At 39.1% G+C, this 576716-nt stretch overlaps 4 protein-coding genes and 3 non-coding genes across 24 annotated transcripts; 4 read left to right on the plus strand and 3 right to left on the minus strand.

The window, feature by feature from the left end:
• Positions 1–57304: 57304 nt before the first annotated feature.
• On the minus strand, positions 57305–70637 carry GFI1 (growth factor independent 1 transcriptional repressor). Of its 4 annotated transcripts, none has more exons than XM_027972150.3 (7): positions 69608–70637; positions 66960–67170; positions 66455–66637; positions 64138–64619; positions 63878–64015; positions 62666–62831; positions 57305–60297 (listed from the first exon to the last, which is right to left on the minus strand). In XM_027972150.3, the coding sequence occupies exons 2-7, from the start codon at positions 67072–67074 to the stop codon at positions 60119–60121; spliced, it is 1263 nt and encodes a 420-aa protein (XP_027827951.1). In that variant the 5' UTR covers positions 67075–67170; positions 69608–70637; the 3' UTR covers positions 57305–60118. The 4 variants fall into 4 exon arrangements, with proteins under 4 accessions (XP_027827951.1, XP_042106950.1, XP_042106949.1 ...); XM_042251016.2 differs by having other exon boundaries at positions 68113–70637; XM_042251015.2 differs by having other exon boundaries at positions 67364–70637.
• Positions 70638–81389: 10752 nt separating this feature from the next.
• On the minus strand, positions 81390–319320 carry EVI5 (ecotropic viral integration site 5). Of its 14 annotated transcripts, none has more exons than XM_060411667.1 (20): positions 318488–319031; positions 257003–257232; positions 235995–236184; positions 235136–235360; positions 234267–234341; positions 229838–229963; positions 228274–228417; positions 227226–227315; positions 227023–227120; positions 217003–217063; positions 205128–205181; positions 203249–203281; positions 202548–202694; positions 180999–181133; positions 177566–177706; positions 175457–175615; positions 164481–164627; positions 155523–155618; positions 125800–125895; positions 81390–87825 (listed from the first exon to the last, which is right to left on the minus strand). In XM_060411667.1, exons 1-20 carry the CDS (start codon positions 318581–318583, stop codon positions 87769–87771), a joined length of 2400 nt encoding a protein of 799 aa, XP_060267650.1. In that variant the 5' UTR covers positions 318584–319031; the 3' UTR covers positions 81390–87768. The 14 variants fall into 14 exon arrangements, with proteins under 14 accessions (XP_060267650.1, XP_060267645.1, XP_012031620.1 ...); XM_060411662.1 differs by lacking the exons at positions 81390–87825; positions 318488–319031 and adding exons at positions 91040–95257; positions 319049–319320 and having other exon boundaries at positions 180999–181091; XM_012176230.4 differs by lacking the exons at positions 81390–87825; positions 318488–319031 and adding exons at positions 91040–95257; positions 319049–319320.
• Positions 319321–344079: 24759 nt separating this feature from the next.
• Positions 344080–344185, plus strand: LOC114111229 (U6 spliceosomal RNA). The gene has a single exon (XR_003587306.1). It is a non-coding gene; the product is annotated as a U6 spliceosomal RNA (small nuclear RNA).
• A 19360-nt stretch (positions 344186–363545) lies between these two features.
• RPL5 (ribosomal protein L5) lies at positions 363546–371703 on the plus strand. Its single transcript, XM_027972178.3, has 8 exons — positions 363546–363622; positions 364801–364870; positions 364956–365071; positions 365875–366009; positions 367191–367393; positions 368420–368597; positions 370958–371046; positions 371541–371703. Exons 1-8 carry the CDS (start codon positions 363620–363622, stop codon positions 371638–371640), a joined length of 894 nt encoding a protein of 297 aa, XP_027827979.1. The 5' UTR covers positions 363546–363619; the 3' UTR covers positions 371641–371703.
• LOC114111244 (small nucleolar RNA SNORD21) lies at positions 368252–368347 on the plus strand. The gene has a single exon (XR_003587325.1). It is a non-coding gene; the product is annotated as a small nucleolar RNA SNORD21 (small nucleolar RNA).
• On the plus strand, positions 371125–371257 carry LOC114111264 (small nucleolar RNA SNORA66). Its single transcript, XR_003587347.1, has one exon. It is a non-coding gene; the product is annotated as a small nucleolar RNA SNORA66 (small nucleolar RNA).
• Positions 371704–371901: 198 nt separating the features above from the next.
• On the minus strand, positions 371902–496145 carry DIPK1A (divergent protein kinase domain 1A). Of its 2 annotated transcripts, XM_060411704.1 has the most exons (6): positions 496059–496145; positions 418239–418305; positions 414699–414833; positions 380392–380499; positions 375126–375302; positions 371902–373911 (listed from the first exon to the last, which is right to left on the minus strand). In XM_060411704.1, the coding sequence occupies exons 3-6, from the start codon at positions 414810–414812 to the stop codon at positions 373099–373101; spliced, it is 1212 nt and encodes a 403-aa protein (XP_060267687.1). In that variant the 5' UTR covers positions 414813–414833; positions 418239–418305; positions 496059–496145; the 3' UTR covers positions 371902–373098. The 2 variants fall into 2 exon arrangements, with proteins under 2 accessions (XP_060267687.1, XP_014947602.2); XM_015092116.3 differs by lacking the exon at positions 418239–418305.
• Positions 496146–576716: the final 80571 nt, after the last annotated feature.

Genomic DNA, 576716 nt, shown 5'->3' on the forward strand with positions numbered 1-576716 from the left:
AGTGGAGGACAGAGGAGCCTGGCATGCTGCAGTCCATGGAGTAACAAAAGGTTGGACATGACTTAGTGACTGAACAACAGCAACAAATAAAAATTCTATGGAAATTTTAGCTAATCTTACATTTTAAACTAGTTAAGTGTATGTGAACAAAATTGGCCTATCAGTTTTTCCTCTAAAACCATCAGATCACTTACAAATTCCTTGACAGATCACCAGAGTTTGTGGACTACCTTTGAGAAACTCTGTTTTAAGAATAGGCATTCATCTCTCTCATCAATGGAAGTACTTATTGATTATCAGTGCTTCACAAAAAGATGATATTTAATACCCATATAATAAATTTTTAAACAATATGTTTTAGTTTTGTACACGTTAAGCTGTTCTAAACTCTGCGGTTACAGTGGTGAAAAAGATAGGTATTGTCTTTCTACTGGAAAGAAGCAGACAATATAAAGAAAACAGGTAAGTTCATAAAATGTTAATGATATAAAAGAAATAGTGCAATGAGATAAAGTGTGACTTGAGGAGAGCAGGAACTAATTTAGATAGAGTGTTCCGGGAAGATCTCACTAAGAAGGCCACAGCTGAAAAGAACACTGAAATGAGAAGGAAGCAAGCATTGAGGAACTGAAAACATACTAGGCAGGAGACCCAGAAAGAGAAAAGAACCTAAGGCAGTGGTAGTGGTTTGGCCTTTTGGGGGGAACAGAGAGAAGGTTGAGGGGCCTGAAGCAGAATGAGCAAGAGAAATGAGAGGATGAGAAGAGGCTGGGAAAACACTCAAGTGCCAGATTAGCAGAGCCTTCTGGGCTATGGTGAGTTTGGGAAGCTACTAGAAGACTGCAAGCGAAAGAACGACAGGGGCTAATTTATCTATACAAAAGTTTGCCGGATGCTCCACAGAGTATGAAAAAGTTGGAGAGAAGCAGAGCAAAAGAAAACTCTTGAGAGTCCCTTGAAATGAAAGGAAATCAAACCAATCAATCCCAAAGGAAATCAACCCTGAGTATTCATTGGAAGGACTGATGCTGAAGCTGAAGCTCCAATATTTTGTCCACCTGATGCGAAGACTAACTCATTGGAAAAGACCCTGATGCTGGAAAAGATTGAGGGCAGGAGAAGGGGCCAACAGAGGATGAGATGGTTGGATGGCATCATTGATTCGATCTGAGCAAACTCCAGGAGATAGTAAAGAACAAGGAAGCCTGGCATGCTGCAGTCCATGGGGTTGCAAGGAGTCAGACACAACTGAGTGACTAAACAACAACAAAGAGCAAGAGCAAGGAGGCCAGTTACAAGGATGTTTAATAATTCAAGCAAGAGGTGACTAGGGTGGGAGCAGTAGAGATGGACAGAACTAAATGAATGTAGGAAGTATTTTTCGTATAGAATGGGTAAGACTTGCCAATGCATTGAGTGAATTAATGAATGACATAAGGTCACTAAAATAGGAGATCCACAGGAGAAAGGTCAGCATGCACTGCAGAAGTTAAGGAAAGCTTTTTGGAGGAGGCAGATGAGAGCTGGCCTTGAGAGATGATCTAGCTATGGCTAAGAAGTAAAGACGTAGGGATCCAACTGCAGACAAACCAATGAAGCGGGACTGAGTTTCTGTGTGCTTGGAGACTCATGAGTTGCCAGCTTCGTGGAGGAGTTGACTGTAGAGGAACAAGCAGGATAGAAGTGTACAATGGGATGGGAAGGGGTTGAATCATGGAGTATTTGGAAAGCCCAGAAGGATGAACTCTATGCCTACACCCGACACAATCCCCAGGACAGCTGTACCTTAGGCTTCCTACCAAGCAGACTGCCAATGAGCCCTTTATCAAGTTCCATGCCTGGATCCAGGCACCCTTCTTACTGCCTCTCAGGAAAGGCCCAGAGTACTCACTGGTGACATCAGGGTGACCTGTGAGTCAGCAGGCTGGGAGCTGGAACAAGTCCCTGGTACATTTACTGTCCCTGACAGGTATGGCACACCTAACACTCTATAAACGCCTCAGATAACAAGTAAGTTATCCCATATATTCTAATCTAGAGGGGACCCAAAAACAACTCAATGGCTAAATAGCTCTCGTGGAGGTCTGCTCACTCCCTTCAAGGAAGCAACAGCTGCCTTTTACTCAGTTGTGTACAAAGTGCAGCACAAGGTGCCAGGCACATTTCCCACATTAGCTCATTTAACAGGCATAACGTCCACCCTTTAGTGAGCTCATATCCGTATTTTACTGATGAGGAAATTGAAGGGCAGACAACTTAAGGTCACACTGTTAGCAAGACTCAGAGCCAGGACTCCTACCCAGAGTTGACTGACTCCAAAGCCCTCATCCTTTCATAATCCTAGAGCAATTTCACGGGCCAAAGCAACTAGAGTGTCAAACCTACCACTCTGGAGGGCAATTCAGCAGCTCTTTAGCTCGCCTTCCCACCTTAGCAGGAAGCTGTTTATCAGATTAACAACCCACCTGCTCCCACAGCAAAGAGCAGGGTCCTGAGGAAACAGAACTTGACTTGGCTGGAACTTCTGTAATGACAAAAGACACAGGGATACTTTGGGCCTCGGAGCAGGGAAGCAACTTTGAGCTTTTTCCCTCCCCAGGGGGAGACTAGGATGTGTCCTGTGACTTAAGTGTCAGCATTAAGTAATAAAAAGAACACAGAATTTGGAGCCAGACAGATGTGGGTTTGAGTTACAACACATCTGTGACCTTGGACAAACAACTTAGCCTCTCCATGTCTCAGTTGCTTCAGCTGTAGAATGGTCTAATGCCACCTCCCTCATGGGACTCTCTTGGGCATTAAATGAGATGGCATATTTAAGATGCTTTCTCTGCAACTCAAGCAAGAGCTGCCCTTTTCTCTCTCTCTCTCAACTGGACAGGGCAGCCATTATTGGTCCCACTTGTCAGATGAACAAACTGAGACTCCAAAGATTGAGAAGCCTACTTAGAAGTATAGGTCATCTCCTAACTCACAAAATGAGGCTCTTTCCACTGCTTTTTTTGGTGTGTGTGTGTGCTGGTTCCTCAAAAGCAGAAACAGCAAGCCCCCTAAACCTTGTAGTTTTGGCCTGAGTATATAGCTCTCTGGAGCCTCCTCTTATTCTTGCTCTCCTTTCCCGAATTCTTATCTCACCAGTCGCTTTGCACACAAATCAGACTGATCATCATAAAGCAATAGTTCACGGGCCGAATAGGAGGTAAACACAATTCTCTCCACAAGCAAGACAAACCCTCTCTGTTGGTGCAAAATCATGACTCACTCAAGACCTTTTATGAGGGCCAGATGCTGAGCATGTCTAAATTGCTACAAATTGCTTCCATGGTGTGTGTTGGTGGAGGGGAGGGGACCAACCAACATCTATATATATTTATACATTTACCAGGAAATGTGTTTATATTGTTTTCCAATCAGGATTTACCACAAGCCAGGAGTTCCACACCTAATGAACAGGCAAAACCCAGCCCATTGTCAACAGAGAAAAATCTATCTCAAATACAAAAGATTTTAAATCAAAATGGATGTTAGACAAGCAGGATTCCCAGGATTGCTGGGCAGCCAGGGCTGTCTCCAGCAGCTGACAGGGGGAGTGATAGCTGTTTCTGAGCTCAGACTTCATCCTGGAATCCTTAGAATCTTGACTTGGATAAGTCTTTTTAATCTTTAGAATTTTCCTTTTGAATAAAAATATTCCACAACATTTCTTGGAGGCAGACAACCACATATAACTTAGTTCCAGCCAATAGGATAAGCAGAAATGTTGTTTGGCAGCTTCTGGGAAATTTCCTTAAGATACACCCTAGATGTGCCCTCTGTCTCTTCCTCCCTATCCCTCATCCTCCTGCTTGGAACATGGATGAGATGCCTGGAGTTCATCTTGGACCATAATGATGAGGGCCACATCTGAAGGGCAGCAGAATGTAGAGCGAGAAGCAGTCTGGATTCCTGAGTACTGTGGAGCCTGAACTGCCTACAAGAGACTTTTTTTATATGAGACAGAAATAAGTGTTATTCTGTTTAATCCACTGTCTCTCAGGTCTCTGTTACTCAGCACTGCTCACAGTAGAACTGAACATAACACAGTGCTCTAAACACACAAATCAGTTCTTCTTCTTGTCCTTGGTCTGCTTTCTTTCCCAACACCCTGAGGCTCCAGGCCAAGCTAGCCCTGTGCTTCATAGCCCCCAGCACGTTTAATTCCCACATCTTCCCCAGTCTAAGTAATCTTATATTCTTTGGTAGCTGCTGCTGCTGCTAAGTCGCTTCAGTCGTGTCCGACTCTGTGCGACCCCATAGACGGCAGCCCACCAGGCTCCCCCGTCCCTGGGATTCTCCAGGCAAGAACACTGGAGTGGGTTGCCATTTCCTTCTCCAGTGCATGAAAGTGAAACGTGAAAGTGAAGTCGCTCAGTCGTGTCTGACTCTTAGCAACCCCATGGACTGCAGCCTACCAGGCTCCTCCATCCATGGGATTTTCCAGGCAAGAGTACTAGAGTGGGATACCATTGCCTTCTCCTTCTTTGGTAGGGGGCTGGGTATAAAATAAACATTAAAATTTATTAATGTAATAATTTTAATAATAAAATAATGTTATTCTATTGGAAAACAGTAGAAAAGGAAATAAGGAAAGCATTACATTTAAGCAATCAAAATAATGCCAGTGTGTCCACATCTGCCCCTTTGCCCAGCCCTCCCTATTTCTGTATTTAAAGCTTTTGAGGCCCAATAAAATAGTACATGTTGTCTGCAAAAATAAATAAATAAATAAATAAATAAATATAAAACACACTTAGAGATCTATATAATAAGAAAGATACAGGACTTAAATGAAGTAAATGTATTAGAATATATAAAACAAGATCTAGACAATGGAAAATTATACTATGTTCTTGTATTGACCTACTAGTTTAAAAGGTCAGTTTCCTCAAATTATTATGTCAAATTAGTTCCAATCAGAATACAAAACATAGTCAACGGAATTTTATAAAATCAGCTTCAAATTTACATGAAGAATGACTGAAAATAGCCAAGAAAACTGTGAAAAAGAAGAACAGTTAAAGAGTCTTGCCTTACCAGAACATATTATAGAGTCAAACAGAAATAGAAAAACAGTTCGGTTAAAAAAAAGAAAGAAAATCCACAATCAATAGCAATATTTATGAAAAGTTAACATTGTAATTCCCTGGCACGCCAGTGGTTAGGACTCTGTGCTTTCATTGCTAAGGCCCACGAATCAATTCCTGGCCAGGGAACTAAGATCCCACAAGCTATGCGGCAAGACCAAAAAAAAGTTAACACATGATATATATGGAAATTCAGTTTGGTAGGAAGAGAATGGACTATTTAGTAAATGATGCTAGTACAACTGGTTTTCCATATGGGAGAAAGTAAAAAGGGACTCTAATCTTATACATTATTAAAAAGAAAAATATTCCACACAGATTAAAAAAATATAGACATAAAGCGAGTGAAAACGTATAGACGTATAGAGTGAAAACAACATATTGCAAGAAAACTTTGGAGACTACATTAAAAACTGAAGATGGGGAGACATTTCTAACAAAGACTGGAAACCTAGAGACTCTAAAAAAGATAAAAGATTTTTTAACTATATAAATGTTTACAACTTTCACGCCATAAACAAAAGCTATAGAGAAATAAGGTATCTGGGAAAATATTTGTAAGATAGATTTTAAAGTTAATTTGGATTTTTTAAGTAGGAAAATATGATGCAAAATATGATACATTAAAATGACTCCAAGATCATTTGTATATATGGGTTTGTATGAATGTCTGCAAAGAATATATTGGGGTTCCAAGAAGTCCTCTATGAATAGCACCCCTCTTTCTTGCTCAAGGTTCCGAAAAAGTTGAAAGTAAACAAACAGTATATATGGGGACCAAAATGTCCTATTTTTAATGATGGAGGTAGAGTCCCTTTTACTGTATTCCACCCAGACCCTTAAGCCTCTTCACTATTAAACTCAGTTGCTCATAGCCAGGCTGAATACCTATATCTTTCCTCATTCAGTTACCTAGAAAAGGTGACTCTTTTGGTAACTCTCAATTCCTAGTTTCTCATTGATTCTTTGTTTTGGAGTACACTGTACCCCAATTCCTGAGTTGATCACAGTATCAGAATGAGATCTACTGATTGAATTAACTAGTCAAGCTGTATATTGTCACCCATGCAAAGCACATCATGTGAAATGCCAGGCTGGATGAAGCACAAGCTGGAATCAAGATAGCTGGGAGAAATGTCAGTAACCTCAGATAGGCAGATGACACCACCCTAATCGCAGAAAGTGAAGAGGAACTAAAGAGTCTCTTGATGAAGGTAAAAGAGTAGAGTGAAAGAGCTAGCTTCAAACTCAACATTCAAAAAACGAAGATCACAGGATCTGGTCCCATCACTTCATGGCAAATAGATGGGTGGAAAATGGAAACAATGACACTTTTATTTCCTTGGGCTCCCCAAGCATTGTGGACAGTGACTGCAGCCATGAAATTAAAAGATGCTTGCTCCCTGGAAGAAAAGCTATGACCAACTGAGACAGCATATTAAAAAGCAGAGATATCACTTTGAAAACAAAGGTCCATCTAGTCAAAGCTATAGTTTTTCCAGTAGTCAAGTACAGATGTGAGAGTTGGACCATAAAGAAGGCTGATCACAGAAGAATTGATGCTTTCAAACTGTGCTACTGGATAAGACTCTTGAGAGTCCCCTGGACTGCACAGAGATCAAACCAATCAATCCTAAAGGAAATCAACCCTGAATATTCATTGCAAGGACTGATGCTGAAGCTGAAGTTTCAATACTTTAGCCACCTGATGTGAAGAGTCAACTCACTGGAAAAGACCCTGATGTTGGGAAAGACTGAGGGCAGGAGGAGAAGCGGGTGGCAGAGGATGAGATGGTTGCATAGCATCATCGATTCAATGGACATGAGTTTGAGCAAACTCCAATAAACAGTGAAGGACACAGAAGCCTGATGTGCTGCAGTCCATAGGGTTGCAAAGAGACGGACACGAATGAGTGACTGAACAACAAACCAAACCCATGCCTGGAGCTGGAGGAGGAGGGGTGTCAGTCACACTAACTGGGAGACTAACCTTAGGGGGGAAGTGAATTTCCCAAACAAGAAGTCCAAGAACGTCCTGTAAGAGACGAAGGGAAACAGAGCCCCCTACCCAGCAGAAGTGTGAGCTCCCCAGCCTTGTAGAGCCAGGTGACAGGCAAGCTGAGACCCGAAGAATGAAAAGGACTTAGCATCGGAAAGGAGGGGTCGAAGGCATTCGAGGCAGAGCAAACAGCATGTATAAAGCGTGCAGAAACCGCTAGTATTTCAGTATGTCTGGAGCACAGAGTGAGAGGAGCATTGACAAGAGATGATGTTGAACTAGTGTAGGCAGAGAGCAGACAAGGACTGTGAGCTTTTTGATGACTGTTGTTTTTCAGTTGCTAAGTCACATCCAATTCCTTGTGACCTCATGAACTGCAGCATGCCAGGCTCCTCTGCCCTCCACTATCTCCTGGAATTTGCTCAAATTCATGTCTATTGAGTCAGTGATGCTATCTAACCATCTCTTCCTCTGCCACTGCTTTCTCCTGCCTTCAATCTTTCCCAGCATCAGGGTCTTTTCCAGTGAATCGCCTCTTCACATCAGGTAGCCCAAGTATTGATGATGAGGACAAAATTTATATTTCTAGGCAGTCTACCACTGGCTTGAGATACACAGATATGGGACTGGGTTCAATTCCAATTCTCTCTCAATGGTTATGGGCAACTTCTCTGAGCTTCAGGGTGTTTTTCTTTTTTAAAAACTATTTAATCCATAAAATGCAACTATTCCTAGCTCTCTCACAGAGTTATTGGAGGATTAAATGACAGGGTGTACGTATGGCCTCTGACATATAGATGGTCTGGATAAAAAGTAGCTGTCATTATTACTATCAGTGCCTCCCTCTCTCAGGCCTAGCATTCCTGACCTCAAAGACCAAACAATAGGTAGGATCAGTAAACCCTGTAGACTGAAGGATTAGCATCCCCTGTGAATCACCTTTGCCCCTGAACACAGCTCCTTACTCCAGCGATTCCTTAGCACCCTTGACCCTGTTCCCTGGTACCCTCCCAAATCTCAAGGTATTTCTAAAACTCAGCTATCAAAGGGCTGGGGCCCCAGACTCCTGAGCCTCCAGAGGTGACTCTGCTCCATAGATGTGCTCTGACTGGCAGTGAAATGACAATGCAACCGGGGCTAATCTGGACTGGGGAGGAGCCAAGAGGGAACTAAGGAGTCACAGCTGCCTGAGGGAGATCTGAGGAAAGCTGGGCTGGGTGAAGCTTCTCAGAGCCTTTGCCGGCCTTTTCTGGAAGATTAACTCCCTGCAGCAGGAACTCTAGAGCTTTAGCACCCCCTTTCAAAGCCCATGCAAGTGAAAAGGCTTACCATGTCTGAAAGTCTGGACTTTAGGTCTGTAACTCATATCTCCTCAGAGGCTGAAGGCCTTTCCATGTCTCTGTTCAGAGGTTGCTAGACACAGACTTCTTCCAGGCACTCCTGAAGGGTATAGGGTAGTGGCAGTTGTTGACTATACTGTATTTACTTGATCACCAATATGCAGTCTGTAAAAGCGTCCACTTGGAAGTCACACAGAACTGGGTCAGAAACTCAGCTATGCTCCTCACTCACGGTAAAACCTTGGGAAAAGTACTCTACCCCCAATCCTCAATTTTCTCATCTGTAAAATGGGAACAGTATTGCTAAGAAGATTAAATAACATATGAGAGGTGCTAGATATGATCCTTCATAAATATCAGTTCTTTTCCTTCCTTTGATGCTACGAAGCTCCTTTTCTCACTCTTGGATCCTTTTTCTTACTCTTTAGCCCCTATCTTGTTTCCTATTTGTGCCGTGAACTGACCATCAGAAAGCTTCACAGTCTATTGGGAACAATTCTCTTCCCAACCCAAGGCACTTGCACTCAGGCAGTAATAAAAGCCACAATCACTCCATCATGTGAATTAAGCATTATGCCAGATCTTATGCCAAGGGTGGGGGGTACCGTGAAGAATAATGCACAATCTCCTCCTTAAGAATCTCTTCCCCAGTGGGAGAAAGCAGCAGAAAAGAGCTCACAATAGTACAGTGAGAGTGATAAAGGGGAAGCTACCCAGAGAGTCAGGGGGCATCTAAGGAGGCGATGACACATGCAGTAACTCTCTAAGGATGAGTAGGTATTCACTGGAAGAAAGACATGGAGGGAAGAGCAAAGGAAAGACATGAGCAAAATCAAGGAGGGGACCTAGAACTTGGCTTGTGCAAAGAAATGGGCCGTTCTGGATTCCTGGACAATAAAGTAGCGTATAGCAGATGCCCAGTTAATATATGTTTTAGAAAAGCACAGAAAAGAGTGTGATGGGAAATACACCAAACTGTTCACCTAAATTGAGGCTGCAAATATGGAGGAAGTCTTTCAGCTGTTACTTTATATTCTACTATATTATTTGTTACAAGTACATATCAATTTTATAATTCAAAAATATACTTTTTAATGCAGAAAAAAGTTAATTTGGACTACAGTGCACAGAACAAGTTGGAGTGGGGTAAGTCCGAAGCAGGGAGACCAGTTGCAAGGCTATTGCAGGTCAATGTGCTACACCAGAGAAGTAGCTGTGGGGATGGGGAGAAAGAAAAGTCAGGAGTATCAACACTGTACAGCCGTGTGGGTAGTGGTACCTGTACTGAAAAAGGGACCATGAGTAAAAATTAATCTCAGTAAGGACGGCAGGAGAGGTAGAGAGATAAGGAGAGCAATTTTGTCCTTGTGGACATGGAGGTACCCATCAGATATCCAAGTGGAGCTGCCCAGCTGGTGACCTGAATATATGGGCCTGATATTTAGGGAAAGACAGAGAGGAAGGAGGTATGATGGTGAGAAATAGCAGCATGTAAATCATTAAAGCCATGGGGACAGATGACATCTATCTATCCCCAGAAAGAGTACAACACAGGTGAAAAAGAGGGGCTCCAGGGTGGACACCAGCCTTAAAATCAGGGAGAGAAAGAACTCATGAAAGTGTCAGTGAAGGAACAGCTAGAGGATTAAGAAGAAAATCAAGAGGTCCGATGCCTTAGAGGAAAAACAGTTTGGAAGAGATGAATAATAGTGTCAAACGGTTCTGAGAGGTCAAGGAAGATGAAGACTCAAAAATGACCTTGACATGCATGCCCACCAAGATCTCTAGGTTTCCGGGGAGGTGCCACTCAGAACGATCCTACAGGAAGGGCAGGCTATGGAGCCTCCATCCTGCTTATGGCTGTATCTGAGCTGACTTTCTCCCTTTGCTTTCTAGCCCCAATAGTGCAGGACCCAAACCTTGTCACTGCATTGTCTCTAAGCCTGGCCTGTTATAGTCTGAGTTTTATAAAATCTCCTTAAATGGACTGGGCTGCAAACCATGAGCAGAGCATACGAAACACACCTGGGCATCCTGGGAAAGGCACCAGTCCTGGTGCATCTCTAATTCTTCCTTTGATCCTGAGCAAGCCATAGTTCCTTAATGCGCCTCCGTTTTCCCATCAGTAACTTAAGAGGCTCAGAGGGATCATTTTAAGGTGTCCTTCCAACCCTCACATTCCATGATCCAATAAGCCACATGAAGAGACAGACTCTTGCTTTGCTTTTCCTGGGCAGAGACCTTTTGAAAATCTGGCTTTCTGAAGTAAAAAGTTTGTTCAGAAATCACAGGCTGTGTGTTAATTAGCCATGGGTAAGAAAGCATAAGCCCGCCAGAGTGACTCCCTTACCCTGCATCCAGTGTAGGACCTACAGTCATGTAGATTCCAAACACAATGAAGAAAGGAGATCACACTGAATTGATGTCTGACTTCAGAGAAAGCCCTGCTCTTTAAGCCCTTCTTTCGTGTCAGTGTCCAATGCGGGACAGCATAAGAGGGGTGACTATGCCCAGCTTCAAATCCCTACTTATGAGTTGCATTGCCTCAGGCAAATCATCTAGCCTTTCTCTGCTGTAAAATAAGGATAATAAGCACTTCATAAGGTTGATAGGATGATTAAATGAGTTAATATTTATAAAGCATGTAGAACAGCACCTGGTACTGCGTTAAGAAACATAACACACATGATTGTTAAATAATAATCATACATACATACATGCATGCATAAACCGGCTCACTCTCTCTGCTCTGTAATCCAGGATGTCAGCTTCACCTTCTAGACACAGTCAAGCAGTTCTAACCTACCCTGTCATGCTAGCAAAATGGGTAAACAACTCTACCTTAAATCTTTACACTATAACATGTAAGGGAAGAGAAACACATCTTCTAACAGCTGTTACAGAACAAAAATAAAGCTTTTATTTATTTATTTAAAGTGTGCTTATAATTGGGGACTGTGGTCAATAAGGATCTACCCCTTCAGCAGGGATTAGGTCAGTCCCACTCAAACCTACAGCTCAGGAGTAAGGCAATGGAGAGGTTCCCAGAGGAAGATCAGAGTATGATTTGATTAAGGGATGGAAGATGTTTTGTACAAGTCTCTACTAGATGACAAGTATCATGCTATCCTGCAGGGTTATAGTCCTCGAAGTCACAATTCCTGCCCTCCAGGAATTCACAGCTTATAGGAGGAGACAGCTATAACACAGCACAAAAAAAGACACACAAACATGAGTATAGAGAAGGGTGACCTTAGTCAGCCAGGCCAAGGGACAAAGACACATTAAAGAGTGCGGGGTCGGGGGTTGTCAAAGAGCTCCCTGAAAGAGGTGAATTTTGAAGGATAAGCAGAACTTCATCAAGTGAAGAAGGGGAGAAGGAATTTCTAAGCACAGAGAACAACATGATCAAAGGCATAGTAAAAACAATTAGTTCAGAATGACTAGTAAATAAAGTATGTGTATGGATGGGGAGAGCAAGCTGTCAGGGAAGAGTGGTGAAATGTGAGGATGGAGAGGCCAGCAGACCCCACTTCAGGTCAGATTTATGCTGAGATCTATGCGGCAGTGGCAGGAACTCAGTAGCTGAAAATCTAGGGTGAGGGTAAAGTAAAACATCAGGCAGAAGAAAAGCAACCAAGAAAATGTGTTACCAGAAAAGATAAAGGACTCAGGTAAAATAGAAGAGGAAAACATTTTTAAACGAAAATGACAAAGCGGTAGTTGCTGCAAAGAGATTAGGCTGGATAAAGTCTGGGAAGACTTGTGATTAGAAACTGATGTTGACCTTAACCTCTGACAGAGCAGCTTCAGTGATGGTGGAAGGACCAGGATTGCCTGGAAGTCAGTGAATGGGAGTTAAAAGTTGAAAGAATGACAGTACACTACTCTTTCCAAAATGTTTATATTTTTCAATAAATACACACTTGGGAACTTCCCTTCAGAAATTTATATGAAAGAAAAAAATGGGAATATGTGAAAGACTTATTTGTAAAGGTTGTACTGTAATGTTAATTATAGCAAATAATGGAAAATAACCCTATGACTATGGTTTAAAATGGCTAAATTACAATGCATCCATACCATGGAAATTTTCATGGTAATTTCACAGTAATTAAAAAATAACATAGAATACTCATTGACAGAAATGTCAACTTACAAAATAGAATACCCAGAATGCTTTCAATGTTGACATAAATGACTATTATAAGTGCATAGAAATAATACTGGGAGGATACAAGCCCAAATGTCAACACTGGTGATTACTTTCCAGAAGTGTGACTATGGATGTTCGAAATATGTTCATTATTTGTACTTCCCAATTTTTCTACTACTTTATTACTTTTATAATGAAAAAAAAAAAGAGCTTGCCCACAGTGAAAGGAGAAATAAATTAACTTCAAAGCAAATATGCGTAGGCTTCTCTAGGTTGGAGAATATTTGAGCTCACTTACAGTTGAAAGAAAAAGAAGAGGCAAGATTGAAGCTAGGGGAGAGGGAGAAGGAGACAGACCCTGAAAGATGAGGGGGTACGCAGGGATAAGGGCCCAAGGGACATGGGCTGTGGATGACAGAGGACCCAAAGGCAATGGAAAAGAGACGTGATCACGGAGGCACAGTCACCTGCCACTCGGTGTGTGGAGAGCAGGGAGAAGATTAACCGGGTGGAGAATGGAAGAGGTTTACTTACAACAGCTGCTGTGGGGAATTAGGAAATCAATTAACAATAAGTGAAGGGATTGTAAAGAGCCTCCAAGGGAGGGCCCAGCTGCCACAGAGGAGCAGGAATTGACCCCACTGTCAGTTAATTTATTAGCTACAGCTAAAGAGAATTATGTGGTCTGGGTCCATCCAATGCATATCCAAATAATATCCAGAAGATCTGACCCAGACTAAGTCCACCCACTAAGGACTATACTAATGTATTGGTGAATATAAGCCCGTCTCTTCTAGTCTGGTCTCATGCAGTTGTACATCTTCACTGTAATCATTATTAAAAAATATATCAAAATAAAGGAAATGATTAAAGTTAATAAAATGAAAAAGAGTTTAAGGAAAAGATACTTTATCAGCCAAAATGATGAAATGTTAAAAGATCACTAACACATGGAACCAAAAGACACAGCTAGCTGCTTCCAGGACTGCTGGCGCTTGTTCAGTTCCTCAGTGAGTGAGTGCAAAACCTGTCCTAGTGTCTGATCATTTATAAATAGTCTCTGATAGGTAGATGATTACAAGATACCCCTGTCTCATATGGTATCAGACTTTCCTATCTGACTAGTATAATCATTACTATTCACCTTGAAGGGGAAGTATCATCAAATTCAAGATTGTTAGAAAACAAGCAAATCCTCATATTATATAGTTTGTGTTTTTTGGAATCACTCCTTGGACTGAAGGAAAGGAATTACTTAAGATGTTAAGCATCTACTGTGTATATTCTTCATTAGGCTCTTTACGTTTACTATTCTCATTTAACCCTCAAAACAGCTCTGCAAGGTAGATGCAATTTTCTTCAATTTATAGATCACAAAGGAAGCTCAGGGATGGTTAAAGTGGTAAAAATGATAGCACCTACCTCATAAGACTGTTTTGAGTATTAAGTGAGATAATACATGTAAAACATTTAACACAGAACAGCACCTAGTACTCTCTTCATAAACATTAACCACTAACCATAAACATTAACCACATAATGACTATTAGCCATAATAATATTCCAGCATTTGTGCTATTGTTTGGTAAAACAAGGTAGGTCTTCTTCTCATCATCCTCATTTCACAACAAATGAAACTGGTTTAACTGAGGTTCCAGCAAGCTTTCTATAGTCAATAACTGAAGCATCACTTTCACAAGGCTCTGCTGAGACACCATGCTTCAGTACTAAATAAGTTCATCATGTCTTCATTTTGTTCCCAGTTAAATAACTTTACAATCCCTTGAGCACACATCTGTGAGAGTGAGAAAACCCTGAGCAGTAGTCTGGACTCCAGCCAGAAAAAGTCTGGCATCAGAAAAGCACTACACACGAGGAAAAGAGTCCTGTCAACAAACAGTGCCCAAAATGGATATGAACATGGAAAAGATTGAAGCTGGACTCTTACAATACATCACACACACAAAAATTAATTCAAAATGGGTCAAAGACTTAAAAGTGAGACCTTAAAAAAAGCCCCCAAAAAACTCATGGAAGAAAACATAGGGAAAAGTTTCACGACATTGGATTTGCCAACGGTTTCTTGGATATAACACCAAAAGCAGAGACAACAACAACAACAACAACATAAATTGGATTTCTTCAAAATTAAAAAAATAGTGCAAAGAACACTATCAATAGAAAGAAAAAGCACATTACAGAATGGGCCAAAATACTTGCAAATCATATATCTGATAAGGGACTGATATTAAGAATATATAAAAACTCATACAATGCAAAACCAAATATAACCCAATTAAAAAGTGTACAAAGGACAGGAATAGACATTTCTCCAAAGAATATACACTAATAGCCAACAGACACATGAAAAGGTGCTCAATACCACTAGGGAAATGCAAATCAAAACCACAGTGAGATTCCAGTTCACACCCATTAGGATGGAGACTATTATTTTTTTTTAAAGGTAAAAAACCAAAGTGTTGGCAAATTTGGAACCCTTATGCACTGCTAGTGGAAATATAAAATGATGTAGCTGCTGTCAAAAACAGTGCGTGGTCCATAAGAAATTAACCATAGAATTAGCATATGATTCAGCAACGCTCTTAAACCCAAGGAACTGAAATCAGGAATTTGAACAGATATTTCTAAACCAATGTTCATAACAATATTATTCACAATAGCCAAAATGTGGAAATAATGCAAATGTCCTTTGATGAATGAATAAACAAAATGCACATATATACAAAGGGTTTTTGCTCAGCCTTAAAATAATGAAATTCTGATACATAATACAACATGGATGAATCTTAAAAACATAGCCAGAAATAAATAAGCCAGAAACAAAAAGACAAATATTCCATGATTTCACTTGTATGAGGTAACTGTGTTCAGTCACTCAGTCTTGTCTGACTCTTTGTGACCCCATGGGTTATAGCCCACCAGGCTTCTCCCTCCATGGGATTCTCCAGGCAAGGATACTGGAAGTGGGTTGCCATTTCCTTCTCCAATGAGGTAACTAAAGGAGTTAAATTCACAGAGACAGAGAGTAGTCTAGTGGTTATTAGTATCTGGGGGAGAGAAGAATGGGGAGTAATTGTTGAATAGATACAGAGTTTCAGTTTGGGATGGTGAAAAAGTTCTGATGTTGGAAAGTCATGCTGCTGCTACTGCTGCTAAGTCACTTCAGTCGTGTCCGACTCTGTGCGACACCACAGTCGGCAGCCCACCAGGCTTCCCCATCCCTGGGGTCCTCCAGGCAAGACCACTGGAGTGGGTTGCCATCTCCTTTTCCAGTGCATAAAAGTGAAAAGTGAAAGTGAAGTCGCTCAGTCGTGTCCGACTCCTAGCAACCCCATGAACTGCAGCCTACCAGGCTCCTCCGTCCATGGGATTTTCCAGGCAAGAGTACTGGAGTGGGGTGCCATTGCCTTCTCCGGAAAGTCATGACGGATGCACAGTACTGTGAATGTACTTAACGCTACTGAATTGTATACTTTAAAATGGTTAAAATGGTATAGTGTACGTTATATATATTTTATCACAATAAAAGAGTCTATTTAAAAGGCTGAACATACAAAAAAAGATGGAAAAGTGCAGTTAAATGTTCACAGTGGTTACCTTTAGGGTTTGGTTTACAGGTTCTTTTTTTATTTACACTATTATTTTCCACATTATTAACTTCTGAAATGAGGAAAAAAGGTGTTTTTTTAAATTGCTATACCTTCTGGTGAAAAATATTTTCATCAAGCACCAGTTTTTAAATTGTCAATAATGATTTTTTTCCAGAGCAAATATGGAGCTTAGTTACAAGTAGTCTGAATAGCAGAGAAGCAATTTTGATACTTTTTTGGTGGAGTCTAACTTGGAATCTCTTTTTTCTTTCAGATGATTATTTACTGTGTCAGCAATAAACTTTAAATTATCACTATATACTGAAGATAAGATGCAGCTTCTTAATCAATTCAACAAACATTAGTTGAACACTCAGGATATGTTGGACCTAAGCCAAGCTGCTCAAAAAACCCTTGCCCTTTGAGTCCAAATTATAAGGGGTGATCTTGATTGACTGAAAGTTTTTTCACCCTTTACTATCACCACTTCTATCCCTGGGGGTAACCATGGTTAATAATTTGGAGTATATGCCTAAAAACCTTTTTCAGTGCACACCATATATTCTTTTTGACAAATATAGCTTTAAAAATGACTTTCTAAATTCCACACTAACATCTTTCTATGTTAGTACAGGAAGAACTACCTCTTGTTTGAAGTTACAAAATTGTTTGAAGTTACAAAGTAGTTTGAAGTAAAGGTACTCCATTATTTATTATTTATTTAGCCATTTTCTCACTGATGTATATTTAAATTGCCTACCACTTTTTGCACAACTACAAAAACGATACAACAAAAATCCTTGAATATTTATCCTTGTAAGCTCCTGTAACTATTTGTGAAGCATGAATACCTAAAAGTGAAATTACTAGATCATGTCATACACTTTGAATTTATGCTACTTAACTGCATTTTATAATCCATGTGTGCTACCTTAAATCTTTCCTGGAACAATGTGTTTATGTGTTTATATACAGAGTGGGGATTTTACTTTCAAAAGACACAAAACTGAAAGAGGGAACTTTGTCTTTTTAGGAAGCCCACAGAACTGGAAGTGGGTCAGGAATGTTTGGTGGAGGCAGGGTAGACTGAGGGATTTTATTCTTTGTGTTGCTCAATCTCCTTTTAACCTTTTTTCTTATTTAGACAATGGGAAATGATTTTGGACAACTGCCTATAGCTTGTACCAATGAATAAAAAGACATTCTTACTGGTGAAGCTGCCCACCAACAAAACGGAGATCCCCTAGAAGCTTCCCATTATAGGAACTGTCCAAGCTAAGGTGAAATGGCCCATAAGAGAGGCCACACATTGTGCTGGTTAAAAACACAGACCCAGGAGTCAGGATGTCTAGATTTGAGTCTGCGGGAGACTCCCGTTTGATCCCTGAGTTGGGAAGATCTCCTGGAGAAGGAAATGGCAACCCACTCCAGTACTCTTGCTTGGAGAATCCCACGGACGGAGGAGCCTGGTAGGCTACAGTCCATGGGGTCGCAAAGAGTAGGACACGACTGAGCGACTTCACTTTCACTTTCTGATACTTAGCTGGAAGACATTGGGCACATTACTTAATCCTTTTATGCCCCAGTTTCTTCATCAGTAAAACGGGAATAATAATGGTACCTTCCTGATAGAGTTGTTACGCATAATTTGTTCTCTCCATATTTAAAAATATCTTTCAAAAGAAAGAAGGAGGAAATTCACTTTCTAAGATTATATACCTTGTATCAGTTTTTTAAAAATTCCCATAGAAGTTAAATCACCCAAGATGGGGTTCGGAGAGAAAAGGTCTTGAGGGTAAGGCTCTGATGAAGAATTCTGGCTCCCAATCCCTCAGAAGAGGGTGAGTTCCAGAGTTGTTTGGGGAGCAACATCATAACAAGGAAACCAGCAAAACACAGGAATTGAAGAGACCGTCGTGAGAGAATATTCAAAGTAACTTTAGGAAATTCTCTGGAGGGAAGCAGCAAGTTAAGCATCATATCTCATCAGGGTGAAGTGGAAAGAAAACTGGATGGCAGTCAGAGAATGGGGTTTTGGTTCTAAACCTAACACCTGCGCCACCTTGGTCAATGGACTTCACCTGTCTGAGCCTCATTTTCCTTAAAACAAAATTACTCTGTACCTTACTCTCTTCTGCTCTCAAAATCTTTGATTCTGGCAATCAGTAACCAAATTTAAGAGACATTTGATAGTCACGGCCCTCATACTAAGGCAAATGAAATGCTGTAGTATATAGTCCTTTCATTAAGGAGGTCAAACAAGGGAATCCTGGAAGGCTGAGATGTGGAATTGGGTGCTCACTGAGGGATGTTCTCTAGGGAATAATATGGCTTAGTTGCCTCTTTCAAAGTCACAGAACCATAGACTGCCAAAACTGGAATGTATCCAGTCTCATCTTCTCATTCAGCAGATAACAGGAGGCTTAGAAAAGTTAAATGACCTGGAGGTCATCTAGCAATATGGCAGAGCCAAGACTAGACCTCAACCTTCTTAACAGGTCAGAGTTTTTCCCACTATCCCTGCTGTCTGTAAATGTGAGGCCACAAGGGCCTAGCACACAATAAGTATTCACTTACATATGATTTTTAATTGAACAGTATGTTGGACACAAGTAGGGCTGGGGCTAGGGTTAGGCAAAGGAGGTACTAGTGTCGGGCGCCAATTTAAAGGGGGAACACAAAAAACTCAGCATTCAAAACATAATATTTTTAATGCACTATCTAAAAAATTAAAAATCCATCAACAAAATACACAACATCAAAATTCTAAATAGACAGAATTGGACTCTGCACTTGTGCAAACTTGCCTCACCCATCTCATCCAACTGGAACTCTGATTACAATAAAATTTTGTTTACAAAAGAAGGTGACTAGCCACAGCCATAGTTTGCACATTTGTTTATAATACTGCATTAAAACATTATCTTGATTTCTGATCTTTTTGATGTCCCCTTAAATTTTGCACTTATGGGGAATGCCTTACTCTTTACACCCTAGTGTTGCCCCTGGGCAAGACAAGGAATATCCCTACCCTCAGGCACAGGGCATACTATACCTAAAAACCCCAGGTTTCCTGGCCTGGGGTGGAAGGCTCCCACAAGGGACTCTGGGGGAAAGATGGGTTTTGAGGATACACGAATTTCCTCAGATTATAGTCAAGACACTGTATTCACAAACCTTTCCCTGGGGAAAATATTTTTTCCCATTTAATTGGTTTATTTGTTGTTAATAAATTGGCAACACGTTAAGAAGTGAGGGTGTGCTCCCAGGCAGGCTCCTGTGTGCAGGGAGTCTCAGGCCAGAGACACTGCCTTGGGGCGGGGGGGCCGGGGGGGGGGGCCAGGGGGGGCTGGGCGGGGGGGGGGCCGGGGGGGCGGGGGGGGGCGGGACACGACACGGCACCGCCAACCTGTACCACAGGGATGGCAGGAAAAGCCCCACACACACTCCTGGGGGAGCCTTCTTGGGATGAACACAGTGGAAACACAGCAAACAGGCTTTAGTCTTCACAGTCGCAAAAGGACCCCCAAAAGATTAAGAAGCCCTGCCACAGAACGAGGGAGGAAGTCTGCGTCTAGTATACATCCACCCTACTCCCCCCGTTTTCCTGACTCCTCATTTCTCCTTCATTATTCTTCCTGCATTAAATGCACCCCTTTGAGAGAAAAAGACTTTCTCACCGAAGTGCAAATGACTTGGTAAGACACAAATCACTGTTTATTCATTTCGCTTAAAAGACGAATGGCACTGAAACATGTATATTATCACATGTGAAACAGATCGCCAGTCCAGGTTCGATGCATGAGACAGGGCGCTCAGGGCTGGTGCACTGGGATGACCCTGAAGGATGGGATGGGGAGGGAGGTGGGAGGGGGGTTCAGGATGGGGAACACATGTACACCCATAGCCGGTTCATGTCAATATATGGCAAAAACCACTACAATATTGTAAAGTAATTAGCCTCCAATTAAAATAAATATATATATTTTAAGCCCTGGGCCAATGTTAAGAGTCTCTTAAGGTAGCAATTTAAATAATAGGAACAAGCTTTAGGAGGCTTCTCCCTGGTCTTCCACCTCAAATCCCTTCCAATATCACGCGTCCTCAGAGGCTTCCTAACCCTTCCCTGGTGTGTCTCAACACTTTCAAATAGCCACAACCAACATCTGACAAGGTGACATGTCATGGAGAGTAAGTAAAACACAACACCTGCTGAAAAAAACATTCTCCCAGGAGGCGGCAACTTAGCACACCCGTCACCTTTCTTCCTGGGCTTTGCCTTCACAGGCCTCAGATACCCTCATGCCACAGGCACTCAGGACCGGAAACGCGGGGGCGGGGCCCGCGCAGGGGCTCACTGGAATAGGTGGGGCCACGACACCCCTGCAGCTGCTGTGGCCCTGATTGAAAGTTGATTAATGGTTCCGTGCTTCTGGCTACCACTGTTACTGCAATCGAACTGGCAAATATTTACCTTGGAATCCGAGTGACTGAAAATATTTGGTTGGAGCCAGATGCGTCGCGTGTCTGTCCCAGAAATATTAGCTAAAGGAGTGATTTAGGAAAATAAAATGGTGGGTGGGGTACCTGCCTGACCGAGATGTTTACTTTCCTCTGGCTCCTGCAGATCAAGTGGAGCTTCTGAAAATCCCAGAGGGAATGTGAACAGCTGTGAAGCAGGCCAGACTGGGAGAGAGAGGGCGTCAGTTTTGGTTTGGGGCGGATAGTTTTACATAAATCAAAGATGTGGAAATTGCATCTTCCTTAAAGGCAGTTGTTAGTCGCTCAGTTGTGTCCGAATCTTTGCGACCACATGGACTATAGCCAGCCAGGCTCCTCTCATAGTAATGCTCTCTAAACAATTGACCCCCCCCCCAAAAAAAACAAAAAACAATTGACCCTGGAGAAATAAATTGTGAAGTGGTTTTGTTATATTTGTAGTTCTAGAGAAGGCAATGGCAACCCACTCAAGTACTCTTGCCTGGAAAATCCCAAGGAGGGAAGAGCCTGGTAGGCTGCAGTCCATGGGGTCGCTAGGAGTCCGGCACGACTGAGAGACTTCACTTTCACTTTTCACTTTCATGCATTGGAGAAGGAAATGGCAACCCACTCCAGTATTCTTGCCTGGAGAATCCCGGGGATGGGGGAGCCTGGTGGGCTGCTGTCTATGGGGTCGCACAGAGCCGGACACGACTGAAGCGACTTAGCAGCAACAGAGCTCATCTAAAGTAAGATCACGGTACTAGTGCTTGGGAACCAACTCCTATTAGAAATGCTGTTTTCTGAGTGGCTTGTCTGTCCTGAGGTGTGCGTGAGACAGTTCATATAACTCAACTTTGAACAAGATGCTGATAACATGCCTGGCACTGTGGTCAGCTCCACTGTTTAGCAATTCTCACAACCAGCTCAAACCTGGGATGAGTTATCATTAGTTAGCTGCACTTCATAGATAAGAATAAGCTACAGAAACACTGACTGACTTCCCCAAGATTTCAAGACTCATGAGTGGCAGAACCGGGATTGAAACTTAGTCTAACTAGGCTGTTTGCCTCCCCTTGAGAGCTCAGTGATTTTGAGGTGCATTCAGTTCAGTTCAGTCGCTCAGTCATGTCCGATTCTTTGTGACCCCATGAATCGCAGCACGCCAGGCCTCCCATTGCATCACCAAGTCCCGGAGTTTGCTCAACTCATGTCCATCAAGTGAGTGATGCCATCCAGCCAGCTCATCCTCTGCTGTCCCCTTCTCTTCCTGTCCCCAATCCCTCCCAGCATCAGAGTCTTTTCCAATGAGTCAACTCTTTGCATGAGGTGGCCAAAGTATTGGAGTTTCAGCTTTAGCATCAGTCCCTCCAAAGAAATCCCAGGGCTGATCTCCTGATCAGAATGGACTGGTTGGATCTCTTTGCAGTCCAAGGGACTCTCAAGAGTCTTCTCCAACACCACAGTTCAAAAGCATCAATTCTTTGGTGTTCAGCTTTCTTCACAATCCAACTCTCACATCCATACATGACCACTGGAAAAACCATAGCCTTATCTAGACAGACCTTTGTTGGCAAAGTAAAGTCTCTGCTTTTGAATATGCTATCTAGGCTGGTCATAACTTTCCTTCCAAGGAGTAAGCATCTTTTAATTTCATGGCTGTAATCACCATCTGCAGTGATTTTGGAGCCCCAAAAAATAAAGTCTGACACTGTTTCCCCATCTGTTTCCCATGAAGTGATGGGACCAGATGCCATGATCTTCGTTTTCTGAATGTTGTGCTTTAAGCCAACTTTTTCACTCTCCTCTTTCACTTTCATCAAGAGGCTCTTTAGTTCCTCTTCACTTTCTGCCATAAGGGTGGTGTCATCTGCATATCTGAGGTTATTGATATTTCTCCTGGCAATCTTGATTCCCGCTTGTGCTTCTTCCAGCCCAGTGTTTCTCATGATGTACTCTGCATAGAAGTTAAATAAGCAGGGTGACAATATACAGCCTCAAAGTCCTCCTTTTCCTATTTGGAACCAGTCTATTGTTTCATGTCCAGTTCTAACTGTTGCTTCCTGACCTGCATATAGGTTTCTCAAGAGGCAGGTCAGGTGGTCTGTATTCCCATCTCTTTCAGAATTTTCCACAGTTTCTTGTGATCCACACAGTCAAAGGCTTTGGCATAGTCAATAAAGCAGAAATAGACATTACTGGCCTGTAATTCTACAGGTGAAGGGAATGAGACTCCTGCTGCTAATTGGGAGGCTTTGTGTCTGTAGCCAAAGATAACTTCTTTCACTGATCCCTATTGCTATCATATGTGGTGCTGGAAGATGCTGCTTGTGAGGAAAGTGAAACTTAAATGTAACTAAAATAATCCTCTAGTAAAGAATTAAAAAAAAGGAGTCAATATTTGATTTCTTTTTCAAATGTAAAGAGAATAAAGGGTATGTGGGGGTTTGGACTCAAGTAACAGTCTTCACCTCTCAGGGGGAGAAACAAAGCCTCAGAGGAAGCAAATTGAATACCTGGGATCCATTACATATTGGACCCACTTTCTCCAACCACCCTTAACATAATCTTAAACTAGAATCTGTGTCTAAAAACATAACTTTTTACCTTACTTATAGTTTCCTTTGTTGTGCAGAAGCTTTTAATTTTAATTAGATCCCATTTATTTTTGCTTTTATTTCCAGTTTTCTGGGAGGTAAGTCATAGAGGATCCTGCTGTGATTTATGTCTGAGAGTGTTTTGCCTATGCTCTCCTCTAGTTTTATAGTTTCTGGTCTTACGTTTAGCTCTTTAATCCATTTTGAGTTTATTTTTGTGTATGGTGTTAGAAAGTGTTCTAGTTTCATTCTTTTACAAGTGGTTGACCAGTTTTCCCAGCACCACTTGTTAAAGAGATTGTCTTTAATCCATTGTATATTCTTGCCTCGTTTGTCAAAGATAAGGTGTCCATAGGTGTGTGGAAATATCTCTGGGCTTTCTATTTTTTTCCATTGATCTATATTTCTGTCTTTGTGCCAGTACCATACTGTCTTGATGACTGTGGCTTTGTAGTAGAGTCTGAAGTCAGGCAGGTTGATTCCTTCAGTTCCATTCTTCTTTCTCAAGATTGCTTTGGCTATTTGAGGGAGAAAATAATAGCAAATGAAGCAACTGACAAACAACTAATCTCAAAAATATACAAGCAACTCCTGCAGCTCAATTCCAGAAAAATAAACGACCCAATCAAAAAATGGGCCAAAGAACTAAACAGACATTTCTCCAAAGAAGACATACAGATGGCTAACAAACACATGAAAAGATGCTCAGCATCACTCATTATCAGAGAAATGCGAATCAAAACCACAATGAGGTACCATTTCACACCAGTCAGAATGGCTGCAATCCAAAAGTCTACAAGTAATAAATGCTGGAGAGGGTGTGGAGAAAAGGAACCCTCTTACACTGTTGGTGGAAATGCAAACTATTACAGCCACTATGGAGAACAGTGTGGAGATTCCTTAAAAACTGCAAATAGAACTGCCTTATGACCCAGCAATCCCATGCTGGGCATAAACATCGAGGAAACCAGAATTGAAAGAGACACGTGTACCCCAGTGTTCATCTCAGCACTGTTCATAATAGCCAGGACATGGAAGCAAACTAGATGTCCATCAGCAGATGAATGGATAAGAAAGCTGTGGTACATATACACAATGGAGTATTACTCAGCCATCAAAAAGAATACATTTGAATCAGTTCTAATGAGGTGGATGAAACTGGAGCCGATTATACAGAATGAAGTAAGCCAGAAAGAAAAACACCAATACAGTATACTAACATTTATATATGGAATTTAGAAAGATGATAATGATAACCCTGTATTCGAGACAGCAAAAGAGACACAGATATAAAGAACAGTCTTTTGGACTTTGTGGGAGAGGGCGAGGGTGGGATGATACAGGAGAATGGCATTGAAACATGTATAATATCATATAAGAAACGAATCGCCAGTCTAGGTTCAATGCAGGATACAGGATGCTTGGGGCTGGTGCACTGGGATGACCCAGAGAGATGGTATGGGGAGGGAGGTGGGAGGGGGTTTCAGGATTGGGAACATGTGTACACCCATGGTGGATTCATGTTGATGTATGGCAAAACCAATACAGTATTGTAAAGTAAAATAAAGTAAAATTTTTTAAAAAACATAACTTTTTAAAAAAGGTTATATTCAATCAAATACTTACTTTGAGGAGAACTGATTTTTAGATCAATTGTTTTAAATTGAACTAATTATTTTTCTAGATCTGATTCTGTTAACAGAAACTATGTGATATCAAATTAAAGTTCAGTTCAGTTCAGTCACTCAGTCATGTCCAACTCTTTGCGACCCCATGAATCACAGCACGCCAGGCCTCCCGTTCCATCACCAACTCCTGGAGTTCACTCAGACTCATGTCCGTCAAGTCAGTGATGCCATCCAGACAGCTCATCCTCTGCTTTCCCCTTCTCTTCCTGCCCCCAATCCCTCCCAGCATCAGAGTCTTTTCCAATGAGTCAACTCTTTGCATGAGGTGGCCAAAGTATTGGAGTTTCAGCTTTAGCATCATTCCTTCCAAAGAAATCCCAGGGCTGATCTCCTTCAGAATGGACTGGTTGGATCTCCTTGCAGTCCAAGAGACTCTCAAGAGTCTTCTCCAACACCACAGTTCAAAAGCATCAATTCTTCGGCACTCAGCCTTCTTCACAGTCCAACTCTCACATCCATACATGACTACTGGAAAAACCATAGCCTCGACTAGATGGACCTTTGTTGGCAAAGTAATGTCTCTGCTTTTCAATATGCTATCTAGGTTGGTCATAATTTTCTTTCTAAGGAGTAAGCCTCTTTTAATTTCATGGCTGCATTCACCATCTGCAGTGATTTTGGAGCCCCCAAAAATAAAGTCTGACACTGTTTCCACTGTTTTCCCATCTGTTTCCAATGAAGTGATGGGACCAGATGCCATGATCTTCGTTTTCTGAATGTTGAGCTTTAAGCCAACTTTTTCACTCTCCTCTTTTACTTTCATCAAGAGGCTCTTTAGTTCCTCTTCACTTTCTGCCATAAGGGTGGTGTCATCTGCATATCTGAGGTTATTGATATTTCTCCCGGCAATCTTGATTCCCGCTTGTGCTTCTTCCAGCCCAGTGTTTCTCATGATGTACTCTGCATAGAAGTTAAATAAGCAGGGTGACAATATACAGCCTTGACGTCCTCCTTTTCCTATTTGGAACCAGTCTGTTGTTCCATGTCCAGTTTGAACTGTTGCTTCCTGACCTGCATACAGGTTTCTCAAGAGGCAGGTCAGGTGGTCTGGTATTCCCATCTCTTTCAGAATTTTCCACAGTTTCTTGTGATCCAGTCAAAGGCTTTGGCATAGTCAATAAAGCAGAAATAGATGTTTTTCTGGAACTCTCTTGCTTTTTCCATGATCCAGCGGATGTTGGCAATTTGATCTCTGGTTCCTCTGCCTTTTCTAAAACCAGCTTGAACATCTGGAAGTTCACGGTTCACATATTGCTGAAGCCTGGCTTGGGGAATTTTGAGCATTACTTTACTAGTGTGTGAGATGAGTGCAATTGTGCGATTATTTGAGCATTCTTTGGCATTGCCTTTCTTTGGGACCGGAATGAAAACTGACCTTTTCCAGTCCTGTGGCCACTGCTGAGTTTTCCAAATGTGCTGGCATATTGAGTGCAGCACTTTCACAGCATCATCTTTCAGGATTTGAAATAGCTTCCCTGGAATTCCATCACCTCCACTAGCTTTGTTCATAGTGATGCTTTCTAAGGCCCACTTGACTTTACATTCCAGGATATCTGGCTCTAGGTGAGTGATCACCATCATGATTATCTGTGTTGTGAAGATCTTTTTTGTACAGTTCTTCTGTGTATTCTTGCCACCTCGTCTTAATATCTTCTGCTTCTGTTAGGTCCATACCATTTCTGTCCTTTATCGAGCCCATCTTTGCATGAAATGTTCCCTTGGTATCTCTAATTTTCTTGAAGAGATCTCTAGTCTTTCCCATTCTGTCCTTTTCCTCTATTTCTTTGCATTGGTTGCTGAGGAATGCTTTCTTACCTCTTCTTGCTATTCTTTGGAACTCTGCATTCAGATGCTTATATCTTTCCTTTTCTCCTTTGCTTTTCGCTTTTCTTCTTTTCACAGCTATTTGTGAGCCCTCCTCAGACAACCATTTTGCTTTTTTGCATTTCTTTTCCATGGGGATGGTCTTGATCCCTGTCTCCTGTACAATGTCACGAACCAAAATATAATTTCCGGATTCCCGGTCTCTTAGCCTAAAAACCTTCAAATTGGGCTCCCCTGGTGGCTCAGCAGGAAAGAATCTGCCTGCCACTGCAAGAGACATGGGTTCAATCCCTATCCAGGAAGATCCCACATGCTACAGGGCAACTAAGCCCATGAGCCACAACGACCATGCTTGTGCTCTAAAGCCCGGTAGCCACAACCACTGAGCCTCATATGCCGCAGCTACTGAAGCCCACATGGCCTGGAGCCTGTGCTCCCCAGCAAGAGAAGCCACCACAGTGAGAAGCCTGTGCACCACAAGGAAGAGGAGCACCCGCGTGCCTCACCCAGAGAAAAGCCTGGGCAGCAACGAAGACCAAGCGCAGTCAAATAAATATAAAATTAGTAAAAACAAAACCTTCAAATCATCTTAGCGCCTATCTCACCTTTCTCAGCTACTCACATATCCCTCAAAACTTTCAGTGACTCTCCTCTGTGTCGAGATGACCACCTAGCTCTAGCCTGCCATTCTAGGCCCTCCTTGATCTGTCCCAGGCTACCTGGATGCTCAAGCGTGAGAACCAGGATTTATTATTCAGCCTAGCAACTGCATCATCTAGTCAATCCTAGCTCACCCTCCTTTGGAGCACAGAGCCATATTTGGATCATCTATTAACATACACTTTCAGGGTCTTGCTAACATCTTTCTATCCTCTCCAATGCCGCACAAAAAGAAGGCATTAACGAGCAGCAGGTAATAAATGGGAATTAAATGTTAGCTTGTGTTAACTGCCAGCAAGTAGTATACACCTATTAAATGTAAGCTATTTTTTTAATGTAAGCGATGTTTTAATGATAATAATAATAGATGATTATTGAATGAGTGGATGAATGAAATAAATTGCAAACAAAAAAATCTATGAAAATATGCCAAATTTTGTTAACATAAGTCTGGTGACATAAAGTAAAAGAACATATATATACTCCCTGGAAATATCCAGTAAACTGAGGCAATATTTGGGGGTCAAAATTTCCAGTTGTACATACACAGACATGTTTAAGATATAAAAAGCCATAGGAACCTTAAAGTTTTGAATGGATGGATAGTCTACATCCGATTTTAATCTCAGCACGTTGAAGTTCTCCATTCTTTCTGTTGCAATAAATATCCTCACAAATTGAGTAGTTTTTTAAAAAAGTAAACTCTAAAATAGAGTTTTACTTCCAGAAAAAAAAAAAAGGCTTTATCAATTTAACCAAAAGTGATATATAAATGAATTTCAAACTCAGCGGTCAAATACTACAGTCAAATAATACCTCAAGTATTTTACTATATAAATGCCTACTGGTACCACATGTCCTGTTGAGAACAGAGCCGTTACAAAGGAGTGAAGGCAATAAGCTGTTGCTGCATGTTGTGGAATAAAACCTGCAACAATGGAAATAGCGTACCTCTCTCCAGGAAAACGCTTTGCGTGTAAGCACCTCAGCCCTAATCCTCACCTTGGCTAATGAGAGGGCACAACATCAAGACCAGAGATCCAGGGAATGAAGAAATGTTTCTAACACTATCTTTCTTTTCTTCCTTCCTTCCTTCTTTTGACCCAAAAGGAAAACACAGTTATATAAAATTGAAACATTGTAAACACAATACTCAGTGAAGTCTCTCCAAATTCCATCCCACTTCACCCATCCCCAGGTATCATTGTTAACATTTTGACCCACATTCCTTCAAATTTTCCCCCATCATATGCTAAAATTATTATTGTTACTGTTTCAGTCAGTGTGCTTCCCCTAACATTACCATCGATTTTTATCAGAATGGAATCATTACTTTATTTACCAATCAAAGACTTGCTTTGCTACATGTTGAATTCCTAGCATTACAATAGATAGCCCACAACTCTACTGATGGGTTTTTACTGATATTTCACAATTTTAAGTAATGCTCTGGTAGACATCCTTGTACACATATCATTTTGCTTATGACACTGCTTTCAGACAGGGCAGATCCCATGTTCAAAAACTGCAGAGGAGGAACTTTAGTTCAATAGATTTTTTTCAGTGATAAAGCAGTCAGTCAGTGGAGCAGTTTCTAGGCAGATTAGATAAAACCCTTCTTGGGAACAGAAGGAATCAAGCCACACGTAAATTCAAGGGAGCTTCACAAGTGGCTCTCTGCCCTCCTCCCTCAGCAGCCATCACACAGACCAGGTTCATCTTTGGAAGATGAGCCGGCTCTCTTCGATACCTGAGTTGCCTAAACCTGGAGAACACTATATTACACTGCGTGTAAAATGCATAAAGAGCACGCATTTGTGAATTAGGAGAATGTCAGGGAGAGGGGATTCAAGAAGTTCAACAACCAAGGCTTTCAGCTGGCAGGAGTGCATTTGAAAAGTCTTTTGTAATTAGGAGGAAAGCAAGTGGGTTTATTTGATAGCTTCAGGCTGTGTGGCAGCCTAACCCCAGGGCTTTGGTGCAGAGCTGTGAGCCTGCTGGCTTCTCTGAGAGTCTCCAGAATCCCTGCCATCCTAGCTGGGCTGGGTGCCTTTGACAAGTCTCCTCCAAGTGGGGGCTTTCCGTTGTCCCTAGTCAGTGGCCTCTAAGCTTGTCAAGTTCTGGTATAGAGCGAAAAAGACTGCTTCCGACTCCATGGGGACTGAACTTCTTGTGTCTATTGTGAGTGCTGTGAAAAGACCACTCACCCAAACTATTTCTGAACATACACACATCCATTTTTTGTTTGTTTTGGTTTGAGTAAGAAGATTTTCTCATTATTTTAGTTAGTGAGGATTTAAAAATACAGAACCACCCAATCTGAACTTGTCTTCCAAACCCCTCCAACTCCCTCATTTTACAGATGAGCAAACTAAGGCCCCAAGTGTGAATGACTAGCCTAAGGTTATACACCTTGAGAATAATAGAACTTTTAAATTCCTACAGATTACTGCCTGTCTTTTAATTAGTATTACTGACTTGTTAATATCAAGGAACCATGAGAATTAGTAGAACATGCTTGTTAAAAGGTCCTTGTCTTGAATGCCACAGAGAGATTTACCAACACAGATATAACAGTTATACCAACAATAACTGTTATTTGTTATATATCAGTATTTGTTAGTAAAAGAATAATTATTAGTAAAATGATAATATGTCAGGCATCATTTTAAATGCACTAGATCCTATTACTATCTGTTGCTTTTCCCCCCTCTTTCTTGCTTTGCTTCCTCTTACTAAATTTGGCCATGCCATGTGGCATGTGGGAATCTTAGTTCCCCGACCAGGGATTGACCCTGTGGCCCCTGTGTTGGAAGCACAGTCTTAACCACTGGATCACCCTGGAACTCCTTTGCTTTGCCTCCTCTTGAATTGATTTTTTTTTTTCTACTTCCATTTCCCTCTAATTGTTTGAAAAATATATCCACTGTTTATTATTTCAGGGATTCCACTAGCTGGTTTAGCATGCTGACTTAAAGTCTAAAGTAATTCTCTTCACTTTATTCCTAAATACCCAAGGACCTAAGCCCAGTATTTTTACTCTAGTCTATTTTCCCTCCAAAAATTAGACTTTGTTATAGTATGTTTTACCATGGTCTATATTTGAGATATGACTTCATATTTACTGATATGTTTATTTACCATTACTTTTTGTACCTCAAGCTTTTCATTTTTTATTCTAAAGTACATCCTTTAGGATCTCCTTTACTGAGGGTCTTTGATGATATACTCTCTCAGGTTATTGGGAGCAGAACAGGATGTTTTTATTGCTTTTCTCTGTTTTGATTTCCTAGAAATATTTTTTGTGTAATACCTTTCCATGAAATAAAGCTTTATGGGACATGGAGTTCTAGATTGATAGCTATCTTTTCTTAGCACATTGAAGAAACTCATACAATGTGTTTTCTTCTAGACTTGTTCTTATAAAGTGAATTATGAGTCTAATTGTTCATTTTTATAGGTGATTTTTCTCTTCTCTGGGTACTTTAAGATCTCACTCTCAATCTCTTGCTCTCTTTCAATTTGTTTGTATTCTGCTGTTTCACTATGATTTCACTATGATGTGTCCAGGGGAGAATATATTTTAATACACGCTGCTTCAAATTCACTGTTTCCTGGATCTAAGAAATACTGGCTCTTTTGCATTCTTACTATATTTTCCTAGAACTCTGCTTATTGGACCTTTACATTAGCCTAAGATACATTAGTATCTTAGGTTATTGAAATATCAATAACATCAGATATGCAGATGACACCACCCTTATGGCAGAAAGAGAAGAGGAACTAAAAAGCCTCAATAAAAGTGAAAGAGGAAAGCGGAAAAGCTGGCTTAAAACTCAGCATTCAGAAAGCTAAGATTATGGTATCTCGTCCCATCACTTCATGGCAAATAGATGGGGAAACAGTGGAAACAGTGGCTGACTTTATTTTGGGGGGCTCCAAAATCACTGCAGATGGTGACTGCAGCTATGAAATTAAATGACGCTTACTTCTTGGAAGGAAAGTTATGACCAACCTAGACAGAATATTAAAATGCAGAGATATTACTTGGCCAACAAAGGTCTGTCTAGTCAAGGCTATGGTTTTTCCAGTGGTCATGTATGGATGTGAGAGTTGGACTGTAAAGAAAGCTGAGCACCAAAGAATTAATGCTTTTGAACTGTGGTGTTGGAGAAGACACTTGAGAGTCCTTTGGACAGCAAGAAGATCCAACCAGTCCATCCTAAAGGAAATCAGTCCTGAATATTCATTGGAAGGACTGATGTTGAAGCTGAAACTCCAATACTTTGGCCACCTGACGCGAAGAACTGACTCATTCAAAAAGACCCTGAATCTGGGAAAGATTGAAAGCAGGAGGAGAAGGGGACAGCAGAGGATGAGACGGTTGGATGGCATCACCGACTCAATGGACATGAGTTTGAGCAGGCTCCAGGAGTCAGTGATCAATAGGGAAGCCTGGCGTGCTGCAGTCTATGGGGTCTAAAAAAGTCGGACATGACTGAGCAACTGAACTGAACTCAACGAACTAGTCTCTTTATAATATGATTCTCTTTTTATCATAGTCTAATACATGTGGAAATATCTTCTGATATTCAGTTCTCTGATTTTCTTCATCTATGACTAACTTCTTTTAATGCATTGAGGGGTTGTGGTACAGCCTTATTGAGGCATAATCAACATAAAAGAAACTGTGCATATTCAGTGGGTACACTTGGATGAATTTTGACATACAGATATACTCATGAAATCATTACGGCAACCAAAATAATAAATAAATCATTTATCCCTAAAACTTTTTCTCCAGTTTTTCCCTACTACTACCTCTTTTCAAACAATCATTGATTTGCTTCTATTATTATAGATTAATTTGCATTTTCTAGAATTTTATACATATGGAATTATACAGCATGACTTCTTTTTTTTAAGTGTGATTTCTTTCACTCAACAAAATTATTCTGAGAATTTGTCAATATTGTTAGGTCTATCAGTTGTTGCTGTTTTTATTGCTGAGTAGTACTCCGCTATACAGGTATAACACTGTTTATCTTGTCACTTGTTGGATATTTCCAGTTCTAGGCTCTTACAAATTAAGTTGTTATGAACATTTCATGTACATCTTGTTATGGACATAAGCTTTCATTTCTTAGGTAAATATTTAGGAATGGGATAGCTGAATTATATTGTACACATACTTTTAACTTCTTTTAAAGACACTGCCAAAGGTTTTCCAAAATGATTGTACCATTTTACATTTCCATCAGCAGTCAATGAGAGTTCCAATTCTCCACATCCTTGTGAGGCTTTTTGCTTATAGCTATTCTAGTTGATACGTAGTTGTATTACACTGTGTTTTTTTAAATTTTATTTTTTGGCTGCCCTAGGTTTTTCTTGCTGTCTGTGAGCTTTCTCTGGTTGCAGCAAGTGGGGGCTACTCTCTAGTTGCACTGCACAATCTTTTCATTGCAGTGGCTTCTTTTGTTGCAGAGCACCAGTTCTAGGGCACATGGGCTCAAAAGTTGTGGTGCATGGGCTTAGCTGCCCCATGGCATGTGGAATTTTCCTGGACCAGGGGTCGAACCCATGTCCCCCTCATTGGCAGGCAGATTCTTAACCACTGGACCACCAAGGAAGTCCTGGTCTTATCTTTTTATTGCCTTCCTTCTACTTACTTTCAGTGTAGTTTATTCTTCCTTTTCTAGTTTCTGGGGAAATAAAGATTCTAATATAGGTATTAAGTGATAGAAACTCCCCTCTGAGCACTCTTTGCTGAATCCCACAGATGTTGATGCGTATTTTTATTTTTATCAATTCAAAATACTTTCTAAGTTTCCTTTTTATTTTCTCCTTGACTCATGTGATACTTAGAAGCATGATATTTTGCTTCTAAATATTAGGATATTTCAAGACATCTTTGCTATTGATTTCTAATTTAATTCCATTATGATCAGAAATAAAATTTGCATATTTGAATCACTTAAAATATATTTGTATTTCTTCTGTGGCTCAGAATATGATCTATGTTGGTAAATAATCTTTTTTTTTAATTTTAAAAAGAATATGTGTCTTATGTGTACTTTAAAAAATATGTATTCTGCTCCTGTTGGATAGAATATTCTGTATATATGTCAGTTGACTAAGTTTATTGAGTACTGTTACTCGTGTCTATTTGTATGTCTATTTTTATGTTTATCAGGGTCTTTTCAAATGAGTCAGTTATTCGCATTAGATGGCCGAAGTATTGGAGTTACAGCGTCAACATCTACCAATTATTTAGAGAATATGTGTGTGTTACTTGTTCAGTCGTGTCCAACTCATTGCGACCCCATGGACTGTAGCCTGCCAGGCTCCTCTGTCCATGGAATTCTCCAGGCAAGAATATTGGCATGGGTTAACATTTCCTACCTCAGGGGATCAAACCTGGGTTTCCCACATTGCAGGCAGATTCTTTACTGTCCAAGCCGTCACAGAGGTCTATTAGAGAATAGAGCTGAAAAATCTGACTATGATTGTATACCTTTTTTCCTTTCAGTTGTATCAGTTTTTGCCACATATATTTTTAAGCTCTGCTTTTAGTTGCATAATATGTAAGATTATGACATTTTCTTGAGGCCTTGTCCCTTCTGCCCCTATGAAATCATTCTCTTTATCTCTGGTAATTTTTTGCTCTGTAATCAGTTTGGTCTGACATTAATACAGGTAGATCAGCCTTCTTTTAATTAGTTTTATCATGATTTATCTCCATGATATATATCTACTATTCTCTTACCTTTAAACTATTTGTGTCTATATTTAAGATAGATCTTTGTTGTAGGTAGCATATAATTAGATCTTGCTTTGTGATCTACTCAGTTAATCTCTGCCTTTTAATCAGAATGTTTGGAACTGTGCTGCCCAATACAGTAGCCACCAGCCACTTCAGCTCAGTTCAGTTCAGTCACTCAGTCATGTCTGACTCTGTGACCCCATGGACTGCAGCACTCCAGGCCTCCCTGTCCTGGAGCCTCCAGCTCTCGGAGTTTACCCAAACTCGTGTCCATTGAGTCAGTGATGCCATCTAACCATCTCATCCTCTGTTGTCCCCTTCTCCTACCTTCAATCTTTCCCAGAATCAGGGTCTTTTCAAATGAGTCAGTTCTTCGCATTAGGTGGCCAAAGTATTGGAGTTTCAGCTTCAACATCAGTCCTTCCAATGAATATTCAGGACTGATTTCCTTTAGGACAGACTGGTTGGATCTCCTTGCAGTCCAAGGGACTCTCAAGAGTCTTCTCTAACACCACAGTTCAAAAGCATTAATTCTTTGGTGCTCAGCTTTCTTTACAGTCTAACTCTCACATCCATACATGACTACTGGAAAAACCATAGCCTTGACTAGACAGACCTTTGTTGGCCAAGTAATGTCTCTGCATTTTAATATTCTGTCTAGGTTGGTCATAACTTTCCTTCCAAGGAGTAAGTGTCTTTTAATTTCATGGCTGCAGTCACCATCTGCAGTGATTTTGGACTTATGCCTATTTAAATTTAAATTATTAAAATTTAAAAATCAGTTCCTCAGTCACATGAACTGCATTGAAAATGCTCAATAGCCACATGTGGCTAGTAGCTCCTGTATTGGATAGCACTGGTTTAAATCATTTACCTTTCTATATAATGGGATTATTGATATGGCTAGGTTTGCGTCTAATATCTTGCTATTAATAACTGTTTTCTATTTATCCCATCTGTTCTTTGTTCCCTCTTTACTTCTAGACGTTCTATTTTCTTTCAAATCTGCTTAGTCATTCTTTATTGCCATTATTCTCTGTTCATAATGTCAAACATTCATTTAATTTCTTTAGGTATATTAAATATAGATATCTCCTTATCTGATTTAAGAGAGAATGTCTGCTTTGAACTATTTGGTTAGTAGCCTCCTGTTGTTCTCAGCATACAAAAAATGTACACATTTTGTTACCCATAAAAGATTTATCAATTTTATCACCTAAATATCACATTGATATTTCTTCTATTTTGTTTTACACTGTTATGTAAACTCCTTTTGCAAATATGTCTCAAATTCATGAATGTATTAAAGTCAAGTCACCTACTTAGAAGTTAGCTAAATAAACAAAAAAATTAAGAAGTTAGCTAAATACTTCCACAATAGCAAAAATTTAAAAATACTTCATGCTGTCCTTTCACTCTGATATAGAGTGAGCCAGAGATGTTGGTGGAAGCGGCAGGCAGATAATTAATATAGTATGTTTTGTTTTGTTCTTCTGTATGGGAAAGTAGGAAGAAAAATACTGCCTTTAATTAGAATAAGTCAGAGTTAATCTATGCCCTAATAGGGTCCCTCCGCTTTAGTCACCTCAGGTTAGTTTCGGTCACTGGCACTGAACAGTCTTTACAGGGCAGAGTTCATCAGAGCTGCCTACTTGGCATCGAAAGGGAAAAGAGTGCTATCAACAATCCCCTGAAACATCTTTGTTTCTAATCCTAGATTACTGGAATGTAAAACATTATTTTGAAGTTGAATTCTAAGAATTTAACAAATCTGCTATTAGCAAGGATTAAAAACATCTCCCATGGTCTTCCCTGGTGGCTCAGAGGTAAAGAATATGCCTGCCAATGCAGGAGACACAGGTTTGATCCCTGGTCCAGGAAGGTCCCACATGCCGTGGGGCAGCTAAGCCTATGCACCACAGCTACTCAACACTACTGACCTTATGTTCTGCAGCCCGGGAGATGCAACTATGGATGCCTGTGTGCCCCCAGAGTCTGTGCTCTGCAACAAGAAAGCCACCACAATGAGAAGCCCACGTGCTGCCACTAGAGAGTAGCCCCTGCTCGCTGCAACTAGAGAAAGCTGAGCAGCAGTGAAGACCCAGCACAGCCAAAAATAAATAAATCAAAAATTCTTAAAAAGCACCCCCCTACCTTCCCACTTACTACACACCTTGTCATCCAGATGGTTTGATACCTTATGTGCTGTGCTGTGCTGTGCTTAGTTGTTCAGTCGTGTCTGACTCTGCGACCCCATGGACTGCAGCCTGCCAGGCTCCTCTGTCTATGGGGATTCTCCAGGCAAGAATACTGAAGTGGGTTGCCATGCCCTCCTCCAAGGGATCTTCCCAATTCAGGGATCGAACCCAGGTCTCATGCATTGCAGGCAGATTCTTAACCAGCTGAGCCACCAGCGAAGCCCAAGAATACTGGAGTGGGTAGCCTATCCCTTCTCCAGGATTTCTTTCCAATCCAGGAATTGAACCTGGGTCTCCTGCATTGAAGGTGGATTCTTTACCAGCTGAGCTACCAGGGACGCCTTTGACATCTTATACATTCCATGAATTATGAAGCCACAGGCCTCCTCTTTGGGCTTTTCATATAATGCATTAATTTGCTAGTTATTTAGTTCCTTTCTCTTTTTACAGCCTCAGTAACCTGTGGGGATAGAAAGAATCACTAACCAGTTCTAAAGTGACATAGAGAAAGGTCAAAGCTGTAAAAAAAATTCTATTAAATTTCTAAGACTACTCTAGGTACTTAATTCTGTTACTGCTGAATATCCAAATGTTAAAATAATGAAAGTAGTTACTTCCTGTCCTAACAATTCAAATGACAAGTTAAAAAATACATATTTCCTTTTTTAGTGTCAGTAATTCCAATACCTGATACATCCGTGGGTCTATCTGCTAAAATTTGTTTCCAGCCGTTCTCATTCACGGTGTCTTGTTTTCAGTGTTTGTCTTATGATTAAAAAAAATTGCAGTACCTGACTGTACTGGTTTGCATTTCTCTAATAATTAGTGATGTTGAGTATCTTTTCATGTGCCTACTAGCCATCTGTATGTCTTCTTTGGAAAAATGTCTGTTAAGGTCTTCTGCACATTTTTTTATAGGGTTGTTTAGTTTTTGTTGTCGTTATTGAGTTGTATGAGCTATTTGTGGTTTTGGAGATTAAGCCCTTGTTGGTCACATCATTTGCAAATATTTTCTCCCATTCTGTAGGTCGCCTTTCTTTCTTTCTTTCTTTCTTTTCTTTTTGTGGTTTCCTTTGCTGTTCAAAAGCTTGTAAGTTTAATTAGGTCCCATTTGTTTATTTTTGTTTTTATTTCTATTGCCTTGGGAGACTGACCTAAGAAAACGTTGGTACAATTTATGTTAGAGAATGGTTTGTTTATGCTGTCTTCTAGGAGTTTTATGGTGTCATGTATTACATTTAAGTCTATCAGCCATTTTGAGTTTATTTTTGTGCATAGTGTGAGGGTGTATTCTAATCTCATTGATTTACATGCAGTTGTCCAACTTTCAACATTGCTTGCTGAAGACTGTCTTTTTTTCATTTCATATTCTTGCCTCCTTTGTTGAAGATTAATTGACTATAGGTGTGTGGGTTATTTGGGGGCACTCAGTCAGACATGACTGAGCGGCTTCACTTTCACTTTTCACTTTCATGCATTGGAGAAGGAAATGGCAACCCACTCCAGTATTCTTTCCTGGAGAATCCCAGGGACGAGGGAGCCTTGGGGGCTGCCGTCTATGGGGTCGCACAGAGTCGAACACGACTGAAGAGACTTAGCAGCAGCAGCTATTCTGCTCCATTGATCTACGTGTCTATTTTTGTACCAATACTACACTGTTTTGATTCCCGTAGCTTTGTGGTATTGTCTGAAGTCTGGGAGAGTGATGTCTCTTGCTTTGTTTTTATTCCTCAGGATTGCTTTGGCAAATCTGGGACTTTCAGAATGGCTATCATTAAAAAGTCTACAAATAACAAGCAGAGAGGGTGTGGAGAAAAGGGAACTCTCCTATACAGTTGGTGGGAATATAAGTTGGTGATGCAACTTTGGAAAACAGTATAGAGGTTCCTCAGAAAATTAAAAATAGAATTACCATGTGATCCAGCAATCCCACTCCTGGGCATATACCTGGACAAAACTGTAATTCAAAAAGATATGTGCAGGGCTTCCCTGGTAGCTCAGTGGTAAGGAATCTGCCTGCCAGTGTATGAGATGCACATTCACTCCCTGGTCTGGGAAGACCCCATGTGCCACAGGGCAACTACGCACATGTGCCACAGGGCAACTACGCGCATGTGCCACAGGGCAACTACGCGCATGTGCCACAGGGCAACTACGCGCATGTGCCACAGCTACTGAGCCTGTGCTCTGGAGCTGCAGCTACTGAAGCTCGAGTGCCCTGTGCTCCACAAGAGAAGCTGCTGCACTGAGAAGCCTGTGTACTGCAACTAGAGAGTAGCCCCTACTTGCTGCAACCAGAGAAAAGCCCAGGAAGCAACAAAAACCCAGCACAGCCAAAAATAATAAAATAAATCAATAAAATTTTATATAAAAAAGATACATGCATCCCTATGTTCATAACAGCACTATTCACAGTAGTCAAAACATGGAAACAACCTAAATGTCTATCGATGGAGGAATGGTTAAAGAAGATATGGACACATATACAATGGAACACTATTAAGCCATAAAAAGAATGAGATAACACCATCTGCAGCAACATGGATACAACCAGAGACCATCATACTAACTGAAGTAAGTCAGAAATAGAAACACAAGTTTGATATGATATCACTTATACATGGAATCTAAAATATGGCATAAATGAACCTATCTACAAAACAGACTCACAGACATAGAGACCTGATCTGTGGTTGCCAAGGGAATAGGGAGATAAAGAGGGATGGTCTGGGAGTTTGGGTTTGGTATGGATGTGAGAGTTGGACTGTGAAGAAAGCTGAGCGCCGAAGAATTGATGCTTTTGAACTGTGGTGTTGGAGAAGACTCTTGAGAGTCCCTTGGACTGCAAGGAGATCCAGTCAGTCCATTCTAAAGGAGATGAGTCCTGGGTGTTCATTGGAAGGAGTGATGCTAAAGCTGAAACTCCAATACTTTGGCCACCTCATGCGAAGAGTTGACTCATTGGAAAAGACCCTGATGCTGGGAGGAACTGAGGGCAGGAGGAGAAGGGGATGACAGAGGATGAGATGGCTGGATGGCATCACTGACTCGATGGACATGAGTTTGAGTGAACTCCGGGAGCTAGTGATGGACAGGGAGGCCTGGAGTTCTACAGTCCATGGGGTCACAAAGAGTTGGACACGACTGAGCGACTGAACTGAAATGCAAGCTGTTACATTTAGAATGGATAAACAAGGTCCTACTGTATAACACAGGGAACTATATCTAATCTCCTGGGATAAACCATAATGCAAAAGAATATAAAAAATAAAAAATATATACATATATGCCTGAGTCATTTTTCTGTACAGCAGAGAACATTGTAAGTCAACTATACTTCAGTTTTTAAAGAAATTCCAGCTATAAAATAAGTAAGTCACAGGGATGTAATATACAGCACAGGGATTATAGTTAATACTATTATAATAACTTTGTATGGTGACAGATGATTGCTAGACTTATTGTGGTGAAAAGTTCATAATGTATAAAAGTATCAAATCAGGATTTCCCTGGTAGACTAGAGGTTAAGCATCCTCCTGCCAATGCAGGGGACATGGGTTCAGTCTCTGGTTCTGGAAGATTCCACAAGCCAGGGAGCAACTAAGCCCATGAGCCACAACTACTGAAACTGTGCTCTGCAACAAGGGAAGCCACTGCAAAGACAAGCCCACATGCCACAACTCGAGAGTAGCCCCCCGCTCACTGCAACTAGAGAAAGCCCGTGCACAGCAAATGAAGACCCAGTGCAGCCAAAAAATAAAAATTAATAAATAAAAATTTTAAAAATATATATTGAATCACTATATTATATGCCTGAAACTAATATAATATTGTATGTTAATTGTAAGTCAATAAATAAATAAATAATTGTAAGCTTCCCATTTTCCTTAGAAATCAACTGGCAGGGATTCTTTGAGATCTGAATTAAAGTTAAGTTCCTACAGAGAAATTTCTATTTGTTTCTATCAGTTGCCTGGAGGGCTACCAATCTGGAACTATAGTTGGATTAAAATTTTAACCTAACAATTAACATTTAAATGAAAGAATCCTAACAGAAAACACGTTTGAGGACCAACATGATTTATGAATCCTCAAAGAAGATTTCTGCCAACAGTAAGGTGAAAATAGACATTTCTTCATTATCTCCTGTGCAGTGTGATTTGTTATCCATCCCTTACACTGAGGGCGTAATAAGGCAGGTTTTCTGTTCGTCTCCACCTTGGTCATCCCAGGCTTTAACTCCCAACTCCATGCTCTGCTTCATGCAGGCATCATGGAGGAAGGACTCTCTGAAGGCTGAAACAATGCTTTAAGGTGATAGCCAGCTTGGCACCTGTTTCCTAACCGGATTTCCTACTTACACTGTGTGTGTGTGCCCAGTCGTGTCCAGCTTTTTGCGACCCCATGGGCTGTAGTCCAACCAGGCTCTTCTGTCCGTGGATTTTTCCAGGCAAGAATACTGGACTGGGCTACCATTTCTTCCTCCAGGGGAGCTTCCCCACCCAGGAATCGAACCTGCATCTCTTGTGTCTCCTGCATTGGCAGGCGGATTCCTCACCAGTGCCACCTGGGAAGCACCAACAAATTCCTTACTTTAAGTGTATTTACAATTCTTTAAAAATATTTTACTGTGAAATTTAGTTACCTCCTTCTGGAGGGTTGTTTCAGGTATCCAACCCATAATACTACCAGAAGTGGAAGTTTTCAGCCCTGTCATGTTTCAAATCGGGTGCTACACGATAAATTTCAGAGACACTGGTTAACAGTAGTAACATAACAACTATTACATGTTGAACGCCTGCCCCTGTTTGGGTATTTTTACATGTATAATCCCCACTTCTCACAATAAATTTACAAGTAGATAATATTCTTTGCATTTAACAAATAAGGCAAATAGGATTAAATTGTCCAAAGTCACACAACCAATCAGCAAAGGAATTTGAACTCTGCCCTTTGCAATCAATCCTGATCTTCTTTTCAAGCTGCAGTGGGTTTTGTTGTTGTCGTTGTTGTTGTTTTGCAGGATCTTGGTTCCCTGACTGGGCTTCCCTGCTAGCTCAGTTGGTAAAGAATCATCCTGCAATGCAGGAGACCCTGGTTCGATTCCTGGGTTGGGAAGATCAGCTGGAGAATGGACAGGCTACCCACTCCAGTATTCTTGGGCTTTCCTTGTGGCTCACCTGGTAAAGAAACCGCCTGCAATGCGGGAGACCTGGGTTCGATCCCTGGGTTGGGAAGACCCCCTGGAGAAGGAAAAGGCTGCTCACTCCAGTACTCTGTCTTGGAGAATGCCATGGACTGCATAGCCCATGGGGTCACAAAGAGTCTGACACGACTGAGCCCCTTTCTCTTTCACTCAGTTTCCCAACCAGAAACCAAAACTGTGCCAGCTGCAGCGGAAGCTCCCAAATCACTGGACCAACAGGGAATTCCCAGAGTCTTTTTTCTTAATATTGAGAGTACACAGTGACTTTTTATTTAACAGTGGGCACTGAAAGCAAGTTGAGCAGAGAAGATAGTTTAAGGGGTAAGGTTTTCCTTAGTGTTACAACTCATAGGCTCCCATCATCTCAACCTATATCTCTGACATGCTTCTTCATCAGATTCAAAATGCTCTTCAGTGAAAGGGTCATGCAGAACTGACTTCACAGCATTAATATTCAGAGCTCTGCAGATCCCCTCTTTTCTCTACTCTTCCAAAGGGCCAGGCGATCTTTATTTTCATGAGACCCAGACCCCATTATTGGAATGCTTTGTTAGTCCATGATGTATCTAGTGGGACTTTCTCACAAAAGCAACTTTTAGATGCCGTTTTTCTTCATTTTTTAGGTTGGTGGCTTTTGTCCTTAGCAGCTGTGGCCTTCAAGTTTATCTGGGTTTGCAATCAGGAAGCTGTGATACTTCCTGAGACTGTTTGAGGGGGTGCAATTTACACAATACAAACTGAGTTCACTTTCTTCACTTTGGAGTTGCTCTAGGCTCCTGAGAGGCTTGGCCATGCTTTGTCCAGTTTTCTGCAGGTTGAATCCAGCAGTTGGTGAGAACCAGCCTCTGTGGTTAACAACTAATTGTGCTTCCTGAGCAACATATGTGGAGAATTTGGAAAGAAAGCAATGATTAGGATTGGACTCTTAGAAAACCGTTAAGAAGGAGGAAGTTTATCAACTCAGTGGGAGAAAATCTCCAAACCACCTTCAGTATGCTGACACGCACACACTGTTCCTCGTGGCCGAGACTGATCGGCAGGTTGCTGAAGAAAACCAACCTAATACCAGAACCAGAGAGAAGTTGGAAAAGAATCATCATTTTTAGGTAGTCAGATTCTTTGATCAAAGAAATAGAATCAGGAATGGCATTAGTGGATGCCACTGGTTACACACGAGCTCTTTCATTTGTGAAAGGCTCTCAGAGTTGTGACCATTTTCTGTGTTCAAAGTTATTTTCCTGGTGCTATACCTTGGAGCTCTGTGATGAGTTAACCCATTTTATATTTACTGATGTAAAATATATACTATTTTAAAACATTATTTAAATATTTGTGAGCTTATTATTGAGTCTGTGTGCTTGAGGTCTTGTTTCTCGACATCCTCGCTTAGGGTCCTGACTTCACATTAGTTTGGTGAGGGGACCTGCTGGGGTAGGAAAGGGTCAGATACACAACTCAGTCTGTGTGAGCAGATTTGGTAAATGGAAATGGGTGAACACAGGGGTGACCTGAAATTTGGCATCATGTCTGAATTAGAGGCATTCAGCTCTGCTGGTCTCCGTAAATGATGATCCAGAACTAAATGTCCACTCATTGCCTCACCACCAGAAACTAAAATAAGCACTGCCTTTGATGGTTATGGTATCTGTCCTCTGAAATTCTAGGCATTACTGCACTAAGCTCCACAAAGTCCCTGTGAAGTGAACTAAGAGGACCGGCACTACCATTTCCACAAGAAAGGAGGGGGGCAGATGTCTAGGAATGAGATGGCCTGATTCTCATTAGGCTGAGCTGTCTCCCTCACCCACAATACCCACCAAAGACGCATTCGAAAACTGGCTCCACCACTTAGTACTGGTGTGACCCTGGGCAATGACTTCTCAGTTTCCTCATCTGTAATATAGACAGGAGGACAGTTACAACTAGGACATAATGACCATTAGGAATTTTGAATTGGGAAGAAACTGGCCAAAAAACTTGACACACTATAGGCACTTAAGAGATGCATGTGCTCTTTGCTTCCCTCACAGTTTCACAGAGCCTAAATTATCCCTGCCTGGTTTCTATCCTTGGAATGGAACAAAAGTATCTGCGTATCCTTGAGGCTGGTAGATATGCAGTCAAACCGCACTCCATTGAAGATGTGCTAAACAAGGTTTTTAAGAAAGTGACCACATGGGGGAATAAAAGAGACATTTATAATGGCAACCAAAACAGAAAAAACCCACAAGGACACAATGAAAACTGAAACCACAATAATCTCTAAATAGAGAAGTAATAATTGTAGCCTATATTTAAGTGTACGGGAAGCAAAGGTTTGGGGAAGGGATGTGTCTGCCATGGAAATCATGCTTTTTATTTCTCAGTTTGTAGAGAGAACTAGAACTGATTTCTTTTCTCTTCTTTTTAATTAGAGGATAATTACGATACTGTGATGCTTTTTGCCATACATCAACATGAATCGGCATGGGGATATGTCCCCTCCCTCTTGAGCCCCTCTGATTTTTTTTAAAATCACAAAATGTCTCAAGTCTTTCTAGTCTTACCAAAAAAAGTACACAAGTAAAAGAAGTAATAAAGAGTGATTCTGAGAGGAATGGGCCAAGGCAGGAGTATACAGGTAGAGTCAATGGGTACTGATAAAATTCTCATTTTTAACTTTGAGCTGGAATCATAGTTGTTTGATTTTATTATTATACTCACAACTTACAATTTCATTACATATATTCTTCTGTATAGAACAAATGTTATATAATAAAGAATTTTAAGTGAATTGAAAGTTCAGTGAGTTCCGCAGCAATAAAAAAGCTAGAGTCAGAGAATATTCAATATCTGCAAGGAGATTCTGTCCAAAATCAAAGATGTTATGTGTAATTCCACTTCCTAAATGCCGCCAGAAAACATATTTGCATTTTGGATTTTATAATCAGTTCAGTTCAGCCGCTCAGTGCTGTCCGACTCTTTGCGACCCCATGAATTGCAGCACGCCAGGCCTCCCTGTCCATCACCAACTCCTGGAGTTTACTCAAACTCACGTCCATCGAGTCGGTGATGCCATCCAGCCATCTCATCCTCTGTCATCCCCTTCTCCTCCTCCCCTAATCCCTCCCAGAATCAGAGTCTTTTCCAATGAGTCAACTCTTCACATGAGGTGGCCAAAGTACTGGAGTTTCAGCTTTAGCATCAGTCCTTCCAAAGAACACCCACGACTGATCTCCTTTAGAATGGACTGGTTGGATCTCCTTGCAGTCCAAGGGACTCTTAAAGTCAGTAAGCTAGTGGAAAAAGAGTATAGCTTTACCTCTTGTTGTTGTTTAGTCGCTAAGATGTGTCTGACTCTTTTACCACCCCATGGATTGTAGCCCTCCAGTGTCCTCTGTCCATGGGATTTCCCAGGCAACAGCACTAGAGTGCATTGCCATTTCCTTCTCCAGAAAATCTTCCACACCTAGGGATCAAACCTGTGTCCCCTGCGTTGGCAGGCAGATTCTTTACCACTGAGCCACCAAGGAAGCCCAGCTTTATCTCTGGACATCAGTAAATTGCTAAATTAGGTATCTCATACAATTGTACTTATTTCAGGGTCACAGAAAAGTCTGATCTTCATCAGGCACATTGAAACAACTTGGGTGATGGTATCAAAGGACATCAGGCAATGGAATGGTCTCAGGCTTGGGAGAGGCAGTCTATAAACTGCAGCCCTCCACAGTGAGTGACTAATTTCTTAAACATTCTTGTGAATTGTTTGAAAAAAGAAATATACTTCTCTTAACTAAATGTACATGATTTAATAATAAATTAGCAGGGTTTCTAGAATAAAAATTTGTCATGTTCTAATTGGGAAATAAAACCAACCAATGCAATGATCTGTTCCCAAAGCAGGGTGCAAATAACCTGAGGTCAGTCAGCCTTGAGAGCCAGACAGACTGCCTAGTTCTGTTTCTCTGCAGAGCCTTGACTAATACAATAGTTCATAGGAACACTGTCAGGGCTTAACGAGAAAATGCATGCAGTACACTTAGCACAAAGTCTTAATAAGTAGCAGTTACTAATATGAGAAGATACCAATAGTGATACAACTATTAGCAATGGTAGGGCCATTTACTGACTTTCTATTCCACGCTAGATTCTTGACTTACCCAATACGATATTTTTGCTCCTTTTGTTTGCGGATTCTTTACCAACTGAGCTATCAGGGAAGCCTGACTTATCTTACAAATTGTGTGTAATTCATAAAGTAGGGTGGTAAATAAAGAGACAATGACCACAGTGAAACTGAAAGCATAAGCTGAGGAGAGGTCAGTTGCAGCTTTTCTTCAGGGACAAGTGGAGCTGCAGGATGACCGGATTTTATTTGATATACAAATAAGGAGTAAAGCTAATGCCTATACTTCATGGAACTAAAAAGAGACAGCTACACTGTCTAGTTTAAAAACACATGCTCATACTCTGAAATTGACCACAATCTGGCACATACTCTACTATGTGGAGAAAGTGCTGCTCAACCAAACGCCCAGAGCAGATGCCTCCCGGCCTGGAGAAACAGCACTTATATCCTGTTTTAGCCTTTCTGATCCCCCAGTGAAAAGTGAAAATGTTAGTCACTCAGTCGTGTCCGACTCTATAACCCCATGGACTGTAGCCCTCCAGGCTCCTCTGTCCATGGGATTCTCCAGGCAAGAATACTGGAGTGGGTTGCCATTCCCTTCTCCAGGGGATCTTCCTGACCCAGGGATCGAACTTGGGTCTCCTGCATTGCAGGCAGATTCTTTACCATCTGAGCCACCCAGAAACCGCAAGCTTAGGTTAAACCTTGAAGGATACTCTGTTATTGGCTTCTTGCTCATTATTCTAAAATTCCTAGTGTTGACAGTAGACTTTGGTAAGATTAAAACATTACTAAGTAGGCAAATATATGAATGTATCACTAACATAATTCCCCCCAAGAAATCCTATTGCCCTGAACTTAGGCTAAAAGATTTTAAGTAATATTTCTTCACTCAAAAATATTTACTTTATGCCAGGCATCATTATAGGCCCCTATAGATGCAGTAATAAAGTAGACATGATCTCTGACTCTGTGGAGTCTAAAATCCAATGGGGGACTTCCCGCTGGTCCAGTGGCTAAGACTCCATGATCCCAATGCAGGGGGTCAGGGTTCCATCCATTGTCAGGGAACTAGACCCAACATGCTGCAACTAAGAGTTCACGGGCAACAGCTGAAGATCCCACTCACCTCAACTAAGACTCTGCTCAGCCAAAGAAATAAATTTAAAAACTCCAATGAGGAGTCAGATAACAGACAAATAAATTGCAAAACATCGGAAAATGCAGAAAAGAAGAAAACCCATGAACACAATCACTCTGACATTGCCTATCCTTTTGTGAAACCCTCTTCTAGGATGTCTGGGGCTGGGGTGTATATAGCTTTCACCCCTGTCTCTCGGTACTCTAGAATCTTAGGGAAGGAGCCCAAGGGCGTCATCACTTTCCACAGCCTGAGAACTGTAAGAAGAGAAGATAAGGAGGAAGTTTCATGGTCATGTTAGTATTTGCATACACACCAGGTAGCAGGGACTGGTACCACGACCTAGGGTAAGGCTATTCCCTGAGAGAAGGGGTTATCTTGATTCTCAGGATTTCTAGGAAGTGAATAAACTTCCCAGAGGCTGCAGGTGTAGACCAGAAAATCTTTGGGGGAACACTGAGCATTGTTCTTCCCTCTTGGAGTGAGAAAGACCATGTCCAACTGAGTGTTTACAAGACCCAGTCAGGGGTTTGATAGCATTATAGACCTTAGATGGTCAGAGTTGGAAAGTCCCTTAGAGGGCATTTTTCCATCCTCCTCACTTTATGAGGACGGAAACAGACTTAGAGAAGGGAAAAGCTCAAGTTTAAAAACTACAGACAGCGGGACCTAGTGGGCTACAGTCTATGGGGGCACAAAGAGTCAGATACGACTGAACAACTAACATCTGAGCTTCCCTGGTGGCTCAGATGGTAAAGAATCTGCCTCCAGTGCTAGAGACCTGGATTCAGTTCCTGGGTTGGGAAGATCCCCTGGAGAAGGGAATGGGAACCCACTCCAGTATTCTTGCCTGGAGAATTCCACGGACAGAGGAGCCTGGTGGGCTACAGTCCATGGAGTGGCAAAGAGTTGGACACGACTGAGCGACTAACACTTTCAGTTTCACTTAGGGCTCTGGCAAGGACTGGCTAGATAGATGCTCACCAGTCCCATTTTCTCTTCCTTAGCATAAAAGATCACATTTTCTTGCTTCCTTTGAGGTAAGATGGAGATCATGTGTTGGTGTTCTGGTCAATGGAATGTGAACAGGAGTGATAAAGTTCATTGTCCAGTTTGTCTCTGTAAAGGTCTCATATGATCCTCTGTACACTTTCTAGCTTCATTCATCAACCAGCTAAATACAGATAATCCAGCAGAGGACTCCAAGCAATCACTAGAATATGGCAGCCCCCTAAAACCACCACAAGATAGAAAAAGCTGAGATCTCTCAATCACCTGTGAAGGCAGGAACCTGAACACACCCAAACAGACTGTGACATGTATGAGAAATAAACTATTTTATAATCCATTGAGCTTTTGGAGTTGTTACAGCAACTAGTGATCTTTTGGAGAAGGCAATGGGAACCCACTCCAGTACTCTTACCTGGAAAATCCCATGGACGGTGGAGCCTGGTGGGCTGCAGTCCATGGGGTCGCGAAGAGTAGGACACGACTAAGCGACTTCACTTTCACTTTTCACTTTCATGCATTGGAGAAGGAAATGGCAACCCACTCCAGTGTTCTTGCCTGAAGAATCCCAGGGGCAGGGGAGCCTGGTAGGCTGCCATCTGTGGGGTCGCACAGAGTCAGACACGACTGAAGCGACTTAGCAGCAGCAGCAGTGATCTTTACTCTGACAAATACACTGGCAATTTGGAGACTGTGATGGTTAATTTTACTTGTCAATGTAATTGGGCCAAGGGGTGCCCAGACATTATTCTGGGTTGTCTGTGAGGGTGTTTCTGGACGAGATTAACATTTGAATTGGTGGACTGAGTACAGCAGATTTGCCATCCTATTGTATGTAGGTCTTACCCGATCAGTTGAAGACCAAAACTGAACTGAGCCAAAAGGCTCAGAGGTAATTTTGTCTTCATGATGGTGTGTGCTAGCTCATTGGTCTTCTGCTCTTGGACTGGAACTTACACTGTCAATCCTCCTGCTTCTCAGGCCTTTGCAATCAGACTGAAACTATACCAGATGTTTTCCTAGGTCTCCAGCTTGCTGACTGCTGATCTCAGGACTTTTCAGCCTCCATAATCATGAAGGCCAATTCCTTATTTATTTATGCATATGTGTGTGTGTGTGTGTGTGTGTGTGTGATGGGTTATGTTTCTCTGGAGAATCCTGACCCATACAGAGACTATATCAGTCCTCTGTCTCCCAATTCAGTGCTGTTTTTGGAAGTCAATGCTGTTTTTCACAAAACTGTATGTCTCTCTGAGAAATAGAAAGAAGATTCCCTAGGAAACTTTACATCCACTTCCCATACTTAGAACCTTCCAGTCTTGGACCAAGAGTAAAAAATAAATCTCCATGAGAACACCAGGGTATCCTGGCTCCTAAGTCGCTTCAGTCGTGTCTGACTCTGTGTGACCCCATAAGACGGCAGCTCACCAGGCTCTCCCGTCCCTGGGATTCTCCAGGCAAGAATACTGGAGTGGGTTGCCATTTCCTTCTCCAGTGCATAAAAGTGAAAGTGAAGTTGTCTCTGACTCCTAGCGATCCCGTGGATTGCAGCCTACCAGGCTCCTCCACCCATGGGACCTTCCCGGCAAGAGTACTGGAGTGGGTTGCCATTGCCTTCTTCGCAATGCACAAAGTCTAAGTTTCTGGATGCCCTGGGATGAGCTTAACCTCTGGTACCAGTGCTTGGACTACAATGTGTCTCCCAGTCTACTGTGCATTATTTCATGTACCTAACAGGAGCACATGTGCCCAGAAGTCTGTCTGTTGGAGAATTCTATCTTGATCAGTGCTCAGTTCAGTTCAGTTGCTCAGTCATGTCCGACTCTTTGCGACCCCATGAATTGCAGCACGCCAGGCCTCCCTGTCCCTCACCAACTCCCAGAGTTCACTCAGGCTCACGTCCATTGAGTCAGTGATACCATCCAGCCATCTTATCCTCTGTCATCCCCTTCTTCTCCTGCCCCCAATCCCTCCCAGAATCAGAGTCTTTTCCAATGAGTCAACTCTTCGCATGAGGTGGCCAAAGTACTGGAGTTTCAGCTTTAGCATCATTCCTTCCAAAGAAATCCCAGGGCTGATCTCCTTCAGAATGGCCTGGGTGGATAGTGCTACTACATACCTAATAATCACCTGAGACTTGAATTTTCAATCATCAAATAAAAATTAAAATTTTAATAGCATATGACTTTGCTATAATCTAATTTTTTAATTTAATAATCTATACATGGTACCAACATAAAACCACAGTCCATTAATACAAACTTATGGCCATCTACTGACTAGAATTGTTTATTCCTATCTTTTCTGAGCTACGGGCTTCCCTGGTGGCTCAGCTGATAAAGACTCTGCGAGCAATGTGGGAGACCTGGGTTCGATTCCTGGGCTGGAGAAGAGAACGGCTACCCACTCCAGTATTCTGGCCCAGAGAATTCCATGGACTGTATGGTACCTGGGGTCCCAAAGAGTCAGACACGACTGTGTGACTTTCACTTTCACTTTCTCCGAGCTACAGGTAGTGAAACAGATCACCTGATGGAGACAGATTGTCAGATGTAATGGCTAATCACAAAGATTCCATCCTTGGGCAACTGGTTAAATGGAGTAAACTGGAGTAAAAGAATAGATAGAAGAACTGTACAAAAGATCATCATGACCAAGATAATCACGATGGTGTGATCACTCACCTAGAGCCAGATATCCTGGAATGTGAAGTCAAATGAGCCTTAGAAAGCATCACTATGAACAAAGCTAGTGGAGGTGATGGAATTCCAGTTGAACTATTTCAAATCCTGAAAGATGATGCTGTGAAAGTGCTGCACTCAATATGCCAGTACATTTGGAAAACTTAGTAGAGGCCACAGGACTGGAAAAGGTCAGTTTTCATTCCAATCCCAAAGAAAGGCAATGCCAAAGAATGCTCAAACAACTGCACAGTTGCACTCATCTCACACGCTAGTAAAGTAATGCTCAAAATTCTCCAAGCCAGGCTTCAGCAGTACATGAACCGTGAACTTCCAGATGTTCAAGCTGGTTTTCGAAAAGGCAGAGGAACCAGAGATCAAATTGCCAACATCTGCTGGATCATGGAAAAAGCAAGAGAGTTCCAGGAAAACATCTATTTCTGCTTTATTGACTATGCCAAAGCCTTTGACTGTGTGGATCACAAGAAACTGTGGAAAATTCTTCAAGAGAAGGGACTACCAAACCACCTGACCTGCCTCTTGAGAAACCTATATGCGGGTCAGGAAGCAACAGGTAGAACTGGACATGGAAAAACAGGCTGGTTCCAAATAGGAAAAGGACTACGTCAAGGCTGTATATTGTCACCCTGCTTATTCAACTTATATGCAGAATACATCATGAGAAACACTGGGCTGGAAGAAATACAAGCTGGAATCAAGATTGCCGGGAGAAACATCAATAACCTCAGATATGCAGATGACACCACCCTTATGGCAGAAAGTGAACAGGAATTAAAAAGCCTCTTGATGAAAGTGAAAGAGGAGAGTGAAAAAGTTGGCTTAAAGCTCAACATTCAGCAAATGAAGATCATGGCATCTGGTCCCATCACTTCATGGGAAATAGATGGGCAAACAGTGGAAACAGTGGCAGACTTTATTTTTTGGGGCTCCAAAATCACTGCAGATGGTGACTGCAGTCATTAAATTAAAAGATGCTTACTCCTTGGAAGGAAAGTTATGACCAACCTAGATAGCATATTGAAAAGCAGAGACATTACTTTGCCAACGAAGTTCTGTCTAGTCAAGGCTATGGTTTTTCCAGTGGTCATTTATGGATGTGAAAGTTGGACTGTGAAGAAAGCTGAGCACTGAAGAATTGATGCTTTTGAACTGTGGTGTTGGAGAAGACTGTTGAGAGTCCCTTGGACTGCAAGGAGATCCAACCAGTCCATTCTAAAGGAGATCAGTCCTGGGTGTTCTTTGGAAGGACTGATGCTAAAGCTGAAACTCCAGTACTTTGGCCACCTCATGCGAAGAGTTGACTCATTGGAAAAGACTCTGATGCTGGGAGGGATTGGGGGCAGGAGGAGAAGGGGACGACAGAGGATGAGATGGCTGGATGGCATCACTGACTCGATGCACATGAGTTTGAGTAAACTCCGGGAGTTGGTGAGGGACAGGGAGGCCTGGCGTGCTGCAATTCATGGGGTTGCAAAGAGTCAGACACGACTGAGTGACTGAACTGAACTGTAGTGAACTGGATCTCTTTTCCAGAGCTTCCTAATGTTAACTGTTTTCTCAGTGAAAGGACTTAGTTGGACATACCTGAAATATACTTCTGAACTTGTCATTTTAGATGAACTGTTAGAAAAACAGGAAGAACTTAAAATCAGAGTACCTTTGAATTAAAACATTTTGAAGTTCATCTGATTCTTTATTCAAAACATTTTATTTCATATGCACTTTAGTGCCTAAACATGTGATATAACCAGTGACCACACAAAGATAAATCAGAAAGGTGGCATGCAAAAATATGAGACTGTGGTGGGACTCCCTCAGCTGAGTTAAGAACTTGTCATTCTTGTTTATTAGAGTTCCATGAATAGTAGTTTCAGTACAAGGAAAGAGGAAGTCAAGTTTGTATGAAATCTCTGGGAAGGTATGTCCAAGAATTGAAATATATATAAGTCTACCGAAAGGTAATGAAAGAATGGTTCCTGATTCTTTCAAAAGTCAGCTGATAAGAAATATCCAGTCAGCCTTCCTTACTCTAAGAACAAATAAGGAATTGCCACTGCAGCAAAAACTTATAGAGGAGTGTCAACCAGTTCTACTTCTCAAAAAGGCCTGCCTAGGAAACTGTCTAATTCATGTTAAAAGACAGAATTGAAACTATGCTTCCTAATTTACCAAAAATTAAAAAATTCTCAATGAAATTTGTATAACTAGCACCAAGGAGCAAGTCTAACTTTCTGCTTCTGCTTTTCCTCTACAGTTACAATAAATTCAGGCTTTAGAAATCCTGCAAATTAGTATCCTTCCTCGAACACCAGAAAATGAACTGGCAGAGTAAAGCAACACATAGTCTTTTGGACATAGTATTTGAGACTTTCTCCTCTCAAGTGTGTGTGGGTGTGATCAAAATGTTAGGTGCTTTAACATACATACACACACACAAAATCAAACAGTATTAGAAATTAAAATTTTGATTGGAAACTATATTTTACTCATGTCAGAAAGACTTTTAAGAAGTAAATAAATATAAAAACCAACCAAAAGGAAGGTGGTATAACTATATTAACATCAGCAATCAGAAAACATACATTCTTTTCAAGAACATATTATTTATAAAAATTGACCATGGATAAGGCTACAAAATAAATCTCAACAAATAGTATCAGAAAACTAATGTCATACAGGTCATGTTATCTCATCAAAATGTTATTAAATTATAATTCATAAAAAATTACACAAAAACATAATTAGAAATTTAAATGCACTTCTAAACAATACATCTGTCAAGTAAGAAATCTTTTTAGCTAAGATGTAGAAATATATAAAAATGTTGGGATTTGTCTTTCCCAGCAATGCAAGGATAATTTACCATTGGAAAACCTATAAATTCTCTTTTGTCATACTGACAAATTAAAGAATAAGAACTATAAGATTTAGAAACAAAATAACACATGCCTTTCTCAACAGATGCCTAAAAATCATACATTAAAATTAAATGCTCATACACACAGACATTCTTATCAAACAGTAATAGAAATTCTTAATCTGATATTTTAAGTTATCCAAACCTACCCCCAAAATCAAACTAAAATGTGAAAAATTAAAGGCATTTCCCTGGCAATTAGGAATAAGACAAGGATGCCTAATATTCTGCCCCTGCTGCTGCTGCTGCTGCTATGTCGCTTCAGTCGTGTCCAACTCTGTGCGACCCCATAGACGGCAGCCCACCAGGCTCCGCCGCCCCTGGGATTCTCCAGGCAAGATATATTTAATAGTATTGGCTATTGCAGTGAAGTCAAGAAGAGTACATTGGAAAGACTGAAACAAAGCTATAATCATTTACATATTTTATGATTACCATATACTAAAAATCTAAAATAATCTGCAACAAACTATAAAGAAGGTTTAGGGACTTCCCTGGTGGCCGAGTGATTAAGATTCCATACTGCCAATGCAGAGGGCTGAGGCCGAGGTCTCATTCTGGTCAGGGAATGATCTCACATGCTACAAGTAAGACTTCCCATGCATAAGGAAGACCCTATGGGCCACAACCAAGACCTGGGGTAGCCAAATAAATAAATTAACGAAATAAATATTAAAAAAAGGTTTAGCAAAATTGCAAAATACAAGATCAACACACAAAAACAATAATTTTGCTCCAATACACCAGCAGCAGTTAGAAAGTACAATTTTAAAAAAGAAATATGAAAGCAGTGAACCAAAGAAAGACAGAAAATTATGCCCCAAATTATAAAGCGTTATTGAAATACATAAAAGAAAACTTTAAAAACAAGCAATATACTATATTTATGGATGGGAAGCATCAACATCAAAATGGTTTCAGTTCTTCCCAATTAAATAGTAACTGCAGTATAAACAAAAATTCCAATTGAGTTTTTCACAAGCAAGAGCAAAGGACCAAAAGTAGCCAAGATATTCCTTAGGAGGATGAAATAGATGAAAGGAAAACCTTCCTTACTAACTACTAAGAGTTTATTATAAGTTTAATTGAGACACCATGGCTTTGGCTTAGAGATAGACAAAATGACCAAAGGAACAGATCAAGGAGCCCAGAGCAGAACTATATAGAAAGAGAAATTTGACATATGATGGCAAAACATCAATACATATGATGGTATTACAATCAGAGGGAAAAGAATATAATTTGCAATAAATAACGTTGGAGCGATTGGTTACCCATGCAGGAAAAAAGTGTTTAAATTAGATTTTATTTCAAATCATACACATATAAGTGGGTTAAAAAGTTAATATTATAACTAAGCATTTCAACCTTTTTAGAAGAAAATATAGGGGATAAGCTTATAATCACCAATTAGGGAAGGATTTCTTAATTAAGACATAAAAAGCATAAGCCATTAAGGAAAAGACAAACACATTTAAAAACATAAACACAAAGACAAAAACAAACAAATTCTCTCTTCAACCAAAATGAATGCAAGTTACAGTCTGGGAGACATGTGCGACATATTTAACTTAACAAGATAGTGAGTATCTGGAACACAGAAAAATTAATTGATAAAAAAGCAGCAGCCCAATCAAAAAAAAAAATGGACAAAGTACATTAACAGGCATTTCACAGAAAAGGAAACCTGCGAGGCCAAAAAACTTACGAAAAGATTCTCAACCTCACTAGGAATCAAGAAATGCAAATTACATTAACATTTCACATCCACCCAATTGGCAAACATTTTTAAAGTCTGAAAATACCAAGTGTCAGTAAAATGTGGAGCAACAGGAATTCTCTCATACTATTGATGGGAACTGGGTTCGATCCCTGGGTCGGGAAGATCCCCTGGAGAAGGAAATGGCAACCCACTCCAATATTCTTGCCTGGAGAATCCCATGGACTGTACTGTCCATGGGGTCGCAAAGAGTCGGACACGACTGAGCGGCTTCACCTCACCTCACCTCATTGATGGGAATGTAAATTGGGAGAACCGACATATCCAGCATTTCCATTCCCAGGAACATAACCTGAAGAATCCCTTTCACAAGGACATATGTAAAAGGCTGCTTGCATCAGAATTGTTTGTGATAGGGGAGAACTGGAAATAACCAAAACTGTCTCAACAGGAGAATACCTAATTAATCATTGTGTATTCATACAATGAATCCTATATGCAGCAGTTAAAATAACTGAACAAAACTGCGTGTATCAACATGGATACATTTCAAAAAACAAAGTACTAAGGGAAAAAAAAAGCAAGACGCAGGATATATACACTATGACACCATTTATAATAAGTTAAAATATACCTAACAATACCACATGTTCTTCATGGGACTCTGTATAAGTGAAGGTATACAAATATTCATGGTGATGATATTGTACCAATTCTGGTATAGTGGATGCCTCTGATGAGACAGGAAAGGGACTGGGGTTAGGTAAAAACATATTCTAGAAGTTACTGAACCATCTCTGTAATATTTTATTTTAAAATAAAATCTGAAATAAGTATGGCAGAACAATGGGAACACTGATGTTTATTGTATTAGTCTCTTTAATTTCCCATGTGATTGAAATGTTTTATTTAAAAAGTGAATAACTGAAATAAAACTTCAGAAAATACTTTAGTTTAATGACTGATAAAATTCCTAATAAACGATTTCAATAAAACTTAACCATAAAATGTTAAAATTCTTATTGTTAAAATATTTCTATTTAAAGCAAATATGTGTCCATATTATCAATCAATAAATAAAAGCGCTATGTAGACATAAACTGATCACAGGATAAAAAAATACATAAATATACACACACATGTGGGTAGACTGGAAATGAGCACTAAAAAATTAACAAACTTGTAAGTGAGAAGAGTTTGGGATGATATTCCTTTTTAAGAAAAACTTAGTGAATGAAGTGTTGAATTAATATATTACATATGTAACTGAGAAATTTTTACTTCAGAAATAATATAGCAGGAGAGATTTAAATAGTGCTCTAGAAATGCACAGAAAAAGCAATCAACTCATTTTTGGCCTTACTCTGAATTCATTTCTTTCTGTTAAATGATCAGGTTAAACAAACAGGCACACGACAAAATGAACAGGTCAAATCACTATCGACACTTAAAACGAAAAAAAAATCACTATCAACAGCCAGTTTTCAAGGGCAACGGCAGTTAAGAACCCACTCAGAGTGATACTTTGCTATGCCTTTAATTAAGGTGGGGCTTTGAAAACTCAGTTGTTCCATTTGTTTCAAATCAATCAGATGAAATTCACCTTTTACGTGGCCTGAATCCTGATAGCTCAGCACACCTGATAGGTAATTTAATCATCTCTGGTGTAGATGAACGCAAACTCAAATTAGCTACTGAAAGAGTTGGTCTTCTCTGAGATAGCTGTGCTTTTCCACTTTTATGCAAGAGCTGAGCTTCACCAACTGGCTAGCTGGAGGTGTTATTAAAAATTTAGTGAAAGAAACAAAGGTGTGCTCTGGTGTCTCTTGTTACCCTTTCTACTGTTACTCCCACGGACAAAAGGCAGAGGGCCTGCTTCATGAATAATGTGACATGGAATATTCACAATCTATTTTTAATGGAGTCAAGTAATAACATTAAGAAGAGATATTCGCAATCTTCAAATTTCACACAGTAACAGACACAGTAATTTGTTTTGATTCTGAACTGAGGATATCAAGATATGTTTTTCCCCCCAAAAAATGCATACTATTAACATCAAAATTAAATTCCACATTTATTGCATATAGGTTATAAAAATGGACCAAAGTTCTAAAAGTCATAATGGGAGAGCAGTTAACTAGATTTCAATCAGTTCTACTTACCCCACAATGTAGCTTCTTTACTTTTCAAACCAAGTTAGAAATTAGCAACCAGTGTGCACAGTGAATCCTGTGAGAAGGTCATTCTGTGATCTTTATTCACTGGGAACCTCGTTTCCCAGGACACTAGGAAGAGGTTCCTAGATGCTGTAGCTGTTTACCCAACAGTTCTGGAAAATTATCTTAAACTGCCCTAGAGTGTACATGTTTCAATTTTGAATGAGTAAACTGACATGAAAAGATACAGTCTTGAAAACCAAGTAAGGATAGCAGAGCGCTGAGATTCGGAGAGATGAGAGAAAAGCATGGTCAAAGCCCCGTCCATACTCTCCAATCCAGAGAGAGTCCTAAGTGTTCTATTTGCTTCTTTGGCCCTCAAGCGATTTCTCTTCCCTTTCTGCTGGAGAGAGCAGAGCAGCCAGGATGAAGCAGGAGTTTATTTTCTCTGCTTATTCACTTACCACCTCAGCAAATATTGATTGATCTCCTACTATGTACCAGGCACTGTTCTAGGAGTTGAAGATTTAGCACTGACCAAATACACAAAGCTCCACAGGACATTGTGTTCACTGCTGAATCCCCAGCACCTAGAATAGTGCCAGGCACATACCAATACGGGTGAAATTGACTTGAACAGAAATGGACAATCTGCTGACAGTCACCATGGGCTGTGCACTACCTTGACCATGAATTAGAAAGAGTACAGGTAGTTGGGATTTAGGCCAGAAGCTCATTCTGGTTCTTTCTTTTCAAGGACTGATCTATAGCAGCAATTCCCATAGGTGGGACAGAGCCAGAAATAGCCTACATCCCAATTTTGCTGCCTCTCATCAGTCTTCAGATTCATAACTTGTTTTAGGAGAGGTAGCTAATCAGTCTCAGATACTTCTTTCCCTCCAGTCTCCAGAGAAGGAGTCAGGTTTGAACTGTGATGACAGAATCATATCTTCGTTATTATGGTGAACGAAATCAGTATCTGGAAGGTCAAACGATTTGTCCAAGTCACCTGGTATGCTGGTGACAGGGTCGTGACTGACTCAATCTCTAGACCTAGAGTTCCTAATGTCTTTATTCATCAGGAAGCCTTCTGGACTGTTAAAAAAAAAAAAAAAATCCTGAAACTCTCAGAATAAAAAGCCCATAAACATGTAGGGAAGAACCCCTGGAGAAGGAAATGGCAACCCACTCCAGTATTCTTGCTGGAAAATCCCATGGACAGAGGAGCCTGGTGGGCTACGATCCATGGAGTTGCAAAGATGCAGACACAACTGAGCGACTGAGCACATACATGTGGGATATCAGGGACCTGGCAAGGTAGAAGCTTACTTTTGTAACCCTAGCTTTCCTGTTAAGAAAGAAGGTGCTCAGGCACAGAATGAAAGAGAAAAAAAAAAAAAACACATGAAAACCAGAGCTATTGGATTTTGCTCTCTTTTGGATGTTGCTCAGTACCAACTCCCCATACAGACCAAAACAAAGGTCTTTCCCAAATTCCCTGCCTAAATGAAAAGCAATATATAAGAGTCTTAATACTTTATTAACTTAAAACATCACTCTAATAAATATGTATTAACAAACATAATACACTCCAGAAGATCTAAAAACATTTACATCAAAGTAAAAACACCACTATTTTTTCCTCTGTGGTACACATGGAGGGTTCAAAAGAGTTGAACACAGAGCCTTCATTCCCACATGCCTGATAGCTTAGACATCTTAAAAATATCAGCTTAACAATAAAAAAACTTAATTTACACATGAATCTTTGAAGTATCTATTCGGCTATTTTTCGTTTATGTTTGATAAAATCCAAACGACCTAAAGGAAAGTTTTAAGATCCTGTTTTATCTTCTCAGAATTCCTTTGTGGGGAATAACAGACCCAGCTACTTGGAGATGCAGGCCAGGGACAGAGCCTGAGACTTTACTCTCTGGCTCCCCAGTACCCAGCATAGTGCCTGATCCCATGGTAACCGGTGCTCAATAGACATTTGCTGAGTGAACGGATGACAGCCTTGCCCAAAGGCATTACTATGTGCTTCCACTCTTCTGAAGAAGCCTCCGCAAGTCTCCTGGAGGGAGAACCTTGAATCTCTTCTCACCAAGCCCTCTTTCCTTCTGCTTCTTTTTGGGCAGGCTCTACAGTGCATTTTTTGTCATTTCAAAAGTATGACATTCCCTTCCCAAATCAGTTTCTGAACCAATTTTCAAATGCAAGAAACAATTCCTCCAAGCTTTATAGGCAGCACCCAACAAAAAGGGGTCAACAAACTCCCCAGAAGGAAAAAAATAACACTTATTCTTCATTCCAGATAAAAACATTAATATGTATCTATCTTGTAAGAGATGATTCCTCCTCTTCCACACAAGTATCTGGGGTCTGAAAGGAAGAGAAGGGAAGAAACCCAAGGGACTTTCTATCTGTGGAACAGGTCTGGGTATGGGAAGGACTATCAGGCCGAAGATTTTAGCTGATTTCTTCTCCACTTGGAGTCTTCAGGTGTAGAGAAGCCTATTTGGCGAGTCCTCTGCCCAGGGAGTCATTCGGTTCCCCCTCCACGCTGAACTTTGAAAAGGTAACTTATCTCCTCTGGCAGTTCCAGGGAGGAAAGGGAAAAGGTATCACCCCAGAGAGATCTGCAGAAGTGGCTGGTGTGAAGTGGGGAGGCTGCCCTCCGTAGTGTTGTATGACTGCACATGGGAATGAGGCGCGCTGCTCACTTGAGCCCATGCTGCGTCTCCCGGTGCCGCCTGAGGTCCACCTTCCTCTGGAAGCCTTTTCCACACAGGTCGCACCCGAAGGGCTTGAAGCCTGTGTGCTTGCGGCTGTGGGTGATGAGGTTGGAGCTCTGGCTGAATGCTTTGCCACACACCTGGCACTTGTGGGGCTTCTCGCCTACAGGGATGGAAGGGAGAGGGGCAAGCGTGAGTCCATGATAAAGCTAGCGGGGACTCACAGTGACCCACAGGATCTTGGCAGCAGCTGGCTACACCACAGTCTAAGGCCTTTGAGCAGTCTGGAGGGTGATGAGTGTGGCAGTGCAAGGCTGAGGAAGCCGTAGGTGAACCAGGTGGAAGGGAGACTTTCTGCATGGGGGTTCCCAGCTGGAGGCCTCAAACCGTTTCCTGCTAAACGGAAACAGTGCACAGGCCACGTGCCCTCCCCAGAACTGCAGCTGAATCCACCCTGGGAGGACACCCCCGACTTCAGAAGTAGAAAGCTCCCCACAGCAGATGTTCAGCACAAGGGCGGTAGGGGGGTGGGGTGCTGTCTTTCAAGCCATGTGACTCTGTTCTAATGGAGAGGAAGTTTTCAAATCTGAATTTCCAAATCGGTGTTGGTCTGTGTGGACCAGTGAGGCTGCCTTCTTTCTTGCCCTTGGAGGACAACAGAATGTATCTGAAGGATGGGTATTTCTCGAAGTCTTATTTTTTAAAAAGTCCACATCTGGGTCACAAAGTATTTCTTAAGGCAGCTGATCCTTTTCTATCTTGATTTTACTCTTTTTATGAGGTTAATCACGGGATTCTTTATATACCAACAGCTCCTTCACCATGGATTAATAAATAACAGATAGAAAAGTGTTCCTTTTCCCCCCTAATCCATGTGCAGTTTAACATTTGGAAAAGCAGTATGCTGTTTTCAAATAGCCTCAGCATGGCATTATTGTCAGGTTTGGCCTTGGAAAAAATGCAAAATAGATGAAGCTTGTTTTTGAGGAACTCTCTGTTCCTCTTGCTATACCCCTTTCTATCTTTGTGCTTCAGATTTCCTTGATAAGGAACCACTCATCAAAACTTATCTATCCCTTTAGGGTCAAACAAATCTGAGAAACAAATTCTAGCTATAATGTAAATGTTTGATAAAGGCTTAATGTTTCACTCAGTCAAGATCCTAGTTGCATTTTGGTAAGCGTCTTGAATACCTTTACTCAAAAGGAGTGAGTTGCATGGAAATTTTAGGCAAGAGAACATGATTAAAGCAGGATATTTTTTCTGGGTTTTCTGATGGGTGCGTCTACACTACCCAAGCATATTTAAAAACATCAATGATGATTGTTTGGAACACACTGCAAATTAAGTCAGTATTCATATTCTGAAATAAAATTCTGGCTCTCATGTAAATATCTTGTTGATTATTAACGAGAGTGCTCCTGGCATTAAAACTGCCACCTACACAAAACCAAAAATTTAGAATCCAGGACTGGAAGCCAGACCATTCCACAGCCTGATGATTTACTTCCAGTCTGAACTTTGGTAAATCATTCCATCTATCTGAGTTTCATGATAGTAAGAGCAGCTCCTTCTGTTTTATGGGACAGCAGTAAGAATCAAATGAAGAGATAGATTTAAAAGCATTTGGTACATTATGAAACATTATAATAAGAATCATTATTATGACAAACTTGCTTATATTTTAAAAAGGGCAATAAGTGAATAGAGGAGTTCTATATCCACAAATCCTTTTGACTTTGAAAATAGAATATAATAAACAGTGGTAGAGAGCATAGACACTTGAGAGCAGACAGATCTGAATTTAAGTCCTGGATCCACCACTTGCTACCAATATGACTCTGAGAAAGTACCTAACCCTTCTGTGCCTCACTTTATGCTTGTTCTTCTCTAAAATGGGGATAAGAAATAGTCTTCACCTCCCTGAGTTGTTGTGAGCATAAAATGAGATACTCTATTTTAAAAGTGCTTAGCTGAAAAAGCCTAGTAATATTTACCATTTTTTCCCTTGCTCAATCAGAATAAACTGTCAGACTCCTAAAAATGCAGCCAAGAGGTCGCACGTAAGACCCTTCCCCCCCAAAAGAGGCTGGGTGGTAGCCCTAGAGAAAATCTCAATCTCTAGGTAAACATTTAGAGCAATGCTCTGAAAGGACCCGGAACTTCATATTTCACCTAGAGCAGAAAGAAGTTGGAGCAGCTGCTAACGCAGAGGAAAATATTCTTTGCAAGGATAGGAAACTTGCAGCTGACCTGCTGAATGGTTCTTCAGATATAACCCCAAATCAAAGACTCTGTGGAGAACCATGTATGTAAATGAATCTGAGAGAATCTGCCTCCTCAGTTTTCTTTAACACTCTGCAGTGATTAACTCCTTCTGGGAGGTCCCACCCACCACCACTCTCTGCAAGAATATCACAGAGGAGGTGAATTACCTTGGCCTCAGGGAGAAACACTTGGACCTCCACCACCCTCCCTCCATGTCCCACCCCTCACCAGGTGTTTCCTACAAGCCAAAGGCCTTCGCTCACCAGTGTGGATGAAGGTGTGTTTCTTCATGTCTGACTTCTGATGGAACCTCTTGCCGCAGTACTGACAAGGGTAGGGCCGGGTGTCTGAGTGGATGAGCAGATGTGTAGACAGCGTAGATGACCTCTTGAAGCTCTTGCCACAGATCTTACAGTCAAAGCTCCGTTCCTGCAGAGAGAAAGACGTGGCATTCCTATTGCAACCGTCTAGGCTGCCGTTCTTCTCACCACCAGGTGACCCTGAAATCTCCCAAACCAGGACTGTCCCCTCCTTCAGACTCTCCATCCACATAGGGTGATCCATTATCCTCTCTCCTCTCAGTTTATTTCCAGCCTCCACCCTTCCTGCTCTTATCCTCTACCCCTTTAACATTTTTTCGACCCAAACACTTTTCAGCCACAACCTTCCACACCCCTTGGCAAAACCGTATCCCCACCCTGCTTTTTTGACACCCATTTACAAACACTTCTCCACCCTCCTCAACAGGAGGCTTAGACCTCAATCTCTTGAGATGCTCCTCCCCCATCCCATCCCCACCCAGTGTGGGTGTTGAGACAGAATACTTTAGAGCAAACGAGTTTGTAAATAAGCATTCTGCTGTCATACACTAGCGCACTTATTTGGTTATCTACCCTCTCAGCTAAAGCATAATCTCCGTGAGGGTATCCTATCAGGAAGCTGGTGTGTTATTGGATTCTCAAGGACCTAGTACCTGGAAGTTGAGCAACAAATATTTACAAATGAATAAATGAAAGAATAGCGGGACAAATACTGGATGCTCTAAATGAGCTGAGATTCCTCCTTTTCAACCCGGAGAGGTCAAGGCAAGTTAAGTATCGGCCATTTGGTGAAAAAAAAGAGGCCAAGAAACAGAGCTAACAAATCTGACATACCACCTGCAAGAGTGCATACAAGCCTTCCTCAGACCCAAAGTAATGATCAAGATCACTTTCCTGAGTCTCACAAACAACGCGATACCGAACTCCAGGGCTGCCTTGAGGCCGGCAACCCCCGACATCTCTCTCCACGCCTACGTCTGAGCCAGGGGACGTGGCAGAGGGGACTGGGGGCAGTCGGGGTTAAGTCCAAGGCGAAAGCTGCCCGGCGGAGAGCATCTGGTGTCGCAGAGAGAAGCAGGAGATCCCCGAACGCGAAAACCTGAGCAGGGCGGCGCGCGGCCGTTGGCGGCGCGCGGCCGTTCGCCCCGCGCTTACCTGCGAGTGCACGGCTTTGTGCTGCTCCAGGCTCACCGCGTGCCCGAAGGTCTTGCCGCAAATCTCGCACGCAAAGGGTCTTGTGCCGCTGTGGGACCTGCGCACGTGCACCTCGAGCCCGTGCGGTGTGGAGAACACCTGAGGCGGGTGGGGCCGGGGAGAGGGCCGCTGAGAGGGGCCGAGGGGCGCGGACGCCGGCCGGGCGCGGGCCGGGGGGCGCGGGCGCGGGGCCGGTCAAGCCAGGCGCGTGGGAGCCTCACCTTGCTGCACTTGATGCACTTGTAGGAGCCGCCGCCCAGCAGCAGGCGGGTGCACAGCAGCTCCGACTCCACCTTGACGCCCGTGCCTTTGTCGCCGAGCAGCCCGTGGCCGCGCTCCGGGTACAGTCCGCCGGTGGCCGGCCGCTCGTACAGTCCTGCCGCCGCGGGCCCGAAGTCGCCGAAGAGCCCCAGGCCCGCGCCGCCGGCAGTTCCACCTCCTGCGCTGCCTCCCCCGGGCGCCCCGGCCCCCGCGCCGCCCGCAGGTCGCTCCGGGCCGTACAGGGCCGCGGGATGGCCTGGCTCCGGGGCGCGCTCGCAGAAGAGGCCCAGGCCGGCGCCGCGCTCCAGGGCCGCGCACGGCCGGTAGCTCTGCACCAGGTGCCGCAGATCTGAACCCGCCAGGCCGCTCCACGAGTACGGCTTGAAGGGCAGGGGGAAGGGCTGAGCTTCGTCCAGCGACGGGCACACCGACTTCTCCGAGGCTGTGGAGGCACAAGAGGGTGTCCGGTCAGGTCAACCTGTCGGTATGTCTATGGAACTGCCAGGCACCCATCCCTGGGGCACCGGGGCACCAGGCCTTGCGCCGGGTGCCAGGGACGCCTCCAGGCTCAGACCCTGGCCAGGTCCCTGGGACCTCCGAGAACCACTGGAGGCGGCAAGACAGCACACAGAAACTGAAAATGACATCGGGCGAGGACTTTCTGTGCCAGGACAGCCGAAGCGCAAGACGTTAAGAGGGTCTTTTCAGACTGGACCGGCACATCTGGCGGCCGCGTAGAGAAGGGCGCGCCATGCTTTACAAACGTTCGGAGCAGAGCCGAGCTGTGCCGGAGGAGAAAGCGGCCACCGTTCCGGACCTGGACGAGCCTGCGGGCAGAGGGCCCAGCGCCGGCGCTCTCCCGGCCCCTACGTGTTCCCACTCCGTCCTTTTTCTTTCCTGGGATCTATAAGGAGGGAGGGAGACGAGGACCAATAAAATATGGCCCGACCTATCCAAGACATTTGTGTCTGGGGTTGGGGGAACGGGAAGGTGTAAACACTTCTCAACGTTATTAAATATCCAGTGTTGGCAGGTAGCGAAGAGGCAGCGGGAAGGGGGTCTGGGGCTTGATTTGTTTGCCAAAATACTCCCCGTTCCCTTTCCTATCATAGTTTGACAGGGGGCAAAAAAGAAAACACGAATTTCTTAGAGAATAATTTAGAATTGAAGGTTTAGCCACCACCTGCAAGACGAACAACTTTCCGAATTAGCGGCCTTCTGCACCCCCACCCCTGCGAATTTTGCTAAAACCAGCTACCAATATACACTTTCCCCTAAGTGCACACGGATTTACAGATCTGTTCACAGACACTGCATTTCTGTGAACAGATCCAGCTCAGGCTAGCCACTTCAATGAGAAGTGGCTTCTCACTTCGAGTTTCCGTCGGAGATTCCGGCGGCGCCCAGCCCTTGCGCGGCCGTGTCCAGCACAGCCAAGAAGGACACTCCGGTGGCCTGTTCCCAGACGCCCTCGCTTAGCCACGTCCACACACTGAGTGTGGGATGGGGTTGGGGGTCTCTTTTAAAACTGGTAAATGAAATCTGGAAATAACCGGTCCTTAGCAGAATCCCAGTATTGCGCTCTCCATGCCCCTCCACCGGAACCGGAGACTCGCCCCCACCCAACGTGCAAGTCACTCAGTTTGCGCGAAACTCGATTGCTGGCTGGAAATGAAACCAACAAGCACTGGTCCCCAACGCCAGGCCAACCCGGCAGAACGAAAAATAAAATAGGCCCCCAATCTGCGCCTGCGAAGACCTAGCGAGGGACCGAGATTTTTGTCCGGCTTGGGGCCCCATCTCTGCCAGACCCAACGCCGCGGAAACGAGCTTAATTTTTAAAGGCAACGACACTTCTTTTTTCACTGACTGCCCAGGTCTCTGTTTGAGACTTGGGGAGGGGTCTGTATTCTGGAATCCTGGCTCTTTGTAAACAATCATCTCTGGCCAGATAACGAAATGTCAACATTGCCGCCCAAAGAAACGACTCATTTATTTTCTTTCGCTCATCGGCTCCGTGCCAATGAATGTTAGGGATGAACAGCCCAGGTCCCGCCGCCTGGGATCCAAGCAGCCGACCCCCGCGAGCTGGCTAACGCTGGCCTAGAGAAGCCAGTGCCTCCCCTCGGGAACCAAAAACAAATCCCTCCTCTCGAAAAGATTCTCCGCCATCGATTTGGCACTTCTGTGCCCAAAGCCGCGCGGGTTCATTGCTCAGTGCGGGGTCCCTGCCCCCGCCTCCGTCCCCGAGCCCCGGAGCCCCCAACAGGTCCCTACCTGGAGACACAGAAGGCGACGGAGGCCTCCAAAAGTCTTCAAACTCCGAGCTCCGATCGCACACGCTGCCCTCACAGCTGCCAGGGGACGCGGAGGCTCTGTCGGGGGCTTCGGTCAGCTGAGACTCGGGGGACACACGGCCCCGGAGCTCCGCCTTCGCCCCGCCTGTGCTCGAGGTGCCGTCTGCGGAGAGGAGGCCGGATAGGGTCTCAGGTTGGGTCTGGTTGGGCCCGATGGTTCTGAAGTGCGTCCCCCCAGATGGTGGCACCTGGGCTCTCTCAGCTCTCCCCAGACCTGGCCTGAACCCTCCCGGATCCAAGGGCGAGAGCAAGGAGGCCTTGGCAACCTAGGCGACGAGCCCGAAAGGAACCCAAACGGTGGGTAACAAAAAAAAGGCAGCAAATGGGTTTCAGAACCCTTCCCCCGGTTCCTGGGAGATGGCGTGGCGGGACTCAGAGTCTACGGCCCCGGGAGCAGTCCCTCCCGGCCCTCGCCCTCCCCGCACCTGCTCCGCCTGGCGCCAGTACATTCTCCAGGCGGAGGGAATAGTCAGGTCCCGGGGAGCGCGGCTGGTGGTAACTGTGAGCTTTTTTGCTCTTAACCAGGAACGAACGCGGCATGGTGGTCGGGCGCGCTCCCCGCTCCTCTCCAAGGGTCGCTGGAGCCGCCGTCAGCCCACCTTCACCCGAGTTCGTCAGCCCCAGCCAGGCGGAGACCTGCGAGAGAACAGGGTGGAAACGCGCGGGTCAGCACGCTCCGGGGCCCCGGGACTGGGCAGCGGAGCAGAGAGAGCGTTCGGGCAGGGAGGAGGGAGGAGGGAGGAGGGAGGAGGGAGGAGGGAGGAGGGAGGAGGGAGGAGAGAGGAAGGCCCCCGGGAGGAGGGGCTTGGCCCCGCTGCGCCGCGCTCACCAGGTGGCACTCGGACAGGTGGCGCGAGCCCGCCGCTGCTGCCACCGTAGCTCAACCCGTCTCCGGGCTCCGACTCAGGCCTCTTCCTTCTGCCCTGCCCACGCCCCTCGGCCCCTCCCCTTCCCTAGCAAAACTCGTTGTGGTATCAAACTCTTGGGAGAGCTGAAGTCCCCAGCGGGCCAGTTACCCCAACTCGACCACACACTGCCTATATGGATCTGCTTTCTGTCTGGGGAGAAAGGAGTAGACGAGCCAATCAATTTAGTGGGGCGGGGAGGGGAATGTGTAGACGGTCGCGAACCCGCTTGGGGCAAAGAGCCAAGCCTCCAAGAGCAGGCTCACACACTGTAGTGAAAAGGGGTCTGGGGAGAGAGGGCTCCTGCTGGCTGAGAGGCGGGGTCGGGGGAACTGCAACAGGACTAGGGAGAAGCAAAGGCCGGAGAAAGAAGGCAGAAAGGTGAGGAAGCAGGTGGCAGAGGACCAAGCAAAGTCCCGGGGAAAACTCGCTTCCCGGTGATCTTGAACGCCCCTGACTCGTGCCCCCCACGCAGGGGAAAAGTTGCGACGCGGGTGCGCAGAAAAGAATCAGGTATCCGAGCAAGACACACTGGACCATGGAGACCTAACAAAGTCTCAGAAAAGCACTTTCCACTGGGCTCACCAGAAACCTCGCCCTAGGGAAAGTCCAGCCGGATTCGTGCGCGACGGCTGGGAAACGCACGGTGTCCGGGAGTCCGCAGAGAACCCACCTTTTACAGCACGAGGAGAGAGCGCAGGCTGCTCTGGCAGCAGCAGGAGAGCCGGGGTCCGGGCTCGCGGGCCTGGGAGGGAGTTAGTGCCCGCTACTCCGCTCTCATTAACCCCCACAATCAGTTCACCTAATCCCGGGGTCGAAACCCGAGCCCGGCGGGGAGGCGGGGCAGCGCCTACGGTTCTTGCCCCCGGCTCGCTCCGGGGGCGGGGCTAGGAGGGCTAGGAGGTCCGGGGAAAAAGAACGTGCCTTTCTCTCTGGGTGAAGGCGATGGGGGCCGGGTTCACGAGCGAGCTGCAGGCTTTTCGGCCACGGCAGCTCTCGGTTGTCTTGGTCATTCGAGACACAAGGGCGCTGGGGATCCAGGGCCGGGACAGGGGTCATCCTTGGGCTTTGCCCGGTTTATTCTGCCAGCCTAGGAGTCATGCGGCTCCCAGGGCAAGACGCAGGACAGGGTCTAAAGTCAGCCGGTGGGCGCTCCGGAGTCAAGACGGGTTCTCGCCCCGCGCCCCCACCATGTCCCCTTCCCCGGAGGAAGAACAGGATAGGCTTGAGAAAAAAAGACAGCTAGGACGTGTAGCTGAGTCCCAAGGGATGTTTCCCGTGTCCTAAACGCCAGAAGGCCCCTAGGGGTGAGGGTGCCGCCCTCCCGTGTCCGGGCCAGCCCCTAGGATCGGGGCTTCAGGAGGCTTCAGGGTGCTCGGCTGCCCTAGGGCGAACGACTGTCAGTTCAGTTATCTCTGAGCCCCGGCGTGAGCCGCTCCGTCGGCTGTCTACTTAAGACACCACAAAGCCAAAACTTAATTTCTTAAACAGCTATGAAACTCGGAGGAAAAGGAAAACGAGGGTGAAAATGTCCCGAGGGGCCCTGCTGCGGCTCGGGGCGGAGCGGGACGGGGGTGGGGCGGGGATGCAGGGGTGAGCTGCCCCCACCGCCGCCGAGTCTGGACTGGCTGGAACAGCGCGGGATCAAGCAGGCACGCAAGCAACCTCCCGACTCGGGCACAGCCGCGCGCCTCTCTTTCAGCCTGGCAGGCTCCGTCCGTTCCCGGGAGGGTGGAGTGGGTAGAGCGGTAGTAGGACCAAGGGCTGATCGCGTGGGAAGGCGACCTCTCGCAGCAGCTGGCGGCCGAGGGGTGGGGCGGTCCCCTCGGCGCACGCGGGCCGGCCGAGACTCTTCGCAGCCAGGGCCTGGGATGGCGGGAGCTGGAGAGCTCAGCTGCCGCCGTCTCCCCACCAGATGTTTCCTTTCCTGTGGATCCCGCTCCCTCGCAGAACCACCACCAAACTGCCTGGCGTGCGTCCTCTGAGCCAGATCCCCAGCCCCTCCGTATGGGTCGCGCGGGGACCAAGAGGATACAGCACTTTTGGCTCCCAAGCTGCAGCCGACCTCGTGTGGGAACCCGGTAGCGCCCTCGGTCTTCCCCGCAGCGCCAGCGCCGTGCCAGTTCCCGCGTCCGCCCCCGCCAGGGAGAGAGGCGCAGCGGACCTACCTGAGGGGTCAGGGCGCGGGCACAGCGCTCCGAGAGTTTTCAAACTGAGTTGCTTTCGGGAGAGACCGCGCTGTCTCTCTTTCTCTCTTTTTTTAAATCTCCTTCCGAGCTCAGCCCCCAAAACCACAAGCTTCACTTCCTGAGCGTTAAGGAGTAGCTCGCTTAGCCCTGTCAGACCTGCCCCCCCGTTCCCCACCTCCAAGCCCCAGTCGGGCGGCAGGGCGCGCTCCTCCTTTGCGCAAGGGTGCATAGGAGGTGGACAAGGGGCCCGGCCTTCCTAGCGCCCTCCCCCGCGGCTCTCTCTCTCTCTCTTTTTTTTTCCCCTCTGTGGGACGGTAGGAGATGGGGAGACCCAGAGGGCCCAAACACCCGGGCACTAGAAATGACTCGAAAGAAAAAGAACTATTCTTGGCTCCTGGGAGACTTCCGCAGCGAGAAGAAGTCACAGATTCAGGACACAGATTGACTGGAGCGCCGGGGCTGGTAGCGTCCTGCTCCGAGGAGGCTTCCCCGCCCATCTGGGCCGGGACACTCCCCCCACCCACCCCCAACCACCACACACACACACCCAACCCCGCCGCCTGCTCGGGCTACGCCGCCCCCGGGTCGGGCCGTGAATCACCCGCCCGCGGTGCCGCCGGCCTGGAGCCCGGTGAGTGGCCGCGGCGTCCGCAGAGCGAAACCTGCCCCGCAGACCCGAAATAGCTTGTTGTGGAAACACTTCGGGATAAATACGCCCAACAAGGCTGAAAATACCTTGACACCCAATCCCAGAGGTTTGCTCATTTCCCTTCGGATTTAGGTAATGGTTAAATTTGGAAGAGGTGGGCGAGCGCCGAGCCCCCGGCCTAAAGGGTGCAGGCGGCGCGTCCCGCGGGCGCCCGACTGGGCTGGCAGGCGCGCCCTCCCCACGCCGCGCTCCTCTGAGCTGGGCCGGGTCCGCTCTGCCAGCGGCTAATTTCCGGTGGTCGGAGCTGCAAAATTAAAGGCCGCACGGGAGGGAGCGCGCGGGGGCAGCGACGGCGGCTGCTCGGCTGACCCCGCCCTGCCGGGACAAGCCAGGGAGAGCCGTACCCCAGGCGCGGGCTCCGTCGCCGCCTAAGGTCAACCCAGGCACCTGGACAGGAGGGGAGCAGTAAGGCGCCATAAAAGCACCACCCTGCTGATTATTGAAAAGTCAGTCTTCGCTGCGATTGTGTGTTCCACGAGGGCAGGCAGTGGATCTACAGCATTACATCCAGGCGGGAATGTCTGTGGACTAAGTGAATGAATGGTATTAATTAACTAATTAATTGTAGAAGAGGAAAGAATCAAAACCTCACCCATAAATAAGTAAATACAACAACCTCCAGTGCTAGACTGTATGTGATGATCCAAAGAGTGTGGCCTGTGGTGTGTACTTAAAGCCTAAACCTTTCCTAAGGGGGATTGATAGCCGTTATAATTACCTTGATTTCCTAAATAAATTGAGTTAATTTTGATCACTACTTTCTGCACAGTAAATCTCCAGAGAAGAGAGTGGTGTTCCTCAGTTACTGCACAATAACGTACTATTTTTTAGACTAATCCAAAGTTGTCATGGAAAAAAAGTCCTTAGAGAATTTTTTTAAGTGATTTCTAATTTGCATTGTAAATCTAAAGGTTTGTGGGAAGTATTTGGTTACCATTGCCATGCTTCAAGCATGCTTTAATAATTTAGACGTTTTATACACCAGTGGCTGCACACCTACTATGTAACAGGTGTGGGACTATACACACTTCTTAACTGTGTGATTAGCTGTCTTCCTTACACTACTGTTCATTTGCTTAACACACTTTCTTTATAAATAAATGCAGAAGCAAGCAATCGTAATCAGAAGGACTACAAATATTGAATTAGCTGAAGAGAAATTACGGTCATTTTGAAGTTTTTATTTGTGTACTTTGTCCTTGCCTAAGACATAAAAATCTTAAAGCAGTCAAAACACATCTTTCTTTTTTCCCTTCTATTTTATGCAACAGCAAAAAAAAAAAAAAATCTTTTAATGATAAATGGGACCAAAGAAAACTTATTATCAACCAAGTTCTGGAGAAATGGCTGAACCATTTCCTTTGCACATTAGTAAGTTCAAAGTCAAAATTTCTTGAAAAGGCACTGTGATTAGTTAGTAATTTAGTTGAGTGTTGCTGTTTAAAGTTTCAGAAAGCATGGTGAGACTATGAAGGGAACAGATAATTACCTTAGAATAAACCCCTTTCATTCAGAGGAAATCTAGTCATCTTGCCTTTTTCTTTTTTGCCTTTCATAACCTCTAAGTTTGCAAAGTAAAACTGGGACTGGGACGGGGGCTCCCAGAAAGGAGCAGGGGAAGGGAAGTGGCACTGAATCCCCCTTTACATGTTCTATGTTGTGAGCCATGTGGATGTATTACTAATTCAAATAAATAAATACACATTAAAAATAATCAGCCATCGAGATCCGGTCATCTCTCAGGTGTACAGTGTTAGAATATGATTCTCATACTTAGAGGGGGACAGAGGAGAAAGGTAAGAAGAGGGGCACCCAGAAAGGATAAGAAAGTTGCCAAGGGGCAGCATAGAGCCAGGACCAGAAACGAGGATAGAATGAACCTGACTCCCACTATTCCAAATTCCCTCTCATTCACTACTAAATGGAGAGTGAGGCGAGTAAGACAACCCCTACCCTTGAAAGGTACACTTTTTTAAATCTAGGAAGAATGTGTCTCCCCAGACACTCTTTTGGAACTGGATATGTAGGTGTGGGGTGTAATTTTGTATAAACACTTGTTTTCTCAAAAAAACTTTTAAATATACTAATTTTGTCAGTAATTTACTAATAATTATTAAATAATAATAATATATCTACAGATGCCAAATGACCTTCTTCATATGGCAAACATTTCTGAGCTCTGGCCAGTGACCCATTTATTTCAAGCACCATCTCATAGATCAGAATTTCCCTACAACAAAAGATTTGAGACATTTTTAGAAAGAAGATGGTAACAGGATATTACCAGTTTCTTGTTTAGTTTTTTTTTTTTTTCACAAAACTTTACAGTTACCATCTCTGGTTCTGTTTGTGAGAGGCATAGGAAAATGGGTGATCCTGAAGCCACAGAGGAGAGGTAATGCCTCCATTTCCAGCACACATTTCTGTGACGTTTGCATCATTTTATCATCACAGTGATGCTATCAGGAGGGGAAAGAGTCTGGGCTTTTTGTAGATGGCCATTTGTGGTATCAATCTCTGTTCTGCTAGTTAGTAGCCCTGTTACCTTGAACATTGCAGGCAGATGCTTTACCGTCTGAGCCACCAGGGAAGCCCGTTACCTTGAACAGTTTAGCTCAATTCTCCCAGCCTGTTTCTCATCTGCAGAGTCCAAATACCTATCAACCTTGCAAGACCATGGAGCAGTCCTCTGATTTCCACTCTTTACAGATTCCTCTGAGTACCAAGAATGAAAGAATGCTCCCTGTGAAGGTGTCTTGGGTTTAACCTCCTTGTTCCATGTCCTGATTCAGTTTGCTCAACTTCAAGTAAGTGAACTTTGTGACAGGATTTTGCAGAGATTTGGATTTTTAAAAAAGCAAAGGTCAGGGGTAAAAATGAATCAAGTATCTATTTTCCTTTCTGGATATCCTATGGATTTACTTGGGTGATGTTAAATGAATAAAACTTGTTTCAGAACTTAGTTTTCCCATCTTTAAAGCAAGAAATGCCTCACATGTATCAAATACCATGAACGTTTGACTGAGGAGTAGATGTGGGAGAGATACTGAGAGTAAAATCAATGTTTAATACACAGAGTGAAAAGAAAAAAAAGTCACAGGATGGAATTAGGCATGGGGCTCCTCTGTAAATTAGACAAGAGATTTTGTCTACAAAATAAGTGATGCTTTATTTTTTAAATATATTTTCATTATAAATTATATTAGATAAAATTGATAAACACATAAAAGAAGAAACCATAGGAAGACAACATTTTGATATTTTTGCTTTACTTCTTTTAAAAAAAGTGATTGGAATCATATCACAAATACAAATATGTATTCTGTTTTTTCCACTGGATAATAATATTTCTTCTTTTCTCTTAATTTTTTTAGAAATTCTTTACTTGAACAAAACTATTTTATAATAAGATTATTTAAATAGAAATCATGACAATCATGTTCCTTGCTTTTATATTATTTTTTTGATAACTGATAATTGACATAAAAAATCTATCAACTAGGTTACTATAATTTACTTAATCATGCCTGTCTTAGTATTTAGCTTATTTTCATTTTTTACTATTTTAAATAATGCAGTGATAAGTTTTCTGACTATAGCTTTGCCCATAGTTAAAATTGTTTCTTCAGAATATCTTTCTAGGGGTGGAATTTCTGGATCCAACAAGGAATATTTTTTATGGCTCTTGTTACATACCAGAAAAAGTGTTTGGGTAATGCACAGGTTTGTGTAATGCGCAAGCCAATAAAAAAAAAACCATAATACATAGCAAACAGTTAAAAGATTTAAAAATCAACTATGGAAAAGTAAGACCATGATAAAAGACTAGACATAGAACTAGTTTTTATTTTATGCACAAGAAGTATTTGTTGGACAGTGGCCACACCTTGTCATACTGCTATGATTTTGTTCTCATGGTATTAAAAAACTATCTAATTTTTGTCTTTGGATTAGCTATTTTAGTGGGTGAAGCTAAATGGAAATATATATTTTTCTAAATTGTATGAATTAAAGGGATATAAATGCAGAATGATAATTCTGTGAGGTAATATATTTGTCTCACTTCCACCCTTATAAGCATCGTTATCAAAATAACATTCAAATGATACAGTAAGTCAGAATAAGATTTGATGTTATCATCATTTATGGAAAGTGGGTAATGCTTTTGTACCAACGTATGCAAAAGTTGGGAAATGGGTAGAAGAAATTTGGAGATAAACAAATTAATATAAGACATGCTATGAGTAAGACCCAATCTTGTATTAATATTCAGAAACTTTGCATACATAAAGAAAAACACTATTTTCCTTTAATAAACATTTTGGGACTAATATATTTAAATCTTGTCACATTATAAAATATATTCTCTTAGCTATAAAAATTTAAACATTTACATAAAGGATTTCAAACATCTAAAGAGGGAGGGAGCTGTCAGCTTAGGTGTTCAGAGTTCAAATAAGAAAATTGTTAACCTCACCACGTATATTTTTACATTGTTCCTAAGAACAGATTGACTGAATAAAGTGTCATCTTATGTGTGGGCTGCATGAAATGACTCTTCATAGAAACATACCCAGCGTGAACTTTTATGGAAAAAAAGTATATTTTAGTTGGTGAATGGAAAATGTAGCGAGAGAGAAAATATAATATTATTTTTCTTTTGAGTTTTTCATCATTTCCTCCAGGATGTTTGGTGATCATTTTATCCTGTGTTTACCCTAGATGAAACATTTCACTTTCAAACAGTAAAGCCTATATATTGTAACTTTAAAAAACTACTCACAAAGCATAGCTCTGCTACGCAGAATGTCTGACCTAGAAGTAAGGTGGGAGTTGAGACCCCTGGAAAACTCAGGCGGTCTGTGATGCTCAGAAGACCAGCCTGCATAGCAGCTCAGAGACAGGTCCCTGGTAGGACAGCATGACTTGTGTTAGGCAGATGCAACCCACTGGGGTGTTCTAGTTCTCCTGCTTACTGGCCTCGTGGAGAAGAGAAAAAGGCTGGTACTTCTCAGAGGCAGACATTAGAGTTGTTTCTATTTCCTGCCCAAGGACACCAGTGGTTTAAGAAGCCTAGGTTCTGATAACTAGCAGCTTTTGTAAACTCAACCAAATCTGTTCCCATCTTGTCTCTTTCCACCAAACCCTGCTAATCATTCCACATCCAGCACAGGGAGGAAAAGCCTTGAGCCAAAAGCCATGTGCCTGTTAGAGCTTTAGGAAGTGATAAGGATGGGGGAGATGAAGCTGATAGTTTTTATTAGTAGAGGAAAGGGGACACATTTCCTCACCTCCTGCTCCAAGCCCAGAAAACAGCATTAAGTGAGTAACTTGCTAAAATCAGAATACTGTATGACAGAACACTTGTAAAGTTGATAAAAGAACATATTAAAGCACACTTCCATACCCCATTATCTAAGCTTTACCACTAATAATATTTTGGAATGTTTCTCAGTCTTAAAGTATAATGTATATTTTGTATACTGTGACCATATTGCATAATTGTCCACTTAAATGATGTGTTATTATTTTATTTATTAACATTTTTCTGGACAGTTGTTTGTCTTTTTCCCTACTATGAATGATTCTGTGATTTAGCCAGGACATGGAAGCAACCTAGATGTCCATCAGCAGACGAATGGATAAGAAAGCTGTGGTACATATACACAATGGAATATTACTTAGCCATTAAAAAGAATACACTTGAATCAGTTCTAATGAGGTGGATGAAACTGGAGCCTATTATACAGAGTGAAGTAAGCCAGAAAGAAAAACACCAGTACAGTATACTAACACATATATATGGAATTTAGAAAGATGGTAATGATAACCCTGTATTCGAGATAGCAAAAGAGACACAGATGTATAGAACAGACTTTTGGACTCTGTGGGAGAGGGCGAGGGCGGGATGATATGGGAGAATGGCATTGAAACATGTAAATTATCATATGTGAAATGAATCGCCAGTCCAGTTTCGATGCATGATGCAGGGTGCTCGCAGCTGGTGCACTGGGATGACCCTGAGGGATGGGATGGGGAGGGAAGTGGGAGGGGATTCAGGATGGGGATCACGTGTACACCCCTGGTGGACTCATGTCAATGTATGGCAAAATCAATACAATATTGTAAAGTGAAAAAAAAAAAAAAAGAGCAGAGACATTGCTTTGTCAACAACAACAAAAAAATAAAAGTAAAAAAATATCTATATTTATTTGGCTTCACTGGGTCTTCATTTGTGGCACGTGGGCTCTAGTTCCCTGACCAGGGATCTGACTTGGGCCCCCTGCAGTGGGAGCACAGAGTCTTTTAGCCATTGGACCATCACGGAAGTCCCTGTGACTTTTTTTAAAGTGCATTTGGGTTTTTATGTGTGTATAATTCTTTCTTTAAGATTGATTGCCAGAAATGGAATTACTGCATCAAAGAATAAGAATTTTTTCAAGTTTATGAACATATATTGACAAATTATTTTCCAAAATGAATACAATAGTTACACCTCTGCCAAGAAAAATTATAAAGACCTTAGTAACCAAGGAAGAGCAGAATGTAGTCATTAAAGACATGGACTCTGAGCCAGGTTTCTAAAATCTAGAAATTCTCTTTCATTTAGTAGCCTTCGGCAAGTTCCTCAACCTCTCAGCCCCCCAGTTTCTTTATCTGTGAACATGCTTATAGGAATAGCACCTACCTCATAGTCTGTTGCACTGCACGGACTTAACAAGTTAACAGATGTGAGGCATCAAGTTGGCATTTACTGTTAGTTATTGTTTCTATATACCAAAGCACTATTGAGGCCGTTTCATACACTGTCTTTAACCATCCCAATAAACATGCTGTGGAAATAGACTTGAAGAGGTTTGTCTTTCCTAGATCACATGGCCAGAGGACAGGGCCAAGATTCAAACCCAGGCCAGCCTTGGCCACAGACCCTGGAGGAGGGCTCTTGGAGGGAGGTAGGACCCACAGTGTGGGAGCAGTAGCTTTCATACACCAGACAATGCCCAGGACTTGCCAGGAAGCATTTTATTTTTATTAATTTTTTTTGGCTGGGTGCTGCTGCGGTGGGTCCTCATTGCTTTGCACGGACTTTCTCTAGTTGTGGCAATCATGTGGGCTTGTTGTTGTGGTGGATTCTCTTGTTGCGGCTCACAGGCTTAGCTGCGGTGAGGCATGTGGAATCTTCCTGGACCAGGGATCAAAGATGGGTCTCCTGCACTGGGAGCTTGGTATCTTAGTCACTGGATTGCCAGGGAATGATTCCCAGTAGCTTGATTCAGTCTAATTCAGCAAATATTTAGTGAATACTGCATGAATTTCACATACTGTGCCCCATGATGGGTACAGAGATGGATATGGGAGTCTCTGCTCTCTTTTACCAACCAAGAAGTGACTATAGCATGGAAGGTAAATAAAAGACAAAATTAATGAATGAAGAATATTTCTGTCCTACTCCAGGCCTCTGAGATGACCATGCTGCCTGTGGGATCTCAATTCCCTGACCAGAGATTGAACCCCTGTCCATGGCAGTGAAAAGCAGAGTCTTAACCACTAGGACTCCAGGGAATTCCCCAGGGACTTTTCTTTTGACCGGTGTGATGATTAACTTTTTGTGTCATCTTGACACAAAAAGGGATACCCAGATAACTGGCAAAATGCTATTTCTGGATGTATCTGTGAGGGTGTTTCCCAAAGAGATTAGACTTTGAATCGGTAAATAAAGTAAAAAATATTGCCCTTAACAATGTGGGCTGGTATCATTCAATCTATAGAGGGCCCTAAGAGAACAGAAAGATGGAGACGAAGGGTAAATTCCACCCTCCATCCCATCTGCTCTTAGCCTTGGACGGTGGAATTTCTGTTGTCAGGCCTTCAGCCTCAGACTGGAATTACACCGTCAGTTGTCCTGGTTCTCAAACATTTAGACACAGCCTGAATTATACCATTGGACTCCTGGTTCTCCAGCTTGCTGATCATGGCACTTCCTGGCCTCCATAACAGGGTAAGCTAATTCCTGTAATAAATTTTCTCATCTATATCTAGATACATCCTACTGGTTCTGTTTCTCTGGAGAACCCTGATAAGCACAGCCAGTCAGCACCATGGCACAGTTTCTACTACAGATCTGAGACTCCCAGAAGACATGAAGCTGGGGTTAGAATTTCGTTTTCTGTTGGTTTGTTTTATAATTCTATTCATTTATTTTTGGCTGTACTGGGTCTTCATTGCTGCGTGGGCTTTAGTTGCGGCGAGCGGGGCTGGTCTTCATCTCAGTGCTTCCCTTGCGGTGCACCAGCTCTAGGCGCACAGGCTTCAGTAGCTGGGGCTCCCAGGCTCTAGAGCACAGGCTCAACAGTTGTGGCTCACGGGCTGAGTAGCTCCAGGGCACGTGGGATCTTCCTGGATCAGGGATCGAACCCATGTCCCTGCATTGGCAGGTGGATTCTCTACCACTGAGCCACCGGGGAAACCCAAGAGTGAGATCTACTCTTTGCACACACATTTTTGCTTCTGGTTTGGGAAGTATTTTTACAGTTTGGATTGTAAAAAATCACTTATTTGATTTTGACATATTCCATGATACTTATCTAACCAAAACTTCTCCATGTTTTTGCTTGGATTCTCTGGGAAGGAGTCAGAGAGGGTAGACGAAAATGTTTTATTTCTTTTTCTTCTCTCTCTCTCTCTCATTCTTTCTAATGCAAAGCTGAGACTATTACTATTAACTATTTTTGGTAGTTATAAGATGAGCTATATTTTATAATATATAAATTATAACTAGCTATATATTATAAGACCAGCTGTATTTCTTTCTGGAATCCTAAAAAGTGGTTAACTACTCTATGATAGAAATGAACAATATTCTCATATCTCCTTATAATATATGTAACACTTATTATACAATGTTGATGTCATACAAAAGTACAAATCAGTAAGAATTATACTTTGAGAAACCATGCACTGTCCAGCAAGGCACCAGCTGTCTAATGATCCTGTTTAATCCGTGATATGTTTTAGACTAGATTGTCTGAAAAAGTATAATCCTTTCCAGGTGGTGCAGTGCTAAAGAATCCACCTGCCAACACAGGAGACACAAGAGACGCGGGTTCAGTCCCTGGATCAGAAAGATCCCCTGGAGAAGGAAGTGGCAACCCGCACCAGTACTCTTGCCTGGAAAATTTCATGGACAGAGGAGCCTGGTGGGCTACAGTCCACGAAGAGGCAAAGAGTCAGACACGACTGAGCACACACGCATGCACCATGCACTTCCTGAAAACTGCTTCTCCCTATTGAGTTTTTAATAAATACTGGGTGACAAGATGAGATTATATTCCCAACCTAATCCTGGACTGTAAATCCTGAGTTGTCTCAATTCAGACACACATGCCTTAACAGACAATTCAAGGGTAGAGTTTGACCTATTGTGAAAGCTGAGGTACCTAAGGACCACTGATTGAGTAAAAGGCTTTTCTCATCTACAAGAAAAAACCAAAGTCAGGTGTAGACTTTTCCTGAGGAGATTGTTTTAAGTCTTTGTAGCACACAAATTAGACTCTAAAAGGTCACATCCATAGAACATGGCGAAAGTTACATTTTTCCAAATTTATTCTTTCAACACAGAAAACTTCGAAGAGAATAGTACAATGACCATCCAAATAATTCTAATTAGATTCAACTCCAACATAACCTTAACAAAAAAATTGAATGAAAATGTTAACATGAAAATCTTTTTTTAATTAAAAAGTTTTATTCGCTGTACAGGGTTTTGCTTACTGTGTGGGGGCTTCCTCTAGTTGTGGTGAGTGGGGGCTGCTCTGTTGCGGTGTGAGGGCTTTTCATCGTGGTGGCTCCTCTTGTTGCAGAGCACAGCCTCTAGGCGTGTGGGCTTCAGCAGCTGTGCCACAGGGACTTGGTGACTCCATGGCACGTGGAATCTTCCTGCACCAGGGATTGGACCCGTGTCCCCTGCATTGGCAGGGGGATTCTTAACCACTGGACTACTAGGGAAGCCCAAGAAAATCTTAATTAAGCATTTCCAGAAGTCAAAACTTTTAGTAAGGATACTTTCTGCCGTATCTACCCTCTGGGTATTGTATTAAATATTTGTGATATATAGAGAGTATTTATGATATATACAGAGATAAACAAAGAAACTTATATAACATTGGTTTAACATTATGAACCAGTTAAAAGATGAGAAATACCTACCAAATACATACCAAGTGTAAATTTATTTTACAAATGTTTAACTTCTCCAGCAGTGATTACCAAGAAGGTTTTATCATGAGCTCTGAGTTTGAAATGACTCATTTTATCTGCATATAGAAAAGTGCTTGCTTTTCTGTTTTTCACAACAGAGAGGAGTTTTCAAGCTCATCTATGAAAACATTGCTCAGATTCTTTAAGATTTAATGTAAGTGTTAGTAGGCGGGCAGCAGGATAGAGTGTATCTGTGTTGAACTTGTGCAGATGGTGCCATACCCAATTCCTGCCAACAGCTCTAAAGCCTGAGAAAATTTCAAAGGAATATAATATTGCATATAATAGATAAACTATGTCTAAAGTCTGCCTATTCCTTATGTACAACTACCTAGAAAAACCCAGGCTCAAAATTGGTCAATCGAGTTAATAACTCATTTTTTTTTGGTTGTTGACTATGAGTTCTTTTCACATTTTATCTCACTGACTGCAACAGCTCTATGAGGTAGGCAGTGTTATTGTTATTATTGCTACTTTATGGATGAGGTAACTGAAGTTGAGAGGTAACATTGCCCAAAGTAATGCCACTACTTGGTAGGATTCAAACCTAAGTGAATTTAATATTAAAGCCTAGACTTTTAAACTCTGTTTTTGCTGCCCCCTCTAATAAGCAAACATACTAGATGACCCTTGAATTAGGCTAGCTTTTTCAAAGACAGAATAAATGCTGCTTTTCTGCCAGCTATGATCATGTTTGCAGAGGGAACACGTCAGAAATACCTCTTGTTTATAAGGATCAGAGCTTGTGATTCACAATAATTCTTAAACAGCTCTAGAAATAAAAGTCTTGGATACTTTATTCTCTTTTATAAATTTTTATTGTTATATAATTAATATTTATAAACATATTATATAATGTTGTATATGTATATATACACATAACACATAATACATATATACACACATGTTTACATATATATACATGTGTGAAAGTGCGCATATCTTAAGACTATAGCTTGGTTAATTTTTACATAGATATATACCCAAGTCAAGACCTAGATTATTTTCAGCACTTTGGGTGCTATATTGAATTTATATTTTTTAACCAGTTGCTTAAAGTGGGAGGACATGACTGGTTAAAATTTCCTTGGGACCTACAAAAATCCAGGCCATTGACCATGGTTTGTAGAGTTGGGTCAAGTGAACCTCCCTGAGCCAGCTCATATCTGGGATGTCACTCCATCATCTTGACTTGGGATCAGGTTCATTGCCAAATCTAATAGCTTGCCTCAGTTTCTCCCAAAAGACCATAGCAAAGGAGGTTTCCTTGTTTTTGTTTTGTTTTCATGGAAAATATCAAACATATACAGAAAGAATGGTAAAATGTACCCCAAGTACCGGTCACCCAGTTTCAACAGTAAATCTATGGCCAAACTTTTTGCATTTTATCTCTTATCTCCCTACCCACTGCTCCCTTGCTCCATCTATTTTGAAATAAACCCCAAATATCATATCATTTCTTCTATAAACATTTCAATGTCTCTATAAAGAATAAGGATTCTTCTTAGCAATAGCTTTTGAAGCAAAGAAAAACTATAGAAGATCTTTGCTTTTTCATCATTGACCCTACAAAGGTTTTCTTGGCTAACCAATGGTCCTTAGCAAATCATGTACTACTAAGAAGGTAAAACCTTAATTTTCAGGAAAACTGGCTGAGTTTTCTGCATCCAAAGTGGTTTATGTGAAATTCACCTCATGACAAATCACCAGGTTTTCAAAGCTGTTAGCCGTCTTGGGCTTCTCAGTGCCCTGGCCACCCTGATCTAACTCTTAGGTATTATGGCTGTATGACAAGGATGCTCTTAGTTAAGCCAGAGAAGAGATAACTCTATACGTAAACCAGAGTATTTGTTCTAAGGATGGTTAGCAGCATAATAGTGATAATATATGTTAAAACTACCACATATAAAGTAATCTCTCAGATTAGAGAGGAAAATTTCCCTTGAATGTATTCAATATTACCAGTTTCTATTTACAAAGAATATGTTCCCAAAAGTATGCTTTACAAGGAAAATGAATAAATATTCTTATATATTATTAATGAGAATGTTAATTTGTAGAGGGTAAATTGATAACATGTACCAGAAAAATGTATTTAAAAAATATATATTCTCTGATCTAGGAATTCCACTTTTAGTAATATTTCATAAAGAAGCAAAATTTTGTTACAACTTATTTAAACCAGGTTAGTTAGTGAAGTCACTCAGTTGTGTCCGACTCTTTGCGACCCCATGGACTGTAGCCCACCAGACTCCTCCGTCCATGGGATTCTCCAGGCAAGAATCCTGGAGTGGGTTGCCATTTCCTTCTCCAGGGGATCTTCCTGACCCAGGGATCGAACCCAGGTCTCCCACATTGCAGGCAGATGCTTTAACCTCATGGCACTAATAGGAACACATGCCCAATCAAAGAACACTGGTCAAAAAAATTAAAGAATGTTCATATGATGTACAGCCATTTAAATATGTATAAAAAAGTAAATTAAAAAAGTCAGGCCACATGACAATATGTATATATATTCCCAAGTTTAAAAAATAATTAAATAAAAACAAAAAAAAGGAAAACAGAAGAGAAAAAGACAGGAAAATTAGAGGAGAAATCCAGGGGTCCCACCATTCCACTAACAGAATAGAAAGTAAATTACCACAGAAATAAGAACAATATTTCCAAATCTAAAGGATATCAGTCTCCCTATTGAAAGGGACTAGGGAGGGCTCAACACAATGAATAAAAAAGTCCCTATATCAGGAGATACCAGGGTGAAATTTCAGAACCCTGAGATATTGGAGTACATCAAGCAGTCTATCACATTGCCCAAAGTGCCAGTCAAATAGAATAAAAACAATATAAATTTTTCAGACTAACATCATCTCACAAAATTCAACTCCCATGCACCTTCTTTGAGAGGTGACTGAAGGATGCAGCGTAATTTACCTAGAATTTTGGATTGACAACGTAGATGAGAAAAATTCCATCACTTACTAGCAATATAACCTTGGGTAAGTTACTTAAGCTCTTTAAGCCTTAATTTCCTCTGTGAAAGTGAAAGTGTTGGGTCGCTCAGTCACGACCGACTCCTTGTAACCCCATGGACTGGAGTCCGCCAGGCTCCTCTGTCCATGGGATTCTCCAGGCAAGAATGCTGGAGTGGGTTGCTATTCCCTTCTGCAGGGGATCTTCCTGACCCAGAGATCGAACCTGGGTCTTCTGCATTGTAGACAGATTCCTTACTGTCTGAGCCACTCTCATTTCCTCTGTAATGGGAAGATAATTATATTGTTGTGAGGATTAAATTACTTAATATATAAAAATGTATTTAGCTAAATGCAGTATTTTATCCTGGATTAGATCTTGGAATTAAAAAAAAGTATAGAAGTGGAAAAAATGATAGGATCCAAATAAAGTTTATAGTTTCATTAAAACTATCATATCATTTAAAGTTTCTTGTTTTGACAAATGTACTATAGTTCTATTAGACATTAGGGGAAGTTGGGTGAAACGTATATGGGAACTGTACTATCTGTGCAACTGTACTGCAAATCTAAAATTATTCCAAAATAAAAGATTAATTTAAAAAAACTATTGACTCTTACTTCATACCAAAATAGATCATTAACGTAAATGTAAGAGCTAAAACTATAAAACTCCTTTACATAAAACTGTAACATAGTTACCTTAACTTAGGCAATGGTTTCTTAGATGAAAAACACAGCAACAAAAGGAAAAACAGACAAAATTGACTTCATCAAAATTAAACACTTTTATGCTTTGAAAGTGAAAGTGAAGTCGCTCAGTCGTGTCCGACTCTTTGCGACACTGTGGGGTGTAGCCCACCAGGTTTCTCCATCCATGGGATTCTCCAGGTAAGAATACTGGAGTGGGTTGCCATTTCCTTCTCCAGGGGAATCTTCCCAATCCAGAGATCAAACCCAGGTCTCCTGCATTGCAGGCAGACACTTTAACCTCTGAGCCACGAGGGAAGCACATTAAGAAAGTGAAAAGACAGTTAATGGAATAGACAAAGTTTGCAAATCATATGTCTGATAAGGGACTGGTATGCAGAATATACAAAGTATTGTTACTAATTCAACAATAAAAAAACAAACAATCCAGTTAAAAAAATGGACAAGGGATTTAAATAGACACTTTCAAAGAAAATACACAAAGGGTCAATGAGCACCTGAAAAGATGCTCAACATCACTAGTCATTAGGGAAATGCAAATCAAAACCTCAGTTAGATACCACTTCACACTCACTAGGCTGCCTAAAATAAAAAGGACAGACAATAATAAGAGTTGAGAATGTGGAGAAGTTGGAACCATCACACATTGTTGGTGGGATGGTAAAATATTGTAGACACTTAAAACTGAATGGTAGTTCCCCAAAATGTTAAACAGAATTACCACATGAGAAAGAAATTCCACGCTTAAGTATATACCCAAGAGAACTGGAAACCTATGTTCACAAACAAATATGGACACAAATGTTCACAGCAGCATCAATCACAAGAGCAAAGAGCTAGTAACAACCCACATTATCAACTGATGACTGGATAAACAAAATATAGTATACTCACATACTGGAATAGTGTTCAGAAAAAAAGAGTTGCCTACTAACAGTAGGGGTTGAGGGAGCAGAGAATAGAGAGAGACCACTAATAGGCACGGGGTTTTTTTTTTTGAGTGATGAAAATAATCTGAAACTGATATGAATATTCTGAAATTGGTGTGAACCATTATTACTAGTGGTGGTGACTGAAAAACTGTGTATATACTAAAATTTATGTAATCATATACTTTGAAAGGCTAAATTTTATGATGTGCGAATTATATCACAATAAAACTGTTATTTTAAAGATGTATTTAGAATAGTTGCTGGGATAAAGTAAATACTATGTTTCTGAATATTTACTGCCTCTCCTTGTAAAAGTTTTAGTTGTGTGACTTACCTTAGTCAATGAAATGTGGCTGAAAATGATGTATATCATTTCCTGGAAGCTTTGGGAGGCACCATATCACTTTCCCCTCTGCTGTAGCAATCAGCAACATTCAAAATAGAAGTGGCTTCATCAGCAAAAACAATGCAGAGGGCTTCCCTGGTGGTCCAGTGGTTAAGAATCCTCATGCCAATAAGGGGGCACGGATTTGACCTGTGGTCCGGGAAGATTCCACATGTCTCAGGGCAACTAAGCCCATGAGCCACAGCTCCTCAAGCCCATGCTCTAGAGCCTGTGCTCTGCAACAAGAGAAGCCACGGCACCACGACTAGAGAGTAGCCACGGCACCACGACTAGAGAGTAGCCCCCGCTCACTGCAGCTAGGGAAAGCATAAACAAACCAATGGAGAGCAGAGCTGCAGCCAGCTTTCGATGGACATTTCGCATGAGCGAGAGCTAACACTGTAAGCCATGAGATTCTAGGCCATGTATTAATAACAACAACAAAAACTAGCATAATTACCACCACTGGCAGAAATTAGGAAACAGTGTTGGCCCATCACCTCAAACGTATTTATGTGGAAATACCATTTAGACAGTGAAAATAGAGAACTGGAGGACAGATGAGAAGTCAGGGCAGGAGAAAGTGTGTCTGACTTTTTTGCGATTAGCCTGCCCGGTTTCTCTGTTCATGGAATTCTCCAGACAAGAATTCTGGAGTGAGTTGCCATTCCCTTCTCCAGGGGATCTTCCCGACCCAGGGATCAAACCTAGGTCTCCCACATTGTGGGCAGATTCTTTACCATCTGAGCCACCAGGGAAGGTCAGGGCAGATGAAGGAACATGCAAATCCATGACTACTGAGTGGCCTGTTCTGGTTCTGGGGATTCAGAGAAGCCACACACGGTCTCGCTGTTAGCTAATGTTGATTGAGTACTGACTCAGTTCCAAGTCCTTCTGGGCTCTGGGGCTTATGTATTCTCCAGTCTCATCAAAGAGCAGTTTGGTGATGAATAGGAAGCTTCTCCAATTTTGACCCACAAATAAACAATTCTATTTTAGAGAAATTAGTGAAGCAAATAAAAGGTTGTGGGATCTGTTTAAAATAGCTGCAGAGTGTTAAGGGCTATGAGCCAGGCCAAACAATACACCTTCCCACACACCCGACTTGGGCCTGTGATTACTCAAATCCCAGCACTGCCCCGGGGCACTGCCTGCCAGGGACAACCCTCCTCAGAGCCCAACTGGAAGGCAGTTTGCTGGAACAGGGCAGAGCTGTACCTGGCCTTCGCCTTTGAATTGACTAGGCATTAATTGGGGCGGGGGGCAGGGGAATGCCAGACACTTTTCCTTTATAAATTTATGCTGACCATCACAACTCCTCACCATTGGGGTTTCCACCTCCTCTCCTGGAAGCTGGCTTCTGCAGTTCTGGCAGCGGCTCAGTGGGGTGATGAGGCAGGGGGAGGTAAGTGGCTCAGTGAAAGTGAAGTCACTCAGTCGTGTCCGACTCTTTGTGACCCCAGGGACTGTAGCCTATCAGGCTCCTCCGTCCATGGGATTTTCCAGCCAAGAGTGCTGGAGTGGATTGCCATTTCCTTCTCCAGGGGATCTTCCCGACCCAGGAATCAAACCCGGGTCTCCCGCATTGCAGGCAGTCGCTTTACCATCTGAGCCACCAGAGAAGTCTGGCGGCTCAGAGACTCCTTTAAACTGACAGCCTAGGCCTGACCAGAAGTTTATCTGTTGTGAAAAGGCTGCAGAGAAAAATATTTATTCATGCACCCAAAGTTTTAAAACTCTCTTTGTAAATGGAGTGTAGTTGGCCTAGTCCTGAGCACCAGGCACAAGGATAGAGGAAGCTGGATTTCGAGATGTACAAAAGAGAGAGACAGTGCAAGGCTCTGGGGAACAGCTGTTGGCTCTTCTACCCACAGAGAAGCATCAGCCTGGCTGGGGTTAGGCAGGTCCACACACAACGGTGCCTTGAAGATAGAAGTACAGTGAACACCAAGGAGGGTCCCGTAGACCAGACATGGGTGGGCATGTCAGAGAAGACACCAGAGACCAGGACAGCCTTTGCCTGGAGAGAAAGAGTCCTTGGCAGGGGAGGAGACAGGGAGCTGTGACTTGCTGGGTGGCTCTGGTCAGTCTGCTGAGGCGGGCTGTGGGCAGGGGCTGCCTGGCCCACCCCCTGCGGCAGAGGCAGGGAACAGTTAGGCGCTCCCAGGTGCATCTCAACTGCCACAGCACCTCTCAGCCTTGGAGTCTCTCATGTGTTCAGTATGCATTTCCTTTAAAAAAAAAAAAAAATCAGAGAAACATCTTGAAAGTCAACCAGTCTCCTTCCACCTGGCCCTGCTCTTCCTTTTACTGAGGACAGCCCGAAGAAGATCCCTTGCAGCAGCAGCTAGTTTGTAAGAGTCAACTCAGGATATAAAAAAATACTCTGGGCCTGAAATCCCCCACTCTGGCTTATGATTCTTCATTTCTAGACATCCTTGGTAAAGTCTAGAGTGCGGAAGAGATGAAGCCAAAGTCCCCGATCAGGAGAACTTAGTGTCTGGGTGAGAGCAAGTCATTGGGCAGGAGCCGATGGGATTCACAGTAGTAGCAGGGATCACAGGCCTGGCCCTGGTGCTGGGTGGGGCTTTGGGATGGCAGAGAGTGAGGAAGGGGCATGAAGCAGGCCCTTTCCCGCAAGTCGGACGTAATCTCTGACCTCCAGCAGCACTGTATCTGTACTTATTCTATCTCTCCTACCACGTGTGAGGACCGAAGGTGGTCTGGTTCTGCCTCCTCAACAGTGCCTGGTGGATGTCTTTTGCTGAAGCAGTTATTCAGTAATTAGAGGACTCTGAAGTCAGGCTGGGTACACTGAGATTCTGGGTTTTCCACTGACATTTGTATTTTGCAGATGTTTATCCCATTTCAACAGTGAACAAACTGAGGTACAGTGATTTATTCAACTGTTCATTCACTCACTCAATAAACATGTATCGTGAGCTAAGACGTCGTCCTGAATTCTGGGGACAGGGACAAAAATCATAAAGCTTGCACTCTAGTGTGGGCAGGTGAATAAAAACGAAGATAAAATACATAGATAGTTATCAATGCAATGGAGAAAAATAAAGCTGGGAAGGGGCTTTTAGAAAGGAAGGGTCAGAAGCAGCCTCCTACGCAGCTGATACGTGAACAGAGTTCAAATGGAGATAGGGAGTGAGGATTGTGGAATGTGAAATTTGGCCAATGGCCACTGCAGGAAGGGAAAGGACCCAGGAGTCTGGTGACCCAGGAGCAGTAAGGAAGCCACCAACGTCTGTGACTTGTCCAGGTTTCATCGACACAAAGCTTGAGTCACAGTCTAGTGTCAGAACTCCACACCTAAAAACCTTATTTCATGGGCATTGCAAATCTTATGACTCTTAGGTTTTTTCCCTCCTATATATATCCTCACTTAAACATATTAACTTATAAGCCAACTGTAAGTCCTCAACATGCCTATTTTTAAAAAACTATTTCAACCATTAAAAAAAATTATTTATTTTTGGATGTGCTGGATCTTCTGGCTTTGTGTGGGCTTTCCCTAGTTCCGGAAAACTGGGGCTACTCTTCATTGCAGTGTGCGAGCTTCTCATTGCAGTGGCTTCTCCTGTTGAGGAGCAGTCTTTACACACACAGGGTTCAGTACTTTGGCACAGAGGCTTAGTATTTGCGGCTCACGGGCTCTAGAGTACAGCAGCTGTGGCACACAGGCTTAGCTATTCCGTGGCATGTGGAATCCTCCCAGGCCAGGGACCAAATTGGTGTCCCCTGCACTGGCAAGTGGATTCTTATCCACTGCGCCACCAGGGAAGTCCCTATGTCAACCATTTTTAAGTGTACAATTTAGTAGCATTAAATACATGCAGTGTTGTGCAACTATCTCTACTATTCATTTCCAGCACTTTCTCATCATCCCAAACAGAAGATCTGTATCCATTAAACAGTAATTCCCCTTTCCCCCATCCCATGGTTGATGTCTACACATTAGATATGTGGGCCAAGTACAAAAATACTGGTATATGTCTATAAATCTGCTACTGTAGGTACTTTGGATTGGTGGAAATACACTACGTGTCTGGTTTATTTCACTTAGCATTTTTCAAGCCATCCATATTGTAGTATGTATCAGAATTCCATTCCTAGGGTTTTCCCTCTTGGTCCAGTGGTTAGGTGCTTTCACTGCTGGGGCCCAGGTTCAATTCCTAGGTGGGGAACTAAGATCCAGCAAGTCACAAGGTATGGCATGAAAAAAAAAAATTATTCCTTATTATAGTTGAATAATAGTCCATTACATGTGTATACCACATTTTATTTACCCACTCATCTGCTGTCATTTGTCATTTCTATCTTCTTGCTATTGTGAAAATGATGTTATAAACACTGTTGTACAAGTATGTTTGAGGGCTTATTTTGAATATTTATCTAGAAGTGGAATTGCTGGATCATATGGTAAGTCTATGTTTAGCTTTTCTGAGGAACTGACAAAACTTTCCCACAATTGTTGCACCATTTTACACTTCCAGTAGCAATGGACAAGTGTTCCAATTTTCCCAAACCCTTACCAACACTTGTTAATGTGTCTTAATAGCCATCATAAAGTGTGAAGAGACACCTCACTGTGGTTCAGGTTTTACTTTTCTCACCGGCTACTAGAAACAGCCGAATTTGTTACTCACCTTCAATAGGTGCATATATTTTTAGTTTTGGTCCTAGTGGCTTTTTGTTTTCTGACTCACTTCTAAATATATACCAGAGATTTTTAACCAGGGGTGATTTTCATTCTCAGTCCTCCCAGCTTTTGGCAACTGGAGACATTCTAGGTTATCATGACTGAAGGAGGGGTTGCTGCTGGCCCTTAGTGCATAGAGCTGAGGGGTGCTGACAAACATCTGACGAGGTATTGGACAGCCACTGGCAACAACTTGGCCCCAACTGTCAACAGTGCCAAGGTAAGAAGCCCTGGATTATAACTATTCTGTCATAGTTCAGGTACCCTTGTGAAGTGCCTTAAATCCTTCTGGGAATAAAGCAGCATACACAATGAACTACTGCTTCTGAATTAAATGATACTACAATTGTAATGATGCAGAAGGCATAAATTTCTTTTTATAACTACCTCTGTATATATATTCAAATTATATAAATATATTTATTGAATCAGTTACTAATCAAATAACCTAAAACACAATGTGAGATAAAAATACTGCCATTACAATCTTCAAAAAATAACAATGTTTCTGAAGGAAATAACAAATCCTGGTATTTTAGGCCTTTCATTATTGAAAAATATATACCAGGCTCTGTGTTTGGCACTAGTTACACATGGGTGGACCAGGTGGATATGGTCCCTATACCCAGAGAACACATGCCTCACTCATGAACACCTGATGTTAGCCTATACCTTTTCAGACAGACCTTTGATGCCTACTCCCTTTTCAGTTGAATACTTTAAGGAAACAGAAATTCTTATAAAATGGAAAACTTTAATTGTTTAAAGCAAAGGCACAAGTAAACATTTCAGGTTATCATACAATGTTACAATAAGAAATTCCAAAGGTAAAATGAAATACATTATAATTTTGCATCTCTATAGTATATTTAATGTATTATTCTATCTTCTCTTCTTTGGAATGAAAAGAAGGTATAGGCGGATCAATGGATGTAATGTAAAAACTTGGATTATAAATAGCATTCACCCCATTTTTAATCAGAAAATTTAATTTCAGAATGAAATTAACAATTAACTAAAAAACATTGTTTCATTAATGACAGAGCAGCAATAACTTTCAGGCTAAAGTTCATTGTTTTAACAAAGTAAATCACTGATTTAATGAAATGTTAGCTTTTGATGCCTGGTACTTATACAAAAATCAAGCTGGCCATGAAAGGGCTTTATTAAAACAATTTATACACTCATTTTACTTTAAATCTGAACATTATAGTGCATTATGTAAAGAAAAAGAAGCATGAGGAACCATGTCATTTCTAATGATGTCAGAAATAAAATACTTAACAAGGTCTAGACCTTGTTTTCAATCAAAGGCACTATCTGGAGAGTAACAAGCTGCATTCAGAGCCAAGAAAAGGTTTTTTTTTTCCTTCCCCAAATAGCCAGCCACTTTAGGGACTTGATGTCTCAGTTAGTCATCAAACACTGAATGCTTAATACCTATCAACAAAAAGGGTAGAAATCACGTAGTTATATCTTTGACATATATTTCCAGGAAGAAAAATTTTTTCCGCTAATTTTTTAATAGGCTATTGAAATATTTTCTTGGTCTGTAAGGTCTCTGTTTAATCACCTCAATGTAATTTCCACTTTATTCAAGTGACTTGTAACCTCTTCTCAGCATTTCAACCCAGGATGACAATGACACCAGAAATAAACTATTCCAAGGGAGCAAGTTATCCTATTACATCCTAAAAAGGCCAGGAAGATTTTAAACCCTTCTAAGAGGCATCTGAATCAAAGATCTTGAAAGAAAAGACTGTTGTTTCTAGTTTTTCATTTTTCAAATTATAACAGTCCCAACAGATTAAGGTTTACTTAACAACTAATTCCTAACCAGAAACAGTACTTAGGAAATTCTCTAAGGATATCTTTCAAAGTTTAGAATTGAAACATGATTCTAAAAGGATGTTCATACTTTTAAAGTCAAATTATAACAATGACTCAATGAAGCATACCCTAAAGGTCAATGATGCATGCTTTAGAGAATGGTGTCAAGATTCTGGAATTCTTTCCCTTTTTCCTCCATTTCCAAAGGCACAGATATCCTTCCGAATTTTCTATGGCTTCAAATACTTCATAATCTAAAATAGCTGGCACCGTCTCCATTTTGAATAGTTTTAAGTATAGGATCCACCAGGAAATTTTAGGTCCAAACCATTAGCTCAATAGCAAAAGCAAATCTTCTACTTGAGACAAACTGAAGAGGTAAACCTACATGTTAGAGTATCTAAATTAAAATCAGCAAACTTTCTCTAAAGTGACAGCCATTAGATATTTTAAGCTAAAGCGTCTGCCTGCAATGCGGGAGACTTGGATTTGATCCCTGGGTTGAGAAGATCCCCTGGAGAAGGAAATGGCAACCCACTCCAGCACTCTTGCCTGGAAAATCCCATGGAGGGAGGAGCCTGGTAGGCTACAGTCCATGGGTTCACAGAGTCGAACAAGACTGAGCGACTTCACTTTCACTTTCACTCTGCTACTGTAGCACAAAAGCAGTAACAGACAATATGCAAATGAAGAAGCATGGGTATGCTCTAATAAAACTTTATTGACACTGAAATTTGAAGGTCATATGATTGTCATGTGATTTTTTTTTTTCCCTCAACTCTTTAAAAATATAAAAATCACCCTTAGCTTGTGGGTCATGTAAAAATAGGCTGTTGGCTGGAACTAGCTTACGGGCTGGACCAGTCAGATTTCTTGATGTGGGGGTCAAAGCTATCTTGTTGCCATAAATCATCTCACTTCACTTGGGCATCAACAGCCTCAAGAATGACAGCAATGAACCCAAAAAGTGAATCTCAAAGGCACCAGTCAGACAATTCTAGTAGCACCTACGTTCATAAGCTTTATGTAGCTTATGAATGTTGATACTCACATATCTATACATACATATATATATATCTGTAATATATCCAGGAAACAGTTTAAATCAAATTTATTTAAATCACATTAACTGCCAGAAAAGCAGGGAATTGATAAATTCATTTAGTTGAGCCTTTTCAAATGCTTTGGTGTCAGAACAATCTGGATTAAAACTTTAGCTCTGATATTTACTAACTTGTGGCCACAGTTAAATTACTTAACCACTAGAATTTAGCCTGGAGCTATGGACACAGGAGGCGTGTTTTCAATCTTGTCTCTCAAGAGCTTGCTTACAAAGGGCTTGCTGGGAAAGCGTTGCTTACAATGTACCATAAGGCTTACCTCCTTGTTAGAAAACTAGTTTTGTCTCTTCTATTCCATTTTATCATGTAATTTTTTTTTCTGCATGCAACATATTGTACAAAATTTACCTCTGTATTTACTGAATTCTGCCCTCCTCTTATTCTTGAGGATTATTTTCTTTTCATAAGCTGCTGAGGAAAATTAGAGTAGAAAGCATCCAGCCACCACATTTCTGGAGTCTTTCCATAGTGGAAATGTAGTTTGGGTGTTTCCTCTAATTTATCAATGACAGACATCAGTTTTCTAGGGAAAAAAAAATCTAGATGATAAAGAACTGGTAGGAACGGATTCTTATGGCTTGCATCACCTATAGATCAGTAACTAGAGAATCTGAAGATAACACTCATAGATTATTTGCAGATATAATTGTTGTGCATCGTGGACCTCAGTTCATTGCTTAAATTATATTAAGTAGAATATTAACACTAAGTGATGCCTGCTATAACCTCTCTAATCAAGAAAAATTTAGTAGTTACATACACATGAAGTAAAAGATTTCACCAATAGTGTCTTTGAATAAGCATCAGTTATGAATCTGCTAGTGTTGAATGCTAAGCAAAATACTAAAGCTATTGCAATATTAGTGTTTGGTTTTATTTTCCGTTTTCTTTAACCTATTATTTACATAGGTCCAGTTATAATGCTGAAGGCAGTCATTTTTCAACAAGTACATTCTCCATGTAAAATGTTCAATGTTGGGTGGTACAGATTTATAAATATGTACAAAAACCCAATATATTTGTAGCTAACTAGTACTCTGGTAGGCAACACATGGAAGCATCATATGCACATAAAAATTTGAAATTAAAACAAAACTTAAAATTCTTAAGACAACCATTAACTTGTGTTTATAAAATTATGTGAAAAAAGGCTTTATGTTTGGGAATTTTCAATGGCCCACTAATAAAGCAGTAATTTTAGTTAAAAAAAAAAAAAGTTTCCAAACACAAAATACCAAGATAACTCAGATGTATGTCTTGGTTAAATGTGTGTAGACAGCTGCTCTGAAAACAAACTGATAAATATAAATATACAATTTGTTCACTGAGCATAAAATATTGCACGAGAACAGCTTTGTCTGAAGAAAATTCAATTTTCCATAGTTCTGAACTTCAAAATGGTTCCCCACATATAGATATAATTGCATTTTCTAAACAAGAAATGTTAATATTTAGTAATACTGTTAGAACCTCGTTTTTCCCATTAACCATATTCTATTCTACTTTATGGCAATGGTAAGTCAGTGGTGAAGATTTGGCAAAGATAAAAAGGCAGATAAGACTGTAAAATATATATTTATATATATATATACACACACATATACATATGAAACAGATATGTTCCAAAAACCCTTTGTCATGATAACTGATCCCTTAAAGAAAAACGCACAGTCTAGGTCACAGTGATGGTCAGACAGCGGTTGAGTACGACGCTCTTCTTAGGGGCTGCTCCTTTTGAGCCACTCGACTGCCCTCTCTGGTCTCCAGAGTGCTGCCTTCTGCCTCGCTTTCACTACCATCTGCCAGAGTGGGGTCCAAAGACATTGGACCAGATTTTCTGTGCAAAGGGAAACCAATGCCACTTTCCTGTAAGGAATTATCTATAAACTCTTCATCAGAGGAATGGAATGATTCATCATCTCCTATTAAATGGTTGACGATGTGGATTCCATCAAAAGGGGGTTGGCTGGAGAAGCCTCTCTGGCCTTTTAGGCACCTGAGCTGTCAAAACAAAATCCAAGTTAATATACTCAACTTGGGGAAATGCACACACTCCAAGAAAGGAAACATTTCATATTTAAGCAAGAAGATACCTTGATCTTTTTTCAATTTATGGATATAAATAGTAACTACCAATTTTTTAGTGACTCTTAAATATCATGCAATGGGCACATAATTTATTTTTAGTTAAATCATCATAACAATCCTATGTGGTTGATTTTACTGTCTTCATTTTAGAGATTAGGAAATGAGAGACTCAGGTAGTAAGGCATGCTGAGGACACACAACAGTCAAGTTTAGATTCAAACTGAACCTCTGCTATGTTAGAAATAACATAAACCCCCTGTACCCATCATCAATTTCAACATCTAACACATCATGGACAGTCTTCTTACAATATACCTCTCATATTCCTGATTATTTTGAGGTAAATCTCATCCTGTCAGTTCACCTGTAAATATTTCAGAGTATGTCTGTAGAAGAAATGAACTTAATAAAGACAATACTCTGAACTATCACACACCCTGTCTTAGAGCATGTCTCCATAATTTTGTGAATAATGATGATGATAATGGTTTACAAATCAAAAACATTTGCTGAGTCTCCATCCTGTAAAACAGCCTAAAGACCACCATACCACTATCACTCAGTAAGAGCAGAGATGCTTTCTTCCCACCATGATATGTTCTTCTGTGTAGAGGGAACGTATAATATTTCTGTCTTCTCTCCCCTATTCTTCCCAGGGAGAGAGTGACTTCTCTCACTAAGGGGTAGTGGAGAGGAATGGCACATACTACTCAGCTCTTTTTTCTTCTCTTTCCATCTTTGGGAACCAGGTTCTGCTTCTCCATCCCTGGAGTCTTACAGGGCCATACCCTTGTGTGGGAAGGGCTATGGAGATCAAATGCTATCTATTACTGGGTGTGCAAGTCAGACAAACTCTAAAGCTCAATACTGAAAAACCCACTGTTGTCACACATCAAAAACCACATTCTCCCAAACCAGTTTTACCAGTACTGAGTGATTTTCTTTTCATCATCTGTCCCTTCTTTGCCTCAGTCCCTTCAAATTCCCACCCCCCCCACCAACAGATACTATCATGTCCACTACCATACAATTAAGACATCAGCCTCTTTTCAAGAATTTGTTTCAAAAATATAAAATTTAATCTTGATATTATCACTTGTTTAATTTCTCTCATTCATCATGAATTTTCTCCTACAAGAGTTTTTTTTTTTAATCTAAAACAACAAAAACAAATAACTACCCAAATCTACTTTGACTATCAAGAATTTGCTAAAAATACACTTCATATCTCTTGTCTTTATCAGTATTATCAACCTGCAATTTTTGTTCTTTAGGGACAAATTCCTGGTCACTAACTACCTTTCCAATCTTGAGATAAAGGCAATGTGAAATATTCAGGAAATATTACATACACTTTCAAAACTAACGGTTCTGAGAGTAAAGACATTACAGCTTTGCCATAACACCTCCTAGCTTTCCTGATAGACATCCGGGAAGAAGTGAAGAAACCCTAGTAAATCTCTGTTGGTATGTGACAATGGGAAACAAGAAGGATGCTGGGGCTCAACAAAGCGATGTCTGCCTCAGGGAAAGCGTCAGACATTAAGAAATTCTTGTGCCCTAGGCTAAGAGAACATCACTGTGAGTTACTATGTAACTGAAGTAAAACCTTCCTCTTTGGCATAGCACAAGGGAGATAAACTTCGAGTTGAATCTCCAGGGAAAGGGCATAGAGCACCACAGAGACCTTCCCGTGGTTGTGATACCCACTGCATTACTACAACTGCCATGCTCTGATGCAACATCCTATCACCGAATTGCAACACATGATTTATAGCTCCAAATATAAAATTAAGTCAGTTAATCTCTTCCTTTCTCTTGTCCCCAGACCCTTTTGAAGAAATAATACAGAGTGCATGTCCTCCTTCTTCCTGGCTATAAAGGAGGATTGTGGCAGAGGAACTACAACTTCCCGGTTGTTGGAAAGCTGTAGCTTTTCTTTAACAAAATTTACTGCAATTAAAACACCAAAGCCTCATATCAAATGTAATCACTAACCTCAAATATTATAGGAAATAAAACTATAGATAGAAGGGTCATTTCTTCAACATCAGAGATGCAATTTAAAAAATGCTTCCTTATTTGATAATTGCTAATACAGAATAGCAAAGGCACATAAAAAGTTTTTGGTGGAGAGAAGAAAAATCTGAAGGGAAGGGACTGTTTGATAAAACTGAAGCTATCTAGTTATCCCCTGGACCTAGGAGTGTGCATATTGGTTCTGAGAGGGTAGAGGCCTATGCAGGCCCTGAAAATAAACATCTGGTCAAGGAATTCCAGGGTACCAGTACCCAGAGTGTGGGCTCAAATGGGTTAGTCTTCAAGGTGGCTCAGATGGTAAAGTATCTGCCTACAATGCAGGAGACCTGGGTTTGCTCCCTGGGTCAGGAAGATCCCCTGAAGAAGGCAATGGCAACCTACTCCAGTATGCTTGCCTGGAGAATCCATGGACAGAGGAGCCTGACGGGCTATATAGTGGGTCCCCGAGAGTTGGACATGACTGAGCAACTAACATTTTCACTTCCAGGGAGGGATGTCCTCTGGGACTCCACATCCTCTGAAAAGGAGTCTTCCTGGGAGAAGTCCAGAGCTGTGCCTTTTAAAGTGCCATTTTTGCTGTCTGTGTCTAAGAGCTGTACCGCTCAGCCTTTTTACTAGACTTCTAGGAACTAATTATATTTAAAAAAACAACAAAAATGCAGACAAGTAACCTTCTCAACCCAACCCCACTACAAAAACGTTCAAGGATAACACTGGCCACAAATTTAGATTAGCATATCTCAAAATATGGCTCACTGATCATCAGCATCAGAATAACCAAGGATGCCTACGAAAAATGTAGACTTGCTCCCCAGATTTAATGAACCCAAATCCAGAGCGTGAAAACCCAGAATTTATATATTTTAAAAGTACTTCAGGAGATGTTGATATGCTCAGTTAAAGGATCACTGAGGTAGATCCTCTGTTCAAACCAAATGAGGCTGACTCAGAAAGGAGTTGATTTACCCAAAATGGAACTATCATTTATTCAGGACAAAAGTGCTGCTGAACTATGAACATCTTTCTGCCTGTGTGTGTGTCTGGTATATACAAATGGACACCATCTTTCAGTAGTACAACCAAGCTGTTTTGGGCCGATTCTACCTTCTGGTGGTTGAAACAAGTAGTCTGTTGAAATATCTTTTCCTGAAACCTTTTCCTGGTATAAGAGTAGAATCTAGAAATGTATATGCTCAAAAAAGCGGAATAATTTTGATGTACATTCAAGGGTAAGGACCACCCTTTACACAATATTTCACTTTTTTCTTTTGTTTGGTTTTGTTTGACATTTTTGTGGGGGTCAATCACAGGATAAAGAACCTGATAAAAGCTATTGACTCTAGTCTTGAAAAGTACACATATATTCTTGAGTGTACCTTTTTGAGGCCCACAGTCTTCTAATTTTATAAAAACTATAGGAATATCTTCATAATACTAAAAGCAAAGACAAAAATTTTAAATTGTGAAGTGCCAATAATGCACTCATATCATGGAAAAGAGAAAGTATTATTTTTCTAGGTGAAGTTAGACATAGGCTCTAAAGGCAACGAATGTGCCTCAAAGTACTTCTGAGATTTCACAAGGAAAGAAAGGCACCAGGACTCTCTGGAATTGTATGTAAAGGGATCTTTTCTGGGAAATCTTTGAATTCCTCATAGAAGGATCTCAGCAGGATCATGATACAATGATGGTTTTAGTCAATGCATCCTACCCAGGCATTCAGACCTTCCTGTCAGGTTTTAAAGTTCTGCAGAGAGTCAAATATTATCAGACATTTAAGGAAAGCATTTAAGAGAACCATAAAAAAGGCAACAAGTTAACAGACTATTTGGGAAGAAAAAACTTAAAAAAAAAAAAAAAGCATTACTCATTGCTTCTGAAGACACTGCATCCAAGTAAAAAGAAAAAGTGATATTCTAAAAAGGGGTCTTAGACTTAAATTTCTCTGACCTGAAAGATATGAGCTTTGATATTGAAAAAGCCTATCAAGTGCCCAAGGCAATGGTTTAAAAGTAAACCTATATCATGGTATAGATCACAATGAAATTTCAGGACACTGGGAACAAAGAAAAGACAAAGTATCCACCCCAAACCAACAAATTTTACATAGAAGATTAAGAATCAGAACAGTATTAGACAATAGATTAATGCTTTCAAAATTCTGAAAAAAAATTTCTAACTGATATTTAAAAAAATTATAATTATCTTAAAAAATTTATACTCATACAAACTATCAAGTAAATGTGAGGCTAAAGTATGAGTTAAAAGCATCAAGGACTTAAAATCTGGGGTCAATCATGATAAATCAGATAAATCTTTTCTATAGTTTATCTCCATCTTTTTTCCCCCCAGAAAGGTAAGTGATATGTCCACCAAAATGAAGTATACCAAGAAAGACATGCTTTTATTTTTGATCCAGGAAAAAGGAAGTCTAATGCAGAAGTGAGGCAAAAGGAATCCCTAGGATAACAAAGAAAGTTCCCATGATGACAGCTATGCAGGAGGCCTCCACCTGTACATGGTGACAGCTCTTTGAAGTAGACAAGCAGGCCAGAGGAAAGATTTTTTTCAAGAAGGTGAAATCAGGGACTTTCTGGGTGGTCTAGTGGCTAAGACTCCACGCTCCCAATTCAGGGAGCCTGGGTTCGATCCCTGGTCAGGGAACTAGCTCCCCTTTGCCACAACTAAAAGTCTGCATGCTGCAACTAAAGATCCTGCCCCCACAACAAAGATCCCATGTGCCACAACTAAGACCCAGTGCAGCCAAATATATAAGTAAATAAATAAAAGGAATAAGCTGTCAAACCATGCAAAGACAAAGATGAATTTTTAAAACAAAGGTAAAATTAATAGTACACCTAAACTGAAAGAAGAGAACTAAAACATAACAGGAGATTTATACTGTATTAGAGAAGAGTTTGCACTGTATGAGAGTCCCCTGGATAGCAAGGAGATCAAACTAATCAATCCTAAAGGAAATCAACCCTGAATATTCACTGGAGGGAATGATGCTAAAGCTGAAGCTCCAATACTTTGGCCACCTGATGCGAAGAGCCAACTCACTGGAAAAGACCTCGATGTTGGGAAAGATTGAAGGCAAAAGGAGAAGAGGGCAGGAGAGGATGAGATAGATAGCATCACTGACTCAATGGACATGAACTTGAGCAAACTCTGGGAGACAGTGGAGGACAGGGAAGTCTGGCGTGCTGCAGTTCATGGGGTAGCAAAGAGTCAGACATGACTTAGCGACTGAACAACAAGAGGAGAGTTAAACATAAGAGAACACATCAATAAAATGAAAAACACTAAGACAATCCTTTGAATGAATGTATGCAGGTGAAATAATCACAAGACACTGCTCCGTACAACTGAAAGGCAGTAAAAAGGAATGAAGTGCTGATACATGAATGAACCTCAAAAACATTAAGCTGAGTCAAAGCCAAATACAAAGGACAACATATTACGGGATTCTGTTTATACAGAGTCCAGAATAGGCAAGTCCACAGAGACAAAGTAGACTAGTGGCTGCCTATGACCAGGGAAGAGCGGAGGGGAAAGACAACGGTTGAAAGTGGACATGAGGCTTCTTTCTGGGGTGACAGAAATATTCTAAAATTAGGTTGTGGTTACTGTCACACAACTCTGTAAATACACTAAAAGCTATTGAATTTTACACTTAAAATGGAAGAACTTTATGATATGTAAGTTTTGCCTCAATAAATCTGCTTAAAATATTAACAACTAGAGCCAGAAAAATAAACAAATCCTACCTAAAGCATTACCAAACTTCCCTGATAAGACTACCTTGGAAACTTGTTAAAAATAAGATTTTCAAGGCCTTTGGTTTCCACTCTGGAGGAGAGGCCTCCAAGGAAACTCAGGAGCTTTAAAACACACACACACACACACTCACACACACACAAAATACACCTTTTGAAAGAGTGGATCCTTTCCAAATCTTTAAGTAGGATCCTGGTTTCTTTCCAAATGATTGAATCTGTACCAATAATTCTTTCTGGTTAAACAGTATCTCATGGTAACACACATTTGAAAGGCTCCATTAAAAAGATGAAGCATGTACTAAAAGTATGCAGGCCAAACAGAGGTCTTAAGAACTGCTAAGCAGTTTAATATTAGGTTGTTAGGGATGCTGGGGTTGCAAGAAGATACATGGAAGTATCTTAAGTGCCTACTGCTAAGTCAAAGCAGTCAATCTGAAAAAGCTAAATACTATATAATTCCAAATACAACATTTTGGAAAAGGCAAAATTGTAGCGACAGTAAGTAGACCAGTGGCTGTCAGAGGTTAAAAGGGAGAGAGAGAAGAATGAATAGGTGGGGCACAGGAGACTGAGGCAGTGAATTATTCTGTATGACACAGTAACGGCAGTTACAAGTCATCGTAACTAGTACATTTGTAAAAACCCACAGGGTGTACAACACAAAGAGTGCATCCTAATGTAAAGACAGACTTTGGTTAATATGCCAATATTAGCTCATGTATGACACTGACACAGATGTTCATGGGGGGAACTGTGGGAAGGTGCTGAGGGGGTTTATCTCTTCACTTTCTGCTCAATTTTTCTGTAAACCTAAGAGTGTTTCCCAAAATAAAGTCTTCAATTAAAAAAAATCGAGATGGTCTGTGATATTTGTCTATGTCTATGACCATATTTGTCTATAATGTCAGAATTGCTTGAGCAAATTTTTAGAGTATGTCTGTTTCAAGACAATGTTTAGGCTCATGTTCTTTATAACTGCTGGGTCATTGTATTATTAAGTTGGGTCACTGTATTATTAAGCTCTAATAAAGTGCCAAATCATTTCCCAAAGTATTATAACATAACCTCTTTAAATTTTGCAAGAATACTTTTGCCTTGCCTTCTGCCAGATTGACTGTCAAAGCAAATTAATGGTCCTTTAACTGATCATCCTGATTAAATTCATCTAGCCTCTTATTAGAAAATACAACACTGAATTTTCAGTTGTTCAATCACATTAGCAGAGATATGTGATTCTTGTAATTACATGGTAATGTGGTAATTCTTGTAAACTGATGGCATAAGTGTAAATCAGTAAAATGATTGAAAATGGTTTGGTAGTATTTTCTAAAGTTGAACACTTATACACCTTACACCTAAAATAACCATAGATTACAGTTTTCTTGGGACAAACTATTTTCATTCTCAAAAGTGCCCTGATTTGAACCATATATAGTAAGTCACTTAACAATTCCATTCCTAAGTATATAAACAATAGAAATAAGTATAATATACTGAAAAAACATTTATAATGGGATTTCATAGCAATTTTATTCATAATAACCCTAAATAGAAATAACAAAAGAATGAATAAATAAGTTATGGTATATTCATATAATTGATACAATACAATAATGAAAATGAACTTTTACTGCTACATGGAACAACATGGATAAATCTCACAGTATGAGCAAAAGAAGTGAAGCACAAAATAATTCATTCTGTATGATTCCATTAGTATAAGGTTAAAAACTAGGCAGTAAGTGGAAGAGTGACAAAGAAACCTTTGAAATGATGGCAAGGTTCTAGTTCTTGACTTTGATGGAAGATTAAATAAGCATTTTTTTTTTTTTGCAATAATTCATCAAGCTGGACCACTTAGGATTCATGAATTTTTCTGTATATAACTGATACTTTAAGAATAAAATATCTATTATTAAATAAAAATCCAAGAAATAATATCTATGGAAGGTTGCTAGAAAGACATGCAATTGCCATTCATTCTTCTTTTTTTTTTTCTTTCTTCTGCTAGTATTTGTAAACTCTACCTTTGGCTCTAACCAGACAATCACTAGTTATATATCTGGACTCCACTATTTTAGTCCATTATAACAGTGCTCTTATTTAGCCTAACACTTTCCTATTCAGTGTATTTTCCAGTACCATATGTGAATCCATAAAAGAAATCAAAGTTAAGGAGCAGGAAAAGGAATAACTGATTTGGTTTTGTCTTACCAGACAACATGAATCTTTAACATATTATGGTCCATGCTTTACACTGGCCACTTATGCAGACCACTTTGATACTGTAGGCATTTCTGCATGCTAATAATAACTCTGATTCTATTAGATTAGAACTAATTATTTTAACTATTAGATTGACCCATATGATACCACCATATTTGTAAGTGAAAGTTTAAGTATTAGCAATTTCCTTTGGTTTAACTGGGCTTCCCTGATAGCTCAGTTGAAGAAACTGCCTGCAACGCAGGAGACCCCAGTTCAATTCCTAGGTCAGGAAGATCCTCTGGAGAAGGGATAGGCTACCCACTCCAGTGTTCTTGGGCTTCCCTTGTAGCTCAGCTGGTAAAGAATCTGCCTGCAATGCAGGAGACATGGATTTGATCCCTGGGTTGGAAAGATCCCCTGGAGAGGGGAAAGGCTACCCACTCCAGTATTCAGTCCATGGGTCACAAAGAATCAGACATGACTGTGTTGACTTACATATTTATAAATAATTATATTTAATTAACCTAATTTTTTGTTATTTCTGTATTATATACATTCATGCAAACTGCCTCAAAATCTTTAGGGAACAAGGAGGAGTACAAATCTAAAAACAAACATTTCCCATCATGCATATTAAGTTTTTTAGTTTCAATTATTTGTTTAGTTGTATCCCAAGACTAGGTGATCAATAAAACCTCTCAAATATGCTTCCAAATTTATCTGTAACTTGACCATTTTGATAATAAAGTAGTTACATTCACCAGAACAAAATTTCCAAATAATCCAATAATAATAAAGACAAAAAAAAAAATGCTTCTTTTATTTTAAAAAATATTTTCTTTTGTTTTCCAGTATTTTGCTATTAAGTTTAAAATATTAGCATTTTATAAACCATTTTTATAACTTTTATAGCATTTTAAATAAATCAACAGGCATAAATACTTTAATACTGTAGTGATTCACACATACGTATATGCATATTTGCGCTTTTATTATTATTGGCCATGCTGCACAACATGAGGGATCTTAGCTTCCTGACCAGGGATCGAACATGTGTCCCTTGCAGAGGAAGGATAGAGTCTCTACCACTGGACAGCCAGGGAAGTCCCTGAGTTTTCATTTATAGATTTTTTTTCCAAATTATATGATTTAACACTGGAATTAAATATTTAAAATCAGTCTGGGAAAATATGGAATGATTGGTTGCTGTACATACACTTTACCTCTTCTGTCAGCCCCTAATGATGAGGATTATTTCTTAATCATTTGCGTATCCTAGAACTGAGCTTTCTGGCTTGACCAGAGTAGGCACATAAGAATGTTGATGAACTACACTAAACAGCAGGATTCTTGAAAAAATTCTCGGGCATTGATTATCCATCCAGTCCTTTTAAATGCTGAAAGAGAAAACTAGTAAGCATATAGATGGAGCTACTAATATACAAGACCCAAATAATGAACTATTTCTTACCTGATGTGGACTGCTTCATCATGTTATGCATTAAGAGACAGAGTAAAAAAAGTAAAAACATATAGAATTTATTTAAATAATACTTAAGACATTCTGATATACACATTACAACTTTAAAAAGTTAACAAAATCTTAAACTCTCACTATCAACAAAGAGATTGGATTTAAGGATTTCTCTGCACATATTAAGCAATGCTTACCAAAGAAGGCATTTAGTAATTAGAAAAGGAAAGTGATAAGTGAAGACATACAACTTATAAAGAATAAAACAAAATGCAGTATAGTTAATAAGAAAACAGGAAACTGTCATGTTCAGTCTGATGAACATAGGTTTTGACAGGAAACAGCAGTGTTTCTAACTGCAAGACAGTAAAAATTCAGACACTAAAAAAAGAGTATTAAAAACTATTACAATTATTTCACATAAAAATCACATTAAAATTTTAAAGCAGGGAGAATCTGCAGGGGTGAATATTCTGAAGCCTCAAAGGACTTCATAATCATGAAGGATATAGAAGTATTTTTTGTAATTTTTTCCTTGGTCTACTTCATTTACTAAATAACTAAAGGTTAAGACAGAAGTTTCTTTCATGAAACAGAAAAATGTGATATGTTTTACAGATATACAGCTTTTAATATAACTTAATAAGTAACACGGAAATTTGTTCTAAGAAAACTTGTTCATCTGGGCTGCTGACCATGTAGACAGAGGACACAACATGTTCTCTATGTATTTGCTTTCTTTCTGCACATTACAGAACAGTGGTACCTTGAAAAAGTTAGGGTTAACTTTACAGTTGATTTTAAAGTGACACAACAGGTTAATCTGCCATTTTCAACATGTAGAGGTAACAGAATTAATAATGAACACTTATATTGATATGATGCTTTAAAGTTAAAGTTCTGCGTATATTATTTCAAGTTAAAATTTTTTCCCCATGTGTCTGCTTGGAGGTTGAATTGTACAGGCAACTACTACTTTCTGAGATTCAAAAGAATAAGAAGGACTGCACTGAGTATTTTGAAAGACAATCAATCCACAACAAAGTGGAAAAAAGTCATCCACACACCAAAAAAACCCCTAACCAAATGAACTTTGATCACTACTAGACAGGGTTTAAACCATTGAAGTGAGTCATGTGATACCAAGCGAACTGCAAAACAGTTGCAGTAAGTTTCCAAGACTGAGTCATATCAGATTATAAAAGCTCCTATTTGTACATTTGGGTCTCTATAATCAATCTTTGTAAAACACAGGGCTATAGCTTTTAAAGCTAAAGGTAACAATTCTATAAGTGACCTATAATATAAAAAAAAACTATACATTATCTTATATGAGCAGATGTAAAGTCCAATAACATAGATTTGTATTTCTAATTTATAAAGGCTTTACTCTTTTCCCCCAAAGTTTAATCAGTGATTTTGTTGGATTCCCTACAGAATAATTTTAATAGTTTTCAAATTTTTAAATACATGTAAATGAAAAATGATACAGTATATTTATTCTCAATTATCAGCTTTAAAAACTGAATTCACACATGACAAAGATTAAAACTGGTGACAAGCACACAAACGAAAAGATTTCCAGTGAATCAGAACCGGAAACCAATAACAGTGATCAATCAGAGGTCATGACCTGCTGATCATTGCATTACATACATAGACAACAGCCAAAATTCAGACTTACAGTAATTAAAATTCAGATTAAGCTGAGAAAATTCAAGAATTTTATTGAAATAATATAAAATAGACAATGCTGACAATGTTTTTGGCATTAATCTATATAAATCTCTTTAAAGCCAGATGAAACTCTTAAAATTAAAAAAATATATAGAGTCTATGTTAAATGTATAAAACGCAACAGTTAAAACTCATACTGTTAGAAGCAAAGAAAAAATATGTATACACATTAATAAGTGAAAAAGAAGGAAAGCAAAGTTTGGAACTTAAGAAACCTATACTGTGCATTTGTTATGAGAGAAGGACAGAGGGGGAAGAAATAAAAGCCATTTACAAAGAACTGTTAGTTTTTCTCTAGTGCATACTTAGATTTATCCAGTACACTGAGGCAAACAAAATGAAACTGCCATTGCTCTCTTCCTGGCAGCTGACACATCTTGATAAAATTGAAACCATTAACATTATTTAGAAGGTATTCTAATGTCAATGGTGATGAGGTTAGGAATATATGAGGTTCTATGTAAATTTATGACCAATTACAGGAAATAAATCACTTCACACTTGTTTCACTCTGAACTTTTAAAGCTACATCAAAGTACCACGTACATTTCATATGATTTAACCTTTAGCTGGAGCACTGAAAAAAATATTCAAACCTTTAGCAAAACATCCTCATAAAAACAAGGTATTTTTTTCTATCTGGATTGAATTTCTAGGAGGAATTTTTCTTCTCTAAAGCTGAATCATAGGTTTTATCAGCCCATCCAATCAACCAAATTTTAAATCATTTACTTGATAAAGGATTTGTGTCTGGACAATATAAAGAATTCTTACAACTAAATTATAAAAAGATAACCCAATTTGAAATGGGCAAAAGGTCTGAGTAGATATGTCTCTAAAGATACAAATAGCTAATAAGTATAGGGAAAGATGGTCCATTGTCATTAACTATAGACAGAATACAAATCAAAAAAACAAAATGAGATAACATTTACACTTACTAGGATAGCTCTCGATCCCCTCACCCAAAAATAGAGAATGACAAGTACTGCCAAGAATGTGAAGAAACCAGAACCCTCATAAATAGCTGGTGGGAATATACAACGGTACACCTTCTTTGGAAAACAGTACGGCAGTTCCTCAAATGGTTAAAAGTAGAGTTATCATATAACTCAGCAATATCATTAATAAGTACACATTCAAGACAAATGAAAATGTTCACAAAGAAACCTGTATATAGATGCTTGCAGCAGCATTATTTAAAATAGCCCCAAAGTGAAAACATCCCAAATGTCTATCAACTGATGCATGGATATATAAATTATGGTATATCCATATGAAGGAATATTATTAGGCATTATGAATGAAGAAGTACTGATACATGCTACTACAAGGATGAACTCTGACAAGATTACACTAAGTACAAGAAACCAATCACAGATGACCACATATTGTATAATTCCATTTAAATGAAATATCCATGGAGAAATCAACAGAGACAGAAAGTATCAACAGATTAGTGTTTGCCTAGAACTATCGGGAACCTTGAGGGGAAATGAGGAGTGACTGCTAATGGGAATGTGACTAACTTTTGAATGATAAAAATGTTCTACAATTTATTGTGATGATGGTTGCACAACTCAGTGAATACACTAAAAACCACTGAATTGCACACTTTAGGTGGGTGAAGTGTATTAGACATGAATTAAAGCTCAATAAAGCTGTTTTATATATACATATACACACACACAAAATATTTCTATTTACATATACGTCAGATAGCCATTCTGTGGATATATTTTCAACAGAGATATTGCCAGACTGAAAAGAAATAATTTTCTATTTAGGAAATGAAGAAAACTTAATTGATTAAAAAAAAGTTCACCAACGTTAACCTTCAACATTTAGCTTTTTCCTCAACGTAAAAAGAAACGATGGCTACCTTCTACAGCTTCATTTTAAACAGGCAGAAAATATTCACAATAAAATGTTTATTTCTTTAGACTGAAGTTAAAGGAGATGAATTCATTTATAGTATTTACTTTTTTTCAGAAACTAAAACTTCTGATGGAAAAATAATTTTAAAAATATACAATATACATACATAGCCACAAACCCATGCTATTTTATCACTGAACACAAAATAAGCTTTCAAACAGACAAGGTTAGTATCCCCTCTTCCTCATTTGGAGGTACTCACAGGCTGCTTAGTTAAGATTGGGTACTTGCAAACCACATGACCTCATGAATGCTATCTTATCATATCACAGGTTCCTCACACTGACCACAACAACTTAAATCAGACAGTCAGGAAAGCAGCACTGAGTCTTTGACACGTATTATTGGTATGACATTTTCAGCTGTCCAGCTTGCGGGGAGTGAAAATCTGATTATCTCATGTCCAACTGCATCTGGGAGATATGGCCCATGAAAAGCACATGACTTACTGCACTAAAACTTCCAACCACAATGTAAAAGTTTTCGTTTTTGTAAATCTGAGAGAGCTAGCTATTCACCTTGTATCAATTTTCCTTTAATCGACAGTAAATTTGCAGAGCACATTTTCTAAGGTTCCTAGTTTGAAACACTATCAATACTATACTATTGTTTCTTTAAAACTGAATTACAAGACGCAAAAAAATACCCCAAAGTTTTAAAATAACTTATTATATTTCCAAATCTTAGTGTAGTTGAAGAAACTGGATTAATATTTAAGAATAGATAGCATTAACAAACAAGTATGAAGTATTGGGTAGCTTGGTAAAAAATAGCACAAGAATATCTAAATTAGACTGAAAAAAATCCAAATTGGCTCTGAAATGCATCATTTAAACCAAGGCCTTAATAGGAATATAACTTAAAACATAATTAAGGAAGATTTTATTTAATGCACTTCCTCTTGTTAGCTAAATCTCTGTAAGTGCTTTTCTTTACCACCACACACTAAAAACAGACTAACCAGAAGGCACTCTGGTTTTAGAGGTGCCCCTCTTTACTGATTTCTAGTTATTTCTTCTTGAGCTCTTTACACACCTCTGAACCTTTGCATATGATGGTTTCTCTGCCTGAAACAGCTTTCTACTCTCCTTTTCCTGGCTAACTTCTATTCGTCCTTCAATAAAGAGCTTAGGCACCCCCACGCCCAGAAATCTTTTCATATTTCTAGGCTGTGGCACCATATGGTTCTACCACAGCATTGCCCATACTGACTGGCTCTCCCTACCAGTCTGAATTCCTTCACAATTGGGACTATGACTTTTATACACCTAGCATAGGACTGGGATGGAAAGGACTTTATAATGAACATTTAAATAACTGTTTTAGGATGCAGAAATTGAGGCAAGGCCTGAAGTATGCCTGAGAGTTAAAAGATGTCCAAATATTCATTGACTGAATGAATGTATGAATAGGCATCCTATAAGGCCACACAGTTAATCAGTGGCAGAACTAGCCCTACAATCCAGGATGACCATTTCTCAACCACCTGCAGTAAGATGGACAGCAAAGACAAAAAATTCAGAAACAAGACTAAACTTATTAAATGAAAACACCCAAAGAACAACAAACAAAATCCAGAATGCTATTAAGAACCTGATAAGTTGCATGGATATCTATTTTCCCCCTCTTCTTTATTTTATTAATGTGTTTAGCAGTAGTGGCACGACAGTGAAGGAGAAAGTCAGAGTTAGATGAAGAGTCGGGATAATCAGCTTTCAAATAGATGAAATAAATTTTAAAAATAAACACTAAAGTCTTGAAACCTGAGCACACAAATAAATTCCCTGGATTTTAAAATCATAGCTCATTTTGGGTGCCCCATGTAAGGCTGAATGAAAATCTTCAAGCACATCTTATCACTGTCATTCCAAACGTCAACAAACAATACTGTAATCATGCTAAAACCTTATTGGTATCATACATATGACTGAAATGTCTTTAGGCATTTATATCTTATTTTCCTCATGTCTTAGATCTAAAAGGAAGCCTCTTCCACCCTTACTGAAACAATCCATTTCAGTTCAGTTGCTTAGTCGTGTCTGACTCTTTGTGACCCTATGGACTGCAGCACATCAGGCCTCCCTGTCCATTCACCAACTCCCAGAGTTTACTCAAACTCATGTCCATTGAGTCAGTGATGCCATCCAACCATCTCATCCTTTGTCGATCCCTTCTCCTCCCACCTTCAATCTCAGCATCAGGGTCTTTTCAAATGAGTCAGCTCTTCGAATCAGGTGGCCGGAGTATTGGAGTTTCAGCTTCAACATCAGTCCTTCCAATGAATAGTCAGGACTGATTTCCTTTAGGATTGACTAATTTGATCTCCTTGCAGTCCAAGGGACTCTCAAGAGTCTTCTCTAACACCATGGTTCAAAAGCATTAATTCTTCAGCACTCAACTTTCCTTATAGTCCAACTCTCACATCCATACACGACTACTGGAAAACCATAGCCTTGACTAGATGGACCTCTGTTGGCAAAGTAACATCTCTGCTTTTTAATATGCTGTCTACGGAGGAGCCTGGTAGGCTGCAGTCCATGGGGTCGCTAGGATTCAGACACGACTGAGCGACTTCACTTTCACTTTTCACTTTCATGCATTGGAGAAGGAAACGGCAACCCACTCCAGTGGTCTTGCCTGGAGAATCCCAGGGATGGGGGAGCCTAGTGGGCTGCCATCTCTGGGGTTGCACAGAGTTGGACACGACTGAAGCAACTTAGCAGCAGCAGCAACAGGTTGGTCATAACTTTTCTCCCAAGGAGTACTAACAAGTAACTATACAAACTGTCACTCTAGGCTTTATAGTTAGTTCCATTTCCTTTAAAAATGCTTAGTATTATCTGCCTTTATTTCTTATAACCCAAGTGGCATTTGACCACTTGGGTATATGCAGTTTCTTTGAAGTGGTTTCTTGTGAGGTATGTTTCCAATCTAACAGCCACAGAGTAATTGCTGGGACCATTTATTTAGCAACTTAAAGATCAGTACAGTTGTAACTCAGTATCCAAGGGAGACTGGATCAGGACCCTGTGGATACCAAAATCCACAGATGATCAAGTCCTCATATAATATGGAGTAGTATTTGCATATAACCTGTACACATCCTTCTGTATAATTTAAGTAATCTCTAAATACACGGATTCCCTGGTGGCTCAGTGGTAAAGAATCCACCTGCCAATGCAGGAGATGCAGGTTCGATCCCTGGGTTTGCAAGATCCCCTGGAGAAAGAAATGGCAACCCGCTCTAATATTCTTGCCTAGAAAAGTATACTTCCTACAATGTCTTGCACAATATCAGAAAAAATTCCATCTGATACAGCTTAATATTCAAGCCTGACTTTACACTTATAACTGGTTCTGTTCCTTGGCCAATGTCATATTATTTCTTGAGGACATTTACCTGGTCCTTTAATTCAGAGTACCAGATCCGAATTCCTAGTTCCAGACTGATTCTTTTTTTAATTTAAATTTATTTAATTGGAGGCTAATTACTTTATTGTATTGGTTTTGCCATTCATCAACACGAATCCACCGTGGGTGTACCCGTGTTCCCCATCCTGAACCCCCTCCCACATCCCTCCCCGTACTATCCCTCTGGGTCCTCCCAGTGCACCAGCCCCAAGCATCCTGTATCCTGCATCGAACCTGGACTGGCGATGCATTTCTTATATGATGTTATACATGTTTCAGTGCCATTCTCCAATGTTCATCGCACTGATTCTTTATTCTGTAAACTGTCAGTTCATCCAGATTTTGTCCTAGAAATTTTGTAAAGAAACCCTTCTAGAGGCATGTCCTACTTTAGTCAATACTTCTAAAAGGCTTCTTTCCCTGGTGTCTCATCTTTTCTGGATTCTAGTTCCTTCTCGCCTTGTTTTATAGTTTTTCAGAAACTGATATTGGAGTATAGTTGATTTATAATGTTATATTAGTTGCAGGTATACAGCTAATTGTTTTATATTTTTCATTTTTCTTTTCTAAGTGATTTAATTATTTCACTTTACCCTCTCCTACCAGAAACTTTTTTCTTCGTAGTCTCACAATTCAACTACAATTTCTTAATGAAACTACCATCATTAGAAACATTATTAATCACTAACAAATCAAAATTTTTGTTTTACCTACAGCAACCAGGATACACAGATGTATGTGGTTGAGTAGAAATAGATTTAAGGGCCTAGATCTGATAGATAGAGTGCCTGATGGACTATGGAATGAGATTCATGACTTTGTACAGGAGACAGGGATCAAGACCATCCTCATGGAAAACAAATGCAAAAATGCAAACTGGCTGTCTGGGGAGGCCTTACAAATAGCTGTGAAAAGAAGAGAAGCGAAAAGCAAAGGAGAAAAGGAAAGATATAAGCGTCTGAATGCAGAGTTCCAAAGAATAGCAAGAAGAGATAAGAAAGCCTTCTTTAGCGATCAATGCAAAGAAATAGAGGAAAACAACAGAATGGGAAAGACTGGAGATCTCTTCAAGAAAATTAGAGATACCAAGGGAACATTTCATGCAAAGATGGGCTCGATAAAGGACAGAAATGGTATGGACCTAACAGAAGCAGAAGATATTAAGACGAGGTGGCAAGAATACACAGAAGAACGGTACAAAAAAGATCTTCATGACCCAGATAATACGATGGTGTGATCACTCATCTAGAGCCAGACATCCTGGAATATGAAGTTAAGTGGGTCTTAGCATCACTACGAACAAAGCTAGTGGAAGTGATGGAATTCCAGTTGAGCTATTTCAAATCCTGAAAGATGATGCTGTGAAAGTGCTACACTCAATATGCCAGCACATTTGGAAAACTCAGCAGTGGCCACAGGACTGGAAAAGGTCAGTTTTCATTCCAATACCAAAGAAAGGCAATGCCAAAGAATGATCAAATGACCACACAATTGCACTCATCTCACACGCTAGTAAAGTAGTGCTCAAAATTCTCCAAGCCAGGCTTCAGCAATACGTGAACCGTGAACTTCCAGATGTTCAAGCTGGTTTTCGAAAAGGCAGAGGAACCAGAGATCAAATTGCCAACATCTGCTGGATCATGGAAAAAGCAAGAGAGTTCCAGGAAAACATCTATTTCTGCTTTATTGACTATGTCAAAGCCTTTGACTGTGTGGATCACAAGAAACTGTGGAAAATTCTGAGAGAGATGGGAATACCAGACCACATGACCTGCCTCTTGAGAAATCTGTATGCAGGTCAGGAAGCAACAGTTAGAACTGGACAGGGAACAACAGACAGGTTCCAAATAGGAAAAGGACTACGTCAAGGCTGTATATTGTCACCCTGCTTATTTAACTTCTATGCAGAGTACATCATGAGAAACGCTGGGCTGGAAGAAGCACAAGCTGGAATCAAGATTGCCAGGAGAAATATCAATAACCTCAGATATGCAGATGACACCACCCTTATGGCAGAAAGTGAAGAGGAACTAAAAAGCCTCTTGATGAAAGTGAAAGAGGAGAGTGAAAAAGTTGGCTTAAAGCTCAACATTCAGAAAACGAAGATCATGGCATCTGGTCCCATCACTTCATGGGAAATAGATGGGGAAACAGTGGAAACAGTGTCAGACTTTATTTTTGGGGGCTACAAAATCACTGCAGATGGTGACTGTAGCCATGAAATTAAGAGACACTTACTCCTTGGAAGAAAAGTTATGACCAACCTAGATAGCATATTAAAAAGCAGAGACATTACTTTGCCGACTAAGGTCCGTCTAGTTAAGGCTATGGTTTTTTCTGTGGTCATGTATGGATGTGAGAGTTGGACTGTGAAGAAGGCTGAGCGGCGAAGAATTTATGCTTTTGAACTGTGGTGTTGGAGAAGACTCTTGAGAGCCCCTTGGACTGCAAGGAGATCCAACTAGTCCATTCTGAAGGAGATCAACCCTGGGATTTCTCTGGAAGGAATGATGCTAAAGCTGCAACTCCAGTACTTTGGCCACCTCATGCGATTAGCTGACTCATTGGAAAAGACTGTGATGCTGGGAGGGATTGGGGGCAGGAGGAGAAGGGGACGACCGAGGATGAGATGGCTGGATGGCATCACTGACTGGATGGATGTGAGTCTGAGTGAACTCCGGGAGTTGGTGATGGACAGGGTGGCCTAGCGTGCTGCGATTCATGGAGTCGGAAAGAGTCGGACACGACTGAGCGACTGAACTGAACTGAAAAGTCCTGCGTTGGATTATTATTGTTTTACATATGAATGTGGTATATTATTCTTTTCAGAGGCAAAGAATGAATGGAAACATATCACTGGAGATTTTAAAAACATCTGGAAACAACTGCTGGAAGTTTGGCCACGGGTTAGATTACTTTTTCATTTAGGTCATTATAAGATATTGAGATAGTTCCCTGTGCTATGTAGTATGTCCTTGTTGCTACCTATTATACATACAATAGTGTACATATGTTAATTCCAAACTGCTAATTTCTCTCCCCCTCTCCCTTCTTTGGTAACCATAAACTTGTTTTCTATGTCTATGAGTCTATTTTGGTTTTTAAATAAGTTCATTTGTGTAATTTTTAAAATTCCACATACAAGTGATAGCATATGATATTTGACTTTCTATAAACAGATTCTTGACACAGAATATATCAAATAGCTGAGCTAATTTACATAGTTGAATAAGTTTGTATTTCTTAATACGCATATATGAAAACGGGTTGACAATTTTTACTTAATTCTAGGTTTCTAGAAATGTCAGATTTGGCTAAAAAATCTCAGTTGCCTCTGTTTCCAGAAAATCATCTAATATTTAAAAGCTAAGATTTTAGCGGCAACCACTGGAAACTAAAGCAGAATTGAAGGGTCAAGTCAGACCACTTCCCCAGTCTTAGATCATATAGAAGTCTAAAACCTGAAGAAGAAAGAAAAGTAAAGAATACGAAATGAGGATAGACTTCTCCTACCTAAAAACTGACTCTCATCTGAGAGAGAGAATTAATTTTAATTCAATTAAACTCCTATGAAACTCTTACTTTGTCTACCACGAGACACCTGAACTGGTCGACAGCATTGGTGAGGCAGTGGATTGGAGTTGATCAGAAGCTACAGTGCCCAGGCAGTACTTCCGTCTCTGCCACTAAATAGCTGCGCAACTTTGGGTAAGTCCCTTCAACTCTTGGGTACTCAGGTTCCTCATTTATTAAGTGAAAAACTAGATAAACTTTGAGAACAAGTCTGGTTAAAAAATATATATATGTATATCTGAAATTTGAGTTTTAAGTCTTTTACATACTGCTATTATTCCAGACATAAAATACTGGACACTGTTCAATAAATATATTTTTAACTTTAATAAGATGAACTGCTTACCTGAGAAAATGGAACATGTGAAGAGTAATAAATCATTTAAAGAAGTCATTAAAGAATCAGTTTTTTATCGATAAATGGAAATGGTAAGATTAAAAACCAGTGCTACACATTTCATTCAACAGCCTTAAAGCAATTTTCATAGAATACAATTATGCTCTATTATAGACAGAGTGCCTAATGAACTATGGATGGAGGTTCGTGACATTGTACAGGAGACAGGGATCAAGACCATCCCCATGGAAAAGAAATGTAAAAGAGCAAAATGGCTGTCTGGGGAGGCCTTACAAATAGCTGTGAAAAGAAGAGAAGCGAAAAGCAAAGGAGAAAAGGAAAGATATAAGCATCTGAATGCAGTTCCAAAGAATAGCAAGGAGAGATAAGAAAGCCTTCCTCAGCGATCAATGCAAAGAAATAGAGGAAAACAACAGAATGGGAAAGACTAGAGATCTCTTCAAGAAAATTAGAGATACCAAGGGAACATTTCATGCAAAGATGGGCTCAATAAAGGACAGAAATGGCATGGACCTAACAGAAGCAGAAGATATGAAGAAGAAGTGGCAAAAACACACAGAACTGTACAAAAAATATCTTCATGACCCAGATAACTACAATGGCGTGATCACTCACACTCACCTAGAGCCAGACATCCTGGAATGTGAAGTTAAGTGGGCCTTAGAAAGCATCGCTACAAACAAAGCTAGTGGAGGTGATGGAATTCCAGCTGAACTATTTCAAATCCTGAAAGATGATGCTGTGAAAGTGCTACACTCAATATGCCAGCACATTTGGAAAACTCAGCAGTGGCCACAGGACTGGAAAAGGTCAGTTTTCATTCCAATACCAAAGAAAGGCAATGCCAAAGAATGATCAAACGACCACACAATTGCACTCATCTCACATGCTAGTAAAGTAATGCTCAAAATTCTCCAAGCCAGGCTTCAGCAATACGTGGACCGTGAACTTCCAGATGTTTAAGCTGGTTTTAGAAAAGGCAGAGGAACCAGAGATCAAATTGCCAACATCTGCTGGATCATGGAAAAAGCAAGAGTGTTCCAGAAAAACATCTATTTCTGCTTTATTGACTATGTCAAAGCCTTTGACTGTGTGGATCATAATAAACTGTGGAAAATTCTGAGAGAGATGGGAATACCAGACCACCTGACCTGCCTCTTGAGGAACTTACATGCAGGTCAGGCAGCAACAGTTCGAACTGGACATAGAACCACAGTTGGTTCCAAATAGGAAAAGGAGTATGTCAAGGCTGTATATTGTCACCCTGCTTATTTAACTTATATGCAGAGTACATCATGAGAAACGCTGGACTGGAAGAAACACAAGCTAGAATCAAGATTGCCGGCAGAAATATCAATAACCTCAGATATGCAGATGACACCACCCTTATGGCAGAAAGTGAAGAGGAACTAAAAAGCCTCTTGATGAAAGTAAAAGAGGAGAGTGAAAAAGTTGGCTTAAAGCTCAGCATTCAGAAAACTAAGATCATGGCATCCAGTCCCATCACTTCATGGGAAATATTATAGGGAAACAGTGGAAACAGTGTCAGACTTTATTTTTCTTGGGCTCCAAGATCACTGCAGATGGTGACTGCAGCCATGAAATTAAGATACTTACTCCTTGGAAGGAAAGTTATGACCAACCTAGATAGCATATTAAAAAGCAGAGACATTACTTTGTTGACAAAGGTCCGTCTAGTCAAGGCTATGGTTTTTCCTGTGGTCATGTATGGATGTGAGAGTTGGACTGTGAAGAAAGCTGAGCGCCAAAGAATTGATGCTTTTGCACTGTGGTGTTGAAGACTCTTGAGAGTCCCTTGGACTGCAAGGAGATCCAACTAGTCCATTCTAAAGGAGATCAGTCCTGGGTGTTCATTGGAAGGACTGATGTTGAAGCTATAACTCCAATACTTTGGCTACCTCATGCAAACAGTTGACTCATTGGAAAAGACCCTGATGCTGGGAGGGATTGGGGGCAGGAGGAGAAGGGGACGACAGAGGATGAGATGGCTGGAAGGAATCACTGACTGGATAGACATGAGTTTGAGTGAACTCTGGGAGTTGGTGATGGACAGGGAGGCCTGGCGTGCTGTGATTTATGGGGTTGCAAAGAGTCGGTTAAATTTCACTAGCAACTCTGAGCAAAAGAAGCACGGCACAAAAGAAGATGCACCATAAGAAGTCATTTATAGAACATTTAAAAACTTAAACCACCGTATTAGAATTTGAGATCACAGTTATTTCTGAGGAGGAGGGTATGACTGAAGAGAGGTTGGGAGAGAGTATGAATGGAGCTTTGCAGTCTATCTCTTGGACCTGGCTCGTGGTTACATGTATGTGATCTCTGTGATAACTTACTACTACTACTTAGTAAGTCGCTTCAGTCGTGTCTGACTCTGTGGGACCCCATAGACGGCAGCCTACCAGGCTCTGCGTCCCTGGGATTCTTCAGGCAAGAACACTGGAGTGGGTTGACATTTCCTTCTCCAATGCATGAACGTGAAAAGTGAAAGTGAAGTCGCTCAGTCGTGTCCGACTCTTCGCGACCCCATGGACTGTAGCCTACCAGGCTCCTCTGCCCATGGGATTTTCCAGGCAAGAGTACTGGAGTGGGGTGCCATTGCCTTCTCCGTGTGATAACTTACTGAGCTATAAACTTGTCACCTGGACACTTTTCTGTAAGTAATACTTCTTTAGAAAGTTTTAGAAGTTTGTGTTCTTTAGATTGTTCAATTTTTATGACTATGAACCCATACGACTGCAGAATGTTAAGGATAATAGCTGGTGGACTAATTTTAGAAGGTCTCCATCATATAAAGAGCAATGAAGAAACTGTTGCTTGGTCTTAGTGTCAGGAACAGGTGTGGCTCTTCTAACCAACTGGTCTGTTTTATCACAAAGACACTATGAAAAGTTTAAGTGACCAGATTTTCCCTTTCTGCTGATTGCCGAAAACCTTATTTTTTGAGCTAAGCTTAAGGCCCATGAAAAAAATGTGTAAGATACTTTTGTGGTATGCTATTTTGTATTGGTCTTATTTAAGGGTCCATGTTTCATTCCTAGTGTTCTTGACTTTTTCTCACAAAATTACACTTTGCTTTTTTTTTTTTTAATCATTTGCAAACTTCCTTTATCCTATCTGGAACAAGGCATGGTATTAGTGAATAAAAAATGCTCTAATTCTTTTCTTTCTTTTAAAAAATATATGGTTTGGTTTTACTTCAATATGTTTGGTTTTACTTCATTCTTGTTTAATGCACTGTAATCTGACTAGAAGTCCTGACCCTAAATTCCAGGTTCTGCCACTTTCTGGTTATGTAACTTTAGATGAATTATTTAGCCTCATTGAGCCTATAAAGTGGAAATATTAACAATTTTCACAGGATAACTATGAAGATTAAAAGAGTCATCCAAAAGATCTATATCTGGTTTAGCAACTACCACACAGAAAGTTTAATAAAAACAGGGAATATCTTGTTTATATAGAGAAGCTACTAAAAAAATAAAAAAGAAAAGCTACTAAGTGATTAGACTAGAATTACTTTTGTGGGATTTTAAGGATATAAAGTACATTAAAACTATTTTATTAAGACATCATAAAAATTCAGCAAAGCTGTATAATGGGGAAATATTTAATTTTCAGTATAAGCGGACTATCTTCAGTCTGGAATAAATCTACCTAATCCTAGATCTACTAGAACACATCAGCACCAAGAAAAACTTAAAGCATAAAATTTGTATTTCAAAAACATTTCCAGATCAGCTGTTTGGTGAGCATTTTCACAGGAAAAAATACTGTAAATGACAGCAAGGCTTAAAGGAACCCAGAGAAGCTTTGTCAATTGATACTGTGGCTGAACTGTATGATTATACTTCTCAATATGTCAATACCTAAATGAATTCTGAGTACATTTCTTTTGGCTTCTAAATGAGATTAACTTTCTACTTCCTTCTATCTTCCTTTCCAGGCAGTTAGAAGATATTCTTTGTTTGTCTTTAATGGTTAGCAGCTATAAGAAGATGGATCAAATGCTGAAGCAGACGGCTCATTCATTTCTGGAACTTATAGCTTTATGTCTTCTGACTTAAATGTTCCTGACGTCCAAACCTCCTGAAAAAGTTTAATTTTTCAAAACCCTGCCCAGATGCTGTTGCCATCTTATCCCACTATGTTTCAAAGGAGGCTATGTAGCATATGGGAATTAAGTGCATTGGTGGATTTAAAGTTATGTAGTCTAATCTCCTACCTCTATCACTGACTAGTATGACCATGGGGAGTTATTTAATACCCAAGAACCTCAGTTTTATGACATGTAGAAAGTGAAGTCACTCTGTCATGTCCGACTCTTTGTGATCCCATGGACTGTAGCCTACCACACTCCTCCCTCCATGGGATTTTCCAGGCAAGAGTACTGGAGTGGATTGCCATTTCCTTCTCCAGAGGATCTTCCCGACCCAGGGATTGAACCTGGGTCTCCTGCATTGCAGGCAGATGGTTTACCATTGAGCCACCAGAGAAGTCCTTATGACATGTAAAGCATGAATAAGAATCATGCTACCTACTTCAGAAGTTTGCTATGAAGATTAAAAGAAGCAAAGGAAGTTTAATAGTTAGTACAGTGTCTGACACAGAACAACTACTGAACAAATGGTATCTACTATAATGTATATTTTTCATTATGTATTACAATTTGTTTATCTGCATGCCTATTTCCTTACAAATAGCTGAGAAAAGAAGAGAAGCGAAAGGCAAAGGAGAACAGGAAAGATTTACTGATCTGAATGCAGAGTTCCAAAGAATAGCAAGGAGAGATAAGAAAGCTTTCTTATGAGAACAATGCAAAGAAGTAGAGGAAAACAACAGAATGGGAAAGACCAGATCTCAAGAAAATTGGAAATACCAAAGGATCATTTCATGTAAAGATGGCCACAGTAAAGGACAGAAACGGTAAGGACCTAACAAAAGCAAAAGAGGTTAAGAAGAGGTGGCTAGAATACACAGAAGAATTGTACAAAAAAGGTCTTAATGACCCAGATAACCACGATGGTATGATCACTAGAGTCAGACATTCTGGAGTGTAAAGTCAAGTGGGCCTTAGGAAGCATTACAACAAACAAAGCTAGTGGAGGTGATCGAATTCTAGATGAGCTATTTAAAATCCTAAAAAACGGTGCTGTTAATATGCTGCACTCAACATGTCGGCAAATTTGGAAAACTCAGCAGTGGTCACAGGACTGGAAAAGGTTAGTTTTCATTCCAATCACAAAGAAAGGCAATGCCAAGGAATGTTCTAAGTACCGCACAATTGTGTTCTATTCACATGCTAACAAGGTAATGCTTAAAACCCTACAAGTTAGGCTTCACCAGTACTTGAACCAAGAACTTCCAGATGTATAAACTGGATTTAGAAAAAGCAGAGGAACCAGAGACCAAATTGCCAACATCTGTTGGATCACAGAAAAAGCAAGAGAATTCCAGGAAAGCATCTACTTCTGCTTCATTGACTATGCTAAAGCCTTTGACTGTGTGGATCACAATAAACTGTGGAAAATTCTTCAAGAGACGGGAATACCAGACCACCTTATCTGCCTCCTGAGAAACCTGTATGTAGGTCAAGAAGCAACAGTTAGAACTCGACATGTAACAACGGACTGGTTCCAAATCGGGAAAGGAGTACGTCAAGGCTGTATATTGTCACCCTGCTTATTTAACTTCTATGCAGAGTACATCATGAGAAATGCTGGGCTGGATGAAGCACAAGCTGGAATCAAGATTGCTGGGAAAGATATCAATAACCTCAGATATGCAGACGAAACCACCCTTATGGCAGAAAGTGAAGAGGAACTAAAGAGTCTCATGATGAAGGCTAAAGAATTCCAAAAACTAAGACAGTGGCATCTGGTCTCATCACTTCGTGGAAAATAGATGGGGAAAAAAATGGAAACAATCACAGACTTTATTTTCTTGGGCTCCAAAATCACTGTGGACAGTGACTGTAGCCATGAAATTAAAAGACGCTTGCTCCTTGGAAGAAAAGCTATATCAAACCCAGAGAGCATATTAAAAAGCAGAGACATCACGTTGCTGACAAAAGTCCGTCTAGTCAAAGCTATGGTTTTACCAGTAGTCATGTACGATGTCATAGCTGGACCATAAAGAAGGCTGATCACAGCAGAATTGATGCTTTCGAACTGCGGTGCTGGAGAAAACTCCTGAGTCTCTTGGACTGCAAGGAGATCAAACCAGTCAATTCTAAAGAAAATCAGTCTGAATATTCATTGAAAGGACTGATGCTGAAGCTCCAATACCTTAGCCATCTGATGCAAAGAGCTGACTCATGGGAAAAGACCCTGATGCCTGGAAAGACTGAGGGCAGGAGGAGAAGGGGGGTGACAAGAGGATGAGATGGTTAGATGGCATCACTGACTCAATGGACATGAGTTTGAGCAAACAATGAAGGAGAGAGTGAAGGGAGACAGTAAGGGACAGAGAAGCCTGGCATAGCGTTGCAAAGAGCCAGACAGGACTGAACAACTGAACAACAACAATCTCCTTTGTTAGACTGTGAGTCCCTTGAGGCTATGAATTGTATTTCAATCTCCTCTATATTCAGTTCTAAACCCAGTGCCTAGTACAGAGTGGGTGCTGTGATGATAGATGGATCAAAGGACAGAAGGTGGGAAGATAGTGAAAGGAATGCACTTAAATTGGGACCTTGGGTCTTTTCTATGTCTGCCATGAGGACAGAACGTAGGGTTAGGAGAGGATTTAATCACAGCCCCTTCCAGGTCTGGGGCAGCAAGAGCTTCCACAGTGGCTTCTGTGAAGCTCTTGGCAGGGTTCAGTTCAGTTCAGTTCAGTTCAGTTGCTCAGTCGTGTCCAACTCTTTGCGACCCCATGAATCGCAGCATGCCAGGCCTCCCTGTCCATCACCAACTCCCAGAGTTCACTCAGACTCACATAAGAGGCTTCAAATTAAAAGATTTCTATGGTAGATAGGTAATACTAGGAGCAAAATTAGTTAGGTGGTAAGGGTAAGAATCACAGGGGTTGGGAGTCAGAGAAGGTGTGTGGTTGGATGATAGTAAGCTGCAAAACATGAATATAAATCTCTAATTATAATGCTAACAGAGAGAGATAGGGAGCTCTTGTGACTAGGTCAACTGCAGAATTTACTTACAGGATATATGCAAATTCATGTGTCAAGGACAACACAGTTAAAATATGGCCATTAATGGATATTCTTAAGATTTTAAATATTGTTTTCTAATCTAAACTCTCTGTAAATAGCACAGAAAAGATAGGCCACTCTGGATTAAATCCTGGTGCAATCGTTTACTATTTGTATCATCTTGGGGAAAGTTACTTAATTATTCTGAGTCTGTTTCCACATCTATTCAACTGAGGATACTACCATCATATGGGATTATTATGAAGATTAGTAATAATAAATATGAAGTGTCTGACACCATGCTTGAGTGACAGACCAATAAACAGTATATATTATTGCTACTTTATAGATTAACAATATATTCAGCCATTCATGAAAAATAACTTCTTTAATCTTCTTTACCATTTCATACAGACAGCTATGCTAAGTGGTCATAGCTGTTAGAACATGTACAACATTGCTATATCTTCAGGAAGATGAATCTGCAAAGCTGTTTCAATATTTCCTTCAACATTTAGAGAAGTACAAAAATCAGCTAACACAGTAACTATTAACAGTCACATGCTCAAATACAACATTAATACTTAAAAGTCAATTCTTATGTTGAAAGTCAAAGATTCTGGCAAATTCTAGCACATAAGCAAAAGTTAAGGTGGAGCAATTAGACTGACTTCAGTTTATCTGTTTTTTCCCCCCCACTGTGAAGTGCTATACACAAGAATGAAGAAAAATAAAATAAAATCAATAGAATAAAAAGGTGAAATTTGTTTAAATCTCTCAAGAAGCTGGCCAATAAATAGTAATTTTTGTACTAAGTCAACTACAGCCAGTATCTCATTTTAAACTTTCACCTGTTTTCCCTTATGCTTTCTTTAGTTATAAAACTTTGAACAGGTGAATACTGTTTCAATTTACTCCAAAAACATAATGAAAATAAGTCTCCAACTAAAGACCTATAGTGGTTTCACAGTATCTAGCAAACTTAATCTCTTCTAGCTTTGAAGATTCACCATAAACTGATCCTATTCAATCTAACTTTATTTCCACAACTCAGTCACATTACTTCTTAATCAAACCTGGCCTCCTCTAAACTCCCAACCCTATACTCACTGTCACCTGTGTGCCTGTGTGGTTTCCTGCTGCTGCTGCTGTTTAGTTGCTAAGCTGTGTCCCACTCTTTGCAACCTATGGACCATAGCCTGCCAGCCTTCTCTGTCCATGGGATTTCCCAGGCAAGAATACTGGAGTGGGTTGGGAGTGTGGTCCCCAACTATACTCATTCTCCTCTCTACTGTTTTCTAACTGGGACTTGTTTAAGCCCACGACTCTGGCCTATTCTGAATCACCCAATTAGCATCTTATCACAAACTGTTCTAAAATTAAAGATTGTTTTCACAAGCCACACCTAAAAATCTGACATTAAAGTTAAACCTCATGTTAACTATTTTCTGCCATTCCTGATAAGGAGAGAGTATCATTATTTTTAGTTAAGATATGTTCCCTTATCACTAGATGTCAAAATTATAAATGGGAGATTGATTTATTTCAGCCATAATTTTCTTTGAGAAAATCTTTTGAACGTAAGGAATAATCCCTAGGGTTCTCAACAACAATCTCTAGAATATGCTTACTTGTAACTTGTTTTTTCATGTATGACTATCAGATCAGATTATTAAAAAATTCACATGAATATGATTACACATGATCTTGGATCCCTCAAATGCTATCACAGCTGAAAAATCAGTATTTATAGGAAAGACCTACAAAACTTCGAGGCAAATTAAATTAAACCACATCTAAGATTGATCATTTTTGTTAGCTTTTTTTTTCTTTTCATTCAGAATTTACTTAGATTGACTGCCTCCAGGAGGTATTACCCAAAATACAGACTTTAACTGAAGAGTGTAATACCAGGAAAGGGTAATGTCCAAACTTTTTCCTTTGAGGTTAAATTAATTTAGTGAAGAAAATGAGTTTCTTTCTTAAGAAGTGAGGTTTATGTTACCCCTTCAAATAACTGTGAATAAACATTATTGTACAAATAGTTCAATATAAGAAGCATACTTTTCCATTTGTTTAGTTAGATAGTTATCATTAGGAAAAAACCCAAGGAAACTGACCTAGAATCACATTAATTAAAAAGTGTCTCTCTATCAAAACACATTATTTTAAATAATTTAAATTACCTAGGATAATAAAACTATCTAGTAAAAACTACTTGAAAATTTCATGAGTTGACTCTCACAGATTCAAGTTAGTGCCAGTTTAAAAAGTAGTCAGATACTAAGAAATCTGTTAACTGATATTAGGCAAGTATCCTTTTTTGCAATCTCAGTAATACTGCTATGAAGTGAAAAAGAAGACAAGAGTAAAAAAGACTTCCCTTTAGTCACAACGGTAATACCACAAATCTACTATAGAGATAAAAAGAAAATTTTAGTTTAATTGAAGTAACTTTGAAACCCAGGCAAACTATCAAGTGTTTTCTGATCTCAATAAGAAAGTAAAATATTTGCTATACAAACATTAATTGATCATTTCAGATATGATTAAAGAGGTTTAAGGACAACAAATCCTTAATATTAGAACAGAAAAATGTGTGTTAAAAAGAAGATACTCTTCTAAAATACTATTATTAATAATAATCAAAGAGTCACAAAAAGTATCTACCATGAAAGAGTCAATCATAAGCAATAATAAAGTGTTGTCACAATACAGAGGAAGGAAGAAAGAAATACGTGACGATCAAAATTTATCACTTACCTCATGATTCAGCTCTGCTATCTGATCTTTCAGTTCCCTAATGTACTGGTTAGAATCAGACTTGTTAAGCTGTCCTTGAAGCTTTCCTTCTTCTTTCTGTTTTGTGACAATATAATAAAGCAAAATCAAGATACAATTTTCACAGCCTGTACTCAAGTATTTGAAGATACAGGACAGCATAAAGGCATATCCTTTAACTGGCTAAATTCTGAACAAATATATTCTCAAGCTATTTCTGTAAAGTTAATAGAAAACTATACTATTTCTAAATAACGCTGATTAACTGTATTAATATAATTAACACAACTTATAAACTGTATCTTTTGAGAGACTCTTAGAAATCAGTAATTGAAAGGGTCTACTAGTGAAAAAAAATTACCCTAGAATTTGAAAGCCATTCATTTAGTCATTTTGAGGGTAAATGCTTTTCTATCCATTCCATAAGAGATTCAATGCTTAATTGGGAAAGTGGTAAGCCACCTACAATTACAGTAGGAAGTTGCTTTTGCTGGGGAACAGAAAGGGGAAAAAAAAAAGAGAAAAGGTTCTTCAAAACCCTCTTACAAGGGGAAGATGGTTCTGAATAACCTCTGTTTAATTAGCTCAGGAATGTGATTAAAAGGTGTTCCAATCCTGAGAACTAGTTACAGAATCATGCTGGAATCATTTTCCAGGGAGACAGACTGGAAAGAGAAGGAACTGCCTTTTTCTTATACCACCTGAAAACAAATGGAACTTTTAAGGTAAAGGGAAAAAAACAGGATTGTTTTTGGTGTCTTCAGTTTATTTGTTTAGGAGGCCATGTCTGATGTTTAAAATGTTAAGAAGCTCTGATTCAGAGACATCTACTGAAAACTACTGAGCAACTCCTGATGCCAGAAAAGTACCAATTTACCTTCAATAGTGACCACTCAGTTTCCTTTCATGGAGACAACCACTGTTAACAGTTTTTTTCATGTAGTCTTCCCATGGTATTTTGTACAGACATGTGTAAACTCACATGTATAACACATATTTTTACTCATATGACAGACACCATACAAGCTGTCCTACACTTGCTATTATCTCAAGAATAGTACTTGAAGATCATTCAGTATCAGCATGCAGCAGAAGGATAATACATTGTGATTTGAGAGAATTCTGGAGTTCCTGTAAAAGTTATCTTAGTGGTATCTAAACATTTATCAGTTACTTAAAAGTAAGTTGTAAAAGGTGCCTTAGGTTCTGTACAATTACCTTGAGTATAATCGGTTGTAGTGAAGAGCATTTTCCAACATGTAAAATGTATCTTTCCACTCACAGTAAGAAGGGACCTTGGACATAATCTGGTTTGGAACTCTGACTGCAATCACATGCAGCCTCTACTTTGCTTCCACATGCCCTCCGCTAACATCCTTGGCAAAAAGATGAACTAGCCAGAACTGCCTCGGCAACAGGATGGGCAGCTCCTCTGCAGAGTATTGGCAACCACCCCAACAAGACTGCTCTTCTGCGTTACTCTATTCCTGCCACCTTAATTTCATTCTTATGTACCCTTTAGTCTGTTCTGCAATCCTTTCATCAAGTTATTCCTATATGATCCTTCCCTCTCTTTTTTTCTTATGGCAATTTGACTTAAAAACCTTTTATTGGAATGTGGCCTGCTGAAGCAGTTTGATGTAACTAATATTTGTAGAGAGGTAAAAAAACAATTGAGTTTCCCTGGTGGCTCAGTGGTAAGAAGCCGCCTGCAATGCAGGAGATGTGGGTTTGATCCCTGGGCTGGGGAGATACCCTGGAGAAGAAAATGGCAACCCATTCCAGAATTCTTGCCTGGGAAATTCCATGGAAATTTCTTGGCAAGAGGAGCCTGGCAGGCTACAGTCCATGGGGTCACAAAAGAGTTGGAAATGACTTAGCAACTAAACAACAAAAGAACTACTACTGTTTCTGTCTCATCAGTGTTAACGCTCAGTCATGTCCGCGCTTTGTGACCCCATGGACTGTAGCCCACCAGGCTCTTCTGTTCATGGAATTCTCCAGTCAAGAATATGGGAGTGGATTGCCATTCCCTACTCCACAGGCTTTAAAACTTTTCTTATACATTTAAACACATGGATATCACATATAATCATCTAAAAAAAAGAATTTAACAATTACTATATTTCAAACATACAGCACCTTCAAAATACATAAGACATCTTATGGTTTTTAGCCATATTCCCATATTTAAGATAAAAATTCTTTTGAAGATTTAGTTAGAAATATTAATACAATGGCAAGATAAATGAGAGCAGAACCAACAGAACAGCAAGGATACCAAAACAAAACCCTAATCAAACCATCTCTGAAGCCTTCCTTACTGATTTTTTCATTTATATAAACCAATAAAATCTCTTGATTATTTAAACCAGTTTGAATATGGATCTGTCACTAACAACCAAAAAAATAAAAGCTAACATATCTTGAGCACTTATTAGGACTTCACAATTGAGGTTTCCCCACAGGCTTCCCCAGTGACTCAGTGGGTAAAGAATCTGCCTGCAATGGAGGAAACACAGGTTCAGTCCTTGGTCAGGAAGATGCCCTTGAGAAGGAAATGGCAACCCACTCCAGTATTCTTGCCTGGAAAATTCCACAGACAGAAGAGCCTGTCGGCCTACATACAGTCCATGGGGCTGCAAAGAGTCAGACATGACTGAGCATATAAACTCATATTACTTATCACAGGAATTAAGCCCTAATGCCTGAAGTATCCTTGTATGTAATGATCCAACTTACCTCCTATACATCTAAAATGGTACTAGCTTTGTATCATCCTTAGAACAACTGAGAAAATAGCTACTCAATTTTCTGTAGAGCTTCTCTATAGGAGGAGTGGTGGTAGAGAAAGGCTTACAATGAGCTAGGAATTGTTCTAAGCCCTTTATATGTAATCATCACAACGTGTATAACTGTTGTTGTTCAGTCCCTCAGTCGTGTAGGATTCTTTGTGACCCTAAGGACTGTGGCACTCCAGGCTTCTCTGTCCTCATCATCTCCTGGAGCTTGCTCAAACTCATGTCCATTGAGTCAGTGATGCCACTTTTATTTCTATTTCCTAGATAAGGACACTTAAATGAAAGACTGAGTGAACTGGATGCTCAAAAGTCACAACAATAGATGACACATTTTCTACCTTAAATTATGGCACTTTGACCATGAGAAATAATGAAACAGAATATATGGAGATCTAAATTAGCTTTCTTAGATTTGTTACAAAAATACTTATTTTAGCCTCTGCTGACTTAAGGGCTTCCCTGGTGGCTCAGACGGTAAAAAATCTGCCTGCAATGCAGGAGACCTAGGTTCGATCCCTGTGTTGGGAAGGAGGAAATGGCAACCCACTCTAGTACTCTTACCTAGGAAATCCCATGGACAGAGGAGCCTGGTGGGCTACAATCCATGGGGTTGCAAATATGACTAAATGACTAACACTTGCACTTTTCCTGCCGATTTAAACAGGAATTGCAATACCAAAAGAATTTAAAATGCTATAGCTACTTGCATCTATGGCCCTAAGCTAATATGATCCATATTATCAATTTACAGTTGTCCAATACAACTTACATGTTCTTATACAGTGAAGATTGCCCAGTTGTGTCTGACTCTTTGCGACCCCATGGACTGTAGCCTACCAGGCTCCTCTGTCCATGGGATTTTCCAGGCAATAGTACTGGAGTGGATTGCCATTTCCTTCTCCAGGGACCTTCCCAACCCAGGTCTCCCACATTGCAGACAGACGCTTAACTGTCTGAGCCACCAGGGAAGTCCCACATGTTCTTATGCCTGCATCTTATTTTTTTAATCATCCACTTTTTAAATGAAATATTTCAAAGGAAGAATAAGAACAAAAGTGTAATAAAATAAAGACTAATGAACCCACCACCTATATTCAGCCTGTTGCATGACTATATCTCATTCTAAGATTTTTCCTTGGCTCTAGACTTACTCTACCTTTAGTCCTGTATATCTCAAAGATGGAAAAGATGATGTCAGGTAGAAAGGATTAAGTGGTGAATAACTGAAAGAAGAAGGAAGACAAGGAAGAATGTAGAAAAAAAATTTTGGAAGGAGAATATTCATTAATATAAATAAAATAAAGCCATTATTCTTACAGAATGTACTTTCTAAATCCTATGTGACATGAGAAAGGGTAGCATATTTTTAGTTCAGTTCAGTTCAGTCGCTCAGTTGTGTCCGACTCTTTGCGACCCCATGAATCGCAGCACACCAGGCCTCCCTGTCCATCACCAACTCCCGGAGTTCACTCAGACTCACGTCCATCGAGTCCATGATGCCATCCAGCCATCTCATCCTCGGTCGTCCCCTTCTCCTCCTGCCCCCAATCCCTCCCAGCATCAGGGTCTTTTCCAGTGAGTCAACTCTTCGCATGAGGAGTCCAAAGTACTGGAGCTTCAGCTTTAGCATCATTCCTTTCAAAGAAATCCCAGGGCTGATCTCCTTCAGAATGGACTGGTTGGATCTCCTTGCAGTCCAAGGGACCCTCAAGAGTCTTCTCCAACACTACAGTTCAAACGCATCAATTCTTCGGTGCTCAGCCTTCTTCACAGTCCAACTCTCACATCCATACATGACTACAGGAAAAACCATAGCCTTGACTAGACGGACCTTAGTCGGCAAAGTAATGCCTTTGTTTTTGAATATACTATCTAGGTTGGTCATAACTTTTCTTCCAAGGAGTAAATATAGTAAGCAACTATATTTCCAAAGCAAGGAAATGTGATAAGAATTATCCATTTGAATATATGTGTTCAGCTGGCTTTTTATTTTAGTCTAATTTTATTACTATAATAAAATAAAAAGTCTTATTAATTCTCTTGAAATGGGTGATTAAATGGTAAGTGCAATCTACTACTTGGAAGATATCCTTCTGAATGAAATAAGCTAAATGTTTATGGTTTGGAATCATACTTGGATAAAGGTGATTTTTAATTAGGTCCTCAATAAAGTTAAAAGTCTTGAGGATTTTGGTCATTATAGAGCAATGTTATCATGTGGGATAACGCAACATTTTCAGGGTAAATAAAATGGCAAAACCACTCCAGTGTTCTTGCCTAGAAAACCCCATGGAGAGAGGAGCCTGGTAGGCTATAGTCCATGGGGTCACTAAGAGTTGGACACGTCTTAGCAACTAAACAACAACAAAAAACAACAAAGCCCAAGGTAAGTGCTAAAGCTGTAAGAATGTAGAAGTGCTTTAGGTCTGAATGGCTGTAGAATGACCAGTAATAATAATTGAGACCACTGGAAAAAAGGCTTGGCAAGACAGAAATCATTAAGTCTGTTTTACAAAAAATGATCAAATTACTTCAACGATTTGTTTCTTCCAAAGGTGGGTCATTGTAGGGTTTGGCTAAAAAGTTTGCTATAGCACTTTGATTTCTTTGGAGGGAAGGTAGAATTTAATGAAAAAAAAAAAAAAACCAGAGCAATTAAGAAATTTTACAATAAAAAATGGAAAGCTTTTAACTTAAAAAAAGACTCCTGAAAGACACTTGTGAAAATCAAAGAAGTCCTTTTAGATTTTATAGTTAAAAATAGGTGTCCTTTCAATGTCTGTTAACTGTAGGAAAAAAGGCAGAATTTCAAAGAGAAACACTATATATTTGATGAACTCTAACTGCATATAGTTGTTCTTAATTTAAATATAAAGATTACTGTTAGTTTTTTTAAAAAACTTTTATAAATAAAAACATTCTGATGCCTATTAAATCACTGTTTCTGTGGACAGATACCCCAGTAAACAACCTGTAAGGCACTGGCAAAACTGAAGAAAGAGGAAGAGTGAATAAGTGGTGCCAGGCTTTAGCAGTGACCCCAGAAGAAGACAATTACCATCCAGGCACACCGTCACACATTAGGAGCACAACAGGGTGACAGATACAAGCGGAAAGCTCCACTGGGGTATTTTGATTCAATAGCCGGCTTTAAGGGAATATAGCTGATATTTCAATAACAGAGATTAAAAAGTAAGAGATGTCCTGAATGCTATATAATGAACTGAGATGTATAAAAATGATGTTTTATTTTTAAGTCTATGATTTTATATTCTACAAATAGGGTCTCACTTAAATATGTTAATATAAAGTCTTTCAAAGATTCTTTTTAAATGTAAAATTGAATAACTGTATGCTTACAATACCAAAGAACATATATAACTGCTATAGTCTAATAAGTAGGTATCAATTTAATTTTACTTCTGTGGCAGTTCATTCAATTATCTAATGTTTATGCTAAAGCTGAAACTCCAGTACTTTGGACACCTCATGTGAAGAGTTGACTCATTGGAAAAGACTCTGATGTTGGGAGGGATTGGGGGCAGGAGGAGAAGGGGACAACAAAGGATGAGATGGCTGGATGGCATCACCGACTCGATGGACATGAGTTTGAGTGAACTCTGGGAGTTGGTGATGGACAGGGAGACCTGGCGTGCTGCAATTCATGGGGTTGCAAAGAGTCGGACATGATTGAGCGACTGAACTGAATTGAAGGAGTTTTTTTGAAAGTATTTTTACACTTTTCTATTTTCAAGAAATGTCCACATGGTTCTTTCTGATAAGATGGTGGGAAAATGTCAGCTACAGTGGTAAATTTACCAGGAACCTGAATTTTCTTGAGGTTTTGTTTTGGTCCAGCTGATAACAACAGATTGCCAGTTAGCTGGTTTCCTAAGCAAAACAATAAGGTAAGTAACAAACTTAAAGGAAGAGAGATCCAACGTGTCAACAATTTTGGCATTCAGCAATTTCAATGAACAGACCTTAAATATTTTTTGTCACACAGCAAAAGAAACTTTACATCAAGATAGCATAAAGTAACACTAATAAAAGCTTTAAACATACATTTCACACTTGGATCTACTTTTGAAAAATAATTTTAGTAATTATCATTATGATGTCTAAAATAATCTAATTCATATTAAGGCCTCAAGTCACCGAACTTTATATATGAACCTCTTAGTCAAAAGGTCATTAATAATTCTAGTTAATAATATGCAAGCTTAAGTGACTGGGGTAAAGTATGACAACTTTAACTTACTCTGACATGCACTGAAAAAATAAATTCGCTAGAATGGTGGATAGGTGAGTATATGATGAAACAAGAGATAAAACAAATATATCAAAATATTAATTTTAGAATGGAGGTGGTGAATTTATGGTGTTCACTATACAATTCTTTCAACTTCTGTGTTTTCGAAATTTTTCATAATAAATTATGGAAAGAACTCATCAATAACAAACAACTAATTTCCTCTCCCTTCCCAGTCTGCTAAAAAGTAAGCACTTGGTCCAAACTGTTCTTATCTCCCAAAGTTACTTAATGATTCTTCTTAAAAATCCATGTTTTGGGACTTTCCTGGCAGTCCAGTGGTTAAGACCCCATGTTTCTACTGCAGGGAACGTGGGTTCGACTCCTGGTCAGGAAACTAAGATTCCACATGCCAAGTAGTGGGGACAAAAAATAAAACAAGCAAAACAGAAATCCATGTTTTGCTCTAGAATGGACACTGCTTTCTTCACATTTTACTGAAAACTCAAGAAATGAAAAAGGAGTATGATTAAACCATACAATTAGTACTTCATTAAACAGAATATAATTTTGGAGTAGGCTAAGTTATAGTTCATCTCTATAATAACAGGCTCCTCTGTCCACAGGATTTTCCAGGCAATAGTCCTGGAGTGGACTGCCATTTCCTTCTCCAGGGGATATTCCCGACCCAGGGATCGAATCCGGGTCTCCTGCATTGTAGACAGACGCTTTACCGTCTGAGCCACCAGGGAAGTCACAAGTTATAGTTCATCTCTATAATAACATACAGTAGATTTTCTGGTTGTTACCTCAAGATCCATTCTCTCTCCTTCATTATGTAGTGGTAATAGGATTGGAATTATCCTGATCCTCAACTCCATAGGTAGGTCCTGATTGGTGGAATTTAACCCAAACAAGATAAACACATCTATTTTACACAGTGATTGGTTCAGGAGTTTCTCAAAGCGTGACACTCAAAACTTCTGCCACAAAGTATGGGGTATAGTTTCTTATTCTGGACATTATGACACGTGGGTATAAAGCTCACTTGTTAGCCATTTTAACACAATAAGGAAAACTTCCAGAAGATAAACATGATCAGGAGGGAAAAGAGCCTTAAGATTCATGGTTAAATACAAGATGGAGCTCAAACTAAACTTTTCCTAAAGCATAACTTCTGGACTTTTCAGGCACATAAGCCAATAAATACCATTTAGTATTTATTTAAGCCATATTATTTATGCCATAAACAAAACCAGAAATGGATTTTCTATTACCTGCAATAAAACATCCTACCTAATAAATATTTTAAAAAATATGTCTAAGTAAATGCACATGTGCTACTTTAGTCAAGTCTGACTCTTTGAGACCCTATGGATTGTAGCCTGCCAGGCTCCTCTGTCCATGGGATTCTCCAGGCAAGAACACTGGAGTGGGTTGCCGTACCCTCCTCCAGGGATCTTCCCGACCCCGGGATTGAACACAGGTCTCTTGTGTCTCATTGGCAGGCAGGTTCTTTACTACTAGTGTCACCTGGGAAGCCCAAGGAAACAAACACCATAATGTAAACAACATAACCTATGAAATGCTTAAAACAATGATTCCCAAAGATGATTATGAAAAAAAAACCATTACTTTGGGAGTTTTGTAAACTTATAGATTAAGAGAATTTATTTCTGATCTACTGAATTCTACATGTCTGGGAATGGAGCTTGAAATCTCTAAACAACGGGTGATTCTGACATAACCAGTGTGACAAAACTACACTGAAACGCACTGGTTTGAACTGTCTTTGAAAATTATTTCTTAAAAAACACAAATCTAAAATTCATGTGCCAAGTATAAAATGTTTATTAATTTCTTAAAAATCTCAATACTTTATGAGTTGATACTCATTACAGAATTTACATAGTATAATTTTACATATTTTTAAAAAAAGGAGATATTTTTTAAACTACAACAACAGTGAATGCTGTTGTGTAAATGTAAATGACCAAGACTCAAAAACTTATTTACAAATAGTCTCTATGTTTCCAGAACAAATACATTTAAAAACAAAAAGAGAAGAGAGCTGTCAAGGGTTCTTTAATTTCTTTCAATTCTGCTATCAGTTTCACTTCATGTTATTTCCGTGATAGTTTCAGCTGGTCAGTTCCCTGTCTACAGAGGTTGGTTCAATTTTGAACTCAAATCCCTTTCTTGGTTAACCTAGCTCTCAAACAGAAAATATAATTTTAAAGTTTGGTAATGTATGATGAGGAACTAAATAAAATGTTTAGGATCTGAGAAAATTCTACACATATGACCTGTAAGACTGAAAACTAATTATTCTAAAGAATGAAAAAAAAAGCCAAAGATCTGGGTACCAAGAAGACAATTCTTTTAAAACTTAAAAAAAAAACCACAGCAATATTTATGAGGAGATACGGCAATAAATAAGAGAAAACGGAATCCAATTCTGTAAATTTTTAATCAGGTAACAGATTGTTAATAGCCCCAGAGTTATGTTCTTTAATATAACCCATGAATGTGTATAGAGAAGTCTTTTACTTAGAGTAGTGATTCTGGTATTCAACCACCTAGATTGTTGATTAACAACCTTAGGCATATGTTTTCACCTGTCTTGTTCCTGCAACTTTTGGGAGCTTTAATCATAGAAAGAATGAGGTAGAGATGGACTGTGGTCAGGATGTGACAATATTCTGTTACAGGAATATTTTCAACCTATTGATTGAAAAATCATAAATGCTGTGGTCAGCAGGGAAAAAAATGAATTATGTATTTGTGCAAGCCACAGCAGAAAGTAGACATTTTAATGAGAAATATCTTCACCTATATCTACTATACTCCAACATACTATTTAAAAGGTTGAACAATTAAGTATGGTGATGCCTATCAAGCTAAAAGATGGAAGAGAAAACGTGAAGTGTATGCTCTATAGCTCTAAGGAGCATGATTTTGCATGTTATGCTGCAACAAAACTGAGGTAAATATGTTGTTAAGTTGCTTTGAACAAGTGTCTGGAAGAAAAGTGTGGTTTTTACATTAAAAAGTATTGTGGCAGTGAGAAAAGAGGGAGGGGTCTAGGTTTGTTTAAATTTATGAATTACTCTCATTTTTAAAGAGAAATTGTAATAGCCAAGCCTAAGAGTCTATTCTTGTTTGTTTCTTTATCTATGTTTTTAATGTTGGTTATAACTTACCCTATATTGCCACAGGAAGGACACTTCCTTAGACAGGAAGATAGCAGATTTTAAAAGCTATGTTTCAAGTCATAGGTTTTTTCATACTCTTTACAACCAGATAATTTGCTTAGAAGATTTTTTTTTTTTTAAAGAATTTAACCAGTTAACACCTACTTAATATACTAGATGTGTAGATGAGGTAGTAGAAAGCACCCTAGATCAAATATAAAAACATGTAGTCTATCATTAACTTCTTGCAAAAATTTTCTCTAGCTTTTTAGTTTTTAAAAGTTTTAAATCTACAGAAGAACTACAATTACAGTACAATATCCATATACTCCTAAAATTCACCAATTACTGTTTTGCCACATTTGCTTTTGTTCTATTTATATGTATTGTTTGAACCATCTGAATGCTTACTGCAAGTACGACATTTTACTACTATATATTCCAACATGCACCCTCTAGGAGTTAGTAACTGTCCTACCTAACCTTTTAAAAAAAAGCATAAACCAACCACTCATTAAGCTTTATCTTGCTTACTAAGAGAGTGCTCATTGCTAGAAAACTGTAACTGAAGAAAACGTGATTCATCTTCTGGATAGTTGACACTGTCAGATTTTAATTTTCTTTAAATTTCATGTCATGGGGGTTATCATCTCAGCGAAAGATTTATCTCTGTTTCTTGTTTTTTTTCGTTCTTGATACTGCAAACTTAACTCCAAATACGTACTTTTATGCATAGTAGAGCAGCTTTTGTCTCACTTTTCCCCTATGAGGAAAGGATATATGATGATGTATCCATTTACTAACGATAAACACTGTTATGCTAGGCTGAGTTAATACCGGACAAACCCTTTGGGGAGTACTGTCTAAGAAACCAAGACTTCTGAAGAATCAGTTACAAAAAGCCTCTCCAGATCTATGCAAACGTCATGTCATCACTGTCATTTTACTATCCATCGCTTTTATTCCTCTAGGTTGCCCTTTCCCAGCTTGAGGGCAGCTGCGATCTAGATCTACTATTCCCATCCTCTGGATTCTTGTATCAGCACGTCTCTCTCTTAACCAGATTTTCTCCAGACTGACAGACTCATAATATGTGTTCTTTTCTGGCAAGGTGCTTTCCTAGAATACTGTCCTCATAGATGAACTGATCTAAGCACAGCCTGGTGACAACAGCACTAGAAGATTAAACAGTCATGGCTAACTCATCAAGGGTCACATGGCTAGCCAAGAATAGAAGTCACATTTTATTACTAGTACCTTAATTCTAAGAGAAATCACAACAGGAAATGCGCTAGAACTGTTGTTTTCCAAAAATGACATTGCTTATGTTACTTGTTTATCTTTTTCTGGACCCTCTGTAAAGAGTATTAGTAAGCCAAAAGTTGTTAGCTGTCAAATTTTCTCATGTACCTTCCTTAGCATCAGATGACCATATATATGATTCTTATATATTCATCTCAAGGATAAGACATGCCTTTCTGTGGCCTGTTTAAAGGATACACGTACAGATAATTTTGCTAAAAAGCATCTTTATCAACCCATTAGATCTTGATAGGGGCACTTCCCTGGCAGTCGGGTGGCTAGGACTCTGCACTTCCACTGTAGGCAGCATGGGTTCAATCCCTGGTTGGGGAACTAAGATCCTGCAAACCACGTGGTACAGCACCTCCTCCCCATCCCTGAAAGAACTTGACAGGGAGCCAGACACTTTAAGTATAGAGGGTCAGTGTGAAAAAATAAAAATATTACAAATTCAGTAATCCCATCCCATGTGAAGTCAAGGGAGACCAAGTACAAAAAAACACATAAACCAAAGACAGCCACATAATGCCAATAATAGTTTATAAATTTCAAATTAGTACTCCTGAGAGTCCCTTGGACAGCAAGGAGATTCAACCAGTCCATCCTAAAGGAAATCAGTCCTGAATATTCACTGGAAGGACTAATGCTAAAGCTGAAACTTCAATACTTTGGCCACCTGATGTGAAGAACTGACTCATTTGAAAAGACCCTGATGCTGGGAAAGACTGAAGGTGGGTGGAGAAGAGGACGACAGAAGATGAGATGGTTGGATGGCATTACTGACTCAATGGACACAAGTTTGAGTAAGCTCTGGGAGTTGGTGATGGACAGGGAAGCCTGGCGTGCTGCAGTCCAGGGGGTTGCAAAGAATCGGACACGACTGAGCGAGTGAACTGAACTATAAAATTAATTTCCTTTCTCAACAATTTCAGTGAGGTGGTTTGGCTTGGCTGTGAATAACACAGTTACATTTTTCCAGAGTCATTTTTCCTCTGCATATATTCTTCCATCAAACATTAATCACCTTTAGCTTAGTATGTGGAGTTCACCTTTTGTACACTGGAACTTAAATACTTGAGGAGGAAAATGCAGGAAAAAAATTTTAATTAAAAAAACAAAGACAGTAACAATTGTTTCTATTCATACTCCTCAGAATTGATCAATGCTAACATCTTGGAATACGTAATATGTGCACCCAGACTTTAAGAAAAATAATTGTTTCTGTAAAATTTACATGTTCTCTTTAAGCAAGTTAAGAAAAGCTAAAAATACAAAAGTGAAAAATAAACATTAGCTGAAATTAACAGGAAAACAAAATACAGTGAATGCAAAGCGTGTCTTCAGTATGAGAGATAATTTCCTTTTTTAGAAAACCTCAAAACAAAAGAGATTACAAAAATCATTAAGATGTTAGAGTCTACATTTTACTAACATTTTAAATGTGTGTGGTACTGATCGACTATCTTGCTTGGATATGAGTGCATTTATACCTGCTTTCAAGTCCCCTTCCCTTCCACTTTTGGATTTTTATTAGCTATGTTATTTTTACATTGTCAAAGTTTATTAAAAAAATAAAAACTCTTCTCACCTGGAACCATTATTCCCATATTTTTAAAGTGTTGGTTCTATATTTAAACAGATTCAGTATTTTTCCATTTTCCCAAATAGTGCCTGTATGTATTTCATCATTCTTTATTTTAACTTGTTTTAAGTTGGATTTCACTATCTAGTAACTTTTTTCAAGATTATGAGAGTAGTAATCTGCCAACCTTTTCACACTGGAAAATGTCAACCTGTTTGTCTGGTTTACACATTGTTTGACTATAATATTTCTGGGTCAGCCAAACTCAGAATGTTGTAGACTAGCACTAAGGTAACTTTCTGCAGTGATGGAAATGTTGTCTATCTGCACTATCTAATATGGTAGCTAGTAGCTACTGTGCGACATGAGGCTACAACCACAAGAGAGTGGCTAGTGGCTATCGTACTGAAGACTGCAGCATAGCCATTGCTCTGTCGATTTCTGGCACTGAATATGCTGTGAGCAAAACTGGAGGACAAGTCTTTAATCTTCCCATATAACTTTGTACATAATTTGCTTTAAGTGTTTATGGAGCATAGCGTCAAATTTTCCTAGAACACGGGGTATTCTTTTAATTTGCATATTTGAATCTTCATTAATTTCAAGGACCTCTTCTTGCTTATTTTTGCATATATCTTCTTTCCATTTGTGGTGGGATACCAATTATTCTCAGTGTTAGAGTATCTGTCAGATTAACTAATATGCTTTACCTTCTTAACCTCTACATTCACTGTGAATATTTTCTCAAGCTTTTCTTCTATGCCAATAGTCCAATTTTCAGCATGGTCCATTGAATAGGTGATTCTTTTGTGATTTCTGCAATGGTGTTCAGTTCAGTTCAGTTCAGTCGCTCAGTCGTGTCTGACTTTTTGCGAACCCATGAATTGCAGCACGCCAGGCCTCCCTGTCCATCACCAACTCCCAGAGTCCACCCAAACCCATGTCCGTTGAGTGGGTGATGACATCCAACAATCATCCTGTCATCCCCTTCTCCTCTTGCCCTCACTCTCTCCCAGCATACTCTCAATGCTCTAATGGTGTGAGTTACTCATTAAGTCTTTTTTTTTTTTTTATCATATTTAAAATCTATTTTCTGTGCCCTCCAAGCTCAAGTTTATTTTCATTTCTCCATGGTCTGAGGGATAGCATGGGGAAAGGGAGAACCTACCTAAACAAGGGCTCTGTTTATTCTTCCGAGATTTTTTTGGATATTTCGTATTACCTAACTGAGGGGATACAGGCCAAAACCTGGGCTTAAGGATTCAGAAAGTTTCTGAAATAGAGTGTGTTGTTCCAAGGCCTTTACTTAAGACTCAGATGTTCACTTTCTAATCTCTTTCACTGGGTTCCTTCTAAAAGTTTCTACAACATCTCAGTCAGACACACTTATTTTCCTTCTGGCCACATTTGGGATATGACTGAATGCTCTGAGGGTTTTGCTGACTTACTTATGCAGCGTGGTGACAAAGGAGAGGGGAAGATAGTTGAGGTTAGAACCTGAGCTCTAGTAGGCCTTTGTGCTCTAAAACAGTTTTCTTTCTTTCCTTAGCTTTTCCTTTGAAAGTTTATTTGAAAGACTAAGATCCTTTTAGTGGGAAAGCATATGCCTTAAAAAAAAATACTATTTTGTTAGATGGTTGGGGTAGGAAATTATAAGAGCAGTTTCAGTCCACCTCTGGGGCAGCATTTAAACAAATGAATTTTGTTCAGTATTTACACACCTGAAACTTATATAATACTGTAAAACATCAATTATATTTCAAGAAAAACAGTACTTTGAACCTACCTGCTCCTGTGGCATAAGAATATTAAGTTTTCATACACATGGCTGCTTCCTGCTCCCTAAGATTCATTCAACAATTATTTTTTGATCACCCATTATATGCCAGGCATACAGTATACACCAGTAAATAAGACAAGCAAGGTTCTAATATATTACATGTGTCTGTGAGTTAATTTTTAAAGTGAAGTTAATTTCAGACACTTATAAGAGCTACAAATAATATAAAACACGAGGATGAAATAGAGAGTAACAGCATTAGGGATTTACTTGACAAAGGTGGTCAGGAAACATCTCTATGAGTTGGTGACTTTTAAATTTAGATATAAATGACGAAAAGCAATCAGCCATGGGAAGATCAGGGAGCACAGCATTCTAAATACAGGGAAGAGCAAGAGCAAAAACCTGTAGGAGTGAATGAGCTTGATTCAAGAAACAAAAAGAAAGTTGGTGTTGCTAGAGCATGATGTGAAGGGGAATGTGGTTTATGAGTCGGTCACAGAAGTAGGCAGGAGCCAGACCACTCAAAGACTTGAAAACCAGAGAAGACATCCCAATGTACTTACACACACACACGTGGATACTTTTTAACATACACAAATGGAATTATCACACACATTGTTTATAATTTTTCTCATTATGTCTTGCAGAGCTTTCCTTATTCTTTCTTAAAGATACAGACTTTTATAAATATGCATCTACTATGGTTTAACCATTCTCTTTATGATGAGTAGTTAACCATGCTTTTAAATACTAAAAATGTTAGATTTATGCATCCATCTTAAGAAGTTACATAGAGAATACAAACCAAACCTAAAATAGGAAGTAATAAAAAAGCGGGAATAAAACGGGGTGGGGGGTAGCTTATTGTTTAAATTGCAATTGTTTGCTAGTATTGTGGTGGCCAGTGGTATTAGAAATATTGGCTACTGTCAGTTCCACTGCTTTCTCCTTTCTTGAATGCCCTACAGATATCTAATATACTACCCAATTCTAAACTGAAACATCATTAGTTTTTAAACTTTTATATAGGAACTCTTGAATAGGAAATCAGTACTTGATATACTTTAACATTTTAAGCCTGACAAAGTAAAACTTAAAACATGGTTTACAAATAGACATCACACCCTTAAAGGAAATAACAGAAACAATTAGTAATCTCTCTATGCTCTCTTCATAGAGATTTCAAAATAAATCTAAGGTTATACATAGGATGTGGGTTTTTCGCTCGGAGTAGTATTACAGAAGGTTTGTGGTATTAGAAGGGTCATGACACAATGCAGGTTGCTTAGTTTCAAATGCAAGTGTAAAGCTTGCATTAAAAAATGTTTTAAATTATACCCACAGATGAAAAATGTAACAAAAAGAGAGATTATGCTACATAAAGATATATAAGAGCTCTTTTTCTACCCAGTAAAAATTAAACCACTTTAGAGACCATTAAAAGGCACTATCTTGACTGTTTTAAAGGTTAAATAATACTTTTTTTAAAGGCTATATTATGAAACTATGTTCAACGGTCACAGAGGCAACCATATTAACTTGCAACAAGCAGCGGCACAATTTCTAAGTCCTAATGTGATGTTTTTCAGTTAAAGCAAAATATATTAAGTAAATTATAACTACATATGAAATTATGATAGTAGCAGAAAACACAATGATTTGAATAAATCCGTGACAGTTGATAAGCAATCACTGTGATTAATCAACATAACCTTACTGAAACATCAATAGCAACCACTAAGCTCTAGTAGGTTTTTACTGATTTGTACTTTGCCTTAGGAACAATTATTCAGAATAGTAAATGTGGTAAATGGTAGCCTCTCCATGACTTCAAGGTGACTCATTTGAAACATCTAAAAACAAATCATACTCATATCATGCACTATTGGTAAGTTTCTAAAACAATTTCCTGTAATTTCAAGTCACAGACAAAAAGGTTTGAATACTCTTTATGTTTTAGTAACTAGAAAAAAAAATACATACAAATTTTTTAAGAAATAATAAAATAAGTTGAAAAGTATGGAAAGGAAAATAAAATTTTTTTCTCACTATTAAGATTGATTTAATTGCATTTTCTTTTTTTAAGTGGAGGATAATTGCTTTACAATATGGTGTTGGTTTCTGCCATACATCAACATGAATCAGCCATAGGTATACATATGTCCCCTCCCTCTTGGACCCCCTTCCCTTCTCCCACCCCATCCCATCCTTCTAGGTTGTCACGGAACACTGGGTTGTGTGCCCTGTGTCACACAGCAATATCTCACTTGCTATCTATTTTACATATGGTAATATATATATTTCTATGCTATTCCCTCAATTCGTTCTACTGTCTCCTTCCCCTACTGACACAAACACATTTTTAAAGTGATGTTTCTTACTAGAGCAGTTAAATATACACATGAAAAAAATAAGCATTTGCACAAGGTCCAAAAGCTAGAAAATATTTCTTATAAATCAATTTAATTAGAAACAGATCAATTTTATGACCTATACTTAAAATTCTATCAAATTTCAGGAGTTCCTAAAAACCATCGAATTTTTATCAAGTACTTTTAATTTTTAAAAAATTGAAACAAAAAAATTTTTTTTCCCATCTGCATTGCATGGCTTGTGGGATCTTAGTTCCCTGATCAGGGATTGAACCCAGGCCCCTTGCAGTGAGAGCACTGAGTCCTGAACACTGGAGCTCCGGGGAATTCCCATAAATTATTGTTTATAATAGACATTGATTCTCAAACAGTTTTAAGTTTACAGAAAACTGAGACGAGCACCATATACTCCTCTGCACCGTTTCCCCTATTATTACTATCTTCTGTGTTGTTACAATTAATGAACCAACACTGATACACTGTTAGTAACTAACATTTAAAGTTTATTCAGATTTTCTTAGATGTTTTTGTTTTTTGTTTTAAACCCAAAGTCCTTTCTCTGTTCTAGGATCTATGCAGGATACCACATTACATTTGGTTGTTGTGTCTCGTTAGGTTCCTCTTAGCTGTGGTAGTCTCTCAGATTTTCCACGTTTTTGGTGACCTTGACAGTTTGAGGCATGCTGGTCAGGTGTTTTGTCAGATGCCCCACTACTGAAATTTGTCTGATATTTTTCTCATAGTAAGAATGTGATTATGTGTTACTGGAAGACCACAGAGGTAAGGTGCCATTTCATCACATCCTATTAAGACTATATACTATCAGTGTGATTTACAACTGTTGATGCTGATTTGATTATCTGGGTTAGGCAGTGTTTTGTCAGGTTTCTTTTAAAAAGTGAGTGTTGGGGACTTCCCCGGTGGTCCAGTGGTTAAGAATCTGCCTTCCAATGCAGAGGATGCAGGTTCAGTTCCTGGTCAGGGAACTAAGATCCCAGGTGCTGCAGAGCTACTGAGCCAGAGCACCACAACTAAGATCCAATTCAACCAAATAAATAAATACTAAAAAAAAAAAAAAAGTCTTTTTTCCTTACCCTTTCCATTCCAGACTCCATGGAAGGAAGTCACTGTGCACAACCTCCATTTAAAGAGTAGAAATTTATGATTCCCCTTTAAAGGCAGAGTATCTACAAAAATTATTTGGAATTCTTCTGCATAGAGATTTATCTCTTCTTCCTCATTTATTAATTTATTAACTCACTGCACCTTGATCTATAATCTACTACTATGTTAATAATTTTTTCCTATTTTAAATATTGTTCCACCTTTGGCCATTGGGAGCTCTTTCCGTTGGCCTCTCTCTGTTCCATTAATGTAGGGTTTTATTTTATTTTGTTTTGGAGCACTTCCTTATTTTCTGACATTGTAAGATATCCAGGCTCATCTTGTATATTTCATGTTCCAGGCCTGGAATCAGCTATTTCTCTGAGGAACCTTGGTTTCTTTCATTGGAGAATGGTATTAGAAATCAAGATCTATGTGCTAAGTGTACATAAACTAATTTTTAAAAAAATTTTATGGCCACACTAAACTACTTATGGCCTCTTAGTTCCCCTAGTAGGGCTTCCCAGGTGGCACAATGGTAAAGAATCCTCCTCCCAATGTGCTGCTGCTGCTGCTAAGTCGCTTCAGTCGTGTCCGACTCTGTGCAACCCCACAGATGGCAGCCCACCAGGCTCCCCCGTCCCTGGGATTCTCCAGGCAAGAACATTGGAGTGGGTTGCCATTTCCTTCTCCAATGCATGAAAGTGAAAAGTGAAAGTGAAGTTGCTCCGTCGTGTCCAACTCCTAGAGACCCCATGGACTGCAGCCTACTAGGCTCCTCTGTCCATGGGATTTGCCAGGCAAGAGGACTGGAGTGGGGTGCCATTGCCTTCTCCATCCCAGCAGACTAGATGGCAAGAAACGCGGATTTGATCCCTGAAGATCCCCTGGAAAAGGAAACGGCAACCTACTCTAGTATTCTTGCTTGGGAAATCCCACAGCCAGAGGAACCTGGCAGGCTACAGTTCATGGGATGGCAGAGTCGGACACAAGCGAGTACACATGCACAGGGACTGAACCCTGGTCATGGCACGAAAGCACCAAGTCCTAATCACTGGACCACCATGGAATTCCCTAAACTAATTTTTAATAACACAAGATGATCACTGACAGTGAGGGTCTAATTCTTAATTATTTCATTAATTCCTTAGATGCTATTAAGAGCTGGTCTCAGGTAGGTGAATGACATCCTTCATTCCTGGATACAGCAATATCTTAAAAACCTCTAGATACTTAATCCCTTTATATTTAATTGCATAAAGCTGGAGACCAGAGAACCAGTTCTAAGCACTTTCGTTAAAGAAAATTAATGTAATTTACAATACCTAATGACCAGATAAGATAGCAAGCTGAATAAAACACTCTGTATACATTAACTCCCTTTGTTGAGAACTAGTATTAAGACCAGATAAAATGACAAAATAGCTATTTTCCTAACTTAAAAATGCTTAAAAATTCAAGAAAGATCATGAAAGAAAAATGAAAAACATTTTAATATTTAAATAAGTTGCTCAAAACAGAAACCATTGTACTTAAAAGGGGAAAAAAATCCTCCAAAAAGAAGTCTGTTAGTCAAGAGTTGGCATAAAAACTACCACCTGCTGTGAAACTATTAACAAGTTAAATTAGCTCAGAAAACTAGGAAAAACAAACTAATCACAAAGCCTCATCATAAACTCCATCATTTAGTAATGTCATTGTAATTTTACATTATTAAGATATATTTTCTTAAGTTAAATGGTAAAGATTTTTATCACTTCCTCTCTATCTCTGTCAAAACTGCCTACTGATCTGGGCACACTGATTTAAATCTAACTCCCTCATTTTATGTCAGAACAGAATTCTGAGTGGGTGTTTTTAAGCCAAGAGTGGTTGGGGTATTGCCCATATGAGGCATCCCTAGAGGTGATCTGTTGGGCAAACTAACGAAAGTGGGTAAATGTTACTGGGTACCAGGAAAGGAACACAAATTTGGATCTGAATAGAACTGTTTTAAATTTTAAACTTTTCATTATTTATAACAAAGCAGCATTAATTTTATAGATGTGCTTAGCTCACAGAAGCTTTTAATATGGTTATGGCAAATTAATATGTTTATCTTTATAAAAATCAAAACACAAACTCAATTCCAGTTAAATATCAGAAGGCTTGGGTTCAATTCTCATCTGTTTTCCTCAACAAACTAAGCAAAAACTTAACTTTTCTGTGTTTTGTTCTACCACTTGGAAAGTGCAGAGAGTATTAATACAAAAATATAGTCCTCAACTAGTAAGTAACATTTGGATCAATAAAATAAAGGTGGAAAATTCCATGAAGAGAAGGAAACAATTTTTAACCACCACTTCCTCCCATCTAAATACTATGAATTCCTACAAGCATATTTTTTTCTGAATGAAGTTCAAATTAATCTTTTTAAAAGGTTAAATGTCATCTAACTGATGACTCCTATGCTCAGAACCCTCCCATGATTTTCTCCCTTACTCAGAGAAGGGCTGAAGTTCCTTGGCCATACATATTTGGCTCTATTTACCTCTCAGACTTCCTTCTAAGGTCCCCTCTTACTCCACCTGGGGACTGAGATGTGCCCCTGGCATTAGGCCCTTTGTTCTTCTGATTCCCTTAGCAGGGCATTCCTATCACAAATCTGCATTGCAAATCTTTGTTTAAAAAACCCCTTCTAATGAGCCTTTCCTGATCACACTACTTAAAATAGCAATGGTAGCCTACCTAAACACCTGAATACTCTCCTTTTCCTACATTTTTCTCTCTATTGTACTCATCATCTTCTGAATTACACACTATAAGATTCATTTGTTTTGTTCATCCTATTTCTTCCTCTCCCAGTAAGCTTGATTGATGAGGAAAGCAATCTTTTTTATGCATTTTGTTCACTAATTCTTGTAAAGTGTTTAGAGTAGTGACTAGTACATAGCAGGTATTCCATAAATATTTGCTGAATGGGAACTAATACTCCACTTAAATAATTTAATCTGTTCTCCACAATCTGGGCTTTTAAATGAGAATGATTAATATAATATAAGATGAAATAACAGAGCTCTATAACGGGGGGGGGGTTTATGAGAGCAGAGACACAACAAAATTGGCTGGACTGGCATTGAAATGATAAGCAAGATCAAAGGAGGAGAGAAGAATAACAGAGTGAATCTCAATGACAGATTCAAAGAGTTCTTAACTAGTTTATGGTGGCTCAAGCACAGGTATACACTGGGAAAAGCAGGAAATGAAGTCAGAAAGGGTGGTAAGAATCAGAGCAGGAATGGTCTTGAGAGAATAGCCAGAGTTTGAATTTCATCCTGAAAGCCATGGGAGCTATGGAAAGACGCAGGTCAAGAACAGGGAACTAGCAGTAACAAAGCTGCAGGAGGGAGTCTGTCAAGAGCCTCCATATAATTAACACGATAGTACTTGTAAAACTAAAGAAAAAAAAATTCATTTTAGTTATGGAAGGAATTTAAGTTACAGAGTGGGTTCTTAAACTTACAATAAAATCTCATTTAAAAATCTTTATGCTTCAGTTTCCTCCACTATTAGATGGGAATATTAACAATAACTAACATCATATGACTGTTACAAGGATTAAATAAGTAAATACAAATATATTGCTAATAATAATGCCTGGCAAGTTTTAAGTATTCAATGATGCTAGCTATTTAATACTTTAAATACACAAAAATGAAGACTAACTTACAGCGGACAGAAATAAGTTCACCCCTTCCCCCCAAAAAAGTCAAAGCAATTCTTAATTTGAAGCTACATCTAGTTCTTGGAAAGTGGATAAAAATTATCTTAAAGGGAACTCAGAAGACTTTCTGAAATTTGGTTGTAATTTTTGGAAGCCCTTACAATGCTGAGTGTGATCTTTTACATAAGGTCATTGATAAGCTGATTTTCTGGAAACTAGTTAGGGAAGAAAGAACACTTGATAACTTGATACAAGCTTTCTCATTTAATACCAACTCTAAAGCAGATAACTTTAGGTTTGAGTGAGTAAATTCAAAATCAAGTTAAATAACTTGTCAGACAAGACAGCTAAGAAGTTGTCTTCAAAATCTATACTGTCAACCAATCAAAAAAATCTCTAGCAATTACAAGAAAACAGAAAGACAAAAATTGTGACCACAGAGTTACTTAGTATTCTAAAATTCTCATTTCCAATAAAAACTAAGTTTATTGACCCTTTTAATTCTGATCAAGGTATATCATATTTATTTTTTCAGGCTACTTATAGAAATTCCATTAACCTGAGCTATTCAATTAGCTTGTAAAGTATATGTGCAGATAGCAAGTAAAAAATAAATTTCTCCTTTAAAAGATAACAATGGCATCATCTCACATGTAATTAAAGCCATTAATAATTGCTGTTCTGTCTCTCAGTCATGTCCAACTCTTTTATTATATTGTTACTAATAACATTAGTTAGTTATTACTAATATTATTAGTTAATGAATAAACATTTATTAGTAATTAAAACATTTATTATTAATAAAACACTTATTAACTAATAAATGTTAGTTATTACTAACACCAATAACGTACATACATTTTCAGAGCTTTAAATTCTACTCAGTGATACTGCAAAGAAGGGACCCAGACTCAATCACTCCTTCTGTCTATTTCATTTTATCTTTCCTAGCCAGTAGTGACCTAATGATCAAAAAATACAAATTCTTACATGTGTGAATACAGTGGTAACTGCTGAATTAAAAAAAATTCTGAATACTCAAATTACAAACAATAAAAACCACTTACTGTAGAAACAACAGGTGAACAAATTATTATGTTAATTTAACTTCTTCAAATACAAATTTTTGAATGATGGTTATATACTAAGCATTATATACCAACACTGAGAAAGACAGTGACTGAATAAAACAGGCAAACATTGCTCTCTTATGGAGCTTCCATTCTAGTGGAGAATGTGGATAACATCAAACATGTATGATTTATGGCAAGAACAATTGTTTTGCAGAAATATAAAACAGCGTAAGAGTACAGTGATTAGGATATGAATATTATTTTAGACAGAAATTTGGCAACAGGAGCTTTATCTAAGAAAACTATAGAGACCTGAATGAAGTGAGATTATATAGTATTTAAAGTTCATAATGATTACTCTGAAAAATATTAAAATGATATACATGATATCATATTTTTTATATTTAATGTCACTTTAGAGTTCACCCCTTAATTCTATAAGGGTATGATCTGCTTCAAACAAGCATTACATAGTGACTAAAATCCATTAATAAGTGCCATTCTGCTTGAGGAGGAGGAAACCTCAGCAATAACTTTTATAAATAGCTCAGGAAAATGGTTCAAATTTGAAAGATGCCACATTAAAAAAAAATTAAATTCACTATGAGACACTAATGTAAAATAGCTCCTCCAAAGACTGTGGAAAAGGCATTATCATAAAGACCATTAAGCATATTACAAATGTAGTTCACTCAGAATAACATGGCAGGGTAGTGATTATGAACCAGACCTGAAAGTTTCAAGTTGACTATAGACTCTTTGAAAATAAATACAATAAACTTCAACTCATAAGTATATCTTCTATAGAATGCTACAGTATATACATAAATGAGTATTTCCTCATCTAAATGAGACATTCACAAAAGTACACTTTTCTTAACTACTTTTTAAAAAGGTAGCCTTTATTTTTATCAATAACTAATTACATAGTCATGTAATTTAAGATATGAAGGGTTTGAAAGAATTTGATTTGTGGGTAAAATTTTTATTTACAAGAGAGCAATAGTAACTGGAAGAGTTGGTCTTAAGAGATTTGAAGTATAAAAATATTTGACTAAGTTGAGTTCTCCCCCTAGTGGAACTTGAAAATGATCTATGTTTCCATGATTAAACATAACCTAAAATGTATTGTTTTTGTAATTAAAAAAGGAGTTTAGGATTTTAACAAAAGATCTATTTATGGATCTTAACTTGTATATAATAAATGAATGAAGGTTGAATCATTAAGATGTTTACTGAAAACATATCTATCACATGTAATATCAAACTGGTCAAGGAAAACTCAGTAAGCAGAAAGATGTAAAAAGCAGAGGACTAGGGGATACAGGAAAACAGCAATTTTCTGAAGACATGATAGCTTGTAAATGGTACAAAATTTTAAAAGAATATAAAAACTTTTAAAGAGTGAAAGTGTGTGTGTTTGTGTGTAGATGTTAGGGAGAGAGGAGGTGGTAATGGTCAAAGAAGAGGCTGGAGGTGAAAGTTTCAACAATAATGAAAAGGCTAGCATTTGTGCTGAGGAGTTTTGATGTGATTTGGTAGGTAAAAGGCAGTCAATAAATTATCTTAGAAAGATAATTTTGGTGGCTCCGTGGGAGAGCTCAGGCCAGAGAAAAAGAAGTTGAACAGGAAGTTGTGATGTTCAGGTAGGGACGAATGCAGAAACATTAGGGAGTAGCAGGGAGAAACAGAAAGGCCCTGAAAGATTTTTTTTTTTAAGTTTCTGAAATGAGTAAAATTACCTTTGATTTAGTTTTATATTTACCCCATGACTTTTATCTTTTGAAGAAACTGAAGAGCTGGACATGTTTAATCTATATGAATTATTAAGAACTATCTGAAACCAGTCAATCCTAAAGGAAATCAGTCCTGACTATTCATTCGAAAGACTGATGCTGAGGCTGAAGCTCTAATTCTTTGGCCACCTGATGCAAAGAACAGAGTCACTGGTAAAGACCCTGATGCTGGGAAAGATTGAAGGCAGGAGGAGAAGGGGCGACAGAAGATGAGATGGTTGGATGGCATCACTGACTCGTGGACATGAGTCTGAGTAAGCTCTGGGAGCTGGTGATGAACAGGGAAGCCTGGCGTGCAGATGCAATGAGTCAGACACGACTGAGTGCCTGATCTGAATTGAGCTGACTGCACTGAAGGCAAACCTACACGAGTAGGTGAGCAGTTGAAATGCTAGTAGGAATATTAACTAGCACAAGCACTTTGTGAAAATAACTTCATATTCTCAAATAAAGTTGAAAATGTACATCCTCAGCCTTGATAAATACGGCAGAACATTAAGAAAGGCATGTGAAGTTCCTACTAAGTTTGAGTAATTTGGTAAGAGGTGATACCATCAAACAAGACTTGAGACACGAAAGTATAAAAACAGTTTGGATGGAAGAGAAACACATTTCATCTTAAACATCTTGAATGTGGAGTTCCTGTACAGCTTCCAGGAGGAACTCTCTACTGTCCATTAAAAACATTAGTCTACTGATCAAAAGGCATAATATGTTAAAAACAACAACAAAAGACAAGTTACAAAATGGAAGTAGATATCTATAGAACATAACATATGACAGAAACCATCACAATCTTTATAGTAATTATCTTCCAATTAAAAATAAAATAAAACTTAAAAGAACTAAATATACATAAGAAAAAGATAAACAACCCACATGAAAAAATACAGAAGATTGTAACAGGCTAGGCACTCTATAAAAGATGAAATCCAAGTTGTCAACCTCATTAGTAATACAGCAAATGGAAATTAAAATCATGATGAAATATAACTGCATACCCACCAGAATGGCAAAAATTAAAATATCTGACACCACCAAGTGTTGTGGAACAACAGAACTTTCATATGCTGTGGTTGGAAGTTAAAACTGGCACAAACACTTTGGAAAATAACACTGAAGATCTGCATGCTTATGACCCAGTCATTCCACACCCTGCCATACATGCTAAAGAAACTCTTGTGCACTTGTAGTCAGTATAGTGTATAAAATTGCTTATAATCACAACATTGTTTGTAACAGTCCCAATCTGGAAATTTAAAAATGACCACTAAAATTGGACATACACATTGCGATATATTTATAAAATGGAACTGTTGCAAGGAGAAAAATGATGACTCACTAAAGTAACAGTGAACAAAGAAAGAAGAGACACAAATATTCAACATGACTTTACACGAAATTCAGGATCAGAAAACTAAACTGTATGGATGAGAGATGAATACAAAGATGACACTACTGTAAGGTAAAGCAGAGGAGTCACTGCTATAAAGTTCAGGATAAGGGAGCATGGTGTGATCCCGCAGACTTCTGGAATACAGACAATATTCTATCTTGACCTAAGTAGTAGTGATACAGATACTAGTTTTACATATAATATAGCTTTATGAATTTTTCTGTACACTATGTCCATAATATTTTTAGAAGATATAGGATTACGGGACTTCCCTGGTAAGACTCCATGCTCCCAATGCAGGGGGCCTGGGATCAATCTCTGGTCAGGGAAGAGATTCAAAGGGCTGCAACTAAGAGTCGGCATGCCCCAGCTAAAGATCCTACTTGCCCCAGCTAAGACCTGGCACAGCCAAGCAAATGAGTAATTTTTTATCAGGGTGTAAGACTGTTAGGAGAAAACATGCTAGGATGGAGATAGATTAGAATTTATTGCTGTAAAGATGGCTCTTGAAGCTATATAAGTGAGGTCCTTCATTGTACACTGAATAGTTTCTAAAACCTAAAAATCTTGGATTCTCAGAGGGATACAAACACACAGAATTTAAAACAACTTCAACAATCAAAGAGTCAAAAGTGGATGGTGCTAGGAAAGCCAAGAGACGAAAAAAGCTAAGAGGACAAAGGGGTCAATGACAAATGAGATAAGCTCCAGCCAGTTAAGTATTGAAAAAATACCAATGAACGAGCAATTAAGATTCACTTATGAGCCATTTGAGGCTGCTGCTGCTGCTAAGTCGCTTCAGTCATGTCCGACTCTGTGCGACCCCATAGATGGCAGCCCACTAGGCTCCCCCATCCCTGGGATTCTCCAGGCAAGAACACTGGAGTGGGTTGCCATTTCCTTCTCCAATGCATGAAAGTGAAAAGTACTCCTATTAACAGTAAAAAAAAAAAAAAAAAATTTATAGTAAAATTTTATGCACTCCTTTTGTTTTTTAAAAAACTGGTGAAATACGTTATATTTCATTTTAAACAAAGCATGCAGCATACCAGGTTCTTCACTTAATTTAGCATTTAAGAATCAACAAAAAGAGTAATTCAAATCTTGCTATTTTGTGACTAAGATGTACAGAAACGTGGCAAAATTTTATAATTTTCATGATATAAAAGTAATGACTAAAACTAGAATTGCATATGATACCATGACTTAAATAGCTGATTACAGATATCTTATGCAGTTGGTTCTTGTTTGAAGTTTTTCTTTGAAAGTGAAAGTCACTCAGCCATGTCCGACTCTTTGCGACCCCATCAAATTCTCCAGAGAATACTGGGGTGGGTAGACTTTCCCTTCTCTGGGGGATCTTCCCAACCCAGGGATTGAACCCAGGTCTTGTGCACTGCAGGTGGATTCTTTACCAACTGAGCCACAGGGGAAGCCCAAGAATACTAGAGTGGGTAGCCTATCCTTTCTCCAGAGGATCTTCCTGACCCAGGAATTGAACCAGGGTCTCCTGCATTGCAGGCAAATTCTTTACCAACTGAGCTATCAGGGAAGCCCTGAAGTTTTTGTGGATATGCAATAATTTCTGGGGAATACGATCAAAAGAACATAAAGGATACTGTTTTATAAACTTCTGCAAATCATAATGTGTTGTGATTACTTTTGACCCAGATCTTAAATTGAAATTTATAGACAAAAAGGCATTTCAGGTGGGAAGAAAATTCTAGATGTTGCAGCCAAAACTGTATTATGGGTTGGAATAGAATATAATAAAACATTTTTTAAAATAAGATTTTTAAATATAATACTTTGCCCATATTGCAAATATACTTATAAAATAATATAAAACAAATGTATTTATATTATAAAATAAATAGTTCATAATAAATGACAAAACACTTATTTTCAAAGTTTTGAATTTTCCTTCAAAAATAGCTTTGACAATAAGGAAATATGATACAGGTAACAAAAGGAAAAATAGGTAAGTTGGATTTCAAAAATAAAACCTTTTGTGTTTCAGAGGACATTAACAACAAAACAAAAAGACAGCCCACAGAATGAGATGAAATGCCTTCACAAATATGTGCATATATCTGATATGGATTGACCTTGAGAATATATAAGAAACTTCCATAACTTAACAACAATCCATTTAAAATCAGGCAAAGTACTGAACCTACCATTTCCCTAAAGAAGACATAATGGCAAATAAGCACATGAAAAGATGGTCAACATTATTAATCACTGGTGGTGGTTTAGTTGCTAGGTCATGTTCCAGTCTTACGACCCCACAGACTGTAGCCCACCAAGCTATTCTGTCCATGGGATTTTTCAGGCAAGAATACTGGAGTGGGTTGCCATCTCCTTCTCCAGGGGATCTTCCAGACCCAGGAATTGAACCTGGGTCTCCTGAATTGCAGGCAGATTCTTTACCAACTGAGCTACAAGGGAAGACCTTTATTAATCACTAGGGAAATGCATATCAAAGGCACAATGAGATACCACTTCACACTCATTAGGATGATGACTTTATAAAAAAAGGACAACAGAGAATTAACAAGTATTGATGAGGATGTGGAAAAACTAGTCTCCTGTGAATTGTTGCTAAGAATGTAAAATGGTGCAGCTGCTGCAGAAAACAGTATAGCAATTCCTCAAAAAATTAAACACAGAATTATCACATGGTTCAGCAATTTCACTTCTGGGTATATACCCCCCACAAATGAAAACATGGGCTCAAATAGTCATTTGTACACTCATAATCATAGCAGCATTACTCACAACAGCCAAAAGGCAGAAGCAATCTAAATCAATGAATAAACAGATAAACAAAAAGTAGTATGCACACAATGGAGTATTATTCAGCCACAAAAAAGGAAGGAAATTCTAATACAACATTACAACATGAATGAACCTTGAGGACATTACCCTTAGTAAAATAAGCCAGTCACAGAAAAACAAATACTCTATGATTTTACTTATGTGAGATTAATTAGAGGAGTCAAATTCAGAGACAGAAAGTACAAGGGTGGTTTCCAGGAGTTGAGGGAAGAGGGAATGTGGAGTTGTTGAACAGGCACAAGTTTCAGTTTTACAAGGTGAAGAGTTTTGGAAATTGGTTGCACAACAATGAGAATGTACTTAATGAAAGGCTGTATACATTAAAATTATAAATTTCACCACAATAAGTATATTTTTATTGCAGTTTAAAAAACTGGACTTGGAAGGGAGTATCGAAAACAGAAACACAGTCATTAGGATGAAGACATAACTCACTATCCAGGTGCAAAGGAAAGGGGAAATAACTGCACTATTATTACATTTACTTTACTATTTTCATATGGTACCTGGATTTCAAGCTCAGCAATGTGCTGCTGTAGTTCAGCAACAGCTGCTATGCTATCTGCTTCCCGGAGTCTCACAGCCATCACTTCTTCCTTGTTCTACGGTGGTAAACAAAACAAACCAAAAATAAACCACACAATAAACCAAACCATTAATAAAACATAAACACTGTAACTTGCCTCAAATTTAGAAAGTAACAAATAGACCCCTGATTAAATCAGAGGGGGGAAAAAAAGCCATTATAACTAACACAACATTGTAAATCAACTATACTCCAATTAAAAAATCTTTTTAAATGCCATTACATCTTGAACTTGGTATAAAATGAAGAATAAATATATAGAACAGCATTCCATCTTTAAGAGCACTTGTATATAAATATTGCTCAAACTTTTAAATTAAAAGTTAACTTAATTAAAGTTATTAAAATTACTGTTGACTGTGAAAAATTAATTTTTTATCCAAGAACAATTATTGAGAACTTTCAAATATGTAACTAGGACAATAGATTGATAGGGAATATAAATACTGTATATTAGCCATATAATATCTTTAAAATTACATTTTTTGAGGCAATGAATGTTAACGAATATTTACTTTATACTACAAAGGAGATAATAGAAGAGAAAGATGGGATATACAAAAATATATAATATTGAGGAAATATTAACTTCAGTTGAAATTTAGCAATCAGTATCAAAAATGGGCAGCATGGTGACCACAGGAGAAATTTAGCACCTGACAGTAATATCAAAAATTTTTAAAATTTCAAACCTAGTAAAAATATAATTAAACTTTTAAATTAAAATATATTCATTCTTTTATCTTTTTAGATATGATCCTGGTACTTCATTTCAAGCAAATATTGCTTTAAATATTTTTGCCAAGTTGTACACGGCCACTAAGTATAGTTTCTGCACCAAATTAATGACCAGCTCTCAAGCAAGTGTGTGTGTGTGTGTCCGTGTACAAATATGTCTGTATGTACATTTATAATATATTTTAAATCTAGATTGAAACAGCAGATGTACAGTATATAACAGTTAAGATATGTAGCACTCATTATTATAAATTCTACTTAGTCAATATATTCTCACAGAATACTTTCCCTAATTTTTGCCAAATCTTGTGTCCACAGGTCACCTACCACTGAAAATGAGGAAAAAGTAAAGTGTTGATGTGAACTCTGGTTAATTTTTGTTCGTGTTATTTATTCTGATAATAGAGTTATTATCATTCTGATAACAGTGATCAAATACTGGAGGAAAATTTCCTCAATATTATTGTGCTATTCATAATGTAAAGAGTGATGACACAACACATTTTGAAGCTTTAACAGTCTAGAGAAGGAGACAAAAACTCTAAAGGGCCAGATAGTAAATAATTTCAGACTTATGGGTCATACAGGCTATTACAACTACTCTATCCACCACAGGAGTGTGACAGTGGTCACAGACGATATACAAATGAATAAGAAATAAATGAATATATTTCAATATACAAATGAATGTATTCCAATAAAACTTTATTTACAGAAACAGGTAAACAGACAGATTTGGAACATGGGCTATAGTTTGCCAACTTCTGGTCTAGATAATCAACAAAAGAGTAAGTCAAGCTTTGATTTGTAGTTTGCCAATTCATGTGGTAAAACTACTCCCACCGTGGCTCCTTTCAACTTGACATAACATTAGGGAACATTAGTGAAGATAACATTAGTGGCACACCATGGTATTTCTACAATACAAATATAATTAAGTATAAATAATCTGAAATACACAAATGTAAAAATTAGGAAATCATGAAGTTTGAGTATTTACTATCATTTTATCATAATTTGTTGATTATGTTAAATAATTTAATTTTTAATATGGCTGTTTAACAATTGTGTCACAAAATTCCTGAAAATTTAACAATTGGTTCTTAAAAGTCTTTACCAGCTAGTTCCAGCACACCACTGTGTCTATGTTTAACAAAACTCAAATCTCTGTCACTTCCTTATTTTAAACCCTTTAATAGTACTCCACAGATCTTGAGATAACAGGTTCTTTTACTGGTGTCTAGGATTCTCCAAGATTTCTTCCCTATCTACTGCTCTAGCTTCATATATTACGAGTATTCCTTATCACACACTCCCCTCCAACTCGAATGAACTTTTAGTTCAAGCAAACAACCTTCTCTGTTTTGCTCTTCACATGTGTTATTCGCTTCGCCTAGTGAACTCTCTCTTGCCTTTCCTCAACTTCCTACATATCCTTAAGGTCTCAGCTGAATCATTCCTTAGTGAGCTTTCCTTGAACCATAAATCTAACACTAAACTCACATTACAGGATCCAATGTACCACCTCAATAATAGCACCACTCATACTGCATTGTAATGGTGTGTTTGTCTGTATCCTTTGCTAAGACAGAGCCCCTTGAGGACAAAGATCTCTTTCCAACAGCCAGCACCACCTTGCAACCACTGAGTGCGCCACTTAAAAAGCCTCATCCTTTAGCTTTAGCTAAGCCTGAAATGACTGTAACCTCATGAGACTCTAAATCAGAATCACTAGATGAAGCTGCTTCTGAATTTCAGATCCACAGAAACTCTGGGGTATTAGTGGTTACTATTATTTTAAGCTACTAAATTTTAGAGGTTATCTGTTAAACAGCAATAGATAACTAATACATATTTACTCTACTAATTTTAACATTGTATAAAAATATTATATCCATCAGGTAAAACACCAAATATTTGTGCACCAACTTTCTCCTACTTTTCCTCCCTCTCCAACCCAATCACTGAGTCGCTATAAAAATACTGGATTGATCTACTCTACTTTAGTTCCATTGCCAACACCTGAGCCAAAGCTAGCACCTCTGTCTTGTTCTATTACCTGATAATCTCATATCGCCTCTCTCCAAAGCCACCTCAAAACCATGTCCACACACAGTGGCATGTGTGTTCTTTTAAAAAATAATTATTAATTGTTACATGCATTATCTCCTAATAAAGTTAACTGCTGAAACCTTAAGCATATTTGCATAAATGCAAAATAGTTCCTCCAGTTCAGTTCAGTCGCTCAGTTGTGTACAACTCTTTGCAACCCCACGAACTGCAGCACGCCAGGCCTCCCTGTCCATCGCCAACTCCCAGAGTTCACCCAAACTCATGTCCATCGAGTTGGTGATGCCATCCAGCCATTTCATCCTCTGTCATCACCTTCTCCTCCTGCCCCCAATCTCTCCCAGTATCAGAGTCTTTTCAAATGAGTCAGCTCTTCGCATGAGGTGGCCAAAGTACTGGAGTTTCAGCTTCAGCATCAGTCCTTCCAGTGAACACCCAGGGCTGATCTCCTTTAGGATGGACTGGTTGGATCTCCTTGCAGTCCAAGGGACTCTCAAGAGTCTTCTCCAACACCACAGTTCAAAAGCATCAATTCTTCAGCAGTCAGCTTTCTTCACAGTCCAACTTTCACATCCATAGCCTTGACTAGATGGACCTTTGTTGGCAAAGTAATGTCTCTGCTTTTTAATATGCAATCTAGGTTGGTCATGAGTAAAGTCGCTCAGTCGTGTCTGACTCTTTGCAACCTCATGGACTGTAGCCTACTGGGGTCCTCCATCCATGGGATTTTCCAGGCAGAATACTGGAGTGGGTTGCCATTTCCTTCTCCAGGAGATCTTCCCAACCTAGGGATTGAACCCAGGTCTCCTGCATTGTAGGCAGACGCTCTACCATCTAAGCCACCAGAGAATGATCTCCTTGCAGTCTAAGTTGGTCATAATAGTTCCTCCAAATACTTATTAATTATTGTCCTATTGTGGTGGTTGTAGCAAATTCTTTGATACTCTTTCCTTCAGGAGTTGTAACTTAATGCCCTTTCCTCCACTTGGACCATTGTCTAGGCTCAGTAACTTGCCTGTAAGGAACAGAGTAGGAATGGGGGGACTTCTGTAGTGGAGAAAGCTAGCAGATACCAACTTAAGCAAATGACCAAAGTTAATAGGACCAGACGTAAGGCGTATTAATACAGAATGCCCCCTGATGGGCTTCCCAGATGGCTCACTGGTAAAGAATATGCTGCCATTGCTAGAGACGCAGGTTTGAACCCTGGGTCAAAGTCCACTGGAGGAAGATGTGGCCACCCACTCCAGTATTCTTGCCTGGGAAAACCCATGGACAGAGAAGCCTGGCGGGGCTATAGTCCATGGGGCTGCAAAAGAGCTGGACACAACTTAGCAACTGAACATATACATGACCCTGATATAATATACTAAGAAAGGGCCTAAGACATACAACCTCAGTCTAAGTGTAAGAAAACATCAGACAATCCTAAATTGAAGGATTTCTACAACATACCTCACAGATCAAAGAAGAATGAGACATGATGGGGAAATCTGAATGAAGTCTGTAATTCAGTAATAAAATTATTACTAATGTTCATTTCTTAGTACTAATAAATGTGTCATGTTTATGTAACAGGTTAAAATTAGGAGGAGCTGATTAAAGGGTATATGGGAACTCTCTGTACCATCTTTGCCACTTTACTGTAAACATAAAATTATTTCAAAAGTAAAAGTAAAAAACTGAAGCAAAGGACTTCCCTGGTGGTCCATTGGTTAAGAATCTGCCTGCCAATGCAGGGGATAGGGGTTTAATCCCTAGTCCAGGAAGATTCCACATGCTGCAGGGCAACTAAGCTGTGTGTCACAACTACTGAGCCCACGTGCTTCTGAAGCCTGCAAGCTCAAAAGCCTGTGCTCTGCAACAAGAGAAGCTACTACAAAGAGAAGCCCCCATGCCACAACTAAAGAGAAGCCCCCACTCACAACTAGAGAAAAAGCTCTTGTAAAGCAAAGACCCAGCACAAACAAAAATAAAATAATGAATAAAATTTAAATAAAAAACTGAAGCAAATATAGCAAATCAAAAAAATGTACCATGTTTTTTATCTTACCTCTCAGTGGCCTCCCACAGCATTTAAGAGTAAAACTCAAACTTGTTACCATGACCTATAAATATCTACATGGTAAGAAGCTAAGTCCTAGCTTACCTCCCTGGCTTTATCTCATTCAGCTCTGCATTATATATGAGACTCAGCAACCAAGTTCTTTCCTGCTTTCTGGGTCTTGATCTCTGACCTTTTTCATGTAAGGATCTCCCCCTCTACTCTTCATATGGCTGGTTCTTTCTTATTCTTCAGCTCCGATACCATCTCCTGGCACTTGATCTTAATTACCACTTCCTCTAACTTCTCACTCTATAGAACATTATTACTAATGATATTTTCTATTTCTTATTTATTGTTTCAATAAACATTAGGTCTACCTTCTCCATTTCCGTATCCCCAATGCTTGCAAGAATAACCTACAAGAAGACACCCAAATATTTGACAAATATGTACGCTGACGTTATCATTCTTTTTAGTCTCATAATTTCACCTCCTCCAATCCCTATTTGAAAATCACTGTCCTAGAACATATAAATTACATCTAATTAAAATGAAAAGATTTTGTTATACAATTTGTAAGAAACATGATAAATTAACAGGTACCATCATGCCCTGCACATCAAAGCACAAAATGGTACAAACCTAAGGAGAGTAATTACACAAAAACTATGAAAAGTACCAAGGTATTTACTCTCTGACCAAGCAATCAAATTTATAGTAATTTATTCTATAGAAATGTATAGATATACCTCTATACATTTGAGATTATGTATGTACGAAGTTATTCACTATACACTGCTTGTAGTAGTAAAACATGGGGAACAAACCATGTATCCATCAATATGGACCTAGTTAAGGATGCTGTGGTATATACATGCAATGGAAAATAATGTGTCTTAGAAACTAACGAGGAGACTCTAAGCACTGATGACAGAAAGCTGCACAAAACATATAAACATAAAAAGCAAAAAGCAGAATATACTACTGTTTGCTAACTTTCACATAAGACTGTGAGAAGAAAAAGTATATACTTTTAATTACTAGTATCTGCCTAAAAGAAACTCTAAAGGAAGTTACCAGAAAATAATAAAAGCCATTATCTGGGGAAAAAATAAAGGGGTGTACGTGGTAGGGTCAGGAAGAGAATAAGATAAAAAGCATTTAAATGTTTTTGTTTATATTTAGCTTTAAAAACATCAAAGCATTATGAAAAATGCACAATATTAAGCTACTAAAAATTACATATAAGCAACAGGTTTAATTTCTTGTTTTCTTCCTATCATTATTCCATATATGCACAATATTATAATCATAAAATACTTTGCTCAGCTTTCCTCACTTAACATTATTTATTACACAATTTTATAAGTTTGTATATGAATATGTAATACCTTTTCTCCTGGAGATAAAAAATTATATATCTGTTATTAGAGCATAAAATCTTTCTATAATTTTCAAATTTAGATTTATACAGGAAATCCAACAATCTTATCACTGAAATTCTGGGGGCCAGGTATGTCATGGAATTTCAGATTTTTCAGACTTTAGAAGAGTAATAAGGTGCATAAATGGAACACTATACTATCCAATGGGTTCTGAGGCAGTGTCCAAAATGAAACAGTATGCTCAATGCTCAACAAAAATGAAGCAGTGATGTATAAGTACTCAAACCAAGTGGGATAAATAACAATGATAAATGGCTATGTATTAGTTCAAATCAAGTTCTGCTTCCAAATGAATTTGTGTGAAATTTATGAAAAGATGTAGGTTTCAAAGTGTTTTGGATTTTCATATTGGGGATCTTAGACTTATATTGTTTGAAGTTGGAACACTCAAATTCAATTACAGAGGGAAAATAATGCAGTATCCCAGACTTCCCCAGTGGTATGGTGGATGAGAATCTGTCTGCCAATGCAGGGAACACAGGTTCAGTCCCTGGTTCTGAAAGAGTCCACATGCCATAGCAGCTAAGACTGTGTACCACACCCACTGAAGCGTGAATGCCAAGAGCCTGTGCTCCCCAATAACAAAAGCCACCACAATGAGAAGTCCGCACACTGCAATGAAGAGTAGCCCCCGCTTGCTGCAACTAGAAAAAGTCCGCAAGCAGCAACAAAGACACAGTGCAGCCAAAAAAACAAAATGAAATTAAAAACAAGCAAAAACAGCATCCTGCTTTACATCAATGAAAAACAACACGAGCTTTAATAATTACTTATCAACAAACCACAAGCTATAATCACATAAAATGAAATGAAAACTATCAGATTTATATAACTGAAAGACTAGCTCTCTGAAAAAGTTCGGTTTATTGCTGAATTGTTTCAATATGACAAAGTAAAATATTTAACACTTAATCAGAATGTGCCAGATACTAGGGTGACAATTAAAATTGGTCATGCTGGAAATCTGCAAAAGGCATTTAAAAAATTTGAATAAACCAATATACACCTTAAACACAGGGGAGATTTCAGAATCACCATCTGTATATACTTTACAGAGGTATTAATGAAAAGTTAAAGTTAAATAAGATCTCATATCAGTTCTCAGAATTCTGAATGTGGGCCCATTACTTACACAAATTCAAAGCAAACAATTATTTTCACTGGCAAACTCCCCAAATATTTATTTCCAAATAGCACTTTACTTTGATTAAAAGGTGCTAAGGTATTTGGGGTACAATATTAAATCCAGTACCAATGTTATCAACATGTTTAAAGGAAATCATATCAATAATAAAATACTAAATTTAGTTCTTTATTAAAAATAAGTCAGGACAGACACTGCAAAATAAAAAACTGAAAAAGATATTAGTATAATAAATCAAATTGATGTAATCTCATGTTACATCATCTTATTTTTAAATTAGCCTAGGGAATTTCCTGGCAGTCCAATGGTTAGGACTCAGCACTTTCCCTGCCGTGGCTTGGGTTCAATCCCAGGTCCAAGAATTAAGATCCCACAAAACAGAAAAAAAGAAGCACACTTAGTCACATACTTCAGGAGGGACTACTCTTACATTAGTACAAATTTCAGTACTGCCTACAGATTTCTGTCAGAGTAAACTGTAACAGTCATCCATATTTATTAGGATGTAATTTCATCTCTGGATTTCAGTGACACTGATAAACCACTCAAGCTTCACTTTTGGTTTTTAATGACACTAGAACAAGTTGATGGAATTACAGCTTTATATCTGCCATTGAAAGTCTTATTTCTTATCATAGAATAAGGCTGGAACCTTTAAAGGGCATTATTCCTACTCTCTCACCATGGAAAGATGAATGTCTAGTTTTTTTGAAAAAATCTCATAAACAAAACCAAACTTACCAAAAAACAAACTTGCCCTCGTAATTCATTCTAATGTTTACCACAGTCATCTCTTTAGTTATTTCACAAACACACATACATACAACCCCTCTCCTTCCACCCCAGTTTCCAACTTCACCTTCTCTCATCATTGTTGTATTATGAATTTATTTAAGGAAAAAAAATACTTGCATTCAAAAACTTTTCCATGCTTTATGAATCCAAACACCCCATAAAAATTTAAAAGATCGATTAAAATAATAACTTGAAATTCACACAATTTTGCCAACCTTTGGGTACACACACAGCTCTTTTATTCTCTATCCAGAAAACATATATCAATATTGACAGCTCACTAATAAGGTGCCAATCAAAGCAGAGTAGACCCAACTTCTCTAAATTACCTATCTTTCTGGTTGAGACATTAAAAGTTTCAGTTTTAAAGGGCTACAGGTCAACAGAGATACCAACCTTCAATCACTTGGTTAACTTAATTTCCTAACCAAGTGATTGAAAATGAAGTTTCCAGCCTGAAATTTACCCAGAGCATGATGAGGTAACCTGGCCCAAAATCAACTGCCAAACTAAGTTCAGGAAAAGTAGGAAATAAGACTAGTTTCTTTTAGTTTTATGATAATGTACTCAGTGATGAGATAAAAACAAAAAACATTATTATATTGACTAAAACATAAACTTGCTAGTTGATATGTTTACCTTGCATTCAATCTCTGCTTGTTTGCGCTTTGCTTCACTCAGTTGGGTAAGCAATCCCTTGTTCTGTGCAGAAAGATATTGCACCTTCTCCTGTAGATTGGTCACCTCTTGCTCTGCTCTTCGAAGATGATTACTATTGATCTGGTTCTAACAATTAAAAATATAAATACAGAATACAGATAAAAATATAAATATGAGAATACAGATAAAAGGCCTGAAAAAACTGGTGGCTCAGAAGGTAAAGAATCTGCCTGCAATGCAGGAGATAGGGTTCAACCCCTGGGTTGGGAAGATTCCCTGGAGATGGGAACGGGAACCCACTTGAGTATTCTTGCCTGAAGAATTCCACGGACCGAGGAACCTGGCGGGCTATAGTCCACGGGGTGGCAAAGAGTTGGACATGACTGAGTGACTATCACAAAACTTATAAATTTCTAGGTGTGTATATTATGTCTCAGCAATATTTTCAATGTTATTGTTAGTTATAGGTCTATTTTATTCAACAAATAGTTAACTACTTAAAAAAATTATAAAACTGCTTTAAAAATCAAGAGAATGCGTAAGGGTCACATTAGAAACTTTCATTAAAGATCCATTTACCTTTCATACAATAAATATCTTTTAACTATAAGGATGCTTATACAGAAGTTTTAGGTATAAATTTCTGAAACAGGCAATATGGTATAAACAGATAGATACAGAGATATGATGTATTTAACTCCCCTTTCCAGTTCACAAAAGCAAGCACAGACTGCTGAAAAGATATCACCACCACTTACTGAACTGCAAACTTTTTGATGTCACACCGTGTCATGTTAACTACATTCCTATAATGTATAGCACAGTCTGTTCATGGCTTATGGACTAGCTTTGAATTCTGGCTTGCCATTTGGTGATTAAACAAACTAATTAATATCCAATTTCTATTTCCTCATTTGAAAAATGTACACAGGGCTTCCCAGGTGATTCAGTGGTAAAGAATCTCTTGCAATGTAGGAGACTTGGGATGGATCCTTAAGTTGGGAAGATTCTCTGGAGAAGAAAATGGCAACTCACTCCAGTATTCTTGTCTGGGAAATCCCATAGGCAGAGAAGCCAGGCAGGCTACAGTCCATGGGGTTGCAAAACAGCTGGACAAGACGTATTGACTATACAACAATAATACTTTTTTTTTTTTTTAAAGAAAACCATATGTAAAATACTGTCTATTTTTCATTTAATTCTCTTTACAATTAGTTCATGAACTGTAGCCCCCTAGGCTCCTCTGCCCCTGGGATTCTCCAGGCAAGAATACTGGAGTGGGTTGCCGTTCCCTTCTCGAGGAGACCTTCCTGACACAGGGATTGAACGCAGGTCTCCTGGATTACAGGCAGATTCTTTACTTTTCTGAGCCACCAGAGAAGCCCTTTTAGTTTCTGGGATACAGCAAAATGATTCAATTATGTGTGTATATATATATATATATATTTTTTTCCCGTTTTAAATACTTTTCCATTATGGTTTATTATAGGATATTGAATATAGTTCCCTTTGCTATACAATAGGACCTTAACATTATAGATCATGAATTCACTGACATGAGGTAGTTTTCATATTCAGGCTTGACTCAGCTTGAGTTTCTCAATTCTTAATTACTCTATTAGGGGCCTGAAAGAAACAGTAAACATTTTCATAACCAAACACAGGCAAAATTCAGCTCCTCATTTAACAATTTCTCAATCTTGGTGAAGCTATCTAATTCTATCAAGTTTTAGTACACTAATAGAAGTGTAGATATTACTGCTTGACTTTTAAGGCTGTGTTCTGGGAATTACATGAGAAAAGTTTATGAAAGTAGTTCTCTCCTAATGCTTGAAAGAGAAGACATTTAACAAATACTCGATTATTACTATTACTAAACCTATTCTAACTCATTCTATGAAAATGATCCTGCCTCCAGTTACCATTAAAACAAGTAACTATACTTCAGAGGGACACACCTTCAACATACACTCCAAAACTCCTCCCTGTACCCCTAAATACCATTCCATGCTCCAAAATTACAAAATATTCACACAAATAATTAAAACCTAAGAATTGACTATGAGTGAGAAATGGCAGACAAAAAATATGCTAGATTCTTAAGAACTTTAGATAATAATCACATGAGGATTTTATACAAAATAGTTTACATATTTACATATTAAACATAAAAAGAAGCATAAACAAAGAACTAGTCACTGTCAAAATACCAGCAAATTTGAAAGATAACCAAATATAATTTCCAAAATTAACAGACACTGATAACAAATTCAATTAAAGGGTTAAATGGGAGATTAAACATGATGAGGGCTTCCCTGGTGGCTCAGTCAGTAAAGAATCTGTCTGCAATGCAGGAGACTCAGGTTCAATCCCTGGGTCAGGAAGACCCCCTGGAGACGACCATGGGAACCCACTCCAGTATTCCTGCCTGGAGAATTCCATGGACTGAGAAGCCTGGCAGGCTACAGCACCTGGGGTTGCAAAGAGTCGGACTTTCCTGGTAGCTCAGCTTGTGAAGAATCCATTGCAATGCAGGAGACCCTGGTTTGACTCCTGAGTCATGAAGATCCCCTAAGGAAGGGAAGGGTACCCACTCCAGTATTCTTGGGCTTCCCTGGTGTTTCAGACAGTAAAAAATCTGCCTGCAATGTGGGAGACCTGGGTTCGATCCCTAGATTGGGAAGATCCCCTGGAGGAGGGCATGGCAACCCTCTCCAGTATTCTTGCCTGGACAATCCCCTTGAGCAGAGGAGCCTGGCAGGCTACAGTCCATGGGGTCAGAAAAAGTCAGATAAAACTAAGCAACTAAGAACTAGACACAATGAAGAAAAAATTAGTGCCCCAGAAGATGTCAAGAGACAGAAAAGAGAATAAAAAGGTATAAAATATACTTTACAGGTGTTGCCCCCCACCAAAAAAAGTGAGCTGTGATGGCTTAAGAAGATGATAATAATTGAGAATTTTTACAACAAAAATCACATATGCATCTATACCCTAGGAAGCACAATTAGTTCCAAATACTATTTGGGATAAATAGAAATAAATCCTTATCAAAATGCATTATATCAAAACTTATAGAATACTAAAGTAAAGCAGAGGCAAATCAAGGGAAAAACAGTATCTGTGAAAGTGGAAAGTGAAATATCTAGCAGACAACTCAACAGGAAAAACTGGTAGTGTTTAAAAAAAAATTCATCCTATAAAAGTATACTCAGCCAACTATCACAGAAGAGAGAAAAGTACATTTATTTTAAGAAAGTGAGAGAGTTTACAACTCATCATTGAAACTGGGAGGAAACTATTAAATAAAAGTAAGAATAGAGCAAAAAAACTAGCAAGCAGGTAGACAAAACCACAAGCTTCCCTTGTGGCTCAGCTGGTAAAGAATCTGCCTGCAGTGCAGGAGACCTGAGTTCGATCCCTGGGTTGGGAAGATCCCCTGGAGAAGGGAAAGGCTACCCACTCAAGTATTCTGGCCTGGAGAATCCACGGACTGTATAGAGTCACAAACAGTTGGACATGACTGAGCGACTTTCACTTTCACTTTTCAACCAAAACCACAGGAATATTGACTCCATAAGACAATAATGTCTAGGAATTTGGAGGTAAAAAAATTATAGGAATTTGGAGGCACAATAATAGTAAGATGTAAGACTAGAAGATGAAAGAGCACATGGGAGTTCTTCTAAGGACCTAATACAATTTGGAAAAAAACAGAGATAATTAGTAACTTTAGACTTTGTTCCATCAGGGAAGCATTTTTTTTTTCCAGGTAATAAACACTAGTAGAAAAGAAAAGGAATTATAAAAGCCAAATTAATATGGGAATACCAGACCACCTTACCTGCCTTCTGGGAAATCTATATGCAGGTCAAGAAGCAACAGATAGAACTGGACACTGAACAACAGACTGGTTCCCAATTGGGAAAGGAGTACGTCAAGGCTGTATATCGTCACCCTGCTTATTTAACTTATATTCAGAGTATCTCATGTGAAATGCTGGGCTGGATGAAGCACAAGCTGGAATCAAGATTGCCAGGAGAAATATCAATAACCTCAGTTATGCAGATGACACCACCCTTATGGCAGAAAGTGAAGAGGAACTAAAAGCCTCTTGATGAAAGTGAAAGTGGAGAGTGAAAAAGCTGGCTTAAAACTCAACATTCAGAAAACAAAGATCATGGCATCCAGTCCCACCACTCATGGCAAATAGATGGGGAAACAATGGAAACAGTAAGAGACTTCATTTTTTTGGGCTCCAAAATCACTGCAGATGGTGACTGCAGCCATGAAATTAAAAGATGCTTGCTCCTCGGAAGAAAAGCTATGACAAACCTAGACAGCATATTAAAAAGCAGAGACACTTTGCTAACAAAGGTCCACCTATGGTTTTCCAGTAGTCATGTATGGATGTGAGAGTTGGAACCATTAAGAAAGCTGAGCGCTGAAGAACTGATGCTTTTGAACTGTGGTGTTGAAGACTCTTGAGAGTCCCTTGGATTGCAAGGAGATACAACCAGTCAATCCTAAAGGAAATCAGTCCTGAATATTCATTGGAAGGACTGATGTTAAAGCTGAAACTCCAATACTTTGGCCACTTGATGCAAAGAACTGTCTCACTGGAAAGACCCTGATGCTGGGAAAGACTGAAGGCAGGAGGAGAAGGGGACGACAGAGGATGAGGTGGTTGGACTGCATTATCAATTCGATGGACATGAGCTTGAGCAAGCTTTGGGAGTTCATGATGGACAGGGAAGCCTGGGCGTGCTGCAGTCTATAGGGCCGCAAAGAGTCGGACATGACTGAGCAACTGAACTGAATAGAAGGAAAAAGAAAAACAAATTCAATAAAAAGCGAGAAAGGAGGAAAAAACATAGAAAAAAGGAGATAGAGTATAAAATAAAATAATTTCAAATACATCATAATAAAGACTTTTGATTTCTGATTGAGGATGTAGAGTCAGAAAGAACACTGGTTTTCAATTTAAAAAAAAAGGGCAGCCAAACTCTAAGTTCATGACTACTGTTGAACACACTGAGAGGTCACAGGACAACTAACCAGCCCCAAATCTAAGAAGGGACGTGGCAGAAGCTGTTAAGAATAATTCACCTGAATAAACATCAAACTGGTGGAGCATAAGTATGGGCTGGTTAGAATGCATGGAGCCACAGGGACAAAAGAGTTCACAAACTCTTGTACATTTTTCTTCAACAGAACAGACCAAAAAGATGGATGAGAGTCTTGAGAAACAGATCTCCATAGTACAGGCCTCAGGGAGGGGGAAAGGGCACTAATCCTTGCTTATCTCCTCTAGGGAACCAAAGGTTAATTTGCTTGGAGCAGAACAACAAACACTGCTGTCCCCTGGGCACTGGGAAAACAGGTGCATCTGGGGAAGGGGCTGCACTATAGCTTGGGAATAGGGTGCCCGATGGTTCAGATGGTAAAGAATCTGCCTGCAGGGTAGGAGACCTGGGTTTGATCCCTGGGTTGGGACAATCCCCTGGAGAAGGGCATAACAACCCACTCCAGTATTCTTGCCTAAAGAATTCCATGGACAGAGGAGCCTGGTAGGCTACAGTTCATGGGGTTTCAAAGAGTCAGACACGACTGAGCGACTAACACACAGGACAGGAGCACTAATGAGGCCAAATGCCCCAGATACAGGAACACACTAATGCAGCGAAAGATTGTGGCTTTCTCAGAACAACAGGGCAGACGTGTTCTCTGCTCTTCTAGTTTCCTGTGGAACAAAAGTAACAGTGGGACACTGCTGGGGACTAACAACTCCTCAAGTGCTGTGCAAAGAGAAGACCTAAAGATAGTGAGAAAACCCTCTGGCAAACCAGCCCCTAACCTAAAAATAAGACATTGCTAGAGGAATTTGAAGCCTGTGGTGCAATGAGGGTAACCACAGAAACAACAAACCTCAAGCCTGCCCAACTCCTGACTGTATTAACTCAAACCCCCCACATTAAAGGCCTAGTAGAAGGAAAGATGTACCCATTTCCAGGCATACAAACCATTTACTTTAGTCTACTCTCCTACACAAGATGCACATCTAGTTTAAAAAAAAAAATTACATAGCATAGGAAAAGGTAAAAAAACCAAACACTTCCAAGAGATACAGCAATCAACAGAACCAGCCTCATATATGACACAGATATTGAAGTTTTCTGACAGGGAATTTAAATTAAGGGCTCTATGGGAAAGGTGGAAGATATGCAACATCAGATAGGTAATATCAGCAAGGAAATGAAGACTGTAAGAATTAAAAGGAAATAGTAGAAGTAAAAAGCATAGTAACAGAGTAAAGAACGTCTTCAATGGCTCATCAGACAACTCACAAAGTGTAGGAAAGAATCAATGAACTTAGTGATAAATCAAGAGAAATAGGTCAGTCAACAGAAACTGAAGTACAATGAGGAAAAATAATGGGAAGGCAAAGAATAACCAAGAATTGCTGGACAACATCAAAAATTTAATGTAGGTATGACTGGAATTCCTGAAGAAGAGAGTGTGGGACAATAAGTATGTGATGAAATAATGACCAAGAAATTTCCAAATTTCATGGCAGTCACAAATTCACAGTTCCCAGAAGCTCAAGGAAAAAACAAGCAAAAGTCACAGCAAGTCAAATTGTATTTCCCTAGGAAATTGTCCACTTCATCTAAAGATTCGAATTTCAAATGTATCGCTTAAACATGCCCACAAAACAAAAAGACAAGACTGTTTAAAGGAATGAATTCCAGGGACTTCCCCGGTGGTTCAGTGGTCTTTGCTTCCACTGCAGGGGGCAGGGGTTCCATTCACTGGTAGGGGAACTGAGATCCCAACTGCCCCATGACCAAAAAAAAAAAAAGAGTTAAAAGGAATGAATTCCAGCAAATATTTAAGTAACAGGTAATTTCAATCTTACAAAAAACTTCTGAGAATAGAAAAAGTTAAATACAAGCCAACTCATTTATCAAACTTACTATAACCTTGGTGCCAAAACCAGATAAAAGTCTCTCCGCAAAAGAAAATTATAGTACAATCTAATTCAGGTACCAAAAAAATCTAAATTATGAAAAACCTGATTCCTGCAATGGGAATATGTTGTGTATGTTTCTGTGTCTGCCCTCATATCACAAACCTGTATTTTGATAACTGTACCTCAATATAACTAGTTTTCTTCGCAACCCTATATATTTTATTTTATGCATTAAAAAACGTTATTTTGAAAAGAGGTTCATAGGTTTCAGGCTCCCAAAGGGGTGCATGGCACACAAAAGAGATAAGAACCCCTGTACTAAAGAAACTCCTATTGGAGATATACATAAGGCAACATGCAAGAACGTTCAGGGCAGCAATGTCTGTAATAGCAAATGTCAGTACAAGGAGGAAAGCGGCTCCATAAACTAAGGTATACTTACCAGGTGCACTGTTCTAAAAGTCATTAAAATGAAGGTACTGGAGCTACATGTATCAGCAAGGACCTATTTCTTAATCTGGATGCTGGATACATGGGTGTTTAACGCAATATTCTTTAGATAACCAACATACCACACTATTTTATTTTTCTCACTTTGCAATGAGAAAGCATCATGGATCATCACCAGTACATGCACTGACATTTAGGAACCATATCCATTAGCCAGGTATAGTGCAAAATACAAATTCCTTAGGAAGGTTTTCTCCTTTCCAAATTTCTTCTAGGTTTTCCAAACCACCTAGTTGGAATTAACTGTCCTGTCCTATTCTTCATAGCAATTTGTATTTAATTCTCTAATTACAAATTTATGAATTATATAGTGCTTCCAGTTTTATTGATAAATTAGAGATACCAAGGGAACATTTCATGCAAAGATGAGCTCAATAAAGGACAGAAATGGTATGGACCTAACAGAAGCAGAAGATATTAAGAAGAGGTGGCAAGAATACACAGAAGAACTGCACAAAAAAGAACTTCACAACCCAGATAATCACGCTGGTGTGATCACTCACACTCACCTAGAGCCAGACATCCTGGAATGCGAAGTCAAGTGGGCCTTAGAAAGCATCACTACTAACAAAGCTAGTGGAGGTGATGGAATTCCAGTTAAGCTATTTCAAATCCTAAAAGATGATGCTGTGAAAGTGCTACACTCAATATGCCAGCACATTTGGAAAACTCAGCAGTGGCCACAGGACTGGAAAAGGTCCATTTTCATTCCAATACCAAAGAAAGGCAATGCCAAAGAATGTTCAAACTACCACACAATTGTACTCATCTCACACACTAGTAAAGTAATGCTCAAAATTCTCCAAGCCAGGCTTCAGCAATATGTGAACCATGAACTTCCAGATGTTCAAGCTGGTTTTTGAAAAGGCAGAGGAACCAGAGATCAAATTGCCAACATCCGCTGGATCATGGAAAAAGCAAGAGAGTTCCAGAAAAACATCTATTTCTGCTTGACTATGCCAAAGCCTTTGACTGTGTGGATCACAATAAACTGTGGAAAATTCTGAGAAAGGTGGGAATACAAGACCACCTGATGTACCTCTTGAGAAACCTGTATGCAGGTCAGGAAGCAACAGTTAGAACTGGACAGGGAACAACAGACTGGTTCCAAATAGGAAAAGGACTACGTCAAGGCTGTATATTGTCACCCTGCTTATTTAACTTATATGCAGAGTACATCATGAGAAATGCTGGGCTGGAAGAAGCACAAGCTGGAATCAAGATTGCCAGGAGAAATATCAATAACCTCAGATATGCAGATGACATCACCCTTATGGCAGAAAGTGAAGAGGAACTAAAAAGCCTCTTGATGAAAGTGAAAGAGGGGAGTGATAAAGTTGGCTTAAAGCTCAACATTCAGAAAACGAAGATAATGGAATCCAGTCCCATCACTTCATGGGAAATAGATGGGGAAACAGTAGAAACAGTGCCAGACTTTATTTTTCTGGGCTCCAAAATCACTGCAGATGGTGACTGCAGCCATGAAATTAAAAGACGCTTACTCCTTGGAAGGAAAGTTATAACCAACCTAGATAGCATATTCAAAAGCAGAGACATTACTTTGTCAACAGAGGTCCGTCTAGTCAAGGCTATGGTTTTTCCTGTGGTCATGTATGGATGTGAGAGTTGGAGTGTGAAGAAGGCTGAGTGCCGAAGAATTGATGCTTTTGAACTGTGGTGTTGGAGAAGACTCTTGAGAGTCCCTTGGACTGCAAGGAGATCCAACCAGTCCATCCTATAGGAGATCAGTCCTGGGTGTTCATTGGAAGGACTGATGTTGAAGCTGAAACTCCAATACTTTGGTCACCTGATGTGAAGAGTTGACTCATCTGAAAAGACCCTGATGCTGGGAAAGATTGAAGGCAGGAGGAGAAGGTGACGACAGAGGATGAGAAGGTTGGATGGCACTACCAACTCAATGGACATGGGTTTGGGTGGACTCTGGCAGTTGGTGATGGAACAGGAGGCCTGGCGTGCTGCGATTCGTGGTGCAAAGAGTCAGACATGACTGAGCAATGGAAGTAAACATACAGCATTGTATAAGTCTAAAGTGTACAGCATAACTTGATTTACATATAATGTGAAATGATTACCACAGTAAATTTAGTTAACATTTGTCTTATATAGTGAATTTAAATATAGTTTGTGCATGACTGACATCTCAAGTATAAGATCTTTGATGGCTACACATTGCTCTGTATTCATAAGTTCGCAAAACTACATTTGTTGAGTTTGATTCATTTACCTATAGTCACTCTGAAATAAATCCTGAACAATGGCTAAAAAGTTGTGGTTGCATATTTAATATTTATATTGAGATATTGAGGTAAAATCTGATCATAAGAGTAAAACCTCCCATCATAAAGCTGGATTTCTACTTTTTATAATCTTACTGTTATTTTTAACTACAACGAAAAACACATGAAAATAAAACTCTGTGAACAATGTAAAATAAGATATATTTATTCTGAAGGATTTACATATCTATGTTATGTAAATCCAAGTTGGGATGATGATTTTACATTTAAGTGTATAGAATGATACATGAGTTAACTATGCCCCCTGCTGACTGAAAAAGTATTTTGAAAACCAAATAACATTACAGAGAATAGATGTACCACATAAAAACCAAATATCCCAAATGTACTTTTATAATGCAAATGGGTGTCATAAAAAGGACTTTGTAGGTTTTAAGTCAAGAATATATGAGATAATATTTATTAGAGAAACAGGGGACATGAGAAGAAAGAAGTGTAACTTTGGAACTGACTGCTCAGTCACCACATTACACAATTTTAGGAAGCATCCTTCACATTACATTCTGTATCAGTGGTTCTCAAGCAGGGGCAATTTTGCCTTCCCAGCGACATTTGACATCTGTGTGGAGATGCTTTCAGCCATCATAGGGAGGTGGGGGTGTGGTGCTTCTGAATAGAGGGTAGGGGATGTGGTAGTAGTTAAGAGGCCATAGATGCTGCTAAACGTACTACAATGCACAGCCCAGTCTCACAATAAAAAATTATCTGGCCCCAAATGTTAAATTGTGTTAAGAAATTTTGCTCAACCTGAATATTCCCTTTCAGGTTGTGCAATAAGGAAACAAAGTCAAATGGAGTTTTACGACTTGCTTCAACTTTGCTAAAAGACTGAAAGAAGACACTCAATCTCTGCCATCAAGGAATATGGGTTTTGGGACTTTCCTAGTGGTTCAGTGATCAAAACTGCCCCTGCACTTCCAGTGCAGGGGGCACAGGTTCAAACCCTGGTTGGGGAACTAAGTTCCTGCATGCCACATGGCATGGCCAAAAAAATATATATATATAGTATTACGTTTTAGTCCTTTTCATTTGGGATAGAAAATTGTAGACGAGACAGTTTCATATGTCCACCTTTTAGCTCTATTGTAAGGATGATACAATTTGAGCATAAACTTTTGATGGGTTAACAATAGTTTTTAAAGTTATTGGGCTACCTGTGTTTCCATTTCCATCATCCTCTGTTTTATTTCTTTTATTTCTGCTTGTGTTTCAGCTTCTCTAAGTCGGATGGTCATCAGTTCATCTTGTAACTCAATCATGGCATTTTTCTTAGGTGGGTCTTTCCATCTCCCAGTAGTACGAGCTAAGTGGCGCTAAAATTAAAAAAAAAAAAATTATATTGCAACAAATATTCCCAGTACTAAAATAAAAGCCAAATTAACTGAGCACTTATTTCAGGCCCAGTACTGTATAACCACTTTATATGTGTCATTTTATTTAATTCCCAGAAAATCTCAAAAGTTAAACGCTATTATTTTCACTGTACAGAAAAGAAAATGGAAATCGTGATTAAGTAACTCCAGAAAGGTCCCACAGCCAGTAAGTGGCAGATTCGGGATATAAATTCAGATACAGTTCAAATGTTTTTATTCTGTAGATTCAGTTCAGTTCAGTCGCTCAGTCATGTCCGACTCTTTGCGACCCCATGAATCGCAGCACGCCAGGCCTCCCTGTCCATGACCAGCTCCCGCTGTTCACTCAGACTCACGTATATCGAGTCAGTGATGCCATCCAGCCATCTCATCCTCTGTCGTCCCCTTCTCCTCCTGCCCCCAATCCCTCCCAGCATCAGAGTCTTTGCCAATGAGTTAACTCTTTGCATGAGGTGGCCGAAGTACTAGAGTTTCAGCTTTAGCATCACTCCTTCCAAAGAAATCCTAGGACTGATCTCCTTCAGAATGGACTGGCTGGATCTCCTTGCAGTCCAAGGGACTCTCAACAGTCTTCTCCAACACCACAGTTCAAAAGCATCAATTCTTCGGCACTCAGCCTTCTTCACACTCCAACTCTCACATCCATACATGACCACAGGAAAAACCATAGCCTTGACTAGACGGACCTCTGTTGACAAAGTAATGTCTCTGCTTTTGAATGTGCTATCTAGGTTGGTCATAACTTTTCTTCCAAGGAGTAAGCGTCTCTTAATTTCATGGCTGCAGTCACCATCTGCAGTGATTTTGGAGCCCCCCCATAATAAAGTCTGGCATTGTTTCTACTGTTTCCCCATCTATTTCCCATGAAGTGATGGGACCGGATGCCATGATCTTCATTTTCTGAATGTTGAGCTTTAAGCCAACTTTTTCACTCTCCACTTTCACTTTCATCAAGAGGCTTTTTAGCTCTTCTTCACTTTCTGCCATAAGGGTGGTGTCATCTGCATATTTGAGATTAATTAATTATCTGCATATTCTGTAGATTAATTACTGTAAAAAATATAATTTTTATCCTCATTTTTCCCTGAGAGATTTTTACATTATTTTTTAGTGAAATCCCAGGAAAAGGGGAAAACGGAACCATTCATGAATTAGGGAAACAATAGCAGAAATTAACAGCAGTGTTCTCAAAAAATTCTTTCATTTGTTTTTAATTAATTTCCAGTTTATTGCTGTCTGATATTTCTTCAAAAAAAAAAAAAAGCCATGGCAATGTAAAGAACTTTGTTAGATATATTCCCCACCCCAATTCATACCTTCATCACTTTCTGAAATAATATGTAGTTTTTTTCCTTTTCTGTTCTCCCTTCTTGTCTTATAGATTCTATTTTTCTTTTTTTTGCTACTTATCAGTAGTTTCCCTCATACGTGAATAAATTTGTGGCATATAACTAACTAAATGACTATTTTATTTTGTGATAAAACCATTTTGAAAAGAAGTTACAAATTCATAAATTTATGTTGATGCCACGCACCCTTCTGATGTTTCATAATGACCAATGAATTTAACACTAGAAGAAATAAGTACAATACAAAAAGAATTTTCTCTTAGTTCTTTAGAAAAAGTTAACACAAATCACAATGGTATAATAAGACAACAAAAATATGACTTGGTTTCTATTTTACATTTTATTTAATTCTAAAAATCAAAGGGAAAAAAAGCTTAAAAGTGCTTTCAATTTCTAAATGCTCTCAGTTTTCTACCTAACAGAGTCTTTCTCACTTTAAACTCAAACCCTAGTGTTGGTTGTTAACTACTTCAAATTTACACAAAATGGATTTTCAGGTTTTACATTTTTTTAAAAAAGCACACAAAATATACTCATATACCTGCCAGTGTTCCTCCAAATCCTTGACTTGCTGTCTAAGCTCTTTCAAACCCATAATAGCTTCTGCTTCTCTCAGTTTCACAGCAATGAGCTCTTCCTGAAGTCTTGCAATGTTATTCTCATCAGGAAAGGAGTTGTTTCTCTAAAGCAAGAGAGAATTTAATTGGGGATTTTTGTTTAATTTAAAGAATAAAATATAGCATATACAACAATACATCAAAATAACAAGAGCTATTTTATCTCACATGTAATTGTGCTTAATTTGATACAATCTTATTGAGATATAATCCACAAACTATAAAACTTATCCTTTTAATGAACACTAGTCAGCAGTTTTTAACAGTATTCACAGGGTTATGCAACCATCATCACAAACCAATTTCAGCACATTTTAATCACCCCCAAGAAACGCTATACCCATTAGCAGTTACTTTATGTTTTCGACACCCCCGGGCCCTGACAATCACTAATCTATGTCTCTATGAACTTGCCTATTTGGAATATTTCATAAAATGCAATCATACAATTTATGGCCTTTTATGACTAGCTTCTTTCACTCAGCATGTTTTCAAATTTCATCTTTTTAAAAAATTGCCAAATAATAGTTTCAATGTCCAGATATACCACATTTTATTTATACATTCATCAGTTGATGGAAATGTGAGTTGTTTCCACTTTGAGGTTACTATGAGTAACACTGCTATGGACATTTACGTGATTTTGTGTAGATGTATGTTTTTAACTCTCGAGTATATGTGAAACAGCAGAAATGCTAGATCAGATGGTAATTCTACATCTAATTTTTAAGAAACTGGCAAACTTTTCAAAAGCAGTTGCATGTTTTACATCCCCACCAGGAAGGAACTGTCTTTAATTTTAAGGACACAGAGAGTCTAATTCTGTTTTAATAAAATACTAATCAGAATTATGGAGCAACAAGATTAAAAATGTTTTTCAACATGGCAATAAACTTACTAACCTCTGATTAGGACTTCAAACAAAGCATGAACATCATTTATATTTTAAAGATTTATGGAAGAGAGCAGTTCAAATTTTATTTTTTCAACATACCACTTTGGAAAAGGAGTATAAAATATATGTACATTAGTAACTACTGTGACTAATCAATACTCAAAAAATTAGTTCTAAGGTAATCTAAGTATTTCCTTCAAGGATACAAGATGGGTACTGAAAGACCCATCTTCAGATATAGGGTTGCCATATTAAACTGCTCTCAGGAATGACCAAAGAATTCTAAATTAGGCTCTAATAAAAGTTCCTTAAGTAAACTAAGTTCCAAGTCTTAAAATTTTCTATCTCTGAAATTTTTCATTAACATTTTAGCCCACAGAGATGGCTGAATAAAGTTATTCTTGCCAACTACACATTTTTTGTGATGGATTTTAAATATTTTCTCAACTGAAAACCAGAAATTTACTGTATATGTATTTTAAGAAAAACCTATCTTGCATGAAGAGATTAACCATAGGATGCATGAATACTAACAAAGCTACTTTAAAAAAATTGGACCCAAGAACATTTCCTTCTTCCAAATATTCAAAACAGAAAGATCCAGACTCTTAACTAAATCATGGAGCCCAGAATACTCCCCATTAGGCACTTTTTATTTTTTTCTGGCTTTTTTCTCAATAAATAGGAAAAAAAGTTTTCCAAAGATAATATAAAAATAGCAAGTAGATTTCTAGCACAATTATTCCACTATTAACTGTAGTTATTTTCATTAAGAAACAGTTAAGAATTTGAGGCTCTTTCATGTCCATTGTTCATGAGATTCTGAATCAATGGCTAGATACTATCTAAGGGTAAGCGAAAAAAATGCAACACAGAACCCAAATCATCTATGATTTTATAGATGAGAAAACAGAGATTCAGAATTTGTGATTTGGAACACAGACTCTTAAGTCTGAGGTTATAAGAAACCTAAAAGTGTTTCTATTTCCACTACTCATCTGTTCTTTAATAACCTTCAAAAGAGGTAAGTTAACTTCTGTAAGTACATCTCCAGCTAAAATCTTCCTATATAAACTTGATGGTTTTCTGTAGCTTGGAAAGCTATAACAGTTATACTCAGATGAAAATTTCCCTGAAATGCTTACGTATTTAGCTAGTCTATTTCTACACTGTTGCAGATAAAACTATTATAATATTTGAAAAAATGGTTAATTTCTTTCTTTAAACAAATTTACAAGAAAAACAAGACACATTTGCAATGTGTTTCAATCAAAAAATTCACTTCTATATATCAGATCTACATAATTCAAAGTAAAAATGTTCACTTCTCAGCTGAAATTTGATTAAAATGAATATTTGTGTATTTTGTGCTTAGGATGCAAATTTCACAGTGGATTTTTAAAAATTTACCTTGAATTGGGAGAAAAGCAAGTGATATATTTATACACTGTTGGGATAAAAATGGTAATATTCATTTTTAAAAGAACTACAAATGTGGTTATGGTTTTAGTTATTTTTACTGATGTTTAGCACAGGCTTTAAATTAAAAAATACACTGTGGTCTACACTGACCCAAAAGTATTCCATAAATTAATTTAACAAATATATGGCAAATTTTTCAAAGCTAAATCTAATTCTTCTAGAAGGAAATTGCTGCCTTCTGTTTAATTACATTAACTGAAATGTGCTTAAGAGGAATGTTTTCAGCATATTTTATATACTAAAAACAAAAAGGGTTAGCATTCGGTCAATGGCCAAGATGTAATATTACTACGTTGTAGACTGTTATAGTTCATATCATCCCATTTGCCCCAGGATTTTAAGGGAATGGCAACCCACTCCACTATTCTTTGCCTAGAGAATCCTGTGGACAGAGGAGCCTGGTGGGCTGCTGTCCATGGGGTCGCATAGAGTCAGACACGACTGAAGCGACTTGGTATGCATGCATGCGTTGGAGAAGGAAATGGTAACCCACTCCAGTATTTTTGCCTGGAGAATCCTGTGGACAGAGGAGCCTGGTGGGCTGCCATCTATGGGGTCACACAGAGTCGGACATGACTGAAGTGACTTAGCAGCAGCAGCAGCAATCTGAAAGATACTGTGTCAGCTATTGTTGGGTGACTCTAAAGGCTGTTAAGTACTACTTATCTTGACAACAGTTAATCTGTATTCCTTAAGTTTCTTTTCTCCAATAATTAAATATCATTTATATCAAAATTATCCTGGTTGCTTCCCTCTAAAAGGACGTTAATCTCTATTTTTACCCAAAATATGGGGCTTTGACTAGTATGGTAACAATAAAAATTAAATAGGAAACATGTATTTTTTCCTTTCCTCTCTTATAACATGTAAGATTTTTAATGTGCAAAAAACCATGCCAAATTTCACCACTCAATAAGCACTTAAATATCTATCATATGTCCCGTCTAGTTTGGGAATGACAGCCTTCATATTGTTCTTACCTTTTCTATATCCAGAACTTTATCCTGCATTTCCTTCAGCGCACATTGAGACTCAGCTTCACTCAGTCGGGCTTGGACCAATTCCTTCTCTAGCTGTAGCACAAAATCTTCATTGTAGTTGGAACTGCATTTATGCTACAAGTTATAGACATACACTGAAATTTTTCAGAAGTTTGAACATGTATATATAATAAAAATAAGTGCAATTACACAATACAGCTGTTGAGGGTAACCAGACTGTAAAAGTTCCATCCACCTAGTATTTCCAGCTTATCTCTTTTCCAGAAAATTAAAAATTCCAGGTTTGATATCTATAATGATGATCATATTATCAGGTGTTTATAATCAAATCCAATTCATAGAAGATAAATATCTTCTTTTATCTGTCCATTCATCCAGATGCTAAGAATTTGTTCCAGCTCTACAGACCTGAACTGAACAACACCGTAACCACCAGTCATATATGGTTACTGAGCACTTGAAATGTGGCTACAAATTAAGAAAGGTTGTCAGTGTAAAATACAAATTCTGGATTTTGAAGGCTTAATGTGAAATAAAAAGTCAAAATATCTCATTAATTTTAATACTGACTGTATGTTGAAATAATATTTCAAATGTACTGAGTTAAAATACTGATTTAATCAAATAAAATTTTATCATTAATTTCATTGTTAGTTACTTCTTTTATTATGGCACTTTAAAAGGCATATGTGGCTCACATTATATTGATATTAGACAGCACTGATATAGACTACAGAAGACAAGCACAAATCTACTGTAAATTCTACTTTAACCTAATAGGAATAAAAATAAGGCATCTATAATAACGTAAACCATCCTAAATCCCAAAAGAACAAAAACGTATTTGCTGTTAGAAATGTACTGATTTCTTTAAATATACTCATGAAAATGATTGCTAGAAGCAACGATGCTGCATAAAGAAATTAACCATGAAAGGATGAAACTCTTCCATCTCCTTTCCTACTTTACACCAATGTAGCTATTTAAGAAATACCACTATAAAAGACTTCCTAAAATAAACTATCACTTCACATTCAATTTACGTAGTAATTACTACGTGATTAAAAAATAGTGACAACTCATAATTCCAAAATAAGAGTCACAGAGAATAATCTCCTACTGAACTAACATAAGCAAAGAATGGGTATTTTATTTATTACTTTTTTTATATACATTTTAAAATTTTATTTTTACTTTATTTTACTTTACAATACTGTATTGGTTTTGCCATACATTGACATGAATCTGCCACAGGTGTATACGAGCACCCAATCCTGAATCCCCCTCCCACCTCCCACCCCATATCATCTCTCTGGATCATCCCCGTGCATCAGCCCCAAGCATCCTGTATCTTGTATCGAACACAGACTGGTGTTTCATTTTTTACATGATAGTATACATGTTTCAATGCCAAAGAATGGGTATTTTTACTCTTTAATATATTAGGAACAAAACAGATAGCAAATTAAAACTATTTAAAAACTATTAAATACTTAATTAAAATATGCAGTACTCCCTTGCCCATTACTCAAAAAGTTGTGTTTTAAAAATGCACAGTTCAGCTACTGGGCAAATGAGAACTTTTAAACTCAGTCTTATTTCTCCCAGTAACTTTCTGATACTATTAAAACAATATTTCAGTATAAGAAATAGATTTGCAATAGGTGTATCACCTTAGCAAATACTTACCTTACCAAACAGAAAAATGACAGCTTTAGAATGGCTGCAGCCAAAATGCAGGTGTCATGATTTTGTTTAATTAGATCACAGTTATTTTATGAGTAATACTAGAATATTTTGCCTTTAATCTAAAGCTCTGACAAGACTAATTCAGGCTTACTTGTTAAGACTTTATTAGGAGGGCTCAAGGAATACATCAAACCGAAACGGCCAATATGAGAATGGAACCATTGATCTGGTGTAAACCAACCCATCCAACCAAGCGTTAAAAAAAGAAAAAAAAGACTAGTAATATTGGGAACAAATTTTTAGCAATAAAATTTACCAAACTTCTAATCATCCTCTCTCTGTTGTTCAAGGGATTCTTTCTACAGTGTGCATGTTATTTCTCTTCTCTCCAGTTTGTTTCTCAATCCACTACAAACTAATTTTAGCCTTCATCCCTTGATGAAACTGCTCTAATCACTAACAGTATTAATATCCAATAACAATATAAAAACTCAATGGAAAGCCCTTTTGTTCAGCTCTTAGCTTCACCAGATAGTCTATGGAATTTAAAACAACTGACCACTCATTAAAAATTTCTCCTCCCCCAGATTCTGAGGTGTTACTCTTTCATGGTTTTACCTCATATCTTCTCTGTGTGCTCTGTCAGTTCTACTACTTCATTATAGATATGTCTATGTGTTTATGTGTGTATATATGTGTATATCAAGCAGCAGGCCTCAGAGTTTCTATATTCTGTGATTTCTCTCAATCTTTCTGTTAATTTTCTTATTTTGTAGATTCCTCCTATGTGATTTCATCCATTGTCTAATACAGTCCATACAAAGACATTATCAGATACAATGTATATCAGATCTTTACTCTAATTCTATATGGACAATGAATAAGATCACCAATGAAGAACCTGCAAAATAGTTTAAAAAAAAGCAAAGGCGGTGTCGGGGAGAGGGAGAGGAACATACAATAGTGGAACTCTGAGGACAATAAATATAGATGGAAATCGACAGATATACAGATATATAAAGAGTGATGACTCTCAAGTCTGTATTCTCACCCTGATCTTTCTAATAAACTACAGATTCATATTACAACTTCCTACTGGTTTTCTTCATCTGTTTAGCCTCACACTCACCTCACATTCAACCTTTCAAAACTGGACTCCTTATCTTTTCCTCCTTATATGCTAAGGATCCCATCATCTAACCACCATCCAAGTAAAAACTTTCCCTATTATTATACTCAACCCATACCAAATCAATCACCACATCTTAGTTTTCCTTCCAGCTACCTCTTGAATTTGTCTGCTCCTTTCTATCTTAACAGTCATTGTTTTTATTTATGCTCTCATCTTTCTTTGAACTACTGCAATAGTCTTACATATATGACCATCTAACTATTAATTACAGTGCTTAGTGGGTATTATTCAATATAAGCATACCTCATTTTATTGCTCCTCACTTTATCACACTTTGAAGATACTTTTTGTTTTTGTTTTTTAACAAATTGAAGGTCTGTGGCAACCCTACTTCAAACCAAGTTTATTGGCACTGTTTTTACAACATTTGCTCACGTCAAGTCATATTTTGTACTTCTCATTGTAGTTCACTGTGTCATATTTTGGTAGTTCTCACAATATTTCAAATTTTTATTATTATTATTTTTGGCTTGTGATCAGTGAGCTCTGCTGTTTCTACTGCAACTGTTTTCAGGTGCCATGAACCACACACCCATTTAAGATGGTGAACTTAACTGATAAATGTTGTGTGCATTCTGACAGCTCCACTGACCAGCCAGCCATTCCCCACATTTCTCTCCTTTTCCTTGCGCCTCCTTATTCCCTGAGATACAACACTGTTGAAATCAGGCCATTTGATAACCCACAATGGCCTCTAAGTGTTCAAGAGAAAGGAAGCATTGCATATCTCTCATTTTAAACTGAAAGCTAGGAATGATCAAGCTTAGTGAGGAAGGCATGTGGAAAGCCAAGATAAGCCAAAAACTAGGGCTCTTGTCCCAAACAGCCAAGTTGTGAATGCAAAGAAAAAGTTCTTGAAGGAAATTAAAAGTGCTACTCCACTGAACACATAAATGGTAAAAATGCACAACAGCCTTACTGCTGATAATGGCAATAGTTTTAGTGGCCTGGATAGAAGATCAAACCAGCCACAACACTCCTTGAAGCCAAAGTCTTATCCAGAACAAGGACCTAACTTTCTTCAATTCTATGAAGGCAGAAAGAGGCGAAGAAGCTTCAGAAGAAAAGTTTGAAGTTAAAAAGAGATTGATTGATGAGGTTTAAAGAAAGAAGCCATCTCCATAAAATGAATGTGCAATCTGAAGCAGCAAGTTCTAATGTAGAAACTGTAGCAACTTATCCAGAAGATTTTGCTAAGATCATTAATGAAGGTGACTACATTAAACAATAGATTGTTTATGTAGATGAAACAGCCTCCTATTGGAAGTATGTGCCACCTAAAGCTTTCATAGCTAGAAGAGAAGTCAATGCTTGGGTCACAGTTTCAAAGAATAGGCTGATTTTCTTGTTAGGGGCTAATGAAGCTAGAGGCTTGAAGTCAAAGCCAGTGCTCATTTACCATTCTGAAAATCTTAGGACCCTTCAGAATTAAGCTAAATCTACTGTCTGTGCTCTCTAAAAATTAATGACATAGCCTTGATGATAGCACATTTGTTTATGACGTGGCTTACCACTGTAAGCCCCACTGTTGAAACCTAATGCTCAGAAAAAGATTCCTTTCAACATATTACTGTTCACTGACAGTGCACCTGGTCACCCAAAAACTCTGATGGAGATGTACAATGAGATTAATGTTGTTTTCATGCCTCCTAACACAACATCCATTCTGCAGCCCAGGGATCAAGGAATAATCCTGATTTTCAAGTCTTATTATTTAAGAAATACATTTTGTAAGGCTATAGCTGTCAAAAACGAGCCATTCCTCAGATGGATCTGTGAAAAGTAAACTGAAAACGTTCTGGAAAAGATTCACCATTCTAGGTGCCATTAAGAAAATTCATGATTCGTAGGGAAATGTCAAAATATCAACATTAACTGAAGAAGCTGATTCTAACCTTCATGGATGATTTGGAGGTGTTCAAGACCAGTGGAAGAAGCAAGCACAGATGTAACAAAAAGAGCAAGAGAACTAGAGTTAGAAGTGGAGCCTGAAGATGTGACTGACGTGCTGCAAACTCATGGTAAAACTTGCAAAGAAAATGCTTTCTTGAGATGGAATCTACTTCTGGTGACAATGCACGTGGATTATGGAAATGACAGCAAAGGACTGAGAATATTACACATGCTTACTTAATAAAGCACTGGCAGGGTTTAAGAGTACTGACCCCAACTGTGAAAGAAGTTCTACTGTGGGCAAAATGTTATCAAACAGCATTGCATGGTACAGAGAAATTTTTCATGAAAGGAATCAAAATCATTGTAACAAACTTCACTTTGCCTTTTTAAAAATGTAAATTGTCAATCTTCAGCAACCACCACCCTGATAAGCCAGCAGCCACAACATCGAGGCAAGACCTTTCACCAACAAAAAGATTACAACTCACTGAAGGCTCAGATGATGGTTAGCATTTTTGGCAATAAATATCTTTTAATTAATGTGTGTACATTGTTTTTCTTTGACATAGTGCTACTGCATACTTCATAGGCTACAATACAGTGTAAACGTAACTTTTATATGCACTGGAAAACCAAATAATTTGTGTGACTCAATTTTTGTGATATTTGCTTTATTGCAGTGGCCTGGAATTGCACCCACAATCTGAGGTATACCTGTATTTTATGTTACAGCTCATACTAAATTGTAGTAGAAGCATTTTTACAATTTTGCCACCCGGCCCACGTAGGTGTTTTCTTTCCCTTTTGTACTGAGACTAAAGAAGTTTTAATTCCATGTTTATTAGTACAAACATGTTAATGAAAATTATACAAGCAGTGATACACTTTAACAGAGTATTCAGAATAAATCTAACTTCACTAAGCCAATTTCATCTCGTTATCAATTTTTGTATATAGCAACTAGCTCTATTCAATTACATATATATGCATTATTGAACAAAAAGCTTTTATTGGGATCAGTTCTTAGTACTGATATGGGCTCACTGGAGATTCTGCATTCAGTGCTATGACTTGGAGGTTTAGGAAAAAAACTAACATTTGTTTGGTTGAAATATGGACCAAAGGGTGGCCCATGGTGAATGAACTGGAAATGCTGGACATGCCTTGGTTCAATGTAAAGAAAGAGAAAACTGGTGACAAAGAAACTAGAGAAGATATATGGAGACATACTTTTCTGAATATGCTAAAACTGTGAAGATGCTGCTTCCCACGTGAATGCTCGCCAATGGGTGACCTCAGCAGAGGATTTTAAAAAATCAGTTGAATGTATAAGATTCTGATTTAGGCTCTAAGCAAAGTGTGATCCAAAATTTCTTGTGGCAAGAGCATTCTCATTCTTCCCTTCTGGGCTGGACAAATCACAAAAACTGCAGTGTTGCCCTACTTAGATGAAAGGAATATAATAATATCTGCTTCTTATACTATGCTCTCTGCACTATGAGGTCAGTTCCAGCTCATCTCTGAAAACTGTAATACTATTTGCTATTGAGCACTAAAAAGTTCTGTTTTTTTGTTTCTTGCTTTTTACTTTTGGAGTCAAATATTTTTCATTGCTTGATAGAGAAAGGGGAAAATGGTGCTCTCAAGTTAGAGGAATAAAAGATTTTAAGTCATAAAAAGAAAAAAAAAAAACCTCAACTGAATGGGATGACCCATTCCGTGGATACCAGTCAGCCTCTATCCTCAGAAAGCCCAATAAACTTATGAACAAAGTAGCTACAGCAGCTGGAACAGAGGTTATACATGGGCTCAGCAACACATTTCTACTCGCCAAGGTGATCTGGCTACTGCCACTGCTAAGTGTCCAATCTGCCAGCAACAGAGATCAACACGACATCCCTGATACGACACCATTCCTGGGGGTAATCAACCTACTACCCGATAGCAGATTAATCATACTAGACCAGTTCCAAAATGGAAGGGATGTTTTGCTCTTACTGGAATACACACTTACTCTGGATATGAACTTGCTTTCCCAGCATGCAATGCTTCTGTCAAAACTATCATCCGTCGAATTACAGAATGCCTTCTCCACTGTGATGGTATTCTACATAGCACTGCTTCTGATCATAGCGAAATAAGAACAGCAATGGGCCCATGCTCATGGAACTCATCAGTCTTATCAAATTCCCTAATATCAAGAGCTGGACTGACAGAAGGGTGGAATGACCATTTGAAAACTCACTTCCAGTGCCAGCTAGGTGGCAATACCTTACAAGACTGGGACAAGGTTCTCCAGAAGAATGAATATGCTGTGTGCCACTGTGCAATATACAGTGTCATTTTTCTCCCATAATTCACAGATACAGGAATCAAGGGGTGTAAACAGGAGTGACACTATTACTGCTACGGACTCATCAACAAAATGGCTGCTTTGCAACATTATCTTCTGCTGGTCTAGATTTCTTAGTTCCTGAGGGAGAAATGGTTCCATGAAGAGACAGTAAACTGGAAGTTAAGGCAAACCACTTTGAGGCCTCACACATCTGAATTAGTGAGTAAAAAAAGAGAATTACGGTGTTGGTTTGCCTGACTGATCACTACCAAGTAGTCCATTACACTACAATGGAGATTTGGAAGAATATATGTGAAACATAGGAAATCCTTTCATGTGTCTCTTAATATTATCATGCCTTGTAGTTAAGGTAAAAAAAAAAACCACAATAATTCAATTCAGGAAGGAATGCTTATGGCCCAGATCCTTCAGGATTCAAGGTTTGGGTCACCCCACCAAGCAAAGAACCATGACCAGCTGAGGTGCTTGTTGAAGGTAAAGGAATAGAGTGGGTAGTGGAAGAAGGTAGTTACAAATACTACCACATGATCAGTTACATAAATGAGGACTGTAACTGCCATGAGTGTTTCCTCCCAAATTTGCTATGAATGTTTTCTGTTTTCTTTGAATATGTGTGTTTTCTTTTCTCTCTTATTCTCTTATTATGCAATATAATAAGAGACTTTATATTATAGCATTGAAGTATTGTTAATTTTACAGTATATCCTGTAATTAAATTACAAGATATCAAGAAGGGAAAACATTACTCAAGAACTCTACCACCTCTCCTGGGGAAGGCATTAGTACATTTTTTGTTATGCTCAGGATATAACTGTATGCAGTTATGCAGAATTATGACCTTATTGTTTTCTCTACCTGGAGATTAAGTATAGATTAATAAGATGCACATGGGTGCCAAGTTGACAAAGGCTGGACTTGTGATGGTTAACTTTCATCAACTTGACTAGGACATGGGATGCCCAGATTAGACATTACTTCTGGGTGTTTCTGTGAAGGTGTTTTCAGATGACTTAGTAGACTGCCCTCCCAACGTAAGTGGGGACCAGCCAATCTGTTCAGGGCCTTAATAGAACATGTAGCAGAAAAACGGAGGATTCATTCTGTTCCTGCCTGCTGCCTGAACTAAGACATTAGTCTTCTCCTACCCTTGGACTGGAATTAGTTTCATTACTCTGCAGAACTCTAATACAGGGTAAACTTTATAAGATTAAATTTATTGATTATAGAGGTTTTATTATTCTTGCTTGGTTTTGGTCCGTTTCAATTGGCTCAGAGCTTCTGCAATGGAATTCTCTTATTTGGCATTTATTTCTACATTTCCGATTTTGCTGTTCAAAATTTTGCAGATCTAAATTTGATCAGGAAAATGATATACTTCTGATATTAAAACTTCACCTGTCAGTTTTAGTCTTTTAAGTTTTGGTTATTATTAGCCATTTATGCCACTGACCAAACAAGCTGGTAGAATAATGAAATAATGTTAATATTAATCTTAACAGTAACTACCACTTATTGAGCACTCATTCTATGCCAAGCATTATTCCAGAGGACCAACTCACTCAAATCTCAATAATCCTTTATTATATATAGGATAAAAAATTTTATATTATATACAGAAGTTAAGTAATTTGTAAAAGGGCAAATAGTGAGTGGGAGAATTGGGATATTGTAAAGTAATTAACCTCCAATTAAAATAAATAATTTTTTTTAAAGCCACTGTTAAAAGACATTACTGTACTGTAAAACACCTGTTTCAATTTTTTAATTTTTTCCATGGGGTGGGAAGTGGGGAGTGTCATTTATAAAACAAGGAGTTTTGTTTCTCTTGTTTTCATTAAGCTTTTTAACCTAACTACCTCCAGTGGAATAAGAGATGTCAAGAAAGGCTATGGGTGCCACACAGTCTGAAAAAAACTGCAGCACATGTGGGCATTTCCAGCTGCTTATTAGGAGGATGTGCCATGAAGACAGTGGCTATGAAACAAGTGAACACTGGGGAACAAAAATTCCAAGTAGAAAACTTTTTAACATGGATAGTCCACTTCACTTTATAGTTTTCCCAAACCAAATAGAAAAAAATAATTGAAAAACAATAAAAATCTGGAAACCAAGAACACTGCATTGAAAATTTTAAAACAAATCAACAAAAATTGGTCTTTTATGTATGAGGTTGACTTGAGATGAGGAAAAGAATGATAAACTTTTGGGAGAAGAAAGGAATCATCAAGGGGCTTCCACAGTGGCTCACTGGTAAAGAATCTGCCTGCCAACGCAGGAAACATGGGTTCTATCCCTGATCCAGGAAGATCTCACATGTCACAGAGAAACTAAGCCCCTTCGCAACAAGAGAAGTTGCAGCATGAGAAGTCTACACACTGCAACTAGAGAGTAGCCCCTACTCACCTCAGCGAGAGAAAACACCATGCAGCAACAAAGACCCGGCACAGCCGAAATAAATAAATATAATTATAAAAAAAAATCATCAACGCCAGAGAAGCTCAAAGTGAGGTTTAATAACAATTAAACTATCATATTGAGCCCAAGCCCTGATCATTTCCAGTGCAGCTGTTTTGTTTTAAGATGTTCCTGTCACACTCACTATAAAACAGATTTTAAAGTTTATGATGATAACAATGATGATAGTAGCTAACATCTACTGAGTGCTCATTATATGTCAGGCTATGCTGAGCACTTTGTATTATCACTTAACCTAAGTAACCTTAAAAGACCCAGCAAGTAAAAAAAAAACTAGCAATTCTGTCAATTGGGAATATGGAGTACAGAGCCCATGTCTTAACTTGCAAGCCATATAAAGATGAAATAATACTTTTTAGAGCTTAATATATTGTTTTAATATGTGAAAGTATTAGTCCCTCAGTCATGTCTAACTCTTTGCAACCCCATGGATTTTAGCTCCTCTGTCCACGGAATTCTCCAGGCAAGAATACTGGAGTGAGTAGCCATGTCCTTCTCCAGCATATCGTCCTGGTCCAAGGACTGAACACTGGTCTCCTGTATTGCAGTGAGATTTTTTACTGTCTGAGCCACCAGGGGAGAATTTTAATATGTACTGTTCTAAGAATTAGAGCTTCCCAGGTGGCTCAGTGGTAAAGAATCTGCCTGCCAATGCAGGAGATGCCAGAGAGTCAGGTTCAAGTCCTGAGTAAAGAAGATCCCCAGGAGAAGGGCATATCAATCCACTGAAGTATTCTTATCTAGAGAATACCCACAGACAGAGGTGCTTGGCGGGTTACAGTCCCTGGGGTTGCAAAGAGTTGGACACAACTGAGTGACTAAGCACAGCACAGTACATGGTACATTCTACTGTTATGGCTAAAGCATCTATACTATTTACATAGGTAAATAATCCAGAATATGATTCTATGCAAAGCAACATCAGAAGGTAAAAAAATTTAAATAAAAAGTTGTATCTTGCTCTCCCACCCAGCATATGATCCCAAAAGATGTTTGTAATCCTCCCTACCACATGCTCCATGTAGTCTTTGTTTAAAAGAAATCCAAACAACATGGATGCCCTATGTAAAGATTTGCCACACCAAACTCTTTTGAAAAAATGGTATATCATTTTTTAAATGATTTCCAACACCTGAAAACTTACATATATTCTTTAAGGTGGAAGATCATCTCTGATTACTTTTATCCTCAATTGCAAGATATTCTGATGAAAAAAATGCTAAGAAAACAATTATTTCCATTAAAGTGAGCATTCATTTATTATTTGGGCTGAAAAGAAATGATTACATAAGAATGTAAAACATTTAATCTTAGACTAAGGCCAAAATTATTTTGGAAGAAAACTTCTGTTCAGACTTCTAGGCATACTGACCAAGAGTGTAAGAATTTACCAAGCTTAAAAAGTTGGCTTAAAGCTCAACATTCAGAAAACTAAGATCATGGCATCTGGTCGCATCACTTCATAGCAAATAGATGGGGAAACAGTGGAAACAGTGCCAGACTTTATTTTTCTGCGCTCCAAAATCACTGCAGATGGTGACTGCAGCCATGAAATTAAAAGATGCTTACTCCTTGGAAGGAAAGTTATGACCAACCTAGACAGCATATTAAAAAGCAGACATGTTTGGGAACGCATGTAAGAATTAAAGATTTTAAAATTTAAAAATTTTAAAAAAAATAAAATAAAATAAAATAAAAAGCAGACATTACTTTGTTGACAAAGGTCCGTCTAGTCAAGGCTATGGTTTTCCAGTGGTCATGTATGGATGCAAATGTTGGACTATAAAGAAGGCTGAGCGCCAAAGAATAGATGCTTTTGAACTGTGGTGTTGGAGAAGACTCTTGAGGGTCCCTTGGACTGCAAGGAGATCCAACCTGGATCTCCATCCTGACAGAGATCAGTCCTGGGTGTTCATTGGTAGGCCTGATTTTGAAGCTGAAACTCCAATACTTTGGTCACCTGATGCGAAGAGCTGACTCATTTGAAAAGACCCTGATGCTGGGAAAGATTGAGGGCAAGAGGAGAAATGGATGACGGAGGATGAGATGGTTGGATGGCATCACCAACTTGATGCACATGGGTTTGGGTGGACTCCGGGAGTTGGTGATGGACAGGGAGGCCTGGCGTGCTGTGGTTCATGGGGTTGCAAAGAGTTGGACACGACTGAGTGACTGAACTGAACTGAATATAGTCTATTTTGGATTTCTAGGAAATTTAAATAAATTTACCAATAATTACATGGTTTTTTAAAATTAAATGGCTTTTTCTTGAAATGTCACCAAAGTTTAAGTGTTTATTGTGCAGGAAGAGATGTTAGATATTAACTTCCATATTCATAAAGAAAAACAAACCCACTAGGTAAAAGCAGGTGTTGGGCAATTCTAAATGCTGCTCAACAAACACATTTTCTAAATTATCTAAAAGATTTCACAACTTGCACTAACAGTTTTAGTCTTTAATGTTTATTCATATGTTTACTCTAAGTACAATTAGTTTTTATTCCTCACACCAAATCCTTGGTTCTTAAGATTATCACATAATTATTTCATAATTTCTTCTAGAATTATAGGAAGAGGAAGGAGGATCAAAAGAAACCTTGCCTAGCCTCCTGTTTAGTACCTCCTGGTACGAAGGTCCCAACCATCTGAAAGGCAGTCACTTCAGCAGTCAACAATGTTAACTGTTACAATCCTTCTTGTATACGCTGATCCTAGCCAATAAACTGATGGACAAAGATTACTTATTCAGGACACCTGAATGATAGGCAGTCATGTGTAGGATAAAAAGTTTTTAAATATTAATAGATCAAGCAAGACTCAGACAGTAGATCTCCTCAGGAAAAATCACCCAACATAAACACATCTGTGCCTCATCACACTCAAAAGGAACAGAGTCAGACATGTGACTGTACAAGTATTACAGGATCATTTTTGCCTCTAGGGGCTTCCTAGGAAAACTGATGTGTAACCTTGTATAACAAACACTTCAAGGGACCATCAGTTCAGTTCAGTTGCTCAGTCGTGTCCGACTCTTTGCGACCCCATGAATTGCAGCACGCCAGGCCTCCCTGTTCATCACCAACTCCCCGAGTCCACCCAAACCCATGTCCATTGTGTCGGGGATGCCATCGAACCATCTCATCCTTCGTCGTTGCCTTCTCCTCCTGCCCTCAATCTTCCCCAGCATCAGGGTCTTTTCAAATGAGTCAACTCTCTGCATCAGGTGACCAAAGTATTGGAGTTTCAGCTTCAACATCAGTCCCTCCAATGAACACCCAGGACTGATCTCCTTTAGGATGGACTGGTTGGATCTCCTTGCAGTCCAAGGGACTCTCAAGAGTCTTCTCCAACACCACAGTTCAAAAGCATCAATTCCTCTGTGCTCAGCTTTCTTTATAGTCCAACTCTCACATCCATACATGACTACTGGGAAAACCACAGCCTTGACTAGAATAGTTTAATCTAAATGCTTGGTTTTATCTTATGGTTAATGTTTATCATTTAAAATTACTAAATGGAAGTAAATTTTATTTAGTACAGTAAATACAAGCAATAAATTAACACAGACCATTGTACAGCACAAGAAAATATAGCCATTACTTCGTGATAACTTTAAATGGAGTAAATATGTTATATACCTGAAACTAATATTGTAAATCAACTACATATTTCAATTAAAAATTATAATAAAATAACATCATTTTTGAAAATGAGCAATATCACGTTCAAAGAGCTAGCATGAAATGGAACCACTGACCTGTTAAAGACAATTACTCAATAATTGTGTACTGCACAAATGCTTTTTAAGCAATATCAATATTCAAACTCTATTAAAATTATACAAAAAACTGCCACTCAAAAGTTTAATATATATCATTGTACCAACTGCATTAAAATCATTAAAAATGATATGAAACATCAAAACAAATAAAAGCATGAGAGTCTGGAATGATACAAAAGCATTCAAAGTACATAAAAGAGAGAGATTGAAGGGGAAAAAAAGAAAAAATTCTCTTTTACAGAGAAACATTAGCTAACAGAGTAGGAAAAAATGGGAAAATATGGAAATCACCATCTTGGAAACCCAATCAGAGGATGCTAAAACCATTAGGTAATAGGTGAATGAGGATAAGATATTTATTTGGTACAAAAGTATTTCCCAATATATTAATTATTGCAAAGAAGAAACCATACCTTTACAAGGGAGAGGGTGTGTGGTAATCAAAGTCAGCATGGCAAATGAACTAAATAGCGGGAACTTATATTATGGGATTCCTGATTTAAAGCAAAGCTCACAACATCATCTATAATCTAAATGTTAAAAATATTTAACTGAACCTAGTTTACAGAAAATATGATACCACGAAGAAGGAATCAGACAAAATCAGGCTATAAGACAAGACAAATTAGTTACATATGTAAAAAGCCAATGTTATCCCTAAATGGGCTATTATTTTTTCTGTCTTTAGTCAGTCTAGACAGTTTTATCAACTTCATTGATGATTTAAAAGAACCAGGATTTGATTTCACAGATTTTCTCTATTTTTGTTTTATACTGTTTTCAATTTCATTAATTTCTACTCTGTTATACTTGTTCCTTCTACTTGCTTTAGGTTCAATTTTCTCAGACAAATCTAGTTTCTTAAGGTAGAAGAACAGATTGTTGGTTTGAGACTTACTTCCTTTCCTAATATAAGCATTTGCTGCTATAAATTTTTCACTAGGCAATGCTCTAGGTAGTCATTTTTTTAAAATTTTACTTTATTTTACAATACTACATTGGTAGTCATTTTTAAGTAATTGACAGGTGATTTTAAAGCTTAATGATGTTGAGGATCTTTTAAAATGTTGCCTTTTGTGTATTTCTTTGGAGAAAGGTCTATTCAAGTCTTCTGCCTACTTAAAAAAATGTCTTATTGAAATACAATTGACATATAACATTATATTAACTATAGATATACAAAATCATGATTCGGTATTTGTATAAACTGTGAAAGGATCACCACAATGTCTAATATTCATTACCATATGCAGTTACATTTTTTTTTTCACTTTCAAAACTTATTCTCAGCAACTTTCAAATATGCAATATAGTACTGTCAACTATAATCACCATGCTGTATATTACATTCCCATGACTTATTTATAACTGGAAATTTCTACCTTTTGATTCCCTTAACTACATTTCACTCATCCTCCCATCTCTTGAAACCACCAATCTGTTGCCTCTATTTATGAGCTTGGTGGACTTTTTGTTTTGGGGTTCACATATAAGTGAGCCATGTGATATGTGCCTTCACTGACATTTCACTTAGCATTATGCCTTCAACATCCATCCATGTTGTTGCAAATAGCAAGGTTTCATTGTTTTCATGGCTGAATAATATTCTAGCATGTAGGCGTGTATCATGTGTATTTATGTGTATCATTTTCTTCATCCATTCATCCATTGGTGGACAGGTAGGTTGTTTCCATGTCTTGGTTGATGCTGTATAATTCTCTGTTCATTTTAAAACTGAGTAGTCTTTTTGTTCAGAGTTGTCTATATATTCTAGACGCTGAACAATTAAATATGTGATTTGCAAATATTCTCTACCATTTTGTTGGCTGTCTTTTCATTTTCTGGATAATGTTCTTTGATGTTCAAAGGGTTTACTTTTGAAGTTCAGTTTACCTGTTTTTTGGTTGTAGTTGTTGCTCATCCTTTTGGTTGACAAAGAATTCATATCTAAGAATCCACTGCCATATCTGAGCTCATGAAGGTGTATCCTTATGAGTTTTTTTAAAATCCTTATGCATTTTAAAAGCACAAAGATGGCTGATATCCATTTTGAGTAATTTTTTAATGTGGTGTATGATAGGAGTCCAAGTTTATTTTTTTGCATGGGGGTATCCTGTTTTCCAAGAACCATTTATTAAAGAACCTATTCTTCTTTATCAATTGGTCCTGGTACCCTTTTTTGAAAATCAATTGGCCATAGATGTATTGGCTTATTTCTGAACTCTCAATTTCTACCTCAGTGATCTGTATGTCTATCTTCTTGCCAGTACCACACTGTTTTGATTATTCTAGCTTTGTAGTAGGTTTTCAAATTGGGAAATGTGAGTCTGCCAACTCTGTTCTTTTTCAAGATTGTTTTCCCTATTTAGAGCTCTTTGCAATTCCATGTGAACTGCAGGATAAGTTTTCTCATTTCTGTAAAAGACCGAAATGGTTGACGTAATTAAATCTATATGTCGTATTAGGTAGCACTGACATCTTAATAATAAGAATCTTCCAATACATGAACATGGGATCTTTCCATTTATTTATACCTTAATTTCTTTCATCAACAGATGACTGGATAAACAATGATTCATAGTCTTCAGTGCACAGTCTTTCATCTTCCTAGTTAAATTTACTCCTATGTACCATAATGAATTATCACTTAACGTCTACCACAGGATGGCTATTTTTTTTTTCTTTAAATAAAAAACAGTGAAGAAAAAAAGCAAAGCAAAGAACAAGAGTTGTTGAGGATGTAGAGGAATTAATTGGAACCCTTGTACATTGCTGGAGGGAATGTGAAATGAAGCAGCAGCTGTGGGAAATAGTCTGCTGAATCTACAAAAAGTTAAACATGGAATCACCATTTGGTGCAGCAACTCTGCTTCTAGGTATATACTCAAAAGAATTAAAAGAAGGGACATAAACAGATATTTGTGTGTTAATGATCAATGATCACAGCAGTATTCTTCATGACAGCCAAAAAGTAGAACCAACCAAAATGACCGTAAACAGATGAGTGGGTAAACAAAACATATACACATGCAATGGATATTATGCAGCCACAGTAAAAACTAGGGAAATTCTGATACTAATGCAATGCTACAAGGATGAGCCTTGAAAGCATTATGCTAAATGAAATAAGCCAGATGCAAAAGGATGAATATTATATGATTCTACTTATATGATACAATGGAGCTTACCAAGGGTGAAGAGGTGGAGGTGGAGAGTTATTTTTTAATGGGCATGAGGTTTCTGTCTGAGATGATGACAAAGCTCTAGAAATACAGTAGTTATTGTCATACAACAGTAAAAGTGTATTTAGTGCCACTGAGCTGAGCACTTAAATGGTACATTTTATGTTGTGTCTATTTTACCACAATGAAAAAAATTTTCAAGAAGAAAAAAAGTGAGTGAATATGTTAAGTGAAAGAAGCCAGACACAAAAGCCTCATACCTTACAATTCCATTTATATGAAATTCTAAAAAAGGAAAACCCACAGTGACAGAAAGCAGAAAGGCTGCTGGGAGTGAAAAAGTGAAGTGAGTGAAGTTGCTCAGTCGTGTCCGACTCTTTGCAACCCCATGGACTGTAGCCTACCAGGCTCCTCTGTCCATGGGATTTTCCAGGCCACAGTACTGGAGTGGATCGCCATTTCCTTCTCCAGGGGATCTTCCTGACCCAGGGTTCAAATCCAGGTCTCCCGCATTGCAGACAGACGCTTTACCGTCTGAGCCACCAGGGAAGTCCTGGGAGTGAAAAGGTGAAATGCAAAGGGACATGAAGGAAATTGTGGGGGTGATGGAAATGCTCTATATTCTGACTGTGAAGGTTATACAGCTAATGTCAAAACACATCAAACCATATATTTTAACTTTAATTTGATGAATTCGATTGCATGTAACTTATACCTCAACAAAGTTCATTTAAAAAATTAAAGAGAAAGACCTGTCACGATTTAGCCTTATACAATCATTTAGAAAAGAAAAGAAACCCAATCCTTGAGTATCCAAAGTCACAAAGCTAGCAAAACAGGATTAGAATTCAGCTCCCTATATGAAATCCAAAGCTATGTATATGATATAAAATGACACTACTGGCAGTAGAGGGTGGTGGTGGTCATTGATTATATTGGTAATTCAATATCTCCTGCTGGATAAACTTGAAAACCTTAGAGAATTTTGAAGACTTCATGATGTTATATTGGAAGGCTTAATCAAGACATTTAGCCATGTTAATTGGTCAGTTTCAAGGAGTGGTATTCTCAGTACTTTGCAAAGAAATTAGTCCATTTGTCAAAATTCCAATAAGATTTTGTACCTTTGGATCTTAAACACATTCTGCCTCTGAAGCAATATCAAAAGAGACTAACTACTTTTCCATAAACTCACCTCACAAATACTTAAAAATAACTATATCTATGATGATCTTTAAAACCTTCTTTAGTGGAATCTAAAAATATACAGGGATTCCACATCTTCCTAAAATTGCCATAATACAGTCTGTAAACATTGCATATGAGTTTTGGTATGCAAACTAGATACACCACCACTAAGTTTCTACAAGATACTTAGAACTGGATTACTATACTTCTAGAAGACTACACTTGGGATTTGGGGAGTATCATATTATTACTGGTAATTCCTGATTCTCAATCAATTTCAAGGTTTTGTTACATAAAGCATCACTAAGATATATCTTTAAGATTTAAACTTCAAGACAAAACTATAGATTTATTTCTAAGAGACAATCTTTTATTTAGTTTCTTATTCTGAACAGACTGTTTAAATATTTTGAAATCTTGACTCACCATTAGCATATTACCTACATTCCTAAAATATTTCATATATAAACTTTAAACATACCTTATATATGAAGATTTAAATAATATATATTTGAAGCACAGATTTAGGAGACAAAGACCTCTGATATCTCTTCAACACAAATAGCCGTTTTGACACAGTCACTTGTAAAACCACGTGTTTACTAATTCCATCTATATTTTTCTACTTTGTTAAGAATGATATTATGAGAGACTATCAATAACTTCTAAAAATTTTTGTTTATTACAGAAATAAAGTTAGTTTGTTATGACATACAGAGTAAATTAGCATTCAGTTAATGTAAGTTATTTTTCTATTTATTCACAAACCACATGCTTCAGGAATTTTTAATGAAGCATTATCAAGGTCACTGATCTTCTTTTGAGATATGCAGCCATTATTACTTAGCTGCAGTTGCCAACCTCAAAGCCTTTAGTATCTCTTATTTTGTAAGATCCTTTTAAAACAGTAATATTCCTGTGATCATCCTGGAAGTTACTAATTACCCAAGGATATACATTTTACTTTGAAATTGAAATTTTAACCAAGGTTCTGATATTTTCACCTATTTTTGTGCATTATTGTTTTATACGTCTGCTTTACAGTTTATTTCAGTTTAAGAGAATGCTTGCTTAGATGGTTAAAAAATAGAAGTAGAAACCTGCTTTTTACTTGCTGTATCATAGGCCCTCAGTATGGGTCTGTGTTGGAGAAGTCTCTTGAGAGTCCCTTGGACTGCAAGGAGATCCAACCAGTCCATCCTAAAGGAGATCAGTCCTGGGTGTTCACCGGAGGGACTGATGTTGAAGCTGAAACTCCAATACTTTGGTCACCTGATGCAGAGAGTTGACTCATTTGAAAAGACCCTGATGCTGGGAAAGATTGAGGGCAGGAGGAGAAGGGGATGGCGGAGGATGAGATGGTTGGATGGCATCACTGACTCAATGGACATGGGTTTGGGTGGACTCTGGGAGTTGGTGATGGACAGGGAGGCCTGGCGTGCTGAGGTTCATGGGGTTGCAAAGAGTTGGACACAACTGAGTGACTGAACTGCTCTGAACTGTCCCTGAATTAGAGTACAAATATTCTTTTTGTTACACTTGACTATTTTCAAAAGCTTCAGTTCATTCTGGCTGTTTTTGTCTGCTCACTTAGCTCTTTCTTTTTAAACCAGTATTTCTTTTATCTTTGATACACACCTATCCACAGGTTTTATTATTTGAAAAACTATGTAAAAAACTAATAATTCATAATTCTAATGTAGTTTATTAAGACTGTAGCTTATACTAAATGTAAACATAATATTTATCTTTCCCCATGACAAAATCAGATTACACTGATAACTCAGTTCAGCTTAATTCTCAGCTGCTGCTGCGGCTGCTGCTACTAAGTCACTTCAGTCATGCCCAACTCTGTGTGACCCCATAGATGGCAGCGTACCACGCTCTGCCATCCCTGGGATTCTCCAGGCAAGAACACTGGAGTGGGTTGCCATTTCCTTCTCCAATGCATGAGAGTGAAAAGTGAAAGTGAAGTCGCTCAGTTGTGTCCGACTCTTCAGGACCCCATGGACTGCAGCCTACCAGGCTCCTCCATCCATGGGATTTTCCAGGCAAGAGTACTGGAGTGGGCTGCCACTGCCTTCTCCACATGACCTCTCAATTGTTTTTCCTGTTTTTATACTTTGATATTACTGATATTTTATTCAAAGGCAAAATAAAACATCTGAGTTCCCATCTTTTTAGTACAGCTAGCCTTCCACAGCCACAGGTTCTACACTTGCAGATTCAACCAACCGTGGGTTGAAAATATTCAGGAAAAAAAATTCCTGAAAAAGTGCCAAAAAGCAAAATTTAAATTTGTCATACAAAGGCAACTATTTACATAGCATTTATTGGGTTGGCCAAAGAGCTCATTCAGGTTTGTAAAATGGTACAGACAAACCTGAATGAACTTTTGGCCAACATAATAGATTGTACTAGGCATTATAAGTTACCTGGAGATGATTTAAAGTATATGAGAGGATGCATGCAGATTAAATGCCAATATGATGCCTTTTACAGAAGGGACTTGAGCACACAACAATTTGGTATCCTCAGGTGTCCTGGAACCAGTCTTCTACAGATAATAAGCAGTGATATATTCTTTGACCACTCTTTTGGTAATCATATTCAATTAACATAATAAGAAAAAAATCTATGTTTTTTTCAATTAACAATTTCTTCTTTCTGCTTTTAGTTTTCTGATTTTCATGCTCAGAAGAGAATACCATTTCTTAATTTTTCTGAATAAAAACAACATCCAACTTTGAAGTCATTCTTTTTGCTTTACAGAGTTCTAAGTTTAACACTTTAACTCTACCCATTACAGAGTTCTAGGTTTAACACTTTTTCTTCCTATTCTTGTTACAATCCAATTCTTACTTGAAAACAGAAAGCTGAAATAAGAAATAATATTTTCTCAAAGATAAACAGCTGGCTTTTCTTTTTAACTATCATATAGTTGGTTTTTTTTTAACTTCCAAATTTTTGCTTAAGATCACACTGGTCTGAATTTGCCAATGGAAAGTAGTATCTAAGTTACAAAAGATACTTGAGGATAGTTCTATGATCAGTAGCAGTTTACTACTGTAAGTTATGGAGAAGGAAATGGCAACCCACTCCAGTACTCTTGCCTGGAAAAATCCATGGACTGAGGAGCCTGATAGGCTACAGTCCATGGGGTCACAAAGACAGTTAACATAATATTTTTTAAATCCTTTTTTTTTTTCATTTTGACAATTTCTCTCTTCTGGGAAAAACTTAAGCATACAACTGAACCCATAATTTAATGTCTCGATGTATGAAGACTACAGTATTTCTGAGACATAAATCACCATATTATCAAAGATCTAAATGAGATATTTACATATTTTCTATATGCTAGGTAGTATCTTACGTACACAGTTAACAAAAACTGGCAAAAGATTTACAAATTAATCTTTTAATTTGTAAAATGAAAAACTACTTTTTATAAAACAGATATCTAAAATCTAAAAAGCAGGTCTGACAAACACCACTTATTTGCTGTGACTTAAAACATAATGTAAGGAAACAAAATAATACCCATTTCTAACAAAACTGTGAAAACAGAAAAAAAAAAATGTTAGAACGAGGAGTCTTTAGGCCACAATAAGACCCCTAAGTATTATAAAGCTTAAAATTGATTAAGAATTCAATTACAGTAGAAAACAAAATTGTTAAAAAACTACAGCACAGAAGTTGTGCTTAAAAAAAAAGTTTAAAGGAAGGGGATGAGGAAGGTGAGAAAAAACACTACCGGACTCCTTACCCATTGCTGCTGGTGCTGGAGCTTCCTGATGGTACTTTCAGCTTGCTCCAGTTTAGCACTGGCCTCATCACTCTGCTGTTTGATGGTGGCCAGCTCCCGTTTTATGAGGTAGTTTTCCTCAGCCTCCTGGGCTCTTGTCACTTGTCCCTTAGGACATAATTTTTGTGTGTGTAAAGCAATTTAGGATAGATTCAAGAAAGACTGCCTTTGTGAGGTTTAGTTACTTACTTTGACATATTAAAAAAAAAATCACCTCAGAAAACAGAATAACCTAAGTAATCATTAGCCAGCAGCTTATTATTGCTCCAGCAAATTTTGGGAGACTCAATGAAAAATTCATCTGATAATCTTAAGAACAATTCCTCTTTCAGTCAATAAAAATTCAATTCATGCAATATTACTGTACATGCAGGACTAATGTTTTCAATGAATAGTGGTTAATTTTGCAGAATCCACTGATTGCCACTTTGAAATAAATACTTTAAAATAAGGTTAGCTCTACAACGTGCAAAAGATGGGCTTATTTTAATAAAAGTAACACATTGTTATCAAAAATTAAGTTTACACCCATAGATACCACCCAAAAATTATTTCCAGAAAAATGCATGTAAAATTGCATGCATTAAAATATGAATTTCTAGGTTTAGGACTTCCCTTAGATGTTAGAGAAAATGCTTTAAAAAAAAGCCAAAAAACTATACCTGTATCAATCTATCTGCCAAGGAAGCACTTTCCTACAAAAGGAAAAATTCAGATAGGAATATAAGAGACAGAAATAAAACAAAGGTGCTAAAATTAGGAATAAGAAGAAACAACACATACCCAAATTCCACCTACTTTTCACTGCAATTAAAATCGGCATTTAGATTTTAAAAGAGTTTTTTATTGTATGTATTTCCATTCTTAAAGAAAAATATATCAAAATAAAGATAAATGGGAGAACATCATGTACTTCTAGAAGAAACCAAACACAAATTCCAAGAGGGTTTTTTTTTTCATAACTTGGGACAAACCAATATCTTTTTAAAGCATATTTTTAAAGTATTTTTAGCATTATCCATATGGTCAAATCATTTATATGAAAGGGAGAAGGAATTTGAGTAAGCAATTCCACTTATAAAGTGTGACAGCAATTCGTGCAACAGCAACTTCCAAAGAAACAAAGCAAGGAAAACATGACAAATGATATTAATGAGCTCAACCATAATAAATTCTAGGAATAACAGAGTAAGTAAACATTGTGGTTATGGGCTTTAATTGATATCTAAGTATTTATAGGATTCTAAGTGCTAAAGAACACACCTAGGCCAAATAAGCCAGCAAAAAAGTATTTAATTTTCTGAAGCAAAATCCAAACTTAACACTTTCAAACAGCACCTTTATTATTCTCAACGTTCGAGGAAATAAAAATACTTTCTCTGTGAAAATGTCTTACTCCAAAGATAAAAGACCACCTAGAAAGAGGTATAGTTTACTATGAACTGAATATTTAGTTTAAAATATATACATATAAAATTAAAATGACTTAAAGACAATTAAGAGCACAACCTTCTGCAGTTAACAAAAAAGCAGAATTATCTTCAAAGCAACTCTAATAAGATGAAGGCATTATATCCTTAATATAATGTACCTGCAATTATTATACAACAAAAATACATATGTAATAAAGTCCTGTCTTTGTGCTATGCTATTTAATATGAAACCATCAATACTTCCAAACAAAAGAAAAAATGCAAATAATCTGTATCTTCATTCATTTTGTTTCTAAATACTGACCAATCAATTTTCAGGGAAGATTTTTATTTGGTAATATCATGAGGAGTATTTTTTAAACAACTAATTCGTATCTTTGGTTAAAAGAAAAAAAAAAAACAAAAAACACACCAAGGGTTTGTGAATTAGGACATCTTTAATAAAACAAGTGTCTTAGACTATGCTTTTATTACTCAATATATTCTTACAGCACGAGGAAAAAAGACTACAAAAGAAGTTATATCAAAAGCATAACAAAAAAACACAAAATTGCAATATCTACCCATTATTTTATATGAAATAGAGAGGAAGAGGTAACAAGTGTTATCAAAATAATTCTAAGACCCAAAAGTTTAGGCACAATTCCTGAATTGAAAATCAACAAACTACATGATGAGTTTTTATGTAAGAAATTAGTCAGTCATTTTGACTAAATTTAAAGCAAGCCTAGGCCTTAAAGAAATTCCTGCCACATTTAATATATGTCTGGACAGTCAGGGCAACATTTGAAAGTCATCTTTAAAATACTACACAGAATAGATTCTCAATTAGGTTACCCCTGAAGAACAAACTTTTTAGATATTATATAATGAGAACAAATAATATTAATATGTTACTCTATTAATAACCTTAGTTTGAAACTTTAACCTGAGAGTTCAAGGACTAGTAATGATCAATTTTTATTGACAAGTTATTTAGTTAAGCTATGCAAGCTAAGCAGTCAGTACCACAATTTTGGAGACATGTGCTAGATTTTTGAGCCTTTATTTAAAATAGAAAAGTTATTGGGAATTCAACAGATGTTTAAAGAAGTAGCAATTTACTTACTTTTTCTAATGTTTCAATGCGCTGTTTTAAAAGTCTATTTTCTGTTCGTAACCTCTGCAGAAAAAAAACAAAGGTTTGTTTGCAAACATTCCTGAGAAGGAAAAATGACACCTAAATCATAGTTCATAAAATGTACTACCTTTAATAAACTGGAAAAGAGTCTAAGAAATGGCTACATTATCATCTGTGAAATTCTTAAAGGCTCAGAATAAGAAATGCATGGAAAAAGAAATGACCATATTTATCATTCTGCCTATGTTTGAATTTTAAATATAAGCTAGAGTACATATAGAAATAATCTTTCTTTTCTGTACCCAGCAAAAAGACTCATAATCAGTATTTACTTTTTTTTTTTTTTTTTTGGCCTCACCTTGCAGCTTACAGGATCTTAGTTCCTCGACCAGGGACTGAACCCAAGTCCTCAGCACTGAAAGTACAGAGTCCTAACCACTGGACTGCCGGGTAATTCCCAGTATTTTCTTATATGTCTTAACATCCCCATTAGATAGAAAAGATTCTAACTCATTTATCTCCTACAAAGACAACATAAATAATAGTCAATTGTCTATTATTAAATAAAAAAGAAACCTGAAAAATGTATATTAATAGGATAATATCAAATTGTCAGTTTAAAACTAGATCAGCTTCCAATTATAAAGTGCTGTACATGCAAAGTTGCAAATTTCCACTCTGAAAATATAATGAGTTGTTTTCATCAAATGAATTATTTATGATGAGTTGCATCAAACTTAATTACTAGCATTTTCCTACAAAGTAAAACCTGATTTAAAAAAAACTCTGCACCTAATTATTCAATGCCCAACTCTCAGAACTCTGTCAAATTACTGCTATAAAGTATCAAACCTAACATCCTATAAATTGGTGCAGTCACTACGGAAAACAATATGGAGGTTCTCAAAAAATTAAAAATTGAGTTGCCACTTGATCCTGCAATCCCACTCCTGGGCATACATATCAAGCGTGTGTGCTCAGTTGTTCAGTTATGTCCAATTCTTTGTGACCCCATGGTCTGTAGCCCGCCACATTTCTTTGTCCATGGAATCTTCCAGGCAAGAATACTGAAGTGGGTTACCATTTGCTATCCAGAGGATCTTCCCAACCCAGGAATCAAACCCACATCTCTTGCATCTCCTGCACTGGCAGGTGGATTCTTTATCACTGCACCACCTGGGAATCCCCATATACATCAAGAAAAAACTGTAATTCAAAAAGATATATGCACCACTATGTTCACAGCAGCAGGATTTACAATTGCCAAGACATGGAAACAACCTAGATCTTCACCAACAGATGAATGGATAAAGAAGATGCAATACACATACACAATGGAATATTACTCAGTAGGCATAAAAAAGAATGACAATGCCACTTGCAACAACAAGGATGGTCATACTATGTGAAGTAAGGCAGAATGAGAAACACAAATACCATACGGTATCACTTACAAGTGGAATCTAAAATACAACACTAATGAACATATCCATGAAACAAAAACAGACACACAGACATAGAGAACAGACTTGTGGTTGCTAAGGGGGAGACTGAGGACGGGGAAGGGATGGACTGGGAGTTTGGGACTAGCAGCTGCAAACTACTATATACAGGATGGATAAACAACAAGGTCCTTCTGTACAGCAGAGAGGATAGTTAATATCCTGTGACAACGTAACAGAAAATAATATGAAAAAGAATATATATGCATGTAACTGAATCACTTGCCATACAGCAAAAATTAACACACCACTGTAAGTCAGATATACAAAAAAAAATCACTCTACATTAAAAAAAATTATCTCCTTTTTGTATAGTCTACCAATATAATCATCCCTTCATTTTGCCATCACTGTAATTTCAAACTCCCTCTTACCTTTCTGTACCAATTTGCTCTAGAGTGCAATCTAACTTTCTTTCAACCCTACTTTTCTCTAACTTTCTGCTAAAAATGTCTTCCTCAGAAAATTTTTCTATGATTCAACCCATTATTTTGTCAGTAAGGACTAAAATGGCACCCCACTCTGGTATTCTTGCCTGGGAAACCCCACGGGCAGCCTATGGTCCATGGGGCCACAAAGAGAAGGATACAACTGAGCGACTGAGCACAGAACATATAAAATCTCGTAAGAAAACAAAAGACTATGAATTATTGTTCTCTTATTAGGTAGACCATAAAGCGGAATATATCTTACAAAGAACTTTGCAAATTAAATTTTCTTGCTCTATTCACTAGAATATATTTGGGTGATATGAACAGATATTACCTAATATGTGATCTCAGACTACAAAATAGTTTAAGGAGAATAAAATACTTCTTGGCTACTCATAGTACATATAGTAAAATGGTCTACACAAATAAACAACTATTAAATGCTGCTAAAGTCTGGAAAGCTAAAAAAATTAACAGTCTCAGTATCTTCTCAACATATTTCTTGAAAAAAAAAAGTAGCATTTTGTTTATTCTAAAAGACTTAGGATGTAAAGCTCAACAAGACAATTAAGAGAATAGTTAATATTACACTTGAAATGATTAAAAAATAATAAAATTTAAAACTAAAAACACTCACTTTGATTTCCCTTCCCACACCATTTAAATTTTCTGAAATTTTGCTATAAATCCTAAATTCATTTTCCCCACACAAATATGTTCCCCTATAGCAGCTACACAAATATCACTTTTTATCATCAATAAATTATCAATTCCTCATTTGTGTAATATCCACTTCCTGAGGAGATGGAAAATATATAATAGTCTTTTTGAGTTATTAAAGACTGTTTCAGGGTTACCATGACAGTATTTTAGCAAATACAGCTTTTAAAAGTTTCCCCGGTGGCTCAGTGGTAAAGAATCTGACTGCTAAGCAGGAGACATGGGTTCAATCCCTGGGTCGGGAAGACCCCTTGCAGAAGGAAATGGCAATCCACTTCAGTATTCTTGCCTGGAGAACTCCATGGACAGAGGAGTCTGGTGGGCTACAATCCATGGGGTCGCAAAAGAGTCAAACATGATTTAACTACTAAATAACAACAATGGAGATACAAGGTACCACAAAACTTTATATACAAAGATGGAAAGTATATGCATTATTTTTTAATGATGAAAACAACCTAAATATCCCCAAATCAAGGAATATTAGTTTAAAACAACTTACTCTATTCTTTCCAGCTTACTTATTTTATGAAATAACCCAAATACAATAATAATGTGTTTAGTTGGGATAATCCATTGATCCTACCAAATTTTCACTGTCTCTCATTCCCTAATATCCTTTCTTCCCAAAGTTCAATTTCCAATCACTGCAGACTCTCCCCTGCTTTTATTTCCCCTATCCCTTCTCTCCTTTAGTAGTCAGCACACTTACCTGGGAAACCACCACTCTGGATGAAAACACACTAACGATTCTGAGTCTCACGCAGTAAATACAATCGAAGAAAAATAAAATCATGAAGTTTATTTCAATTAACAATCACTAAATTCAGCTGGACTCAATGCATCCTAGCAATAATAATGTGTCCTTAGTCCACTCTTTCTCCTGCCCTCTTAGATCACTATTTCATACTTTCCGCTCTTCAAAAGCAACTCTCTTCACACCCTACTGTCACTATCAGATGATAATCTTGTTTCTGAGTTCCTGAAAAAATTAAAACGATCAAAACAGAACTTCACTACATCCCACAACTACATCTGACACCTTACTACTTTTTTGCCCATGTATTTTACATTTTCTCTTCTTTTTGTGGACTAATTATCTACATAGTATCTTACGATTATGCACTGGAAGTGACTAAATAGATTCAAGGGATTAGATCTGATAGACAGAGTGCCTGAAGAACTATGGACAGAGGTTCATGACATTGTACAGGGACAGGGATTAAAACCATCCCCAAGAAAAAGAAAGGCAAAATGGTTGTCTGAGGAGGCCTTACAAGTAGCCGTAAAAAGAAGAGAGGTGAAAGGTAAAGGAGAAAAGAAAAGATATACACGCTTGAATGCAGAGTTCCAAAGAAAGCAAGGAGAGATAAGAAAGCCTTCCTCAGCGATCAATGCAAAGAAATAGAGGAAAACAATAGAATGGGAAAGACTAGAGATCTCTTCAAGAAAATCAGAGATACCAAGGGAACATTTCATGCAAAGATGGGCTCGATAAAGGACAGAAATGGCATGGACCTAACAGAAGCAGAAAATATGAAGAAGTAGCAAAAACACACAGAAGAACTGTACAAAAAGATCTTCACAACCCAGATAATCAGGACGATGTGATCACTCACCTAGAGCCAGACATCCTGGAATGCGAAGTCAAGTGGGCGATGGGAAGCGTCACTACGAACAAAGCTAGTGGAGGTGATGGAATTCTAGTTGAGCTATTTCAAATCCTAAAAGATGATGCTGTGAAAATGTTGCACTCAATATGCCAGCACATTTGGAAAACTCAGCAGTGGGCACAGGACTGGAAAAGGTCAGCTTTCATTCCAATCTCAAAGAAAGGCAATGCCAAAGAATGCTCAAACTACCACACAACTGCACTCATCTCATGTACTAGCAAAATAATGCTCAAAATTCTCCAAGCCAGGCTTCAACAGTATGTGAACCATGAACTTCCAGGTGTTCAAGCTGGATTTAGAAAAGGCAGAGGAACCAGAGAACAAATTGCCAACATCCATTGGATCCCTGAGAAAGCAAGAGAGTTCCAGAAAAACATCTACTTTTGCTTTATTGAACATGCCACTAAGCCTTGACTGCGTGGATCACAACAAACTATGGGAGATTCTTCAAGAGATTGTAATATCAGACCAACTGACCTGCCTCCTGAGAAATCTGTATGCAGGTCAAGAAGCAACAGTTAGAACTGGACATGGAACAACAGACTGGTTCCAAATTGGAAAAGGAGTATGTCAAGGCTGTATTTTGTCACCCTGCTTATTTAACTTACATGTAGAGTACATCATGCAAAATGCCAGGCTGGATGAAGCACAAGCTGGAATCAAGACCTCCAGGAGAAATATCAATAACCTCAATATGCATATGACACCACCCTTAGGGCAGAAAGTGAAGAACTAAGGAGCCTCTTTATGAAAGTGAAAGAGGAGAGTGAAAAAGTTGGCTTAAAACTCAACATTCAGAAAACTAAGATCATGGCATGCAGTCCCATCACTTCATGGCAAACAGATGAGGAAACAATGTAAACGATGACAGACTTTATCTTTTTGGGCTCCAAAATCACTGCAGATGGTGACTGCAGCCATGAAATTAAAAGATGCTTGCTCCTTGGAAGAAAAGCTATGACCAACCTAGATAGCATGTTAGAAAGCAGAGACATTACTTTGCCAACAAAGGTCCATCTAGTCAAAGCTATGGTTTTTGCAGTAGTCATGCATGGATCGGAGAAGGCAATGGCACCCCACTCCAGTACTCTTGCCTGGAAAATCCCATGGACAGAGGAGCCTGGTAGGCTGCAGACCATGGGGTCGCACAGAGTCGGACACAACTGAAGCGACAGCAGCAGCAGCATGTATGGATGTGAGAGTTGGACTATAAAGAAAGCTGAGCACCAAAGAATTGATGCTTTTGAACTGTGGTTTTGGAGAAGACTCTTCAGAGTCCCTTGGACTGCAAGGAAATCCAACTAGTCCATCCTAAAGGAGATCAATCTTGAGTATTCATTGGAAGGCCTGATGCTGAATCTGAAACTCCAATACTTTGGCCACCTGATGCAAAGAACTGACTCATTGGAAAAGACCCTGATGCTGGAAAAATTGAAGGCAGGAGGAGAAGGGTACAACAGAGGATGACATGGTTGGATGGCATTACCAACTCAATGGACATGAGTTTGAGCAGGCTCCAGGAGTTGGTGATGGACAGGGAGGCCTGGCGTGCTGCAGTCCATGGGGTCGCAAAGAGTCAGACACAACTAAGCGACTGAACTAAACTGATCTATACAGCAGACCAGGAGTCTTCCACCTCGGGCCTAAACCTCATAATCCTGCTCATTCCAGCAATTATCCTGACAATCATACATCATGAATGTTTCCTATTTAATTATGCCATCTTAACAAAAAAGGAAGGAAAAACAAATTTAAAATCTCTTCAAAATCACTACCCTAAGCATCCTGTTCCATTTCTTTCTTCCTTATAGCAAATTCCCTGAAAAATACCTATACTCTCTAACTCCAATTTTTTCTAGTTCATTCTAGTCAAGCTTTAGTTTCCAACACTTTTACTAATCTATTTCCATGTTGATAAACTCAGTCATTATCTTGTCATCCTCATTGCACAAAATCTTTCTTTAGCATTTGACACAGTAAATGACTCTCGGTGAAACACTCTTTTTTTTTTTTTTTGTCTCTCCACTTCTAGGTGTTACATTTCCCTGTGCTTTACTGATTAGTTCTTGGTCTTCCTAGCTTTTAGATGTTGACATGCTCTCAGGCTTAATTCTTGCAGTCTTCTATCTACATCCATTCCCCAGTTAATCTCACCCACTCTCATGGCTTTTAATACTAATATAATCGTGTCAGTAGCTGTCAGATTTGTATTTCCAGCCTGTGCTCTCTCAACTCCAACTCTGAATATTTTAAGGAGCTATCTGAACAGCTCCTAGGTATCTCATACTTAATAGAGCCAAAACTGGAGCTCTTGATATTCCTTCTGTATACTTTCCCATTGCAGCCACTAGGAACTGCATTTTCCTAATTGCTCAGGACAAAGTCCTTGATTCCTGTCCCTCTGACAACTCCACATCAGTTATACCATCCAATCATTAACACCTCAGTCCAAGCCACCACCTCCTCTTGCCTGCATTACTTTAACAGCTTTCTACTTATTTCTCTTGATTCTGTGCCTACCCTCTGCAATATACTCTCAACACAGCAACTAGAAGACCCACTGAAAACTTAAGTCATACCTTGTCATTCTCTACTGAAAACTCTGATGGCTCACCAGAGGAAAAGCTAAAGTCTTCATGTGTTCAGCAACTCCCTATATTATTTGTAACGTGCAGCATCTTATGTCTTATTACCTCCTTCATTTTCATGCTGTCCTATCACTACTCCTCATCAGCACTCTCCTGATCAGACTCAGCTCTCTTTATATATCTAGCTCCCTCACTTCCTTCAGGTCTTTATTCAAAGGAAAGTGGTCAATTACTCTAAATTTTTAATCCAAACACCATCAGTTTATTTGCCCTTCCTTAAGATTTTCCCCCTCTGTTTTACACTTATCACCATCTAAAATACTGCACATTTTACCTATTGTATATTTTCCACACTAGAATGCAAGCATCACGAGGGAAGGAATTGGTCTGTTTCATAAACACATCTCAAATGCCTAGAACAGTGTTTGGGTATGCAGTAGGCACTGTAGATATCTGTTAAATGAATGATTTCTTCAATAAATTATGCTCTTGTTTCCCCACTGGATTTTATTAAGTAGCTATTCATTTTTTAATAAAAAGCTTGTAAAGCCACAGAAAAACTGGCATACAAGTCCTTTTTAGATAACAATACATTCAAGTTTCTCTTGGCAAGCAGCACAATGTATACACTTAAGAACATGTATGAATCTAACACTAACCCAAATCAGAGTTCTAACCCTTGACAATCTTCTATCAACATGTCCTTGCGTGCTTAGTCACTCAGTCATGTCCTACTCTTTGAGACCCCATGGACTGTAGCCCTCCAGGCTCCTCTGTTCATGGGTTTCTCCAGGCAAGAACACTGGAGAGGGTTGCCATTTCCTTCTCCAGGCAATCGTTCCAACCCAGGGATCGAACTCAGGTTTCCTGCACTGCATGTGGATTCTTTACCATCTAAGCCACCAGGGAAGCCCTCTATCAATATAACCACCAGCATATTATTTGAGCTTCCTGAATCTTCGTTTCTTCACAAAAAGATGAACAACCGTTTCAGAAGGTTACCAAAGATTAAATATAAATTATCGTTTATATATTGTGTTGAATAAATGTGCAAATACTAGTACTTTATATTGATTGTTTAATATAACTCCTGAATGACTTAAATAACACTTGTCATGTTTGTATTATTTATGTCAGGCAGTGAAAACAGATGTTTTATATATGTATAAAAATATATTTTATATATATGCTCTAGTTTTCAGCATATCTGGAATATCTCAAAATTTTTGAAGTAAAAAATATCCAAATCTGACTAATAACCAGTCAGAATTTCTAACTCCTCTTCACAGGACTTAAATCTCTATGCCCCAAAGCACAAATTTAAACATAAATTCATATGTCTGTCTTAAATAGAGCAGGGGATAAAGGCTCTTCTTTTTTAAAGATCTGTGGTTTACCCCTAAATAAGCTAGAATTTTAGTATTTCTTACCTCCTCCCCCTCAGGTAGAACATCAAGAGATTGGAAGAAGATACTGACAAAGGTGTTTCTATTTACCAAAAATTTCACACGGTAAAATGTAACATTCACCGTATGAAATTGTTATTAACAAAATCTTCCTATAACACTTTCAGAGAAAGAATGGAAAATACTTGAAAGTCACTTTCTTGATCAAGAAGCTGACAGATAGAATTCTTAGCATAAGTTATTGACCTGAAGGTCAAACATTAAACACATCTCACAACATCAAAGAATGATCTTTTACTTCTACATCAAAATATCGTCACAATTTCTTTATCCATCCATCTGCTGACAGACATCAAAGTTGCTTCCATGTCCTGGCTATTGTAAATAGCGCTGGATGAACACTGGGGTACACGTGTGCTTATGAATTATGGTTTTCTCAGTATATGCCTAGATGTGGGTAATACTGTGGTTTCATTCCTAGTTTTTTAAGGACCCTCTACGCTGTCCATAGTGGCTATATCAATTTACATTCCCATCAATGGTGCAAGAGGGTTTCCTTTACTCCACATCCACTTCAGCATTTACTGTTTGCAAATTTTTTGATGATGGCACTTCTGATCAGTGTGGGATGATAACTCATTGTAGTTTTTCTTTGCATTTCTCTAATAATGAGCCATGTTGAGCATCTTTTCATGTGTTTGTTGGGCCATTTATATGTTTTCTTTGAAGAAATGTCTGTTTAGGTCTGCAGCCTATTTTTTGACTGGATTTTTTGCTTTTCAAATATTGGGCTGCAACGAGTTGCTTGTGTATTTTGGAGATTAACATTTACAATAGCCAGGATATGGAAGCAACCAACAGGTCCACTGGCAGATGAATGAATAAAAAGAGTTGTGGTACATATATGCAATGGAATATTACTCGGCCATAAAAAGGAACAAATTTGAGTCAGTTGAACTGATGTGGATGAACCTAGAGCCTTTTATACAGAGTGAAGTCAGAAAGAAAAAAACAAATGCCGTATATTAACACATATATATGGCGTCTAGAAAGATGGTACTGATGAACCTATTTGCAGTGCAACAATGGTGACACAGACAGAGAACAGACTTGTGGACACTGGGGGAAGGAGAGAGTTCAAAGTTCAAAGAGTGGCACTGAAACACATATAATTACATTGTGTAAAACAGAGAGCTAGTGGGAAGCTGCTGTATTAACATGAGGGAGCTCAACCAAGGGCTCTATAACAACTTAGAGGGATAGATGGGTGGGGGGAGGGTCACCAGGGAGGAAACGTATGGTTACTTATGGTTGATTCATGTTGCTGTACAGCAGAAATCAATACAACCTTGTAAAACAATTATCCTCCAATTTAAAATAAACAAAAAAAATACAGTATCTACAAACTGCAATAAAATGGGGGGGGGGGGAAATCACATAATTATGATCATACTATTTGTGAAAAGAACAATATACAATTATCTCCCAAAGGCTTTTAGAACCAAAGCAAGAAAGTACTAGTTTAACACAATTAATTCCCTTGTAAAAGGGACCTTGTGGGAGGGGAAGGGAATGTGAATAAGGAATGGCTCCAAGAATACATGGCTAATTAACTGTAAATAACGTGGTCTTCTGATTATGACTGAGAGTAATTGCCAGATCCAACTTAAAAATCAGACATGTGCAAACAAAGTTTAAAAAGTACAGTTACACAAAAATTGTTTTGGCTTTGCCCTTTAAGGAGCAGGAGGAATGAGGAAAGGAAAGAAAATGGTACAAGAGTAAAAAAGAACTAAGTGGAAACAAGATTTTATAAAAGGAACTACCTTTGAAATCAGCATACTTTATTTACCCAATGCATTCCACTAACTTTTAAAACATTTTTTCCCCAGATTCTTGTCTATAAACAACTTTATAAGCCATCTGTTTTTGCCTAAAACATGTTTGAAAGTATTTTGTGAGGTATGTCAACTCTTACTTTACCCAAAAATAAAAATTTGAAAAAAACTGCAAATATAGGCTAAAGTCTGCTAGATCTTTTTGAAAAGGTCTTTTGATATTCCTACATATGTGACTTAATCTTAGAAAAAAAACTTCAAGAGCAAGGATTGTTCATAGAACTGAGGGTTTGTTTGTTTTTTTTTCCAACAACAAAGCATGATGAAATGAACAGGATGGTTTCCCCATCCTCAGATTCTTGATTTGCAGTTCCAAATAACCCATGGTCTCGCCCCAGTCATCAGGATGGCGTACTTTTTACTTTCAGTAGGTTGAAGTGGAGGGTATGATTTAATATTACTCTTACTCATGGAACCTAAAAAAAAAGCAAATAGTAGAGCAGCAGTTGGATGACAGACCTTTTTTAAAAAAAAAAGGGGGGGGGGAATCCACAGGGGTCTTTGCTTTCTCTCTCTGTCTCTCTGAAAAATTTAGAAGTATCTATTTCCAACAGGTAGTAAGTAGGTGATAGAAATGGAAATGAAAGAGAGACAGAGTTGATGAGGGAAGAAATTGTGTTCCAGGAGGCTTTTGAGAAGGATTATGGTAAGAAAGAGTAGCAATTGAGCAGAACTCATTCCCTAGTAAAAAGGGCCTGCCTGTAGGATGTGAGTAATGAAGTCTTATTTTATAGCAAGGCTGAATTAATACATGGCTAGTGAAACTGTAAATAAGATGGTCATCAAATGTCTTGTTAGGTCCAAGTTAAAAATCAGACACATTCAAACATACAGTTGTGTTTTGTTTTGTTTTTTAAAGTGGAGTCATTTAATAAATTTGTTTTTTCTTTTTCTTTTGCAGGAGTTAGGGAGAAAATAAAAGGTAAGAAATTGGATCAGCCAGTCACCGAGTTCCTTCACTAACTCACATTTCTATTCATTATCCCCATCTTGAAATATCAGCATAAGAGCCAATCTAATTTTCCTTAACACACAGCTTACACAATGCTAAAGGATCCACAACAGTTTCTAGCCTACAGGGATACAAACAGTTTATAAGACGCACATGTGAATTTACATGCCCTTCAGATTGAAAACCTACCTATTTCTCTCAATAGTAATTAAAATATAACCTTTGCTTAGAGACTGGAAGATTGAATTAGTCAAAGCTTTTTGCTTCTTTAAAGCAGCCAAAATTATTTCTAATGCAATAATCTCCTCTATTTGGTCTCCCTTATACTATACTGCTTTTAGTCTCAGCATGTTATAGATTATCTTCTCTGTAACTTTTTAAAACATGCTTAAATGGAATGATAATTATTCTTCCCCCAAAGAAGTATCTTCTCCTGATGACCTGCCAATAAATCCAGAAAAAGGAAAAGCTGCTTTCTTCCATATTAGAATGAAAACCACTTCAGTCACATTATTTTTTGAAATGTCTGTTTTTAACTATAACCTAGTAGGATGGTAAATTTATCAGTAAATACAAACACCATCATTAAATCTACAATATATCAACATATGTCACATAACCTAACATATATTGCCAAATAACTGACTTCAATCAAGTTATATTCAGTACTTTTAAAAGTTCTAAGATACTTACTTTAATTTCAACTTGTTCTTCCATTTCTTTAGTTTTTATTGTAGTATATTCCTTTTCAAGCCTAAGAAAGAGGGGAAAAAGAAAGTTAAAGGTATGCTTTCATTCCAATTTAGTTACAGAAATTATAAAATTTAAAGCCATATATTAACACAAAATATAATTTTGCTATGTTCCCCTTAACTTATGATTTGCAATATTTGAAATCAGAAAAATCATCTCAATAGTTGTACGCGTTTTCACACAAAAAAAATTATTTCAAAAACAAACAAACAAAAAAGAGGCTTCCTTGGTGGTCCAGTGGCTACGATTCTAGGCTCCCACTGCAGGGGGCCGGGGTGCAATCCCTGGTCAGGGAACTAGATCCCATGTCCCACAACTAAGTTCAATTGCTGCAACTAAAAAAATCCCACATGCCACAACTAAAGATCCTGCATGCCTCAACAAAGATCAACAATCTCACATGTTACAACTAAGACCTGGTACAGCCAAATAAATAATAGGATAAATATTTTAAAATAATGATAAAAATAAGAACCACAGAAAAGTAAACTTTAAAAAGCAAAATGCTATAAATATAAAGCACAAAACATAGAACTGAGCTTATAGATTCTATCTAGGCCTTTACTTACAGAAGAACCACCTATCCTTCCCCCTCAAATTGGAATACACTGATAAAATTCAACTGGATCTTAACTAAGCTTGACTAAGAAATCTGTAAGGGGAGAAAAGGAACAACTGCTCCTACCAAAAAAAATTCCAGTTAATAAATGTGGAAAGAATGAGGCAAATATAAAAATCACCATTAGAGCTCCACAATAAATAACTGCCATCGGCAAGAAAAATGGATGCTAAAATCAGTGGGTAGAAGTTTAAACGCAATATCAGAGTATCTCTCCCAAAATGTTTAGTAATTACAAAGGAAAAAAATAGAAAATTTATAGTATAGGATCTTAGCAGACAACATCTGAGCCAAATGATCAAGGTTAACATCACTAGTAATGCATACAAACATCACACACTCCGTGTTAAGATGTACTGAGAAAGGCACCTCACCTCTGTGGTATACTACCCAGTAACGCATATCCTCAATCTAATCAAGAGAAATCATTAAACCCCAACTGAAGGACATTCTAAATAAATTACATTTGGCCAGCTCAATCAGAAGTGTCAAGGTCAGAAAACATAAGAAAAGATTAAGGAACTGTCACAGACTGTAAGACAGTAAGAAATGAGAAACAAATGTAAGGTACTATATTTGCAACTTTACTATTAAAGCATAAAATTATCTTAAAAAATTACTGGCCATCCAAAAATTAGTACTACCAAGTTTCTTTTTTTAAATATTGTTCTCAGTCAAAAATGTTAATAACAAGTTTAACCCTCCAAATAATAACCAAGTTCCACATAACTTATAGCTCCTTTGAAAAATCAAGTTCTCCCTCGAGAGACAAGAACCTATTATTTACTCTGTTTAATCTCACTCACTTTTACTTTCTTTTACTTTCAGTCTCACTTAGCTCACAGAACACTTTTGTATTGTGGTAAAATACATATAGCAAATTTTACCATCTTCACTATTTTTAAATGTTCGATTCAGTGTCTCTCCCAGTGGCGCTAGTGGTAATCTGCCTGCTAATGCAGGAGATATAAGAGATGGGGCGGTCGATCCCTAGGCCAGGAAGATCCCCTGGAATAGGAAATAGCAACCCATTCCAGTATTCTTGCCTGGAGAAACCCATGTACAGAGGAGCCTGGCGAGCTACAGTCCATGCGATGTCAAAGTCAAGCACTACTGAGTGCATGCATTCGCACATACACACACACAGAGAAGGCTGTGAAGCTGTCACCACCACCATGTCCACAGCTTTTTTCATCTTAAAAAATGAAACTCTATACCTGTGAAAGAATAACATTCCACTGCCCCCTCTCACCAGGTCTTGACAACAACCGTTTTATGCTCTATGTATGTGAGTCTGACAATACTAAATATCTCACAGAAATGGAATTATACAGTATTTGTCCTGTTGTGACTGGTTTATTTCACTCAGTATCATGTCTCCATAGTTTACCCATATTATGCTGTATACTGAGCATCATTTTATGTGCCTACTGACCACTTATATCTCTTTGGAGAAATGTCCATTCAAATCCACTGTCCATTTTAAAATTCAGCTGTTTGGCTATGGCTGTTGAGTTTTAGGAGTTCTCTATATAGATATTAATATATCTATATATTAATATATAGATAAGAGTAAGTGGATAATATATAGGTAAGAGTTCTCTATATAGATATTAACCTTTTATCAGATATGTGATTTGTAAATGTTTTCTCCCATTCTGTGGATTGTCTTTTCTGTTAAGCGTCTTTCTTAGAATACACAAAAATTTTTGAACATATTTTATTTTTAAATTTTAAGAGTCTCTAATGGATAGACCTAACAGAAGCAAAAGATATTAAGAAGAGGTGGCAAGAATGCACAGAAGAACTATACAAAAAAGGATCTTCATGACCAAGATAATCACAATGGTGTGATCACTCACCTAGAGCCAGACATCCTGGAATGTGAAGTCAAGTGGGCCTTAGAAAGCATCACTATGAACAAAGCTAGTAGAGGTGATGGAATTCCAGTTAAGCTATTTCAAATCCTGAAAGATGACTCTGTGACAGTGCTGCACTCAATATGCCAGCAAATTTGGAAAACTCAGCAGTGGCCACAGGACTGGAAAAGGTCAGTTTTCATTCCAATTCCAAAGAAAGGCAATGCAAAAGAATGCTCAAACTACCGCACAATTGCACTCATCTCACATGCTAGCAAAGTAATGCTCAAAATTCTCCAAGCCAGGCTTCAGCAATACGTGGACCGTGAACTTCCAGATGTTCAAGCTGGTTTTAGAAAAGGCAGAGGAACCAGAGATCAAATTGCCAACATCCGCTGGATCATGGAAAAAGCAAGAGAGTTCCAGAAAAACATCTATTTCTGCTTTACTGACTATGCCAAAGCCTTTGACTGTGTGGATCACAATAAACTGCGGAAAATTCTGAAAGAGATGGGAATACCAGAGCACCTGACCTGCCTCTTGAGACACCTATATGCAGGTCAGGAAGCAACAGTTAGAAATGGACATGGAACAACAGACTGGTTCCAAATAGGAAAAGGACTACGTCAAGGCTGTATACTGTCACCCTGCTTATTTAACTTATATGCAGAATAGATCATGAGAAACGCTGGGCTGGAAGAAGCACAAGCTGGAATCAAGATTGTCGGGAGATATCAATAACCTCAGATATGAGGATGACACCACCCTTATGGCAGAAAGTGAAGAGGAGCTAAAAAGCCTCTTGATGAAAGTGAAAGAGGAGAGTGAAAAAGTTGGCTTAAAGCTCAACATTCAGAAAACGAAGATCATGGCATCCGGTCCTATCACTTCATGGCAAATAGATGGGGAAACAGTGGAAACGGTGTCAGACTTTATTTCGGGGGGCTCCCAAATCACTGCAGATGGTGACTGCAGCCATGAAATTAAAAGACGCTTACTCCTTGGAAGAAAAGTTATGACCAACCTAGACAGAATATTCAAAAGCAGAGACATTACTTTGCCAACAAAGGTCTGTCTAGTCAAGGCTATGGTTTTTCCTGTGGTCATGTATGGATGTGAGAGTTGGAGTGTGAAGAAAGCTGAGCGCCGAAGAATTGATACTTTTGAACTGTGGTGTTGGAGAAGACTCTTGAGAGTCCCTTGGACTGCAAGGAGATCCAACCAGTCCATTCTGAAGGAGATCAGTCCTGGGATTTCTTTGGAGGGAATGATGCTGAAGCTGAAACTCCAGTACTCTGGCCACCTCATGCGAAGAGTTGACTCATTAGAAAGACTCTGATGCTGGGAGGGATTGGGGCCAGGAGAAGGGGACGACAGAGGATGAGATGGCTGGATGGCATCACTGACTCGATGGACGCAAGTCTGAGTGAACTCCGGGAGTTGGTGATGGACAGGGAGGCCTGGTGTGCTGTGACTCATGGGGTCGCAGAGAGTCGGACATGACTGAGCTACTGAACTGAACTGAACTGAACTGAATACTTAACTCCATCATCACCATTTTAACTTTCAATTCTAGCTGTAAGCAAGATAAGGCAGTACTGCCAAGCATCTATTAGCTGGATAAGGTAAGAAGCTGCTCCATCTGATTTTTCTTGCTTTGTTCTCTCAGGGCACACTCCTTCTGAAGCAAAATTTTCTGAAAATGCCCCTCTGACTTGGAATCCCGGATATTTTTATATCCCAGAGTAACGTACCACAGTAAGAACTGGAGCATGACAGGTTTGCCTTACGTTCATAAAGTAGTAGAAGGCAGACTGTAAAAGGGAAGGTAGAAAGGAACACAAAGATACTGTAATGAAGAACAGACCTGACTCCACATTGGATCTACTCCTTTAGCTCTAACCTTTGTGCTTTGTTACCTGTGCTTAATCATTTTGGCTCTGAACTGTTGTACAAAGATGTTGCCTAGATACATGAGCCTGAAATACAAATGAGAGCCCATTCTCAAGGCTCCGCCTCCCAGGCTTGATCATTAAAAGGACAGCACTTTTCTAGAATAAAATACTTAGGAATATATCTACCTAAAGAAACTAAAGACCTATATATAGAAAACTATAAAACACTGATGAAAGAAATCAAAGAGGACACTAATAGATGGAGAAATATACCATGTTCATGGATCGGAAGAATCAATATAGTGAAGATGAGTATACTACCTAAAGCAATTTACAAATTCAATGCAATCCCTATCAAGCTACCAGCCATATTTTTCACAGAACTAGAACAAATAATTTCAAGATTTGTATGGAAATACAAAAACCTCGAATTGCCAAAGCAATCTGGAGAAATAAGAATGGAACTGGAGGAATCAACTTGCCTGACTTCAGGCTCTACTACAAAGCCACAGTCATCAAGACAGTATGGTACTGGCACAAAGACAGACATATAGATCAATGGAACAAAATAGAAAGCCCAGAGATAAATCCACACACATATGGACACCTTATCTTTGACAAAGGAGGCAAGAATATACAATGAAGTAAAGACAATCTCTTTAACAAGTGGTGCTGGGAAAACTGGTCAACCACTTGTAAAAGAATGAAACTAGATCACTTCCTAACACCGCACACAAAAATAAACTCAAAATGGATTAAAGATCTAAATGTAAGACCAGAAACTATAAAACTCCTAGAGGAGAACATAGGCAAAACACTCTCAGACATAAATCACAGCAGGATCCTCTATGATCCACCTCCCAGAATTCTGGAAATAAAAGCAAAAATAAACAAATGGGATCTAATTAAAATTAAAAGCTTCTGCACAACAAAGGAAAATATAAGCAAGGTGAAAAGACAGCCTTCTGAATGGGAGAAAATAATAGCAAATGAAACAACAGACAAACAACTAATCTCAAAAATATACAAGCAACTTATGCAGCTCGATTCCAGAAAAATAAACGACCCAATCAAAAAATGGGCCAAAGAACTAAATAGACATTTCTCCAAAGAAGACATACGGATGGCTAACAAACACATGAAAAGATGCTCAACATCACTCATTATTAGAGAAATGCAAATCAAAACCACAATGAGGTACCACTTCACACCAGTCAGAATGGCTGCGATCCAAATATCTGCAAGCAATAAATGCTGGAGAGGGTGTGGAGAAAAGGGAACCCTCCTACACTGTTGGTGGGAATGCAAACTAGTACAGCCACTATGGAGAACAGTGTGGAGATTCCTTAAAAAATTGCAAATAGAACTACCTTATGACCCAGCAATCCCACTGCTGGGCATACACACCAAGGAAACCAGAATTGAAAGAGACACATGTACCCCAATGTTCATTGCAGCACTGTTTATAATAGCCAGGACATGGAAACAACCTAGATGTCCATCAGCAGATGACTGGATAAGAAAGCTGTGGTACATATACACAATGGAGCATTACTCAGCCGTTAAAAAGAATTCATTTGAATCAGTTCTGATGAGATGGATGAAACTGGAGCCGATTATACAGAGTGAAGTAAGCCAGAAAGAAAAACACCAATACAGTATACTAACACATATATATGGAATTTAGAAAGATGGCAATGACGACCCTGTATACAAGACAGGAAAAAAGACACAGATGTGTATAACGGACTTTTGGACTCAGAGGGAGAGGGAGAGGGTGGGATGATTTGGGAGAATGGCATTCTAACATGTATACTATCATGTAAGAATTGAATTGCCAGTCTATGTCTGACGCAGGATACAGCATGCCTGGGGCTGGTGCATGGGGATGACCCACAGAGATGTTATGGGGAGGGAGGTGGGAGGGGGGTTCATGTTTGGGAACGCATGTAAGAATTAAAGATTTTAAAATTAAAAATAAAAAACTAAAAAATAAAAATAAAATAAAATAAATAAATAAAAATTTAAAAAAATAAAAGGACAGCACTTTTCTATTCATATGGAGATAAAAAGATGCAAAATGAAGAAAATTTGTCTTGTTGGGGGTTTATAGGAACATTGTGACCAGATCTGTGGACTGCTGCAAAAAAAAGAATTCCAGCACCAAGACATCTGCAACAACCAGCTACCCTCACTCCCCTGTTAGCATTAAACAGGCCTAAATCCTAACTCAGGTAAGATTGTTCATTGGGACACCAGTCCTCCATCTTCTTAGTCTGCTGGCTTTCCAAATGAAGGCACTATTCCTTGACTCTTGATTAACTGGCCTGTCATGTGGTGACTATTCTATGCTTGAACTCAGTAAAAATACCTCTAACTCAGGAATATTATCATGCAGATAAAAGTTAGGAAAGAATATAAATGGAAATATCTATTATTTATATAAATTTATATAAATATAAATTAATTTATATAAATATAAATGATATAAATATAAATGTTGACCATGCTCTGAACATTTTCCTGGGCCCCAGTGGACTAGACTGTGTATACAGTTTAAAGACACATAGACTATGCATCTCTTACATGACAAATTAATAACCTGTTATATTGACAAAGACCCTGATGCTGGAAAAGACTGAAGGCAGGAGGAGATGGGGACGACAGAGGATGAGAGTCATGAGTTTGGACATGAGTTTGAGCAAGCTCTGGGAGTTGGTGATGGACAGGGAAGCCTGGCATACTGTAGTCCATAGGGTAGCAAAGACTCAGACAGGACTGAGAGACTAAACTGAACTGAAACTATAACTGTAATAAGCTATTTACTTCCCTGCTCTCCCATCATCCTATGTACAGGAAGTTTGAACCTTTTTCAGAACCAGGTCCAAGTCTAAGTTCATTATATTCTGAGAGTGGTACTTATTAGAAACAGACGAAACTCATCCTTTAATACTGATAAAACATTACTCTCCAGAATATGCATAATAAGCAGTAAGAAGTAGATATTACAATGGAAAAGGAAGGCAAGTACCAATAAAAGGAAAAAATAAAAAGGAAAAAAACAGAAGCATATTTGTTATGGTGACTTGTGATCAGGGATCTTTGGTTACTACTGTAAAAGATTACAACTTACTAAAGGATCAAATGATTAGCATTTTTTAGCAATAAAGTACTTTTAAATTAAGGTTAAGAGGCAGAAACTGAGACGGTTCCTAAGGTTTTATAGAACAGAACAGCTTTTCAGTCTAAAGTCTCAAAATGATACTGTGATGTAATTGGTTATTAGTAATTTCACAGGTAATTTATTAACAATACTGGCTGAACATGATAGATTATCTGTTTTCACAAATTAGAGTTAACTAATTTTAATAACAAAATATTTACTCATATTCTAATATATTTTTGGAGTAGGAATCTCTATGGGAGTACATTGAACATGCTAATGTAATTTTATTATGCAGCAGCAAAGATATTAAGAACTGTGAGGCTAGTACTGCTATCATTTTAAAGCATCTCGTACCACATTAACAAGTGTCAGGAATGCTAGTTATGACCTCAGGTTAAGATTTATTTAACCGTTGAAAGCTAGAAGAATAAGAGCCATTGTTCTTAACACTTTTATTATTATTTCAGAAATCAAACTTTACGTGACAAGACTGCTTATCTCGAACTTTAATGAAATACATACAAAACAAAGTTTCACTAGAAAGTAATTCCAGTTGAGCTATTTAAAATCCTGAAAGATGATGCTGTCAAAGTGCTGCATTCAATATGCCAGCACATTTGGAAAACTCAGCAGTGGCCACAGGACTGGAAAAGGTCAATTTTCATTCCAATCCCTAAGAAAGGCAATGCCAAAGAATGCTCAAACTACCGCACAATTGCACTCATCTCACACACTAGTAAAGTAATGCTTAAAATTCTCCAAGCCAGACTTCAGCAATACGTGGACCGTGAACTTCCAGATGTTCAAGCTTGTTTTAGAAAAGGCAGAGGAACCAGAGATCAAATTGCCAACACCCACTGGATCATCGAAAAAGCCAAGAGAGTTCCAGAAAAACATTATTTCTGCTTTATTGACTATGCCAAAGCTTTGACTGTATGGATCAAAATAAACTGTGGAAAATTCTAAAAGAGATGGGCATACCAGACCACCTGACCTGCCTCTTGAGAAACCTATATGCAGGTCAGGAAGCAAGTTAGAACTGGACATGGAACAACAGACTGGTTCCAAATAGGAAAAGGAGTACGTCAAGGCTGTATATTGTCACCCTACTTATTTAACTTCTGTGCAGAGTACATCATGAGAAACGCTCAGCTGGAAGAAGCACTAGTTGGAATCAAGGTTGCCGGGAGAAATATCAATAACCTCAGATATGCAGATGACACCACCCTTATGGCAGAAAGTGAAAAAGAACTAAAGAGCCTCTTGATGAAAGTGAAAGTGGAGAGTGAAAAAGTTGGCTTAAAGCTCAACATTCAGAAAACTAAGATCGTGGCATCTGGTCCCGTCACTTCATGGCAAATAGATGGGGAAACTGGCTGACTTTATTTTTCTGGGCTCCAAAATCACTGCAGATGGTGATTGCTGCCATGAAATTAAAAGACGCTTACTCCTTGGAAGGAAAGTTACGACCAACCTAGACAGCATATTAAAAAGCAGAGACATTACTTTGCCAACAAAGGTCCGTCTAGTCCAGGCTTTGGTTTTTCCAGTGGTCATGTATGGATGTGAGAGTTGGACTATAAAGAAAGCTTAGCACGGAAGAATTGATGCTTTTCAACTGTGGTGTTGGAGAAGACTCTTTAGAGTCCCCTGGACTGCAAGGAGATCCAACCAGTCCATTCTAAAGGAGATCAGCCCTGGGTGTTCACTGGTAGGACTGATGTTGAAGCTGAAACTTCAATACTTTGGCCACCTGACGCAAAGAACTGATTCATTGGAAAAGACCCTGATGCTGAGGAAGATTGAGGGCAGGAGGAGAAGGGGACGACAGAGGATGAGATGGTTGGATGGCATCACCGACTTGATGGCCATGGGTTTGGGTGGACAGGGAGGCCTGGCATGCTGCGGTTCATGGGGTCACAAAGAGTTGGACACGACTGAGAGACTGAACTGAACTGAATACACAATAAACAAAAGTTTAACTTAATGCACACCTCATGACTATCTTGCTCGTTATGCTAATCTTGAACTTAAGTGACAGACTGGGGTCAACTGAGAGGAAAAGAATGTTAGGGATGACACCATAAAAGCGGTTCCTAAAACAAGAGCAAACTCTCTTATATACACTTACCAGGTTCCTAATTCTAGTCACTGTGGAATGGGAAAGGAGTTTTAAAAGTACCATCAAAAAAACAGTAATACACAATAGTCCTCTGTACCATCAGAGCCCTATGAAATTCCAATATTAAATTTATGTCATATTAAAAACTAATACCACCAAAGAAAACATTACAGTTCTATAAAATGAGGAGGAAAATTGTACTCACCACTAGAATGTTTTGCTGCTTCTATTTCATCTCCTAAAATGCACTGACAAACCAATATTAACTAAAAAAACAAAATATAAAATACTTAACTTACTTTTTCATTTTTTTAGAGTTATACTTGACTTGGTAAGCTGCCTGGATTAATTTGTCTGGACCACCATCAAACTGATGTGGAATGACCTTCTGAAAGTGCTAAGATACAACAGAAGAAAAACATAAGAATTACTTAGTGCCATTTATTATTCACCAATACATAGTAAAATCTAAAGACATTTAAGAAATCATGACCTGGCTTACCTGTAACATCCCTTCCATGTCGAGTTGCATCAGTTCTGCCTGATTCATCTGAAGAAGCGCTAATCCTACCCGAAACACTATTTCTAAACCCTGAAGAATCAAATTATAAAGTCAAATTTAACTTACTCTTCCACAACAACTAATCACTCAAAAGAATATTAAGGTAAACACTTAGGTACCTAAACTAGAGGACAGCACACATTTTCTGTAAAGAGTTGGAAAACAAATGTTTTAGGCTTTAGGCCCTACCTATAAGTGTCACAAATAATCAACCCTGGAATTGCAGCTGAAAAGCAGACACAGACATCATATCAACAAACAGTGATGGCTATGTTCCAAGAAACTTTATTTACAGAAAGGACAGATTTGGCAGGCAAACCAGGATAGATCAGTACACGATTCATAGTTTCCTGGCTCCAGACTAACCGAATTAAGCTATGTTATATAAATTGATCTTCCCAAGATGTAATTAATAATAATTAATAACATTCTTAGGTGCTCTCTATCACTGATCACCTATCCTTACCTTCCTACTTTCTCAGTCAAAATACAGAAGACAAAGGGTCACCACTACATGTCAGTGACAGTTAAAAGGACTACCTGCAAGGTGTTCATGGGATAGAAGAAAATTATACTCATTACTTCTTCTTTGGGTAACAGATGCATTGCAACAATATTAACTGTAAAGGAAATTTTAACCCTCACTAATTCTCACTAAATCAAAAAGGAGGTAATTCAGGTCTGATTAAGAGTACAGGCTCCTGATTTTGACTGCCTATGTTTGAATCTTGGTTACTATACCACTTATGTGTTATGTGTCCATAGACAAGCTACTTAATGTTTCTCTAAGTATCAGTTTCTTCACCTGTCATCCATCAAATGAGGAGATGAACAGTACTCATAGGGATGTTATAGGATTAAATGAGATTATCCATGCAAGCAGCTTAGCATGGAACACATGAGTCTCCTTTATTGTTCTCCTCATTGCCTAGCTCTCATTAACCCAGTGATTCCTTTGCTCAGTCTGGTAAGCTGCCCACTAACTTACCTCAGACATAAAGATATCAAATATCCTTGTTGCGATTGGTAGTGGAAAAGTTGTAAGGAAGATAGTCAGAAACCATGATGATGCATACATTGAAGTATGAAAACTCTGAGACTGAAAATGCACAAAGAGCTCTGGAAGGTGCTCCTAAACAGAAGAAAGGAATTAATTAACTAAAACACTATAAAACTGAGTATTTTAAGCCAAACTATTGTACACATACTAAATTAGCCCTTACCAAACATAAACATGAAAATTCAGGAATCACATGGAAGAAATAAGAGGCAGAAATGGACACTTTAGATAGTGGTTACTATTTGGAAAAGGAAGAAGGGAAAAAGGATGTGGAGTTGGAACTTAAAAAGTTGGAACTTCCTAATGATTTCTTAATAAGAAAAATTACAATAAATAAGTAAAATTTTTACAATTTTCTTTACTTTTATATAAACTATAATATTTTTTAAAAAAAATTTTTTAAAGGAAAGATGCTATGTTGAAATACTTTCAGGTGCTATATAACCCTGACTGCCTATCCTAAGCTCCCTTCTCATCTGAGATACTTCAGTAACTCTAGTTAATTCAAAACATAAATGACACATTAACTGAAAATAAACCAAGGGAGTTTAAGGTTGATAAAAATAAGCTTACTATTTAAAAGACCAATAAGAATCATCAAGACCTACTTTGTCTTTCTCTTTAAAATGCAAAAACATTTGGTATATCCCTTTCTTCTCATCACACATAGAAAAGGTAAAGGATTTTAAAATTCCTGTGGGTAAGGCTGCCAGGGAAATGGAGACTTTTCTCAGGAAAATGGCTCTTATGCCAGCTGAATCCTTAACTTATATTCTTAAAGTTTGCTTACCTAATGGAAATGTAAGTAAATGGAGAATATTTATACCATTATACCACAGGGGAAAATACCAAATCTACTTATATAAATACAAAAATTAAATCCAGAAAGGTGAAATACTTTAAAGGTATTTTTCACTTGGTTTTGATTCCTCTCTTTCTTCTTCTCTTTACCCTCAGACAGTCAATAAGACTATGAATCTTAAATCAACAATATAAAAGGATAGAGACAGTAATTTTTTTAAGATTACAGGTTAGCAGAAAAAGTGAGATGAAAGGCAGTAAAGAAAGGTAGGGGAAAGGCAGGGGAGAGGATTGAAAAGATGAGATCCCATCTCAAAGGAAATGAATTGTATCAGCGTCCAAATGTCATGGGCTTCTGTAGGAGAGCATAATCTACATAAAATAATGTGATCAACACAGCATAATAAAGAAACTCATGCACCTAGGTTATGATATATTTGGCACAAATGTTTAAGATTTGAACATAAAAATTGTAGTAAAGTTCCAGATGATCTACCTGGCACAGCACCTAACTGGGAAGTAAAGTCTAAACTGTGGGTTAACGGACCAACAAATAATCATGTAATCAAAACAGTGATTTTTTTTTCAGTTGCTTTAATGCTTTTGACATTAAATTTGCTTAGTTGTCACTCAAACCAAGATGACAAAAAATACAAAGGCAGTATGTTTTTGGTTAACACCACACTTTTACCTGTATCATGCATTCAAACTGGTACATACAAAGGCCTAATTCTGCCATACTTGGTTTAAAAAGTTCACGAAGTCTATAATCTTGCATTAATTTAACAAATACACAGAAAGCTTCTTCTTCTGGCATCTGCATTAGGAGGAAAAAAAGCAACATCTATTAATGTTCTGTGATAAACAAATAAGCTAATACATTTAAACTAAGTACTTATCCAACTATAACCACTGTTTTGAGTGCCAAGTGATATAATATTAAGAGCAATGGACTAGGAATCAGAAGATTCTAACTTCCCATTCTATCACCATCAATGAGAAATTAGGCAAATCTTACAACTGAGACCAGCTGCCTCACTTGCCTAACTCATGAATTCAATCAACAAATATTCATTTAACGCCAGATACTTCTCTCTCTCTCATACACCAGTGAACAAAATAGTCTACTTTCAGGGAGTTTGAACCTTCCAGTAGGGGGAGATAAGACAATACATGGTGGTTTAGTCCCTAATAGTGCCCGACTCTTGTGACCCACCCTGTAGCCTGACAGGCTCCTCTGTGTATGGGATTCTCCAGGCAATATATGGAATAAATCAATTAATATATGTCAGATGGTGCAAAGTGCTATTGAAATAAGACAAAGTAAAGCAACAGGGAATCCTGGGGAGATACGTTCTATTTATTTATATGTAGGTCAGAGAATGTCTCTTGGTAAGGTTACATTGGAGCAGAATACTGAAAGTAAGGGAACAACTGAGGGAAGAACAGTACTGAGAGAATAATACAAATATCTTGAAATGGAATCACGAGTGGCATGCTCAAGGAACAATAAATGGGGGACTACTAAATTAGGAGTGATGTTACAAATGAAGGTATGGTTATAGAGGAGAAATACAACAAACCAAACCTTAGGATTTTAGAAACCACTGTAAGGACTTGAACTTTTATCTTAAGTGAGATGGGAGGCTTTTCAAGGGTTCTGAGCAGAAATGTAATTAGGGTTTTAAAGGTTTCAATTTCACATTTTGTGTGTAACCCACTAGATAATTACATCAACTAAGATACTGAATATAAAAGCTCTGTAGAGTTACACAGATATTAAATTTAGATACATAACATACAAATTACTGTGTGATCTTTATTTTTGTGTCATGCAGAGATATGAGTTCTCCAAACCCATGCCCTGGGAGCATACAGTCCTAACCACTGGACTGCCAGGGAATTTCTTGTGTATTAAGATAAAATTTTCTAATGTTCATTCACTCACACTATACCAGTGTGTTTTAAAAGAGGAAACCTCAAAAGGTCTCTAAGCGCTTTTCTTATTGAAGACTACATTTATTAACAATACATTTTCCCTGGCCTCAACACAGGGAATGAACAGGAGCCAAGAACTATTCTTAGCAAAACTCATCCTTCCTTCCTTCCTCCCAACACATATCTTCATTAATCCTATCAAGCTTTATAGCCTCACTGATTTTTATGTCAGTCACTACAAGAAACCCAGTATCCTAGAACGCTCATCCCATGTGCTTCCAGTGCTTCCATAATCTACCCCATTTCTAATATGCCCTAAACCTTTTACACAGGACTTTCTGGAACTAATAGCCTGCCATCAATAAAATATCCTATCTATACCCTCAATCTCCTCATCAAATGTTCTTTCACTGTCTTTCTCTAAGTGAAACCTGACTCCCCCTAAGGATACTTCAAAACCGAAATCTGGCTGTCTCCTGAGGAAGCTGTTTTCTCTCCCTCAGCACTGGAAGAGGGCAGGAATAGAGACGCACATGTCCCTCCTTGGACCTCAATGCCTCATCGCCACTAACTGCCCCTTCTCTCTGATACACATTTTCTCTATGACACCGAGTTAATAAGAATCATGTCTTTTGCAAAGGTCTAGTGGGGACACTATTTGCCCAATTTTAAAGCAGTACTAAGATTACACAAAACATATACCCAGTACTCTTAACTATTTTAACACCATGTCTGACTCACCTAGAGTCAGACATCCTGGAATGCAAAGTCAACTGGGCCTTAGGAAGCACCATTATGAACTAGTGGAGGTGATGGAATTTCAGTTGAGCTATTTCAAATCCTAAAAGAGGATGCTGTGAAAGTGCTGCACTCAATATGCCAGCAAATTTGGAAAACTCAGCAGTGGCCACAGGACTGAAAAAGGTCAGTTTTCATTTCAATCCCAAAGAAAGGCAATGCCAAAGAATGTTCAAACTACCGCACAATTATACTCATCTCACATGCTAGTAACGTAATGCTGAAAATTCTCCACTTCAACAGTATGAGAACCGAGAACTTCCAGATGTTCAAGCTGGATTTAGAAAAGGCAGGGGAACCAGAGATCAAATTGCCAACATCCGTTGGATTATAGAAAAAGCAAGAGAATTTCAGAAAAACATCAACTTCTGCTTCATTGACTATGCTAAAGCCTTTGACCGTGTGGATCACAACAAACTGTGGAAAATTCTTCAAGGGATGGGAATACCAGACCACCTTATCTGCCTCCTGAGAAACCTGTATGCAGTTAAGAAGCAACAGTTAGAACCGGACATGGCACAATAGACTGGTTCAAAATTGTGAAAGGATATATACTGTCACCCTGCTTATTTAACTTATATGCAGAGTACATCACGCAAAATGCCAGGGTGGATGAAGCACAAGCTGAAATCAAGATTACAAGGGAAAATATCAACAACCTCAGATATGCAGATGCCACCACCCTTATGCAGAAAGTGAAGAGGAACTAAAGAGCCTCTTCATGAAGGTAAAAGAGGAGAGTTTTCAAGCTGACTTAAAACTCAACATTCCAAAAATGAAGATAGCGGCATCTGGTCCCATCACATCATGGCAAATAGATGGGGAAACAGTGGCAGACTTTATTTTCTTGGGCTCCAAAATCACTGCAGATGGTGACTGCAGCCATGAAATTAAAGATGCTTGCTCCTTGGAAGAAAAGTTATAACAAACTTAGACAGCATATTAAAAAGCAGCGACCTTACTTTGGCAACGAAGGTCCATCTAGTCGAAGCTATGGTTTTTCCAGTAGTTATGTATGGATGTGAAAGTTGGACTACAAAGAAAGCTGAGTGCCGAGGAATTGATGCTTTTGAACTATGGTGCTGGAGAAGACTCTTGAGAGTCCCTTGGACAGCCAGTCCATCCTAAAGGAAATCAGTCCTGAATATTCATTGGAAGGACTGATGCTGAAGCTGAAACTCCAAAACTTTGGCCACCTGATGTGAAGAACTGACTCATTAGAAAAGACCCTGATGCTGGGAAAGATTGAAGGCAGGAGAAGGGGACAACAGAGCATGAGATGGTTGGATGGCATCACCGACTCAATGGACATGAGTTTGAGCAAGCTCCGGAAGTTGGTGAAGGACAGGGAAGCCTGGCATGCTGCACACCATGTAGTCACAAAGAGTGTGACACTACTGAGCGACTGAACAACAGTAACAGTAGAGAAACAGTTTCTGATTCCTACACTGCTCTTATCTACCAAGATATGTGACCTTGGGCAAGTCACTGAACTTCTATTGCATGTCTACCATGTGTCAAACACCATGCTAGCCTATTACATATATTATATAACCCTCATAATGAATCTAAAAGTAGAAGTAGTACCTAATTAAGGCTAAGAAAAAGATGTTAAAATAATCTAGCCCAAGGTTACAGAACTCAGTGCAGAACTGAGTTGCAAAAACAAGCCTAAATGACTCAAAAGTTTTCTCCAAGATTTCTTTTCAAGTTATATTTCAGTCTGAGACTTAATACAAGAGTAAGATAGACTTTAAAAAAATTTTCAATACTGCTAAATAGATAACATCATATGCTATTTCCTGTCAAAGCTATGACTTACTGCCCTGTCCTTGACTTCCAAAAACACCCCACCCAATACAAGCCACTGCCAATGGAAACATGTTTATCCCTAAGGCAGCAGAAGTGACTGAGTACCACTATTTTTAAGCCTATAATAAGACAGGTGTAACAAGCCCTCAGTTCTGTGACAAATAAAAGTACTGTATAAACTTCCAAAGACACTGTATATCATAACTATGACTTGTGTGTGCATGTAGCCTTGCCACACAATATGGGGGATCTTAGTTCAATAAGGGATCAAACCCACCAGAGAAGTCCCATAAAGTAAGATTTCTATAGAAACACTTTAATCAGTCCTCCTTAGCTGGGAAAAGATTATTCCTCATTAAATACAGACATATAAGATTCCAAATGTAGATAAGATGAAATTTGATTTAGTGGCAGGATATTTACCATGTGTTATTTTCAACATGTTTAATATTTTAAAATGCAAACTAAATGTTCTTATTTAGATTATGCTTAGGAGAAAAACACCCAAAATCCACTTACTAAAAACAAGGATGATTTTTAAATTCTCCAACTTTAATACTTATATAACCTACCTGCATAAGCAGCAATCCAACTATAAAAGCACTTCCTTGACAGTAACCAACCTCACGATCCACTAAAGAATACGCCTAAAAAGTAAAAAATGTTGTTCAAAATACTTTATCATGATATAGCATACCTTCCTTCTCTACAAGCCTAAAAATAGTGAGAATGTGGGTTAAAGACCATTTATTTTTTAGAGAAGCTCTTGCTTGCTTTGCTGTAGATGCTATCCTACCCTATATGATTTACTACATAAAATTTTCTTTTGATGATTTACAAATTAGGAATTGTTTGCTCTTAAGGACAAGAAAATAAAGGAATTTGTACTCAGAGAAGTAGCAAAGCTTAAAAATCATTAAAAATAATGTAGCTGATAGAGTAAAATTTGAGTAGGATGATGGTAAAGCACTGACAAAATTGATATGGTTTAACAAGAAATCATAATTTCACAGGGGTAGCTAAAAGGGAAAGGAATTATGCAAAGAGAAAAGACAATATTGAAGAAAAAATTACAATGCCACAGACTTTCAAGGGTGAGGAGCTCTTAGTGACGCTGGCCACAGCAAACAGAAAATTTGCTCCCAGATTGTGAAACTCACAGAAGGTGAATTACTCATTTTCATGAAGGGTCTTCTCTATGGTATGTATAGGTTATTTGACTTCAACTAATACCAACCAATGTAAGGAATTTTCCAGGAGTTCTCCAAATCAGACAGCAACTTAAACATCAGAATTAAAGTCAAAATTATGCTAAAATCAAATTGATTGCCGAAGCAACTGATTACTAGGATGAGTTCATACTTCATTATGAGAAATGTTTAATTTGAACATAAGAATTTATTTCACCCCCCCCCCAAAAAAATGAATAAATAGAACTTACCTTCATTACATTAAACAAAACTTCCTGTCCAAGGCTATCTTTTTCCTTAAAAAAATTGTGTTCAGGATAAGTTCTAGCAATGTCCCTTCGGATCAACTTTTCACAAGGTGAGGTCATTTTCAGGAGTTCTGAATACTGATCCTTAATTGGCATACTTTGTGCACTGCACAAAAGTTGCCAAACTATTGCTCTAAAATGATGGGGTATCCCTTTACGAACAAGTTCCTAAAAAATAAAAATAAAAATGTTTAAATGACTTATTTAGGCTTCCTACCTTGAAAACCACAGGGATTGGAAGCTGGAGTGGAGTAGATGACGTTTTCAAAAAAATTTTTTTTCTTTTTACTTTCTCAAATTTTAATTCACAAACTACTTTTATAAGACGACTAGGGAACTTTTTAACCAAAGCTAAGATTTGGCTAAGATACTGATGTGTTATGTTCTGATCAGAGGAACAACAATGCTGTGGATAAATTCCTGTCATTTCACTCAGAGTATGGCCTCTCAAGGTATTAAGAAACTGATAATCTGCAGAGGTGTGAATAACAGATAGCATGGTAACCATGATCTTTCAAAGGGCTGTTTTATGCTTTAAAAAAAAAAGTAAAATAGTGATAACTAAAGGATTTTGGATGTCACCACTTCATTTCTGAATCTATATTTCTACAGCTAGGAGACTTTTATAATAGCTGATAGCTGCAAATCAAAACTTCTATTGGCACAATTGAAGAAAACATATAAAGCAAACCTCTTCATCACAGCACCTGGGAATACTAGAATCCAATTTTTTTTTTTTAATCCTCTATCAATCTCTGCCTGATGGGATAAGAGGAAGAACTTCAGCAAAAAATATGAATACCTTTACTTGTTTCTCCTTCTTTTTGCGCACATCTTCCCATTCATTAACAACTCTTCCCCAAAGAATCCAAGAGTCTTCTTCAAGGTGACTGAGGTTGCTAGAGGCTGATGAACTTGATACCAGGGAGGAGCCACTGTTCCTTCTTGATCCATTTACAGATCTTAAAGACTTACTATCTGTCTCTAACAATCTAAAATATAATTAAAAATTGTTCAAGATCTCACAGTGACACTAGATGACAATATTAGAGGAAACACTGACTAAAACCACCCACCCAGGCCAGGCACCATAGTAACTATTTGCATGAGTATTTTACCACAGGAGGTCTCAGTAAGGAACATGGAACTAATAAGCTACCACCAAATGGAAGAGTTCAGGAAAGGCCAAAAGGAGACACCACCTGTCCTATCACCTCCCAGGATCCTGAAATCCATCTTGCCTGAGCAGTAGGTATGCCACCAGGAAGGACTCTTTTTTGAGAGTGATTGGCCAGAAACAACCCAGAAACTAATCTCATCAATGCAAAACCTGAGACAGCAAGCCACATAGCGGAGCAGTCCTCCTGGGTTCCCTTACCCTCCTGTTCTCTGACCAGGTGCCCCTTCCCAATAAAGTATCTTGCTTTGTCACCATATGTACCTCCTTGGACAATCCATTTCTGAGTGTTAGACAAGAGCGAGCCCACTCTCAGGCCCTGGAAGAGGTCCCCCTTCCTGCAATAACATGATGATACTTAAGGGCTTCACTATAGCAATTCAGCCATATTTTTAAAATATATGTAATTTTAAAAACATTTGGTTGACATCTACAAAATTGATTGCTATATATTTTTTCTACTAAGAACAGCAATTTAAAAATTTGATAAAGTAAATTATGTTAAATATTTTAGTGCTATTAGTCTCATTATAATTTCCCTTTATCTCCACTAAAAATTCAAATTAGAAGAAATCTTCTGGGGAGAAATTCATTGGGAAGGCTTCAGGGAAAAAGAAACTATACTTGGAAGAGGTATTAACTAATTTTATGGAAGAACTAATCCTAACATGTTTAAAATGTGTCTAGGACTAAAAAAGTAAGGCAGACACACAAATTAATCAAATCTTTTGTCTCTTTCAATTTTGCTTCACCCAGGTATAACTGATCTGTCCAAAGAGTGTTTTATCTGGCTCATGCAATGTTTGTGTAAAAAAAAAAAAGAACAATTACTAAAACTAAAATTAGAAGGTTTCATTTGTTTATATACACATACATTTGTGTGTATGTGTGTGTGTTAGTTGCTCAGTCATGTCCAACTCTTTGCAACCTGATGGACTGCAACTCACCAGGCTTCTCTAGGCATGGGATTTTCCAGGCAAAAATATCGGAGTGGGTTGCCATTTCCTTCTCCAACATATATTTGTATTTACAATTCTGGATCTCTTAAAAAACAAAAAGGGCAAAACTAGCCTATATTCCAGAAAAACAGGGTATAGCAGGGTAGAAGCTTCTCCCTTTAAATGAGAAAGGACTTTAATCCACTAACTCTCCATAAACCCTACTATCTCCCAGAAACTCAGGCCAGCTAACAACTGTCATTTATCACTGGACTTGCACTTTTAAATTGAGACCTCTTCACTGTTAAGGCCCTGTTTAAGGCCTCTTCCTTATCTGTAGAAAGACAGGTGAAGATAATTTCAGAGATCCATTCCATAACTCAATACAACATCAAACCCATTACTTCTTTCACATGTAAACAGGCTATCAAAAAAAAAGGCTGGAAAATGTGGCTCTATCATTATTAAGATGTAAATTACATGCCATGGGGTCCTAAAACATCTATTTAACATGGATACTATTTACTTCCAGTAACTCCTTCAGAAAATCATCTGCTTAGACAAAAAATGCTCCCAATATTAACTTATGATGTATAAAAACTAATAAAGAAACATGAGTCAAATTATATTTAGCAGATTATAAAAAATCCCTTGCAAGCCACATTTATATCTTACTCATCTTTATATCCCTTTATATTGTCTTTGTATTTAGCTCAAAACAAAATACACTGAAAACTGACAGAATGGAAATAAAACTCAAATCCCCATATTAAAGAAAAAAAAAACTTCAAATACGAGATGATCAAACTCAATAACACAATAATATAAACTAAAAAGCTTTCCTTATTCATGGCAAAATTTAATGCATTTTTTTCATGGCAACAGTAAATGAAATAAAATGTCCCAAATATTGCCAGAAATAGAAAAATTTATAAAACAGCTAAATTCAGGGTCAATTATTTGCTATAAATAGTCTTAATCAGAAAAAAACTAATTAATGATAAAGTTTTGCTGTAAATACTATTTTCCATAGATATTATTTTAATAAGTCCACAATATAACATAAAAAAATAAGTGTATGTATAAAGTAATTTTATGTATGATTCTAAACCTCAAGATTTATAAATGGAATACAGAAACAAACTTTACAGAAATAACCTGAATCCAAGTTTATTTCACTTAATTATTCATTGAATGCTTGCTAACTTCCCTTATGGCTCAGCTGGTAAAGAATCCTCCTGCAATGTGGGAGACCTGGGTTCGATCCCTGGGTTGGGAAGATCCCCTGGAGAAGGAAAGGCTACCCACTCCAGTATTCTGACCTGGAGAATTCCATGGACTGTATAGTCCATGGGGTCACAACGAGTCTGACACAACTGAGTGACTTTCACTTTTTTAGGATTCCCTGATGGCTCGGACAGTAAAGTGTCTGCCTGTAATGCAGGAGACCCAGCTTTGATCCCTGGGTCGGGAAGATTCCATGGAGAAGGAAATGGCAACCCACTCCAGCACTCTTGCCTAGAAAATTCCATGGATGGAGAAGCCTGGTGGGCTACATTCCATGGGGTCACAAAGAGTCGGACATGACTGAGTGACTTCACTATATGACAAATAATTAAATTGCACCACTACCATTAATAAAGACATGCAGTTAAAAAGGAAATACTGGTGTTTCCTAAGCTAAACAGAAATCTGAGATATAATGAAAGCATAAATGAAAAAGTACCTAAAAAGAAGGGTGTTCTGTTTGTTTTTTAACAGTCAGAAAGGTCTCAGAGATCTCCATGTTATAACTTTTAGGATAAGCAGGAAAACCAAATGAATTCATGGGTAGTTTAGAGAAGAGAGTTAACCAGTTCATCTTCAGAGGACAATGCAATAAGTACTACAAATATACAAAACTTTGAAAACCATTACAAATGAAATATTCCAAGTACAGACTTTATATTATTTAAAGATACTGTCCCTGCCTTAATTCACATAATACAAAAAAAAAAAAAAAAAAGACTCAAAATGGACAACAGAGTTGAATATAAAAACTATAAAACGTCTTAAAAAAAAACAGGAAAAAGTCTTCACAACCTTGGAAAAGGCAAAATTTGTTAATGGGACACAAACAAACATTAACCATAAAAGAAAAAATTGACTAAAAAATACTAAATTGCATTTCAAATTTTAAAAGCTCTACTTTTAAGAAAACGAAAAGGTAAGCCACAAACTGAAGAAAAAAACCAAACAAACAGAATATCCTCAACATATGCATCTAACAAAAGACTGGTATCCAGAATACAGGAAGAACACTTAAATTGATAATTAAGAAGGCAAACAACACATTTTTTAAATGAGTAAGAGATTTAAACTGACACCTTCCAAAACAAAATAGTCAAGTGGCTGATACGCAACTGAAAAACATTCAACATCCTTAGTCACCAAAGAAACCCAAGTTAAAACCACACCATGTACACAATCAGCATGGTTACAACTTTATAAAGACTGGCCATACTAAGTGCTGCCAAAGATGAAACCAGTTGTGACTTTAATACATCCATGTCAGTAGTATGTAAGAGTTCAACCACTATGAAGACTATTTGGCAATTCTTCATAAAGTTGAATACATTTTTATATGACAGCAAGAAAAATGAAAACCTACATCCACAAAAAGACTTACAATTTAAAGTTCAGAAAAGCGTTATTCATAATAGTCAAAGTCCAAAAACAACCCCTATATCCAGAAAGATAAATGATCAAATTGTGATACATTCATTCACTGCAACATCACTCAGATACAAACTGCTGCTGATACATAACATTAATCTTATAAACATTAGGTGAGAGAAGTGAAGTATAGTGTTACTTGCTCAGTCCTTTCCAACTCTCTGCAACCCCATGGACTGTATGGAGCCCACCAGTGAAAGAACCCTGATGCAAAAGAGTACATACTGCTTGATTCCACTTACAAGAAGTTCCAGAACACGTACACTACAGAAGAAAAGCCTTTCTAAATATGACACCAAAGGCACAAGTAAAATAAAGAATATATTTAAACTGGACTCATCAAAATTTTACATGTTCTGTACCTCAGTGGATGCCATTAAGAAAGTAAAAAGAAAACCCACAGAATGGGAAAAAATATGCACAACCCATAAGACTTCTATCTAGAATATATAAATAACCCTTACAACTCAATACTAAAAAGCCAATTAAAAAATGGGCACAGAATAAGAATAGATAATTATCCACAAATATATATAATTGGCCAATAAACACACACAAAGATGATCTACATCACTAGTGATTAGGAAATGCCAGTCAAAACATAACAACACACTCCTTTCACAGTATGGCATTAAAATATGGCTATAATGAAAAAGACAAATAACAACAAGTATTGGTGAAGATATGGAGACACAGGAACCCTCAGACACACTGATGGGAATATAAAATGGTAAAATCACTTTGGAAAAAAAGTCTGGCAATTTTTTAAATGGTTAAACATAGAATTATCATACAAACCAGCCATTCCACTCCCAGGTATATATTCAAGAGAAATGAAAATCTATGTCCACACAAAACCTACATAACAAGTGTTCATGGCAATATTATTCATAATAACCAGAGTGGAAACAATCCAAATATCCATCAAGTACTGGATGGATAAAAACACTGGTATATCCATAAGGTATAGTATCATTCAGTCTTGAAAAAAAAAATGAAGCAGAGATACAGGTTACAACATGGATGCTGGAACATGGAACCTTGAAAACATGCTAAGTGAAAGAAGTCAGTCACAAAAGGAAACATGATATGACTCAATTTATATTCAATACCTAGAATTCAGAAAGTAGATTAGTTGTTGCTGAAGACTGGAGTGGGAGTAAGGGGAACAAGGAGGGATGGACAGTTGCTGCTAATGGATATAGTTTCTTTGGGGGGTGATGAAAATGTTCTAAAAATGATTGTGGTGATGACTGCAAAACTCTGTAAATACATAAAAAAAACACTGAATTACTCACTTCATATGGGTGAGATGCATAGTATATGAATTATAGCCTCACCAAAAAGAATAAGCAAAATATATCCATAAAAATCAGAAGAAAAGTTTCTGGTGGAGGAGTTGATAAAAAGGGCACAAATGAATTTTCTAAAATGAAAAAAACTGTCTACGTATTAATGGGCGTGAGGGTTATACACAGGTGTATATATCTGTTAGGTGTTTATATCTGTTAAAGCTCAAACTGTACACTTAAGAACTGTGCATTTCTCTCTTGCAAATTATACATCAACCAACCTAGAGCCAGACATTCTGGATATGCGAAGTCAAGTGGGTCTTAGGAAGCATCACTACAAACAAAGCTAGTGGACATGATGGAATTCCAGTTGAGCTATTTCAAATCCTAAGAGATGATGCTGTCAAAGTGCTGCACTTTGGAAATCTGGAAAACTCAGCAGTGGCGACAGGACTGGAAAAGGTCAGTTTTCATTCCAATCCCAAAGAAAGGCAATGCCAAAGAATGCTCAAACTACCGCACAATTGCACTCATCTCACATGCTAGCAAAGTAATGCTCAAAATTCTCCAAGGTGGGCTTCAACAGCATGTTAACCATGAACTTCCAGATGTTCAAGCTGGATTTAGAAAAGGCAGAGGAACCAGAGATCAAATTGCCAACATCTGTTGGATCACCAAAAGAGCAAGGGAGTTCCAGAAAAATATCTACTTCTGCTTTATTGACTATGCCAAAGCCTTTGACTGTGTGGATCACAAGAAACTGTGGAAAATTCTTCAAGAGATGGGAATACCAGACCACCTGACCTGCCTCTTGAGAAATCTGTATGGAGATTAAGAAACAACAGTTAGAACTGAACAAGGAACAACAGACTGGTTCCAAATAGGAAAAGGAGTACATCAAGGCTGTATGTTGTCACCCTGCTTATTTAACTTATATGCAGAATACATCATGAGAAATGCTGGGCTGGATGAAGCACAAGCTGAAATCAAGATTGCCGGGAGAAATATCAATAATCTCAGATATGCAAATGACACCACCCTTACGGAAGAAAGTGAAGAACTAAAGAGCCTCTTGATGAAAGTGAAAGAGGAGAGTGAAAAAGTTGGCTAACAATTCAACATTCAGAAAACTAAGATCATGGCATGCAGTCCCATCACTTCATGGCAAATAGATGGGGAAACAGTGGAAACAGTGGCAGACTTTATTTTCTTGGGCTCCAAAATCACTGCAGATGGTGACTGCAGCCATGAAATTAAAAGATGCTTGCTCCTTGGAAGAAAATCTATGACCAACCTAGACAGCATATTAAAAAGCAGAGACATTACTTTGCCAACAAAGGTCCATCTAGTCGAAGCTACAGTTTTTCCAGTAGTGATGTATGGATGTGAGAGTTGGACTATAAAGAAAGCTGAGCACTGAAGACTTGATGCTTTTGAACTGTGGTGTTGGAGAAGACTCTTGAGAGTCCCTTGGACAGCAAGGAGATCCAACCAGTCCATCCTAAAAGAAAGCAGTCCTGAATATTCATTGAAAGGACAGATGCTGACGCTGAAACTCCAATACTTTGGCCACCTGATGTGAAGAACTGACTCATTAGAAAAGACCCTGATGCTGGGAAAGATCGAAGGTAGGAGGAGAAGGGGATGACAGAGGATGAGACGGTTGGATGGCATCACCAATTTGATGGACATGAGTTTGAGTAAACTCTGGAAGTTGGTGATGGACAGGGAGGCCTGGCGTGCTGCAGTCCATGGGGTCCCAAAGAGTCAGACACAACTGAGCGACTGAACTGAACTGAATCGTAGCTCAGAAGGTAAAGAATCCACCTGCAGTGCCGGAGACCTGGGTTAGATCCCTGAGTTGGGAAGATCCCCTGGAGAAGGGAATGGCTACTCACTCCAGTATTCTTTTCCAGAAAGTTTCATGGACAGAGGAGCCTGGCAGGCTACAGTCCTTGGGGATGCAAAGAAATCAGACCGTACTGAGCAACTAACACTTTCACTTTTCACTTTCATAAAAATTTATTAAAAATACTATCTCTGGTTAATGACATTAGGGATAGTAAGAATTAGGTGAGAAACTACTGCTTTATATTACTGAAAGCCCTTCAAAACTTTTTTTAAAACCATGATTATAATATGATCACAAAAACAGTGACAATTTTTGATATATTAAGTGTATCTATTTTATAAACGAAGATATAGACACTACTTTCTCTTTTTTCAAATTTGTTGGTCATTCTATCAAAATTTAGAATTTTCCATTAAAAACTTTAGAATTTTTTTTCAATGCTATGGATATAATGAAGTCCTTCTGTCTGAGAGAATGAGAACATTTTCCAGAAGTAATACTTGAGCTGATACTATCAAGTCTCTCTCTACTAGCTACTTAATCATGGTATGTAGGAAAAGAATTTACATACTCATTAAGAATATGCAGACTTTACAGAATGTGTAGTTAGAATCGTACATTTCTATTTATTTTTGCTAAAAGCAGTGATTCTTTTTTTTTAATCACCTCAAGAAGACTCCTAGACAGGTTGCAAACCTAGTTTCAATTAAAATACTCTTGACATGGTAGTAAACGCATACTGCCTGAAAATGTGAGAAGTTTTCAAAGACTATGTAGCTGGGCACCTGAGAAAGTGGCAATACAGCATTACTCAGAGGTCTGTGGGCTAGTGAGAAGTCTATTCAAAAGTTACTCATTTACCTTCCTTTCCCCAGAGCAGATGGGTTCACTGCCTTGCAAGGATTTACCACAAAAAAAAAAAGGAAGCTACCTTCCCATCCCATCATAATTTTCTTATGACTAAAACAAGAAGAACTGAATTAAAGTAAAAGCATACTGGCCTGATAGGAACATTGTAGGTGATAATCAAAGGCATTCTCCATAGGTAGGTGTGGCCTGCTGCTACACAACAACTGAGAGACCTAAATTTATTCATCCTCCTAGAATGCCACACGACTAAGGCATCAGAGCTTGGATCTCTACTGACTGGGGAATAAATATATAATCTGCAGTCTTCCACCTAAACAACTCCAACTTTCTGTACCTCCAGCTCTAAGGATAGCATTCAAAGCAGCTACAGTTCCACATTATCTGAGGTGGGGTTGCTAAAGCCCAGTGTCAGTTGGACTTCCAATAGTATTAGGGATGGAAAATGTCTAAGATTCTTTGACTGCAGAAGCTTAGGATACTTGGCAGAGAGAAAGCATTTCCAATTCCAGTTCTCTACAGCGAGAACAACACTTTGTCGGTATATGCCAACAACTGGGTCTTTAGGTCGTATTTTAGACATTATCTTCACCATATTCTTGCTACTGAGAACTGAACCTTCATCTCACCAAGGGGCCACCTATCTGAGGAAAATGGTACATTGTGCACTTCATGATGGGCATATGAGAAAAAAAAGTAATTTATGTACAATGCATATATTTGATAAACATGAAAGAAAATAATTCTCTACAATACTACGAAAAATACAAAGGAAGAGGAAAAAAAGGGTTTTCTTTTAGGTTTTTGGAGTTTGAAATACTTGAGAGACATATCCATGTAGATAAACAATACAGCAGCTGAAAAGTCTACAAATGGAAATTTGGCAATTATTTGACAAACTTTTTTAATATCCTGTTGTACTCAGTATAATGCTTTCCCATGGATACCAGAAATAAGACAGAAGGATACAAAAATAACAGGTCAACATGCCAGCTGGGAATGTGTAAACTGTTAAGATAATTTATAAAGAGCTAAGGAAGGAGCTAAGAAAGCTAAGGAAAAATACCGCTATGTGAGAAAAACACTTGAAAAGCTAAATATACTGGCACTTCATTGCAGAGGGAGCAACTTTTCAAACTTAGAGTTCAAATATTCTTGTAACCTTACACCAAACAAACAGGATATGAAAGTACAGGGAGAAAGACAGCAGCCTGCTGTCTAAAAAACCAGGCTGTTGCAAATCAATAGCAACAGAATACATATCTGACTCACAGAGGAGTCACACCCATTCCCATCTACATCATCAAGCATATACATGTCTCAGAAGAAAGAAGGGAAAATTAAGAAAAAAGACAAGGAATTAGCACAGGAAGCAACAACTCAGAGATAACTCAGAAGGGAGGAGCCTAAATGACAAGAATCTCTCCAGTTCTGAAAGCACAGGGTGTTTTTCTTTGGCTTTTGTTTCTTTAAGATAAGGTCTCAGAGAAGGTGAATGCATGAGTCTTGCAGGCCACTCTCAAATATTCTGATCAGAAACTGACGGGTTAGTGACTGATTTATACAGCTATTCCACACTGAAGCTAAGTTGCAACAGAAAGAGTAGTACAATAAATTCTTTTAATTAATCCCATCATCAGAAACCAGACAACTGATTAAAAATTTAAAACAATTCTTCTATGAAAAGAAAAAGAATAAGAGGTTAGAGTGACATTCTAAAGAACTCTATGATTAAAAATATATGTTTTTAACACAAAGACTTGAAAATACTTGTTTTGTTCAGAAGCTTTTTACCACTTCCTTAAATGCACATGGCTGTGTTACAGAGAGTACCCTTAGATAACTGAGGTAATGCTGTGGTGGTAAAATTATAAATGTAAAAGTTAGCTCACCGAGATCAGCACTGTCCAACAGAAATATAATGCCCGCCCCTTACATAAGTTCAAATGTTCTAATAGCCAAGTTTAAAGTATGAAACATAGTTGCAATTTAATTCTAATAATTTACTTTATCAAACAGTCAAAACATTACATATTTTTACTATACAATCAAAAATTTTTTAATTGATGATCTCCTTTTTTTTTTCCCCCCCCAAATCAGCTCTTCAAAATCTGGAGTATGTTTTACTTTTACAGCTCATCACAATTCAGACCAGTCACATTTCAGGTGCTCAACTGTCACATACGGCTAATGGCTTCCATATTTGACAGTGTAGACTTAGATGTTACATAAAATATATTTACTTTAATTTAGAAGAACTCTTTCCATTTTCTTGTCCTCATATTTCACCCCCCCCAAATCTGCTAAAAAGTAAAAGCTGATTCTAAGTAAAAGGAAGCAAACATGGTTGCAATGCCAAACTTTTAAACCAGACAAATAACGACCCGTTCAAAATTTAAATTAGCATTATTCCCCTCCTGAATTAAAATGCACTGCTATTACACTTGAACCTTACCTTCTTGAATCCATCTCTGCCAAAAAGTCTTTGTAATTTTAAAATGAAAAACACATTTAACATAGAAAAAAAATAGCTATCCCATTTCAACCTCAAGGCTATCAATAATTAACTTTCATCAAACAGATCTTTGATATTATATTGAACCATTTCTTCACATCTTACTGGGATTGCCACATGCACTGATTTTAAAAAGTGACTACTGTAGTAAAACCATGGGAGGGAAAAATAGCTTCGTTATAGGACTTGATATTTTTATGTTTCTTCAATTTTAACTTTCTAAAATACTCTTTTTTATACTTTCTAAATCAAAAGTAGTTAAACAACCTAAGAGTTTCATCTACATGTTGGGAAGAGAAGGAAAAATCCTAAATAAAACCATCTTCCCTGTTACAAGTACTAGCTGCATCTCCTAATTTTTACTTTAAATACATAACTTACATATCTATGTTACAAACCACAAAAGTGGTCGTAGAGAATTTAAGCTATTATTCTTGCAATTTCTCCTTAGACATAATACATTGGTGGAAAGAAGAGCGGAAGAGAGGAAGGAGAGTTAGATTTTAATGTCTGTCATTTTATTTTTTATTAAAGCCAGAAAGGTGTGTTTTTTCCACCAGGATTGTTTTCCTAAGGCAAAACAAAAGAGAGAGTGCTGCATTCACCCAGTCTCTACTCGTAAATCCTTCTCATGGATTCTGAGTTTTACCAATTTTTTAAGAGATTCAAAATGTGAACTCAAAAAAGTAAAAGATTTGAGCAATTCTACACAAGAACAAATGGTGAAAATCTTGCGCTCCCTTTATTTCTTCAAAGTCTTATTTGTCAAAAATCTCTTTCCTAGATATCTTTAAACAACTCACAATTATCATTTGTTAACACATATGCCAAGTGCATCTAGAACTCTGGAATAAATTATTAATTACTTGGGGAAAAGTTCATCTATGCACACACATCACTTGCAATAATTTTTAAATTTTATTTATTTATAACTGTGTTAGGTCTTCGTTGCTGCACCTGGGCTTTCTCTGGTTGCTGGGAGTGGGTGTTGCTCTCTAGTTGCAGTGCATGGGTTTCTCACTGTAATGGATTTAACTTATATGCAGAATATATCATGAGAAATGCTGGACCGGATGAAGCACAAGCTGGAATCAAGATTGCCAGGAGAAATATCAATAATCTCAGATGTGCAGATGACACTACCCTTATGGCAGAAAGTGAAGAAGAACTAAAGAGCCTCTTGATGAAAGTGAAAGAGGAGAGTGAAAAAGTTGGCATAAAGCTCAACGTTCAGAAAACTAAGGTCATGGCATCTGGTCCCATCACATCATGGCAAATAGACGGGGAAGCAATGGAAACAGTGTCAGACTTTATTTTTTTGGGCTCCCAAATCACTGCAGATGGTGACTGCAGCCATGAAATTAAAAGTTGCTTGCTCCTCGGAAGAAAATCAATGACCAACCTAGACAGCAAATCTATGACCAACCTAGACCAACCTATTAAAAAGCAAAGGCATTATTTTGTTGACAAAGGTCCGTCTAGTCAAAGGTATGGTTTTTCCAGTAGTGATGTATGGATGTGAGAGTTGAACTATAAGGAAAACTGAGTGCCGAAGAATTGATGTTTTTGAACTGTGGTGTTGGAGAAGACTCTTGAGAGTCCCTTGGACTGCAAGGAGATCCAACCAGTCCATCCTAAAGGAGATCAGTCCTGAATATTCATTGGAAGGACTGATGCTGAAGCTGAAACTCCAATACTTTGGCCAACTGATGCAAAGAACTGACTTATTGGAAAAGATCCTGATGCTGGGAAAGATTGAAGGCAGGAAGAGAAGGGTACAACAGAGGATGAGATGGTTGGATGGCATCGCTGCCTTGATGGACATGAGTCTGAGTAAACTCCGGGAGCTGGTGATGGACAGGGAGGCCTGGCGTGCTGCAGTCCATGGGGTCACAGAGTGGGATATGACTGAGCAACTGAACTGAACTGAACTGTTGAGGAGCACAGGCTCTACAGTGCTCAGGCTTCAGTAGTTGTGGCACACGGGCTTAGTTGCCCCATGTGGAATCTGCCAGACCAGGGATCAACAATTTTTAATATAGTATTTTCTATACTGGTGGTGGTGGTGGTGCAGTCGCTCAGCTGTGTCTGACTCTTGCAATCCTGCGGACTGTATGTAGCCTGCCATGCTCCTCTGTCCATAGGATTTTCTAAGCAAGAATATTGGCGTGGTTTGCCATTTCCTCCAGGGGATCTTTCCGATCCAAGATCAAACCCTCATCTGGAGCACTGCAGAAGAATTCTTTACCGCTGAGCCACCAGAAAAGCCCTGCTCATTTATGACCCTCTTCCAAATTCATCTTATCCAAGAAACTCTGCCAAACCACATATTAAAACTCTCTCTTCCTGAAACCTCAACCAAAACTCTCTGCTTTAAATCTTTCAAATATAATAAGCAAAGGGGCACAAAGTTAAAATCAACACACACATAAAACCGACATGAAGTTATTATCATGTGGCACACCAAGCTTTCCATCTTACCCAAATGCTGACAGCCAAAGAAATCCCTTTTAAAAGCACTTTCTAGGAAATGATCATCAGAAGAGGGCAATTTCTATTGCCAGGTTTGTATGAGCTAACATTAGGTCTTCTTTTTGCGGTTCACATGGACCAGGTTCAAAATCTCTAGCTCATAAATTCTCTTTCCAGGAAATTGCTCTCATGCTTCTATTTTCTATCTCCATACCAACAGGAAGAGACCAAACCTAAGGACAAGTCATTTTAAAACAAAAATATCAATAACTATCTCAGCAATAAAATAATTTTAAAGCTGAGCAGAGTTAATATTCAGAATACATTTACATATAGTATTAACTTCTAATTATCAAATAATATGTCTATTTTTCTAATCTTATTCAAGCTTCTTCCAGCCAAAGGAAAATGCAAAACTCTCTTAAAGAAAAAAAAAAAATTACTTCATTATGGCCATGATAGAGTAACAGTAAAGAGATTTACTCCCTCCCAAGAAACAACCAAAAAATACTGGACAAGATATATCAACTATATGAGAACAATGTTTCTTTTTTTGAAAGACTCCGGACAACAGGCAACAATGAACAGCTATTACTGAAACTCAGGAGATAAGTGAAGTCCTAAGATTGCCATCTTACCTGTCTTGAGAGTTTCCAGATCCTGGCTTGGGCAGGGAAAATCAACAGAACCTAGTGAACTTTCTCAACTGAATGGATAGAGCTGAGGGCATGAGGACACCAAGATAGCTAGAGTCCAAGGAACAGAATACCAGAAAGGTAAGTATACAAACAAGATCTTCAGAGATTGACAGAGGGCACCCATTAAGTATTCAGCTGTGTACTGATCAGATATGTATGTAAGTAAAGTACCCAAGGCTAGCGATAAAAGCCACCATTCACACAGGGCCAGGAATAGTAACTGTCCCCATGGGTGAGACTGAAGAATCTGTTTCAAGGCATACTGTGTAGAGTACATAAAAAGGTCATGCCTCGGGAGGAGGGAATAACAGCCCTAAGCTGTGTACTTCTGCGTGTTCATCGTGCTTAGTCACTCAGGTGTGTCCAATTCTTAGCAACTCTATGGGCTGTAGCTCATCAGGCTCTTCTCTCCAAGGGATTTCCCAGGCAAGAATACTGGAGTGGGTTGTTATTTCCTTCTCCAGTGGATCTTCAAAACCCAAGGATTGAACCAGCACCTCCCTCAATAGCAGGTAGATTCTCTTACCACTGAACCACCTACCAACTCACTCAAGAACAAATTCTTTCCAAGTAACTTAACTGCATTCTTGGGCAAAGCTCAAGAATCTTTATAGGAAAACAGCCAAACCAAATAAGGTAAAATTCACAATGTGAGACATCCAATCAAATATTATCAGGCACACAAAGAAGCAGAAAAATGTAACTAATGAGAAGAAAAAACAATTAATCAAAAGCAAACTGAGGATGAGATGGTTGGATGGCATCACCGACTCAATGGACATGAATTTGGGTAGACTCCGGGAGTTGGTGATGGACAGACCTGGCGTGCTGCAGTCCATGGGATTGCAAAGAGTCGGACACGACTGAGTGACTAAACTGAACTGAACTGAAAATGATTTTGATAGAAATGTTAGAACTACCAGATAAGGCCATTAAAAGGTATTAACTCTGTATTTCTGTATGTTCAAAACTTAAGTAGAGACATACAAACACCACTCAGCTCCACCTTCTAGAGATGAAAAATGGGAGAGATGAAAAACACACTGGATAGGATGAATGGCAAATCAGACATGGCAAATCACAATGTACAGAACCTGAATACAAAGCAATAAAAATTTTCCCCAAAATGAACACAATATTAATGAGCTATGGAACAATTTCAAGTGGCCTAATATCTGTGTAATTAGTCACTGAGGAGGAGGAAAGAAAAGAATTTTAAAAATTTGAAGAAATGATCAAAAAGTTTTAAAATTTGAGGAAAATTGTAAGTCTACAAGAAATTCAACAAAACTCACAAGTAAGAAACAGGAAGAAAACTACAATTAGGCACTTTAGAATCAACTTACTTAAAACCAGGAATAAAGAAAAAATCTTAAAAGGAGACAGAAAGGAAAAAAGACACATTATCCACACAGAAACAAAGATAAGGATTGCATCCGATTTCCTGATGTAAACACTGCAAAAGTGAAGTCAATGACACATTATTATAGCACTGAAGGAAAAAAAAAGAAAAAAAGAAAAAAAAACCCTGTCAACCTAGAGACTTTTACTCAGAGAAAATATTTTTAAAAATCAAAGGCAAAATGAAGACTCAGACATATAGGAGCAGCCCACACTACATGAAACATTCAAGGAAGTCCTCTGTGCAGAAGGAAAATTCTATCAGTTTGAAATCTGGAGCTAAAAAGATAGAACCAAAAAACACCAGAAATGGAAGCTATATAGGCAAACATAAATTTATATAGAAAAATGTAAATTTTTTCCTTATTTCCTTATTTTTTCCTTATCAATCTCATTAAAAGGTAAGTGACTGTTGAAGCAAAAATAACAATGTAGCATGGGGTTTAAAACATACACAAAAGTGGCTTTCCCTGGTGGTCCAGTGGTTAAGAATCTGCCCTGCAACAGAAGGGACACCAATTCAAACCCTGGTCTAGGAAGATACCACATGCTTCAGGGCAGCTAAGCCTGTGCCTCACAACTACTGAGCCTGCACTCTATAGCCTGCACACTCCAGTCATTAAACACGCATGCCCTAGAGCCTGTGCTCCAAAACAAGAGTAACTGAGTGTGAGTGATAGTTGCTCAGTCATGTCCAACTCTTTCCAACCCCATGGACTATATATAGCCTGCCAGGCTCCTCTGTCCATGGAATTCTCCAGGTAAGAATACTGGAGTGGGTTATCACTTCCTTCACCAAAACAAGAGAAGCCACTGCAATGAGAAGCCCACGCACCAAAAGAGAGTACCCTCTGCTTCCACAACTAGAGAAAGCTTGCACGCAACAATGAAGACCCAGTGCAGTCAAAAGTTTAAAAGTTAACCAAAAAAAACATATACGAAAGCAAAATGCATGACAAAACTAGCACAAAGGACCAGAGAGGAGAAATGGAAATGTACTATTCTCAGTTTTTATGCTACATATGAAGTGGTATGAGATCTCTTGATGATAGAATATGTAAGTTAGTTAAGGATATACACTATGACTCCAGCAAAATAACAGTTATAAATAACAAATTAACAAAAGATAAAACAGAATCATAATATTTCATTCAGTCAAAAGGCAGAAATACTAAGATAAAGAACAGAAATATAACCATATCAATAATTACATTAAATGTAAACGGTCTATTTTACTCAAAATCTGGAAAATACTGTGTTCAGTAAAAGAAGCTAGTCACAAAAGACTACCAATGAAATGGCCAGAATAAGCAAATCCATGGAGACAGTGGTTACCAGGAAGAAGGGTGAAAAGGGGAGACTAATGGATACAAGGTTTCTTTTGGGAGTCATAGAAACATTCTGAAATTGGATAATGGTAATATTTACACAACTCTGTGAGTATACTAAAAACTACTAAACTCTACACTTTAAAAGGGTGGATTTTTATGGTAAGTGAATAATTAAAAGCACAAGAGCAATACAATAAGAATATTGGCAAAGGGTTCTAAAACAATAATAAGCATAAATTTTCCTAGACCCAGCCCTGCAAGATTCTAATCCCAATTTCACTCTATAAGGAGTAAGTATATGATTTGCTCTGGCCAATAAAATGTAAGTTGAAGTTATGTATATCACTCCCCAGTAGATGTTTTAAGATGTATTTCCTCTATATCCATTTCCCATTTAACATAAGCCTGGTTTATCCTGCAGAGTCTGGTCACTGGTCCAGAAATTAAGAAGTGTGCAATAAATATGTACTCAGCCTAAAGTTTGAGATGAACATAAATGTAAGCAAGAAATAAAATTATGTCACAGTTGTTTTAAAAGTGATCTAACTACCATAATTAAAAGGTAAAGACTGTCAGACAATTTCAAAAAGCAAGAGCCACTATATATTGTCTAACTGACAAACTGTAAAGACAAAAACAGAAAAAAAGTAAAAACAGAAAAGTATATAAACTACTAACACTATTCAAAAGTTACAATGACTATATGAGATAAAGTAGATTTCTACAGCAAACAATATTACTAGGAATAATGAAGGCATTTTGACAACAGGATGTAACAATTCTAAATGTTTATATATACAACAATTTAACTTCATATTATATGAAACAAAGACTGATAAAATTTAAAGAGAAATAAATTACAATTATAGTTGGAGGTTTCAATACCCTTCTCTCAATATCTGATACAACAAGTAAACAGAAAATCAGAAAAGATACGGTAGACTTGAACAACACCATCAATCAATTTGCACCAATTAACATTTATAGAATATGCTGCCAAATAACAGATGAGTATACAATCTTCCCAAGTGCACATAAAACATGTATTAAAACAGACTATACTCAGAACTATAAAACAAAGGGATTCTGCAAAAGCAGAGCTTCAGGAGAAATGTATACCATTAACCACTTAAATGAGAAAAGAGGAAAGATCACAAAAATATTACAAGGGCATAAGACATTACAAACAAAACCCAAAGACATTAGATAACAACTACAGACTGAGCTTCCTCCTGAACACACATGCAAAAATTCCAAACAATATTTTAGCTCATCAAACCCAACAATATCCTATAAAGACAATATGACTAAGTGGGGTTTAACTTTAAAAAAAAAAAAGTAATCTGTCAAATTAAAAGAGGAAAACAACTGATCATTCCGATAGATTCAGGAAAAACATTTGACAGCAACATCTATTTCTTATAAATTCTTAACAAATGAGAAACAGGAACTTCTTCAACCTGATAAAAAGTCGTCTACAGAAATCTACAATTTACTCATTTTTAATGCTTTCCCCTTCAGTTCAGTTGCTCAGTAGTGTCCGACTCTTTGCAACCCCATGAACTGCAGCACGCCAGGCTTCCCTGTCCATCACCAACTCCCAGAGCTTGCTCAAACTGACGTCCATCTAGTTGGTGATGCCATCCAAACATCTCATCCTCTGTTGTCCCCTTCTCCTCCTGCCCTCAATCTTTCCCAGCATCAGGGTCTTTTCCAATGAGTCAGTTCTTCACATAGGTGGCCAAACTACTGGAGCATCAGCCCTTTCAATGAATATTCAAGACTGATTTCCTTTAGGATAGACAGATTGGATCTCCTTGCTGTCCAAAGGACTCTCAAGAGTCTTCTAACACCACGGTTCAAAAACATCAATTCTTCAGTGCTCAGTTTTCTTTATAGTCCAACTCTTACAGCCATACATGACTACTGGAAAAATCATAGCCTTTGACTAGATGGACCTTTGTTGGCAAAGTAATGTCTCTGCTTTTTAATATGCTGTCTAGGTTGGTCATAGCTTTTCTGCCAAGGAGCAAGCGTCTTTTAATTTTTAATTAAAATAATTTTAATTTTAAACTTTCCCATCAAGATTGAGAAAATTACAAGGCTATCTGTTCATTATGTGTATTCAAATTTCTACTGGAAGTACTAACCAGCTGCAATAAGGCAAGAAAAAGTATAAAAGGTATTCATATTATAAAGATGCAAATGTGCTTTTATTCATGGACCACATGCTCATCTATATAGAAAATCTAATGGAATCTAAAAAAAAAAAAAAAAAACACTACCAGAACAAGTGAATTTATCAAGGCAACAGAATGCATGAATGATAAAAGAAAAAAGATTGTATTTCTATATGCTGACAATGAACAATCAGAAATTAAATTTACAAAAACAATACCATGGACAAATAACGAATAAAAGAAAAATATAATGTGTTCATGGGTGGAAAGCACCATTGTTAGGAATTCAACACTATTCTGATCAAAATCTCAGCAAGTGTTTTTGTACGAATTACTTGACGTAAAATTCACAAAGGTATGATAAGGAGCAAAAACAGTCAAAAGAACAAAGACGATTAACATATCTGATTTCAAGACATTATAAAGCTATAATATTCAATAGTGTAGTATTAGCATTAAAGTAGAAAAATTAATTAATGGAACAGAAAAAGAGCCAAGAAACATACATACACAGACAACTGATTTTTGACAAAAATGCAAAAGTAATTAAGAGGAAAAAGGACAGTCTTTTCAACAGATACAAAAACAAACATGCATACTCAAAAACAACTTTGATTTATCCTTTGTTTTGGACTATGGTAAACGTAAAACTTAAAACAACACAGAATTCTATCTGTGTGACTCTGAGTTATCAAAAGCACAGTCTATAAAAGAACAATTTCAAATTGGACTTAATCACAATCTAAAACTTTTGCTCTTCAAAAGATACTGCTAAGAGAATAAGCCACAGATTGTGAAAAAATATTTGAAAAGCATATACACAGAAAAAGAACTTGTACCCAAACTATATAAAAAACTGTTAAAACACAGTGAGAAAGCAAACAACCTAATTTTTTTTAATGGGCAAAATTTGGAACAGATATTTAATCAAAGATGATTTATCAATGGCAAATTAGCACATACAAAAAGTGCTCAACACCAACAGGGAAATGCAGTTAAAACCATAAAATATAAATACCTGTAAGAACAGCTAAAATTAAAAAGACTGACTATTCCCAATGTTGGTAAGGCTGCAGAAGAGCAGCTATGTTCATACACTGATGATGAGAATGTGAAAAACTATAGGCCCTTTGGAAAACAGTTTGACAATTAAATATAGTTCTACCATATAAACCAGCCATTCCATTCCTAGGTATTTATTCAGGAGAAATGAAAGCATAAATTGATACAAAGGTTTGTACACAAAAGTTTATAGCATTTCACAACAGGTAAGTAGGTAAGCTGTGATATATCCATACAATGGAATACTGCTGCTGCTGCTGCTAAGTCACTTCAGTCATGTCTGACTCTGTGCGACCCCATAGACGGCAGCCCACCAGGCTCCCCCGTCCCTGGGATTCTCTAGGCAAGAACACTGGAGTGGGTTGCCATTTCCTTCAATGCATGAAAGTGAAAAGTGAAAGTGAAGATGCTTAGTTGTGTCCAACTCTTAGCAACCCCATGGACCACAGCCTACTAGGCTCCTCTGTTCATGGGATTTTCCAGGCAAGAGTAAATACTACTAAGCAATAAAAAGAAATGAACCATTCATATGTATTAAACACACATGAATCTCAAAACAGTTCATTTGGAGAATAATGAAATAACCCATTAAAAAAGAGTATATACTGTATGATTCTATTTCTATAAAACTGTAGAAAATGCAAACCAATCTACAATGACCAAAAGCAGATCTGTGGCTATCTGGAGATACAAACGGAGATAACAGATATGTTCATTTTCCTGATTTTGGTGATAATTCCTCAGGTATATACTTATGTCCAAACTTATCAAATTGTATACCTTACGTATGTGTACTTTATTATGTCAATCACATATCAAAAGAGCTGTTAGAAATTATCTCTGCAATTATCCTTATTTTGACTGAACATAAAAAGGTGCTCTTTCAGTAACTCTTTTTGTAGCTGATGCCCTAAAGAACCATTCAGGGAGAATTTAGATAATTTGCTGCATTAAGTAAACAAGTCTACAGCTATCCAAGTCTGAAGAAAATTTTAGTCTGATTTTAGTTTTAAGACCAACTCCTCCAAAAAAATACTTGAAAACTTCTGTTAATTTACTCTGATTTTTAAAAAACTCAACATTTTTTGGCCCCTCAACATGGCTTGCACGATTTCAGTTTCCTGATCAGGGAATGAACCAAGGCCATGGCAGTAAAACCCCAGAATCCTAACCCTAGGCTATCAGGGAACTCCCCTAAACATTCTTAATATGGACAAATATTTACAATTTTGATTATGACACACATACATATATGAATGGTTAAGTGCAGATGACAATTAAAGAATGACAACCCAAGCAACCTCACTTACCTATTTTGTTCCTCCAGTTTAGCCAGGAGTTCTAAGTCGTCTGGACTCAACTGTGATGGTGAAGATGGTGAAAGGGCTGGTGTTGACAGTGTGGTAGACGAGGATGTAGTGTGTAAGGAAGCAGATGGACTTGCCACCTGACTGGCCATCTGGCTGACTGTATGTGACACTGTGTTCTTCACCCATGAGAGAGTAGAACTCAACTTTTCTGCAACCTTGTCTGTCGCCACCTAAGAATAAAAATAAAATTTACATATATTTCAGTTTTATTTTATGCATTACCAAGAACTTGATAATCCTCATTAGTTTTATTTGAAAACCAGCCATCAGAATATTCTCTTTGAGTTAATAAAGGTAACACCTGCTTTAGCAATGACTGTTCTAACACACAGCTTTTGGAAACTCCATATTTCAGTTCTGTAGCATGCATAAATTAAAACAGTGATTCCCACACTACAGGCTGAAATCCATCAGGGAGTGATAAAATAAATTTAACAGGTAACATCAGCATTTTTAAAAAATGAAAAGGAGCAGAAAGTATCAGTGTAAAGATACATTGTCACAAAATTTCTGCCTCAGTTACATATATGTATTGTGTACTTCATGTATGTATATGTGGATATGTTGAGTTGGAATATGAAATACATTCTTCATTTGGGTTGTAGTCAAAAACAGTTGAAAGCCAAGGAGTCAAAACATGTCCATTAGGTGATCAGGATAGGGAAATCCTATAACATGACCAACAACTCAACAAAAACTAGGCTTAGCATAAATAAGATTAAATGAGATTCATAATAAACCTTCAAACTACTGAGTGTTTTCGTTGAAGAGGATTTAGTTATAGAAGAACAAAATTATGATAAATGTTTTGAGTTAACAGAGTAAGAGAGTTTCAGGGTACAATTTTCAAACAGAACTAGTCAAAAATAGAATAGGATGCCTAGAAAGAGTAGACATTGTCTGCCAATGGCTACAATTAAGAATCAATTATAAGAGTCAAAAGTTAACAGTTGACTGAAGATGAATTTCTGCTTTAGGTGGGCAACCAGGACCAGAAAATCCTTTCAAATCCTAAATCCTTTCCATCTGCAAGATTCAATGAACTATACAACCATGTAACTGATATATGCTTCATAAATCATGCCAGTGTCTTAAGCAGATGTGCATACAAATCTGAAATTTTACACAAAAGGTAAATGACCAAAACACTACAAACTATATTCTATGTAGACGTTCTCAGCTAACCTTGGTTTCATATAGCAATTTATACACACACAAATTAAAACATCAACATATATATAAATAAAAAGGCCACCCAGACTATCTTAGCAGATACTACTCTCTCCTCATAGGTTGCCCCAGTCTTGCCTTCTCACCTCATCAACAGATACATGACCTACCTCTAATTTTCATTTCCAATAACTTTTCTATTTTAGAACTTACTTCCCCTGGAATGGGATGAGGGAGTTCTTTTTGTTGAGGGAAGAACCCCCAAGAAAGACAAGCATGATGAAGTAGGGGAATCAAGGAAAAGAAGTATGGAGCAGATCTTAGGGCTTCCAGGCAAACAAAGAGTCCTCACCAATGAACAGACTTGCAACACAGTTTATTAGGGTAAAAGGCCATATAGGAACCAAATAATTTAGCCAGAACTTCCTCTGTACCAGGAAATGGTAAGAGCCGTGGCAGTCCAACAAAACAGCCTCTTGTGGTTTGTTATCCTACTGATCTTTTCTACATAGTTACAAATACAAATTCAATTGTGAGGATAGCACTACTTTGCATCCTCAAAGCACACTATATTGTAAAACAGAAAACCTAACATGTAAAATTTACAGAAAAATGTTATCCTTTACTATTAATTTCAAATATAATTAACAACTTTCAAGAATTAATACTTATAACACAGACCTACTGTATAGCAGCATAGTGAACTATATTCAATATCTTATAATAACCTATTATGGAAAAGAATCTGAAAAAGAATATATATATATAACTGGATCACTTTCATATGCACCTGAAATACTGTAAATCAACTATACTTCAATTTTAAAATACATATGGAAATAATTTTTAAAGAAAGAAAGCTTTACACTTCCCTTATATAAGAGTTCTCTACTCCAGCTAACTGTAGCAAAGGCAAAAGACATGTATTATATGCTTTATTTTAAAAAATAAATTTATCATACCCCTTCTACATACTGTAGCAACAGGCTTCCATTTAAAGAGTTTGGAATAACCAAGAACACAATCCTGATATCCCTTCAACCTTGATGAAATGAAATTCAGTCTATAACTACTGAAGGTTCAACAACCCATCTTTAGCATTTTAAATTCTTAACTCTAACTGTAGTATTAATTGCAGTTCCACTTTAATAATGTTTAATACTCATGGTTGTAGAAATCCCACAGGACTGAGTTATTTTTCATATATCATCATGTCCTATTTTTTCTTTAACTCTACTTTTTCAAATCTCTACCCTGCCACCTCTAAACCTCTTTCCTTCATCTTATGTGAAACTGTGTCATGAAGACACAATAAATCTGACAATGCAATTATGTCACAAAGTTTGTCACAAAGTTCCTGTCTACCTCACAGAGGTGTTATGCATTTATTTTTAAACATGAACATACTTTGAAAAGATTAAAGCCATCATCAAGAAGGCTTAGTAATCAGGCACAAAAGGCCACATAGCATATGATTCCACTTACATAAACGAAGCAAACCTAGAGAGAGAAAGTAGTTTAGTGACCTGGAGAGATTGGAGGAGGGGGTATGGAAAATGACCACTACTGGGTACAGTTCTTCCCAGAGCGATGAATATGCTCTGAGATTGGACTGCAGTGAGTTATACAGCTTGGGAATACACTAAATGCCGCTGAACACTTTAAAAGAGAGAATTCTATGGTATGTGAATTATATCTCAATTTTAAAAGGGCTTAGTCGGTCCGAAAAGTTTTACATAACGTATAATTCCAACTATATAACATTCTGGAAAAGACAAACTGTGGAGATAATAAAAAGATCAGGAGTTGGGCAAGAGAAGGGACAAACAGCCAGAGAACAGAGGACTTTCATGGCAGTGAAAATACTTTGTTTGCTCAGTTGCTAAGTCATGTCTGACTCTCTGCGCCCCACTAGGCTCTTTTGTCCACGGAATTCTCCAGGCAAGAATACTAGAGTGGGTTGCCATGTCCTCCTCCATGGTATCTTCCCAGCCCAGAGATCAAACTTACATCTCCTGTGTCTCCTGCCATCGGCAGGCAGGTTCTTTACCACAGTCACCTGGGATGCCCAGAAACGAGTATGATGATTCCTCAAAAATGTGAACATAGAATTATTATATAATACAGCAATTTCACTTCTGGGAATGTACCCAAAAGGATTAAAAGCAGGGACTAAATGAGGTATTTATACACCCAAGTTCACAGCAGCATTATTCACAATATTCAAATGGCAGAAGCAACTCAAATGTTCATTAATGGAGGAATGGATTTTTTAAATGGCAATGAAATATTATTCAGCCTTAAAAAAAAAACTTTGACATATGAATGAACCCTTAAGATATTATTTCAAGTGAAATAGTTCTATCACTCAGTCATGTCCAACTCTTTGCAACCCCGTGGACTGTAGCTTACCAGGATCCTCCATCTATGGGATTTTCCAGGCAAGAGTACTAGAGTGAGTTGCCATTTCCTTCTCCAGGGGATCCTCCAGACCCAGGAATCGAACCCGGGTTTCCCGCATTGTAGGCAGACGCTTTACCATCTGAGCTACCAAGTGAAATAAGCAAGTCACAAAATCACAAAAATTTCATGATTCCACTTATAGAGGTACGAAAGAGCAGTCAGATTCATAGAGGCAGAACGCAGAATGGTGGCTGCCAGGGAAGTGGGAAATGGGAAGTTTAATGGGTTCTCTAGAAGTGGATAGTGATGATGGTTGCATAACAAAATGAATGTACTTAATGCCACTGAACTGTACACTTAAAAATGCTTAAAATGGTAAACTTTCGTCATGTACAGCTGGCCCCTGAACAATGCGAGTTTGCACTGTGTCTATGTGTTAGTTGCTCAGGCATGTCTGACTCTGCGACCCCATGGACTCTGGCCCACCAGGTTCTTCTGTCCATGAAATTCTCCAGGCAAGAATACCGGAGTGGGTTGCCATTTCCTTCTCTAGGGAATCTTCCCGACTCAGGGATTAAACTCCAGTCTCCTGCACTGCAGGCAGATTCTTTACCATCTGAGCCACCAGGGAGTGGGTCCACTTATATGCAGGTTTTTTGCAGCAAGTATGTACTACCCAGTACCGCAAGATCTGCGGTGGTCTAAATCCAAGGATGCAGAAGCATGAATACAGAGGTTGATTGGTAGTAATACATGGATCTTCAACTGTATGTGGGTCAGTGCCCTTAACTACCATGTTGTTCAAGGGTCAGCAGTGTATCACAATTAAATTTAAAAACGAAATTTACATCTTTCATTTTCATCCTTTTATTAGTAATTTGTGTCTTTCTCTCTTTTGGTCTTTGTTAGCCTGGCTAGAAGTTTATCAATCTTTTCAGAGAATCAACTTTTATTAATAGTTTTGTTGATTTTTCTGTCTTCTTGTTTTCAGTTTTACTTACTCATACTCTAATTTTAATTTCTTTTCTTCTACTTGCTTAAGGTTTATATCCCTCTTTTTCTCTGGTTCTCTAAGCTGGAAGATTAGAATACTCATTTTGTGTCTCTCTTCTGTTTTAAAATATATTCAAATGCTCTAAATTAACCTCTAATACTGCTTCTGCTACTTTTCATTTTGCTTTAGTTGAAAATATTAAAAATTTTTCTTTGGACATTTTTTTGGATCCATGTGTTATTTAGAAGTGTGTTTTTTAATCTCTAAATATTTTCATTTTCCAGCTATCTTTCTATTATTTCTAACTTAATTTCATTGTGGTCTGAGAGCACATGTTCAGGTGTGCTGAACCACATGACCCAGAATATAGTGCATCCTGATGACTGATACATGGATGCCAGAAAAGAACGTATACTCAGCGGTTATCAGATAAACATCATAAAATACACTCAGCGGTTATCAGATAAACATCATAAAATACAGTTGACTGATGGTATTGTTCACCTGTATCCTTACTGACTTTCTACCTGCTGTATCTAAATTACTGAAAAACAGGTGCTGAAGACTCCAACCATAATGGTGAATGTATCTATTTCTCCTTGACATTCTACCAGCTTTTGCCTCATCAACTATGCCTTTTTGGGGACTTGACCCTTTATCAATACATAATGTCTGAAAACTTTCCTTCTCAAGTCTGCTTTGTCTGAAATTAACATAGCTACTCCAGCTTTTTATTGATTATTCAAAAAAGTAAATAATTTATACAATACATAGGTGGGTTAGAAGGCCATCTGGTTTCCAGTTTCTGACTGTTTTTCGTCTGGAGTATTTCCCTTACCTTCTTTGAAATACAATTTTGCATTTTAAAAGATTTTCGTATTTCTAGATGCATTATCTAGGAAGAGATTTTCCAAGCTATGTGGTGAACCATGTTGCTTAAAGCAGTCCTATAAGTTAGGTGATTTTTTTTTTTTATTATTCAACTTCTCAGAGACTGAACTGTATTACTGTACAGGCAGGAATTATATTACTATATTACTGTCAAGATAGAAGGTAAAGGAATGTACTTTCCCATCTTAACTGCCCATAAATCCTTTTTTTCACCATTATAGGCAAACATATTTTGAGAAATGCTATTTCCAAACAGTATTCATTCTTTAAGGTGTTTGTAACTGTGTTCTTACTTTTCTCTCCATTTCTATGGTACTTTTCATCCTTAGGGTCAGTCCTCTGTAAATGCTGGTCCCACTTCCACCAATTCAACCAACCAAGGATAGAAAATATAGACGGGAAAAAAAAATTCCAAAAAAGTTACAAAAAGCAAAAAACTGAATTTGCACTCATTGATAACTATATGTACGCTCCATTTACATTTTATTAGGTATTATAAGTTACCTAGATATGATTTAAAGTACTCAGAGATATGTGTAGGTTATATGCAAATACTGTATCACTGATAACCCAAATTTTGGTATCCACGAGGTCCTGGAATCAATCCCCTGCAGATACTGAGAGACAATTGAATACTTTAGCATTCATTAGTAAAGTAATAACAGTTAATATTTACTAAGCACTTAGCAAATTATACTCAGATATTTGATATCACATAATTTAACCTCCAACCCTGTGGTACCTGTGTCATATTATCTTTATATTGTTGGATTATTAACCATTTAGATGTTAAAGGTTCCTTAAGAAATAAAAGTAATATTTCATATATATTCATATTGTCACCAAAAAGAATGTAATAGGTCAACGAGACAGCTCTTCATGAGTTGTCTTGATGAGCAAGAACAAAGCTATATGGACGGTAATCAAAACAGAGTGGTACTGACACAAACGCAGACACAAAGATCAATGGAACAGGAGAGAGAGCCCAGAAATAAACCCACACACCTATGGTCAATTAATTCAGGACAAAGTATACACAAGTATACACAATGGAGAAAAGACAGTCTCTTCAACAGTGGTCCTGGGAAAACTGGACAGCTATATGCCAAATAGTGAGTTTAGAACATTCCTTCACACCATACACAAAAATAAACACAAAATGCTTTAGAGACTTAAATAGAAGACTTGAAACCATAAAACTTCTACAAGAAACAAAGGCAGAACACTTTTTGACATAAATTGTAGCAATATTTTCTTGGGGCAGTCTCCTAAGGCAAAAGAAATAAAAGCGAAAATAAAGTCACTGAGAAAAAAAAAAAAGCCAACCTATGGAATGGGAGAAAATATTTGCAACTGATGCAACCAACAACAGGTTAATATTCAAAATACACAAATAACTCATACAACCCCATGCCTGCCCACCAAAAACAAATCCAACCAGTCAAAAAATGGGCCAAAAATCTGATTAGACATTTCTCCAAAGAAGTCAGCCACAGCTGGCTAACAAGCACATAAGATGATCAGCATCATTAATTACTAGGGAAATGCAAATCAAAACCTCAATGAGACATATCATCAAAAAGTCTACAAGCAGGGGCTTCCCCAGCAGTCCAACAGTTAAGATTCCCCATGCCCACTGCAGGGGTGCAGGTTCAATCCCTGAATGGGGAACAAAGAGCCCACATGCCACGCAGCATGGCCAAAATTTTTTTTAAATATTTAGATAATTGAGTTAATTTTTTTTTTTAAGTCCACAAATAATAATTGCTGGAGAGGTTGTGGAGGAAAAGAAACCGTAGTACACTGTTGGTCAGAATGTAAATTGGTGCAACCACTTGGAAAGTGCTGTGGGGAGAGAGCAAATTGGCCAAGATGCCATGCTCAGGCTCTCTGGCCCCACATTCTGTGAACAGGCTACCGAACAGCCGAGATCATTTGTAGCACTGCGCATGCACATCACGAGGTACTCACTTGGTCACAGGCTGCTTTGTGCAGTACGCCTGTATGAGCCTCCCCAGAAAGCCATGGCTGCTGTTGCACTGGCGCTACATCAGGGCAGCCTCATGGTTATGTTATATGAGATTACGTTATGGCTATGTCACGGCTATGTTATGGTCATATTGCGACTGCTGCTATGGCTGCTGTGTCAGCCAGGAGAGAGGTTGTGTTACGGCTGCCGTGGCAGTCAGGAGAGAATAAACGTGTCTCAGTTCCTACAGCTCCTTGAGTCTCCTTCCAGCCTCTCAGTTTGTGCCATGCCTACCCTGGGTTCAGCGAACAGTAGGAACAGCAAGACAACTGGCGTCACGAACAGGATCAGTGATACAATTGGCACAGTCGGCAGGATATCCAGCAGGCAGAAGACCCTGAGGCTCCCAGAAGGTCAGCAGGATACCAGCAGGTAAGGGAGCCTAAGGCGCCACTCACTGGATGGAGGAAGCCAGTGGCCACCATATAGCATGTGGTACCATGTGGCGGCGACTCTCTCAGCATGGGGTCTGGTGGAAGAATGGGAGGCAATGTATGGTTCACCGATAGCACTGAAAAGGCATTACAGGCAGTGTGCTCCCGTTTGCCAAACAATGTGGCATGGACTGCCACTGGCACCATGGGGTAGATTTTCCTGACTGCCCTGAAGGCAAATATGGATAACGCCCTCATTGTTGCTATGCTAGTGCATAATGTGCAGAGATGCTTAGAAGAACTAGAGCAACACATATTGGCATTAGAGCAAGAACCCCGTGGCCCTGAAGAACCCAGCATCTCTGACGACGAGGCAGTAAGTGACGGTGATGATGAACATGAGACTGAGGATGATGATGATGAACATTGTGAGACTGCAGGTCCTCACTTGGCAGCGAGGCCTGCTGTGCAGCAGAAACTGAAGCATGAGCAGCCTGTGGCTCCGGGGGACATCTTCAACGGCCCCCAATGCGACTGAGTTCACAACGTTACCAACCATATACTCAGGCAGAGTTGGTCGACTTAGGTATGCAGTTTCAGCAAAAGCAAGGGAAACCACGGCAACTTGGCTCCTGCAACTCTGAGACACAGGGGTGGATGGTATCCTGTGTTCTGGGGACAAAATAGAATGGCTGGCATCTATAACCACTCACCCCCTCATTGAAACAAAGGTTTCATTCTGCGTAGCAGAATGCTAGGCAATAATGCAAGGGACGCCTAAACAAACGCACACCCTCATGGACTGGATTAACGCCGTCATCTACATTGTGTGGTCAAATGCAGGAGAGCTCCCAGATACTGTGAGTAAATGGCATACCTATGCCACGTTGACCCAAGTAGTGAGGGAACTGGGCATGAAGCAGTCAATATTCAACCCAAATACCCGAGGCCAAATGACGAGCATTTTACTGGTGGCATTCAAGAAGCCATTTTGAACAATGCCCCATCTACCTATTTTGGACCCCTGACTTCTATCCTAGTACCCTATGTGGGGAACCCCATCTATGAGGTGACCTTGATGGTGGCTAGTTTGGGAGAAAATTGAGGGGTGGCAGCAGGCCAAAGGGGATTAGACATGTGAAGACCCCAAAGGGGATCCAAGCTGGTAAAGGCCCCGTCCTGGCGAAGAGAATGCAAGCGTGGGTTGGTCTGCTGGCAGCAGGAGTTGATAGAAATAAAACTGATAAACAGCCCAAAGCTCTGCTCCTAGAGCTACGGAGGTAACTGAGACCAGAGCAGCAGTTTACCACGTCTGGGAAGAACCCAGAGCAAGAAATGGGCAGCTCAGCTAAAAGTTCATATGGCGCACGAGGACATTCCTTTAGTTCAGTTCAGTTCAGTTCAGTCACTCAGTCATGTCCGACTCTTTGCGACCCCATGAATCGCAGCACGTCAGGCCTCCCTGTCCATCATCATCTCCCAGAGTTCACTCAGACTCACGTCCATTGAGTCCGTGATGCCATCCAGCCATCTCATCCTCTGTTGTCCCCTTCTCCTCCTGCCCCCAACCCCTCCCAGCATCAGAGTCTTTTCCAGTGAGTCAACTCTTCTCATCAGGTGGCCAGAGTACTGGAGCTTCAGCTTTAGCATCATTGCTTCCAAAGAAATCCCAGGGTTGATCTCCTTGCAGTTCAAGGGACTCTCAAGAGTCTTCTCCAACAACACAGTTCAAAAGCATCAATTCTTCGGCGCTCAGCCTTCTTCACAGCCCAACTCTCACATTCATACACGACCACTGGAAAAACCATAGCCTTGACTAGACGGACCTTCGTTGGCAAAGTAATGTCTCTGCTTTTGAATATACTATCTAGGTTGGTCATAACTTTTCTTTCAAGGAGTAAGCGTCTTTTAATTTCATGGCTACAGTCATCATCTGCAGTGATTTTGGAGCCCAGAAAAATTAAGTCTGACACTGTTTCCCCATCTATTTGCCATGAAGTGATAGGACCAGATGCCATAGTCTTCGTTTTCTGAATGTTGAGCTTTAAGCCAACTTTTTTGCTCTCCTCTTGCACTTTCATCAAGAGGCTTTTTAGTTCCTCTTCACTTTCTGCCATAAGGGTGGTATCATCTGCATATCTGAGGTTATTGATATTTCTCCCGGCAATCTTGATTCCAGCTTGTGTTTCTTCCAGTCCAGCGTTTCTCATGATGTACTCTGCATCTAAGTTAAATAAGCAGGGTGACAATATACAGCCTTGACGTAGTCCTTTTCCTATTTGGAACCAGTCTGTTGTTCCATGTCCAGTTCTAACTGTTGCTTCCTGACCTGCATACAGATTTCTCAAGAGGACAATGCCCTTTTCTGGCTCTGAATATGGCTCAGACCAGGGTGCCCTCCTGAAGAACCCAAGCAAGGACAGGCGGCCCCATGTAGAACTTGCAGGTCACTGGTTGCTAGCCAATGTGCAGAGAGTAATGGCCCTGGTTGACACTGGTGCTGAATGCAGCCTTGTTTGTGGCAAGCCAGAGGAGTTTCCCGGTCCTGGTGCATACACTTGATGGTGATGCGGCCAAATAATACAGATTTAGTCTGTAGAGACTCGGGCTGTGTTCTAGATTTAGGACACTGCACTGTAAAAGGCTGTGTCGTATGATGTGCTACTACCCACTGATTCTCTTGCAGATTTAGAAGAGTGTGAGAGCATTTGGAATCATGTAGGGTGGCCTGGGAATGCCTCAACCTTGAAGGGGTGGGCCCCAGCACCTGTAGGAGGTTTTCAGGGTCCTTAATAATAAACCTGGCAGGGGTGGAGCTTCCCCTGTGGAAGCTCTCCTGCAATCTCACAAGGTCAGATGGTGGACTGGACTTGGCCATGGAAGATAAAGGCACTCCACCATGGAGGGTGGCTCTTCTAGCCCCCTGAGGGCAAGGACTGGAACTTGAGTTCCAGGTGATACCTGGCATTGGGTTTTGCTATGTACTGGGTATGAAACTGCTGTTGTAGCCACTGCTGTTCCAAGATGTAAATCCAACCGTCAGTGATACTCACCAAGGAAATATCGCTAAAGATGCACTGCGCACAGAATGTGAGGTGAAAGATCCTATAGAGGTGGAAAGTGGGAAAGCGCAAATTGGCCATGAGGGCATGTTCAGGCTTTCTCACCCCATGTTTTGTGAACAGACCATGTAACAGCTGAGATCATTTGTAGACTGCGCATGTGCATCACAAGGTACTTACTTGATCATGAGCTGCTTTACACAGTACACCTGTATGAGCTTCACCATGAGAGCCACGGCTGCTGCTACTGCACTGAGGTTACATTCAAGCAGCATCATGGTTATGTTATGGACATTATCTTATGGCTATGTCATGGCTACGCTATGGTTGTACTGTGACTGCTGCTACAGCTACTGCGTCAGCCAGGAGAGAGGCTGTATTACGGCTGCCGTGGTAGCCAGGAGACAATAAATGTGTCTGCAGTTCCTACAGCTCCTCGAGTCTCCTTTCAGTCTCTTAGCTCAAGCCTTGCCTATCCTGGGTTCAGCAAACAGTGTGAACAGCAAGACAACAGGCATGATGAACAGAATCAGTGATACAAGTCAGTTTAGTTCAGTTGCTCAGTCGTGTCTGACTCTTTGCAACCCCAGGGACCGCAGCATGCCAGGATTCCCTGTCCATCACCAACTCCCGGAGCTTGCTCAAACTCATGTCCACTGAGTCAGTGATGCCATCCAACCATCTCATCCTCTGTCATCCCCTTCTCCTCCTGCCCTCAACCTTTCCCAGCATCAGTGTCTTTTCTAATGAGTCAGCTCTTGTGAGTTAACTCTAATGAGTCACATCAGGTGGCCAAAGTATTGGAGCTTCAGCTTCAGCATCAGTCCTTCCAATGAATATTCAGGACTGATTTCCTTTAGGATTGACTGGTTTGATTTCCTTGTAGTCCAAGGGACTCTCAAGAGTCTTCCCCAACACCACAGTTCACAAGCATCAATTCTTCAGCACTCAGCTTTCTTTATGGTCCAACTCTCACATCCATACATGACTACTGGAAAAACCATAGCTTTGACTATGCTGGCATAGTAATGTCTCTGCATTACTTTGTCAGCTAAGTAATGTCTCTGCTTTTTAATACGCTGTCTAGGTTAGTCATAGCTTTTCTTCCAAGGAGCAAGTGTCTTTTAATTTCATGGCTGCAGTCAACATGTGCAGTGATTTTGGAGCCCAAGGAAATAACTTGTCACTGTTTCCACTGTTTCCCCATCTGTTTGCCATGAAGTGATGGGACTGGACACCAAGGTCTTACTTTTTTGAATGTTTGAGTTGTTGAATGTTGAACTACCATATGATCCAGCAATTCCACTCCTGGGTATATACTGAATTGGTCAAAAAGTTCTTTTGGGTTTTTCTATAAGATGTTATGGAAAAACCTGACTCAATTGTTTTGCCAACTCAGTATCTTAAAAAAACAAAAACACATAATTCGAAAAGATACATCAACCCAGGATTCACAGCAGCACTATTTACAACAGCAAACTGGTGGAAGCAACCCAAGTGCCCATCAACAGATAACTGGATTAAGAAGATGTGTGGGGGTGTGGGGGGAGGAAGGGGTGAAGGAAATGGACTAAGGATTAAAAACAAATGAAATACTGCCATTTGCAGCGGATGGACATACAGAATATTATGCTTAATGAAATCAGTCAGAGAAAGACAAATACTACATTTATCCTTTATATGTGGAATCTAAAAAATAATACAAATGAATATATTTGCAAAACTGAAACAGACTCACAGATATAGAAAACAAACTTGTAGTCACTAAAAGGGAGAAAGAAGGGGAGGACAAATTAAGGGTACCGGACTAACATCCAATATACAAACTATCAATACTACATATAAAATAGATAAGCAACAAGGATATACTGTATAGCACAGGTAATTATACCTATTATCTTGTAATAACCTATAATGGAGTATAATCTACAAAAATATTGAATCACTATGCTGTACATGTAAAACAATATATATATACAGTAAATCAACTATACTTCAAAAACAAAAAAGGAACAAAATTATGTGAATAGTAGGCACTCAAAATTAATATCCCCTTTATAAATTTTTATTAACATTACATTTCAATGAATCTAAGTCCCATTCCAACTTCTTTTTGCAGCTATATACAGTGACAATCTTTTATGTTTTGTACTCATTCAACAAAAAATGTTAACAGATAAACTAGGCTGATGACTATTAAAATAGTCCCTCCTGTTAAGTTTTCATTGGATGTATTAACATAAAAGTGTAGATGGGCAAAGCCACTGCCACTGCAAAACCAGTGCTGAAGAATTGATGCTTTTGAACTGTGGTGTTGGGGAAGACTCTTGAGAGTCCCCTGGACTGCAAGGAAATCAAACCAGTCAATCCTAAAAGAAATTAGTCCTGAATATTCACTGGAGAGAAAAAAGCTATCTTACAACATTGTAGCAAACTGTATTTTTTAAAAGATGTCCTGTATTAGTTTTCTAGGGCTTCCTTAACAAAGTACCACAACTTGGGTGGCTTAGAGCAACAGATATTGTTGTCTCACTGTTCTGAAGGCTAAAAATCCAAAATCGAGGCATCAGGAAGGTTATTCTCCCTCTAAAATCTACAGAGAGAACACTTCCATGTCCGTTCCTAGCTTCCGGTGCTTTGGCAACAATCCTTGTCATTTCCTGGCTTGTAGCTGCAGGACTTCAATTTAGCCTTCAGTGTTCTATGGCATTCTCCCCTAATTATATATGCAACAAACCTATTTCCAAACAAGCCTGCATTCTGAGTTACTGGGGCCTAGGGCTCCAACATACCCACTGGGGTGGAGGCGGAGGAGGGAGAGGCACAACTCGAGCCACACTGCGTATCCCGTATCTCCCCATTGAGTGGCAGAGTCTCTGTCTTGAGCTCTTTAACCTGAGCAGACCTGTCTGACTACCTCAACCAATAGTGTACATCGAATGTCGTTACTGAGGCTCACTCTTGGAACCCAGGCACCATGCTCTTAAGAAGCCTAAACTAGTCCACACAGAGACCACATGGGAAGGCCAAGTGTAGGTACGTATTCTGGCTGACAGCTTCTCTGAGGTCCCATCAGCAACCACCAGACATGAGTGTAGATACACTCTTAAATAACTCAAGGCCTTGGATGAAAGGTCTCCATTTCTCAGCTTCAAAAGCATTATGAATATGAAGCAGAGACAAGCTCTCCTCATAAAGCTCTGTCCAAATTTCTGATTCAAAGAATCTACAGATGTACTAAGATGATTATTTTAAGTCACTAAGTTTTATGGTGGCTTGATACACAGCTATAAATCACAAAATAAAAGTAAAATATTTAACAAAACTTAAAATAAAGCCAGGAAGTTGCATTAGTAGAGACATCATACTGCACTTGTTTTTGCTTTTGAGAGGATGGAGGACACATGTAATTGAGAAAAAACAAAGTTAGTATACTAGGAAAATATAAGTAAATAGCAGAACCAGAAAATAAAATTAATGTTCCAAAGGCTAAAAGAACAGCATTTAATTAAATTAGAAAATGTATCACTTGACTTGCAGCTCAGAGTCAAATGCTTTTAAATCATGTTATTATTTTTTCACTGCTATTAAAACAACATTTTGATTGTATGTTAAAGCAATGCCAAGAAGTAAGATATTCAAAGAAGCCTTTTGTTTAACAAGTAGGCTATTCTCTTAAAATAGAAACCTTGTTTTTTGAGTAATACAGGATATAATTAAGTTGAAGATATAGTTGTAAATATTTATATTTTAACTAAGACAAGTGACTAAAATAGAAACCTATTCTATTTTACTGAAAGAAATCTTTCAGTAAAAATATCCAAAAAAGCTTAGTTCAATGGTATAAGCAGTTTTAATTAAATTTGCATTTTAAAAAATAGGTCACAGCTAAAAACAGAATGAACTAGCTATAGTCTATACTAAGTAAAAGAAACTCGCCACAAAATACCACATATAATGATCCCATTTACAAGAGATGTCTAGAATAGGCATTACTTAGAGACAAAAAGCTGATTAATGATTACGTAGGACTGGGGAGGATGTAGGAACAGGATGTGATGGCGGCTAAAGGGCACTAGGTTTCTTTCTGCAGTGATGAAAATGTTCTAAAATTGTCTATGATGACAGTTGCACATGCCTGTGAATATACCAAAAACCATTCAATTATATATTTTAAATGGGTGAATTGTATAGGAGGTAAATTACGTCTGAAAAAAGGTTATTTTAAAAATTCAGGTTAGGACTTCCTTGATGATCCAGTGGTTAAGAATCCACTGACCAGTGCAGGGACACAGGTTCGATCCCTGGTCCGAGAGATTCTACATTTCATAGAGCAACCAAGTCCGTGTGCCACAACTACTAAGCTCTCACCCTCTGGACCCTGTGATCCTCAACAAGAGAAGCCACTACAATGAGAAACCCATGCATCACAACTAAAGAGTATCCTCCCCTCACCACAACTAAAGAAAGCTAGTGTGTAGCAACGAAGATCCAGTAGAGTCAAAAAAACAGAATAAAATTTAAAAATTTTCAGGTTCAGGTCAGAGAATTCCAGGTGGTCCAGCGGTTAGAACTCAGTGCCTCACTGCCAAGGGCCCAGATTCAATCCCTGGAATTAAGATTCTACAAGCCTCGCGGCACAGCCACAAAAAAAAAAAAAAAAAAAAATTCCAGATCAGTACCATTAATATTGGATATATTTTCTTCCATACTTTATGTGTTTTAAATAAAATTAGCATTATAGTGTATATAAAACAACATAAAATTTAGGTTAGAACAAATTTCTCCATAAAATAACAAAGACCAGTTTATGATGCAGACAATACTTGACAACTCTCCTCACCTCTAATCAAATCTCCTAACTTAAAAAAAAAAAAAGACTTTCCGTGTGGTCCAGGGGCTAAGACTGTGCTCCCAATGCAGGGGGCCCAGGTTCTATGCCTGCTCAGGGAACTAGATCTCATATGCCACAACTAAGGAGAGCTGTCAAGCACTGTCTGCATCATAAACTGGTCTTTGTTATTTTATGGAGAAATTTGTAAGTTCTCAAGAAGGTTTTTCTCAGTTTCAACTGCTACTTGACTTCCCCAAAAGAAGATACTGTGTCTTGTATCTTAGTACAAGATACAAGTACCAAAGACTATGTATATATCCCTAGTACCAAAGACTGCGTCTACCATAAAGCAGATACTCAACAGATGTCTGTGCAATGAAGAGTAAGTTACATATAAAATAAATGAGAGTAATAACCAGTAAATACAATACGTATTCAATTAGCCAAATCATGCTGACATCAAGACATCTAGGGGGAAATTCCCTCCCTATTTAGAGCACACGAAGGCATTAAAAAATAAAGCAGTTTGCTAAGTACTCAAATGATCTTTAAAATGCAGATTCTATCTTATCATGTGCAATATGCATCCTGCTAAAACTGGGCCCACAACCTCAAATTTCCAAATGTCCACACTAACTCATGTTCACATAACTGCTCTTAAAATCTCTCTAATTAAAAATGCTTAATCAAACCACCAAAGTAGACACAGATGGAAAAAAGCTCACAATTCAAAAATACAATGCACACAGGAAACAAAGCTCAAAGAACAACTGAAGACTTCTCTAGCAGTCTAGTGGTTAAGACTTCACACTTCAACTGGGGAAAGGACCCCTGATCAGGGAACTAAGATCTTGCAGTGGTCAAAAATAATAATAATATAAATAATAATGACAAATTAAATAAACACAGAATTAGATCAAGAAGCACTTCGACTACTAGAGTTACCAAATACAGAATATAAATTAAGTACATCTACAACGCTGAAAGCAATAAAAGAAAGTATCTTAAATGAGCAAGGAAAAAACCAGGAATGAGAAGGATGGGGGAGAGAGAGAGTTAAACAGGTTACAACCAACCATAAAGAGGAAATCGGTGAACTAGAAGAACTGAATATTAACTTATAAAGCAGCACAAAGATACAAAGCAATACTCCAGAGATTTATCTTGATAAAGGACCAGAAACAAAATGGTAGTTAGTTTCCCAATGTCATTTTTCATATGCTGCTGCTGCTAAGTCGCTTCGGTAGTGTCGGACTCTGTGCGACCCCATGGACGGCTGACCACCAGGCTCCGCCACCCCTGGGATTCTCCAGGCAAGAACACTGGAGTGGGTTGCCATTGCCCGCTCTGATTTTTTTTTTTCATATAAGATGATTAAATAATACATGAAGAAAAACATGAATCAAGAATCAACACCAGGGGACTTGCCTGGCAGTCCAGTGGTTAAGACTCTGTACTTTCAGTGCAGGGGGCAGGGTTCAATCCCTGGTCAGGAATCTAAAATCCTACATGCCATGGAGCCAAAATACTTTAAAAAAATAAATTAAAAAAAAAAAAGAATCAACACCAAAACAACCTCAGCTGTCAAGCATGCTGAAAACCACCATCACTATAATCATACCACCCCTTACACTTCTCCTATAAGACAGAAGTCCGGACATTTTTTAAGGTCACTCTGAAAACTTCAGGAACATATAAACAAAATTTTGCAAATAGCTTTCAAAGGTACACATAACACACAGACACACGAATGAGAAAACCAGGCCTTCCTTCAGCTAATGTCTGATCCGTCACTGTTACTTCCCCTTACTCCCACTATGTTTATCAGCATATGAGGTCTATGACCAAAAAGAAAGTTTTAAATAATTTATCTACTGACCTCTCCCTATGAAACAGGACAATTTAGTTCTCTTCCCCATCACCCACACCATCCATGCCTTGCCTACCATAACATGCACACATCTCTTACATTTCACCACTCTTACCTAATTAAAACATAGTTTTGGTCACATCAAGATTCAGTATATACATTAACATGACTATGTAACTTAAGTCACAGCAGTTCTATAAACTGGCTGTGTTTACTTTTACTCCCTTCAGTTCAGTTCAGTCGCTCAGTCAGTTATGTCCAACTCTTTGCGACCCCGTAAACTGCAGCACGCCAGGCCTCCCTGTCCATCACCAACTCCCGGAGTTCACTCAAACTCACATCCATCCAGTCAGTGATGCCATCCAGCCATCTCATCCTCTGTCACCCCCTTCTCCTCCTGCCCCCAATCCCTCCCAGCATCAGAGTCTTTTCCAATCAGTCAACTCTGCACAAGGTGGCCAAGAGTTTTAGCATCATTCCTTCCAAAGAACACCCAGGACCGATCTCCTTTAGAATGGACTGGTTGGATCTCCTTGCAGTCCAAGGGACTCTCAAGAGTCTTCTCCAACACCACAGTTCAAAAGCATCAATTCTTAGGTGCTCAGCTTTCTTCACAGTCCCTTAGCCCAACATTTTACACTGTTGCTGTTGTTATTCAGGTCCTCTGTCTTCCACTATTGCCCCAAGTGTGCTCAAATTCATGCCCATTGAGTCAGTGATGCTGTCAAACCATTTAACTAAAGCCCTCTGCACTGGCCTTCCATCTGGCCCAGCAACAGAGTCTTTTCCAATGAAACAGCTCTTCACATCAGATGGCCAAAGTATTGGAGCTTCACTTCAGCATCAGTTCTTCCAATGAATACTCCGGGTTGATCTCGTTAAGGATTGACTGGTTTAAACTCCTTCCTTGCTGCCCACGGTACTCTCAAGAGTCTTCAATACCAGAATTCAAAAGCATCAATTCTTCAACACACAGTCCTATTTATGATCCATGATCCAACTCTCACATCAGTACATGACTACTGAAAAGCCATAGATTTGAGTATATGGATCTTTGTCAGCAAAGTGATATCTCTGGTTTTTAATACACTGCCTAGGTTTGTCACAGCTTTCCTTCCAAGAAGCAAGAGTCTTTTAATTTCATGGCTGCAGTCACTGTCCAGTGATTTTGGAGCCCAAAAAAGTAAAATCTGTTTTACTTTTTTACATTTTACTTTTACATTCAGTTCAGTTTAGTTCAGTCGTGTACAATTCTTTGCAACCCCATGGACTGCAGCACACCAGGACTCCCTTGTCCATCACCAGTTCTCAGAGCTTACTCAAACTCATGTCCATTGAGTCGGTGATGACATCCAACCATCACATCCTCTGTTATCCCCTTCTCCTCCCACCTTCAATCTTTCCCAGCATTAGGGTCTTTTGAAAGGAGTCAGTTCTTCACACCAGGTGGCCACAGTACTAGAGTTGCAGGTTTAGCATCAGTCCTTCCAATGAATATTCAGGACTGATCTCCTTTAGGATGGACTGGTTGGATCTCCTTGAAGTCCAAAGGACTCTCAAGAGTCTTCTCTAACACCACAGTTCAAAAGCATCAATTCTTTGGCGCTCAGCTTTCTTTATACTACAACTCTCACATCCATGCATGACTACTGGAAAAACCATAGCTTTGACTAGACAGACCTTTGCTGGCAAAGAAATGTCTCTGCTTTTGAATATGCTGTCTAGGTTGGTCATAACTTTTCTTCCAAGGAGCATGTGTCTTTTCATTTCCTGACTGCAATCACCATCTGCAGTGATTCTGGAGCCTCAAAAAATAGTCTCTCATGTTTCCATTGTTTCCCCATCTATTTGCCATGAAGTTATGGGACCAGATGCCAGGAGCTTAGTTTTCTGAATGTTGATTTTTAAGCCAACTTTTTCACTCTCCTGTTTCACTTTCATCAAGAGGCTCTTTAGTTCTTCTTCACTTTCTGCCATAGGGTGGTGTCATCTGCATATCTGAGGTTATTGATATTTCTCCCGGCAATCTTGATTCCAACTTGTGCTTCCTCCAGCCCAGCCATGATGTACTCTGTATATAAGTTAAATAAGCAGGGTGACAACATACAGCTTTGATGTACTCCTTTTCCTATTTGGAACCAGTCTGTTGTTCCATGTTCAGTTCTAACTGTTGCTTCTTGACCTGCACACATATTTCTCAGGAGGCAGGTCAGGTGGTCTGGTATTCCAGTCTCTTGAATTTTCCACAGTCTGTTGTGTACCACACAGTCAAAGGTTTTGGCATACTCAATGAAGCAAAAATAGATGTTTTTCTGGAACTCTGTTGCTTTTTCAATGATCCAACACACGTTGGCAATTTGCCTTTTCTAAATCCAGCTTGAACATCTGGAAGTTCATGGTTCACGCAGTATTGAAGCCTGGCTTGGAGAATTTTGAGCATTACTTAAGGAAATGGCAATCCACTCCAGTACCATTGCCTGGAAAATCCCATGGACAGAGGAGCCTGGTAGGCTACAGTCCATGGGGTCGCAAAGAGTCAGACACGACTGAGCGACTTCACTTCACTTTACTAGCATGTGAGATGAGTGCAAGTGTGCAGTAGTTTGAGCATTCTTTGGCATTGCCTTTCTTTGGGACTGGAATGAAAACTGACCTTTTCCAGTCCTGTGGCCACTGCTGAGTTTTACAAATTTGCTGGCATATTGAGTGCAGCACTTTCACAGCATCATCTTTTAGGATTAGAAATAGCTCAACTGGAATTCCATCACCTCCACCAGCTGTGTTCATAGTGATGCTTCCCAAGGCCCACTTGACCTTGCATTCGAGAACGTCTGACTCTAGGTGAGGGATGATATCATCATGGTTATCTGGGTCATGAAGATCTTTTTTGTATAGTTCTTCTGTGTATTCTTCCACTTCGTAATATCTCCTGCTTCTGTTAGGTCCATACCATTTCTCTCCTTTATTGTGCCCAACTTGGCATGAAAAGTTCCCTTGGTATCTCTGATTTTCTTGAAGAGATCTCCAGTCTTTCCCATTCTATTGTCTTGCTCTAGTTCTTCACGTTGCTCATTGAAGAAGGCTTTCTTATCTCTCCTGACTGTTCTCTGGAACTCTGCATTCAGTTGTGTCTATCTTTCCCTTTCTCCTTTGCCTTTTACTTCTCTCCTTTTCTCAGCTATTGGTAAGGCTTCCTCAGACAACCACTTTGCCTTCTTTCATTTTTTTTTTTCCTTTGGGATGGTTTTGGGTACTGCTTGATGTACAATGTTATGAACCTCCATCCATAGTTCTTCAGGCATTCTGTCTACCAAATCTAATCCTTTAAATCTATTTGTCACTTCCACTGTATAATCATAAGAGATTTGATTTAGGTCATATCAGAATGGTCTAGTGGTTTTCTCTACTTTCTTCAATTTAAGCCTGAATTTTGCAATAGGGAGCTCATAATCTGAGCCAGTCAGCTCCAGGTCTTGTTTCTGCTGACTGTATAGAGCTTCTCTACCTCTGGCTGCAAACATAATCAATCTGATTTTGGTACTGACCATCTGGTGATGTCCATGTGTAGAGTCATCTCATGGGTTGTTGGAAAAGGGTGTTTGTTATCACCAGCATGTTCTCTGTTAGTCTTTGCCCTGCTTCATATTGAACTTCAAGGCCAAACTTGCCAGTTATTCCAGGTATCTCCTGACTTCTTACTTTTGCACTCCAATCCCCTCTGATGAAAAGGTTATCTTTTTTGGAATTAGTTTTAAAAGGTGTTCTAAGTCTTCACAGAACTAGTCAACTTCAGCTTCTCTGGCATCAGTGGTTGGGAGATAAACTTAGATTACTGTAATGTTGAATGGTCTGCCTTGGAAATGAACTGAGATCATCCTGCCGTTTTTGAGGTTGCACCCAAGTACTGCATTCATGCTCTTCTGTTGGCTATGAGGGCTACTCCATTTCTTCTAAAGGATTCTTGCCCACAGTAGTAGATCTAATGGTCATCTGAATTAAATTCACCTATTCCCATCTATTTTAGTTCACTGATTCATAAGATGTTAATGTTCAATCTTGCCATCTCCTGTTTGACCATGTCTAATTTACTTTGATACATGGACCTAACATCTCAGGTTCCTATGCAATATTGTTCTTTACAGCACTGGACTTTACTTTCACCACCAGACACATCCACAACTAAGCATTGTTTCCGCTTTGGCTCAGCAGCTTCATTCTTTCTGGACCTGTTAGTAATAGTCCTCTGCTCTTACCCAGTAGCACACTGGATACCTTCCAACCTAGGGGCCCATTTCCAGTGTCATCTTTTTGCCTTTTCATACTGTCCATGGGGTTCTCATGGCAAGAATACTGGAGTGGGTTGCCACTTCCTCCTGCAGTGGACCCAGAAAACTCTTCACTAAGACCCTTCAGAACTCTGCCCTGTGACCCATCCATCCTGGGTGGCCCTAAACGACATGGCTCAGCTTCACTGAGTAATGCAAGCCCCTTTACCATGACAAGGGTGTGGTGCATGAAGAGGTACTTTTCACATACCCTTAAGAAACATCTTCATTTTATTTAATATGTATGCATTATTAATTCATGCCCAATTATTTCCCAGTTCATCCAGTTTTATAAATCTCCACAACATATTTATCACACGAGTAACCAACTTTTGACCATGTCCATTCTGAAAACTGATCTGCTCCATTCTGGACTGATTGCTCTCTACACCTGGTATACAACTGTCCTTCAGGGACTTCCCTTCACTGTTATCCATTCCTCATTTGGCTTGGGTAATTTACTTCCTAAACCCTGTGTCTTTCCATTTGTTGGTACATTCTCTCATTCTGGTGGGTTAACACCTTCAAAAGCCTCTGAGAAGGGCTGAATGAGAGGTAAATTTGAGACACTGCATACCTGAAAATATCTATATTCTATTCTCACACTTCAAAATTTGGCTGCATTACAAACTAGATTAGAAATAGTTTTCCCTGAGATTTTGTAGATATAGCACTCAACTGTCTTTTACCTTTCACTGTTCTTACTGAAAAATCTGAAACCACTCTAATTTTATTAATTAACCCATTTTCCCTTCATCTCTGGAAAGTTCTCCAACTCTCTGGTTTCTTAAGTTGTAAAAGTTTGCAATGAAATGCTTTGATACAAATCTTTTTCTCCTCCATTGTGCTCAACACTCTGATGGGCTCTTTTAACTTAGAAATTCATGTCCTTCAGTCCTGGGAAGTTTTCCTGATTTGTTTCTTTGACGATATTTTTTTCCAAAGTCGTCTTATTCAGTTACTGTACTTCTTGGGCTGGATTCCTACATTTACTGTTCCTCCCAATTTGATCACTATTTGCCACAAACCCTCATATTGTTAGGAACCAGGACAGCTTAGAGATTGAGCACTTGGTCTTTGAAATTAGAGACCGAGGTTCCTTACTTACAAAATAGAATCAGACTCACAGACTTAGAGAACAAACTTACTGTTGCTGGGGGGATGGGATAGTTTGGGAGTTTGGGGTGGACAGGTAAACACAGCTAGATTTAAAATGGATAACCAACAAGGAAATCCTGTATGGCATGGGGAACTCTGCTCAATGTTATGTGGCAGCCTGGAGAGGAGGACAGTCGGGGGAAAATGAATGCATGTATATGTATGCCTGAGTCTCCTTCACTGTTCACGTGAAACTATCACAACATTGTTAGCTGGCTATACCCCAGTAAAAAAGGAAAAAGACCTGGGTGCAACACCAGCTCCTCTCCTTACTACTGATAATAATAAGCCTCAGTTTCTTATCTCTAAAACAGGGTCAAAAATAAAAGATAAAATGTAATCAAAGCATTTGGCATATGTAGAGCACTCAATAAACGCAGCTATTTTCATCCTAACAATCTTTCCTCTTCTCTCTCTTCCTGGAGCCTTTATGATGACATGCTCTTAGGTTTTTCCTTCTACTTCTTAGGTTTCTTTCTTGCTAGATCCTTTCTATGCTTTATCAGATGTCCATCTTTGGCCACTTCTCTTTTTACTCTGTGCTGAATCAAACACAAACTCTGTACCCAGATGTTGCCGTGTGACCCTGGGCAATTTGTTTCATCACTTGATGCCTCTAACCCCCAAATGGGGAAAAAATAAAAGTGAGCTGATAACATATATCCTATGACTGTCATGAAAACTATGTTTTTCTGACACTTGGAAGGCCACGTGGCACTGCAGGCAGTCAAACTCCTGCCACGACTGCTGTATCAGTGCTACCTCTACTGCCTATGCTGCTGCATATTTGTTAATTAATAACAGACTCATGATGTGCTCCCCACTATCCCCTAAGCTTTTGTGTTTGTGCGTGTGTGCTATCATTCATTTGTGCTGGACTCTGCTACCCCATAGGCTGCAGCCTGCAGGCTCCTCTGTCCATGGGGTTCTCCAGGCAAGAACACTGGAGGGCGCTGCCATGTCCTGCCCCAGGGGATCTTCCCGACCCAGGGATCGAACCCACCACTCCTGCACTGACAGGCAGATACTTTACAACTGAGCTACCTGGGAAGCCCCTAAGCTTTTACAAGAGGCTTAAACTAATTATATCTGGACCCTTGCTTGTCTCCTCTCCCAATCTTTAATAGTTCACAAAGTAAGAATTATTGTTCTCCACAGTGTGGAGAGTCCTTAAAAAACTGGAAATAGAACTGCCTTATGACCCAGCAATCCCACTTCTGGGCATACACACCGAGGAAACCAGAATCGAAAGAGACACATGTACTCCAATGTTCATTGCAGCACTGTTTATAATAGCCAGGACATGGAAGCAACCTAGATGTCCATCAGCAGATGAATGGATAAGAAAGCTGTGGTACATATACACAATGGAGTATTACTCAGCCATTAAAAAGAATACATTTGAATCAGTTCTAATGAGGTGGATGAAACTGGAGCTGATTATACAGAGTGAAGTAAGCCAGAAAGAAAAACACCAATACAGTATACTAATGCATATATATGGAATTTAGAAATATGGTAATGATGACCCTGTATGCGAGACAGCAAAAGAGACACAGATGTACAGGACAGAATTTTGGACTCTGTGGGAGAGGGAGAGGATGGGATCATTTGGGAGAATGGCATTGAAACATGTATACTATCATGTAAGAAACGAATCGCCAGTCTAGGTTCGATACAGGATACAGGATGCTTGGGGCTGGTGCACTGGGATACCCAGAGAGATGGTATGGGGAGGGTGGTGGGAGGGGGGTTCAGGATTGGGAACTCATGTACACCCGTGGTGGATTCATGTCAATGTATGGCAAAACCAATACAGTATTGTAAAGTAAAAATAATAATAATAATAATTTTTAAAAAAGAATTATTGTTCTCCAGATCTCTGCTATTGATGGGTTTATAATCAGTATGTCACAAACTACATGAGTTAACCTTTATTTTCTAAAATAAAAATATATATCTGTGAAATCACTGAATAAAAAATCAAATTAAATTTTCTTTTTGACAAGAATTCTTCCTATGGAGATAATTTCTTAAAGAATGTCATCTTAACTTAGCATGAGTGATACCTGAATATTGACTAGAATACTAAGTTTTATTCTGATAATCTCAGCATATTTAAGGAACGGCCAAGAAAAAGACATGGTCAAAACTGAAGGTAACAATACACCTACAAGTACTCCATCACCTATTCTGAGATCTGGTACTATTTTAAATGAATACCCTAACTACCCAACAAAGAAAATAAAAGCTATAAAAATAACTACTGGAGAAAAGAAACAGAGGTAAAAAAACCTTCCAAAAAACCATTTTTAAAACATGACAATCCTCCAAAGTTCTAAGTCACATAATACATGTACTGTTGTGTCAAACTATCAGAGGCAAAGGTTGAAGGACACATCAAACTGCAGGCTAAATTCAGACTGCTTCATCTAACTGATTTTTAATTTCTCAGGAGGCACATAACCAATTTCTCCAGCAAATAACATTGCTACTGGCCTTTACAAAATATTTTCATCTATTTAATTCTTACAACAGATCTGAGAAGAAGTCCAGTATCATTATGTTGACAAGTATTATTTGACAAGTCACAGTTATTTAGAACCCAATCTGAAAACCACTTTACTGGGTGATAAATATACATGAATATGTAGTCATAACGAAAAGAGACATGTTCTTTACCTTCAAGGAACTAGTTAAACCAGACAAACTATGAACAAAGGCATGGAAGGTTATATGGCATGAGGACAACAAACAAGAACTCAATTTGTTAGGGCAGTTAAGGACTGCCTTTCTGAGGAGGCATTATTCAAGTTAGGATCTTCCAAGTGAGCAAGAAGAAGCCAGCTATACAAAGAGCTAGGCAAAGAAACTTAATGTGTTAGAAAAGAGCTGCCCAAAAGAAATATAAGATGAGCCCTAGTGCAAGCCACAATAGTTATTTTAAATTTTTTAGTAGCTAAACTTTAAAAAGTAAAAGCAAATAAAATTCTTTTATTTAACTCAAATATACCAAAAACATTATTTCAACAGAAAATGAATATTTAATGAAATATTTTACATTCTGTCCTTAATACTAAGTCTGAAATTCAGTGCGTATTTTATACTTACGTATGTGAGTGCGTACTCAGCCGTGTCTGACTCTTTCAGACCCCATGAACTATATAGTCCACCAGGTTCCTCTGTCCATGGAATTTTCCAGACAAGAACATTGCAGCAGATTGCCATTTCCCACTCCAGAGGACCTTCCTGACCCAGGGATCAAACCCATGTCTCCTGCATCTTCTGCATCGGCAGGCAGATTATTACTGATCCACCCAGGAAGCTTATTTTATACTTGGAGCACATTTCAGTTGAGACTAGTCACAGTTCAAGTGCTCAACAGTATACGTGACTAGTGGCCTCCATACTGAACAGCAGAGGTTAGAACTAAGATGAGAGCATTACGGCTAATTCATAGTAGTTTAAGGGGACATGCAAAAAGATGAAACTAGAAAAGTCAACCAGGGCTCAGTCAGGAAGGATCTTGTAAGAAAGGAAACTATTTGGAATATGAGAGTCATTTAAGATGTTAACCATGTGTAGAAGAATAATATGGTCTTTTCTATCAAAAAAAAAAAAAAGTACCCTACTTTATAAACAGATTATAGGGGAGTAAGAGAAGAAGTAGGGAGACTAGGTGGGAAACTGTTACATAAATCTGGGTAAGAAACAAGATTTAAGCTATTACAGGGCAGCACAGACTAAGAAAATAGATGTAATATTTACCCCCGAAATAATACTGTGGAGATGGAAACAAAATGACTTTCTGATGAAGCAGATGTAGACAATGAGGGCGAAAGACAAATCAAGAGTACAATCTATTCTGACTTGAGCAACTGATGGCACTATTTACCGAAACCAGAGAAATTGGCATTTTGTTATTTGGCAGGGAGTGCTACAGTTCATGAACATGAAATCTTTTCCAAATAAGAAAACAGGTTCTGAGAGGCTCACACTTAAAAACTAAAAGTGAGACTCAAACCTTGATATTCTAAAATTAGGTATATTACTCTCTACAGAAATACACTGTCTCTCCAAAATCTATAAATAAAAATAACACATTAGGATGTAGCTGAAGCTAAGCATGGCCTCCTGAGGACACCATCAGCAAAATCCTCAAGTGAAAGGCCTTTAAGTCTTTTATTACACTTTCATATTTTGAAAAATGAAAAGAAAAAACGTTTACCTTCAATTAATATGCCCTGAAGGAGTTTGCAATTAAAATCTTTTACAGAAGACATTTTCTCCTAAACCAAGCCCCAGAGAACAATAACAAAATAAAAGCCAAATGCCAAGACTTCAAAATCAGTGCCAAACTCCTACAGCCAAAGTGGCATTAGTAGTTCAGAAGCTTACTGTTACCACTCTTCAGAAGAAACAGGGTGGTCTACACACATTAACAATGACTCAAAAACCTGCCTATCTCAGCTTCAGGAATTTAACATTTCTTCTAACTTATTTACTTCCACAAAGCCCCTATAATTTCACTCAACAGATATTTACTAAGCACAGCATTGAGTGGGAAGAAGAATATATTTGGTTCCTGTCTTGCCCTGTCCTCAAGTAGCACCACTGATGGAAGTGTAAGCAGACAAACATAAAAACAATTAATACATAAAGTAACAAAAGCTGAAGAACCATATAAAAGGTAACACAGAAATAAACAAATAATTCTGCATCTTTGGCTAGAAGTAAAGGAAATGGCGACCCACTCCAGTGTTCATGCCTGGAGAATCCCGGGGACAGGGGAGCCTGATTGGCTGCCATCCATGGGATCGCACAGAGTCAGACATGACTGAAGAGACTTAGCAGCAGCAGCAGCAAAGGGTTCAAAGGTATTATTGAATGGCTTTGGTCACACTGACAAAAGATCCTAGCTGATTTGTATTCCTCCCACTCCATTATTCCCATTCTGTCATTCCATTATTTAAATTACGGCACATTCTGTGGGTTTAGACAAATGCGTAAAGGTATGTATTCATCATTACAGTGCAGTCACCCTTCAGTATCCACAGAGGATTGATTTCAGGAACCCCTGTGGACACCAAAATCTGTGGATGTTCACAATGGTGTAGTATTTGGATATGACCTGTATACATCCTCCTATACTTTACCATCTTTAGATTACTTATAATTCTAGTTGCTCAAGTGTGGCAAATTCGAGTTGTGCTTTTTGGAACTTTCTGGAATTTTTTAAAAATATGTATTTTTGGCTGCACTGGGCTTTCATTGCAGTGCGTGGGCTCATTGCAGTGGCTTCTCTAGTGGAGCACAGGCTCTAGGGCGTGGGCTCAGTAGTTGTGGCACATGGGTTTAAGTTGTTCCACGGCATGCAGAATCTTCCTGGACTGCAGATCAAACCCATGTCCCCTGCACTGGCACCCAGATTCTTAATTAACCACTGGAGTGCCAAAGAAGTCCCTGGAATTTCTTAAAATATTTTCATCTGTAGTTGGTTGAATCCATGAATGAGAAACCCAAGAATAAGGAAGTCCAATTGCATTATACATAGTGGCTGCACTGCCCAAAAAATTCTCTGTGCTCTGCTTTTTCATCTCATCTTTCCTCCCAATGCCTGGCAACAACTTACCCATTTACTATCTCTATGGTTTTGCCTTTTCCAGAATATCATGGAGTTGGACTCTTACTATGTAAAGGCTTTTCAGACTGGCTTCTTTTCCTTAGTAACAGGCATTTAAGTTTCCTGGATGTCTTGGCAGGGCTTAATAGCTCATTTCTTTTTAGTGCTAAATAATATTCCACTGTCTGGATGTACCACAGTTTACTTACCCATTATCCTTACTGAAGGATATCTCGGTTGTTTCCAAGTTTTAGCAATTGTGAGTAAAGATGCTATAAACATCTATACGTAGGTTTTGTATTGATGTAACTTTTCAAATCCTTTCAGTAAACACCAAGGAGTATAACTTCTGGACTGTGTGGTAAAAGTATGTTCACTTTTGTAAAAACTGGACAAACTGTTCCAAAGTGGCTGTACCATTTTGCATTGCAACAAGTAGTGAATGATAGCTCCTGTTGCTCCATAGCCTTGTCAGTATTTGTTGTTGTCAGTGTTCTAGATTGTGGCTATTCCAATAAGAATATGGTAGTATTTTACAGTTATCTTAATTTGCATTTCCTGGATGACATATGTTGTGGGGTTTTCTTTTCATATGCTTTTTCCTTCTATATATCTTTGGTGAGGTGTCTGATAAGGTCTTTGGTCCATTTCTTAATTGTGTTGAGCTCTTACTGTTGAGTTTTAAGAATTCTCTATTTTTGGCTAACAGTCCATTACTGATAGGGATATCAGAAAAAGTCCATTACTGATAGGCTATCAGTAGGGATATCAGATAAAGTAGGAAAATTAAAAGGTTAGTTTAAAAATTCCACTAGGGGATTAAAGACAGAGACAGAATTTTAAGAGAGTCTTGGGAAACTGATATAAGTCAATGACCATTCAAGGCAAGAATCCAGGAACCTAGCAACAATCTACACGTTGAAGGAAGACCAGGCACACTCAAGTCATAAATCCTGATAACTAAAACACAAGATAATAGACATGGGGTCTGACTCCTGTTACCTGAAGTCAGGGAGCTAACAGTCCTTGAAAAGCAGCATCTCTGCATGTAGCTAAAACAGGAATGTAAGTGAAAGGGTACCTTATAAGGAAAGCTAAGGTGAATTATCATATATTAATATATGTTACTCAGTTCAGTTCAGTCGCTCAGCCATGTCCGACTCTTTGCGACCCCATGAATTGCAGCACGCCAGGCCTCCCTGTCCATCACCATCTCCCGGAGTTCACTCACACTCACATCCATCAAGTCAGTGATGCCATCCAGCCATCTCATCCTCTGTCATCCCCTTCTCCTCCTGCCCCTAATCCCTCCCAGCATCAGAGTTTTTTCCAATGAGTCAACTATTTGCACGAGGTGGCCAGAGTACTGGAGTTTCAGCTTTAGCATCATTCCTTCCAAAGAAATCCCAGGACTGATCTCCTTTAGAATGGACTGGTTGGATCTCCTTGCAGTCCAAGGGACTCTCAAGAGTCTTCTCCAATACCACACTTCAAAAGCATGAATTCTTCGGCGCTCAGCTTTCTTCACAGTCCAACTCTTACATCCATACATGACCACTGGAAAAACCATAGCCTTGACTAAACTACTCGTATGCTAATATACATATGATTTAAATAGCATCATGACAGTCTCAGATCATAAAGGGTCAAAAGAGGAACTAATGATGAAAGCCCTGATTGACATCTATCCAAGAATGAGGAAGAAGGTGGTCTTATTCCCTCCCTACTTTTTCTTTGATCATAAAAATCAAGCCCTCTTTGTTTTCAGAGCTGTGCTCTCTTGCCTACAAAAGTGTCCAATGCTAATAAACTCACTTTTTACCAATCGCTTTGCCTCAGGCCACATTTTCCATATCAGAGAAAAAAGAACCTTACTGAGCTTCAGTAGCGGATTTTAATTAAAAGACAGTGGCTTCAAGTCCTAGCCCATGGGTTCAACCTTAGTTTTGGCTGAGTTCAAATCCTATGTGAATAGGAGTATGGTTTCACTATCACATACGTCTTTAGAAAATACTCTCATTTTTTGGCTTACCTTTTCTTTCTCATTACAGTGTCTTACACAAAGTAGAAATTTTTAATTTTAATGAAATTCAAGCATGAATTCTTTTTTCATGGATTGTGCCTTTGGTGTTGTGTCTAAAAAGTCATTGCCAAATCCAAGGTCACTTAGATTTTCTACTATGTTATCCTCTAAGGATTTTACAGTTTTGCCTTTCACATTTAGGTTTGTGATCCATTTTGAATTAATTTTTGTGAAGGATGTACGGTCTCTACCTAGAACCCTTTTTTTTTTTTTTAATGTAGATACCTAGTTACTCCAGTTATCTTTTGTTGAAATGACTATCTTCTCTCCGAGATCTTCCCTGGTGGCTCAGATGTTAAAGAATCTGCCTGCAATGCAGGAGACCTGGGTTCGATCCCTGGGTGAGAAAGATCCTCTGGAGAAGGGAATGGCAATCCACTCCAGTATTCTTGCCTGGAGAATCTCATGGATAGAGGAGCCTGACGGGCTACAGTTTGTGGGGATGCAAAGAGTCGCACACAACTGAGCAACTAACCCACACACATCTTCTCTCCATCTCATTGCCTTTGTTCCTTTGTCAAAAATCAGTTGACTCTATTTATGTGTGACTACTTCTAGGCTATTTCATTCCATTGTTTTGTATATTCTTTCATCAATACTATACTTTTTAATTGAAGTATAGTTGATTTACAGTGTTAATTTCTAGGGTATAGCAAAGTGATTCAATTATATATACATATATATATATAACTTTTTCACATTCTTTTCCCATTATTGTTTATCACAGGATACTGAGTACAGTTCCCCATGTTATACAATAGGACCTTGTTATTTATCCATCATACTGCCTTTTTTTTCTCCCAATCAACATGTGGAGTTTGTCCATCTGTCTGTCACCATCAACTCATTCCTTTCTCCTCCCTCCCTTTAGAAAAAATTTTCATTTTTATTAAACTATAGTTGATTTACAATGTATGTTAGCTTCTGCTATACAGCCAAGTGAGTCAGTTATACATATACCCACTCTTTTTTAGATTCTTTACCCATATAGGTCATTACAGAGCGCTGAGTAAAGTTCCCTGTGCTATACAGTAGGTCCTTATTAGTCATCTATTTATATACAGTAGTGTGTATATGCCAATCCCAATCTCCCAATTTATCCCTTCCTCTCCACCATACTGTCTTGATTACTGTAGCTTTATAGTATATCTTAAAATCGAATTGTGTCAGTCTTCCAGCTTTCTTCTTCACCTTCAACAGTGTTGGCTGTTCTGGATCTTTTGCTTCTCCTTATAAACTTTAGAGTCAGTCTGCCAAAATCAACAAGATAATTTTCTGGGGGTTTTACAGGGATTGCATTGAATCTACAGATTTAAGTTGGCAAGAACTGACCTTCTTACAAACTGAGCATTTCAATCTATGAATATGGAATATCTATTTATTTAGTAGCTTTTTTCATTCAGAGTTTTATAGTTTTCCTCAAATAGACCCTGCATATACTGTTAGATTTATACCTAAATAATTCATTTTTCAAGGTGTTACTGTAAATGGCATTGTGCTTTTCAATTTAAATTCCACCTATTCATTGCTGATATATAGTAAATCAATTGACTATGTTTTTTTTCCTGTAACCCTCCTATAATTGCTTATTAGTTCCATGAAGTTTTTGTGGTGGAAACCTTTCAGAGTTTCTAAGTCATGTCATCTGTGAACAGTTTTCGCTGTTGTTGCTCCCAGTCTGTATACCTTTAACTTCCCTTTTAAAAAAAAAAAAGAATCTTACTGCATTAACTAGGACTTCCAGTACGGTGTTGAAATGCAGTGGGATAGGGAACATCCTTGCTTTGTTCCTGATCTTAGTGGGAAAGCTACAGGTTTCTCACTATTAAGTACAACAGCTGTATAATTTTGCATACATTCTTTATCAAGTTCAAAGAGAGTTTGCTGGGTGTTTTCATCATAAATGGGTGATGGATTTTGTCAAATGCTTTTCTGCATCTATTGATACAATTTTTCTACTTTAGCCTGTTGATGTGATAGATTAACTGATTTTCAAAACTTACACCAGTGCTTCATAACTGAGATGAATCCCATTTCATCACAATGTTATTCTTTTTATACATTGTTGGATTCAATTTGCTAATATTTTGTTGAGAATTTTTCCATCTATGTTCATGAGATATTTGGGTCTGCATGCTATCTTTTAATGTCTTTGTCCAGTTTTGGTATTAGGGTAATGCTGGCCTCACAGAATGTAGTTAGGAAGTACTTCCTCTGCTTCTATCTTCCTAAAGAGACTGTAGAGAATTGATATAATTTTATCCTTAACTGTTCAGTAGAATTCACCAGTGAATTCACAAGGGTCTAGTATTTTCTGTTCTGGAATGTTATTAAATTTAATTCAATTACTTTAATAGAAATTGTCAACTCTTGGGACTTCCCGGGCAGATCACTGATTATGACTCCATGTTTCTACTACAAGGAGCAGGGGTTGGATCTTTGGTCAGAGAACTAAGCTAAGATCTCACATGCTGCATGGTGTGGCCAAAAAAATCTTATAATTAAAGATTTTTAATTAAAAAACCTGCCTGTTCTTCTGTGAGTTGGGGCAGATGGTGTCTCTCAAGAAATTGGTAGAATGTCATCTGTCTTGATGAATCTTCCATGTAAGCTTTAGTAGTCTGTACATTCTACTGTTGTTGGATGAAGCAGTCTATATTAACAGACTTTTGTTATATTTAGTTGATGGATGGTGCTATTGAACTCAACTGTGCCCTCACTGTCCACTGAATGTGTCCATTTCTTCAGTTCAGTTCAGTCGCTCAGTCACGTCCAACTCTTTGCGACCCCATGAATCGCAGCACGCCAGGCTTCCCTGTTCATCACCATCTCCCGGAGTTCACTCACACTCACATCCATCAAGTCAGTGATGCCATCCAGCCATCTCATCCTCTGTCGTCCCTTTCTCCTCCTGCCCCCAATCCCTCCCAGCATCACAGTCTTTTCCTATGAGTCAACTCTTCTCATCAGGTGGCCAAAGTACTAGAGTTTCAGCTTTAGCATCATTCTTTCCAAAGAAATCCCAGGGCTGATCTCCTTCAGAATGGACTGGTTGGATCTCCTTGCAGTCCAAGGGACTCTCAAGAGTCTTCTCCAGCACCACAGTTCAAAAGCATCAATTCTTCGGTGCTAAGCTTTCTTTATAGTCCAACTCTCACATCCATACATGACCACAGGAAAAACCGTAGCCTTGACGAAGACAGACCTTTGGTGCCAAAGTAATGTCTCTGCTTTTCAATATGCTATCTAGGTTGGTCATAACTTTTCTTCCAAGAGTAAGCAACTTTTACTTTCATGGCTGCAGTCACCATCTGCAGTGATTTTGGAGCCCCCAAAAATAAAGTCTGACACTGTTTCCCCATCTATTTCCCACGAAGTGATGGGACTGGATGCCATGATCTTCGTTTTCTGAATATTGAGCTTTAAGCCAACTTTTTCACTCTCCTCTTTCACTTTCATCAAGAGGCTTTTTAGTTCCTCTTCACTTTCTGCCATAAGGGTGGTGTCATCTGCATATCTGAGGTTATTGATATTTCTCCCAGCAATCTTGATTCCAGCTTGTGTTTCTTCCAGTCCAGCGTTTCTCATGATGTACTCTGCATGTAAGTTAAATAAGCAGGGTGACAATATACAACCTTTTCCTATTTGGAACCAGTCTGTTGTTCCATGTCCAGTTCTAACTGTTGCTTCCTGACCTGCATATAGGTTTCTCAAGAGGCAGGTCAGGTGCTCTGTATTCCCATCTCTTTCAGAATTTTCCACAGTCTGTTGTGATCCACACAGTCAAAGGCTTTGGCATAGTCAAGAAAGCAGAAATAGATGTTTTCTGGAACTCTCTTGCTTTTCCCATGATCCAGCGGATGTTGGCAATTTGATCTCTGGTTCCTCTGCCTTTTCGAAAACCAGCTTGAACATCAGGGAGTTCACGGTTCACGTATTGCTGAAGCCTGGCTTGGAGAATTTTGAGCATTACTTTACTAGCGTGTGAGATGAGTGCAATTGTGCAGCAGTTTGAGCATTCTTTGGCACTGCCTTTCTTTGGGATTGGAAGTGAAAACCTTTTCCAGTCCTGTGGCCACTGCTGAGTTTTCCAAATGTGCTGGCATACTGAGTGCAGCACTTTCACAGCATCATCCTTCAGGATTTTAAATAGCTCAACTGGAATTTCATTACCTGCACTAGCTTTGTTCATCCATTTCTTAGAGGGGTATTAAAGCCTCCAGCTATGAAAATGGATTCATTTATTTCTCCTTGCAATTCTTCAGTTTTTGTCTCAGTTTGGTGTCCTGGTTTAGATGTATACATATCAAGGATTGTTATGTCTTCTTGATGAACTGATCCCCTTATCATTATATATCCCCTTCTCTGCTCATTCCTGAAAATTTTCCTTGGTCTGAAATCTGCTGTCTGAAATTAATACAGCTGTTCTGTCTTAATTAGTGTTAGCAACTGTGTATCTTTTATATCTTTCTCCATTCATTCACTTTTAATCTATGTGGTTTTTTTTTTTTTTGAGGTATAGTTGATTTACAATATTATATAAGTTTCAGGTGTCTAACAGTGATTCACAATTTTTAAGGGCTATACTCTACTTTTGGTTATTATAAAACATTGGCTATATTCATTTCCTGTACTATCTATCCCTATAGCTTATTTACTGTATATATAGTAGTCTGAACCTCTTAATCCCCTGTCTGTATGGGTCTTTATATTTAAAGAGGATTTCCTATAGACAACATAGCTGAATCTTATTTTTTACCTGCTCTAACAATCTCTATCTTTTAATTTGTGCATTTATACTATTGATATTCAAAGTGATTACTGATACAGTTGGACTAATACCTACCAAATTTGTTATTGTTTGCTTCCTTGTTCTTTGTTGCTATTTTTGTCTTCTATTCTGACTTTCATGGTTTTAAGAAAAACTTTATATGATTCTATTTTCTCTCCTTTCTTAGTATATTGGTTATATTTTTTCCTTTATACATTTTTTAGTGGTTACCCAATTACAGCTAATCCAATTCTACTTTCAAAGAACACTATACCACTTTATGGGTAGTATAAGAACCTTATGATATGGAAATAATCCTAAATCCTCCCCTCCCCCCATGCCCATGTTTCATTGGTATTATTCATTGCACTTATGCATAGCATCTGGTGATGTCCATGTGTAGAGTCTTCTCTTGTGTTGTTGGAAGAGGGTGTTTGCTATGACCAGTGCATTTTCTTGGCAAAACTCTATTAGTCTTTGCCCTGCTTCATTCCACATTCGAAGGCCAAATTTGCCTGTTACTCCAGGTGTTTCTTGACTTGCTACTTTTGCATTCCAGTCCCCTATAATGAAAAGGACATCTTTTTTGGGTGTTAGTTCTAAAAGGTCTTGTAGGTCTTCATAGAACCGTTCAACTTCAGTTTCTTCAGCGTTACTGGCTGGGGCATAGACTTGGATTACTGTGATACTGAATGGTTTGCCTTGGAGACGAACAGAGATCATTCTCTCATTTTTGAGATTGCATCCAAGTACTGCATTTCAGACTCTCTTGTTGACTATAATGGCTACTTCATTTCTTCTACGGGATTCCTGCCCGCAGTAGTAGATATAATGGTCATCTGAGTTAAATTCACCCATTCCAGTCCATTTTAGTTCGCTGATTCCTAGAATGTCGACGTTCACCCTTGCCATCTCTTGTTTGACCACTTCCAATTTGCCTTGATTCATGGACCTGACATTCCAGGTTCCTATGCAACATTGCTCTTTACAGCATCGGACCTTGCTTCTATCACCAGTCACATCCACAACTGGGTATTGTTTTTACTTTGGCTTCATCCCTTCATTCTTTCTGGAGTTATTTCTCCACTGATCTCCAGTAGCATATCGGGCACCTAATGATCTGGGGAGTTCCTCTTTTGGTATCCTATCATATTGCCTTTTCCTACTATTCATGGGGTTCTCAAGGCAAGAATACTGAAGTGGCTTGCCATTCCCTTCTTCAGTGGACCACGCTCTGTCAGTGGACCACGCTTCTATGCAGCCAAAGATGGAGAAGCTCTGTACAGTCAACAAGAACAAGACCAGGAGCTGACTGTGGCTCCGATCATGAACTCCTTATTGCCAAATTCAGACTTAAATTGAGGAAAGTAGGGAAAACTGCTAGACCATTCCGGTATGACTTAAATCAAATCCCTTATGATTATACAGTAGAAGTGAGAAATAGATTTAAGGGCTTAGATCTGATAGATAGAGTGCCTGATGAACTATGGAATGAGGTTAGTGACACTGTACAGGAGACAGGGATCAAGACCATCCCCACGGAAAAGAAATGCCAAAAAGCAAAATGGCTGTCTGGGGAGGCCTTACAAATAGCTGTGAAAAGAAGAGAGGCGAAAAGCAAAGGAGAAAAGGAAAGATACACCCATTTGAATGCAGAGTTCCAAAGAATAGCAAGGAGAGATAAGAAAGCCTTCTTCAGCGATCAATGCAAAGAAATAGAGGGAAACAACAGAATGGGAAAGACTAGAGATTGCTTCAAGAAAATTAGAGACACCAAGGGAACATTTCATGCAAAGATGGGCTCGATAAAGGACAGAAATGATCTGGACCTAACAGAAACAGAAGATACTAAGAAGAGGTGGCAAGAATACACAGAAGAACTGTACAAAAAAGATCTTCACAACCCAGATAATCATGATGATGTGATCACTAATCTAGAGCCAGACATCTTGGAAAGTGAAGTCAAGTGGGCCTTAGAAAGCATCACTACGAACAAAGCTAGTGGAGGTAATGGAATTCCAGTTGAGCTGTTTCAAATCCTGAATGATGATGCTGTGAAAGTGCTGCACTCAGTATGCCAGCACATTTGGAAAACTCAGCAGTGGCCACAGGACTGGAAAAGGTCCGTTTTCATTCCAATCCCAAAGAAAGGCAATGCCAAAGAATGCTCAAACTATCACACAATTGCACTCATCTCACACGCTAGTAAAGTAATGCTCAAAATTCTCCAAGCCAGGCTTCAGCAATACGTGAACCGTGAACTCCCTGATGTTCAAGCTGGTTTTCGAAAAGGCAGAGGAACCAGAGATCAAATTGCCAACATCCGCTGGATCATGGGAAAAGCAAGAGAGTTCCAGAAAAACATCTATTTCTGCTTTCTTGACTATGCCAAAGCCTTTGACTGTGTGGATCACAACAGACTGTGGAAAATTCTGAAAGAGATGGGAATACCAGAGCACCTGAACTGCCTCTTGAGAAATCTGTATGCAGGTCAGGAAGCAACAGTTAGAACTGGACATGGTACAACAGACTGGTTCCAAATAGGAAAAGGAGTATGTCAAGGCTGTATATTGTCACCCTGCTTATTTAACTTACATGCAGAGTACATCATGAGAAATGCTGGACTGGAAGAAACACAAGCTGGAATCAAGATTGCCGGGAGAAATTTCAATAACTTCAGATATGCAGATGACACCACCCTTATGGCAGAAAGTGAAGAAGGGAAGAGGAACTAAAAAGCCTCTTGATGAAAGTGAAAGAGGAGAGTGAAAAAGTTGGCTTAAAGCTCAACATTCAGAAAACGAAGATCATGGCATCCAGTCCCATCACTTCATGGCAAATAGATGGGGAAACAGTGAAAACAGTGTCAGACTTTATTTTGGGGGGCTCCAAAATCACTGCAGATGGTGACTGCAGCCATGAAATTAAAAGACGCTTACTCTTTGGAAAAAAAGTTATGACCAACCTAGATAGTATATTCAAAAGCAGAGACATTACTTTGCCGACTAAGGTCCGTCTAGTCAAGGCTATGGTTTTTCCTGTGGTCATGTATGGATGTGAGAGTTGGACTGTGAAGAAGGCTGAGTGCCAAAGAATTGATGCTTTTAAATTGTGGTGCTGGAGAAGACTCTTGAGAGTCCCTTGGACTGCAAAGAGGTCCAACCAGTCCATTCTGAAGGAGATCAACCCTGGGATTTCTTTGGAAGGAATGATGCTGAAGCTGAAACTCCAGTACTCTGGCCACCTGATGAGAAGAGTTGACTCACTGGAAAAGACTCTGATGCTGGGAGGGATTGGGGGCAGGAGGAGAAGGGGACGACCGAGGATGAGATGGCTAGATGGCATCACGGACTCGACGGACGTGAGTCTGAGTGAACTCCGGGAGATGGTGATGAACAGGGAGTACTGGCGTGCTGCGATTCACGGGGTCGCAGAGTTGGACACGACTGAGTGACTGAACTGATGCATAGCATACGTGTGTGTGTGTATATACATATATATGTAAGAATACATAAATATATATATGTAAGAATACATAATGAAACACACTACTGACATTATCTTGAACAAACTTATCTATTAGGTCCATGATAACAAAAAAATTAAAGGTTTTATTTTACCTTCACTTATTCCTTTTTTCATGACCCTTCTTTTCCTTATGTAAGGAAGTAAGGTCTGAGGTTCTGATCTACATTACTTTCCTTCTCTGTAAAGAACTTATTTTAACATTTCTTGCAAGGCAGCTCTACTGGCAACAAAAACCCTTAATTTTTGTTTGACTGAGAAAATCTTTATTTTTCCCTCACTTTTGAAGAATAATACTGCAAAGCACAGAATTCTTCTCAGCACTTTTAAGTATTTCGCTCTGTTCCCTTCTTGATCATGTGATTCCTGAGAAGTTGGATGTAACTCTTAAACTTGCTTCTCTATAGGTAAGGTGTTTTTTTGCTCTGGCTTCTTTCAGGATTTTTTTTTTTTTCTTAATCTTTGATTTTCTGTAGTTTGAAAATGATATGCCTATGTAGTTTTCTGGGCACCTATCCTGCTTCATTCTGAGTTTCCTGGATCTATGATTTGGTATGCAACATTAATTTAGGGCGATTCTCAGTCATTATTGCTTCAATTATTTCTTCTTTTCTCTTTCCTTTCCTTCTGGAATTCCCATTACACATGTGTTATACCTTTTGCAGTTATCCCACAATTACTGGATATTCTATTTTTTTAGTCACTTTTCCTCTTTGCCTTTCAGTTTTGGTGGTTTCTACCTAGCTATTCTTAAACTCAGAGATTCTTTCCTGAGGCATATCCAGTCTACTATAAGCTGAACCAAATACATTCTTCATTTCTGTTACAGTGTTTTTGATCTCTACCATTTATTTTTGGTTTCTTTCTTATAATTTCCACCCTCTCCTAATATTGCCCATCTATCATGTCAGCTATGTACTTTACCCATTAGAGGCCTTAGCATCTTAATCACAGTTGCTTTAAAATCTTCTTTTGTCTGATAATTCCAACATCCTTACCATATCTGAGTCTGGTTCTAATGCTTGCACTATCTCTTCAAATTGTTTTTCATCTTTAGTGTGTCTTATAACTGCTTTATAGATATGATGTACTGGGTAAAAGGAACTACTGTAAATAGGCCTTTATTAACAATGTGGTAGTATGTGGAGGGAAGGGAAGCATTTTATAGTCCTATGATTAGATCTTAGTCTCTCAGTGAGCCTGCATCTCTGAACTTTGAACTTTACATGTGCCACTCAGTCATCTCCCTCTCCCATCACTTCCCTCCCCTTATGTGAGACAAAATGGCCAGACAAGGCCAGAGCTGTTTATTTCCCCCAGGTCAGTTAGGCCCTGATCAAACTCCAGGAGATGAGGCTCTGGTTAAACACTTTCTCCTGAGGGCAGATGTTGTTAAGAAAAGAATATTGTGGTATATTTCTAAACATTTCCTTTTCTTTTCCTCCAGCTGGAAGCAAGAGGGGATTTTTTTCTCATATTCACTATGAAAACCTGGCTAAGCTCCTGGAGGCAAAATTCACAAAAGTGTTGGGGCACCAAAGACTGGGTCCCCTTGGAGTTTTTATCTCTCAGACCTGTTCACACTGAGCCTGCAGCAATTCATCAGTTTTAGTTCAGGCTTCCCTTCCCTACCACCAGTTCCCACAGAGGTTCAAACTCACAGGTTTCTCTCCAGTAAGCTGTAATTCTCCGGATCTACCTCTGTGTTTCTCCAACTTCGCGGGCAGTGCTCTGTCTTGTGGCCTCACTTTTTGTGAATATAAGAATCACTGATTTTTCACTTTGTTTAGTTTTTCACCTGTTGTTAAGGGGAAGTGGCAACTTCCATGCTGAACCAGAAACTGGAAATTAGCGGGGTACAGCTCAGGGGTGGAGCATTTGACTGCAGAAACTGGAAGTTGTAACTTTATTTTAAAAAGATGGTTAGGGGAAAAAAAGATGGTTAGGAAGACAAGGCGGACCACATGCAGAATGCTAATGTAGCAAAAAGTGAAAAAGGAACTCAAATTATACATAAATTTTTATAAGGACAAAGACATAAGCAAAGAAGAGAATAGAAGAAAATATATTAAAATTAAAACCAAGAAACTCAATGATATAGTAGTGAATTGTGGGGATGTGAAGAATCCTTTCCTTTTCCAATTATCTCCAATTTAGTTATACTAAAAACTATAAAATTACAGAATGATACATACATCCAAAAACAGTGAAAGAAGTGGAAGTGAAATGATCAAGAAGAAATAAAGGTTAAAAGAAAGAATACTATGTAATAAGACAAAGAAGATAAATATTTTCTGATTTTTTTAATTTGTTTTTAAAATAAGTCTCGTTTATGAATATTTTCATTTGTGATCCATATTTACAAAAAAATGAAAAAACCATGAAGAAAAATTATCCATAAAATCACCACTCAATCAGCGCTAGTCTTTCTTTTCAAAAACGATGGAGCATGAAGAAGGGAAGCATGAAGAAGCATGAATGAGACCCTAGCCTTACGAAGAAGTAAAACTGTGAACTAGCCACAAGGCTCTCACAGTTTCCAAACAGACTGTTTCCTAACTAGGGTAAAATATACAGGACATAAAAACCCACCGTTGTAACAATTTTTAAGTGTGCAATTCACTGGAATTAATTATATGTACAATGAGGTACAACTATCACCACTGTCTATTTCCAAAACATTTTCTTTACCAAACAGAAACTACCATTCCTCTTTCTCCATAGCCTCAGGTAACCTCTAATCTACTGTCTGACTTTGTAAATTTAACTATTCTAGAAATACAAATAGAATCATATTAATACATACAATCTGGAGGAGGAAATGACAACCCACTCCAGTATTCTTGCCTAGGAAATCCCATGGACAGAGGAGCCTGGTAGGCTACAGTCCATAGGATCACAAAGAGTCAGACATGACTTAGTGACTAAACAACAGCAAACAATACATACAATATTTGTCCTTTTGTGTCTTGGCTTATTTCATTCAGCATAAAGTTTTCAAGGTTCATCCACACGGCAGCATGTATCAGAACTTCATTTCTTTTTATGACTGAACAATATTCTATTATATATACTTTTCTCATTCTTCATGGTGCTAGAATAGAAACTCAGGGCATGAAAAACTGGAGAGAGAAAGGAAGGTATGGAGGGAGGAAGGGTTGTGGGGAGGTGGAAGGAGAGAGAAGGGAGGGAGAGAGGAAGGAAAGAAAGAACTCTACTCATCTAATGTTTATCCCTTCTTCTATTGATGGACATGTGGGTTGTTGCCAACTTTGTGTTATTGTGAATAATGCTGCTATGAACACGGCATACAAATGCCAAACAGACCTTTAATAGTCTGCTCTGGCTAAAGGAAAACAGCAACAGAAGCTGCCAACAGCAATTACCACAACAGAATTGAACAGAATATAAGACATTAACTTCACGGATTTTTTTTTCAGCTGCACCACATGGCATGCAGGATCTTGGTTCCCTGACCAGGCAGAGAATCCCTGCAGTGCAAGCACAGAGTCTTAACCACTGGACCACTGAGGAAGTCCCAACTTTATGGTTTTAAAATTATCCATACTTCTGATTTTTCCAAATTTTCCTAAACAGATATGTATTATGTGCATTATTGAGGGGAAATCATTTTTTAGACTCCTCTATCATGACAGACTACTGCTGCTGCTAAGTCGCTTCAGTCGTGTCCGACTCTGTGTGACCCCATAGACGGAAGCCCACCAGGCTCCCCCGTCCCTGGGATTCTCTAGGCAAGAACACTGGAGTGGGCTGCCATTTCCTTCTCCAATGCATGAAAGTGAAAAGTGAAAGGGAAGTCGCTCAGTCATGTCCGACTTTTCACGACCCCATAGACTGCAGCCCACCAGGCCCCTCCGCCGATGGGATTTTCCAGGCAAGAGTACTGGAGTGGGTTGCCATTGCCTTCTCCAATCATGACAACTATATATGTTCTAATCTGAAAAATATATTTGCAACACGGAAACAAAAGGGAGAGAGCAACAATACTGAAATAACATATTAAGAAATCATTACTGAGGTCAGGATTGAGGTTAGGAGCACTATTGAGAAGGCATCTCCTTTTTGTACTGACCAAAGTATTACTTGCCCTCTGTGATGCCTAGCACAGCACCTGGTACATATCAGAAACTCAACAACAAAAATTGGTTAAAAAATAGATGACAAATTCTATAGCTCTCTGAGCTCCTCCAACTACATCATATTTTTTAAAGTATTCATACTCAAGTCTGAAATGGACTATTAGAAACATCTCAAGTTTCAGTAAGTTTTATATGAACTTATGGAGAAATTGGCCAGTACCTGAATGACAGGCAATTGCACCTCTAGGACTATTATTTAAACTACAACTCTACCTGCTTAACCCAGAGTTAACTTATAGTATCATACTTTTTAAGTGGGTATTTGTCTGTGTGTATTGCCAAATGGGTCCAGAGAGGTCTTTTCATCTTTGCTTCCAAAATAAACAGCAATGTATCAAACTTAGAAATACACCTAAAATATATGCTCAAATTTCAAAATGGTCTATGCCAATGTAAATATAAAAAATAATCAATTTGTGATCTGTACACATCATTATTCTTCAAAGTACTAGAAATTCTGAACCCATAAAAGAACTTGATATACAACTGAAAAACATGTAGAAAGCAAAATATATATGTATTTATACTCAGTATTAGTCCAATAGGATTTAAAGTTGACACAAATATAATATCTATCTTCAGTCTTTAAGCAGGTCCTAAGGAAGTATTATTCCAGCTCTGTAAATGTGGGAATAAACAACATTATAAACAGCAATGTTTTGCATGTTTTGAGTATTATCAATAAATATGGAGTACAGATCTTTAAAAATCTATAAATATCTTCAAAGAAGAATTTCAAATTATGTCTTTCACTTATTTAACAGTTGTCAGATGGAAGAAGAGAAAGATAAAAAACACTGACTTCAATAAGAATAGAAAAAAATAGCAAACAGAAATTACACCGAAAGGGGAAAAAAAAACAGAAAAAAAGGGTAACACTGCTGACAAGTCTTCTTCCTTTAGATGTCTATATGACAAATTTCTCTTGAGTTAATTTATTTTCAATATGCATACAGCATATATTCATCTCTCTCTGATCCTTCCTACCTCTAGGGCAAAGTTTCAGAAAAGAAAACTTGCAACTAACATGACATTGTAAATCAACTATAATTTTTAAAAAAGAAACAGAAAATTTGCACACAGTGATATATTATTGCTGCTGTATATTTTACTACGTTACCAGGCACTATGACAAGACTTACATTCATTATCTTATTTAATCCTCACGATAATCCAGATACAGATTTTACTGAAGTTTACAGAAGTTAAACTTTATTTTGGGGGGCTCCAAAATCACTGCAGATGGTGACTGCAGCCATGAAATTAAAAGACGCTTGTTCCTTGGAAGAAAAGTTATGATCAACTTAGACAGCAGATTAAAAAGCAGAGACACTACTCTGCCAACAAAGGTCCATCCAGTCAAAGCTATGGTTTTTCCAGTAGTCATGTATGGATGTGAGAGTTGGACCATAAGGAAAGCTGTGCACCGAAGAACTGATGCTTTTGAACTGCGGTGTTGGAGAAGACTCTTAAGAGTCCCCTGGACTGCAAGGAGATCCAACCAGTCCAACCTAAAGGAAATCAGTCCTGAATGTTGATTGGAAGGACTGATGTTAAAGCTGAAACTCCAATACTTTGGCCATCTGATACGAACTACTGACTCATTTGAAAAGACCCTGATGCTGTGAAAGATTGAAGGCAAGAGGAGAAGGGGATGACAAGAGGATGAGATGGTTGGATGGCATCACTGACTCAATGGACATGAGTTTGAGTAAACTCCAAGAGCTGGTGATGGACAGGGAGGCCTGGCGTGCAGCAGTCCATGGTGTCACAGTTGGACACGACTGAGCAACTGAACTGAACTGACTGATAGAGGTTAAACAACTGGCCCAAGAAGCCATTAGCCAATAAGTGATGGAGCCAGGATACTAAACATTCAGCCCTAAAAACCAAAATGTCTTCACAAGTGTAAATCATTGAACGGAAGGTGAGCTAAACTAACAGAAGAGCATAAAAGTAAAAACACAGCACATCAGAACATGTCATGACTCTAAGGATTTTGCCAGACAGACAGGACCTGCCCCAAACCAATCTGATTACTTATAAGAGATTCAATTAACAAAAATATCGAGATGGAAACTATATTTGAAAATAAACTGTCAATGTATCACAAAACTCCTACTTCCTTTGACAAGAGCGTATTATTGACTATTTTATCTTTTATATCAATGTATAATACTGGTGTAAAAAAAAGTCTCAAGAATATCAACAAAAACCTCTTTTATAATTTTTATAGTAAGTGTAAACAGATCTGCATAACTGCAGAAATATTTGACATTTTCCTGACTTTAACATTTTGCACAAAAGAAAACCATCCCACTTTGTAAGCTACAGCAGTAATTTCTAAAGAAAAAGAAGGAAAGGAAGAAAAGAAAATGAACAGTGAAAAGCAACCATCGGCAACCACATCACAATTACATGCCTGAAACAGAGATAAAAGGAAATTTACCAAGGGGAACAGAAACATTCAACTGCAACTAATCTAACTTGTTTATAAATTATAGGTTTTCTAAAAATCTTCTAAACATAAAATGTCAGTATTGTTGGATGCTCCAAAAGCATAAGCTCATGGTTTAATAGCTGCAAATCTGTATCTATACTCAGCTTTAAAGAACTGCATGCACTGTTCTCTAGCTAACCAAATGCCCTTAACTCTATGGACTGCCACAGCTCAGAAATGCCTTAAACTACATACAAGGTTCACACACTTTTCCAACCATTCAAAACACCTGAGTACTGCCGATATTTAGAGACTATCTGATTGAAGCATTACACGTGAATAAGGTCCTAAGTTTAGCATTTTAAATGTTTTAAACATACAAAACTGTACCAGACATAGTACTTAGTTATCTTAAGGAATTAGCATTTGTTTAAGTCTTTGAAACCTAAGAGCTATTCAAGTTCAATTTTATTCAAAGATTTAATGAAATCTTTTAACTGGACATTTCACCTACTATCTAGTATTAAGAGTTTTCATACATTCAGGATAGTCATTGCTAGGTTTTTTAAGAAAAAATAGTGACCTTTTAAATCACCTTGATCATAAAACAAAAATTACCATGAGCTACGGATCTGAATTAAATTTTGTTCATGCTTAAAAATGACTTATTTAATGCTATATACTTCGGCAGACACAACCTATTTTAAAAAGTATATAAAACTAGAATCTTGCCTGCTATAGGCCAAACCATTCAAATAAGATAATCAGTATTTTTAAGTATATACAATGCATCAAACAACTTTATGAGGTACAGCATTAATTCCTCAGACTGACAGGAAAAAACTAACTCACAGGTAGTTCTGGCAATCCACTTGAGACATTCTGGTAATTGAAAACTGAACACAAAACTGAAACCAACCCTGCTATCAGAAGGGTCTTCCTTATATTTTATAGTCAATTCCATTCATGCTTTCTGCATTCTTTTAAACTTCCTTTATGAAACTGATAACCACAAAATCGTAACAGCTATTTATACTGAGCACAAAACACAGGCCAAGCACTGTTCCAGATACTTTACATTTATTATTTCCATTCCTCATGAACAATATTGCATGGTAAATACGAAAACACACATTCTTCTGATAAAGAAACAGACCCAGACAGGTTAAAAGGAGAAGGAAAATGACAAAGCAAAACGCTTGCTCTTTTTACTCAGATGGTAAAGAATCTGCCTGCAATGCAGAAGACCCAGGTTCGATCCCTGGGTTGGAAAGATGCCCTGGAGAAGAGAATGGCAGCCCACTCCAGTATCCTTGCCTGGAGAATTCCATGGACAGACCCTGGAGTTGCAAAGAGTCAGACATGACTGAGCGACTAACACACACTTTCTACATTATGCCACTTTGTTCCCCTCTGGCCATCAATTCATATCATAACGAAATTCTTCCTGAAACAGAACTTCACTTGCTTCAATAAAAACTACTGCTGCTTTCCTTCAAAGAAAAGGCAATTCCTATTATGTGAAATATTTTACTGTATTACCAAACTACTGATATAATTTCTCCATCAATACTTTTGCACTAAAACTGGAAGAGAGTGCTATGTAAAATACACTGATAAGAATACTAGATAACTAAAATTTGGCCATTGTGAGCTGAACCTAAAATTTCTATAGCCAAGGTGTTCAAGTTCATGAGTAAAGAGCTAATAAGCCTGTTCCCAACCTCGACCTTCTATTGTTACAAACACAAAATTGTTTTTTTAAAAAAAGCATATCCGAACACACAATTTTTTCCTGGCAGCAGCAAGAGTACTAAAATACCTTTTTTCTTATGCTTCCATCTAGTATGAAAAAAGCACAAATTCAGAGCAAGTATCTCTTAAAATATATCACACATTACATGAATCTTTTATTTAATGTACACAATATGCCAAGAAGTGTGAAAAAAAAAAAAAAAGTGTGTTAAGCACTATTACTCCATACCAAGGGTGAAATAAAAAATGAATTACCACTGTTTTGAAAAATCCTAAAATGTCAATAAAAATAACAGGCAAATAATGCACAGATCATGGCAAGGCCTAAAAAATATTTTAAATTGCCATTTAAATTAATTTAATTACACTGATACTGGTTTAAAAAAACTGATTGAAATAAGAAGTGGAAAATGTATGTTAATTGAAATTGGATAGAAGGACACATGAAAACTCAAGAAATCCTTGCAGAAATATAGTAACAATGAAATGATTTTTTGAAAGGTCCTCAGCATTTCAGGAAGGTAAAAGCACCACATTTTACTGACAAAGTGCATAGGGCCTTCTGAGCATGCAAGCAACCAAAGCCACAGGGCCTTCACAAGTTAAAGTGTTTTTAATCCTTGTTTCCTTGTCAGAACTTAAAAAAAAAAAAAGGTTGGGGTGAATGGTATCTCCAATGCCTTTCTGTTCAGACACTGTAGAGCCAAAAGAAAATCGATCAGCTCATACCAGCAGATTTTTATGTATTATTAGTTTCAATAACAAAGGGGCAAGGGAGTAGGGGGAATCCCCAAAACACTGCACTCGAAAACCTAGGTCTCATTCCCTGAACCTCATATACACTATGAGGCTACAGAAACAATCAGAAGTTCTGGGACAAACCAACAAAGTGGGAGTACATTAGCAAGTACTCGAGTAAATTAACCCAGGTACACAATAACTTGAGACTTTAACAAGATGCCAGAGGAACATTTAGGACTACGAGAGATTTTTTTTTTTTTAATCTGATAATGTTAAAGAAAACAAAAATGTTATAAACTTAACTACTACACATATCCATACCTCTCTAGTCTCACAAGCCACAGAGAAGTAGGGTTTCTGTCTAAAGTCAGAAGACAGGCCTCCTGTTCTCGTCCTGGAACTCAGGAGGCAGTCTGTCTCTTCTTCCCAGTTTCTGCTCTCATCTTTTACAGAGGCTGCTCTGCCATATTGAGAACTCTCACTGGATCTTACATCCCACTAAATACCCCCTGTCTCACAGTACTGTCCCTCCCCCACAGCTACGCAACTGGACACACGTTCAATTTTCATTCTTCCCTACTTCATTTCCCACTTTTTCACTGCAATGTGGTTTCCACCATACCATTTTACTAAAACCACACTTATCAAAGTCACTCACCAACAGCCTCTTTGCGCTAAATTCAGTACATGATTTACAATCTTCATCTGACTTGCAGATCTCTCTGTAACATGTGACCCACACAATACTCTTTCCTTTTGTTTTTTATTTTTCTCATCAGTAAATACATGCTCATTAAGAACTGAAATTATCATAGGAAAAAAAACAGAAAAGTTTGAGTACTCTGTAATCCCACTCTCAAAAACAGCCACTGTTAGCAGTACAGTATATATTCATTAAGATTGCTATGCATATGCTACTATATGGGTATATGTATTAAGTTAACAAAAAATTAGATCATACTTGGGGACTTTCCTGGTGGACCAGTGGTTAAGACTCCAAGCTATTACTGTAGGGAACACGGGTTCAATCCCTGGTCTGGGAACTAAGATCCCATATGCTGCTCAGCCCAGCCAAAAAAAAAAAAAAAAAATCATACTATATATTTTTGAGAAATTTTTACATAATGTGCCTGATTTTCTTTGTTAGTATTATGTGACAGCATAATTAACGGCCTCCTAAAGAACTCAGGGTTCCCTGGCGGCTCAGGTGGTAAAGAATGCACCTGCAATGCAGGAGGTCTGGATTCGATCCCTCAGTCAGGAAGATCCCCAGCAGAAGGGCATGGCAACCCACCCCAGTATTCTTGCCTAGAAGCTCAGTGGTAAAGAATTCACCTGCCAAAGCAGGAGATGCAGGTACAATCCCTAAGTCAGGAAGAAGGAAATGTGAACCCACTCAAATACTCTTGCCTGGAAACTCCATGGACCGAGGAGTCCGGCAGGCTCCAGTTCATGGGGTTGCAAAAGAGTCAAGACACAATTTAGCAACTAAACAACAACAAAAGAGCTCATTATAAAACCCAGGACCCGGGCATGTTATCTTAAATTGCAAAAGGGACTTATATTGCAGAGGTACTTAAGAGAAAGGTTTTGTGATGCAGAGATTATCCTGAATTATCTGAGTTGGGCCCACATGAAGATGCAATGCAGTTGACTTTGAAGATGCAGGAAGAGGTCAAGGAATGCAATGCAAGGAATACACAAAATGCAACTCTAACAGCTGGAACAGGGAAGGAAATGGATTCTACCTCAGTAACCAGCAAGAGTCAATACCTTGACTTTAGCCCAGCAAAACACTTGAGACTTCTGGCCTCCATGACTGTAAGATACTACATTTCTGTTTCAAGCCACTAAGTTTGTACTAATTTGTTTCAGCAGCGATAGAAAACTAATACCATGTGTGTGTATGTGTGCATATACTATAAAATGCTATATAGCTGATGGAATATGGTGTGTATGTATAACATATTCCATCAGCTGCATAGCATTTTATCATATGAATGAACCATATTTTATTTAGCCAATCCTTTATTAATGGATTCTCGGGTTGTTTTCAGTTTTTCATTACTATATACTTTACTAGGTGCCTAGAGGTTTAGAATACCTCTAAACTGTATATTGTCACCCTGCTTATTTAACTTATATGCAGAGTACATCATGAGAAATGCTAAGCTGGAAGAAGCACAGATGGAATCAAGATTGCCAGGAGAAATATCAATAACGTCAGATATGCAGATGACACCACCCTTATGGCAGAAAGTGAAGAGGAACTAAAAAGCCTCTTGATGAAAGTGAAGAGTGAAAAAGTTGGCTTAAAGCTCAACATTCAGAAAATGAAGATCATGGCATCTGGTCCCGTCACTTCATGGCAAATAGATGGGGAAACAGTGGAAACAGTGGCAGACTTTATTTTGGGGGGCTCCAAAAATCACTGCAGATGGTGACTGCAACCATGAAATTAAAAGACGCTTACTCTTTGGAAGGAAAGTTATGACCAACCTAGATAGCATATTCAAAAGCAGAGACATTATTTTGCCAACAAAGGTCCGTCTAGTCAAGGCTATGGTTTTTCCTGTGGTCATGTATGGATGTGAAAGTCGGACTGTGAAGAAAGCTGAGTGCCAAAGAATTGATGCTTTTGAACTGTGGTGCGGGAGAAGACTCTTGAGAGGTCCTTGGACTACAAGGAGATCCAACCAGTCCATTCTAAAGGAGATCAGCCCTGGGTGTTCTTTGGAAGGACTGATGCTAAAGCTGAAACTCCAATACTTTGGACACCTCATGTGAAAAGTTGACTCATTGGAAAAGACTCTGATGCTGGGAGGGATTGGGGGCAGGAGGAGAAAGGGACGACAGAGGATGAGATGGCTGGATGGCATCACCGACTCGATAGACATGAGTTTGGGTGAACTCTAGGATTTGGTGATGGACAGGGAGGCCTGGCATGCCGAGATTCATGGGGTCGCAGAGTTGGACACGATTGAGCGAATGAACTGAACTGAAACACATCTTTATATGTTTGTCTGTTTCTCTAGAAGTTATTCCATAAAGTGCAACTATTTGGTCAAATAACATTATATTTTAAGTTTTAATGGATTTTTAAGTTAATCTCCAAAAAGGCTATTATCACTTTTTATTCACATTAACAACATTCAAGCCTCTCCCCCCTTCTTCAAAGTTCAACTCTTTCAGTTTGTTAAAATTGCTTCCGGTGTCCCTTCTGTAGTAGTTAACTGAATTCCTCCTGCTCCTTTCCAGACTTCTCTTCATCAGCTTATTTCTTACATGTCAGTGGTCCCCAAAATTCCAATTCCATCCTGGGCTTTCTCCTCTTTATACACAGCTATCTCATCTACTTCCTTTTACCCCAATTACTACTTACAAACAGATTTCTCCCTCTTCCCGCTAAAATGTACTCCTCCATTTTATTAATGACCGGTGCACCAATATCCAACAGCCTATGGCAGATATGCACTTCCCTGGTGGCTTAAATGGTAAAGAATCTGCCTGCAAAGCAGGAGACCTGGATTGGAAAGATCCCCTAGAGAAGAGAATGGCTACCCACTCCAGTATTCTTGTCCGGAGAATCTCATGGACAGAGGAGCCTGGCGGGCTACAGTCCATGGGGTCCCAAAGGGTTGGACACCACTGAACGACTAACACATGGGCAGACATGTGGGGATCACCTGACCCCTGCTTTATGTTCCCCCCACACACCATAGGCTCTAGAGTCCATAAGATTCTCTCCTGACCTATCGGTTCCTTAGAACAGGAATACACCAGTTTCCAGCTGTGGCGCTTCACTGTGCATGCTCCCTATCTCAAGTCTCACACCCCACTGTGCCAGAAAAGGCTTTCTGAAACTCAGTTCTGATGTGTCATTCAAGTAGATCTTTCATAGGCTGCTGGTTGCAATGTAAAATGATATATCCCCTTGGGAAAATTGTTTGGCAATGTCTTCTAAAGTTAAACATACAGCTGCCCTATGAGGCAGTAAATCCACCATTAGTTATTTATACAAGAGAAATGAAAATGTATGTCTACAAGAAGACTAGCAGTTATGTGTTCATAACAGTTATATTCACAATAGCCTAAAGGGAGAATAAATAAACTGTTCTAGTTATATAATGTATTGTGCTGTCCTTAGTTGCTCAGCTGTACCTGACTCTTTGTGACCCCACTGACTGTAGCCCACCAAGTTCCTCTGTCCATTGGGATTCTCCTAGCAAGAATACTGGAGTGGGATGCCATGCCCTCCTCCAGGGGATCTTCCTGACCCAGAAATTGAATTGGGGTCTCCTGCATTTCAGGCGGATTCTTTACCAGCAGAGCTACCAGGGAAGCCCATATGTTTTACTACACATCAATTATAAAGAACTACCGAAGCAACTATCCTTCAATTAAAAAAAAATTAAATTTTTTTTAAAAAAGGAAGACGACAGATATACCCCAACGAGCAACAGGAAAAAAAAAAGAACTACTGATAAGAGCAACAATGGATGAATTTCAAAGACATTACACTGAACTAAAGAAGCCAGCCTGAAAAGAATACACGCTTATTCTACTTTTCTATTAGGTGACATTCAAGACCTAGAAAAACTAAACTGGTAGTATCAGAACAGGAATTGATTAAAGGAACTACGTGGGATTATTGGGAAGGCAGAGAGTCACACAAGAGCACATATTTATTGAAACTCATTCACTAGAAAAAATGATACTGATAAACCTATCTGCAAAGCAAGAAGAGAGACGCAGACGCAGAGAATGGACTTGTGGACACAGCAGGGGAAAGAGAGGGTAAGTGAGCCAAACTGAGAGAGGGACACTGACATCTATCCACTGCCTCGCATAAAACAGACAGCTGGTGTGAAGCTGCCGTACAGAACACAGGGAGCTCAGCTCCGTGCTCTGTGATGACCTAGGAGGCTGAAATGGGAGGGAGGCTAAAGAGAGGGGGTATATGTATACTTACAGCTGATTCACATTGCTGTACAGCAGAAACACAACACTGTAAAACAATTACACATCAATTTTTAAAAAACTCATTCAGCTTTATAATTAAGTTCTGAGCATTTCGCTACACATAAACTTCACCTCAAATATTTCTAAAGCAAATATTAAGATTTAAAACTTTTAAAACTCAGCATTTTTCCATATAAAAGCCTCATAGCTGTCAGAATAGCCATCACCAAAGTCTACAAATAACAAACACTGGAGAGGCTGTGGAAAAAAAGAGAACCCTCCTGTACTGTTGGTGGGAATGTAAATTGGTGCAGCCACTATGGAAACAGTCTGGATGTTCCTTATAAAAACTTAAGGAGAGTTACCATCTGATCCAGCAATCCCACTCCTGAGCATATATTCAAACAAGACAAAAATTCTAATTTGAAAAGATACATGCACTCCAATATTTAGAGCAGCGCTACTGAAAATAACCAAGACATGGAAACAACCTAAATGTCCATCCAGAAATGAATGGATAAAGATGTGGTATATATACATGCACACTGGAATATTATTCAGTCACATAAAAAAGAATAAAATAATTCCATTTGCAGCAGCACAGACAGACCTGTGGAGATTATCATACCAAGTGAAGTAAATCAGAGAAAAACAAATATATGATATCACTTATATGTGGAATCAAAAAAAAGAAAAGATACAAATGATCTTATTTACAAAACAGAAATAGACTCACAGACATAAAAAATAAATTTATGGTTACCAAAGCAAAAAGGTGGGGGAAAGGAGGGATAAATAGGAGACTGGGATTAACAGATACATACTACTATATATACAATGAAGACCTACTATATAGCATAGGGGCCTATATTTAATATCTTATAATAACCTATAAAGAAAAAGAATCTGAAAAAGGATATATGTACAACTGAATCACTTTGCTGTATACCTGAAACACATCATTGAAAATCAATTATACTTCATTTTTTTGTAAGGCTCAAGATTTAAAACAAACCAATCACTAAATCACCCCCCCCTTCTTTATTTATCGCCTCACTCAGAAACAAGACTACACCAGAAATTACCCGGCGGTCCAGTGGTTACGACTTGGCATTCTCAATGCCATATGCCCGGGTTCGATCACTGGTTGGGGAACTATCTAAGATCCCACAAGCTGAGCAGTGTGGCCAAACACAAAGAAAGTAAAGAAGCAAGACTGTAGCCACCGTGTGTTCCTCTGGTTTATAAATTCCGTGAAAGCAAAGATTCTGTCTATGGAGAATTGATCACAATTACCCCAACACCCATCCTTATACTTGACACATTTGGGATGCTATATATATGTTATCTTTGCTGATTCTTAATGACTTACTGACAATGTTTATAACTCCATTAAATTTTTAGATCATCTACTGATTCATTTTTCTGATCTTGTGTGTTAAATGTCAATATACCATGCTTGACAACATTTATAACCTTGTTCATCCAGCAGTGGCAAAGAAGCTTCTCCCCAGTTTCAAAAAGGCAGCCAAGTTCAGTCTTTAACATTGTGCTCCTCTCTTACATGCATTTCAATTAAATATTTAAAGCCACTACACTTGGTGCATGAGCTAGGATTCATTTTCAATTTACTTATATCTTCTCACCACCAAATTCTGGCTCAGTCTTCTAAACTATCATGATTTCTAGTATGCCCAAATATATTAAATTTTTCTTTCTCTCATGTATCTCATTCAAATATCATATTACACAACTGTTCATTAAAGTGAAACTTTTATCCCATATATCTGTTAACATTGTTCTAACAAACTTACTAGCATAATTTATGAGAAAGCTCCATTCATTTTCTAAAAGATTTATTTATTTTTGGCTGCATCGGGTCTTTCGTTGCAGCACAAAGGCTCTCTAGCTGTGATACTCAGGGACAGTAGAAGCTGTGCGTGGGCTTAGTTGCCCCATGGCCTGTGGGATCTTAGTTCCCCGACCAGGCATAAAATCCATGCCTCCTGCACTGGAGGATGGATTCTTAACCACTAGACCACCAGGAAAGTCCCTGGATTCATTTTTAACACGGCAAAAGAACTGTACCAAGCCGAATACAGCAACTAATCATTTGAGCACCAATTCAAAGGTAAGACAAAATGCCCATGGTCACTTCTCTGTCAGTGCTTACACGTTCTTGTGAAAAACAAAAAGGGCAATGATCCATAAGAAAACCATTCTGTTCCTATCTCTTTCAAGGTTCCTTTCAAGAACACAGGAGCCAGCAGTTCCTTAAAGATAGAGCCCTAATCATAAATTCATAAGACACTGAATACCAAAACCTACAATGAAAATCCAGATTAAAAGCCAGTTTAACCAGCTTTAGGGAACATTTTTCAAAGTACAACTGTGAGGGTTGGATTAGTACAAAGTAAAATAAACAAGCACTAAAGCCACATTGTCTTTGGCTACTTAATAAACTACAAACAGCACAGGCAGGGAACCCTCTCATGAAGCACAGAGACAGTACTCTTGAGACAGACTCTTCAGAGTCCCTTGGACAGCAAAGAACTCAAACCAGTCAATCCTAAAGGAAATCAACCCTGAAATTCCCTGGAAGGACTGATGCTGAAGCTCCAATACTCTGGCCACCTGATGAGAACAGCTGATTCACTGGAAAAGACCTTGATGCTGAGAAAGATTGAGGGCAGGAGGAGAAGAGGGTGACAGAGGATGAGATTGATTGGATGTCATCATGGACTCAATGGATATGAGTCCGAGCAAACTCTAGGAGATGGTGAAGGACAGGGAAGCCTGGTATGCTGCAGTCCATCGGGTTGCAAAGAGTCGGATATAGCTGATCGACTGAACAAGAGCAACAACAACAAAAAAAGACACTGAAACCCAGAAACATGGATACAACTGAAGGGTAAACAAATAAAATTTTATAAATTTAGCCTAACAGAAAGCAAGTAACATTGAGAATAATATTTTCATATCATGAACTCTATGATAAAAACTTTTATTTCAAAAAGGATTTGGAAACCTACTTAGTGTTTTAAAGCAAAAAAAAAAAGAGTGCCAAGCATAACAAAGTTATTAAAGGAATAACAGAGGTTTTAATGGTAGTTCTAATTAACTTACCAGTTTAAGTTAACTATCAAGATTTCAACAACTTTAGCAATTTATCAACTTTTTCTGGTACAGAATCTTGTGTTTCAAAACAAAAAATTCTGGGTGGTGGAATGGTCAGTCGCCTGGCCACATCTGGAGAGGGTCAGCGTGAGGCCACAGTCTGTGGGTTCCAGGAACAGCCAAGGCACCCATACCACCTGCAACGCACTGTGGGCGCCTCAGAGTGAAGCTGAGGCTCAGGAAGGCCCTGCTGAGCACACGAGGCTGCTGCCACACACAGACCACGTTCTGGCACACCTGACTCCCAGCTGCTCGGGGATGTACCCTGGGGCAGGCTGCAGTGAGCCCTGGCCTGTCTCGGGGGTGCTGGGCAGGCTAGACTGCCAGTCTCACTACAGCATGCAACCAACAGGCCCACACGGGGCTGCCTCCCTTCCTGGCCAGCAGGTCCACCCAGAGTTTGAGGGGATGCTGGTCCCCAGGAAGATATCCATCAGCCCCTGGAGAACTGGCTGACCATTTGCTACCTCCTCATCCCAACTCTGAGCGTCCGCCCAGCCAGGCTGGGGAAGGGGTTAGGCAGGAGGGGGTGAGGAGGTCTGAGATGTACTGCAAAGATGTGCTCAAGATGTGCCAACATCACCTCAAGCACTGCAAGTTGGTCAAGAGGACCTGATTCCTGCAGTGGAAAGTCAGCCTGGAAGTGAAGCAGATCAAATTCAAGACAAACTTGAGGCACATCTGGCAGAAGCCAGGCCTGAAGGAAACCCCCCGTAGGCTGGCAGACCTCCAAGAGCTACCTAAAGGGTAAAGGAGTCTCCTGTCTCTCCCTCACCCCTGCTACTGCTGTGACCTATGTGATAAATATTCAGAGAACTCAGTCAAAAGCAAAAAACAAAAAATTGTAAGTATTACCCCCCATGACCATAGCTAGATTTAAGAATTATTGATTAAAATAACAAAACCAACATGACTTTTTAATAACTTTTATATGTTACAAATATGCAAGATCTATTTGTTCACTCACTATTAAATGTTTAACGCACATATGGATTTCCAGACCCAGTGCAGAGATCCACAGCCCACTCCATTTCTCCAGTCATTCATCTCTTCTATGTGAGTCCCCACTACAGAAAGTATCAAATAGCTCACTAAGCTGTCTTATCTTTAAAATCACTTCCAATCCTGAGATTATAAAACTCTGGGACAAAGGATACGTCTCAAAAGAATTTAGGGATTTCTACAGAAATGACAGTTTGATCCAGTATTTAGATGCTCTCCCTCCTACCATTCTATGTAGATAACAGTAAAGAAACTTTAAAAGCTATAACCCCACAGGGAGGAGACAACAGTGATGGATAGATGGCAACACATTTTTGTATGATGAAAGATGAGGGACTTCCAGGTTAAGATGGCAGATGGATCACACACATCTAATTCTCTCTCCCAGAATCCTAACAGGGCTGCCTTGGTGGCTCGGTGGTAAAGAATGTGTCTCACAATGCAGGAGACATGGGTTCGATCCCTGGGTTGGGAAGATTCCTTGGAGGAGGAAACGGCAACCCACTCCAGTACTCTTATTTGGGAAATCCTATGAACAGAGGAGCCTGGCGGCTACAGCTCATGGGACCGCAGAAGAGTTAGACAGTACTGTGACTAAACAACAACTAAACTCTAATAAAACAAGGATAAAGAAAACTTTGCAGTTGTTTTTAGGACACTAACCATAAGGATCAAGAGAATGGAACAAACAACAGCAACAAACCCTTGAAGGCTGGAGAGATGGATGAGTGGTAACTGATTTGGTCAAAGACAAGTAGTGTTTGCAAAGACAGCAGTGCGCTGACCACCAAGAACAAACCCAGTTGACAGTACAGAATCCTCAAAGGGTTCCGGAGCTGCCAGAGCAAAGAAGTAGGGGACTGAAGAAGGAAAGATGGGGTGAAAACTGTTTGAATAGTTAGAAACCTAGACCTGCATTCCTCTTTCAAGCCACTGAGTGATCTAATCTCAGTAAGGCAGCAGATTAGGGATTCAGTCTCTAAAAAGGTTAAAACCAAACATCGTGAAAGATGAAGCCAATATGTCTCCCTTCACATTACATGCTCTATAGCTCATTACCCGACTCTCCTTTCCTGAGTTCCCAGACCACTGGCAACTAGACCTCTGCCTTCCAACCAGAAAACTTCCATACTCTCTGGGAAATAGAATCAGGCCAAAAGGAAAGACAGACACTGGAGAGAGGCTCAAACAGCCTACTCAAACCAACGGCTTCAATCCTGACCATACATTTGAATCACCTGGGCAACTTTAGAAAATACTGGTGCTAATCTATGCAGAGAGAAATCAGAATAGGGGTTGCCTCTGGGCGGGGAATGCGGAAGACAGGAGAAAGGAATATGAAGGAATTGTCTGGGTTTTTCACTATGCTCTGTACTGTGTGTTAATTACACAGGAGAAGGAAATGGCAACCCCTTCCAGTACTCTTGCCTGGAGAATCCCATGGACGGAGGAGCCTGGTGGGCTACAGTCCATGGGGTCGCAAAGAGTTGGGCATGACTGAGCACACACACACAAAGTCTGTATAGGGACCTGCAGTTTCCCTTCTCCCCCATTCACGTCCTCTCATAAATTTATTCTCTGGAAACACAGACTTGGAGAGACTCCAGACTCAAGAAGAGTGGAGAGAGGCTCAAGGCTGAAAGCCAAGGAATAAAGCAGAAGTATGTATAGCGAATAGCAGCCCCCACCCACAGCCCACTTCCTTTGCCCAGCTCTCAGAACACTGGGAGCCAGGCATATTACCTCCCCCACAGTTTGATTTAAATGTCCCTTTTGCATGCAGCCAAACCAATTTTCATCATAGCAAGATAAAGGTCTTTTCTTGAATTTCTCCAACTCCTCCTAGACTCTAAACTCCTTTAAAGCAGGGGCAGCATCTTAATCAGCTTTGTATCCCCGGAGCCTAACACATTCACACGTTATATTAAACACTCTACAAATCTTTGTCTCCGACCCAGGAGATAACATGCAAATAGAAGAAGATTAGAAAACCTTGGAAAATTAGAACATACAAGGTGTGATCTGGACTAGGTCTTGAAGGGAGATTAAAAATTTAGGATTTATTAATGAAATGATGTCTGGGATTTGTTTTAAAATAATTTCTGAGCCACTCCCCTCACTCCCAAAATCAGTTGTATTTCTGTATACTGGCCACAAATGCTTTAAAATATCATTTACAATAACATTAAAAATATAAAATACCTACAAATAAATAACAAATGGTAAGAAAGACTTTAATACAGAAAACTACAAAACATCAGAGAAATTTTAAAAGACATAAGTGGAAGAACATACCACGTTCTTAAACTGGAAAACTCAGTTCTGTTAAGAACTGAATTCTCTCCAAATTGATAAATAGATTCAATTCCAATCTCCAAAATCTGTATGAATGGACAAGATTCTGAAATTTATGTGGAAACATTGAGAGTCAAGAACTGCCCAGACCATCTTAAAGAACAAAATAGGAATGACCCAAATCAAGGCTTATTATAAAGTTATATCAATAATACAGTGATATTGGTGCAAGGGTAACAAATAGACCAATGAAACAGAATAGTGTTCAGAAACAGATCCACACTTCTACGTTCACCTAACTTACAAAAAAGTGTCACACAGTGCAGAGGGGCAGGGGTGATATATATTCAGTGAATGGTGCTGGGTCAAATATATACCCATATGGTAAAAAGTGAATCTTGACCCCTACAATCCACCTACAACTCACTGTAAATCGTACAACTTAAATGTAAAAAGTAAAAATAAAACTTCTGTAATGATAACATGGGTGGAGCAGGCAAAGGCAACCCACTCCAGTATTCTTGCCTGGAAAATCCCATGGACGGAGGAGCCAAATCGGCTAAGGTCCATAGGCTAAGGTCACAAACAGCCGGACACAACTGAAGCAACTGAGCACACATACTTGGTAACATGAGAAATCATCTCCATATTCTTAGGCGAAGCAAAGATTTCTTTAATAGGTCACAAAAAACAGTAATCATAAAGACAAGGATTAAGTATATTTCATTAAAATTAGCCATTTTCATTCTTCAAAAAAAAAAAGGCCATCAAGATTGAAAAGACAAGATACAAAGTGGACAATGATTAAGTCCAGAAAGGACTCATGGGAAATAGATGTGTATATACATACACATACACACACACAAACAGAACTTATATTCTGAATAAAGAATTACAAACCAATTTAAAAAATAAGAAGACTTAACAGGCACTTCACAAAAGACAACATATAAATGGCCAACAAAAGGTACTCAACCACAATCATCAGAAAAATGTAAAATAAAGCTACATATATATTACTGCACTTGAACCAAAATAGCAAAATTTTCTAAAACTGAGAAGCATTAGCAAGGATATGAGGTAAATGGGAATACCATTCCCTGCTAATTCCCAAAGTAAAACTACTTTGGGAAAATGTTCAACTGGATCTAATGCTAACATTTTATTATTCACATACCTCATAAATCAACAGTTCTACTCCTGGATATATACCCCAATCCTGCAATGTTCTGTTTCTTGACCTGTAATAGTACACTTAGTAAAAAGTCTTTACCTGCATACTCAAGATTGGCACTTTTAAAAAACACGTTATACTACAATAAGTTTTCTAAGACCTCTTTAACACAAATTTCTCAGAGACCTTAAGGCTAGCATTTTAGAATAGGAGTGTCTGGTAAACTGCAGAAACTTTATTAATAACATTTTTGAAAAACAAAACAAAAAAGCTACTAGTACGTTTCAGTTCAGAACAAAGGTAAAAACTACGAACAGATAATTTCTTGATTTTCATGAAGCACCAGATTGCTTTCACCAATGGAAGAATTCTGTTATTCTACACTGAAACCCACAGAAGAGATATCTCTGCAAGAAAATGCTGCCTTTTGAAACCACTTCTAACAACGACAGACAGGAGTAAAGTGAAGGAACCATTCCAAAAGTTTTGGTTAACTCTTCAGTGAAAGGATGCCAACTGAGCTGATCTATGATGCCCAAAAGACAGAACGAAAAACACAAAGAAATCACAGCAACTCTAAATCAGACACTACCACAATCCAACCTACCGGAAATTCTGTGGTTAATTTGAGGCTTGCCCCTCTAGTCATAAAGTGATTATAGTGATGGCTGCAAACGCTCCCAACTGCATCCTTGGGCGTCATTTAACACACCTGGCTCGCCCATCACCTGCCTGGAGACATGGCCTTACGCAGAATCCCCGAGGCCAAGCGAAGACGCCAACTTCGCAAGAGGCGCGGACAGTCTCGCCCCATCTGGTCTCCCAGGAGGGAACAGACTCCTGGCCTCGAGGGCGGGGGTGAAGAGTCAGTATGCCCCACAGGATATCGAGGGAGCGCCCCCGAAGCAGCCTCGTCCCTTCACCTCCCTGGGAATCTACTGGAAGTCCCGCTGGCGAGTTTCTTCCGCAGCGACCGCGGTGGGGAGGGTCCCGGTGGCCACAGGGAACTTAGGCCCCAGTAGGGCCGGAGGCGCCCGCCCCGCTCGCGCCGCAAGTTTAGCGGCGGCCCCGACTCGCCGCGCCTCGGCCCGGCTGTGCGTCCCGCGGAACTCGGGCTCGCGGCCCGCCCGGCCTCCCGGCCCGCCCGGCCTGGCGCGGCGCCCCTCACCTTGGAAACGTTGGGTGGACTCCGTCGTAAACATTAACTTCCCATCCAGCCGGCAGCCGAGCCGCCGCGTCTCAGCGCCTCGGCCTCGCTCCCGGCTTCGCGGGCCGCCCTCTGCGCCTCCTCTCGAGCGCCGCGCTCACTCAGGAGCTCGGGGCAGCCTCCGACCCTGACCCCACTCTTGCCGAGCCGCCGCGGTTTCAACTACAACCCGACCCCCAGCGTGCCCGCCGCCGGCTCCTCCCGGGTCCGGCCCGGCCGCGTCAGGAAGGCTTAAGGCGCAGGCGCGGCAAGGGCCTTAAAGAGACCCGGCCGTCTCTACCGCATAATGGGTTCGAGCAGGTTAGGGGTCGGGCTGGCCAGCCGAGAATAGGAGAAGCCGAAGGGATTGGACAGTGGGGACCGGGGGCGGAGAGCTCTCGCTTGTTCCTCCGCCTCTCTCTCAAAGCTCCAGCCATCGGACGCACAAACTGCTGACTTCCCCAGTCTCTAGAACCGCCCCTTGACTGTAAGAGCTGCACCAAACGTTCCCGCTCCCGGCCCGAAGCGACCCCAGCATTAAGGCTGCCGGCTTGGCATTGCCGCACCGCCCACGCGCAGGGGTCCCAGGCTGGGGCCACGCGATGCAGACGCGCAAGCTTCCAGCGGCCGCCAGAGCGTCCTCGAGAGGCAACCAGATCACTCTGAAAAAACAATTAACGTGTAAATGGCACTTGTGATTGCAAATCCCTCGACCATCAGTCGTCTCGACACATTGGTATGCAGAGTCCGGCGGCGGGCAGAACATGGGCACGAATATGTGATGTCCAGTCGGGCAGTCATCCAATATCAACGAAGACATTCTTAGAAGGAGAGTACTTAGTGAGGAACAGAAACAAGCTACTAATCCCAGTCAAATCCCAGAAAAACGGGAAAAAAAAAATAATAACAAAAGCAATATAAATGACTTTCATTAGACATTTAGAAGTGACAAAATGATAGTAATTAGCACCCAAAAAAGAACCTAGAAATTAGATAGCCCTGGTTACTATCTAATTGAAAACCATAATTTCCAGATAGGGTTCCACTGTAATAAGCATTTAAAAAAAAAAAAAACCACCTCTCCATTAAAAAAAAAAAAAAGATTAGGAAGTTCAAAAAATAGGAAGTAGAGCCATGTCCTTCCACGCAGATAAAAACTTGAAATTTTATCTGAGGCAAAATTTTGCATAACTTTAGATTATGACGTTATTAAAGTAATTTCAACCAAGTTTCATCACAGCTGAATCTATCTTGTATAAGAAAGCTGAGACACCATGTTAATCTACCTTTCCTTCCTAAATTCCATTTATCAGAAAATCCTGTAGATTTTTACCTACCAAATTTTCCTTGAATCTGGCCTCTTCTATGTCTTCCATCACCTCCCTAGTCCAAACTACCTTTGCCTAGGAGGACCAGGGGCCTGGGTGATGGTGGTTTAGTCACTAAATTGTGTCCAACTCTTGCGACCCCATGGACTGTACCCCGCCAGGCTCCTCTGTCCGTAAGATTTTCCTGGCAAGAATACTGGAGTGGATTGCCATTTCCTGCTCCAGGGGATCTTCCTCACCCAGGGATGGAACGTGGTCTCCTGTGCTGCAGGCGGATTCTTTACCGACTGAGCTACCAGGGAAGCCCTGGGCTACGAACTTAGTCTCTGATTGGTTTACTTTCATGCCCTCTGCTGCTGCTACCAAGTCGCTTCAGTCGTTTCCGACTCTGTGGGACCCTATAGACGGCAGCCCACCAAGCTCCTCTGTCCCTGGGATTCTCCAGGCAAGAACACTGGAGTGGGTTGCCATTTCCTTCTCCAATGCATGAAAGTGAAAAGTGAAAGTGAAGTCGCTCAGTCGTCTCCGACTCTTCGCGACCCCATGGACTGCAGCCTACCAGGCTCCTCGGTCCATGGGATTTGCCAGGCAAGAGCACTGGAGTGGGGTGCCATTACCCCACTCTGATCCTGTCTCCACACAAATGGCTCTGTGTACCACAGCACTACCACTTCAATGGCTTCCCACTTCCTTAGACAAAACCTCTTAACTAATCTGCATGGTCATGCGGCCTCTTCTCCACCTCTCCACCTCTTCTCACTGCTCAGACCACATTCTGTGCTATCTCTGTTCCAGCCACACTGACCTCTTCCAGTTCCTCAGTTTTCTCCCTCCAGAGACTTTTCGTGTGTGCTTTGCTCTGTGCCTGGAAACCTTTTCCAGTACTCATCCTTCTGACCACACCTCTAGTCTCTGCCTCTGAGAAGTACCTTCAGACTCCCCTGCCTTGGTCCTTTCATATCACATGGCACTGAAACTGTAATTATGTGGGGTTTTTTGGTGGATTTTTGTTTCCCTCACTCAACTAATTACACCAGTGAGGCCGGCCAGAAGCTTGGTTTTCTTTGGTTCATGGCTCTATTTCTATATTTGTTCAATGTATGTTTTGTTAATTCAATAAATGAGAAGTAATTAATAATTAATTATTCTAATACTAGAACTTGAACTAGATATGGTTTGAAGGTTACCTAAGTCATAGATAGGTAAAATGTCACAATCTGACATTTGGAATCAGAGTCTAAAAAGAACTCCAGTAATTTTTAAAATTGATTTTATTTTGGTTAGCTGAGTTGTCCGAAGATCCTTTGGGTAACCTTTAAAACTGAATTCTCAAAGTACCTGTATAAAGAAAGCCCTGAATTAATAATGATTGCTATGGGATGGTCCCACGTAAACCTAATAATGGTTGCTTCCAGGGAGGAAGACTGAATGATTGGGAGTCAAGGCTGGGAGGAAGATTTTTGACTGCCTGCCCTTTTGTACCTTCTTTATTTCAAGCCATGTGAATATATTACCTATTTGAAAATAAAAACACAAAAGAGTTCATACTCTGATTCTATTTATTTGAAATTCCAGAAAAGGCAAAACTAGTTTGTGGTGAAAAAATCATAACGGATTGCCTCTGGCAGGAAATTGGGAAGGTACATGAGAGAAATTTCTGGGTTAGGCTGGGACCTGGGACTCTTTACCGGAGTGCTTTCACATGCACAAATATTTCCTTAAGCAACAGAACACAAAGGAGCTATAAGGGACTAAAAATACTTGCACACATGTGCAGATACGAAAAGATCAGAAACCAACTGCCGTTTCCAAGGTGTCAGGAGCAAAAGCAGGGTACTATGTATGACTCCTGCACACAGCACCACCAGTTGGGTGGACGGACCATGCTTTTTCTCCCAAAGTACCATAGAATGTTTTTAGGAAGCTATGCTTCCTGCCCAATCCACCAACTTGCCCATCCCCTCAGTCCATTTAAGAAACCATCTTGCCTCCTACCACCCCTTGGAGCCAGTAAGGGCATCTGTTACTCATTTTGCTTCCCTTGTGCTGCAGCACGAGATCCAATAACTTGCCTGGATTTCTCATCTGGCCTTTTATCAATTTCTACTGATTAGAGAGTTCAAGTACTCAAAATAGTAACACATTATTGGTGCAACCATTGTAGAAAATGGTATGGAAATTCCTCAAAAAATTGAAAAGAAAACTACCATACAATCCAGCAATTTCACTTCTGAATATTTATCTGAAGAAAATGAAAACACCAATTTAAAAAGATATGTGCAGAGAATACCCTGGTGGTCCAGTGGTTAGGACTCAGTGCTTCTCCTACATGGGGCTCAAGTTCGATTCCTGGTTGGGAAACTAAGAGCCCACAAGCCTCTCAGTGTGGCCAAAAAAACAAAAGATATGTGCACCCAAAGTTCACGGCAGGATTATTTACAATAGCCAAGATATGGAAGCAACTTAAGTGTCCATCAGTAGATGAATGAATAAAGATATGGTGTATATAACACAGTGAAATGTTAGTCATAAAAAAGAATGAAATCTTGCCATTTGCAACAACGTAGATGTACCTAGAGGGAATATGCTATATAAAAAAAGTCAGGCAGAGAAAAACAAATATCATATGTTTTCACTTATAGGTGGACTCTAAAAAACAAAACAAACATAACAAAATAGAAACACTCAGAGAACAAACCAAATGGGGAATTGAGTGAAATAGGCTATGGGAATTAAGAAGTACAAATGTCCAGTAATAAAATAAGTCATGGGAATGTAATATACAGTGTAATATAGAGAATATAGTCAATAATGTTGTGATAACTTTGGTGACAGTATATTAGGTTGGTGCAAAAATAATTGCAGTTTTATATTGTTGACATTTGCTGTTTGATATTGGAATACATCCTTAAATAAATGTGGTTATGTTATACATCATTTTAATGCACATTTCTCCTTTTATTTTGTTTGCTTATTACTTGCTGTGTATTTATATTTATTTTAGACTGGGAAAATGATGTTAGACAAAAAGCAAATTCAAGCAATTTTCTTTTTTCTAAAGTCTTTATTGAATTTTTTACAATATTATTTATGTTTTATGTTTTATGTTTTTGGCTTTTTGGCCATGAGGCATGTGGGATCTTAGCTCTCCGACTAGGGATCCAACCTGCACCCCCTGCATTGGAAAGGAAAGTCTAAACTGCCAGGGAAGTTCCCTAAGCAGTTTTCTTATTCAAGTTCAAAATGGGTCATAAAGTAGCAGAGACAACTCGCAACATCAACAACGCATTTGGAATTGCTAACAAATGTACAGAGCAGTGCTGGTTTTGCAGTGGAGATGAGAGCCTTGAGACGAGATGAGGAGCACAGTGGCAGGCCAGCAGAAGTTAACAACAACCAATTGAGAGGATCATCGAAGCTGATCCTCTTACAAACTACACAAGAAGTTGCCAAAGAACTCAACATCAACCATGCTAAGGTCGTTCAGCATTTGAAGCAAATTGGAAAGGTGGAAAAGTTCTATAAGTGAATTCCTCATGAGCTGACTGAAAATCAAAAAAATTGTCATTTTCAAGTGTCGTCTTCTCTTATTCTACAGAACAATGAATCATCTCTCGATCGAATTGTGATGTGCGATGAAAAGTGGATAACTGGAGACGACCTGCTCAGTGGACCAGCTTAGTGCTTTGGAAAAAGCTCCAAAGCACTTCCCAAAGCCAGAGTTGCACCCAAAAAACAAGTCGTGGTCACTGGTGGTCTGCTGCCAGTCTGCTCCACGACAGCTTTCTGAGTCCTGGTAAAACCATTACATCTGAGAAGCAAGCTCAGCAAGTCAATGAGATGCACCAGAAACTGCAGCCCCTGCAGCCGGCACTGGCCAACAGGAAAGGCCCAGTTCTTCTCTACAACAATGCATGACCGCATGTCCCACAACCAATGCTACAAAAATTAGGCCCTGAAATTTTGCCTCATCTGCCATATTCACTTGACCTCTCACCAACTGACTACCACTTCTTCAAGCATCTCAACAACTTTTTGAAGGGAAAATGTTTTCACAACCAACAGGAGACAGAAAATGCTTTCCAAGAGTTCATCAAATCCGGAAGCATGGATTTTTATACTACATTAATAAACAAACATTTCTCATTGGCAAAAATGTGTTGATTGTAATGGTTTCCTATTTTGATTAATAAAGATGTGTTTGAGCCTAGTTATAATTATTTAAAATTCACAGTCCAAAACCACGATTACATTTGCACCAACCCAATAACTAGCCATACTGTTGTGATCATTTTGTAATGTATAAAAACATCAAATCACTATGTCGTACATCTGAAACTAATATATCATGAGTCAATTCAATTTAAAAAATAAGCTAATATACAGTTGTGCACTCTGTAAGTATTGGCTAAGGACTGTATATATTAATACAATTTTTCTTTTAATCCTCATGCTATGTTCATGAGGCTGGTATCAGTATAACCCCCTTGCAGATAAGAAAACTAAGACTTAGTAAATACCATGTAACTTGCCCCTATCTATAAAAATAGAAAATGATGGGGGTTGAACCCAGAAAGTCTAATGTCAGAAGTGGTTTATATTACTTACCCACTAGATCAAGAGCTTTGCAAAGATTGAAATCATATTTTGTCTTAGACTATTCAGTTGCCCCAGCACTTTGCTTAGTAGCTGCTTAACATATTTTGAATGAATGATAAAGAACAAGCTTGGTGTTGATTTTATTGGTACAAATTATGTATTTTTAATTGGTACAAATTCAGGAGCCACAGGGGACACAGTTTTGATCCCTGGGTCAGAAAGATCCCCTGGAGGAGGGCATGGCAACCCACTCCAGTATTCTTACCTGAGGATTCCCATGGACAGAGGAGCCTGACAGGCTACAGCCCATAGAGCCTCAGAGAGTCCAACATGACTAAAGTGACTGAGCACACGTGTGCGCTTGCATGTGTGTGTGTGTGTGTGTGTGTGTAATATTCTAAACAGTCTAAATAATCAGTACCATTGTGTTAAGTGCCTAAGATGTACTATCTCTAATGAGATCATAGGCCTGAGGAGAGAAGCTTCTCCCATTAGCTCTAACCATCCTATTCATTTGATGAAAGAGTTTACACTTTAGTTTTTCACTGGAAAATTAATTTTTTCTTTTAAAATTTAAAAAATCTGTATAAATAAATAATAAGATTAAAGTTAAAGCTAAATCTAACTAGAGAAATAGCTAATTCTAACTTCTCCCAAGTGCTTAAACACTTGCATAAGTGAAATTGCACCGTGTGAATCTCACACCAACACCACCTCTGCTTCAGCCCTCTGCCACCTGGCTGTTCACACTCTGAATGAAACTAGAATAGAAGATAGAGGAAGTGTGGGTGCAGTGAGCAGGGGTCCCCTCCTCAGAGACAGTTGAATCTGAGGCAAATTCAGTTAGCGATTCAAGATTCCCTGTGTTCTAATACCACACACCTCTGATATTGATTTGGGTCACTATCTAAGAAGGGAGGGCTGCTCTGGCGGCTCAGTTGTAAAGAATCTGCCTGCAATTCAGGAGCCACAGGGGATGCAATTTCGATCCCTGGGTCAGGAAGATCCCCTGGAGGAGGGCATGGCAACCCACTCCAGTATTCTTGCCTGAAGATTCCCATGGACAGAGGAGCCTGACAGGCTACAGTCCACAGGTTTGCAAAGAGTCAGATACGACTGAAGCAACTTTGCATGCACACACTAGGAGGGGAACAGAAGGAGCGTCTGAGTTCTAGTCCCCTCTAAACCAAGTAAGGGTTAAACATCAGAGCATTGTGCTCTCAGTCACCAACAATGTTTTATGAGTCAGCCATGTGAGCCTCATTGCTCACAGAAAGGAAAGGCAAGGGAGGCACTCTTATAACCTCAGTATATTCCCATGAAAGGCAAAAACTAGTCAGAGTCCAGAAAAGGAACTAACTAGTGTTAAACTCACTGCCCATTTTCACTTTGGGCATCTCAGTTACATTCTAGGACTGCACTGTCCAATACATCAGCCACTAGCCCCATGTGACTATTTACATTGAAACTTAAAATTTCAGTTTCTCAGTAGCAGTCACACCTTTCAAGTGTTTAATAATAGCCTACATGTGGCAGCTAGTCACTAAGTTGGGCAGCACACATACACCATTTCTATCCATTAGAAAGTTCTCTTGGCAGCACTATTCCAGAAAAAGGAGGAACAACACTCCATTGTGACCTTCAGCCCAAAGGCTCACAATGAAATAGTGAAATGAAAGCCTATTTCACTTGGTTCAGTGCTTTCCATAGCGCAAACCAAAAGGCACTCAAGCACAAAAGCTGTGGCCTCTCCTTGTACTGAGGTGATAAAAATGGCTTTAACCTCACCACTTCACCTCCACCACATTCTGTGGTTTGCAAGACACATTATATTAGGAAAGAACATTGTTAAGAGGCGCACAATTTGATTGCCATCTCTTGGCACTTGTGCACGAGTAGGGACTAGATCTGCCATAGTTGTAAAGAACCAGGTCTTGGGCTCCAGTGATTGGGCATCATTTCTACTTGCGATATCAGACATTCATGCTATCAATCCAACAACAGCTTTTATGCCAGTTTTCACCTCACCCACCAAGGGAGAAGTCCATTCTTTTCTTGACAGTCTAAAATATCTGTTTTAGAGCAAGACAAAACTTAGTGCAATTAGAGTAGCAATTCCAATCTATCCAATTATCTGGGAACTAGTAACTTCCAAATTAATGCACGTGACTAGATTGTAACTTAAAATTTCACCTGTGTTTGCCAAAAGTGTGTTTAACCTCTTTGAGCTCCTGTCTTCTCATTATAAACTGGAAAGAATAAAATGATCTACTTACCCATTGAAGCGACAATTAAGTGAAATAATATACCCAAGGCACAAAATAAGCATTCAGTGAATGGTAATTGCTGTTATCCAAAGTTACAAAACATCAATATGAAAAAAATTTAAATAGATTTCTAAAAGACTCCGCAACAGAAAAATCCTGACTCTACCACCTGCTAATAATTGTTTGGCCTCTGTAAGCTTGTTTCATCAGATAAGTAAGAATAAGAGTTGCCAACAACAGAAGTGTTATTTGTGTGAGAAATGTCTAAAAACAGTAAAGTACAATATCAGCTAATGTTAATTAAATTTGTCTCAACCTCTACCAAAAATGAAACTAAGTAACTACATTCAGTTCAGTTCAGTTCAGTCGCTCAGTCATGTCCGACTCTTTGCGATCCCATGAATCGCAGCACGCCAGGCCTCCCTGTCCATCACCAACTCCCAGAGTTCACTCAGACTCACGTCCATCGAGTCAGTGATGCCATCCAGCCATGGCATCCTCTGTCGGCCCCTTCTCCTCCTGCTCCCAACCCCTCCCAGTATCAGAGTCTTTTCCAATGAGTCAACTCTTCTCATGAGGTGGCCAAAGTACTGGAGTTTCAGCTTCAGCATCATTCCTTACAAAGAACATCCAGGACTGATCTCCTTTAGAAGGGATTGGTTAGATCTCCTTGCAGTCCAAGGGACTTTCAAGAGTCTTCTCCAACACCACAGTTCAAAAGCATCAATTCTTCAGTGCTCAGCCTTCTTCACAGTCCAACTCTCACATCCATATATGACCACAGGAAAAACCATAGCCTTGACTAGTCGGACCTTAGTCGGCAAAGTAATGTCTCTGCTTTTGAATATGCTATCTAGGTTGGTCAATTAGGAAGGTAACATTTTACTTTACGATAAAATTAATTTAGCATCAAAACACAACTTGGTAGCAACCACTATTGAAGTCATCACTGAAAGGCCATACAACGATCAACATTGCCACCAAACAGAATTTGTCAGCAAAGTCTGTGGTAACCAGGTTTTTCCCCAGTTAATCATTTTCTCCACATGAGAAATTTGAAACCCATGCAGCCACATTGTCTCCTCTGAAAAAGAACTTTCAGAAAAGATAACCAGCAGCCAATTACAGCAAGGAGAGAAACAGTATTGAATTACAGAAGTCAGTTATTAAAATAACCTTTCTTACAGGTGTGGAATTAAACCTAACACTTCATAAATTTTTGTCTGACACTCAAATGGCCGCAGAATAAGGAGATAACAGTCTCAAAATAAAGCTGATATGTTAATAAGCTGTTCCTGTGACTTGAAGATCAAGCAAGGTATATTAATCCTAACTCAATCACAAAATATCTTGTTAGAGTAATAACATTTTCAAAAGTTTTAATGAAAAATCAAACATTGTTTTAGACATTTACCTGTTTCCTATTAGGCCTTCTAAAGGCAGAAATCATTTTGGTGGTAACCATGATAAGCAAAGGCAGGGAGACCGGGGATTTGAATTGAATTTATAGCTGACTCATAGGGAGTGTTTACATGACATTGCCACTGGGATCCGCCCATTCAACACCCTTTCAGTTCCACCCTATACCTTTGTTTAGGTAGCACCCCTGGGGGAAGCTGGGAACGTGGAGGACTAGGAATGTAATAAACAAAGCTTTTTGGGCATAAGCGTGCTAATTTTTTTCCCCAGCTTTCCTTCCTTTCTTCCTCCATCTCTCCCTTTTCTTTCTTTCATTTTCCTTCCTTCTTTCCTCCTTTCAATGATTTGATTTGTCTCAGAATGACAATTATAATACTAACTGTTATTGTGTTTGGGGTGCCAAGTCTGAGCCACGGGTTAGAAGCTTCTTTATATTAGCTGCTTTCAGTATCTAAATTTGACTCTAGACAAAATTATTAGTTTGTTAAGTTCTATTTTTTGTTTTTTTTCTGCTCTTTAATTGAGGTTTTGGAATACTGCAGGCTATTGTGTTAATGGATATTGCATTTGTGTTATTCAGGATTATTCATTGACAGTTTTTATGAAATACAGAGGCAAGTTATATACCTTATGAGAGATATCTGAATAGAGATAAGCCACTCTCCATGAGTTGGGCTATGGAAGCACTTTTTATTTAAGAGGAGCTTCCCTGGTGGCTCAGACAGTTAAGCATCTGTCAACAATGTGGAGACCCAGATTTGATCCCTGGGTTGGGACGGTCCCTGGAGAAGGAAATGGCAGTCCACTCCAGTACTATTGCCTGGAAAATCCCATGGACAGAGGAGCCTGGTAGGCTACAGTCCATGGGGTCGCAAAGAGTCGGACACGACTGGGCGATCTTCACCGTAACCCTATTATTATCCTCATTTATAAGTGAACCACAATAAACTGTGGAAAATTCTTCAAGAGATGGGAATACCAGACCACCTGACCTGCCTCTTGAGAAATCTGTATGCAGGTTAGGAAGCAACAGTTCGAACTGGACATGGAACAACAGACTGGTTCCAAATAGGAAAAGGACTACGTCAAGGCTGTATATTGTCACCCTGCTTTTTTAACTTATATACAGAGTACATCATGAGAAATGCTGGGCTGGAAGAAACACAAGCTGGAATCAAGATTGCCAGGAGAAATATCAATATCCTCAGATATGCAGATGACACCACCCTTATGGCAGAAAGTGAAGAAGAACTAAAAAGCCTCTTGATGAAAGTAAAAGAGGAGAGTGAAAAAGTTGGCTTAAAGCTCAACATTCAGAAAACAAAGATCATGGCATCCAGTCCCATCACTTCATGGGAAATAGATAGGGAAACAATGGAAACAGTGTCAGACTTCATTTTTTTGGGTTCCAAAATCACTGCAGATGGTGATTGCAGCCATGAAATTAAAAGACACTTGCTCCTTGGAAGAAAAGTTATGACCAACCTAGATAGTATATTCAAAAGCAGAGACATTACCTTGCTGACTAAGGTCCATCTAGTCAAGGTTATGGTTTTTCCTGTGGTCATGTATGAATGTGAGAGTTGGATTGTGAAGAAGGCTGAGCGCCAAAGAATTGATGCTTTTGAACTGTGGTGCTGGAGAAGACTCTTGAGAGTCCCTTGGACTGCAAGGAGATCCAACCAGTCCATTCTAAAGGAGATCAGCCCTGGGATTTCCCTGGAGGAAATGATGCTGAAGCTGAAACTCCAGTACTTTGGCCACCTCATGCAAAGAGTTGACTCATTGGAAAAGACTCTGATGCTGGGAGGGATTGGGGGCAGGAGGAGAAGGGGACAACAGAGGATGAGATGGCTGGATGGCATCACTGACTCAATGGACGTGAGTCTGAGTGAACTCCGGGAGTTGGTGATGGACAGGGAGGCCTGGCGTGCTGCGATTCACGGGATTGCAAAGAGTCGGACACGACTGAGTGACTGAACTGAACTGAACTGAACTGATAAGTGAACCCAAGCAAATCACTAAGAATGCTTCATTTATTTACTCATTCAATCATTCACTTACAAACCTATCAAGAACATAGAATTGTGTCAGGCACTTTTATACCTCCAGCATTGGCAAGTGGGTTCTTTACCACTGGTACCACCTGGAAAGCCCGCAGCTATCATTTGGCCCATGTAAAAGACGAGGACACTATGGCTGGCCCAAAACCACAATGACAGAAAAACAAAAAGCAAAAATGCAATCACAGTTCTCTCTTCACTGTGTTGTTTGGAGTTACAAAAATGTAGTACCTGTGTTGAGACTCTAGTTTAAGAACGTATGGTTTCCTGTACAAGACAGACATGTGAACAAATAAATGGACAATAATGATATGTTCTATTATTTGGAGATATACTATGACGGGAACATACAGAATGGGGATCTACTTAATCTGGCCAAGGAGTTGTACTATTTTTATCTGCCCACATCCCCTTCCATCTTCTAATAACAGGTGTAGACACCTGACCTCAAGCTAAACCGATCATGTTACCTTGATCCCCTGACCACAATAACTGGCTCAATCTGGTAGGCTTGGGAGAAACCTCCCCGAGGATTTTTCAGGCCAAAGCTGCCCTTTGCCTTCTCATTATGAAGCTCAGGGATTTGAATCCAGAGATCCTGGCTATTCTCAAAGAAGTAAAAAATGAAACAGAGAGCATCCTGAAGATATAGAATCCTCAGTTCCAGTCAATCCTGCCTTTCCTAAGCCTCTGTTGCTCTGATTTTTCTTTAATGCTGTGGCCTCACCAAGAACCTCCAAGCGACTCATTCACTCATCAAGTATTTTCTGAACATTTACATATATATGCTGCCTAAATAATATATGGCTTATTATACCAGATTATTATTCTAGGTACTCTTCTAGGCACTGGGGATACATACAAGTGGTAGCCAGCCTCTATTTGGGGCCCCCAGTGATCCTTGCTGCTTATTCTTCTATCCTTGTATAGTCCCTCCCACATCGATAAGGGCTGGACTGTGTGACCTATAAAATACAGGAAAAGCATAGGTTATAACCTCTGAGACAATGTTGTTAGGGTACTGTAGTTTTCCCCTGTTCTCTTAGATTGCCTGCTTTGGGGGAAGTCAGCAGCTATGTGTGAGCAACTCTGTTAAGAACAAAAACTACAGCCTCCCATCAGCATCTAGAACCAATTTGAAACCCATGTCAATGAACCACCTTGGAAATAGACCCTTTAGTCCCAGTCAAGTTTTCAGATGACTTCAGTCCTAGACCACACCTGACTGAATCCCACAAGAAACCCTAAACCAGGGCCATTCAGCAAGCTGCTCCCAAATTCCTGACATGTCAAAACTGTAAGGGATAATAAACATTTATTAGGGCTTCCCTGGTGGTCCAGGGGTTGAGAATCCGCCCACCAAGGCAGGGGACATGGGTCTGGTTCCTGGTCCGAGATGATCAGCCTCTGCCCCACAACTACTGAGCCTGCCTTCTCGAGCCAGAGTTCTGCACCAGGAGAAGCCAACGCAGTGAGAAACCCGTGCACACAACGGAGTAACCCGCACGCACTACGGCTAGGGGAACCTGCGCACAGCGGCGAAGACCCAGCGCAGCCAAAAACCCTAAATAATAATAAATGCTTATTGCTGTTCTCAGGCACTAAATTTTAAAGTAATTTTTTTTTACTACAAATAGCAATAAATGGCAATAGTAATAAAAATTAATACAATATGTCAATGACAAGAACAGACAGAAACCATGCCTTCACGTAGCTCAAATTCTTGTGGGAGAAAACAGGCAATAAACAGATATATAAGTATAAGCAAAAAAAATACTAGGAAAGCTGAATATCCACATGTAAAAGAATGAAGTTGGACCCTTGTCTTCTACCACATAAAAAAATTAATTCAAAGTGGATCAAAGACTTCAACTTAAGAATTGAAGCTATAAACTCATTTTAAAAATAGGGGGAAACTTTTATAACACTGGATTTCTTAAATGTGACACCAAAAACACAGGCAACAAAAGGAAAAATACATAAATTGGATTTCATCAAAATTAAAAATGTGTCTGCATCAAAGGACACTATCAAAAGAGTTATAAAATAACTCATGGAATGGGAGAAAATATTTTCAAATCATATAGTTGATAAGGAATTAATACCTAAGCTATATAAAGGAATGCTACAGTTGAATAACAAAAAAGCAAATAAGCCAATTAAAAAATGGGGAAAAAACATGAACAGACATTTCACCCAAAAAAGATATAAAACAGCACCTGAGAGGATGCACAATATTATTAGTCATTAGAAAAATGCAAATGAACACCACAATGAAATACCATTTGACACTCAGTATGGTGGCTATTAGGAAAAAAAAATCAGAAAATTACAAATATTTCAGAGTACATGGAGAAATTAGAACCCTTACACATTGCTGATGGCCATGTAAACTGATGAAACCACTGTGGAAAACAGTTGGCAGTTCCTCAAACAGTTAAACAAAATCACCATTTGACCCTGCAATTATCTTTCAAGCTGCTTAAAGGAATTCAAAACAGAAACTTAAACAGACACACCAGTGTTTATAGCAGCACTATCTATAATAGCCAAAAGGAGAAACAACTCAAGAATCTATCAACAAATGAATGGATAAAAAAGATATGGTATATCCATATAATGGAATATTATTCAGCTGTAAAAGGCAATGAAGTTCTGATACATACTGCTGCTGCTGCTGCTGCTAAGTCACTTCAGTCGTATTCGACTCTGTGCGACCCCATAGACGGCAGCCCACCAGGCTCCCCCGTCCCTGGGATTCTCCAGGCAAGAACACTGGAGTGGGTTGCCATTTCCTTCTCCAATGCATGAATGTGAAAAGTGAAAGTGAAGTCGCTCAGTCGTGTCCGACTCTTAGCGACCCCGTGGACTGCAGCCCACCAGGCTCCTCCCTCCATGGGATTTTCCAGGCAAGAGTACTGGAGTGGGGTGCCATATACTACAAGATGAATAAATCTCAAATATGTTAAGTGAAATAAACCAGACACAAAAGAGCAAATATTATATGATTCCACATGTATGAGCTATCTAGGTATTCACAGAGACAGAAAGTAAAATAGGGGTTACTAGGGTCCAGGGCAAGGGAACGTGGGAAATTAGTCTTAAATGGGCAGAGAGTTTCTGATTGAGGAAATGAACATATTTTGAAACTAGATAATGGTGATGGTTATACAATATTGTGAATGTACTTAATGTCACTGAATTGTAGATCTAAAAACAGTTAAAATAGCAAACTTCATGATATATATGTATATATTTCCACAATAGGAAGAGAAAAGAAAGCCTCCTAAAAATGAGAAAGAGAATCTTGAGTTGACTTAGTTGAAATAGTGAGTTGAATATATAAACAACCTTCCAGAAATATATGGTATATACGATGGTGTAAGTACAAGGAGAAAATTAAAACACAGAAAGGAAGGAGTATGGGGAAGGGTTATTAAATTTTTAAATAAAATAGTCAGAGGAAGATCTCACAAACAAGGTAGTAAGAGAGCAAGTCATCCAGCAAAGAGTATTTCAGGCAGAGAGAAAAGCAAGTACAAAGGTTCCGAGGCAGGAATATACCTAGTGTAATCAAGGAACAGCAAAGAGGCTAGTGTTATTGTTAGAATGGCATGAGTAACATAGGAAATGCTAGGATATGAAATCAGAGAGAAACAGAACCAGGATACAAAGTGTGCCCTGAAGGCCATCTTCAGGCCTTTGGCTTTTACTCCAAGTGGGATGGATAAGCAGAGTGACATGCTCTGATCTGTTTTATGTTTAAAAGCATCAGGCTGCTGTGCAGTGAATTGATTCTAGCTGCTGGGGCTGCTAAGTCGCTTCAGTCGTGTCCGACTCTGTGCGACCTCATAGACGGCAGCCCACCAGGCTCCTCCGTCCCTGGGATTCTCCAGGCAAGAACACTAGAGTGGGTTGCCATTTCCTTTTCCAATGCATAAATGCATTTTAAGTAGCTTCAGTCGTGTCCGACTCTATGTGACCCTATGGACAGCAGCCCACCAGGCTCCTCTGTCCACAGGATTCTCTAGGCAAGAATACTGGAGTGGGTTGCCGTTTCCTTCTCAAAATTGATTCTAGGGAAAGGTAGAAACAGGGAAGCTAATGAGAAAATGACTGGGCCAGAGTAGGAAGTTCAAGTAGGTGAGAGGTGATCAGTGTATTTTCAGTCAACATGATTTGTCTTCAGGTTGGCTGTGGGTTAAAAGAGAGAAATCAGAGATGACTCCAACATTTGGGGATTGGGCAAATAGAAGGATGGAGTTTCCATTTACAAGGAAGGAAAGACTGATATCTGTTAGTGGTTTCCCTGCCCCAATACTACTCATTCTGTAATAACTGTGGGGAAAGTGAAAGAGAACATTTTATCTTTGTTTGTAATTAAGAGGAAGTTATGGGCAACACACAATTTACTAGTCCTGGATCCTAGCCTGTGCTCATTTCATCATTTAAGGTTTTTTAATTGAAATATAGTGATTTACAATGTTGTGTTAGTTTCAAGTGTACAACAAAGTGATTTGGTTTTACTTTGATTGTTTTACATATTAGATTATTACAAGATATCTTTCTATAGTTCACTGTGCTAAACAGTAAATATTGTTGCTATCTAGTTGTTAATCCCACATTCCTAATTTATCTCTCTCCTGTTGCCTTTCCTCTTTGGTAACCATAAGTGTGTTTTTTACATTTGTGAGTCTGTTTCTCTTTTATATATAGATTCATTTGTATTATTTTTTAGATTCTACATCTAAGTAATGTTATATACTATATATCTTTCTCTGTCTGACTTACTTTCTTAGAATGAAACTCTCTAGGTCCATCCATGTTGCTGCAAATGGCAATATCTCATCCTTTTTCTATGGATGAGTTCCATAGAAAGACTGTAATCTTTTGATGTAGACCTGAAACAATGGTACAGAATTCTATTATCTCTGGCCTATCAGAATTTAAAGGGCTTAACTCCTATCTAGTTATGATACATACGGTTTTCCTAATAATTATCAGTCAGTTCAGTTCAGTTAAGTTGCTCAGTCGTGTCCGACTCTTTGCGACTCCATGAATTGCAGCACGCCAGGCCTCCCTGACAATCACCAACTCCCAGAGTTCACTCAAACTCACGTCCATAGAGTCCGTGATGCCATCCAGCCATCTCATCCCCTGTCGTCCCCTTCTCCTCCTACCTCCAATCCCTCCCAGCATCAGAGTCTTTTCCTATGAGTCAACTCTTCACATGAGGTGGCCAAAGTACTGGAGTTACAGCTTTAGCATCATTCCTTCCAAAGAAATCCCAGGGTTGATCTCCTTCAAAGTGGACTGGTTGGATCTCCTTGCAGTCCAAGGGACTCTCAAGGGTCTTCTCCAACAACACAGTTCAAAAACATCAATTCTTTGGCGCTCAGCTTTCTTCACAGTCCAACTCTCACATCCATACATGACTACTGGAAAAACCATAGCCTTATCTAGATGGACCTTTGTTGGCAAAGTAATGTCTCTGCTTTTGAATACGCTATCTAGGTTGGTCATAACTTTCCTTCCAAGGAGTAAGTGTCTTTTAATTTCATGGCTGCAGTCACCATCTCCAGTGATTCTGGAGCCCAAAAAAATAAAGTCTGACACTGTTTCCACTGTTGCCCCATCTATTTGGCACGAAATGATGGGACCAGATGCCATGATCTTAGTTTTCTGATACTTTTAAGTATAAAAAAGGCAAAACTATAGTTTTGTGAGTCTCAGTTCAGTTCACTCAGTCGTGTCCAACTCTTTGGGACCTCATGGACTGTAGCACGCCAGGCTTCCCTGTCCATCACCAACTCCTGGAGTTTACTCAAACTCATGTACATCGAGTTGGCGATGTCATCCAACCATCTCATCCTCTGTCGTCCCCTTCTCCTCCTGCCTTCAAGCTTTCTCAGTATCAGGGTCTTTTCCAATGAGTCAATTCTTCCCATCGGTGGCCAAAGTACTGGAGCTTCAGCTTCAGCATCTGTCCTTTCAGTGAATATTCAGGACTGATTTCCATTAGGATTGGCTGGTTGGATCTCCCTGCAGTCCAAGGGACTCTCAAGAGTCTTCTCCAGCACCACAGTTCAAAAGCATCAATTCTTTGGTGCTCAGCTTTCTTTATGGTCCAACTCTCACATCCTTACATGACCACTGGAAAACCATAGTCTTGACTAGATGGACTTTTGTTGGTCAGGTATTATCTCTGCCTTTTAAAATGTTGTCTAGATTTGTCATAACTTTTCTTTCAAGGAATAAGCGTCTTTTAATTTCATGACTGCTGTCACCATCTTCAGTGATTTTGGAGCCCAAGAAAATTAAGTCTGTCACTGTTTCCACTATTTCCCCATCTATTTGCCATGAAGTGATGGGACTGGATGCCATGATCTTGGTTTTTTGAATGTTGAGTTTTAAGCCAACTTTTTCACTCTCCTCTTTCACTTTCATCAAAAGGCTATTTAGTTCCTCTTTGCTTTCCGGCATAAGAGTGGTGTCATCTGCATATCTGAGGTTATTGATATTTCTCCCGGCAATCGTGATTCCAGCTTGTGCTTTATCCAGCCTGGCATTTCACATGATGTACTCTGCCTAGAAGTTAAATAAGCAAGGTGACAACATGCAGCCTTGACATATACCTTTTTCAATTTGGAATCAGTCTGTTGTTCCATGTCCAGTCCTAACTGTTGCTTCTTGACCTGCATATAGATTTCTCAGGAGGCAGGTCAGGTGGTCTAGTATTCCCATCTGTTTCAGAATTTTTCAGTTTGTTGTGACCCACACAGTCAAAGGCTTTGGCATGGTCAATAAAGCAGAAGTAGATGTTTTTCTGGAACTCTCTTGCTTTTTCAATGATCCAATCGATGTTGACAATTTGATCTCTGGTTCCTCTGCGTTTTCTAAATCCAGCTTGAACATCTGGAATTTCATGATTCATGTACTGTTGAAGCCTGGTTTGGAGAATTTTGAGCATTATTTTGCTAGTACATGAGATGAGTGTAATTGTGTAGTAGTTTGAGCATTCTTTGGCATTGCCTTTCTTTGGGATTGGAATGAGAGCTGACCTTTTCCAGTCCTGTGGCCACTGCTGAGTTTTCCAAATTTCCTGGCATATTGAGTGCAGCACTTTGTGAGTCTCAAATAACATCTAATTCAGCTCACAATTAACATCTAACAATGATTCTGAAAAACGTTGTGTATGTAATCCACTTATATATTTTGCCTGAATGATAATCAAGTCTGACTTATTGCTGTCTGTATGTAGTCAAGAAATTATCAATCAGTTGTAAACTATCACCTAAGACTCTATGAGCTTTATTTATTTTTTAATATAAATATTCATTCTAGATTTTATCTTCAGTTCAGTTCAGTTCAGTCGCTCAGTCATGTCCGACTCTTCGAGACCCCATGAATCGTAGCACGCCAAGCCTCCATGTCCATCACCAACTCCTGGAGTTCACTCAGACTCACGTCCATCGAGTCCGTGATGCCATCCAGCCATCTCATCCTCTGTCGTCCCCTTCTCCTCCTGCCCCCAATCCCTCCCAGCATCAGAGTCTTTTCCAATGAGTCAACTCTTCTCATGAGATGGCCAAAGTACTGGAGTTTCAGCTTTAGCATCATTCCTTCCAAAGAAATCCCAGGACTGATCTCCTTCAGAATGGACTGGTTGGATCTCCTTGCAGTCCAAGGGACTCTCAAGAGTCTTCTCCAACACCACGGTTCAAAAGCATCAATTCTTCGGCGCTCAGCCCAAATCTATACCACAAGGAAAACTCCTATCTAAAGCTGAAAAAACTGTAATAAAACAGAATAGTGTCAAAAGAAAATATCTCAGTGGCAGTAAGAGAGAAATAGCAACTAGGTAAACAAAAAATTTAAGAGCGAATAATTTAGAAGATAGAGAAATGATGTCATTAAAAATGTTAAGAGAAAATAGCTGCTAATGAAGAATTGGGCACCCCTTCAAGCAGAATGGTAAAATTAAGATCTTTTTGGATAAATAGGAACTGAGAATGTTTGCCACTAGAAATTTGCACAGGCCAGAATTCTGAAAGGGAATACTTTGGGGCAATGCTTCTTAGACTTCAATATGTATACCTTTAAAGTGTATACATATCACCCAGGGATTATATTAAATACAGATACTGTTTCAGTAGAGCTTGAGGAAGAGCCCATGAGTCTGCATTTCTCATAATTGCCCATGTGATGCCAATGTTGTTGATCTCAGACCAGAAGCAGGAAAAGAAAGAAGAAAAATAATTCTAGCTAAAAGGTGGGAAATGAACTACTAAGCAAGGATGCAAGTAAGCAGGTAGTCAAATCTAAACAAATATATATATAACAATAAATATTGCTCATTTGGAAGTTTTTTTTTTAAGATAAAACAAAAGAATTGGAAACTTATTTATTTATTTATTTGCAAATTCTGTGTTTAATTTATCATTGAAAAAAAAACACAGCAGCAAGTTTTGTGTTGGCTTCAATAAGACCAAATAGTTCATCTTTAACATAGCTACTACATTCTAAAATTGGAGTCAACACAGTCATTACTACAAATTACTTATTGAAAGAATCTATTCTGAAGAGAAAGGAAATTAGGAAAAAGAATTTAAACAATTCCTCCAAACCACACATTTATAAATATTGTCATATTTAAAATGCTTGAAAGGCATGAATTCTCCATAAATGGAAAAGCAATTTGCTATTGGCAACAGAAAAAACTCAGCCACAGTTTACCAAATGCTTTAAAATTTAAAAGCTATATCTGAAAAAACTGGAAATTTAGGTTGGGAAGGTGGCAAGTGGAATCTTCCCAGGAATCGTACCAGGAACTGAACGCATGCGCCACAAATACTGAGCCCACTTTCTAGAGCCCATGCTCCAAAACAAGACAAGCTGCTGCAATGAGAAGCCTGCACCCTGCCCCCTGCCTGTCCCCCGCCCCCCCAATCCCCCCCCCCCACCACACACACACACTCACTGCAACGAGATAAAGCCCTCGCTCAGCAACAAAGATCTAGTGCAGGCTAAAAATTAAAAAAAAAAAAAAAAAGTTGATTGGATGAAAAAATAAATAAAACCCAACTATTTACAAGAGACATACCTAAAATATAAGAATATGGAAAGGTTTAAAGAAGCAGAAAAAAGGCCAGTCATCAGTGTCAGTAGACGTGGTGATATGCCATAATTTCGCAAAATCTTAGCCTTGGGAGAAACTGGGCAAAGTATATGAAAGACTTCCCTGTAGTATTTCTTACAACTGTGTATAAATGTACTATTACCTTCATAGAATTTCAGTTAGAAAAAGATAAGCCAGGCAAACACCAACAAAAATATAGCTGTGATAAAATGTCAGACTTTAGTGTACATAAGAATCACCTGGAGAGTATGTAAAAACAGATCGCTGGGTCCATCCCAGTTTCTAAATCAGTAGGTCAAGGTTGGGACTCATTTCTAGTAGGTCCCCAGGTAGTGTTGCTGCTGCTAGTTGGAAAACCTCACTTCAAGGGTCCCTGGTTTGATGTAATGAACCTCTAAGTACTGACGCGTTTTGGCAATCTTTTTTTTATTTTGGCTGCCCTATGTGGCTTGCCAGAGCCACAGCAGTGAAAGTGCTGGGTCTTAATCACTAGGTTGCCAGGGAATTCCCCATTTTGGCAACCTTATTTAAGGCTGGGTTCTCCAATCTCCAGGGTCTAATGCCTGATGATCTGAGGTGGAGCTGATATAATAATAATAGATATAAAAGTGAGTGAAAGTGAAGTCGCTCAGTCGTGTCCGACTCTTTGTGACCCCATGGACTGTAGCCTACCAGGCTCCTCTGTCCATGGGATTTTCCAGGCAATAGTACAGGAGTGGATTGCCATTCCCTTCTCCAGGGGATCTTCCCGACCCGGGGATCGAACCCAGGTTTCCCACATTGTAGACAGGCGCTTTACCGGCTGAGCCACCATCATCCCCAAACTATCCCCTACCCCCACCCACCCACCACAAGCCCCGGCCAACCCCACCCCCACCCCACTCCCCTGGCCCCGTCTGTGGAAAAATCGTCTTCTGTGAAACTGGTCATTAGTGTCAAAAATTTGACTGCTGGTTTAAAATATTTCTGCAATTTTTTTTTTTTTTTTCTGAGTGATTTAGAAGAACTGGAGTAGTAGTAGTGCTCTATTGCTCAGTCATTGCTCAGTCATTGCTCAGTCCACCTCATGGACTGTAGCCTGCCAGGCTCCTCTGGGATTTCCCAGGCAAGAATACTGGAGTGGGTTTCCATTTACTCCTCCAGGGGATCTTCCAGATCCAGGGATTAGAACCCACATCTCCTGCACTGCAGGCAGAGTATTCCCGCTGAGCCTTGGGGAAAGCCCAAGAGGAACTGGAGTATTTTAAAGCAAATTCTTATATCGTAAACATTGTTTTAAAAGTTTTTTAAAAAATAATTAACAACCTTGAATTTTTTATGGAAAAATAGGAACCAGTTTCCAACAATTTGAGAATACTTATTTGTCTAAAGCATACACTGGACATTTCTAAACATTAACCACTTTTCAGACAATAAAGCAAGTCTCAACAAATTTTAAATAACTGGCGTTATATGGAATACTTTCTCTGACCAAAACGCAATGAAATAAGAAGTCAACAGAAAAATTTTATCTATTTACATTTCTCTCTTTAAGGTAAAAAGATAGATAAATCAATTTTAATCCCCAGAGGTCTCAATATTTGAAAATATGCTCCTTTTTTTTTTTTTCTTCTTTTTTGATGTTCTGGGTCTTTGTTCTTGTGTGCAGGCTTTTCTCTAGCTGTGCTGTGCGGTCTTCTCATTGCAGTGACCTCTCTTGTTGGGGAGACACGGGCTCTAGGGCACTTGAATTTCAGTGGCACAAGGGCTTAGTTGCACCTTGGCATGTGGAATCTTCCTGGACCAGGAATTGAATCCATGTCCTCTGCATCGGCAGGCAGATTCTTAACCACTGGACCACCAAGGGGGTCCCGAAAATATACTTCTAAATAACTTCTGCTTTCCAGCAATAACTCTATGCTATGAAAGTGAATGAACAGCACACCATTCGTGCTATATAGGTGTACTGAATTGTAGAGTAAAATTTACCTATTACTTGCGTTGCAGTGGGAAACAAGCATGGAAACTATTGGCCTAGAAAAACTCTTACACACGTTTATTTCAAGAAAGTTCATAACAGCATTATTAGTAGTAGAAAAAAAAAACAAAACCAAATATCCATTGACAGGTGAATGTACATGGAATATTAACACAATGGATATTATATAACAGGGCAAACGAATGAACTACAGCTCTACACAAAATGTAGATGAAACCTAGAAACATAGTGATGGTAGTGGTTTAGTAGCTAAGTCATGTCCGACTGTGACCTCATGGACTGTAGCCCATCAGGCTCCTCTGTACATGGGATTTCCCAAGCAAGAATACTGGAGTGGGTTGCCATTTCCCCCTCCAGGGGATCTTTCCAACCCAGGGATCAATCCTGTATCTCCTGCACTGCAAGGAGATTCTTTACCACTGAGCCACCAGGGAAGCCGTAGAAACATAATATTGAGTTGCAAAAGAAATTTGCAGAAAGCCTCATAAGATAGGACACTATTTTTAAGAAGTTCTAAAAGGAACTAAATAATACATTGTTTAAGAAAGTATACATAATGTACTCAACAAAACTGTTAAAATAGATATGAAAATGCTAACATTAGTGTTTTTTTTTCCTCTGGGGAGACAGGCAAGCCCATAGGATAGGAAAGGAGTGGCCCAGGTATATGCAAATGTATTGGTGAGGTATTGGGACCAGGCAAAGTTTGGGGTTAAGGCCATCTATTTTATTATTGAATTTCATTACATACAGGTACTCTCTCTCTCTTTTTTTTTTTTTTTTTTGAGCAAATATTACATGCCAAAAATTTTTTTAAGAGGAAAATTCTGATTTAGGAAACAAGAAGTACTACTACTAAAATTCAATTATTAGGGAATGAAAATATTCAGTGAATTTTTATTCTACATCAAAGAAAATTGTGGAGCCTAAGGACTCATGGGCTGGGATCCTCAAGCCTTCAGACTTTCCCATTGTTCTTCCTCAGGAGAATGACCCTCAATCTCAGTCATTCAGAGCCTGGGAAATATAAACAGGTCCCATCCTGGACAATGCAAGCGAATTGGCATAGTTTTTGTTGACCAAGTCTTCTTTTTTCCCACCAGTGAAGTATTGCTTCAAATCTGCATGTCTCTCATTATTTCCAAAGCTTCTGATTCTTAGAGTGGGAAAAGAAAGTTTTAGAGTTTATTAGGTAAATTTCTCTGCATCCCTCCAGCCATGTATACTTCTTTTTTTTAAAAAAAAAAATCAGATTATAGAAACATTACCTGTTAATTGTATGTAATCACAAGGATTAAAATCGTTTATAATCTCATCACCGAATGATAATCACCATTGACATTTTTGGTCTCTTCTTTCTTTTTCATTTCTGAGTAAATGAATACCTATAGTTTGTTTATTTATAAAAATGGGATCATACTTACTGACGCACATAAAGCCATGAAACTGAGCTGAGTGAGTATAGATGAAGAAGAGAACAGGCTTAAAGACTGAGTCTTAGCTAGAGCACAACTAGAGAGGCTGGAGAGAGGAGGAACTAACAAAAGAGACTGAGAAAGAGCAATCAAGTGAAATGAATGGGAACCAGGAGACTGTGTAGAGTCTGGGCAGCCAAGAGAAGAAAAAAAGTATTTCAAGAATACTGAGTTAATTGCTATTGATGAGTAAAGAATGACCACTGGATTTAGCAAAATGGACATTATTGCTGCTGTTTCCACTGAACAGTGTAGGCAAAAGACTGACTGGAGTGGGTCCAAGGAAAAATAAGAGGAAAGAACGTGGAATCATAGACAGATGTTTGCGATAGTTCCGCTGTAACGGAAAGGTGAAAAGTGGAGGATGGTTGTGAAAAGGTGTTTTTTGTTCGTTTGTTTTTTAAAGTGAGATAAATAACATCTTGTTTGGATGCTAATTGAGAAGATCTGTTAGAAGAAGGAAACTGAGGATGCAGGAGAGAAGGAAGCGAATCACTGGAGAGACATCACAGAACAAGGTGCTGGTGTGGAAGAGTTAGCCTCAGATGGAATCATGGGCAATTCATCCACTGTTACAAGAGGAAAGGCAAGGTGTCTATACACGAAAGTGTTTAGCGGGATAGAGATGGTGGGAATTTGTAGACATTCTTTTCTGATTGTGCTTATAATTTCTCAGTGAAACAAGAAGAAACGCCATCGGAGAGTGAGGATGTAGACAGTACTGACGATTTCAGAAGCTAAAAGAATGCTTGTTTTGGCAGCACATATACTAAAATGGGAACAATAGAGAGAGAATTAGCATAACCCCTGAACAAGGGAATATGAAAATTTGTGAAGTGTTCATGAAGATGAAGAAAAAGCCAAGAGGAATGTACGGCATAATTGTCTGGGACAGTGAAACAAATTCAATAGAGAAATACAATATGATGGATTGCCAGGCATCATCAACGGCCCACTTAAAGTTCATAGTCAAAAATTTAAAGAGAGAGCAGTCAGCATGGTTGTGCTTTTACCCCAAACACACTGGATGTAGACCCAGAGTCAGCAGAGATACAAATGAGATCAAAACTCAGATTCTGGTAAAACGAACAACTTTTCTTCTATGATTTTACAGCTTCATTCTTCCTCAAATTATTTCTTTCATGGAAAATAGGAGGAAACATATTTCTACCAATTCAAAGTTTTTTCAGTATCTACTCAATACTTGCCTTCTCATTCTGGTCTTTCAGTTTCATGGTCGTCAGTATCACTATCTGCCCAGTCATCTTGACCCTTGATTCCTCAGTTACTCGCCCAAATTTTATCAATATTTTTCACACATTGCTGCATTTCTCCTTCCCTAATACCTCCTTTTTGGCTATTTTGGCTTGATGAATTCTTGGATATCCTAGGATCCCTACTGAATCTTGTCCACAAACCCATTTTCCCTACCCTTGGGTAGAATCGAGGAAACATATGAACACTTGATGGGACATAACTAGTTCCTTATTCAGCTCAAATTTTTTCAGGGGTAATTTGTCCAAACAATGACATAAATTCCAGTAAGTATCCGCTGATATTATAATGATCTTGATTTATCTTTGGAAACACTTTTTACTTGGGTAGAAAGATTTATAGGGTTTTAATTTAAAAATATAAATAGATACTACTGTTTTAGGTACTCAGATTTAATCAGAGGAAGCTCATTATTAATTTGATCTGATAAAACTGGAATTTCAGAAAGGTGAAACTTAACAGAAGTATGGAGAATAGACAGAGGTAGAAAATGCTGATTGGAAAGTCACCCATGGTGCAAGAAACTTAAGTGAGACAAAAAGGTGTGTTTGATTAGCAATGTTTAATCATCTAGGCATTTAATATTTGTAATACAAAACAAAGTTTTTCACTAAGACTATCCATACAGGTATTACTCCTGTTAGGTTTTCCTTTTATTGATATAATCTTCAAAGCATAGTAATACCTTGATTTTTAAGTAATTTTAAGTAGTGTGTGAAGTGAGTGGTTTTTAAGTCATTTGACAAGTTTAATTTTAAAATCTGAATCTGAATATTATCTAAACAAATTTTGCTTAATTAACTGCTTTATTGTCTAGATGCAGTGTTTAGTTTCTCTGAGCTTTAATTAAGAGCTGGGTGCCCTCTGGGACTCTAAAAGAGCAACTTCCAACCCTGATTCCAATCACCATGTTGTATCTATAGTATTTTGGGGAATGTGTACCAGTCAGTAAGTGACACAAAGCAGGAAATAGCCCATCCTTGAAATCCTCAGGGGTTGGAGGAGATTTTTGTTCCCATTTGACTTTTCTCCAGACCCTCTAAGGAGTAGGAGGCTGAGAGGGCCAGTTTGTACACTGATGGGGGTACAGCATCTTTCAGTCCTCAGTCTGAGTCAGGAGGAAAGAAGCGCCTCTAACCCATGGTCCCATGAATCCCAGAGGACCACAGAAGAAGTGGTGTGGTCAAGCAGGCAACTCACAGGAGAAGATCCTCAGTGATAGGGAGCAAAAATTCCTCTGAGGGAACCAGGCCCACTTTTGTGTAGCCATTTTGGGTAGCCCACCAGTTGAGGGACTCCCACTTCCTATAGAAATTCTAACTGGGTCTCAGTTCAGTTCAGTTCAGTCGCTCAGTCGTGTCTGACTCTTTGTGATTCCATGAATCGCAGCACGCCAGGCCTCCCTGTCCATCACCAACTCCCAGAGTTCACTCAAACTCACGTCCATTGAGTTGGTGATGCCATCCAGCCATCTCATCCTCTGTCGTCCCCTTCTCCTTCTGCTCCCAATCCCTCGCAGCATCAGGGTCTTTTCCAATGAGTCAACTCTTCTCATCAGGTGGCCAGAGTACTCGAGTTTCAGCTTCAGCATCATTCCTTCCAAAGTACACCCAGGACCGATCTCCTTTAGAATGGACTGGTTGGATCTCCTTGCAGTCCAAGGGACTCTCAAGGGTCTTCTCCAACACCACAGTTCAAAAGCATCAACTCTTCGGCACTCAGCTTTCTTCACAATCCAACTCTCACATCCATGCATGACCACTGGAAAAACCATAGCCTTGACTAGATGGGCCTTTGTTGGCAAAGTAATGTCTCTGCTTTTCAATATGCTGTCTAGGTTGGTCACAACTTTCCTTCCAAGGAGTAAGCGTCTCTTAATTTCATGGCTGCAGTCACCATCTGCAGTGATTTTGGAGCCCCAAAAAATAAAGTCTGACACTGTTTCCACTGTTTCCCCATAATATTTCCCACGAAGTGATGGGACCAGATGCCATGATCTTCATTTTCTGAATGTTGAGCTTTAAGCCAACGTTTTCACTCTCCTCTTTCATTTTCATCAAGAGGCTTTTTAGTTCCTCTTCACTTTCTGCCATAAGGGTGGTGTCATCTGCATATCTGAGGTTATTGATATTTCTCCCGGCAATCTTGATTCCAGCTTGTGCTTCTTCCAGCCCAGCATTTCTCATGATGTACTCTGCATAGAAGTTAAATAAGCAGGGTGACAATATACAGCCTTGACGTACTCCTTTCCCTATTTGGAACCAGTCTGTTGTTCCATGTCCAGTTCTAACTGTTGCTTCCTGACCTGCATACAGATTTCTCAAGAGGCAGGTCAGGTGGTCTGTATTCCCATCTCTTGAAGAATTTTCCACAGTTTATTGTGATCCAGTTGGGTCTAGTGAGCTGTTTAAAGGATCCTATTTTTTTTCTTAAAACCTCTCTTGCCCCTTCTCCCTCTTTCCACAGTCTCAATTGGATTTTCTGAACCTGTTGTACCAATGTATACCCAAAGTGTAATCCATATATCAGTCAGTGTTCTCCAGAGAAACAGAAACCATAGAATACACACACGCATACACAGACACACACACACACACACACACACACACACACACACACACAGTTCCTTTATTTTAAGGCATTGGCTCATGGTGATGGTGGGGATTGGTTAATCTGAAATCTTGCAGGGCAAACTGGCAGGCTGGAAACTCAGGCAGGAGCTGATGGTCCAGTCCTGAGTCCAGAATTTGTAAGGCAGGCCAGCAGACTAAAAACTCAAGCATGATTTTATGCTGCATACTTGAGAAAGAATTTCTTCTCCAACAAATCTGTTTTTGTTCTTAATTTCTTCAACTGATTAGATGAGGCCTACTCACATTATCAAGGTCATCTCTTTTACTTAAAGCCAACTGGTTATAGATGTTAACCACATCTATAAAATACCACTGCAGCAATACCTACATTCATTTTTAAATATATATATTAAATTAATTTATTTACTGAACACATGAGCTCAGTAGTTATAGCACATGGACTTAGTTTCTCCATGGCCTGTGGGATCTTAGTTCCTTGACCAAGGATCAAACACACGTCCCCTGAATTGCAAGACGGATTCTTAACCACTGAACCACCAGGGCCGTCCCTACATTAATGTCTGATTGAATAAGTAGGTACCATAGCCTAGCCAAGTTGACACATAAGACAAACCATCAAACCTCCGTATAAAAAAAAACACACACACTGTGCTTTGTTGGGCAGTTACTATGTACTAGATATAATGCTAGGTACTTCACATGAACTGTATTATTTACTACAACCTCATGAGGTATAATTAATTTTGTTTTACAGATGATGAAACTAACGTTTAGAGTAGTTAGGTAATTTGCTTCAAGTGAAACAATGAGGAAGCCATTGAGTCAGGGTGCAGACCTAAGCTTGCCTGACTCCTGACGAGTCCATGTTCTAGAGAATCTTTCTGGTCTTGAAGAGATCTCCTGTGCATGCTTTGTCCACGAGTCTCTGGTGACATCACAGGAACTGCCTCAGTCATGCATTGGAGAGGGAAATGGCAACCTACTCCAGTATCCTTGCCTAGAGAATCCCAGGGATGGGGGAGCCTGGTGGGCTGCCGTCTATGGGGTCGCACAGAGTCAGACACGACTGGAGCGACTTAGCAGCAGCCTCAGTCCAAGTCTGAGCGTGGCCAGTGCACTCACTGTGATCCTCAGTTCTAGCTCTCAGTTTACAAGACCACATGAATTTCCAGAGAAATCAGCCCACATAAATTTCAGCAGTGTGGTTAAGCAAGTTAAGAGTGAGAGACAGGAAGGCAAACCTAACTTCTCACTCTGGTTTGAAAGACAATACCCTTAGACTGAAATCTCCACTCTCTGAGTTGCCTTGTCTAACATCGTCCACATTGATAATCTGCTACAGTATCAGGATATTGCAAACAGATTCTCTTAACTACCAACATTTTTATCACTAAATCCTTCCTTTGTCTTTGAGACACATCTCTTCTCAATTTTCTAATTTTTTCTCTCTTTTTAGGATTATCAGAAGTCTGTTCATTGCCCCCTTATTTTCTCCTTCATTAGCTCATTTGAAACCTCTTCTTAGGAAAGGAATGTTTAAAATTATTCACTCCATAATTATCTTTACCAACATTATGTGTATTTACATTTGGATAAAATGTTTACTTAAATGGCTAGATTTCTGATTCATGGAATGTTAGTCAACAGCTGAGAAGTCATGTGATAGCTATAGAGGCTTCAGGTTGTGGTTCTGGATAATCCCTTGTTATCATTTGCTTGCCTTGTTTATGTCTAGCCCTACTCAGGAGAAATTCCTTTTGTATTCAGGTTCATTGACACTTTCCTGTATCCATTTCAAGAGATAAACCTGAAAACTAAGAAGATTAAAAAACACCAGCATAGAAATTGGGTTTATATGCATTTCCATTAATATTTTCATCAGTATTACTAGTAAGAATAAACATTGAGTATTTAATTCTCAAAGTAACCTGAAAGGGAGGTACTATTATTATTGCCATTTCTCAGGTAAAGAATTTAGGGCTCAGAGAGATGATAAGTGGCAGAGCCATGTGGAAACCTAGAAGACACTCACCCTAACCCCAGGCTTTTTTCACAGGTAGAATTTAACATTCATCCCAGAGAGACAGGTGCAGAGGAATAGAGCATGAAAGCAACGTAAGTCAGTTCTGGGGACATTTATCAAAGTTGATACTTGGGTTATCAGAATTCCAGTCTGAAATCCCAGTTCACTACTGAAAACTGAGACATGTTTCTGAAAATTTCAGAGTTTGAAGAAGGAGTTTTAAAAAACATAATCAGTAGACTCTTCACTGCAATACAAAAAGGCCAATCCTTATGATATGGGTTTAAATTTCCAAATGATGAAGTTAGGCAGTAATTACCCTCCCTTTTTAACACAAACTGTCAGGCTTGACAGTTGGTGTTAGGCAGTCCTCTCTCTTCTGCAGAAAATTCTCTCTGAAGATTATTTCAGGTTCAGCTGGCAGAGAACTCAACCTCTCAGTTTCTGAGATCTATAAAATCCAGTGTCCTAATCCAGGTTTCTACTCATTCACAGCGGCTCCTGATTTCATGACCATCTCTGCCTGTGGCTCATATTCAGGGCTCGTTGTTTTTGTTCCTCTTTCATTAATGCCTTCCCAGAACTCAGCCCTTCATGAGTTTTCACAAGAAATTCACTTCCACCACCATTCTGTGAATTTTAGTAGACTTTGCTGAAGATATGTGGGATCATGGAGAAAGGTCAATTCATAGATTCACTCTTCTCTCTTTGCTTTCCCTTCTCTCTCATCCACCTTAATCCTTTCCAGAAGCAATGTAAATTCTTCACTTGGCTTTCTGCGTAGCAATTTAGCAAGCGTGGTGCTTGAGCATGTCGGGGTCTCATCCTTCGTACTAGCACCTTATCTAAGTATTTTCTCCAACAAATATTGTGCTCTCCTTGAGAAGAAATCTGGTAGAAAAAAACAGTCATCTACCCTATTATAGAGTGAGTGAAGCAGCTCAGTCGTGTCCATCTCTTTGTGACCCCCATGGACTGTAGCCTACCAGGCTTCTCCATCCATGAGATTTTCCAGGCAAGAGTACTGGAGTGGGTTGCCATTTCCTTTTCCAGGGGATCTTCCCAAACCAGGGATCAAACCTGGGTCACCTGCATTGTAGACAGACACTTTACCCTCTGAGCCACCAGGGAAGCCCTCTCCCTATTACAGAGATAAAACTTACTTGGTTCTGGGAAAAAGGACTGGTGAGTCATTAATAAATGTGTTAAGTAATGATAACAAAATTTTCAAATTCTCCTATCCAGAAGGTCATGTTAATTTTATACTTTTGTCAAATGAAAAATTATTCTTTTATGTGTGGTTTTAAGGCAAAGAGTCATTTTATACATCTGAAACTAACACAATATTATTAATCAACTACACTCTGATATAAAAATTAAAAAAATCAAAGCAAGCCTTTTTTTTTTTTGACAGAGCCTTTTACTTAACCGGTGATTAGATGACACCATGTTTAAATGATTACTTCCAGGATTAAGTGGCCAAAGTTCACACAGTGAACTAAAAGCAAAGAAGTTAAAACTACACCTAAAGTACCCAAACTAATGCCAATCAAAACTGTTATTCCAATGTAAATATTATAACTACATTGGTTATATGAGACAAAGTTGGGCAAAGTTCAAAGACTCAAAAACTGAAGATAAGACTGTAATCATCAAGCCAAGTCAGGAAACCAAATGTTGTGGGTGACGGCAGATAAGGAACTAGTGATGGTTTCAGGCTACCTTAATAGCAGGGGTCTGGGACAGGCAGCTTTCTAGATGGGAAAGTAGGGTGAGGGATCAGGTCTTGAAGCTGCAGTTATATAGCACTTCACAGAAACTGAGAAAACGTTAATTGTCTGTATCAATGACTATGGTGCTAATGAGATTGTGCAGATACTAAAGCCCATTCTCTGTCTTTGACACCACCCTGGCCCTGGAGTCCACAATGGTCTGAAGTCTTTCTGGTTTGTTGGTTTCAAATTTGAAGTCATCCCAGAATTGATTCAGTCACTTAAGGTCTTTAGAATATATGAAGTCACTGCTACTGAACTTCAGGTGTTCTTGAAAAGGCGTCCCACCCTGAGCTGGTCTTTGTCTCAACTGAAGACTGGCAGCAGGTATTAGTGAGTTAAGGAAAGGGGGCAAAAATTAGAAGACAGTGAGCCCAGGCGATGCATTCAATTCCACGATGAAGGCACAGTGTCCGTCAGCGTATTTTAGTAGATTGAGATACAAAGGACAGTTGTGGTGCACATACAGGCCGTCTCATATTTTAGGACCAAACACAGAAGTATGCATGAATATGAACTGCATAATGTCCGTGAAGCCCTGTGCTTACTTCCGGTTTCTCGTTTGTTTTGTGAAGTCATGTACTGACACCTATTGACTCTGCCATTGCCAGTCTTCTCTTTCTGAGGATTCCTCCCTACCCCCTCACTGCGCCTGAAACACAAGCACAGACACTTGCACTGACCTGCTGCTGCCCCTCCGTTAGTGGGAGAAGAGGAAGCTTTAAAAGCTCCCCCCAGCTTTTCACTTGCATCCTCCTTCCCTGCTTCCCACATGTCAGGACAGCAGCCAAGAGCCGAGCCCTTCCTCAGGGACGCTTGGATGGAGAAGAGCAGGTCATTTGTTCATTTCCCTATTTGCCTTTTGTCTCTTGAAACACAGCTCTATCTGGCAGCCTTCTGAGTGCAGTCCTTCTGGTGCACCGAGGCACTGCAAGCAGTGTCAAACTACCCATTGGGGGTGTGTGTGCACGTGTGTGCGTGTGCACACTCAATCAGTTGTGTCCAACTCTTTGAGACCCCATGGACTATAGCCCACCAGGCTCCTCTGTCTATGGGATTCTACAGGCAAGAAAACTGGAGCAGGTTGCCAAAACTACCCATAATTAACTGTAAATTTATACACTTCGAAAAATACCTCACGGGACACGTCTGACCTGAGGCCTGAGGGACGTGACCCGGGGCCACAGTGACCTCTGGGCAAAGAGCAAGAGCAGTGGCCCAGAGGCGGGAATATGCTCAGTGTGTCAGAGGCAGGGGGAGGCCCCCTGTGTGAGGGGAGAGACAGCCTGGGGGGTGCTCAGAGGCTGCTGTTCCACGGGGCCACAGCCTCAGTTTCCTCGCCTGCAAGGACCACCGCGCTGGTTGCTCTCAGAAGCCTCTTCCGGCTCTAACCCCCAATTACTGAGAAGGTTCTGGGGTATACTCCACTTGAAACTCTCTTTCTAGAAGAAAATGAGGTTCGAACAAGGCCTGACACCTCCAGCATTTATGTTGAGTCTGTCCTGACAGGGGAAAGTGCTATCAGAATTGTCTGTGACTCAGTTAACAAGCCCTTGTGCAGCATTCTCTGCGTGCCAGGTCCTGCTCTAAGGTGCGGCCCTGTACTGGCTCAGTCCATCCTCCTGATACGCCTCTAGCTGACAGATGCTCTGACTGCCCGCATGTTACTCCTGGGAGGCACAGAGACATTGACTAACTCACCCATGCCAGCAGAGCCAGTCTGCTCTTCACCACATCACTGGAGAAGAAAAACATGGCTTCCTCTCACAATAAAGAGGGTGTGTATTGGTAATATAATAATCATGAATTTTGACACTCTTTAAGAAGCAAAAATTCAGAGTAAACTCTAGCACTGCAACTCGTTTCATTTAACAAAATAATATGAAGAACTTGTGAGGAGCAGTCCTGTGATCGTGAGAATGTAACACCAGGTTTCAGAACCTTTCCTGCTAAAAAACCTTCCGAAGCTCATGGTTAGACACCAGAGGGAAGCCAGACGCAGTAGTCTGAGCTTTCTCCCTGTCCAGATCCTGCCCAGCTTCCCCCATTTCTTCCCACTACTCCCGGGAAGTGTGGAAGACCTGTGCCCCACCGGGTCCTTCACTCCACCTGTGCCCAAGTCTACCCCAACCGCCACCTTCACATTGATCCCTGCATTCCACCTTTAAAAAAAACTGTTTATTTATTTCTGGCTGTGCTGGGTTTTCATCCCTGAGTGGGCTTTTCCTGTAGCTGCAGTGAGCAGCGGGGTGTCCTCTAGTGGTGGTGCCCGGGGTTCTCAGTGTGGTGGCTTCCCTTGCTGCAGAGCGTGGCTTCTAGGGTGCGTGGCTTCCGTAGTTGCAGCATGTGGACCATTAGTTGCGGCTCCCAGGCTCTGGAGCACAGCCTTAATAGCTGTGGGGCATGGGCTTAGTTGCTCCGTGGCATGTTGGATATTCCCAGACCACGGATCAAACCCATGTCTCCTGCATTAGTAGGCAGATTCTTTATACCACTGAGCTACCAGGGAAGCCCCAGCATTCCACCTTTGTTCATCAGCAGCCTGCACCCAGCACCCTCCCCCACCTATCCAATTCCCTCTTTTTGCACAAAGTATTCCAGGGCTCTAGAGTTGCTCTCTGCTAGGCTCTCTAGGGCCTCACACTTCCTAACTTGTGTGTTCTGTGACATTTAATAACACACTGTCCCCTTTGCATTGTTACTCACTTTCTGTATTGTTACTTTTAGTGAGTTTGTGGTGTGTGTCTTGTCTCACTGACTCTTATTACTGCAGACCTTGAGTTGTAGCCTGTCTCACTCACCCTCAGTGCACAGCCACCTCAGAAAATCAGGCTGCTTCATCCATCTGACTGGACTGCCAGGCACTACTTTCAACTCTGTCCTTGGCTGTGGATACTCTGTCCATTTTGACAAGACCAAACAGTACTTCAAATTGCATGGGAAAAAAAGTACTCTACAGAGAGACTTCCCTGGTGGCTCAGCAGGTAGAGAATGTGCCTGCAATGCAGGAGATGCAGGTTCAGTCCCTGGGTTGGGAAGATCCCCTGGAGGAGGAAATGGCAATGCACTCCAGTATACTTGCCTGGGAAATCCCATGGACAGAGGAGCCTGGTGGGCTACAGTCCATGGAGCCCCGAAGAAACAAATATTCTTATTTTGGCCAAGCTTTCAGAGGAAATATAAGATATGTTCATTAAAATATGGCCCTGCTAGTAATCAGTACAGGAAATTCAAAAGGCATTACCTTGCATAAATGATATTTTTCATGTTTCTTGTTCTCTTCTTTATAGAAAATATAAATACTGTGGAGTGACTAAGTCTTATTATGATAACTTTTTGCTACTCAGTATTCTGAGATGAATGAAATGTTCTATTTGATCAAATATCCTCGGCTCTGAGGCAGGAATATAACTGTTCCTAATTCCTACTTCAACATCACAGTACCAGGCAAGTAGTAGGTATTTCATATGCTTTTCAAGCCATGGAGCTGAACTGAGGTCCACTTGATAAAGAAATCCAGATTTATCATATGATGATACAACTTATATGTAGAATCTAAAATATGACACAAATAACTTATCTACAAAACAGAAATAGTCACAGACATAGAGAACAGACTTGGATAGAGAGGATGTGAAGGGAAGGATTGGGAGTTTGGGGTTAGCAGATGCAAACTATTATATATATAAAATGGATAAACAACAAGGTCCCAAGAGCATGGGGAACTATATTCAATATCCTGTGATAAACCATAATGAAAAAGAATAAGAAAAAGAAGGTATATATGTATACTTGAATTGCTTTGCTAAATAGCAGAAATTAACATAATATTGTAAATCAACTATACTTCCATAAAATTAGTTTTAAAAAACCGAACATAAAATTCAAAGATGAATAATCATGCATATCCAACTCCATGAAAGAAAGAATATTTGAAAATGAAGATAGCTAAGAGAACATTTGAGATGTGTGGTTAGAATATGTGTATTGACTTTTTAATTGATATTTAATTTTTTTCTATAATTTTTTAATAGTAGAAGAAAAGAAAAGATCAAGAATTCAGTTCTCATTGAAACCCCTTTTAAAGGGGTGGTTATAGGACTTCCTTGGTGGAACAGTGGATAAGGACCCCCCTGCCAATGCAGGGTACATGAGTTTGATTCCCGGTCCAGGAAGATTCTGCAAAGCTCATGTGCTGTAGCTACTGAGCCTGACCACCTAGAGCCTGTGCTCCATGACTAGCGAAGCCACCACAGTGAGAAGCCCATGCACCACAATGAAGGGTAGCCCCCACCTGCTGCAACTGGAGAAAACCCTCACTCAGCAATGAAGATCCCGGGCAACCAAAAATAAAACAAATAAATAAAAGAAGAGGTAGTTACAGAAGCCAGAAACAAGCCACTGGAAGTAGGACTGGAGACAATGTCCAGAAAGAATTGAATATATTTTCTTCTGAGATACTTTAAGCATAACTTTTTAACATGAGCTCAAAAAAAGTACAGTTATTACATAGCACATTTCCATACAAATCAATATATTTGTTGTTATAATGATTTTACACAATCAAAAATTGGTTTAATTAGCATAAGAGATTTTTTTTGAGGGGGTCACATGGCTTCCCCAACCAAGGACTGAATCCATGCAGTACAAGCATGGAGTTCTAACCACCAGATCACCAGGCAATTCCCTAGAAGACTTTATATATATATATATATATATATATATATATATATATATATATATATATGTATGTATGTATTTTTTTGGGGCCTGCTCAATGCTAGCATGCAGAATGCTAACTCCCCAGCCAGGGATCAAACCCATGTTCTCTACAGTGGATAGTCAGAGTCTTAACCTCTGGACTACCAGGGAATCCCTAGAATACTGTGTTTGTTTTCTTTTCTTTTTTTTTTTTAAGCTGTCTGTAACAATCTCTCCTATTCTACATGTGTTTCTAGAACCATGCCACTCCCCCTGTAAGAGGTGAAGTCCATGCCTCTCCTCCAGGTGGGCCTTTGTGACTGCCTTGTCCCGTGGAGTACTATAGAAGTCACACTCTGCCATGCACTTCTCCCCTGTTCTCTTGGAACTCTCGGTCTGGGAGTCTGGTCATCATTCAGAGAGGCCCACATGGAGAGGAACCAAGCTAGCCAACAGCAACCCCAAACTATCAGCCTTGTGAATGGGCCATTTAGAATATGGGTCCTTCTGGCTCCAGCTGAGCCGCTTTAGTTGATGCCAAATGGAGCAGAGCTAAGCCATCTAAACTGAGTCCTACCCAAACTACTGATTCACAGCAAAACGAATGAATGACAGTATCATTTTAAGCTTCTGTGTTTTGAGGTAGATTGTTACATAACAGTTGATAAATGGGATGATCAGAATACATGATTAGAGATTACAGTGTGCCTATCATGATATTATTTTCATTTCATTTATCATTCAGTTAACTTCATACCAAGCTCTGTTTCATGCTGGTGCTGCAGCAGTGATTGCAACAGATAATGTTCCTCCCTTTCTTAAGGGAGTGTTTGTAGCATGGAGGGCAGACGATTTAAAAATTAACAAATAAATTGACAATTGCTGGGTGGTAATAAATGCTTTGGAGGAAAAGCAGGCTATGAGGAATAGAGTGATGGAGAATTCTATATCAGATGGAGTGGCTAAGGAAGGCCTTTCTGAAAGGAAGATGACCGAATAGAGATTTGAAAGAAGTAAGGCAGCACATCCCATGGATACCTGGGGGATGGGTGATAAAGACAGAGGGAATATTTAGTGCAAATGCTAAAACTCAAGAGGAGTGGCTTCAAGGCCAGCTGGGACAGAATGAGGAAGGGATGGGAAGAGAGGAGATGAAGTTAGAAGAACATAGGGGCAGGAACAGACCGTGCAGGGCTTCATAGGCCCTGGAAGGAACTCTGGGCACTGGAGGGTTTTGAGGACAGAAGTGACATATATTTTTGAAAGATCGGTCTGACTGTGTGGAGAATAGATTGTAGAAGTGCAAGGTTTGAAACAGAGAGACCTGTAAGTTAATGCAATGATCTGGGTAGCAGATGATGGTAGCTTAGATCAGGGCATGAGAGATAAGAGTGGTCAGGTATTACATATACATATTAAAAGTGCAGCTACCACGGGAGTTCCTTGGGGGCCTAGTGGTTAGGGTTCAGGTCTTTCACTGCCATGGCCTGGGTTCAATCCCTGGTCTCGTAACCGAGATTCCACAAGCTGTATGGCACGGCCAAAGAAAAAAAACAAGTACATACAGCCACCAGGATATGCACGTGGAACTTGATTAGAAGACAGGTATCAGGTATGACTAGGAGGCTTTTGGTGTTATTGCTGTATCGCAAGTATATTTCACGTACTTGTCCTGCCCTCCATTGCTATTAAACTAGAGTCGTTCTGTGTATTGACTCATCTAATAGCCATGATGCCTGAGTTAAATGCCATTCAAGACACTGTGCCTTTAAGCACAGACTCTCCAAGATGCTGACCCCACATAGAAATGCAGGGATGACTCAGAACATCATGACCATAACTTTGAAGTTGTCTGTAACAGATCTAATTACACCTTTTTTGTTTGCTTGCAACATTTCCTTGAAGAAGTTGACTCAGGAAACAGGGAGACTCTAGAAGCCGGTTTTATCGTCGTGGGCTAAGTGGCGAATCAACCACAGTAATTTATGTTGTTTCTCCCAAAGAACTTGGTGGGCTTTCTTGTGTGTATATTGGGTCCTCCCTACATTCCCAAAGTAACTGAAGAGGGAGACAGATATTATTGGTGTCATTTAACAAGTACAATCTCAAAAAGATTTATGGAGTTTGTTATGAGTCATATATTTTAAGCCTTGAAGAACTGGTAAGATAAGACTATCTTATCTTGGATGATTCCAGGAAAAATGAAGACATACTTTTAACTCCCAGGTGAGTTCCTTACCACCTAACACAGGCCTAGCCAGCTGCTTCTTTCCTCTCATTTCAATTTTTTTGTTTTGATTTTTTTGGCCACACAGTAAGGTTTTCAGGACTTTAGTTCCCCAACCAGGGATCATACCTGTGCTTCCCACCTCAATAGTGGAAGCACATAGTCCTAACCACTGGACAGATAGGGATTTCCCCTTATTTCATATCCCCATGGATTTTGTGGCAATAATAGATTTTTAACTTGAGCATAATAGATGATAATTGCCCTGAAGACAGCACTGACCTTTAAAGTTTAGCAATCTCTAGACTTTCAAACTTTTTCTTAAGGACTTGCTATAAATTTAGTCTCCAGGAAAACTCCTAAATATTACTGAATCATTTAAGCTTTCTGACTTTCATATATTAACTGACCATCTAATAAAATGGATGGACTTCCCAGATTTGTCCTGGGACTGCCTTCTTTAGCTTCAAGGCTTCTCTCCTGCTTCTAATACTATGGGTTTCATCTAGTCAACAAGCTATGTCTCTTAGTTCGGACTGATCGGAGTTTTGTTAAGTCTTCACTCTCTGGAAGTTTGTAAAACTTTAGTTTCATTTTGATGACTTAGAAGATGACAAGCAGTTCACTAGCTACAGTCTCACCTTAATTTATTTGTTGACCACATGGCTTGCAGGATCTTAGTTTCCTAACCAGGGACCAAACCCATGATCCCTGCAGAAGCAGCACAGAGTCCTGGCCACTGGACAGCCAGGGAATTCCTTCTTTATTTTCAAACAAAGTTAGAATTAGTTACACTTTCAAACTAATTGTAGTTAGTCTAAGCCAACCAATGTTTCAGCTGCTGGTGGCTCAGACAGTAAAGAATCTTTAATTTATTTCTTTATTGAAAGATAATTGCTTTACAGAGTTTTGTTGTTTTCTGTCAAACCTCAACATGAATCAGCCATAGGTATACATATATCCCACTCTAGTATTCTTGCCTGGAGAATTCCATAGACAGAGGAGCCTGGCAGGCTACAGTCTATGGGACTGCAAAAAGTCGGGCACAACTGAGAGACCAACACTTTCACACAAACAATGTTAACATCTTAGTCAAACAAAAATACATCATGGAATATACTCCAAAGTCAATTACACACATTAATGAACTTTTTATAGTACAAGGTCCTTCCTTTAGTACAGTTTTAAGACAGGCTCAGATTTGAAAGGTCCTTCTGTGTTCCACAGTGATTGGCTGTGGCATGCTTTTCTTCATCTGTAAAGTGAGGATAATGAACTATTGCTGGATCAGTTTTGAGATTAAAATGAGATAATGTAATAAATACTCAGCATAGACTTTGGCACACAGTAAGTTCTCAGTAGATGTCTGTTATTTCTGATCCACGTGTAGAAATCCTGCCACCCCCTCTCTGTTCCCCACTCACTATCCCCCCTAACCAAGTCTGAGTCATTGAGATTAGTCTGGAAGAACAGCCCAGCAGGGAGGAGTACAAACATTTCAAGTCAGATGATCTTCAGGGGTTGTGATGCTTCTAGAAAATACCTTCCCAAGACCCAGGCAAGAGGGGCCCTTGCCAGGTCCCTTACCCTAGGTCTGTACTTTATAAAACCTCACATCTCTCAAATGCACAGAAAAGTAGATTTATTATGGAATGTACAGCCATGGCTGCCTCTGTCACTTGGGACTCGGCATTCAGCTCTTACCAGAAACTCTAAGCCTCTGCCCTGGCAATGAACACCTTCAGGCCCCAGGGAAATGCTGTTTCACATTTCTTGTGCTGTGTCCTCAACACAAAAGGCATCTGTGCCTGAATGTCATGAGGTTTTAGGTTGTGCTGCTGTTTGAAACAGATAACTGCTTTGGAGTGCAAAAGAATTTGAGTAATGGAAATTTTTTATTAGGAAAGTAAAAAAGAACTAACTCATCAAATCCTTTCTTTGTGATAAAAGGAACACAAAAGATTCTAGAATAATGAAGTTTTATGACTGAGTAAAGCCAAGCCTCCAATTTCCTGCTTATCTTTATGTTCCAGTTTTAGGTTTAGAGGTATTCATCCTGCTAAAAGTTAGATTTGATTTAAACAAGATATGAGATGCTGTGGAAGAGTCAAGTGAAACAGGGAAAGGTGCTCAAACAGAGAGCAAATCAGTCTTTGGCAAAACAAATAAAAATTTTTTTTGAATTTGTGCTATTTTTAAAATATTACTTGTTTTTAATAATATACAAGTGTTCAAACATCTAATTTTTTAAAACATAAAAATTGTAGATACATTTTTTCTATGTTGAATGAAATTGCATGAGAGATATTCAACAAATTGACATTAGAATGAAATATAAGGAAATTAGAACAAGGAAATGGAAAAGTTTGCATGGCTGTGAAGAAGTAAACTCAAGCACAAATAAACCTAAAACTAATTTCTATAGAGATTATTTTCTGACCCTGAAAGGTCAGTGTGGATAGTCTGATGGAAAAGACATTTGAACAAATCAAGCAACATGCTACTATTTTGTTTTCCTTTATCATACCCCATCATTGAAATACTGTAAGAAGAATAATAAAACCTGGGTAATTGTGGATACTATTCCGAGACAAAGAAATCTGGGGAAAAAAATGCAGTGGTTTATATGATGATATAAAAATATCTGGTAATAGTTTCTGTGGTATTCTATTGAAAGTAATAATTGATCATATATTACACCATTTGTTTGACTGTGATATGGGAAATATCAAGGTTCATATCCAAGTCTAAGTATTGCTTTATGAACTTTATTTAAAATTCATTTCTCTTGCTTCAGCACAACAAAATTTCTCCTAACTGAAATTAATAAAAATTATTTAAGAACCACAATGACTCAAGAAAATTTGTTCAATTTGGCCTTACTATCTGTAGATCACAAATGATGTGCTATCTTGGTGATAGCAACACAGAAATTTTGTTGAAATGAAGAGATAAAAAAGGAAGTTTTATGGAATAAATTTATCATAATTTATGAATTTTTTATGTCTTTATCTTATTAGTCTTTCAATGTATAAGTAACCTACCAGCAGAACACCCAGACATACTCAATCATAACTAAGTTTCATTGTCCTTGATGTTTTCCAGACTTCCAGTCCCACAAAATCATGGCTTTACACATTTTCCTTTTAAGAAATAAAGTGTATTCTTTCATTGAAGACTAATTATTTTTTCCTACATAAAAGGACAGTTTTAAAAGGTTTCTAATATGTTGATATAAAAAAAAAAGGATCCAACCTTTTTTTGTTTTTTTGTTTCTTCAGTGTACAACCATAAAATCACATAAGGTAAAAACCAATTACAAACGGGAAAAAACATTGTGAGATAATTAGATGTTTTTTGATCATCAGTTCAGTTCAGTTCAGTTCAGTCGCTCAGTTGTGTCCGACTCTTGCAATCCCATGAATCGCAGCACGCCAGGCCTCCCTGTCCATCACCAACTCCCAGAGTTCACTCAGACTCAAGTCCATCGAGTCAGTGATGCCATCCAGCCATCTCATCCTCTGTCATCCCCTTCTCCCCCTGCCCCCAATCCCTCCCAGCATCAGAGTCTTTTCCAATGAGTCAACTCTTCGCATGAGGTGGCCACAGTACTGGAGTTTCAGCTTTAGCATCATTCTTTCCAAAAGAAATCCCAGGGCTGATCTCCTTGCAGTCCAAGGGACTCTCAAGAGTCTTCTCCAACACCACAGTTTAAAAGCATCAATTCTTCGGCATTACCAGAACTAAAAATTGCTGATTTATTTTCTATTTGTTTTAAATATTTGACATATTTGATAAAACTGAGTTTGTTTTCACTTCAAATAATAAGAGAAATATCTCCTATTTTAAGAGGAATCAATGTTTTATTTTTAATTATTTTTCCTTTGACCACATTGAGCTACTTATGGGGTCTCAATTCCTCAACCAGGGATTTCCTAACCACTGATCTGGCAGGGAATTCCTAATGTCTCTCTCTCTCTCTTTTTTTTATTTTTTGGCTCCTCCAGGTCTTAGTTGCAGCAAGCAGGATTTTCAATCCCCGTTGTTGCATTTGAGATTTTTTATTAATAGTTTCAGCATGCAGAAGGCAATGGCATCCCACTCCAGTACTCTTGCCTGGAAAATCCCAAGGATGGAGGAGCCTGGTGGGCTATAGTCCATGGGGTCGCTAAAAGTCGGACACGACTGAGTGACTTCACTTTCACTTTTCACTTTCATGCACTGGAGAAGGAAATGGCAGCCCACTCCAGTGTTCTTGCCTGGAGATTCCCAGAGATGGGGGAGCCTAGTGGGCTGCCGTCTATGGGGTCGCACAGAGTCGGACACGACTGAAGCGACTTAGCAGCAGCAGCAGCAGCATGAGGAATTTTTAGTTGAGGCATGTAGGATCTAATTCTTTGACCAGGGGTTGAATCCCGGCCCGCTGCATTGGGGACAGTCTTAGCCACTGGACCACCAGGAAAGTCCTCACCATGTTTTATTTTTCATTCTGAAATAATTTCAAAATCACGAATTGGTTGTAAGAACAGTAGTACAAAAAATTTCCATATATCCTTCTTCCAGGTTCCCTATTGTTAACATTTTAATACATTTGCTTTTTCATTTTCCTTCTCTTTACATGTATATGTGTACACACGCAAATGTAATTATTTTTTGTAATTTTTTGAGAGTAAAATTGTGTAATAATGCCTATTTTGAACTCCAAAATAGTTCAAAGTATATTTCCTGAAAAACAAGAACATTCTCATACATAACCATAGTGTGGTTATCAGAATGAAATTGACATTGATCTATTACCACCATCTAATCCACAGATTTCATTCAAATTTCACTGAGTATTCTGAGAATATTCTTCGTAGAAAGGCAAAAAAATAAAAGCCCTTCCTTTTTCTTTTTTTTTGCTTTATTGTCCAGGATGAAGCCTAGAATCGCACACTGCATGTAGTTGTCTGTTTCAATCCGGAATAGCTCTTTAGTTTTTCCTTAACGGTCATGATTTTGTCATTTTTGAAGGATACATGCCAGTTACTTTGTAGAATGTCTCTCAATTTGGGTTTGTTTGCAGTTTCATCAAGTATCAGACAGATTAGACTAAGTGCTAGAGAAGCAAAGTAATTTAACAGCAGGGCCTACTACCCTCAGGGAGTTTACAATCTAGGGTAGGCTAGGCAGGTACAAAGGTGCTGTGGGAGGCCCCTAACCCAGGCCTGGAGCACTGAGGCAAAGCTTCGTGAGGGGCATACGCTCTGGACTCGGAAGCGTAGTCAAGGAGCAGGCAAAAGTGCTCTACAGCAAATTCATTCTACTTAATTAAATTTGTTTTTCTTGCTTACAAAAGTAATACAGGTTTGTTATGAAGCAACTTGCTAGCATTGGAAAGTGAATGCCGTTAATAATCTTCCATGCTAGTGCTCACAGTCGCTCCCTGTCGGATTACCAGTGTGGAGCTGTGGGACTCTGCGGCTCTGAGGATTTGTCGGGGGAAGGTGAAGGTCAGCTCCGGTCTTCCCACCAGCAGGGGGAGGCACACTGCACTCCGGCCGACCGGCTGGTCTCTCTTCCACACGTCGCTGGCGTGATCGTCGGCGCTACATACTGCGCCTGCGCGCGCGCCGCGGCCTTTTTCCCCCCCGGAGCCGTGCTGGTTCTGCAGCTCTGTGGCAAGCCGCGGAGTTGGGGTTCTGTTCCTCAGCATGGTGAGTGGGCATCCCGCTGCTGGGGCTACAGATGCATGGGGCCTCCCTCTCCTTGTCCTAAAGCCCGCCTAGAGTCTGTTTAGCGCGGCGCAGGAGTCGGATGGCGTTAGATTGCCGGCTCCGCTGTGGTCGGGCTGCAGCTCCCAGCGTGGCCTTAATGGCTGCCACGGCGCTCAAGCTTAGTTGGGGGAGGGGTTGAAGAAGATGGGAGCTGGGACGGGATTGAGGAGGAGGTGAGTGTAGTAGACAAACGGTGTGGATAGTTCTGGCTTGGCAGAGGGGAGCTCCGGCAGGCGGCCCGGAAGGGAAGATTGCATGGAGTCGGTCTCAGACTACTGGACTGAGTGGAGACGGGCTGTGGCTTCTTGGACATGAGCTCCGCTCATGACTGGTGGCTTTTCCGAGGGAGCGTCGGGGTCGGCAAGTTGTTTCGAAAACCTGTGTTACTGGGCCGAAGAAGTGGCTTTTAACCCTTAAAACCGTCAGTAGAGCCTGGAGGCTGTGGTGTCTTTGGGCCCCGAAAGCAAGCCCATTTACTTTGATGTGCCTCTCCTGCCTTTTTCTCCAAATTGTCGCTGGTACCAGATTTTAGTGGGTTTTCTGGTGGTGTGGTGCTGTAGTTTGTGGGGGACTGTTGTTTTAATCGGAAGTAATTGCTGAATATGTGCTTGGCCGGTTGTGTTTCGTGACAAGAAATTTAGGCTTTTGAAAAAAGTTCGTGGAAAGGGAAAATATCAGGTTCACGAAATGGGACAGCATTAAGAACAGACTGACGTTTGCAAAATAGTTGTCTTAAGCAAAAGTTGGACACAAGGATTGTTGGTCCAAGAGGGAGTGAAAGTGGAGAGTGTTTGAAACTTTAATAGTGTTCGTTTTATATCTGGTTACTATAATAAATTGGCCTGCATTTCGTATGTTTGTTTTTTCATTCCTGTTTTGGCGCTGATTCATTTTTATTTTGTTTTATAGAACTGTCAGTCTTGATAGATGGGAAATAGAAGAAAAATGATTTGATTTCTCAGATTTGAGAAAGTGATGGTTTTCTGGATTCACTTTTGAAGTTTAGGTTGTTACTTTGTTACAAAGTTAAGTTGTTACTTTGTTACAAAGTTAAATGTCAAAGGTATCAAGCTAAAACGTTTATCAAAGTTTTAATAACTTATTCTTTTATCTTAAAGGGGTTTGTTAAAGTTGTCAAGAACAAGGCCTACTTCAAGAGATACCAAGTGAAATTCAGAAGACGACGAGGTATGGTCAGGTTTTCACATTCTCAGTAGGAAAAGGTTCTGCTTTGTAGCAGAGTGGACTTTTTAAATTTATTTTTTTCTTTCAGAGGGCAAAACTGACTACTATGCTCGGAAACGATTGGTAATCCAAGATAAAAATAAGTACAACACTCCTAAATACAGAATGATAGTTCGTGTAACGAACAGAGATATCATTTGTCAGGTAAGTTGTATTTTAGACTTAAATAATAGTTGGTAACCTCCACCCCACTTCTTCCCTCACTGTGCTAGAGACATACCTGGGAAGCAGAACAAATGTATGGATTAGGTCTGTCTAGTTTGGTGCCTCGCACTCCAAAAAACGTTCATTGAGTAGTTTTAGTAGGTCTGAAGGTGGAGCCTGGAAAATTGGTAGTGTTAGAAAAAAAATACTCAGAAGATTTTAATCCATTCACTTTAGGGGGGTGGATTAGAGAAATTTATGGTTCTATGCTGTTTTGTGGGGGATGGGAGGATAAATTTAAGACCTAGTAGAAGGTTCTTGCCCATTATAATTCCAGTAGGATAATAGAATTTGTTGTGGACTAAGTCAATCCACTGCTTTGAAGAGGTAGGTGGGTGTGAATATTAAAACTCTTAAGAGTGTTCTTATTCCTGTATATTGTTTGAAGTAGTTTTAGTAAATATGTATGAAGGTGTCTCCCGTGCAAAAGATTTTCAGAAAGCAGCAGTTTGCTCAGCCATGTCCAACTCTTTGCAACCCAGTGGACTGCAGCACACTGGGCTTCCCTGTCCATTACCAGCTGTGTAATTTGAGACATGTATTGTGGCATTTGACTCAAACCTACCTGCTGTAGATGAGGAAGCCAGATCTGTAGTTGAAACAGTGAGTGGGTTTAATTAACAAAGACAAGTCTTAAGTGATGCAGGTGTGTATCTAGCTTTTCGTTACGTCCTTTGACAAAGATACTTGGGACAAGTAATCAGTGAAAACAGAGTACTAACCTCATTTTTCTTTTATTGTAGATTGCTTATGCCCGTATAGAAGGAGATATGATAGTTTGTGCAGCTTATGCTCACGAACTCCCAAAATATGGTGTGAAGGTTGGCCTGACAAATTATGCTGCGGCATATTGTACTGGCCTGCTGCTGGCCCGCAGGGTATGTACAAGATTATTTCAATTGGCATATTTTGGAATTAGCTCACTGGAGTTGTCTGTAACATAGATGGTTCATACATGGATCAGATACCTTCAACCATGGGGACAGAGGAGTGCCCTTGTTGCCCTGTGGTTTACAAGGGCACCACTGCAGAAGATAATTTTATAAATGCATTGTTTCTAACAGATACACTTTCTAATCTGGGGAAGCCTTTTTTTCCTCTCCAGTTTTCCTTCCTGTTTGTTGGGTGTATCTAGGCCAGTAGAATTTTCTGCAGTGATGGATATCTGTAATCTATGCTGTCTGATGTGGTAACCACTAGCCACATATATTGAGTGCTTGAGATGTTTTTAGTGCTACTCGTAACTGAGTTTTTAACTTAAATATGAATAACTGGCTGTGGCTGGTTGGTGGCTACTTGTTGGACAGATCTACTCAGAAGTGTAGATCTTGTGAGTATCAGCGTACGTTAAAAACGCAGATTGTTCTCCACACCTTCAGAAATTATGTTTTGATAGATGTCCACGTGATTTATATACATGCTAAGTTTTGAGAAGCAGTGCCTTAAGCTTTTGGGGTGGGGGTAGGCATTGGTGGGGGTATTCAGTTTTGTTTTAATAATCTTTGCCTCTGGGTGGCAGCATTTCGTATAATACAGAAAGGAAATGAAAGTGTAATTTTTGCCTTGTTTTTGTTTTCTTGGTTACTGACCTTGTTTTGCGTTGGAGTTGTTAAGCATGTGTTATTGTTGGGGACCCACATCTTCACCGGTTATAAACATATTTGGTTGCGGAACACCGTCTTTTATATGAGAGCATTTTAGTGCAAAGGCACTACTTGTGAAACCATAGCCACCTGACGTGTACTAGCAGAGTAGTGGCTTAATTAACATAATGTAGTGCCTTGGTAGAGATAGAAAGATGTTCTTTTAAGTACTGTGTCCTAATTGATTGCTACAAAAATCAAGTATGGACAGTGTAGCCGATTCAGAAACTATTAAACAGTTATACTTGTGATTAAAATTGGATGTCTGAAATGTCTTCAAAAGTAGGTTGGGATAAAGAGAAAAGTGAATTGGAAAGAAATTGTTTGTTTGGCTATTAAAGTTGTGAATTTTGAGATATTTTAGAGTTGTTTGAATATATTCTGATAAGCATTTAGACTGGCTTCTTTGTTAATAGCTTCTTAATAGGTTTGGTATGGACAAAATTTATGAAGGCCAAGTCGAGGTGACTGGTGATGAATACAATGTGGAAAGCATTGATGGTCAACCTGGTGCCTTCACCTGTTACTTGGATGCAGGACTTGCCAGAACTACTACCGGGAATAAAGTTTTTGGGGCCCTAAAGGGAGCTGTCGATGGAGGCTTGTCTATCCCTCACAGGTAATAGTATTCAAGACCACGTTTCTTGGACTCCAAAACTGCACTATTTCTAAGCAGTTGGGCTTTGGAGAAAACTGAACCAGTGAAAGTAATAGTAGTATCATTGTGTACTTGCCATGTGCTGGGTACTGTGTAAAAGGAACTTGGTGGGGTAGGAAGGGATTGTAACATGGATTATAAGTGAAGAGACTGGGCTTCAGAGGTAAAATGAATTGTCCAAGGTTTTAGAGCCGGTAAGTAGAGAAGCCAGTGTTGAAACAACTACCTTTTGTGTGTGGCTAAGTTTTGGTTGAAGTAAAGTGAAAGTCGCTCAGGCATGTCTGACTCTTTGCCACACCATGGACTATACAGTCCATGGAATTCTCCAGGCCAGAATACTGGAGTGGGTAGCCCTTCCTTTCTCCCAGGGAATCTTCCCAACCCAGGGATTGAACCCAGGTCTCCTGCATTGCAGGGGGATTCTTTACGAGCTGGGCCACAAGGTAAATTTTGGTTAGAAATGAGCAACTCTATTCCACCAATACTTCCCCTCCCCCTCACTTGCCTGTTTTGGCAGGGGAGTGGTAAACAGTAAAATATAACCTAACTGGCACTTATTTCTATAATGTAGGGGGTTTGCAGGGAGGGGGTTGTGTCTTGCCAGTTCTCTTGCAAGGCACCTGTTAAATGTAATCTGGAACAAATCACTTTTAGCATGTACCCTGAGGCACCACTAAGTAATTGTAGGTTTTCAGGAAAGTAGTTTTGAGATGTGTCTATGAAATATGGAGAACTAACTTTATAGTGGCCTTGGTTCATTTAATAGTTTTTAAACGTGCTTGTGGCATGATTTTCTGTCCAGGAATTCAGAAATTAGCTGCTGAATGATGATATCCCACTAACTGAGCAGTCCGTAGTTGGTCCTGTGGTTGCATATGATGCAATTAATTGTTTCAAGACGGGACTGATGGCAGCTACTGAAATGAATTCCTGGTAGTAAACTGATTTCAACCAGTATATCCTAAAATATGGAAAACTTTATTTCAGTACCAAACGGTTCCCTGGTTATGATTCAGAAAGCAAAGAATTCAGTGCTGAGGTCCACCGAAAGCACATCATGGGGCAAAACGTGGCAGATTACATGCGTTACCTGATTGAAGAAGATGAAGATGCTTACAAGAAACAGTTCTCTCAGTACATAAAGAACAACGTAACTCCAGACATGGTAAAAAATTTTTAAATGCCTGTATTGGTAAATTTATAGAACCGAGTTTTCTATCTGTTTTGGGTAGGTACATTAGTACAGTTTTATCTCAGGTTAACAGTTAAAATTAAATAAGGGCATGTTTGTAGGTATAGACCTTAAAAAGTAGTTTTTGGCTTAAAATGAAATTGGAATATTGGGCCCAGGACAAGTTAAAAAGTCAGAAAAGATATTAGGAGCTAGGCTTGTCAGCATGCTTCTAGGAATCTTTTAGTTGCTTAAAGATGGCAAGCTTCAAGCATCCAAATCTAAAGCATTTGGTGGCTCTTATGCATTTGGCTATTCTATAGTTAAAAAATTCATTCATGTGGTTCTACTCTGATATGAGGTGCTATTTACTAAATTTCCCTTTTTTTGAGATAATAGGGGAAAGGTTCATTCTTCATTATAGCCAGTAAGTGCCATGTTGGTTTTCTGTCTCAGGCATGCACATAAAAGGAGAGGGACAGGTCTATCACTAGTTGTGTGTGATGTTGCAGAAGTGAAAGGGCCCGTGTTTTCTCAAGTTTAATGTTGTGAAGTTTATCACACCTAAAGTTCAGTCTCAGGGTTATCTCTTAACACATTGAAGTAATTGAAGATGATAGTGCTAGTTTTGATAATGAGGGCATAGAACACCAAAATCACAGATTATAAAATCTACAAATATAGAATTTTATGTAAATTGATGGTTTATATGTCAAGTAATTATTATTAGGTTCTTTCTGTTGGTGCATAGTTTGTATTTTGGTATACCTATGTCTAAAAGTTATATTTAAAATAGAATTATAATTGGGTGGTAGATTACTTAATGTCACTTGTGTGCTTAGTAAACAGTCTTTTAAGACTGAATAAACACTGTAGTTCTGAGTTTCTGAGCTAGGAAATGGGTAGTTTTATATTAGTAATGTAGAGGCATGTTAACTTTCACATGAGTATATTTCTTTGTTACTGTTGACATCACTCTAGTATTAAAAATACCTTTTAGTTTTGACTGATTCTGCTTTGCCTGTAAAACTTCCTAAGCTACAACATGTGTTTTCAGATGTCTGCTTCCTGTTACTTTCTTAATGCATGGTATACTTCAGCCAGACCATTCTTTGGCTAATCCTTTTACAGTAAGCTCATTCATTTTATCTGTAGAGGCCTCTGCTTATGTGTGCCTCCTGAAATCTTCTGCACACATCTGGTATGTCTCCAACAGAAAGTGGTCCTTTTATAAACTAAACTCATGGTATTATCTACATACATGGTTGTATTTCCTATGGAATTGACCTTGTGGAAGAAGTGAACTGGGTTGGTTAGATTTGTTAAATGGCTGCATTTGAAGTCATTAAATTTGTTAAATACAGTAGAGAGCTGTAATAGCTAAGAGAAGTAGAGAAACTTTAAAAGGGATTTAGGTATTTGAGGTCTCAAGTGCTGTTTTAAGTTTTTGCATTATTTTCCTTGGCTAATGAGCTTTATACAAATGCATGTAGTAATTGCATTTTATCCACGTTGAACCTGTAGAGATCTGGATTAACTTGACTCATTCTTATGAAGGTAACTGTTCCTGCGTTTCAGGCATTTTCCTTTCTTCATGACTTGGTCTTCCATGTGTTTGGTAGTCATTTGCTTGGGTTAGGGAGTATTGAAACAATTCAGAGAGTTGCAACATGGTTTTTTGTTAAATTTTAGAACAAAATTCTCAGTAATGTTTCTAATAGCCTTTCAGGATTTTCTACAGAAATTCAGACCTCTTTCTGATTCCACTAAGGCCTGATACTGCCAGATATGGTGATTTGTGCTAATAGATCAGGAGGTTCCTGGTATGGGATCCTGGGAATAACTTTTGTAAAGACCTATCAGAAATCAGTGGAAAATAGAAATAATGGGGAATGTGGGAGGACAGAGATGTATTTGGCATTTGTTTGTTGGCCCACGTATTCCTCGTTGTAACGTCTTAAATGCTGGCCTGTATCTGTACTTGAATGAAAGAATTTAGGTCAGATGGTTTTAAGTGAGCGTAGTATGTGTTTCTATAGAAACAATTTACTCTGAACTTGACTCAAGAAGTATAGCTGAACAGTTCAGAAATTTTTGTGAATTTTTTTTCTTTTTTTTTTGAGGAAGATTAAGTTACGTTTTGTGAATAGTGTCAGTTCATATTGCCTGTGGTAAAAACTGGGACTTCGGAACATGTGGTTTTCATACAGATACCAACATGGACTTAGTGTAACTCCTTTTGAGAATCTGTCTTAGAAGGACAAAATAGAGCAAGCAGTAGAATACAGTGTGTCACATTATCGTTTAGGGCATATGAAATGAAACCAAGTACTGTTTGCTTTGCTTTGTTTCAGATGGAGGAGATGTATAAGAAAGCTCATGCTGCAATACGAGAGAATCCAGTGTATGAGAAGAAGCCTAAGAAAGAAGTTAAAAAGAAGAGGTGTGTATCTTTCTTCTTTTGGAAAGAAAGGTTGGGAGGGGTTCTTGCCTTGTTGCATCTCACTCAGACTCTGAAATTGTGCAAACTCGATCACTAGCTCTGCATGATGTTGCAGAGGTGAGGGGAACCAGGTTTGCTAAAGTGATTGTGGTGATAGAAATGTATTAGCCTCGGATGCTACCGAGGTGGCTCATTCTATCCCAGTACATTGTAACTACTGCTGCTTTTTTGGCTGTGCTGCATGGCACATGGGATTTTAATAATGAGTCTAAGCATTATACTTAAATCTTTACTTGATTTTTGGTCCTGTGATATAATAGGGCAATATCACAGAAATTGGAATTTGGGAAAGTTAGACTAAGATCATAAATGGGTACATGTGTTGAGAATTAGATTATTTGACTTTTAAAGTCTGTCTTTTTCAAAGCTAAATATTCTCTATGCTCTTTAGTTATGGTTTTTAAAAGTTACATCCCTTTCTTTTCGTTTCCTAGGTGGAACCGTCCCAAAATGTCACTTGCCCAGAAGAAAGATCGGGTAGCTCAGAAGAAGGCAAGCTTCCTTAGAGCTCAGGAACGAGCTGCTGAGAGTTAAACCAAACCACAATTTTCTATCAAGATTTTTCAGATAATACAATAATAAACTTATTGAACAGCAGCTGTTTGTGTTAAGCTCTTGTTAATGGAATTTTGGAAAGCACCTGCCATAGCCAGTATTTTCCTTCCAGAAACAAGTATAGCTTTTCCCAGAGCTTACATATTGCCTAAAGGTTCATATCTGCTTCTTGGGCATCAGTTCCTCCTGACAGGAGTTAATTCAAGTCTGGTAAGCAACAGACAAACCTTCCACTAGAAGTATTTCTTCAGTTCATTTATTGTAACCACATGATAAGTGGGAAGAAAAAGTACCTTCAAAGTTTACAATTTTAAAGTAAGAAAAACTGATACTAATTCCCGGCTTTAATTTTTCAGAGGAAACTGTCCAATGAAGGTCATATAATTTTAACATGTTCATTTTAACCAGGTGAAGCTTTGAGCAGAAAATACTGGGTCTTTCTCACATGAGCTGTTTCATTTTATAGAGTTGAAAGGCACATGCCAGATCTGAATAAACAAGAGAGGAGCACATATCAACCCCTGTATGTCAAATTTACATGACAAAGCATTAGGTGGGTAAATTTACATGCCTCTTAAGAAACAGCCCTTTGGCCAATAGGGAATAATGTTTGAAAACAGTTATTAATAGGAAGTTGTATGATTTCAGAGTTCCACTCTGAATAGCTCAAATTCAAGATATGTGGAACTGTTGGGTCTGTGGCCTAAAGATGTGCCTTTTGAAGGACCAGCGGCTGGTTACTAAGATACAGATGCTTTAAATCTAGGATGATGAAAGCTCATCCATATTCAGCCTCTGAAATTGGCAGTTCCATACTGCCAGAAAGAATCTTCCTGATGGGTTTCAAGTGGGGAAGGGCCACTCAACATTCTGAAGCCATGTAAAATTTCATACATAAATGGATTTTAGTGTATAATATAAGAAACCATGCTATTAACCCAACACCTGTTTATAAAGGAGTAATTTTAATTTACCTGCTTTGCAGTCTTAATTCCTGTTAATGTGCAAACTTTACCATGCTAAGACATTAGTAAATTTATAAATTTTCTTTTTTAAATAGCAGCTTCAATGCAGACACAATTTCCAGCACTGATATTTGGCTAACAAATCTACAAAATACTCTTCACCGTTGATGTTTATGGAATGAGGCTTTTCACAGCATTATTTTTTAAGTCATTAGTCAAAATAGTTACATGGTAGATGTACTAGGAAGTTTACCAAGAGTTTCTAAAAGGACAGGAATAAATTTTTGGACCTTTTGGTCCTGTAACTCCTGCCTTCAGCAGTCAACATGTATTTTAAGATGATGGCTTCCTTAGGACCAGGGGAAAGGAGTTTGTTAACGCAAGGGTTTGAATCAAGCCATGTAGAAAAAATGATGAATAGTTTTCTTTTGAAGTGCTAAGTTTCTTAAAATGGTCAGAATGTCCAAATGAACTAAGAGTCATTTGTGTAGGAAATTTTCTTCCACAGTAATGTTTTTAGGTTATTTAGTATCAAAGAATGTTCCATTTCCATTTGATTTGCTGTGACTTTGAGAGCAATACAAGAATACAGCTGCTTTTCTAATTCCTCGCGAATTTCACTTGGAGCACCACGCAGTAGGTAGTCTTTGAGTAACTGACAGGCTTTTGCCAAGTTTGGTTGTATCACTTCTGAAGTACATTTCATTGTACTCTGGTCACAGCTAGTTCGACAATCCGTGCCATAGACACAGTCCAAATCAGACTCACAGTGACGATCCTTTATAAGTTCTTTCAGGTTTGTCTCTGGCACAATTTTTCTCATGTCCACCATTTTCAAGTCATATTTATCATTATATCCTAGGTTTTTGGCACTAGTATCACACATGAGGAAGTTTCCATATGGGCCATGGAAAACATCTTCCACAAATTCTAGAAGTCCTATGGCTATTTTAGCCTTTCTAGGCCATGATGGTGTGAACAACTGATCCATGCTTCTTCTGAACCCAGATGGTATAAAAAGTTCAATGACCCAGGGAAGGCTTATTCCATAAAGAGAGGTATATTCGACGCTTTCCATCACATAGAGATCACCACAGAATCCCATTAATTTTGGGGTATGTTCTTTATCTTGAAGTATCACCATGAGAAGAAATTCATTTAATTGAAGAAGTGCCCATGCTGACTTCGCTTCCCCCAAGGAAACCTGGCCATCTTTGTCTCCATCAGCTACTGTCAAGATGAGGTTAACCAGCTCAGAGAGGTTCCCTTGGTCACCCAACTTTGCCTGTAGAGATAAGAACTTGGCTTACACAGAAGGTATGAAAAATGAGTATCCCATGTGTAACATACATACTAACTTCCTTTATGGGAATGATTACCCTGCTAAGTAATAACCTTCCTACTGGAATACCCATAGGAGATTTAATACATTCCCAGATATTTATTAAAGAAGGCAATGGCACCCCACTCCAGTACTCTTGCCTGGAAAATCCCATGGACGGAGGATCCTGGTAGGCTGTAGTCCATGGGGTCGCTAAGAGTCGGGCATGACTGAGTGACTTCACTTTTGCTCTTCACTTTAATGCTTTGGAGAAGGAAATGGCAACCCACTCCAATGTTCTTGCCTAGAGAATCCCAGGGATGGGGGAGCCTGGTGGGCTGCCGTCTATGGGGTCGCACAGAGTCAGACATGACTGAAGCGACTTAGCAGCAGTAGCAGCAGCAGCAGATATTTATATTTGTCAAGTCAAAACTATGCTTTAGGTACTTGCAGTAAAACCCACTTTGCTAAGTATACTTATCTGTTAAGAAATGACCACCCTAACTCCCATAATCTCCTTAAACCCTGTAGATAGTTAACCAAACCATTAATTATTCTTTGCCTTATCCATACACTTGCAAAACTGCAGTATAATTTGCCCATATCCAAAGCTGTAAAGGTCAACTACAAATTACTATCTCTTATTTTGTAATTGTTTTTACATTTCATTCAAGTATATTGTTCCAATAGTAAAGGCTAAAAAGTGATTTCCCTATGAATGTTCCCTGGCACAAAACAGTCTAAAAGTATCAACTGTCCAAAGAAAAGAAAGATTTTGAGTGAAAATATGAGTGCGATGAAAATGAGAAAAATATTCTTTCCAGAAGTGTCAATTATTTTCATCTTTTAATATTTCTATTTAATTCTTTAAAAAAAACAGGTCTACTAATTTTATTTCACCTTTTAAAAAATGGTGTACTGGTTATAATGTGAAGCTATAGAGCAGCCCATCTACTTAATGAACTCTCCTTTCACATTGGGACGTTTTTAGCTATAATAAGTAATGTTAAAGTAAACACCCTCCTTTTTTTTTTTCCTTTTCTTTGAATTATTTCCTCAAGATAGAGTCCTTGATATAGGTCAAAGAATAGCAACATTTTTATGGCTTACAATGAAATCCTGCCAGCTTCTAGAAGAGAACCACGTCATACCAGCAACATGTGAATGCATATACTTACCTTAAAGAGACTGTAGACCATCTCTTTGAATTTCTGGACAGTAGTTCCCCTAGTTGGCTTATCAAATAGCACTATTTCTTTTCTTGGTTCCAATTCTGTACCAAAATCAAGATGAAGTGCTTGTTCCATCTGACACTTCACAACACCCGGTAGATTATCCCAAATCCCTAAATACATCTGGGAAAAGAATGACAAATTATGCTATAGGCAGAGTAGAAGACCCTCATCTAATCTACATGATATTTTTAGCGTCCTCTTCCTCTGAAAAAGGGTTTTCCTGGTGGCTCAGCAGTAAAGGATTCACCTGCAATGCAAGACACTGCCTCCAATGCAGGAGACACGGGTTTGATCCCTGAGACAGGAAGATCCCCTGAAGAAAGAAATGCAATCCACTCCAGTATTCTTGCCAGGATAACCCCATGGACAGAGGAGCCTGGTGGGCCACAGTCCATGGGGCCACAAGATTCAGACACGACTTAGGGACTAAACCAATACCTCTTAAAAAAACAAATGAGCAACAAAACATTGACACTGAGCTGACTTTCTTTCTGAATTGCAAATCTGAAATCATACTTCGAAGCTTTTTTCTCTCAATTTTCCTAATTAAAAAATATTATATACCTAAATATATATATGTGTATTTTTACCATGATCAGTTTTACTGTTTTCCAGTTTTTAAATCATGCTAAAATATGAAAAATAGAACATTTGATCATCTTAACCATGTTTAACATCCAGTTCCGTGGTATTAGATTTCATGAACTTGTGCTATAATCACCATCATCTGTCTCCAGAACTCTTCATTTTCTAAAATTGAAACTATCTGTTAAACAATAACTCCGTTTGCCCCCTTCCTCAGCCCTGCCATCCACCAGTCTACTGTCTCTGATTTCAACTACTCACTTTGAGTATCTTATGTAAGTGTCCTTTTCTAACAAGCTTATGATGTCCTCAAGGTTTACCAAATTGTAGCAAGTGTCAGAATTTCCATCTTTTTTAAGGCTGAATAATACTATATTGTAGGAATATCCCACATTTTGCATTTCCATTCATACATCAATGGACACTTGAGTTGCTTCCGTTTTAGCTAGTGTGAATAATTATGAATATGGATCTACAAATATATCTTTGAGATCCTGATTTCAATTCTTTTACATATATACCCAGAAGTGGAATTGCTGAATCATAAGGTCACATTACTTCTAATGTTTTCAGGAACTGCCAACCTGTTTTCTTCAGTGGCTATACTATTTTAAATTCCCACCAATAGTGGGTTCTAGTTTTTTTTAAATTATTGCCAACACCTGTTTTGTTTTTTTAAACAGTAGCCATTCTGATGGGTGTGACGTGGTATCTTTTTCTTTTTGGCCATTCCACGTGGCATGTGGGATCTTAGTTCCCCAATCAGGGATTGACCCAGGCCCCGGCAGTGACAGCATGGAGTCCTAACCACTAGACGGCCAGGGAATTTCCCTCAGTGTGGGTTTGATTTGCATTTCCCTATAATCAGTGATGTTGAGCATCTTTTCATGTACTCATTGGATATATGTATACCATTTTTTGAGAAATGTCTATTCAAATTCTTTGACCTTTTTTTTTTTTTTTTTTTAATTTTGGCTGCTCTGGGTCTTCCTAGCAGCACGTGGGTGGGCTTTCTCCAGTTCTGGCACATGGCTCTCTAGCTGTGGTGCATGGGCTTATTTGCTCCGAGACCTGTGGGATCTTAGTTCCTTGAACGGGGATCAAAGCCACGTCCCCTGCATGAAGGAGGATTCTTAACCAATGGACCAGGGAAGTCCCTGCCGATTTTTATTTTTATTTTTTTTTTCCCTGCCGATTTTTAAATACAGCTGGGTTTCTAATTGTTGTGGAGTTTCAGGAGCCCTCTATATATTCTGGATATTAATCCCCTATCAGATATGTGATTTGCAAATACTTTCTCCCATTCTGTTTCTTTTTCACTCTACTGATACAGACCTTTGATGCACAAAGTTTAAAAATTCTTATGAAGTACAATTTGTTTATTTTTTTCTTTTGTTGCCTGTGGAAGAAATCACTGCCAAACCCAATGTCACAAAGCTTTTACCTAATGTTTTCATGTAAGAGTTTCATAGTTTTAATTCATATCTTTCGATCTTTGATCTATTTTGACTTGAATTTTGTGTATGGTGTTAGGTAAGGGTCCAACTTCATTCTTTTGCATGTATATATCCAGATTTCCCAGTACTATTTGTTAAAAAAAGAGTTCTTTCCCTATTGAATGGTCTTAGCACGCTTGTCAAAAATTATATGACTGTATATGTGAGGGTTTATTCCTGGGCTATTATATTCCTTTAGTCTATATATCTGTCCTCATTGTTACTGTATAGAAATGCAACAGATTTTTGTGGGTTGACTTTGAATTCATTTATTAGCTCTAATAATCTTGTGAAATTTTTAGGGTTTTCTACAAATAAGATCATATCATCTATTAAGAGATAATTTTACTTTTTACTTTTGAATTTATATGCCTTTTATCTCTTTAATTGATCTTGCCAAAATTTCCAGTACTATATTAAATAGAACTGGTGAAACTAGGCATCCTTGCCTTCTTCTTGATCTTAGGTGAAAAGTTTTCAGTCTTTCACCACCGAGCATGATGTTAGCTGTAGGTTTTTTCACACAAGGGTTTTTACTGTGTTGAAGTAGTTGCCTTTTATTCCTAGTTTGTTGAGTGTTTTTATCGTGAGTTTTGTCAAATGCTTTTTCTGCATTAATTGTGGTGTTCCTTTTTCCCCTTTGTTATGTTAATGTTATGTATTACATTGATCAATTTCCACTGTTGAGCCATCAAAAGGTAAGAAGGATTGGTGTTAGTTTTTTAAATGTTTATTAGAATTTATGAGAGAAACCCATACGTCCAGGGCCTTTCTTGATGGGGGACTTGATTACTGATTTGATCTCCCTGTTAGTCTATGCAGATTTTCTATTTCTTAGTAGGTTTTGTATTTCTAGGAAGAATCTGCCCATTTCATCTAGATTATCCAACTTGTTGCTGTACAACTGTTCATTGTATTCTCACATAATCCTTTTTATCTATGTAGAACTGATTAGTAATGTCGCTGCTTCATTTCTGATTTTCATAATTTGAGTCTTCTCTCATTGTTTCTTAGTCCATCTAACTAAAAGTTTGTCAAATTTGTTGACCTTTTCAAATGATCAACTTTTGTTTTCATTGATTTTATTGTTTTTCTATTTTCTATTTCCTTGATCTCTCCTGTAATCTGTATTATTTCCTTCCTTCAGCAAGGTTTAGATCTAGTGTATTCTATAATTCCTTACAATGTAAAGTTCAATTGTTTATTTGAGATCTTATCTCTTAATATAAGTGTTTATAGCTACAGATATAATCTTTTTTAAAGTCAGATTACACAGAAAGATGAAAAGTTCAACATCCATTTCCCCAATTCCCAGAATTAGTCATTATTAACTATCTAGCTGTTTAACAATCTATGGTGCTTCACGTTATGCTATGATCTGTTAGTTTATTTGATTATCTTACTCCCTATAACAACGCTATGCAGTAGACACTATCATTACCCTGACCTCACTGACAGATGAACTGACGCAGAGGGCAGTGAAGCAGTATGCTGAAGGGAATACAGTGGTGGCAAAGCTACAGCATGTGAACCCAGGCAGCCTACTGTTGCTTACACTGTTGTTGTTTATTTGTAAGAAACAAATATGACTGTATTAATTAGTAATACGATTACTCACTCCTCTGCTTCAAACCCTCTAATTCAATAAATTCCAAACCCGTTTTCATTGTCTGCTAGGCTTTTATGAGCTGGCCTGCTTCTCCAACCTGATCTTTACCACCTACTGCCTCAGTCTCTATCTCCCCTCTATGCTGGTCTTCTCTCTGTTCTTTGAACCTATCACCATCATTCCTGTTTCATGACCTCCTTCACTTGCTACTGGTTTTGCCTGGAATGTACTCTCAGTGATCTTCATACAGTTCATTCCTTCACATCATTCAAGACTCAGCCAAGAAGTCCCCTTAGGCTGACCTTCCCTAATTTCCTACCTACAGTAGATCCCTCTTCCCTCACAGGTTACCCTCTAAGCCATGACCTCATTTCATTTTCTTCATAGCCCTTTCACCGTCTGAAATGATCTTATTTTTTTAATGTTCTATTGCATTTATCTATTGGTTGTGCTGGGTCCTCGCTGACGTGCATGGGCCTTCTCTAGTTGCACTGAGTGGGGCTTCTCTTTATTGTGGTGCACGGGCTGTTCCGGCGGCCTCTTGTGTTGCACAGCACGTGCTCTAGGTGCACAAGCTGCAGCAGTTACTGCATAAGCTGCAGCAGTTGCAGCATGCGGGCTCAGCAGTTTAGGCTCAAGGGCTCAGCTGCTGTGCCGCGTGGGCTTCGTTGCTCCATGGCACGTGGAATCTGCCTGGACCAGAGACTGAACCCGTGTCCTGCACTGGCGGGCGGATTCTTATCTACTGTACCACCAGGGAATCCATGAAATGACCTGATTTCTTTATTGACTCTATCACCTGTCTTCTTTCACATGAAGCATGAGGCATATGAGGCCAGAGGTTTCGTCTGTCTTGTTCCCCATGGTCTTTTCCAATGCCTTAAGCAGTACTTAGTACTTAGCAAACAGCAGATACTCAAATATTGGACTTTATTTTAGAAAACTTCTTAAGCATGGCTAGTATTATAGACTTGAAATCTACTTTAAATTTCTATAAATATTTAGAAATTAAATATATACACAGGGTGAGTCTATTTCATCAACTCACCCTGTGTATATCCTATATAAAACACACCACATTCTGTAATTACTTTACTTATTTACCTATCTGTCAACTGTTTATGTTCCTTATCCCTCTGGGATAATGTGAGACCCATAGGGAAATAATCTTATCTGTCTACTCACCCCTGTCTTCCTAACGTCTAAAATAGTGTATGGAATATGCTGGGACTAGGGGATTAATAAATACCTGTTGGATGGATGAGTCTATACAATTGAATTATTTTAATAATTTAATTAATAAGACAATTGAATTATTTTCTTCATAGCCCTTATCACTGTCTGAAATGATCTTATTTTTTAATGTTCTATTTTATTTATACAATTGAGTTATTTAAAATATACAATTGAATTATTTAAAATTTCCTAAAGTTCCAGTTCAACAGTTCTTTTAATAAGTAGTTTAAGGTAAAATCAGATAGCACCATAAATCTGGAATGTTAATTCATAATGTCCATACCTGATTGTTGGGCTTGGTGGATAAGCATTTTCCAAAGTAAAGAGTTTCTGTAACACAAAGGCTATTACATGCAGGCCCATCAATAACTCCGGTCTTGTATTTGTCACACTAAAAACCAGGAAATAAAAAAGTAGTTAATGGAAAAATGTTCACAGGAGAAACAAATTAAAATATTTTCAAATGAAGCAATCAACAAAGGATTAATCTCCAAAATATACAAACAGCTCATGCAGCTTTATGTCAAAAACAACCCAATGAAAAAATGGGCAGAAGATCACAATAGATGTTTCTTCAAAGAACACATACAGATGGCCGAAAGCACATGAAAAGATGCTCAACATCACTAATTATCAGAGAAATGCAAATCAAAACTGCAAAGAGGTATCACCTCACACCACTGAGAATGGCCATCATCCGACAGTAACAAACAATAAATACTGGAAAGAGTGTGGAGAAAAGGAAACCCTCCCACACTGTTGGTGGGAATGTAAACTGGTATAATCACAACAGAGAACAGTATGGAGGTTCTTTAAAAAACTGACATAGAGCTACCGTATGATCCAGCAATCCCACTCCTGGGCACATATAAAGAGAAAACCATAATCCAAGAAGATAGGTACACCCCAGTGTTCACTGCAGCACTATTCACAGCAGCCGAGACATGAAAGCAACCTAAATGTCTATTGACAAGGAAAGGATAAAGCAGGCGTGGCACGCATACAGTGGAGTATTACTCAGCCATAAAAACAATGAACTAATGCCATTTGCAGCAACATGGATGGACCCAGAGACTATCATACTAAGTGCATTAAGTCAGAGAAAGACAAGTACTATACGGTATAATTTACATGTGGAATCAAAAAGAAGTGATACAAGTGAACTTGCTTACAAAGCAGAAACAGTCTTACAGATATCAAAAACAAACTTATGGTTACCAAAGGGGAAATGAGAGGGAGAGATAAATCAGAACGATGAAGTGAACATGCCCACACTACTATATATGATAGATAACCAACAAGGAACACTCTATAGCACAGTGAACTCTATTCAGTATTCTGTGATACCCTCTAAGAGAAAAGAATCTAAAAGAATGAATATATGTATATGTAGTATATGTAGAACTGAATCAACACAATATTGTAAACCAACTATGTGCCAATAAATTTAAAATTAAAAAAGAAGAAACATTAAAGACACCATAAAGAAATATTAACATTCTTTAAGAGAAAGTTCTATGATAAAAATAATTCAGGCTTTGGATATGGACAGACTTGGATTTGAATCCAAGCTCTGCTCCTTACTAGTTATATAACTATGAGAGATCTTATTGTGATTAGGGTGTGCACAGAACTTTGAAGTCATTTTTTCCCACTTAGCATGGCCTGAGGTGGTATGGTACCTACTGCCTATGAGAAGATGGGCAGTCTATTTTTTTAAAATGGCTCTATTTTAAAATGAATTAAAAGCTTAAAATACCAAAATATTTTTAAAATAACAAGGCACTTCTGTCATTGTGTCTCCTTGATATTGCCCCAAGACAAGGAAAAAAAAAAAGGATGGGAATGCCCTGGTCATCCAGTGGTTAGGACTCTGCTCTCACTGTCACAGGCCTGGGTTCAATCCCTGGTCAAAGAACTAAGATTCTACAAGCTGTGTGTTGTGACAAAAGAAAGAAAGAAAGAAAGAAACAAAATCCTTTGACAAGATAAGGTACCAATGTAACCCTGCTACTGCTGCTGCTAAGTCGCTTCAGTCGTGTCCGACTCTGTGTGACCCCATGGACGGAAGCCCACCAGGCTCCCCCGTCCCTGGGATTCTCCAGGCAAGAACACTGGAGTGGGTTGCCATTTCCTTCTCCAATGCATGAAAGCGAAAAGTCAAAGTGAAGTCGCTCAGTTGTGTCCGACTCCTAGCGACCCCATGGACTGCAGCCCACCAGGCTCCTCCGTCCATGGGACTTTCCAGGCAAGAGTACTGGAGTGGGGTGCCATTGCCTTCTCTGAATGTAACCTTAAGGCACAATAAATGAGGATGGCCTGCCAAATACAGTAAAAATTACACCAGAGTACAGAAGGATGCTGAGATTAAATACCTGCTGTGACCTCACTTCTCAAAGCTGGGAGAGCACTGACTACATGGTATACCTGAGGGACAGACCCATCTCTCTGGTTTGCAATGAAAGTTTAGGGGGCACAAGCGGTGAGAACTTCCCAGGACTGTATTTGGCATCATGAAGTAGCAGGGGAAGGCAGTGTGTGTGTGTGCTCAGTCATGCCCTACTCTTTGCAACCCTGCAGCCTTCCAGGCTCCTCTGTCCATGGAATTTCCCAGGCAAGAATACTGGAGTGGGTTGCCATTTACTTCTCCAGGGGATCGTCCTGATCCAGAGATCAAACCTATGTCTCCTGCATTGGCAGGCAAATTCTTTACCACTGAGCCACCAGGGCAAGGCAGCACTGATTAATAAAATCCTTAAAAATCTTATCTATGTTGGAGGCAGTCTGTAAATAAAATAAGGGTTGGGAGAGACTATATTATGAGCATCTCTGTAGTTGCTGAGGAGAGAGATAGGCTAAAGCAATCTGTGTATCTCCGTCTCTCTGTCTCATCTTTTCTTTTTCTTTTAACACACACACACAAATTCTGGGCCACAGGAGTTTCACCACTCGCTCATTTCACTGCCCCAGTTGCTTCCTACAAATAGCTGGTTAAAGAACTCCTTTCATTCAGTAATGAGTAATACTCAAAACAAGCTGGAGATCTATACAGCAAATCTATAAGGAAAAGGAAGAAAGGAATAGGAAGAGGACATCTCAAACAAAAATTTTTTTCCAGAAGAATATTGCCATGAAGCACAGCAAACATACTGCTATGAATTCAAAAGACTTAATGAAACAGTTTAAGACTTCAAAGCAGGAGACATAATGATGAGACAAAAGAACTGAATTTAAATGAAGCAAACAGAAAAAAAATCACAGAAATTAAAGACATAGTATGAATGGGTAAAAGCATGGGAAGACAAAAATAACAATATAGAAAGACTTATGAGGGCTAGGTTGAGAAAAGTGAGCAAAGTAAGATGGAAATTTAAAAAGAACTAAAAAGAATTTGAGCTAAAATTATAGATATAGAAGACAAAGGATACCCAGCATATCCATATATGGAAGAACAGAATACATGGAAAAGAAAAAAATAATCAAGGTAGAATTCAACAGAACTTCATATAAGTGAAAGAAGTCTTTAATGTACAGATTGAGAGGACTCACAGTGTCCCAAGGAAACTGACACAGAATGATCCCTGTGACAGATCCCATTGAATTTTACTGGACTTGAAAAAGTAATCCTTTGAGCAAACAGGCAAAAGATCAAGAAATATTTAAGGGAAAATAAATCAGATTGGACTTGAATTTCTCAACAGCCATCTTCAAAGGTACTGCAGTGCCAGCAAAGTTCGAGAAAGAAGTGTGACTTGCTTGTGTCCTAATTTCCTTTTCTGTAAAAGGAGATGTAAATACTGCTTGACTTATAGCACTATTATGAGCTATAATCATTTAATGAGGAGGGATCACCTGTGATTTTAATAAGTGCTCAATAATAGCGCTTCTTATTTTCCATAACCAAACTCTTTCAAGTAAAAGGCATCAAATGTTTTTGAATATGTTAAGGATCAGGAGATATAATTCCCATTCGCATCTCTTGAAGAACGATTAGAGAATGAATTTGAGGCAACCAAGAGATGAACACAGAAATTGCGCGTGGAAGCCAGCTGAAATGTAGGACTGGGATGAAAACAACCCTGAGAATCTATTTCATAATAACTGATAAAACAGTATGACGTAGTTCCTAGATGCTTACCATGTATCAGGCACTGTTCCAGTGCCATACTTTTATTATGACAACAGCCCTGTGAGGTAGAACCTATTGGTATCACCACTGTAAAAATAAGGAAACAGAAACAGCACTTGCTCAAGCTACAAAATGATAAAGCCAAGATTTCAACCTAAGCAGTCTGGTTCCAGAGCTCCTTCTCTTAATCACTACTCTATATCATTCAGAGTGTTAATATAAACTATACCAGTAAAAGTAATATGATTAACAAAACCAAGAAGGGGAGATGTAAGAAGATGAGAGGTGGCAAAAAGGATGTTGATTTCCTTATCTTTAATATCCAAGGTCAAAAGACATTATTTATTTCTTATAAATCAAATAATAGAGACAGAGTATATTCAAAAGTATAGAGATGATGTTTTGAAGAACTAATAATAATGTATTCATTAAAATGAGGTAGAATAAAGGAGATGGGATGGATAGAAGTATAATAATTTTGTCACTGCTTGTAATGGGGAATAAATAGATGTGGCCTAAAGCAATAGAGAATAAAATATATTTTTAAAAGTTATAGTATAAGGCTAACCAATAAAGAGCTAAAACCAGAATACAAACCGTCCTAAATTATCAAAAGGAACAAAAGCATAAAACAAATATATAACCTCTAGAGAAAGATACAAACCAACCCTTAAAAACAAAAAGTAGGTCATAAAATGTGATATAGAACTAAGACATTACTATAAATGTCGATGGGATAAGCTTACCTATTGCAATAAAAATATCTTTAGAAAATAGACAATATAAAAAAAGTCAAAAAAAAAAATATGGTACAGGTACACCAGCCAAACACAAAGAAAAAAGTTAAGCTACAATCTTATACCAGAGGAGGTTGAATCCCCCTCTTTAGGTGAGGGAGCATTAAATAGGGCAAAAAAGAAAATGTTAGAGTTTTTCGAATGTTAAAACATATAATCCACAATGATGATATTACAATACTAACACTTTAATTAGAGTATAAAACTGATTTACAATGTTGTTAGTCTCTGCTGTAGTGAAGTGAATCAGCTCTATGTATGCGACATACACCCTCTCCCTCACAGTCCTCCCCCTTCCTGAACTGCTATAAAGTAAATCAAGTAACGTTAAAATTAATTACATGAAATATATAAGAAATAGAAAAAGAAATAAAGAGAAAACCATTATAAGTAGGAGACCCTATTTCACTTTTCTTAGTCCGTGACAGATGAAAAAAGTTTACAAAAAAAGACACAGAAGAACTCAATAATCTGGCTAATAAGGTACATCTAATTGCCCTGAGAACAGACTTTTTCAAATGCCCATGCCAACATCTACAAAATTAGATCAAAAGCTCTACACATTCCACTAAATAGACATAGCAGAAAGCAGTATTCTCCAGTCACAATATGATAAGAAATTTGAAATTAACAAAAAAATCTACCTGGAAAATTTGAAATATTCTTTTAATTCTTGACTCAAAGAGAAAGCCTAAATTGAAATTTTAAGCATCTGGGAAATAATAATAATACATTTTAAAAAATATCAGAAACTATAGCCAAAACCAATGATAAAATTGAAAAAATGATTCAGAGAAGAATACAGTCTTCAGTTCAGTCAGTTCAGTCACTCAGTTGTGTCTGACTCTGCGACCCTATGGACTACAGCACGCCAGGCCTCCCTGTCCATTACCAACTCCCGGCGTTTACAAAAACTCACGTCCATTGAGTCGGTGATGCCATCCAACCATTTCATCCTCTGTCATCCCCTTCTCCTCCCACTTTCAATCTTTCCGAGCATCAGGGCATTTTCAAATGAGTCAGTTCTTTGCATCAGGTGGCCAAAGTATTGGAGTTTCAGCTTCAACATTAGTCCTTCCAATGAATATTCAGCACTGATTTCCTTTAAGGTGGACTGGTTGGATCTCCTTGCAGTCCAAGGACTCTCAAGAGTCTTCTCCAGCACCACAGTTCAAAAGCATCAATTCTTCGGCGCTCAGCTTTCTTTATAGTCCAGCTGTCACATCCATACATGACACTGGAAAAACCATAGCCATGACTAGACAGACCTTTGTTGGCAAAGTAATGTCTCTGCTTTTGAATATGCTGTCTAGGTTAGTCATAGATTTTCTTCCAAGGAGCAAGTGTCTTTTAATTTCATGACTGCAGTCACCATCTGCAGTGATTTTGGAGCCCAGAAAAATAAAGTCTGCCACTGTTTCCATTGTTTCCCCATCTATTTGCCATGAAGTGATGGGACCAGATGCCATGATCTTAGTTTTCCAAATGTTGAGTGTTAAGCCAACTTTTTCACTCTCCTCTTTCACTTTCATCAAGAGGCTCTTTAGTTCTTCTTTGTTTTCTGCCTTAAGTCTGGTCATTCGCATATCTGAGGTTATTGATATTTTTCCTGGCAATCTTGATTCCAGCTTGTGCTTCTTCCAGCCCAGCATTTCCCATGATGTACCCTGCATATAACTTAAATAAGCAGGGTGACAATATACAGCCTTGACATACTCTTTTCCTGATTTCGAACCAGTCTGTTGTTCCATGTCCAGTTCTAACTGTTGCTTCTTGACCTGCATACAGATTTCTCAGGAGGCACATCAGGTGGTCTGGTATTGAAGAATTTTCCACAGTTTGTTGTGATCCACACAGTCAAAGGCTTTGGCATAGTCAATAAAGCAGAAGTAGATGTTTTTCTGGAACTCTCTTGCTTTTTCAATGATCCAACAGATGTTGACAATTTGATCTCTGGTTCCTCTGACTTTTCTAAATCCAGCTTGAACATCTGGAAGTTCATGGTTCACGTACTGTTGAAGCCTGACGTGGAGAATTTTGAGCATTACTTTGCTAGCGTGTGACATGAGTTCAATTGTGCGGTAGTTTGAGCATTCTTTGGCATTGCCTTTCTTAGGGATTAGAATGAAAACTGACCTTTTCTAGTCCTGTGGCCACTGCTGAGTTTTCCAAATTTGCTGGTACACTGAGTGCAGCACTTTCACAGTATCATCTTTTAGGATTTGAAATAGCTCAACTGGAATTCCATCACCTCCACTAGCTTTGTTTGTAGTGATATTCCACCATCGTGGATACAATCACACCACTGTGATTATCTGGGTCATGTAGATCTTTTTTGTACAGTTCCTCTGTGTATTCTTGCCACCTCTTCTTAATATCTTCGGCTTCTGTTAGGTCCATTACCATTTCTGTCCTTTATTGTGCCCATCTTTGCGTGAAGAGTTCCCTTGGTATCTAATTTTCTTGTAGAGATCTCTAGTCTTTCTCATTCTATTGTTTTCCTCTATGTCTTTGCACTGATCACTGAGGAAGGCTTTCTTATCTCTCCTTGCAATTCTTTGGAACTCTGCATTCAAATGGGTATATCTTTCCTTTTCTTCTTTGCCTTTTGCTTCTCTTTTTTTCATAGCTATTTGTATGGCCTCCTCAGACAACCATTTTGCCTTTTCGCTTTTCTTTCTCTTGGGAATGGTCTTGATCACTGCCTCCTGTACAATGTCATGAACCTCCGTCCATAGTTCTTCAGGCACCGTCTATCAGATCTAATCCTTTGAATCTATTTGTCACTTGCATCATATAATCGTAAGTGATTTGATTTAGGTCAAATGGTCTAGTGGTTTCCCTACTTTCTTCGATTTATGTCTGAATTTGGCAATAAGGAGTTCATGGTCTGAGCCACAATCAGTTCCCGGTCTTGTTTTTGCAGACTGTATAGAGCTTCTCCATCTTTGGCTGCAAAGAATATAATCAATCTGATTTTGGTGTTGAACATCTAGTGATGTCCATGTGTAGAGTCTTCTCTTGTGTTGTTGGAAGAGAGTGTTTGCTATGACCAGTGCATTCTCTTGGCAAAACTCTGCTGCTGCTGCTGCTAAGTTGCTTCAGTCATGTCTGACTCTGTGGGACCCCACAGATGGCAGCCCACCAGGCTCCCCTGTCCCTGGGATTTTCCAGGCAAGAGTACTGGAGTGGGGTGCCATCGCCTTCTCCGTGGCAAACTCTATGCAGTTTTAATTACATTAATAAACAACACAGAACAAATGAATTAAAAAATCTAAAGAATGCATTAACCAATATAAAATAAAGACAAGACTATGGCTGAAAGTGAAAGTGAAGTCGCTCAGTTGTGTCCGACTCTTTGTGACCCCATGAAGTGTAGCCTATCAGGCTCCTCCGTCCATGGGATTTTCCAGGTAAGAGTGTTGGAGTGGATTGCCCAGGGGATCTTCCCGACCCAGGAATCAAACCCAGGTCTCCTGCATTGCAGGCAGACACTTTACTGTCTGAGCCACCAGGGAAGTACATTCCTGTAACTGAGATAATTCCTCTGATCTTTATCTCCTAATGCCTACTTTAGATCTTCTTGCTCTTTCCTGGTTTCTGCAATTACCTTTTGTTTGCTCCTTCCCAGAATTTCCCGTCTGTCTGGTTCTCTTAGTCTGATGACATTATGCTGCTCACAGATCAGTCTTGCCCACTTCTAGCTCTTGGGATAAGGCAACCTATTAGAGGTTTGCAGTGACTGGATTTCCTCTTGTATGGGATTGGGGCTGAGGATGATTTCTTGAACCTTTCATTCTGGAGACATAAATTTTTTTTTACCATGGTGCTCAGCATGTACGGTTTAGTTCCCAACCAGGGATTGAACCGGTGCCCCTGCATTGGAAGCATGAGAACTCTTAACCACTGGACCCCCAGGGAAGTCCCTGGGGACATAAATTTTTCATGATCCCAAAGAAATAGCCAAAGCATAGTGGGTTTTGGTAATTACTCAATACTTGGAAAGGCCAGCACAGGCTCAGCAGACCTATTTGCTTTGAGAGTAAGGATAGCCCTAATAGAGATGAGAGCAGAGTTAAATGCAAACACCTAGAATCTGTTGCTCTTTAGCTATCACTAGCAGAAGCTCTTGGGTGAGCCCTTCACCATGCCTCCTTTCTCCTTTAGACCAGGTTGTAACCAAGAATATTAGGTTTCATCTTCATAGGAGAAGCAGTCTCAATACTTTCTCGTCCAGGTCAGCCTCTGGGGATTTTGAGGAAATGCAGAACCATCTGTTTGGTATCACATGGCCAGGAATTTCGTTGGCATGCTTTTTTCACTGAGGGAAAGGTGGTGGGAGTTATTGGGTGTGACTCAGGAGTGAAACCTGCTGCAGGTATAGTTTACGGTTTCTGAGGATTTTAGATCACAGAGACTATAGAGCTTATCTCTAAATGTGCAACTACTGAAGCTCTTGCACTCTAGAGCCTGGGCTCCACAAGAGAAAGTTAGTCACTCAGTCGTGTCCAACTCTTTGCAACCCCATGGACTATAGCCCACCAGGCTCCTCTGTCCATGAGATCCTCCAGGCAAGAATACTGGAGTGGGCTGCTATTCTCTTCTCCAAGGGATCTGCCCAACCCAGGGACTGAACCCAGGTCTCCCGCACTGCAGGCAGATTCTTTACTGTCTGAGCCACAACTGGGCCTGCCATAACAAGATAAGCCAATCGCAATTAGAAGCCTGCACACTGCAACAAAGACACAGCACAACCAAAAATAAATGAATAAATAAAATTTTAAAGATCTCTAAAAAAACAGGGCTTCCCTGATGGCTCAGTGGTAAAGAATCCACCTGCCAATGCAGGAGACATGGGTTCCATCCCTGGTCCCAGGAAGATCCCACATGCTGTGGAACAGCTAAGCCCGTGCACCACGACAGCTGAGCCTGTGCTCTAGAGCCCGGGAGTTGCAACTACGGAGCCTGAGGGCCCTGGAGCCCATGCTCCGCCACAAGAGAAGCCACCGCAGTGGGCAGCCGTGCACCGCAACTAGAGAGAAGGCCCTGCCACAACCGGAGAAACGCGCACGCAGCAACGAAGACCCAGCGCAGCCACACGTAATTAGACGCCATTATTTTAAAATCTATACAAATGAAGCGACTATGGCAAAGGGTTAAGGTCTGCTGTCTAGGTAGGAAGTGCACAGGTGTTTGTTGTTTTGTTTTCTATAGGTCAACATTGTTCTAAGAACTTTTCATGTTATATTTCTCTTCGATCCTCACAACCACCCTATGAAAGAGGTATTATCATTATTTCCATTTTACTGGTAAAGAAACTGAAGCAAGAGAGGTCACAAGAAGGTTAAGAAACTTGCAGAAATAAATCTGATGAAGAAAAAGAAGGCGTTAAGAAAATACCAGGCATGAAAGAGGGGATATCACCACATATTCTGCAGACATTAAAAACAGAGACTATTACAAATTTTATACCAAAAAAATGATGATTTTGTTTGAATATATACATTTTTAGAAAATGACAAAAGAAAAAAAAGAAACTTGCAGAGCACATTAGTGGTGGCGCTGGTCCAAACCCAGACAGTCTGCCTCCAGAGCCTGTGCTTTTAACCACCCAAGTAAAAGAACCAGAATTACTTATCCTGGAGGGCAACATTTAGAGCATGTTTAATAGTGATGGAGTTGCATGTCCATCCCCAGTGCTCCTGATAAATGCTCATGCCTTTTACACAGCAACTCAAAGCAAGGACACAACTTTCATATTTGTTTCCTTGGAACTTTGTGTATAATCAAATGCATATAAAAAGTTCTTACTGGAAGATGAATGGATTAAGAGTATTCTGGGTTTTATCTAGAAACAGGGCATTCTGCTATGAACAACTCCTGGAACAGGCCTAGGAGAGCTCCCTGCTTAACTAATCTTTGGCTCCTGCATCCTGAGGCACACTTTATCTGCAACTCCACCCCAGGTCAGGATTCAAAGTGGTTATTTCTACCACACCTGTCTTCCAGGGAACAATCCCAAGGCTGTATTATTTCCTTCCTGAGCTTATATTCCTGTTCTTTCTCTCCCTGTATTCCCAAGCCTAACTTCGTTTACGTGCACATTATCTTCCCTAATACAATGTGAGATGATTTGAAAGCACAGACAAGACAAGGTGGTCCTTGCCATCTCTGAACTTCCTTTTCCCTCTAGCACATAGCACAGAGGTGGGAATTGCTTAAGTGTCTAATAAATGCTTATTAACCAGCATAAAAACATAGAGCTTTTGATTTTAAAACCTCATTGAGGATAAAATGCATGCTTTCTCATAATATTTAAAACACTAAAGAAAAAAAAAAAAGAAACAAACCAGTATCTTATTAGTAAACTGTAAAACAGTGAAGACATTCAGCGGGCATTCAGCTACAAGAATCACATTCTTGTTTTAAGCAAAGGCACCAAGCCAAGCCTGCATCAAAGGGGTAGTCACAAAGAACAGGCTCTTCAACTTGTGGCTTCCATCACAAACTAAAAGCAAATTTCCCACATGCTTTTATGAAAAGGATGGCCAGCCACATATTGTTCTGTTTTTCGTTTTGTCTTGTTTTCAGCCTCAGCCATACACACAAACTAGAATCACTGTCAGTAATCTGATCTTCTAACTAAAAAGACACAGAGACTACAGAGAATGTTCAACTTTATACGATACTTAACAGAAAACATCAAAGGCTTTATTTAACTATGAGGATTTTACTATTCACCCCTTTTGCTTGCACATACCTCATGGTACCAGAAGATGGCACTCTTCACCTAAATTTGATGAAACCCATTTGTGCTGACAATAACTTCACGAACTATGGAAACTGTACCACAAGAGGCGGTAACAATGAACAGCTGTATAGTACTAAGTTTCAAATGATTTTCTAAGATCCACATTCTAAAAATGTATTTCAGACAATTATCAATTTCTCCTTACTTAGGAAGAAGCACAATAGTTGGGTTCTTAATTCCTGAAAATTCTCTTGAGTCTCTAGTCAGCGCCCTTGCCCATTGCCTACATCAGCTATTTTAAAGCAACTTCACCATTCTCTGCATTCTCACCGTATCGTCAACCTCTCACTCTTTCTCCTGACTTCTCTCAGACATTAACAGTGCTCATCACTCTTTCTCTCTCCTTTCACACACTCACACACACGCACGCATCCTCTCCACTCTTCCCTTCCCTTCTGCTATCATGTACTTCACCTGCAGCATACAGTGTGCTATGTGGGCCTGTTTATGGTCCAGGCGCCTCTAATACCCCAGTCAGGAACGCACAGGTGCTTGACTGGTGCTCTAATAAGGCAGCAAGGAAGCCCATGCTCCAGAGGCTGTGAGGGCTTCTGTTTTCTGTATCTTGATAAAGATTGGTCCATCTCTGCTGCTGCTGCTGCGATATGGTTAATTAGCAAATTAGGGTTTTACAAGTGAAACTTGTGGCGTGTGAAGGTAGAAATGAGCTATCGCTGGTGAAATTGAGAGATGTGTGTTGGCTAAAATATAAGATACTCCTACTCTTTCATAGAGAGGGAATGTTATAAGAACCAGTAGAAGTCATACTGTTGTCTTTAGGGAGGCACCTAGAGCTAAGTTCTCAACCTGTAGGGACCTTGAGCTCACCTGATCTTGTTAGAACAGACAGCTGGAGTGCACTCTCAGAGTTTCTGAATCATTAGGTTTTAGGTGGGGCTGCAGTTTTACATTTGTAGCAAGTCTCCAGGTGATACTAATGCCGCTGCTAATCAAAGAGACCACGTTTTGAGAATCACTGGTTCAGAATTTCTAGTTTCTTAAGGCTAATTATAAGCATAACAGGAGCCTGCCTCTGAAATCTTTCATGAAAGTTCACTGAGCAATTAAAAGGCCAGAGTTAGAACTTTAATGGGTTTGTTGTTGTTACTGTTTGGTCGGTAAGTTTTGTCCAACTGTTTGGCAACCCCACAGACTGCAGCCTACCAGGCTCTGCTGTCTATGGGATTCTCCAGGCAAGAATACTGGAGTGGGTTGCCCTTTCCTTCTCTTGGGTATCTTCCTAGGCCAGGGATTGAACCTGTGTCTCCAGCTTGGCAGGAAGATTACTTTATCACTGAGCCACCTGATACAGACTGATTATATGAAATGTTTTATGACTGCTTATAAATAAATATGTGCTGAATAAATGCCTGTGTATATAGTAGAAATCATTTTCATTATAACCTAGTAAAAAGGTTGTGTGGCAATAGTTCATACTTACCTATATCAAAATTTTCTGTGGCTACCATTATCTTTCAAAATAGAATCTAAGGAAGTGTGCATGCCCAACCTGGGGTAGGTGAGTTTAAGTCAATTTCCCGGCCAAAAGGTGGAGGCAGCCCAAGAATCCACGGGTGGGTGGATGGATGAATGGATAAACAAAATGTGTTATATACATAGAATGGAATATTATTCAGCCTTAAAAAGGAAGCAGATTCTAACATATGCCACAACATGGATGAACCTTCAAGATATTATGCTAAGTGAAAGAAGCCAGTCACAAAAAGACGAACACAGCTGATCCTTGAACAATACGGGGGTTAAGGGCACTGATCCCCTCCCCAGTACAAAATCTGGGTATAACTTTACAGTCAGCTGTCTGTATCCATGGTCCTTAATCCACAGATTCAACCAACTGCAAGTCATATAATACTGTAGTATGTATTTAGTGAAAAGAATCCACCATAAGTCAACCCATGCAGTTCAAATCCATGCGGTTCAAGTGTAACTATACTGTGCTATTCCACTTACATGAGATCTTTAAAGCAGTCAAACTCACAGAAACAGAAGGTAGAATGGTGGTTGCTAAGGGCTTGAAAGTGAAAGCAGTTCAGTTGCATCAGACTTTTGTGACCCCATGGGCTGTAGCCCACCGGGCTCCCCTGTTCACGGAATTCTCCAGGCAAGAATACTGGGCGTGGGTTGCCATTCCCTTCTCCAGGGGACATTCCTGACCCAGAGATCAAACCCAGGTCTCTCTCATTGTACGCAGATTCTTTACTATCTAAGCCAGCAGGGAAGCCCAAGAATATTGGAGTGGGGAGCCTATCCCTTCTCCAGGGGAACTTCCCAACCCAGGGATCGAACCATGGTCTTCTGCACTGCAGGTAGATTCTTTACTAGCTGAGCCACCAAGGCCTTGGGAGGAGGGAAAAATGGAAAGTTGCCGTTTAAGGGGTATGGAGTTTCAGTTTTGCAAGATGAAAAAGTTACGGAGACTGGATGCAAAACAATGTGAATAAACTTAACACTACTGAACTGTACATTTAAAACAGTGAACGTGTGCTAGGGAAAATAGTAGGCTAGCTCCTCAAGAGATTAAAGCCAGAACTAGCAGGTGATCCAGCAATATCAAATCTGGGTATTACATCCAAAGGAAACAGAATCATTATTTCAAAGAGACAGCTACACTTCCACATTCACTGCAGTCTTATTCACAGTAGCCAAGGTTATAGGAATGACTTAAGAGTCCATGGACAGAGGAATGGATTAAGAAAATGCGGTATATGGGTACAATGAAATATTATTCAGCCTGTCATTTGCAATAACATGAACAAACCTGCAGGATATTATGCTACAAGAAATAAGCCACAGAGGGAAACACAAATACTGGATGGTATCACTCCTGAGTGAAATATGAAAACAAATAAAATAAAAGATCATAGAAGCAAGAGAGTGGGGAAGTGGTTGCCAAAGGCTGAGAGGGTGGGGAAATAAGAAGAGGATAGTAAAGGGTACAGACTTGCAGTTATAAAATGAAGACCGTCTAAGGATCTAACATAACATGGTGACTACAGGTCCAACTATAACACTGTGTTGTATAATTCAGATCTGCTAAGAGAGTAGAACTTAATTGTTCTCACATACACCAAAAGAGTAAATATGTTAGGTAATGAATGTGATAACTAACTCGAGGGGGGATCTTTTCATAGTGTGTATGTATGTCAAATCACCAGATACTTGATTTTCTTTCGCCACATACTTTTTAACTATCTTACAATTTTATTTGTCAATTATACCTCAATAAAGTGAAGACAAAAAGTAATAACAAACTAAAAAGAAAACATGGTTAACACAGTAAATGTTATGTGGATTTTATCATAATTAAAAAAAACTAAAACCAAAGCAAACTCAAACCAACAAATTCCCAGCACAGTTTCTAGAAACAGTAGTATTTAAACTTGGTATCGACACTTCTTTCCTCCCATTCAAATTTGATCCAATGTATTTTGGCTTTGAAGCCCTTGGATCCTATTAGACTTTGAAAATACTTATAACACATTTGACTATGAATTCTGAATTATAACCTTCAGTCCTTTCTCATCATCATAAATATTGTTGTTTTTCCAGGGTTTTGTTCTACTTTCTTTGGGTTCTCTGTACGTTATCATGGTAACATTTATTCCCATGCCTCTAACAAATCTCTGTCCTTACACAGGTCTTTCTCCTGAATTAAATATCTAAGTGCTTTTTGGACATCTCCAATCTCCATTTGGGTCACTTACATGTACTTTATATTTAACCTTCACAAAACCGAATTCACCATCGCGTGCCTTCTTCTCCCTGAGGGTCATTCTCCTTTATTCCCTACCTCATTGAAAGGTGCCATCATCCACTCAGGCATCCAAGAGGGGGAACAAAGAGTTGTCCTAACCGCCTCCTTCTTCCTAATCCTCCCATGTTCAGCTCATCACCACGTGCTGGCGGTCAAATTATTTCCTTGATGTACTTTGAAGCAATTTCTTCCCCTCCACTCCCACTGCCAAGGCTGCGGGTTAAACTCTCACTGCTCTGGGCCTGCACAACAACAACCATAAAACTGGTCTCCCTGTGTGTGACAGTCTCCTACCCGACCCAATCTCTGCCACAAACAGTGACACTCATCTGACACATAAATCTAATCACTCACTTCCCTGTCTAAAACCTTCTATTGATTCTCTGCTACCCTTAACACAACACGCATAGTTCTCTGAATTTGACTCTGCTAACTTGACCTCTATAAACTGCTCCCCATGTGCTCTGCTCTAGCCAGGCTGTTTCTGGAATGCAGCATTCATTCATATCTTTGTAGCTTTGCACACGCCTTTTTCTGCCTGCACTGCTCAATCTTCAAAATTCAGTCCAGATATAACCTCTTCTAGAAAGTCTTCTGGAACCTTCTCAGGATTACTCAATGAAAAAATATATTGCATGGGACATATACTAAAAAATTATTAGCTATTCACTGGTAATATTGGGGACATACACTAAAAACACATTCTTTTGAAGTCAAATTTAACTGGGTATACTGTTTTCTTTTTCCTGTTTTGTTTCATAAATCTAGCAACCCTTCTTCCAGTCTCAATTACGTTGCTGTTGTGTTGTTGTTTAATCGCTAAATTGTGTCTGACTCTTTTGTGACCCCATGAACTGTAGCCTGCCAGGCTCCTCTGTCCATGGGATTTCCCAGGCAAGAATACTGGAGTGGGTTGCCATTTCCTTCTCCAGGGGATCTTCCTGATCCAGGGATCAAACCCATGTCTCTTGTGTCTCCTGCTTGGCAGGCAGGTTTTTTTACCACTGAACCAAGTGGGAAGCTCTTCTGGGGCTTATGTCTGTTAAGATTTGAAATAAACTTGTTTAGTAAATATTTTCCTGTAAGTTTGCAAATAGATTGGGAACCTAACTCAAGTTGGCATAAAGGAAAGCCACACTTTTAAAAGGAAAAAATTAAGCTTGTACTTTAAAAGCAGTATGTTCCAAGTGAATTGGTTCTAAAAAATATAGGATAAGAGCATAAAGTGAACCTCTAGAACCAAACAATAATTGATTCTGAGCAAATGAAAGCTCAATGAAACCATTAGTTATGTACCGCTATCTTACTGAAAACATGGTTCTAAATATCTTGAATTTAGTACATGTTAAGCAATACTTGAACCATGAACTTCCAGATGTTCAGGCTGGTTTTAGAAAAGGCAGAGGAACTGGAGATCAAATGGCCAACATCTGCTGGATCATCGAAAAGCAAAAGAGTTCCAGAAAAACATCTATTTCTGCTTTATTGACTATGCCAAAGCCTTTGACTATGTGGATCACAACAAACTGTGCAAAATTCTGAAAAAGATGAGAACACCAGACCACTTGACCTGCCTCTTGAGAAACCTGTATGTAGGTCAGGAAGCAACAGTTAGAACTGGACATGGAACAACAGACTGGTTCCAAATAGGAAAAGGAGTACGTCAAGGCTGTATATTGTCACCTTGCTTATTTAACTTCTATGGAGAGTACATCATGAGAAACGCTGGGCTGGAGGGAAGCACAAGCTGGAATCAAGATTGCCGGGAGAAATATCAATAACCTCAGATATGCAGATGACACCACTCTTATGGCAGAAAGTGAAGAAGAACTAAAGAGCCTCTTGATGAAAGAGGAGAGTGAAAAAGTTGGCTTAAAGCCCAACATTCAGGAAACGAAGATCATGGCATCCAGTCCCATCACTTCATGGCAAATAGATGGAGAAACAGTGGAAACAGTGGTTGACTTTATTTTTCTGGGCTCCAAAATCACCACAGAGGGTGACTGCAGCCATGAAATTAAAGATGCTTACTCCTTGGAAGGAAAGTTATGACCAACCTAGACAGCACATTAAAAAGCAGAGACATTACTTTGTCAACAAAGGTATGTCTAGTCAAGGCTATGGTTTTTCCAGTGGTCATGTATGGCTGTGTGAGTTGGACTATAAAGAAAGCTGAGCGCTGAAGAATTGATGCTTTTGAACTGAGGGTTGGAGAAGACTCTTGTAAGTACCTTGGACTGCAAGGAGATCCAACCAGTCCATCCTAAAGGAGATCAGTCCTGGATGTTCATTGGAAGGACTGATGTTGAAGCTGAAACTCCAGTACTTTAGACACCTGATGTGAAGAGCTGACTCATTTGAAAAGACCCTGATGCTGGGAAAGATTGAAGGCAGGAAGAGAAGGGGACGACAGAGGATGAGATGGTTGGATGGCATCACCGACTCGATGGACATGGATTTGGGTGGACTCCGGGAGTTGGTGATGGACAGGGAGGCCAGGTGTGCTGTGGTTCATGGGGTCACAAAGAGTCGGACACGACTGAGCAACTGAACTGAACTGAACTGAACCTAGTGGTTTTAAGCAACAAACCATTATCTTTAGAAATTAAATCTTAAGAGACTGTAATAAAATCTACAGGCTCTTTCATCTTTTAATGCTTACATTTTAAAGCATTTGCTCATATAATAGTCACAAAGGTTCACCAGAATGTGTCACAGGGAATGATTCCTCATTATTTGCTGAGGTAGAGCCTTAGAACAAACACTCTTGATCATGGAGGAACATGCCAGAAATTTCAATATTAAAGTTGTTCTGAAAAACCTATAGAAGGAAGATTTCTCTCTCTCCTCTATCATTCTTTTTTCTTTTCTAAAGAACCCAGCAAACCAGAGTCAAACTGTATAAACATTCTTTATGGTTAGGCACAAAGTAGGATTTTGCTGAAATAACAAGTGAATTAGTGATAGCTACAATAAGAGAAATCTGTATGCAGGTCAGGAAGCAACAGTTCGAACTGGACATGGAACAACAGATTGGTTCCAAATAGGAAAAGGAGTATGTCAAGCCTGTATATTGTCACCCTGCTTATTTAACTTCTATGCAGAGTACATCATGAGAAACACTGGACTGGAAGGAACACAAGCTGGAATCAAGATTGCCGGGAGAAATATCAATAACCTCAGATATGCAGATGACACCACACTTATGGCAGAAAGCGAAGAGGAACTAAAAAGCCTCTTGATGAAAGTGAAAGAGGAGAGTGAAAAAGTTGGCTTAAAGCTCAACATTCAGAAAATGAAGATCATGGCATCCGGTCCCATCACTTCATGGGAAATAGATGGGAAACAGTGGAAACAGTGTCAGACTTTATTTTGGGGGGCTCCAAAATCACTGCAGATGGTGACTGCAGCCATGAAATTAAAAGACGCTTACTCCTTGGAAGAAAAGTTATGACCAACCGAGACAGCATATTCAAAAGCAGAGACATTACTTTGCCGACTAAGGTCCGTCTAGTCAAGGCTATGGTTTTTCCAGTAGTCATGTATGGATGTGAGAGTTGGACTGTGAAGAAGGCTGAGCACCGAAGAACTGATGCTTTTAACTGTGGTGTTGGAGAAGACTCTTGAGAGTCCCTTGGACTGCAAGGAAATCCAACCAGTCCATTCTGAAGGAGATCAGCCCTGGGATTTCTTTGGAAGGAGTGATGCTAAAGCTGAAACTCCAGTACTTTGGCCACCTCATGCGAAGAGTTGACTCATTGGAAAAGACTGATGCTGGGAGGGATTGGGGGCAGGAGGAGAAGGGGACGACAGAGGATGAGATGGCTGGATGGCATCACTGACTCGATGGACGTGAGTCTGAGTGAACTCCGGGAGTTGGTGATGGACAGGGAGGCCTGGCGTGCTGCAATTCATCAGGTCACAAAGAGTCAGACACCACTGAGCGACTGAACTGAACTGAACTGAACGATCAGAGAAAATGTATAACATATTATAACTATCTTGGTGGAAAAAAGAAAAAGCATAACTGGGAAAAAAATGGATCCTTCCGAGCACATCTAATTAGGGTTAGTTACTGGTTGCCCTTAGTTTTAGTGAGAGCTGACTTTAAACAAAGAAGAACAGAACACAGGTCTTATTTCTTTACAATATCTTTTGACAAAAGTTATCCATTGGTTAGTGAAGAACATCTCAGGGCAGTAATACTAACATTCTCCAGTGATTTTCAATATTGAATTTATATGAAATGTTTAATGACTAAATTAGACTAATTCACGTATAGTACATAATGCATATGAAATACATAGCTGATTTGTTCAAAATTGTTTGTTTTTGAAATTTATTATAAAAAGATAAAAGAGGAAAATGTAATAATTTACAGGCAGCCAAAAGGCCCAATGACCAAGGCTGTGATTCACTGGCTACAGTATTATGAACTATACTCACCATCAAGTACATTATGTCCTCATGACTTATTTATTTTATAACTGGAAGTTTGGTACTTTTGATCCACTTCAGCAATTTCGCCCACCTTACACCCCCTCCTCTGTCAAAGACTAATATGTTCTCTGCATCTATGAGCTGGATTTTGTTGTTGTTATATTTTAGATTCCACATAAAAACATGATCATGTGGTATTTGTCTTTCTCATATCACCTAGCATAATGTCCCTGAGGTCCACCCATGTTAATCATAAATAATATTAATAAGTTTATATTAATAAAATTTAAAATAATAATCCCTTAATATGCATTTTTATTGGCTCTGATTCTCTGCTTGCACCTTGATTGATACAACTGATCATATAATGTCATGTACATACACCTGTTCGTGTATGTCTTATCTTCCTCCTACTACTACTACTACTACTAAGTCGCGTCAGTTGTGTCCGACTCTGTGCGACCCCATAGATGGCAGCCCACCAGGCTCTGCCGTCCCTGGGATTCTCCAGGCAAGAATACTGGAGTGGGTTGCCATTTCCTTCTCCAATGCATGAAAGTGAAAAGTCAAAGTGAAGTCGCTCAGTCATCTCCGACTCTTAGTGACCCCGTGGACTGTAGCCCACCAGGCTCCTCCATCCACGGGATTTTCCAGGCAAGAGTACTGCAGTGGGGTGCCATCGCCTTCTCCATCTTATCTTCCTAGTCATATTCAAAGGTATAAATGAGATACCTTTGTGTGTCAAGTGTTAAGTATTGTATTAAGCCTTTTAATACATGAACTCATTTTATCCTCAACCACCTGATGAGAATGTAGTATTATTAATCCCCATTTTATAGAGGCCAAATACTTTGCCTAACTTTTGCCTAGCTAAGGAATGGCAAAGCTGGAACTCAAACTTGAATTTCATTTATTCCAAAGCTGATGCACTTTACTAGAATAAATAGGAACCATTACACACAAATGGAAGGAAAGGGGAAAAGACAGAGATAGAGATACACAGAGAAAAAGAAAGCTATGTAAACTGAGACAGATCAGGATTCTTAAACGTAAGTAAACTGCTTATAACACTGTGTCAATCACCTGTTGTTCCCATCCTAGACAATATGCTCACCTTGGAGGCAATGCTCTAAGTAAGAGAGTCAGAGCAATCTTCTAAGGAAATTCTGAAGTACAAATTGTTACAGGGACAAACACTAGGGTACTTGCCCCAGGCCAAAGGAAATCAAGTTCTCTGTATTCAATAGATATGTCAAGATACTTCAGCTGCCCCAAAAATGTCTTTGTTTTTCATACTGTGGGATAAAATAAACATTTATTTTCAAACAAAACAAAAAATAGATACGTCAGAATATCGTTCAGCTTAATTGGTTAGATTCTACTTTATCCTCACAAAATCTGTGATGCAGGTAGGGCAGAAATATTTTCTGAGGCTTCCCTGGTAGCTCAGTGTTAAAGAATCTGCCTGCCAATGCAGGAAACACAGGTTTGATCCCTGGTCTGGGAAGATCCCACCTGCCGGAGCAACTAATCTCATGTGCCACAACTATTAATATTCAGCCTACGCTCTGAGTTCTCGAGAACTGCAACTACTGAGCCCACGGGCCACAACTACTGAAGTCCAAGAGCCTTAGAGCTCATTCTCCTCAACAAGAGAAGCCACCCAAGTGAGAAGCCTGCACACGGCAACAAAGAGAAGTTTCCGCTCGCTGTAACTACAAAAAGCCCACACTGTAACAAAAGCCAAAAATAAAATTTGCACCCAGCACAGCCAAAAATAATTTTTTAAAAAAAAATATTTTTCTCACCTATACAATGGAATTAATAGCTAGTCAATAAAATGAAGTCATTTATTCAAAGTCATGCATCACAGGAAAGGGTAAGACTAGTTCTTTGAGTCCAGGCTAGTGTTTTCTCCAATAGACTAACATGTTATGGTTGAGCTACTTATAGTAAAGAAGCTCCTCATACTTTGTGTATTGTACCATTAGTATCCAAGGTTTGAAGATATACCAATATGACTAAAGTAATGAGACATTTTCACAAGTCACAGATGAAACCAGTCCTATTTTCCAAACTTGCTCTGTTCTTTGGACATTTGTACCCTGGTGGCTCAGATGGTAAAGCGTCTGCCTGCAATGCAGGAGACCTGGGTTTGATTCCTGGGTCGGAAAGATCCCCTGGAGAAGGAAATGGCAATCCACTCCAGCACTCTTGCCTGGAAAATCCCATGGACGGAGGAGCCTGATAGGCTACAGTCCATGGGGTCGCAAAGAGTCGGACATGACTGAGCGACTTCACTTTCTTTGACTTACTTCCTTTCTCATTTTAAATGCTTTTTGCCCCGATACACAGCTATTTCCTTCTCGTCAGGTTTCAATTTAAAATGCCCTCTTCTCAGGAAACCCTGTCCCAACCACTCTGGTCAAGATAGGATCCTTTGCCATTCTCTACTAAATACTGCTATTATATGCTTTCTCACTGCCCTTCTTAATATATGAAGTCAGTTATTTGTTTTTTGCTTTTATTATTCATATTCCACTTTAAGAATATAAGCTTCTTAAGACATGGACTCTGGTTATGACTATATCAACAATACTCAGAATAATGACTAACATACATATTAAATACGTATGTTTGAAAATACATATTAAATTATGGAAAATAAGAAAAAAACTAGAAAAAAGTTAAAAGCTAAACTGTCAACTTTCAAAGAAAGAAAAAAACCCTCATTATTAAACTTTAGCAAACAGTATTTATAGGGCTGCTTTTGGATCTTCTGTGTCTCTTTTTAATCTTCCTTAGTTCACTAAGACGAAACTGACTGAGGATTTTAAAGGAAATCTGTTCAGAGTTTATACACAAGGCACTGCAATCCTTTGCCAAGCATGTTTTCACTAAATGTGGTTTTGAGATAATGCAGTTTTATGTATGTATATCCCAAACTGAAAACCAGCCATCTTATTATATGCTCCGTTTCAGTTCATTCCACTTAAGAGAACAGTCTATGCCATAATACAAAGGGAGAGAGATAATCAGTTTAGACTCCACATTTCAAAACAGGAATTACTAAGACCAGACCAAGTATGTGTGGATAGTGCCATAATTTAGGAGAAGACCAGACAATTACTTAGGCAGCTATTGCAAACCTATAACCCGGGGGAAGCAAATTTAAAAGGAATTTCATTTCAAGCCAGTAAGAGCTAATTCAAACATTAAAAATAAGTATAGTCTGTGCAATATTAAACTTACATGAATATACATAGCCATGGTTTTTCCTCTAAACGTTCCTCCTTTTAGAGTCTGCATATTTGCATGAATGTTTTCCTATTCTTTTACTTTCAATCTATCTGCATCTTTATATTTTAGATGTGTATCTTATATAATTGCTTTTAAATTTTAACACAGTCTGACGATCTTTGTCTTTTAACTGAAGCATTTGGTCCCTTTATATTTAATTTAATTACCAACGTTTAGGTTTAGATATACTACAGTCAGTGCCATGCTAAGCCACTCATATTTGCTTTAGAAATGGAGTATTCATTCCCTCAGCTGCTGAGTACATAGGGAGTCAACAGGTCTCAGCTGAATCCTTCTTTGGGACTTGCCCTCAGCTGGAATACAGCCTTATCCAAGGTCATATCTGCTTTAAGGAAGTTGGGAGAGGATGGAGAATGGTATCCAATGATTAGTCAGGGAGAGGGGTATAAATGCCTGCATCTTTGCAAGTCCATCCCAGTTCCAGGTTCCCTGTAGAATCAACTGAGGCTTTTATTACCACTGCATTGCAGTTTAAATTTCTTCAGGTCTATCTTGCTTCTTCACTCCCTCACAGATGTTAATCTCAAAAGACCATCGCAACAAACTTCCTTTGGGCAAATCTTAGTCTCTGAGTCTGTTTCCCAGGGAATTTACTTTGTGATATCTATCATCTTATTATGTGTTTTCTACTTCTGCCTGTTATGTTTCTTTTTCTTGACCTTCTTGCTGTTTTTGGGACTGAGTATTATTTATCCCAATTTTCCTACATTAGTTTGGAAATGATGTGCTCTTTTTCTATTCTAGAGGGTATCCTAGAAACAGTAAAATACATAATTGAATTAGCAAGTCTAAAGTTAATTAATACTTTTCCCCTACTCTGCAATATGATAAGGATTTTAAACATTTTAACTCTGTTTACCCTTTTCGCTATTTATGTGTAATTGTTTTTTTGTCTTTCTTTTTTATGTTTTAAATTATGAAAGTATGAAAACACATTTATAGGAGACTGGAAACTTACAAAACAAGGTTACATATAGTTCCACTATGTATTACAATTATTTTTTTAAGCAGACAAATTAAGAGTTTTAGTTGGAGTTTCAATATCAAACTCTTAAAAATTAACAGAATGGATATACAGAGAAGTAGAATATAGTAAACCTGAAAAGCACTATGAACCAACTCAACATAATTAAGATTTATACAAATTTCACACAACGGTAGGATACAAAGTCTATTCAAGTTCCCACATTATAAACTAGGAGACACTGGAACATATCCAAGGACATAAAACAAGGCGCAAAAATTTCATGGTCTAAAGGTACTGAAATCATACAGAGTCTGTTCTCTTATCATTGTGAAATTATGTTAGAAATCAGTGTCAAAAGATATTTGAAAATAATCCATATCTTTTCAAGTGGAATGTGACATTTACCGAGAGAGTTCTTTGACTTAGCCACTGAAAGCCTCAATATTAGAAGACTGAAAAAAACAGAGTTATTGCAGAGAAGAAAGCATTTAAATGAGAAATTAATATAAAAGATATTTTTAAAATCCCATGCTTTTGGAAATTAAATGTCCACTTTTAAATGACAGATGTTTCTAAGAAGCCATAACAAGGAAAACTAGAAAATATTTGCAAAGAATAAAAATGAAAAGAGAATTTACCAGAATTTGTTGCATGCAGCTGAAGCTGTTCAATGCAATTAAACATAATATGGAGTCTTGAATAAGGTATGAAACAAATAATGGACACTAGCATAAAATTTTGTGAAATGTGAACAAAATCTGTACTTTAGTTAATAATACTGTATCACATTAATTTCTTCTCTTTTTTATCTTCTTTTTACAACACAGTATTTCTTTATAGGCTCAGAACTGGATTAAAAGTTTCAGTTCAGTTCAGTCAATCAGTCCTGTCCGACTCTTTGCAACTCCATGGATTGCAGCGTGCCAGACTTCCCTGTCCGTCGCCAAATCCCGGAGCTTGCTCAAACTCATGTCCATCGAATCAGTGATGCCATCTAACCATCTCATCCTCTGTCATCCCCTTCTCCTCCTGCCTTCATGCTTTCCCAGCAGCAGGGTCTTTTCCAATGAGTCAGCTCTTTGCATCAGATGGCCAAAGTATTGGAGCTTCAGCTTCAACATCAATCCTTCCAGTGAATAGTCAGGACTGATCTCCTTTAGAATGGACTGGTTGGATCTCCTTGCAGTCCAAGGGACTCTCAAGAGTCTTCTCCAACACCACAGTTCAAAAGCATCAATTCTTCAGCACTCAGCTTTCTTTATAGTCCAACTCTCACATCCATACATGACTACTAGAAAAACCAGGGCTTTGACTAGACGGATATTTGTCAGCAAAGTAATGTCTCTGCTTTTTAATATGCTGTCTTATGTTGGTGACAGCGGAGGCATGGTTGGACGTTGCCTGCTGCAGGGTTGGGGTCACTGAATGTAGCAGTACATCCATGGGATCTTTTGAAGGAGGTCACCATTATCTTCATTACCTCCACCATAGTTGGGCCCCAGGTAAATAGCAGGGAAGGAACACAGCTCCATCCATCAATAGAAAATTGGATTAAAGATTTACTGAGCATGGCCCCGCCCATCAGAACAAGACCCAGTTTTCCCCTCAGTCAGTCCCTCCCATCAGGAAGCTTCCATAAGCCTCTTATCCTTCTACATCAGAGGGCAGACAGACTGGAAACCGCAATCACAGAAAACTAACCGATCTAATCACATGGACCACAGCCTTGTCTAACTCAATTAAACTATGAACCATGCCAGGTAGGGCAACCCAAGACAGATAGGTCATGGTGGAGAGTTCTGACAGAATGTGGTCCACTGGAGAAGGGAATGGCAAACCACTTCAGTATTCTTGCCTTGAGAACTGCATGAACAGTATGTAAAGGAAAAAAGATAGGACACTGGAAGATGAATTCCCCAGGTCGGTAGGTGCCCAATATGCTACTGGAGATCAGTGGAGAAATAACTCCAGAAAGAATGAAGAGATGGAGCCAACGCAAAAACAGCACCCAGTTGCAGATGTGACTGGTGATGGAAGCAAGGTCCGATGCTGTGAAGAGCAATATTGCATAGGAACCTGGAATGTTAGGACCATGAATCAAAGCAAGTTGGAAGCGGTCAAACAGGATATGGCAAGAGTGAACATCAACATTTTAGCAATCAGCGAAATAAAATGGACTAGAATGGGTGAATTTAACTCAGTTGACCATTATATCTACTACTGTGGGAAGGAATCCCTTAGAAGAAATGGAGTAGCCATTGTGGTCAACAAGAATTTGAAATGCAGTACTTGGATGCCATCTCAAAAACAACAGAATGATCTCTGTTTGTTACCAAGGTAAACCATTCAATATAACGGTAATCCAAGCCTATGCCCCAACCAGTAATGCTGAAGAAGCTGAAGTTGAATGGTTCTATGAAGACCTACAAGACCTTTTAGAACTAACACCCAAAAAGATGTTCTTTTTAATATAGGGGACTGGAATGCAAAAGTAGGAAGTTAAGAAACACCTGGAGTAATAGGCAAATTTGGTCTTGGAGTACAGAGTAAAGCAGGGAAAAGGCTAATAGAGTTTTGCCAAGAGAACGCACTGGTCATAGCAAAACCCTCTTCCAACAACACAAAAGAAGACTCTACACATGGACATCACCAGATGGTCAATACCAAAATCAGATTGATTATATTCTTTGCAGCCAAAGATGGAGAAGCTCTATACAGTCAGCAAAAACAAGACTGGGAGCTGACTGTGGCTCAGATCATGAACTACTTATGGCCAAATTCAGACTTAACTTGAAGAAAGTAGGGAAAACCACTAGACCATTCAGGTATGACCTAAATCAAATCCCTTATAATTATACAGTGGAAGTGAGAAATAGATTTAAGGGACTAGATCTGATAGAGTGAGGCTCATGACATTTTACAGGAGATAGGAATCAAGACCATTCCCAAGAGAAAGAAATGCAAAAAGTAAATGGCTGTCTGAGGAGGCCTTACAAATAGCTCTGAAAAGAAGAGAAGCCAAAAGCAAAGCAGAAAAGGAAAGATATACCTATTCGAATGCAGAGTTCCAAAAGAATAGCAAGGAGAGATAAGAAAGCCTTCCTCAGTGATCAGTGCAAAGAAATAGAGGAAAACAACAGAATGGGAAAGACTAGAGATCTCTTCAAGAAAATTAGAGATACCAAGGGAACATTTCATGCAAAGATGGGCTCGATAAAGGACAGTAATGGTATGGACCTAACAGAAGCAGAAGATATTAAGAAGAGCTGGCAAGAATACATGGAAGAACTGTACAAAAAAGATCTTCACAACCAAGATAATCATGATGGTGTGATCACTCATCTAGAGCCAGACATCCTGGAATGTGAAGTCAAGTGGGCTATGGGAAGCATCACTATAAACAACGCTAGTGGAGGTGATGGAATTCCAGTTGAGCTATTTCAAATCCTTAAAGACGATGCTATAAAAGTGCTGCACTCAATATGCCAGCAAATTTGGAAAACTCAGCAGTGGCCACAGGACTGGAAAAGGTCAGTTTTCATTCCAATCCCAAAGAAAGGCAATGCCAAAGAATGCTCAAACTACCACACAATTGCACTCATCTCACACACTAGTAAAGTAATGCTCAAAATTCTCTAAGCCAGGCTTTAGCAATATATGAACAGTGAACTTCCAGATGTTCAAGCTGGTTTCGGAAAGGCAGAGGAACCACAGATCAAATTGCCAACATCTGCCGGATCATCGAAAAAACAAGAGAGTTCCAGAAAAACATCTATTCCTGCTTTATTGACTATGCCAAAGCCTTTGACTGTGTAGATCATAATAAACTGTGGAAAATTCTGAAAGAGATGGGCATACCAGACCACCTGACCTGCCTCTTGAGAAATCTGTATGCAGGTCAGGAAGCAACAGTTAGAACTGAACATGGAACAACAGACTGGTTCCAAATCGGGAAAGGAATATATCAAGGCTGTATATTGTCACCCTGCTTATTTAACTTATACGTGGAGTACATCATGAGAAATGCTGGACTGGATGAAGCACAAGCTGGAATCAAGATTGCTGGGAGAAATACCAATAACCTCAGATATGCAAATGACACGACACGTATGGCAGAAAGCAAAGAAGAACTAAAAAGCCTCTTGATGAAAGTGAAAGAGGACAGTGAAATAGTTGGCTTAATGCTCAACGTTCAGAAAACGAAAATCATGGCATGCAGTCCCATCACTTCATGGCAAATAGATGGGAAAACAGTGGAAACAGTGCTGACTTTATTTTGGGGGGCTCCAAAATCACTGCAGATGGTGACTGCAGCCATGAAATTAAAAGACACTTGCTCCTTGGAAGAAAATCTATGACCAACCTAGACAGCACATTAAAAAGCAGAGTCAACACTTTGCCAATAAAGGTCTATGTAGTCAAGGCCATGGTTTTTCCAGTAGTCATGTATGGATGTGAGAGTTGGATTATAAAGAAAGCTGAGCACCAAAGAATTGATGCTTTTGAACTGTGGTGCGGGAGAAGACTCTTGAGAGTCCCTTGGACTGCAAGGAGATCCAACCAGACCATCTTAAAGGAGATCAGTCCTGAGAGTTCATTGGAAGGACTGATGTTGAAGCTGAAACTCCAATACTTTGGCCACCTGACGTGAAGAGCTGGCTCATTTGAAAAGACCCTGATGCTGGGAAAGACTGAAGGTAGGAGTAGATGGGGACGACAGAATATGAGACAGTTGGACGGCATCACCAACTCAATGGACATGAATTTGGGTAAACTCTGGGAATTGGTGATGGACAGGGATGCCTGGCGTGCTGCAGTCCATGGGGTTTCAAAGAGTCAAACACGACTGAGGTCCTGAACTGAACTGAGCTAGGTTAGTCATAGCATTTCTTCCAAGTAGCAAGCATCTTTTAATTTCATGGCTACAGGTACCATCTGCAGCAATTTTGGAGCCCCCCAAAATAAAGTCTGTCACTGTTTCCCCCATTTATTTGCCATGAAGTGATGGGACCAGATGCCATGAGCTTAATTTTCTGAATGTTAAGTTTTAAGCCAACTTTTTCACTCTCCTCTTTCACTTCATCAAGAGGCTCTTTAGTTCTTCTTTGCTTTCTGCCATAAGTGTGGTTTCATCTGCATATCTGAGGTTATTGATATTTCTCCTGGCAATCTTGATTCCAGCTGTGCTTCTTCCAGCCCAGCGTTTCTCATGATGTACTCGGCATATAAGTTAAATAAGCAGGGTGACAATATACAGCCTTGACGTACTCCTTTCCCTATTTGGAACCAGTCTGTTGTTCCATGTCCAGTTCTAACTGCTGCTTCTTAACCTGTATACAGATTTCTCAGGAAGGAGGTAAGGTGGTCTGGTATTCCCATCTCTTGAAGAATTTTCCACAGTTTGTTGTGATCCATAGAGTCAAAGGCTTCGGCATAGTCAATAAAGCAGAAGTACTTGATTTTGCATCCCAGGATGTCTGGCTCTAGATGAGTGATCACAGCATCGTGATTATCTGGGTCATGAAGATCTTTTTTGTATAGTTCTGTGTATTCTTGCCACCTCTTCTTAATGTCTTCTGCTTCTTTTAGGTCCATACCATTTCTGTCCAAAAGTTCAAGCTTCACCCAAGTGTTTTTAAATCACTAAAATAATAAATTTTCTAAACTTTTAGCAGTAATACTAGATGTGAAAATACATGGAACCAAATATTGAAGTCTTGGGTTACTATAAATCAGAAATCAAGCATTCTATTCATACTAAGTCAAACAAGTGGAGTCAAACCAATTTTTGTAACGATTTTGTGTAATCATTATTCTAGGTATCTCATATAGGTGGATCACACATTTGTCCTTTTGCATTTGGCTTATATCATTTAGCATTGTGTCTTCAAAGTTACTCCACATTGCACGTTCGTCAGAATTTCATTCTTTTTAAAGGTTGATTAATATTCCTTTGTATGGCTTTGTCACATTTTGTTTATGCTAATGGACATTAGAGAGTTTCGACCTTTTTGGCTACTGTGAATAATGCTGCTATTAACATTGGTGTGCAAGTATATGAGTCCCTGCTTTCAATTCTTTTGGGTATATACCTAAAAGTAGAATTGGTGGTAATTCATATGGCAATTCTATATTTAACTTTGAGGAATTTCTATATTGTCTTCCTGATTCTCTCAAATACATTTTAATTCTCTGTTGAAATTACCCATTTTTTAAAATTTATATTCTCTACCTTTGCTTTTTTCCTATATATTTGAACATGTACATAGCTATTTAAAAATCTTTTTTGGCTGACAGCAATATCTAGATTATCTATGGATCTGCTTCTATTGTCCATGTTTATTTCTTGGGTTTCGGTCATGTCATCTTGTCTTTTGGTATGCCCCGTAATTTTGTACATAATGCCTCCAGAGAGGATTTCCCTTTCCTCTAGAAGGCAGATATACTGGTAATTGATCACCTTAAACCAATCAGGGGGCTGTGCTGAGCGCAGGCTTAATGGCATCTCCAGTGAAGGTCAAGCTACTTTGGGTTCATCTCCATTCCAAGAGCATAGCCCTCCAGGATTTTTAACTGAGACCCTGGGAATTCACTGAGATTTCTCCCTCTGGCAGGTTTATAACTCTAGTCTGTATCTTGTGAGACTGCCAAAATGTCTGCTTTTCAAAGGCTTTCCAATGAGATTTTTTTTTTAGCCTTCCATTCTGTAAAGCCCAGGATTTGGCAAACATCCCAACAGGATAACTGCCTGTATGCTTGAGGTTCCCTTAGTTTTCTATAAAAGCTTGCTGGTTTCTTGTCCCCAGAGCAAAGGTCTCCTGGTATACAGTCTTGGTTCTCAGACACCTGCTCATGCCTAGTATCAGCAAATTCCTCAAGGGAAAAAGAAGCTACAAAAGTTAGCTCACTTTTCTTGAGATTCTTTTAGCTCACTTTCACTCTTGGGGTTCAGCCCTTTGGGATCTCAGCCCAAAGCATGGTGTACCAAGGTCCCACTCTTGGTAGAAACTGTACTATATTTTTATCTTCCTAGCCTCATAAGGGAGGAGGCAATGGCACCCCACTCCAGCACTCTTGCCTGGAAAATCCCATGGATGGAGGAGCCTGGTGGGCCGCAGTCCATGGGGTCGCTAAGAGTCGGACACGACTGAGCGACTTCACTTTCACTTTTCACTTTCATGCATTGGAAAAGGAAATGGCAACCCACTCCAGTGTTCTTGCCTGGAGAATCCCAGGGATGGGGGAGCCTCATGGGCTGCCGTCTATGGGGTCGCACAGAGCCGGACACAACTGAAGTGGCTTAGCAGCAGCAGTAGCAGCCTCATAAAACTATATTTTAGGTCATATAGCTCCAGGCAAACACAGTTACAAAATCAAGGCTCATGTCTCTTAAGTCTTATCCTTTCTCAGATCTGTTTTTTATTAATATTTACTTATTTAATTTGTCTATGCTGAATCTTACTGGCAGCACTAGTTTCTTTGATCTTTGATCTCCAGTTGTGGCATTCGAATTCTGAAGTTGTGGCACATGGGATCTAGTTCCTTGACCAGGGACTGAACCGAGGCCCCCTGCACTGGGATCACAGAATCTTAGCCATTGGACCACCAGGGAAGTCCCCCTTTTCTCAGATCTTAATCAAATAATTCCTCACTACCTTGTTAGCTCTTTGAAGCTCTAACATATACTTTAAAAATATTTTCTCTGCCTGTTTTCTTTCTCTTTTAAGAAAAATAATTTTACTGTTGGCTGTGCTGGGTCTTTGCTGTTGCTTAGGCTTTTTCTCTAGTTGCAGCGAGCAGGGTCTACTCTCTAGTTGTGGTGCACAGACTTCTCATTGCCATGGCTTCTCTTGTTGCAGAGCACAGGGTCTAGGTATGTGAGCTCAGTAGTTGCAGCTCCCTGGATCTAGAGCACAGGCTCAGTAGCTGTAAGGCACAGGCTTAGTTGCTTCATAGCATGTGGGATCTTTATGGAAGATTGAACCCGTGTCCCCTGCATTGACAGGCAGATGCTTTGTCAGTGAGTCACCAGGGAAGCCCCATTGCTTTCTTTTCTAATCACACAATTCCTATGCCATATCAGTACTATTTAGTATTACTGGTCTTAAAGTATTACCAGTTTGGGTAAGTTTAAGAACATAATTCCCAAACGCAGAGAAACTACAATTTTTTTTTTAAAAGACAGTCTTAGGAAAAAGATATATTTTAGGCTTAGAAAGCTTGTTTATTATTTTCAAGTTTTAGAAAGATAACCATTAAATTATACTAGAATTATGTTTTGCTTTCATTTCTTACCCATTAAAATGAAAAATGAGGTACTTAAACTATAATTTTACTCATAACAGAATATATACCAACATATGCCTTACATTTTAAAGGCTACTACATTAAAAACAAGATAAAACCACATCTATTTCCAATCTCTTAGAACAGTGTTTCTAACATAGCCAGATGATGTTAATAGGTCTTCCTGGGAGGGTTACAGTGGGGATGGATTTTTCTCCTAATCAAATATATTTCCTTTCTTTGGAGATGCAGAACACACACTAGTATATTAAAGATCCTAAGAAGTCCTCAGTAAAGTCAACTCTTTATATTTGTTTAACTTTCTGTTTTCAAGTATATCTGACTCATGGACTACCTTTTAAGGTGCCTCAAGAAACCCAGTTTGACAAAGGTGACGTTAAAAAAGGAAAATAAATATTTCAAATAGTTTTGGTTATTCACGTGTTATTATAGTTGATTATATAACTTCTTTCTTCTTCACTGAAGCTGAGCTGGTGAGTTCTGTGGGGGGAGGGTTGTTAGCTTTATTAATCTATAACTTCCTTTATCAGCCTTTTCTGACTCTGCGTAGCAGAAAGAGCATGAGCTTTCTATAGAGACAGAGCTGGGATCACACTCTGGCTCCACCAGGAAAGGCAAATTCTTCTCTCTTGTTAGTCATATTTCTTTATTAGTAAAGTGGGTTTGGGGGGGCTTTCACAGGATTATTTTCAGTACTAATGATGATATGAAGTACCCAGTATGCTGCCTGGCCCCAAAGTTTCCTTCTGTTCTAAAAGTCCTCAAGGATCTGGAATGCACATGGAACGAACATGAGACTGACATCTTTGACCCTTCCCTGATTTGGAACTCTTCCTTGCTAATTAATTCCCTGGCTTCTTATGTTAGTATTTCTCTTCTGACTACTAAGAGGATGTCATTCTCCTGGGGAATAATTTATTTTTATTCTAACTGACAGAATGTCTAGAGTTAACCTAATTTTTATTCTCTTAGAACTTTGGAAAGCTTCAGGTATCCCTGTCTTATGACCCTATATCATTTATTACTGTAATAATTATAATAATTATCTTACCTTACTGTAATTATTCATTTTCTTCCCTACTAGACTCTAAGTTCATGAGGTCAGGATACCTTCCTCCCTGCTAAATGTACACACCTAGCACCACTGGCCTGTTTAAAAAGTAACCATTCAATAATTAGAATCATTAATAAGTTATAATAATTGGGATCTCAATAATTATTATATAAAAATATAATTCTTAGATGTTTTTAATATTATTTATATAGAAGATATTAGCAGAAAACAAGGAGTTAAATATTATCCTCAAACACTTAAAATATAAGTGCTATGGAACCAATATTTACTACTAGAAATCTTATTCTGTTAGAGTGATTTTCCTAAGATATATCCAGTAGGATAGAAATTAAATAATAAATACACATATATACTTTTTACATATATTTTCAGCATTCGAGAATGACTCCATTTATTCAAAAGATATGTTATAGAAAGGATGGATGCAAATAACACTTTCATACTATAAATATTTAAAAATCCATCTGATTAGAGTAAACTAAACTTCAAGTATATTTGAAAAGCAAGAATCCCTCTTTGTAATAAGTATGCTCTCATACTAGTCTGGCTTACTCAGATTTCTGAATACAGAGTTTTTCAAAGTGGGGAACAGTCCTACTAATTAGGTCATATCAAAATGTTAAGAAATTTGACACAACTCAAAATCAAATTAACTTTTACTTTTTGCAAATAATTTTTAGTCTATGTATAAGTAATAAACATAATGTGTTATTAATATAGTTTTTTAATGTGTTATTACACTTAGAATGGATAAACAACAAGGTCCTACCATATAGGACAGGAAACTATACCCAGCCTCCTGGGATCAACCATAATGGAAAATAATATATATATGTATATATATATAAGAATGTGTATATGTATATAACTGAGTCACGCTGCACAGCTGAGATTGGTACATTTTAAATCAACTCTACTTCAATTAGAGAATAAGGTTTTTCATAAACTAGAAAATAAAAAATACTTACTATTATTTTCTTACAGTCCTTTCCTCTGCATAGTTCTGTATAGGTAGAGTATTGCACATATATAATCCAGCTTCCAACAAAAACCGCCAACCAGGAAAAGAAAAGATATTTCATTCGCACATATGAGAAGCGAGCCTGTAAGTAAAAGAGCACATAACAGTCAATCATTCAGCACCCAGTCAGCATTCACTGTCCTAGAACATGACTTTTCCCCCTTTCTTGGAAGACTCAATATATATTCTAGGCTTTCATATGGCAATTCTCCTAGAACAATGTGTACTTTCACTGAGTCTAAAAAGCATTGGTCTTAGAAAAGGAAGCTCCTTGGTCTTGCCAAGAAAAAGAGAACAAAATACCCTTTAAAATGTATAGTCTTTCAAATACCACCAGCATCCAAAGTTACTCATTAAGCACAAGCACGTGCACCATGCTACCCTGGACACACAGTAAGGTCAGGTGAAGAGAGACACAATCCCCTCTTATGACAAGCTTACAGAAGACTGGTTCAAATAAGAATCTTAAAGTTCTTTATGAATAAGTATGGCAAAAATAATTGTGTTTTAAAGAAATAAAAACAGAGAATTTGGCTACTAGTCTAATGTCTCACAGTGAGGTACAACCAGAGTAAGAAATGAAACTTCACATTCATTCCTACTTCCCTGCTGTATTCACCAATGCTTTATGTTCCTTTTATTCAATCAATCAAATGCTTCACCTAACAGATATTCTGGAAATTTGAGGAAACAGTTACAACTATTAAAGAAGAAGAAAGATTAATATATATAAAGAATAAATGGCTCCCCGCATGTCAGTTTGTAAAGCTGTATAATAGGATCCTCTTTGCCTTGCTTTGCAACTAGTGCTCTGGTATCTAATTGCGACTGCGGTCAGTTGGTGGTTTTTCTCCATCAACTACATATCAAACAGTTTCATCTCCAAAACTGTCAGCTGGTCAAGATAATTTGACATTTATGTTTTGAGTCTAGAACTCCAATGGTCTGATTTTATAAATAACTGAATTTAGGACCATGGGGAGAATTGAGCAAATATAAAAAGACATGTAAACAAACAATGAAAAGCTAGTTTTGCTTTTACAATCCCAAGTCAGTTTCTCACACTGGACAACAGAGGGATACTGTGAGCGCTGTGGACATGCAAAGAAAGCCGAAAGAGATGAAAGAGACGAAAGTGCATCTGCAGAGACAATGAGTGCAGAGGAAAAAGGGACTCAGAAATACTGAAGCGTTTTGGCTTTATTTGTGGTTTAGATATCAGACTTTGTGAAGTGAATCCCAGCACCAAAAAGCTTGAGTACAACAAATTCACAGTTAAATGATAGGTCTCTGAGTTTTATTATTAAAACATTTTTTAAAATGGCTTAAATGCAAGTTATTTTTGTATAGCTCTAAATGAATCTAATAAAGAGAAAGTCCAGATAGATTTCCAAATAAAATCACATAAATGACCATGAACATACACCAAGGGGTTTGTTTGAAAGACATTTAAGATTACTTGGCCCTAATAAGAGGTCTAGTCATCAGATAGAAATTGATATGTACCAGTATTATAAAGCTTAAATATTATTGAGTGACATAATGCCTATAGAACATAAGCACTTTGCTAGGCACACAGAAAATACTCAACAAATGTTAGCAAAATCAATTTGCAAGGCCCTGAACAAAATGCCAGTAATGCTGTCATTATGATAGGCCACTGCCTTCTTTTTGGGCTTGCCAAAAAGAAAACCGAATCTGAATCTGATTAAGCCTTTAGCTCCAGCTACCAGTTTACAGGAAATACAGGAGACAGAGGCATATAAGTAACACTTAAGTAAATGACAGTATTAGGATACAATCAGCAAACTCTAGGCTGTGGGAAATGCGGCAATACAAATAACCTAGTTCTTCAACAAATAAATTATCAGGGAGAAAAGAGAGAAGACGAGAAAACCAAAGATCAAAAAATACTTAAGAAATATTGTGTATTAAATAATCACATTTCACGGATCTTTTTTGAGTCCTGATTCAAATGAAAAACTGTAAAAAAAAAAAAAATGACATTTATGAGACAATTGAAAACTTGAAGGCTGACAGGATACCTGATGCTGTAAAGGCATTATTTTAGTTTTTTAGGCATAATAATGTGATGTTTAAAGAAAAATGACTTAATCTTTTTGAGATAGACACTGAAACATTTATGAATAAAATAGTACCTGGAATTTGCTTCTAAACAATATAGGAAGGGAAAGGTAGGTGGGAAAAACAAGCTGGGTGATGGTTACATGCCTTCTTTTGTACATGTTTCTCTCTACTGCTTTAACATTTTTTTATGTTGTAAGATAAGGAATACTTTCATACCAAGATACCCACTTCCCACACATTCATTCAGCAACTATCTATTGCCTACTACGTGCCTGGCGCCACCTTAGGCACTTTCAGAACGTTTGCATATACAGTGACAAACAAATCCTAAATACCAGATAAGTACCCTTAACACAGTTCAGAGGGTTTCCTGGACAACAGTAGCATGGCATGATTTTACTTTTATAAGTCCAATCTTTTGTGTGTATGTGGCCATTAGAGAAAGATTATTTAATAAAAGATGATAAGACAACTGTTAATCATTTGGAAATAGCATATTTTAAAACCTAAAACACATCTTACATCAAAATAAATTCCGCAAGAAACTGATACACATGTAAAAAATGACATAATATAATACAAATGTAGGGATTTTTCAAAAATATTTTTTGAGATGACAAAAATTCCAACTACCACAGAATCTCTAAAGGAAGACATTGACTATATAAAAACTTTAAAGTTGTGACAAAAATCACTGTAAACAAAGCTGAAAGATAAAATGGGATGTGATAGGAGTCTTCATCATTAGAGTAAGAGAGAGTAGCTAGAGGGCTCAGGACAAGAACTGCAGTCAGTAGGAGATTTGTGCTCACTCCTATGATGGTGGCAGAGTATGCTGTCACGGCATTTCTGAAAGAGCAGTTAGCCATATACATCAAACACTCTAAAAATTTTACCTAGCAAATTCCACATTTAGGGATGTATCACAAGTGAAGAATTAAGTCTATACTATACACATACCCAGAGAAGGCAATGGCACCCCACTCCAGTACTCTTGCCTGGAAAATCCCATGGATGGAGGAGCCTGGTGGGCTGCAGTCCATGGGGTTGCTAAGAGTCGGACACAATTGAGCGACTTCACTTTCACTTTTCCCTTTCATGCATTGGAGAAGGAAATGGCAACCTACTCCAGCGTTCTTGCCTAGAGAATCCCAGGGACGGGGGAGCCTGGTGGGCTGCTGTCTATAGGGTCGCACAGAGTCAGACACGACTGAAGTGACTTAGCAGTAGCATACACATACCCACACACACATCCCCCGACCCACCCCCATGTAATACATATGACATCTTTTACACCTATTATTATAACAGTGCATTATCAGAGGCAACCAAGTTTCATCAATCAAGAAGTTACTAAATACAATTATTGAAACCATTTTATTTTAGAAAAGCTACTTACAAGCTATTTATGGGCAACAACTTTATACTCCTAGATATCGTTAAACCATGTACAGTTAGAGACAGCACTGCAGAAGAGCAGACAGCAGAATTAAACAGAGCAGACTTAAGGAAACATCAATCGTCATTATTTTGCCCATTTTTCATTTTGTGTACAAAGAGGCATGAATGCAGTTTGAAATCTTTTAGTGGCCATAAAGTTACAATCAACCACTCTGTGAGAAGTTCAATCTTAAATTAATATTGAGATGGGGTTTAAAAACAAGATTAATCTCAATTTGTTTAGTAAAAAATCAAGGAAGACCTTACACTGTAAAATAATATTTTCTTTTTTCCTTTTTTTGCTTTGCTCTGCAGCAGGTAGAAGTCACAGAGTAAAGGAAACCACGCAGACATGGTGAGTCGGTTCTCTGATAGTTCAGAACTTGGTTCTGTCTTACCTTCTCCTTGACACCCACCTCAAGGAGTCTCGTAATGTCAACTACCTTTGGAGTCTCCATCAATAATTTCTATTAGCTATCAAATGCATATTGAGCCTAGTAAATGTTGGCAGCAAAGACCTGTATATTTCCCCCTTCTGCACAGCCAATTTAATAAAATTTGAAGTCATTTTGTTTTTCTCTCAAAGAGCTAAATTAATTATTTTTTCCCCCTCTGGCATATGTTTAAATGGAAAAAATACCCTGTAAACTGGCTTGCCCACTGTATCGTCATGATACAGAATGCCAAAATTTTTGGAGAGGAAGTTGGATTGATGATGTTCCCAGCAGGGCAGTGGGCATCACCTGTTATATATAAATGACAAAAGGAGTGAAACACATTTTTATTCTAGTATGTCACTGAAATTACCGTGAATTGAGGGTAACACAAACTAGTATAAGGGCTTTCATGTGTCCTTTAATTTCTGCAGATCCTGTTGCCTCACATTTTAAAATAAAGATTGAAGAAAAACAGCCATAAATGACATCTGTACCTACTGACTAATTTTATTTCCCTGTGTGGCACTCACTAAAATGTTCCCAGTGGTCTGTTCTATACCAATTACCTAGACAATCTAGACTTTGATGAAAAAATATAGTTACTGTTTATGATCTTTTTACTGATGCTGAACTATCCAAAATACTGCCCAGAAGCAAAATTTGTTCTGCTGATTTTGGGCCTAGCTACTTCCCTGGTGGCTTAGCCGGTAAAGAATCCGCCTGCCTCCAATGCGGGAGACCTGGTTTGATCCCTGGGTTGGGGAAGATTCCCTTGAGAAGGGAATGGCAACCCACTCTAGTATTCTGGCCTAGAGAATTCCATGGACTGTATAGTCCATGGGGTCACAAAGAGTTGGACACGACTGAGTGACTTTCCCTTTCACTTTTCACTAGTGGTACACTGCTTTATTCCAAACTATGCTCCTGAAAGTCATGATAAGAATTTTAGAGAATGCACTATGGCATGATTCTCAAATAGAGTCAGGTTTGCCTCCTGGGGATACCTGGTAGGGTCTAGAATCACAAAGTGTGATTGGGCTTTTGTCTATTGAGGCCAGAAATGTTGCTAAACATCCTTCAAAGCACAGGAGGGCTCCCCACATCTAAGAATTATCTACCCAAACGTCCATAGTGCTAAGACTGAGAAAACTTGTATTATGGTTACAAAATAAAATGAAAGCAAAGATTATGGGGTAGAAAGAATCAAATTTGTATGACACTATCATTTTATTTTAAATTAGTCTTTAAAGCATAAACTACTACTTACTTAGAAAAGTATAACATCTGTCTGGAAATAACAGAAATAATTCTTAATGACTAAATGATTGGCAATATCTTATTATAAATAAAGAAAAATCACTGGAGATGGAAAATATATAAATGATGAAACAAACTTTCTCTACCAATTCTACTGTAAAGAACAGTGATATTTTTTTTAGATTGTTTTATTTCACTGTGATGATTTTATTTCACGACAAATCTGAAAACCTATGAACTTATTCAAATAGTTTTACATTAAGGTTTTGAATTAGGCATAAAGAGGCAACACATCAAAATTTGGCTACATAAGACTACTTCTATATTACTTACCTATTTTTCACATTCAGCATCATTTATAAGGTTGGTGCAAACATAACTATAGTTTTGACCCGTGAATTTTTGTTTGCTTTTTCTTTTTCATTAATTTTCTTATTGAAGGATAATTGCTTTACAGAATTTTGTTGTTTTTTTGTCAAACCTCAACATGAATCAGCCATAGGTATACATATATCCCCTCTTTTTGAACCTCCCTCCCATCTCCCTCCCAATCCTACCCCTCTAGGTTGATACAAAGCCCCTGTTTGGGTTTCTTGAGCCATACAGCAAACTCCCTTTGGCTATCTATTTTACATATGGTAACGTAAGTTTTCATATTACTCTTTCCATACATCTCACCCTCTCCTTCCCTCTCCCCATGTCCATAAGTATATTCTCTATGTCTGTTTCTCCATTTCTGCCCTGTAAATGAGTTCTTCAGTACCATTCTTCTAGATGCCGTATATATGTGTTAGAATACAATATTTATCTTTCTCTTTCTGACTTACTTCACTCTGCATAATAGGTTCTAGGTTCATTCACCTCATCAGAACTGACTCAAATGCATTTCTTTTTATGGCTGAGTAATGTTCCACTGTGTATATGTACCACAGCTTCTTTATCCATTCATCTGTCCATGGACATCTAGGTTGCTTCCATGTTCTAGCTATTGTATATTTGCTGCAGTGAACAATGGGATACATGTGTCTCTTTCAATTTTGGTTTCCTCAGGGAATATGCCTAGGAGCGGGATTGCTGGGTCAGGTCTATATGGTGGTTTTATTCCTAGTTTTTAAGGACTCTCCATACCTCCTCCATAGTGGCTGCATCGATTTACATTCCCACCAACAGTGCAAGAGTGTTCCCTTTTCTCCACACCCTCTCTAGCATTTATGGTTTGTAGGCTTTTTGATGAGGGCCATTCTGACCTGTATGAGGTGATATCCCACTATGGTTTTGATTTGCATTTCTTTAACAATGAGCGATGTTGAGCATCTTTTCATGTGTTTGTTAGCCATCTGTATGTCTTCTTTGCTCTTTTTCCCACTTTTGGAATGGGTTGATTGTTTTTCTAGCATCAAGCTGTATGAGCTGCTTGTACATTTTGGAAATTAATCCTTTGTCAGTTGTTTCATTTACTATTATTTTCTCCCATTCTGAGGGTTGTCTTTTCATCTTGCTTATAGTTTCTTTTGCTGTGCAAAAGCTTTTAAGTTTAATCAGGTCCCACTTGTTTACTTTTGTTTTTATTTCTGTTACACTAGAAGGTGGGTCATAGAGGATCTTGCTTTGATTTATGTCACTAAGTGTTCTGCTTATGTTTTCCTCTAAGAATATTATAGTTTCTGGTCTTAAATGTAGGTCTTTAATCCATTTTGAGTTTATCTTTGTGTATGGTGTTAGGAAGTGTTCTAATTTCATTCTTTTAAATGTAGCTGTCCAGTTTTCCCAGCACCATTTATTGAAGAGGCTGTCTTTGCCCCATTGTATATTCTTGACTCCTTTATCAAAAATAAGGTATTCATAGGTGCATGGGTTTATTTCTGGGTTTTCTATCTTGTTCCACTGGTCTTTGGGGCTTCCCTGGTGGCTCAGAGGGTAAAGCGTCTACCTGCAATGAAGGAAACCTGGGTTCGATTCCTGGGTTGGGAAGATCCCCTGGAGAAGGAAACAGCAACTCACTTCAGTACCCTTGCCAAATCCCATGGACGGAGAAGCCTGGTAGGCTACAGTCCATGGAGTCACAAAGAGTCAGACATGACTGAGCGACTTCACTTTCTTTCTTTACCACTGGTCTTTATTTCTGTTTTTGTGCCAGTACCATACTGTCTTGATGACTGGAGCTTTGTAGTATAATCTGAAGTCAGGAAGGTTGATTCCTTCAGCTCCATTCTTCTTTCTCAAGACTGGTTTGGCTATTTGGGGTCTTGTGTTTCCATATGAATTGTGAGATTTTTTGTTCTAGTTCTGTGAAAAATGCCATTGGTAATTTGATAGGGATTGCATTGAATCTGTAATTGTGTTTGGTAGTATAGTCATTTTCACAATATTGATTCTTCAACCTGTGAATTTTAAATCATTATAACTAGGCTCAAACACATCTTTATTCATCAACATAGGTGCCATTACAATCAACACATTTTTGCCAATGAGAAATAACTTTGCTTATTCCTGTAGTATAAAAATCTGTGCTTTGGGATTCAATGAACTCTTGGAAAGCATTTCCTGCATCCTTTCGGTTGTGGAACCATTCTCCCTGCAAAAAGTTATTGAGATGCTTGAAGAAGTGGTAGTCAGTTGGTGAGACATCAGGTGAATATAGTGGATGAGACAAAACTTCCTAGCCTAATTCATTCAACTTTTGAAGCATGGGTTATGTGATGTGTGGTGAGGCATGGTTGTGGAGAAGAATTGGGCCCTTTCTGTTGACCAATGCTGGCTGCAGGCATTGCAGTTTTCAGTGTATCTCACTGATTTGCTGAGCTTACTTCTCAGATGTAATGGTTTCACTAGGATTCAGAAAGCTATAATGGATCAGACTGGCAGCAGACCACCAAACAGTGACCATGCCTTTTTATGGTGCAAGTTTGGGCCTTGGGAAGTGCTTTGGGGCTTCTTTTCAATCCAACCACTGAGCTGGTTGTCACCAGTTGTCATATCAAATCCACTTTCATCACAATCTGATTGAGAAATGGGTTCATTGTTGTCACGTAGAATAAGAAGACACTTCAAAATGACTATTTTTTTGATTTTTGGTTAGCTCATGAGGCACACACTTATAGAGTTTTTTCACCTTTCCAATTTACTTCAGATGTTGAATGACCATAGAATGGCCAATGGTGACTTCTTGTGTAGTAGTACGAGGGTCAGCTTCAATGACTGCCCTCAGTTGGTTGCTGTCACCTGCCAATGGCCAGCCACTATGCTCATCTTCAAGGCTCATGTCACCTTTGCAAAACTTCTTGAACCACCACTGCACTGTACATTTGTTAGCAATTTCTAGTCCCAAGGTGTTGTTGATGTTGTGAGTTGTCTCCAATGCTTTATGACCCATTTTGAACTCAAATAAGAAAATTGCTCAAATTTGCTTTTTGTCTAACATCGTGTCCCTAATCTAAAATAAAACAGCAAGTAGTAAGTCAATAGCAAAAAAAAAACATAAAATGAGAAATATGCATTAAAATTATGTATAGCATAACCACATTTGTTTAGGAATGCATTCCAATATCAAAGGCAAATTTACAATGCAAAAAACTGCAATTACTTTTGCACCAACCTAATACAAACATATAAAGCACAAAGCCCATCTGCTTTATCCCCAAGTACTCCCCATACAGATGTTCTTAATTGTGAAAAGTAAGGAAGAAAAATCTCTCTCACACTTTGCTTAATATATGTAGTAGACTTGAACACTCAGAAAATCTAACAAACTGATAAGGTTATCACTTGTAAAAACTCAAATACAATGATTTCATCATTTCATAGGAAAAGCTAGGAAGAGCTTGCTATTTTTTGAAACTGGTTTACAACATTTATATAAGTTTCATGTGTACAATGTATTTTTATTCAAGTTTTTCAGTAACCACTTACTCTTAAATAAACTTCAAATATCTTTTTTTCCCCTTATTGTTATATTAACAATACTAACAATACTGTAGCTAGCTAACTTTCACTGCTAATTTAGGAGCAATGTGGCTGGAAAAAACTAAAGTTAAAATTATTGACATATCCTTAAATATAACTGCATCCTTTTTTTTTAAATGAACTCTAGATGTTTATGATAATACTTGAGCATGAAAAACATGCTGACTGTAAAAAAATAGAAATACAAAGAAACCATTTAATAAGGTAAATATTGTATACCACAACACCTCCAGATCAACCTTGTTTGGAATGGATCCTATACCTTTATTAAAGGTTGTCTCACTGCTTAGTTGGAGGGTTGTGGGAAAACCATTAAGAAAATTATCTAAATGTATCTTAACTCTCTTAGTGCTAATGTTCATAAACATCAAGAAATAGTTATGATGTTTAACCAAGAAACACACACAAAAAAACTTTCATGTCATTCCACACAAGGAAGATCTTGAGTTTTTAATAAGTTAAAAATAGTGAAAAAAAAAGTCCTAAAAATATCTACACTCCCCAGCTTGTTCTGAGCATGAAAATACTTTTTTATGACAAAACTTTAGAGAAGAATTCCTTGTCCAAGGGCATTATTAGCCTAGTGATCAGAGTTTTAGCATTCTTTATCTAAGAGCTGAGTTTTCACTTTTACAGGAAGAACTGTCATTATTCTCTGATCTAAATTCTAAAGGCTTTATTTGCATGAGGATATTCTCTTTTCTGATTTTATTAAAACTCTAGAAATAAAATTCTAACAAGTAGCAGATAATTTTCACATTTTCTCTGTATGCTGGTTCATAGTTTTTACAGCTTAGGGGGCTGACAGCATCAAAAATGCAGAACATTTTTCCTTGGGGAACTAATTGCACGGGGTGATCCTGAAGCCTGTGGCTGATTTCAATAGCAAATTAATATCTCAAAGTGTCAAAGTATGAGGAAATGTTCATGATACGGTAAGAGAAAAAAATCAACTTTCAAAACAGCATATATGATATGTTTCCAATTTTGCTTCAAAAAAAAGAAAGAAAAGTCACCAACAGACTGTAGAAACTGCAAGGAATACATCAAAATGTCAAGGGTGGTTATTTCAAAATGTCAGAAGTGGTGGGATTATGAATGATTTTTAGTTTTCTCTGTATTATACAGATTTTCTACAATGACTATATATTACACTATAGATATATATGTAGATGGAAATACATAGTTTTTTTTCATATAAGTGCTTTAGCATATCTATTTAAAAACATATCTCTAGGATCTAGAAGTCTCTTGAGTGCTTTTTAAAAATTTCTTTTTTAAAACTTGGAAATAAATCCTTCATATAGAATTGTTTAAAATACATTAGTGCCAGACTTCCCTGGTGGTACTGTGGTTAGGAATCTGCCTGCCAATGTAGGGGACATGGGTACAATCCCTGGTCTGGGAACATTCCATATGTCACGGTACAACTCAGCCTGCGTGCACAACTACTGAGCCCACAGGCCTAGAGCCTGTGTTCCTCAACAAGAGAAGCCACTGAAATGAGAAGCTCGTGTACCACAACCTAGAGCAGCCCACCTTCTCCGCAACTACAGAAAGCAACAAAGATCCAGTGCAGCCACAGACAAGTTAAAAAATACACAGTTCAGTTCAGTTCAGTTGCTCAGTCGTGTCCGACTCTTTGGAACCCCATGAATTGCAGCACGCCAGGTCTCCCTGTCCATCACCAACTCCCGGAGTTCACTCAGACTCATGTCCATAGAGTCAGTGATGCCATCCAGCCATCTCATCCTCTGCTGGCCCCTTCTCCTCCTTCTCCCAGTTCCTCCCAGCATCAGGGTCTTTTCCAATGAGTCAACTCTTTGCATGAGGTGGCCAAAGTATTGGAGTTTTAGCTTTAGCATCAGTCCTTCCAAAAGAACACCCAGGACTGATCTCCTTTAGGATGGACTGGTTGGATCTCCTTGCAGTCCAAGGGACTCTCAAGAGTCTTCTCCAACACCACAGTTCAAAAGCATCAATTCTTCGGTGCTCAGCCTTATTCACAGTCCAACTCTCACATCCATACATGACTACTGGAAAACCATAGCCTTGACTAGACGGACCTTAGTCGGCAAAGTAATGTCTCTGCTTTTCAATATGCTATCTAGGTTGGTCGTAACTTTTCTTCCAAGGAGTAAGCCTCTTTTAATTTCATGGCTGCAGTCACCATCTGCAGTGATTTTGGAGCCCAAAAAAATAAGGTCTGACACTGTTTCCACTGTTTCCCCATCTATTTCCCATGAAGTGATGGGACCAGATGCCATGATCTTACTTTTCTGAATGTTGAGCTTTAAGCCAACTTTTTCACTCTCCTCTTTCACTTTCATCAAGAGGCTTTTTAGTTCCTGTTTACTTTCTGCCATAAGGGTGGTGTCATCTGCATATCTAAGGTTATTGATATTTCTCCCAGCAATCTTGATTCCAGTTTGTGCTTCTTCCAGCCCAGCAATTCTCATGATGTACTCTGAATAGAAGTTAAATAAGCAGGGTGACAATATACAGCCTTGACGGACTCCTTCTCCTATTTGGAACCAGTCTGTTGTTCCATGTCCAGTTCTAACTGTTGCTTCCTGACCTGCATATAGGTTTCTCAAGAGGCAGGTCAGGTGGTCACTGGTGTAACTTAAATTATAATTAGAAAGCAAATACCCATGTAACTACCACTTGGGTTAAGAAACAGTTTCTCTAGTGCCTTCACTGACCTCTATGTGACTTCTTCAATAAAGGGTTAATTAACATGCACCTGACTTCAATGATAATCATATATGTGCTTTCCTATGTAGTTTAACCATTGGCCATGTATACCTAAAATGCAGAATTTGATGTTCATTACTCTTGAACTTTATAGATATAGAAGCAAATACCATGTACTGTGACTTGCATTTTTCTCTGATGCATTGTCCCCTTCCCCTCCCGTGTTCGCACATTTGTTCTCTATGTCTGTGTCTCTATTTCTGTTTTGGAAATAATATCATCCATACCAGTTTTCTAGATTCCATATATGCACTGATATACAATATTTTTCTCTTTCTGACTTCACTGACAGTTTCTAGGTTTATCCAAATAAACCTAGAAATGACCCATACAATGGAGTAATATTCCATTGCATATATGTACTACACCTTCTTTATAACTGAATTTTATTTATGACTCACTATTTAATTTTGGTTGCACTGGGTCTTCACTGCTGCATTCGGGCTTTCTCTAGTTGAGAACAGGGGCTACCCTCAGGCTGTTCATTGCGGTGCTTCTCTTGTTGCGCAGCACGGGCTCTAGGTGCTTGGAATTCAGCAGATGTAGCACACAGGCTTCAGCGATTGCCGCTCGAGGGCGCTAGAGAGCGGGCTCAGTAGCTGTGGCGCACGGGCTTAGCTGCTCCATGGCACGTGGAATCCTCTCCAACCAGGGACTGAACCATGTCCCCTGCGCTGGCATGGCAGGCAGACTCTCAACCACAGGATCACCAGGGAAGGCCCTACCATATCTTCTTTATCCATTTCTCTGTTGATGGGCATTTAGGTTGCTTTCCATATTCTGGCTATTGTAAATAGTGCTGCAATGAACAATGGGGTACATGTGTCTTTTTTGATTATGGTTTCCTCTGGGTATATTTCCAGTAATGGGACTGCTGGGTCACATGGTAGTTCTATTTTCAGTTTTTTAAAGAACCTCCATACTCTTCTTCTTAGTGGCTGTATCAACTTACATTCCCACCAACAGTGCAGGAGGGTTCCTTTTACTAATCAATATACAGAAATCTCTTGCATTCCTATACACCAAGAACAAATGGTCAGAAAGAGAAATTTAGGAAACAATTCCATTTACCACTGTAACAAAAAGAATAAAATACCTAGGAATAAACCTAAGGAGGCAAAAGACCTGTGTACACAGAAAACTATAAGATACTGATGAAAGAAGTCAAACACAACATAGACATATGGAGAGATATACCATGAAATGGATGAATCAATATTGTGAAAATGATTATACTACCCAAAGTGATCTACAGATTCAATGCAATCCCTATCAAATTACCAACGGTATTTTTCACAGAACTAGAACAGAAAATTTTACAATTTGTATGGAAAAACAAAACACCCCAAATAGCCAAAGCAATCTTGAGAAAGAAAAATGAAGCTGGGGAAATCAGGCTCTCTGACCTTAAGACTATTTGAGACACAGATGTATAGAACAGTCTTTTGGACTCTGTGGGAGAAGGCGAGGGCGGGATGATCTGAGAGAATAGCATTGAAACATGTATATTACCATATGTGAAACAGATCGCCAGTCCAGGGTCAATGCATGAGACAGGGTGCTCAGGGCTGGTGCACTGGGATGACCCTGAGAGATGGGATAGAGAGGGAAGAGGAAGGGGGGTTCAGGATGGGGAATACATGTACACCCATGGCTGATTCATGCCAATGTATGGCAAAAACCACTATAATATTGTAAGTAATTAGCCTCCAATTAAAATAAATTAATTAATTTTTTAAAAAAAGACTATTTGACAAAGCTACAGTAATCAAGAAAGTGTTGTACTGAATTATGGTAATCCCACAGTCCCAAGATCCTTGTCAGTTACTGCTTTAGGGAATTTTTTTAAAAAAGAAAAAAAAAGCAAGAAAGAGAGAAAGAGTATGGTACTGACACAAAAAGAAACAAAACAGAAATGTAGACCAAAGGAACAGGATAGAACACCCAGAGGTAAACCCACACCCCTATGGTCACCTAATCTGTAACAAAGGAGGCTGCGGTTGGTGCTGGGAAAACTGGACAGCTATGTGTAAAACAATAAAATTACAACCTAACACCATACACAGAAATAAACTCAAAATGAATTAGAGACCTGAATGTGAGGCCAGACACTATAAAACTCTTGGAGGAAAACAGGCAGAACATTCTCTGACATAAATCGCAGCAGGATCTTTTTTGACTCACCTCCTAGAGTAATAAAAATAAACTAATGGGGTCTAATTAAACTTAAAACTTTTCCACAGCAAACAAGATGAAAAGACAACCCTCAGAATGGGAGAAAATATTTGCAAACGAAACAACTGACAAAGGATTAATCTCCAAAATACACAAATGGTTCATGTAGCTCAATATTAAAAAAAACAATCAATCCAATCAGAAAATTGGCAGAAGACCTAAACAGACATTTCTTCAAAGAAGACATACAGATGGCCAACAGACACATGAAAAGATGCTCAGCATCACTGATTATTAGGGAAATGAAAATCAAAACTACAGTGAGGGGTCACCTCATGTCGGACAGAATGCTCATCATCAAAAAAATCTACAAACAGTACATTCTGGAGAGGGTGCTGCTGCTTTAGGGACCACAAGCCAGGCACATGTTTAAAAGAGTGTAAGACCAGAAAAACAAAGCGAAGCCATCCCTAAGAAGGCACACAGAAAGCTTTTAATGAACAAATAACCCGCATTTTATGCAGCAAATGCAAGGGAGATGCAGTCCCTATAAGCACTCTACATAAAAGGAATATTAGGATTTTGAAGAGCAAAGGAACTCAGTCACGGAGTTCTTCAACATCCCAATACAAAAGATAGGGGTCAAGAAAGCTAAGTGTTCCCATTTTCTATTGTTATATAATAAACTATCCCCAAACCCAGAGGCTTACAAAAATAATTCATGTCTCTCGTGGTTCTGAGTTGATTGGACTGAGCTGATCAGTCGAGTTTTCCATGAATTCATGATTAGGGCTGAAGACATGTGACAAAGGGCTGACTGGGCTGGATACATGTGTGGCTATTTCACTCCCATGCCCAGTCCCTTGGCTGGAGTAGCTGGAAAAGCTGCACATGGCAAGCTGGCCTCCTGAGCACGGTGCTCAGGGTAGTTAGGCTTCTTACATGATGACTGGGTTACCCCAGGACAATGGTTCCCAGAGACCAAGGAGGAAGCTGCACGTTTCTGCCCTACGCTCGTGGCTACACAGGGCCAGATTACAGGGACTGTAGGGGGCACTCCTTAAGGGCATGCATACCAGGAGGCAGGGCTACTGCAGGGTCATCTTTGGAGATTAGCTGCCATTCCCAGATAGGATCAGCAAAGCAGGGTCTAAGAGTGCAGAGAAAAACAAGCGGAAGTCCTAGCCAGAACAGACGATTTTCTTGGCCATTCAGGTTAAGGGTTCTTCCTTCGTCCTTAATGGAGCATAACTGGAAATTTCTATTAAAATCTACTCATAGTATCTGTAGTTGTATATATGTTTAAGCTTATTAAATATAGTTTTCATTCCATATCATGAGCTCAGTAACTATTAACAAATCTTTATTTATTTATTTTGGGGGGCCACACCCTACATCATGCAGGATCTTAGTTCTCTGACCAGGGATTCAACTTGTGCCCTCTGCAATGGAAGGATGGAATTTTAACCACTGGACTGTCAGGGAAGTCCCAACAAATCTTTAGCTTATAAACATGAAGTTCCAAGTTAAAGAACTGCTTGAGATAAGTCCTAAAATAGGATTCATGTTGCCTTAGCAACATTTGGGGACTTAGAATGGGCAAATCAGGTGTTCATTTTCCCTTTTTAGGAGGCTTGAGCACTATACTGGGTCTCAGTTCAGTTCAGTCACTCAGTCGTGTCCGACTCTGCAACCCCATGAACCATAGCACACCAGGCCTCCCTGTCCATCACCAACTCCCAGAGTCCACCCAAACCCATGTCCATCGAGTCAGTGATGCCATCCAACCATCTCATCCTCTGTCGTCCCCTTCTCCTCCTGCCCTCAATCTTTCCCAGTATCAGGGTCTTTTCAAATGAGTCAGCTCTTCACATTAGGTGGCCAAAGTATTGGAGTTTCAGCTTCAACATCAGTCCTTCCAATGAATACTCAGGACTGATCTCCTTTAGGATGGACTGGTTGGATCTCCTTGCAGTCCAAGGGACTCTCAAGAGTCTTCTCCAACAGCACAGTTCAAAAGCATCAGATCTTTGGCTCTCAGCTTTCTTTATAGTCTAGAACTTAGTAAACATACAACATCCACAGGCAAATCTTACATGGGAACCCCAGTGGGCACTAAATCCACTAACAATTCACTCACTAAAAATAAAGTTTAGCTACATTTTACCTAAACTCAAAGGTTGAAAAGCATGGTCCCTTAAACTTCAGACTCTGAAGTAATAAATTTTAGGGGAAAATTTACTTGGGATAATTACCTCTAGGTTGTACAATCTGATTAAGATAATCTGCAACAGAGTTTAGAATCTTGGTGTACCCAGAGGCTGATTAGAATTAGATGAAACCTGACTACTCTGAAGGGTCTTAAAAAGGAAATTAATGTCAGTTAATATTCTGTGAGACTGATGAAGATGACGGCTGGGTCCAGAAACTTCCTTTCCCAGGATTCATCTCTGTGACTTCCAGACACAGTGGCAATTAAATATTGAAACCCAACCTCTCTCTGATACATGAGAAAAGCAGATGTGTATGTTCAAATACTGGGGTGGTCAGAGCAGGGGTGGGGGAGGTTGTTCACCTCTGAGCAACAACATTCTGCCTCTGTATCACTGAAAGGATTGTGGCTGCTCAGGAACTGTGGTCAGAAAGGAGCTACTGTTTCTTCAGCCTGAAAGGCATGTGGGGATTCTATTCACATTGGTTGGTACCCTACCACATATTTCCAGGAGCCCTGGAGCAGAACAATTTTCCTTTAAAAACACAGTGGTTGGAAAGTGTCTATCTAGTCCATTCTAATCAGACATCTCTGAAGGGAAACTCCCAGTTTGTCAAGCAATTGAAACAGAAGTGACCATATAAATGGTAACTACATCAGTTAGAATAGTCCTCAGTAGACCTGGATTCTAGTTTTTTTTTCTCATCAAAGTACTTTCAACCAGGAAACAGGACACACATAATATAGAAAAAATGGACAACAAAGAATTATGTACTGTCAGCTAAACGATACATCAGTCCTGGGGTGCAGTGTATAGCATAGTGACTAGGGACTGTAGCCTGCCAGGCTCCTCTGTCCATGGGATTCTCCAGGCAAGAATAGTGGAGTGGGTTGCCATTCCCTTCTCCAGGGGATCTTCCCGACCCAGGGATTGAACCAAGGTCTCCTGCATTGCAGGCAGACTCTTTACCATCTGAGCCCATCAGGGAAGCTCATAGTTGACAATACTGTATTGTATATTTGAAAGTTGCTAAGAGAGGAGATCTTAAAAGTTATCATCACAAGGAAAAACTGTAACTATGTGAGGAGATGGATGTTAACTAATCTATGTGGTGATCACTTTGCAGTATATACACACATCAGATCATTCTGTTGTACACCTAAAATTAATACATGATATGTTAATTATAACTTAATAAAAAATAATACTTATGTTAAAAAAGTATATAAACAATCCAGTTTTGGTGTATTTATTTCATAGCTGTTATATAATGTACTTATATAATCTACATTATCTTGTAAGAAAAATGAAATTGGGGTCAAATGATAAATGTCATTTATCACTTTTTTCACTTAACATGATATTAAAACACATTGTTAGGCCATGACATAGTCTTGAAATTTTAAAAATATGATATTTAAATGGGTATGCCATATATTATGGGTATTTAACCCTATTTCTATCATTGAACATTTTGTTATTTCCAATATTGTGGTCTATTAATAGTAAAAACATTATTAATGAGAGCCAATATTTACTAGTGTTACACTGTACCAGGAACTGTTATCTTCATAAAAAGTCTGATATGGTGTGGTATATTGGCCAGGGGTAAAAAAAACTATGGCCCATGAGCCAGATCCTGTCTGCTACCTGGTTTTGCAAGTCATCTTATTGGAATACAGCCAGCCCCCGTGGTGATTTACTATCTAAAGCTGCTTTAATGCTATAAATGGCAGAGATGAGTGGTTGCAACAGAGACCATACGACCAGCAAAGCCCCAAATCTTTACTATCTGGCTCCTTTACTATCTGGCTCCTTATAGTCTGTCAACTCTTGAATTGTAAATATTCATTCCTTCCCCCTCCCCTACTTTCCCTGCCTCATTGATGTTGGGCTTGGCAACATTGATGTTGCTTTGGTCAATGTTTGTTAGTAGATGAGACGCAAAGCAAAAGGTACAATAAGACTTGCCTCTTTATGCTTCAGGCTTTGCCAAAAGAAGAACAGGTCCTGGCAGTCAACACATTCCAGGAGAGTAAGTGACACCATAGCCCACCTGAACCAAACCCATAGCCTGGAGCCAATCTCAGCCTATAAAAGTTGAACTCCAGCTGATCTGTTGGAAGTACAAGTAAGAAATAAATGCTCATTATGTGTCACTGAGTTTTGGGGGCAATTTGTTATGCAGCATTGCTGTGGTAGCTAACAGATACTGGACTCTTCTTTACTCTTAAATCTCCTTGTAAGAACTCTATGAGTGGGGACTATTCTTTGTTTTACAGATGGAGAAACTGAGAAACGTATGGAGAGTAAAGCAAGGCTATATGAGTGGATCACAAAAAAATGTGGAAAATTCTTAAAGAGATGGGAACACCAGACCACTTTTCCTGCCTCCTGAGAAATCTGTATGCAGGTTAAGAAACAACAGTTAGAACTGGACATGGAACAACACATGGTTCCAAATTGGGAAAGGGGTACATCAAGGCTGTATACTGTCACTCTGCTTATTTAACTCCTTTTCAGAGTACATCATGAGAAATGCTGGGCTGGCTAAAGCACAAGCTGGAATCAAGATTGCCGGGAGAAATATCAGTAACCTCAGATATGCAGATGACACCACCCTTAGGACAGAAAACGAAGAGGAACAAAAGAACCTCTTGATGAAAGTGAAAGAGGAGAGTGAAAAAGTTGGCTTAAAACTCAACATTCAAAAAACGAAGATCATGGCATCTGGTCCCATCACTTCATGGCAAATAGATGGGGAAACAATGGAAACAGTGACAGATTTTATTTTCTTGGGCTCTAAAATTACTGCAGATGGTGATTGTAGCCATGAAATTAAAAGATGCTTGCTCTTTGGAAGCTATGACCAACCTAGACAACATATTAAAAAAGCAGAGACATTACTTTGATGACAAAGATCTATCTAGTCAAAGCTATATTTTCTCCAGTAATCATGTATGGATGTGAGAGTTGGGCCATAAAGAAAGCTGAGCACCAAAGAATTGACACTTTTGAACTGTGGTGTTGGAGAAGACTCTTGAGAGTCCCTTGGACTGCAAGGAGATCCAACCAGTCCATCCTAAAGGAAATCAGTCCTGAATATTCATTGGAAGGACTGATGCTGAAGCTGAAACTCCAATACTTTGGCCACCTGATGCAAAGAACTGACTCACTAGAAAAGACCCTGATACTGGGAAAGCTTGAAGGCAGGAGGAGAAGGGGACAACAGAGGATGAGATGGTTGGATGGCATCACTGACTCGATGGACATGAGTTTGAGTAAGCTTCAAGAGTTGGTGATGGACAGGGAGGCTCGGCGTACTGCAGTCCATGGGGTCAGAAAGAGGATATGACTGAGTGACTGAACTGAACTGAAATTAACTAATACGAGTAGTAAATAGGAGAACAAAGATTTGAATTGAGGAAACTTAGCTTCAAAGTCTGTACTTTCTCTATTCTACTGCCTATTATATTAAATACATAAATACTTGCTTAAGTATTTATTTTTTTCAGTAAAGATTTTAGCAAGAAAATTTCTAGGTCAAAGGTTACATGGTTTTAAAAAGTTAATGATATATATTGTTACACCACTTTCCAAAAAGCTTGCAACAATTAACACTCACTGGTTTTTCAAATGCACTTTTTTCACCTACTGCAGCATCAAATTCTATAGGCAATCACAGTTTTAGTTTTGTTTACAGTTAGTTTCAGAACAGTAGCCTTGAGTTTTTTTAATATGCTCTCTGAATCTTTAGCACTAGATCTGACAAAAGCTCAGGTACACATAGATCAGTAGGGCACTGAATAAGAGCTGGTGAATGATAATCTCAGGCTTTATAAAATGCAGAATTTCAGGGATATATCCAGGAAATTTATTTCAAAGTTATAATAGAAGGCAAGAGAGCTAGTCAAATTTTAAAGTACCCATGAGGTAGGGATGACCTTGGTCAAATTCAGACATGTTAAGAGCTACTGTGGTTGACTACCTAAGGCCTGATTTAAGTACATTAGTCTAAAGAATAATTAGAAGCATGGAAGAATTGAAGATGGGCCTTCAATGTATATGAGCCTGAATAAGGAGAAATGTGGCCTTCCACTGCCCACAGCTGTCTCACAGAGAACAGCGAGGTCACAGAAGCTTTCTTTTTTGGAGTGAATATCACCAACATCGGATGATCCTCTTTTCAGTTCAACAGTAAAATGTTGATAGCTGTAGCAGTTTTAAAATTAAGTATTATTTTAGAATAATACTTAAAAATCTATTTAGAACAATAAGACCTTTTTTCAAAAATATTACACATTATGCAAACCAGATGGCCATCTCTAATTTTGGAATTTCTCAGACAGGTGTTAATCTAAAACTGCCTTCCCACTTCTCTCCTAAATTCCAAAGAAAGCTAAAAACAAAACAAAACAAAATCTATAGAAAATGCTTCAGAGACAGACGACAGCTATTTTGATCATAGTGATTTTCACACAGAAGAAAAGGAACTGACTTATAAAGAAAATGCACTGGGACAGTTTCCAAATGAAAATGTTTTCGCCTGCACTGTGGATAGCTCTGCACCTACTTGAGGCATGGGTTTGTTTGTATTTTTTTAAGCTAAGAGAACTAGCACGTTTTAATATATTAACAGGAAGTCAGTAGAAAGAGATAACCTGAAGAGATAAGGTGTTGGCAGATTAATAGTACAAAGTTTCTGAGGTGAGAAGAGAGGAGACCCAGAACAGAGATGAAAAGAGCGACTCCACTGTGCCCAAAGGAAAGAAGGAAAGGAGTGTGCACGTGTGTGTGTGTGTGTGTGTGTGTGTGTGTGTGTGTGTGTGGCTCTGAGTGGTCAGCTGGGATCATTTCTATCAGATGACTTAAGTTTTCTCTGTCTTCGAGAATAAAGGAAGAGAGCAACTTGAAACAGAGAAATTACTGTAACCTAGATTCATTCTTGCAACTGATTTGAACTTATAAACATTTCAAACATACAGAAAAATTGTCTGTACAGAAAAACAGAAAGGGGGGAGAGATTAACTGGGAAACTGGGACTGACATGTACACATAACTATATATAAAACAGTTATATTTTATAGTTATATTTTATATAGGACCTACTGTATAGCACAGGAAACTCTACCCAATACTCTGTAATGACCTATATGGGGAAAGAATCTAAAAAAGAGTAGATATATGTATAACTGACTCACTTTGCTGTACAGCAGAAACTAACACAACATTCTAAATCAACTGTACTCAATAAAAAATTTTTAAAGAGGAAAACTGAGAAAAATGACATAAAAGGTAGCTCCGTATCACTAAATGTAAACAGATGTCAATAGTTTGCCGTATTAATTTAAAACTCTCTTTTAAGAAGAAATACAATGTTATGACCAAACCTAACTCTCTCCCCTTATATTCATTATCTTAACTTTCATCCTCAGAGAAAATCATTAATCTGTCTTTCCCATGTATATTTTTGCATTTTGCTACATGAAGTACCAAATTATATATGATACATGGTGCTATATGCTTTATACTGTGAAGCACACAAAAATATAATAAAAGCTGCATATCAAAATGAGGTGTCCAGGAAACCACATGTGTTAAAAGTCAAAAGGGCCAGGGCTGGTTCTCTGACATCAATCCCCAGCAAGATGGGGTTACTAGAGAGGGAGGATTTGCAAGAGGTTTCTTTGAAGAGTTGTATTGCTCTCCTATACTCTTGAAAGGAAGGGTAGAGTTGATCCTTCCTTGCCCCAAGCCTAGAGAGAGGGGCTACCACAGGACAACTCACTAGCTCAAAGCATACACTCAGGAGCTGGACTGGACTCGACTCTAAGCCTGAAGAATTCTCAAGTGAATATGTTTTAATTGTTTGAAGAGGCAAAGCAGAGGGAGACCCATCAGATTTCAACAAGCAAACTGAGCACCCCCCAAAATTAGAATAGGACGATTTCTTTGCATCTGCTTTTCAACTACAGTCACTTAAAGTGACTACAGTCTAGGGGGAAAAGGATAAGGATGAGTCAATTACTTTAGATGGAACTTCATTTACAAAAAATAAGGAATCAATGAGTACATTATTTTCAGAGTTTATAAATCATTCACCCTAGCAGAGCATTCCCTTCATACAGTCTATGAAACTAAAACAGAAGTCTTTGACTTTTCTATAGCAAGTAAATCATGAGTGGTTTCAGGCAAGTCAAGCAGTTTAGAGATTGGCAGGATTCTTTCAACATGAATAAGAACTAAAGGCAAGTTCCTTTTTGCTCAAAGCTCTTGTTGATTCAGAGTAAATACATATTCAATTTAATCAAACATTTTCAACATGTGGGTGTTTGAAAAATTTTATCAGTAGTTTGCTCTTAAAATTCTCACCTAATCACAAATCCTCATGCCACAAAGCAACTGAAAGTGTTCTTATTGATTCATCATAAAAATTATAATTCAATGTTTCTCAAAGCATAATCCACTGTTCTTTTTAATCAAAATCAGCTGATTTTTTTTTTTAATGCAGGTTGCCAGAACTTACCCCCAGATCTGGGGCTTCCCTGGTAGCCCTATGGAAGACTCTGCCTGCAAGGCAGGAGATCCAGGTTCGATCCCCGGGTCTGGAAGATTCCCCTGGAGAAGAAAATGGCTACCTACCCCAGTATTCTTAGCTGGAGAATTCCATGGACAGAGGAGCTTGGCGGGCTACAGTCCATGGTGTCACAAAGAGTTGGGACATGACTGAGCAACTAACACTCACCCACTCCACCACACACTCCCAGATCTACTCAATCAGAATCCTTACAGATGAAGCTTGGGAATATACATTTTAAAAGCTCCCCAAATTATTCATGTTAAATCTGGGGGGAAAGAGTTGTAGATACAAGCTAAATAAATAGTAACCTCTCAGGAAACCCCTGTCTAGTTTATTAAAATGGACTTACATTGAACAACTATTTAACTGGCAATAGTGCCAGAACTAGAATGCATCATTCAAGCTCCCTTCCATCCCAAGATTTCATTAAACCATAAATGATTATTATAAGTTGTAGTAGTTATTAATAAAACAAATATACTACAGCTCTTAAAATTAGAACCAATAATTTATTTAAAATTGGATTTCAATGTTGTATGCTTTTTATTCTGAGATAATTATAGACTCATATGCAGTTGTAAAAATTAATACAGAGATCCCTTTGCCCAGTTTTCCCAATAGTAACATTTTGCAAAATTGTAATATCACAATATGATAATGATAGAATCTACTGATTTTTGGATCTATTTTACTTGTATTCATTTCTATGTGTGTCAATGTATTTAGTTCCATTTAGTTTTATTACACGTAGTTTTGTGTATCCACTACTATAGTCAAGCACACACCAATTCCATCACTACAAAGATCTCCATGCTGCACTTTCATAACCACTTTTACTTTTATGCCCTCCTCTGATTCCTTGGCAGCCATGAAGTATGTATGTATCACAGTTTCTTTAATCGTTTACCTAATGAAGGATATCTGGACTGATTCCAGCTTTAGAGTATTACAAAATGAAGGTGCTGTGAGCATTCATTGACATGTTTTTGTATGCGAAGAAGTTTCCATTTCTCTGGAATAAATGATCCACAATGTATTGCTGGGCTGTATGGCAGTTACATGTTTAGATTTTTAATGGATCTGCCAGCCTATTTTCTAGAGTGGCTGCACCATTTCACATTTCCACCGCGATGTATGAGGATCCAGTTCCTCTGCATTCCTATCAACACCTGGTGTCATCACTGACCGATTTTAATTTCTTTTCATGACACCACTGCACATTTTAATAATGAGGAATGATATGTATCAAGATACTTATTAGAAATAGCAATGGATTTAGGATGAAACTGTTTGGGTTCCTGCCCCATTCCCATCACTTACTAACATGACCAATAGATTTGTGGATGTTAATTTTTTTAATTATGATTTAAAACTTACAAATGATATATACGTATATATTAAAAAATATATCAATATTTACATGTATGTCAAACATTCATGGACTTTTTAAAATAAGACAATACACATCTCATACCTCTAGAGAATTCCCTTTGTTGTAAAGGGAAAAAGGCAGAGAAAAAAGTTTTCTATGAAAATATAGATGTAATTTTCAAAATACTATAGGATATTAGATATCTGTAAAAATGTTTCACCTGCTTGAACCTTCAAGCTCTAAAACCTCCTTCTCCAAGACTTGATGAGTTCAGAGGTCTGGAACTTACAGTTCAATTCCCTCAAATTTTCTCCAAAACCCAAGTGATCATGGAAATCTAAAAATCTGAGACCAGCTTTTATAATCTAAAATATGCACTAATTGTTTTTTGCTGTAGACATACATTATATTACTAGACACAACATCAAATGTACATGTATATAGGAAGCCATAGAGTTAATCAGGCCATTATTTCCAGCCACCTTGCTCATGCTAAAACACTCTACATCTCTCAGTAAAGGGTAAAATTCAACACCAACCCACCATAATCCTGCGGCTTACACAGTTTGTTTCCAAGTTCCTCAACTGGTGTAAGAGATAGAGTTACAGGTAGGTTAAAATACTAATGGCCTCAACCTCAGGTCAGTCACCTCTAGTTGACAGTAGCCCTTTCTGTTTGCCATAGTGCTTTACAAATGTTCATTCTTTTTTATGCCACAATATGACAAAAAAAAAAAAAAAAAATAGAGAGAGGAAATACCAGTCCATTCATTTGTCTTCTTAGTTGAAGAACATTTCTGTTTTGAGACTACTACAAAGATAGATTCTGAGTTAGTAAATAAAAAGTAGCAAAAATATCCAATTTATTATCCCATTTCTATCAATTAGGGTGAAAATAGGATACCCTGCATGTTCCATGACTTATTTTTGTAAATGAATTAAATAATCTCTAAAATTTCTTCTGGCACCATGAAAACTAAACTACTTTACTGAAATGACACAAAAGGGCAACATAATGTAATAATATTACATATAAGATACTATGTATTTGGAGGCCTCAACTACTCTGATTCGTAACCCCCATTCTGGCCTAGAATTTGGTTTTGCTCCTTTCTGCCCGTCTTCTCTGATTTATATTTTTCTTACTCCTCCTGCCAGGACCTCCTTCCTATTTTGCCAGACTCAGAAAATAAAGAACAAATCAACAACGCCATTCTGGAAAGAGGCAGAAAACTGGTAAGAAGTCTTCAAACCCAAGGTACACACAAATAGGATGTCCTCTCACACACCATTGAGGTGTTTGGGGAAAACATACAATTTGTTTGGAATCAAAGAAAATCAGTGAAATGATTACTAGAATACGAAGAGAATATAATACACATAGATACGACATCCTATAATTTCTCTCTCTCATTTGTCTCTCTGACTTCCAATTTGGGAAATGTAAAGGGAAAGAAAAAGGTAGGAGCAGAAGGCAATGGATGGAGAAGGATAAAAACGGGTACCTGAAACAGTGCCTGGCACATCTGAGGTGAGCAATAAATACGTAGTGAGTGACTTGAATTACGGGAATGAAAGAAGAAAACATTTTTCAAATGTGGCAATGAGGAAAAATCATAAAAGGTGCTAAACCATGACTTGACCTAAATCTTTGTATTGTCAACACCTTTTTTTTTCCTTGGCCGCACCCTCGTGGCTTGTGGGATCCAACTTCCCCAGCACGGCCCCCTGTCGTGGGACCGGGGAGGCCTAAGCCCTGGACCGCTAGAGGGACGTCCCAGCACTTCAGGAACAGGACACATTAGGGAGCAGCAGGGCAGTGAGGCAGCAGGGACGTGGCAAAAGTGGTACGGACAGGAGAGAGGTCTCACTGAAGACTCCCACACACCCTGCAGCGCTGCTAACCGTGGCGATCCCAGTGCTCACAGCCCAGGCCTCTACTGCTCCTCCCCTTCCTTTACTCTCGCAGCCTGCTGCTACGCCACAGCGGCAGATGTGCCTCCACCACCCATACTCAGGGCAGCAGCACTGGGGACCCTGGAGGCATGCCCATGCCCTACATATGAGTACATGCATTTATTTAATACTTACAGACTTCAGAACTATGTCAAAGGAGTTTATCAAACGAAACGGAAAAAGTTCACACACACATTTATAATCTCTCTCTGGAAAATTAAAGGAAGAAAATATCATTACCAATTACTGAGAGTTTAAAAAAAAAAGCCAAAATATAGCCTACTGAGGAAAATATCACAATGACTTCATTTTACTTAGAGACAATGGACACAAGGCAATTTCCAGTTTTCTCTGACATCATCATCAGTAAGAGTAACTGGCATCTATTCAATGTTTACCACACTTCAAGCACTGCATTAAGAGCTGGAAGGGATGTCAAAAGATCATCATGGAACTCATTTATTGCTGGTGAGAGTGTAAAACGGTGTGGCCACTTGGAAAAGAGATCCTCAAAAAGTTAAAACATAGACTTGTGATAAGACCCAGCAATTCCATACCTACGTGTATAACCAAAAAAACCTGAGAACAAATGTCCAGACAAAAATTTTTACACAAATATTCAAAGCAGAATTACTCACAACAGTTTCACACACACAATGGAAACAATCCAAATGTGTATCAGCTGGTGAATGGATAAACAAAATGTGGTGTACTATACAATGGAACATTAATATTCAACTATAATAAAGAACGAAGCACTGATATGGGCTATAACATGGATGAACCTTGAAATCCACTATGCTAAATGAAAGAAGACAGACACGAATCAGACATATTTATATTAAATGTTTAGAATAGGCAAATCTATAAAAACAGAAAATAGACTAATGGTTGCCAGGCGCTGGCAGGAGGGAAGAAGGGGGTGCGGCTGCTTAGTGGGTACTTTTAAAAATGTTTTTAAAATAGGTAATAGTGATTGATGGTTGTGCAAATCTGTAAATATACTAACAACTACTGATTGTGTGCTTAAAAAGGCTGAGTTTTATGTGAATTTTATCTCAGTAAAGAGGTTACTGGATTTGATCCATCTTTAGTAATCAAACCATAACTACTTTCTTGAAGATTTCTAAGAATGGATCTACAGACTTCTGCAGAAGGTCATTCCGGTATCATATGCCCTGAGAATGTTCCTTTTTATAACTTTTCTAAGAAAGTAGATGTTGCCTTCTTTTCCTAGGGGGTAATTCTCTTGGTTAGTGAAATAGAGAGGGAAGAGGCTCAGATCTTGGAGTCTTTGCTGCAAAAGTCCCAGAACAATAATAATCTGAATTAACTGACAATTTGAAACTCTCAAAATTTCCAATCTTATCTCCTGAAAAAACATTCAATAAAATTTTAAAATTCACCCTTAGTTCCACTGAACTACAACAGCTGTTTTCATTTGCCCATTTCCTTCTAGCTACCCACATGTAATTCATCTTATACACAGCTATAATCAGTGTATATATAATTTTGTATTCTTTTTCTCATTATACTATAAACATGCTATGTTGTTAATATCATTTTTTATAATAATCATTTTCAGTGTTGCAATAATATGCCATGATGTATTATCATTTTCCTAACTTTCCCCTAATGTTGATATTAAAGTCTTCTTTCCCCAATTTTTCTGTGTGTAGACAGGCTTTGTGTAGATTTTTATATTTTCCTTCTTTTGAATTGTTTCCTTAGGCTGCTTCTCAACAGTAGAGCTTCTGGGTTGTACAATAGGAACATTTTTATGGCTCTTGCTTTCTAAACTAGTATGAGGCTTTTAATATTATTTTGCACTATGGAGTGTGTGTGTCTGTGTGTGTAGATATAGATAGGATAATAGACCTGAACTGGTACTGAAGGCTCTACTACTGAATTTAGTTTTTCAAATTGGGTCATCTTTACTTTTTATTATGAAAATAGTAAATTTATAAAGTATACAAATTGAAAGTGAAAGGTTCCCCTATCCTTTTGGAGGATTGACTATAATACATCACCTTGTAAATCTGAGTTTGCCTAAGTGTGACAATTAAGGAAACAATTGCTTCTTGGAGGGAAACCTTGAAGGGAAACCTTCTTGGAGACAAACCTAGACAGTGTATTAAAAAGCAGAGATATTACTTTGCCAACAAAGATCCATCTAGTCAAAGCTATGGTTTTTCTAGTAATCATGTACAGATATGAGAGCTGGACCATAAAGAAGGCAGAGTGCTGAAGAATTGATGCTTTTGAACTGTGGTGTTGGGGAAGACTCTTGAGAGTCCCTTGGACTGCAGGGAGATCCAACCAGTCCATCCTAAAGGAAATCAACACTGAATATTTTATTGGAAGGACTGATGCTGAAGCTCCAATACTTTGACCACCTGATGCAAAGAGCTGACTTGTTGGAAAAGACCCTGATGCCGGGAAAGATTGAGGGCATGAGGAGAAGGGGGTGACAGAGGATGAGACAGTTGAATGGCATCATCAATTCAATGGACATGAACTTGGGCAAACTCTGGGACATGATGAGGGACAGGGAAGCCTGGAATGCTGCAGTCCATGGGGTTGCAAAGAATGGGACATGACTTGGCAACTGAACAACAACAAAAAGTGTGAAATGTGATTTAATGATCAAAGGCTCCACGATGCTTCACATACAGACCCTAGGAGCTGACAAAAGTTCACATGAGCTCTACGAAAGGAAAGAATTTCTGAGTAGAGGGAGAGGGCTATGGGGATATGAGCCCTAGTGAAACAAGGAGAAGAGTGAATGCATTCCACCAGGAAAAAGGCAGAAGCATGGTACATTTCTGAAAGTAGAGAATCTAAGCTAATCCCTGTGTAGTCTGGACAAAGAGTAACTTGTCAGAAACACAGGGACTCATTTCATACAAATAATAAACAATCTCTAAGGCAAACTGAATACCTAAAAGTATAAAAATAAAATTAGTGGAAAACAAAAACTTAACACAGCCTCATGTCACCAGTAGAGAATAAGATAACAAATTTATTAAAAAGAAAAAATAAATTTGTCTCCTGCTTATACTATAAAGCTCAAAGATGATTATTTGTTGGTCTAACTAGAAGATCATTTCTTGACTGTAAGACTATAGAATATTAGAGGTTTTTAACTTACAAATACATTCCTCAATTTTGCATATTCTATGCTCAGCTAGCTTTGATGGAAATTGTTTTTAAACCCCAAATCAGGTTGTCTCTTTATAACTCACACTTTCCTAATCATTTCTATAACTCATCTAGAGTGTGCTTATTCAGACATAGAAAACAAACTTATAGTTACCAAAGGGTAAAGGGGGTGGGGGTGGGATAAGTTAGGAGTTTGGGGTTAGATAAACAATTACTATATATAAAACAGATAAACAAGGTCCCACTGTACAGCACAGGGAACTACATTCAGTATCTTGTAATAAACCATAATGAAAAAGAATATGTATATATATGTATAACTGAATCACTTTGCTGTACACCAGAAACCAACACAACATTGTAAATCAACTACTGTTGATGTTGAATCACTGTCTTTGCAACCCCATGGACTGTAGCTCACCAGACTCCCCTGTCCATGGGATTTCCCAGGCAAGAATACTGGAGTGGGTTGCCATTTCGTTCTCCAAGGGATCTTCCTGACCCAGGGATTGAACCCATATCTCTTGCATTGGCAGGCAGGTTCTTTACCACTGAGTCACCAGGAAAGCCAAACTATAATTTAATTTTAAAAAGCAAAAATATTGTGCTTATATACTATCTTTATAATTTAAGTCTGTACTAGTTTGTAGACTGCTTGGTAAGGACTCTCAACTGTCTGTGTGGGTACATTCTTTATCCTCAATAGGAACATCAAATCTAGGGAGCACATTCTTTTCATTCTTATTCATCCCTACAATGAATACTAAACTACAGCTAGATGATCACAGAACCCCACTTAATTCTGTGATGGAAATGGATGGAAATTTGCCATGTAATGACTTCACACTTGGATTATTAATACCACCAGCCATACTGCAGATGACCATTCTCTTCACTAAAAAGTGTGCCAAACATAAAAGACCTTAGCACTCAAAACATTGCCTATTACCCTAGTTCCATCTCACCCCATCCCCATTCTACTAAACTTTATGTTGCAGAGATAGATACCCAAGTAGTACTGTTTCTGGAACACATGATGCTTCTTCACATCTCAAGGCCTTTGTATATGCTTGCTCTTTGTTTGGCTTCCCAGGTGGCGCTAGTGGTAAAGAACCCATCTGCCAAAGCAGGAGACAAGAGACGTGAGTGTGAGTTCAATCCCTGGATTGAACAGATCCCCTGGAGAAGGAAATGGCAACCCACTCCAATCTTCTTGCCTGGAGAATCCCATGGACCGGGGAGCCTGGCAGGCTACAGCCCATGGGGTCACAAAGAGTCCAACACAACTGAAGTGACTCAGCATGCATGCATCTTTCATCCACCTGAGCATCTGTTGTGTCTTTTTATCCCTTGCTGCTGCTGCTGCTGCTAAGTCACTTCAGTCGTGTCCGACTCTGTGCGACCCCATAGATGGCAGCCCACTAGGCTCCCCCGTCCCTGGGATTTGCCAGGCAAGAACACTGGAGTGGGTTTCCATTTCCTTCTCCAATGCATGAAAGTAAAAAGTGAAAGTGACATCACTCAGTCGTGTCCAACTCTTAGCGACCCCATGGAGTGAAGACCACCAGGCTCCTCCATCCCTTAAAACTCACTTAAAAGTCACCTCCTGCAAGATCTGCCAAGTCCACCCTAAGAATTCTATGATGTTTCCTTCTGTGCTATTTCTATATCTGTAATAAAATTTTACTGTTGCATTAAGTAGAATTTACTGAAAAAAAAAATCTCTTTGCATACATTTACTCCATTAGACATAATTTCAGACACAATAAAAATTTATCCAGAAAAGGAATGGGAGGAAAGAATGGATAAATGGAGGGAGGGAAACCCAAAGAAGCTTCTAGATCTCTGCTGTGCAGGAACCAAGTCTTATTCATCTCCATATCTCCACGGGGCTGGGCATTACTAGGACATACAGGGCTTCATTCAATGTTTGATTAATTAATTCGACATAAATCTTAAAGCAAAAAACAATGAATCACCTTGGCAAGAAAGTCTTATCAAAGGAAGAACTTCCATTAATTCAAACAAGGTATTATTCAAATCAAATCAATTGTGGAACATACAAGCACACTGGGGGCCCAGCCTGACATACTATGGAATCTTAGCGCCAAGAACAAAGCGAGATGCTCAAATGCATGAGACATGATTCTTTCCCTGAAAGGGCCCATAGTTTAGATGGAGAATTAGGTTCATAAAAAGATAATTACCATATAACATAATAAGAACTATATCTAGGACATATTCAGAGTACCATGGTACAAAGAAGAGATGTCTACTATCTATATGGAGGTAATGGTGGGAGCAGGCATGACTCAGGAAAGACTTCCTGGAGGAGATAGTCCCAGGCTCAATCCTACACAATCACAACATGTCTTAATATGTTTGGGTGGGTTGGTCCATGAAGGGGTTACTTGTTCCATGGTTCATTCTCCTAAGAATGAACTCCTCGTGAGAGAAAGTGAATCCTAGAACATAAGGCAGGGTAAGATCAAAGGGTTAGTGCTGGTGAGGCAGGCAATACTGTCTCAAATTGAACCAGACAAAGAATGAGAAATAAGAAATAGGGGACTTCCCCAGGTGGCCTAGAGGCTAAGACTCTGAGCTCCCAATGCAAAGGGTCTGTGTTTGATCCCTGGTCAGGAACTAGATCCCACATGCTGCAAATAAGAATTTGCATGCTACAAATAAGTGTTTGTATGCTGCAACTAAGATCCGGCACAGTCAAAGAAATAATATTAAAGAAGAAGATCTAGGCCCCAGAGATGCTGTACATCAGAGCATGGGGTGGCAGAATATTTTACCACGGCAGCCAGAGTGTAAAAGGAAGAAAGTGGGTGTGGGAGGTGGTGGTAGATAGGAAAACATTCACAGAACACAAGCTGGGGGAAATGGCTACACACAAAGCAGCCTAAAGAACTTTACTCCAGAGCAGATTGAACTGTCCCTGGGGACTCTCTGAACTAGTTGGGAAAGAATCTGAAGGAAGCCACAGTTTCCACATTGGGAGGCTAATGCACAGCCAAAGAAATATTTACTTGCTGCTGTTATGGGCACTTTATTGTTTTAAATACCAGGATCCTTTGCCCTATGTTGCATAAGAAACATGAGACACGATTCCAGCCCGCAAGGAGTTTACAATTGTGTTGAGAAAGCAATTATGTGTGTTAGTTTTTAAGTGCTATAGAAACACTCAGGATGGAAAAATTGTGAAAGACTTCCCAGAAAAAGAGGGAATGACACTAGAATGCAAAGGTAACAGTATGGACCAAGTCCTGAAGATAGTTACAGAAAATATATGCGTAAAAAAATGTGAAGTAAAATAAGGTAGCATAAACAGGCTTGAGTTGTTTTTTTTTTTTTTAATAAGCACTTTTTAATTTTCTGAGTGCCCTTGCAGATGGTAGGAAAGTGGGAACCCAGGGAATATAGACTCAGCTGCCGAGTCTTGGGTAGAAAGTCTCAGGAGTAAAAACACAGTTTAGAGAAAAACCAGATCCTCAGGGTTGGGTGGTAGGTAAGAAGCTGATCTAAAGTGAAGGAGCTACAAGAATCTGATGGACAAGTAGGTGAGGGAAGGTGTATGGAAGCATTTCCTGACTCAGGAGTAGCACTTACAGAGAACTTTCCAAGGAATCCTCAAGCAAGAGGTAAGCTGTTATCTGTTGGTTCCCAGACCCCAACGAGGGCACCTGAACTCAGTCACCTGTGCTGCCTGGTCTTGGCACATGGAACTGTCTAGAGATGGCAAGGCAGTAGGCTTCTGATTCTCTCTTCAGATATCTGAGAAGGGGGGGGTGAGCTTCTTTTCTTTTCTTTTAATTCAGCTTTTCTTCTTTTTAAAATAATTTTATTCATTTATTTATGGCTGTGCTGGGTCGCCATTGCTGCTTGGACTTTTCTCTAGTTTTGGTGAACAGGGGCTGCTCTCTGTTTGTGGTGTGTGGACTTCTCGTTGCAGAAGCCTCTCTTGTTATGGAGCACAGGCTCTAGGGCACAAGGGCTTCAGCAGTTGTGGCCCCTGGGCTCTGGAGCACAGGTTCAATAGTCGTGGCACACAGGTGTAGTTGCATATGGGATATTCCTAGATCAGAGATGGAACCCATGCTTCCTACATTAGCAGGTGGATTCTTTACCATTGAGCTACCAGGGAAGCTCTTGGATGAGATGAGGCCTATTAGATGTGGGCGTAACTAAAAGTTTGATTCTACAGTCAAGGATCAAACTAGGAAAGTCACTAAGAAGTACATGCAAGCCTGGTACAAAAGGTACAGTGCAGGAGTCTGTCCTCAGCCCCTCGGCTCTCCAGCTACCATCACGCTGGAAGGTCATCAGAGTGTGGTCTCACTGTTCACCTCAGGTTAGAGGACACTGCACAAGGGTATTAAGACCTCTCATTTGTCTTCTGATCTACCTTTAAAATCTAAGAATTTTAAAGGGGAAACTAAGGAATAAATAACCCATTCCAGAGAAAAAAGAAAAGACAGGCATAGCGAGTCTGTAACATTTTTAGCACCCAATGACCTCCTTGATCCAAAGATAAGGATTTACAACTAAGGTTCCATTTATGATTACACTTGATAGGGTATGAACCATATAGAACTACTGTTCTATTACTGGAAGACTGTAGTTGTACTTAGGATATGCGTATTCTGGCAGCATGTACTATCTTTGGATTATATATTTCCCCTGTCTATACTCTGGTTTTATTGTTTGTTGTTTGCTTTTGTTTATTTGTTGTGATGTTCATAAACTGATATATCTGAAAAACTGTAAAGCCACTATTAAAATGTCATTACTTAAATAAAATTTAAGAATTTTGAAATCGAAAAAAGGTGAAGGTTTCCAATGTTCCCTTTTACACTGTTTTAGCTAATGATATACTTTGAATAATATATGTATTCTCTGCTTTAACTGTATAATGAAATCTTGTTTTTGGCTCTCTCTTGTTTGACTATTTCGTATTTTTTTTTCTTAGTAACAGCATTCTCATCAATTTTTCTTTCTTTTTTTAATTGAAAAACAATAGGTGCTCATTTCAAAAGCTAAAAAAATGTAAAAGTCAAAGATTAAAAATCATAGTTTTGTAGTAATCATTTCGCTTTTTAAAAGTGGAATATACTTGATTTACAATGTTGTGCTAATTTAATTTTGAAGTATTTCCTTTCAGTCTTTTTTTCTGAGAAGTTACGCTTTTCTTCTTTTTGAAAACATTATTGTACTTTACTTCTATTTGAGCTTCTGAATCTTGTAAACAGCGCCTGAGGGAGACAGTTTCCAGATGAATCGTCTGTGCCAATTACACAGTTTTGTCCCGGAGGAATAACAACTCATAAAGAAACTGCTTTTAAGATCAGTCCAGATAGCACACAATACCCATTCCTGCACAGCTGCATCAGTGTGCTCAGTCCTATCACAGCGATTTTGGGAAGATGAGTATTCAACCAAGAACTTGTGATGGCCTTCCATTTACTGGTAGTCCTTTAGGAAGTATGCCAGGACTTCCATAACATATATTCTGTTCTTAAGTTCTTCATTTTGATTTGTTTTTCAGTCAACTAAATGTTTTGCTTTGTTTTTCAAGAAGGTTATGTAAACTGTTGGCACAGCTTTGAACTCTGGCACACATGAATGTCTGTTACTCTCATGAATGAAACAAAATGCAGCTGGATACAAGACTCCCTAGTCACAGCCTTTCCCCTGAAAACTTTGGCTCACCTTCTGACATTTGATGTCATCCATAGTTACCATCTCTCCCACAATTTTCAAACTCTTTTATTTCTCCCTCTGAGTTCCCAAGACACTGTCAAATGTGTTTTCCACAGTCATTGCTTCACCTCAGTGTGAATCCTACTTTTTTCACCATCTCCAATTTGTATTTTAATTTTGCTACTATATGGTGTTTACCTACATCTATCCAACTTTTAGCTGAAACTCTAGTACTTTGGCCACCTCATGCGAAGAGTTGACTCATTGGAAAAGACTTTTACACTGGGAGGGATTGGGGGCAGGAGAAGAAGTGGACGACAGAGGATGAGATGGCTGGATGGCATCACGGACTTGATGGACGTGAGTCTGAGTGAACTCTGGGAGTTGGTGATGGACAGGGAGGCCTGGTGTGCTGCGATTCATGGGGTCGCAAAGAGTCGGACACGACTGAGCGACTGAACTGAACTGAACTGATCCAACTTTTGTCCTGTTTTCATCTTAACCTATTGTTCCTTTTGCTTTTATGCTTCAGTTCTATAGGAACCTTATCTTCTTACATCAACAAAGGATACAGAAAAGTTTTTACATTTCTTATAATTCTTATAAAAAATAATTTTCAGTTGCTCTTCCTTTAAATCTTCATGACGATGTTCCCTTTCCCTTGTTCTAAAACTTTTCTAAGTCCCATATTATTATGTGACTTCTCATTTGAGGATGAGAAAGATACCTAGACCTGGTGTTTGACAACAAACAGAATGCGTGGACTGACACTGGTCCCATTCTGTCAATGTATGCACCAGTGGACGCCCCTGCTCCAGTCTACAGCTGTATGGTTGATGAGCACAGCTTCTTGTCTAATTCCTAGTGTCTAACAGGTTTCCATCGGCTAAACTTAGATAAGATCCAACTACTAGGTTTATTGTCACGCAGAAATGATAGAATTAAAAAAAAAACAAAACTACTACAATCTCCAGTGTATTACTTGAGATGTTTTTGACTATGAGTAACAGAAAATCCACCTCTAGTTGGTTTTGACAGAAATAAAATTTATGGGCTCAAATAGCTGGGAAGTTCTGTACCATGGTGGGCATCTGGTATTTAAAATTTTTTTTTTATTATGGAAAACTTCAAATCTCTACAAAGTACACAAAATGGTAAAATGAACCCCTATGTACTCATCACCCAACTTCAACACTTTAAGATTCTGCTATTCTTATATCATGGATGCTTCCACCTTCTCCCTACCCCTACGTGACTGTTATTTTGGTAATGAAAGTTCTCAGGTAACATTTACATAAACACAAGTGCACAAATCTTAACTAAAATTTTAACAAATGGCCACATCTGAATAACCCACAACAAATTTAGATGAACTTCTATTTGCTCAGAAAGTTTTATTCTGTATCTTTCTAGTCAACTTATAGCTCCCCACCACTAGCCCTAGGCTACCTCTGTTCCAATAGTTTTCCTCTGGAGATTAGTTTTACCTCTTTCACAATTTTATATAAATGAAATCATTCAACATAAGCTTTTCAATGGCTGGTTTCTCTCACACAGCATTATGTCTATGAGATTCATCCATTTGTTGCATGGATCAATACTACACTCCTTTTTGTGGTGAGCAGTAGGCTACTATATGCATATAACCACGTTGTTTATTCTCCTATTTATGGATATGTGGGCTATTAGTTTTACACATGGAATAAAGATCCTATGAACACTCTTGCACAAGCCTTTTTGTGAAATGTTTCCATTACTCCTGTAGGGATATGCAGAAGTGGAATTACTAATTGAAGGGGTAAGTGTTTCTATGTTTTTAAGTTATTTACTTATTTTTGGCTGTGCTAGGTCTTTACTGCTGTGCATGGGTTTTCTCTAGCTGCGGTGAGTGGGGGCTACTCTTCACTGCAGTGAGCAGGCTTCTCATTGTGGTGGCTTCTGTTGCAGAGCACAGGCCCCAGGACCATGGGCTTCAGTGGCAGCAGCACACAGGCTCATTAGTCGTGGCTCATGGGCCCTAGAGTAGTGATGATGCATGGGCTTTAGTTGACAGAGGCATGTGGAGTCTTTGCAGACCAGGAATCTAACCAGTGTCCCCTGCAGGCAGATTCTTATCTACTGTACCATCAGGGAAGTCCCATGTTTAACTTTCTAAAGTGAAATCACTCAGTCACGTCTGACTCTTTGAGACCCCATGGACTGTAGCCTACCAGGCTCCTCTGTCCATTGGATTTTCCAGGCAAGAGTACTAGAGTGGGTTGCCATTTCCTTCTCCAATTAACTTTCTAAGAAATCGCCAAAAAAAATTTCCATTCACAGTGTATGAACATTCCAGTAATCCACATTTTTTGCCAACATTTGGTATTTTCAGACTTAATATTGCAGGTAATCTAGGGAATAGGAAGTATCTCATTGCAGTTTTCTGGGGGCAGCTGCTGCTCTGGGTCTTTGTTCCTGAGCATGGGCTTTCTCTAGCTATGGCAAGCTGGGGCTACTCTTCACTGCGATACGTGGGACTCTCATTGCTGTGGCTTCTCTTGTTGCGGAGCACGGGCTCTCAGCTGTGGGCTTCAGTAGTGGCCACGAGTGGGCTCAGGAGTTGCGGGTCACGGGCTTAACTGCTTCATAGCTTGTAGGATCTTCCCAGACCAGGGATCAAACTATGTCCCCTGCATTGGCAGGCGGGCCCTTAGCCATTGGACCACCAGAGAAGCCCTCTCATTGTCTTTTAATTTGCATTTCCTTGCAGATTAATGGTATTTTGTATTTTTATGTTTATTAGCCATTTACAGAATATCTTCTATTGTGAAATATTTGTTTAGGTCTTTTAAATATTTGGGGGAAGGTGTCATTTACTGAGTTGTGGCAGTAATTTATTTCATATTCTTGATACAAGTTTTCTGTCAGATATATGTTTGGTGACTCCCTGCCAACTCTGTCTGTGGGGTCCAAGTTCATTTCCTTAATTGCATCTTTTTTTTTTAAATTTAAATTTATTTATTTTAATTGGAGGCTAATTACTTTACAATATTGTATTGGTTTTGCCATACATCAACATGAATCCGCCACGGGTGTACACGTGATCCCCATCCTGAACCCCCCTCCCACCTCCCTCCTCGTACCATCCCTCTGGGTCATCCCAGTGCACCAGCCCCAAGCATCCTGTTTTATTTACAAAACAAACAAGCTGGGATTATAATTGGCATTGCATTGCATCTATAGAATTATTTGCAAGAAGTGATATATCAATAATATTATGGCTTCCAATTCATGAAAATTATATATCTTCATGTAGTTATAGCTTTAATTCCTTGAGCCATATTTTGCACTTTTCAGTGTAGAGCTGTGCATGTTAAATTTAAGTATTTTATTGTTAATGCTATTAAAATATCATTGGTTTTAAAATCTTATATATATTTTGTTCATTGTCCAGTTGCTAAATTGTGTCCAACTCTTTGCAACCCCATGGACTGCAGCACTGCCAGCTTCCCTGTCCTTCACTGTCTCCTGGAGTTTGTTCAAACTCATGTCCATTGAGTCAGTGATGCTATTCAACCATCTTATCCTCCGTCACCCCTTTCTTCTCTGCCTTCAATCTTTCCCAGTATCAGGGTCTTTTCCAATGAGTTTTCTCTTTACTTCAAGTGGCCAAAGTACTGGAGCTTCAGCTTCAGTCTTTCCAATGAATGTTCAGGGTTGATTTCCTTCAGGATTGACTGGTTTGATCGCATTGCTGTCCAAGGGACTTACAAGTCTTCTCCAGCACTGCAATTCAAAAGCATCAGTTCTTTGGTGCTCAGCTTTCCTTATGGTCCAACTCTCACATTCATACATGACTACTGGAAAAACTATAACTCTGACTATACAGACCTTTGTCGGCAAAGTGATGTCTCTGATTTTTAATACACTGTCTAGGTTTGTCATAGCTTTTCTTCTAAGGAGCAGGCATCTTTTAATATATAAAAATACAATTAGTATTTCTATTGGCCTTATATCTTAAGATTATGTTGTTAAATTCACTTATTGATGATAATGATTTTTTGATGATTAATTTTCTACATAAAAATTATCTGTGTAGAGGAACAGTTTTTACTTCTGCCTTTTCAATATTGACTTCTTTGACTTTTCCTTACCTTACTGCATTAGCAAAGACAGTCAGGAGAATGAGTAGAAATTGTGAGAGTGGCACCTTTGCCTTCTTCTCAGTCTTAAATGGAAAATGTTCAATGGTTTATCATTTATTTTTAAAATTTGTCAACTTATTTAACTTTTTTTTTTGGTCCATGCAGCACAGCTTGCAGGATCTTAGTTCCCTGACCAGGGATTTCAAGGCAGAGAAAATGCCACGTCCTAACCACTGGATTCCTGAGGAATTTCCAGGAACTTAACCATTTTGAATGATGTTAGCTGAAGATTATTTTGTAGATCTGTATTTATCAGACTGAGGAAATTCCCTTCTAATTCCAGATCCACGTGTCAAGTATGGGTGATGAATTTTGTCAAATGTTTTTTTCCTGCATCTATGGAGATGATCGTATATATGTATTTTCCTTATTCTGTTAATATGGTAAGTATGCTTATTTTCAAATACAAAATCAGTTTACATTCCTGGGATTAAACCCACTTGGTCATGATGTATTAATTCTCATACACATTCCTGGGTTCAATATTTTCTTAGGGAGTTTTATGTCTCTGTTATAAGAGATATTTTAATTATATAAATATCTTTACTATGTTTTAGTCTCAGGATTATACTAGCCTCATAAAATTAATTTAAAAAGGTTTCTTCGGGGACTTCCCTGGTGGTCCAGTGACTAATACTCAACATTTCCAATACAGGGGTCTTGAGTTCAATACCTGGTCAGGGAACTGAATCCCACATGCTATAATTAAGCCCAGCACAGCCAAACAAATGAATATTTTTTAAAAAGAAAGGCTTCTTCTTTTATTTTCTGAAAGAGTTTGTCAGGCTGTTATGGTTTCTTTCATAATGTTTGATATAATTTACCAGTGATATTCTCTAGGACTGGAGTTTTCTTTGGGAAGATGTTTTCTTTTAATTACAAATTCAATTTCTTTCCACAAAGGCTGACAGGCCTATTCAGATTTTTAATTTCATCTTGTGTCAATTTGGGCAAGTTGTATTTTTCCAGGAAATTTTTCTGTTTCACTAAATTAAATTTACTGGCAAAAGTTTTCTTCGAATTCCCTTATTATTCTTTAAAGTTTATGGATCTGTGATGATACTCCCTCTTTCTTTTCCAATATTGGTAACTTGTGGGTTTTTTAATTTTGCTGATCATTTGAAAAAATCCATTTGGCTTTGTTAATTTACTTTGTTGTCCATTTTCTATTTAACTGATACCTTCTATTTTCTTAATTTATTTCTTCTTGGGTTTACTTTATGTTCTTCTAGCTTCTGGAAATATACAAAATAAATTTTAATCATTTCTTTTTTCAAATGCAGGCATATCTTATTTTATTACACTTCACAGATACTTTTTTTTTTTTCCTTTACAGATCGAAGGTTTGTGGTAACCTTGTGTTAAGCAATTCTATCGGCACCATTTTTCCAGTAGCACTCACTGGCTTACTTTGTGTCTTTGTGGTAATTCTCACGATATTTCAAACTTTTTCATTATTATTATATTTGTGATGGTGACCAGTGATTTCTGATATTACTACACACTACTCACTGAAGGTGAGATGGTTAACATTTTTTGGCAATAAAGTCTTTCTAAAATAAGGTATGTATTTATTTTTTATATATAATATTATTGCACAGGTAATAGTCGAAGTATAGTATAAACATAACTTACATGTACTGGTAAATCCAAAAATTCCTGTGATTCAATTTATTGCCAATATTTTCCTTATTGCAATCATTTGGAACTGAACCCATAACATCTCCGAGGTATGCCTGTATGAACCATTAAAGCTGTGCACTTTCCTCTAAGCAACGCTTTCACTACCCCTCACAAATGCTCACGTTTGTTTTTCATTATCATTCACATGAAAGTATTTTCCAGTTTCTCTTTGATATTCTTTTGCCCCATGTGTTATTTGGAAATATTTATTTAATTTAAATCTTTGGGAATTTTCCAGATATCTTTATGTTACCGATTTCTAATGAAATTCAATTGTGATCAGAGAATATACTCTTATAGATTTCAGACTTCAGACTTGTTTCATGGACCTATAAGTGGCCTATTTTGGTAAAAGTTCCAGGCTACCTGAAAAAATCTGTATTCTGTAATTGTTGGGTGTTGGATTCTATAAATATTAATTAGGTCAAGATGGTTAACAGTGCTATTCAGATCTTCTATATATCCACAGATTTTTGACCTAGTTGTTATATTAATTACTCTAAAGCAGGGGCTCCAACCTCTGGACTCCAGACTAGGACCTCCTGTCAGATCAGTGGTAGCATCAGATTAGAAATAAAGTGCACAATAAATGTAATACATTTGAATCCATCCCCTACTTTCTGGTCCATGGAAAAACTGTCTTCCACAAAACCAGTCCCTGGTGCCAAAAAGGTTTGGGGCTGCTGCCCTAAAGGGGTGTGAAAATCTCCAGCTACAACTGTGGATTTGAATCTTTCCTATTTAGTTTTGCCAGTTTTGTGTGTCATCTATTTTAAAGCTACATTACTAGGTGCATATACATTTGTAATTATGTCTTCTTGTTATACTGGGGTTTTTACAATTATAAAAAGTCCCTATTTATTTCTGATAATACTCCCTGTTTTGAAGTTTATATTTTTGTCCACTATTAAAATATTAATTCTGAGTTTTGAATGATTCATGTCTACATGGCAAAATTTTCCATCTTTTCCCATACTTTTATTATCAATCCTGTGTCTCTGTACATGCCACATAGACAACTTATAGTTGGGTCATGCTTTTTATCCAATTTGACAATCTCTGCCTTTTAACTGCAGAGTGTAGTCCAACATTTACATTTGATTTGGCTGAGTTTAGATTTGCCATTTTGCTACCTGTTTTCTATTTGTGCCATCTGTTCACTTGTTTGCTTGTTTCTCCTTTGGGGTTATCTGAGAAAAAGACCTTGGTACTGCATTTTGATTTTTCCCTTGGCTTTTTTAAAAAAGCTCTATTGAAATATAATTCACATAGGATACAATTCACCCATTTAAATTACAATTCAGTGTTTTGTTTTGTTTTTTTTTTAAAGTACACTCATAGGGTGTATAAGACCATTACCAAAATCTAATATTAGAATATTTTCATCCCCTAAAAAGAAACCTCATATCTATTATCTGTCTTTCCTCATTTCCCCTCAATTACTAATCAACTTTCCATCTCTATAAATTTGCCTATTCTGGCCCTTTCATATAAATACAGTCAAACAATATATGGTCATCTTTGACTGGATCTGTTCATCTTTTCATAACATTTTCAAGGTTCATCCATGTTGTAGCATGTGTCAGTCATCACTACATTTCTTTTTCTTACTGAACAGTACTCTACTGAATACTCACCAACAGCCAGATATCCTGGAATGGGAAGCCAAATGGGCCTTAAGAAGCATTACCATGAGCAAAGCTAGTCAAGGTGATAGAATTACAGCTGAGCTATTTCAAATCCTAAAAGATGATGCTGTTAAAGTGTTGCACTCAATATGCCAGCAAATTTGGAAAACTTGGTAGTAGCCATATGACTGGAAAGGTTCATTTTTATTCCAATCTCAAAGAAAGGCAATGCTACCACACAACTGCATTCATTTCACATGCTAGCAAGGTAATGCTCAAAATTCTTTTTTTTTTTTTAGCTTTTTATTTTTTAAATTTTAATATCTTTAATTCTTACATGCGTTCCCAAACATGAACCCCCTCCCACCTCCCTCCCCATAATAAGCTAGGCTTCAACAGTATGCAAATTGTGAACTTTCAAATGTACAAGCTGGGTTTAGAAAAGATAGAGGAACCCGAGATCAAATTGCCAACATTTGTTGGACTGTAGAGAAAACAGTGGTATTCAGGAAAACCTCTACTTTGGCTTCACTGACCATGCTAAAGCCTTTGACTGTGCAGATCACAACAAACTGAAAAATTCTTAAAGAGATGGAAATTTCTTAAAGAAAATTCTTACCTGTCTCCTGAGAAATCTGTATGCAGGACAAGAAGCAACAGTTAAAATCTTACATGGAACAACAGACTAATTCAAAATTGAGAAAGGAATACATTAAGGCTGTATATTGTCACTCTGCTTATTTAACTTATATGCAGAGTACATCATGCAAAATGCCGGGCTAGATGACTCATATCGGGAATCAAGATTGTTGGGAGAAATATCAACAACCTCAGATATGCAGATGATACCACTCTAACGGCAGAAATGAAGAGGAACTAAAGAGTTTCTTGAAGAGGGTTGAAAGAGAGTGAAAAATTTGCCTTAAAACTCAACATTCAAAAGACAAAGACCATGGCATCCAGTCCCATCTTTTCATGGCAAACAGATGGGAAAAAAAGTGGAAACAGTGGCAGATTTTATTATCTTGAGCTCCAAAATCACTGCAGGTGGTGACTGCAGCCACGAAATTAAAAGACACTTGCTCCTTGGAAGAGAAGCTAGACAGCATAGTAAAAAGCAGAGACATCACTTTGCCAACAAAGGTCCATATAATCAAAGTACAGTTTTTCCAGCAGTCATCTATGGATGTGAGAGTTGGACCATAAAGAAGGCTGAGAGTCGAAGAATTGATGCTTTCAAATTCTGGTGCTGGAGAAGACTCTTGAGAGTTTCTTGGACAGCAAGAAGATCAAGCCAGCCAATCCTAAAGGAAATCAACCCTGAATACTCATTGGAAGGACTGATGGTGAAGCTGAAGTTCCAGTACTTTGGCCACCTGATACAAAGAGCTGACTCATTGGAAAAGACCCTTATGCTGGGAAAGACAGAGGGCAGGAGGAGAAGGGGAACAGAGGATGAGATTGTCGGATTATATCACTGATCAGTGGACATGAGTGTGAGGAAACTCCAGGGGACAGTGAAGGATGGAAGCCTGGCATGCTGTAGTTCGTGGGGTCGCAAAGAGTCGGACATGCCTGAGTTACTGAACAATAACAGAAACTTTCTTTCAGTTACTTGTGCATTTATATTGATCACACAAAATGTATTTCTTATTATAGGCGATGGTTGAAAAAGTTAGAAAGTCATGGTCTAGAAAATCTACTAAGAGATGGAAGGACATAGCCCTTCAGTTCAGTTCACTTGCTCAGTCATTAGATGCCTCTAATAGCTACCATGTTCAGTAAATGTTTTCAGAGTCATGTATCTAAAATGCAAATCTGATATCACTGTTCTGCATAAAACCCTTCATCATTCTGAAAGCAATGGAAAGTAAAATGTAGTCATGTAAGAATAAATGCAGCAAGACCACTTAGAAGACTACTGTAACAAAGTCGGCAAATTATAACAAAGATCTAAAATGAGGCAGTGGGCTTTGGGCTTCCCCAGTGGCTCAGAGGTTAAAGCGTCTGCCTCCAATGCGGGAGACCTGGGTTCAATCCCTGGGTTGGGAAGATCCCCTGGAGAAGGAAATGGCAACCCATCCTAGTATTCTTGCCTGGAGAATCCCATGGGTGGAGAAGCCTGGTAGGCTACAGTCCACAGGGTTGCAAAGAGTTGGACACGACTGAGTGACTTCACCTCACCTCACCTTGGGAAAAGAAAGGAGGTGGCTCTACCAGTAGATGATGATATACTGGGAAATGAATGGCAGCGATATTCACCAATCCAGAGAACACAGTTAGTAGACCAGTTTTAGAACAGAAGAAGGTATGTATGGCTTTGGATATGATGAATCTGGGGAAGCAATAGCATTTCCAAGTGGTGGAGTCCAGGAAGAATATATAGGTTTGGAGTTTAGCAAGTAAATAGTAGTTGAAATTATAAGTGTGAATAAAGTCACCAAGGATAAGTACACAGAGTAAGAAAAATAAAAGGCAAATAATGAGATCCTGGGGAACTCTAGCATTTAAGTGGAGAACAGAGAGTGACACCCCCAACCACAGACACACAAAACTAAAAACTCAGAAGGGTATGAAGAGAACCAAGACAGTAACATTACACAAACTAAGGAAGACAAAACAAAGCAACATAAACTCAAACAGACGAGTAACACATGAAATATGAATGAGCGAAATGCTCCTTTAAAAACAAAGCTTATCAGGCTATCAAAAGACAAAGATTCTCAGACTAGATAAAAATGAAACAGAAAAAATTCAAAAGACTCATGTCTAATTTAAGAATACAAAAAGGATGAAAGTGAAAGAGTAGAAAAAGTTATACTGAGCAAATACAAACTGAAAGCTGGTGCAGCTATAACTGGCACCGTAGCTGATGTTATAGCTGTATCAGTACCAGCCAAAGAGACTTCAAGGGACACTTCCTAATGAAAAGAATGTGAAATCATCATGGAGATACAGCACTTTTAGGCTGACAGGCTCCTCATCATACAACCTCAAGATGCATAAAGCAAAGATGACAGAACTACAAGGAGAAACAGACAAATTCACAATAATTATGGGAGATTTTAATACTTCTCTCAATAACTGATAGGATAAGTAAACCAAAAAATAATCAGTAAGGTTGGAAAAGATCTGAACACCACAACATGACTAGGAACTTGACCTAATACAGAGTGTTTCATTCAACATCGCTAACTACATATTATTTTCAAGCACATATGAAACTAATTTTTTAGTGCTGAGGTATAAAGAAAGTCTAAACAAAATTTGAACAGTTCAAATCATACAAACAGCTAAACGACTAAAGCTCTCACAGGGTAATCCACAGCTATAAAGGCACAGGTAAAGAAAAGAAGTTTGAAAATTATAGAGTCAAAAGATATGATAAATAAACATATGAGAGATACTCTACATCACACGCCATTCAGTTCAGTTCAGTTCAGTCGCTCAGTCGTGTCCAACTCTTTGCGACCCCGTGAATCACAGCACGCCAGGCCTCCCTGTCCATCACCAACTCCCGGAGTTTACTCAGACTCACATCCATCGAGTCCGTGATGCCATCCAGCCATCTCATCCTCAGTCGTCCCCTTCTCCTCCTGCCCCCAATCCCTCCCACCATCAGAGTCTTTTCCAATGAGTCAACTCTTCTCATTAGGTGGCCAAAGTACTGGAGCTTCAGCTTTAGCATCATTCCTTCCAAAGAAATCCCAGGGCTGATCTCCTTCAGAATGAACTGGTTGGATCTCTTTGCAGTCCAAGGGACTCTCAAGAGTCTTCTCCAACATCACCGTTCAAAAGCATCAATTCTTTGGCGCTCAGCTTTCTTCACAGTCCAACTCTCACATCCATACATGACTACTGGAAAAACCATAGTCTTGACTAGACAGACCTTTGTTGGCAAAGTAATGTCTCTGCTTTTGAATATGCTATCTAGGTTGGTCACAACGTTTCTTCCAAGGAGTAAGCGTCTTTTAATTTTATGGCTGCAGTCACCATCTGCAGTGATTTTGGAGCCCCCAAAAAACATGCCATTAGAAAATTGCAAATCAGAACAGCGATAAGATACCACTATGCACTTATCAGAATGGCTAAAATTCAAAACACTGATAATACCAAATACTGGTGAGGATATGAAACAACAAAAATTCTGTTATTGGTGGTGGGAATGTAAAATGATATAGCCACTTTGGGAGACAGTTTGGCAGTTTCTTATAAAATAAAGCATACTCTTACCATACAATCCAGCAATCATGCTCCTTAGTATTTACTCAAGTTAACTGAAAAAAAAAAAAAAAAGTCCACACAAAAGCCCGCATACAGATGTTTACAGCCGCTTTAATCATAGTTGCCAAAACATGGAAGCAACTAAGATGTCCTTCGGTAGCGGGATGAATAACTACACTGTGGCATCTCCAAAGGAATATTATTCAGTCTTGACATGGCTTGACCAATCAAGCCATGAAAAGTCATGGAGGAACCTCAAATGCCTATCACTGAGTGAAAGAAGACAATTGGGAAAGGTTACATAGTGTATGATTTAAACTGTATGGCACTCTGGAAAATGCAAAAAAATGGAGACAGTAAAAAGAACAGTGGTTGCCAAGGATTAGGGCACAGGGAGAGATGAACAGGTGGAACACACAGGATATGGGGGTGGTGAAACTACTCTGTATGATACTACAATGATGAATACTTCTCATTACATATTTCTCCAAACCCATAGAACATACAACACCAAGAATGAAGGCTAATGTAAACTACAGATTTTGGGTGGTAATACTGTGTCAGTGTAGGTTAATCAATTTTTTAACAAATGTACTACTCTGGTGGGTGATGTTGATAGTGGGGGAGGCTATATATGTGGGGGACATTGGAACTCTGTATTTTCTGATCAATTAGGCTGTGAATCTAAAACTGCTATTAAAATAGTCTATTTTGGGGAATTCCCTGGTGGCCCAGTATTAGGACTCTTTGCTCTCACCACCAAGGGCCTGGATTTGATACCTGATCAGGGAACTAAAATTCCACAAGCCACACAGTGTGGTCAAATAAATAAACCATATAGTCTATTTTTAGCAAATGGACCTAATTAAACTTAAAAGCTTTTTACATCAAAGGAAACCATAAACAAAATGAAAAGACAACCTATAGCATGGGAAAAAGTATTTGCAAATGATGTGACCAACAAGGGCTTAATTTCCAAAATATACTAACAGCAAATACAACTCAATAATACAAACCAAACAATCTAATAAAAAAGTAGACAGAAGACCTTACTTAGGTCTACTTGATTCTTCTCCAAAGAAAACATACAGATGGCTAACAGGCACATGAAAAGATGCTCAACATGGATGATTATTAGAGAAATACAAATCTACAATGAGGTACCACCTCATGCCAGTCAGAATATCCACTATTAAAAAGTCTACAAATAACAAGTGCTGGAGAGAGTGTGGAGAAAACGGAACCATCCTATACTGTTGGTGGGAATATAAATTGGTGCACCCACTTGGAGAACAGTATGCAGGTTCCTTAAAAAACCAAAAATAGAATTGCCACATGATCCAGCAATCCCACTCTTGGGCATACATTAAGACAAAACTATAATTAGAAAAGATACATGCACCTCAATGTTCTAAGTAGCACTATTTACAATAGCCAAGACATGGAAGCAACCTAAATTTGACAGATGAACAGATAAAGATGTGTGGGGCGGTGTGTATGTATACACACACACACACATATACACACAATGGAATATTACTCAGTCGTGAAAAAGAATGACATAATGCCATTTGTAGCAATATGGATGGACCCAGAGATTATCATACTAAGTAAAATAAGTCAGAAAGAGAAAGACAAATACCATATGATATCACACATATGTGGAACCTAAAATATGACACAAATGAACTTATCTATGAAACAGAAACACATTCACAGATATAGAGAGAACAGATTTGTGTTTGCCAAGGGGAAGGAGGTGTGGGGGAAGGATGGATTGGGAATTTGGAACCAGATAATGCAAACTATTATACACAGAATGGATAAACAAGGTCCCTTCTACTATATGGAACAGGGAACTATATTCAATATCTTGTAATAAATCATAATGTAAAATAATATGAAAAAGAATATATATAAGTATAACTGAATCACTTTGCTGTATACCAGAAACTACTACAACACTGTAAACTGACTATACTTCAATAAAAATTTTAAAGTTAAACATGCATCTCAAGAAGTTGGAAAAGAATAGGAAATCAAACTGAAGAACTCAACCAGAAAAAAAACAAACAAACAGGGAAGTAGCAGGAAAGGAGGAATAAATATAGAAATTAATAAAATAGAAAATTACCCAAAATAAAGATCAACAAAATGAAAACTATGTTCCTTAAAAAAAATTCCAAGAAGAAACAGAAAATGTGATTCTATACCTAGAAACTGAGGGAGGAAAATGTGTCAACAAAGCAGGCATGGTCAACAGCACCCAGTGCCATGTAAAGCACAATTAGGACTGAAAACTGCCTGATGAATCTGCCAATAAGGAGCTCACTGATAACCTTAGCAAGAACAATCTAAGTATGTTTCTAAACAGAAAAAATCCTGGATGTGTTAACACTAAATGCTGATATTATATAGCTGCAAGAAGCTATATTTATTTTTACCTTTATACAGTGTCTTGCACACAGATGCTCAAAACCGTATTTGCTGAATAAATTCAGTTGGATGGAAAAGAAAGGACCACACACAGATGGATATAAAGGCCTGACAGCACTGAGAACTGAATTACAAGGTTTTAAGATTTTAAACAGATATATAACCTGGTAAAATTGATATTTAAAGATTAATATGGATTTTAGTCGGACAGTTTGAAAGAGAATGAATACCAAGGTCAGGGAGACTACTCAGAAAGCTGCTACAGCAACCTAAGTTCAGCCTGGATTAGGATTGGGCCAACACAATAAAGACGAAAGGTGAAATCTGAGAGACAATATGAGAGTTAAATTATTAGGATCTGTTAATAAATGGATATGGAGGTTAGGATTTTAAAAGCATCAGAAAGACTGAAAGAAGAAAATGAAGGATGGAGATCAGTGGTGACAGTTTAGACAAATACAACTTCAACCGAATTTACTCTTAACAACTTACAAAATTTAGCTATTTCATTTTCAGCACTGAACTTTCAATCACAAAATAAATTTCTTCAAACAAATGAATTTTAAATCCAGCTGTTAACTGGAATCTTTACAAATAAAAAGCAGTGGAAAATTTATTCAAATTCACATTATTGTTATTACCAAAAGGCAAAATAATGGGAGAGCTTTGAATTATCTGTTAAAAAATGCAAATTTTTCCAATAATGAAGTGCTTTTAAACAATTTATAGATGGAGACTAGTTCAAAACAAAGCAAAAATAGCACAAGAATGTATAAAATTATAAACTTGGCAAACAGTTAATACTATATACATATATCTTACGTTTCCAATATATGTAAACATATATAACTCATATCATTCAAATTCATTTCTAGAGTCAGCAGATACTGTGGACAGCTTCTCACCTTCCTCTTTTTATTTCACTTTGGCTTACCTCCACTCAACACATCTTGAAACACAGATAGTTCAAAAACAAATGAACTAGAGCTGTCTCTGAGAGCATTTAAAATGAAATAGCTCAGCATTCCTTTTCTTTTTCACTAAACTATACACTGTGCCACAAAATTAAACAGTGATCTCTAGGGATACAGATTTGCCAAAAGTGTTTCTGGCAAAAATAAAATCTGGCCCTTCTCCAGACATGGACAACAGTGGCTGTTCTACAGATGGAGATTGATGGCTGGTTGGCTAGTCTGTGGTTACTTAACAGTGTCAAATAAAGAATGTAACGCACAGACCATTTTCATGACCAAAGACTTCTGACAACAAACCTGCTCTGCCTGATTTCTCAAATTCTGCAATGAAGAGAGTTATTTACTAAAGAGACAGTTATAATTCTAGCCTTACTTCCTTATTCCATAGACAAACTGAAGCCTGAAGAAGGTAGGTCATTTGCCCAAAATCACACAGCTACTGGGTGCCTCTAAAAATTGCGGGTCTCAAGACTCTAGGTACAATAACCTTTTGACTGCTCTGTTGAACATGCTACTTTTCTAAATAATCTTAAAATGACCATGCTGCCTGTATTTTAAACTTTTAATCTGAGTTATTTCAAACATTTGAGAGTCACAGGCTTTCTCAATCAGTATTTTGCTAGAAATGGCAATATATTTTTATTTTGGACCCCCATATATAACAGTTTTTAAAAGAATTGTGTATTTTAAGTTCCAGAGTCATGAAAGTAAAATGGGATTAAAAGTGGACTGAAAACTATGAAAATATACTTAAGAAATTCTGTATCTTTAAATTTGGGAAGATTCTTCAAAAATTATACTCCTGGAACTATATTCAATATCCTGTGATAAACCATAATGGAAAAGATTATGAAAAATATATATGTATGTATAACTGAGTCACTTTGCTGTACAGCAGAAATTAACACATTGTAAATAAACTCTACTTCAATAAAACAAATTTTCAAAAAATTATGCCCCAATTTATTTAAAGGTATCAGGGCACTGGAATCAGGATCCTAAGACTAGGAATTAAATCTTAGCTCTGCTACTGACTAGCTGTGTGACTTCTGAGGATGTTTCCTCCTTATCTATAAATAAGCAGGTTGGCTTAGGATCATTAAAATTAATTCTACCATTTAAAATATGATTTGAGATAACTTAAGAATAGGATCTTTACCTTATCCTGATTACCTTATAACTTTACTAAAGCAAATAAATAACCACATCAATTGATCCATATTTGATTAACTAAACAAGTTAAAACACAGGAAATATCATCCCTACTACAAAAAAAAGCTCTGCATTTGATTTGACTCTGCAGAGTCAGACAGAACACTATTATCGGAAAATTGTGGTATACACAGTTGAAATTATGGTGATTCAGATCATATATTTATGCATTCATTTAACTAAGCAGTTTCCAAAACCGAAGACTAGTTTTTCTGAAGGGGAACATGAAGCTCGGGGTCGCTGTTTTAGTCTAGTTCTGCCAGAATCATGTGTCTCTACCAGATATGAAGAAACCTGATCTTTGCTTTAATGAATGCTGTTATATGGCTCTGGATAATTTATGTTTGCACCTTTAAATGAGTAAGTCATGTAGATCTTTTTTTTTTTTAAACTATCACTAGTAGAAGCAACTTTTACCTTCACTTTTCTACTTGAGACAATTGTTAGTTCATATAGACTACGGATGTTCATTACATGTGGTTCACAAGTGGTTACTCTAGGGAAAACCAGAATGCATAACACAGTCCCTGTACCTACGAGCTGCCAGGAGGTTACAATTAAATAGGATTATGCAAAATTGGTAACCTCTGAGTTATACATTTAAAATGACATTCTTATCAGTTTCCAAGTACAGTTTAATTGCAGTTAGGTACTGTGTCTCTTTGCTAATGGACATCAAACATAAAGTTTATAAAGTGTTAGAAAAGGGAAGATTGAAGCATCATAAAGAGCTAATTCAGTTGACAGCTGTAAAAAGAAAATAGGAAAATTTGAAATCATCAAACTCTATGACCTGAACTCCTCCAAGCTCCAGCTCATTCATCAGATGTAAAACATTATATTTTGTTTTGATTAAGTACTGAAACTTTACATCTCTTTGAGAGAATAAATCATATTTTGGGGCTCTCTGCATCTCTGGTTCAATTTGCCTAGAGCAGTCTTGTAAAAATGGTTGGCTCAAAGGAAGAAGACTAGAGGGTTTTCAATTTTATAAAATTATTTATCAAACTGATTAACTGATCTGAATTTTAGGGGTTTTTTCTGTTAAACAAAGACAATATCTGTCTTGAAAACCTTACAATGCTAGTTACTATAAGGATAAAAATAAAACAGTATAAACAAAAATACTTTGTAAACTGTTGTACAAATGTAAATCGATGTTATTATAAAACTTTTTACTTTTTAAAAAACTTTCATATAAAATCTAAAACTAGATACCATCAGATATACATTTTTCTCTAATCACTTCAAACTTCCTCATAGCACATTAACTGGTGACATCGTGTTGCTGTTGTTCAGTCACTAACCTATGTCTGGCTATTTGCAACCCTGTGGACTGCAGTCCGAGAGGCTTCCCTGTCCTTCACTACCTATAGGAGTTTGCTCAAACTCATGTCCATTGAGTTGGTGATGCTATCTAAGCATCTCATCCTCTGCTGCTCCCTTCTCTTTTTGTCCTCAATCTTTCCCAGCATCAGGGTCTATTCCAATGAGTCAGAGCTCCGCATCAGTTGGCCAAAGTACTGGAGATTCAGCTTCAGCATTAGTCCTTCCAATGAATATTCAGGGTTGATTTCCTTTAGGATTAGATAGTTTGCAGGTGTTATTTCACAGTTACTGCATGTTACACTTTACCTAACTCTAGCAGACATGACTTTTAGCCCATGGGAATCAACAAAAATCCCTACCTGCTTTATTGTGTTTGAGACCAAACAGGAAATCAAGGAAAGAAAAAAAGGTCTTAAAACACTCCTTCAGCCTCCTTTTGGGCTAGAGTTGGAACTCCTTACAGTGAATGACCCATTATTACCAAAGTATTCATGCTACTTTTCAAAAAAAAAATCTCAGCAAAGGTCATCTGAATATCCAGTTGGGAAAAAAAAAAAAGTACCTTAACCTCTAATTCATACCATATACAAAAGCCAATTCCTGATGGACTACAATGCTAAATATTAAAGATAATAAAATTTCAGAGAAAAACATAAAATATCTTTTTGTGAAATTATTTTAGTTATCTGTACCCTCTCTTAAATGGGTTTCCCTGGTCACTCAAAGGCAAAGAATCAGCCTGCCAATGCAGGAGACGTGGGCTCAGTCCTAGAGTCAGGAAGATCCCCTGGAGAAGGAAATGGCAATCCACTCCAGTATTCTTGCTGGGAAATCCCATGGACAGAGAAGCCTGGTGGGCTACAGTCCATAGGTCACAAAGAGTCAGACACGACTTAGCAACTAAACAATAGCAACAACATCCTCTTAAACAGGATGCAAAAACTGACCATGAAAGGAAAAAATGATCAATTTGATTATATTTAGTGTTTCTGTTCATCAAGAGACAACATGAGCAAAATGAAAACCCATAAAAGTGGAAGAAGATGTAACAATAATATACCTAGAAAATGACTATTTTACATAGAGAATTCTTATGAATCAGTGAGAAAAATATAGATAACACAACAGAAATATGAACAAGACTTGAACTTGTGTGACTTCACACAAAAGGCCATTCAAACAGAAAATAAACCTAAAAAGATGTCCAACTTCATTAGTCATCAGGAAAATACAAATTAAAACCACAATTAAATACCACAGTGTGATATTCTATACACATCAGAACGTATAAAATGGAGAAGACGTATTGGTGAGGACATGAAGCAACTGGAACTATCATACATTGCTGGTGGTATAAACTGGTATAATCCTTTGCAAAATTGAGTATATTTATTTAAACTGAACATAGGCATACTTATGACCCAGCAATTCCAGTCCAAGAGAAATGCTTACACACATTCACCAAAAGACAGGTACCGAAATCTCCACAGCTTTAATATTTGTAACAGCTAAAAAACTAGAAATAACCCAAATATCCAATAACAGTAGAACAGATAAATAAATTGGGGTGTGCTCACACAACAGGACACTATACAGCAGCAAAGATGAATATATATAACCATGTAATAGAGAGGAATAAAGAGGACTCCATATTGGTTCTATTTCTTGTACTTCAACCTTTGTATTCTATTGTTTTTGCTACAAATTAATCACTTGTAGCAAATGATGTTTTGCTATAGCCTGAAATGCTGTTGTTTATAGCCTGAAATATGCAGGATAACCCATTCTCAAGGCTCTGACCTTTAAAGGTATAACACTTTCTCCTTCATATAGAGAGAAAAAGTAGAATGGAGAATAGCATTTGTCTTGTTGGAGGTTTATAGGAACACTGTGGCGAGACATTCATGGACTGCGATAACAACAAAAGATTCTAGCACCAAGAGTGCAACAATCAATCATATCTCTTCTCCTCTTAGTATAAAAGATGCCTGAATTCTAATTCAGAGAAAATGGTTCTTTGAGCCACTAGCCCACCATCTTCTTGGTCTGCTGGCTTTCTGAATAAAGTTGCTTCTCCTTGCCTCAAAACCTCATCTCTCGATTTATTGGACTGTTATGTGGCAAGCAGTCTGTGCTTGGACTCTGTGACAACTACACGTGATACTATGGATGAATCTCATAAATATAATGCTAAGCAAAAGAAGCCAGACCCAAATGACATGACTCCATTTATACAAAAAACAAAATCAGACAAAATATGACCTATTATCTAGTCCATTAAAAGTCAGGATAGTGGTTACCATCACTGGGGATGGTAGAAATAGGAAGAGAACATGAAGACAGCTTCTAGAGTGCTGGTATGGTTTTACTTCTCAATCATATATATACTTTTTCATATGCAAGTTATACTTAAGTTCAGTAGTACTTTTTCTTGCTATTTCACGTTAAGGTTCCGGCCTTTCACATTAAAAAACATCCCCTTTTGGATAAATGTCAAAGTATGCTATAAGGGCTAATAATGAAACTGATTTTAAGCTAACTGCAGAGTAACATTTACCAAACAGCTTCACGGAATTAGAGATCTAGTAACAATCTAGTGGAATGAATTTGCTCTTTCTTGATTTTAAAAAAATGTCAAAGGCATTTGAAAAGAGTGGTTTTCTTCCCCCTCCCCTTATCACCGTTTTTATTATGAACTATACACAGAGCAAAGTGTGCTATATATATCATTTCATCTAATTCTCCTAACTCCATGAAATTAAACTTTTTTATTTTCATAATTTTATGCTAAGGAGATTCAGGCTGAGTATATTGTCTGAAGGGAGACAGCACTTACATGGTACAGCCAGAATCTGAATCCTGGAGTGTCTGACTCCCAAGCTGATGCTCTTAATCACTATTTCGCACTACCTCATTGTCATACTGAGAGCTTTAAAAGGTTAAAGTGATTTTATAAAGAAACATAGAGGGCCTAGACCATTAAGGAGTAAAAGCTGAGTATTGAGTAAAGATAGAAAGTCCATGCCACCAATTGGCCTACAATAAATATGTTATACAGATTTTAACAGCTGGCTAAATGGGAAACTGGGTAGAAGTCTCAGCAGACTGATCTCAAATTAGACCAATCCAGGATGAATGTTTTTATTTAGGCCACAATGTTAGAAGCAGGGATAGACGAAGACATTTTGTCAAAAATGAAGATCAGTGAGAAGGTTCTTGTTCGTGCATCAGCATCTCCATTTCTTTATGTCTTCCTCTAGAGACTGTTATTTTCCAAACTTGTGCTAATGAGCATTGATTAGTTAATATGAATGCTAGTAAACCTTAATAAAGTTTATGGTGGAAGAAAACTATGATTGTCTGGACTGTGGATCTTTACTTTGTTTCTGATCTTTAATCAGACACATCTCTATTTAGAAAAAAATATCACTTTAGCAGATAGTTTCCTAAGTTCAAAATATGGTACCTAAGAGAAAACAAGCACTTTTACTTATTCTACTTTGAAAAATTCTAAACTTAAAAAGTAACTGTCAGTTTGTTTCAAAGGTCCATTTCAAGAAAAATCACATCTCGACCTAAGGTTATTTCTATCACCCTTCATTTATAAGAAATTTCAAAGTTTATTTTGAATTATTCAACTCAAAGGTTATTTAAACCTTAAATGTCATTCTTGATAATAGAGGGAAAACACATTTGCCAGTATATAGAGTTATATACTTAATGAGTACGTTAGAGTTTTCCATACAAAGTCATAATCCTCAATTATGAGTTAGGGATACTCCCCACTCCAACTTTTCCCTCCTGTTGGGTAAAGCAACCTCCTGCTGACATACACACAACTTTACACAACTTATCTATGGAGGTAGCCCAGTGTGTGAATCTAAGCCACACCCACCCACTTAGATGAAGGACACAGCATCCAGACTCCTGAAAGTGTTTATATATAGAGAGGGGGAGAAATCACATGTGGCTCTATTTAGTAAACACAGACAGCACTGACCTATATCTCCATTGTGTTATTCTATCTAGGCCCTTTCCGTAAGTAAAAATGTAAACTGTTTACTTATCTAAAGTTCTAAAAAATTATTAGAAGAATATTTTTCATATTAGGTAATATAAATATGTCCCTATTACTGAAAGTGAAACAAAATTCTGTGGAACTTTGTAGTTTGTTAAAGCATTTACCATCAGACATAATAATGAAATTTTCTATATTCAATATGACTAAATGTAAATATAACTGGTGTATGAGTTTCTAGAAATCTTTATGAAATGGATATATTATTATGTCTCAATAAGAAAAAAATACATTGATTTCTCCAATATAATCATAAATACAAACTAAGATAAACAGACAAACTGAAGGAAGAAAGTGGGCATTTCAGTAATCTGACTTCAAAAAAAAATCCTTGAGGGACTTCCCTGGTGGTCCAGTGGCTAAGGCTCTGTTTCCAATGTAGGGGGCCTGGATTTGATCCCTGGTGACGGAACTAGATCCTACATGTCGCAACTAAGACCCAGCACAGCCAAATAAATAAATATTTTTAAAAATCCTTGAAATAGGCAAGAGTACAACATAGAAAGCCATAACGTGTTTTCTGAAAATCATTAAAAAATATATAATTTTGTGTATCATAGCATTTTGTGAGGAAGCTAAAACATTCCTCTTTCAATGCTTAAAATATTGTTAGAGAGGGAAGGAAAAACTGGCCTATCAACCATCATCATCATCTCACCAGTAAATGAAAAAAATAGGGCTAAGAAAAACAAAGGGGCTGAGAAAAGTGAAGTGAAGTGAAAGTCCCTCAGTTGTGTCCGACTCTTTGTGACCCCATGGACCATACAGTCCATGGGATTCTCCAGGCCAGAATACTGGAGTGGGTAGCCAGTCCCTTCTTCAGGGGATCTTCCCAACCCAGGGATCGAACCCAGGTCTCCCCACATTGCAGGCGGATTCTTTACCAGCTGAGCCACAAGGGAAGCCCGAGACAAGTCAAATGACATGCTAAAGCATATTATTCATCTTGAAAGCATATAACACTAGAATTCTTTCACTTTTCTTTAAATTCAAAATCACTTCATTAAAAGTACTTGCTACATAAGACATTTATACCCCAAGTATCATTTTATATGATTAATTTCTATCATCTTTGGGGAGGGAAGTCTACATAACATAATGACTTTTACATTTATTTGGCAGCTCGAGCTATGGGCCATTTTATAGTAATCTGATTTAATGGGATCTATTTTAGGTTAATTAATCCTCAGAGATATAAATTCCTTAATAAAGCAGTCAGCAGTACTATAAAATATTAACCAAAACATTCATAAATCATGTTAAACAATGCATTAGCAAGACCAAAATACCCCACTTTCTGCTCCTATTTGTAGTTTTCAAAACTTAACTCTCCAATTCCTCACCTTCCCACGTACTCCCTTTGTTGAATGATAAATAATTCTTCACATTCCACTTCTCTATCAACTAGGAAATGCAAACTTACATATATCAAATGACTGAAGTTCATTTATACTATAACTAATGCCTCCTGGGTGGCACTAGTGGTAAAGAACCCACCGGTCAATGCAGGAGACATGAGACATATGTTCAATCACTGGGTTGAGAAGATCCCCTAGAGGAGGGCACGGCCCCCTATTCCAGTATTTTGCCTGGAGAATCTCATGCACAGAGAAGCCTGGTAGACTACAGTCCATGGGTTCGAAAAGAGTCAGACATGACTAAAGTGACTCAGCACAGAATCACCGAAGTACTTGCATATTAAGTCAGCTAATGGTGAAATGGAAGGTTTAATCCTCTTTATGACTGAGACATCATCAAGCCTATAGAGATTTTCTTTTTGTGGGAACAGAAACAGGAAGTCTGTAGTCATGCACTATCTAAGGCTAACAAGATGTATGTGGCCCTTTCAGGGTGACTGCTGGAGGTAGAGGTGAACATCCCTTGTCACTCTGCCCCCCACTAACATAGACTGCTGAAAAACCCAACCCTCTCCTGACGTTCTTTCCTTTTCTTCTCTTGCCTATTTAGAACACAGCACATAAACATACCTGTATCAATTCAAAAAACAGGCCATTTGAAGCCAGTAACATTATCTAAACACAATACAACACTTCATTTTCTTATGTTTTTTTGAGCCATATTTTGTATTCTTATTTATTTAATGGCTTTTGGATACTACAATCCTACCCTTAACCGACAGTTTTCAAGTTCTTTAATATTTCAACTAGGGAGTTCCCTGGTGGTCCAGTGGTTAAGACACCGAGCTTCCACTATGAGACACTGGTTTGATCCCTGGTTAGGGAACTAAGTAGAAAAGGAAATGGCAATCCATGCCAGTATTCTTGCCTGAGAATCCCACAGACAGAGGAGACTGGCAGGCTACAGTCCAAAGAGTTGCACAGAGTGGGACACAACTGAAGCGAATTAGCGTGCACACACGTGGGGAACTAAGATACTACATGTTGTGTGGTGTGCCAAAGCAAGAACAACAACAACAACAACAAAAAAAAAAAAGTTTCAACTACCTCTGGTAATTAAGATTTTGATTTTGTTAAAGTATACTTTTGGAATTTATCCCTTCATCAATGGGAGTGTTATACTACTGAAATCTAGCTTTTCTGTTTGTAGACCCCCAAGATAATTTTAGAAACTATATATTCCTCCTCACACATTTTTAAATTGATATCTAAAAATTTTCATTATAAGGGAACGTCCCTGGTGGTCCAGTGGTTTGAGACACCATGTTTCCACTGCAGGGGTGCAAGTTCAATCCCTGGTCGGGGAACTAAGATCCCACATGCCATGCAATGTGACCAAAAATAAAATAAAATTTTTAGTATTTTAAAATTTCACCATAAGTTTATATAGTTCAAAGGAGTGATTTCCAATATATTGTAAGTATTGATATTTTAAAATAAAGCTATTATGTTACCTTAAATGTATCAAGTGAAATTTAAACTCTATTGCAATTTGACAGCTGCTATTATCCATTTCAAAAAATGGATGAACCACTGGTTCAGAATGGTCAGAAATTTTCTATATCTTATTCTCCTTCTTGAACTTATTCTCCTCTCTACGTTCACCACAAATTATTTTAACTTCAATTTGAAATATTTATAGATTCACAGGAAGGTGCTAAGATATACAAGGACGTCCATGTACTCTTCCCCCAGCATCCCCCAACACTAACATCTTGAATAACTGGTGACTAACCCATCATGTTGTTGCTGCTCAGTCACTAAGCTAAGTCATATTGAACTCTCTGCAGCCCCAGGGACTGCAGCCCACCAGGCTCCTCTGTCTATGGGATTTCTCAGGCAGGAATACTGGAGTGGGTAGCCATTCCCTTCTCCAGTGGATCTATGGGGGATATTCCCAACCTAGGGATGGAACCCAAGTCTTCAGCATTGCAGATAGATTCTTTATCATCTACTCCAATATAAAATAAAAATCAAATTTTAAAAAGTATCATTTCTATAGAATAGTATTAACCACTTCAAAAAATATACGTATATACTTAATGATTTACTAGTAAACTAGCAAACAACTCAATTAGGTCTTTTAATTTTGCGAAAGCAAAAAATGGGAAACTATTTGAACTGCAAAAGAAACTGTTATCCAGTCATTCCTTGAGATAGTGTTCCTCAGTCATTCACGATCTCAACACAAACATCAATATTTTCAATTGCCCTTTGTTTGGCACCCTGGTGGCTTTCACATCCAGGGACCTTTGTAAGATCCGTGATGGATGAGCAATTTGCCTTTCGTTTGTAATAGTGGGAGAAGGGCAACTGCAAAAGGGAAGGTGGGAATGTAGCCCCTGCACCTCCATCAAAGGCACATTCTCAGGCAGAACAATGTTAGGAAAAAGTACTTGGGTAATTTAAGGATCTACAAATTGATCCCCTTAAACTATCCACTCCCCATACTCCTTGAAAAATGCACCCAATGTTAAGATAAAAGTGAATGTGCATCTGCAGTGCATAGACAAGCACCAGGACTATATAAGAAGTGTTCAGTAAATGCTTTTTGATGAGAAAAAGTGCAATAGCAAAATGACAAGTACCAAAATAGCAACACAATATATCAGAGGAAGACTCCACTTGAAAGCCAGGAATCAGACTGAAACAAATTAAGTTGTTGCTTAAAGCATAATAATTAAGGCCTTTATATTCACCAAACCAATCCACTATCACAGACTAAAAAGGCTTGTTTATCCCTTCTCTGCCCTAGGGGAATAAATTATCTTATGAGTCTTTATATTCCACCAAAGTGCTATTTAAGAGCTGATGAAATGTTCAGGCAATTTATTACATTAATATAAAAACCTTTTTACAGGACAGAGGATGACCAAAACCAAAAGAGGGGTAGATTGCTCTGACTAAGGAAAGGGTATGTCTCTGAAGGTAATGCAAAATTTCCTGTTCTTGCCTGGCTGGCTCCTGCTTGTTAGCTAGATCTCAGGTTTTCTAGCCAGTCAGCCAACACAAATGTCCTAACACTCCTTATCCCTAACTTAGTTTAATTATTTGCATTTGCACATAGTTAACTATTGCCATACCTGGAGGAGGGCATGACAACCCACTCCAGGATTCTTGTTTGGAGAATCCCCATGGACAAAGGAGCCTGGCAGGCTACAGTCCATGGGGTCGCAGAGAGTCAGACACAACTGAGCAACTAAGCACAAAGCACCTGATGTTTTCATTGTGTGGTTGTTTTTTAATTTCACTTATTATTTATCCATCAGTACCCGTCCTCCAAACAACATGCAGATTCTATGACAGCACACAGTTACCACAGTCACTGCTACAAACCCAGTGCTTACCTAACACATAGCAGGTAATCTCCTTATTGACTTTAATCTGTAGAAATGAGGCACAATACTGATGCTAATTTTAAGATTCCAATGTAGTTTTTTCTTTTTTTACTAAAATAAACTATTATACAAGATTTTCCAGAAAAAATTCTCTTGCCTTATTTTATTGAAATAATTTATGGACTATGCAATCCTTAGACACCTCATTCATGAAGATGAACAACGTAGGTAAATATTCAGATGATAGATAAAATTCACATCGGGAATTTCAGTTCAAGATGTCCTGACACTCTTGAGATTGTCAAGATCTCAAGATACTGAGGATTTATGTTTACTACTTATAGCTTGCAAAATCACACTTAAAGAAGGCAGGCAAAAGAAACAATGAAACTCTAATATCAAAAGAAAGGAGATACAGGGGGTTCACCAGTGGATGAAACATATAACTAATTTCTAGAATTAAAAAAGCAGGTTGAATTGTTCTGATGGATGAGAGAGGCAAAGAAAGCCACAGCCCAAAATACCCCACAAGGCAACCTAAAGGAGCTGGAAGGCAAAATGCTTGTGGAATGCTAGAAGGAATCAAGAGAGCCAATCTGGCCTGGAACAACTGATGGCTCCGGGCTCTGGGCCAGAGGTCTGAGGGAAGGCAGGAGAGAGAAGTAGGGCTGAAGACAGCGGGAATAATTGAAGGTCTGTATCTAGAACTGCACTAGCTGGCACCGCTATCTGCTTCTCCCACGCCCGCACAGATCACAGGCAGCCTGGCATTAACCCTCAGCTGAAAACCCAGATACCTGAAGGAACAAACAACCCGGGGAAAGCCAAGGCCTCTGGTGGTAGTCCAGTCCACCCCAGGTAGAGGACTCCTCTGAAACGGAGCCCCCAGGGCCTGAGCACAGGCTCACCCCAGAGCAAGCAGGCCAGCCAACGCATCCCACCTACACAGAGGGCACAGTCAGCCATCCAGTCAGGTGAAAGGTCTGGGGGAAAAGAGACCAGCTTCTAAAATAGCAGAGGAAATCCACACCAGTGTCTCAGTCCTGCTTTCTACAATATGAGTAGACAACCAAGGCACATGGGGAAGTCCAGCAGCACAAAAAAGAAGAGTTAAGAAAAACATTTAGAAAAAGGAATCCTGAGGGGAACAATTAAGGAACTTACAAAAATAAAATCTATTAAACAAAACAAAACATCTACTATTGGGTTGGCCAGAAAGTTCATTCAAGTTACTCTGTATGTGTGGAAAACCTGGACAAAATTTTTGGCCAAGCCAATATAATCAAAAGGATACTGCATGGAATATAAACTAGGAATAGAAAACCACACACAGAGAAAAGGAACAAAGAGCCTCACAGAAGTCTTTTAAATCAAAAAGACAGAATTTAAGGAGTGATTAGAAGAAAAAAATCAACAGATGAGCTGGAAAATAAAATTGAGAAACTCAGAATAGGAGTACATGGATAAAAAGATGGAAATAATAGAGAAAACTGTGAGAGATACAAAGAGCCAATCCAAGAGGTACAACATTTGACTAACTAAACACCCCCTCAAAAGAGAGAACAGAAAAAAAAGAAGGGAGAAGCTATTAAATAGAATTTAGAATAGAATTCCTCAAAAGAGAAGACACAAGTCTTAAGACTGAAAGGGCTCAGTGAGTGCTCAATATAACCAACCAGTAAAAGACCCACATTTACACATTTCCTCATGAAATTCCAAAACAAATATAAAAAGGAGACCCTGAACAGGAAAAACAGGTCACCCACAGAAGATTGATAACCAAACCGGCTTCTAGTCAGCAACAGAGGATGTCAGCAGACAATAGAACTATGTCTTCACAGTTTCAAAGAAACTTATTTTCAGCCCAGAATTCTACACCCAACCTAATTACAAACAAAGGTATAACAAAGACAGTTTTAGACATGACTCAAAAAGTTTACTTCCCACACATCCTTTCTAAAGAACTTATCTCAGGATATACCTCAGTAAAATTATGGCATAAATCAGCACAGTGGAAGACTAGGACCCTAAGAACCGTGATTACAACATAGAAGAATGGAGGCAAGCCCTTGGAAGACAGCTGTGCAGCAGCCTAGAGAGTCATTTGGTCATAAACGGGATTCCAAACAATTGAAAAATAACAGAATATGGGAAAAGTGAGGCTATAGCAAAGGCATATTGGGCCAAAAAAAAAAGGGCAATTAGAAACTTCCTGAAAACTAAAAAGCAAGAAAGAAAAGACAAATGTCACAAAAAAAGCTACATTTCAAATAAGAAGCATGCTTATATGTACCCTAATTATAAGAAATTGGAATATGAGAAAATATGTAGTCATTATTGATCTTACAGTCTTGAGAGACAAGGGGGTCATGACCCTGGCCCTGGAGAGAAGAAAATGTAATCCTGGCACACAAATTGGCTCTGTACTAAATATAGACTGATATTTTAGGGAGTACTAAAAATAGAGAGGCCCTTCATCTTAGGCGAGAATTCACTTTGATACGGTTGGTCTCAAGACATAAATTTCAGGAGGCTATGAGAAAGACTGGCCAAAAGTGCTTTACTCTCCTCCTATTTTCTATAACTGTGGCATAAAATGATAGCCAGTTCCTCCCTGCTATCAAGGGCTTCCCTTGTGGCTCAGCTGGTAAAGAATCTGCCGGCAATGTACCTAGGTTCGATCCCTGGGTTGGGAAGATCCCCTGGAAAAAGCAAAGGCTACCCACTCTACCATTCTGGCCTGGAGAGTTCCATGGACTACAGTCTGCGGGGTCACAAAGAGTCGGACACTACTGAGTGACTTTCACTTTCAGTTCCTACCTACAGTGCTCTCCCTGAAGATGAAAATTGTTTTCATTATTCAAATGGTCTAGAACTCCAAAACTAGCTCAGTTCACTTGGATTTGAGGGGCAGATAACAGAATTGATGTCTGCTTCCTAGAGCTGAGCATAACCAGGTACCCATTTCAAAAATGACAGTATATTGACTGCTTAGGGCAGACACTGTGACTCACAGTCATCTCCAATCATAACTCTGTTATTTCACTACAGATTCCAAAGGCTAGGCTTTAAGTCATTATTCTTTAGTAAGAATATTAAAAGGTAAGCAAGCATGATTTCTAAGAAGAAACTTTTCACAGGAAAAGTGTAAATATCACACATTCTCTTCCCTACTGGCAGAAATATGGCTTAGCTTGTGGAAAGGGGAAAATCCTTGCAAAAATCTGCTCAATAACAAGAGGCATCTGTCCCAGTCTGTTAATTCTACCCACTTTCCTGATAAGGGGAAGGAACTTCATGTTGTAGTCAAAGGATCTCAGCTTTGTAAGGGAGATTTATAAAAAAATTTTTCAATTTAGTTTTTTTTTAAACACTGAAAACATTTTGTATTGGAGTATATCCGATTAACAATGTTGTGATCCTTTCGGGTGAACAGTGAAGAGACTCAGCCATATATATAGGGAGAATTTTTCTTTATGGAAGAATTAACAAATCATAATAATCATTTAGGTTTTCTGAAATATGTTCCGGAAAAACCCGAACGAAGCTTTTTGCCAACTGAATATAATACTACTTACAGTTTTCATCTTTTAGATTCAACTTATTTGGAGATTTGGTTACTGTCATAGGACAAAATATAAGTTATCAACTTTTGACAATGTAAAAGTGTTGCTGACAGAAATTGAGAAAAACACATGAAAAATGAAACAGGTTCTAATCCCCATCTTAAAAAGGGGGAGAGTAGACAGACTGTCAAAAGTGGATGAAATGAGGAAGAGTTGTCATTATCTGAAGTTACTAAATTAAGCAACAGAAGAAGCAAAATTAAAAATCAAATGCTGGCAGAGAATGAGAACTGTAGTGTAAGAAAGCTAAATAGCCCTTCTTAAAAGTAGAAAGTCAATAGATATTATCTAAAGTTAATAAGGCAAGAAACAGAGGTAAAAAGCAGCCCCCAAACTTTTTTTTATTGTAGAATGCTCTCAGGAAAATATATTAGGGAAAAAAATCCCTAACATTTGTATACTTATTTATATTCTATAAAAATCATGGTCATATTAATCTATGACATGTATATTTTAACTCACAATAAGAGATAAGAAGAGGAGAGATAAGAAAGCCTTCCACAGTGATCAGTGCAAAGTAGAGGAAAACAATAGAATGGGAAAGACTACAGATCTCTTCAAGAACATTAGAGATACCAAGGGAACATTTCATGCAAAGATGGGCTCGATCAAGGACAGAAATGGTATGGACTAACAGAAGCAGAAGATATGAAGAAGAGGTGGCAAGAACACAGAAGAACTATACAAAAAAGATCTTCACCACCAGATAATCACGATGCTATGAGCACTCACCTAGAGCCAGACATCCTGGAATGCGAAGTCAAGTGGGCCTTAGGAAGCATCACTACAAACAAAGCTGGTGGAGGTGATGGAATTCCAGTTGACCTATTTCAACTTCTAAAAGATGATGCTGTGAAAGTGCTGTACTCAATATGCCAGCAAATTTGGAAAACTCAGCAGTGGCCACAGGACTGGAAAAGGTCAATTTTCATTCTAATCCCTAAGAAAGACAATGCCAAAGAATGCTCATCTCACACGCTAGTAAAGTAATGCTCAAAATTCTCCAAGTCAGGTTTCAACAGTATGTGAAGCGTGAACTTACAGATGTTCAAGCTGGATTCAGAAAAGGCAGAGAAACCAGATTCAAATTGCCAACATCCGTTGGATCACTGAAAAAGCAAGAGAGTTCCAGAAAAATAGCTACTCTGCTTTATTGACTACGCCAAAGACTTTGACTGTGTGGATCGCAACAAACTGCAGAAAATTCTTAAACAGGAATACCAGACCACCTGACCTGCCTCTTGAGAAATCAATAGTTAGAACTGGACATGGAACAACAAACTGGTTCCAAATCAGAAAGGAGTACATCAAGGCTGTATATTGTCACCCTGCTTATTTAATTTATATGCAGAGTACATCATGAGAAACACAGGGTTGGATGAAACACAAGCTGGACTCAAGATAGCTGGGAGGAATATCAATAACCTCAGATATGCAGATAACACCACCCTTATGGCAGAAAGTGAAGAAGAACTAAAGAGCCTCTTGATGAAAGTGAAAGAGGAGAGTGAAAAAGTTGGGTTAAAACTCAACATTGAAGAAACTAAGATCATGACATCTGGTCCTATCACTTCACGGCAAATAGAGGGGAAACAGTGGAAACAGTGACAGACCTTTTCTTGGGTTCCAAAATCACTGTAGATGGTTACTGCAGCCATGAAATTAAGAGATGCTTACTCCCTGGAAGACAAGTTATGACCAACCTAGACAGCATACTAAAAAGCAGAGACATTACTTTGCCAACAAAGGTTCATCTAGTCAAAGCTATGGTTTTTCCAGTAGTCAGGTATAGATGTGAGAGCTGGACTATAAGCAAAACTGAGCACTGAAAAATTGATGCTTTTGAACTGTGGTGTTGGAGAAGACTCTTGGAGTCCCTTGGACTGCAAGGAGATCCAACCAGTCCATCCTAAAAGAAATCAGTCCTGAATATTCATTGGAAGGACTGATGCTGAAGCTGAAACTCCAATACTTTGGCCACCTGATGCAAAGAACTAACTCATTTGAAAAGACCCTAATGCTGAGAAAGATTTAAGTGGGGAAGGGAAGGGGACGACAGAGAATGAGATTGTTGAATGGCATTACCGACTCGATGGACATGAGTTTGTATAAACTCCAGGAGCTGGTGACAGACAGGGAGGCCTGGCGTGCTGCAGTCCACAGGGTCACAGAGTCGGACATGACTGAGCGACTGAACTGAACTGAAGAATAATTTTGAATTAGCTTTTACTGGGGGGAAATGCTTATTATAATAATAAACCAAAAACAGGAAATCATCAGCTATTCTGTCAAAAATATTTTAAGATACAAAAAGCATATAAGAATAAACACAATTTCAAGTAATTTCTTCCAGGACACAAATTCAGCATTATAAGTACCTCCCAGGTGTGGGGTGTGTGCAGTTCCCTTTAGACACACTGCTCTAGAAGTTAGAAGTGTAGTCACCAGGAAATCCGAAAAGATAAGTGATTCAAAGAGGCTACCTTCTGAGAGTAGAGCTGGGGGTAAGAAGTGGAAGAGGAAATATGACTTACATCATAAGCTCTCCAATACTTATACATATTTGTGTGGATTCAGTCATTCAACAAACATTTACTGAACATCTGCTTTGGGCTAGGCACAAAAGATAGAAGAGAGGAAACTGACATCTCCATCAGCTGTCAGGGAGATCATAGTCTGGGGTTCAGAAGAAAGAAATAAAAGCCACTGATGACAAGTCAATATCATAACTTCTGTAAGAGAAGTGTGTGCCAGATATCAGGTACTCACATTGTGGGGCACAAAAAAGGTTGCCATGTGAGGTTTAGGGAGAAATTTCTGAAAGGTCACTTCCTCTCTGAGTTGAAACCTAAAGGACAAGTAGAAAACTGAGACTAAACCCGGTAAAGAGGGATGCAGGGAAATGGGGGAAGGGCATTCTAGGGCAAAGAGGAGGAAATGGTGGGGTAGACAGGTGACACGTGGAGGAGAGCAAGGTGTGTTGGGAAACGGGAAGGTTTTCAGGATTGCTAGCGTAAACAGTTCACGAGATGGTTGCGGCCAGAATGAAATGGCAAGCCAGGAAGGGACCAGCAAAAAAGGGCTCAGAGCTCTGCTTAGTTCACTGAAAGTGAAAGTCGCTCGGTAGTGTCTGACTCTTTGCAACCCCATGGACTATACAGTCCATGGAATTCTCTAGTCCAGAATACTGGAGTGGGTAGCCTATCCCTTCTCCAGGGGATCTTCCCGACCCAGGAATTGAACTGGGGTCTCCTGCATTGCAGGTGGATTCTTTACCAACTGAGTTGTCAGGGAAGCCACTGAAGGTAATGGTCCACTGAAGTCAATCACAGAAGGACTTCACTGGTAGGAGGAGGATTAGATCAGATTGGCATTTTGGAGAAGACTGATCTGGAAGGAAAGTAGGGGGTGGATCCAATAGGGGTAAAGGTGGCAGGAAGGCCCTTCTGGAGGCTACTATAGTGGGCCTAATGCTGCGATTCATGGGGTTGCAAAGAGTCAGACAAGACTGAGCGACTAAACTGAACTGAACTGAATGAGACAAAAGGAGAGAATCAGGGTACCAACAGGAAACAAATGGCCAACAGATACATGCAAAGGTACCATCACTATCATCAGAGAAATGCAAATCAAAATCACAAAGAACTATCACTTCATACCCGTTGGAATGGCTATCATCAGACAAGAGACAACTATGTTTGTGAGGATGTAGAGAAAAAGGAACCCTTGTGCACTGTTGGTGGGAATGTAAACTGGTTTAATCACTATGGAAAATATGGAGGTTCCGCAAAAAACTAAAAAACAGAACTAGCAGCATTCCTACTTCTGGGTATATAGCCAAAGGAAATGAAAATAGGATCTCAAAGAGATAGCTGCACTCCTGTGTTCAGTGCAGCGTTACTCATAATAGCCATGACGTGGAAATAACCTCAGTGTCCAAGTGTTCACTGGAGGATAAACAGATAAGAAAACGTGGCAAACATGCAAACATACACATACACACTGGAAAATTATTCAGCCATGAGAAAGAAATACTGCCATTTTGCAACAAAACAGATGAACCCTGAGGGCATTATTCTAAATGAAGTAAGCCAGACAGAAAGATAAATACTGAATAGTATCATTTATATTTAGAATCTAAAATAAATTTTTTTTAAGTCAAATTCATAGAAACAGAGAGTAGAAAAACGGCTACCAGAGGCTGAGAGGTGGGGAAAATAGAAAGAGATCAGTAAAAGGCCAGTAAAAACCTTACAACTGCACAATGAATAAAGTCTGAGGATCTAAGGTAAAACATAGTGACTACAGTTGATAAGACTGTATATTTAAAAAAAGAAAGATGATACAATCAAAAGCTATTTAGGAGATTCACTAGTGGAACTGTTGAGGGATTAAACATGAGGATAAGGAGATGGAGAGTCTAGAAGGACGTGAGTATATTTATCTCTTGAGTAACTGGAGAGTATCACTAACTGAAATGAGTAAAGAAGCAATTTGGGGCCAGGGCTTTAGCTTTGGACATGTTGAACATGAAGTGCTAACTAGAGGTAGATATCAAATAAGCAGTGGGATGCAAATCTGAAGTTTGAGGTGGGGACGTTTGGGCTGATGATACACTAATACTAAATACTAATGGGTTGAGACCCATTAGCATTTGGGTTGTTGTGGAAGCCACGTAAAGAGACACAAGGCGGCTACAAAGTGAGAAGCAGAGAAGGTTGGAGTCCTGAGGACAACAGAGGCTAAAGAAAAGATGAGACTGAAAGGAAAGGGAGAGTATCAGGACAAGAAGAAAGGAAAGTAAGAGAAGCAAAGAGGTAGTGAGTGGGCAAAGAGCAGCGGCTGGCATGACGGAACACCTGATCCTGACTGAACTGGGAAAGGAGGGAAGCCAGAGGAGGTTGGCAGATTGGAAGAAGGGGGGGTGGCAACAGCCTCAGTTATAACGACAATGGTGAAGATGATGCGATGGAGGTGGTAGTCAGAGTGAACAGTAAGAATGTGAAAGAGCAGTGTGTGCTTGGTGTGAGCTATTGCAGTTCAATATCTGAGTGATTACAGAATGTTTTCCAATATGTGTACTGCACTGTATCATTTTGCACATCCTGAGTACTATATGCTCAGGATAAAGGACAAGACTGGAGTAATAAGTAGGCTCTGCCTTCACTGGGTATGAATTTAGTTATACAGGATCAGATGTGACTGAAAATCTTATAAGCTGACATAACAAAACAAGCATTTTTTTCTTTAAGGAGTAAAGAACAACTGTTAGGTAATAAATAGAAAGACATAGGTTACATTTTTTAAATTTTATTTTTAATTGGAGGATAATTGCTTTACAATATTGTACTGGCCTCTGCTATGCAACAACGTGAATCAACCGTAAGTATACATATGTCCCCTCCCCCTTGTACCTCCCCCCACCTCACCCACCCCTCTAGGCTGTCACAGAATATTGCATTGAGCTCCCAGTGTTATATAGCCACTTTCTATTAGCTATCTATTCTACATATGGTAATGTATTAGGTTACATTTTAAAGAACCTTTTCTTAGAGTTCATAAAGTGATATTTTTCCACTTTTTAGTTTGTACAAGGCTACAAAAGATTTAAGAATAGTATCTATTGTAAAAATAAGTATTGCCTCATGTGGTTTTTCAGTAGCTATTTTTACTTTCCTTCCTTTAATAAGTATCCAAGATTCCTCTCATAGTAATTGCTGGAATGATAAATACAATGGTAACTCATAAAATTTCTTATGGCAACATCTTAAAACCTAATAGTAATGGAAGGAAAACAAAATACTTTAGGAAATGATTAATTTTTTTTTAACTGTCAGAATTTTCAGTTGAATTTTCTATGTTAGAATTCTAAGTCTCCCACGGTTTCCACCCCCTGATTATTTAATCAGCACTAATTTAGATACTGCTGTAAAGAGACTTAAAGTAGAGATAGTATCTTGAATTTTCCAGGTGAACCCAATGTAATCATATGAACCCTTAAAGGCAGCAGTCAGAGATATGAGGCAGAGAAAGCCAGAAAAAGGCTGAGGCAGAAGAGGAAGTCAGAGAGATTGAAAACACACAAAGGCCTCCACCCACCGTTGCTGGTTTTGAAGATGGAGAAAAGAAGCCATGAGCTGATTAATGTAGGCAGCCTCTAGAAACCGAGAACAACCCCCAGCCAACAGCCAGCAAGGAAATGGAGGCCTCAGTCCTACCACAGCATGGAACTGAATTCTGAAAACAATCTGTAAGAGCCTAGAAGTCAATTCATTCTCAGAGCTCCAGAAAGAAACTCAACTCTGTGTGTGTGTGTGTGTTAGTCCTTTAGTCGTGTCTGACCCCATGGACTGTAATGTACCTGGCCAGGCTCCTCTGTCCATGGAATTCTCCAGGCAGGAATACTGGAGTGGATTACCATTCCCTTCTCCAGGGGATCTTCCCCACCCCCAACCCCCCAGGGATCAAACCCAGGTCTCCTGTATGGCAAGCAAATTCTTTACCATCTGAGGTACCAGGGAAGCCCTAGTGAGGGCTTGATTTTCAGCCTGGAGCAGAGAACCAGCTGGGTCACACCGTGCTGTGGCATCTAACCTTCAGAAGTGTGAGATGCAAGTACTAATAAATGTGTGTTGTTTTAAGATGCTAAATATGTGGCAATTTGTTATTGGACCACTGGAAAACTAACATGCTTTTTTCAATCAACTGACTTCAAACATGCTCTATCAAATCTCATTTTCTTAACCCTTAATGTAACTTTAGATAGAGTTCATTCATTTCTAGTCAGACACAATTATTATGAAGTCCAGTCTAATTTATTTTCTCCCAAGCTTTTATTTTGTGTGTGTGTGTGTTAGTGCTCAGTCATGTCTGACTCTTTGAGACCCTATGTCCTGTAGCCCACCAGGCTCCTCTGTCCATGGAATTTTCCAGGCAAGAATACTGGAATGGGTTGCAATTACCTACTCCAAGGGATCTTCCTGACCCAGAGATCAAACTCATCTCTCTTTTTATTTTGGAAATGTAACCTTTTATTTTGGAAATGCTTAAATCTTCAGAAAATTTAGGAGAAAAGTGCAAAGAATACCCTTATACCTATGCCTCTACTAATCAATTGCTAACAGTGTCCAATAATTGTTTGCTTTCTCACTCTCTCTAAACATTTAAACACCACTCCCTCTTTCTCCTTCTCCTTCTTAGGAAAGGAAGGGTAGTACTGCTTACAGTAACATAACCCTGATGAATAAACATCATTCTGAAACAATAAATCAAAAAGAAACTTTTTCAGGACTTCCCTGGTGGTACAGTGATTAAGAATCCGCCTTGCAATGCAGGAGATGAAGGTTCCACCCCTAGTTGGGGAACTAAGATCCCACATGCTATGGGGCAACTAAACCCAAGCACCGTAACTACTGAGCCTGCTTGCCTCAACTAGAGTCTGTGCACTGCAACCAAGATCTTGCATGCCAAAACTATTAAATCTGATGCAGCCAAATAACTTAATTAAATTAAATAAAGCCTTTTAAAAAAAAGAAGAAACCTTTTTAAACAAGACAGGCAAATGGTCAAGAAGTACATGAAAAGATTCTCAACATCATTAATCATCAGGGAAATGCAAATCCAAACCACAATGAGACATTACTTCAAACCCATTAGGATGGCTGGCCCAGTAAGCAAACAAACAAAAAACAAAATAACAAATGCTGACAAGGATGTGGAAAAATTGGAGTCCTTGTGCATTGTTGATGGGAATATAAAATGATATAGCCACTACACAAAATAGTACAGACGTTCCTCAAAAATTTAAAATCAGATGTACCCAGTGACGTGGCAATCCCACTTCTGGATAAATATACAAAATAACCAAAAGAATATCTCAAAGAGATATTATATTAGCACTCCCATGCTCCATGTGAATACGGCATTATTCACAACAGCCAAGAAGCGGAAGTAACCCAAATGTCCATCAGCTGAGGAGTGGATAAAAAAGGTGGTATACACATACAGTGGAATATTATTCAACCTTTGAAAACCAAGATATCCTATCATACACTACCAGATGAATAAATCTTGAGGATATTCAAGTAAAATAAGCCAGTCACACACACAAAAAAATTACTGCATGATTCTACTTACACAAGTTATCTAAAGAAGTCAAACACATAGAAAAAGAAAGTAGAGTGTGGTTACCAGGATGGTGTGGAGGGGAAAAAAGGGAGCTCTTATTCAATAGGTACAGAGTTTCAGTTTTACAAGATTGCAAGTTCTACAGATTTGTCGCCGGAAAATGTGCATGTGTTAACAGTACTGTACTATAATCTTAAAAATGGTTGAGATGGTAAACTTCGTGCTGTGTGTTTTTGACCACAATAAAAAAAAAAAGAAAAAAAAATCCACAACACCATGATCACTCCTAAAACAGATATTATTTAATTTCATTAAATAATCATCAAAAAAATCCCCTACTATTTCTAAAGAAATATTCATTGACTAATATTTTGGGTCTTTTAAACACGTTCATTTTGCAGTTTCTGGTTTTTCTAAAGCCATATGCATTGTAGATTAAAGGGTTTTAAAGAAAAATTATTCACAAAATATTTAAATGTCTAGAACTAAATATGTTAAAAATGTGAGACATTTATCTTTCCAATCAGTGTCAAAAGATGGTATTTAACAGAATAGTATAGTATTGTTTTTCAAAGAAAATTTAAGGAATGAAAACATTAAAATGAAAACTGTAAAAAAAGAAAACTATAAAGAATACATAACATTAAGATGAAAAGCTGAGGTACTGGGAAGATAACAATGAAGAAACCCTTTTACTGCATGCTATAGCCTCAAAGTGTGTAAGTATGAAATTTGCCTGAGAATTCACCATTTCTTTAAGTTTATTATAGTGACTAATAATAATATCAAAAGGCTGCATTATAAATCTGTGCTTGATATTAAGACATCATGGGATGCATATGCTCCCTGTATATTCACTAGTTTCAGAAAGCTAATTAGAGTTATGGAGATTCAGTTTCAGGCGAAGGCAAAAGTTTAACCTCGTACAGCAGGTATAAAAGAGCTGATGGACCAGACCACCTACAGCCCTTCTCCCTTTGGAGAATAGGAAACAATACTTGCTTTTATTACCCTTAGATTTAAAATAATCCAGGGCGTTGAAAATGAACAAGAAGCCATATTATTCTACTACAGTATTTGTCAACATTGTCACTATTATCAACTAAACCATATCAGTAACCCTACAAGACACTAAATCCTGCAAAAATATACACACGAAGTAAAAAAGAACCAAACCATCTATAGCAGTCACGTTTGAAGACTAGTACCAATGTAAATCAAAGAGCCAGGTAGGTGTCAGAACTGTTACAGTGCTGACAACCTCATTAGAACATGCCATTTATCCATCCATTCATAACAGCCCTACTGAACACATTGAAACTGTTAGTTATTTTTAAGAGGCTACCTTAAGAAATTTAAAACTTTCGCAATTTAAAAGACTTGAAAAACCCTCAGAAGTACCCAAGTATCTCAGACTTCAAATGCCATTAGCATTCCAGCAGGCTTTTATATGTAACAGGGCACGTAGGCAGAATGACTGGAATGGAAAATGTGTCTAATCTAAGTATAGAGAATTAGCTTAAATTGTCTTAACTTTCATTCTTCCAGGACTTAATGACAGTGAGAAGAAGAAAGGTATTATAAAGTAAAACCAATGAATTATAGGGCTGTTGTGTTATCAGTCCCACTCAGGCTATGAGCAAACTCTAAACAAAGTGGATCCTAATTTGTTGAAAACGCGCTGCTAAAAAGAGACAAACACAGGTATCAACTTGGATCACCACACAGGCCCCAAAGAGTACCATCACAATGGTGTGCGGAAGAAAAACACTGCCTAAAAATGGTCCAAACAGGAACACACCTACAGATCCTGTTCTCAGAGGCAGGATTCTACTCTGTTCAATGCGCCACAACATATAGCTAGTCCAGGAAAATACTAATTCCCAGGTAAGATTTCAACAAAATAGCCAGGAAGGATAGAACTTAAAGTTAATGTGCTCTGAGAATGTCGCCTTGCCCTGAGCCGTTGTTTGCTCAGGTAAATGCTGCTGGGCTGTATCTACTTCAAGCAGATCACAAGCCCTCTTGGTTCACAGACAGGCCACACAGGCAAACAGTGTGCCTGCACTGGTCCTCTGGACGAAGTACTCTCTACACCAAAAAGCTGGCATGGGTGGAATTTATGACAAGAAGCAGTGAGAAGGACTGCGTCAACGGGATAAACTAGATTTCTTTTTTTACAGCTTTATTGAGATGTAATTCACATACCATACAATGTATTCATTTAAAGTATACAATTCAGTGGATCTTAGTATATGCACAGAGTTGTGCACAGCATCAATTTTAGAATATTTCCTTTATCCCAAAAGAAACCTCATACCCATTTCCCCACAACCCTCCCAGTCCTATGCAAGAACTAATCTATCTTCTGTCTTTATAGATTTGCCTTTGCTGGCTACTTCATATAAATGAAACCCCAGAATATGTGATCTTTTATGAATGGCTTCTTTCATATATTAATGGTTTCAAGGTTCATCCATGTTATAGCATTTATCAATTCTTCATTTCTCTTTATTGTTGAACAATATTCTACTACTTGTATATATACCATTATCAGTTTTTCTCTTCACAAGCAGAAGAATCTCCTTTGCTACATAAACAAAACTGTAAAAAGTAATTAGGTCCCCACATTAGTCTATAAATGCCTATTTAAGCCATATTATAGCTGAAAACTTTTCATTAATTGCATACTACTACAGTTTCTAGAAAGTGTTAGTTGCTCAGTCATGTCCGACTCTGCAACCCCATGGACTGTAGGCTCCTCTGTCCATGGGATTCTCCAGGCAAGAATACTGGAGTCGGTTGCCATCTCCTACTCCAGAGGATCTTCCCAACCCAGGCGTTGAACCCGCGTCTCCTGCTTTGCAGGTGGACTCTACCATTTGAGCCACCAGTGAAGTCCACTGTTCCTAGAAACATTCTACAGTTTCTAGAAACATTATCAATTATCACAGTGACATTTGGATTAAAGAAAATACTGAGAATGAAGCTCCTTTTTAGGTAATTGCTTTCATTTTTTTCCTGTAAACTGCAGTAGGAAGGGAAACTTTCAAGTCCTAAGGCCTGAACACCTCAGAACAGAACTACTTTTGGACTCCACCCACTTTAAGACAGAACAGCAAAACTCCAAGCATACACAGCTGGTCTCTGAAACCTTCCTGTCTTCTGGCTGGGCCCTTCACCTCTTCCCCCATCTTTGAAATTTCATTCCTTCAGTGCTCTTCACCCCTAACCCTATCTCCAAACAAAACAAAATCTTTTATATATCTGTTGACTAATTACAGCTTTACTTTAAACTAAAATATTACATTTACATGAAAATGTTACTTACACCAGACATTTTCTAAAACTTTCTCCCAAAACCTGAAATGAGAATTAAGTTTTCCTTCAAAGAACTTCTGGCAGGAATCAGCTGGTAAGGGGAGAGTTTTTCGTTTTGTTTTTACCAAGAGACCCTCTCATATCACAGTAAATCCATCCCATGGCAAATCAAATCTAGTCATTCCCTCAGAATAATGCATATGTAGGAGAATGAGAGAAAGTAAGAAACTGCTGTTAATTTCGTTAAGGCATGATAATGGTATTATGATTATGTCAAAAATATCATTATCTGTTAGAAATTCATACTGAGGCATTTAAATGAAATTATGTGATACATGGGATCTGCTTCAAAATATTTTAGTTGGAAAAAGGACACAGGGGAAGGGACATGAAACAAAATACTGATAATTGTTGAGGGCAAGTAATAGGTACCTGAGAGTACATTATTCTTTTCTGCTTTATGTATGTATAAAAATTTCTATAGTAAAATACTTTTATAAAAGAGAGAAACTGTTCTCTTCCTCTCAGGCACTCTTTGTCCCTTCACTTTTTCTTCATAGCACTTTTATTTCTAAGGTTATTTGATTAATGTTTGTCTCCTTGACTAGACTTTAAGCTCCATGAGGATCACAAGGGTGTTTGTTTAGAATTCTGTAGAATCCCAACCCCCTCACAGAGTTTCTGGCATGTGAAAGGCATAGACAAATATTTACTAAATAAATGATGAAGTCAGTAAAATTAAGTCATATCATGTCCCTAGATCAATAAAGACTCAACAAATAAAAGGGGATGATAGAAAGTCAGGGACCTTTGGTTGAAGGAATTGAACATATTTACCTACATGTAAATTTATCATTTAAGTTCACATGCTTTTCTATTAAAAATGCAGTTAAGATGCCAGAAAATAGATTTAACTTCATCTAGCTGAGTTCCAGAAAAACATCTACTTCTGCTTTATTGACTATGCCAAAGCCTTTGACTGTGCGGATCACAACAAACTGTGGAAAACTAAGAGATGGGAATATCAGACCATCTTACCTGCCTCCTGAGAAATCTGTATGCAGGTCAAGAAGCAACAGTTAGAACTGGACATGGAACAACAGACTGGTTCCAAATAGGAAAAGGAGTCCGTCAAGGCTGTATATTGTCACCCTGCTTATTTAACTTACATGCAGAGTACATCACATGAAATGCCAGGCTGGAGGAAGCACAAGCTGGAATCAAGATTGCCAGGAGAAATATCATTAACCTCAGATACGCAGATGACACCACCCTTATGGCAGAAAGCAAAGAAAAACTAAAGAGCCTCTTGATGAAAGTGAAACAGGAGAGTGAAAAAGTTGGGTTAAACTCAATATTCAGAAAACTAAGCTCATGGCATCCAGTCCCATCACTTCATGACAAATAGATGGGGAAACAATGGAAACGGTGACAGACTTTTATTTTGGGGGGTTCTAAAAATCACTGAAGATGGTGATTGCAGCCATGAAATTAAAATAGACACTTACTCCTTGGAAGGAAAGTTATGATCAACCTAGACAGCATATTAAAAAGCAGAGACATTACTTTGCCAACAAAGGTCCATCTAGTCAAGGCTATAGTTTTTCCAGTGGTCATGCATGGATGTGAGAGTTGGACTGTGAAGAAAGCTGAGTGCCGAAGAATTGATCCTTTTGAACTGTAGTGTTGGAGAAGACTCTCGAGAGTCCCTTGGACTACAAGGAGATCCAACCAGTCCATTCTAGGGGAGATCAGTCCTGGGTTTATTGGAAGGACTGATACCAAAGCTGAAACTCCAATACTTTGGCCACCTCATGCAAAGAGCTGACTCATTGGAAAAGACCCTGATGCTGGGAGGGATTGGGGGCAGGAGGAGAAGGGGCCAACAGAGGATGAGATGGCTGGATGGCATCACCAACTCGATGGACATGAGTTTGAGTGAACTCCGGGGGTTGGTGATGGACAGGAAGGCCTGGTATGCTGCAATTCACGGAGTCACAGAGTCGGACATGACTGAGCGACTGAACTGAAACTGAACTTATCCTTACTACATTCACATGATTACACAGCTAAGAACTACAATTTCTACTTATGATAAGGAAACTATGGAACCAGAAAGTTACGAAATTTTTTCAAGGTCATAATGAACCAGAGGTACAAATGAATAAAACTCAGCTCTGTCCTCATGCGTCACGCTGTTCCCAAAGGAACATGATTTTAAAGAAAATCAGGGGCTTCCCTGGCTGTCCAGTGTTTAAGACTCCATGCTAACAATCCTCAAAGCCCGGTCAGGGAACTAAGATCCTGCAAGCCACATGGCACTGCCAAAAAACAACAAAGATAAATAAAATAAAACTTAAAAGATCATCAAGATAAAAAATGAAAGGAGTATTCTATATGTTAATTCAACTTTCAGTGACTGAGAAACTGAATAGATAGCTCTACAATAGTCTTAGATGAAAATATTTTTCTTTGACTTCATCCAAAACAATTTACAGCTGAAGCACCTAGTGGAAGTAAAAAAAATGAAAGTGAGACCTAGCCAGGCTCCTCTGCCCATGGAATTCTCTAAGCAAGAATACTGGAGTGGGTAGCCATTCCCTTCTCCAGGGAATCTTCCCAATTCAGGGATCAAACCCAGGTTTCCCACACTGCAGGCATTCTTTACCATCTGAGCCACCAGGGAAGCCCCAAACGGTAGAAGTAGTATTAAAAACAGAAGGTGAAGCATTTAAGCAATAGAGAACAGAAGAAGGCATGACACTGAGTAATGTGAAGGCCTTTTTATTCAGCGGGTTAAACTGAAAAGGTATGGTGAAGACAACTAACAAGAAAATTCCTAAATACTAACAAATAATAAATACTAATACCAAGACAATGTTTAAAACACCAGTACTCCAGGTTCCCAAGTTCTAAAATTTATCACAAATATAATACTATAATCAACAAAGTTTTCTATTTAATCATTATTTTATATAGAAATAGCCTACTAATATATAACTATGCCCCAAATCCTTTTGAAATGCTGAAGACCTGAGTTTACCTTAGTTTGGTAATGGATAATGATGCACACATTCTGGAAGGCAGAATTACTAAATGTTTGCCATTAACAGAAGCCTAACTATTTGTAAAACTAACCTTAACTCAGTCAATCTGAAAGTTCTTATGCTATGGTGCCAAAAAAAATGTCACAACCACATGTGTGGAGAAGGTTGAGAACCAAATGAATCAAAGTCTAAAAGTGTGCCGCAAAATCTAAAAAAAAAAAAGCTAGACAGTTTTAGTTAAGAAAAAAGATTTTAAACATCTCAAACTAATTTTGAGAATAGAGTCTGGAAAGTGGTTTGTTTTCCTTTTTTCTCTTTTTTTCCTCTTCACATAAAGGGTTACAAAGAGGTATCTGGCCTGGATTGAATTCTACACTGGGTTGCTCTACTGTTACTCGTGGCACAATTACTACTGGTGGAGTTGCTACAAAGGCTCAGAACGATCAGTTTTACTCCTATATTCTTCATTTCATGAGCTGTCAGTCAAGGTTCCAACTTAAAGTACATCACTCATTGCATGGTAGTGATTCACACACGCAATTTCCAAACAAAAATGAAAGATTTACTTGCCCCACGACGGTTTCTTCTCAACTTTTAAAAATAATTGATAAAAGCACCACCTAATGAATTCCCATCCCCAAATAATCGATCGATACTCTTAAGCATTTTAATGTAAGGGGTAAAGGAATACTGTTCTCTGAATGCAGACACAACTGCTGACCCACGCGAAGAACTGATTTGTAGTTGTTTTTCCACTTGGGTGATGGATTTGCGCTCAGCTACTCATGGTGTCTACTAGGTCCCCCTGGTGACTAACAGTACATGAAAGCTGTAGTAGGGTTCGAAGACACAGACTGGCAGAGGAATAGAGGGTGGAACGGGAAATTATGAAAAATTAACACGCGAATAGTATACATGACATAACAGAATTACATTTGCATTGTTGGCGTATTCGTGATCCGCACAAGACATTGTCCCTTCCTTTTAAAACGCAAACATCCACCAGCCTCGCTTGAGCCCTTGCTCCCGTTTAAATCACGGGTGTGATGGAGATCGAACCAAGTGGTTCAGCCCGAGGCACATGCCGCTTCACCAGGATTTGAAGAAAACACTGATGTGACAATTTGTCATAATTTTCTAAAATATGGAGGAATGACACACCACCTTTCCTACCACCTACTGAGGACTCCGGACTGAGCCGAGAACAGCCTCCCTGCGGGGCCCACCAGGGAGGGGGGAGCAGAGCAATGGACCAGGGAGAAGACCGCGGCACGTCCCGAGCCCAGACTGTGGAGCCCCAAACGCGAGGGGCGTGGGGCCGCACCCGGGTCACGTCCCGGGGCTCTCGGGATGCAAGGCGCCGAGGACGAGCCCGGACCGGTCGGGACGCTGCGGGGCGGCGGGACAGCGCCGCGGTGGAGGCTGCGGCGCCCGGTCAGCGAGGGAGGGCGCGCCGCCAGGTGCCGGACGGCAGGGGGCAGCGGGGTTCGGGCGGGCGCCGACCCAGGGAGGGAGGAGGAAGGCGGGCAAGTCCCGCGCAGAGAGCGGGCGCGCGGCGGGCTCGCCGCCGGCCTACCTGGAGGTAACAGGGCTTCCTTAGCCAGGCCCCCGGACAGAGACTCCTCGCCATGGTAATCACACATCGCCCCACCGCGCCGCAGTCAGAGGCGGACCCGAGCGCCGGCGACCCGGCTCCCCGCCTTTCCCCGCCTCCCCGCCCCCAGTCCGGCCGGGCCCGCCCACTCCTCCGCCCCCGTCGCGGCGCGCGCCGCGCTCCCCCCGGCCCCTCTGCGGCGACGGCGGCCGGCGGCCCGAGGCCCGGCCTTCTGCTCTGCTCGCCCGGCTACCGCGGCTGTCAGAGCCGCCGCTGCCGGCTCCGCCATAAAGGGGAGTCGCGCCTCGCTCGGCCGACACAAATCCAACTGCGCCTCGCGCTTAAAGGGGAGGCGTGCGGAGGAAGGAGGGGGCGCCGCGGAAGCCGGGGTGTAGCGTGTTCGGCGCCTGGAGGGGAGGGCCGGGGAGCCCAGCTCTCCGAACGAGCCGACCTAAGTGGCTGCTCCCGGCTACCCACTCCCCTGGCCGCGCTTCTCGCCACCCCGCCCGGCATGTCTGACGCTCCGTTTGGACTCTGCTCCTTCAGCCCGGACGTGTCTGGGCGGGTTGCGTGGAAATTCAAGGGAAGCTTGGGGCTCCTTCCCTGAGGACCGGCTTTTTCCTCCCTCGCGTGCCGTGGCCCGTGCGGCAGCGGGAGCAACCGACTGGCGCGTCCACTGAGCCAACGCAGACGGGGCTCTCCTCTACTGAATATAACCTGCCCCCACATCCAGCCTTAAACTCTTACAGCCTTAAACTTGTTTTTCCTGAGTACTTTTTAAAGTCTGACCTTTCTGGTTTGAATTGGTTTAAAACAGCTTTAGAGTTTTCCTGGCCCTACCCACGAACCTTGAGTCAAAAGAGAAAAAGACAAACATTACTAAATTAAATACAGTTCTGAAGTCAGGAGGCCCGGGACGTGGCACACTTACTCAGTTAAGGCTGCATAACACAGGGTGTGGTGTCTTTCTTTTGACGGTGAAGTCCAAATAAGGGAAAAAACAGCCATCCTAGCGGGAGAACAGCTGTTGATCCTAGTGACTTGTAAGAAGATACATTTTTGCTTCTTTTTATCCCATAGGTTGCCACTTAGAACTCGAGCCTCTTCCTCTGACAAGAAGTTTCCGTAGGAGCAAAACTTGACTCTCACTGTGGTTTTCACTTAAGCTTTGTTCCAGTGCTTTCCGTTTCTGAAGAATTGCATTCTTGCCTGCCCCTCGCCCAACCCAAGCACAAACAGGCTTAAAACCTGTGTGGTATTTTATTGCTGCAAATAAACCCGTTTTTCATTGATCTTTCAGCTTGGGTTAAAAGATTTCAGTAATTCCTGAGTATGATAAGTACTAGTTTAATTAGTTCTTTCATTCATTCAATAAACAAATATTAATTGAGCCCCTGGACATTGTTCTAGTTGATTGGGTTATATACCTGAGCAAAATACAAAACCCTCAGCCCTTGTGGATATTACATTCTGGAAGTAGGGGCAGCAGGCAATAAGTAATACATAAGAAAATCAAATAGGATAATAAAGCAGATAGGGGATATGTTAAAAAAAAAAAAAAAGGAAAACAAGCCGGTGAAGATGAGAAAGACTACAGGTAGAGTTGGTTAGGGAAGAAAGATAAGGAATTCAAGTACTGGACTTTTTTACATTCAAGATATCTATTGGAAATTCAAGTGGAGATCTTAAGTAGGCAGCTGTACATGGGAGTGCAGTGTTAAGAAGGGTGGTCCAAGCTACCATATGCAGCATAAAAGATATCAGCTTTTTTTTTTTTTTAAGATGAAAGTTATGTCTTATTCTGTGACCTTACTGAGGACTACAGCCCAGGTTATAGGAGTTTTTGCCAGCTCAGTAGTATGATCTAAAAGTCATCAGAAACTTAGATTTGTCAAAAAGTAGAGATATTAAATGATATTTAAAGTCACAAGGAAGTGAATATAAATAGAAGAGAACCAAAGATGAAACCTTGTAACTTCAAGGCAGGAGAGTGGATGAGCCAGCAAAGGAGACTGAAAAGGAAAAGCCAGTGAAGTTGGTGAGCTGAGAGTGAGGTGCCTGGAAGTCAAGTGAATATTATCAAGGAGGTGAGTGAGGAAGTGAGGACTGAGAAATAACCACTGGATTTAGTACCATGGAGGCTATGGGAAACAGGAAAAAGAACTTGAATGGGTTTAAGAGAAAATTGAAGGAGAAAAATTGGAGATACTAATATTATGCTGCTGCTGCTGCTGCTAAGTCGCTTCAGTCTTGTCCGACTCTGTTCGACCCCATAGACGGCAGCTCACCAGGCTCCCCCGTCCCTGGGATTCTCCAGGCAAGAACACTGGAGTGGGTTGCCATTTCCTTCTCCAATGCATGAACGTGAAAAGTGAAAGTGAAGTTGCTCAGTCGTGTCCGACTCTTAGCAACGCCATGGACTGCAGCCTACCAGGCTCCTCCGTCTATGGGATTTTCCAGGCAAGAGTACTGGAGTGAGGTGCCATTGCCCTCTCCAACTAATATTATAGGCAATTCTGTTTAGCAGTACTCCTGCAGAAGGGAGCCCAAAAATGATGGTGGGGAGCCTACCACCACAGTTAACTGGTGGTGGAAGTGGAGTCAAAAGTAGTTTGGCCAAAAAATTGAAATATTTGTTTCGATGAGAATGATCTAGAAGAGAAGGAAATTTTTATGAAGGAGCAAGAAGAGAGAATTGCTAGAGTGGTGCCTTTGAAAGGGGAAAAGTTTATGATCTAGCACAAAAATGAAAGGATTATCTATAGACAGGAGTACAGACTGTTCGTCTATGAAAACTGGAGGGAAGGTCATAGGAGCGGTGGTGAGAATCTGTGGAAGTTCTCTTCTGATTGTTTTTTTCAGAGACATATGACATAAAGTCATCAGGGAAGAGGAGATTCGGAAGAGTAACTGAAGGTGATGAGGAGAGAAGCGAAGATGTGAAATATTCATCCAGGAGAATGGAAAGATGAAGATACTAGGAAAGCAAATATATCATAGGCTTGCTGAGTGTCATTAAGGGCCCACTTGAGTTAGTTATGTATGAATGTGAGAGTTGGACTGTGAAGAAAGCTGAATGCCAAAGAATTGATGCTTTTGAACTGTGGTGTTGGGGAAGACTCTTGAGAGTCTCCTGGACTGCAAGGAGATCCAACCGGTCCATCCTAGAGGAGATCGGTCCTGGGTGTTCATTGGAAGGACTGATGCTAAAGCTGAAACTCCAATACTTTGGCCACCTCATGTGAAGAGTTGACTCATTGGAAGAGACCCTGATGCTGGGAGGGATTGGAGGCAGGAGGAGAAGGGGCCGACAGGGGATGAGATGGCTGGATGGCATCACCAACTCGATGGACATGAGTTTGGGTGGACTCCAAGAGTTGGTGATGGACAGGGAGGCCTGGCATGCTGCGGTTCATGGGGTCGCAAAGGGTCGGACATGACTGATCAACTGAACTGAACTGAGTTCATGGTCATAAATTTAAGTGGGATAAGTCAGTGTGTTTGTCCTTTCTTCCTCCAGCAGTAATTGACTGAGCCAGGATGCAGGCTCAAAGTAAGCTTAGAATTCTACAAAATTAGCTTTTACCAAGGAAATAAGAGCAAGAACAGAGGCACAAGGAACTCAAAGATGTAAAGGAGTATGATTCACCACGGAGTTTTAAGATGAGGGAATAGTAGATATGGAGAGACTAAGGCCAGAAAAAATGTGGTTGGATCAGTGAATTGCAGGTCCTTTCAGGGTTGAGGGACTGTAGGAGTCCAACAACAAGAGGGAATGATCTGAAAATATAGGTGTAACATAAAGGGTCTGGCTCCATTTTTGATATTTGATGACAGCTTTCAAGCCCCACCACTTCTTTGCTCTCTGTGTCCCACATCTGGGAAAATTGATCAGAAAGCCCAGCTGCTCACTCCTTTGGTGCCCATGGGAAGTTCAAAGTATACAAGAGCCTGTCCATGCAAGGGACACTTGACCCTGCCCCCACACACCCATCCCAAACACCATAAACCCTAAGAAAGTCTCCTCTCTCTGCTCCCTCAAGTCATATTCAGACCAGCTTGGAGACTGGCCTGCTCTCCTCAGAAAACTTCTCTACATGTGTAATAAAATCTTTCATACTCTGAAAAAGTTAATACATAATGTAGCATCATCAGTCTTGACATCCCAAACCAAATACAGGTGGAGGAATCTATCTCAAGTCTGCAGAATGACCATAACAATGTGGCAGTTTGAGTGGGATGCATGCAATAAAGATTATGGAGAAGTGATGAATTGAATTTGACAATGCCAATGAATGACTAAAGAGTCTGGGATACAGTGTCATTGGAAGTGAATCAAAGAGGGAGTATCATGAGGATTCTCTCTATACATATTAAAAACAGCAAGATTTAGGACAAGGGAGATACTGGATAGGACATGTGTGCTAAACCTCTTCAGTCATGTCTGACTCTGTGCAACCTATGGACTGCAGCCTGCCAGGCTCCTCTGTCCATGAGATTCTCCAGGAATACTGGAGTGGGTTGCTGTGCCCTCCTCCAGGGGATCTTCCCTACCCAGGGATCAAACCTGCATTTCTTATATCTTCCTGCATTAGCAGGCTGGTTCTTTACCACTGGCACCACCTGGGAAGCCCCCTGGATAGGATGCCAGTAGCCAAAAGTTAAAGTCCTTGAGAAATAATTCAGAGTGATCTATGAGTGAGTAGGGGACTACCACAATGAGGAGAGTGATATGAGTGATATGTCCTCTCATCAGAGGTCATGAGTTTAAGAAACAAATACTTTAGGGGGAGGAATTAGATAGGAGATGAGGAGAATAGCCTGAGAGAAGCAATGAAGAGTAAAGAGGCTCTCTCTCCCACCTCCAAGTCTTCCAAGGGTTCTGGGAAGGTTGCAGGGACAACAGCATCCACAGAGGGTAAGCCAGGTGTGCTTTAGAACAAGAAGGTGAAGAAATAGAGAAGAGATAGAAGATACAAAGGTTTTCGCTGAAGATGAACTGTGAATTCCAGAGGACATAGTGGAAAGAGTCTCAGAAATTGGGGAGTGTGGTAAAGGGGTTCAAAATAGGTGATGTGAAGAGCCCTGAGTGATTTAGTGGGTGGAAGATGAAGGGTGATCTGGGAGTCTAGGATTTCTTATGGTAAAGGATATAATCAGAAATTATAGGGACAAAGTTTCAACCAAATGAGAAGTGATTGTCAATTTCCATTTAGAATCAACAAAGAATCAATGTAGGGTTTCCCTGGTGGCTCAACGGTGAAGAATCCACCTGCAGTACAGGTTCCATGCCTGGGTCAGGAAGATCCCCTGGAGAAGGCAATGGCAGCCCACTCCAGTGTTCTTGCCTGGGAAATGCCAAGCAAGGAGGAAACTGGCAGGCTTCATACAGTTCTTGGGTTCACAAAAGAGTTGGACATGACTTAGTGACTAAAACAACAAAAAACAACAAAAAGAATCAATGTAGTTAACATTTTCTTATTCAAAAGGGGGAAATTAGTTTTCTGTTCATTTTCGTTTTCAATTCTCATTTGGGTAGTTTCTCTTGTCATCCCATGTACAGCAGCAAGCAGCTACCCTAGGGTCCATCCTGGGACCCTCCTAGGTGGGTTTGATGAGCTCTCATACCTTTGAACTTACACTTTTTGCTTTAAATCTACATGTGAATCCCAAGATGGATCCAAGAAGGTTGACCTGTGGCCAATTTGGGTAGGAAACATTCTACCTCTTGACCTGGCTCGCCTTCCCACATGGATTACAGTTGCCCTGTGAATTTTTCTGTCATATGGTGGAACTACCTTACAAGCATCTAAATTTACCTGTTTACCTAGCATCCATTCTTGTGAACTTAAAAGACCGTTTTTCTAAGTAAAACCTAGGTAGTGCAAAACTAATGGTTGCGTAGCTGATCCATATGGTTGTGTTCAGAAGTATAATTTGTGGCCTCTTAGTCCTCATGTATAACATAACTTTGGACATCCAGAGACAAAAGAGCAACTTCAGTGGTTTCAAATATAGAAAAATCAAGATCAATGGCCTTTAGACTTTTTTTGCTTCAGTTCAGTTCCGTTTAGTCTCTCACTGGTGTCCAATTCTTTGCGACCCCATGAACCACAGCACGCCAGGCCTCCCTGTCCATCACCAACTCCCGGAGTTTACACAAACTCATGTCCATTGAGTCGGTGATGCCATCCAGCCATCTCATCCTCTGTTGTCCCCTTCTACTGCCCTCAATCTTTCCCAGCATCAGGGTCTTTTCCAATGAGTCAGCTCTTCACATCAGCTGGCCAAAATATTGGAGTTTCAGCTTCAATATCAGTCCTTCCAATGAACAACCAGGACTGATCTCCTTCAGGATGGACCGGTTGGATCTCCTTGCAGTCCAAGGGACTCTCAAGAGTCTTCTCCAACACCACAGTTCAAAAGCATCAGTTCTTCGGCACTCAGCTTTCTTTAAAGTCCAACTCTGACGTCCATACCTGACCACTGGAAAAACCATAGCCTTGACTAGAAGTACCTTTGTTGACAAAGTAATGTCTCTGCTTTTTAATATTCTGTCTAGGTTGGTCATAAGCGTCTTTTAATTTCATGGCTCCAATCACCATCTACAGTGATTTTGGAGCCCAGAAAAATAAAGTCAGCCACTGTTTCCACTGTTTCCCCATCTATTTGCCATGAAACGATGGGACTGGATGCCATGATCTTAGTTTTCTGAATGTTGAGCTTTAAGACAACTTTTTCACTCTCCTTTTCACTTTCATCAAAAGGCTCTTTAATTCTTCACTTTCTGCCATAAGGATGGTATCATCTGCATATCTGAGGTTATTGATATTTCTCCCAGCAATCTTGATTCCAGCTTGTGCTTCATCCAGCCCAGCGTTTCTCATGATGTACTCTGCATATAAGTTAAATAAGCAGGGTGACAATATACAGCCTTGAAGTTCTCCTTTTCCTATTTGGAACCAGTCTGTTGTTCCATGTCCAGCTCTAACTGTTACTTCCTGACCTGTAAGAGGCAGGTCAGGTGGTCTGGTATTCCCACTCTTGAAGAATTTTCCACAGTTTGTTGTGATCCAAATAGTCAAAAGCTTTGGCATAGTCAATAAACCAGAAATATATGTTTTTCTGGAACTCTCTTGCTTTTTCAGTGATCCAGCGGACTCCCAAGAGAATTTTAAAAAATTCTTCTATCTTTTCCTCATATTTATATCAACATCCAAATCTTTTTCTCATAAAATCAAACAATTGTAAAGGAAGTTATTTCCAGCATTATGTAGTAAACATTGGCATTTGAAAATAAAATAGTTACACAACTCTTAAGTATGTCCAGTTGAATTTAAACACCATCTCTATTTAATACAATTGAAAGGGTGTCATTCTTTTGATGAATAAATGAAACATTGTTTCTTTAGCTATCAGAAATATAACATCATTTCCTTTTCTTCTTGAACTTTAATAATTGCATTCCCTTATAACATTTTTTCCTGTTACATACTTTTACACATTCTAATCTATTTTTCAACTGACCATACTTCTCTGCAATAGACATTTTAATGCCTTTTACTTTCATTGAAAACTTTAATTTTTGAATATGTATATTCTCACCTAGTTCAAAAATAAAGCCCAAATAAAAATATACATTGAAGTCTTATTCCCACACTCTTGCCTTTCTGCCTTGTCCATACCCACATAGAATTTTTATTGCATTCTTCCAGTGTCAGTGTTCCTTTATAGAAATCAAAATCAAATGTATTTTTAAACTTCAATATAATTTCATCCCCTTTTCTTACATAAAGATGGATTACTTAATTGTATTTTTTTAAAACTGCAGCGTGACAATCTACTAATTAGTATTAATGAAAATACACTGATTAAACCAATATCAAATCATACTCTTGATAAGAAGTTTTTCTTCCCCTTTCCTCTTGATAATGGGGTTGGATCGCAGGACTCAACTTGTATTCTTCAAGGATTTTTTGGATGCCTAGGTGCTTTTAGTTCTTTGAACTCAACACCAGTGAGAGCAGAGGTTGCAAATTGCAGCCCTGGGCAGATTGTTTTGTTTGACAGGTCCAACATGAACAGAATAGGACACTTTACATAAAGGTCCAGATTTTTTACTTTTTTAAAAAATCAGGTGATCAACTAGCCAAGTCTTTCATTCACTCAGCAACAATGAGCTGGCACTGAGTAACTCCTCCTTCTTTGAGGGGGCCAAGGCTCTGCAGTTTGCCACAGGTCCCTCATTCCTTATTTCTCCTGCCCTAGCCCCTCACATGTATTTATTTTTCCAGTCTGGTCCTTGTAGGCATTTGACATTATGACCTCTGAGTTAACCTCACTGTGATTTGGGCAAGTAGACCCAATCAGGAGCTTCTTTGAAGCTTCAAAATGGGAAGCAGGAAAGGGAACTACTAAAGAGTACAGAAGGGAGGAGATTAGGCTCTGGACGAATACTGCAATTAAACAAGAACCCACGTTTTACCAGAACTTCCCTAGAGAAAATAATAGGCAAATTATCTATTTACACTCTTTAGCCTGTATATACTAGATGGCTTAGGGTATTGGTTAGCCAAGGTGGAGACTAAATTTGTACTCCAGAAAAAAATGAGTCTGTTGTGTTTTAGGCATGAGATCATAGACTAAAAGGAGAGATAGGGCTCTCTCTTATCTTCTATGAAAAGGCAAATTGGATATTGAAGTAAAAAAAAAAAATACAGTGGTTCTCTAATTTTCCACTAACACCACTACCTAATATGAACCTTTTATGTCCAAAATGTTATAGAATGATGTTAGGAGTATGGAATACATAAACCCTATATGAAGAAGGGTAAGAATTTTGTGTATCTGGTTTTATATGGAATGCTTCAGAATAGAAAAAAGAGAATAATCAGAATTCTAGTTCATTGTTATGTTTCTAACACCTAGCAAAGTACCTGGCATACATAAGGTAATTCATAAATATTTGCTGAAAGAATAAAACAGAGAATAAAAGAGGCTATCAGGAGAATTAAAGGTATAAAAATAGAATAGATGTTAAAGATGTTTTTAACTTGAAAGCATCATTCAGAATCTGAAACAGAATCATTTATTCTGTTCCTTAATATTATCAGTACATTCACTGAAGAAATTTTTGGGGGAATAGTTCCTCAAGAAAAGGAAAGGCCAATAGTAATTTGATACTAGGATTTTTGTCTGATTTGAGGCATAATACTACAACTCTGGATATTGAAATTCCCCTAATGAAAAGATTGCAATAAAAGACTTGTATGGAGAATTCACAATGGCTGTAACAAGTGTGACAGAGATGATCATATAAAACCTGTCACATGGGAATTATTGAAGGGATTACCTTATTACTGTGAGTTATGGTTTTCAGTAAGATATGGACTTGTCCTGAGACTGAGAATATTTTCAGTCTCTGGAACAGTCTTAAGGTTTCATGTAGACAAACTGTTAAATTCATAGTGTTCAAACAGCATTCCACAATTCAGTTTAACTATCCTCTTAATTTTGTTTATTCTTTGGCATTGCCTTTCTTTGGGGTTGCAAGGAGTCTGACACGACTGAGCGACTGAACTGAACTGAATTTTGTTTATAGTGGCTCAGATGGTAAAGAATCACCTGCAGTGCAGGAGATTTTGATCCCTGGGTCAGAAAGATTCCCTGGAATAGGAAATGGCAACTGACTCCAGTATTCTTGTCTGGAGAATCCCATGGACAGAGGAGCCTAGTAGGCTAGAGTCCATGGAGTCACAAAGAATCGAACAAGTCTGAGTGACTCAGCACATAATTTGGTTTATAAGGTATGCCATGCTGTTTATCAAAGAGGAAAATTGAGTAGAGACAAGAATAAGCAAGAGATGACCTGGTATCACTGCCAGAGCACTATTCATTGGGTGATTTGTAGTATGTCTTTTCTTCTGAAGGCCAGTCCTCAATTCTCTTGAACACAAGAATAACCATCTTAATCCAGGAAACAGCTGATTCGCTCAGATGATTGTGGAGGACCCATCTGTTTCCTTGCTGATTACCCCAAGTAAAATCCAATTACAAGAACCAATTCAGGAAATGTCTTAAGAGGTCCAAATGTCGGGTGGAGGATAATCCTTATCTTTTCCTGAGACTCCCCTCCCCCCTTATTCTTTATCTCTCTCTTTCTTTCTCTCTCTCCTTTTCTTGATTGTTTCTTGTTCCCATATAATGATTAGGAACTATCTGGAGAGAGTTCAGTTGTTTGTCTGGTTCTGCCACTTAAAAGCAGAGAGATTTTAAGTAACTTGCCTGGAGTCACATAGCTAGAGAGCAACAGAACCCGACAAACAATTGAACTCTCTCCAGTTCGGTTGAGTTCAGTCTCTCGGTCGAGTCCGACTCTTTGCAACCCCATAAACTGTAGCACGCCAGGCCTCCCTGTCCATCATCAACTCCCAGAGTCCACCCAAACCCATGTCCATTGAGTCGGTGATGCCATCCAGCCATCTCATCCTCTATTGTCCCCTTCTCCTCCTGCCCTCAATTTTTCCCAGCATCAGGGTCTTTTCAAATGAGTCAGCTCGTCACATCAGGTGGCCAAAGTATTGGACTTTCAGCTTCAACATCAGTCCTTCCAGTGAACACCCAGGACTGATCTCCTTTAGGATGGACTGGTTGGATCTGCTTGCTGTCCAAGGGACTCTCAAGAGTCTTCTCCAACACAACAGTTCAAAAGCATCAATTCTTCGGTGCTCAGCTTTCTTTATAGTCCAACTCTCACATCCATACATGACTACTGGAAAAACCATAGCCTTGACCAGATGTACCTTTGTTGACAAAGTAATGTCTCTGCTTTTTAATATGCTGTCTAGGTTGGTCATAGCTTTCCTTACAAGGAGTCAGCGTCTTTTAATTTCATGGCTCCAATCACCATCTACAGTGATTTTGGAGCCCAGAAAAATAAAGTCAGCCACTGTTTCCACTGTTTCCCTATCTATTTCCCATGAAGTGATGGGACCAGATGCCATGATCTTAGTTTTCTGAATGTTGAGCTATAAGCCAACTTTTTCAACTTTCCTCTTTCACTTTCATCAAGAGGCTTTTTAGTTCTTCTTCACTTTCTGCCATAAGAGTGGTGTCATCTGCATATCTGAGGTTATTGATATTTCTCCCGGTAACCTTGATTCCAGCTTATGCTTCTTCCAGCCCAGCATTTCCCATGATGTACTCTGCATAGAAGTTAAATAAGCAGGGTGACAATATACAGCCTTGACGTACTCCTTTTCCTATTTGGAACCAGTCTGTTCCTCCATGTCCAGTTCTAACTGTTGCTTCCTGACCTGCATACGGGTTTCTCAAGAGGCAGGTCAGGTGGTCTGGTATTCCCATCTCTTGAAGAATTTTCCACAGTTTGTTGTGATCCACACAGTCAAAGGCTTTGGCGTAGTCAATAAAGCAGAAACAGATGTTTTTCTGGAACTCTCTTGCTTTTTCAATGATCTAGCAGATGTTGGCAATTTGATCTCTGGTTCCTCTGCCGTTTCTAAAACCAGCTTGAACATCTGGAAGTTCATGGTTCACGTATTGCTGAAGCCTGGCTTGGAGAATTTTGAGCGTTACTTTAGTAGCATGTGAGATGCGTGCAATTATGCAGTAGTTTGAGCATTCTTTGACATTGCCTTTCTTTGGGAACTCTCTCCAGATAGCTCCTAATCATTACATGGGAACAAGAAACACTGAAAAGGAAAAAAGAGAGAGAGAGAAAGAAAGGGGAGAAAGTTCAGGAAAAGATAAGAATACTCTCAACATGAAGTACAGAAAATGCCATAAGGGTTCCAAACTTCATGTTATAGAGCTTTTAGCATAATACCTAGCACAGAGTAAGCACTGCACACATAGAGATGTCTAAAATACCATGCTGCTAGAAATTCCAACCATTAGGACTTGGCACTTTCACTGCAGGTTCAATCCCTGGGTGGGGAACTAAGATCCCACAAGGCATGTGGCAAGGCCAAAAATAAATAAAATTCTGGAAAGCCGTTACTATTTTTTTTGGTGAAAAGAAACAATAAAAGGAGGTTTGTTTTTTTTTTAATTCAAAGGTGTAACTGAATAGATTTATCATTCTTGTGTAATTTTTTATTGAACAACCTGAGTCAGCATCTTCAACAAACTTTCCCAAAAACCTTTAGGTAAAAATTCATTTTTGAGTTTTAAGGGAATGAACTTTTCCATACAAATTAATTTTATTAGAAAACAAAACTCATCTCTTTAAGTACCATCTCTCATAAAAATTTTGACCATTGTTACATTAATAGAGATTGTTTTGAACTATGTCACCTAAATCCCTGTCTTATTAAACAAATTATAATGGACACAATTTAACAACTTCATGCTGTAGGACTGTGCAATACAGTATCACACATCTGGCATCTTACAAGTAGGCTGGGTATGACCCTGTAATACCAGAGAGGAGAGGAGACCCAGTCTTGAAAATAACCACTGGGAAAGAATTAGAAGCCAGACAGTGTTCAAAATATTTCTCGGCACCAGGCATAGTTCACAAAAGCAGTTGTCAGCGAGAGGCTCAAGGCAGCAGTTGATCGCTGAATCAAGTTGACAGAAAATCAAGCAGCTCAGGGCAAGACAGTACTCTGCAATTCAGAACAGCAGGTTAGAAACGACCTCTCTAAAGCTTGTCAGGGTCTATATCCACCATCTTTGTGAAGGGCAGGGCTCTAAATTTTAGCAACTGTGCAGACAAGAAGCTGGGACATAAATTTTGAAAGAGAGGTCAAGGCAAAGTTTTAACTATTAGGATAGAGACACATGGAGAGATGTAAAGTTTAGAATCTTATCTAGATTAAACCAGTGGCAAGGATGACTTGAGCCCAGGTCATAGATTGTGAAGGTGGAATTGATTTTTTTTTTTTTAATCTTTCTCAAGTGAAGAAGAATAATCTGCCCTGGTCTTACTGAGAGGCTGCACAGCTGGGATTATATCACAGGCTGTCTGACTCTCTACATATTTCTGCTGTTTTTCTTTATTCCCTTTAAAATAAAACAGAGGAAACCATAGGCAAAACACTCTCCAATATAAATCACAGCAGGATCCTCTAAGACCCACCTCGCAGAGTATTGAAAATAAAAGCAAAAATAAAGAAATGGGACTAATTAAACTTAAAAACTTTTGCACAACAAAGGAAAGTACAAGCAAGGTGAAAAGACAGCCTTCAGAATGGGAGAAAATACTAGCAAATGAAGCAACTGACAAAGAATTAATCTCAAAAATATACAAGCAACTCCTGCAGCTCAATTCCAGAAAAATAAATGACCCAATCAGAAAATGGGCCAAAGAACTAAACAGACATTTCCCCAAAGAAGACATACAGATGGCTAACAAACACATGAAAAGATGCTCAACATCAACATTATCAGAGAAATGCAAATCAAAACCACAATGAGGTACCACTTCATACCAGTCAGAATGGTTGCTATCTGAAGTCTACAAGCAATAAATGCTGGAGAGGGTATGGAGAAAAGGGAACCCTCTTACACTGTTGGTGGGAATGCAAACTAGTACAGCCACTATGGAGAACAATGTGGAGATTCCTTAAAAAACTGGAAATAGAACTGCCATATGACCCAGCAATCCCACTTCTGGGCATACACACCGAGGATACCAGAATTGAAAGAGACACGTGTACCCCAGTGTTCATCACAGCACTGTTTACAATAGCTAGGACATGGATGCAACCTAGATGTCCATCAGCAGACGAATGGATAAAAAAACTGTGGTACATATACACAATGGAACACTACTCAGCCATTAAAAAGAATACGTTTGAATCAGTTCTAATGAGGTGGATGAAACTAGAGCCTTTTATACAAAGTGAAGTAAGCCAGAAAGAAAAACACCAATACAGTATGCTGTTGCTGCTGCTAAGCCACTTCAGTCGTGTCTGACTCTATGCGACCCTATAGATGGCAGCCCACCAGGCTCCCCTGTCCCTGGGATTCTCCAGGCAAGAACACTAGAGTGGGTTGCCATTTCCTTCTCCAAAGGATGAAAGTGAAAAGTCAAAGTGAAGTCGTTCAGTTGTGTCCAACTCTTCGTGACCCCATGGACTGCAGCCTACCAGGCTCCTTGGTGCATGGGAGTTTCCAGGCAAGAGTACTGGAGTAGGGTGCCATTGCCTTCTCCACCAATACAGAATACTAACGCATATGTATGGAATCTAGAAAGATGATAATGATAACCCTATATGCGAGACAGCAAAAGAGACACAGATGTAGTGAACAGTCTTTTGGACTCTGTGGGAGAGGGCGAGGGTGGGATGATTTGGGAGAATGGCATTGAAACATGTATATTATCATATGTGAAATGGATCACTAGCCCAGGTTCAATGCATGAGACAGGGTGCTCAGGGCTGGTGCACTGGGATGACCCAGAGGGATGGGATGGAGAGGGAAGTGGGAGGGGGGTTCAGGATGGAGAACACATGTACACCGGTGGCAGATCCATGTCAACGTATGGCAAAACCACTACAATACTGTAAAGTAATTAGCCTCCAATTAAAATAAATAAATTTATATTAAAAATATAAAACAGAGGTTATACAACTCTGGAAAATACAAAAATAACTGGATTTGGCTTTCTGATTCTGTGGAAAATTGCAACTGTACAATTCTAGAGTCAGGTCACTTATAAATTTTGAAGGGACAAGAGTGAATTATATATTTATAAGAAATATGTATTGTTGGTAAGGAATAGCTTGCTATATATGTACCTTAAGAATTAACTCTCATAAATTCCTGCATTCTAAAAGTAAATCTTTCAGTCTTCTTGGTAGCTTAGTGGTAAAGAATCCATCTGACAATGCAGGAGATGTGGGTTCAATCCATGATCTGGGAAGATGCCACATGCTGCAGAGCAGCTAAGGCCCTGCACCACAACTACTGAGCCACTGCTCCAGAGCCCAGGAGCCACAGCTCGTAGAACCTGTGCTCCGCAACAGGAGAAGCCACCACAGTGAGAAAACCTGGCACCACAACCAGAGAGTAGCCCTTGCTCACCAACAGCTGGAGAAAAGCCCGCACAGCACTGAAGACCTGGCGCAGCCAAAAAATAAACAAAATTGTTTTCTTAAGAGATTGCTAAAAAAAAGAATAAAAGTAAATCTTTCAAAAGGAGTCAGTGTATCCCTATGAAGATAGCACAATTCAATTTTACCCATTTAAAAGACATCTAAATTCTAAGAATTCTAAGTCTTAATCTAAATTCACATGTGCAAAATTTCATACTAAGCTAAAAGTATATAGTTCAAAGGAACAAAATTTTCTTGACATGAAAATAGAATATTATTAGAATCAATGATCTAAATGGTTCTTACTCTAAATTATTCTTAGATAATTATTATTACATGTATTACCAACAATAAATTACTTTCTATTAGAATTCATTTTGTTTAACTTTATAGTCTCTATTATTGCCTTTTGAGATTCAGATCTAAAGAAGACTGAACAAGAGGTATTTCCTCTTGATTGTTTCACCTCAGGCTATAAAAATGTCAGTTCTGGGGTTGGTGCTTTGCAAAAAAAAAGGTTAAGAAAATCAAACGGGTAAGGAAAGCAGAAAGTGGATGTTTGCTAGGCAGTGGGCCAGCAGGCATGAAAAAATAGTTTAGAAGTACACAAGAACCAAAGGACCAAAAAAATAAAAAATAAAAATCAGTGATCCAGAAATGAAAGGCAGGTGAAATTTAGAGTATGCCGGAAATTAGGCAACCTGATAGCACCTAAGTTGAACAGAAATCCCAAAGGAATGCTTTAGGAGACCAAGAATACCCAAAGCCAGGCCGATGATTAGGAACCCAGTAAGCAAAAAAGAGGCAAGAGTTCTGGATGGCAGAAGTCAAGCAACCAAAGATGTCGACAAAGGAAACTTGATTCTCAGGCCAAACTGGGTCCAGCTTGGGACCGTGGGGAGAAATGGAAACCTAGTTGCCCAGGGAATACGGAATTGGTCCACCAGAGGAGGTCCTCCTTTTTCCCTGTTAACGAAAGATTTGACTCTAGGCCTTTTTTCTGTATCTTTCAACTTTTGGACACTTTTATCCAGATAAGAGTTCACAGCACTTTGTAGCTGTCTTCCAAGGTAATGTGACATTCTTAATCATTTTCCACAGATGCTGCTCTGATTCAACTTGGCAAGAGGCTTATAGTCTCTCAGGACAAGTCAAAAACTGAAAATAGATCCTACCCATTGATTCAGCAGGATTGGAGAGCTTGCTTCTTAATAATCCCACACCAAGTTAGTATTTATTGTGTCTAGGAAATCCTATTCTATCCCAGCATGGGTCTGATTTTGTTCCAAAGGTGGTTTTCTTATTAAAACAGAAGTATCGACAGCTGGTACCATGTTATTTTCTCCCTCTTTACAGAATGCTAACAAAAGTTCTACAGATATGAGTCTGGTGACATTTCCCTTCTCTTTATAGAGCATAGGTCTCACACAACCCACCCCCTGTTGAGGCCATCTGGAGAAATAGAATCTTTTATCTCTATAGGCAGAGGGCTTATCTGTTTCACTTCCTTCTTTTAAGCTGGGGACCATCTCATGTAGTTACATACAGTTGGCCCTCCGTATTTGTGGTTTCCGCATCCAGTGATTGAACCAACAGCAGATCAAAAATATTTGAAAAAAATTTCAGAAAGCCCCCAAAAGCAAAACTTAAAGTTATACTTTGCAGACAACTATTTATATAATACTTACATTGTATTATGTATTCTAAATAACCTAGAGATTATTTAAGGTATATGGGAGGATGTGAGTAGCTTGTATGCAAATACTATACAATTTTATATAAGGGACTTGAACTTCTGCGAATTTTGGTATCCTCGGGAGTCCTGGAATCACCCTGGCAGATATCAAGGGTCAACTATCTGTGGGTAAATGACTCTCTGCTCCTGCCTTACCTGACTAGGTTGATAGCAGAAGTTATCTTCCTTAGAAGATAAAATTCCCTTTATATTCAGTTCATGGAATGAGGACCATGGATTTAGTTTTCCCTTTCCCCCTCAATTTCAAGGTCACTACAAGTTCTGACTGGGAATTTCACCCACATTCATTCTTCTGGAGACCCCTACTATGATTTTTATTTATATAGATTTGGATTAGATCACCTGAGTTTGAGTCTCAGCTCTATTATTTTCTAGCGACATGACCTTAGGCAAGTTACCTGATTTCTCTGGTGTCTAGTTTTCTCATCACTGTAAGATTAAAAATGATGCTTAAGTCACAGACTTGTTGTGTGAATTAAACGAACTATTCAAAAGTGGAGATAATTCTGTGGAGATTAACATAAGGATTAAGTAACAGCCTTTGTGCCTGAAGGTGAGAGGGCAGACACTGGTCATAGTAGGTTATCCATTCATCCAGACCTATTTACATTTGAGGCTGTTCTTTCATGGTGCATAATTTTATTAAAAAAAAAAAACAAAGAAACAAAAAAACAAAACACAACTCCCCAAAGACTTTTTTCCTATAGATGGCCTTCTTTTTAACTGGATGGAAATTTCCAGGGTGCTGGTCCTGAGAGAAAGTTTAGCTTCAATCCCCTTAGTCACTTTAACAGTGGCTGAATTGGTAACTCAACATTACCATTCTCTTAAGGAGCATTTATCATAGCTCAGTCGTTATTTAAAATGCTTCAGTGGCTTCCCACCTGCCTGCTGGCATAGCTTCAGCTAGCACCGCCATGCCTCAGATGTCTGTGTTTCACCACAGGCCTCCTCTTTCAGTTCCCCTAATGCACTGTGCTTCCTCCTGCCATGTGGCTTTTGCACATACTTTTCCTACTTCCCAAAATGCTTCTTTCCTTTTCTTATCCTCTCCCCAAACTTCTGGGTATATCCTGCAGATCTCAGTTCAAAGAAGTCTTCCCTGACTCCCAAGACAAGTCTGATTACACATCATATGTTCCCAAAGCCTACTTCTTTGTGGGATCATTTGATTATTTGACTTCTAGATTATAAACTCTATGAGAGCACAGGCCATGTCTATTTTTGGTTTACCACTGTTTGTGCAGAACCTGTGTGCCCAGTTCATAGTAAACAAATATTTAAATGAATGAATTAACCTACTGGATCTAGAGTTCAAATCTTATGGCATTTTTCACTAACTCAAAACACAATAGCTTACTCCAGACAGTATTGATTTAATAAGATTCTGAGATTCTCAAGGTCATTCTAGAATTGTGACAATAGGGTCTAATGTTAATATTGAGGACACTGGGATTAATACGGTATAATCAGAACCACTATACAAGACTTTGGAATCTTGGTTTGAATTATGTGAGTTTTAGCAAATTATACACTACAAAAGTAAAGTGAATCCCTTAGTATATTTTATTTTTTGAAAGAAAAAAACAGAAGGATTTGGAGTCATTTATAATAAAATGTAACAATAAAAGTCTACTAACATAAATGAAGACGAGGCAAAGGGAAAGTAAAAAGGTATAAAAATATAATACCTAGAGTTGAAAATATAACATAATATTCAGGCACTAAAAATTCATCCATGAACTTCTACATAGATACCGAGAAAAACACAAATTTGGCTCAGTTTCCTAATGCCCAAGGGAAAGCAAAGCTATTAAAAGATTCACAGTATCCATAAAGAGGAAAGAAGACCAAACGCTCGGGAAAATTTTTTGCTTTTCCTATATACTGTGATGACCAGAAAGTGTTCTTAGTAACAATTCTACAGTATTATACCATGCTGCCTATAATGTGTGTGTCAGCCACTCAGCTGTGTCCGACTCTTTGCGGCTGTTTCTTAAAACAGCTCTCAGTGTAGATTCAAAGCAAAATGCAAAAATGTAGGTCAGAAAGGGCCATGTCATGAGGGAGAGAGGTGTTGAGTCAATGTGGCCCAAGAAATCTCTTCAAGGATTTGTTTCCAGCCTGACAGAATTTAGAAAGACTAGAGAATTTTGGGGTCTGTTCCCATCAGGCTGTTCTCCCTGAATATAATTTTCACAACTAAACTTTTGTTAATAATGCAACACCAGACATTTCAAAGTTGGCTTTTCTGAGAACAGCTAAAAGTGCAGAAGTTCTACGGCATAATCAAGCATAATCAACCTAGAATTGATACCCTTTATGAAAGAAAAGCATCTAACCAGTATGTATACCTAAATTGAGAGTGATTCAAGTTTTTCACGGAGGTGAACAGGAAAATTCAGGACAAGCTTTTCCTCAGATTATTTTTTGGGGGGTCCTGTTTTTTGGGCCGTGGAGTCTTACCCATTGGACTGCCAGGGAAATCCCTTGTGCAGGGTAGGGGGTGGGGAACACACATTTTCACACACACATACACACACACATACACACACACACAGCAGGCATACAGCATGAATTCCTAGCAGGAAAAAAAAGAGTTTGACTACAAAGTAATGAACACTTGGGACTTCCTTGGGGGTTCAGTGGTTAAGACTGAGCTTCCAAGGCAGGGGGTACGGGTTCAGTCCCTTATTGGGGAATAAAGATCCCACATGCTGTGGGGTAGCCAAAAAACAAAGTAATAAACACTTGTGAGAATTCCATGGACAGAGGAGCCTGACAGGCTATAGTCCATGGGATCACAAAGAGTCGGGCACGACTGAGGGACTAACCCCCACAAAATATTCAGACCACACAGAAAGCCTTCTTCCTGCTATCTTCTCACTGCCTCTGGCTACTCACTGGAGCTTCCCCAGTGGCTCAGCAGTAGAGAATCTGCCTGCAGTGCAGGAGCTGCCGGAGACATAAGAGACTCGTGTTTGGTCCCTGGATAGCGAAGATCTCCTAGAAGAGGGCATGGCAACCCATTCCAGTATTCTTGCCTGGAGAATCCCATGGACAGAGGAGATTGGAGAGCTACAGTCCATAGTTATTACAAAGAGTTGGATATGCTGAAGGTAGCACGCACGCACACTGGGTACCCATTAGGAATGGTTTCTTGTGTTTCCTTCCAGACCTTTATCTACATGCTACCTTAAAGAAATCCCTGAGGATGGGGGTCCTGATGCCCCTAACACTATTATGATTTTCTCTTTCATGGAGAGCAGATGAGATGAACAGGCAGTAATTATAGTCTATTATTCTTAAGCAAGGTACACCAAGACTATGTGATCCTTCCAAATTTGCAATAAAGGAGCATTTATGGAGCATCCATAAGTACCCTGCTTTATAATTCTTAATATAGAAAGTATTATGTGTTTTTTATGTGTTTCTACAAAAGACTCAGGAGAAGCCTGTTGGTCTCTCCATGCCTGGAGAAAGGGGTCAAGTTGGCCATCACAATTGGCTCACATTTGTGCTCTGAGGAAAGTACTAGAAGGTATCAGAACATCTTCCTGCTTTGCAATATTTGCTCTCCTGGTTGAAAAATGTTTGGCAGAGAAGGACATCCTCTTTGCTGTTGACGTTCGTTGCCTGGTGAGCAGACGCAACTCTGGGGCCCAAGCCCATTCAAATCATTGAGCAAGTTCACCTTCAGGCAGAAGGGCAGGGGTAGTGTGATGGTATTGGGACACGCCTGGCCAGACCGCAGCACAACATACACACACACCTCCCACAATAAAACAAAACAAACCTATTTTACAGCCCTCTCTTGCTATTCTCTGATTTTTGTCTCACTGTAATTCTTTTTTAAAAAATGAAAATAAGGCTCTAGTAAGAGAGATAAGGAATCTCAAATTTTGACACACTCTCTATATATGTATTTTTAAAGTACATGAGATTATACATTATATACACTTGCTCTTTCCATTTAACAATATATCACCTACATGTATGTGTGTGTGCTAAGTCGCTTCAGTTGTTGCAGCTCTTTGCGACCCTATCGATGGACTGTAGCTTCTCTGTCCATGGGAGTCTCCAGGCAAGAATACTGGAGTTGGGTGCCATGCTCTCCTTCAGGGGATCTTCCTGACCAGGGATCAAACGTGTGTGTCTTGTGTCTCCTACATTGCCAGGCAGGTTCTTTGCCACTAGCACCACCTGGGAAGTCCATATCACCTACATACTACCACCTAAATGCATCCTACTCTCTACCAATAGTTTTACCTATATACCATAGGGCATAATTGTAAACAGCCTTGTTATAAAATTGTTTAAAAATGTACCATCATATGAATGCACCATAATTTATTGAAACTGTGTTTATTAATAAATGTTTTACTTTGACTCCAACTTCCACCTGTTTAAATAATGCTGCAATGAATATCCTTATGCATAGTTTTCTGGAGTGAAGTTTCCGAAACGTAAATTGCTGATCAAAAGATACATTCATTTTAAATCATGGTCAGTATTAAAATTTTCTCAACAAATGTGGTAACAACTTATATTCTCATTATAGTATATTAAAATGTCTATTTCCTCATTAAGAGGAATTGAATATTATCCAGTTTTTGAAACTTTGTCAATCTGCTAAGCAAACAAAAAAGTATTCTTTTTGTTCTGATAATTATTTCCCTAACTAGACGTGAATATTGTGCATTGTTTTATATGTTTACTAGCCATTTATATTTCTTCTTGTATGAATTGCTTCAAAGGTAGTGTTAACTCTTTAGTGAAACTGGCACCTTAGGAGGCTGCTCAAGGGAAAAACTTTTCCCTTTGTGTTCTCTTTGGTTAACAATTGAACTGTAGAAGGTATATTATCTTGGGTAACATAAACAAGGGTGAGTAATGTAGCCAACCAAGCCTCAAGTGTAGAGCAGAATTTGAACACTTTCAGGACTGTTCTTTCAGTCTTCACAGCCCTCTGCACATTGACTTTCCTGAGAATGATCCCTTGACTTCCAAGGGCTCCCAAGTTTCCATCTCCCATCTTTATTACTCCCATTAGCCCAGCTTAGGTCATGCATCATCTCTGTGACCAATGAGATATTAAGATGATTAGCAGACAGCCCTTACTAGAGCCACATATAATACTTTGTAAGAGAAGAGGACACAAACATAGAGAACAAATGTAGGGACACCAAGAAGGGAAAGGAGAATAATGAATTGGGAGACTGGGACTGACATATATACATTATTGATGATATATATAAAATAGATAACTAATGAGAACCTACTGTGTAGCGCAGGGAACTCTACTCAATGCCCTCTTCCTGAATGGGAAGGAAATCTAAAAAAGAGAGGTACATGTATATGTATGGTGGATTCACTTTGCTGTACAGTAGAAATTAACAACATTGTAAAATAATTACACTCCAATAAAAATTAATTTAAATCTTATTTAATTTAAAATTAATTTAAATCTTATTTAAAAAATAAGAGAGAAGGAGTTGTCTTCAAAAAAGAGGAGGATATGGCAAAGACTGATTAAATGTCTCTTAATATCCTTATTCTCCCTTTTCCTCTTTGATCTGTGCACATTGTGGCTCAGAAGTTTCCTAATTCTCCTTGCCTGCATGTGGTCATATGACAAAGTTCTAACCAATAGCAATAATAAGCAGAAGAGTGTATACACAGTTTCTAAGAAGTATCCTAATAGGAGGGGCATGCTTCCTTTCTCCTTCCTACTACCTGGAAGAGAAATGTTTTGGCTGGACCTGGAGTAGCTAGGATCAGAAAATGGAAGCTATAGCAACAAATTTAGGAGGAATCTGTGTCCCTGATCATCATGGAGACACACCAGCCCTGAAATGCCTATATTTAGGAAAGAAAAATAAATTTCTAGCTTTTTTAGCTACTAGCTTTTAAAATTTACCATCACTTGCAGCCAAAACTAACCCTAATTGATGCAAAAGGTAATATTATACTAGAAGGAAAAGCTACTGGCTTAAAAAGAAATGAATGTTTACTGCAAATATTTGGTTAATATGTTTTTTTTTAAATCTCTCATTAGTATCCACAAGACTAACTTCCTTCCCTCACATCTTTGCTAAACTATCATTTTATTACAATTTAAAATGTTTATTAAGGTATAATTTTAAACATTTTATTTATGTATGCATTTACTCTTGGCTGTGCTTGGTCTTCATCACTCACATGGGCTTTTCTCTAGTTGCAGTGCACAGGCTTCCTGTTGCGTGGCTTCCCTTGCTGTGGAGCACAAGCTCCAGGGTGCGGGCTCGGCAGTTGCAGCATACAGGCTCAGTAGCCGTAGCACAGGGGCGTAGCTGCTCCACATCATATGGAATCTTTCTGGACCTGGATGCAACACATGTCCCCTGCATTGGCAAGTGAATTCTTTACCACTGAGCCACTAGGGAAGCCCTGAAGTATAATTGTGTACAGTAAGCTGCATATATTTAAAGCATACAATTTGGTAAGTTTTGATATGTATGTATAAACACACCTGTGAAACAATCACCATAATCAAGGTAGGAAACATATTCATCACCCTCACAAGTTTTCATGTAACCCCGTACCCTCTCCTTAGTCACTCTCTACCCAGCTAAACACTGAACCATTTTCTGTCACCATAAATTTGTTTGATTTTCTAGAGTTTTATATAAATGAAACAATACAGTATGCACTTTTATTAGGGGATCTCAATTCTTCCAATCAGCATTATTATGTTGAGATATATTTGTGTTATTATGTGTATCAATAGTTTATTGACTAAAAGGAATCAAACACAGATATAAAGGACAAATTAGTGGCCGCTAGTGAGGAAAAGGAAGAGGGGATTGGTATGTAGAGGTGGAAGATTAAGAGGTATAAACTATCATGCATAAAATAAGCTACAAGGATATATTGTACAACAGAAGGAAGATAGCCATTATTTTATAAGTTATAAATGGAACATAACCTTTAAAATTGTGAATCTCTATATCGTACACCTATAACTTATATAATTTTGTTCATCAACTATTCTTCAATAGGAAATTTTTTTAAATACCATTGTTGGAACCCTAAGGACATAGCACTCCTGAAGCAGATCAGAATGCTCCAGGCTGATAAGAAGCCCTTCCGGATTCCAGGCTGCCCCCAAAGGATACAGTGGTTTGCACATTAAAAGGCTCATCTGTAACTCTAAGCCACTCAGGACTATTTGTTAATTACTGCTGGGGTAATTTATGAAAATTGAGATTTGATGACTTGAGGAAATAAAGATATCCACAAATGCCTGATGTACTCTACTTGTGCGTAAAAAAAAATCATTTTTTTTATTCTGAGTAGCATGCTGTTGTATGGCTATATCATAATTTGTTTATCTATTCACCCATCAGTAGACATTTGAGTTGCTTCTAGTTTTGGACTATTACAATTAAATCTGCTATTAACATTCATGTACAAGTATTTGTATAAACATATGCTTACTTTTCTTCTAAGGAAAAGCTAGAATTGATTAGATCATGGGATAGATGTATATTTACCTTTTTAAAAGACTTCCAACCTGACTGATATCATTTTACATTCTTACCAGCAGTGTATGAAATTTCAATTTCTCCATATCCTTGCCAAAACTTTATATATATATATTTTTTCATTGTGAGTAAAATAGGATTGATTTTATTTTTTATTTTTTTTTAGTTTTTTATTTTTTAAATTTTAAAATCTTTAATTCTTACATGCGTTCCCAAACATGAACCCCCCTCCCACCTCCCTCCCCATAACATCTCTCTGGGTCATCCCCATGCACCAGCCCCAAGCGTGCTGCATCCTGCGTCAGACATAGACTGGCGATTCAATTCTTACCTGATAGTATACATGTTAGAATGCCATTCTCCCAAATCATCCCACCCTCTCCCTCTCCCTCTGAGTCCAAAAGTCCGTTATACACATCTGTGTCTTTTTTCCTGTCTTGCATACAGGGTCGTCATTGCCATCTTCCTAAATTCCATATATATGTGTTAGTATACTGTATTGGTAAAACTTTATATATTATCTGTTTTTTATTATGGTGCCTGCAGAGCAGTGTCTCACTGTGGTCTAACTTTGCATTTCCTTAGGAACTAATCATGAGCATATTTTCATGTGCTTATTTGCCATCCATATATCCTGTTTGGTGAAGATATTCAAACTTTTTGCCAATATCTTGTAATAACCTATAATGAAAAGAACCTGAAAAAGAAAATACATATATACACACATACACACATATATGTATATATACACTGTGCTTAGTCGCTCAGTTGTGTCCAACTCTTTGCGACCTCATGGACTGTAACCACCCAGACTCCTCTGTCCATGGAGATTCTCCAGGTAAGAATAGAGGAGTGGGTTGCCATGCCCTCCTCCAGGGGATCTTCCCAACCGAGGGTTCAAACCCAGGTCTCCCTCATTCAGGTGGATTCTTTACCAGCTGAGCTACCTGGGAAGCTCGTGTGTGTGTGTGTGTGTGTGTGTGTGTGTGTGTGTGTGTGTACACACATATACATATACATATTCATATATATACACTCATATGTATATATATTTGAATCACTTTGCTATACACCAGAAACTAACACAACATTGTAAATCAACTATACTTTCATTTAAAAAAAAAAAAGAAAAAGAAAGAGAAATAAAGGCTCACACTTGCTGTCCCTGTGACTATATGCAGGAAGTCAGCCATGGTGGGAGGCGGAGGTGTTTGAGGTACACAAGCTTTAGGAGTACCCATGGGCCAATTGGAGAGCGATTATCAGATGAGTTGTTCGGAGTGGCTCATGGGCAGATTTCCTGATGAAGTCCATAAAGTGGTTAGTAGGATCCATGCTCCTGTGAGGAGTTCTGAGAGATGGTTGTTTTGACCTAAATCAGATTGATTATATTCTATGTAGCCAAAGATGGAGAAGCTCTATACAGTCAACAAAAACAAGACCAGGAGCTGACTGTGGCTCAGATCATGAACTCCTTATTACTAAATTCAGACTTAAATTGAAGAAAGTAGGGAAAACCACTAGACCATTCAGGTATGACCTAAATCAAATCCCTTATGATTATACAGTGGAAGTGAGAAATAGATTTAAGGGCCTAGATCTGATAGATAGAGTGTCTGATGAATTATGGAATGAGGTTCATGACATTGTACAGGAGACAGGGATCAAGACCATCCCCATGGAAAAGAAATGCAAAAAAAGCAAAATGGCTGTCTGGGGAGGCCTTACAAATAGCTGTGAAAAGAAGAGAGGTGAAAAGCAAAGGAGAAAAGCAAAGATATAAGCATCTGAATGCAGAGTTCCAAAGAATAGCAAGAAGAGATAAGAAAGCCTTCTTCAGCGATCAATGCAAAGAAATAGAGGAAAACAACAGAATGGGAAAGACTAGAGATCTCTTCAAGAAAATTAGAGATACCAAGGGAACATTTCATGCAAAGATGGGCTCGATAAAGCACAGAAATGGTATGGACCTAACAGAAGCAGAAGATAGTAAGAAGAGGTGGCAAGAATACACTGAAGAACTGCACAAAAAAGATCTTCACGACCCAGATAATCATGATGGTGTGATCACTCACCTAGAGCCAGATATCTTGGAAAGTGAAGTCAAGTGGGCCTTAGAAAGCATCACTACGAACAAAGCTAGTGGAGGTGATGGAATTCCAGTGGAGCTATTTCAAATCCTGAAAGATGATGCTGTGAAAGTGCTGCACTCAACATGCCAGCAAGTTTGGAAAACTCAGCAGTGGCCACAGGACTGGAAAAGATCAGTTTTCATTCCAATCCCAAAGAAAGGCAATGCCAAAGAATGCTCAAACTACCGCACAATTGCATTAATCTCACATGCTAGTAAAGTAATGCTCAAAATTCTCCAAGCCAGGCTTCAGCAATACGTGAACTGTGAACTCCCTGATGTTCAAGCTGGATTTAGAAAAGGCAGAGGAACCAGAGATCAAATTGCCAACATCCGCTGGATCATGGAAAAACCAGGAGTGTTCCAGAAAAACATCTATTTCTGCTTTATTGACTATGCCAAAGCCTTTGACTGTGTGGATCACAATAAACTGTGGAAAATTCTTCAAGAGATGGGAATACCAGACCACCTGACCTGCCTCTTGAGAAACCTGTATGCAGGTCAGGAAGCAACAGTTAGAACTGGACATGGAACAACAGACAGGTTCCAAATAGGAAAAGGACTACGTCAAGGCTGTATATTGTCACCCTGCTTGTTTAACTTCTATGCAGAGTACATCATGAGAAACGCTGGGCTGGAAGAAGCACAAGCTAGAATCAAGATTGCCAGGAGAAATATCAATAACCTCAGATATGCAGATGACACCACCCTTATGGCAGAAAGTGAAGAAGAACTAAAAAGCCTCTTGATGAAAGTGAAAGAGGAGAGTGAAAAAGTTGGCTTAAAGCTCAACATTCAGAAAACGAAGATCATGGCATCTGGTCCCATCACTTCATGGCAAATAGATGGGGAAACAGTGGAAACAGTGTCAGACTTTATTTTTGGGGGCTTCAAAATCACTGCAGATGGTGACTGCAGCCATGAAATTAAAAGACGCTTACTCCTTGGAAGAAAAGTTATGACCAACCTAGATAGTACATTCAAAAGCAGAGACATTACTTTGCCGACTAAGGTCCATCTAGTCAAGGCTATGGTTTTTCCAGTAGTCATGTATGGATGTGAGAGTTGGACTGTGAAGAAGGCTGAGTGCCGAAGAATTGATGCTTTTGGAAGGAGATCAACCCTGTGATTTCTTTGGAAGGAATGATGCTAAAGCTGAAACTCCAATACTGTGGCCACCTCATGGGAAGAGCTGACTCATTGGAAAAGACTCTGAAGCTGAGAGGGATTGGGGGCAGGAGGAGAAGCGGCCGACAGAGGATGAGATGGCTGGATGGCGTCACTGACTCGATGGATGTGAGTCTGAGTGAACTCCGGGAGACGGTGATGAACAGGGAGGCCTGGCGTGCTGCGATTCATGGGGTCGCAAAGAGTCGGACACGACTGAGCGACTGAACTGAACTTCCCAACCCCTCAGTCATGAAGATCACATCAGTATTCTGGGTGAGTGAGCAACAAGTTGGCCTCATGGGCATCATTGTGCACTATTGGGGAAGCTGTGTGTCCACTCACATTCTCTCATTTTCTCCTGAGCTGTTCATTTTTATAGCTTGTAGTTATCTCACAAAATTTTTCTTACTTTTTATCTCCATGAGCAGGACAACTAGATTTATTTTAGAATCAAAATCTATTAACTCCAATATCGAGCTTCTGTGAGTTTGTTTCTGTTGCTCACTGTTTCACAGGTTTTAGTTATTTTGTCATATATCCCCGTTTGCCCACATATTTTTTAGTGTGTGCCAGAATGCTGTAATGAAAAACTGTTCATTGAAAAATAAAAAGTTTGGCACCTAGGATGATCTTTCTTCAAAGAGAATTTTCCCTGTTTCTGTCAGATAACTGGGTACAAATGGTCCAGGTTCACTTCAATCCAGTTTTAAAATTGTGTTTTTCTGAGTTGCTTGTATGACACAAAGCTAAGCAAGGAGATCCAACCAGTCCATTCCGAAGGAGATCAACCCTGGGATTTAAGTTCCATATGAGAACTGGTTTACTTTCGGTCCTTCTTCACTTCTAGGGTCCGGGTTCTTGGAATCAACCCAAAGTGTGGACTGATAGCTTCTGGCCCCAAATAGCCATGGAAATAACTGCTCAGCCTCTCAACCACCTTTCTGTATGCACAAATATTTTTAAACAAAAATCCACAGAAGACTGGCTCACTTCTGTTTTCCCCAGAAGTTTGCCTCACCACTGAATTTCTTTTTCTCATTTTGGCCAGATTCTTCATTATCTTGTTAGCTCTTTAATGCCTTCAAGTGGGTTTTTAAAAATATACATTTTGTCTCACAGTTTTTGTTGTCATTAGTCTTTGGTTTAATTAAATGACCAAATTACGGAAGTGAATCACACGGGTTTCTATATAATAAAAGAGGAGCATCAATGCTCAAAATTTTAAAATGAAATATTATTTTAAAAAAAGGAAATCTTGAATGCATGGATCATTTGATGTTCCATAGTCAAACATTCTGCCTTTACCAAAGTAACTAACCCTCTGTAACTTGCCATGATCTGTTTTTCAAATTATATGTAATTCTCTGTTGTGCGGTATGACCTTTCTCCAGAATCTCAGGGGCCAGCTTTGTGGGATTTTCTTTTTCTGAAATCTCAGTCAAAGTAAAAGTTTATTAACATTTGGAATTTAAAACACTTTTGTTACAAAAATTATGAGAACTTCTGATTCTACTACTCCTTCTGGGATTCTCTATAGGCTCTTTCTATAGGCTTTTTTTTTTTTTTTTTTGCCACCACTGACACGTCCAACACCATAAGTCCTGCTGGATCACATGACCCAAGTGGCTGATTGCTCCACATTTTGCACCTGGGGGAGTATCCTTTCCTGCTCTGAGCCCCCTTGAAGCTGATATCCCTCCATGTTACCCAGTATAGGAGCAGGAGCAATGTTCTTAAGTGCGGAATATGTTGCCCCCAGAACTCAAAGAGACTTCCAGTCTCTGCGGTTTTCTTTATGGTAAGAGTAAAAGATGTTATAATTTGTATCTTACTTCAAAAACTATTTGATTGTGTCAGATCTTAGTTGCAGCATGTGGGATCTTTGTTGCTCATGAGGATCTTGTGTTGTGGTGCAGGGGCTCTCTCGTCATGGTGCACAGGGTCTGGAGCACAAGGCACATAGGATCTTTGTTCCCTAACCAGGGATCGAACCCATCCCCTGCATTGCAAGGCAGATTCTTAATCACTGGGCCACCAGGGAAGTCCCTGTATTTTACTTTAAGGAGATTATTTTGGCAAGCTTCTAACCACTGGACTCCTAAAAACTACACTGAATTGACTGGTCTCTGTGTCTTCATGGAGTTTCTCTCCAAACTCTGGCATGCATGTGTCTTACCAAGGCAACCAGTCACTTCTACCTGACCTCAGAACACCCAATATGCAGTGAGTTGCCCATCTTTACTGGCAGTTGTCTGAGCCACAGAACCTTGAACTTGGTGAGCCAAGCATTCCGTTATCAAGGGGAAATAGCATGTATAAGATCAGATTTAAGCAACTTCCAAGAACCCAAGTAAATTGCATGAACAGGTGTCTCTCATTCACAGTATGCCTACTCTTCTCACACTCACTCCACACCTATATCCTTATGAGAAATTACCTTGATCAATTGATGGAGGAAAAAGAAATTCAAGCCTGGATTACAAATGACTGTCCATAAGCTGATGTTACTAGTCAAAACTAAACTGCTGTGTCAGTTCAACTTAAGTGTATCCTGAAAAGACCATGGAGGAATGGAAATCCTCCCAGGGGGTGGGGGCATAACTTCAACCAGTACATCTTACGGTCCATTTGCCAAGAAAGAAAGATGGACTAAAAAGTAGATCTATATAAATACTAGGACAGAGGCTGTGTGTTTGGTCACATGTTCAGAAACTGGGAAGGAGGAACAGAATACCAAGTTGCTATAGGTTTAGGGAAAATATATGTGAATGAATTTTTTGGAAAGATTATCAATGTGAGAATATTTCTGTCCTTTGTGAATGCCCATCAAATAGCTTTTGCAGTAGAAAATGCTCTGAATAGTCAGGTGAACAAAATTACCCACTTTGGAATTCAGATTCTTTCCCCTTAACACTTCAGTACTTGCACAGTAGGCTCATGGGAAGATTAATGGTGTCACAGATAGAGATTACTCATGGATATAATATAGGGTTCTCTTCAACAAAGCTGATCTGGCTACTACCACGTTAAACAACTGCAAGTTTAAACAACTTGTAGTTGTTTAATGTCAACCTGACCTTGAGCCAGCTGTCAATTCCACTTACCTTGAGCCCTCCATTCAGTGCTATATGCAGGTGGCAGGAGAACACTGCCACCTGGTGGCACATTGATTACATTTCCCCCTCTATTACAGTTCAGGTCAGTTCAGTTCAGTCGCTGAGTCGTATCCGACTCTGCGACCCCATGAATTGCAGCACGGCAGGCCTCCCTGTTCATCACCAACTCCCGGAGTTCACCCAAACTCATGTCCATCGAGTCAGTGATGCCATCCAGCCACTCATCCTCTGTCGGCCCCTTCTCCTCCTGCCCCCAATCCCTCTCAGCTTCAGAGTCTTTTCCAATGAGTCAACTCTTCCCATGAGGTGGCCAAAGTATTGGAGTTTCAGCTTCAGCATCAGTCCTTCCAATGAACACCCAGGTCTGATCTCCTTTAGAATGGACTGGTTGGATCTCCTTGCAGTCCAAGGGACTCTCAAGAGTCTTCTTCAACATCACAGTTCAAAAGCATCAATTCTTCAGCACTCAGCTTTATTCACAGTCCAACTCTCACATCCATACATGACCACAGGAAAAACCATAGCCTTGACTAGATGGACCTTTGTTGGCAAAGTAATGTCTCTGCTGTTTAATATGCTATCTAGGTTGGTCATAACTTTCCCTCCAAGGAGTAAGCGTCTTTTAATTTCATGGCTGCAGTCACCATCTGCAGTGATTTTGGACCCCCGAAAGATAAAGTCTGACACTGTTTCCACTGTTTCCCCATCTATTTGCCATGAAGTGATGGGACCAGATGCCATGATCTTCGTTTTCTGAACATTGAGCTTTAAGCCAACTTTTTCACTCTCCTCTTTCACTTTCATCAAGAGGCTTATTTAGTTCCTCTTCACCTTCTGCCATAAGGGTGGTGTCATCTGCATATCTGAGGTTATTGATATTTCTCCCGGCAATCTTGATTCCAGCTGGTGCTTCATCCAGCCCAGCGTTTCTCATGATGTACTCTGCATAGAAGTTAAGCAGGGTGACAATATGCAGCCTTGACGTAGTCCTTTTCCTATTTGGAACCAGTCTGTTGTTCCATGTCCAGTTCGAACTGTTGCTTCCTGACCTGCATACAGATTTCTCAAGAGGCAGGTCAGGTGGTCTGGTATTCAAGGAATGGTAATTTAGTAATTTGTCATCATTGTAACTGCTATTTATTCTGGATAATCTTTCTTGCCAACTGTATGTGTCCTCCAGTAATATTATCTATGTACTTGACTAATGCTTCATTCACCAGAATGGTATATTATACAACATTGCTTCTGATCAAAGAATTTATTTTACAATTGAAAAAAAAAGAAGGTAAGACTGTGATTATGAGCTTCACTGGTCTTAACATTTATCCCATCCTCAGAAATTCTAAGCAGAGTAGTGTCATTCAAGGTAACCTATTCAAAGCTAATGAGGAACACTGAGAACGGGACCCAGCTCTTGGGAAATAAGGTAGTAGGTATGAAGTGGGAAAGCGGAGTCTGGCTTTTAATCCAGGCTCAGAATATAGATGTCTTCTGCAGTGACAATATAAGGACGCAGAAGCCATGAGCCCCAGCAAGAAGAGATGCAGGGTATCTGGCTTCTTTTCACCAGAGGTTTCTTGGGTGAAACCCAAGATTTCAGGATTGCTGTCAGTGGGCAAACACCTAAGCTTGTTTTTAAACCTTGATGCGTCCATGAGAAAGAATGATGCAACCTATGAAACCTAGATGTTTGTGAAAACAGGACCTTGCTTTTTCAGGAGGAATGGAGAAGGTGCTCTTAGAGGAGAGAGGTAGGGAGCAAGGGACTTCATAATTACAGCAACTCTCTTCTCAACTGCCTACAGCTGTGCTTTTCCCTTTAGAATCTCTATAGCTTCACTCTGCCTCACCATTAATATTGCCCCAGAAAGAAGATGACTAGGCAAACAATTCACGGAATAGGCAGGAAAGTAAGTTTCATTTGTTACTGCCATGATAATGTGATCTTCCCAGCCTTTGGTCTTCAGTATCATGACAAAGCAAATACTTTGGTGGGTGATACCCCAGCAGTAGGTTTTAGGCCAGTCCTAAGGGCACAGGCTCAAACTGAACGATCTGTGTCCTCTGCCATCATCTGGAACAGACCAACTCTCACCCCTTCCTTAACTTTGTAGTATACTGGGAGGTTAGGCTGTCTGTCTAGAGACTTACCCTGTGGTTTAAAATTAGTTCAGGTAGAATGGAAGCTTGAAACAAACCAAAATCCTTGACCCCTGTATGAGTCAATCATAGATAGACACTGACTTTGCATATCTCTTGATTCAACTGTCTCAACAGCTGGCTAGACTCCTGTGTTTTTTCCTTGGTCAGCCACTTTTCATGTCCCAGATCTTGGGCAGGGTAGAGGGTTAAGAAGAGCTCTAGGATTTCTGTGGGAGGCAGGAGGTATATCTTGGCCTAGTCATTCCAAGTCTCACTTTGGAAGGATCTGGGGGAGCACAAGGATACTAGCAAGCTTAGCCAGATTCTGTGCCTGGAATAAAATCTTTGTATAGGAGAGCTAGAGACAAGCCAGGCCCTCAAGGTGCCTATTTTATAGCACACACATCCCTGTTCTCCCCAGGGGCCCACCATCCAGCAGATCTATCTATATATATCATGGGATAATCTTCCTAGTTTAAATCTTTGAGTGTTTTTCCTGAGTCAGGACTCATTTATGATGGCCAACAATTTTCTTTAATGTCAGTTGTTAATAATTTTTTATTGTGTGTGTGTGTGTGTGCATGCATACGTGTGCGTCATGTCTAACTCTTTGTGACCCCATGGACTGCAGGCTTCTCTGTCTATGGAATTTTCCAGGCAAGAATACTGGAGCGAATTGCCATTTCCTCCTCCTGGGGATCTTCCCAACCTAGGGATCGAATCTGTGTTTCTCACGTCACCTGCTTTGGCAGGTGGATTCTTTACCACTGAGCCATCTGAGAAGCCCACAAATCACTTTGATTATTTATTACTAAATCTTTACCTGAGTTTCTCACACTGCCGGGTTTTTACTTTATGAAATAGTTTTTCTTAACCACATTTTTTCTGATTAATTAGTTATGGTTTTTCTGTCATCACCTTTATTGTTCAAAAAAACATTTACTTATTTTGAGGCATGTTATACCAAATCTTCTTTGTGTGACTTTTTAAGAATTCTTTCTTCTTTTATTAAAGAGGATTTTTAGTGGATTGATTTTATCAGGCAGTTTTAATTCTGTTTACCGTTCATAAGTATGGGAAGTGATTAATGTTCAGAGTTCTCCTTTTCTTATCCACGTTCCTTTCTAAAGATTTGACCAGGATAGTTTGCCAAGAAAAAGAAAAGGTCTACTGCAAAAAAAAATCACTACTGAGATTTGACTGAAATAATCCAAGGGTGTTGAAAAATGCCACTGACTCTCCAGATCCCACTTTTCTTACAACCCTTAATCTTGAAATTGAGACATTATCTGTTGCCAAAAATTATATTGTTCATGAGCCCAGGGAATCCCATTTCTCTTCTTGGTGAGATATAAAAAGAACTAAGTTCTATATTCAATATCTTGTGATAAACCATAATGGAAATGAAAGAATATGAAAAAGAATCTATATGCATATATAACTGAGTCACTTTGTTGTACAGCAGTAACTAACACTACATTGTAATCTAAGTATACTTTAACGAAAAATAAATGAAAAGAACTTCAGACACCCAAACACCATAGTTTCTTCTCTCACTTTTTCCCTTACTGGATGGGTTGGAAAGATAAGAGAATGAAAAGTATCTTATCTGCCACCTATTACACTATTTGTTTTACATATGAAGTCTCAAATAATCCTCACAATGACCTCATTGCCCATATTTGACAAATGAGATAATGTAAACTCAGCATTCAGTTCAGTTCAGCTCAATTCAGTCGCTCAGTCATGTCCAGCTCTTTGCTACCCCATGGACTGCAGCATGCCAGGCCTCCCTGTCTATCACCAATTCCCGGAGTTTACTCAAACTCATGTACATTGAGTTGGTGATGCCATCCAACCATCTCATCCTCTGTCTTCCGCTTCCGCCTTGAATCTTTCCCAGCATCAGGGTCTTTTCAAATCAGTCAGTTCTTTGCATCAGGTGGCCAAAGTATTGGAGTTTCAGCTTTAGCATCAGTCCTTCCAATGAATCCTCAGGACCGATTTCCATTAGGATGGACTGGTTGGATCTCCTTGCAGTCCAAGGGACTCCCAAGAGTCTTCTCCAACACCACAGTTCAAAAACAGTTCTTCGGCGCTCAGCTTATTTTATAGTCTATCTCTTACATCCATACATGACTACTGGAAAAACCATAGCCTTGACAAGACGGACCTTTGTCAACAAAGTAATGTATCTGCTTTTTAATATGCTATCTAGGTTGGTCATAACTTTACTTTCAAGGAGTAAGTGTCTTTTAATTTCATGGCTGCAATCACCATCTGCAATGATTTTGGAGCCCCAAAAAATGAAGTCAGCACTGTTCCCACTGTTTTCCCATCTATTTGCTATGAAGTGATGGGACCGGATGCCATGATCTTAGTTTTCTGAATGTTGAGCTTTAAGCCAGCTTTTTCACTCTCTTCTTTAACTTTCATCAAGAGGCTCTTTAGTTCTTCTTCACTTTCTGCCATAAGGGTGGTGTCATCTGCATATCTGAGGTTATTGATATTTCTCCTGGCAATCTTGATTCTAGCTTGTGCTTCATTCAGCCTGGCGTTTCTCATGATGTACTCTGCATAGAAGTTAAATAAGCAGAGTGACAATATACAGCCTTGATGTACTGCTTTTCCTATTTGGAACCAGTCTGTTGTTCCACGTTCAGTTCTAACTGTTGCTTCCTGACCTGCATACAGATTTCTCAAGAGGCAGGTCAGGTGGTCATAGTTAACCAAACTTACACAGCTGGTAATTTGGCAGTACAGAATCCAAACTCAGATCTGCCTAATTTTAAGGCCTGGACTATTCTACTAGATCCATTACTCAGAAAGAGACAAGGATCACTTCATAACCTAGGCAATGAGTCAACAATAAACTTTTTATCCAGATGCCTAGAAATTAAAGGCCAGTGAAAATCAGGGAATTATAAATTACAAACTAGGCCAACAGAAGTTAGGGAGATGTAGATTTCAGAGGTTGGGGTAGAGACTGGGCAGGCTCTGGGTGTGTGGAGATAGGTTTGGCTAGAGAGGGCTGTGTGGACAGAGAATCAGGGCCTACCAGGATAAACCTGGAGAACATTAAGCTAAATGAAATAAGCCAGACAAAGGAAAACAAAAAGTGCATGATCTCACTTATATGTGGAATCTTAAAAAAAAAAAAGAGTGAAAAAACTGAACTCATAGGAGCAGAGAAAAGAATGGTGGTTATCAGGGGTTAGGGGGTAGTGAGATGGAAGGGAGATGCAAATGTTCAGTTGTGTAGCATGAAAAAATCTAGAGATCTTATGTACAGGTAGATAGCTAATCTTAATAATCCTCTGTTGAACAGTAGAAATATGCTAAAGAGCATAGATTTCAGGTATTCATCACCCCCCCAAAAAATGGTAACTGTGTGAGGAGATTACATGTTAACTAGTTTGACTTTGTTATCATTTCCATTGCATAAATGTAGATCAAATCATCATGTTATACCTTAAATTTACAAATTTTTATTAAAAAAAAACTAAAAAAATTAATCCCCAAATGCTCAAATTTGTTAAAACTGTATGGCATATTTAACAAGTCATAAATTAAAAATTTTAATGGGAAAAATGGTATTAATATATTAGCACTAACATGAACACATTGAATCTGTACTTCTCAGGAGTTTGACAGTTACTGAGATCATTTCTCTATTTCTTGCTCCACCTCTTCATTCTCCTGTTTTTCTCTATCATCTGCCTTAAGATGATTATACTTTAGAACTGTACTTTTAAATTTTTATTTTTATTAAATTGAATTTTCTGTTCTCTAATCTTTACTTTCAAAGCGAAAAGGCAAAATTAATTTGCCTTTAATGATTAAGGTTTTTAATTGAAACTCTTCTACTGTTATTGAACATTGATAGTTAAAGTGTTCAGAAACCAGGCTTTCCCAGGTTCTTCATACAGGCTTCCCTGCCCCATCCTCTCGCTGTTATTCTCTTCTTTCTCAAGGAATGGACTGTTTCTGGTGAGGCCGGGATGGAAGGGACAGAGCAGATGGAGCAGGGAGAGAAGGGACAGACTTCCACCTTCTTTGCATGCAGCTCACAACCTGCTGTTGACTTGTCTACATTACTGACCTCAGGCTGCAGTTCTGCCCTGACAATATTTGATAACCAACTTTCTAGAGTAGAGAAAAAATACTTCATTTCTTTTAACTTGGAGACAAACATTCTACTTAGGAAAACAGAGCGACATTTATTCTGACTTGAAAATGCTGTGACATTTTTGGGAATTGCTGGGCTCGAATAACTTTCCAAAGTAGGAAACCAAAGAAACTGTCAGATGGCATTTTCACTCAAGGGAGAGAAGGGGTACAGAAGAGAAGATAATTTGGATTCACAGCTGAATGTCTGGCTTAGATGTTAAACCTCCCAGACTAAGAATGTGCTTTCTTGCTCCTATTTTTGGTGTAATGCCAAGGGAACTGTCAGACCACAAATGATCATTGTTAACTTGCAGTGGAAACCAGAGACATTAAGAAAAATATTGACAGCTTGTTCCAAGATCATATCATTTTAGAGGGCAAAGAAATAAGATACCTGACTAACCTGTTTTACTAGGTCATAGATGAAAAATGTGCTGAACAGATGAATTTTAAGCAAGAATGATGATTTTTCCATGATTTGTCACAAATTTTAAAAAGACAGTGTGCTTAGAAAACAAATTTGCTGTAACTTGGGAAACTGGGAAAACAAAGACAGAAAGCCTAGGTAGCTCAGATTCATGATGCAGAGAAATAATTTTGTAATCTGGCCAGATTTGCTGGTTCTGATGCATTTAAGCTCCAAGGAGTTGCCTAGGGTCCAGGAAACAGCCCAAACTTGTGCAGGATGCAAATTGCTTTGAACTTCACAGTAAAAGTCTTCACTTCTCAAAATGTATTTTAGAAGATTGTGCTATCGATTCCCCCAAAGGCAAAAGCTACAGATTCCTGAAGGTTGTTTTTTTGTCAGATTTTACAACTAAATATTCTAAGTAACAGGTAGGAAGAGATGGAGGGACTTCCTCCAACAGTTGAGACAATTTTCCTTCTTCCATTTTTGTTTCTCAGTTAAAGTGTTTGAAATCCTGTTCCAGTGCAGGCTAAGAGGTGAGAAGTTGAACTGTCGATTTAATTGGCTGAACTCCACCATGGACTTCTTTCTGGTTGCCCCTCCAGGTCCACTCTCCACTCTTCATGGAGTTTCCAAGTTCTCCTGGTTTACCAAACCATTACATCATTCATCTCCCTCGATGCCCACTGACATCCTGGTAGTGCAAACCACCTCTGTCTTCCACTGTGTACTTCACAAGCTCACCCACTAATCCTTCACACTTGCTCTGACTCCCTCTGATTCATTTCCCATACTGCAGTCAAAGTCCTCTTTCTAAACTATGAATCTGGTCATGGAGATGATGATCATCTCAGTTCAGTCCAGTTCAGCCGCTCAGTCGTGTCCGACTATTTGCGACCCTATGAATCGCAGCACGCCAGGCCTTCCTGTCCATCACCAACTCCCAGAGTTCACTCAGACTCACGTCCATCGAGTCAATGATGCCATCCAGCTGCCGGGAGCCAGTGTGAGGAATCCCGCCCGTGACAAGGTCATGAGGAAGGAAGCTGACATACGCAAGGCGTGCTCAGACTTCAGGGACCCCTCTGGAAATTCCTAAGCATGTACCCCAACAAAAATCTGCCGGCTTTTGTGCTCTGCTTTTCCACTCTTCTGACATTTTCTGGAAAAAGTCAATTCAGGGCTTTAGTCTTCTGCATTTGAAAGAGTGTTTCAATCCAAAAAACCCTCTGATGGCTTTCTAGCCTGCCTGCAGGACTCCTACAGCTGCGCATGTGATTGTTTGAGGCCTCCTGACCGCAGGAGGCACAGGAAGCTTAAAACATCCTAGGAATGTAGGAGCTTCCGAGGAGTCAAAATCTTTAGAATAGGACTGATTAAAGGTTTCATTTGTTGAGTCAATATTTGCTGCCAAATTTTCACATCCTTTAGTTGTAGATATAGTTAGAAAAACAAGTAGTAGACCTTGTGTTAGCAACATTAGATCTTTGAGTTAAGTACCTTCTTTGTTATATCCCACTGCACCTTTGTTCTATAGAGATGTAACTTTAATGTTAATGCTTTAAGGAGATGTAGATTAAAGAAAAACACTTCAGGGGAAACAAGATTAACATTCATTAAGGAAGAGAGCCAAAAAGTGTTAACAAGCCTCTTGGCCAGAAGATAATGTAAATCACCTGAGACCTTTTGTATACCAAATGATGTATAGAAAGAGCCTGAGCTGCGAACGCTACATAATCTTGTGTTACCCATTGATCTCTGTGTTTTATCAAAAGTATAAAAGGCCTTCTGAACAATAAAGGATGGGGCCAGCTTCCCGGGGCCAGAGGCCGGGGGCCCGGGGCCAGCTTCTGGGGCCGGGGGCCAGCTTCTTGGACCAGCTTCTCTAACTAGTCTCCCGGCCTGGTTTCTTGGGGCTCTGGCTCCCCCCGTGTCTCTCTCTCTCTCTTTCTTCCTCTCTCTCTTTCCCTCTCTCTGCTCTTTACTTTAACTTCAGGCTGAATCTCCACCTGGAGCGCGGAGGCTCGCCAGGTCTACTTACTTGCCCCGGCTGTTAAGACCCGCGAGAAAGGGAACTTAAGGCGAGGCACCCTTAGATATTCAAGCGGGCGCCGGTGGCCCAACGTAGATGGTGCAAATTCCTTGTCTGGAATTTTATTGGCCTTCCGCGTAAACCAAGCTATTCAGCCCTCTTCCTCCACTTAATCTTCTTACTACACTATAGTTTCTTAATCTAATCTTTCATTAATAAATAAACAAGTCTTTCCACGCCGACGCCGTCCACCCTTCGAATTCCCTGGATCCACCGGGGCTGGACCCCGGCATCCAGCCATCTCATCTTCTGTCGTCCCCTTCTCTTCCCGCCCCCAATCCTTCCCAGCATCAGAGTCTTTTCCAATGAGTGATGTTTAACAAATATATATTAAGTGAGGAAATAAGTAACATTCCCCTTAGGCTTAAAGTCCCTCTATGGCTTCCTAGTATTTTTAGGCTAAAACGTTAACAGTCTTACATGGCATGTAAGGCTTAGAAGATGCTATGATACCTGACTCCTGCTGACCCCACCAACTTCATCTCACACAATGGCTCCTCATGTTGTCTGCTGCAGCCACATGGACCTCCTTTTAGTTCCTGAATTGAGCTGTGCTCTACCTGACCTCAAAGCCTTCCCATCTGCATCCTCTGTTCTAGAAATTTTTCTTCTCTTCTCCCCCTTTGCTCATCCTTCCAGTCCCTGCTTGAAGTCTATTTTCTCAAAGAAACCTCACCTAATTGCTCTTCCATCCACTAGTTGGGTTGCCTCATTCAACTTTTTCATGACACCTGCCTCAATTAGGGGTTTCCCTAGTGGCTCAGACAGTAAAGAATCTGCTTGCAATTCAGGAAAACCAGGTTTGACCCCTGAGTCAGGGAAGATCCCCTGGAGGAAGAACTAGCAAGCCACTCCAGGATTCTTGCCTGGAGAATCCCATGGACAGAGGAGCCTGGCCCACTAGAGACCACAGGGTCGCAAAGAGTTGGACATGACTGAGTGAGTGAGCACACACCTCAGTTATAATTATTTGTTTAGTCACTTAATGTCTGGTTCCTCCCTTTTCTACTGCCACCCCGGTCCCCACCATCACCATCACTTGCCTGAACTGCTAAAAGAAACCCCTAGCTGGTTTCCAAACTTCCTCTCTTGCTACTTCTCAATGATCACTCTCCACATAGCTACCAGAGTGGTCTATAAATGGGTCATGTCATTCCCACACACTGAAAATAAACGTCTAGATCTGAACCCTGGCCTGCTGTGCCGTCCTGCCGGTCTTTGTGTCCATGCGCTCTCTACCTCACTCATTCTGGCCTCCCTTCTGTTCCTCCAACCTCTCTCTACTCCTCGCCACAATGCCTAACATTTTCTCCTTTCTGATTTTAAGTTTTCTTTCGAAAAGTCTAATGTGATTGAACAGTTTATGATGAGTTCGTGAGACAGCTGTCGGTTTTATTTCCCAACACCCTATCTCCTCCCTTCCTGAGTAGAACCTCTCCCACCTGAGTCCTAATTCTACCCCACTACTCCCCCAGATGTGTGGGACTCTAGTCTGATCAGCTCAGTCTCCCATTTCCTGGTGTTTTATTACGTAGTTGTTAGAAACTCTCACCTGAAGAGAATGTAAACCAAATCTTAAATTAATGTATCTTAAATGCTTCAGAGCCACTTATTTATTCAACATTCACTGAGCACTTTCTATGCTACCTACCTACTGTGGTAGGAACTGGGTAAATACATAGCAATGAACAAAGCAGACATAATCCCTTCCCTGGATAATTCTGTAACTCTGACAACAACAGCCATGCGATTACTAAAATTCCAAGTGCTAGAAAGGGATGCAGAAAATTTACTGGATCCAGCAAAGACCTTTATGATCAAATAAGTCTTCCCATAGGCCTTATGGATTCTAAAACTAATCTATGCTACAAAGCATATTAAAAATGCAAGATATCAATAGAAAGAGACATTAAAATTCTCTCCTTTCACAGAACTGAATCACTCTGCTGGTTAGAGATAATTTGTAACCAGTTCTGAATCTAAAATGATTCTGGGAAGCTGAGACCTGACACAAGGTCACACATCTTTCCTCTCCACAAAATTTCAGAACATCAGCACAGTATTTACAAGAAAATGGTTTTTAAAAAGAGATAAATCCTTGGCCTAGGAGCTGAAAGTGCAAGAATGCAAGTTTGGTGTTGCAATAAAAAAAGGTCAAATTACTCCATGGGTTTATTTCAGGAAGAGCTTTCTTAGCAATAGTTTAATTCTTCCATTTTTATGATGAATTCTGTTTTTATATATCTTTTATTTAGTGAGGGTGAGTTGAAAAATAAATAAGAGAATAAAGAGGAAAACAATCAGCCATATTCCAACCGTTCAAAATCAACTGCTCTTAATGTTTTGGCCTATTTACTTCCAGGCTTTTGTCATGTTCATAGTTACTCTTAAAAATACTACTTTCTATCTTTCTGTCCCTATCCCTGTATCTCTGTCTCCTTAGCTCTTTCTATCTCTCTCTATTCAAAATATTTAAAAATATTAGAACATTAAAATAATGCTAAAGTTCTTCTGAATGTTATTCTTCTTGGTTCTCAGAGGTAACCACTATTCTGAATTTGATGAATATATATCTACCTACCTACTCATCTACCTATCTATCTATCAAATGGATCCTCAGGCCATTTACCCAATGTTTATCTGGGATCCTGGTGAGGTGGTTGTAAAATCCACATGCCTAGATCAATGTCTGAATTATAGTTTAGGCCTAGTTGAAAGCCCCACCAAAATTATAAACCTACAGCCATTTTTTTTCTGTAAGAAAATTGTTTCTATTCCATAAGATGAAATTAAATACATTATTTTCCCAGCATGACATCATGATTTCCCAGTATTTCACGCTGAATGAGTATGAAGATCACTGCTCTATCAAAGGGGCTGACATGAAGCAAAATTTACTTATTATCTGTCACGTGACAGGTGCTGCTCCGGGTGCAGGGGTGCAGCAGTGAGCAAAGTCTTGGCTTTCAGGTAGCCTTAATTCTACTGAGAGACACACAGTGAGCAAAGAGACTAATAGACATCAGGTAGTGATAAATGTGAATGAAGGAAAGTAGAATCAGGTAGAAGAATAGGAATGAAAATATCGGGATGGGTTAGGGAGATCCCTCTGAAGAGGTGACCTTGATGGGAACATAGTGAGGAAAGGAGCCAGAAAATATCAAGGATTCAGCACAAATCAGTGTGATATGATGTTTGATATAATTTGCCACTTCAGGACCCTGTGGTTTATTTTACAACTTAATCTTCAAGGGAAAAAATGCTAACGGACAGAACTGGGTGCATTTCCTCCCCCAACTACCTAAATAGCAGAAGATAGAGGCATCCGGTCCCATCACTTCATGGGAAATAGATGGGGAAAAAGTGGAAACAGTGTCAGACTTTATTTTGGGGAGCTCCAAAATCACTGCAGATGGTGACTGCAGCCATAAAATTAAAAGATGCTTACTCCTTGGAAGAAAAGTTATGACCAACATGGATAGCATATTCAAAAGCAGAGATATTACTTTGCCGACAGGTCCGTCTAGTCAAGGCTATGGTTTTTCCTGTGGTCATGTATGGATATGAGAGTTGGACTGTGAAGAAGGCTGAGCGCTGAAGAATTGATGCTTTTGAACTGTGGTGTTGGAGAAGACTCTTGAGAGTCCCTTGGACTGCAAGGAGATCCAACCAGTCCATTCTGAAGGAGATCAGCCCTGGGATTTCTTGGAAGGAATGATGCTAAAGCTGAAACTCCAGTACTTTGGCCACCTCATGCAAACAGTTGACTCATTGGAAAAGACTCTGATGCTGGGAGGGGTTGGGGGCAGGAGGAGAAGGGGACGACAGAGGATGAGATGGCTGGATGGCATCACTGACTCGATGGGCGTGAGTCTGAGTGAACTCTGGGAGTTGGTGATGAACAGGGAGGCCTGGCGTGCTGCGACTCATGGGGTTGCAAAGAGTTGGACACGACTGAGTGACTGAACTGAACGGAGAGGTCTCTGAGGAATCCAGCTCATTGTGCACGGGGTTTGTTACATTATCGGAAGCATAAGCCGGAGATGACTTGAGGGTGATGTAGGGCTGTTAGGACCTCCAGGGCTTTGAAAAAATTTGCAAGTGATAGGAATTGGTTGTTCTGCCCACGGCCTTGCCAAGCCACCTGGTGTGTTCCCCTAGTGGACAGCTAGCATATGTGTTGATCTACAAGGCTCCTTTCTTCAGAATGGCACCCCTTTTCTTCTGGGGTATATTATTCCCAACTCTTCTGTGACCCCATGTACTGTAGCCCACTGGGCTCCTCTGTCCATGGGATTTCCCAGGCGAGAATACTGGAGTGGGTTGCCATTTTCTACTCCAGGGAATCTTCCCAACCCAGGGATCTAAAGGGTGTCTCCTACTTGGCAGGAGGATTCCCACTACCACCACGCAATTGGAAAGGAACTGCCAAGTTGTTACAAATCCTGCCCTTTGGTTACAATTGATGGGTCTGTGGGTGCAAACATGACCCAAACAGAGCCAACCAGAGTGTTTTATAAACTTGTCAAAGCTAGGTCAAATCACAAACCAAGTTATTTAGCTTGTGATTTGGGGGTTTTTTTGGCTTGGAGCTCAGGGGGGAAAGGTCAGGCATCCAGAGGCAAAGCTGTGAGAGCCCAAGGAGCTATAGGGAGCCAGAAGTCCTCTCCCTGCTGTGAAGCTGTACTGAGAGAATGAAGCCTCCTGCTGAGAGAAGCAAAGAAGTGAGAAACATATAATTATTTTTTTAAATGAATGAGACCAAAGAGCCCTAAGTTGAGTGGATAAAAGATGCATATTGTGAAGTGGTTTTTGAACTTTGAGAATGGGGTGAGGAGGTGGTTATTCCAGGCAAAAGGAAAACTTTCTAATTGTTTCTCTTTTGTCTTATTTTCATTCTAGTGCCTTAAAATGTTGTTTAAATGGAGTACAATCTATACAAATATCTAATCACTATGTTGTACACCTGAAACTAATATAATACTGTATTTCAATTATACTTCAATTTAAAAAAAAATTCAATCTCAAGGTGAGGCCTCCAAGGAAGTTTTTTTAAAAAATAGACTTTGGTTTTTTAGAGCAATTTTAGGTACACAGCAAAATTCAGAAGGTATAGATTTCTCATATATCCCCTGCTCCCACATAGACGTAGCCTCCTCCATTATCAAGACGGGGAAGCTTTTAAATTGTCCCTATTTCAGTGTGAATTGCTTTCAATACCAAATCAGATTACTTTCTCCTAGCACTTTGGAGAGGAATTTTATTTATGAAGCAGAAGTTGGGATAAGTAAAATTGGGGGATGGGAGGAAGACAGTATGCATACTAACTTGGCTTGTGATTTGACTTGGGTTTGACCAGGTAATAAAATACTCTGGTTGGCTCTGTTTGGGTCATGTTTGCACCCACAGACCCATCAATTGTGACCAAAGAACAGGATTTGTAACAACTTGGCAGTTCCTTTTGAATCACATGGTAGTGGGAATCAGCCTGCCAAGCAGGAGATAAAGGTTTGATCCCTAATTCCCAACACCCATAACACTTTATGTCTCTTCCATGGCATTATTGTAAGCAGATAGAGTCGGGGTTCCCCAGAGAAAGAGAACCAGGCATGGCTTTCTTGACATAAGAGAAGCCATTTTTGGCTTAAGCCATTTTGTGATCTAAGCCTGGCCACAATGCTTGCCCTTGAACAGGTCTCACTAACTAAAGATCTTGAGGGAACAAAAGAATGCAGAACAAAATGTTATCAGGCCAGAGAAGTAACAATAGCAAAGATAATATATCTATTATAAAGACTCCAGTTTTGTTTCAGTGGCAAAGATTTCCCTAGAGTGCTCAACCACCAGAGCTACTGGAACCTAAGTGGTGAGCATGTTGACCTTTTTTGACCTTCATGACTTCAGTCAACTAAAGCTTGGACTCTGTTGAACAACAACAAATGCCCTTCACAAATAGGCATATGTGTGCATGCATACTAAGTTGCTTCAGTTGTGTCTGACTCTTTGCAACCCTGTGGACTGTAGCCCACCAGGCTCCTCTGTCCATGGGATTCTCTAGGCAAGATTACTGGAGTGAGTTGCCATGCCTTCCTCCAGGGAATCTTCCAGACCCAAGGATGAAACCCGCTACTCTTACGTCTCCTGCATTGGCAGGCAGGCCCTTTACCACTAGTGCCACCTGGGAAGCCCTGAAGCAGTTCAAATTCTGCTGTTTGAGGAGACAGTGCTTGTGAAAGATCCCTAGTATTCTTACTTGCAGCAAGTAATATTAAATCCTTCTGTCGCCCAGTCTTTGGCTTGGTTTTGTCTTTTGGCTCAATAGCCACAAAGAGACAAACATAGTTTTCAGGTAATATTATGACTTATAACAATTTATTTGTGTGTATGTGTGCTTTCCCTCTGGAATGAAAGCCTTGTGTGGGCAGGAATCACATAACACCAAGCATTGTGCTTTCTTATAGGCATCCAATTAATATTTTCTTATAATTTATTTACTTATTTATTTTTGGTTGCACTGAGCCTTTGTTGCTGCATGTGGGCTTTCTCTAGCTGCAGTGAGCAGGGGTGGGGAGGACGGGCTACTCTTCGTTGTGGTGCACCGGCTTCTCATTGTGTTGGTTTCTTCTGTGCTCTAGAACGTGGCCTCAACAGTTGTGATGCACGGGCTTTGGTTGCTCTATGGCCTGTGGAATCTTCCCAGACCAGGGATCAAACCCATGTTTCCTGCGTTGCCAAGCAGATTCTTATCCACTGTACCACCAGGGAAATCCTCAGTTAATATTGAGGGCAGTTGGGCAAAAGTCTTTTAAGAAACAAAGTAATTACTGTGATCTAATTAATATGAGAAATAATGTATGTTGCAGGAATATAATTTTAATATAAATAGGACTTTGTTTCCACAGTGCTGTCATCCTAGAACCAAAGGGGATAGTCTGTGGTTCAAGTGAGTTGATTTATATACCTAGTGCTTAACAGCCAGAGCAGCTCAATCAACTTGCTCTTCCTTTCTCTTTCCCTCAGGCCTTCCCTCCAGCTAATGAGAGTTTTGACTTCCACACTGTAAGAAAAGCTGGCACCTGGAAAAGGCAGCGGTTACTTCAGTTCGACCAGCAAGCCAGCTGCAGCATTGAGAATAGATTTGCCCTCTCTGCCGCTCTGGCATGGGTCTTCTGCACAAGCTCTAGCCTTGGGCGTGTGGAGACGGTTCCCACATCAGGATGCGGATGACACACACCGAAGGAGAGGCTGCTTGTCAGGTTAATTTCTCTCCCTAACATTTGGAGAATGGAAGGGAACTTCTCCATCTGAGACCTTAGGGCCCTAGTATATGCCTGTGTTATATCCCATACTCTTCTTAAGGGCTTGTGAGCATGTCACAGCCTCAGCCTTATACTTAAGCACAAGCATCTTTGTGTTGAGGGAGGAACTCTGAGATATAAGCTATTTAATATGCTGGGAGCAATTTGCAGGGATGCAGCTTAGCCACGAAATCTTCTTAACGATGCTAAACATCAAAGTCTGGATGATTGTCTGTTTCCAAGCTGCTTTCCAGGCTGGCTAAATAGTCCATTTTACCTCTGGCCTGACCTCCAAGAGTAGCTGGAGTTTGGGGTCCAATCTGCACAGTTACAACCAGCTAAACCAGGGTTTCCACATCTCAGCACTACTGACATTTTGGGCTAGGTAATTCTTCATTATAGGAACTGTGGTGTGCATGGTAAGATTTTTAGCAGCATCCATGGCCTCTATGCACTAGAGACCCCCAGCATCATTCCTCTGCCAGCCAGCTATGGCAACTAAAAATGCCCCCAGGTATTGCCAATGTCCCCTGAGGAGGAAAATTATCTCCTAGGTGAGAAGCTCTGACATAGACCCTGAGCTTCATGCTCACTGTCCTCCAGGCCAGACATAGATAATCCCCAACTCTTCTCCTCTCCAGGACCCCCAACCAAGCGATGTCTTCTTTCAGTGAGGCTAGGCTTTGACTATTTCTTCCTTATTTGCCTGACAAGTGCTGGTCTCTTGAATGCTCCCACTCCTCAATCAATCATTTCCCTCTGACCTTGGGATGACCTCACTGTTTTCCTGTTTCAGCCCATGAATTTCTGGATCAACAAAAATAATGTACTCCCCCCAAATTTGCAACATTTATTCAATAAATTTTCAATATTATATATTCTGCACTGATGACATTAACATATGCTAGTGATTTTAAGGTTTAACGGTTAAAATTGTCCTCAGTTGCTAGAGATAGCAGCTTACCTAAATAAGGCAGAAGTTTATCTCACATAGGAGTCCAGATCAGGGACTTTCCTGGTGGGCCAGTGGTTAAGACTCTGCCTGCCAGTGCAGGGGACACAGGTTCCAGCTCTGGTCTGGGAAGATTCTGCATGCCTCAGGGCAGCTAAACCCGTGCACCACAACTACTGAGCCTGTGCTCTAGAGCCCGTGAACTACAACTAAGAAGCCCCAAAGGCCCTAGAGCCCATGCTTTGCAACAAGGGAAGCAACTGCATTGAGAAGCCTGTGCACTGCAACTAGGGAATAGCCCCCCTCACTGCAACTAGACAAAGTCTGCATGTAGCAACAAAAACCCAGCACAGCCTAAATTAATTAATAAATTTAAAATTCCAGATCAAAGCAGGCCAGATGGCATGTGATTTTTGCTCCATGAAGTTGCTCTGCCAGGCCTGGCCTCACTTCTTAGATTATTTTATGGTCAAAGCTGCTCCCCTCATGGTTAGCTGCTGTCCCTCTAGCCATCAGATCCACCATCCAGCCAGCAGGATGAAGAGAAGAGTGGGAAAGAAAGTTAAATTAAGGAAGGTTCCTGGAGACTGTTTATACTTATGCTTGCCTATCATTTGTTTGAACTTGGTTACCAGGCCATACCTACTGTTAAGGTAGCCAGAGGAAATGTGGTCTGTATTCTGAGTGACCATGTAACCCACTTAAAAACTGGGGAGTGTAGTGCCATGAATATTGAAGGACATCTGGAAGCCTGTGCTGCATGGAAGTTTCAAGAACCTTTGAAACACAGGCACACCCTCAGGATGCTTCAGTCTAGAAGTGGAATTGGCTGCATACACAACGACCCCCAGTCTAACTTGACTAAAATAACTTTTTGTCTAAAGGGAAAGATATGATTATAATATTGATAAAATTATAAGAAATGTAAACTAAATATTAATTAGCCAATTGTGGATAAGGACACATGTTTGTATTTATGCAACCGTGACCTTCTATAAATGCTTGGATCCTGAAATTTTATTCGACAACACTTTTGAGTTTAGTTTTTGGAAACACTTGCATCTTAGGAAGTGAATACAGGAAACTTAATTACCAGTATTTTAAATGTTGGAAATAATAATTATGAGTCACTTGTTAGGCTCCACTTCTGTCATCTAGTAGTGGGTGTCAAATTAACTGCTGTTTTATATTTAGCTATGTACACATTCCCTGAAGGTTTGCAACAGCTGAAATGCGGGAAAGATTTATAGTTTCTATACGGTTACCAAATCTTTGTTAAAGACTATCCCAAACTGGTAATTTGTTTCTTGGTACAAATTGGCCTGTCATCCTCCAGCGCCAAAAGTCATTATTATCAAACAGCGTTGGAACTAGTGCAGCTCTTAATCTTTGTTTCCATATCTTTATGGCTTTTTTCCCTAGAGAACTCTATTACAGAACAGTGCTGTTCCGATGGCCAATAGGGGGTGTTGGCCCCATCTCCACCCTTGCCACATAATATAGAGTCAACATAAGGGAGAAAAGTTCAGTTCTGAAATCGCAGTAGAAAGCAGGCAGTCTAAATATAGATCAGCAGATCAGCTTTGACTTTCTTTAGGAAACTTACATGGAGCAGAGTCAAGAGAACATTGACCTCATTTCACTATTTTGTTAGAAGAAGAGTTTGTTGTCCTCTAATTCTGATCCAGGTTCCTATCATCGCTCATTTCTAGAATTGTTTGGGTATAGCATATTAGAGGCAGAAGAAAGTGAGGTGGTCTTGAGACCTGATGCCTGGGTAAGACAGAGGAGGTAGCCAGTCCCATGGAATACGGCAACTGGTAAAGCAGTGTTTTTCTAAAGTTTGGGGGCCTTGAGATGAGGCGCTGGGGTGAGGAAGGCCTGAAAGTGGTAGTGGCAGCTAGACAGCAAAAGTCAGGCTTTCCTTACACATATCAGACAACGTCTCTTCAGTCACCCCGCATAGCTGACTAGCGATCACCTTCAATAGTATCTGTTTCCAACAGGAAGAATGATGGAGTCTTGCCATATCTTTGCATGGATGTGTGTTATACCCACAAGTCCAGTTCTGTGAGGGAAAAACATGCATATAGTGCCCAGCACCGTGCCTGGCATGTGGTAGCAGGTGCTTGAGAAATGAGATCCATTGTTACTGCTATTATCCGAGTGACACCAGAAGGTGCACTGCAAAGCCCCTTCTTCCCACCCTTAGAAAAGTGCACTTGTTATTATCTGGGACCTGAGGCTGTCTCTCTCACCTTCTTGCAATACTTGTTGGCAGGCTCACTTTAACCAGTCATCTTACTGCTCCCTTCTCACCCTCAAATGCCTACTTTTTCTTCAAGGCCCAAGATGAATGCCAGCTTTTCTCTGTACTACACTGCATCACATTCCTGCATATTAATAGATATCCACTTCCCCCTACAGGTGCCTACAGAGCCTCATTCATACATGTAATATAGCTCTTATCAGGCTATAGTTTAAATATGTGGCACCACCTCCAGTGGCAGAAACCTTCTCCAGGATAAGGATGGCTTTTTCATCTCTGCATTTTAAATTATTAAAACATTGCCTGACTGGATAAATTGTACACTCACTCAATGGGATATTATTCATAGATAAAAAGAAACAAGCTATCAAGCCACAGAAAGACATGGAGGCATTGCAAATGAATATTGCCAAGTGAACTAAGCCAGTCTGAAATGATTACACACTGTGTGACTCCAGTTATATAACATTCTGGGGAAGGCAAGACTGTAGAGACAATAAAAACAGTGGTTTCCAGAGTTTCAGGGTGGAGGGATGGAGAGGTGAAGCACAGGTGACATTTAGGGAGGCGAAATTATTCTGTATAATATGTAATACTTTAATCATGGGTACATGACAATCTAAAATTATCAAAACCTATAAAACTGTACAACACAAAGAGTGAACCTCAATGTGTTGAGATTAAAATCATTTAGGAGGTCAGAAAATTCCAGAAAGGAAAGCATATCATGTGTGATAGGAGAATCTACATTTTTAAAACATAGATGAAACATCACTGAAGAATGTAGGAGGGAAAGGTGATGAACTTCAGCAAAATTGAGAACAAGTGGAATCTGTAGGACTGAAGGCAAAAGAAATTGCATAGAACTCTAGTTGATACAGTTGATTCACTTGGGGGTATGTGTTAGCAATTCTGATACTGCTACATGTGTATACTGGAACTAAACGTAACTGAGTGAATGAGCAGCAGGTGCAGCTCTTTGTTGACGTGAGAACTTATAGACAAGCAAGCGGAGGGGGGCTAAAATGATCCATGTCATGATGGACTGAGTTGGAGACATAAGAGATATCAGGAAGAACTCATGTTGAGCTTAATACAGATATATATGGTTACAAATAGAAACATCAATAGATGTGTATGTATCTGCTGCAGCTAAGTCGCTTCAGTCCTGTCCGACTCTGTGTGACCCCATAGACAGCAGCCCACCAGGCTCCCCCATCCCTGGGATTCTCTAGGCAAGAACACTGGAGTGGGTTGCCATTTCCTTCTCCAATGCATGAAAGTGAAAAGTGAAAGTGAAGTCACTCAGTCGTCTCCGACTCTTAGCGACCCCATGGACTGCAGCCTACCGGGCTCCTTGGTCCATGGGATTTCCCAGGCAGGAGTACTGGAGTGGGTTGCCATTGCCTTCTCCGTGTACGTATATACTAATTGCATAAAACATATATTTCTCTGATCTGTTTACTGGTCCTAAAAGAAATGACACCACCTAACACAAATACATGTGGCATTCACATCTTGGTTTCTACTATTATTTATTCTCCAGTGAAAGGAACTAGGGCTTTTTGGAGAAATGATTCTAGGAGTAGGCCATGAAATATTCAAGATAAGCCTGGAGCATGTTGAAGCGACAGAAGTGAACAGAAAGTAAGGGTGAGATTTCTTTCTTTCTTTTTTTTAAGATATGATATCTTTAAAAATCATATTGATGCAGATATGACAAAGGGCAGAAAAGCCAACTGAAAGAGTTCCCAATGGCCAAAGTTGGAACAATTTGGAAAAAAATAAATTAAATTAAAATTGGATAATAACCCAAAGCATAAAATAATTATCTATGAGTTGATACTCATAAATTATTGAATTTATTCAATAATTATATAAATAATTTAAATTATTGAATAAACTAATAAACAGAGAAGAGACAAATTACCTATACTGAAGAATTTCAAATACTTTACAAGGATGCTTTGTTCTCAAGAGAGGGAGCATACATCCCTACTCCCTAGGTGTGGGCTGCATGTAATAACTAAAGAGAATGGAAAGAGAGGAAACAGAATAACTGCACTGTGGAGAAACCTACAGCTTACTGTGGGCAAAAACTACATCAGTCAGGTGATAAAGGTCAACATCAACAGTCATAAATCATGATAAAGGGCTGGACTTCCCTGGTGGTCCAGTGGTTGTACATCTGCCTTGCAATTCAGGGGACAAGGGCTTGATCCCTGCTCAGGGAACTAAGATCCCACAAGCTTCGGGACTAATCCTGTACACCACAACCAGAGAGCCCGAGTGCTTGATGAAAATGGCACCTTGCGTCTGACCTTCCTCCCCGACTCCCATAATCCCAATGTAATCTAATCATGGGAAAAACATCAAATCCCAACTGAAGGACATTCCACAAAATACCTGACCCCTTAAAACTGTCAAGGTCATCAAAAAAAGGAAATTCTGAAAAACTGTCACAGTCAAGGGGAGCCTGTGGAGATAGAAAATCTAAATGGAATTCGGTATCCTGGATGGAATCCTAGAATAGCAAAAGAATAGAAGGTAGATACTAAGAGAATATGAATTAACTGTGAACTTCAGTTAAGAATAAAGTATCAATATTGGTATATAGATTGTAACAAATGTACCATACTAACGTAAGATGGTAATAATAAGAAAAACTCTGTGTGGGTATATGGTAATTCTATGTACTATCTTCTCAACTTTTCTGTATATATAAAACTTCTAAAAAATAAATCACACCTGAACAAAGATACACAGGTGTTCCGATGTTTCACATTATATATCATCAGAGAAATGCAAAGGAAAACAATAGATACAACTACACACCTATTAGAATGGCCAAAATTCAGAATACTGTCAATAACAAATGTTAGCAAGGATGCGGAATAGGAACTTCTCCTTCCTTGCTAGTGGGAATGCAAAAGGGAAGACAGTGTGATGGCTTCTTACAAATCTAAACATACTCCTCTATGATCCAGCAATCATGGTCCTTATATTTACCCAAAGGAGTTAAAGACATATGTCCACACAGAAACATACACACGGATGGTTATAGCAGCTTTATTTAGAATTGATGAGGAAGCAATCACGATGTCCTTCATAAGGTGGATAGATTAATAAACTGAGGTTCATTCTGACAATGGATATTATTCAGTGCTAAGAAAAAGAGCTATTAAGCCGTGAAAAGACGCGGAACAACCTTAAATTCATATTACCAAGTCAAAGAAGGCAATCTAAAGAGGCTACCTACTGTGTAATTCCAACCATATGATATTCTAGAAAAGGCAAAACTAGGGAGGCCATAAGAAGATCAGAGGTTGTCAGGGATTTGGGGGGAGGGAGAGATGAATAGGTGGAACACAGAGGATTTTTAGGGCAGTGAAAATACTCTGTATGATACCATACTGATGGATATGGGTCATTACACATTTGTCCAAACCCACAGAATGTACAACACCGTGAGTGACTTGTAATGTAAACTATGGACCTTGGGTAATAATGGCGTATCAACAGTTTCAATAGTTTTAACAAGTGTTCTATCTGGTGGAGGATGTTGATAGTGGGGGAGGCTATGCATGTTTACTGGTAGGAGGTATATGGGAAAGCTCTGTACATTCCCCTCAATTTTTCTGTGAACCTAGGACTGCTCTAAAAGAGAACTCTTTTTTCAGGAAGAAAACCAATTTATTTATTTTTAAAAATTTATTTTGTATTGGGCTATAGCTGATTAGGTCTTCCTACCTGGCACTAGCGGTAAAGAACTTGCCTGCCAATGCAAGTTCGACCCCTGTGTTGGAAGGATCCCCTGGAGGAGGAAATGGCAACCCACCCCTGTATTCTTGCCTGGAGAATCGCATGGACAAAGGATTCTGGCAGACTATAGGGTCCCAAAGAGTTGGACACGACTGAAGTGACTTAACACGTGCTTGCACATAGCTGATTAACAATGTTGTGATAGTTTCAGGTGAACAGTGAAAGGACTCAGTAATATATATACCTGTAGCCATTCTTCCCCAAACTCCCTTCTCTTCCAGGCTGCCATCAAAGAGAACTCTTAATAAAGTCTATTTTTTAAAATTTCCTGACATATAATCATTTATTATTAAAGAACCTTAAGCACAGAAAAGTTAAATAATTTTTCCAAGTTTAGAAAAATTAGAAAGTATTGTCAGTATAACCTAAATATTGGAGAAGGCAATGGCACCCCACTCCAGTACTCTTGCCTGGAAAACCCCATGGATGGAGGAGCCTGGTAGGCTACAGTCCATGCGGTCACTAAGAGTCAGACACAACTGAGCGACTTCACTTTCTCTTTTCATCTTCATGCATTGGAGAAGGAAATGGCAACCCACTCCAATGTTCTTGCCTGGAGAATCCCAGGGACAGAGGAGCCTGGTGAGCTGCCGTCTATAGGGTCACAGAGTCAGACCCCACTGAAGTGATTTAGCAGCAGCAGCAGCAACCTAAATATAAGAATGAACTTTAGGACTACCTTGGTGGTCCAGTGGTTATGACTCTGCTTGCCACTGTGAGGGTCACAGGTTTGATCCCTGGTCTGGGAAGATCCTACACTTCTTGAGCCAGCTAAGCCTGTGTGCCATAACTACTGAAGCCCGCGTGCTCTAGAGCCTGTGCTCTGCAACACGAGAAGTCACAACAGTGAGAAGCCTGTGTACCCCCACAAGGAGTAGACTCCACTTGCAGCAACTAGAGAAAGTCCATGCACAGCAATGAAGAACTAGCAGAGCCAAAAATAAATAAATAAATAATATTCCTAAAAGAATCAGTAAATAATAAAATTTTTAAAAGAATGAGACTTGTTGTGATTTTGCTCTAATTTATTTAGCAAATATATATATTATGCTTACTATGTGATAGGAACAATTCTAAATGCTTTAAAAATATTAGCTCAGTTTATTCTTGTAAAAATGTCATGAAGAGGGACTTCCCTTGTAGTCCAGTGGCTAAGACTCCATGCTCCCAATGCAGGGGACCCAGGTTCAATCCCTGGTCAGGGAACTAGATCCCACATGCTGTAACTAAGAGTTCTAGTGCTGCAACTAAGGATCTCACATGCCACAACGAAGATCTAAGATCCTGGGTGCCACAACTAAGACCCGACGCAGCCAAATATATATATATATATATATATATATATATATGTCATGAAGAGGATACTATTATTACTCCCATTTTACAGACAGGGAACTGAGACATGGAATGATTAAACATGACTTACCCAGACTCAAACCGCTAGTAAGTGGCAAGGTTGGCGTTTGGACTGAGACAGGCTATCTCTGGAGATTGTGTGTTAGCCGCTACGCTGCTACTACTGCTAAGTCGCTTCAGTCGTGTCCGACTCTGCGCGACCCCATAGACAGCGGTCCACCAGGCTCCGCCGTCCCTGGGATTCTCCAGGCAAGAACACTGGAGTGGGTTGCCATTTCCCTCTCCAATGCATGAAAGTGAAAAGTGAAAGTGAAGAAGCTCAGTCATGTCCGACTCTTAGCGACCCCATGGACTGCAGCCCACCAGGCTCCTCGGTCCATGGGATTTTTCCAGGCAAGAGTACTGGAGTGGGGTGCCATTGCCTTCTCCGAGCCACTATGCTACGTAGCCTCTATTATTCAAAGAAAACTTTGAAAGTAGTTTTAAATCAGTCTTTCCCACTGCTTTTGGCTTCAAAAGTTGTTGCATAACTTCAAGTGTGACGGGCATACTATTATAACTGACCACTAGAGGGCGTCAAAACTCTTACAAACCCGCCAAACTATTTTGAAAGGGGGGTAGAGGACTTGGTTTTGCCTTTGCTTTGCTTTCAGCCTGTTTTCATTTGCAAATCCAAGAATAAGCAGAAAATCACACAAGTAAAATTAGTACAGAGATGTTTAAGTCTCACAAAGTTTTTCATGTGTCTTTTTTCTTTATTATTCATGTCCTACAAATTTTCCGCATGGTACAATTTAATGCTTCATTATATACTGTTTTATTTTCAAGTCGTTTCATCTGTTTTGTCTAGTGCCCACAACTAAGATGCACGCTTCTTGTCGATAGGGAACATGACTTACATTGTACTTATTATTTTTAAAAAATTGCATAGTACCTGACGCAGTGTTACGTACAGTTGGCATTCCATATCCTCAGGTTTCACATCTACGGAATCAACCAACCACAGATTGAAAATATTTGGAAAAAAATTCCCCAAAAGCAAAACTTCAATTCACGCGAAGGCAATGATTTTCATATCGTTTACATTGTCTTAGGGCTTTCCGGGTGGCGCTAGCGGTAAGGAATCGCCTGCCAACGCGGGAGACAACAGGTGCGAATTTGATTCCTGGGTCAGACAGATCCTTGGAGGAGGAAATGGCAACCGGTTCCAGTATTTTTGCCTGGGAAATCCTACGGATAGGGGAGCCTAGCGGCCCACAGTCCAAGGGGTTGCAAAAGAGTGGGACATGATTTAGCGACTAAAGGACAACAAAGATGATTTCAAGTATACAGGAGGATGTGCATAGGTTATAGGCAAATACTACATCATTTTATATAAGTGACTTGATTTTGGTGTCGGTGAATACGAAGGGACAACTATACTTTATAAACACCTGCTAATTGGTTTGGATGCATAAATACTTTAATTTATATAATAGATGTGTTCTTGAGGCTAGCATAATCAAACTTTAAAATTCAGTAGGGAAGCTGGATATTTACAACAATCCAATAGAGAATCCTTGTAAATTAAGTCAGAAGCACTCTATTTTCATACGCGGTTTGACTTAAAGCAGAAAGCATCTTGGTATCAGTCGTTGAAGATAACCCATTTCTGTATCTCGTGCAAGGTTTAAAACAGGTTAACTCCCTTTCTTCTTGCTGCAGTTGACTGCAACAAACTGGGGGACAAGATAGGTTGGGTGGTCAAATGGCCAAAATGTTGCCCATAGAGGCGATCACTCTGGTCTTGCTCTCCATCACTCATTTATCTGGGCAAATCGCTTAAACTTTATGTCTTAACACATAAAATAATGACATTGAATGAGACAAGCTCTTCCAAAATCAGCGTTCAATTTCCCAGCTAACGGCGGGAGTAGACAGAAAAGCCTTCAGACACTCCCGCCAGCCAACAATACTTACAGCACCTTATTCTTTACCTTTGTTAGATGCCATTGACATGGGACAGTTTGTAATTATACAGTCATTATTCACAGTGTTTTTAATATTTCCTTGATTCTCCCTGGTCATCTTGGACACTGTATGCCTATAAAGGCAGGTATCATCCTTGTGTTCCAATTTCAAAGGGAAAGGATGTTAATGAACTAGTAGGAGATTTGGCAGTCACTGAACCTAAACTCTCCTCTCTAAAATTAATTTAGAAAAAATGCTCAGATGTTATTTTTTTCTAATAAATAATTATAAACATTTAAAGAGCATAAGATTATTCAGATATTTCATTTTCCTATCAAGGGACACTATGGTTCATTTACCTTTGAATCTATCATAGGCGAAGAGATTTGAGGGCCATTGGGAGGGGTTTATGAGCTGTAAATTGAGTGCTCTGAGAGCAATTAAGCATTTAAATTAGAGCGATGCGTAAATTTAACAGCTGGTGAGTGTTGTCAGTCTCAAGCTACAGACCACCTGCTTCGCATAATCTGCATACAAACTGAAGAAAATAAATTGAATAGTGGAGAGTAGAATCTGGATTTGGTAATTTGGAGAATAAATTCTGATTACACATACTCCTGGAGTATGTTTAAAATTAATCCAGAAGTACAGCATGTCCTCTAGGAATGTTTGACTGGACAAAGATCTGCTCAGCTATTTAAAATGTGCTTAAATTACAGTTTAATTACTCTCATAGTTAATAGCTTGGGATTGTTTCAAGAGAATCTGACCTTGAAGACTGATGTCTATTTATATTATAATCATTTTTTGGTGTTAAAAAGAATGGTTCTTAACGAAGACCTAGACAGTTCTATTTACACACACGGTATTTATAAAATTTATTGAGACTGGTTCTCACCATCATCCCAGAGTCCTCCCTTAGGGCTTGCCAAGGGGAAAGAAAGGGAGTTTCTGAGACATTGGTCTACCTTTCTATCATTGACCAATTTCTCAATTAAATATGTTTTAAATCCTCTGTAATAAAGCATTGTCAATTGTTGAAGAGAAAAACATCATGGGATTTGAATTTATATTTGGTTTAACCTTCATTCACTACTCCTCCTTTTCATGTACAAATCAACTCACCCTAGATGGATGGCTCTCTGAGCTTTTTTAAGGTGGTAAGTTGGTAATTTCTGGATAAATCAGGAGACATAAATCACAGAAGGAAGCTCTGCTTTTCTATTAATTGAAAAGGGGAAAGTTTTGAAAAGTTTGAAGGGTCTTTAGAGTTGCTGTAGTTTTTTTGGTTCCTTCTTATCTTTATTTTGGAATAGATGAGTTCCTGAAGCACATGCTCAGTCCTTGGTCCTTCATGCATTCATGAGCTTATTCAACAAATATGCCTCACTACATGCCAGGCAGTGTCAGAAGTCAAGAATACAAAGGCGAATAAGGCTGTTCCTGGCCCTTTAGGAAACCCCCATATAGGAGAAGACAGAAGTAGGAGAGATAGAAACAGTTATAACCACAACACAATAATATTAATAATATGTCAATAATGAGAGCACTCACTCAATATCAGACACTTTATTAGATGATTTACATAGGATATGTCATTTAATCCTACCATCAACCATAAGAGATAGGGGTATATCTCATTTGCTTATAGAGAGTTACCTTTGCTATTCTCTCACTCTCGTTTGTACATTTAATTCCTCTGCCTGAAACTTTCTACCCACTTTCATTTATTAATAACAGTTCCTGTTTGTCCTTCAGAAAGCCTTCCTTGACCCTGGGAAGTGTCAATGCCCTGCCCAGTGCTCCCTGCATGTATCTCTAGCAGCACACTTGTCTCTCTAAATTTTAATTTACTGTCTGAATCCTCAAGTAGATTGCATTAGGACTGAATTTCTTTCAGGGCGAACACAATTTTGTCATCTTTGTATTCCTGGAACATGGATCAGCATGTTTCATATAATTCATTCTTGTTAAAGCTGCTTGATTGAATGAAACATGGCAGAGTCAGGATTTGAGGCTGTGTCTGCTTAACTCAAAAGCCCTGGCCCCTTTTCACTCTGTTAATTTGCTCCCCAATCTCATGAGATAGGTGCAGTTGTAGAGATATATACAAAATATGGGAGCACAGAGGAGAGAAAGTCACAGTGGGGTTCACAGAGAAGGCAATATCTGAGCTGATAATTTGTCAAGTTGAGAAAGCAACAAAAGCATCCCAGCTGGAGAAACAGTTCATGTGATGGCGTGAGAGAGCAGGGTAAATTTGATTTTGTTTATCAAGAGTGGTGGGTAAATCTGTATTGATAAAGCATAGGCTGAAAGGGGTTGAGTGATAGTAGAGAGGACAGGAAATTGGTCCCTCACACCAGCATGAGAGGGACCTTGTATGCCAGTCTAAGTAAAGACCACCTGGCTACTGATGGTTTTTAGATAGAGCAGGTCCTGGTTGATAAAGGGGCTTCCCTGATGGCTCAGCGGTAAAGAATCTGCTTGCAATGTAAGAGACGCAAGAGACTCAAGTTAGATCCCTGGATCCGGAAGATCCCCTGGAGGGGGAAATGGCAACCCACTCCAGTATTCATGCCCGGGAAACCCCATGGACAAAGGAGTCTGGCGGGTTGCAGTGCATGGGGTCTCAAAGACTGATGCACACATTTGATAGGAGCTGGAATCAGAATACTTAGATTCAGGATCTAATTTTTTCCTTCGCTATGTGATCTTAGGGATTTCCATGTCCTCATTCTCCTAACTGAAAATTATAACACCCTATCAACCACCTCACAGAGTTGTTATGAGATTCGATTAAGATGCATAACCAAAGTGCTTTGCAAACTGTAAAGCTAACCTCTACAGATGTTAGTTTTGGTTTTGGCTGCACTGTGTAGCTTGCAGGATCTTGGTTCCTCTGCAGTGAAAGTGTGGAGTCCTAACCACTGGACCACCAGGGAATTCCCTAAATGCTACTTATTATTAATTTAGCATATGTACCCGTTTGTTAGGTCTGCCATAATGAATACCACAGACTTCGGAGACTAGAAGTCTCAGATCAAGGAGCTGGCAGGGTTTACTTCATTCTGAGATCTGTCTCTTGGCTTGTAGGTGGCCATCTTCTTCTGTCTTCACAGAGTCTTTTCTCTGTGCATGTCTGTGTCCTAATCTCTTTTCGTAAGGACACCAGTCATTTGGACTAGGGCCACCCTAATGACCTCATTTTACCTTATCTTACACTTTACCTCTTTAAAGGCCCTATCTCCAAATGCAAGTACATTCTAAGGCACTGGGGGGTTAGGACTTCAACGTCTGAATTTTGCAGGTGACACTATTCAGTCCATAACAGCATATAATAGAAACAAAATGTAATAACTACACAATATCTGCTCGGGTAGTGCCAAATGAAAATTGGAAAACCTAAGTTATTTTCTGAACATACCATTCAGATAAGAAATGGAGTCATGGACCCATTCCCACACCTTCTTCCCTATGATGTGGATCCTATGGTCAGACATTGTGTTGAGTGGGATTTCATGCCTGTGGATCAAGCTGCTCATAAGCCCCAGAAAATGGTCCAGGCCGTGGATCTGTGAGCAGGAAAGGGAAACCCACACCTGGAATAGGTATCTATCCTTGTGAAGATGAAACACTGGTTCTTCCATGATAGAAGGGACATTGAAATTGGTTTCTTTGAGGAACGGTTCCATATGAGGACCCCAGTGTTGCTGGACCCATGCTGCTGAAAGTTTGAACATTCAGAGGCAGCAATAGCTAGATTGGCCTTCAGAAGTAGCCTCCCTCACTTCCACCCTAGCCAGTCTGTTCAGGTGCCTGTCATGCCTTGACAGTGGCAACGGCTGGCTAACATCAACTAGCTGAGACATTTTGTCAACTTTGTTCAGCACTTCTGTGGTGGATGCTTCTGGCAGGCATTAGTGCTTGATACAAAAATCTTCATACTTGGTGCGTACTTTCTATATCCTTCTACAAGCCTGTGCTCCTGGTCTCTGATCTTCTAGTCCTTTTCTTTCCACACCTCTGACCAGATGGTCAGGCTATTGACCACTGCCAGGAGTCTCCACATATTTGTTCCTCAGGTAATTTCTCCTTCCACATCATGGAAGGCAGTGTTAATTAGCTGATACGTAAATTTTAAAGATGGACATGCCTCTTCCTTGTATTTCTTTGGAATTTACCCTTCTAAAAAGAACACACATTCTGGGATGTTGCTCTAGGCTGTGGATTTTTACAGGGATGGGTCTAGCATTGCCCAGTGCTGCCTGTGAGTGTGTGGGTCTGTCTGTCCAATCTTGTTGCTAAACAACATTCTCTGAACTAGCCTGCCTTAGTAATTAAAGTGATTCTTTGATGTCCAGCTGCCTGACTCTTGCATCTTTCTCAGGATTAGTTCCCAGCTCTGGAATTATTACTGATTATGCAACTGAAACCCCAGTGGAAAGGGCGGTGCTTCCCTACTCTAAAATTTCTCCAGAGAGGCAGGCACTTCCCTGGGCCTGGGGAATTATAGGGATATTTGAGGTTATGGTGGACGTAGGAGCTGAAGCAGCTTGAAAGAACATTATCCCTTGATGGAAAGTTAGAGATGACAGTGGGGCCCACATGACACAGAGGCAGGCGCAGTCTTGTCACTTCATCTCCTTGGCATTCTGCAGGGTTGCTTTGTAGGAGGCTGATGTAATGAGACCCAAGGTCAGGGTCCTGCAACAACCCAAATTGTTTGAACTCATAGATCTTTTGGACTATATCATGGAGACAACTTTGGAAGAATTATAATGAAAATACTTTTTCTAATTCTCTCTTTTTTAAGATTTTTTTTTACATGGACTGTTTTTTTTATATAGCACTTTTTAAAAAAAATTATTTTTAATTGGAGGATAATTGCTTTACAATTTTGGTTTTGGTTTCTGCTGTACAATGTGAATCAGCTGTAAGTACACATATAATACCCTCCCTCTTGAGCCTCCCCACCATGCTACGCCTCTAGGTCATCACAGAGCATGGAGCTGAGCTTCCTGTGTTATACAGCAGGCTCTGTGGACCATTTATAAAGTCTTTAATTGAAGTTTTTAAAGTACTACTTCTGTTTTATGTTTTGGTTTTTTGGCTGCAAGGCATGTGGGATCTTAGCTCCCCAACCAGGAATTAAACCCATATCCCCCACATTGGAAGGTGAAGTCTTAACCATTGGACTGTCAGGGAAATCCCTCTAATTCTCTTTCAAAGACTAAATATTTTTATGTGCATTTTTGTTGATCATTACAGTCTTTCTATACATTCAATTCTATACAAATATTAACTTCTTATTGCATTCGTGGTGTTTACTATTTTGCATATTCGTACATATATATTTATAAATGATATGAGAGGGAAAAAAAGCAGTTGAGCTTCTCACATTTCTTACAAGTATTTCTTTAGTGACTACATGACAATATTAACAACTTTTTCTTTTCAAAACAATGTTAAAATACTTTGCCTCAAGCTAGTGGATTATTAGGAACAAACTTCACATACAAATGTGGAATCTAGAGCACTCAATTTCACCTCAAAATGTTTCTTGGTTTTTTTGTGTAAAAAAACAGAATGCATTTGATGTTTACTCTTTTAATTTTCACAGTACCAACAGTTGCCCCTGCATCTGGCATTTTGGTGGCCACACCTGGGTCATCACAAAACTGAAAACAGATGTGTGGGCTCCTAGAAAGCGGAAGTACCTGTCAGATTCAATCAGAGAAGCAATGGGAACATTATAGGGTGAAGCCTGTGTTTAACCACAAGGTGCCAAATTTGATTGGGGTTGACATAAAGAGAAGCCACAGATGAGTAGCTGGGAAAGGAAGAGAGGCAGAAAGAGAAAAGAGATAAAGATAAGACATGGGAAAGCAGATGTGGATCCATCCAGTGTATGTGTTTGGGGGTTTGGGGTGCTTTGAATGAGCTCAGTACTATTATCATTCATCTCAACTCCCTGCACTGTCCAGCAGTTGGCACCTGTAAAATGCACATTTTCACAGAAGGCCAAATAATATGACATTTAAGAGCCTGGGCTTTGGAGTCAGGAAATTTGGTCTCCTGGCCCACTGTTTACCACTGTGTGATCAGTGACTGTGTGATTAACTAAACAGTGACCAGCTCTGATTTTTTATGTCTTTTTCTGTAAAATGGAGTCAATAAGGGATTCTTCCATATGGAAAGGTGTGGTGATGATTATATGAGGTAATATAGAGTTCGTAACACAATGTCTGGCACTTAGGGAGTCCCAACAAAAGTTAGCTAGTTTTATTAACCTGGGTCAATAGTACTGAGTTCTGGAAAGACCTAGAGGTGTGTGGACGTCTTTGCTTACTCCCCACTTCACCAAAGTCATACCACTGTTATCTATTTTATATATGTGTCTTCTGTGAAGATTAAACTTGAGTGAAGTTTTGCTTTTTAAGAACCCTTCCAAACCATGATCTAAATCACCAATATAAATCCTGAATTGGCAAGCCCAAGTCTGTGGGGTCACAAAGAGTCAGACACAACTTAGCAACTGAACAACAGCAACAATAAGAACTTACCCAGGAGACTTTACTAGAAAGTTCTCTCCAGACTGTTAGGGAATACCCTTTGGCTTACAATGTCCCATCAACTATGAAGACACTTGTAATGCCTTCATCCTGCCTATATGTAGCATCTTAAAGGAGACAATGAAAACTTTTTGCTAACTGACCTGCTTTAATCTGGAAACCTTGCAGCCATAGCATTTCCTCAATCTGTCAGTCTGGTTGATTAAAAAAGAAGCAGTATTGTTCCTCTTTGGCTTCACTGTTTCCAGTGCAGCTTCACAGTTCACAGATGATAACTACTGGCAATGATCATTTATAGGTTCTCTGATAAAGAGTTCCCCAGATACAGAGTCCAAAACCACGGGAATTCATTTAAGTCCAATAAAGGGACTGGGAGAGGAGGCATAGGAAAAGCTTTCTATAATTTCATGCCCAGGAACTTTAAATGAGAATGAAGTTTTAAAAATTCCTTTCTGGCATTAGTTATATACTTAGCTTTCTTTAAAAAGTAAACAAAGCTGGATGTATCATCATTTTAAAAAGTTAAGTTGATGCATCTTTTCATGCACTAACTACTCATAACATATTGGGCTGGCCAAGAAATTCATTCAGGGTTTTTTGTAACATTGTATGTTAAAACTCAAGTCAACCCTTTGGCCAGCTCAATAGCAGACCTTCCACGGTGGTCTCTTTGATTGTTCTATGGATGAACAATGCTTTGAAAATTAGTCTGGGATTGTATTTCCCATGGGTCCACCTCCTTTTACCAAAAGGTTGAAGCATATCAACCAGCTGCACAGGGATAAAATTTACACTTGTATCATGAAGTGTTTTTTTTTTTAAAATATCATGAAGTTTTTAAGAGTATATTGTTTTAATAGAAGGGCTATGACACAAGAAGGCAACAAAAGTGTACTTTATATCTTTAAAGGGCAAGGGTCAGGAAAATAAATAAATCATTACATTTGATGATAATGAAAACACTTTTTAAAAAAGGCAGAAATATGTTTTTTGCTGCTATAGAGGATTGTAAATCTTACTCTAAAAGCTAAATAAATAAAATCTTTACTATAAGTAAAGTAGAGTACATTTGGTCAGAGAATAGGATATATTGATAATCAAACACTACATGCACACTATAATGTTCTGGAAAAATTGAATGTAATGTCACCATTTAAAATTTTTGAATTACTACATGGGTTCCAGGGTCATACATTTGTTGTTGTTCAGTCACTCAGTCGTGTCCTATTCTTTTCAACCCCTTGGACTGCAGCACTCAAGGCCTTCACCATCTCCTGGAGTTTGCTCAAACTCATGTCCATCAAGTCAGTGATGCCATCCAACCATCTCATCTTCTGTAGTCCCCTTCTCCTCTTGCCTTCAATCTTTCCCAATGTCAGGGTCTTTTCCAATGAGTTGGCCCTACACATCAGGTGGCCAGAGTATTAGAGCTTCAGCTTCAGCATTAGTCCTTCCAGTGAATATTCAGGACTGATATCTTTTAGGACTGACTGGTTTGATCTTCTTGCTGTCCAAGGGACTCTCAAGAGTCTTCTCTAGCACCACAGTTCAAAGGCATCAGTTCTCCGATGTTCAGCCTTTTTTATTGTCCAGTTCTCACACCCATACATGATTAATGGAAAAGCCATGGCTTTGGCTAGGCGGATCTTTGTAGCCTCTGCTTTTTAATACACTAAGTTTGTCATAGCTTTTCTTCCAAGGAGCAAGCGTCTTCTAATTTCATAGACGCAGTCACCATTCTGCAGTGATTTTGGGGCCCCCCAAAATAGTCTGCCACTGTTTCCATTGTTTTTCCATCTATTTGTCATGAAGTGATGGGACCAGATGCCATGATCTCCATGTTTTGAATGTTGAGTTTTTAAGCCAGCTTTTTCACCCTCCTCTTTCACTTTCATCAAGAGGCTCTTCAGTTCTTCTTTGCTTTCTGCCATAAGGATGGTGTCACCTACATATCTGAGGTTGTTGATATTTCTCCCAGCAATCTTGATTCCAGCTTGTGCTTCATCCAGCCCAGCATTTAGCATGATGTATTCTGCATATAATTTAAATAAGCATAGTAACAATATAAAGCCTTGATGTACTCCTTTCCCAATTTTGAACCAGTCCGTTGTTCCATTTCCCAGTATGAAAAGGCAGAGGGTCATACATGAAACCCTGTAATCAATATGTTGTTGTTGTTTAGTTGTTAAGTCACGTCCAACTCTTTTGCCAACCCGTAGACTGTAGCTTGCCACCTCCTCTGCCCATGGAATTTCCCGAGCAAGAATACTGGAGTGGGTTGCCATTTCCTTCTCCAGAGGAGCTTGCCGACCCAGGGATGGAACCTGAGTGTCCTGCATTGGCAGGCGAATTCTTTACCACTGAGTCATCAGGGAAGCCCTCATAACCATTATGTAGTACTGGGTTAAGGAGAAGTGTCAGCTAACACTGGTGTTTCTCACTAAGAATAAATGATAGTAAAATTCCTGCATTCAACAGCATCTAGTGGCCCATTGCCTCAGCTTAAAAAGTTTTTTTTTTTTAAACTAGATTCTTTCATCAAATTCTACATTCAATAAGGATTTTTGAGCTCATAATATTAGAAGTGTTATGTGCTTTTAGCTACATAAACCCTTACTGAATATTTCTCTTAAACAATCCACTTAGAAGACCTTTATTTATTAAGGCCATAAATTGTGCTTGTGTGCTCAGTCATGTCCCACTCTTAGTGACACCATGGACTGCAACCTGTCAGTCTCCTCTGTCCATGAAATTTTCCAGGCAAGAATGCTAGAGTGGGTTGCCGTGTCCTACTCCAGGGGATCTTACTGACCCTGGGATTGAACTCTTGTCTCCTGCCTTAGCAGGCAGAATCGTCACCACTGTGCCATCTTGGGAAGCCCAAGGCCATAAATTAGTTGCAAGTAAAAAGCTATTAAAAATTATTATTGAGTACCTACAATTTTAATTTTCAAACCACCTTTCTACTCATTTGCTCTGGGGAGGGCTGGGAGGCTGATAAGCTTTTTCTCAGACTCTTCCTAGCTTATGACCAGATGCATGCCCCAACTAACCACAACCATGCTCCCCACATTATCCAACTGCTCGACCCCTTCCTGTTCCCTCAATCAACCATAGACCCTCTTGGGATTAAAATCTCTTATACAGGGCAATCTGTTCCCCACTTAGACTCATGCTTATATATCCAAGTGATCATGGCATATATTTTCACTGAACTTTTCTTTGAATCTGAAAGAGTTAAGAAAAATGACTCAATAATTAACACTTCTAGTTTTTTAGGTCAGGACAGTATAGGATTAAATGCACCAACAAAAAGAGAAAGACTGAGCAAATGAAACATGGGCATGTATGCACTTCCAGTTACATCATTCTGCTTGACCCCCCAAATTATATGTAATTATTTTATATTACCTGGGTTTGATCCCTGGGTTGGGAAGATCCCCTGGAGAAGGAAATGGCAACCCACTCCAGTATTCATGCCTAGAAAATCCCATGGACCAAGGAGCCTCGTGGGCTATAGTCCATGGGGTTGCAAAGAGTTGGACACGACTGAGCGACTTCACTTCACTAACCATGTTTCCACTATGTTTGCAATTGTAGTTTATTTTTTGTCTGGCTATTGATTGTGAAAATTGATAAGCATCTTTTACTATTGTGATTATGTTACTCAGTATATTGTATATCATGATTGGTCAATAGAACAGGACAGTATAATGGAGAGATGAAATCATCCAATTAGATTTTAAGAGCCTTCAGAATAAAACATCATTTGCTCAAAGTCACTCAGTTAGAAAAACATTAAACTTAGAAAAATTTATGCCCTCAGATCCATTGATCCAAAACTATATCTAAAATCATTTAGAAATCAAGTGTTTTCACTGTGTTGGTTTCATGAGCATGCAACCTATGCAGTTCACACAGGATCCTCATTCAAAAGTGCCTGACACTCGGCCTAATGTTCTACTGTTTTCATCTTGAGATTCTGAATAATTAATCTTTGAACTTAAATATTGTGAGTGAGGTCTGATGGGACAATGTGGCCTGTGCAAGAAAAGAAGAGATAAAATTGCTGTGGAAATTGCATGTAACTTTTTAGATTTGCCCCATGAATGCAGAATTCTGGTAGAGATCCACAATGCCTGAGTGTTCAGCAAAATTCATAACAAGTTCAAGGTAAGCATGTCATGTCCAAAACTAAGTGGGGTCCTGACAGCCCCTAGAGGCTGTGCTTTCCGTTGAAACCAGAACTTGCTTTCTGATTTCCTAACACAAATGACTGAAAAACAGTATCATACCCTTTCTTACTTGTGTTTCTTCCCTATATTAACCAACCATTTACACTAAAAATGACACAGAAGGAAAGGGAAAGATAATGACGTGTAGTTCTTCTCTTTCAGTTCTTCCTTACTCATCAGCAAGCTGAAGATAGTGCTTGTAGGACGTATACGTATCAAGAAGTGAAATAAAAACAGTTGAGTTATTTCTGTGCAGCGTTTCCACTGTTCTGATAAGGACAAAATATATTAATATGTGTGTGTATGAGCTACAATATATGAATTCTGTAACTTTGGTAATTCTGAATGAACCGCATGCTTTTATATTTGTGCTTAAAACTGGCATTGCACAATACAAATATGAACATTGAAATTCATGGTAATAATTTAAAATTGTACTTTTCTCTTTATTTAGAATGACATTAAATATCAAATTAAAAACCACCACTGAGGGACTTCCTGGGTGGTCCAGTGGTTAAGAATCTGCCTTCTAATGCAGAGGACTTAGGTTTGCTCCCTAGTCTGGCAACTAAGATCCCACATGCCACAGGGTAACTAAGCCCATGTGCTGCGACTAAGACCCAATGCCACCAAAAAAAAAAAAAAAAAAAAAACCAACAAACCCACCTTACAAATCCAGAAACAGACCTCAGAATAAAGAAAAAACTTTATATTTGAGTACCTTTAAAACAAAACAAAACAGCTTTCACTAAGATATAGTTCACAAAAGTGAGAGCTTACCATTTGTGACAACATGGATGATTCTGGAGGATATTATAGTAAAGTGAAATAAGACTGAGAAAGATAAAGAGCAACTTTTTGTGACCACATGGACTGGAGCTTGCCAGGCTCCTCTGTCCACGGAATTTTCCAGGCAAGAATACTGGAGTGGATTGCTATTTCCTTCTCCAACTTGGATTATTAACTTGAAATAAATCATAATATTTTAAAATGTGCTTAACATCAAAACATTTCAATACATAGAGTACAGTTAGATCTGGACAGGGACTTCTCTATGGAAGTGTGCTCCAATTTCTGGGATCAGCATGGTCAGTTTCATGAGCATACTGACTCCCTGAGGGCTGTTAAACAGACAGCCTTTTCCCTAAATTAAGCAAGCCAAAGCAGACATGCTGATAAGGATAAGGGAAACCCAGCCTCTGATGCTGCCAGGTGCCTCTGCCCACTGAAGATAGGAGAGAAGGGATTTGATATTTGGTAAAAGCCAGTATAGTTACTTTATTTGATTTTGTTTTCTGTTGTGACTAATGTTTGCCATTAAAATATATCACAGTTGACAGATGAATCATTCAGATGAAAAGAGGGCTAGGACACCAGTCTGAATCAAAAAGTACCTCCATGACTTAAGAGTAGGGACAAGCCAGAAGGTGCCTTTAATACCCCAGAACTGAATAAACTGGGTAGGGACAGAGGAAGGATAATCTTTAGGACACCCTTGAATAAGATTCCTGGGTTCTCTGCCATATAGAAGTGGGAAGGGAGAAAAATCTTATGAGAAAGAAAAATATAATGCAAACATATGAAACAATCCACTTTGGGATTTTGTTTTTACTCTTCCATGGGTCAGTCAGTCAGTCAGTTCAGTCGCTCAGTCGTGTCCGACTCTTTGCGACCCCATGAATTGCACCACACCAGGCCTCCCTGTCCCTCACCAACTCCTGGAGTTCACTCAGGCTCACGTCCATCGAGTCAGTGATGCCATCCAGCCATCTCATCCTCTGTCGTCCCCTTCTCCTCCTGCCCCCAATCCCTCCCACCATCAGAGTCTTTTCCAATGAGTCAACTCTTCGCATGAGGTGGCCAAAGTACTGGAGTTTCAGCTTTAGCATCATTCCTTCCAAAGAAATCCCAGGGTTGATCTCCTTCAGAATGGACTGGTTGGATCTCCTTGCAGTCCAAGGGACTCTCAAGAGTCTTCTCCAACACCACAGTTCAAAAGCGTCAATTCTTCGGCGCTCAGCCTTCTTCACAGTCCAACTCTCACATCCATACATGACCACTGGAAAAACCATAGCCCTGACTAGATGGACCTTAGTCGGCAAAGTAATGTCTCTGCTTTTGAATATGTTATCTAGGTTGGTCATAACTTTTCTTCCAAGGAGTAAGCGTCTTTTAATTTCATGGCTGCAGTCACCATCTGCAGTGATTTTAGAGCCCCCCAAAATAAAGTCTGACACTGTTTCCACTGTTTCCCCATCTATTTCCCATGAAGTGATGGGATCAGATGCCATGATCTTCGTTTTCTGAATGTTGAGCTTTAAGCCAACTATTTCACTCTCCTCTTTCACTTTCATCAAGAGGCTTTTGAGTTCCTCTTCACCTTCTGCCATAAGGGTGGTGTCATCTGCATATCTGAGGTTATTGATATTTCTGCCGGCAATCTTGATTCCAGCTTGCGTTTCTTCCAGTCCAGCGTTTCTCATGATGTACTCTGCATATAAGTTAAATAAGCAGGTTGACAATATACAGCCTTGACTTCTATGGGTATATGTAGACTAATTATTTAGCATAGGCAAAAAAGAAAAAGAAATGCTGTTTTAAAAATAAGAAAAAGGAATGCTGTTCACTAAATTGTTGATTCATCACCTATTTATATTGTGAACCTGCTCCATGGTAGAATATATAGGGAAAATACACAGTTCTTTCTTTCGAAGAGCCCAGACTAAAAGGAGGAAACTTTTAGAAATTATTTAGATATAAGTTAATTGTTATAAATTATACAATGAGCAACTGAAACAAAGAAATATGAAATATGGAAGGAGCTTTCAATTCTGGCACTAATGGGACTAATATCTAGAACATCTGAATTGGTCTTTGAAGGATGAAGAGGAGCTCACTATGTAAAAAACGCTAAGTTCCTTCTAGCAGGGCAGAAGAACCAGAGCTCTGGAGCATATTCTGTTTGGGGAATGTGAATGAGCTAGAGAGTGGGGCGTATATCAGGGAGATGCAGAAAAGGAAGGTTCTGACCTCAAGCTGGTCACTCCTGTGGAATTAGGAGTATTTTAAGAACAGGAATGATATGATAAGATGCATATTTTAGATGGACAAATCTAGGCTTCAAGAGAGGAAGAATCTTTGAAGGGAGAAGAAGAAAATGGTGGCTCAGAGACTGGTTAAGAGACAAAAGGAAGAAATGATGTGTGTGTGGTAGCACTAGCAATGGAAGGGGAAAAAAGAAAAGAAAGATCTACAGAGAATTTCAAGGAAGAATAAAAAAAATTAAGGGACCAGCTGAATGTTTAAGTCAAACGCAAGCTGAAAGCCTACCCAAAAGTCCTCATCCATAAGAAGTTTACAATCAAGTTGAGAATGCAAGACAATTGCATGCACACACACATGTGACCCCCCCCACACACACACATATCTACAATTCAGAAACAAACAATAGCCTAAGCAGCAAATGAAAAGAGTCATTTGGAATGAATGAGTGAGAAGTATAGTCAATAGTCGCTATGAAAATCAGAGGAGCACAACAGTAGACCATTAGACACAAGGTTTATGAGTACAGGCTTTGGAATCAGGCCTTTTTAAAATTTCCATACAACCATTTAGCATAAGGAAAACTTGGGATAGTTAATTAATCTTTTTAAGCTTCATTTTCCTCATTGGTAAAGTAAGGCATAATCATCACGCGCACAAAGGGTTGATGTGAAAATTAGGTATTGCGTGTATAGGGCCTAGCACATGGTATATGATCAGTAAATGATAAAGATCACATTTGTGATATCTTGGAGATGGTCCAGGAAGATTTCTCCAAGGAGGTGGAATTGTGTAGAACCTAAACTGAATTGTATGGAAAGGGTAGATTTTACATAGGCAATGAGTGAGCAAGGCAATTGCTACAGTCATGAGAAATGAAATAAGCATTATATGAGTTTCATTCTAAACAAAGCAAAACCACAAACCAGTTCCTTTGTGCTTTTTCTCCATACTCTCATTCTGTACACACAGTGTTTTTAGGTCTGACTCCTTCAACCCTTAAAAGCAAGAAACGTGTCATTTATAACTGTCACTATATTCTCATTACCTAATGTAACGGCTGGTGCACAGTAGGCACTCAAACATGATGTTTAATGAGTGGAGAAATACATAGGTCTCCATGGAGCTGCAAGAGTAACCAGGGATAGATTTTGTGGAACAATGTCACTGATATACATCTTATCTACAGGGTATTTTTTTCTCCTATGCCATAGCTATTTTTATTTGAGTCACAACTGGAGGATGATTTTACAACCTTGGTAGCATAAAGGCAGCAGCTTGCTTCTTTTCTGGCTTAGGATTTTAAAGAATGAAGCACCTTTAAAAGGAAGTTAAAGTCTGTCGGAAAAATATAACTGTACAACTTCCATCACTAGTTATTAATAGATTCTCGAACAAATCTCTAAGCAATTCCTTGTAGTAGCACAATATCCTAAGTTAAAAGCAAGTGCAATCAACCTTCTAACAGTTTCTTTTTATATCTTTTTAAAAACACTTTTTATAAATGAGAAATATTGTTATAATGTATAAGATGATATTTTTCTCTGTGGCCTCACTATTTATCTTGAACACAGTCGATTAAAATTATAGCCTTACTTTTCATGGAAATAACATTTAAGTTATCCAAAATAAACTTTAAAAAAAGCATTATGGATAACTGAGATACATGCTCCCCTCTGTCTCTTCTTGGCACCCTGTAATAATCAAAATAGCAACTTCCTTTTTCCTTTTGTTTCTATCTTTTTAATTATCCAATCAGTTTTCTATATAGTACATTGAGCTCTCCTCATTATTATTACAGCTACATAGTATTACATTTATGGATATACCATTGTTTATTTAACCAGTTTTTATAGATCAGTGGTTTTCATCAGGAGAATGGGAAAGATATGTCCCCAGGAGACACATGGCAATGTCTGCAGTCATTTCAGTTTGGAGGGAAGAATGCTACTGGTGTCTAGTGGGTAGAAGGCAGGGATACTGCTAAACATCCTACAGTGCAGAGGACAGTCCCCACAACAAAGAATTTATCTGGTCCAAAAATATCAATTAGTAATGAGGTTGAGAAACCATGATACAGATGGACACTTGGGCTCTTTCCAGTCTTGGCTAGTACAAAATTATTCAACAAACAACTTTGTAAACATCTTCCTTTATATAAATGCAAATATATTTTTAGGGTAAACTTCCAGAAGTGAAATTGTTGGGTCAAAGAATAAATGCAATTGAAATGCCTTCCATGTGCCCTCCATGGGGTCCTGGATTTTATACTCCCAACAGCACTTTATTTCCATAACCTTGTCAGCAAAATGTGTAGTCACCCTTTGCTTTTTAACAGTCTGAAAGGTGAAAGATGTTATTTCAGCTAGTTTTAATTTGCCGTTATGATAGCATCCTTTTATATGTTTAAGAGCCATTTTTTGGTTGTTCATTTGTTTTGGCTGTGCTGCACAGCTTGCAGAATCTTAGCTTTCTAACCAGGGACTGAACCCAGGCCCCAGCAGTGAAAGCGCTGAGTCCTAACCACTGGACTGCTAGAGAATTCCAAGGGTGATTTGAATTTTGTGTTCTGTTGCTTGAGTGTGAGATTCAGACAGTTGTCTATGGGATGGAATTTTCAGAGGAAGGGACTTGGACAATAACTCCCTCTACACTTCAGAGGTAGCGCTAGTGTTAAAGAACCTGCCAGCCAGTGCAGGAGACATAACAGACGTGGGCTCCATCTCTGGGTTGGGGAAGTTCCCCTGGAGAAGGAAATGGCAACCCACTCCAGTATTCTTGTCTGGGAAATCCCATGGACAGAGGAGCCTGGCGGGCTACAGTCCATGAGGCTGCAAGGAGTTAAACATGACTGAGCACATGCACGTCACACCCTCACAATGTCCTGCAAGAAACCACCACAGATGGAGGGTAGAGCCCGAGACCTTTGCTCTCTTATCTGGGCAAGAGTCTAACTTCTATTTTACTTGATCAAGATGGGACAATCACCAAAGACTGATGACTTAGGACACTTCCAGTTGTTGGGTTATTGCATCTAAAGACCTATTCCTTGATAATAGAATTTCTGGAAAGTCAGTTCCATGAGAATGCAAAATTTCATAAAGATGGTGTCTCCAATGTTTTTGTTCATTAATATATCTCCAGAATCTAGAATAGTGCTTAGTGAATAGTTGGCTCAATAAATAGTTGCTGGAATGAATGGATACTCTGCAAATTGTATTATAAGGATATTAGAATGGAAAGAAAAGGCTAAGAAAGAGGCCTTACGAAAAAAGAAATTTGTTGATTGGGACCGGGGTATCAAGGGTAAGGAAGGAGTTAAGAGGACTTAAAGGATTAGCCAGCTGGTGACTTTGGGAATTGTAGCCCCACTGACATATGCAGGCTGTTAGAGGAGTTAGATTGTGGTCATGCTGAGTCAGAGGAAATGATAAGATGTTTGAGTGGAAATACTCAAAAGGCAGAGAAGGGAGAGAGTTAAAGGTATTGATTTGGAAGACATTTGTTAAGAGGGTTGATATTTCAATTGTTCCTGACTTATTTGAAGGACAGAATATTGAAATAAATGTTTTCAAGGAAAAATATTATTTTAAAAACATTTTTGAGAACTAAACTAGTTCTCAATTAGTTTAGGTGATCTAAACTAATCAATAAAATAAGCCCATGCTCTTTCAGCTATCCTTCTTTCCTTGTATTTTCAAGTTCTCTCTCTCAAATGGCAACTTTCTCTAATCAATAAATGTGCTCAAATTTCTAAATATCTCTGGTACTAATAATGTTCTCCCTCACTCCTCTAGTGACCTACCTATCTCCTTTTGAAGCCCACAGGGTCTCACCTTTCTAAAGGGATCAAAGGTTTTCCCAGACAAAGAGGAGTTTAGATGCTATTTAACCTTTTAAGCAAAACTGTAAATATTCACAAATGTAGAATAGAATAAAGAATTCCTGTCACCAGATTAAATAATTACCAACTCACGGGCAATGTTGTTCAATCTGTTAGCCCTCTATTGCCCTCATCAGTTCATAGGAGCAAATCCCAGGCTTCGAATGGCTTAATCTATAAATATCTCAATGTGTATTTCTAAAAATTATGGACACTTTTTTGCTGTCCACCTGAAACTACCACAACACTGTTAATCGGCTATGCTGCTGCTAAGTCGCTTCAGTCGTGTCTGACTCTGTGCGACCCCATAGACAGCAGCCCACCAGGCTCCCCCATCCCTGGGATTCTCCAGGCAAGAACACTGGAGTGGGTTGCCATTTCCTTCTCCCTTGCCTGAAAGTGAAAAGTGAAAGTGAAGTCGCTCAGTCGTGTCTGACTAGTAGCGACCCCGTGGACTATAGCCTACCAACCTCCTCCATCCATGGGATTTTCCAGGCAAGAGTACTGGAGTGGGTTGCCATTGCCTTCTCCGTAATCGGCTATACTCCGATACAAAATAAAAAGTTAAAAAAAAGGTTATGGACTGTAAACAATGTAATCACAAAACTGTTGTCATATCTGAAATATGAACAGTTCCTTAATATCATCAAATATCCAATGTTCAAATACCCTTGATTGTCTCGCAAGGTTTGTTTTTTACAGTATTCATTTGAATCAGGATACAAATAATGTCCATACATTATAATTGGTTGTTATGTCTTTTAAATCTTTTTTTAATCTATAGATTCCCCTGCATGCTGCCCCCCTTAACTTGAAATTTGTTGGAAAAACCATGTTTTTTGTCCTATACTGTTTCCACAGTACAGATATGCTGAATTATCCCCAATGATATTGTTTTAGTATATTTCTCTGTTATTTGTACTTTCTGTAAATTGATAGTTTAGATCTATACAAGATTTGCTTAGATTTTTGCTAGTTTGGGGGTGCAGGACTACTTCATCTGTAGAATCAGACACTTAACAAAAGGCACACAATGTCTGATTATCTTTTTTGAATGTTAGCTAACATAATTAATCAGAGAAGGCAATGGTACCCCACTCCAGTACTCTTGCCTGGAAAACCCCATGGATGGAGGAGCCTGGTAGGCTGCAGTCCATGGGGTCGCTAAGAGTCGGACACAACTGAGTGACTTCACTTTCACTTTTCATTTTCATGCACTGGAAAAGGAAATGGCAACCCACTCCAGTGTTCTTGCCTGGAGAATCCCAGGGATGAGCGAGCCTCGTGGGCTGCCGTCTATGGGGTCGCACAGAGTCGGACACAACTGAAGCAACTTAGCAGTAGCAGCAGCATAATTAATACATGTATTAATTCAGTAGAAGTTGTTAAAAGGAGATATTCTAATTCCATAAGTCCTGCATTTTTAACTAGAATACTTTTATAATGAGAATTTTTTCTCATGAACTATTTGGTTATTCGGTAGAGTTCACATAGGAAAGGTAGAATAAAGATTTGCTTTTTTTTTCCTTTTCTTACTGGTTTTCAAGATACAGTGTTGGTTCCTAGAACCTTCTCAATGTGGCTAATTAGTTTCTCCTAATCACTATGAATTCATGGATTTAAATAAGATTTATGTTTTTAAACCCATTGAAATTATTTTCTCTTTTTAATAACTTAATACTCAAGTTATCCTATCTTAGGTCAGTTGGCTTCTGAGTTCTTTGATTTGCCAATGGTTCTTTGATTTGCCTTCTTGCTTTGAGGTACTACAAAATATTCCAACCTTTTGTCTTATATTTTCTGCCCTAGACAGAGTCAGCCATTTCTCCTAGGATCTTGATTTTATTTTTAGTACAAAATGCTACATACAACCTACAAACTGGGCATCAGGGTTGCTCATTACTTCTGGTTTGTCATTGTTTTTAGACCATTTTTGCGGGCAGAGATAGGAAATGCATACTATATATTTAAAGATAAAAGACACTGTGAGATCATATTGATGTTTTCAGTTTAAATTCAGGTTTTTTTCCCCCCGTTATTCTCTTTTGCATTTATATCTCTTTTGTCCCATGGCAAAAATCCAAGTTCTTGATGGTACCAATATTAACTGCTAATTCACTTTATACCACGACACACAGTTATCTCAGGACAGCACCAACACTTCCATCAACAATATGAATACAGCAACTGAAAACAGTTGAATAGTCTTGTTTTTGTTTCCTTTTGTTTTTGCAATTCTTTTTTCCTTAAGGTATATTCCAATAGGAACCTACAGTCAAATTACTGAGTTTTAAAGTCACTTGGAGGACTTCCCTTGTAGTCCAGTGGTTAAGAATCTGTTTGTCAATGCAGGGGACACAGGTTTGATTCCATGGTTAGGAAGATCCTACAAGCCTCGAGGGAGCTTATGCCTGTGTGCTGCAACTACTGAGCCTTTGTTCTAGTGCGTGAGAGCCGCAACTATTGAGCCCATGCACTGCAACTACATAAGCTCGAGTGACTTAGAGCCTGCGCTCCACCATAGGAGAACCCACCACAATGAGAAGCCCGTGCATCACAACTAGAGAGTGGCCCCCACTCTCCTCAACTAGAGAAAACCCTCTTGCAGCAACAAAGACCAATGCGGCCAATAAATAAATTTTAAAAAGCCATTTGGAATAGTCCCTCTCTGTGTAGTTATGCCACCAACTGGATACATGGTTAAGCTGAATTAGTTCTTCGCTTTAAGTGTTTTTAAATTTAATTTTGTTTTATAGCTATATTAAATATTTACATCGTTCCAGAGTCTAAACTAAAAGAAGATGTAATTAAACACATATATTTTCTATCCTTATTCCCTCAAGCCTATCCTTCTTTCTCCCATAGGTAACTATTTTTAAAATTGTGTGTTTATCATTCTGCTTAATGATATATATAGGCAAATGTATGTATACATCCAGTTTTCTCTACCTTTGCATAGATAAATGTTAGCGTACGAAAACACTTTTGTCTACCTTGCTTTTTCCACTTATCCTGATGATCATGCCATTTTAATACATAAAGATGTCTCTCTCTTTTTTTACAGTTTTATATTTCTATCATGTGTAAATGTATCACAATTTAGTCAATGTTTCTCTTTTTAATGAACTATTGGGTTTTCCCAGTATTTCAATAATACAAAGAATGTAGTTGTGAATAGTCCCATGCAAACTTTTTTCTTACTTGTGCCAGTAAATGTTTGCGATAGATTCTTGGAAGTAGGATCTCTGGGTAAAATGCACATGTAATTTTGCCAGATACTGCCAAATTTTCTGCCATTAGCAGTTGTCATGTTTTGTACTCTCATAAGCATACAGGAAAGGGTACATGTGCCAAATAGCTTCACTAAAAGAGTATTGTCAAACTTTGGAATGTTTGCCAATCTTATAGGTGAGAAATGATATTGTAGTACCGATTTGTATAATTTTTCTTATGAATGAGATTGAAATCTTTTCATATAGTTGACAGACAGCATTACTTTTTTTGTAGTATCTCTAATCCACTTGATATATGAGATTTTGGTCTTTTGTATTTTATAAGCTTCTTATATGCCAGATACAGTAATTTTTTCACTATGATAAATATTGAAAAAATTTTCCCAATTAGGAATTTTTCTATTTTCTTCATTGTAATTTTAAAAATGTTTTTATATGTTTACTTTATTTTGCGGCTATGCTGGATCATTGTTGCTGCATGTGAGGTTTTTTCTAGTTGCAGCACATGCAGGCTACCCTATAGATGTCATGCTCCGGCTTCTCATTTTGGTGGCTTCTCTTATCAGAGCGGGGTTGTAGGCTGTGTGGGTTTCAGGGGTTGCCACACATGGGCTTAGCAGTTGTGGTTCCTGGGCTCTGGAGCACTGGCTCAATAGTTGTGGTGCAGGGGCTTAATTTCTTTGCTGCATGAGGGATCTTTCTGCAACAGGGTTCAAACCCATGTCTCTTGCATTAGCAGGCAGATTCTTTACCACTGAGTCACCAGAGAAGCCCTTATTGTAATTTTTATCATGTAATTTAAAATTTGTTGTTGTTCAATCACAGTGACTCTCTGTGACCCCCTGGACTGTAGCCCACTAGGCTTCTCTGTTCATGAGATTTGCCAGGCAAGAGTACTGGAGTGGGTTGCCACCGCCTTCCCCAGGGGATCTCCCTGACCCAGGGATTAAACCAGTGTCTCCTGTATTGGCAGGCAGATTCTTTACCACTGAGCCACCAGAGAAGCCCATTTTGAAATTACTTTGTGAAATATTTATTAATCTTTTTCTTATGTTTCTGAATAGGAAGTTTTCTCTGCTCCCATTAAGAAATTGATTACTTTCCTATTTTTACATTAAAACTGCGATCCCATTAGAGTGTCTCTGGTATACCTTGTATATGGTATGAGGGTTGAGTTCAGTTGTGTCTTTTTCCATATGATTATCTTCTTCTAGTCTAAATTAATAAATATACATGGCTGATTATCAGTGTAACACCTTCAGTTTCATTCACGTGTGTGTAAATGACCAGAAACTTAGAGTATGAGAAAGTCCTGCTCTTGGAAACAATAAAAACAAAAACTAAGCTATGATATCATTCTTTCATGCTTTTTGTGAATATTTGATGTTTCATGTAAGACTATGCTCTCATGCCAAGTGACATACTCATATTGTGGGAACTTCCCTGGTGATCCAGTGGCTGAGACTCTACACTGCCAAGGCAGGCAGCCCAGGTTTATCCCTGGTCAGGGAACTAGATCCCACATGCTACAACTAAGAGATTGCATGCTGCAACTAAAGATCCTGTAAGCCACATTTAAGACCCAGTGCAACCAAATAAATAAATAAAAATTTAAAGAAAGAAATACTCATATTGAGTTATCTAGGTACCCTTCCCTTGAAAAGTTCTAGAGAAACACTAAGGAGATTATAGTTACCAACTTTACTTTTTCTGGATTACTTGAGATTCAATTTCTTTTGGTAGTATTTAAAAAATTTTTATTACCAGTCTTTCTTCACTTCAATAGACTTTATTAATTCTTTATTCTATAAATTATTTTTATATTTTAAATTGAATGCTTGTTAATGACAGCATCAATATTACTCTCACCACTAAATGCCTACAAACACTAAATTGTAGAATTTAATATTTCAGGAATGTTTCAAGAACCAACCGCATCAAAATTTCCACTTAGTTCAAAAGTTATCTTATGAAAGCAGAGTAATAAGTTAGAGTTTTGCTCAAAGACTGATTATCAGGAATTGAAGTACTTGTTATCTTTTATGCTTATAGTACCATATTTGGCAACAGGGCAATGTAAAATGTAGCAACATATTTTCTACCTCTTGGGATGTCAAAGATTAGTGAAGGAGGTAAGCAAACCATAAAACTAATGACAATATAAATCAGATTGTGTGGGTTTTTTTCTCTTTTTTAAAGCCCCAATTGTGGTTATGTTGTTGTTCAGTCCCTCAGTTGTGTCTAACTCTTTGCAACCCCCTGGACTGCAGCACGACAGGCTTCCCTGTCCTTTACCATCTCCCAAAGCTTGCTCAAACTCATGTCCATTGAGTTGGCGATACCATCCAACATGGCTTGCTTATATTTGTGGTTGTAAGCATTTGCAAAATTAATATAAAGGTTGAGTCAGGAGTGGTTTCACAAAACTAGTAACATTTGTTCTAGGCATTA

This window comes from Ovis aries, chromosome 1 (genome assembly GCF_016772045.2).
Source record: "Ovis aries strain OAR_USU_Benz2616 breed Rambouillet chromosome 1, ARS-UI_Ramb_v3.0, whole genome shotgun sequence".
Classification (NCBI taxonomy): Eukaryota; Metazoa; Chordata; class Mammalia; order Artiodactyla; family Bovidae; genus Ovis; species Ovis aries.

Excerpts from the sequence above, each read along its gene's own strand:
- GFI1 (XM_027972150.3), bottom strand. The coding sequence starts at position 67,074 with ATGCCGCGTTCGTTCCTGGTTAAGAGCAAAAAAGCTCACAGTTACCAC. Across the intron at positions 64,016-64,137 it reads AGTGCATCAAGTGCAGCAAG|GTGTTCTCCACACCGCACGG; the intron begins GTGAGGCTCCCA and ends CACCCGCCTCAG. Across the intron at positions 60,298-62,665 it reads ACACACCTTCATCCACACTG|GCGAGAAGCCCCACAAGTGC; the intron begins GTGAGCGAAGGC and ends CCATCCCTGTAG.
- EVI5 (XM_042251020.2), bottom strand. The coding sequence starts at position 318,583 with ATGACGCCCAAGGATGCAGTTGGGAGCGTTTGCAGCCATCACTATAAT. Across the intron at positions 234,342-235,135 it reads TTTTGTTTAATGTAATGAAG|GCGTATTCTTTAGTGGATCG; the intron begins GTAAGTTCTATT and ends TTTACTTTTTAG. Across the intron at positions 175,616-177,565 it reads ATTTGGAGGAACACTGGCAG|CGCCACTTAGCTCGTACTAC; the intron begins GTATATGAGTAT and ends TTTTAATTTTAG.
- RPL5 (XM_027972178.3), top strand. Across the intron at positions 368,598-370,957 it reads ACAACGTAACTCCAGACATG|ATGGAGGAGATGTATAAGAA; the intron begins GTAAAAAATTTT and ends GCTTTGTTTCAG. Across the intron at positions 371,047-371,540 it reads AAAGAAGTTAAAAAGAAGAG|GTGGAACCGTCCCAAAATGT; the intron begins GTGTGTATCTTT and ends TTCGTTTCCTAG.
- DIPK1A (XM_015092116.3), bottom strand. The coding sequence starts at position 496,112 with ATGGCGAGGAGTCTCTGTCCGGGGGCCTGGCTAAGGAAGCCCTGTTAC. Across the intron at positions 414,834-496,058 it reads GGAAGCCCTGTTACCTCCAG|GCTCGCTTCTCATATGTGCG; the intron begins GTAGGCCGGCGG and ends TTTTACTTACAG. Across the intron at positions 375,303-380,391 it reads CCACCAAGCCCAACAATCAG|ATGTATTTAGGGATTTGGGA; the intron begins GTATGGACATTA and ends TTCTTTTCCCAG.